Source organism: Stegostoma tigrinum, chromosome 9, assembly GCF_030684315.1.
Source record: "Stegostoma tigrinum isolate sSteTig4 chromosome 9, sSteTig4.hap1, whole genome shotgun sequence".
In the NCBI taxonomy this organism is placed as follows: Eukaryota; Metazoa; Chordata; class Chondrichthyes; order Orectolobiformes; family Stegostomatidae; genus Stegostoma; species Stegostoma tigrinum.
The window spans coordinates 61,513,553-62,090,268 of NC_081362.1; the positions used below are offsets into that span (position 1 = coordinate 61,513,553).

A 576,716-nucleotide genomic window follows, 5' to 3' on the forward strand; every position below is an offset into this window, starting at 1 on the left:
AGGCCACAGTGTTACCAGTCAAGAATTGGCTCTCTGGTTCTTATGCCTCAATGGCAGTGTAATGGCACAACAACCACGAAGCCACGTATCTCATGGCACATAGCCAGCATGGCAATGCTCCCTCATACATACAACCCCACTTTCTCATCCTAATTACTGTTTAACCACAAGATCACAAGTTTACCTGCATTTCTGTGAACGTCCTCTCTGAGTCACTGCTACTCCCGATTCCCACGGTCGACTGTAGACCACCAGTTTGTCATTGTCCATTAGGTGACCTCCATGTACAGGCAAACAATTAGACAATCCCAAACATGAGCTTTTACTTACAACCAGCCAAAATGAACACAAGCAAAATGAATAGAGGCTGCAGTTTGTCTCCTCAAATGCTGGTAAAATGACCAATGACTATTTTACATTCCATGATGGTCACTGCACCCAGCTCTCATGTACTGGAACGAAGTGTCACCCAACTCCTCTGTGGCTTGTCATTCCCCGTGCAGCTGTGCTATGTCACGCATAAAGAGAGTTTCCTCCACCCTAGTCCTCTCTTCTTCCTTGGAATACTGTTCCTATTCTCCCAGCTCCTCAGCATCTGTCAGATGCCCCTTGTTGCCTGCTCCAATTTACACTTCACAGCATCACTGGATGGTGTCACACACTCTGCCTACACTATACAGGACAGCTCCCCAATGCTAGTCCTAGCAGCAGAAGCATATCTTCAGCAGCCCACTGCCTGTTTCATCACTGCCCTAGCCGCAGCATGTGTACCAACTTGATGAAGACATCATACCGGGTGACCAACCACCACATTACATCAAAAAGGGAGTTCCTGCTGAGTTCAGAGGCCCTTCCAATCACATCCATAATCCAACTCACTGAGTTCATAGAGTCTATCGTGATCGTCACTGATCCAAGGATGTGGCAATCTTCTCCTCCACCCACAGCACTCTGGGAGGTTTCACAAGTAGTGGGATGCTTTCCAACAAGCATTCATCTCCTTGAAACTCATTCCTGTTAACTTCGTCATTAAGATGTCAATGTTAGATTTGCAAGCACCAGTGAGATGGTGCAAATTGCCTCTGACCAGTATTTGAACCCTACCCACATCGACACTGCACGCTTTGCAACTGGATGAAGAAATTGGTAGCTGCATTTTGAAAGGGGCATACTTCATCTATTTGCCCCTTCAATGTCCCAGAGTCCAGTGGATGTGGATCCCATTTTATTGCCCATCAAAGTGATGGTGACTCCGTCCATCCTGAGGGCTGTCCCAACTAGTTTCCAGTTGTTTCACATCAAGAGAATGGCAGCAATGGCGGGAAATGCTGCTTACAGTGAACACTTTCAGCTCCAGGCGCTGCCTGGATAACAAGTCCCTCCAAAGAGCCTCCATGTCCTGTTTCACCTCACTCTACCCTAGCTCCCCAAATCACACCAACCCCGACCCTGGTAGAGACCCGACACATTGAATTTCATCTTCAGCTGTCTCCCTCTCTCCTGAACCCAACATTACAACTTACCGGTGGCATCCCCTTCCCCTACACGTTCTCTGTAGAAGCCACGGTGGTAGTCACAGTCAATAAGAGACCCACTCCCGTGCCCCCAGTAGCTTACCATAGCTTCTAATTCTGTTCTATTGACTCAAGTTGTACCCTGAGACTCACCTATCAATGTCCTTGTCTCCACTTTAAAATATGCCTCTGCTTTAACCACCCCTTTTAGCATTGAGCCCCCTTTTAACCTAAAACCAACCCACCCACTGACAACATCTTGCAACCTCCTCAACAATTGACACAAGTAACCCAGAGGATGGCATTTGACTCAGCTTTGACCCACTTCAAAAAGGAGCCTCAAACATGACTAACCAGAGCCCTGACTGCTGTTTTTGCAGCTCCCTGATTAATGATATGGGAGTCCCCTGACAGCTTGTGATGTCTCTATAGCGTTGACCTCTGAACACCCCCCAGACTGTAGTCAAACATATACCAACTATACCCAACACAAGTGGATAACCGACTGTGGCCAAACCCCTCGACTGTGTGTGGACCTATGCCTGTAATTTACTGTACTGGGATCCCCCTGAGCAACATGTACCAAAACTCACCCTCACACTTGCCGTTCCCCACACCCCCAACACCTTTCCCCATAAACTGTGCTGAAAATTAGCCCTGATACACTTTCCAGCCCTATTTGTTGGAATAAGCCAATATGTGTTTGCCATACACTCAGCTAGCACACACTGTCAGTGTTCAATTAACACCCCACTGTGCCAAACAGAAAGGTATCTCCTACAGCAGACAGATTCCCTACTGACCAGTATAACTAGCAGCCTGAATCTGTATCTGTGTTAAATGGCACATCAATCCAGCCACATTGATAGGCTTTAGGCTGTGGCTAAAGCACCAACTTGGTAACATAGCCTGACATGGGAAGGAAGCTGTGAGCATACAGGTAGGCACTGAGTGAGGAAGCTTGAAGAGAACAAGAGAATATCCCTAAGATACAGCCTGGTCCATGAACCTGGCACCGGTCCCAGTGTGTAAAAGCCTTTCAGTGCTGGCTGCTGGTTCATCTGCAATGCAGGCCTGTGCTTCATCCTATAAATGGATTACAGGTGCACTACAAGGATCCTGAGGAGTTGGCATTTGCCAGATGCCAGCGTTTGTGTGCGAGCAGTGTATGCAGCTGGTGCCCGTGCTGTTTCGTGGTGAACAACATGGAGGCTCTTCAGAGTCAGCAACGAGCTGAAGGTTCGAGGGCTTGGTCTGAAATCCACGTCAAACATTTTCAGCACATTTGGCATGATATGAAGCTGTGTATGAATGAGGCAAGATATACTGTTAATAAAGTTGTTAACAAGCAATAATCTAAAGTAAAAAGCAAGAAGTAAAAGAGGCATATGGTACGTTTCTCTTTATTGGTTGGGAAATTGAGTACAAGAATCGGGATATCGAGTTGCAGCTTTGTAAGACTTTGGTTAGGCCACACTTAAGAGTATTGCATTCAATTCTGGTCACCATGTTAGAGGAAGGATGTTGAGGTTTTGGAGATGGTGCTGAAGAAATGCCACCTGGACCAGAACATATGAGCTATACGGAGAGGTTAGAATAACTCAGGCTGTTTTCTCTGGAGCAGCGGTGGCTGAGGGGTGACTTGATTAAAGTCTATAAAATTAGGAGATGCATAGATAGGGTTGACAATCAGAATCTTTTCCCAGAGTTGAAACGTCTAATACTAGGGGGCATGCATTCAAGGTGAGAGGGGGAAAGTTCAAAGGAGAAGTGCTGGGTAAGTTTTTTACACAGAGAGTGGTAGGAGTCTGGAAAGCGCTGCCTGGTGTGGTGGTAAAGGCAGATATAACAAGGGCATTTAAGCGACCTTTAGAAAATCACATGAATATACAATGAATGGAGAGATATGGACTAAGGCAGGCAGAAGGGATTATTTCAATCTGACATCATGTTTGGCACATTATTGTGGGCCAAAGGGTCCAATCTTTTGCTGTGTTGTTCTACGTTCCGTGTTCTAATAGGTAATTCATTGCTGCTGAAAGACAATCTTGGCCTGACGCCAAGCAGTTGGAAAGATGCAGTAATTGCTCCCAGTGTTGAGATAGGCTCACCAGACTTTATAGAATCATAGAATTCCTACTGTGCAGATAGAGTTCATTTGGCCCATCTGATGAACATTCCACCCAGGCACCCCACCCCACTCTATCCCACATTTCCTACTTGCCAATGCACCTAACCTGTACATCTTTGGACTATAGGAGGAAGCCGCAGCACCCAATGAAAACACACATAGACACAGGGAGAACGTGCAAACTTCACACAGACGGTCACCCAAGGCTGGAAGCAAGCCTGAGTCCCAGATGCAGTGAGACAGCAGTGCTAGCCACTCACAAAATTCTGCCACAATTCCCAACATAGCCCACCTCATTCAGGTTCTGCCTCAAAGGTTCTGCCCATTGTCCTGAATTTGCAGGCACTCAGCAAGAGAAAGAAGCACATAAGGCTACAGAAAAAGCAAAGGAACTTGCACGAAACATTCCAGTGTAAAGAAAAAGTAATGAGGAATAGTTCTGTTTTAACTTCTGTTATTGCTTCCCTTATAAATGTGAACAATTGTATAAATATATCTTATTTTTGGAATCGAGAAAGCAAACGAAAAGATACCACAGGGCATTTTACAAACTGTGCTGAATTCAGTAATGAATAGCTCTGGCAATTTCTTTGCCAAAAATGTAAATGAAGTTATGACTCTAAAGGCTTTGTATTAATACATTTCCATGTTGGCAGATATCCTTTTCTGACTACTTTGACCCACGGGACTGATTAAATGGCACCAACATTGATTAGTGGGAAACTATAGCTAATGGTATCAGATGCAAATTATTGTCTATGCATTAAATTAAAACACAGTTCACTTATTATTGCTCTCTAACCACTAATTAGGATGGGCAGCTGGCACGCTGTAGTGCAGGGCATGTTGCCACTTTTCAAACAATGATGATACTGAGAATCGTAAGTCATTTGTGCTGTGTTTCCCTGACAATGAACTTTAAACAACAAACCTCAACTGTGTATCCCTATTATACTGTTCTGAAATTTCCAATGGAGCCTTTTAGGCCTGCCAAGTTCAGGGCTTGGGCTTGTGCTGTTAATTCTTGCCTACTGTGCCTTAGGCGGAGCGGGCCAGAATTGCCTTGTTTTGTATATCCGTGAAAGAGGAGTGGTAGAAATTCCTGGAATCAAATATTGCTAATGTAAGCCCACCCACCTTTGCCAGACCTCCCAATTTCTAATTGATAACTTGAATATTGAGGCTGTGAACCCGGGCAAGAGCATGACAGCAGCACCTAGCCACTTTGTCATTATGCCCAAGCTTCCCAGATACCATATTTGACTGCAGAGAAATACTTTGCCGTGACCCAGTTTTTAACTCTCATTTGGATCTACCCCAACTGGAGATGGTGATTAATTTTCACTGAAATCGATGGTTTCATTCTGAGGCCAAGATGCAACATAGTCTTCTGATGCTTCTTAAGGGCAAAGAAAGCTAATACTTCCCAGTGAAGAAAGATTCTAAAATAAATAAGTTGTTATTTCATGGGATGTGGGTGTCATTGGTGAAGCCAGCACTTGTTGCTCATCCCTAATTGACCTTGAAGTGAATGGCTTGCTGGGCCATTTCAGTACGTCACTGAATCACAGAATTCTGGTAGGACTGTACCTTTCAATTGTGCTGTGCTGTGCGGTGCTGTGCTGTGCTGTGCTGTGCGGTGCAGTGCTGTGCTGTGCTGTGCGGTGCCGTGCTGTGCTGTGCTGTGCTGTGTGTGCTGTGCTGTGTATGCTGTAGGGTGCAGTGCTGTGCTGTGTGTGCTATGGGGTGCTGTGCTATGCCGTGCTGTGTGTGCTGTGCTGTGCTGTGCTGTGTATCCCGTGGGGTGCTGTGCTGTGTGTGCTATGGGGTGCTGTGCTATGCTGTGTGGTGCTGTGCTGTGCGGTGCTGTGCTGTGTGTGTTGTGCTGTGTGTGCTGTGTTATGCTGTGCTGTGCTGTGCTGTGCTGTGCTGTGTTGTGCTGTGTGGTGCTGTGCTGTGAGTTCTGTGTGTTCTGTGTGTGCTGTGCTGTGCTGTATGCTGTGCGGTGCTGTGCTGTGCGGTGCTGTGATGTGCTGTGTGTGCTGTGCTGTGCTGTGCGGTGCTGTGCTGTGCGGTGTGCTGTGTGTGCTGTGCTGTGCTGTGCTGTGCTGTACGGTGCTGTGCTGTGCTGTGCTGTGCGGTGCGGTGCGGTGCTGTGCTGTGAGGTGCTGTGCTGTGCTGTGCTGTGTGGTGCTGTGCTGTGCTGTGCGGTGCGGTGCTGTGCTGTCCGGTGCTGTGCTGTCCGGTGCTGTGCTGTGCTGTCTGGTGCTGTGCTGTGCTGTGCTGTGCTGTGCGGTGTTGTGCTGTGCTGTGTGTGCTGTGGGGTGCTGTGCTGTGTGTGCTGTGCTGTTTGTGCTATGAGGTGCTGTGCTGTGCTGTGTGTGCTGTGCTGTGCAGTGCTGTGCTGTGTGTGCTGTGCTGTGCTGTGCTGTGCTGTGCGGTGCTGTGCTGTGTGTGCTGTGCTGTGCTGTGTGTGCTGTGTTTTGCTGTGCTGTGTGTGCTGTGGGGTGCTGTGTGTGCTGTGGGGTGCTGTGGGGTGCTGTGCTGTGTGTGCTGTGGGGAGCTGTGCTGTGTTGTGCTGTGCAGTGCTGTGCTGTGTGTGCTGTGCTGTGCTGTGCTGTGCTGTGTATCCCGTGGGGTGCTGTGCTGTGTGTGCTATGGGGTGCTGTGCTATGCTGTGTGGTGCTGTGCTGTGCGGTGCTGTGCTGTGTGTGCTGTGCTGTGTGTGCTGTGTTATGCTGTGCTGTGCTGTGCTGTGCTGTGCTGTGCTGTGCTGTGTTGTGCTGTGTGGTGCTGTGCTGTGAGTTCTGTGTGTTCTGTGTGTGCTGTGCTGTGCTGTATGCTGTGCGGTGCTGTGCTGTGCGGTGCTGTGATGTGCTGTGTGTGCTGTGCTGTGCTGTGCGGTGCTGTGCTGTGCGGTGTGCTGTGTGTGCTGTGCTGTGCTGTGTACTGTGTGCTGTGCTGTGCTGTGCTGTGCTGTACGGTGCTGTGCTGTGCTGTGCTGTGCGGTGCGGTGCTGTGCTGTGCGGTGCAGTGCTGTGCTGTCTGGTGCTGTGCTGTGTGTGCTGTGTTTTGCTGTGCTGTGTGTGCTGTGGGGTGCAGTGCTATGCTGTGTGTGCTGTGCTGTGCTGTGTGTGCTGTGGGGTGCTGTGCTGTGTGTGCTGTGGGGAGCTGTGCTGTGTTGTGCTGTGCAGTGCTGTGCTGTGTGTGCTGTGCTGTGCTGTGCTGTGTATCCCGTGGGGTGCTGTGCTGTGTGTGCTGTGCTGTGCTGTGCTGTGTATCCCGTGGGGTGCTGTGCTGTGTGTGCTATGGGGTGCTGTGCTATGCTGTGTGGTGCTGTGCTGTGCGGTGCTGTGCTGTGTGTGCTGTGCTGTGTGTGCTGTGTTATGCTGTGCTGTGCTGTGCTGTGCTGTGTTGTGCTGTGTGGTGCTGTGCTGTGAGTTCTGTGTGTTCTGTGTGTGCTGTGCTGTGCTGTATGCTGTGCGGTGCTGTGCTGTGCGGTGCTGTGCTGTGCAGTGTGCTGTGTGTGCTGTGCTGTGCTGTGCTGTGCTGTGCTGTGCTGTGTGCTGTGTGCTGTGCTGTGTGTGCTGTGTAGGTGCTGTGCTGTGTGTGCTGTGCTGTTTGTGCTGTGTGTGCTGTGTGTGCTGTGCTGTTTGTGCTATGGGGTGCTGTGCTGTGCTGTGTGTGCTGTGCTGTTTGTGCTATGGGGTGCTGTGCTGTGCTGTGTGTGCTGTGCTGTTTGTGCTATGGGGTGATGTGCTGTGCTGTGTGTGCTGTGCTATGCGGTGCTGCGCTGTGTGTGCTGTGCTGTGCTGTGTGGTGCTGTGCTGTGTGTGCTGTGTGGTGCTGTGCTGTGTGTGCTGTGCTGTGCGGTGCTGTGCTGTGCGGTGCTGTGCTGTGGGGTGCAGTGCTGTGTGTGCTGTGTTATGCTGTGCTGTGTGTGCTGTGCTGTGCTGTGCTGTGCTGTGCTGTGCAGTGCTGTGCTGTGTGTGCTGTGCTGCGGTGCGGTGCTGTCCGGTGCTGTGCTGTGCGGTATTGTGCTGTGCTGTGTGTGCTGTGCGGTGCTGTGCTGTGTGTGCTGTGCTGTGTGTGCTGTGGGGTGTCGTGCTGTGTGTGCTGTGCTGTTTGTGCTATGGGGTGCTGTGCTGTGCTGTGTGTGCTGTGCTATGCGGTGCTGTGCTGTGTATGCTGTGCAGTGCTGTGTGGTGCTGTGCTGTGTGAGCTGTGCTGCGCGGTGCTGTGCTGTGCGGTGCTGTGCTGTGGGGTGCTGTGCTGTGTGTGCTGTGCTGTGCTGTGCTGTGTGTGCTGTACGGTGCTGTGCTGTGCTGTGTGTGCTGTGAGGTGCTGTGCTGTGCTGTTGCTGTGCTGTGCGGTGCTGTGCTGTGCGGTGTGCTGTGTGTGCTGTGCTGTGCTGTGTGCTATGTGTGCTGTGCTGTGCTGTGCTGTGCTGTGCAGTGCTGTGCTGTGCAGTGTGCTGTGTGTGCTGTGCTGTGCTGTGCTATGCTGTGCGGTGCTGTGCTGTGCTGTGCTGCGTGTGCTGTGCGGTGCTGTGCAAATTGGAGTAGGCAATAAGGTGGATCTGAGACATGCTGAAGAACTGAGAGAATAGGAACAGTTTTCCAAGGAAGAGGCCATTCAGTCTATCTTACTTACTCATAGATACAGGCTTAAAAAATAGGTGAGATAAACTTATCAGAAAGTTCAGGCTTGTCAATTTTAATCTAAAAGCCCTTTTAACATCATGATAGGTCTCAGAGTCAAGCCACTTTTCAGGCTCTGAAAATTAGCTATTACTAGTATTTAGTCTCATTTCTTCTAATATTAATTATTGAAAACTGTAACTTTGAACTTAAACATTTTCTTCTTTCTGTCACTGTATCTCTATGAAAGTCTTTCTTTACACCCACTTGACTTTTCCCACCTGAGTTGACCATTCATTCACAATTCCAAGCCCCCACTTTCAGTGCTAGCAACAATGCAAAGTGTGGGCAGGGGGTAGTGCAGGACAGGAAACCCATTATCGTTCTAATTCAGGCCAAATGAAGCAATTGAAAAGCATGTTAAGTGTCAGAAGTTCCAGTTTAAGACTGAAATGCGTTACACCCCCTTCAGAAACTGACTAACCCAAAAGCAAGAATAAAAAGATTGGGGAGCCATTCACAGTCACTTGAGGGCATCTCCTGGACCCCAAGAAAAGGTCTGTGGGATGAAGGAGTATTGAAAACTTGGAAAGTCTGTGTTACTTGTACTTCACAGCTGTCACAAAGTGTGTCCACACCCAAGGTAGCTCCAGATAGCAATAAGAATGCTTCTGTTAGATTTTGAGATTTATCTGAAAAATCAAAGCCATCCAGAGGAATCCCAGGTTTTAGACAACAAAAGAAAAGGCAACAGAGGCTAAACTCTCAGCATACAATCAAGTGCCAAAGAGAGAGATTTCTGAAATGATGGAGAAGTCAGTGATTCTCTGGGCAGATGGTCACAGACATATATATACTCAACACTAACTAAAATTCTATGTAACATTCTGTAAGTGATTTAACATTATTTTAACTTGTCCATGGCACATAGCTCAGACGCAACTGGCTAAACTTTTGAGGCTCCCAGAGAAGGGAGCGGAACTAGAGGGATCCCAAAATTTCTGGCACTGCGTGGTGTATCAATTTCAAGGCACCAACGCCAGTGCTTGCAATGTCAGACAGTGTGGACCGAAGGAAAACCGGCACCACTGGTCCTCATGCTCTGCTGATAGCTGTATGAATCATTGTCACCTCAAACTTCTTTACTTCAGTCTTCCTCCAAGGATCAACTGCAGACTTTTGTGGGTTCTCAAAAATGGCTGCACACTACTGCATATCATGCCAAATTTAATAAAGCTGGACAGCTTACTAATTGAAGGACCGACATGGTATTGCAGAGATAGCGTTTAGCTGGATTCTATCAGAAGCAGGGCAGTGATTCCATTATTTCGAAATGCAAATTCCCTGTGACCACATTGACAGCATCCTCTGTGTGTGCTCACTTTCCTTGCAGCTGCCATGAATCCTTCATCCTCTGACAGTCCCTGCTGTCTCAAATCTTCACTTGAAGAGGTAGCCTGTGAATAGATGGCCCACCCTTGGAACTCCAAACAGAAGCACGAAGACAATATCACCAATGCTTCTGCTGAATACAGCAACAATCAAGCTGGTCATCAGCTTTCTGAAGATGTGATTCCAGTACGAGGTCTGGTCAGGTGTTGGACTCGAACATCCCCCCAGCAAGGATCTCAGTCACGGTGGTGGCCTATTGCCCTCTGCATAACATGGCCCTCCAGGGATGTATGGATTTTGAGACTAGTGAAGTCCTGGAAGGACACAGCTCAATGATGAGCTGGAAATAAGAGAGGAGGGAGATGACCCTGCCAGAGAGGTGCCTCTACAGCACAATAGAGTGGCCTTGTCAATGATGTCTGCATGTATAAAAGAAAAAAAGCAAACCCAACTGCCTTATCAATAATGGGCTCACACTGTGAAAATCTAAATTTTCCCAACAGGAACAGGTTACTGACACTAAAACCAAGTTCCACAGTGAAAATTCAGCCCCATATGACTCAGAAACAATTCTTCAATCTTATTGTTTATGGAAATAGTCAGGCATTTGCCTTGTTCCCAGAGGCTCTGTAGAGATGTATGGATGGTTGCTTGGCAGCAACCATTGAATGTCTATGGACAAGTGCAAATCAAAGTTGGATTGACATCATTCGTTCAGCACCCAAAGCAAAATCAGACCTAATGTGTTTGTTGTAAATTTTACTGGGTGTAATTTTAATAGGGGTATTTTTGCGTTAAATAGGATGAAATACCTCAGTTGAAACAGTGAAGAAATTATTAAAACTGATGCATCAAACATTGAGCCAGTATTATAATCACAAATACTAGAGCACAGCATAATTTCTAAGCTAGCATCTCCTCATAACAAGGATGACAAACTTATACCAGTAACATTCCCCTGGATTGGTGTTATTTTTGTTTAATTCCATTGGGGTAAATTTAGCAAAGTTCCAATATCACTGGTAGACAGACCATATAGAAATTTGATGAGATGGTGCATGGAATTTACTGTCTGTTATAATCACATACACCACCTTCTTGTACTGTTGCTTTGGGGCTTTCCAAATTTACCTTACACTTTCAACATGTAAACTTGTCTTTGGTAGAAGTTCCTTCCTGTGACTGCACTTTCAATGTTTTGTCAGCTATTACAACAACATTGGTGTGCCAACTTGCCTTTCTTAATGATATATCCTTCATCTTGTAATCATGTTTTATATTTTTAGCTCTACTTTGTACTACCTTCTGTAGTGGACTGGATTATTTCTGTACAAACTGCAATACCGCGTCTGCAAACCATATGTTTGCGGGTGATTTTTTAAGTCTTCTTATGTTCACTCATAGGAATGCAGAAATTTAAAGTGAGAAACTGTGCGGACTAAGTAGCTTTAAAAAAATTCAAATTATGACAATTTTAAAAATTATTCATGACAGAAAATGTTAAAAATCTATATGAACCAAAACTTTCAAATGGAAATATTTCAAATTTAACCTCTTAAAATTTTGTATGCACACATCAGAGTACGGTTGTGAAAGCAGACAGTAACTCAACTTGTAATTGTTAATGCAACATAGATAGAGGAAAAGGCCAGAGATTAAGAATTCAGGAGTAAATAAATCATGTTCTCCCCAAAGCCTGCTCATCATCTATGAGGCACAAGCCAGGAATGTGCATCTCCCAAAATATGCAAGAAGCTTGACTCGCATTGAGGACAAAGCAGGCCACTTGATTGGCACCACATCCACTGTGTGCATTACCTTCACCACAGGTTCACAGCATCTACTACCCAACTCACTGCCGACACTTTCCAAACATGCCATGTTCACCATCTAGATGAACAAAAGCAGCTGATTCATGGGAAGACTCCAAATTCCCCTCCAAATCATGCACTGTCTTGATTTGTTTGGATCAATATCACTCCTTTACTGTTGCTGGGCTTAAATTTTGGAGCTCCCTTTTGCAAAGCTCTGTGGGTGCCTTCACATCCCAAGGAATGCAAAAGGCACTCCAAAAGGCTGCTTACCACCACCTTCTCTAAGGTAGTGAGAGATGGGCAATAAATGTTGGCATAACCAGGGATGCCCACATCTAATGAATGGTTAAAAAAGAATCACAGACTGGAAAAATAGGCTACAAGCTAAGAAATCCTTTTGTGTGCTAATATAAGAAATATTGATTGGCAGATGTGACTGCCATGCTGCAACTGTACAAAACGCTAGTGCGGCCTCACTTGGACTATTGCATACAGTTCTGATCGCCCCATTACAGGAATGATGTGGAAGCATTGGAAAAGGTGCAGAGGAGATTTACCAGGATGTTGCCTGGTCTGGAGAGAAGGTCTTATGAAGAAAGGCTGAGGGACTTGGGTCTGTTCTCATTGGAGAGAAGAAGGCTAAGAGGGAATTTAATAGAGACATACAAGATGATCAGACGATTAGATAAGGTGGACAGTGAGAGTCTTTTTCCTAGTATGATGATGTTGGCTTGTACGAGGGGGCATAGCTGCGGATTGAGGGGTGATAGATTTAAGACAGATGTCAGAGGCAGGTACTTTACTCAGAGAGTGGTAAGGGCATGGAACGCCCTGCCTGCCAATGTAGTTAACTTAGCCACTTTAGGGGCATTTAAACAGTCCTTGGATAAGAATATGGATGATGATGCGTTAGTGTAGGGAGATGGGCTTAGATTAGTTCACAGGTCGGCACAACATCAAGGGCCGAAGGGCCTGTTCTGCGCTATATTGTTCTATGTTCTATGGTCTGTATGTTCTAATCTAATTCTTCCACACTTTGTATTCAATCTTTTGTTCAGGTTACATTCTGATTCTGATTCAGAGCTGTTTGCTTTTGTACTAGTTCGCTGTGCTTCTTACTACCCCTACTGGTAGCAGCTAAAGGCTAGACTGTGTAATCATTGTAAGTGATAGAATGCAGAATTTTAATTAGCTTTTGTTTAGTTAAGCCTTTGTAGCAGTTACTTGTATTGCATGTATGGGTTTCTTCAAGCCCAAAGTGGTATGGCATGGATTAGGGTAACCACATTTCTGATCTAACTAGAAGAATCGCATTGAGTAAACAATAGAACATTCATTACATTATTGCAACTGGTTACAGATTACATGAACATGACTTACATTGCCATGGAGATTGTTAGGAGCACTCTAGCCTCAGCTATGTCTCCAGCAAGCTCCTTCTTTACTCTGTCCAAGTCCTTGAGGCATCGTCACAGTATGAAGTGTTTACTAGGCTCAATCGCGCATTAGCCTTTCAAACGCTTGCTGACTTACATACATCTGTCTCCAAAGTCTGTATTTCTTATGCTATTAGTGTTATACATTTGGTTATATATTTATATCCACACTATTCTCATCTCCCTCCCTCTCTGACTTAACAAATTCAGACAATCTATAAGTTTCAGTATCTTGCCTGAACATGTTCTCGAGGACTTAGAAAAATGATAGTTTACTGAGTAGCAGGAAATTGATTTGCACTGGTTTCCTGATGATCTCAGATCTTGTGAACTGGAAGGCTTGTCATCATGTGGTTGACATTCTCTGAGATTTTTTCTAAGATGAACCTGCTTCCAACACGGTAAGCTTCAAGGCATCATAATATTAAAGACTGCACTTAATGGATGATAGAACATTTTTGAGGGATCAAGAAATACGTTGGGGATATTCCTGCTGAATGTGTGGTGTGCTTTTGTGGAAAAGCTGTTAAAGAGGTGATATCTTTGTCATAAAATTCAACAATATGTGAGGATAAAAGACTTAAATGAACCAAGAAACCTTTATAAGTGACCTTTGGATTGTGGTGTAGCTACCTTTGGTACAGCTTCTATTTTGGCAGGATCAGGTCTAAAAACAGTTGCCAAACAGATTAAACTGAACAATTTAATTTGACTCATGTTGAACTGATATTTTTTACTGGTGATAAGATGATCATGTTTCCTTGACCCTGGTGTGAGCTGATGGAGATTTGGGTCATGCTCATAATTAGTTCTTTCTGAGAATAGCAATGTCACCAACAAAACAGAGGCAACCTGTAGATTCTCAATGATGCGATCCATGCATTGTTGGATTGTGTCCTCGCTAATGGATATTCCAAATGGCAATCTCAGCAAACTGTAGCGAGCAAATGGAGTTCTTGGAATTGTCACTTCCTGTGGTACTGAGGAATGATAAAAGAACAAAGAGCCATGTTGAGCATTGAACCTGGAGAAACACTTTCCTCTGAGAACTTGAGATGAATCTCTTCCAGGGTCAGAATCTTGTGTAAATATCTTTTTAGTGTATTGGAGCTATATGTGCAATATCTAGTGCTATCTTTCTTCAAAACGCAAGTAATGAAAATGCCCCAATCAGTGTGAAGCTCAACGTTCTGGATCAGGTTTCAGTTGAATCCAATTCCAATCTGAGTCTATTGTGAATGTGAATGTTGCACTTGGGAGGAGGGTCAGTGTTGGTTCAGTATCATCTTTCAGATTGTGTCTAAAGTTGCTGATAGCATCAAATATGCCTGAGTAGAGATTTTATACGCTTGATTTTTGGATTGGAATCTTTGATGTTGCTACTGACAGATTTGTCACCACATTGATTTATGTGAATCCATGCATACTGGAAAACCAGTGACTGGTGGTTTATCTGTTATAATGATGTGAATGATTACAGACATCCACCCTGAGATTAGTTTCCTGAGTACATCTCTTCTAAGATGCTTAAAGAGATTTTTTTCTTGCACTTGTGGTATTGTCAGCAATGGTACATGGCACATGTTGTCTATTTCTTTTGCCATTATTATCTCAATGGAACTTCTCTGACAGTGCCCTGATATGGTATATCAAGTGTAGCCCATTTACTGACTGACTGGGGTGTGTAACTGTAATGCTGTAGTTGCTTCTTGGCCTTCATTGGCATGCCTGTGTCCACGTACAGAACTTAGGAAACATCTTTGGCATTGTTGCTTAGTTGACTCTTCTTCATACGTTGATGTGGCATGTGTTGCATTTTCAGCTTCTCTAGGTGATTGGATTTCATACATGTTTTAGCCCAAAGTCTCTTGTGGAATATAGTTTATATTTCTCACAAAATGCTGGACGCAGACTCGGTAGGTATGACAAGCTGCAGGTAGGACAAGATTTTGACGTTCCACTGAACCTGGTGATGACTGCAGTAGTTGTTCCAGAGTTGAACACTGACAGATGCTGCTGACCTGCTAGAATTGCTGTGATTTTGTCTCCTTCTTCTCAGTCAAGCATTAATGGCATATTTCTTAGGTTTGTCTAGAAGTGCCTTTCTGAAGGATTTGCTTGCTTTAAGTGCAATGGCCAGTTCCATAGATTTTTTAATAAGTTAACTTTAATGAAATCATATTTCATGCCTATGCATTAACATGGACACAAACTTGTATATCCTGATAATTACTTCACTTTAAGTTGATCTTCTAAAATCAGAAAAAAATGGTCTGATTCTTTATGATCACCATCAGATCAATGGATTTTATCGTTCTTAACTATTCAGTACCAAGAACAGCTTTAACTGCTGATCATTCTTTGTCAGCTATCTGCTGAGCCATACAGTGAAGATTGCTTGTTTTTTTCCTTAAATGACTGGAGTTATGGTATAAAGTCAATGGATTCCCAATCCATGGTGAGAAGTTTACCTTCCAGCTTTCTTTTTTGTAGATTTTTGCTTCTTAAAAATTGCAAACAAAAATATCTGTCACAATGTAGTGCTATTCATGGATTTTTCCTGGTTTCTGTCCTATCTGTTATTACAGTTTTGAGTTGTTATCCCTTTAACAATGGTAGCCCTTTTTCCTGTAGGCTGTATGCATCCCAAAAAGCTAGTAATGATGTCAAGTGACTTTCTTTAATTTCATGCTATTTTGTGCTAAGAAAATGATTGAGTCAACTTACATTTGAACTGAGGTAGGGTCTTTTCTCCTGTGTGTGATTTTTGTAACAGAATCATTTTTTTTTAGATTGGGGCTTTCCTTCAACATTTTTTAATGGGCATTTTAGAATCAGAGATATCCCAAGACTCTTGTAATCTCCAAACTGTTTTTGTAAGAGAGAGAGAGACGTGTAGCACTCATGGAGTCTCAGGACAGGTTTGTACTCTTCAGTTTTGGTTATGGTTATACCTTTAGTTCTGAACTCAAGGAGGTTGATGGATTACTTTTTTGCAAGTCGTACCAGGAACTCACCTAGACATTATGGGGTAATTTAGCATGGCCATTCCAATTAACCTGCACATCTTTGGATTGTGGGAGGAAACCAGAGCACTCAGCGGAAACCCACCCAGACACGGGGAGAATGTGCAAACTCCACGCAGACAGTTACCCAAGACTGGAATTAAACCCAAGTCACTGGCATTGTGTGGCAGCAATGCTAACCACCATGCTGCCCCCGTATTGATTGGAAGTCCCTTAATTCCAGAGGTTTGGATGGGAGCAATCTGTTCGGTGTGTCCAGGAGGGTTTTTTGAAACAGTATATGGACAACCCAACGATGAAGGGGGGCATACTGGACCTGATATTTGAAAATGAACCCAGATAGGCAACCAAAATTTCAGCATTATGGGAATAGTGACCGTAATTCCACAATTTTTCAGATATTTATGGATAAGGATAAGAGTGGACCTCAGATGAACGTGTTAAATTGGGGGAAGGCCAACTATAACCAAATTAGGAAAGAATTGAAGAATGTGGATTGGGTGTGGCTGTTTGAGGGTAAATCCACATCTGACATGTGAGAGATTTTTAAAGATCAGTTGAGTTGAATGCAGCATCTTGTGAAAATGAAGGACAGGGATAGCAAGATTTGGGAACCTTGGATGACAGGGGAATTTACCAGATTAGTCAAAAAAAGGAAGCATACCTAAGGTCTAGGCAACTAAAAACAGATGAGGTCCTTGAAGAATGTAGTGAATATAGGAAAGATCTCAAAGAGGGAGTTAGAAGGGCTAAAAGGGGCCATAAAATGTCCTTGGCCAGCAGGGTTAAGGAAAATCCAAATGTATTTTATACATATATTAAGAGCACAAAGGTAGTTAGGGAAAGAGTAGGCCCACTCAAGGACAAAGGAGAGAGGTTATGTGTGGAGTCAGAGGAAGTGGGTGAGATTCTTAACGAGTACTTTACATCGCTATTCACCAAAGAGGGGACATGAGGGATTTTGAGGTTAGTGAAAGGTATGCGAAATTTCATGGGCAGGTCAACATAATAAAGGAAGAATTGTTAGGTACTGTGAAATGCATTAAGGTAGTCAAGCCCCCAGGGTCAGATAGGTTCTATCTTGGGATTCTGTGGGAGGCAAAGGAGAAAATAGCTGGGGTCTTAACTGATACCTTTGCATCTTCTTTGGCCTCAGCTGAAATTCCAGAGGACTAGAGAATGGCCAATGTTGCTTCGTTGTTTAGAAGGAAAGCAGAGATAATCCAGATAATTAAGAGCTAGTGAGACTGGTGGTGGGGAGGCTGTCGGAGAAGATACTAAGAAACAAGATTTAATCATTTGGAAGCAAATGGACTTGGTTAGTGATCAGCAGTATGGGTTTGTGTGGGGCAGGTCATGTCTCACCAACTTGATTGAGTTTTTTGAGGCGGTATTAAGAATGATTGTTGAGGGTAGGGCACTGGATATTGCCTCCATGGACTTTAATAAGGCATTTGGTAATGTACCTGATGGCAGGCTGATAAAAAACGGTAGTGTCTCATGGGGTCCAAGGTGTGCTGGCTAGATGGATATAGAGCTGGATTGGTCATAGAAGATAAAGAGTAGTGGTTGAAAAGTGCTTTTTGGAATGAAGATCAGTAACTAATAATGTTCTGCAAAGATCAGTGCTGGGACCTTTGTTGTTTGTAATCTATATAAATGATCTGGAGAAAAATGTAGTTGGTCTGATTAACAAGTTTGCAGATGACACCAAAATTGGTAGAGTTGCAGATAGTGAGGAGGATTGCCAAAGGATACAACGGATATAGATAGATTGCAGATTTGGACAAAGAAATGGCAGATTGAGGTTAATCCGAAAAAATGCAAGGTGATGAATTTTGAAAGATCAAATTCAGGTGTGAATTATACAGTAGATGGCAGAACCCTTAGGAGCATTGATATACAGACGGATATGGGCGTTTAGGTCTACAGGTCCCTGAAAATGGCAAGACAGTTGGATAAGGTGGTCAAGAAGGCATATAGTATGCTTGCCTTATTGGTTGAGACATCTTCTATAAAAATTGGGAAGTTATTTTACTGTTTTATAAAACTTCAGTGAGGCTACATTTGGAATATTATGTGTCACCACACTACCAGAAGGGTACGGATACTTTGTTGAGGGTGCAGAGCAAGTTTACCAGGAAGCTGCCTGGTCTGGAAGGTTTTAGTTATGAGGAGAAGTTTAATAATTTTGGATTGTTTTCACTAGAAAGACAAAGGCTGACAGGCAACCTGATAGAGGTCTACCAAATTATTAGAAGCAAAGATAGGGTGGAAAATCAGAGGCTTTTTTCCAGTGTGGAAAAGTCAACAACAAGAGGACACAGGTTCAAGGTGAGAGGGAAAACACTTAGGTGAAATGCGCAAGGGAAATTTTTCACACTGAGGGTGGTGGGTGCCTGGAATGCATTACCCTAAAAGGCGGGAGCAGGGACATCAGCAACATCGACATCATATCTTGATAGACTCATGAATGAAAGGCAAACAGAGGGATAGAAACTGCACATTGGCAATACATAATGGGCATAAATAAGGATTAGGAATCAGCGCAGAGTTGGTGGGCCAAAGGACCTGTTCCTGTGTGTATTTTAGCTTGTTCTTTGTTCTTAAACCTGTCAACAATGGAATACTCAGCTGCCTATTCACCAGAAAAACTTGAAACCACTGATGAATGAATTTATTGCAAATGAATGTGGAATCTCTGGCTTGAGGCTGCATTAGATCAGGAGCTACTACTTTGCTATTTTAATCAATATTGCCTATTTTAAATTTAAAACAGTCACTCAAATTAGAGATGCACTAATGTCTACCTGGTTAAAATGTTCTGGCTTTGTGTATATACATTAGCTGTGACTACACTAGTATGTGGAAGATGTGTTTAGGGTGTTTGTTTGTTTGTTTAGAAATGGCTGTCAGCTATTTTGAAAAAAATAGCCTTTGTTGCTAACTTCTGTCAGTTGTTTTGCGTCAATTTAAATACTGTAGTATCTGGGAAATGAATACAACAGTACATGTATTTTTACTTCTAATTTAACAAAGAGTTAAAAAGTGAGGATATTAATAAGTTCTTCTAATTCTGCTCCTGTATCAGTCTAAATATCCCATGTGTCAACTCAAATACAGAAGGTGTTACGATTGTATCAGTGCATCAGCTCACAAATTAATCCCTGAAAGCCAAATATTATCTTCCAAAAATTATGAAATAACCAATAAGAAAATCTCAAGAACTGCTCTCGAACAAAATGCAGTGCTTGCATTTGTGGTTTAGTGGGAGAATTTTTGCCTGCTACGCAGGAGGCCCAGGCTCGATTCCCAACCAATGCATGCTGCTCCTTGTGGTTGGCACGGTGGCTCAGCGGTTAGCACTGCTACCTCACAGCATCAGGGATGCATGTTCAATTCTGCCCTTGGGTTTCAGTCTATGTGGACTTTGCATGTTCTCCCTGTGTTTGCATGGGTTTCGTCTAGGTGTTCTGATTTCTTCACACAGCCCAAAGATGTACAGGCTTGGTGGATTCGCCATGCTAAAGTGTCCAGGGATATGCTGGCTAGGTGGATTAGCCATGGGAAGATACAGGGATAGTATAGAGAGGTAGGTCAAGGTGAGATGCATTTCAGAGGGTCAGGTGGGCTCCATGGGCTGAATGGCCTGCTTCCACACCATAGGGATTCTATGAAAATTATTGTGACGTGGGCCATATTCAAAGAGACTGAACTATTTACATAATATGAATGATCAAATTGTATGCAACGATCTGACAAAGTTGTGGTTCTAATGTACTATGCTAAACTGAACTTCTAATAGGCTTTATATGACCAGGCATTAGACTACAAAAGTAAAGAGGTTTCGCTGAACCTCCACACGACAGTTGAAGAAAATTTCCAGTTCTAGAATGACGTGAAGGTTTAGTCAAAATTTCAAAAACGTCTTCCTAAAATGGGTATTGGGACAAGGAATTACAGAAAAGCTGAATTTGGTCACATAAGAGCCAAGAAGTCTAAGGGGATAAGACAAATACAATTATGAAGTGTTTGGATAGAAACTATAGAAACTGTTTCTCATGGTTGAAGGATCAATAATCAGCTGACCCAGATTAAACTTAATTTATATTGATTAGCAAAAGAACTAGAGATGACATGAGGGAAATCTTTTACATAAACAGCGGTTAGGATTTGGAACACGCTCGTTCCCTGATGTTGAGTTGGATATGGATTAAATTAGTGTTCAAAAGAAAATTGGATAAATATTTGGAGGAAAAATGGGAAACAGCAGGGTGGAGAGGAAGGCAGTATTAGCAAAGACTGGATTTTTCTTCAAAAGACCTAGCGTAGACTCATAGAGTGAATGGCCTTCTACTGTGCTGCACTATTCCATTGGACCAAAGCAATTTGAAAAGGTGTTTGTGAGAAGCTATAAAGGATTAGAAGTGTTAACGGGACCCAAAAACAGGAGAAGCGGAGTCGATGATTTCTCTTCCTGACCTACTGATGGTCACCCATTTCCCCTCAGAAAAATTTGGATTTATCTTCTACTGCATTCTGTTCTTCCTCATCTACCTCTTTGGGATTTTCCTTTTCAGTGACTGTGTCCTGCTTTGGCACATTGTGTGAAAATGACCTACTTTCTAACATTAAAATTCAGTCTTTTAAAGCTGGGCGCTGTTTGTGCCTGAGAGGCTTCTTTGCTCCAAAGCATTGACCAGGACTTTTAATACCTGGTTGCTGATCCTACCTATTGCTTTGACATACCTGATGTTTCTTTTGTGGTTTTGTACCCTAAGAAATAAATAGATTCTGTACATCTCCTGTGTGCAGTTAACTTTTCCTTTTAAAATTGCTTTGTCTTGCTTCTGGGCTTTTCCTTCACTCACCATTTGATTGGCTTTCTCTAGAGGTCAGTCTTCTCTGAGCTGAAATGAATGTGATAAAGTTTCAATATTTATGTGTACATCAATCAGATCTCATTGAACTCAGACATTTAAGTCTCAATAGTTGCGTCTTTCAACTAGTTTGAAGCAATCATTCATGAAATTGTCTATGGATTCACCTGGATGCTTAACTGTTTCATTGAGTATTGGACTTTCAAAACTTTTGTTCATTCTGAGGTTGAAATAACTGTCAAAGACTTTCACTACCTCTTCAAATTTGTCTGATGCTTTATTTATCCCTGAACAGACAATGACATAATATATTGGGCTCACAATTGTGAACAGAAATATATTTACTTGTTCAGCTTGCGTTTTTATGTCCCGTTGGAAACTATTCAATTCCTCAAGAATTCTTTTTTTCCAGCATGCCTAATTTTAGGCTTTGTGATCCATTTCTAAAACTATATCTTCTTGGAAATGCTGTTTCTAATTTCATAACTTCTTAATATAATTAAGCATTTAATCTGCTTTAAAGATGTTTATTTTCCAGTAATGGCACTTCCCCTATGTTTTTCTGCTGTAGTGGAAGGTTCTCCACACATAGCTGTTGACATAGAGACTTTCTGAACCTTTGTAGCTGAATAACATTGAAAGTTTAAAAATTGAACATTTGATCAACCATCAGAGAGGAAGAATTTATCGTGTGTCAGTATTTACTCAGCAAGTTGCCAAGTGTTTGAAACACTTTCCTCAGAGTTGTGCCTACTTTTTAACTGTGATATCATTCAAAATGTGATGGGAGCTACAAGAAAATGTTTGACCAAAGCCAGAGGTTATCCACTTTGATCGTCAAAACAGGAAAACAGACTATTATGGGAATGGCAGTAAATTGTGAAAGAGGGAGGCGTAACAAGACCTGGATACCCTTGTACACCAGTTATTGTAAGTAATTATGAAGACACAACAGGCGAGGAAGCAAGCAATGATATGTTGACCTTCATAGCAATAGGATTCAAATACAGCAGTAGAGAGGTCTTGTTCCAATTGTTCAGGGCCTTGGTGAGACCACACTTGAAAAACTGTGTGCAGTTTCTTATCCAAGAAAGGTTATTCTCAATGGAAGGAGTACAATGAAGGTTTACCAGACTGATTCTTGGAATAGCAGGACTGATGTATGAGAAGAGATCGGATCAGTTAGGTTTATATTCACAGAAGTTTTGAAAAATGGACTTGGGGGTGGGATTGGTAGTTAAGGGTGGAATCTCATAGAAAGCTATAAAATTCTAACAAGACATGACAGGATAAATGAAGAAAGGATATTTACAGAGAGCAGGCAATCCAGAACCAGGGGTCTGGAGTGGACTAAGAATATGGGCTAGGCCACTTAGGACTGAGATGAGGAGAAAGTTCTTCATCCAGAGAGTGGTGAGCCTGTAAAATTCTCTGCCACAGAAAACAGTTGTGCCCAAAACATTGGACATTTTCAAGAAGATGGTAGATACAGTTTTTAGGGCTCAAAGGGATCAGAGGATTTGGGGAGAAAGCAGGAACAAGGTACTGTGTAAGGTGAGCTGCCATGATCATATTGAATGATAAAGTAGATGCAAGTGCCTCAAATTGCCTATTCCTCTTTCTATTTACTAAGTTGTTATGTTCTATATGAAAATTGGAGGGCTATCTCTCCCTGTGCTTTCAATCTCCTCTGCAGTGGAGAAAGTAAATAGCTGGCATTCTGAATGCTTACTGTGGGGACTGCTGAAAGGACCTGGTTAAGCCTCTGGTTCACAAAATCAGTCCCAGCTATTAATCTCATATTCTAAATTCCAATCCTACCTGTTCAGTCCCAGCGATGACAAATGAGTCACCGTCACCATTAGGGCTCATGGAGCTACATCCCAGCATGAATCAGCATTTTCAGAAAAAGAGACGTGGGTAAAAAAGATCAAGTAAAGAACAGTAAAAAGTGTTGAGGAACTTATGTTTGTGGTAATAGCTCCAATAAATAATGCCAGACACAATTTAAAGAAGCCATAGGCAAAATCATGAAATCGGAGTGATTTTATTATTTTTAAAAGATTAGCCACATCAAAACACTAAATACTATGAATTGGGCCAAATTTCAATTTCTTGGGAATGTTTACATTTTGGCATCATTTGGGTTTTGACTCTGGGTTTGGCATCATAACAATTTATTGGCAGTGCAGAAGGAGATAGGAGACTAGGAGTCTGCTTCCATCTTTTCAATGAATTATACTACTTTTCAAGACTTTAAGCAATGCAGTACTTATAGAGAAGCCTGAGAAATTTTCAGTTAGAATGCTCCAAAAACAGTCAAAGAAAGAATCAGGGCTGATTTTTCTTTTGCATTATGAAAGTTGCTGGAAAACCAGAAATGTTAAATAAAACAGTCCCTTTAACTGTCATCAGGAAAAGTAGGCCTCCGTTTTAATTTCCTTGGCTGGGTTAAAACATGTATACCCAGAGGTGGAACACGGCAGAAGGGAACAATTTCCCAGGCAGCTGTGTTACCTAGTTCAGTCTTAATTTAGTCTGGCAAGCACATCAGGCAAAAGACACAGTTCACTTTCTGTCATTTCAGTTTGCCTGGGTGTGTCACAACAAATGATGTTCAGCTGAACAAGTTATTGTTACATCATGTGGTTAAAACTTTCTGGCATCTCTCCAGTCCACTGGGACACTAATAGCAGCTGTTCTTCTCTTACGTTTCCCTCTCTGACCTTGACTTTTCTTTTCAATCAGGGAGTGACTGGATTTCACGCCTCTACTATAACCTGTGGGATTGGGTGGTGTGGCAAAGTGGATCTGGGTGTTTCTTCTTCAATAAAACAGCTGGGTTTTTTTCTGCTTCATCTGTCACGGCACTCCGATTTACTTCCTTTTCTTTAAATTGCTGGCTTTGGTGGAACATAGCTGAACCTATCTTGAAATGTAAGTATGTGTATTTCACCATTAGTATTGCTTATGCACCTTATATTTATTCTTTTTGGTGAAATGGGCCTAGTTTCTTTTGGGGGCCTCAGCTTGATTTAAGGCTGTCCATCTGCTAATGGTAACTGTGGGTTACTAAAGCCGGGATTTCTGCTCATTCACACGGAGCCTCTGGAAACTCCAACCTGGTGGGCCGGACCCAGATGCGGACATCCCATCTTCTGTTTCAGACGATCAGTTTTTACCAGGTGGGGATTACCCGAGCAGGACCATACAAATTCAATTCTCAGGTCCAAATGACATCTTTTTCACTGTGGCAACGACCTTAACCCATAGGGCGGAAGCTACAAACAATTAGGCTTGATTTTTTTAATGCAGATGGAGACATTCTCTATCATAGTGAAAATAAGTCCAAGTCTCAAAGTCCCACCCCAAACTGGTCCTGCCAATTTTGATAGTGGAGGAGCAAGGGCAGGCTGTAATTTGCACAGCAGCTTCCTTCAGTTGGATATGATTTCTGTTTGTGATATGTCCAAAACATGACTTACATCCTGATAAGAGAACATCTAAACTTACCAGAGCTATTTGAAGAGGTACTGTGTCTTTCGGAGGAAGAAGATACTCTTTTGTAAATGATCCAGGGACACCTTTGGGAGAGGCCAGTCCTCTTTCAAATAGGTGAGAGGCCCTTTGGGAGAGGTCAGGCAACCTTTGGGATTGTTAAAAGTAGACAGAAATGTTTGTAAAAGTGCGTAAACTTATTAGATTTGTCAAGGTCATTAGAACTGTCAAAGGGAACAACATAACTGAACTACCAAAGGGAACTGACTGTATGTCAGTTATATCACTAGCCTCTTTTTTGTCTCAAAATTGCCTGCAGTTGAGCTCTAAATCTATGGGATCATAGGTAAATTTCCCAGGAAAGCTCACAAAATATCTGGGAAAATTTAAAGAAACGGCTAGAGCGAGGAGAGAAGAAACTGAGGCTTGCCGCTGAGGCAAAGCGCGCTCGACGGAAAGACAGCAACATGGCAACACTGGAGGAGAGTGTATTCAAATGCAGTCGCTGCAACCGAGACTGTCACTCCCATGTGGGCCTGTACAGCCACAACAGACGCTGCACTATCATCAGTTGAATCAAAACTGTCCAGGCGCAGATCCATGTTCTCTGGAGACTGATGGATGCCAGCACCAAATGACCTGGATGATGGCATAGAAGGATGGGTTAGTAAATTTACGGATGACACTAAAGTCATTTGGATAGTGCACAAGAATGTTGCAGGTTACAGAAGGACGTAGATAAGCTGCAGAGCTGGGCAGAGAGGTGGCAAGTGGAGCTTAATGCAGGAAAAGTGTGAGGTGATTCACTTTGGAAGGAGTAACAGGAATACAGAGTACTGGGCTAATGGTAAGATTCTTGATATTGTGGATGAGCAGAGAGATCTCTGTGTCCATGTGCATAGATCCCTAAAAATTGCCACCCAGGTTGATAGAGTTGTTAAGAAGTCATACGGTGTGTTAGGTTTTATTGGTAGAGGGATTGAGTTTTGGAGCAATGAAGTCATGTTGCAGCTGTACAAAATTCTGGTGTGTCTGCACTTGGAGTATTGCGTACAGTTCTGGTTGCCGCATTATAGGATGGATGTGGAAGCATTGGAAAGGGTGCAGAGCAGATTTACCAGGATGTTGCCTGGTCTGGAGCGAAGGTTTTATGAGGAAAGGCTGAGGGACTTGAGGTTGTTTTCATTAGAGAGAAGGTGGTTAAGAGGTGACTTAATAGATACATACAAGATGATCAGAGGATTAGACAGGGTGGACAGTGAGCGCCTTTTTCCTCGGATGGAGATGGCTAGCACGAGGGGACATAGCTTTAAATTGAGGGGTGATAGATATAGGACAGATGTCAGAGGTAGGTTCTTTACTCAGAGTAGAAAGGGTGTGGAATACCCTGCCTGCACCAGTAGCAGACTCACCAACTTTAAGGGCATTTAAATGGTCTTTGAATAAACATATGGATGACAATGGAATAGTGTAGGTTAGATGGGCTTCAGTTTGGTTTCACAGGTTGGTGCAACATAGAGGGCTGAAGGGCCTGTTTTGCACTGTAATTTTCTATTTTCTATGTCACTCCTGTGGTTGACTCCATATGCAGCATTTACGAAAATTGGTGAGGAGCTGCTTCTCCAATCATAGGCTGTTACTCTCCCATATTTGCTATTTAGTTTCACAAGCTAGGGGGACGAGAGGGAGACGAAGGCTACAAGAGCAGTGTGGAGACAGGAGGAGGCTGTTAGAGGGCTGAGGGGCAGAAGGAGGCTCCCCCCAACATTTTCAGTGGGAGGCAATAGCTACAAGAAAGGTAAGAGCAAGAAGGATGTTGGAAGGGGAATATAGATACTGGGTGAGTTGGCATGAAAGATTTAAGAAAAAAAAAGTGTTATGGGTTGTTTGGCATGCATTGATTGACAAGAATTGACATGGGGTCTACAAGAGGCTGTGGATGTGGGCAGGAGAATGGGTTGCCTCTGAAGGGCTGTAGAGTTGCAGAGGAAATCATGGTTCTTGCATGAGTTGTCAGGGAAGGGCATGGGCAGGAGGTAGGAAAAAGTGTGAGAGCCAGACGGCTTAACAAAGAAACTGAGCCAAAGAACCAAAATGAGTCTTTTAACAACACATCCCGGCACTCAGCAGCCCTTGTGGCAGCCTCCAATCTGTTGGGGGGGCAATGGTCCAACTCCATCCCACACACAGCCTCCCTTCCTTTAACCTCAACAAACTGAATGAAATAAAGATCTTACCATTCGGCTGAGTTTCTCCTTTGTGGGCTGAGCAAGCTGGAAATTCTGCTACCTAACTGCAGCGTGAAAGTCCGTGCTTAAATGTCAAGAGGAGCCTGCTGGTTCCCACATAATTTTGCCACTGTCAAAATGAGGGGCATCTTTCCCGAATGTTCGGCTAGCCATTGAGAAGGTGCCAGCATCAAATCTTCTACATCAATTGTGAGCTTCAATTAGTAGGTAGTTAAGTATCTGAAATAACACTGCAGGGGCAAATCTCGCCAACCATTCAAAATGTTACTGAGGATTTGGTTTGGATAGACATCCCATGATGGTCAAAGCTGTCAGAGGTGATTTGTAAAGCAGATACATGTGTCTCCCAAACAGGCCTTCCATGTAAAAATTGAATTATATCAAGAAAGCAAAGCCTTTGCATGGCTGATCACAGAGCTCAATTATTTGCTACAAAAATATTTAACTTTGCAACTCCCATTTGAAGGGAAGTACCATTTTTCCCATAAAGCTTTGACAAAAGATTTTGTAGCTTTTGTTGACACATTGCAGGCTGATTCTGGAACACAAGTTATAGAGAGCTGTCAGATCCCCACAAGGCTATATTAGGCCGAGCTGCTGGAACAGCTTATTCCAAGATATTAGACACTGGCCAACCATCACTGGGGCAAGTCCCATTCAAATCACATTTAGTGGAATGCAGATCTCCCCTTTCCACTGCAAACTGTTGGCTATAATGATCAGGGCAGTCATTATCTCAGCTCATGTACTCCTCATGCATGCTGACAACTCAAGATGTTAGAATGGCCCATCCTTAGAGTTTCACAGGAAGGTTGTTTCAGAGGGGGTTGTTGGTGACAATCGCAGGTCTATTTAACTGCTCTCCTGGTTGTTATCCAATGAGGAAAACTGGTCAGAAACCAAGCTTCAACTCCCTGTGAAACAGGAAACAAGAGGACACTGATCCACATATCAAGTGATGTCTGCAAAAATAAAACAAAACTGCACACAGTGTCAGGCTCAAAAAGCGTTGCAAAAAAAACAGAATGTGTAAGTTGTCCGTGCCGTAATTGTTTTGAAAGCTAACCAAGTGCCATTGCTTTGGGAAACATTTTGCATTGTTACAGAAGGACTAAGTTACTCTGAACAAAATAAGTGAATATAATACATGTGTTCATATGTAGAGAAATAAAGCAAGTTAGTGACTTATATCATACCACATCTCATTCAGTGTTTCTTTGGTCTGCCTAAAAAAGAGATTAAGAAAGTGCACATGCAAAAGGCATACATTTCCAGTTTAGATCACAGAGGGATACTATTGTTACAGCACTAGGTTACACTATTTTTATAGTTTGGATATTAGACTACATAAGCACACCCTGAAATGTAAGATGCAGAAATTGCAATGGGATTGACAATCAACACTGCACCCAAGAGAACACCGAAAGCAAGATATTAAGCTTGTGGAAACATGTTGCTGGACAAAGTAAGGAAAGCTTTATTCTGCATCTGGCTGTATTATATCTGATCTGGGAGTGCTTACTGCTGTCATTGGAGCTCTAAATTGGGAAAATTTCCAATGCCGGCCTCTAACATCATTCAATATAGTGAACACAAAAGTAATTGTTATTATAAAGGGGAAAAGCAAAGGGGTGATTTCATTGAGCACTGCAGAGCACCATGTTCCTTAGGGACAGGCCAATAGTAACATCAAACACAGTCCTGGCATCATACCAGGATAAAGATTACCAAAGCAATTTCAGAACAACTGACCCTGTAAAATCTTCCTCATTTATCAATGTGGAAATTGCCTAGGTATGTCCTGTTCACAAAACGCAGAGCAGATCCAATCCAGCCAATTCCTGCTCCACCAGTCTACTCTCAATCATCAGTAAAGTGATGGAAGGTGTTATCAACAGTGCGATAAAGCAGCACCTGCTCAGCAATTACCTGCTCAGTAACACCCAATTGGGGTTCCACCAAGCTGCCTCCTTATAGCCTTGGTTCAAACATGGACAAAAGAGCTGACTTCCAGAGGTGAGGTAAGAGTGACAGTCCCTGATGAAGTGTGGCATCAATGAACCCTAGCAAAACTGGAATCAGTGGGTATCAGGGGGCAAAGTTTCCACTGCTGGGAGGCACACCTGATACACTGGAAGATGGTTGTAGTTGTTTGAGGTCAGTCATCTCAGCTCTAGAACATCTCTGCTGGAGTTCCTCAGCGTAGTGTCCTAGGCTCAACCATCTTCAGCTGCTTCACCAATGATAAGGTCGGAAGTAGAATTGTTCACCGATGATTGTAGTGTTCAGCATCATTTGCAACTCCTCAAATACTAAAGCAATATCCAGGCTTGGGCTGAACAAGTGACAGGTAACATTCATACCACACAAATCCCAGGCTATGACCATCTCCAATAAGAGGTGTTCCAACCACTGCCCTTGACATTCACTGGCATTACCATCACTGAATCATCCAATAGCAACATCTTGGGGGTCACCTTTGACCAGAAACACAACTGAACTTGCCACATAAACACAGTGGCTACATCAGCAGGTCAGCGGCTAAGAATCTTGCAGCAAGTATCTCACCTCCTGGCTCTCCGGAGCCTGTCCACCATCTACCAGGCATATGTCAGGAGTGTGATAGAAAGCACCTCACATGTCTGGATGGGTGCAGCTCCTACAACACTCAAGAAGCTTGATACCATCCAGGACAAATCAGCCTACTTAATTGACACCACATTCACATGTATCCATTCCTTCCACCATTAACAATTAGTCACATCAGCGTGCACTATCTCCAAGCTGCTCTGCAGAAATGTGCCAATTTTGTTGTCATCTGCAAACTTACTGACCATTCCTCCTAAATTCTCATCCAAACTGTTTATGTAAATGATAGGCATCATTGGACCCAGCACCAATCCTTATAACACACTGTTGTTCACAGGCTTCCAGTTTGAACAACATCCCTCTACCACCAACCTCAGTCTCCTACCTTCAAGCCAATGTTATACCCAATTGCCTAGCCTCCCTGGATCCCACGTGATCTAACCTTACTACCCAGTCTACAATGCAGAACCTTGTTGAAGCACTTGCAAAAGTCCATGGAGACAATGTCTACTGCGCTGCCCTCATTTATCTTCTTGGTCAGATCTTCAAAAAACCCAATTAAATTTGTGAGACAAGATTTCCCATGCACAAAGCCATGCTAGCTATCCCTAATCAGTCCTTGCCTTTCTTTCCAAGTACATGCAGATCCTGTCTCTCAGAATCCCCCCAAAAACTTACGAAATATTGACGTTAGGCTCACTTGCCTGTAGTTCCCTGGCTTTTCATTGCATCCTTTCTTAAATAAGAGTACAACATTAGCCACTCTCCAATCTTCCATACCCATGGCCTTTGATGATACAAATATCTCTGTGTGGTGCCCCACAATTTCTTCGCTAGCTTCCCACAATGTCCTGGGATGCATTTGACCAGGTCCCAAAGATATATCTACCTGTATGTGTTTTAAGACATCCAAACATCCTGTTCTGAAATGTGGACTCTTTTAATCACTATTTCATCACTATTTGTTTCCTCAAGTTCCTCAGCTTCCATCTCTTTGTCCATGGTAAATACTGATGAGAATTATTCGTTTAGGATCTCACCCATCTCCTGTGCTTCCACACATAGACGACCTTAGAACATAGAACATAGAAAAGTACAGCACAGTACAGGCACTTCGGCCCACGGTGTTGTGCCGTGGAATAATCCTAATCCAAAATTAAAATAACCTAACCTACATTCCCCTCAATTCACTGCTGTCCATGTGCATGTCCAGCAGTCGCTCAAATGTCACTAAAGACTCTGCTTCCATGACTACCACTGGCAAAGCATTCCATGCGCTCACAACTCTCTGGGTGAAGAACCTCCCTCTGACGTCTCCTCTATACCTTCCTCCTAACTCCTTAAAACTATGACCCCTCGTGGCAGTCAATCCTGCCCTGGGGAAAAGTCTCTGGCTATCAACTCTATCCATGCCTCTCATTACCTTGTACACCTCAATCAGGTCACCTCTCTTCCTCCTCTTCAGAGAGAAAAGTCCCAGCTCAGTCAACCTCTCCTCGTAAGACAAGCCCTCCAGTCCAGGCAGCATCCTGGTAAACCTCCTTTGCACCCTCTCCAAAGCCTCCACATCTTTCCTACAATAGGGCGACCAGAACTGGACGCAATATTCCAAGTGTGGTCTCACCAGGGTTTTGTAGAGCTGCAGCATAACCTCGCAGCTCTTAAACTCGATCCCCCTGTTAATGAAAGCCAAAACACCATATGCTTTCTTAACAACCTTATCCACCTGGGTGGCAACTTTGAGGGAGCTATGCACTTGAACACCAAGATCCCGCTGTTCCTCCACACTGCCGAGAATCCTGCCTTTAATCCTATATTCAGCATTTTAAGTTCGACCTTCCAAAATGCATCACTTCACATTTATCCAGGTTGAACTCCATCTGCCATTTCTCAGCCCAGCTCTGCATACTGTCAATGCCTCGCTGAAGCCTGCAATAGCCCTCGATACTATCAAAAGGCCCAAGAACAGAGCCCTGTGGGACACCACTCAGCATTGACCTCCAGGCAGAATACTTACCATCTACAAACACTCTCTGCCTCCTGTCAGCCAACCAATTCTGAATCCAGACAGCCAAATCTCCCTGTATCCCATACCTCCCGACTTTATGAATGAGCCTGCCGTGGGAGACCTTATCAAATGCCTTGCTGAATTCCATGTACACCACATCCACTGCTCGACCCTCATCAACCTGTCTCATGACCTCCTCAAAGAACTCAATAAGATTTGTGAGGCATGACCTGCTCCTCACAAAGCCATGCTGACTCCCTTTAATCACGCTATGCTTTTCCAAATAGTCATAAATCCTATCCCTCAGAATTCTTTCCAAAACCTTGCTGACCACAGATGTAACACTGACTGGTTTGTAATTTCGGGATTTCCCTATTCCCTTTCTTGAAAAGAGGAACAACATTTGCCTCCCTCCAATCTTCCGGTACGACTCCCATGGAGAGTGAGGAAGCAAAGATCTTTGCCAGCGGCTTAGCAAACTCCTTTCTCGCTTCCCGGAGCAACCTAGGATAAATCTGGTCTAGCCCTGGGGACTTATCAATCTTAATGTTTGCCAAAATTTCCAGCACATCAACTTCCTCAATCTCAATCTGTTCAAGCCTGTTTTCCTGCTCCTCAAAGTTCTCATTCACAACAAGGTCCCTTTCCTTTGTGAAAACCGAAGCAAAAAGCTCATTTAGGGGTTCCCCTATCTGCTCAGACTCCACGCACAAGTTCTCTACATTATCCCTGACTGGCCCTACCTTCTCCCTGATCATTCTCTTATTCCTCACGTATGAGTAAAATGCCTTCGGGTTCTCGCTAATCCTTCCTGCCAAGCCTTTCTCGTGCCCCCTCCTGGCCCTCCTCAGTCCACTTTTGAACTCCTTCCGAGCAAGCCTGTAATCCTCTAAAGCTGTGCTAGACCCTTGCTTCTTCCACTTTGTTGATCCTTAAGGGGCCCTATTTTCCCTCTAATTACTCTTTTACCATTAATATATTTGTTCAATCTCTTTGGATTCTCCTTTACCTTATCTGCTAAAGCTATGTCATGTTCCTTTTTTGCCCCCAATTACCCTTTTAAGTATACTCCTGTGCCCCCTATACTTCTCAAGGGATTCACTTGATCCCAGCTGTCCATACCTGACATATGCTTCCTTCTTTTTCTTGACCAGAGCTTCAATATCTCTGGTCATTCAGCATTCCCTACTCCTGTCAGCCTTGCCTTCCCACTAACAGGAACATACTGGCCCTGAACTCCTTTTGCTCCTCCTCACTCTGTTTCACTGTGTTATGGTCATTCGCAGTGACCTTAGATTGCAGCTATTGAAGACAGATGGAAGTTGTGCAACGCTAGCAGTGATAACCCATTTGGATTGACTACAATCTATACCTTAACAATGTAGCATTTAAACATTGCTTTTCATTTATACCTTTATTGTATGCACTCTTCACTCAGTATCGCCACTTAACATGAGGACAGTGGTGAACCAGTCACGTGAATAAAATCACATTCTTATGCAAACCTCTTAAACTGTTTGTTTCCAAACTGAGACCCTTATTTGATGTCTGGACAATGTCTGGAATGCCACTTTTGTCGATGTTTTTTGAGTGGATCGGTCACCACCTCTGCTTTGATGTTCTGCTGTCAGTTTATTTCAAACAAATTTGAATATGTCTGTGGAGAGTTTAAATTTAAACTCAAATAACTCTATTCCAGAACAGTCCCATGGCCTTGATGGAAGATGTGACGGCAGTAAGGTTCGTTTATTCCTCTCGGCTATTTACAGCACATTTCCCGTATTAATTGAGAAATGCTTGGCCATTACATTGATTACTGTGCTCTTGTACAATACTTTTAGTGCCCATTGTGGAGCTGGAGGAACACAGTAGGCCAGGTATCATCAGAGGTACAGGAAAGTTGATATTTCAGGTCAGGACCCTTCTTCAGAAATGGGGAGGGGGTGAAGGGAGCTGGGAAATAAATAGAGAGGAGGGGTGGGGCTGGTGAATGTAGATGGGGTGGTGATAGGTGAGTGTAGGTAGGGAGTAGTGGGGCTTGGCAGATAGGTGGGAGAGAAGATTGACTGGTTGTGTCAGGGCGAGGAGGTGTAGCACTTCCTACACCACGTTTGCCACTAACAATCCAACCCCACAACCAAAGAGATATTTCCCTTCCCACCCCTATCTGCCTTTCGTAGGGACTGCTCTCTCTATGACTCCTTCGTGCACTCGACACTCCCCTATAACCCCACCACCCCCGGCATCTTTCCCCGCAACCACAGGAAGTGCTACACCTGCCCCGATATCACCCCCTTCACCTCCATCCAAAGAACCAAACAAACCTTCCACATTAAACATGGGTTCACCCGCACATCCATCAACATGGTCTACTGCATTGACTGCTCCCAATATGGTCTCCTCTATATCGGTCAGATCAAGCAGAGGCTCAGAGACCATTTTGTAGAGCATTTGCGCTCTGTACACAACACCTTTCCATCGCGAACCATTTTAACTCCCCTTCCCACTCCCTAGGTGACATGTCCATCCTGGGCCTCCTCCAGTGTCACAATGATGCGCCACCCGCAAACTGGAGGAGCAGCACCTCATATTTCACCTCAGGTACCTCCAACCCAATGGCCTTAACATGGAATTCACCAGTTTCAAAATCTCCCCACCCACCCACCCCCGGCCTCATCCCACATCCAACCCTCTCTCTCATCACCGCGTCCTTGACCTGACACAAGCTGTCCATCTTCTCTCGCACCTATCCACCCCACCCAGCTCATGATCAATCCCTACCACCCCCTACCTGCACTCACCTCTCACTATCCCACCTACCTTCCCCAGCCCCACCCCTCCTCTCTATTTATTTCCCAGCTCCCTTCCCCCTCCCCATTTCTGAAGCAGGTTCCCAACCCTAAATGTCAACTTTCCTGTACCTCTGCCTGGCCTTCTGTGCTCCTCCAGCTCCACACTGTGTTCTCTCTGACTCCAGCATAGGCAGTTCTTGCTGTCTCTGAACTTTTATTGCTCAAATGTAATTAATGCGCTGTCTGTAGAATCTCAAAGAATCTAAACCTTATAGTCTGAATTTCTCACTGAATTCATTGTCATTCTTATTCAAGGCATCAATGACGGTAAGATGCTTATGCTACCTAAGTACCGGTATAATAATGGGTAGAACAGTACAGCAAAGGAACAGGATCTTCAGCCCACCATGTCTGCACCAATCATGATGTTAATCTAAACCAATGCAATCTGCCTGCACATGGCTCATATTTCACTATTCTCTGCCTGTCTAAATACATATTAAAGACTGCTATTGTCTTTGCTTCTACCACTTCACTGGCCATATGTTCCAGACACCTCTACCTGTGTAAACAACTTGCCTCCCATATCTCTTTTAAATTTTCCCCCTTTCACATTAACCCATGCATCCTGGTATTTGACATTTCCACCCTGGGCAAAAGACTCCAACTCTCTAGTCTACCCATGCTTCCAATAATTGTATATACTTCTATCAGATCGCCCCTCAGCCTCCAAAGCTCTAGCAAAAGCAATCCAAGTTTGTTTAAACTCTCCTTATAGCTAATACACTCCAATCCAGGCAACATTCAGATAAACCTCTTTTGCACCCATCCTCCCCAAAGCCTCCATATCTTTCCTACCATGTGGTAATCAGAATTGCACACAGTACTCCAAAGGTGGTCTAACTGAAGTTTTATCAAGCTGCAATATGTTTCCCAGCTTCTATACTCAATGCCCTGACCAATGAAGGCTAGGATGCCTTCCGCTTTCTTTGCCACCTTATCCACTTGTTTTGCCACTTTCAGGAAGTTGTGGACTTGCACTCCAAGACTCTCTGCATATCAAACCTCCTAGGAGTACTGTATTCTTTCCTCTCGTATTTAATCCCCTAAAATGCATCACCTCAACATTGTTAGGTACTTTGTTTGGCTTTCCTTCCTATTAGTATATTTTAACCAGGCTATATTCTTCGTCTCATTTTTGTCATTCTCAAATAGTTTTCAGCTTCCTTCCTGTAGCTAGCAAATGTTGTGACATCCGCTTTATGGGTTTCAATCCCTTCAATGTTTGCTCTGTCCAATTTGATGGTATCCTTAACAATGGGTCTCCTGTCATTCGGTAAGCCCCCTCCACATATTCAGTAGTTGAGTCATTCTTCGTTAGTGCATTTCTGGACCACGCAATTCTAGTTGATATCTTGATTGATTCCTTTACGTTCAGAAGAGTGACTAATATTATAAGGTCCCTTTCTAGGCTGACTGTAACCCTAGCGCATAATATGAAATTGACTCACATGCTGACAATATTGGGAAAGTTTCATTTTCAAATGTGGCACAACATTGTTCCATCTCAATTAGTGATCTCAAGGCATGGTAGACTGGTCTTTGCTTTCCATTTTCCTACATTAGGAAATAAGTGTTAGACCAATTCTGTTGAACGTGCATCAGCTGCTACTGTTGTCAGTAAATGTAGATTATAGTGTGCTGCGATTCCCGAAGAAATCAAGAGTTGCTTGATTTTGTCAAAAGTGTTTTCCTGGTTGTCATTCCAGTCCCATCGTTAATCCCTCACGTAATGGTTGTATCAGAGGTTCATCAATTCTTTCAAAATTTGGTACGAACTTGTCTACTTGAATCACCAACCCAAGGATTCTTTGAAATTCTGCGACGTTCCTAGGCATTGAAATTTTTCTAATAGCCCAGCTTGCTGAGGATCTAATATAATTTAATTTATCATTGATAATGAGTCCAAGAAATTTTATTCTCCATTTTGCTAACGTGCATTTCTCATGCAATGTCAGGCCTATATCTGAAGGAGTCTCATGATTGTGACTGGAACTGCGCTCAATGATACTGATTGGGATGATTTTGGTTTTGGATTGAAGGTGGCGGAAGTTGAATAATTTCCCACTGGTTCTGTAAGTTAGCTCCACTCCAGCGGGAACCTTCTTAGTGGTGAGGTGAAACACTGCAGCAAGGTGGATCGAGAACAGTGTTGGGGCAATGATGCAGCCCTGTTTGAGACTGGTCCGAATGGGGAATAGGTCGCTGGTGGAGCTGTCATTGCTGCAACTTCCATGCCGTCATGGAGAGAACAAAGGATGGTGACAAACTTCATGGTGCCATCAAAGCAGAGAAGGACACTCCATAATGTTGCCTGATTGATGGTGTCAATGGCCGATGTAAGGTCAAAGAAGGCCAGGTACTGGGGTAAGTTCATTTCTCTGCATTTCTCCTGCAGCTGGTATGGAGTAAATATCATATGTGTTGTGTTCCTCTATTGCCAAAAACTGCATTGCAACTCCAAGAGGTCAAATACGCTGATTCATCACTTTTTTCTAAAATACTAATGAATACTGTAATACGGAGTTTGTTTATTCAATTGTCCTGGAGAATGGGGCTTTGATGTTTTTGAGGGATTTGTTCATTCCCGAAGAGGACACAAGTTTTTTTTTCACTAAATGTCCATTCAATTAACACATTTAATGAGCTTCAAAAGAGGATAATGTCTTTTTCATTCACCAATAGTGATTGTTGCTTTTTCTTCTGACAAAATCTATAATCTTCTGAAGAGGTTGATGGTTTGTATAGTAAGTTCTTTATGCTTATTTTAGGTGAGGAGATTTCTGATCTTTTCTATGGCTTCTAGGTGCAATTATAGGATTGTGAATTCACTTGATAAAGTGAATAGTGACTAAGTGGGCTAGAAGGGGTAGGTTAAAGATATTGAGGAGGTAAAGAAGCAAAGGAGGTGTGAATAGGCTAGTGGGTGTGTGGATGTTGAAGGGTGGAGGTGAAGGGGGTAAAGGTAGAGGAATTTGGAGTAGAGACAGTATTAGGGTGTGTAATTGGTAACATCTGAGACTGTGTAAACCGAACTTACCATAACGGTAATATAGGTGAACACATGATGTATATGGTTCATTGTTTGAACAAGCTAATGACTCAATAATTTCTCTGAAGCCAGACTAACCAACATCTAACAGTGGGGTTGGTGAGGAGGTAAGGGCAAGCGAGTTAAGAGAATGAGAGTGAAGGAAGCTTTAATAGAGCTGAAGGATCAAGCAGATGTCTCTGGAACTGGAGGAAGTTCTTTTAATCTGGAACCTTCAACATTTTCCTGACTCTAGGCCGTCCCACTCTACAAAATAAAAACCCTGCCTGCTAGTCCCACTGAGTCATGTGTAAGATCACAACTCTAAGATTAAGGGAGGCAATGACCTAGTGGCATTATTACTAGATTTATTAATCCAGAAACTCTGTTAATGTTCTGGGGACCTAGGTTCAAATCCTACCATGGGGAAAAAATCTGGAATTAAGAATCTGATGATGACCATGAAACAGTGGTCAGGAAAAATCCATTTGGTTCACTGATGTCCTTCAGGAATGGAAGTCTGCCACCTTTAATTGATCTGGCCTACATGTGTCTCCTGACCCAAAGCAATGTGGTTAAGTCTCAGCTGTCCCCAGAGATGGTCTAGCAAGTCAATAACAGGCAAATAATTTTGGGCAGTTAGCGACCCCTGCGTCCCATGAGCGAATATAACAAAACATTTTTCTGGTCAACCTGTTATTACACACCTCTAGAGCAGCTGAGACTTGAACCCGGGTCTCCTGGTCCAGGGGTAGGTACAATACCACTGTATCACAAAGTGCCTTTATGGCTCCCACTTGCCTCCTCCAACATGAACATTCCAGCCAAGGGCTTAAGAGAAATTCACTTTACCCATTAACATGGAAACAGTACTTGTAGTGCCAGAAATTTAGGAGGACCACAAGACAAGAGTATACAATGAAATCTAAATTGTGTACGGAAGCAAAAAGAAGATCATTTTCAATTTTTTTTCAAAAAAGCAATCAGTCCTCTTTGGGAGAATTGAATCATGTTTCCATTCTCACTCAAATCTGCTTTTGTGATGTTTTTATTGGATTCCATATTTAGATTATTGATCACATGGGTTCACCATCCACTATTCACAGTTATCACTTTCCCCTGTGTTTCAGACCTCATCAACATATGATTAACTGAATCCCATTTTGAAGTCTAGAACAATACCCATGCTTCAGTGATTCATTTAGACGATAAGATTACAGTAGGATTGACATAAAATCAACTTGGAAGCAAGGTTTTGGCAGTTCTGCACCAAATTGTGACCACAACATAGCATTAACCCAGAGATAATGGGAACTGCAGATGCTGGAGACTCCAAGATAATAAAATGTGAGGCTGGATGAACACAGCAGGCCAAGCAGCATCTCAGGAGCACAAAAGCTGATGTTTCGGGCCTAGACCCTTCATCAGAGAGGGGGATGGGGGGAGGGAACTGGAATAAATAGGGAGAGAGGGGGAGGCGGACCGAAGATGGAGAGTAAAGAAGATAGGTGGAGAGGGTGTAGGTGGGGAGGTAGGGAGGGGATAGGTCAGTCCAGGGAAGACGGACAGGTCAAGGAGGTGTCCCACCTCCTTGACCTGTCCGTCTTCCCTGGACTGACCTATCCCCTCCCTACCTCCCCACCTACACCCTCTCCACCTATCTTCTTTACTCTCCATCTTCGGTCCGCCTCCACCTCTCTCCCTATTTATTCCAGTTCCCTCCCCCCATCCCCCTCTCTGATGAAGGGTCTAGGCCCGAAACGTCAGCTTTTGTGCTCCTGAGATGCTGCTTGGCCTGCTGTGTTCATCCAGCCTCACATTTTATTATCATAGCATTAACCCAGATGTGCTAAAAATTCATAATCTGTTAGTATTTGCAACCTTCTGGCAAGTATCATATACTGGGAAGAGGCTTGGAATTATATTTTTTTATGTCAAATGGACATTTTAATGCCACGTTCATGTAAAGGTGAATTTTTTTTAAAAGTTCATTTCAACTTTTTAACAGAATACACTCCATCTTTCAAATCTAATGAGGAATAATTTTGGATCTGAAGTATATGAAAGTCTTTAAACTTTTCTGCAAAATTCCAAGCACAGCAATTTAACTTAACACAGCAGGGATGCTTACGCAAATCAATTTGAAATGCTACTTAGCTTAACTGTGTTCTTGATCGGCAATTATACAAATTATCTTGCCCCCAGTACAACGCTAACCCTAAACAAAGTATAATTAGTTGGTGCACAGACAGAACACAATTCTTTCTCTACAGCAATAGCTCAAAGAAGACCTGATCAATGCACAGATCTGGGACACTAACTCATTCATGGAATCCCTACAGTGTGGAAGCAGGCCATCCAGCCCCTTGAGTCCACACCAACCCTCTGAAGAGCAGCCCACCCAGACCCACCTCTGTAACCTACATTCCCCTATGGAAAATCCACCTAATCTGCCCCTCTTTGGACTGTGAGAGGAAACCCATGCAGACACAGGGAGAATATCAATCTCCATGCAATCACCCAAGGGTAGAATTGAACCTGGGTCTTTAGCTCTGAGAGGCAACAGTGCTAACCACTGAGCCACTATATTATGGAGCATGCTTGTGTGATTGCATAACAGAACAGGATTTCAAACACAATTTCCACCACTTCAACAAAGCTATCATTGTATAACCTGAGCGATACAAGTCCTGACACATCCATTTCGAGTCCCTCAGATTTTCAATTTAACTGATGTGGCCACAGCAACAAATTTTAATTAACTGCCCTCAGTGAACCTAAAATTGAGTGCTAAAAATTATCTAAGGTTTCTGCTTCTGATCAGTGTGCAGCAAATCCTGTTGAAAGGGTGCAAATGTAGACATGAGTTACAGAGCTAATCAGTGACAATCTGGGATGCTTTTATAATCAGGAAAGATGGTTGATATTCTATCAGGTTACATCATTCAATGGCAGTCACTTGAGTGTGGCATGGAAGGATGATTTGGGACTTAACTGTGAAAATATTCCTCTGTATCTAATCTATAGGAAGCAACTGTGGATTAAAAGAGGAACAATTAAGAAACCATATGAACCCAACTGTTCACATGCATTACAGATAACAAGGTGTGGAACTGGATGAACACTGCAGGCCAAGCAGCATCTTAAGAGCACAAAAGCTGACGTTCTGAAATAAATAGAGAGAGATACACTTTTAGCCTCACAGCGAAGCCTCTTCCAAGGATACCTAACCTGAAGAAGTTACGCTCCTCCTTCCAGACAAACGTCAGGGGATCTCCCTCTCACTGCAACTCTCTTGTCCTCTATCCATCTTCGATCCACCTCCCCCCTCACCCTATTTATTTCAGAATACTCTCCCCGTCCCCTTTTCTGATGAAGGGTCTAGGCCCGAAACATCAGCTTTTGTGCTCCTAAGATGCTGCTTGACCTGCTGTGTTCATCCAGCTCCACACTTTGTTATCTCGGATTCTCCAGCATCTGCAGTTCCCAATATCTCTGCTCACATGCATTTTATTGATTTGCAATTGAAATTCTAAATTCTTTTAACTGTGGTTGCTGTTTCATAGTGCTTTGGCATGCGAAGTGCCAAATCTACTGACATCCCCTTTTTTCTTTCAATCTTGACTTTAGCTTGTCATCTGCAGGAATTGCTGACTGATTCACAGACTGTGTGGAACATTTTCAGTAAACACCTTAAATTGTAGCATTCGTGGTCTGAATATTTCCTACCTAGCGTCATATTAGAAGCCGACTCAGTTTCAAATGCACAAGCCAATAATGTTCATGATTGTAAATCAGATGATACATTGTTTAATGAAGCTACAAGTGTTTTAACCATGTAATGCATAATATGCTATTCTGCCATGGTGGTATTGTGCCTTCAAGGTCACAAAGTCTAATAGCTACAAATAATCAGAGATCAAATGTTGGCTTGTTGTCTGGGCGTGGAATGTGCTTGTTAATTGCAGCCTGCGGGTCAGAAACATTGTACTTTTACGAAAGTTGCACATATTTGGCAATGTGTTGTGTGTGGAGAATAATTGGTTTACTATTCATATAAGCCTAAGCTTGCATGAAGCCTGCTAAGGTGTCATACGCACTAATACAAGCACCATGATTCAGTAAGGATAGGTATCCATGTGAACATAAGAACATAAGGAATAAGAGCAAGAGTAGGCCATCTGGCCCCTCGAGCCTGCTATGTCATTCAATAAGATTGTGATTGATCTTTGCATGGCCTCAGCTGCACTTACCTGCCACTCACCATAACCCTTAATTACTTTACTGTTCGAAAACCTGTCTATCCTTGTCTGAGAAACATTCAACAAGGAAGTCTCAACTGCTTCACTGGGCAGGGAATTCCACAGATTCACAGCCCTTTAGGTGAAGAAGTTCCTCCTCAACTCAGTCCTGAATCTGTTCCTCCTTACTTTGAGGCTATGACCCTTAGTTCTAGTTTTACACGCCATTGGAAACAACATCACTGTTTCTATCTTACCTATTCCCTTCACAATCTTATATGTTTCTATGAGAACACCCTCATTCTTCTGAAGTAGGAGGGAGTTGACACCCTTACCTGCAGAATCAAAGAGAGAGGACAGCTGTGGTTCTGTCGATCACCCAAGGTTGTCCAAAAAAGATCTGTTTTGTTTCTCAAAAGGCCTGTTGGCCCTTACCTTCAACATTGGTGCAGATAACACAGACTGTAGGATTAATTCAGCACAAAAGGAGGCTATTAGGCCCAAAACGTCAGCCTTCCTGCTCCTCTGATGCTGCTTGGCCTGCTGTGATCATCCAGCTCTACAGCTTGTTATCTTTAGAAGAAATAATCAATTTGACCAACACTGCACTTTTGAATTGTGCCCAGTCCAGCTCCATTCTAAGTCACAGCAATTCAGCATAAAAGATCAATGTTCTTCTTTTTCTATCTCACACTTTTACCAAGTACTGATCCTTCTGCCACTGGAAACGGTTTCTTTTTATTCTTTCAAAGCCTTCAGAATTTTGAATAAATCAAGATTTTAACTTCCTTTGCTTTCAGGAGAATAACTCCCAACTTCTCCCATTTCTACACAAACTTAAAAGTGCCTCATTACTGGTATCATCTCATGGATATCTCCTGCATCTTCTCTAAGGCCTTGCCATCTTTCTCATGGCATCCACTAAGGAACACAATATTGCCCTTGGGATCTATCCAGAATGTTATAATGGGTTTAATGAAGCTCATAGGCTTTTCTTCATTCTCAAACAAAAGGTAAAAGGTTGCCAATACTAGAAATCCGACATTAAAGAAACAGATTTTGCTGCAAATACACAGAAGATCAAGTACTCTCCGATTGTCCCAACTGAGCATTTCTGGCATGCTCTGTGACCACTGCTGTCACATTTGTATGCCTGCGTGCTTAAAGCTGAGGGCCCTATATGCTACTTTTTAGTAGCCTTCTCAATTTCTCATCCAACCTACAAAGAGTTGCAAACATACGTTGTCAGATCTTTCATTTCCTGCACCCTCTTTAAAATTATACTTTTTTGTTAATACTGACACATTTCAATATTCCTGCTAAAATGAAACTAACCTCTTAAACCTCTTACTACTGTTTCTTCCATTTTAACCTCCAATGATATTTGTGAGGGTTCTCCTGGATTGCTTAGTCACTTAGTTTAAGAACACCCAATCAACTGCTTTTTCCACTTCCTTCTCTTCCCGAGCCATTTTCCTAATGTAATCCCCCTCCTATACATGCTGAAGGCACCATCTTCTGTCACTCCACCACAAATTCAATTTCATACCAGACACCATGGTTAGGTGTCAAGGCCTTAGAGAAGATGTAGGATATATCCACAAAATGGTACCAGTGATGAAGCACTTCAAGTTTGTGCAGAAATGGGACAAGTTGGGGGTTACTCTCCTGAAAGCAAATTTAAATCTCCCTCCAGTTTCTCTTCCATCTCACCTAGGTCCCTCACCAAATTCATTTTGTTCATGGGACATACCTCTAGCTCATTTGACACCATTCTTGCTAAATGGATGATGGTTGTTCAACTTCCTTTCTCAGATCTTAACATATTGTTATTAATGGCTTTGTTTCTTTCCTTCAAATCAGCTGCCATTATCCTCATCTCAAGAAAACAGCCCTGGACCCCATTTCTTCTAGAATCTGTCATTGACATCCAACCTCTCTTTCTTCTCCAAAGCCATGTTGACACCTGAAAAATCCCAGAACTTCAAGTTTCAATTGTTTCAATCAGGCTTCCAACTTGCCACAGTGCCTAAATGTTCCTAAGGAAGTCTCATATGTTATCCAATATGAGGGACTGATACTATGATTTTAAAGAGGTGTATCCTGTCATTTTTCATGAAGAAAGGTTGAGACCGAGCTGACAAACAGTCTGCCCAAAGTCAATAAAGTAAACAGCTTGTGAGGCCTTGGGGTTTTTTCTCAAGTTTAATTGCTATAAGTAGCCTGAATGGGTATGGTTGAGCTCCCAGAGAATTTTAGCTTTATGCAGTTGTTGGGATCTTGAAGCTGGATATAGAAGCTCTAATTCCTCGCCCTGTTACAGCTAAAAGCTGGGATTCTCCTCCTGCTGTCAGAATTGCAGGTGAGACAATCTATTTTACTGAATTTGCTTTTGCCAAGAATGTTTTTATGGGACGTTACTATATTGGGGCAGTTAATTAGCAGTAGTTAAAATATATGTGTTTTAAGCATTTCAATAGAGTTACTGTTAAGCCGATTCTTATCTTTTATTTTTGTTTTAATGGTAGTGTAAAGATAAAGTGTGTTTTGTTTAAAGTTGCGAAGTTTGACCACTCAAATTGCATCTGAAATGTAACACTTTAAAATAAGAAAAACTATGGACTAGACTATCCCCCAGTTTAGGGGGTTTGGTCTAGTCCTTAACAGGACAAACATAAAGAATCTCTTTTAGTTCCTTTTGCCTCTCTACAGTCTTTGACATTTAATTAGACAACCTTTCTCCAATTCCTTTTCACCATCAGCCAAGAAGGATTTACCTTTCCTGGTTACGATCTTATCTACCCGGTAATGTCCAGGGACTCCCCTGCAATGGTTTCTCTTCCTGTTACTGCATCCCATTTCCTCTTTTTTCCCCAAGAACCTGTGCTTGATCCCCTCCCATTTTACATCTACACGCTGCCTCATAATGAGAAGGTCTGAAAACAGCATCATTCACACTGCTCAATGCACAATTCACAATCACCTCTCTCAACCTTTCCACTGCTCCTAATTTGTTTGATTGATTTTCCCACATTCAGCGCTGCACGAGCTGAAATTTCCTCCAACTAAGTTTTGGAAAGAATTAAGCCACCATCTTCTGTCCATCATAAATACAGTTCTTTTGATATCAATCCATTCCTAGCTCTCTGAAAATGACCTAAAGCTGATCGAAACTGATTGTAATCTCAGAGACATTTTTGATGAGCTACCGACCAGCTATCACAAAAGTTGTCGATCTCAATGGCTGTAAAATAATCTGGACTGACCCTGGCTTTGGGCTAACTACTGCTGAAACCCTCATCAATGGCTTTATTACATCAAGACCTGACTTTTCAAAGTGCTTCAAGATGTTCTCCCACATTCTACTCTCTGTAAATGTAAAACTATCCCAAACTCTCACCATTAGCCATAAACGTGATGCTTGCTGACCTGTACTGCCTCTCAGTTGTCAACATCTTGATTTTAAAGTCCTCATTCTTGGCTTCACATTCCCCTATGATCTCCTCCACTCTACCTCCAAAACATCCTTCTGCCCTGGAACCCTCCCAGATATCTGCATTTATCCAATCTATGCTTGTTGAGAATCCTCAACTTTAATGACTCCTGTTATTTACAGCCATATTTAGCACATCCCAAAGTAATAGACCTAAGGATAAATTAGATTGGTAAAATGGGGAGCCATATGACAGATGAAATTTAGTGAAAGATACTGAAGGTTTAATTGAAAGATAAAAATTTAATTTCAAGATGTTATTGCCACTGGGGAACTGCAATGCAAGTTTCTCATTCCTGGGAAAGCAGAATGGTAGTTTGAAAAAGATTGGGCAAACTGGGCTTGTATTGTCCAGAGTTTCGAAGACTGACAGGTGATTTTATTGAAGCCTACAAAATACCTAAAGGGATAAGACAGGGCAGACACAGGTAAGTCACTCTTCTTGATGCCCTAGGCACTGGAATTCGCTCCCTAAACCTCTCCAATATTTTGCCTCTTTTTGTTCCTTTAACATACTCCATCGTCATTGGCAGCCCCTGGCAGGCGAGGATGACTCTCTTCCACTCTCAGGGTGAGTCCATAGGTGACTGTAAAGACCGATGCAGCTTCCACAGGCTGTGTTACACTTTGAGCAGAATGTGGTCACAGGAAGGGGTGGGTGGAGTGTTAGTTTAGCAGCACGTTCCTTTCCCTGTTTTCACCTAACTTCAGCATTTTCCTGTTGGCAATTCTCCAGGGTCCCGGATGCTCCTCCTCCACTTCAGACCATCTCAGGCCATGGATTCCCAGTAAGGCCTTAAAGGTATCACTGAAGCACTTCTTCTGTCACCTGGGGCTCACCTGCCATTATGGATCCGAGAGTAGAGCACCTGCTTACGGAGTCTTCATGTCGGTAATGCAGATACTCCTTAATGTATACCTCTTCGACCAAATGTTTAGTTACGTCCTCCAATGATTCCTTATCTCGTTGAAATTTTTGAAATTTTGCACACTGGTCCTAGACTCACCAATATGGAAAAATATGGTCAACTCTTCACTGTGCACTTATTGACTCAATTCAGTCTTGCATTTGCTCGGTCTTGCATCAGACAGCCCTTTAGATGTTTCCATAGGCATTGTGCTTGAATGTTGATAAGACATCATGAAGGGAAACCCTGTCAAAGTGATGTTTTGTCCCTCCAATAATTTCTGGATTACCTCATGGTTTTCACTGAACCAATCTTGAAGTTTGTGAGAGAAAGGGCAAAAGCCTGTAGAGCAGTTGACAACACTACATCTCTGAAGTTCACCCTGTCAAACTCAATGCTGTGCGCCCATTTTCCCTGTATACAGGCAGCGGTTGAGTTTCTCTGAAAGAAGTTCCTTCATGACTATCTGTTTGAGCCTTGAAACGCGGAGCCGATTCCAGAGAATCAAGTCCCTGGGATCGTGATGTTTAACTTTGTAATGATAAAATAGGGTCAGTTCAGAAGTCAGTGCCAAACATGGCTTCCATTATACACACACACATCCTGCCTGTTCCTCTGTCTAGTGAAGACACAGTCAATTAGGTGTCAATGCAAAGCCTACACCAGCTTCACACCATTCTAATTTTCCACGCCCACTTCTGTGTCACCTCCACTCACTACCTAGAGATGATCCTCCTCAAGCAGACAGGTCTCACAGAGGGCAGGGACCTTGGTGTTGTACCCATCCAGCTCTCTACCAATAGCAATAGTTCTTCTTTCAAGTCAATTGAATATGGCACTGTCCATGAGGGAGCCCATCTTCCAAGTACCAGTGATGACTGGTGTCATCTTAACTAGCTATTTTGAGGTTGATCATGACCATGTTTCTTGGCTCTGTAGCCTGTTGGCCAAGGCAGTGAGGCAGACAATGCTACAGACATTTTTCTCCTCATACAGCAAGGTAAGTTCCTGAGAAGGGTCATGTTGTTACTCAACCAGATGCAGTGCTCCATTCCTGCTTCCTTCCAGTGAATACCAACCTTTGTGCGGGTTCATGACTAAAGCTCCTAGTGAATTCATTCCTGTTGCTACTTCATTTACCCAGCTCCACAAGATTTGTGGCAGACAGCGGGCAGATGAGAGCAGGGTGACAAACATGACAGTGTGAACTGGATTATCGTGAGGCGAAGTTATGCAGAATCAGTCACACTCTCAACCTGACGTATCTCATTCCAGTGGCAAGACAAGTCTACATGGCTGATGATAGAACTAGATGTGGTGAGTGGCAAGGATGTCTCTTGCATCTTGTCAAGTTCCACATGTTCCATAACATCCTCAAGGGACAAACCAGTAAGGCTTGAGATGATATGTATTGGGCTGATTTATCTTGTATACCTCAAAATGGAGCTCCAGCACACCCGAGTATATCAATATCCAGGTATGGCATTTTTGTTTAACCTAGGGTTTCCCTCAGAGATGGTGCTGTCCGAGCTTCTAAGATCTTTGATTTCATCTGTCCAGTCCACCAGAATCAATTTTCACACCGAGGAATGACAAGTACCTAAGTCAATGAGGTTAGCAGACTTAACAGCTACCCTCACTTGGCAAGGCTCGCCCATCATTACAGTTTACTGAGGTGTGGCCACTCTTGCTTGGAGTCATTGGATGAGAAAAGGGTGATGGTATGGCCCAATACACGATGAGACACTCCAAAGAGTAAGGCAAGCTCACCTGTGAGAATGTGATCCTGCCCTTCCATTCTATTATAGATAGGCCTGACTGAGGAACTTTAACAGTATCATTCCTTTAAAGAACATCTGGCAGATGTTCTTTGGCATTGCTTGTGAAGAGTCAAGGGTGATGTCTTAGCAAATGAGATACAGAGACCACAAAGTGAAAAGGGCAATACAATTCATGTTTCCAAGACTTCTGTCTCAAGACAGTAAAGTACGTGTTGTTGAATGGTTGTGTGAAAATAACTAGTGTTTCCCTGAAATGGCATAAGTAAATCTTCAAGCAGTAAGTACAGCTGCAATGAACATCAAGCTCACAGCTGGGTGTTGCACTTTGGGATTATGGGGCACCAGAGCTAGAACAGGGCAGTTGGGAAGACCAAGCCAAAGTCTAAGAAATGGTGTTAAATAGAGCAAAGTTAAGTAATAAAAAATGATACATTGGATAATCATAACAAGATTAGCGCAATGAATGGAATGTGATAATAAAATGATACAAGAAGTAAAAGTAATGCTGACAGGAAGAATATGTTATATATAAAGGGAGTGGAAGTCCACAGAGTTTTCAATACAGTCCCACCAGAATGGTACCAAACTGGGACCCAATAAAGATCTCACTGCCATCCTGCCAAAGTCAGTCCTGGAGAGAGCAACCAGACCTTCCCCAGACCTTTGGTAATGGAGTGGAAGGTGGACATTCTGACAAAATCTTCATCTAAGGGTAAAACCAAATCTATTGGAAGAGCTAGGAAGGTATGTCCGAAATCTTCCCATAGCTATGTCACTCTGTCAACAGTGTGAAGATTAGTAGATCAACCACTGACTAGAAGCAAACTGAGCCATTGAGAGGTGTTGCTTCACATGTTACATCCATGGACAGCAGTTCAAGAAGGCAGCTGACTACCATCTTCACAAGGGCAACTAGGGACTGGAAATAAAAGCTGGCTAGCCAGCAATGCTATGTCCCATGGGTGAATTGAAAAAGATGTCTGTGAACATTTTACCCAGAGTATGTGTGTGCGTGTGTGTGTGTGTGTCTGCTCTGTGTCTGTGCACTGTGTTTGTGCGCGCATGTGTGTCTCTGTGTGTTCTGTGCCAGTGCATTTGGTTTGCATGCATGCATGTGTGTGCCTGTATGTTGCGTGTGTCTGCGTGTGCTGTTTTGCATTTGTGTGCGTTTGCTTTTGTCCAAGTGTTGTGTGTGAGCTTGTGTGTTGTGTGGGTGCCTGTTTGAATGTTTTGTGCATGTTGTATTGTTTCGTGTGTAGCATGTGTGTGCTTGAGCTTGTGTGTGCATGTGTGTGTGTGTGTGTGTGTGTGTGTGTGAGTGTGTGTGTAAGGAGGGTGTGTCTATGTGAGCATCTGTGTTGTGATTATGCATCTGTGTGTATATGTGTGCCTGTGTGTTTGTCTCCATGTGTTCTTGTGTGTTTGTCTCTGTGTTTGCCTGTATGTATGTCTGTGTGTGCCTGTGTGTATGTCTCCATGTGTGCCTGTGTGTGCCTGTGGGTTTGTCTCTGTGTGTGCCTGTGTGTATGTCTCCATGTGAGCCTGTGTGCCTGCGTGTTTGTCTTTGTGTGTGCATGTGTGTTTGTCTCTGTGTGTGCCTATGTGTGCCTGTGTGTTTGTCTCTGTGTGTGCCTGTGTGTTTGTCTCCATGTGTGCCTGTGTGTTTGTCTCTGAGTGTGCCTGTTTGTCTCTGAGTGTGCCTGTGTGTGCCTGTGTGTTTGTCTGAGTGTGTCTGTGTGTTTGTCTCTGAGTGTTTGTGTGCCTGTGTGTTTGTCTCCGTGTGTGCCTGTGTGTTTGTCTCTGAGTGTGCCTGTGTGTGCCTGTGTGTTAGTCTCCATGTGTGCCTGTGTGTTTGTCTCCGTGTGTGCCTGTGTGTATGTCTCCATGTGTGCCTGTGCGTGCCTGTGTGTTTGTCTCCGTGTGTGCCTGTGTGTTAGTCTCCATGTGTGCCTGTGTGTTTGTCTCCGTGTGTGACTGTGTGTTAGTCTCCATGTGTGCCTGTGTGTTTGTCTCCGTGTGTGCCTGTGTGGGCGTGCGTGTCTGCACAAGTTATTTCCCAACACTTCTGTTAATCTTTCCTGCCCACCCACTTCTTGCCGACGTTCACTTTTGTTCTTTCTGATCCTTTCCCTCTTCCAATTGCTCAAAACCTAATGCATTTGTTTTTTCTCAGTTCTGATGAAGGGTCGATCTGCAACATTAGCTTTATTTCATTCCACAGATGCTACTCAATCTGCTGAATATTTCTGTTCCTTTGATTTCAGATGTCCAGTATCTTCAGTATTTTGGGTTTGCCCTCATGATTTCCTCTGAATTCAGGCCTAAAATGTGAAACTGAAAATATAACCCATCCCACACACACTGCACTCACATCCCAAGCTAAAAATGGGCTTTTATGGGCAAAGAGAGCTAAAAGCCCAATTTCAGTTGAAGAACTATTAAGTAAACTTAACTAGAAAAAGGTGATAAGGGAAGATAAAAACTCTTTGGATTGAGTTCAGAGTGGTTGCATTATGACCTCTACAAGTAACCCGCATTTGCTTACGGACTTTCATACAAAGATACTGCCACAGGTCGAGAATCGTGATCTCTAGGAATTACTACTTCTTCAAAGGAAAACCTGGTTGAATCACGCAAAAGTTCTGAAACTTAACAAATAATAACACGCAACTATGAGTTCGGAATGACATCTGCTTATCTGGAATGTAGAAGGAATGTTTTTCTAAAAAAATCTTCAGCAATTTAAGTAAACTTCAGTGGCTGAACCACAGTGCTGGTATGTTACTGAGGAATGTAGTTGGACAGATGGCCCAATGTATTTCAGCACCGACAAAGAAAACCTCAGGCGTGGATTAATTCCAGTAAGAATGCCGTGTACATGTGTCACGCTCCCCACAGCAACCAGTTAACTCAAGAACTGTGGTCTCAGCTGATGCTCCAAAACAACACACAGTGAAATTACGAAGTGAAAGCCTGTTGTGAACATCTATCAGAAATGGCTTTGACAAAGTCAGTAATACTATCATGAAACAGAGCAAAACAATCATGCAATAATGACTCAAAGTCCCTTGCTGTAACATATGATTCCAACAACTCTGGAAGTATGCTTTCTGTATCCAGGAATGGCCAGTCCATTTTTAGTTCAAGTTCAACATTAGTCTGAAGTTAGACAGCATTATGGCTCAACTCAGAAGCACTGTGACACTACCTGTTAGGCATAAGGTGGGACTGAGAAGCATTGTTTTTCTGCCCCAAAAGCTGGGAGCTATCCATGCCAATTGTAGCACCATCATAGAACTGATTATGACTGAATATGATGTTGAAAGATTCTTAATTTTTTTGTTCACTCATTGGATGTGGGCATCACTGACAAAGTCAACATTTATTATCCATTCCTAATGGCATGTGAGAAGGTGGTGTTGCCACCTTCTCGAACCATTACGGTGAATCCGATGAAGGAGGGAACTAGAGTATAGATAAGGATCTAAAGGATGTTGACAATGAAGGAATGGTGATATATTTCTCCGTTGGGACAGTACATGACTTGGAGAGAAACCTGCAGGTGATAGCGTTTCCTCATGTCTGCCCCTTCTAGATGGTAGAAGTCACGGGTTTCAAAGCTGCTATTAAAGTAACCTGAGCAGTTGCTCATTTGAATCTGTGGACAGTATTCACTGCTGTCAGTGCGTGTCAATAGTGCAGCAAGTTCATTCTTAAGGTGCTGCCAATCATGTCCATTGGTTTTCCTGGATGGTGACATGTTTTTTGAATGGTGTTGTGGCAGCTTTCAAACAGGCAAATGAAGAGCATTCCTAGGTAACGGGCCAAAAGTTATGGGAAAAATAAGAACATAAAAATAGAAGCCAAAATGTGCCATTCAGCTCATCAAACTTGAACTACAATGCAACAGAAACATGGCTGACCTGTTTGTGGCTTTAGCGGCACTTTCTTGCCTGTTTCCCCTTAACCCTTGATTCCCTTGTCAATCAATAACCTGTCTAATCCAGCATTGTATAATTTAAAATGAAATAAAAATGGGAAACTGGGGGAGAAAATGTTTTCAGTTACACTGTAATGTTGCCACTTAATTATTGGCAAGGAGAAAATGGTAATTTTGGCAGTAACTGTATTTCTGCTGGCATTACCACTCAATACCATTTTCCAAGAACAGTTTAACACAACAGGAATTGATTTCTGGCTGTAAACTGAAAACAACAACAATGGAAGCAGTTATTGGGGGTAGCCTTTATTTGATTCAGCTAACATTTCCCCAAGCCTGTGTTTAAGCTTTTTCCTCCAAATATAAGGTAAAGGTGGATTGAGCAGTGTTTTATGGCTGGTGTAAAACAAATCAATATAATTCTGCTTTAATAAACTGAAAGTGCAGATATGAAAGATTGAGATGAGGGGAAAGAAGAATCCAATGTAGAAAACACTTTGGCAATATCTTGAATTAACGGAGAAAGAAAGAAAGGCTTATGTTTATTGAGTGCCTTTTATGACTACAAAACATTCCATGGTGCTGGACAGTCAATTTATTATCCCCGTGTATTCGCTGTTGCAATGTAAGAATTAGCTGCTTTGACAGAAGAAGAAAACAAGTGTAATATATGGCAATCTAAAGAAGCACCTAGATTTATCTGTGACGTTTGTGGAGGTATTATTCAGTGGCAGAGTGCTTTTTTTTTCACTTTTCTAGTCTTGGATTCATACCTTGATATCCTGATGTCTTTCAGGCTTGTAACGTTAAACTTGGATCACTGGCTGTGCTCTTACCTCTGAATCAGGTGTGAATTCAAGCCCTGTTCCACTCCACTTTATAATCTAGACAGATATTTAGGCATAGATCGGCATTACTGGAGAGGTTGTGTTTTGGATGAGACGTGACATTGAAGTCCTCCCTGCCTGATGGATATAAAAGATCCTACAGCATTATTTGATGAAGAATAGAGAGTTTTGCTGCTGTCCCAGCCAATATATATCACACAACAAACATGCCCAAGAAGAGATTATCTCTAATTCATCATCTGACAAGAAGTATGTGCAGTCCTAATGTGAACAATAATAGTTAAGTGCACAGCAAAAGCTTTCGGCACCGCTGAGTCAGGAGGTAGTGAGCTCAAGTCTCACTTCAGAGGTTTGAGTATATCTGAGCTGACATTTCAGTGCACTCTTGAATGAAATCAACACTATCAGAGATGCTGTTTTGTGAATGAACCGTTGAACTCAAGAGCTATGCTCCCTCCTAAGTGGACAAAAAAGATTGCTTGGCAATTTTGAAAGAAGAACAGGTGAGTTCTTCCAATATCTTAAATAATAGTTATTACTTCAGAAGTGTTACAAAGATAGATTATCTGGTCATTTTCTCATTCGTTTTTGTGAACTTTACTGTGTGCATATTTGGCTGTTTACCTACATTACAACATTGGCTACTGCTCAAAGCTACTTTATTGTAATTAAACACATTGCAACTTCTTGAAATTGTGAAAGGAACCAAATAACTGCACATCTTTTCTTTTTTATTTTCCTGCAATGTACCATACTACCATAAGTCCACATTGTTCTGTTAATGTCAATTGTCAGAAGTGCTTTTAGAAGACATTTATAAGCAATGGTTGAAGTAAACTCTTCATTGTCTGAAATGTCTTGCAAGGTAAATAGTAAGAAAACCTCTCTTCAACTGGTTTGAATGCCTTTCCTGCAATGGGACATTTACAGATGTTTGTTCATTGAATACAACCTTCTTATGTTATCTGAAAATTGTATCCAATTGCCTAGCAACCTTGTTTAATATTCATTCGTGTCTCCAAAGATTTAATGGATTTGAAACAGCCCCAAATTACAAAAGGCCGTTTTAGCCATTGTTTTCTCCTGCAACTATTTTCTGGAGAGATTTGTGGATATTATCTTATCATTCATTTACACCAAAACTACATTAACATCTGCCAGTCTAAAAATAGATATGAGTGGGAGGTTTGTTCACTATTGAAGAATTCTAGTGGCAACATTCTGCTAGCCTTTCATCTAATGCAGCAAAAGTTTCTAAAAGTTAAATGCCTTGATTGACCCTAAAACTTTGTTTTCTTTCTCTCAGAAATTCAATGATAAAGCTGCAGTGATGGTTGCCTGATGCTGGAGATTTATAATTTAACTCCAAGATTTAATGCCACTTTTAACTGGGAGCTACTTTTAAGGATTCTTTACAGGAATGACTTTAGCAGTCAGCAATTGTCTGGTCAAAGAGAGAAAACTTACTGAGGGAGGACGAGGTATTATGTTGATTCACATATGAATGAAGTTTGTTTCCTTTTTGATCAATAAGTTATCTTATCCGTAAAGAATTATTCAGATTCATATTTTAACACCAAAAACAAAATGTTGTAAGTGCTGAAAGTCTGAAATAGAATAAAATGTAGGAAAGATTCACCAGGCCAGGCAAAGTCTGCTTAAAGAGAAACAAGGTTAACACTTCACATATCGCTAGACTTTCCCTTCTTTCTCTCCCTTCCTTTCCTCTTTCGATGCCTCCAGACTTGTTAAAAACAACTACTTCCATTTTTCCTGAAAATGTGCTTGTGTGTGGCCACTGAGTGACCCAGAAGATACTGTGCAGGAAGCTCACATGCTGCCCCTTTAAGACATCATACATACATGACTGCAACAGGACAAATATGTTTTAAGGTATTGATGCTGAAGTAAACACAATGCTCGCAACCAAAAAAAGAGAATAGCAGGGACATTGGTCATGTTTCTAACTTTATCCAGTTTTGACTTCAACCTGAAAAGTGAACTCTGCTTCTCTCGCCATATTTCACATGACATGTTACTGAATATAGGCATCAAAACTCTGTTTTTCATCATCTCAATGAAGCAGTGCTGGTAAATGATAGTTTATGATATCCATGAAGAGTACATAATTTGTTACAATCAGGTAGAAAGGGGCCATTGTTCGCCTCTTATGTTAACCACCTCTCCGTCAGTCACAACAAATTTCTTTTAGCACATTGCTATCGCAATTCAATGAAATTTTGTTAACCAGTTCAAAAAGGAAGCACAGCAAATTCAAAGGATTTAATGAAAGGGAGTGCTGTGTTATCACTGACTACTACCCCAAAACAAAACATGAAAAAACCCAAATACACAAAAACACAGGCATTGAGCTTACAAAGAAGGGGTGGGGAAAGGGTAGGTAGTATTGGCAGGAAGTTAAAGGAAGTTGTTGTTTAGAGACTGCAGCAGTAAGTTTTCACATTCCATCAATTTCCCAATGAAATTGTATTGTTGCTCCAAACTGCTTTTCATCAACTAGTATCTATGCTTAACGAAATTTCAGATAGAGGAGTAGAACTTTCCTTATCCTTACTGCTATCAATCCATGATGCTTTCTAGCTCTGCGCTGTTGCTCAAAGCAAGCTAATGAAATATGGTTTGCTTGTATAATCCAAGTCCAGCTCCAATGTCTTTTTTCAAACTGAACACTTCACAGGTAACCTTTCATCTCTAATATGTGATGCTTCCTAGGATTGACAATCACCAACAACCTTTCTTGGACCACCCATTTTGATGCAACAGTCAAGAAGGCACAACAGTGCCTCTTCTTCTTTAGGAGGCTAAGGACATTTGGCATGTCTATAAAAACTCGCACTAAGTTTTATAGATACACCATGGGAAGTATTCTATCTGAAAACATCACAGCTTGGTGCAGCAACCACTCTGGCCAGGGCCAGAAGAAATGACAGAGAGTTGTGAACACAGACCAGTCCATCACGCAAGCCAACCTTCCATCCACTGACTCCATCCATACTTCTTGCAGCCTGAGGAAGGTAGCCAATATAAACAAAGACCCTCCCACCCTGGTCGTAATCTCTTCCATCGGGCAGAAGATACAAAAGCTTAAACACACGTACAACTGGTTCAAGAACAGTTTCTTCCCACTATTATTACATTTCTGAATGGATCCCTCAAATTTCAAATCTAATGATGTTGTTTTTTGTGCTCCGTTTCTGCAGCCATAACTGTGCAGTGCTCTCTATGTTCACTCATCCTATGATCTCTGTATGTAACCCTAACTGAACTTCACACAAAACAAAACTTTTCACTAGACCTAGGCAAATAAGAAATCAAATCAAATCATGATGCAATTGTGAGTAAAACAAGAGATGCAAATTTCTTGATGCCCTTGTGCTTGTTGATTAAAATGGCAGCTAACTTTGTGTATTCCATATGGATTGCCTGGACTTGGCAGGTGATCATTTTAGGTCAGCAGTGACCCTTTTTAAACCATTTGTACTCCATGAAAGTCAAATAATGAAGGTTGAATATTGACCGTCTATTTTCACTACTATCATAACAAGTTTCAGTTTTAAATTCATATGTTCCAGGAAATATGGCACATGGTCAGACTTGTCTTTGTGCATATATTTTAGGCTACTTTAATGTAAATGATTCTTTTCTGCTGTATTAGACATTATCAATTGCTCCCAGCTTAAGGTACATGGTAAAAAGAATGCCTGGTGGTTCCGGCTATTACTATAACAGTAATATATTAAGCAACAGATGGCATTGTGCCCTTGCAGCTCCATGACTGCCTCCAGAACGAGCTCTTAATCTCTGCCAAACAATCAAAGGAGGAGCCAAACTGATGTGCTGAAGTGAAGAACAGGCCTATACGAGAGTCAACACCAGTTACTCTTACCATCTCACTAATGGTTCCAGCTGAAGGAGGGGAGGAAGCGACTTTTCAATTAAGAAATCATAGATGATATGAAAGAATCCTAACAAAATAAAAATGACTTTTTTCAAAGGGACAACAACAACATAAAAATTAAATCTCCCAAAGACACAATGACTGAGAACTTCTTGGAAGCTGATCCCACTTCAAGGTAACTTTGGCAGAATTGTGCAGGTAAGCCACTTTGCCCACACATATGGGCTTCAGCTGCAGCTCGTGTGAATTTACAGCAATGGAGCTCCGGCAGCTCGGAGGAAATTACAGGGCAGTAGTACCTTCTGACTTTTACTGAGGAGAAATTAAGAGAGCTGCAGTCACTGGACTGTATCCAACTCAAGCCTTATCTGATCTGGTAAAATGTTAGTTAAAGATTTAAGTGACACAATCCCACCCAAAAGTGTTTACCTCAATTTGTCTTCTCAAAGTTAATTAAATAATGAAATCACAATGGCTGTCACATCAAAGTCAAAGCATTTAATTGTATCAGAGATAATAGGAACTGCAGATGCTGGAAATTCCGAGATAACAAGGTGTGGAGCTGTATGGACACAGCAGGCTAAGCAGCATCTTAGGTTTGGCCTGCTGTGTTCATCCAGCTCCACACCTTGTTATCTCAAAGCATTTAATGGTTAGTATCAGCAGCACAACTAAGAAGTTCTGATCTGTAGTATTAAATGAGGAACGGTATCATTGCTGGTCATGAATGGATGAATTGAGCTGGAGGGTCTGTTTCCATTCTGTACATTTCTAAGACTCTATGACTCAATGAAGGCACAAGAGAAGACTATGATGACCGATCTATTTATGTAAGGGTAAATTTTGATAAATACATATCTGCTTAGAATCTGATTTTTCCACTTCCAAAACAATTCCTATTTAATCCCGAACCATTTATGAACAAACAGCTTCCATCATGTCAAATCATACTCAACTTAACATAATTTTGAGTAAATGGATCTTTTCCAACATTTCATATCACAAAGACAGTTTAATATTCAATCCATAAACAAGCCATATCTGGTATGGTCTGCCACCAAGTGGCCTGGAGAAGCAGTGGCAGAATTAGCATTTCTTCAGTCAGTGAGATTGAAAAATTTTCTGAGAGAAAAGTGTGAGACTGAAGAGTCTTTACAAAGATTCTCACATTGGATTTTGTTTTCATTAAAGTCAAACAGTTTGAGCTAAGGTCTAGCTCTGTCGAGAAACCTCTGGGACACATTCATAGCAGACAGCTTGATAGTTTCCCCACTGTCACAGCTAACATCTGCGAAATGGTAATGAAACTGTGCAGATAGAGGAAGTAGAGTCAGATATAGCCCAGGTTCATAAGCAGTTAAAAGGTTGTCCCTTCATCTACCTACATTGACACTGATTGCTCCGGGAGTTTTAAGTTCCTAATAAGAGGCCCAGTATAATCAACCCTGTATTCATTAGTCATTAGTCATTATTCCATATCCAAAAACCTCTGTTAACTTCCGCTAACTCAAAGATACACAAGGACAAAAGTCAAAGAAATCAAATTTATGTTTGTTCTTGTTGCATAACATGTATATCTCATGGTTTCACTTATCTTTACTTTCTCCTATACCTAATCCAACCTGACAGCCACAATAACTCAAAGAGATTTTGAGAGTCCAATCAACTCACAGAGTCAAATCCTGTGGGATCTGCCCATAAGTTTGTATTAATCCAAACTGCTTGATAACCCAGGAGGTTGCTGTGTACAACAATTTGTCTACAACTGGCCTTTATGGCAAAAAGGTATGTCAGATGAAAACACAATAAAATATGAAATGTGTGACAAATGTGTTTGTTCAATTTATTTACAACTTCCAATGAACCAATCCTTTAAATAGCATGAAAACTGTCAGGAGTTAACGCCAGTAATCTTCCTCTGCTTTGTGTGCTGCTGGCTGTGATACTATGACAGCAATGCAGTTAACCATGTTTCCTAAGTTTTTGTGAAAAATCCTACTGCATCTCTACAACCTTGAGTTCCGGTGAAGCTCAATGTAAGCTGGAGGAACAACACCTCATTTTCCGCTTGGGGACCCTGTAGCCCTCTTAACCCAATATCGAGTTCAATAATTTTAGGGCCTAAACTCTCCCATGTCCCAGCCCCCCACCCCACACACCAGGCCTTGTTGTCACATAGCCTGCCATTACACACCCCCTGTTGTTAGTCACTAACAGTCCCCATTAACAACTATTCACCCTCCCAGCCTGACTGTTAGCAACTCCTTTGTCTGTCCATCTGTCTTTCTCTCTCTTTGGGCTCTATCCTATCGTTTACTCCCTACCCCACCCACCTCCCTACTTTCTGCATATAAACTGACGATTTCCCAGCCACCATCAGTTCTGAGGAAGGGTCACCAGACCCAAAATGTTAACTCTGTTTTCTCCTTCACAGATGCTGCCCGACCTGCTGAGCTTTCCCAGCAACTTTGTTTTTGTTCCTGATTTACAGCATCCACAGTTCTTTCAGTTTTTATCGATGAACTTTGCAGCTTTGGCTCAGGAAACAGGCAGGTAAGTGGGTAAGCATTCATCAGGGTCATCAGCCCCCTTGTGCTGCTCAGCTGAAGAACATGTTGAATCCACAATTGCATCATTTATAGGTTCTATTATTCGGTTGATGGTATTCTCCAGCTCTGGGTAAGCTTCCTTCAGTGTTTCTACTGGCACGTCCTTGCCAACTTTTCGCAAGAGGAGCCTTGTCATCAGGTCACGTGGCCTACTTCTCCTCAGTCTTAGTGTCTAGGGCAATCAGGATTTGATTGAACTGGTGTTGTGCAAGTGGTTGGCGAGGGTGGCTTCCATCACCATCTTCTATGCTTTCTTCATCATGACAATAGCTACAGGAACAAGTGGGTTATACTCTTGCTTCTTATTGATAGCCTCAATAACTTGAGAAATCGGCTGTCATCGATTTTCAGGTTCCTAATTCTTCCGATCCATCAGCTTGGCCCTGGTATTAGGAGACAAGATAATCAGCTTGACGTTGAAGAGCAGCAATGTTAAGATGCACAGGAAAATTGTTTGCAGTGATGAAAAATCTCCCTTGCTTTCATTGAAATAGTTCATCCATTTTCCTGATACACGCCTCAAAAATGGTACAAGTCATCCAGGTGACCTTATTAGCCTTGCACACATGGATAGTATCCTGATATTTCTGAGGCAGCATGATTTCTTGGACTCTACTAATACAAAACGCATCAGTTTTTTAGTGTCATCCATTTTAGCACCACCCACAAACATGACCCATTCCTTGTTACACTTCCCACCATTAAACATTTCATCTTTAAACAACAGAGTGAACTTCAAAAAAGATAGTTAAACAGAGCTGTTTCATCTTCCTTAAAAATGTCTCTTCATGTTGATTTATGTTTAATCAACCCACTCAGACGTTTTATGGCACAACTCTGAAGCAGCTAGGACCTGAACCTGAGCATTCTGATTCAAAGTAGTGAATCTATCACTGCAGCGCAAGATTTCCTTATGCATAACTTTATAATTAGAGTCAGATATATTACTATTGTACCACAAGCCCACTGTGTCCTGATGTATGTTCATTCAGGATGTAGGCGAGACCATTTTGAGTTGATCATGTGTCATTGCTTGGATAATAACTGCTTACTGTTTGGAAGACAGTTCTGTGCCTTATGAAATAATTCAGATGTCTGTTACTGCAGGTGAACTCCATGTTGCTCATCTTCTTTGCCAAGGCAACTCCCACTTTCCTGTAGGATTGGACTTGAAGTGGGAACATTCTCAGGCTGTCTTGAGCCATATTAGTGGAGCTTCTTGAACATCAAGATAGGCAGCCATTCTCATCCTCTTTCTTGCTGGAGGGAATGCTTGCTGGTTGAACTGTTCCAAGAAGCTTGCCTATGTTTCAGAATGGTTGACAGAGTCAATGATGGAATCACCTACTACTTCATGATGTTCACACTTCACATCATAATTTTCCATTTGCTGTATCAAAATCACCTCCTGTTCAATCAACGACACGTTCAACTTTCTGACAGGTTTAGATACACATGCAGGCTTTGCATGTCTGTTTGCAAAGAGATACTGATATCAAATGATGGCTTGTCCCATGCTATGTGATCTTGCACTTTAGTGTGGTCTAACTCCACTCAGCTGGTCAGATGATAAGTTTAGACAACTTCATCTAATCTGAGTGAATACAGCCAAATTTTGTCTTATCTGCTACTTGTTACACTTCTGGTGGGAATGGCTGGCAAATTTGTCTAGCCTGAAGTAGTCATTCAACTTTTAAGACACCACAATTTCACTGGACAGACTGTGGAGAAATAAAAATGATTCAATTTAGAGAGAGTTGGTTTTGAAGTGATAGGAAAGCGCATTGTCAGGGCAGATAACTAGTGCAATGCAACTAGCAGTGCAGTGTGAGTGATAACGGGAACTGCAGATGCTGGAGAATCCAAGATAATAAAATGTGAGGCTGGATGAACACAGCAGGCCCAGCAGCATCTCAGGAGCACAAAAGCTGACGTTTCGGGCCTAGACCCTTGTTCTTGCAACATTTTATGCTGTCCTTACAGCAACCACTCAGGATTATTGCAGCTGAGGACGACAATTTAACACATCTTAAGTTGTTCACTGAACTCTGAATGTACCATACCTCCTCATTGTAGCATTCAACTATTTATTCCATCTAGAGTCAAAGAATCATACAGCCCAGAAACAAACCTTTCAGTCTAACACATCCATGACCAACTAGACATCCCAAATTTAACTCATCCCATTTGCCCATATTTGGTCCTAAATACGCTAAACCTTTCCCATTCATGTACCTGCTCAAATGTCTATTAATGGTCAACCTCCACCTTCCTCTGACAGTTCATTTCATTTATGCAGCACCCTCTGTATGAAAAAGTTGTAATTGCTTCTTATGTGAAAAATGTGAAAGATAATTTACTGATGTCTACCTACAAATGGTCTATAATGTCTTTGAGCCTGAATTCCTCAAGAGACAAGGATAAAGCAATAGATCAGCAAAGGATAGCCTGGTCATCCCAACTTTTCTAGTGCCCTGCAACAAGTTGAGAAGACATACTCACCAATCTTGCCACATAATTGCCGTCAGAGGGTGACCTCCAGATCTACTTCCTGGTCGCTGTGCAGCTGTAACAGATCAGAGGTAGGCTGCTGGAAATTGAATGAAGCTGAGACATTAAAATTGAAACTGTTCACCAAGTACATGTGCTGCCTATTTTCCTTCATCCATCTGTCACTTCACAACTGCTTACATCAAATCCAATCTGTTAATGTCCTGCCCATATTTATCTTGTCCAGGGAATTCTGTAATTTCAATGATGCATCCTCCAATTTCTGCTGTCTCTCAGGTTTTGGTATCATAAGCATTTTGTCTTGTGTTTCTGAATCCAAATCAGTTAGAAAAATTATATATAGCAATACAGCAATGGACCCAGAACTAAGCCCCAAGGCATATCACTCAGAGATAGTCGAGGGTAGAATTTCCATAAGGGTTCCCAGATCTCTGGCCTTAATGTTGGTAGGAGGTTGGCAGAAACTCTGGAGGTTCCCTAGAGTTTCAGTTGATCTTCTGCAAAAATTATGGCTGGAGATCAGAAAACTCTTGCAGATGTTACTGGCATAATTCTCGAATGACTACTCAGTATTTCTTTTAAGGAAAGCTCCAGCCAAACCTCTGCCATTTTCAATTTACAACCAATTTAAGCCTGAATGTTTTTCCACAAAGATATTTCAGCCTGGATTTTCCTTTGCTACCCTGCCCTCAGTTGGGTGGGTTGTTTATTGAAACAATAGGGACACAGTTTACCACTGCTTACCCACCCCATCCTTAGCTTCCCTCCTCTAGGTCAGACATGCCACCACTACTGCTGTCTGCCCCTTCCTTATTGTAAGACATAGGAACAGAGGTAGGCCATTCAGCCCATCAAGTCTGCTCTGTCATTCAATGAGATCATGGCTAATCTGATAATCCTCATCTCTGGCGTCCTCTCTTTTCCTCAAAACCTTTGATTCCCATACTGATTAAAAATCTGTCTATCTCAGCCTTGAATATACTTAATGACCCAGCCGCAGCGGCTTTCCACGCTAAAGAGCTCCACAGATTCATTACCTTCAGAAGAAATTCCTCCTTATCTCTGTTTTAAATGTGCAACACCTTACTCTGAGATTATGGCCTCTGGTCTTAGGCTCTCCACATCTACCCTGTCAAGTCCAAAAGCATTTTGTATATAGCTCCAAGGTCGCCTCTTGTTCTTCTGTATTCCCTTGAGTACAGGCCCAATCTAGTCAACCTCTCCTCATCAGAAAATACCCCCATACCTGGTATCAGCCCAGTAAACATTCTCTGGACTGCCTCCAATGTCAATATATCTTTCTTTACATGAGGGGCCCAAGCCTTTCAGAGTGTGATCTGACCAGTGCTTTGTTTGATTTTAGCAAATTCTCCATACTATTATATTCCATTCCCTATGAAATACCAATACCAGCAGACTATTTTGTCTGCATTGTAGCCCAATCCCTCAGTTACTAACATTTCAGTCTCACCTGAACCTTTTTGATAAAAGAGTTCCTGAGGTCTTTGAGCATGCTCCCCTATGATCCCAACTGATATTCATACAGGACAAGGCAGATCCTAGAATGAAAACTGAATCGTTAGATCCAGCTTGTTTTTTAAGAAACTATGGAGGTCAGTTACCTCAAGAGGCTGGAAATCAACTTTTAACACGACAATCAAACACTTATTAAACAAGAAAATAATTAATTACATTGTACTAGGCAAATAGAAATGATGGAAAGATTTCATTACAGAGAAAGCTCAAATTACTCCTTTTTACTCCAGAAGGACCATTTCAAACACGCAACACTTGAGTAAAGATCTACCACTGCAATACACTTCCACTTTGCTCAAAATCAGGCTGGGACAGCTGCAACCAGTTTCTCTTTGGCAAATTTCTGTGCAGTCAAGAGATGATCTTCCTTTTATCTGGTGACTATCCCCAAGACAAGCTGCAAACTAAATTCACTCTCACTTTGAACTAACGAGCAAACCCCACACAAGATTCCAAGCTCAGCTGGCTGGGTTGACTCATTGACACAGGCTGACTGACTTTCTGGATTATTCTATTTCTTTGGATGCCTGGCACCAAGCGAATGGCATTTTGTTTTTCCTCTTCCACCTTGTTTTCAATAATGCACTGAACCATTAACACCCCAGTTCTTCAAGGCAAGATTGTAAAACCTCATTAAGATGCCTGCAAATCAAACAGGCTGCGGGTCTAGGCATGAAAAATCAGCTTTTGTGCTCCTAAGATGCTGCTTGGCCTGCTGTGTTCATCCAGCCCCACACTTTGTTATCTAGGCTGCTAAGCAACTTGGGTCCACAATCCCAGCCTCCCAAATGAACTGTAAAAACAACTACCCACATCTTCTCCTCCTTAAAAACAAAATGTAAACTCTGATTTAAACTTAAAGTCATATGTTGCCCTCAACATTTCTGCTCCAGTAAATAGCTTGCTGCTGATTCTGATCTTTCAGCGGTGTTCCTATAACAGTCTTGCTGAAATTTTCCTCCTTAGCTGCAAAGGATTCCCTCTTGGTAAGCTAAAGAGCAGAAATTTGAGTCAGGGTCATAGCTGTAGGATGGGCCAGTCATCAGAGATTCATGCCTGTTCCAAACTCGGCCACCAGGACGCTCTCCTCTGAAGTTAGTGCGACTAAGTGGGGTCTCAGGAAGTCAGCCGTTGCCTCAGTCACAGTTTGGGATGGTTGTGATGAGGGTTCTTCAGTAGACCGTGGACGCAGAGGGCAAACTGTTTCCAAGTGAGGCAATATCCGTAAGAGGAGCAAAAAGCAGTGCTTTTTGTTTAATGGAACACTCTGTTCCTTCACCCTTGGCCATATTTTCTGTTTCGTGGTCACTTTTATTGGTTTTCAGCAGCTCTTTTTAAGGATCTATAAACCTGCTACAAGCAATTGGAAATTGTATGACTCAACCTCTTGCCCATTTATTTTCCAGGTTCCATGAATACTTCTACAATCAGCACGTGTCTCAGATTTTCAATAAAACAATCAGCCCAAGAGGTATTTCAGGAAAGTCGTATTTCAGAAGCTTCCCAAGAGAGCAGCAGGGGAGCAGGACAATCCCATTCACTTTTGGTAGTACTTTCCTGGTTTAGATGCAAAATAAAAGGAGACAGAATGAGGTTGAATTTGTTCTCTCAGAGTTTACTGCACAATCTGCATTGGTGAGGTAAAGGTATCATAGTTCCAGACAGCCACAGGGCAGTTTTCTCCATTCGACAGAGAGCCACTGCTGAATTTAACCTGAGGATCTCCATATCTCAGCTAATGGGCAAAGTTACAACAGTAGGACTTTCATGGTGATCTCAGCTAGTACAGGAATTGATGCTGTATTATTGGCATCACTTGCAAACCAGCTGTCCAGCCATCTGAAGTAACCCACTTTGTCTCTCAGAGTTTAGGAGATTTATCCACAGAATCAGGTTTATTGCACAATAACTGCTATTGTTCCAACTAGAAGTGACACCCTGAGGTGGTGAAGGAAGATAGCAAAATTTGTCCCAATTCTTTGTCTTGCGGCTTCTTAAATGAGATTTAAATGAACAAATACATTCACTCTTCTATGGAGCTGTGACATTAAACTGAGCTTTTAACCGTAGTGGCCTCAACATGGTTCATAACACAGACAAGGGAAGTGGAATGAACTCTGAACAGCAAAAGTTCAATTGCTAACAAAAACTGCTCACTGGTGATAATCGACTCAGCCAGGTAAATTTCAGCGATCCCTTGTTCAGATAAAATCAATTTTAAAAAGATTTAGTCATTACCAACAGCCTTACTTGGTTTTGTTATTGTTTTCATAGAAGAATGCATTTTAACATAATCTTTGACATGTTAATAACATATGAATATTGTCGCATTTGCCAATAATACCTTCTGTTAAGCTTGTCACAGAATAGCCACATATTAGAAAAGGTTACATAACTGCAGTTCCAGTGACCTCGCTAGGTATCCAGCCCATTCAACAGATGTAAGACAGAAAGCACAGAGAATGAGTTTTGATGACTTCAAGTCTATCAAAGTGCATTACATCCAATGTAGAACCCCTTAAGAACTTTGTCAATATCCGTTTGAATAGAAATCAAGCAATTTGGTCATAACAAGTTTCTGTAAAAAGCAATGTGATAAAGGACAGATACCTTTTGGTGGGGGGGGAGGGGTTGGTTAGGGGATAAATATGGGACAGGACAATAGGGAGAATTCTCCTGACATTCAGCTGTGGGGACAGACAGAGCTTTGGTTTAACATTCCATCCTCAGTATACAACAATGGAATACCAGCCTAGATCATGTGTTCAGGCAGTCTGGAGTAAGAATTAAAGCTACAGTCTTCTCGTACAGAGGCAGGATTGCCACTAATGAGTATGAAACAGCTGACTTGCTATTGCCACCCTTCCCAACTTTACCTGAAAGTTAGTTTTATGTTGGGGAGCACAGCTCAATTTTTGCTGAAGACTACATTGAAAATAAGGTATGCATGTTTTCAGGTGGTTATTTGACAAGAGTTCCATGGAACATTGTGGCCTCAGGGATCGTAATGATTTTAACTTTCACTTCCCTTTTATCTTTGTCTATGTTTGGACAGTGAAGATAAATGCTGAAGCAACAGTTTTATCAAATCGTTAGCTAATCATTACAGTTTAGAAAGTACCAAAAAAAAGCTTGGTTGTAAAAAGAACTTCAAATTTTGAACTAGTCCTAACATGATGTCATGGTTGTCAGCAGTCCTCAGTCAAGTCAAGGGAGATAGCATTCAGTTAGTGGGTCCTGACACAGTAAGGTCCCTTGATATCAGGCTTGGAGATGGTCAGTCAGCTTCTCAGGGTGGTCAGAGTCAGGGTGCTCTCCATATATGAGATGAAGAGCCAAATATCATCCTGCCCAGAGTCAGACAAGGTCCCTCAAGCCAGCTCTGACATTTAATAAGACCAAGCCTGATCTGATTATGGTCTGTAGTTCAGTCCCCTGTCTGCACCGTCTCCCCACCCACTTTCCACCTTCATTCTTCAGACAGGTTTGCATCATCTAATAATGATTTTATGATCTAGCTTGGCCTCTTGCTTAATCTGTTCAATTTCAGTGAGGACCTTGCAGGCCTTCGGTGAATAAGTAACATTGTGAGGTGGAATTTCATTCCTATCACTGAGGACAAAAATCTGATCAAGTGGTTCAACCACATTTAATAGAATATGCCTAGGTGTTCATTCATATCCAATAAGGTATGTTAGGCCTAACCTGGGAGAGTTTGAGTTCAGCACTGGGTACAAAAAAAGGCACATATCCTTATATTCGCAAAGCTGGGGGGAGCATACATGCGATCTAGAAAACTAACAAAACCTAAGTGACAGCTTCAAAGAAAAGAAATAGAAGTTCCCCTTAAAAAAACTGACAGGTGACTTCCAACCATCACTACCAATCACAAACCTGTCTCTTTCATGTCTTCAAGACATCTCAAAACACTTTGCAGTCAACAAATTATTTTTGCCTCACAGTCGCTGTTCTGATGTAGGTCCACCCTGAAGATGATGATTTATCATTCAAACTCTCTCCTTTTGAACTCCCGCGTCAACATCCGGCACTTTTTGATCAATAAACAAGAGTTACACTTATTGATTTACACTAACTGTCATTTTATCTTTTTTCTCCAGCTATTCTAATCTCTGGCAGCATCCAATCTCTGTGGAGAAAAAGATTCAGCTTTCTTGAATCTAAAAGATGACACCTAGCAGAGAAAGCTGACAGCCAATCAACACAAGTGGAGGGCATACAGCTTTGTACTCCCTAAGGTACTGGTAAGATGTAGTGGGAAATTCACTGCAGAATAATTGTACACGGACTCAGAGTGAAGCTAGCTTGATTGCCCAGTCTCAGTTTTAATGATATGTGGCATGAGTGTCTTTCAATTTGGTCAGCACCAAATTGGTGAAAAAATGTTAAAGAAAAGCAGAATGTTATTGTAGAATGGATGCCTCTTGGATGCCTTACTGAGAAAATGAAATGGCCACTGTATTTTGAACCATATGGACCTGGATTGAACTGGCTTTGATCTGGGCTGAGTACAGTGGCACTTACTCTGAATACCCTTAAACTGAAAAGGGAATGAAATAAAACTCAGCAGAAGTTAAACTTCTGCAGCGGTTGCAAGCATAAAGTTTGAACAGATTCAGACTTAAACTTCATTACGCCATTGAATTACTGTCCCTACACAACCACACCCTTTAGTTGAATCAGCACTGACTGTATAGACAAATAAAGAATGGCTACTTGAATGTGACACGAAGTAGTTTCCAGTGACTATCTCTAACCAAGAGTCAACACATTAAAAATATAAGAGTAGGCTGAGATTAAAGCATACCAAGATACACCTATCCAATGACTCAACTGCAGCTGCGAGGAAGGATCAAAACTTGCAATTATTCAGGAAACCTTGAAAGGGCAAAGTAAATCAACAGCATACTATAAAAGTAATAAAACTTTTCAACACTTTGAGTTTGATATTAACTGTAAGACTAGCACATATAAGACCTTGGATACTTGCTATTCAAACACCAGTGATTATGACTGTGTGTGAGTTCCAAAATATGGAAAAAGCAAAGATATGAGTTGTTTCTTAAACTACTTTTTTTTCAGGTAAAACACGTGCTTTCCTAAGTGGAAAACCGTTAGCATCAGTTAGAAAATAAAAACTGCTCTTTATGAGGATCTTACAGTAATTAAACAAAAGCAGAAAGTGTGGGAGAAATTCAGCAGGTCTGGCAACATCTCCAGGGGAAGAAACAGAGTTAATGTTTCACTTTAAGAACTGGAGAAGTTATTTGACTCAAAACATTTATCCAGCTTTTCTCTTCTCAGGTCCTGCCAGACCTACTGAGTTTTGCCAGCATTTTTTGTTTTCAGTTTTCCAGAATCCGCAGCATTTCACTTTTATGACATTTAATTAAATCACAGTGTCACCTTAAAGTGCTAATGTTGTATTGCTGAAAAATGACACACTTTGTCAAAGCTTTTCTTCTTGCATTCATCAGTACATTTTGCAAGACTACCATTTTGAGAGAAAAGAAGCAAAATTTATACTGTATTAGGGAAGTGTTTTGATTGGCTGGCAAGTAGGCTTTGATTTCTTTGATGGCCTACCAATCATTTGCCAAACAATCAGCACTCCCCTCACATATAGTATAATTTACTTTGGGAATTCACATTCACAACTTGCTCATATGGCCAACTGTCCAATTGTGGCAGGAACATCATTTCCAAATCAGTCATGATTTACAACAGAAATGAGAGATAATATTAAGTCCAATGAAGAGGCATACTGATTGGCCAGAAAAAGACCACAGACCTGAGGAGTGGGAGAAGTTTAGAATCTTCCAAAGGAGGAAGAAGAATTTAATTAAGAAAGGGGAAATATGGCACAAGAGTAAGTTTGCAGGGAACATAAAAACTCACTGTAAAAGTTTCCACAGATATATGAAGACAAGAAGACTGGTAAAGACAAATATAGGCCCCTTACATATAGAAACAGGGGAATTTATAAAGAGGAACAAAGAAATGTGTGATCAATGAAATACATACTTTGGTTCTGTGTTTCATAAAGGAGGACATATATAACATACCAATAATGTAAGGCAACACAGGGTGTGGAGAGAGGGAGGAACTGAAGGAAATCAGGATTAATAGGAAAATGTTGTTGGCGAAATTGATGGGATTGAAGGTGAATAAATCCCCAGGGCCTGATAATCTACGTTCCAGAGAAAATAAGGAAGTGCGCCTGGAAATTGTGGATGCCGTTGGTTCTATCATCCAACATTCTATCTGCTGGAACAGTTTCTACAGATTGGATGGTAGCAAATGTAACCTTTCTATTTAAAAAGAGAGCTAGACAGAAAGCCAGCAATTAAAGACAAGTTGGTAGTAGAGAAAATTATAAAAGTCCACCATAAAAGATTTAATAGAAATCTTGGAAAGTTTCTATGGATCTATAAAGAGGAGAAGATTGGGAGTAGTGTATTGAGATGGATAAAAGGCAACAAAGAGAAGGAATAAAGGAGTCTTTTTCCAAATGACAGGCAGATATTGGTGGGGTACTGTCAGGATCAGTGCAAGGACTCCAGCTATTTGCCATATGTATTCATGATTTAGATGAGGGAACTAAATGTAATATCTTAAAATAAGCTGGGTGGGAGGGTGAGCTGCAAAGAGGAAGTAAAAATGCTTCAGAGTAATTTGAACAAGCTGTGTGAATGTGCAAATTCATGGCAGATGCAGCACTATGTGGCTAGTATGTAATGTCGAACTGTTTAGGGTTAGCAGTAACTGTAGCAATTTTGTCCTTATCTTTCTGAAAATGTGTTTGCTGAAAATTTTAAAAGGCTTTTAAGTAAAATTCCTTTTTATGAACATACTCCAGGCTTTACCTGTCTGTTTCTCCACTGAATTTGCAAGCTGTGAAAATGTTAAAAAGCAGAAGATTTGATATGACAATTATTTCTAAATTATCGCTTCATCCCTGTGAATGTAGCAAGGATTTGCAGGCAATAAAATCGCTAAAATTGAAGTAGTAGTTTCAACTTATTTATGCACTTACTTTTGTTTCTGAGTCCCAAGGTAGAACTATCAAACACTTGCCAACATAGTGTTAAGGAAACTGGTGATAGAAGAGTTAAATTAAAATATAAGCACATCGAGGGAATTTTCTTCAGTTGCTGCAGATCATTCTTTATTTGCTTAATCTGAATCAAATGTTATTATTCAGATTGGAAATAACATTGTCTATTTCTAAATAAATAGAACATTTTTCCTAACTTAAAATATGTTGTTTACAAAGATAATGGGAACTGCAGATGCTGGAGAATCCAAGATAACAAAGTGTGAAGCTGGATGAACACATCAGGCCAAGCAGCATCTTAGGAGCACAAAAGCTGACGTTTCGGGCCTAGACCCTTCATCAGATGAAGGGTCTAGGCCCGAAACGTCAGCTTTTGTGCTCCTAAGATGCTGCTTGGCCTGCTGTGTTCATCTAGCTCCACACTTTGTTATATGTTATTTACAACCTATTTTGAGTCAGCTTTTAAGTTATCATGATTTACACTATGCTTGTTATTTCTGCATTGCTGTAAAGCTCATTGAATAAATTAGACTATCTTGCTGTAACACTTTGTTGCATTCAATGTGTAAAACTGGAATCTCTGCGTGAGAGCAGTTACATGTTGTATCAAACACTAGGAACTGATCAAGAATAAACAACAAACAACTGCAACTTGCATTTCAGTGACACTGCTCACATGCAGGGTGGCATTACAAGATATTTTACATTGAGAATGAAAAGTCAGAACATGAGGGGAAAATGGATAATTTGCAACTAGGGGTGAAGGCATTTGAAGAAGGGCTTTGAAGAAGCTTTTGAAAACAAATAAAAACTGGACAAACTTTGTCAGAAAGCAGGAATAAGTTAGTTTAGCTAAAATGGGGTAGGGAAAGGCAAACTGAGAGTACAGAACAAGAATTTTGAAGTCATAAACTAAAGCATGGGGAATAAATACAGCTTACAGACATTAGTACGATGGAACAGCACCATTGCATTAGTGAGTATATGGGAGCCCCAATTTTTATGAAGTTTAAATGAAGAGTAAAATGGGACCCCCGGTCAGACAAACATTTTTTAAAGGTCCTCAGATTGATGAAGGTACATTCCAAAACCAATGAGGGAGTAATAAGAGTAGAACCAAGTTAGGAGAAAATAAAATCAAGAGGTTGATCTTCTATCCATTTTTCTTTTTGTGTAAAGCCAATTTCTTCCCAATACCAATTGTGGGAATCAGCTTTGCATGGCCATCCTGCACTTGATATAAGATCACCAAGGTAAAAAGAATTAACTTTATTTCTCTCTTCACAGAATCTGTACGATCACTTGAGCATTTCAGCACTTTCAGTTCGTATGTAGTACTTCATAACCGGCTGGTCAGAGTGATGTATTTTTGTCCACTAACTGGTAGTCAGCACAGTGGAATGGAGAACTCTCCCACTTTGAATTCCCGTGTCAACATCAAGCACTTGTAGTTACAGTATGACATGACCCAGATGGAGACTAAAGTTCTCAGTATTCTATTCCAGCAATGTTCCACTGACCAAGCCAGCTATCTTGGTGGTCTCTCCGGGTGACACTACCAATTTAATGCTGAATTACTGACAATTTTCTCTTGCAGATCTGTGCCTGTCTCACACATTGATCAAGAAGATAACGAGGAGATGTGTTTTCTCCCCAATGTCCGAGAAGTGAAAATCTATTTTAAAATATCCTACTGGCCACTATCCTCCGACTCTGTCTGCTCTCGGAGATATTTCTATACTAGTATAAGGAATGGCTGCAACGACGAATTGTACCTCTTCAGTGGTCCAAATAGGTCAGATTTCAGATATATTACATTTCAATTTTGCTGCACGTGCTATGCTGGAAGTAACTAGCCCCTCCACTTTTACGATTACACATCCGTATTTTCACAATCGTGACCGAAGTTTTAATGACTGTTTTCTGGAAAGCAAATGATTGACAGGAGGAAATGGGTGGCTATTTATATTTATGTTCGTAGAGACAGCAGACCAAAATACGTCTGAATTTCTTTTCAGTACAATGATAAATTTGATACTCCATTTCCCTGATGCCTTAGTACTCGAGGATACGTGTTTTCTTCTTTATGCATAACGGCTTTCGGACTATCGTTAATTTTAATGAGAGTGGTCTGGCTAGTTTTATCCTGTTTCCTACGTACTGTGTTGGGTATGAAAGCATTTCCAGTTTGTTTTGGTCAAACGGGGAAAGAGTTCAATTTGTTAAACAATACTGGAAAGAATATTTTTGTTGGAAATATACTGCCATCTAATGGATATCTACCCCAAAAACAGTGACGATGTGGAAGTGCCGGTATAAAGTCAGAAATCACACCGCACCAGGTTATAGTCCAAGTGGTTTATTTGAAAACACAAGCTTTCGGAGCCTCAGTCGTCCTTCAGGAGAAGGAAAACATTACCCTGCATATGCTGTGCACTGATGTGTACACATTCCAAACATATAAGAATGTACAGAAGTTCTCCTACACTCCCAGTATCAATTCTCATAACTTATCTACTAATGGATGAACTCGCCTCCCCAAAAAAATTATCCCTCTTCACTTAAGTAATAAGTAACAACATACTTCGATATAAACTGACAATAAGTGACGCAAAAATGTCAATCTGACAGATGATAGGTTTGATGGGGTTATACTGATTGCCCTCGTCACTTTTCCCTAAATGTTCCTCCATCATATACATTCCAATCTCACTGGCTTGAAGAGGTCAACGCAGATTTCTGCTGCTGTTACTGCAAAGTAAGACAGGAAGACAAGTAAAATATAGCGGCTATGTCAACTGTCTCATCCTGCATTACAATACAGTTGAAATTGAAAGGCTAATGACTTGAGAACGTTTTGACACAAGCGCCCCATTCTAGTACTCCAAGGTAATTCAATAAGCCTGGCCTTTAAAACACCCACTGACAAATGGAAATGCACTGTTGGCTAAAAATATGAGTGGGAGTGGACCGTCAGCTTATTGTTTCCACATGGCAGCTCCTACCACAACTTCTGGGTTCAACTCATGAATCAATCGGAGCTCCCAACAGGGGATGGGCATTCTCTGTGAGCTTGCGGGAAGAATCTCCTGTTGTGCAGCAGCCTTAAGGAAAGTCATTACGTTAAAACAAGCACGCATTGAGTGTAAAGCATATATTTCACCAAACAAAAGACAATGGCTGCAGAATTCATGAAGTGTTCTCCTTCTTCCACCTCTATTTTACTTATACAGCTGCCACGCCAGGGCAGCAGGAGGTTGAGCCTATTTGGGCAGTTTCCTCAGAAAACAGAAATGCAACATGTCTAGGTGCAATACTCCTGCTTATCTCTAGGCCCACTAAATCAAGTTAGCTCACCTTCAGTGCACGCACTAGCTTCCTGCCAACTTCACTTGACAGGCCAGATGCAGGGGGCACTACAATCAAGTTGGTTAAAATGCTTTTGGGATCTCACCAGATCCCTAATTACATTTATCAATGACATTCTGGTGATCAGTGAGACTTCCTGGCATCATATTGATAGGGAATCAGTAGGGAGGGAGTGAAAAATAGATCTACTCCATTAGGTTATGCCGAGCACTGTAGGGAACCCAGAGATATGATGAAATCACAAGGGTTAATCAGAATTTTGTTGTTTTTGTTTCCTGTGATGAGGGTGTTCATTCTGCAGAATATAGCAGTATTGGCCTGATGCATTTTTGGCTACAACCTGTCATGTAATAATAGAGATCCCATGTGCCTAAAATGAGCTCTGGATATAAACATTCATGGCTTTTCTGAATATGAACAGGGCCTTTAGTGGAAGTTATGCACAGGCCTGTTTAATGGCATATCTCTGTAACTACTTCCCTGTTAAACCTGAAGCTGTGAGTCTCTCCACAAACATGATCATGGTCTGTGGTTTCCTTAGGTAGTGGTGCTGTGGACAGTGCACTCCTGGTGCAAGCAGTTTTTCCTAATGTTCATTTCTCAAATTTCAACAAATTTGAGGGACCATTATTGACACCAATATCCCTTTCTTTAAATTAAATTGCAACAACTATAAATGGAGCAGCATAGTTTTAAAGGAACAATTCCTGAAAGATCCCAGCGTGAATCCCCTTTAGTACCCATCGTCACTAATTGAGCTGAACTGCTGAATGTAGTAGAGATGTGAGCTCACATCACCAAAACCAGAAATTACTGGAAAAGCTCAGCAGGTCTGGCAGCTTCTGCGGAGAGAAATCAGAGTTGATGTTTCAGGTCAAATAGCCATTCCTCTGAACATCCTCTAAGCTTTTTTCAGCAAATTCTGTTTTTGCTTCTGATTTCCTGCATCCGCAATTCTTTCATTATTTTTTAGTAAGTTCACTTTGCCGATGTACTTCAAAGGTTGTGAGATCAGCATTTAATAAGGAACTAGTTAACACAAGAAGTGGTTGAAGGGTGGCACAGTGCCTCAGTAGCTAGCACTGCTATCTCACAGTGCCAGAGGCCTGGGTTCAATTCCATCCTCAGGTGACTGTCTGTGTGGAGTTTGCGCATTCTCCCTGCATCTGCGTGGCTTTCCGGTGGGTACTCCACTTTCCCCTCACAATCCAAAGATATGCAGGCTGGGTGGATTGGCCATGCTAAATTACATGTAGCATTTAGGGATGTGTAGCTTAGGGGCGTTATAAGGAGATGGGTCTGGGTGGGATGCTCCAAAGGTTGACATGGACTTGTTGGGCCGCAGGGCCTGTTTCCGCACTGTAGGGATTCTATGATTGATTAAATAATACAGATGCATTCAAGAAGGAAGAGAATTGAGATACAATGTTACTTTCAGATAAGGCAAGATGGATGGAACTCCATTCATTTTTAATCTATTCTTTCATGGGATGTAGACATTGATGGATAGGCCAGTCTTTGTTATACCTCTCTAATAGCCCCCCCAAAAAAGATGGTGGTGACCCTCCCTCCTGAACCACTAGAGTTCCTCTGGTGCAAATACGCTCACAATGCTGTCTTGGAGGGAATTGCAAAATCTTGACCCAGATACAGAATGGGAATGGTAAGTTCCAGGTCTGGATGGTTTGGCTTCGAAGGCATTTTGCAGGTTTTGTTTCCAATGTATGCTGTCTGAAAATGCATAGATTGATGGCATTTCTGATGAACATTATTTCTGTTACTCTCTCCGCAGGTGCTAGCAGACCTGTTTAGCATTTTCAATATTTGCTGCTTTTACCTCAGACTGTCTGCATGCTCTTCCAAAATTAAATCCTGAAGATAAAACACATCAGCAGTGAACAACATCTCAACTAAATGCACATTATGCAATAATAAAAGCAATTTACTGTAGATTCTGGATAACTGAAATAAAAACAATAAGTAGTGAAAAAACTTAACAGGTTTGGCAGCATCTGCGGATAGAAACAGTGTTAATGTTTTGAGTCCAATATGAGACATGAAACATTAACGCTGATTCTGTCTCCAAAGATGCTGTCAGACCTTCTGAGTTTTTCCAGAACTTCACAGTTTTTATCACACATAGTTGCATTGCTAGCAACAAAAATTTCTGCAATTTTTAGCCCTTTTAACTTAATAAAACTTCCTATGGCTCTTCACAGGGGAATGAAAAGCAAAATGTGACACTTAGCCACACAGAAACTTTAGGTCAAATGACCAGAGACTTAGTTAAAAGGATAAGTTTTACTGTGCATCTTAAAGGAGGGAACTGGGATAAAAGGCAATGAGTTTAGAGAGGGAATTTCAGAGTTTAGCGTCAAAATAGCTGAAAGGATGGCCATCAACAACAGAGCAATTAAAATTGGGGTCGTGCAGTAATCCAGAACTTGAGAGGGGCAGATATCTCAGAGGATAGACAGGCTGAAAGAGTTTATCACATAACTTGTAAACGGGACCTGGTGTGAGTGAGAACCTGGGTAGGAGGGGTTGCTCTCAAGTTTATAATGGCTAAAATGTGGGATGTCGTCCTGTAGTGCATTTGAATAGTCAAGTCTAGAAGTCATGGAAGCATGAATAAGGGATTCAATAGAAAAGAAACTGCAGCAGAATGGATTCAGGCGAAGTTACAGATGTGGAAATAGATGGTTTCAGTGATGGCGCAGCTATGTGTTGGGAAGCTGAAGTCCAGTTCAAAATCATCAACAAGTTTGCCAAATAATCTGGTATAATCACAGACAATTGCTAAAGGATGGAGTCAGTGGCTAAGAAACCAAAAAATTAACAAGTGTGAATATAGCAGTGGTATTAAAAACCCTGCATGTAAGAAATATTATTCACAAAGTTAGCATGTTGTATTCATGCTCTAGCAGATTTGAATCTGTGCCCAATTCACCTTTGACATCTATTTTTTTCTTGATATTGAGCCCAGGCAGAACCAGATAATTAACTTGAGCCTCACTGAAGCTTAGCCTGAGCTTCTAGCAGACTGTATGTAATTACAGACAGTCAGCAATACAGGGTCTCACAACTGATGGGTATTGTAATTAGCAGATAACTTTTATTTGTCAGAAATGTAAGAAGCATAAACAGTTGCTGATTAAATGTAAAGGCCTCAGGCCAAGGCATGCCATCCAACCACAGGAGCCATATATATCAAAGAGACTCCAGACAAAGATTAGATTATCACTGCTGCCATATTATGTATTTATTATATAGGATTTATGGGGCTCTGCCTTATTGCTTTACTGCTTCTGCAAAATACCATTAGTATCATTGGCAGCAACAGTTTTGCTTTGTTGCCATCAATTGGTGTGGTCAGTAAGTCCCCGTTGATCAAACTTGAAAATTAAATTATCTAAAGGCTTTGTAGTCACATTAACCTCTTCCATGCACTACCAGTTTCATACTTCAAAATGTTGCATTAATCCATTGCTTTCATTTATTGGGTTACACATGGGTCATTACATATACTGAATATTTGGGTCTCCCAAATGTGGAGCTCGTTAAATCGATTACACAAGATGAAGACATTTACGTATTATAAGAAAAACTGCATCCGTGACAAAGTAAATTGTCTAATGTGTACAGTTTTCATTTAATTGGATTGTAATCTTCAGTGCCAGCAGCCTTTCCTGAACTCCTACTATTAACATCACGGGGGTGACAAATTGACCATAGGCTGAATTGAACTGGCCGTACTAGCAATGTGCTCCTGTGTTGGTGGTCGGCAAAGAATTCTAGGATTTTGATTCAAAGTAAATGAAGGAGTACATGACCAAGTGGAAGCTAGTGCATTGTGTGGAGGAAATCACCAGCATTATGAGTCATCATTGTAATGATCATTCCTTTTGGTGGAATCAGTGGTGACGGCTTGGTGCACCAGTCACTGTATTGTTACAGTGCATCCAGTCAAGGATATCTACTGCAACTGGTGTGTCAGTGGTACAGTGGTGCATATTAAATGGGGTGGCACAGGTCCAGGAGCAAGAGGATAACTAGAGGAAGGGCTGGCCCACTCAGGGACAAAGGAGGGAAGTTATGTGAGGAGTCAGAGAAAATGAGTGAGATTCTTAATGAGTACTTTGTGTCGGTTTTCACCAAGGAGAGGGACAGGACAGATGTTGAGGTTAGGGATAGATGTTTATTACTCTAAGTCAAGTCAGCATAAAGAGGGGGGAATTGTTGAGTATTCTAAAAGGCATTAGGGTGGACAAATTCCCAGGTCCGGATGGGATCTATCCCAGGTTGCTGAGGGCAGCAAAAGAGGAAATAGCTGGGGCCTTAACAGATATCTTAGCAGCATCCTTGAGCACGGGTGAGGTCCTGGAAGACTGGAGAATTGCTAATGTTATCCCTGTGTTTAAGAAGAGCAGCAAGAATAATCCAGGTAATTATAGACCAGTGAACCTGACGTCAGTGGTGGGGAAGCTGCTGGAGAAGATACTGAGGAATAGGATCTATTCACATTTGGAAGAAAATGGGCTTATTAGTGATAGGCCGTATGGTTTTGTGCAGGAAACGTCATGTCTTACCAACTTGATAGAATTCTTTGAGGAAGTGACAAAGTTGATAGAAGGGCTGTAGATGTCATATATATGGACTTCAGTAAGGTGTTTGATAAGGTTCCCCATGATAGGCTGATGGAGAAAGTGAAGTTGCACAGGGTCCAGGTGTACTAGCTAGATGGATAGAGAACTGGCTGGGCAACAGGAGGCAGAGAGTTGTAGTGGAAAGAAGTTTCCCAAAATGGAGAACTGTGACCACTGGTGTTCCACAGGGATCTATGTTGGGACCACTGTTGTTTGTGATATACATAAATGATCTGGAGAAAGGTATAGATGGTCTGATTAGCAAGTTTGCAGATAACACTAAGATTGGTAGAGTAGCAGATAGTGAAGGGGACCGTCAGAGAATGCAGCAGAATATAGATAGATTGGAGAGTTGGGCGGATAAATGGCAGATGGAGTTCAATTCAGGCACATGCGAGGTGATGCATTTTAAAAGATCCAATTCAAGAGTGAACTATACGATAAATGGAAAAGCCCGGGGAAAACTGACACACAGAGAGATCTGGGTGTTGAGGTCCATTGTACCCTGAAGGTGGTAACGCAGGTCGATACACTAGTCAAGGCAGCATACAGCATGCTTTCATTCATCGTACGGGGTATTGAGTACAAGAGTCAACAGGTCATGTTACAGTTGTATAGGACTTTGGTTCGACCACATTTGGAATACTATGTACAGTTCTGGGCGCCACATTACCAAAAGGATGTGGATGCTTTGGAGAGGGTGCAGAGGAGGTTTACCAGGATGTTGCCAGGTATTGAGGGTGCTAGCTATGAAGACAGGTTGAGTAGATTAGGATTATTTACATTAGAAAGACGGAGGTTGAGGGGGGACCTGATTGAGGTCTACAAAATCATGAGAGGTAGAAACAGGTAGATAGCAAGAAACTTTTTCCCAGAGTTGGGGACTCAATTAGGAGTCACGATTTCAAGGTGAGAGGGGAAAAGTTAAAGGGAGATATGCGTGGAAAGCTCTTTACGCAGAGAGTGCTGGGTGCCTGGAACACGTTGCCAGCAGAAGTTGTAGAGGCAGGCACGATAGCGTCATTTAAGATATATCTAGACTGAGACAGGAATGGGCAGGGAGCAGAGGGATACCGATCCTTGGAAAATAAGTGACAGGTTTAGATAGAGGATCTGGATCAGCACCAGCTTGGATGGCTGAAGGGCCTGTTCCTGTGCTGTAAGTTTCTTTGTTCTTTGTTCTAATCAAGGATACTCTTCTGTCTTGTGGTGTTGTAACAGGTTAGTATTCTTATGCACTCTTGATTTCAGTCTCTAGATGGGGGTGTCAGAGGATTGCTCACCCACTGCAGAGTACCTAGCCTCTGCCTAGCCCAGCAGACACATTGCTATTGTATCCAATACGGTTAAGCATATTGTCAGTGGTGTCCATAAGATGTTAATCATGGAAGGCAAAAAAATTTGGACAATGTAATATAGTTGTGACTTCTTTTGTTAAAGATAGAATCTGGCATTCATGTGATTCAAAACAAAATTATGACATTTCGGCACAAAGTTAGATTTTGTCCAAATTCTTCTGTATGCTGACTCAGGATTCCTCATTGACAAATGGGCCAACTATATCTTTTTCTGTCACATAATACCATTCCTTCATTATTTGAATGTAGGAAATGGATTTAATGCATGCCAACTGCAATGTCATCAACTCACATTCCTTGTTGGGCTATTCAAAATTCAATGGTCGCACATTCTACTAGAATTATGAGCTTCTTAAAATTGTTATGCTTGGCAAAAGAGTCTTTTACAGAAGGTAAAATGACATGTGGCCTGTTCGGAAGTCTGTCTGATAGCATGCCTGGGTGGTGTGGTTGCTAGAGAACACAGGGGACCCAGATTGTTTTACTGGGAAGAAGGTACAAGGTGTTTACACTTGAAGATGATTGCAGCAGTTTGCGTGCCAACAATGGATAGAATGAGTTTCCAAAATCTCAGCTAAACGTTGTAAATGATGGGTTAGTAAATGATTGAGCTTTAAATTGTCCATTAAGTTCCAAGGTGAGCTCTCAATGATTATTAATTAGCATCCCTACCTGGATATATGTTCCAGGTGATTTATATTGTTGTGCTGATGGGCTTTGAAAAGGGCAAAACACAGAGATAACCAATGTGATATTGGGTTATAGGTTTTGCTAAGTTATCACTGTATATCACAAGATCTGCCAGGATCCTGGAGAGACAGAATATGTATAGACCAAGAATTTCTGTGGTTCTCAGCACTGGAATGTAGATGGAAGCCTGCACTCAGGTTGAAAAGATGAAACTCGTGAGAACCCTCTTGAGGCTGAAAGAATCAGTCAGCCTGCACTAGAGGGGGAAATCTTCAATATTACTCCCATCATGAAGAAGAATTGTGGGATCATAAGTTACAAGGACAATTAACATATACCTATTAAAAGCATCATTTAAGTTGTGTTAAAGATAAGGGGGAGTAGTATTTTGTTACATGGTTTGAGATATAAATTGCCAATAAATAAAATGTTTAATCAGTCATTTGTTACAGTAAAAGTCTTAAAACTTGAAATCTTGTCGTGTCATCCTTTCAGCTATTAAAAGCTTTTCTGATGAAGGGTCTAGGCCTGAAACGTCAGCTTTTGTGCTCCTAAGATGCTGCTTAACCAGCTGTGTTCATCCAGCTCTGCACTTTGTCTCGGATTCTCCAGCATCTGCAGTTCCCATTATCTCTTTCATGAAGAATTGGAACTGTTTTTCAACTTCCAGCTCATGGGTAGCAATTACTTTTTAAATTTAAGTAAAATTTCTTTAGATCTGTTAGAACTGCTTAGCAAATTAATTTTAACATGACAATGTTCTCAATGATCACCTAAAGCAACAAGGAGACACTACTCCTTCCCTTTAGTCATCTCCACCATAACATTTTAAAACAGGATACAGGCCAAACATGACTATATAACCAAAGCCCAGTTGTTTTTCCATAGATTATATTGCCAACATGCTGCTTAAAGTCACTAGAAAATAAACTTAACCTGGCAGCGAAAGGTAGAAGAACTAAAGTTAGTTAGAAGTTACCTGTGGAGATAACCATTAGATGACAGTCAGGAGTCAAGTTGTCAAAAATCAGCCATTGGCTTAAACAGTACAAGCGAAATGCAAATACTTTACAAAATCATACTTAGCATAAATACATAAGAACCTTTACAATTCTCTTAATATTTATGAACCATATATTATTAGTGACTATTCATTTAGATACTGATCCATAACGAAGAAACCCCTTGATTGGCAAACATTCACTCCGTCCACACCAATGTTCATTGTAGCAGCATCTACAGCATGCACTGCAAAAAATTTTCAAAGCTCATTAGACTGCAACTTCTAAACCACAACCAGTACCATTTGGGAGAACAGGGCAGCAAATACATAGGAACACCATTACCTACAAGTTCCTCTTCAAGCCACTTACCATGCTAATAGGCCTTTTCATGTCAGTGGGATATTCTGAGTGGTGTGTATATGAACATCTGTATGCATTTCCAGCAGATGAGACACCCCAGAAAAACCTGGCCCTTGTAATTGTTTATTGTCATCTCATTACAAGTTTACAACATGGTTCTTTTTCTTCCATAGCCTCTCCTCTAGTTTAACATTTTATTACCAATGCATTATTTTGTAGTTATAACCATCTTCTCAGACATTTTACTTTATTTTCCTTATCATGGCTTGTGCATATTATACACATATTTCATTACAGTCTACAGATGCTTTTTAATTTGGGAGGGTGACACTTCAATACTGTATCTGAAAGATTAACATTTATTTCAGATCATTACACGGAAGCACCGTATATAAAATAAAACCTGAGACCAGGTGCTAGAATTCAGTGTCAGTGTTACCAACACAGCAGTTGCAAACAAAAACACCGAAATTCAATTGAGATTTTTTTCTCATCTTTATCAAAGCATTTAAACAAAAGTTTATTTCTCCATACAATTTCCAACATCTCTATATTTATGCAGTAAACTAAATAAAAAAGGAAGAGTAGAGAGCACTATTCGTGATCTCAGAGCGTTCCAGTGTACGTTACTACCAACTAAGTTAAAATGTGGGGAAATACAGCAGCCAATTCACACACAGTGGATGGAATTTTAACCATAGTGTTGCTGTTCCTGACGGAGGAAGTGAAGGCAACGTCCGTTTTCTTGCTTATTGGCTGGTTTCACGTGATAAAATTAACGTGATCAGGTACTGGATAAATTTCCAACGGTGAAATAACCAGGTGACAATGCAGCAGGCACAGGGAAGCTGCAAAAAAGTACAAACAGGGAGGCTTTGCATCACAACTATAACATTCTTGTTCAAGTGATTTGCTAGTAACATAAGCCTTATTGAGAGTACAGTGTTTTCAATTTTAAATTTCATATGTTGCATTGGTTTCACTTTATGCACTATGCATCATCATTATTAGTTAATACTAGATTGGTCAGACAGTTAAATATACTGTTCGGCCTCATGGTTGGCACACATTGACGCTAACAGGGGACTCAAGACATTTCTTTGTTGTGAAAGAAGCTACGTTGTATTTTTACCTTCACTCTTTACTGACCTCCATGTTTAGGCCCAATGTTATATCCGCCATTCCGTGGGACATGCTTGAATTTGTAGGCATGATTGTTTTTCCTCCTTTACATTATGAAGTACATTGCCCAAGATCACTCTCAGTGAGAATGATTGAAATGTTGTTCAATCATGAGATGTGGGCAACACTGACCAGGCCAGTATTTACTGTCCACACCTAGTTGCCCTTGAGCTGCGATAAGCTGCCTCTTGAACTGCTGCAGTCCTTTTGGTATATTCAAGATGCAAATGAGCTCAAAGCCCTCACAAGGTCTCCGTCACTCAACAATCTGAGATAGACCCACACGGGGACAGTAGTGACATTGCTTTATTTCCACACCTCTCATTTTCTTACTTTGCCTGATAATTCCAACCACACGCCCTTCCATGTCCCTGAACCCTCCCTCTGTACTCCCCTGCATCTCATTTCCTCTTATCCATATGCCTAGTTCGGTTCCACACAATCCCCTCATTACTCAACTTCACACGTCCCAAACCTCCAAGAAACCTATTGCTCCCTTCCCTTGTGCCACAGAGTTCAACAAGGAACACTTAGAAGCAACCTCACAAGTATTGCACACCACTTTTAAACAGAGGGAACGAGGTGGCATGAGATATCCATGCACCACTGACATCATGAAGGTAGGACATTATTGCAAAAAGTTTACTATAATGAGTATTCACGACATGCAAATACATCACATTGGGAATCTGTCACAAGATGAGCCCTAACGCTGCACAAACAGACCAATACTGAATGTCTAAATTTGAACCTGCCATTGGGGAAGTGAGATTTCAGTTTCTGCCGAATTAAGACACCCTACCTGCAACTTTTCCCATTCTCACATGCTCCATAAAATCCACTGCCCTCATCTTGCCCCTGCCCTAGCAGGTTCTCACAAGCTGAATGAGACCATCTCCTTTCTATGGTATTGATTGATAGATAAGCATTGGCCAGGAGAACGTCTTTGCTTTTCCTGGAACAATACCATGAGATCTGTCATGAACACTGAGAAGAGACAGGATTTCAGTTTAATGTCTTTCCTAAATGAAGCTCTCCTGACAGGCAAGTACAAATCACAAACAAAAACAGAAATTGCTGGGAAAAACTCAGCAGGTTTTCTAACATCTAAGGACAGAATGCAGAGTTAAAATTTCTGCTTACTGAAGGGTCACTAGACGCGAAACATTAACTCTGCTTTGTCTCCACAGATGCTGACAGACCACCTGAGCTTTTCCAGCAATTTTACTTCTGATTTCCAGCATCCACAGGTCTTCGGGGTTTTTTCAGAGTCCAATAGTAGCTGATTTTAGATGACATGGCAGAATTTTGACTCAGACAATCCAATCTACTAAAACATTCTGCTTGTCCTCATCTGCAGTTTATAAAATTCATCATCCATACATAACAGGGTGTGTTCAGTGAGGCAGCACTCCCAATAGTCTTACAATCTGTGAGTGTGCTTGGGAAGTCAGAGTTGTAACCATAATAGTCTAACTGCCGAACTATGGTCATTGTTGGCATTGATTTGTGCAGTGGGAGCATAGCCTCATTCAACATGTTCCAATAATGTTTGTTGCATTACTTATAACCACAATCTATAATTTCCTTCCCAGTAGAACTCATATTTTTATTATAATATGGTTATGCTACACTTCAGGTCGATGCTAAACAATTTTACATGCGTATGGATCACAAGTGGCTATTTTGTTCAAGCACCAGGTCAGCCATTTGACTCCAAGTGCAATAAAGGGAAATATGAGACCACCTCAAGCAAACATTCTCACGTCAGTTAGAGATTGCACTGTTTGCATTTTGTTTAACTCTGGCTGGCGCTAAGCTATATTTTAAATATGTGTGGCACATTGGACATTCTGGCAAATTTACAAAGTTTTTTTTTCATCTTTTCAAAGTTGCGACATGGAAAGTGGTCATGCCAGAACTCTCTTTCTTTGATAAACCAAGACAGGGCTCTATCAATGTTTACAACAAGAGAAAAAGTGAAGATGCTAAGCAAGCACAAATGCTGCACCTCAGCTCCATGCGGTCACTAGATGTTCTGCTATAAAACCAAATTGTAGATTAGAGCTTTAATTTTATGATCCTTGGTTCATGTAGCAACACTGAGGACCCTGGACCTTACGCAGATTTATCTCACAAATGTTTTATGATTGCAGCATAATCTTTGCTAATGATCTCCAATTGTTCTATAAATCACAGTGATTTCATCGGCCATAGAAAAGATGACTGATTTGTAAGTAAAGAGTTTTCTTACAGAGGGCAAGTAATAGACCCTGGTTCAAATGGGACTTAATGGCCCACAAAAATACATTTTCAAGAGGTAATGCACAATCATTACTTGAACTTAATTTCATTTATCCTGTCCATTAAATTAGATTAATTGTTAATTTTTTCCTTAATGCTTAACATCTGTTATTAATTTACAGAGCAAAATGCAGCAGAGCATAATGAAGCCCGGTACAGATTTATTTATGAAAACTATTTCCCATTGAGTGAAATATTACACAGACACTGCTGAAATGGTTCTGCTACAAAGAACAACTCCACAGGCTATTGTTTGCAACTTGTTTTTTTTTTGGCTAGTGTTACTCATTTCCAAAAGGTGATTAGCTTCTGAAGGACTGCAGTTCTATGGCATTAAATGTGCTACCTCTCTTTTGTTCAGCTAGAATATCTAACAATATCACATTTAAGAATAAATGGAAAAAAGTCACAGAGAAATCCACATATGCTGCATACGGTAATGGTTCCAGAAGTGTTAGTGTGAAAACAACATTAAGCTCCACCTAATCTGATGCTGTCACAAAATCCTCAGGCAGAGAAGAAGACATCTAACGCAAGGTCTTGATGGAAAAAGAAGTGTCATCGCTTGTTCCTGATAAGTCATTCTGGTAATGTCTAACTAGCTGATGTAACAGGTACATATTACCGTCAAGCATCCATTAGTCCACAGAATCTACTGTTAGCCAATGTTTCTGACTCCAATTTGAACACTCCATGTGTTCACAGACACTACCAAAGGTCTACCCGATAATTCATGCTTGGTTCTTGTGATCAGAGGCCGCCTAACACAATTGGTAAGAAGAGAATAACAATTACCAAAGGAGGCTAACAGGTTCTTTCAAAATGCAGAGATTGCAAATGCTGGAAATCTGAAATCAAACAGAAAATACTAGAAATACTCAGCAAGTAGGGCAGCACCTGTTGAGAGATAGAGGCTGAGTTAACACTTCCAGTCTGTGACCTGTCATTAGAACTGAATGGAGATGTTGAACTGGATTTGCATTGGCTGGAGGAGTGCCGCAGAACAGTGAAAATGACATCTAGGACCTGATTCTAGGTACCCAACTCCATTCCCAGATTTTCGATTTTCACCAGCATAGATTTAACATGTGACAGCTGTGGTGCACACTGCACTTCTGACTAGGCTGGCACTTTGCAATTTTCATGGAATTGAGTCCACCTTTTGGGAATTCATGAATTGTGGCATTTCAGACAGATCTGCAATGAACCATAGTCTAGATGAGGAAAGCCTATGAAAGGTAAGTTCAGAGATCTTACCTATGCTAACTAATGTTCCTCCACACACTGTATGGTCCCACACACACTCCATGTCAATTTATGCCTTTTTATCTGTCCCCTCATGATTGTAATATCCTCCATTCCAGGTTATGACACATTCATGGTCATTTGCCCATCATGTACGCTACACAGAATGAATGAACTCTAAAGTATCGTAATAAATATCAACTGTATTAATGTGAGCAATCTACAGTCCTTATAAAAATGTCAATCATCTAGATCCTTTAAAGTACCAACAGATGAATTCACAAGCAACTGAAACTTTTTGTACATAAACAAACATCGTGTAACTGGCAGAGACATCAGAGATTAAGAGCTGTCAATCATGCAATGTCTTCCTTGCGGCACAGCTGTTTCGACACCGGGGCTCTCAGCTAAGAATGTATAATGAGGACACTGACATCCATTATTCATTAAAACAACTGCTACCCAAGAGAAGTGTAACTGAGTATGAGGTGGGTGGATCGGCATGAGATTGCATAAATTGACATGAATGGCCATGAAGCTCTTTGTTTTGCTATTGTTATTGCAACTGGGATAAAGTCCAAGAACAACAAGGTGGGCTTCTTAACCAGCTCGCCTGTGCACCCAGCACATTATGTGGCTATCTCGTCACTCTTTTTAGGGTGATACGGCCAACAGCTATTATCCTACAACTCATCTCCCCCACCCTGGAGTGGAAAGTGTTGGCTCTTTCTTCTATGATGGGGTGGGAGGGACATAGTCAGAAAATTACCCAACTCCTCTTACAAGAGGATGAAAATCCAGCATTTGTACTCGGACAAATTATTTTCATTTATAATCTTCGGAGAAAACAATTTAACAGAAAAATTAACTCTCATTTTTGAATAATTACATGCTCATAAGATAAATCATTAGGATTAAAGTTCATCAAAAATATAGAAAGTATCATAATCCACACATGAAGCAAGATGCTCTATTCCATTAATACCAACTCTCCTGGGGAACTGGAACCAATTTTGATAGAAATCCTCATTTCCCCGCCCACCCCCACCCACTCCTCCAACGACATGTCCACCCTGGCCTCCTGCATTGCCACAATGATGCCACCCGAAAGATGCAGGAACAGCATCTCATATTTCGCTTGGGAACCCCGCAGCCCAAGGGTATCAATGTGGACTTCACAGCCTTCGAAATCTCCCCTTCACCGACCACATGCCAAAACTGGCCCAGCTAGTCCCCGCCTCCCTAACCATTCCTCAAGCCTCACCCCCATCTCCTACCCACTAACCTCATCCCACCCCCCCAACCCATCTGTCTTCCCTAGACTGACCTATCCCCCCCAACTCCAAACCTACATTCACCTTCACCGGCTCTAACCCCGCCTCTTTGATCTGTCTGTCTCATCTCACCCGATCTTCTCCTTTATCCATCTTCTATCAACCTCCCCCTGTCTCCCTATTTGTTTGAATCCCCTTCCCCTCCCTCATTTCTGAAGAAGGGTCCTGAGCTGAAATGTCAAGCTTTTCTGCTCCTCTGATGCTGCTTGGCCTGCTGTGATCATCCAGCTTCACACCATGTTATCTCAGATTCTCAAGCATCGGCAGTTCCTACTATCTCTGTACCAATTTTGATAGACAAGTGTTTAGGAGACACTTTGCTGATTTCTTGCTCATCCTTACCACTTCCAATATTTCTTCTGGAAATTACACTGGGGATAGCCATAAGTGGCTAGTGTAGAATTTAAACTTTGACGAGACTACAGAGCTCGCGGCTTACCATTGACATTGTCTGCCACAGGCAGAACAGTTATCTGAAAGAAGTGAGGAAGCCCACTTCCACCATGGAAAACAGCCACAGAAACAAGCTTTGTTCAGGAGCATATCCTTGTGATGGCAGATTTCCTGCCCCAACAAAGATGTGCTATAATAGCAAAGGGCTCCAAACACTATGTCTACTCTAGTACTTGAGGGAAGCACTAAACCATTCTATTTATGTATGTTCTCTTAGTTTGTGTATAGTCCATTTGCAGGTCTTCTTGATATGGACACTGTGCCTGATCCATTATACATTACAGCTCAATGCTGCAGATGTGATTTTTTTTATACTTGCATCAATAGTAAATCTACAGCATGTCATTACTTCTGTTAATTGATTCATTTATTGTTTAATGAATTTGTGTGTTCACCTATAATCGAAGCCATGCTGTATTTAACCTAAGACCTTTACTCGAGAACAGAAGATATAATGAGGAAACCAAAATACTAATAAAACATGTTTCAGAGTTAGTAGGAACTGCAGATGCTAGAAAATCTGAGATAACAAAGTGTAGAGTTGGATGAACACAGCAGGCCAAGCAGCATCTTAGGAGCAGGAAAGCTGATGTTTCGGGCCTAGACCCTTCTCCAGAAAAATTTTTCTGAAGAAGGGTATAGGCCCGAAACGCCAGCTTTCCTGCTCCTCTGATGTTGCTTGGCCTGCTGTGTTCACCCAGCTCTACACCTTCTTATCTCTACTAACAAAACATTTCAGTTTATTCCCTGGATTCACAAGAAATTATCTGAGTAGTCGAGTAAGGTGTCATCATCCTGTTTGCCTTTACTTGTTTAGTGTACACTGAGAAAAATATATTGAAAAAAAAGAAAATTGTAACAGTCCCTTCATAAATAAGCTCAACTCATTGATGCTGCTCCAAATACTTAACAGTCCGTCAGAATTTACAAGTATTTATCTTGATTATTTGAAGAGGCTTCAATTAACATCCATGTGCTTCTACCTGACAGCTCTCCATTTCTTTGCAGCTATCGTGAGAGGGCACTTCTGAATGGACAAGCTGCAAGCTTTCAGTTAGTTTATGGCTTCAGCTGCAGATTGGAGATGTTATTGGCTACATAATCCACTTCAAGTCCTCCCAGTTGGCAGTCAAACAAGAAATGACCCTCGGCCTTTGATGTGAGCAGTATCCTTCCTGTAGCTGTGTATTTTGGCCCAATCATTCACTGCACAAAGGCAACCAGCCAAATCTGACTTGGCAGCCATAGTTTGTCATGAGGCCAGCATCTTGCCCAAGGCCTCTTGATGAATAACGCCAGTGATCTGAAGTATCCCAGTGATGTTGAATACTGCAACTGGGAAGTAAAGAATGTGCCCATAATTACACAACCAAATGCTGTGCCACTTTGAATCCCAAGATGCATCATTGGTGAACCTTGGAAAATAAACAGCTTCAGCAGAGGGTAGGGCAGCTCGAGACCACCCCTGGCAAATAAAACGTGACAATGAGAAGGAAAGCCCTAACAGAGAAATCATTGTATTTGCCAGGCTTTCAGATGAAAGGGCCTTTGTGTTATCAGCAAAAATAAACAGAACAATAATAAATCAAAAACCAATGGCAGAATGTGCACCAGCTTTGAAGTTCCAGCATTGGCAGATTCCAGTAACCCGTCACAAGCAATTGACAACATTCAATGAGGTCAAACAGAAAGAAAACTCTTCACTTCTGGGCAGTAATTAAGACTTCAGTGACAGCACTTAAGGAAGCACTTAACTGTGAAGAGCTTGGCGACAGCCTGAGGGCATGAAAACATGACACAAATGCACATCTTTCTTTTTATTTCTTTTCTCAGTGTTCAGAATGAGTTTAATATTATTTGCTTTAGAACATGTAAATTTAAGTCACTGGAATATGAGCCACACTGAATTTTTGAAGACAGAACATTTTATTCTCTGATAGCCAGTGAGGAGGAACAATGTTAACCCAACTCCAGAATGGTTCTACTACCACTGCAAATTATTAAATAGGTTACTTTTTAATGCTTGCAGATGAATGGAGTCTTACTCCAGAAAGGCACAATTCTAACCTTTCACAGGCACTGGAAATAATCCATTTAACCAGTTAGCTCTACAATAGGTAGGTGTCAAGTGCTGGTCAGCTATGTTCCCACAGGGAAGAAAGCAAAACCAGGGGATTAAGCACTTTGAACCGCTATTGTGACCTGTTACTTGCCTATATTAGCACTGATCTCTAAACAGGTCTCCTACTCATGTCAGAGGTAGTAATAGGTAAAAATTGAAACTCTAATATGGCACTGATCAACCGCAGATTATTTCTCAATAAATGTGTGGTAATGAGAAAAGAATTTCCAGTCAATAAAGGTCATGCATGAATACTCAGCATGCACATTCTACCTTCCTGTGTGTGCTATAAACATGTTAACACCTGCAGAATAATAGCACACAGAGGAATGTATTTGTGAGTGTGTAATGCATTCATATGTGAACTCTGCCGATTGGAATTTTTACCATATGTTGCTATGGACCATTAATACCCTTGTACACATTAAGGACATTAAGGCACTGACAAATTCTGCTAGCGTATACTTATAAGGATGTATTTCTACCCAGTTCTACCAGCCATTCACTGGTTTTGATGGAAAATCTGGGAATACAGTATAACTGATATTTATGTTGTTTCTCCATGGTTTCAGTGACTCCAAAGCTTTATGTTGTTGCTAATATTTATTCTGTATATAATTTTAACTGATTAATTCTAATGTTTCCCTTTATTGTAATGATTTGATTAATGTGCAAATACCCTCATTTGCCACCCAATCTGCTAGCTGTCTCAGTGAAATGCAGCCTGTTGAATGCCCTTTATGACAGAATTCCTCTAATTTCTGGAGCTGTACCTTCTTAATGCCTGACTACTAGTTTCTTCAAGAACTGTAAGATCCTTTATAATCCTGTGTGACTTCTTATATTCATGCAGTCAGGAAGCAAAGCTGACAAAGTTAACCCAATGTGGATTGTCCCGATGACAGCACTTGTACGCATGCCAGCTCCTGCTCTACCATTGTTGCTGGAGCCCTGCTCAACATTCTGATTGATCCAATACAGATCCAACAGCACCAGATGTCAGTTAAATCCTATGTGAGATCAATCCAGTCTGCACACACTCAGAAACCAGAGGAGAAGGCAGGTGCATGATGAAGGCCTTTGCTGAGAATTTTGGTGGAGCTACTGTATGCTCTAGAATGGGCTACAGCACAAGGAATGTGACCATTTCTGTACAGCTTTTCAACTGGATGCTGATTGGATTATCACATTTTTGTGCTTAGAAATGATTCTTTGAATGCGCTGAATATAATGTCTGCATTTCACAGCTCTTCAGCTGAACATCCTTTCAATTTAACTCTTCATACAGTGGGTTCTTTCATTTCAATATCTCCTTTGTGCTCAACTTGTGTTTTATGAATAATTTTGGGCATCCTTGTTGGCGTCATTAAAGAAATTCCTGGGGTTGATGGATCTGAGATGGTGCTTTTGTAGATAGTGATGGGACATGCTGGCTGCTGGAGTGTATGAGAAGGCTTGATAGAGAATCTTACTAATAAACAATTCTTCCTAAGCAGAGGGGTGATATATGACAATCTTTAGATCACATAGATAATTCCCTTAATCTGAATTTAGCACAAATCCTCTGCTCAACTACATGCATTAATGGGAATAGGTAAGAGCTGCATTAAAAATGAAGTGGTTGATGAAAATGGTGCTAGTCGTGAGTTGAGGTATCCTAATTTCTTGATCTATCATCCCTTCTCCAATTTTAATGAGAAGTGACAAGAGTGCCATTTCTTCTGTAATTATGAAGACCACAGGATTCACCTATGTGCCAGTCTATATCATTATTATGTGAAGTTTTGTTTTTCTTACAGGAATGTGAAATCAGCTGTGGCTCTGTTGGTAGCACTCTCACCTCTGTATATCAAAGTTCTGGAGTTAAGTCCAAAATAAGGTTAACATTACAATGCAGTACTGAGCAAGTGCAAGTACTGTTAGAGGTGCCATCTTTAGATGAGATATGTAGCCAAGGTCCAATCAACTGCTTGGGTAGATATAAAAAATTCCACTAATGTAATGTGGTCAAATTTAGAGATGATCTGCAATGATCACACTGCAATACTTCTGTTAGTTCCCATAACATAAAAATGAGACATGGGTAACATAATGTCAAAGAATTTGATTAATGTTTATTACTACTCATGGTATTTAAAAATGTACATTACAATCAGAGGCATGCAGTCTGGGCTCAAGCTAAGCAATTTGGATGTCGTGGAGTACGTCTCCCTCAGCAGGTCATGCTGGAAGAAGGCAGAACTCAGTCAGATGGAAACTGAGAGCTCTGTAACATTACAGCACATATCGTGATATATCCCTTCAAGATGTCTCACTGAAAGACATAACACAACGCCCTCTTTTTCCAAACAAAGTAAATCCCAAAGATAGTTCAACGGCAATCCACCAACTATACAGACAGAGTTAACGAAGTTAATAATTCAAACTTTGATATAATGTTCTGGAGGCTTGACAGCTTGTCCCGGTCTGGTCACTTTATACTCATCTTGAGAGATATGTGTTATTCACAGTTGCAATTGGATGAAAACCTGGTTGTCTTGCTGCTGGTTTTATCGTTCAGGATTATTAGTGTCAAAGTTTTCTTCCTCACTTTCTGTGTGCATGATTGGCAAATAATGCATTGGTGTGAGCTGGCTTTTCCTCCTTTGCAACGTAGTACCATAATCAGTAATGACTTCATACAACCTGGGCCAGTAGCATTTCTGAGAAAACTTTGCTGGTATCCAGGTATTTGCGCTGGGACTTAGAACATAGAACATAGAACATAGAACAGTACAGCACAGAACAGGCCCTTCAGCCCACAATGTTGTGCCGACCATTGATCCTCATGGATGCACCCTCAAATTTCTGTGACCATATACATGTCCAGCAGTCTCTTAAATGACCCCAATGACCTTGCTTCCACAACTGCTGCTGGCAACGCATTCCATGCTCTCACAACTCTCTGCGTAAAGAACCTGCCTCTGACATCCCCTCTATACTTTCCACCAACCAGCTTAAAACTATGACCCCTCGTGCTAGCCATTTCTGCCCTGGGAAATAGTCTCTGGCTATCGACTCTATCTATGCCTCTCATTATGACCCACTCTCTGCCCTGTGCATAGCTATGGCAAATTTTTACCTGCATCAGTTAGTGGTGCATCCCCTTCATTCTCCTTGTCTTTGAAAAGGGAACTCCTGTCACCACAGTGTGTATGGTTTGATCTCATGTATAGCTATGATACTGAGATGTGTCCACACAGGTAGTCCCATCCCAGGTAGATAATTTCAGGAATCCAAACTGAAATAGATCTTTGGCACCAGAATGTGCTTATGCACCACATGGAATTGAGGATCCATTGTACATTGTGAATTGATCTTTGTAATCTACACCATGCCATGCCACTTGTTGGGGTTCATGTCTTTCAGGATGTATGGTGCTAATAGTTTGGCACCAATTTCTGTATCTAATTTGGCTTTCAGATTCTGTTGACCTGTGGTTTGGAGACATATGATGTTGATGGTCATAAAATCTGCTGCTTATACTGTCAACATGGGGCATGAGGTTGACAATATGAAAACATTGGTCATCTTTCAATGGTTGCTTTTCAGATTTTTGGCTGTTGATATGTTTGTGTACATTTGGACAATTTTCCATGTTGCCAGTATTGCACCACCTTTTTGGTCACCTGGGTCTTGTTCCAAGGTCTGGCTTGGCTTTTAAAACCAGATCTTCTGCACATGTGGCCAGTGTCCTTTGGAGCCATGAGTTTCACAGATGTGAAGAAAGTCTGGACAACTTTTGGGTGAATGTGGCTGTTGCATAAGTTTGACAGCACCCAAGATGTGTAGTTAAAGTTGCCCTGCCTCTGTGGCTTCACATTAGTGTCTGACTTTTAATAAACCTTCAAAGACATGGTCCTTTATCTTCTCGATAAGATCTTTCCAGAAGGCTATGATCAGAATAGAGAACAAATCCAATGAGCCTATGAGCTCTTCTTCAGAGAGATCACACATACATCCATGGTGCAGCATCAAGCAATAAATTCATCAATAGTTCTTTGGGCATTTTGTCCATATAACATGAGTTGGAGATAATAAAATGTGAGGCTGGATGAACACAGCAGGCCAAGCAGCATCTCAGGAGCACAAAAGCTGACGTTTCGGGCCTAGACCCTTCATCAGAGAGGGGGATGGGGTGAGGGTTCTGGAATAAATAGGGAGAGAGGGGAAGGCGGACCGAAGATGGAGAGAAAAGAAGATAGGTGGAGAGAGTATAGGTGGGGAGGTAGGGCGGGCATAGGTCAGTCCAGGGAAGACGGACAGGTCAAGGAGGTGGGATGAGGTTAGTAGGTAGATGGGGGTGCGGCTTGGGGTGGGAGGAAGGGATGGGTGAGAGGAAGAACATGTTAGGGAGGCAGAGACAGGTTGGTCTGGTTTTGGGATGCAGTGGGAGGAGGGGAAGAGCTGGGCTGGTTGTGTGGTGCAGTGGGGGGAGGGGACGAACTGGGCTGGTTTAGGGATGCAGTGGGGGAAGGGGAGATTTTGAAACTGGTGAAGTCCACATTGATACCATTAGGCTGCAGGGTTCCCAGGCGGAATATGAGTTGCTGTTCCTGCAACCTTCGGGTGGCATCATTGTGGCACTGCACGAGGCCCATGAGGGACATGTCATCTAAAGAATGGGAGGGGGAGTGGAAATGGTTTGCGACTGGGAGGTGCAGTTGTTTGTTGCGAACTGAGCGGAGGTGTTCTGCAAAGCAGTCCCCAAGCCTCCGCTTGGTTTCCCCAATGTAGAGGAAGCCACACCGGGTACAGTGGATGCAGTATACCACATTGGCAGATGTGCAGGTGAACCTCTGCTTAATGTGGAATGTCATCTTGGGGCCTGGGATAGGGGTGAGGGAGGAGGTGTGGGGGCAAGTGTAGCATTTCCTGCGGTTGCAGGGGAAGGTGCCGGGTGTGGTGGGGTTGGAGGGCAGTGTGGAGCGAACAAGGGAGTCACGGAGAGAGTGGTCTCTCCGGAAAGCAGACAGGGGTGGGGATGGAAAAATATCTTGGGTGGTGGGGTCGGATTGTAGATGGCGGAAGTGTCGGAGGATGATGCGTCGTATCCGGAGGTTTGTGGGGTGGTGTGTGAGAACGAGGGGGATCCTCTTTTGGCGGTTGTGGCGGGGGCGGGGTGTGAGGGATGCGTTGCAGGAAATAACCTGTTCTTCCTCTCACCCATCCCTTCCTCCCACCCCAAGCCGCACCCCCATCTACCTACTAACCTCATCCCACCTCCTTGACCTGTCCATCTTCCCTGGACTGACCTATCCCCTCCCTACCTCCCCACCTATCTTCTTTTCTCTCCATCTTCCGTCCGCCTCCCCCTCTCTCCCTATTTATTCCGGAACCCTCACCCCATCCCCCTCTCTGATGAAGGGTCTAGGCCCGAAACATCAGCTTTTATGCTCCTGAGATGCTGCTTGGCCTGCTGTGTTCATCCAGCCTCACATTTTATTATCTTGGATTCTCCAGCATCTGCAGTTCCCATTATCTCTAACATGAGTTGGAGTCCATTTATGTGGAAGTTGATTCATATCTTGAGCTGGTCTTCAAGTATATTCCAGATTTTCTCAGGATCTTTTTGGCATCATCAAAAAGGTTTGATACTTATATGGTGCAAAGCGGCTCCTTGCCAACAGCAAACAATATGTAAGAGATCTCCTCTGAGGATTATTTATGGCTTGATGTTTCTTAAATGGCTTTAGTTTGGTGATGCTGTTACTTGCTGCCTAATCCATCATAATTTAGATTAGATTCCCTACAGTGTGGGGTCAGGCCCTTCAGCCCAACAAGTCCACACTGCCCCTTGGAGCATCCCACCCAGACCCATCCCACTATAACCCTCACATCCCTGAACACCACAGGCAATTTAGCATGGCCGATCCACCTCGCCTGCACATCTTTGGACTGTGGGAGGAAACCAGAGCACCTGGAGGAAACCCACGCAGAGGGAGAATGTGCAAACTCCGCACAGACAGTCACCCAAGACTGGAATTGAACCCTGGCACTGTGAGGCTGCAGTGCTAGCCACTGAGCCACCGTGTCACCTACTGAAAGTTTGAGGCTTGTTTTATTGAAGTAGAATGAAGGGCTTGTTTGTTTCTTTCTTTAACTTAGTTCACTTTTCTGTCATTTTATTTTTCCTTTTTTTCTACTTCATTTTCTCCAGTTGTTTGATTTTTAACACATCCTGCTGAGTATTGTCATATCTTTAATAAATAAAGGCTTGTAATAGTAGGTTTAAGCCTCTAGTGGGAAGATTGATAATATTGTGTTAGTTTTGGTGCCAAATGGAGAAAATGAAAGGCCATAACTAACAAATTACTGCACACAGGGAAGCCTCACTGGGTTAAAAGTCATTTTTCAGTTCTTAAAACACAGTTTTATTTTCCAAATAGGATGGTACTTCCATTAAACCAATAGTATTCTCTGACAGTCGATGTTAGATTTAAACCTGGCAGAAGCATTTAGCTGCTGACTTTGCTTTCAAATGCTGTATCTTAAACTTTCTTCTAGGAAGCACACTGAAACTTTGTCTTTTGTTTTTGTGGGCTTCTCGCTGATGGGCCTTGAACCTTTGAGTGGAAAGAATAAAAATCTGCCTCCTGGCTATGTAATTTGGAGATGTGTACTTACAAAAACTGATTGAATTTGGTTGCCCAAATGATTTATGATCTAGGGCAATCTAATCTTCAATGAAGATCCTTTCTCAGCAGTTACTGGTGCTTATTACTTTGCTGCCACCATGATGTGATAAGGCCTGATAGCTGATGATCTGCAACTATTATGCTGTGGTATTCATATTATCTCTTGAAACATGAAATGAGACATGGCTCACATAAAACTGAACAATTCAATGAACTTTTATTGCAGCTCCTAATATTTATATATGTACATCACAACCACAGGCATTTGCATGTCTGTGGCAAGTGAAGCATTTCAGATGTGCTGGAGCATATTTCACTCAGCACACAATGTTCAAGGAGGGCAAAGCTCAGTAAGATGAAAACTGAGGGCTTTATACCATGCGGTCACATGCCATGATTTGATGATGACATCATGAGCATGTCCCTTAAAGGTATACTTCATATCAAGGAATAACATAACATCTTCCACATTATTTTAAACAGCAGGGGAGAGGGTGGGATTAATCCCCCATATTCCTGTCCTATTTATCCTTCAGTCAATAATGATAATAAACAGGTGTTTTATCATTTATTATCAGGTTATTATCATTTGGTTGTTGCAGGAGTTAGTTGGACAGAAATTGGCTGTTGTAGTTCCTACATTACAATGACTACATTGGTTACAAAGTGCTTTGAGATATTCAGTAGTCATAAAAAGCACTGTGAAAATACAACTTCTTTCCTTTATTATTTTAACTAAATTTTGGCAAATGGGTAGTATGAATCATGTCAATGCCCAAGTCAATCACCCAGCCTTGGTCTGAATTCAATTCAGACTGTGCTTTGTGCAGTTTTCGAAAGGTCAGTCTATCACATTTACATCATGCCTTCAAAAAGGTGACCAACAGTTTGTATTTCACCAGAGCCATGTCTAACTGGAGGATGACCATCCTACATTTTACTCAATTCCCCTTGCAATAATCAATAACAGTCTATCAACTTTCCTAATTATTTGCTTTACTGGCAAACTAACTATTTGAGAATCCGGCACAAGAACACCCAGATAAGTTACGGTGCTAAACTATGGCTGCTGCACAATGAATGTTCATGTATCACTGTGTGTGAATGGAGCAGCAGTGGAAACACAGCTAAGAGTAGTGAAAAGTAGCACTTTTCAAAAAACGCAGTGCCAACATTTACTTGTAACAACAGCCACAAATGTAAATCAGTTTAAAATGTGCGAACCTTTATAAGGTATTAAATGTAAATGTTCAATATTCATTTTATTCACTTGGAAGAAAATGGACAAGATTGCCACTTCTGGGAAGTGGGGCATGCAAGCGTTAAATTTTAGGTGCAGTCAAACGATTGTCTGAAAGAAATACATTTTTAACCATTTTTCTCCTGAAACTGAATTTGGCATTTTACATTAAATATCTGTGCATTCATACAAAAAAAGTCAACAATTATATACTAACATCTATGGGATGTACACAATACCGATCAGATGTAGTGCCTCACACTGTGTGTGCAGAATGATTTTCAATTCCCCATCCTTAGCACAAGCAAAACCCTCTTTTCATCTTTATACTGTTGGTGTTGAAGTTGTCAGCTGACAGTTCTTAAAATTAATTCTGTACCAGTGCTGTTCTCTTAATAAGATTAACTTGAGTCCAAACTTTTAAGACTGATTTAATGTAGTTCATGCACATTATACACATTACTTAAATAATTGAATTCCTGTTTAAATCCTTTTGCTACATTTGATGTCGTTTATAATGCAAGAAACCCGTATATATGCAGTCAATATGCAATAACTATAAATCATTTGATGCCACAATATCCATGAATATTTCTCCTGACAACATCTATTAAAACAAAACTTCCATTTATACCGATAACTTATAAAGTGCAGCATTCTAAAAATTAAAATATACTGAAACTGGGTACTGCTATAGCTCAGTGAATGTATTTACCACTAGGTGCTGTGTAGAACATGAAGAACTCAAGTTAAATCTCTGGACAGTTATCTGATCAGAGCAAAGCTGGAGCTGAGAACGTTGAGAACCGTATTCAATGTACAGGGCTTGAGAAAAGTGGAGATAATCTAGCAAAAAAAAATTAACATCCTTCTTTCTGCTCATTCTCAGGTGATGGCTACTGAATGCTTTCTACTGAAGCAATTGTGTAGATGTCAGGTAACAGTGCTCATTCTGTAATGATATTCATCTGCCTACAATTCAGACACTTGTCAATATCACTATATTGATTGACGAGTGATACTTGACTGAGGTTCCAAAGAACTATTATCATCTACAGAAATCTGACTGGGGACGTGAGCTAAAGGGAAATAAGGCAAAGTTATAGGCAGAATCATATTCAGGAGTCTGAGCGACGTGGATGAGTAGAGATTTGGGGCAGAATCAGACGACAAGTCTAATGAGACCAATCTCAACATAATGAGCATCTCACTTAATCTTCTTTGTTTTCAACAAGTGGCGTGGCAGGTTTCTCACAGTAAAGTGGTGAGTTGCCAATGAATGGAGATTAATGTGTGTTAACTGCCTTGCTAACAGCACAACCCACCTCAGTAACATTCAGCTTTTGGAGAAAACTCAACACGTCAACCAGAGCAGGCATCTAACAGATTCAGCTCGCTGCTCTTTGTAAAGGACCTCCATGTTACATACATCAAAACCGCGTCTCACGGCAAGATCTACAGGCACCTGTCACACACATCCCTCATTCACAGACATTGGCATTTTTATTTTATTCAATCGTGGAATGAGGGCGTCACTGGCTAGACAGCATTTATTGCCATGCCTAATTGCCCAGAGGGCAGTTAAGAGTCAACCACATTGCTGTGGGTCAGGAGTCATACGTAGGCCAGAGTGGATGGCATTGACCCTCCCTAAAGGAAATTAGAGAGCTAGATCATGTAGCATTTACAAACCTTTCCTGACCATCATGGCATCTCTTGGATACACTGGCAGGGCACATTGGATTTACAGAGTTGTACTGCATGGCACATGAGTAACTGCCATTGAAAAGCTGCAGCAGGGAAATTATGCACACATGGATAGGCCCCCAGATCATGGTTTGTACCAGGCTGCATCGCAGGTCAGTTTGCTCTCGCTCATTGTGCTCACTCACTTAGCGTGTATTGTCTATGCTTTACTGTGTCAATTAGTGCTGTCACACAACTAGACAGCCTACCTTGCCTGACAGCAATCCCTCAATTTAGGGGACAAACACCTTGCTGCACAGCAGAGTGCTATGTCAAACTCAAACATTCACTATGTGCCAGCAGCTAACACAACGAACACTCTGCACATGGAGCAAGCAGGCAGCCACGTTTCAAACTCTTAGGGAAGTAGTCCTCATCAAAGGCCATGGAGTCACCCGTCAGTCAGGGGGTCCAGGCAGCAAAAGTCATGGATAGTCTCCAATGCTAGTCTTGGGGATTGGGCATGCTCAGGAATCCAGTCAAAGTGTTCTCCACTGGGGGTCTGTGCCTCTACACTCCAGGAAGCAGGTCACAGTCAATCCGATAGCTCCATAGTGGCTGATCCAAGGGGTAAGGCTAACGCAGTCAGGGTCACATACTAGACAGGGGTCTGGCACTTCTGGTCCAGGGCTCTCAGATGATGATGTTACTAAAGGGGATGGGCCAGAGTCTGTGTGTAAGATCCATTCCCAGAAACTAAAGGGAAGAAAGGGAGTGACCGCCCTGGAAAGGTGCCACTGCAAGTTGTTCTTCAGGCCTCTGGGCTAGTGGGGGAAGCAGGTGTGATAGTCTGTATAGAGACAGAAGAAGGTAAAGCATAGATAGGAAAGGGGTCTTGCAGGAGTGTTTTCATCCAGTCAGGGGCACCCTAGTTTCGAGAAGAGGGCAGTGTGTGGCCACACATAGTCGCCTCATATATCAGCAGCTCAGGCAAGAAAGCTGGGCAGGTGGAGGCTCATATTGGGTGGGAAGCTGGAGAGATGTCAAGCTTAAAGGGTTTATGATCAGGGTTACAAGGAAGGGAATTTGGATATTTGAGGGTTGACTGACACCGTGGAGCAGGAGGCTGTGAACCACAGGCAGAGAAGCACTCACCGTCACCTTCCAATGTGCGGAAAATGGGAAGTCCACAATGGGAATGAAAATAGCTACAGCCACACACAGAGTTGGTATACATGAAAGGGAGGGGGCTGCAGCACCCAGCAATCTGAGAGCCCCTAAAGGAAAAGAACACTATATACAGGCTCATGCACTGAACGGGACACAGGCTAGCAGAGTCCCTAAACGTTGGCCATCCTAATGTATTGACCTCCTATTTGTGATGCAGTTCCCTGGCCCAGATGTCACTGACCAACTCATTCACATCAACACATTAGGATATAGAGGCTAGGAAAGAACAGAAATATTGTAGGTCAAGGACCAAAGGTATCAGTGGGCCCCAATACCCTGTGTTCGCCTTGTTTCCCTTGCTTCTAGATGTTGCAACTGGCTCTCAACACACGCATCAATCCCCGGTACACTCTGTGGCCATGAGAGATACTTTACAATGGCACAACGATATTTGGTACTACACAGAGATGAATCACCAGATGTAAAGCAAAAGCAGTGACATCTGTAAAACAAAAGTGAAAATTAATATACAGTGCATTGTTTACTCATGGCACCAAATTGTTCTCAAGAGATTTCCTTCTTCCTCTCCCTTCCCACTATATCTTAGTATGCTCCCTCATTCCACACCTGTGATGAATGGAGCCAGCTCAGTAATGGAGCCCATTGGGCCTGGAGGCTTATTCAGGCAACCCTGGGGTTGTTTGTGTCTGGGCAATCCAGACATAATCAGTGTATTCCTGCCAAATACAAGCTGAGGGTACCATGAAAGACCTTCCCTCTCAATTTCACCAGAGGCATAATGACCCTCAGGTTAAACTCACCACCACTCGGCTCTCTCTAATAAGACAGCAGCCTTGGAAATATAGTAACTTTCACTTTCAAGCATATTTCACACAAACGCTCTTTCAAGCAGGAAAAAAGGACATTGGTAGGTTTTAATTGCCTGAATGGCTACACAAGTACAAGTTCATAATTTATCTGGTAGATACTGAGATTAGTTTTCACTTTCTGAGTACCTTTAAACTCACCTTGCGCTGGTTCAGAAACATCTGGCTGGTGGCTCCTGATCTGTTTCTGTTCAGATACTTCTCCTGCTTTAGCATTGTTCATCCAGTGTTGGACATAGACCTCCTCAGTACTCTTTTCCTGCAGGATTTCTGCTCTATCTGAAGCTGTAAACTATGTAATGTCTAACCAGAGATCTCTCCTGCTCTTAGCAGATGACATTGGCATATCGAAAAGGCTAGGAAATTATCAATGTTACTGATCCCATCTGGAATACTCCTATCATTGCCAGAAAATCCTGGAGTAAGACCTAGAAACATAGAAAATAACAGCAGGAGCAGCATTTACCTTTCAAGCCTACTCCGCCATTCAATATGATAATGCTAAATCATCCAACTCAGTACCTTGCTACCTCTTTTAGCACTAAGAACTAGATATAACTCCTTGTTGGAAATATTCAATGTTTTGGCCTCAACTGCTTTCATTGGCAGAATTTCACAGGATCACCACGGTCTGAATAAAAAGATTTCACCTCATCTCAGACCTAAATGGCCTACCCTATATCCTTAGACTGTGCCACCAGTTCAAGATGCCCATTCATCAAACATTTAGCATGGCCAATCTTCCTAACCTGCGGCTCTTTGGACCATGGGCGGAAACCAGAGCATCCACTGGAAATCACACAGACACAGGGAGAACGTACAAACTCTCGACAGTCACTCAAGGCAAGAATTGAACTCAGATCCTTGGAGATGTGAGACCGCATTGCAGTCCACTGAGCTAACTGCAACCAAGCTATGTGAGAGTTGGCTCAAAAGTTAGCTCATGCTAGTGTGGCAGGGCTGGTAGTTTGCTGTTGCCAACATGCTTGGCTGAGAAATTGAAGAAGACAATGCTCCTGGAGCATGCAGCGTCCTCATGGTGAAGAAAGGTTTGGATGAAGGCCCAGAAAAACAATCATCGAGCTGCCACGACCAGCTAACTGCTCCGACTTTCATGCTGGGAATTGATGTCATCTACTTTCTCGGGAAAAGACAGGAGAATGGGAAGCTATATAGAACCGAGGCAAGTTTAGTTAATGATGAGATGCAGATGCATGCAATTAAGGTAGTCGTGGCTCATTAGTGAGATTCAGAACTTGCCACTTGAACCCCAAGGGAAAACTGACAGTATATTTCTCGATGTCAAGAATCTGCTTTTCGATTTTTGCTGCATTTTCACAACTTTCTCTCCATTGCCCATGCAACTCAAGGAAGTGAAAAATCCACCTGATGATGCTACCTTGTCAGCCACAAGACCTTCACAGTCACTTCACACTGTGGCACTTTCACAACTAGCTTTTCTCACCATGTGAGAACAAGCTGAGGAAATGTGAAGAGAATCACTATTCTAAGGGCAGCCTCCAGTAGGCTCTTCATCAAAGTGACGTGCAGATTCTGGAAAGAAAAAAATTGCTATCTTTTGAATTCAATGGATCAGGAAGCAATGAGTACATTTACTATAAAAAAACACTACCTTCTAGTTTCAAACAATTATAATAAGGTCTTAAACAGCAGAATGAGATGGATATCAGTCATATACATTAAAATATTGTTATCCGGATTCAAGGAGAAAATATTCTAAATATATACTTTGATCAGACTGACAAGGAGGAAGGCAGAAATCATGACGCAGAATTAGACATTGAGAAAGAGTACAGGAACAAACTAGGACAAAGCTGTATGCAGAGATAATGGGAACTGCAGATGCTGGAGAATCCAAGATAACAAAGTGTGAAGCTGGATGAACACAGCAGGCCAAGCAGCATCTCAGGAGCACTGCTCCTGAGATGCTGCTTGGCAATGCTGTATGCAGACTGGAAGAAATTGATAGAGGAACAAAAGAAAAGACACATGCATGAGTACACTCAGCCAAATATATCAGACTCAGGTTGATAGGGTCACGAAAAAGCCTTGTATAAGTAAAATATAACCTAGAGAGAGACAAAGTGTGAGGCTGGATGAACACAGCAGGCCCAGCAGCATCTCAGGAGCACAAAAGCTGATGTTTCAGGCCTAGACCCTTCATCAGAGAGGGGGATGGGGTGAGGGTTCTGGAATAAATAGGGAGAGAGGGGGAGGCAGACTGAAGATGGAGAGAAAAGAAGATAGGTGGAGAGGAAGAGATTACAAGAGAGTTGCAATGGGGGAGAGATTTCCTGAGGTTGGTCCGGAGGGAGGAGGGTAACTTCTTCAGGTTAGGCATCCCTGGAAGGGACTTCGCAGTGAGGTTAAAATTGTATCAGTGATAATGGGAACTGCAGATGCTAGAGAATCCAAGATAATGAAATGTGAGGCTGGATGAACACAGCAGGCCCAGCAGCATCTCAGGAGCACAAAAGCTGACGTTTCGGGCCGAGACCCTTCGTCAGCGAGGGGGATGGGGTGAGGGTTCTGGAATAAATAGGGAGAGAGGGGGAGGCGGACCAAAGATGGAGAAAAGAAGATAGGTGGTGAGGAAGAGATTACAAGAGAATTTCATTATCTTGGATTCTCCAGCATCTGCAGTTCCCATTATCACTGATACAATTTTAACCTCACTGCGAAGCCTCTTCCAGGGATGCCTAACCTGAAGAAGTTACCCTCCTCCCTCCGGACCAACCTCAGGGAATCTCTCCCCCATTGCAACTCTCTTGTAATCTCTTCCTCTCCACCTATCTTCTTTTCTCTCCATCTTCAGTCCGCCTCCCCCTCTCTCCCTATTTATTCCAGAACCCTCACCCCATCCCCCTCTCTGATGAAGGGTCTAGGCCCGAAACGTCAGCTTTTGTGCTCCTGAGATGCTGCTGGGCCTGCTGTGTTCATCCAGCCTCACATTTCATTATCTTAGAGAGAGAGACAAAGATTGTCAAGGAGGTTGCACAATTATTAGACTGTAATCATTGAAATATGCAGCACAAAAATTCTTTCACTTACCCGCACACATACTATTCAATTCTTTAAACAGTAACATTACCATCACAAAGATTTATTTTATTTTCTTGCTTAGGTAAACACTCACATCTTACAACAGGTAGCTTTACTCTCTCAATGAGAGTAACATTTTAAAATAAGTACATTTATATGCAAATTTCAAGTATTACTTTTATACTGACTCAAACTTGTCTACATTCTCAAGGATCATTCATTCATTAAAAGCATATCAATGACAAAAAGTACACCATATCATGACCATTAATACTTGTGCAGGATGATTACTTTCACAGTGTACAGTATCCACTTTTTATTGCAACACATTAACTACAAACAGAGGTAATAGAACAAAAGAAAAACATTTCCGCAGGAATTTTCAACCAGAATTAACTGCAATCTTCAGAATGGCTACAAATCACAACATTTTTGAAAGGCAGTTCGAAGCAGTAATTTAAAATTTGATAAAGATTTTGCTCGTTAACATGAACCGTTTCTTACAAGAATGTCTGAACCCCCAGCAAACGGCATGACAGTTAATCTGATTGGATACTGCTGTATGATAACTGCATACGTAAGCTAAAAGAAGGATATATTTCTACCACGTTCTATGCTTAAAGTATAATTTAAGATTGCAGATTCATTTCTGGAGAAATGAAAGAATCCTTTCCGATCATCCTAATAGTTTCTGCTTTTCTAATCGTTTTGGACTTTATGCTTCGCCAACAAATGGTTTTTTGGCAATGAGGTACAAAAATTTGGCAACAAATGGTTTTTTGGCAATGTGGTACAAAGTACTCAGGACAGAAACAAATCATTACAAGGCATACTGTAAATCGAAGTGAAGCTACAGTATAAAACAAAACCACAGGCTGAGATTAGGATAAAATTCAACCCATCTAACTTGTTTCTTTCACATACCATCTACCTGAATACAAACAATTCCTGACATATGTAACCAATTGAGTCAAATTGTGAAATACCTCTCTCCATTTCCCTCCCAAAAAGTTAATGAAGCGAAACCTCAACATACTTATTTAAACTTACAGCCTAAATCTCTTATGTGGAGGCTTATTTAGTATTAAATGCTTTGGCTGGAGTCTGTTTCAAATACACAGAAGAAAACACTTCATCTCTAGACCCACTTTTGCTTTATTCACTTCACAGGTTTTTTAACATCTCGAAAAATTGCCGCAAGAATTACATTTATGACTCTTGTAAGAACAATGTTCTAATCACATGTCCTGGCATGAGTAGCAGTACATATCAATAAATTAGAGACGTGATTTTGTGACAAGTGGATCTGGAAACAAAACTACAACATCCAAATATCTAAAAAGGATTCACAACTACTGCAGTAAATGTGGTTTCAGAGATCGGTTAGTAATTACAATTACAAATTAGCCAAAAATTACTGAATAAAGTCATCCACAAATTTTAATAAGGACATACATGGCCAAATTCCCAAAGTGGTGTAGACTCCCAAGATACGTCCCCTTGAGATCAGGAAGGATGGCAAGTTTGCTCTCCTCCTGTCATCATCCAAATCCCATTCCCCCTACCCTTCACCCCACCCAATCCAAACCTATCAATGACACTGGAATTTAAAGCAATCATTTGGTTAGAATACAAGAATCCTGTGGCTCCCACACCAAACCCAGATGAAAGCTTGTTTCCAGCCATCTCCAAATCCATGAATTTTGACTCTTACTCAGTATCGAAAGCATACTACCTCAATCTTAGGAATTCACTGGATCCGAATCACTTTTAAGTACAAAGACAAGTCTCTCACTCAATTACCCCAGTGTTTGTAACTGTAATTAATAAAACTCATGTGGCAACAAAACATGTCACACCTTCTTTTAATGAAGAACACAGATTAGCTATCAGACTGACACACTCCAGACATACTTATTAGAATGAGCAGCTTGTCTGAAAACAACAGTGCTGAACAGTTAGGTCAAAAAAAAAATCCCTGGTACCTGATAATTTCATGATACCGAATTATGCAAAGAAAATTTCAATAGCTCTGGTTTGATGAAATGGGAACAATTTAAGTGATTTCTTTCTTGCTTTGAAGAAAAATGGTCAATACAGGACATCTGACAGCAATGTCAAAGTCAGAGATTTCATGCAACTGAAATTAAACAGATCTGAGGAATTCACTCAGATTTACTATATAAGTCAGTTACTACACAAGGGGTAAAACATTAAAATTGTAATTTACCACTTCATTTCACTTCTTATAACAGCGCAAATAAAATCACTACTGTGATCTTCATTTAGTTCATCAAACTCATTTCAGACCGGTTATCACGAAGAAGCTACAAGTTATTAAAATTACATCAAACTTTCTGTAGCAGTCTTGCTTTTTATAACAAGTATTATCTGTCAGTTTACCAGTCCTAAATTCAACTTCAATGCAAAATCTTTTTCGCCTATAAGATCAAATTATAGTGGCGTGCTGTGCAAATTCGACAGCCCATTTGTAGCTTCCATTCTTTCTTTCTGTTTAGTTGTTATCAGATCAGAGGGTGGAAGAATGGAAAGTTCTTCTACATTATCTTCAGCTGCATTGCTATTCATGAGGCCATTACCCGATGCCTCCGGAGGATTGTTAAGCATCTCTATGGAACCTTCTGCATCTTGGCCGTTGTCATTTTGAGAAATGCAGCACATTTTACTTTCACATTCCTTTTGGATACAGGGAAAATTGCACATTAGGGCTGAACCAGGTACTGTATCAACAAACTCTACCTGAATGGTGACAGAGTGAATTCCTGCATTATGGAAGATTTCACGTATTTGTACTGCTGCTGTTTTGTAGGTGGAAAGATCCAGGCATTTCACATGAAGTGAAGCAATATTCCTACCTCCAGCCAACTCCCATACATGGAGTTCATGAATCCCACACACTCCATCAAGTGTACACAATTTTTCATCTGTAAGGCATGGAAAATGCGACTTTAGAATTTGTTTAATTTGTAAAATAAAAAGCATATCTTTTAAAATAAGGTCATTTTAACTTTACACTTCTGAATGTAACATTTAAATGTAAATTTACTGTATCCCAGTCTGGCAACTCTTGCTTTGTAATTGGGCTGGTAGCTATAGTACTAGAATCCTGCATATCGAACAGAGAAAGAAGCAATCTTCAGTTTTAATATTCATAATACTGCATTTGTCATTAGACCAATTTGTTCAAAAGAAAATCCGAGTTGCTTAGAGAAATGGGATAACTGGTTAGACATCTCTTGTTAGTGGCACATTATTAACAGTTTTGGAAATGCTCACATTCCTGATTAAAAGCATTTACAAGTTGAAAGGAGAACCTGAAACAAACATACAGAAATTAGCTTGTGGGATCCTGTGTTTCAAAAAGATCAGTTATTATAAGCATATTAGCTTTGCAGCATTCGCACATTTAGTGAGACTATAAGAACTCTGTCATTACAAGCTTGAACTAAGAACAAAACCAGAGCATTTCCTGAAATGATTTCTGACTTTCCCAGACCGATGACTGAAATATTAATCTGCATTAATCCTGGTGTGTTCAGAACTAGTTATGAGATCCTGTTTTCAACTGTCTGGGGCAGGGAGCTACATGGCACCCAGAGGCCATGTATTAGGTTGGCCCAGACTTCAGGGACCTACATTGTCAACTCCCCACCATCCCCAGCCTGCAGACCTGATGCTGAAATAATAATTTGCCAATCTCCTTCCGGCAGCATCAGCTCCCTCCTACCCCACCAATCACACTCCCATACTTTCTGTGGACTGACTCCACCATGCCCCTCACTTGACAAACCTGAACAGACAGTCTGGACCAGAGGTGTCAGGAACTCTGACTGATATCTGTACATGTCCCTGTCAGATTGATCCCCTGAACTGGCTGCCACAGAGCCAACAGATGGACCATGACCCAGCTCAGACAGCGGAGACACAGCCCCCCCTTCCATGCCCCCACAACTCAGAACACCTCGAACAGACACCTAACCATGGCCAATGCACTGGACTAGTATCAGAGGCTGCCCTTGACTTACTGCACTATCAGCACCACCTGACTGACAGTTCGGTAAGGACCTACACTCTCACCTACATTGGTCAGTGTCTAATGAATGGCCTTTGCTTCTGGAAGCCTTGGCAATCCATGCAGTACAGCAAGATGTAGCCTTCCAACTGAGGACTGCTTTGCAGCAAGGCAAGCTGCTTGGTCATGTGACTGTGGTAACTGACACAGCATGGTAAGGCTAGGCAAAGTGTGGATGGTGCAGGCATGCAGGTAGGTGAGTGAGTACAAAATGAACAAGCCGCGGAGATATGGTCTGGTCCAATTTGTGAGCTCGGTGCCTGTCCATGTGGATAGTATCTCTGCCGCAGCCTTTCAATGTTGACTCCTTATGCACATTGCAATGCATCTGTGTTTTCTGTGTGCCCTACTAGACTACTGGAGAGGTGCCATCATGATAGGGACATGGCACATGCTGGACATTATTGTGGGTGGATAAAGGCGTGTGTGTGGCTGCTGCCCATTGATCATACCCTGAGATGGTCTTTGTTCCTAAGCAACATGGAGAACATTCAAAGCAAGCACCAAGCTGAAGTTGCCAGTTGCCTGTTCTGACTTCAATGTCAAGATTTCTTGACACCTAGTCCTACTGGCGAGTTTGGTAAAACAGAAAGCTGGATATTAATGATTGAGGTAATGAGTACTCATTAATGAGCAACAGTGAGTCAAAAGCATAAAAGATGAAGTGAGGTTCTCTCAATATTGAGATAGGCCCCGCCAGAAGTCTCCCATTCCATAGCCCATGGCAGTCAATACCCTATAAGGTTCCACCCATAACTCAGAAGCATAATACGGACAATGCACAGCTTATCTTCCAATAGGACAGTGCTTGTGTAAGGAAATGCTTGCACTTCACATTACTGATATTGCCAACAAGTGATTAAGGTGTAACTTGAAGTCTAAGCAATAAATATAGAGGTATACAGTTAATAAAGTATAGACAGACAATGGTTGATAAAGCCTGTTCTTCAAAGGTGTTTGGAGAAGTTAAGTCAGAAAACCTTGGTTGAGGGAAGTAGTTTGGTGTAAGCAAGGACAACTACTTACATGAATACAATGTCTTCAAATGACTGTGGCAAGAGTCATCAAGTCTTTTTGTGTGACACAAACCTCTGATGTAGGAAAAATATGATGCATAAAGAAGCAAAAGAGTCCCTAATCCAAGTCAAGTTGTTCTGTCATCAAAGAAAGCAATGAAGTCTCCAGTTATGAAGAGGAGTCATACTGGACTTAAAACGTTCACTCTCCACAGTTGCAGTCAGACATCTGAGCTTATCCAGTGCTTTCTGGTTTTATTTTGGATCTCCAGAATCTGCAGTATTCAGAATTTACAGTGCTTATAAAGTCTGTGTCATACATCACAGTACAAAGTATTTCATTCTTGCTCAGTATGTGTTAGAGATTTTTAAAAAATGGTTGAATGCTAACTCTTTTCTAGGGTATTTCATTATCTCTCCATTAAGATTGTTTTCTAATACTTTACCTACAATAAATATTAGGATAATTGGCCCATAATTTCCTGTGTGATTCCTATGTCTCTTTGTAAAGACTTCATAAAGATTGCCACCCAATCATGAGGTGCTATTCTTAGATTAGATTCCCTACAGTGTGGAAACAGGCCCTTTGGCCCAACAAGTCCACACTGCCCTTTGGAGCATCCCACCCAGACCCATTCCCCTATAACCCACACACACCCCTGAACACTACAGGCAATTTAGCATGGCCGATCCACCTAGCCTGCACATCTTTGGACTGTGGGAGGAAACCCACACAGACATGGACAGAATGTGCAAACTCTGCACAGACAGTTGTCTGAGGCTGGAATTGAACCTAGGTCCCTGGTGCTGTGAGGTTGTAGTGCTAAGCACTGAGCCATCGTGTCCCCATCTTATTATTTATAATTCTCTAAAGATTGCAGGCAATGATGTTGGATTTTTTTGAAAGTTAAGTCGTGGAAAGACTGAAGAAGCGGAACAGAATATTGGACATTTAAATGGCATCAGATTCAATATCAACACTTTCATGCCCATAGTGAAGCTGAAAATTCTTGGATCCTTCAACACACATGAACACAGAGAACAAGCTTTTATATTTGCCAGCTGCTAAATATGTACATCACAAGGCTGCTATAGGAAAGATATTGAAAAACTAGAAAGGGTTCAGAAAAGATTTAAAAGGATCTTAATAGGGTTGGAGGATTTGAGCTATAGGGAGAGGCTGAATAGCCTGGGGTTACTTTCCCTGGAGTGTCAGTGACTGAGGGGTGAATTTAAAGAAGTTTATAAAATCATGAGGAGCATTATTAGGGTAGCCAAGGTCTTTTCCCCAGGGTAAGAGAGTCCAAAATGAGAGGGCATAGGTTTAAGGTGAGAGAGAAAGATTTAAAAGAGACCTGAGGGGCAATGTTTTCACACAGAAGGTGGTGTATGTATGCAGTGAGCTGCCAGAGGAAGTGGTGGAGGCTGGTACAATTACAACATTTTGAAGGCATCTGGTTGGGTATATGAATAAGAATGGTTTAGAGGGATATGGGCAGAATGCTGGCAAATGGGAGTAGATTAATGTAGGCTACCTGGTCAGCATAGACAAGTTGGACCGAAGGGTCTGTTTCCATGCTGTACATTTTTATGGCTCTAAGCAAATTACAATTTAAAATTTCTTCACTAATGTTTATACAGCACCTTACACTACTGAAGTGCTCAAGGCACAATACAATGAACAAACTTCAAATTATACAAGCATTTTATACAGGCAAACATAGCAGCTATTTAGCTTTGCATCAGCTCAAGGGTAAATTCTAACTCAAAATTTACTGGGGTGGTATGATGGCACACTGCTTAGCACCGCTGCCTCACAGCGCTAGGGGCCTGGGTTTGATTCTACCTTTGGGTCACTGTGTGGAGTTTGCACATTCTCGCTGTGTCTGCATAGGTTTCCTCTGGGTGCCCTGGTTTCCTCCCACAGTCCAAAAATGTGCATGCTAGGTAGATTGGCTACACTAAATTGCCCATGGTGTCCTGGAATGTGTAAATTAAGTGTGTTACAGGGAAAGGGTGGGGGAATGGGTCTGGCTGCCATGCTCTGGGGGTCAGAGTGGGCTTGCTGGGCAGAAGGGCCTGTTTCCACACTGTAGGGATTCTATGATTCTATCTCATAAACAGCAATAAAATGAAGATTTACTGCATCACTATTTGAGGAAATGATCTTGGTCAGTTTAAGAGGTGAACTGCCTGCTCCTCTTTGAATTGTGCAGCATGATCAAGGAAAACAAACAAAGCAATGGGAACTATCTCATCCAACAAGACAGAATTTCTTGATACTTAGTTTGGTTGGCACTTTTGGTAAGTCAAGAAGCTGAATGTTAATGAGGCAAATCAGCTTTTAACAAGGTGTTTTTTACAAGCAATAATTCCCCTTTTGCTGGCAACTACCCATGGCCTAGTAAGAAACTCACCTCACCACTTATCATATAAAAGATGGAGTGAGATACTCATGATGTCAAGATGGGCTTGACCTGACTTCTCATGCAACTCCGCCACAAATCTAACCATAGGCCACATCGCCATAGGGACCAAAACTTACTCCAGATATGGTCTCACCACCAGCCTGTACAACTGCACTGAGTCTTCCTTATTCTTCTATTCAATTTCCCTTGCAATAAACGACAATATTTCATCTGCCTTCCTATTCACTTGCTGTACCTACTCACTAACTCTTTGTGACTCTTGTACCAGAACACTCAGTCCCCTCAGTGCCAAAGAGTTGTACAATCTTTCTCCACTTAAATAACATGCTGCTTTTCTATTCTTCCTGCTGAAGTGAGCACGTTCACACTTTCCTTAATGATACTCCTTCTGCTAAACTTTTGGCCATTTATTTAAGCCATCTATATCCCTTGGCAGACACTCTACCTCCTCTTAACAGCTTACTTTTACACTGGCCTTGGTGTTATTGGAAAATTTAGCAACAATACATTCAGTACCCCTTACCCAAGTCACTGCTATTGCCAATAATTGAGACCACAGCTCTAATCTCTCGATACTGCGCCCATACCAGCTTGCCAAACTGAGAAAGACCCATTTATTACAAGAAGATAATGGGAACTGCAGATGCACACACTTTGCATCTCCAGCTCCACACTTTATTATCTCATTTATCCCAAGAACATAGTTTCAATCTGCCATTCTGTATCAGTAATCACAAGTTCAACACATGCAGGACGCAATAGTTAAGTAATGTGCCTGTTTAACATACAGTGTTAGCTACAGTATTGAGATCTGAACTGGCAGTGCTGATGTCAAATCAGTATTATAGATCAATCGATGTCCCGATTTGCAGATTCTATATACATCAACTATTAATGCAGATGTCTGAGGGACCAGGCAGCACACCTCACTGTTACGTCTAACTATCTTCAGCATGACTTCTCTGTCACTTCACCAAAGCTGAATGCATGAGCCTCCTATGCCCTTTGAGTTGCCATACCTCCATTCTTTCCTCATTCAGTACTTCAAGCACTGTTAACTACATCCATGCTTTAGGCAGAAAACTAACGGTGCTTGCTGTCCTTCTGTTATGACTCTAGATAGGTCAAAACTGTCAAAATTGTGTTATAAAGCAGAGGTTGACCCCCCTCTGATGACTAAGACCAAAACACACAGAGAGGCTCACCTCACCAAACAGTCTGTTAAAAGAAGTGTGAAAAGTAGAATAGCCTGCCTCTCACCTCCAATCTGCTATAAAGGAGTAGTTAAATCAAATAAATTCCTAACACTCACTCATAATCAAAAAGTAACAATTTATTTATCTAAATCAGTGAACAAGTTAACTGAACTATTACCAAACCAAAAAATCCTCCTCTAACTATTAACTATTCCATATAAAACAAGCTTCTAATCGTATGCTATTCCAATCAATACAAGTCCCACCAATGTAAACCAAAATAATAAAGCAGTGGCTACAATAGAATATAATAGAATTTAGTCGCTCAAAACTACAGCCAGGTTACATCTTCTGGAATGTTCTCTGCCTTCTCTGTTGATCTCGTGTCAGGTACGCCTTCTCTGTCAAATTCTACTGTTGGGAATATTAATGGGGTGGCACAGTGGCACAGTGGTTAGCAATGCTGCCCCACAGCACGAGGGATCCAGGTTCAATTCCAGCCTCAGGCAACTTTCTGTGTGGAGTTTGCATATTCTCCCCATGTCTGCATGGTTTTCCTCCCACAGCCCAAAGATGTGCAGGTTAGGTGGATTGGCCAAGCTAAATTGCCCACAGTGTTCAGGGAGGTGTAAATTAGGTATGTTATAGAGGGATGGGCTGTGTGGGATGCTCTGAGGTTCAGTGTGGATTTGTTGGGCTGAAGGGCCTGTTGCCACAAGTGGGGATTCTATGATTCTAAGTAAGAATGCAGTGATACCTTCATTTAGATGATGCTTTCTCTAAGAGCTGAGACAGCTGATCTCTTAGCAGATTGCAGTTTGCTCTTTGCTGATTTTGCAATTGTTCCCGCCTTTTATATCCTCGATGACATATTGTTTTCTGACAACACGATTGGTCCTATGTTGTCAAAACGACCAGCTTAAAATTTAATTGGTTTTTTGTATCTAACCGTCCAGTTTAAATTAATTGGCTAAAATCAGAACTGGTTGTCTCGATAACAAAACAAAATTGCGGCTTAGCTTGCTAACCACGCAGCCTGTTGATACAAATGTTACAATTGAGATGCTCTGTGCACCTACAAACACACAAGCTGCCCACAGATTACTTTTAATCTACAACCCTAGAAAAGCACATCATTTTTAAAGGGACCACACACTGCTTTCCACCCCCTCCCCATCATTTTATAAATGTCAATATTTTACAAACACCAAATTCTAACATCCTGCCTTCCAATCCGCAAGGACACTACTCAAAGTTCACAACACTTGCATGAGTCTTCATTGTTGCAAATACAGTCCCTACTGAATAAATGAGGCCCCTAGTTCAATTATCTGTTTTTCCAACTGTTTTGCAAGCAGCTTTTCCTATCTTTTTGAAAAGTTGGATTATTCAAATCACTGATAATCTGGTTAATCTTTCGCTTAGCATTCTTTATTCACATCTATATCAGCAGCATGCCCAACAGACAATTAATTCACACAGAGTGAAACACATCATTAATAATAGTAGAAGCAATTTCAAGTAAGAAGAAATTACCTTTAAAAAATTTTAACTATTCTTAACAAGAACATGCCAATATTTGTGCATTTCTATTGTTTTCTGGGCACAGGCTGCTGTGACAAAACGTCAGGCAAATTTTCTTATTGCAAGTAAATTGGCACAGAAGGCAGGAGTCGATTTAAATCATCAAAGCATGGGACTCAAAAGAACATATGTCCTTGTGGACTGATTTTAATGTTTACTTTAGGACAGCAAAGTGAAGGCTGGAACTGTGCGTCAGCTGCAGCAAACCCACTATCACCAGGGGTTGAGAACATTTGAATATGTAACCTGTTGTCTTGGAAATTGATTAATGTATTTAGTGTCATGTGTACTTGTTACAAATACAGTTAAAAGTGTTGTAAAGTGTCACTGCTCTCCAGCACCATCTTAAAAACACAGAAATAAACCAAATATAGAGTGTAAAGGTAGAAAAATAAGGCAATAAAGTTAAAAGTTGAACATTGCAGTCCATCTTCAGTGGTCAGCCAGGGGCCTGGAACTGGGCTCATCCACCCAGACCATCACCAGCACAAAGCAAACAAGCAGCCATGAGTCCTTTCACCATGCCGCCACCTAGAACCATGTCGCCATTCTTTGCTGCATCTTTGTACTGCTGACACTGCCGCCATGAGTCCGATCTGAGCCGATCTCGGAAACATGGCTGCTGCTGAAACTGCCAGGTCCCGCATTGCAGGCACTAGGCCCAAACTCACCTCTTTCCGCTATGGCCAGAAACACAATCTCACCTCCTCTGCTGCCGCCACCACCACGAGCACAACCACGATTCCATTCACTGCCCCCGGTAACAAATCCCTGCCTCCAAACTTGATGCCATCTGAGCTCTCCACAAGAAACTAAGTGAGGTGAAAGTTGAAACAAAAGTACAGAAAGCAGAAAAAAATGGAAAATCAGACAGTGCGGACAAGTTCCATGCTCCTGTGCCAAAGGAACCCAAGCACTGTGCTGTTATTCCGCCTCTTCTTGATTGGAAAGTGACAAATAGCTGAACTACCTGAAATCTAACTACCTCTACACTTTATCAAATAAAATTAACTCAAGAACGTCCATCACTGAATTAACTGTAGTCTTAAAGCAGCTCGCTGTGGATTAAGTGCAATATTCTTTCACTTCTATGAATCACATGAATTAATTGCTGAGGCTGCTTGGAGGAAGACGTCCTCCGTCCCCAATATAAAGCTCCAAAACATTTCATTTGGGAAAGCTCATTCCTGCCTCTAACTGGAAACAATAGAGTGAAAAGTACAGAAGTGGTCCTTCCTTGGCACAATTTCACTCAGATACAGCAGTAGAATGATTGATGGCAATGACTCAAAAAGAGACAACATTGTAACAGAAAACTTCAGAATAAGGCAGTTCCAAAGTAGAATCACTTGACTCAAAACATTAGCTATTTCTTACTACATGTATGATGCCAGACTTGCTGAATTTTCCTTGGAATCTGTTTGGGTTAGAATAATTATGAATCTAATGTTGAATAATTGTGAATCTGATTGTGAATCCAGTCTTCAGGTGGCCATGTAAAGTAGCTGATCTCAGAATACTTAATATTGGAACCAAGTGCCTGAACAAAGAAAAATATTCTCTCCTACAGAGCTGACATTCCCAACACCCAGGTGCGATGAAAAGCTATTGACCGAAAACATTAACTTCTGTTTCTTTCTCTACTCTGCTGCCTGATCTGTAGGTCATTTGTAGATTTTTGTTTGGTCATTCCAGATTTCCAGCAAATATTGCTAAAGAGAGACATGAAGTCAATCGAGGTAGTCTTTCACGCATTAGAAATGAAATGCAACAGAACGAATAATTTATACTGCAAGAGAGGAGATGTTGCATCACCATTGTGTCACAGGATCCCCAGAGGACTCAGATTAGGCAGTTTCCTAAACAATCTGTTCAGATATGTTATTACATGCTGCTGGAAACTGAACCCAGATCTCCTAGCTCAGCAGTGAGGACACTGCCACTGTGCCACCACAGCCCTAAAGCCTTCAATGTAGATATTTTTAAACAACCTGTTCAGGTGTGACATAATACCTCTGGAGAAGGTGTGGCTTGAGCCCAGGCCTCCTTGCTTGGAGATAGGGACACTACCACGGCAGCACAAGAGTCTTAAAACATTCAGTATATCCCTAACCACAGAAGCTGTTGGGTCACACCCTAGCAGGGCATTTCAGAAAAAGCCACTAAATTTGTGAAGGTAGCACTAAAATATAAGACACTATCAGAGCTAAAGCTTGCATGACATGGTTATTATCATCATCATCCAATTAGTGTGCTTTAAGGCAGTAGATGCCCAATGATCAAGTAAACCAATTACTAATCTTCTTATTTAGAGGAAACAAAGGACTGAAATTCAATTTTTAAAAAATTTGCCGAAGTTGTGTTGAGCTTTTTTTGAAGATTTCTCGCTGTGAGGCCTTGCAGGTTTTCTTGCCCAACTAGTCCTCTCAAGGCTACAGGCCAAGTCTTGGAAAATGGGTTTAAGGTGCATAGATGTTTGATACCTAACTCAGACATGATAGGCTGAAGGGCCTTTTCTCCATGCTATAAAATCTCTAAAAAGTCTTACCAAATCACCTCATTAATTATCTACTCCATGACATCTCTCATGTCTGATTTCCACTGCACACACAAGTTTCCAGAACAACTGACCACTCATCAGATATCATCAGATGGCCAATGCCATCTCTAAAAGCCCATAGACAAGCACTGTCGGTCTGGGGCTGCCCTGCATGATCCCTGACATTTACCCGAGATATGGCAGACAAGGAAAAATTTGTGCTTCAATTTGAGGGCAGGATCCTGGAGATTGTTCTTGATGGGGTGATGCAGGTCCACGGACTTCCTTTTCCCCAGTGCCAGTAGTGGGGAGGCCATAACAACAGACCACACACCTGCTCCACCCAGGCTGAAGCAGTCTCGGGTGTCTGGATGAATATCCAGCTCTGTAGGTGGAAGGTTCATCATCATCTTTCCAATACCCCCACACTCATTCTATCTCTGTTACTGTACCCACTTCCCACCATGGCTCATTCTCTATATCCCTCCCTCACCCAACCTAGCCCTCAGCACCACGAACCCTGCATGCCCTCTGCACTGCCTACTTACTTGCTCATGACACCTCCTCATCTGTACGAACAGAAATAGCTGTCCCACCATAATTTTACTTTCCATAGGATCTGCCTCTCTGTCTCATTCTAGGAGGAAAGTAGTCCACAATGGGACAGGAAGAGTCAGGATTGTACTACCTGTTATTTGGCTTTTCAGCCCTTATGCACAGGGTTTGACCTGATATCAGAGGCTGCCCTGGACTCACAGTGCTGGGAAAGGCTACCTCCTTTGAAACCAGCTGGAAGCGATGACAATTCTTAAGGCAAAATGGCAAGGCACTCGCTGAGGAGGCAAAGCACCAAAAAAACACCAATGCAAGGCGGGGGTGTTGCGAACATCCAGGTAGGCTCAGAGTGAGCGAGCGCTTCGACAGCAAGTGAACAGCCCAGAGATGCAGCCTGGTCCAGTCCCTGAGCTGGTTCATGTCCCTGAGCACAGAGTCCATGTGCAACATTACAATAATCATTGCCACTGCAACCTGAGTGCAGCACTGAAGTGCAGAAGTGTCCTCCAAGTGAATCAGAAATGTGCCATGAGGATTCTCAGAGGCATATGGAGTCTTAATTTAAATTATTATCTTTACTTTCAAACTCCACCTTGGGCTCACTCCTTGATATCACTGCAATCTTCTACAGCTACACAACCCTGGGTTCACTTAATTCTGGCCTCTTCAGTGTCCTTAATTTTATTACTCCATATTCAGGTGTTGCTGCCTACAACTCCACTACTAGTCACTCTCACAACGAGCTCTGAATACTTTTCGATTTGTGTTTTTTGCTTTCCTCCTGCAAGATACTACCTAAAATCCACTTCATTGACCAAGCGGACTGAATCACCTGACCTAGTATCTCCTTGAGTCTGGCACTAAAGTGCTGCACACATGTTTAACTACTTGTATGTGTATTATATGACAAGCTTTTGAAATTTCAATACCAATTCGCATGGGCACTAGAAATTTGTAAGGAAAGAAAAACTATTAATTCTCAGATATCTGTCACAGCAAACTAATGGTGAATTTCCCTGTTTATTCTCCTTCCAACAGACCACTGGTAAATGCACTCTTGACAGAGCTTTTAATCCCCATTGGAATTATGTATAAACCTCCCCATGGTATTTCAGGCCCATATGTGTGTAACTTTCTCAGGCATTCTAGCAATTAGGCCACAAAACATGAGATATAATGCAGTTCATTAACGCTACTGCTGAACTGGAAGATGTTAAATTAATATAAATATAGCTAAGAACATATCCTCGCTATTTTGAAACAAAATTACTGTGGAATTTGAGGCAATCACTCTGATGATCATCGGAGATAAAAAGAACTGCACATGTTGGTGTCAGAGGCAACACAGTTGCACATGGAGGAATGCAGCAGGTCAGGCAGCATCAGAGGAGCAGGAAAGTTGACATTTCGGGGTGGGACCCTTCTTCAGAAATGGGAAGTGGGAAGGGAGCTGGGAAATAGAGAGAGGAGGATTGGCTGGGGAAAAGTAGGTGGGATGGTGATGGTTGAACGCAGGAAGGGAGTAGTGGGGAATGGTCAGTGGGATGGGTGGGGCAGATAGGTAGGAGAGAATATGGACAGATTGTGTCAGGTCAAGGAAGTGAGAAGGAGGATTGGCGGGGCTGGGGAGAAGTAGGTGGGGTGGTGATAGCTTGGATGCAGATAGGCAGTAGTGGGGTTTGATCAGCATGAAGGGTAGGGTGGATAGGTGGGGAGGAAGATGGACAGGTTGTGTCAGGTCAAGGAGGTGGAGATGAGAGGGTCAGTTGGCCAGGGGTGGGGAAATTTTAAAACTGATGAATTCCATGTTTGGGCCATTGGGCTGTAAGCTCCCGAGGCAGAATATGAGGTGTTGCTCCTCCAGTTTGCAGGTGGTGTCATTGTGACACTGGAGAAGGCCCAGGATGGACATGTCACCCAGGGAATGGGTGGCGACTGGAAGGTGTTGTTTATCATGTTCAGAGTGCAGATGCCCGATGAAACAGTCTCTGAGTCTACACTTGGTCTCACCAATGAAGGGGGGGCAGTTGCGGTCCTTGAAAGAGGAGGACATCTGGCATGTCCGGGAGTGAAATGTTCCATCTTGTAGCGGAGGTGGAGGAATTGGGAGTAAGGGATCGCATTCCATCCCTGTACACCTGTATTTTCCATGCAGATGGCCCAAAAGCCCTCTACTTCCTCCCTTCCCACAAAACCCCTTCTCCTGCCTCCAACAACCACATCCCTCTGGATACCACACCCCATCCTCTTACATTCCCTCAACCTCTTCATCTCCAACTGCCATCATGACATCGATCACCTCACTCATTCCAACCTCTCCCCCACAGAACATGCAGCCTTCTGTTCCTCCTGCTCCAACCCTAACCTCACTATCAAACTCATGGATAAAAGGGGCACAGTATCGGTATGGCGCACTGACCTTTACATCACAAGGCCAGGCACCAACTCTCCGACACTTCCTCCTACCGTCCCCTCGATCACGAACCCATCCCTGACCACCAAACCATCATCTCTCAGACCATTCATAACCTCATCACCTCAGGTGACCTCCCACCCACAGCCTCCAACCTCACCGCACCGCCCGCTGCCATCTCCACCCCAAAATACACAAACCCGACTCCCCAGTCGACCAATTGTCTCTGCCTGCTCCTGCCCCACTGAACTCATCTCCACTTACCCTGATTCTGTTTTTTCCCCCGGTCCAACAACTCCCCACCTATGTCCAGGACACCACCCACATCCTCCTCCTCCTCCAAAACTTCCAATTCCCTGGCCCTCAACACATTATCTTCACTATGGGCATCCAATCCCTGTCCACTTGTATCCCCCATGTGGATGGCCTAAAAGCCCTCTGCTTCTTCCTCTCCTGCAGGCCCAACCAGTACCCCCTCCACCGTTAGCTGTACTCAGAGGATGGTGGAGTGGTATGTGAGGACCAGGGGGATTCTGTCTTTGTTTTTTTGGGAGGAGGGGGTGTGAGGGCAGAAGTGTAGTACCTCATCCACTTAATTGAAATTGTCTTTACCCTTAACAAGTTCTCCTTTAATTCCTCCCAGTTCCTACAGACTAAGGGGGTGTCCATGGGCATCTGCATGGGCCCAAGCTATGCCTGCCCCTGTGTAGGATACATGGAATAGTCCCTTTCCCGCTGTTACATTGGCACTAACCGCCACCTCTTGCTCCGCTACATTGCTGACTGTATTGGCGCTGCCTCGTGCTCCCACGAGGAACTTGGACAGTTCATCAACTTTACTAGCACCTTTTACCCCAAACCTCAAATTCACCTGGACCATCTCCTATACCTCCCTCCCCTTCCTGGACCTCTCTATCACCATCTCCGGTAACTGCATCAACACTGTCTTCTATTTCAAGCCCACCAACTCCCACATCTACCGGGACTACACTTCCTCTCACCCACCCTCCTGCGTGAATGCGATCCCCTATTCCCAATTTCTCCACCTCTGCCACATCTGCTCCCAGAATGGGGAATTCCACTTGTGGACATCCCAGATGTCCTGCCATTTCAAGGACCGTAACATTCCCCCGTTCAGTGATTGAAAATTCCGTCAACTGCATCTCTTGCGTTTCCTACACTTCTGCCCTCACATCCCCTCCTCCCAAAAAAACAAAGACAGAATCCCCCTGGTCCTCACATACCACTCCACCATCCTCTGCGTACAGCCAATCATTCTCCGCCACTTCTGCCACCTACAATCTCACACCACAACCAAACAGGCACTTCCCTCCCCAACTCTATCTGCCTTTCATAGGGACCACTTTCTCCGCGATTCCCTCGTCCACTCCACACTCCCCACTACCCCATCACATCCAGGGCCTTTCCCTACACCTGCAGGAAGTGCTACACCTGCCCCTACATCTGCCCCCTTCCACTGTCCCCACCTCCATCCAAGGCCCAAAAACAAACCTTTCATATCCTCCAACTCAATCTACTGTATCCATTGCTCCCAATGTGGCGTCCTCTACATCAGTGAGACCAAGCAAAGACTCAGAAACCATTTTGTGGAGCATCCGCACTCTGTACTCGGCTAACGATAACACTTCCCAGTCGCCAATCATTTTAACTCCCCCTCCTTCTCTCTGGGTGACATGTCCATCCTGGGCCTTCTCCAGTGTCACTATGACACCACTTGCAAACTGGATCAGCAACACCTCATATTCCACCACAGAAGCCGACAGCCCAATGGCCTAAAAATGGAATTCACCAGTTTTAAAATCTTTCCACCCCCAGCCTCAGCTCACGTTCAACCCTCCCTCTCATCCCCGCCTCCTTGACCTGATGCAACCTGTCCATCTTTATCCCTACCTATCCACCCTACCCTTCCCACTGACCAATCCTCACTAATCCCTACCTGCATTCAACTATCACCATCCCAACTACTTTTCCCCAGCCCCGCCCCTCCTCCCTCTATTTAATTCCCAGCTCCTTTCCCCGTCCCTACTTCTGAAGAAGGGTCCCAAACTGAAATGTCAACTTTCCTGCTCCTCTGATGCTGCCTGACCTCTTGTGTTCCTCCAGCTCCAACTGCATTGACTTTGATGACTATGGTAATTTTGTATGTGTTTCATTTGAAAAATAAGACTGTATTAAACATACACTTCATTTTCCTGTTCACTTTTTCATCTCTGGTGAGACAGGTCTCGGTCAACTGCATTTTGTTCAGAATATTTCTTCAAAGTTTCTTTCAGCTTGTTTAATGTCAGGCAACTTGAAGCAGACTAAATACGGCACGAAGTATTAAATCCGAATTATAAAAAGTAATTTTTCCTTGTGGTTGGGATATGCTTGTCCAACCTTAACAAGAACTCCGATTCATAACGTGCGTTAATTAAGCGTACACAGTAAATAGATTTACTTACCAAAATCATGCAGTTTGACCCCCCTGGGTACCATCTGGAGCAGAATAATGGCTGTTTCTTTTATGAGTGGGAAAGCAGATGACAGAACGATAATAACCATGATGATTGTCATACTCGGATCTACATAGCATTTCCAGTTACAGAATTCATCTTCATTAAGTGGAAGCACATAGAATATAGTAGCAGCGACGACCACCACCACAGATCCTAATGCATCACCCATTACATGTAGAAAAACACCTAGGAGAGACGTATTTATGAGAGATTTCATTATTATAATGTACAAGAAAATCAGTTTATAACGGTGAGCGGTGATGATCTAAACTGGGTCCATTCACTTATATGTAATGTAATTCTGACCTGGCATGGTTTCACCCTAATGCTGCACATATAAAAACATAACAGATTAGGAAAGACTATCTGAACTCACTGAAGCATGTCCCTCTGGTACACTACCAGTCTAACATCCAATCCCATTTTTAACTCATACGAAGAATGGAATTTTAACATGGGTGAGTATGTGGTTTTTGGTTCGGGTACGATGGCAGGGGGAGCCAGATATTTCAGCCAAAACAAGAACCAATCTTAAATGCCTGGTCTAACCATTTGACTTCCACCTATTATTGCAGTTCTGGGCATGCAGGTTCCCTCAGGGGAGATGGGATGTTAATTTCATTATGTTAACTTCTCAGCTGCAGCAATACATATGTGGATACTGGACTTTAACTCTGGTTCCTGAGCTTTTTGGAAATTGCCAGTGAAAACAAAGCAGGAAGAGAGCAATATTTGAAGGGGCTGAAGACAATGGCAAGAAAAAATGCTAACACATAACATTTAGGACTTTTCTATTGCTTGGAGGCAAGAGGTTTGTACACAGTGTGTATGCTGAGAGAGTACTTTGCAGATGCCACTTACACTGGCAGTCTGATCTGGACTTTGGAACTCCAATCAATCATTTTAGCAAGGAATCTGCTGAAGCCATTGTATTAGAATGTAAATGCGGACCTAGATGAGCACCTGCAGAAGCATCATGAGCAGCAGGAGCTGCATCAGAAACAGACTTGCTGCCCCACAATACAGAGCAGATCAGTGGATCAGGTGCAGCTTCCTGGATACCAGACTATTTATGTAGAGACTGCAGGGAGAGAATAAGCTTCCTTTCCATGTTAAAATACTGCTATTGTCTTTGAGGAGGTCACGGGTATCCTGTCAGGTGATGACAAACTTTTTGCAACCTGCTGGAGTAAGCTGTGTTGTTCAGTGGATGAGGGGGCCACCCACTGGCTTTCAAAATCAACATATGTCTCTTCCTTTGTTTGCCTTTAGATCCTTCCAGGATTCAACTAGAGAGGTATGTGGGATCTCACAGTCAGCAGACTGCAATTGCACAAAACAGCCAACTACAGGCTTGTTTGCCAGGGTTGGCAATAATGTCAACTTCACCTATGATGACACTATCTCTGTCTGAGCTCTGAGTGGCTTCCCACATGTGCAAGGTATTAGCATGTACACAATTAACGATGTGAGCACCCAAAAATTGTCAGGAGTGTTTTACAACTGGTGTGCAACCACAAAAGGATCTTAATTAGGAGGGTGTTGGATTTCCAGGCAGCTGCTGTGATAATCCTGATCTGCAGCAACATCCCTGGCAGCAAAGCAACTGCTGGCGAATTGGAGTCAAAGGATACTCATTTTAAATGTGGTTGGTGGCACCTTATAGAAAATCTAGTTGAGTTACGTGGCCAAATGGCCATCATTGCACCCCTTTCTACTTTATATCCATGACAGTGACATCTTGCACCTATTGCTCCCTTCCTGCAGCCTTCAACTGTATCTTCTTGATGTTCGCAGTCAGCATTTCCCAATCACTTGGGAATAATATTTTCCTCTAGATTCTCACTGTTCCCAATGGCACATCCAGAGCGGTATCACTGGATCAAGGTCATTGTCAGTCATCAGATTCTAATCTCCCACTTTCTTCCCATTAGTTCCCAATTCCTTCAACTTGTACTTTTGAGTGTCCCTTTCAGCAATTAGAGGCGATACCACATAACGCAGGCAATCACCTTGCCTGCTGAATCAAATTGCTCGGGAAGCCCATGAATTATTGAGCATTTCAGTGGCTGTGCTAACTTCATTGCCAGATGCACTGTAATTCTTGAGTCTCCCATGTGTTACTCAACAATTCACTCCATTCCTGCAAACTCACCCGTGCAATCCAGCATGCCCTGGACTTCAAATCTATCCAATATTACACTTACTGGATGATTTATCTTTTAAAAGAAGCTCCTAAAACATAAGTTCATAATTTCATGAAATCACTGTTTAAGTTCATGACCTCTGATCCTAATGCCCTGAAATAATACTATGGACCTACTTTATAATGGCATTAAATATTTTATATACCTCATTGAGAAGTTTACTTAAACAACTTCTCCCTGGACAATACAGCTCAAAAATGTTCAGCATCCTCTTGCTCTTTTATATCTGAGATTAACACTACTTTTCTCATTTCCATGTTCTGTTCCAAACGTACACAACTCTCTTAAAATTAGCATCATTAATGAAATTAAGCCTCATGAAATGGAAATATTGTATTGGGAGGCGTTATTCTATGATTGTAAATTTTAAAATGAAAAAAAAATTTGTATTTATTTAATTCCTTCATAAGCTGAAGAAATCAAGAACTGCTTTATAGCCAACCAAGTAATTCTGATGTGTAGTCATCGCAGTTACATCCTTTTGGAAAAACCAAATAACCAAAGCTACAAAGGCCCCTCAGAATGATAAATGACTGAGGAGACCTACTTTCAACTTTTGCATGAAACAGAACAAAACAAATTAAACATGAATCAACAGAAAAATCGTGCTTCCAATAAATAATTTTGAATAATGGATAAAATAAAATTATATCTTACCCAGCTATAATAGTCTGTCTCACTCCCACTTCAACTCTGGACATCGCTGGCTAGGCCAGCATTTATTGCTCATCCCTATTCGTGCACGAGCTAGTTAAGAGTCAACCACATTGCTGTGGGTCTGGAGTGATATATATGCCAGACCAGGTATGGACAGCAGTTTTCTTCCCTAAAGGACATTAGTGAACCAGAGAGGTCTTTCCCTGACAATCATCATGGTCATCACTAGGCACTTAATTCCAGATTTTTTGGTTTTATTGAATTCAAATCCCACCATCTGCCATGGCACAATTCAAACCCGTGTTCTCAGAACATTTTGTGGGTCTCTGAATTAACAGTCTAGTGATAACACTATGAGGCCATTGCTTCCCCTATTTGTTACTCTTGGATCAAGCAGAGTATGCGAGGAGTCCTATCCACCAACAGATTTCACTTTTGCAGTTCATAGTTGGCATTAGCATGACACATTTCTGATAACCTTTTTCTCTTTCAGGTCACATCAACCTTGATGATATAACTTTCCAGAATTTATTTTCAACCAATACACTAATAACATATTAGTTTACGGTTTGGCCACTTCTGGTAAAATACATAACTCCGACCTACTTAAACAACTGTCCAGATTCTTGTCCTTTTTTACGCAGCTCAGAGTGTCTCCAATAGCATCCATCTCCCTGTTTACCATTCAGAAAAACTGGCCTCTTCCGACAGACATTTACTTTTTCTTCTTACAATAATTCAATGTGTTCCTCTTTTTATCTGCTTTCACTTTGTTTCTGAATTGGTGTGGCAGTCACCTTCTACCTTCAGTTCACCTTCTTCTTTATAGCAGTAGCATCTTTATTCATCTTCTGTGACTGGCCACATGGCCTTTGCATCTCCACTTTCTTCCTGCTGGCACTGCTGCCAGATCAAGCATTGCCAGGGCACGTTATGGACAACGCCTAACCTCCTCAAAATATTGTAAGAAGGCAGCCTAGACTCCAATTTTTTTTTACTTTAGAGGTAAATGTGAAGTATGTGTTCCAGATGTAATGCGACTGGTCAAACTATTCGATGTTAAGCAAAACACAATTCATTTAAACGCTATTGCTAAAATACTAACAAAAGAAAGAGGAATATAGAATGACTTTATTGGAAAACTTAACCGAATAATTGATATGGTGCCTATTATTAATTAACTCTTCCAATATAGTAACATACCATAAACACACCCCTTGGCAAAAAGGTAAATTCAGACATAGGTTCTTATAAGCAGTTCATCAATACAGGAGGAAACAACATCAAGAGAGATTTCAGAGCAAGTAGCAGCTGGGAATCATTCTCTGAAGCTCCAACCCTTCTCGGACCCAAATAGCTTCTGACTGCTACAGCTAAAAGACTAGAAAGCCTGATCTGTGAGAACTGGCCACTCCCCTTCCATTGTTACGACTGTTTTAAAAAAAAACCTGAAGGCCTCATAAGTTATTGACTTATGCCATCTCCAGGAACCACTTTGGTTCCTCTGCCTTTACAACGTCTCTTCAAAAACAAGACAAAATAATCCTTTTATAGTGACAGCATCATCACACACATAGACAAGTACTTCTCATGATCCAAGAAACCTCAAACCATCCCTTTAAGCTTCATGCCAACTTCTGAGTCTTTTTCAAACATTCTTAAAACGAATTAGCAATTCCTTAGATAACTTTAAGAAAACGTTTTCCTTACTGTACTGCTTCCGGAACATTGGAGGACCATGGGATTAATTAGTCAGTTCTTTGTTTTAGTGATGTTAGTTAAGGGATAAATAGTGGCTCAAAAACACGGAAAATGTCCCTGTTGTTATTACGTAGTACTGAAGGACTTTTAGACCTACCTATGTAGGACAGGTGAGAACATCAATGAATAATGGACTACTGCTAACAGTGCAGCACCCCCTCTTTACTGACATGCTAATTTAGTTATTGCATTTAAGTTTGTGAATTTTTTTCTAAATGTCTTCATGAGAATTTGAGCATTGCTAGATAGCAGTCAGCATTTATTGTCCATTCCTAATTGTCCAAACTGTAGATGACAGTCATTCACTGTGTATTTAGGCCAGAACTGGAAACTGACAATTTTCTTTCCTGAAGGGATATTAGTGTAATGGATAAGTTTTGATGATAATGAACAGTGGTTGCATAGTTACTGTTAAGTTAGTTTTTAATTCCAGATCTGTATTGAATTTAAATGTCACCATCTCCTGGAGTGGGATCTGAAAGCACATTCTCCAGAACATCACACTGAGGCTCTGCATTACTGGTCTAGTGAAAATGCCAGCACATCACCACCTCCCAAACAATAACAGGGAATATAACGCATTATTTTCTGCAAAGAAGAAATATTCCATCCTTCCATTAATGTTAAACCTTACGCTAATAAATATGAAACATAAAATAAACTAAATGCACATTCCATGCAGAGGAACAAAGATGCATTCTCACATTCTCAGCATTTCAGAGATACTACTGGCATCCAATCTAAAGGTTGCAGGGAAAGTATTGCACCCAAATAGTACAGTAGGTACATATTTCTGGATATGACAGTAAACATAATCATCTCAAAAACATATAATATTGCTTTATTAAGTTATGCAAGTTTAATCTAAAACTTTCCAGCCTCTGTAAAAGCTCAATTACCATTATACTGAGAAAAGTGGAGCAGCAGAAAATAAACTGGTTTGAATTTTATATAACTGCAATGAGAATATGCAATTTAAACGTACAAAATTTTGCTTCTCCATTTACTATATAGTATGAATTATATCTTATGAACATTAAAATAGAAAGTATTTATTCAGCCCTCAACCTTCATAAACCCTTGACTCCTACCCAGGCCAACCCATTCTATGTAATATCGCCTTGCCCCTCATATTCCCCCATATGATCTTATACCCATGTCCAAAAGATTCTCAAAGCCCCTATTACCATTTCCGACTTGGTCTAACACACCACATCACCTGGTACCCACTAGTAGTTCTGCACACAGGAGGAACAAAATAAATCTTTATTGCTTGCATGTCTATATTGCAAACTACACTGTATTGAGAAGTTAGTAAAACACATCATCACAGATCTTGATTAATTCAACACTTCTTGAAAGGTCTTGGAACTTGCTGACAGTTAAAAAGCCTGACACGTGTTGGTCTTGATAAGTTGGACATTCGAAGGAGTTTACACACCTGAATGTAAAATCTGCACCATAGCTGACAATCCCAAAGTGTACCTGCTCCCCATTCCCACGATATCCTGGGAGCATATCCCCAGGGGTATCTCATCACTCCAAAATAATACACAGCTATCCAAAACAAATGCATTAAAACAGATTTGTTCTTAATTGATCTAATCTGCACCCTCTAGTTTTGAACACCAGGGATTCCTAAATCAAATAATCTGCATGTAAGTGGGTGATTACTTAAAGGACCAGCTGCCTTAGCAACGTCACAGGACCAAGAGTGGGGGGAGTGATGTCAGATTTCTAACTTCATCAACCATTTTTGTCACTGAGCGGAGCTTCGCTGTCATGGCAATAATTACGGACTAAATCTATAATAGTCCAATAAAAACCATCAACAATTATCACCTGAGCAATCTGAAGTATAAACATTTCACCGTACTATCAGGAAATAATTTCTGTTTCATTTTTACCACTGGTATCAAACTGCTTTTCTTTCAACTTGCTTTCTCACTGGTGTTACAAAATAAGGCACTTGAGTACATTGTAAGCACCTCCATTTGATCTGCAACAAATTAGTTAAATTGATAATGCACACAGGAAGCCAAGTGAACACTCTCCAAAGAGGTTCACAGCTCACTTTTAAAGTGACACATTGCAACATCGCTCGGTTGTCAACAGTTTAGACTATCCCAAGTCAAATATGTTAGAATACCTTGTTACTTTAATCTTAACATGGCATAACAATTTTGCTCCTTTACTTGCTCTTTACTTGACATGCACTGAAAAACAGTCATGCAATAAATGCCTAATAACGATCATCATGATAAAACAAACAATGTTGTTCTGGGATAATGGGAACTGCTGATGCTGGAGAATCCAAGATAACAAAGTGTGTAGCTGAATGAACACAGCAGGCCAAGCAGTATCTTAGGAGCACAAAAGCTGACGTTTCGGGCCTAGACCCTTTCCTATTCTCTGAAATTTAAAACATCCTTCTTATTAACATTAAATTTTAAAAATTCCATTGCTGAAAAACCAGTGAGCAGCTGACCCACACGAAGAAGAAAGAACAAGGTTATAACCCTTGGTCTGTGCTAAACTGACTGATTTCATCTGATATACTGGTATAGAGGCTATAATTAATCTTGACTTCCTGAGAAACCATCCAGGAGTCTAACTCCTGAATAAATATCAATTGATGCCTGTGAGAGGACACGGAGATCTGATCCAGTCAAAATCAGATTTAGCCATGATACCCCTCTACAAGACTAATGAAATAACAGTCAATGTTTGAATATGAATAAAGGCCTTTTGCATGAGGTTTTCAAGACCCAATGGCACTTCCAGAAACATTTAACAGTGAGATATTACTGAATTCAGGAAAGGTTGGAGGGCAGAAATTTGCAATCAATATGTTTAATGTTTATAGAGTCAGAAATGGCAGGGAGAATCCAGAGAAAAGCAAAGCTGTATTCCAAACAGTCTTTTTGTGGTAAGGATTTACTTGCGATTTGCCAGAGTACAAAGAGAAAAAAATATATACCTGATTACTTTTTACATTGAACATCTCAAAATGGAGAATATAAACTATGAAAAGTATTAAAGGTATGGTGGTACAGTGGTTAGCACTATTGCCTCACAGTGCCAGGGACCCCGGTTCAATTCCAGCCTCAGGTGACTGTCCACGTAAAGTTTGAACATTCTCCCCATGTCTGCATGGGTTTCCTCTGGGTACTCTGCTTTCTTCCCACAGTCCAAAGATGTGCAGGTTAAGTGGATTAGCCATGCTAAATTGCCTGTAGTGTTCAGGGAGGTGTAGATTAGGCGGGTTAAAGGGGGATAGGACTGGGTGGGATGCTCTGAGGTTCAGTGTGGACTTGTTGGGCTGAAGGGCCTGTCCCCACACTGTAGGGATTCTAAGTGATTTTCTTCACAGAGAAATTCAGTGGTGTAATTGTAACCCTTGCAGTGAAGCTGATAAGTTTACTAAGAATGCGGTTGAGCTTCATTTTTGGATTACTGTAGGCAACACTTATAATGCAATAGGTTTCTGTCAAACTTAACAAACTACAAGCATCTGTATTAGGAGCAACAGTAAAACACTCAGCCCATCAAACTACTCTGCCATTCAACAGGTTCTTGCCTGATCTGATTGTTCCACATTCTTGTCAACCCTCCAAAAGCTTTCTCTTTCCACCTTCTTTGCTTATCATGAATCTGTCTATGTCTGCCTTAAAAATATTCCAGGCACTTGCTTCCACCACCCTTTCAGGAAGAGAGTTCTGAAGTTCCACAATAAAAATCTCCTTATGTACATTTTAAATGGGCAACCCATGTTTTCAAATATTGACCCTTAGTTCTAGATACTCCATAAGAGAAAACATCCTTTCAACATCCATCCCATTAAGTCCCCACAAGATCTTATACATTGCAAATCAGTTGCCTCATACTCTTCTAAACTCCAGCAGATATAATCCTTGACTGTCAATTCTTTCCTCATAAAGATAACTTGCCCATTCCTGGGATTAGTACCTACCAAACCTTCTCTCAACCTCTTTCAATGTGTATCAATCTTATTAAATAAGCAGATGAAGATTGTACATAGTATACCAGTGGTGGTCTCATCAATGCCCTGTATAAATGAAGCGTAACCTCCCTTCTTTCTCTATTCTGTTCGTAATAAGCAATAACATTCCATTAGCTTTCCTAATTACTCATTATAAGGGCACACTAACCTTTTGAAATTTTAATTACTTTCCAAACATTCACCAGTCCTCAGTTCTGAGCAAGAGTCACTGGACCGAAAACTCTGAATTCTTTCCACAGATACTGCTAGACCTGCTGAGCTTTTCCAGGAATTTCTGTTTTTGTTTTTGTTTCTGATCAACTAGTCTTGTCCTGCTGGCTTTGCGCTACATTAATTTGCAGAGGTAAACTCAAATACAGTCCCGCTGCACTACAGCTGTCTTCATGGCAATGTGACACTTACGGCCTGTTCCCAGGTCGAAATTGAAATAATTCCAAAAAGCCACATGAGTAGCATATCCTTTACAGGAAAACTGCAGACATTATTTAAGTAAGCCCACTTCCGTTTATAACTCTCACCCATTAACTTTGAATTTATCCAATAAGCCTTTGAATTGTAAATACCTTAGGTTGGTGTGTTTTCCGGCCTCTAAATGTTTACCAGAGTTTGTCCCACTTAACTTGTTAAAATTTAATTCTCAAACTAAACAGCCATAAGAACGTTAAAAAATAAGAGCAAGAGTAGACCACTGAGTCTAATTTAGCTAATTTACTGGAATTCTTTGAGGACACTATGGACGCAATGGAAGGGGAAACTGGTGGATGTGGTGTATCTGGATTTCCAGCAGGCATTCGACAAGGTGCCTCACAAAAGGTTGCTGCATAAGATAAAGGTGCACAGTGTTATGGGTAATCTAACAGCATGGATAGAAGATTAGTTAGTTAATAGAAAGCAAACAGTGGGGATAAACATATGTTTTTTTTCTGGTTGGCTAGCGGTGTGCCTCAGGGATCAGTATTTTGGGACCACAATTGTTTAAAATTTACATATATGATTTAGAGTTGGGGACCAAGTATAGCCTGTCAAAGTTCGCAGACGACACTGAGACATAGAGTAAAGTGAGCAGAGGACATACAAAGTTAAGGCTAAGTCAGTGGGCAAGGGTAGATGAAGTACAATGTTGGTAAATGTGAGATCTTCCATTTTGGTAGGAATAACAGCAAAATGGGCTATTATTTAAGTGGAGAAGATTGTAGCATGTTGTTGTGCAGAGGGGCCTGAGTGTCCTTGTGCATGAATCACAAAATGTTCATTTGCAAGTGCAGCAGCTAATTAAGAAGGCAAATGGAATACTGTCCCTCATTGCTAAAGGGATGGAGTTTAAAAATAGGAAGGTTATGTTGCAGCTGTATAGGGTGCTGGTGAGGCCACACATAGAGTACCCTGTACAGTTTTGGTCTCCTTACGTGAGAAAGGACATACAGGCACTGGAGGAGGTGCAGAGGAGGTTCACCAGTTTGATTCCAGAATTGATAGAGGAGAGCCTAGATAGATTGGGTCTATATTCATTGAAAGCTAAAATGAGGGGAGATCTTATAGAAACATATAAAATAATGAAGGGAATAGATAAGACAGAAGCAGGGACATTCTTTCCACTGGCATGTGAAACTAGTGCTAGGGGACATAGTCCCAAAATAAGGGGGTGCAGATTTAGGAGTTGAGGAGGAGCTTCTTCACCCAAAGGGTCATGAATCTGTGGAATTCCCTGCCTGGTGAAGCAGTTGAAGCTACCATGTAAGTCAAAGGTACCTAGGCTTTTGAGCAGTAAAGGAATTAAGAGTTATGGTAATTGGGTGGGCAAGTGGAGCTGAATGCACGGAAAGATCAGCCATGATCCTATTGAATGGCATAGCAGGTTTGACGGGCCAGATGGCCTACTCCCACTCCTATTTCTTATGTTCTTATGTCCCTCAAGCCTGCACTGCCATTCAGTAAGATCATGGCTGATCTGACTTTAGGCTTAACTCCTCTGTGCTGTCTAGTCCCAATAATAAAAGCTAAATTAAGCAGATGCTGGAGATATGAGATAAAAACAGAGAATTCAGCAGGCTTATCAACATCTGTGGAAAAAGGAGTTAACATTTTGGGTCCATTGACTCTTATTTGGAATAATTCTGAAGAAGAGTTTTGGACTCAGAATGTTAACTGTTTTTCTGTCTACAGATGGTGCCTAACTTTCAGAACTTTCCAGCATTCTCTGTTTTTTACCCTCAACTCTCCTGTAAATCAAAATCTGTCTGACCCAGCTATGACTACATCCAAAAGCCCTGCCTTCTCTGCTCACTGAGAAAGTGAATTCCAAACACTTATGACCTTCTGAAAAATTTCTCATCTCCAACTGAAATGGGAGACCCCTTAGTTCCAGATTACCCCCATGAGAGGAAGTATCCTCTCAGCATCTAACCTGTCAAGCCCCCTCAAAATCATACATTTCAAAGAGATTGCTTTTCATTCTTCAGGAAAGATTGCATCAATGTTTTCAGATACAACATTGGAGAAAGCATATGAACATTAGACATAGGCAATATCATATCATGGTAGAATTGTGTGGGAAAACTAATTTCTCATGGACATAGCTAATAGATTTTCCATGCTGTTGACAGTTGTCAGTTGTGACAATTAAGCTTTAAGCTCTCAGGATTTGCAACAATTAAACACTGTGGCCAACTAAAACTGCAGCTAAGTGGCAGAGCTCAAAAGCTCCTATTGTTTTAAAAAAGTGCACTCGCCCACATACTAGGAGCAACACCAGAGATTCACAGGTATCTTTTCAAATGCTGTGCAAAATGGTCCCGTGGGGCCAGTTAGTTCAGTTGGCTGGATGGTTGATGCACAATGGAGAGTGATGCCAACAGGGTGGGTTCAATTTCCATACCAACTAAGGTTACTGTGGGAGGCTATCTTCTCAAACCACGATCAGTCGTCTCTCCCTCTAATGATGTTGCAGCCCTATGATGTGGCAAGACAATGGCAACCTCACACAAAATAGTGCTGAATTGAAGGCTTTCGTTTTTAATATTGGGCATTTAAAACTACTCTGGGGGCATAAATAAGGTGCATGACAAGGGTCTTTTTCCCTGCTGTGGGGTGCTCAAAAAAGGAGGCATATTTTTAAGGTGATAGGAAAAAAATTTTAAGAGGACACGAGGGGCTTTTTTTTAAACACTGAGCGTGGCTCGTGTGTGGAATGAACTGCCAGACGAAGTGGTGGATGCAGACACAGTTAGAACATTTAAAAGACATTTGGATAAGTTCGTGAATAGGAAATGTTTGGAAGCAAATGGGCCACGCACAAGCAGATGGGACTACTTTAGTTCGGAAACATCGTCAGTGTAGACTGGTAGGATCGAAGGGTTTGTTTCCATGCTGCATGGCTCTATGACTCAGAGGTTGGCAACGCCAAGGCAATTTATCACCCATTAAGAATTCCAGTTCTGAAGAAGGGTACTGGACCTGAACTCAGCTTTCTATCCACAGATGCTGCCTGACCTGCTGGATTTCAACGCATTTCTTTGAGTTTAATCCTGCAACATTTGTGTAAAATGCGCAGTACTGTTCGTGTCTATATTAAATCCGAAAAAAGAATGGGGATTCGTCCTATTCATATTCATTCATTCTATTCTGAAGCTACCTTGTCGTTCCGTTTAGTTGAACGGAATCTAAGTACCCAAACTGCAGTCAGCCTCGCGAAGACCGTAACATTCCTGCCCATTGTTATTACCTCGAATATTTAAAGCTGATGCAGTTGCCGGCGCTTTGTTTTCTCTTTGTTCTCCGGTACCCGTTGCCAAGTAACCTAAAAAAAACACACGCACAAGAAAAATTCGATGATCAGACATCTTCTTAGGAAATTAGATGAAGGATGACGAGCTCTAAAGACAGACTGGCAATAATGGACGGCACTGAATGTTATACAATAAAGGACACGCCTGTTCATACTGAAACACACACACACAAAACTGCAAAATGACAAGCAGTCAGAAAATGTGATAAATCCTCATCCACTGACTGGTCCACCTACTACTGTTGTTCCCAATCGCCTGTAATTTGGGCTGGGAGAATATTTTGATGAATTAAATGAAACAGATACTGACCAAGCCCAGTATCACTAGTCAAAGTGGTCAATGGGAAAGGCGCATAGCCCCAAGGGGAGCTTGGCGTTTTATTTCTGAGCTAGAAATCCTCAGGCACCTGTAGGTTTGCTGGAGACTTGTTTCTGGAAGCAACAGTCCTGGAAGAGGATGAGCCCGATGATGTTCACCGCCAGCCCAAGGGCTCCGACGATCAGCACCAGCTCTACGTCGTCGATCCTCTGCGGCCTGATGAGGCGGATGATGGCCTCGGCCAAGATGGTGAAGGTGAGGGCGGCCAGGAAGACGGCGTTGGCCAGCGCGCCCACTACCTCAGCCCTGGCGAAACCGTACGTGTTCCGGGGATGTCTCCGGATCTTGCCGAGGCTGGCCGCCACCAGGCCGATCACCAGCGAGATGAGGTCGGACAGCATGTTGAAGGAGTCGGACACCAGCGCCAGGGAGTTGCCCAGGTGCCCGACCACCAGCTCGACCACGAAGAAGCCGGCAGTGATCACCAACATGAAGATGAGGCGGCCGTTCCTGCACTTGGATCTGCCCATTGCCGGTGATTGGAAGGTAGGCGGTCTCTACTACCCCACACACACACAGTCAGACAGACACACACACACACACAGACAGATGTGGCGTCTCTCCAAAACAAACATCACCCCTGTACGGCAAGTCAAGTGTCACCGGTTATTGACTGTGTTTGTAGGAGGGTGTTGCCTTTCATCTGCACCCTACCCCCTCCTCCGATGGACCAACAAATGTCTCCCTTCGTTAAAACGGTGCTGAGTAAGGTGCAAATCTTGTTTCAAGCGCCACGCCTCGAGACCGCAATTGAAGCAAATCTTTTGGGTATTGTTTTTGTTTGTATTCGACGGGTTATGGCTGTATTTCATCCCTAAACTTCCAATTACTGTGAGAAATCCCAACCCAGACTCGAAACGTTAGCTTGCTTTCTATCTCCGGATGCTGCCTGACCCGCTGTAATGTCCAACATTTACTGTTTTCAATACTGATTTCCAGCATCTGCAGTAATTTGCTCCCAACCTTTATATCCCGTGCTCTTAGAGGTGCTGTCGGTGGAAATAACGTTTTTTTTTTACTTTTCAAAACAGTCTGATGTGCTAACTACGACAGATAACGTTCATGTATCAATTAAATGATACAACGAAACATTGAGACAATGATGAAAAGTATGAGCAGCACACGTTCAGCAGGTCCGCTGACATCCTCAGAAAGTGAAACGGAGTTCATGCGGGCGGGGTAATTTTCCAACAAGTTGGAGGCAGCTCGAGAGGCTGGGCGACCAACATGAAGCGAGTGGACTGACTTGTCCCCATCCCTGAGAGAGCGCTTTCACAGGACAGGCTGCTGTTAATGTAGACAGACACCTCCGTGAAGGCGGGAAATCAATTGAGAACTCGTCGAGAAAGGGAAAGAAGCATCACAGTGCCTCGTAACCAGGAGACTAGTGTTCAAGTGTCATTTGCTCCAGAGGTGTGTAAAAACACCTCTGAGCAGCTTGGTTAGAAAATACAGAACGCTTTTCAAACCCCATCAGGCATCTTTTGAGGGAGAGAAGTCGTCCAAGACTAGTACTTTAAACAGTAAGAGCAATTATGTGGGCATGAAGCCTAGCTAAGTGAACTGGCAATTAGGTTAAACGATGGGTCAGTAGGGATATAGCGGCAGACATTTAAGGGAATATTTCAGAATACATGGAACAGGCACATTCCAAAAAGGAAGAAAATTCCAATGGATATACAGTTAACTAAAAAAAAGTTTAAAATATAGAATCAAACATAAAGATGAAACATCTACTTACACAAAGGGAAACGGCAAGTGAATTAAATACACATGATGCACTGGTCTTCGCAATACAAGCAACGTCCCCAATAATAGCAATAAATCAGGAAATGGAATGGAGATAGAGCCTCAATGCAATATTGGAAGTGATACTCCACAAATTGTTGGAGGTGTGGACTGACAAGTCCCTGCATGATGATAGCTTTCATCCTGGAACCTCCAAAAGAGGACCAGTGCGTGGTAGATGCATGGTATTAAATTTTGTTGATTTGGGGGAAAGGTATCATTAAATTGAAAAGGAGAAAAAGTACCTGATTTATTCAAAAAGGGAGAGACAGAAAGCAAGAGACTACAAGCCGGTTGTGCTTAACATCAGTCATAGGAAAGGTGCTAGAATCTATTATCATGGATTTTTTAAAATTATAGATGCTTTAAAACTGTTAAGGTCATCAGGCAGAGTTAACATGATTTTGTGAAAGTGATAACATGTTGAGGCATAACACCATTTGTAAGATGTTTTGACCTTCCTGATTAGAAATTTTGTGTCAGGGTGCTCTCTTCACTTCACCTGATGAAGAGGCAGCACTTTGAAAGCTTGTGATTTCAAATAAACCTGTTGGACTACAGCCTGGTGTCATGTGAATTTTGACCATGTTGTACTAATTTATTGGAGTTCATTGAATAAATAACATGTACTGTTATTCATAGACATGAATGTGGATGATGAAGTGATAATGAAATGTTATGACTTGAACAGTCAATTTTGGAGTTACTTGAAACCCTTTTGTTCAGTTTGCTGGTTACAGCGGTTAGCTGGCAGCACTCAAATTGAGAGAATTCTATTTTCTTTGTCCTGTTTTCTTCTGAACTGGCTTGCTGGATAGCAGTCTTCCACCAAAGAAAGAATACCTTTTTACCTGCAGTTCAGGGGGTTGACTAGTCGGTGGTTCTTCAACAGTGACCTTCACAGCAAATTAATGCTTGAACCCAGAATATTCCACACGAATGTCAGTTCATTAACACACACACACACACACACACACACACACAGAACAGGGTGAACAATTTATATAATATTTCTGGGAGAGCACAAATCGTACCCTTCTGCTGAGAGGGGCAAGATAGTCAACCCCCTCATTAATTCCCCACAACCCTGGTGCACCTCTCTCTCTCATATTTTCCTGACACTTAACAGGTGTGAGATTCCTTAGGCCCCTCACATGACTTTGTCAGATACCACTGAATTTTGATTTGCAGTGTTTATTAACAGTTCCGTCTTTAAGAAAATATATATTCTTCTGCACTTAAAAGTTAAAAATATCCATAGAACTTTGAGGTTCTGATCATCATCATCATACTCAGATGGTGACAAACGTTTGGAATTCTTTCTCCCAGAGCACTGCAGAAACCTAGATATTAATTTAGAAAACTTACAAATTTCTTTTACAAATGACACCAAGGAGTATGGGGATAGAGCAGGAATATGGCATCAAGGAGGACGATCAACTATTGTTAAGAATGGTGGACCAAGCTCAAACAGCTTATCCCTGCTCCTAACTCATTTGTTATTAAAACACATTCCATCTGAGGAGGTACTTTCTGAAGTGTAGTGACAGGACAATGTGTTATCAGAATTATTAATTTTGAATATAATCGATTTGACTGTTTTGAAAAAGCATTTGACAAAGGTCTGTAGTTCCAACAGGGAAGAATAGTGCATCTGCAAGAAACACAAGTTGCTTGACTGAGCCAGAATCTACTGTACTCTTAGAAAAAGATCACAAGGCTCAGTTGATGAGTGCAATAATCAACTGGACCCAAACACAGACAGTCTCTATCTTTGGCAGTCCATCAAGGTTGAGGAGAAGTTTCTTCCACTTCGATGTTGTGGGTCCTCAGGTAACTAAATAGTCCAATGCCAGATCCCCACACCCTGCCATTGGTAGGTCAGATAGCATTTGCTGAAACTGGTGGGTGAGATGCTTGGTTTTTCGCACACACCCTCTAATGCTTGTACTTGGCATCCAGCGGAGCTTGTCAGTGATGCCCAAGACAGTTGTCAACTTTGTGGCTGCTTCTTTTCCAGGTTGGGCAGTCTCGGTGTATTTTTTCAAGAAGGCCTTGAGGAAAATTTTGAAATGTTTTTTCTGTCCTCCTGTAAACTGTTTACCATAAGACCTAGGAGTGGAAGTAAGGCCATTTGGCCCATCAAGTCCACTCTGCCATTTAAATCATGGCTGATGGGCATTTCAACACCACATCCCTGCACTCTCCCCGGAGCCCTTGATTCCTTCTGAGATCAAGAATTTGTCAATCTCTGCCTTGAAGGCATCCAACGTCCCGGCCTCCATTGCACTCCGTGGCAATGAATTCCACAAGCCCACCACTCTCTGGGTGAAGAAATGTTGTCTCATTTCAGTTTTAAAATTACCCCCCCCCCCTAATTTTAAGGCTGTGTCCACAGGTCCTAGTCTTGCCGCCTAACGGAAACACCTTCCTAGTGTCCACCCCTTCTAAACCATACATTATCTTGTAAGTTTCTATTAGATCTCCCCCTCAACCTTCTAAACTCTAATGAGTACAATCCCAGGATCCTTAGCCGTTCATCATACGCTAAACCTACCATTCCAGGGATCATCTGTGTGAATCTCCGCTGGACACGCTCCAGAGCTAGTACGTCCTTCCTGAGGTGTGGGGCCCAAAATTGGACACAGTATTCTAAATGGGGCCTATCTAGAGCTTTATAAAGCCTCAGAAGCACATCGCTGCTTTTATATTCCAACCCTCTCAAGAGGGTTGGAATATAAAGCTCATGACAAATCTCACAATAGTCTCGTATCAATCAAATATGGGGATGGCAATGGCCCATTCAACACAGTTGAGTGACCACAAACACTTGTCTCAAAACTAGGGTTGTTTGCCTCAGTGAGGACAGTGATTTTGAAGTCAGACTGGTTCAGAACAAGTGCTAAAGTCATACCAGACATGAAGCATTAAGAAACAAGAATACTGCTGATGCTGGAATCCAAGGTAGGCAAATAGGAGACTGGAAGAACACAGCAAGCCAGGAGCATCTGGAGGAAAGGAGAAGTCAACATTTCAGCTATTATCCTTCTTCAGTCCTGAAGAGGGGTAATACCCAAAACATTAACCTTCTCCTTTCCTCGAGATGCTGCCTGGCTTGCTGTGTTCTTCGAGGCTCCTGTTTGAAACATGAACTCTGTTTTTCTTTCTCAGAGGTGCTGCCAGATCTGCTGAGTTTTGCCAGTATTCTTTGTTTGTTTTAAATTAAGAGTCTTCCATTTAAGATAGAAATTAAAAGAACTTTTTCCTCTCAGAGAATCAATAATTTATCGAAAACTGTTCCTCCGTAGTGCAGTGGAAGTAGGGTCACTGAATGTGCTTAAGGCCATATTAAATATATGCTTTACTGACAAGGGAGTTGAAAGGGTATGAGGACAGACAGGAAAGTAAAGGCTACAGTCAGATTATCAATGATCTTATCAAATGTCAGAGCAGGCTCAAGGGACTGAAGGACCTGCTCTCACTGTTGGTACTTCTGGACAAGTTAGATCCCAGCGTGAAATTTGGAATGATAGATCATATGTTTTACTTTAGTCAAAATCAGTGTCAATCACTGAAATATAGTCAATGAGCTGCAGAGTTTTTTTTTAAAAACAGAAGTTTATTACACAAAAAACTAAGCTGTAAATTTAGAAGACTGTCAAATATTTCTTAAAAAACACAGCAAAACAAAGTTTCAACCAGCTTTCCAATGCTATCTATTGCAGAGACTCAAGTCTGGAAAAATTACCCCTTGATATTAAATTGCTTTAAAGTTGAATGATCTGAGTCTCCCCAAATTATTTTCTATGAACTGTGGAGTCCTTTTCCATCAATACTCTCAAATCTGCAATCTTAAATTATTCCCAGCCTTTAATTACTTGCAGATTTCCAAACCAAGAGTGTTTGGTTGGATTTTTCAGAAACTGAAAACTTCTCTGTTGGGCCAATGTACTCCCTAAGGAGAGAAAACTAAATTACTTCTGACTGCAGTGAGGTCTCCTGTGAACTGCTCCTAAAACCTAACAGTCCTTCCAGTTTTCAAAATTAAAGTAAATCTTCGATGATTCTAAACTATAAACAAGCGAAACAATCATTATCTATCAAAGGCCACCACAGTATAAGCAAATTTTCATTAATGTGAAGGAGGTCGGCACCCACTTGCTTTCTGAGCAATTCTGGATTAGGTCTCATTTTACTGAAGAACTCTCTGACCTTGTTGAGTTGCAAGAAATTACACTAACAACCAATATAGAATTTTCAATCAGGTTTGCAGAATGGTGCACTCTACATGTACTGGAAACTACATATATTAATATACAGCGCCCTGCTTTTCAAAACAAAAAACCATTGCCCTGAGAAACCAATTTTGAGAGTGAGTTGAGCAGACGCAATGTACTGACCAGTCATTCTGGTTAGTTTCAAAACTAAATGTGTTATATAGTTATTAATAACTACTGTATTCTCCAATGATACTTTTCTTGTACAGTGTTAATGTTGTTGTTCCCCTTTACTGCTATTTTCGCACATTGCCCTGAAGAGTATAAAATGAAAAGTTTCAACAGGATGGACCTTCCTTCAGCAACAGAGCATATTTTATACCAATACGGTAATTTAATGATGGCCACTTATTTCAGCCTATCTTAAAGGAGTGAAATTATGGAATAGCTTAGTAATTTACTGTCACTTATATTTTTACAACAAAAATACAGTGAGAAGTGTTCAAGTCGCCATATAACAGAAATCATACATTAAAAAGTGTAAAAATTAAGACAAAGCCAGTCTTCAAGGAAAAGACAGGATCTATATTCTCCGCCACTGCAGAAAGCCAACATCAAAGCCACCGAATCCAGGGCCATTTTAATCCTGGGCCAGATTCACCACAACACTAGGACACAGCCACAACGCCATCAAGGAGTGCAGCACACTGCCTTCACTGCTGCAATCGCTTCCTGAAACATCCCCCTTCTACCACCTGGCCGACTCTGAAATCGTCATGTTTCTACCAACGCCAGAACTCGGGCCCACAAGCTGCCTGTAAGGCTGCTACCATCAATAGTCTCCCTCTGGACGATGCTCTTTACCAGCCGATCACCAGAAGGTAAAAGTAGAAGCAAAAACTTGAAGAAAAACAAATAAAAGCGGGGAAACCCAGAACTCGCCACCCCCATCTTGTAAGTTATTCTAAAACAGAATTAAAAATGTTGCTTCTATTTTATGGATTAAAAGAACATCTAATTTTATTCTGTATACTTTCAGGAAGATGCTTTAAAATGCAGAGTTCATGACCGAATTCCGAACTAGGAATTACCCATCAGTCTCCTGCTACACAAGCCAGTGACTGATTCATTGTCGATTATTGGAAAACACCCATCTGGTTCACTAACGTCCTTTGGGGGGTTAGCTGCCATGCTTACCCAGTCTGGCCTACATGTGACTCCAGACCAACAATGTGATTGACCCTTAACTACTCTGGGCAATTAAGACTGGTCAACAAATGCTGGTCTTGCCAGTAACACTAACATCCAGTGAATTAATATAAAGTCCTCACAACAGTCCCACTATACAAGGGATTGATCTGGTGAACCTCCAGTACTTTCCCCTCTTCTGATAAACTATACACAGTACTCAAGGTGAGACATCACCAAGGGTTTATGCAATTGTAGAGAGACATGTCACTCCTGTAACAAACAGAGAATGCTGCAGAACCTCAGCCAGTCTGGCAACATAGTTTAATCAGACTCAAAATGTTAACTCTGTTTTTTCACAGATGATGCCAGATCTGCTGAGTTTTTCCAGCAATCCGTTAAGATTTCCAGTGACTGCAGTATTCTTCTTTCATTTGAATGTTTTCACCCAAACTCAAATCCCCTTGAATTCAAAGGCAATATACCACTTCCCTTGCTAAATGCTCGCTGCACCTACATGCTAACGTTAAGGAATTTATGGATGAAGGCACCTCATCCCTTCATACTCCCCAACCTTTCATCATTTTAAAAATATTCTGCCTTTTGGTTTTTTATTTCCCCCTCCATCAAAGTGAATATCTCCATTTCTATTCAGATTTCATCTGTTGTGTTCTAGTCCATTCGCTTCGCCTGCCTGTGCCTTCTTGAAACCCTATATGCCTCTCATGACGTGTATTTCCACGCAGTATGGTATGTTGTCAGCAAATTTGGAAGTATTACAGCTAGTCCCCATATCCCCAAACCATTTATATTGATTGTGAACTGTTGTAGAGAAAGCACTGATCCTTGTGGTACCTGACATGCAGTAACACCACCAACGATGTATCTCCCAATATCAACATCCTAGCAGTTACTATTGACGGGAAACTGAATTGGATTAGCCACATAAATACAGTGGTTACAGAAGCAAGTTACAGGCTAGGAAATATGCACTTTTAAAAACTGACTGAAAGCTTGCCCGCCATCTCTAATGGTACAAATCAGCAATATGATGGAATACTCTCTACATGTTTGGTTGGCTGCTACTCCAATAACTCAAGAAACTCCATACCATTCAGGGCAAGCAAGCTGCTTGATTAGCACCTATCCACAGCCTTCATAATTCTCTCTCATCTCCAATGATGCATAACAGCAGTGTGTACCATTTACCAGTTATTGCACTTCAATAACTCACCCACCTTGGGATTCCCCTCCTAACAGAACCACGTACTTTCCTGCATCCCAAGGACTGCAGTGCCTCCAGCACGCATCTCAACTTTCTCAAGGACATTTAGGGATGGGCAATAAAAGTTAGCTGAGTTAACAAGGTACATCTCATGGAAGAGTTTTTTTTTAAAGAAAGGTGAGGTTAATAATAAATATGGTGAAGAATAACATCAAAAATATTGAACACAAAGTACAATCACTGAAACACTCAACAGATCCAGCAACATCAATGGTGAGAGAAATGACATTAAATTCTTAGGTTGAAAAAACGTCTTAAATCTGAGCCGTTAACAGGTTTTCTTGCTACAATTGCTGCTAGACGTTTTGGGTATTTCCAGCATTTCAGTTTTAGTTAGAGTCTCAGCATTGCTGTATAATACTGAAGGATATCTTACCCTCAATTACACTTGCATCACCTTGAAATAAAGGCCTACATTTTATTCGTTCTTGGAACTTTCTATCAACCTGGAATGATGTGTACTTCCACCCCGTTATGCACCACTTTTCTAACATATGACCTGAGAAATATTCCAATTCCTTTCTGGATTCATAGTTTATGACTTTGCCACATTGAACTCCAACCCGAAGGTTGCAGGAAAAGCAACTCATATTCCGCTTGGGAACCCTGCAGCCCAATGGTATCAATTTTGTGGATTTCACAAGCTTCAAAATCTCCCCTCCCCCTACTGCATCCCAAAACCAGCCCAGCTCATCCCTGCCTCCCTAACCTGTTCTTGTTCTCACCTATCCCCTCCTCCCACCTCAAGCCGCACCCCCATTTCCTTCCTACTAACCTCATCCCACCCCCTTGACCTGTCAGTCCTCCCCAGACTGACCTATTCCCTCCCTACTTCCCTCATCAGAAGAGTCTAGGCCTGAAACATCAGCTTTTCTGCTTGGCTTGCTGTGTTCATCTAACTCTACACTTTGTTATCTCTGAGCATGGAATGAGCTGCCAGAGGAAGTGGTAGGGGCTAGTACAATTACAGCATTTAAAAGGCATCTTGGTAGTACATGAATACAAAGGATTTAAAGGGATACAGGCTAAATGCTGGTAAATGGGACTACATTAACTTGGGTCTGTTTCCGTACTGTACAACTCTGACTCCATTGCACAGCTCTCTGTAAAGCACAATTGGAAGCAAATAACCAATCAGAACATGTATCCATTAATTTCTCTTCTACCTCCCAGTCAATTTACAATCCATGTTGCAATGTTGCCTGTTTTAGTTTGCTTTTCAGGGCAAGTTATACAGAATTGAGTTAGCAGAGATACCAGTTAGATTGCGCTTTTAAAATGCTGATATTTTGGTTATTTTATTATACAATTAATTTAAACAACTGAATCTAGACTAAGTTGTTGTAGCCAAGTATGTGAATTCATTGCAAAATTTCTAAAAGAAATGATCATTTTCTGTAAATGAGAGTCAAGCCAGTGTTTTATAGGAACATTACAACTAAGTGGCACAAGGATCTTGTGGGCACATGAACTCTACCTGGTAGCTCTCAATCACTATCATCTAGAAGGAAAAGGGCAACAGATATATAGGATCACCATGTGCAAATTCCCCTCCAAAACGCTCACCATCCTGACATGGAAATATATCGCCATTCCCTCAGCGCAACTGGGCCGATATTCCAGAAGACTCACCCTGGTGGCATTGTGGGTCTACCTGTACTAAATGGACTGCAACAGTTCAAGGCAGCAGCTCACCACCACCTTCTGAAGGACACGTAGCGACTGACACCAGCCAGCAACACCCACGACCTACAAAAGCATTTAAAAGTGATGACACAACTATCTTTCCTACAAAAGGATAGTTGGTTGAGCCAGACCTCAGGCACTAAGTAAGGGGAAAGAGGGGAGAATCTCAAACATTGCAAGTCTTCCTCTGCCCATCTAAAGTCAGTCCAAAGCTGCTGACTCTCACCCGCCACACAGGCCTTGCCAACAGAATAGTCACTGCTACCAAATGCCTCTTTGCTCTGATTCTGGATTTTCAGTCACTGGTTCTCCCAAACATTTGGAACATCAGCAACTGACATCACCTCACCCATTTTTGCATTTGTGATGACCACTCCGGTGAGACATATCAAATTACAGAAATACAAGCAAAATACTGATGATATTGGGAAGCTGAAACAAAAAGCTGGAGAAACTTTGGAGGTCTGGCTGCGTCTGTTTCTCTCTGCACAGAGAAAATGTTTTGAGTCAGTATGGCTAGTCCTTCAGAACCTGCTGAGTTTCTCCAGCCTTCACTGTGCTTGTTTCAATGCATGGGAAAGTGGGTTGGTGGAGATAATGATAGAGTTAGTCATTACACTGTTTAAACAACACACAGAGAAATATATTCATTAGAGGTTTATTTCTATTGAGTAAGATATCTGGAACTTATTTGTAATAGCCATAGCCTGAGGAGTTTTGTTTTAATTGATGGTACAGTTTATTTTCATAACTAGATAAAAATACACAAAAAAGGTGAAAGTAACTATAATTTTTGTCTTATAAAAACAGTTAAGGTCAAAGACATGATTTTTTTTTCACACTTTGCTTCCTAACTAGTAGCTGCGGCCAAAAAGTACATAGTGTTGGGCAGGCTCCTTGCCACTGATGCATATGGCTCCAGGTTGTAGTTCACGAAGAGGTTTGAAAGGAATGCAGAGACTCTTGGCTCCCATAGATGGTGCACCAGGCTCAACGTCCTGATCCCTGTAGCATGAAATGTACAAAAACAAATGAAACACTAAATCAAACCTTCCCCCCACCCCCACACTTTCATTATTCTAAACAGGTGAAAAAAATCAGAAGGGGACCTTGCAGATTCAAAAAGCTAAACAAAAAAGAAAAGGAACTTGGACAGCATCGTTCAATAAAGTCATTGCTGAAGTATATTTCCTAACTTAAGATAAAGAAACAGGGCAAGCAATTTGAACACAGCAAATGTTTCCCAAACAGGAATGCTACAATAATCTGATAATCTGTTTATGGTCATAATGGTTAAGAGATAAATATTGATTAGGTCACTGGGAGAAATCACCTGCTCTTTTCAAATATTGCTATGAAATTTGTTTACTCAACCAAAGAGGACAGACAGGGCAATGACATGTAATTGTTTTGAATGTTGTTTGAACAATACTCTGCTCAAGCTACCTCATGTTTCAGCTAATAGTTAAATTGAAGTTAAAACATAAGCAAATGCTTTAAAAGAGACATCCATAAATTGATTCAAGGTGAGGTTTCCTCTGCACCCCTCAGACGTGATTCAAATACTGGAATGGCAGCAATGAATAAAATAAACTAAGATTACAACCCTGGCATTTATTACTACCTTGTTGTTGTTTTCTTGATCCAATCTTCACATTCTATGTTACCACAAAAAGGAATCTGCACAATCTGAAATGAGTGAGACAACAATATAAAATTCTAAACTTAGAACCAACAGCTTTGTTTCTGTGGGAAATGCAGTGCTGGAGGACAGAATCATGCACAGTACAAGATTTGACCTGCACATAATGCTTCTAATCATGACACGTGGTCTTCTCTCTCCTCCACTCTTCCCACCACCAACTACCCTAACCATTTTCCATGCCACCCATACACTTCAGTAATTAATAATTTAACGCTAATTGGTAGGAACTTTGTCCAACACATCAGAAGACTGCACTGAAACGCCATAAACATTTAATACAAAGCTCTTGTATCTAAGGAAATGGCTAGAGAAAATCCCATAACATTACAATTACAACATTTAAAAGGCATCTGGATGGGTACGTGAATAGGAAGGGTTGAGGGGGATCTGGGCCAAATTCTGTCAATTAGGACGCGATTCATTTAGGAGATTTGGTTGGCATGGACAACTTGGACCGAAGGGCCTGTTTCCGTGCTGCACATCTCTATGACTCTATTGGTTTTATCTTTATTCACATTTAAATTGATAGGTGCCATCTAACTGTGCCAAAGTATCGGACATGAACGGCTTAAAACTAACATAAGTAGAAGGCAATTAACTGAGATCATACCTTCCCTGAATCCAACTCTTGCTGAAATTGTTCCATTGTGTCAGCCAAAACCATATGCTCCTTTAGATCCTGAGCAGCTCTTATTCATAAGAAGAAAAATAATAAAAGATGAAAATGTAGCATAATCTCTAGTGCAGACCATGATAGCTAAGTTACTAATAGATTACTCTCCCTGCTGCACTGATTTCACAGTTCATTAGTCTACTACAGTGTTGATCTCCACATTGAAAGAAGAATCTTACACCACACAGGGATTCTGGAAAGAGGGAGGTGGCCAATGATGATAGGCTGAGTAAATTGGGCCTATATTTTCAGACATTTAGAAGAGTGACAGATGATCTCATTGAAACTGCAATAATGCAGAGATTGGGAAATCTCTCCTTCAGCGTTTTAGCAGGTCAATCAGTGGAAACAAAAAAAAACCACAGGGCAAGGTTTCAGACAAAGGGGTTCATCATTTAGGACTGATTTGAGGATATTATTTCATTCACACAGCTGTGAATCTTTGAAACTTAGTACCCAAAAGGGTTGTGGATGTTCCATCATTGAATATATTTGAGGCCATAATTGAGATATTAGTGACCTGTGATGGAATAAAAGGGATATGAGCAGCAGGCAGGAATAAGAATTTAAAGCTCAAGATCATTCACAATTGAATGCATGGCAGAGTAGTCTTGAAAGGGCATATCGTGTATTGCTGCTCCTATTTCTTGCGTTGTGTTTTTGCTGTTAATAGTGCAAAAGAGTGAACAAAACAGACGGTGCAATCAATGACAAAATATCATCAGGTCCCAGTGCTAGGACCCCAACTATTCACCATATAAATTAATTCAGATAAAGAAACTTAATGAAATCTCCAAGTTTGCAGATGACACAGAGCTATGTAAGATAGTAAACCATACTGCAATCTTACTGTGCTGCATGGCTCACTCCTATACCAAACATAAACCTAGTGGGGCTTGGGAGGTTGTTTTTTTTTAATCTTGCTGAGTCATAGATCCCTTTACACAGGGTAGAGGTTGAACTGATTAAGCAATATATTTTCCTCTTGTCATAGGACTGTGTCCAAAAGAAGCTCCTCTCCATAGAGGCTCTACCAATTTCTCAGGAGGTAGGCGGTTCCAAAGAAAGTGGTACAAATTTGAAACACATTCACGCTTATAGGACTTTACTGAAAAAGGCACATGGTGCATTTTCTGAGGTAATGCTCCACCAATTGTAGTCCACTTGCCAATTTTCAGCATCCTCTCCTCATACAGCATAAAATACTGTTTCTTTTCATATTGCCTTTCTAGAAAATGTCCTGCTGAGTGCAAGAAAAAGTGTATATCTTTATTCAGCAACAGTCACTGGGTAGTACAGAGCTTGTGGAATTGTTTAAACGGACATTGACTGTGAATCCTACAAGAGGAATTTTCACTGAGAATATGGAATACCGGTTATAAAGATGGTTTTGGATTTCCTCCAATAAATTCTTCAGCTTCATCTCAGCATCAACCTCTGCTATTGTCAGTTTGTTGATAGTATCTCGTCTGACGGCAACAAACTGATTATTTTTCATGTCCCGTGGTCCAACCTCTAGCCTGACTGGTACACCCTAAAATTGGAACAAATTAAAGAATATTAGTTCCATTCGAATGAAAATAACGAAGGATAATCCTAACTATAATATGCACTGAAGCTGGATCAGATGCTGCAACAGTTGTTCACAAATCTTTAATAAACTTGGAAGATTCAGAGTGCAATAATAAAGGATATCCAGAATACTATATGTCAGAGTAGAATTTTAAAGGAACATCCAATAGACAAATGCTGTAAGAGCTTTTACATCATTGTATTTACTATGGTTGGTGATAACATTCCAACCGGGGCAGATTCTCCTTAAATAAACATATCATAAAGTCCTATAGGGCAGATAAATTGCTGGCTGTATTAATAGAGCAAATATTTTTTGTTATTTAAACCCACAAAACTGAGTGTCCTTGAATCAAACCAGCTTTAGAGATTCATACACAGTATGAAGTAAAGTAATTGTACTAAATAATGGAATTCATTTTGTCTTGCACAAATCAGGATAAACATAAGAATGTCAAATTTCAAAGGAAGAACAATTTTTACTACATGAGAAAAGGTGTTGATTTGGTTAGTAAGTTCAGTATGGCTGGCTGAAGCACTGAGAATTCTATTGTGTCTCATACTTTTGTTTACTTTAAAAATATGCAATATCTGGGCAAATTGATTTGGCCTGCAATGCACAGATTCCTGTATATATGAAAAACTTTTTTCAATCTAGTATAAAGTGTTACTCCTTTGGAAATTTGACATTCTTGCAATTCCCATGAGAATTACAAGATAAAATGCTTATATTCAGCAATATTCAAGTTCTACACAACTAAGCAGGCAAAAGGAAAAGTACTGTTGATGCTGGAGATCTGGAGTAAAAACAAAGTACCGGAGAAAATCAGCAAGTCTGGTAACATCTGTTGATACAGGAAAAAGAGTTAACATCGAGTCCAAAATGACTTCTTGAGAACTATTTGCGTAATTCAATTTATTCCAATTACAAGAAAAAAAACAGGCTCTATGAAATACAGGTGTTGAAGACCAAGATAACATCAATGAGACCAATTTCAAAATTTCCAAACTCTGCTGCAGAGAATATGGAAATAATTTTGGTCCCAGAAACTGAATAAACATCCAACTTCTCTCTATGTAAGGTAAATATCTACTTCTTACATACCATTCATAACCTCTATCGTTTGCAACATGGGCACAGTAACTTCGCTCTGACAAATAAAACTAATCAAGGAGGGTTCCTGCATTTCAATAGATATATAAAGTAGCCACTTGCTTTCAACTCCCAGTGGTTGAACTTCCAGCCAGGTGAGTAGTTGTCCCTCAAGTCAGCCCGAGCACGAATCCCAACATTGGTCAACCGGTCAAGATACTGGCTACACTTTTTTATTAAACAGTCTTTGTCTTCTTCTGAGAGTGTGTTTGTGATTCCACATGGTATTATTATAACCTATGAAATAAGCAATTAAATAAAATTAAATAAGCAATTGTAAAATAATCATGAAACACATTGTATAAGGACTCCTTAATTGCTTGGGTAAATTCTGTGCTCATAAAAAGGTAAGAAACACTAGTACTGGAAAATGAAACTTTTTTTATTTATGGTACCTAGAAATACCATTGTTTATCTACAGATCAGGTACATTAGATGCAAAACTGTGTATTTGCAGTTAGCTTGTTGTCCAGATGACCACACTGTATAATAAAGTGAGTCTCAGCCAGACTGATTCAATGACATCACTGAAAATGCTGATTTGTTAAGGAAGAACAAATCAAAGTATAGAGTGAATAATGCATTATTCTATTAAACTGTGGATGTGGATTTTTAAATGTATGGTACGATTGTGAATATTTCTTAGAACAAAGGTAAAGTTTAAAACTTCAGCTTCACCCAGTTGAATAACATTGTATCCTTTTGTATTCACTTTAAAATCATTGATGCATCTTTGACTGGGTCCAGCAAACAATAATTAATCTTGTCAAAATCAAAGCCAGGGTTTCAATCTTAACTCGGGAGTCTCCCTGAAGTTAACCTTTGAATGAGTTCATAACATCAACATCCTGCTATTAAAAGGATCATTGATTTCAGACATTACATGAAAAATAAAGTTCCCTTTAAGTTATTGTATATTCCAATTCTCTGTGAGCAACACAATGGGAGATCTGCTGTCACAGCACATATACACTGGAAATCTCAATTTTGGTGTTATTGCACAATCCTTTCCACGTAATTTCCTTCCACATAATTTATAACTTTAGTCATAAACAATTAATCTACGAATGAGCAATTGAAACTTGCTCTCAAAATCCATTTTTGAGTATAGGAACAATAAGTTAAAAAAGTAGTTTCTTGCTTTTAAAAGAATTCATAGAGGCTAATTCACACATGCAACTGAGTTTAAAAATCCCTATTCCAAGTTTCCATTGTCAAGTGGTCATGGAATAAACATGTATTGTTCCCTGCAGCCCATAACTAGACTTTATATATTCTCAGTTTTAACTTTACTACAAAAAATTAAATACCAAAATATTTCAAGCCTATTTGGATACTATAATTTAGACCCCCATTTCACAACAATGACAACCCCAAATTGTGAACAGAGTCATAAACAATTTCACCACTTCACAAATTTTCATCTTGCAGAAACTTTGTTTTATAAAAAACACATACCTGTACACAAGCAACTCTTGGAGGCAATACCAGCCCTTGGTTGTCGCCATGGACCATTGTCATAACCCCAATAGTTCGAGTTGTAAGTCCCCAGGAGTTCTGATATGCAAACTGCTTCTCTCCAGGTTTCTTTGGATCTTCAAACACAATCTCAAACATCTTAGAAAAATTCTGTCCCAAATGGTGCGAAGTTGCTCCCTACAATTTCAATATTGGGAAAAGTTTATCCCGTACAAGTTTACTGCCTCCAAGAACTCATGAAACAAGTGAATGAATTTTAACACTCAAACAGGCAGTTTAATTTTACATCAGACGTTAAATTTTTTAAAATCCGAAACCTCAACCACATCCAGATTTAATAATAGGTCACTAATTGGACAGCTAATCTGCACCCAAGATGTAGGTTGGCTTCTTTTTTTTTTCAATGAGCTTTGAAACCTCTGATTTAACCCATTTTGCAGGGTTAACAGCGGTCACCTGCATTTCTCTAATCAGAGTAAACCACGTGGTGAGAGGGCCCTCCGAGACTCCCTACCGCCGGATCGGGAGGCCTGTGTTTAAGACCCACCTTCTCCAGAGGTGCGTAGTAACATCTTTGAACAGGTTTTACTTAAAAAAAGACAAGTTGAAGGGAAAGGAGAAAAATGCCATGGACAAGATAAGCACACTTTCAGCACTGTTATAGGCCAGCAGAAGTATGAAGGCTTCTCACTTCCATCGTAGGTTTTCCATCCCGCCCACCACCCCTATTCGACCCCACTGAGTTGTGGATAGGACTGACACAATCTAGAGAATTGTCTGCCAGAGTGGAGCCAAGTCTGGTGGATTGTTAGACAAGGAACCCCTCAAGTACAAATGTTGGATGCTGTGGAATTGAAATTTGACAATTTGGGAAATGCTGCCTGAGACTCTAACCCCCAACCTCAGTAACCTATACCTGCTCAAATCAGAAAACTGCTACCTTTAAAAGGGGTTGGATATGTACCTAAAGTCCCAATAACTTACAAGGCAACAAGAGCAGGAAAGTGAGATTAAGCTCTATGGTGGAGTCTGCAGGCAATGCCCCTGAAGTCTGAAATCCACCCTCATCCTTTTCCCTAGCTAGACCCCAAATATATTTCCACTTGCTGCACAGAATTAGTCATCCTTCTTCTATTTCAGTTCACCATTCAGCAAAATTGAAACTGGCGAAAGATTCAATGGTTCTAGTGGTGGCAGTGTGGTTAGCACTGCTGTCTCAGTGCCAGGGACCTAGGTTTGATTCCAACCTTGGTGAACTGTCTGTATGGAGTTTGCACATTCTCCCTACGTGTCTGCGTGCGTTTTCTCCAAGTGCTCCAGTTTCCTCCTACCGTCCAACGATGTGCACGTTAGGTGGATTGGCTATGCTAAATTTCCCCGTAGTGTCCAGGGCTATGTGGATTAGCCATTGTAAATGTGGGGTTATGGCGATAGAATGGGGAGCTCGGTCTGAGGGTCAGTGCAGGCTCGATGAGCAAAACAGCCTTTTTCCGTACTGTAGGGATTCTGTGATTCGAAAAAGTATGAAAATAATTTGATTTTCCAAAACCCCAAGAAAGAACTTTTTGCATCGCCTTTCAACTGTTATACTTTCGTAATGAAAAATCAAGTGATTTTCAGTCAAGATAAAAAATTTAGGTAGCAATATCTTGGGTACTGTTTATCAACCTGGATGGCTCTTCCGCTGGCTGATACAAAGGCTTCAACTGTAGTTGTATAGTCACCGCCTGCAAACTTTTCTTTTTCAGTCTTTCTTCCTTTTACCACAGGGATGGCAAGTAGATCCTCATATACTTGTGCATACAGTTCCAGAATTTGCAAAACCTGCAATGAGAGATATTTGATGAATGTTGAAAGAACACTAATATGCAGTTTGTAATGCAGGCATACTTGACAACACAGGCGTTAATGTTAATACAAAGAATCCAATTTATTTTTAAAAATCACCTCATTGAAATGACAAATTTAGATGCTCCAAAATAAACTAAAATAATGGAAGTCCAAATTATTTTTCTTTTCAGAAGCTAACCAAAGTAGCCTTTTGGTGTTGTGCTATCTAGGAGTAATGACACTGATACCAATAAGTGGAAAAAATGTCAGAAATGCTGATCGCTGCTGCCAAACAAGCTTTTTCTTTCAACCGGATAGATTCACAATCAATAAAGGCAATGGAATTGTCATAATGAGAGCTGAATTAATGAGTTAGAAAGATTTATAATTGTTTATTGCCCTTTAAATTGACAATTAATGACTTTTGGATTCCAACTGCAATGGTGCAAAACCGAGGACTCGTGTTGCAGTGACAGTTTCCTACCTCTGAGCTAGGAGACCTGGATTCAAATCCCACCTGCCCCGGAAATGTGTAGTAACATTTCTGATCAGGTTGATGAGAAAATATTGAGTAAAACTGAGATTTGGCTCCATCTTGTGGCCAGTTGGAACATTTTCTTAAATAAGAAATGGAAACTACACAGCACATGCTCCCACCTCTAAAAGGAAATACCATTTTTTTCCTCCATATTAAGTCGTACAACAATTTAGTTCAGTTTAGATTAGTGTTAATTTGTGACTATTTTAAAAGATGCATTCATATCTCCCAGGAATGGCAAGCATTATTCAATCATTCTGCATCCACCTTCTGATATTATACCTCTGCTGTGGCCTCCTCACGAGTAGCAAATGCTGTATGCCCTTCCTGCCATAAAAACTCACGAGTGCGTAGAAACGGTTGTGGGTGTTTGAATTCCCAACGCTGTGGATTTAAAAGAAACATTCAAAGTTATGATTGGTTAGGAGGTTGCAGGACTAATATAAATCAAATGAAACAAAAATTGCAGAAGATAATGTGAACGGACAAAAAAAGTAGTGCTGCAGAAACTGCAGGTCTGGCAGCATCTGTAGAGAAACTGAGTTAACGCTAACTCCAGTGACCATTCATATTCTTAAGATCAACCATTTCCTCCTGAAGGATTGCTGCAAGACCTGTTGTTTCCCAAGCAGTGTTTCACATTTCCAGCATCTATACTTGCATTGAAGGTACTGTGCAAGTTCATAAATGTAGAAAGTAATCATTGATACACAGGGAGAGCATAAACAAGGAATAGAGACTGAGTTAGGAGAGTTAATCAAATGTTTGATAGAAGATAAAAAAACTAAGATGAAATGCAGAGAGATAGGTGAATTTATGCATAGACTTAAAGGAAGTAGGAACAAGAAGGCCAAAGTTCTGTTGACAATGATGGATGTGCAAAAAGCAAGAGTTGAAGAATTGAAGAGTACAGAGGATAAAGTATGTAGATGGATGGTGCAGCAAAGGTAATGCTACAAAGGCTACAGAGGAATGCAAGGATTGGGATTTGATCACCATGCTGGGGATGTGAAATCCACGCATGTATGGAAAATACAGATCAAGAATCATTTGGTTACTTGTACTATCCTGCACTTAAGCTTCATAAACAAACCCAAGGTTACAGAAAGTCAGAAGAGAAAGCTGGCAAGAAAGGCACTCAAGTAATTGATGTGGATAAATGACAAAGCTAGGCAATAGTTTCACACTTTTAAGATTAAGATAGAGGCAACCATGAAAAGTGTTGCAAAGACTGAAGCAAGTTTGATGGCAGAGAGAATGAAGGATTTGAAGCTTGGCTATAGAATGAACAATGATCAACTCTCACAACCCAAAGCAAATTGTCAAATTTTGAATGGCTTTGAGGAAATACAAGTCATACCATGCTCTACCAATAATATTCATTTATACAGCATTTTAAATGTAGTGGCGTGCCCCATTGGGCTTCTGAGAAGAAATACCAAACAGGATTAAATCTTCAGCTACATAAATAGATACCAAAAACAGATGACAGAGTGAACTGGTATGTTAGACTGAAGAATAGGTCAATAGAGGTGTAGTGGCAGACCTTTAAGGAGGCATTTTGGAATGCACACAATAGGTCTATTTCCAGGAGCAAGAAAAATTCCAAGGGGCAGAGACATCATCCACGTTCAATAAGAAAAGTTACTGATCAGTACATTATCTAAATGGAAAGAGATTGTGAAGCTTTGAGATGAAAGAGGGTCTCAGTACATGATAAATCAAAATTTACTGTGCAAGTACAGAAAGAAATGTAAATGACATGATATCATTTAATGAGAGGGGTGTGGAATACAAAAGAAAGGAGCTTCAATGAGATGATCAGTCAATATTAATAGCTTCATGTAATTTATATTGGTTCAATGCATTCTTGTTTGAAATACTGAATTTTATTTGATCGCCCATGTGGTAACTGGAAAGTGACAGGGTGAAGAGCTCTGCCGTATCCCCTTGAATCCAAGATTAGTGTACTCAAGAAAGTTTCTGTTTTTACTAGAAAAAAAAAGTGGATGTGGAACTCAATAAGCAACTAAGTAGTCCTGTTTCCTCTTTCAAAACCTACAGAACAAGCTAAAGAATCAAATTTTTTTTTAAACTCATTCACGAGATGAGGGTGTGCTGGCTAGGCAGCATTTATTGCCCATCCCTAATTGCCAAAAGGGCAGTTAAGGGTCAACCACAATGCCGTGGGTCCGGAGTCACATGTAGACCCACCAGGTAAGGATGGTACTTTCCTTCCCCTAAAAGACAATAGTGAACCTGACAGGTTTTCCGACAATCGACAATGGATTCATGATCCTCATTAGATTGTTAATTCCAGATATTTTATTGAATTCACATTCCACCATCTGCCATGGCAGGATTTGAACCCGCACCCCGAGAACATGATCTGGGTCTCTAGATTAACAGTCTGGCAATAATACCACTAGCCTCCCGAGATGTTCCATCTAAAAATAATGTTTAATTAAATTATGGCTTCACACTCCTCCTGGATGTCAGAGTACTTAGTACTAAATTTTATATAAACCAATGATATCACGATCCAAGAATAAGCGGTAACCACAGATTTTTGTACTCCAACTTCCAAAGGGTATTTAAGGTGTCACACAAGAAGTGTGACAAAAAGCAAGATAATGATTTACACCGTTGTGTGTAATATATTAGCAGCGGTGGCAGCATCTGTGAAGGAGAAAACACAGCCAACGTTTCGGTTCTGAAACATTAACTGTTTTCTCCTTCACAGATGCTGCCAGATCTGCTGAGCTTTTCTAGCAACTTTGTTTTTGCTACGATTAACAGCATCAGTAGTTCTTTTGGTTTTTATATTAGCAGTGGTAGTGGATGGTTAAACGGAGAGAAAACAGAGTAGGAACAATTGGGGCACTCTCAAGTTAAGAGGATCAAATGCCACAGCATTAGGGCTGGGGCGTCAGTGACTTACAATTAGTGACTCAGATACAGACTGAGGTCAATGTTTCAGAGACTACATATGGTTGCTTATAATATAGAACCTGAGCTTTGCTGAGAAAAGAATTTTGTGGAAGCTTTTCATCTTCCATTTAACAGGATTTTTCAGAAGAATACCAATGTAAAGCATAAGCAACATTTATGTTTTGAGTGGAGATCTTATTGGTTGACAAACAGACTCTGATTGGTAGGCATCTATGTTTCATTGAAACATCCAGCCAAAGAGGACACAGGCTCTCTCTTTCGCCTTCTCTCCCTTCACGCCGCCAACTTCCCCCTACCTCCCTAGTGAAAAATATGACAATTTTTTTTTGCTATGAATTTTTCATTTCTGTATAATGCTTCCTTATTGCTCTATTTAAGAAGTTTCCACTTACATTAAAGGGTCAACTGACTCATACATGGATAAAACACAAACACATCGATAGGTATAAATATTGCCTTCAATACTTACCACTACGTTACACCACTGATTGAGTTTTATTGGCAAATCACGATGTGACTGGACCCATTTGGCATAAGCTGGGTACATGACTGACAAAAAGAACACAAAGACAAAATTAGCTTTTCCATTGAAGACAGGCAGCTCTTCCATATAAAGGTTCTTCACCTATAACATGCACTAGTTCAAACAAAAAATCATCAATCTGAAACATTAACAAATCTTCCTCTCTCCGAAGATATTGCCTGACTAGTTGAGTCTTTCTAGCATTTTGTTTTTATTTCGCAAAGGCGGTGCCAGGGATGACAAATTACTTGACTTAAGGAAATACAGGTAAACACAAAGACAAGTACTAGGCGTGATTGAGGGGACACAGTGAGGTGAATTTGGGGAAAAAAAAATTCACCAAATGGCAAGTCAAATCAAATTTAAATCACCAACAAAACAAAGGGTGATTTTCTTTGAAGCAGGTGCCTGCAAAGATAATGGATTGTTTTAATAGAAACAGTTGTGGAAACATATTCTAGGGTGATTTTTTTAAAAAAGGTAGCAAATTGAAGAGAAAATTAAATGCTCCTTCAAGTAGATGGCTTGAGCAAGCAAACATGCAATGAGCTGAATGTATTTCACACTTAAATTGTGCGGTTTGATCAAAAGATTGTGTTCAAGCCATGGTTCATTTCTCTAGCAGATAATCAAGTGTATAAAAGGGGAGTTGCTTTGTAGAGGTTACTGCAATCCACAAATTTGGAAAATAACTTGTGCCTACTCAGGCCAAAATCTGAAATTCATGTCACTATTTAAAGGCAACAGGGAGATGAGCAGGAAGTGTGGGTTTAAAATTTCACCAACTGAACGACTAAAAAGATCAAGAGGCTATTAATCTGATTGGCAGTTTGTGGAGACTAACTTTCGCATTCATGTGTAATAACAGCTGCATATTGATTGAATGCGAATCCATTGTAGATATCAAAAGAATGCTCAGATATTCTTAGTTTTTATAGCTATAAACTGCACTCATTAGCAAATCAATAAACCGATCAGAAAATCTTAACTAAACTACTTTCTACCTGTTTCACTTGTTGGTCGAACAGCAATTGGTTCTGCTAACTTAGTCTTCCCTGATCTTGTTACCCAAGCAACCTATTTTGGAAAAAAAATATTAATACCTCTGTGGAACAAAACAGTTTATATGCAAAAAGTTTCTATTATGATTGTTTCTCAGTCACGTGGCTGACTAGATTAAATTCTTCCATTCAAATACAGTATTTTACACAAACTTTCAAAACGAAAGATCATATTTTGGATCAAAAGCCATAAAAGCAAACTTTTAATCACTTATACGTAGTCAGGGGTCTGAGAGATGGGCATAGAAAGATAGAAAATCAGGCTGAATAGCCTACTCATGCTCTATCAAACTTGCTGTGCCCTTCTTCATAATCATGGCTGATCCTCTATCTCAATGCCATAGTACCCCTTTCTTCCCACACCATTTAACACCTTTTGCCCCTAAAAATCATTTCTTTTTCTAAACCAGATTAGCAAATTGGCTTCCACAACCTGTGGCAGAGAATAAGAGAAGTTCACCACAAATTCAAGTGAAGAAATTTATCATCTCAGTCCAAAGTAGGCCCAGACTATCCCAAAATTGAGACTCCTTTATTCTGAATCCCAACTCCAACTAGGCGACGCACCATCCTGGCAGCCAGTCTGGTCAGCCTTATATGTTCTAAACTGCAGCAAATACAGGCTCAGTCAACTCAACCTTGCCTCGTACAACAAATCTGTCGTCCCTCTGATGAATCTTAACTTCCAAACAGTTCACTGCACATATATTCTTGCTTTCAGCGACCTTTGTAGGTCACCCCGGTCCCTTTGACAAATTTTGATGTACATTCTGTTTGTCCTACTCAAGTTGGCAACTTCCACATTTATCCACATTATTCTCGATCTGCAATATATTCACCCACTCACTCAACTTGTCTAAATCTTCTTCATCTTTGCCACCCTCAACCCCAGGTAGTTGTGTATTGTGAGTAAACTTAGAAATATTATTTGATTCCCACATATTGGTATACATTGTGAATAGCTGGGGTCCAGCCACTGACCCTTGTGGCAGCCCATTTGTCACTGCCTTTCTCACCCATTTATTCCTAATCTTTCCCAAACAGTCCTTAATCCATGCCAGTATATTACCATCAATCCCATTTGCTTTGATATTGCACACGAATCCCTAATGTGGGACTTTATCAAAGGCTTTCTGAGAAACCAAATATATCACATCTACTGGTCCTCAAAACCCCAACAGGTTTATCAAATACCATTTCACTTTAAATAATCGAAATTAAAATCGACACATTTCGCTCTCAGAAATCAATTTAATTCAGATTTCTAAGATCAGAAATATGCCAAATCTTTTAAAACACATTTGTGCTGTCATACACATCGATTCAAAAGGAGCATAAACTGACAGAAGTTCACTGACTGAAGGGAATATACTTATTTTCTTACCTCTGGGGCAAAATCTGCTATATGTGATTTCTCCTTCTCAAGGGCTGCCTGAGACACAAACATAGGGAAGTAGCAGTTCTCCACACCAAGTTTCTTAATCTCACGGTCAAAGAAGTCTTTGATGGCTTCCCAGATACTATAAGACCAGGGTCGGAGAACATAGCAGCCACTGACATCATAATATTCAATCAATTCAGATTTAGTAATGACCTGGGTACACAACATAAAGTGACAATTAACATGAATTTTTTAAATCTGCATTTCATTGAATCATAGAATCCCTACAGTGTGGGAGCAGGTCATTTGGCCCATTGACCCTACAAACAACATCCCTGTCTTTCCCATGGCTAATCCACCCAGTCTTTTATGTTCCATTCTCCTAGCAATGAAGTATTCCATTTAACCTTCTCACCATTTGGGTTACTTACATCAACTAACAACCTGACTTTTCATGATACATGAACCCGAACAAGTATCTCTGTACCCCACAGTTTGTCTGTAATTTCAGTATGTTAGCTGCACTTTTAACAAATGTATTAAAGATACAAACAAAAGTGGCACGGACAGCAGATTGCCAAGCAGCATTTGAGAAGCTGATGGCCATCTTATAAATGAATCAGTGTTGACTGCCCTGATTTTACTAGACCTTTCAAAATGGCAATTGAAGCTAGCGATCTGGGTGCAAGTGCAGTGTTTGATCAATTGCATCATTTTTTTCTTTTGTTGCAGAGCTCGACTTTTTTCCCCAAATCTCAGCTCATAGCTTTCCTCAATGACAGAAATGTGTCTACATTAGTAACAAAATATATACATGTGGTAGTCAATAGTAATGGCAACTAATGATCTGCAAAGCCACGAGGACTAAACAATTAACTTCACAACCTGTATGTTAACTGGGAAATTCAGACTTTCCACTCACTATAAACCATTCCACTTGTTTTCAATTAACATCAATTAAATTAAAATTAAGACAGGTACCATTTTACAACAGACAATCTGCTCTGCTGGTCTACTGCCAAGCAACAAAGTTGAAAATTAAGCCTATGAGAGACCTCTCTCTCCTGTGAGGTTATACTTCATGGTTAAGATCATGTAGCCAGAATACAAACAAAACAACAAGGAACCTTGGTCAGGTGAAAAAGACAGGCAAAAGTGCAAATTGTAATGAAAATACGAAAAATGGTTGGCATATGCAGATTAGCATGGTATTTATTAAGCAGCAGTCTGTAATACAGGGCCCTGCCACAGGTTTGAACTGTGGACCAATCCCCACAAGAACCAGCAATCATGAACGTGCCAAGAATTACAACATTCTCACTCCCATTTCATGATTTTAAATTACAAAGTTGCAGCCTGTTCAGTGAAATGTAACTTTTTTTAATGCCAGACTGAACCAACTTTGTAAAACAAGAATCAAATGATACATCCTGGATTTTTCAAGCAAAATGATTTGAAAAAAATTCTTCAGATTATTATGGCTTCTACTTCCCATGCTTTTGTTTCAAATTTCAATTTGCCCAACATAAAAAAATTTTTTACAAATGATTTTGTTTTACTGCTTTTTGTTTCCTGTTAGCGTGTCTGTGAAAGTCCTTTAATGTGATGGCTGCGTGGAAAGCTTGATGACATTATTGTATTCCTCAAAGTGAACGCTCAGTATAGAAGGCTACAACTAGTTGCAGCTGAATTGCACAATATCAGGATAGAGTTTGCCCCATAGTGACGTGGTGGAGAATTTAAGGGAGATGGTGAATTTCCGGCACTTGCATGAAAAAATGCCATAGAAAGGTAACGAGGTCTTCTAGGGTAAACCAAAATAGAGGGAACAGTACCTTCTGAGTGTTGAAAGGGATGACGCATTTGGTGACAGCACTTCACTGGTGGGTGACCCACTGAACATAGAGACTAGCAGGGCGGCATGTGAGGACAACAGTAATCCTATTAAGATTCTGGGAAGGAAGGAAAGGGGGTACAAGCACAAGTGTGTGAAATGGAAAGGGCACAATCAAGCACAGCAAGGGACGTGTATTGTGAAAGTCTGTCTGGTTGAGGAGAAAGGAAGACATGTCAAAATCATTAGTATAGCTCAATCAGGTGTGGAAGAGGTGGAGAAATTGGCGGGGGGGGGGCGGTGGGAGGAGAATCGAACAATGTCCTTACTTGAACTGGGGTGCAAGGAAGTGCATTCAGACTAGGCAGACGTAGGAAACAATAGGCTTTGATTTCTTAATGTCAAAAACAAAAAACAGTGAAGTTAGAGAAGGGAAGAGTTAGAGATGAACCCCATGTGAAAGCCAGAGGTGAAATTGGAAGCCAACTTGATGAAATTTTCCAGTTCAGGAAACAGCACTGATAACAGTCAGTCATTAGTGGATTGGAAATGTAGTGAAGGGAGGGACCCTGAGTATAACTAGAATGACGAATATCCTGCATAACCATAATTTGTCTGGCACAGCTCAGCCCATTCAGGTGCTCAAAGCAACCTTTTATTTGTGAACATGAATGGCCTTGAATGAGAAATCATTCTGTTACGCCTCAATGGGGGACACACTGCTGTGGCTGGAGGTGTTACAAAGCCAGAGACTCTAAAAAGTACTAAGAATACCTTAAAATACCTGACTTTTATATCCAGGTTGACAAAGTATGGACCATATTTCTAAACTTAACAAGAACTTATTTACTGTATTTATTATAAACACAGTTAAGTTCCCATTACCCGATACCTTATTATGCAGAATTCTGACGCAAACCAACAATCAACAGAAGTTGGTTTCCATACTCTTGGAACTGATTATTTGGTCACCTCCCTATTCTTCTGATTAAAACTTGCTGATAGTATTTATGGGTGGTCTTGGTCACAATCGTCATATTTACATAACTGGTATCATACCCTCTCTTCCCCATGTATGCCAATACAAAAAAAAACACACGAAGCAACTTGGGTGTTATGGGTGGAGGGAAAGAGTGGGTAAGCAGTTCAGTAGTTCCTGTTCACAGGGTTTGCTGAGCTGATCTTTTTGTGGGTCTGAATGCTGTTTGTCAATCTTCCTTCTCTAGTTAATTTTCTTCATTCCCAGAAGACACAGGTGACTGGTTCACACTTACAAGATCTCTGATTTATCAATTAGAAGTCAACGTTTACAGCAACTGACAAAGGGAAACAAACTGGCTAACATCAGGCTTGAAATGCTTTTTCACTGCACAGCAAAAACAGCTCATTCCCTTCCAGAGGTCTAAAGGCTTCTCACCCAAACACACACACACACACTCTGCAAAATGTTCAACTAGTTTGGACACAACCACATATTTGATGGCAGGCAGGAGTGCTCGTCAAAGATAACTGGAAATCATTTCACATACCAATCCGTCACTTAATGCCAGCCAAATCCCCATTTTGACAGCTTATTTGCAATTAGGCTTTCCCCCATGCTTGAAACAACAATTATGTAAACAGTAATCATGATGAGAGTCAAATAACTTGCTTTTTAAAAAGTTCAGCAATCCTTCAACAACACAATTTTTAAAACACTTCTTTTCCCATTACTGTCTAAAAATCAAAAAAAAAACTGAAAAGAAGAAGATAGTCATTCCAGCTCCAAGGAGAACATATCTTGTCAGGTGGAGGAGGGTCACAGTGACAGATGGAGGCTATGTGGGTATCTTTCAAGGGAAAAGTAGGCAGACCAAACTGTCCTGCTGCAGTTGCAACGGTAGAGGGACCAGACAACCATGGTGAAAAGAAAGCAGTTAGGGTCAGAAAGTTAGAAATGGATAAAGTCAAACGTCTTAGATATAGGTGTAGAAAGATTGGGCAAAGGGGAGGAAAAACAAATCTGACATGTGAAAGAAATAACTTCAGGAAAAGGGCACGGGAATGAAGGCTGAAAGAGTGAAAACAATGTGCCTACCACAGCAGTTTTATTTATGGATCTTGAAGGCGGAAGGGATTTTTCAGGATTTTGGCACTAAGGTAGAAGGCCAAGAGACAGGAAATGAGGTTAGTGATAGGGTCACATTTTGGTATGAGAATGTATCACAGGGCTGACACTTGGCCTCTATTAGGCAGATGTCAGTACACCATGGAAACAGACTCTTCAGTCCAACTGTCCCATGCTGACCAGATATCCTAAATTAAACGAGTCCCATTTGCTAGCACTTAGCCACCAGGCAACATCATCATCCCTGTTAACAAATTTGATGATGATATTAATGTTGGACCAGAGAGAAGTGCTGCCAGTTCAGAGGGCTACAGGTCAGCGTCAGTAACAGCGCACAGAAATTAAGATACCTACTCGACAAGATACAGAAAGGAGAAAAGCACTTAAAAATGCCCATTAATAACTAAATGGAAATAAATGTCTTACTGAAATAATTCAAATACAATTTACTTAAGGTGGCATTTTTTAAAAAGCACTTACTTGTGAATACCATTCTGCTAGATTTTCTTCTTTTTTTGCTTCAATCCCCAATCTACAAAGAAAACGATAACATTTAGTATTAATACATAAAAACATATACTTAACAACTGAACCAACTCTACACTTTATATTTAGCATTTCTAGTCTCAGAAGAGCAGCAGAACTAAAAACAATAAACATATTTAGAACATAGAACATAGAACAGTACAGCACAGAACAGGCCCTTCAGCCCACAATGTTGTGCCGACCATTGATCCTCATGTATGCACCCTCAAATTTCTGTGACCATATACATGTCCAGCAGTCTCTTAAATGACCCCAATGACCTTGCTTCCACAACTGCTGCTGGCAACGCATTCCATGCTCTCACAACTCTCTGCGTAAAGAAACTGCCTCTGACATCCCCTCGATACTTTCCACCAACCAGCTTAAAACTATGACCCCTCGTGCTAGCCATTTCTGCCCTGGGAAATAGTCTCTGGCTATCAACTCTATCTATGCCTCTCATTATCTTGTATACCTCAATTAGGTCCCCTCTCCTCCTCCTTTTCTCCAATGAAAAGAGTCCGAGCTCAAATTTATTGTGGGATGTGATAGCACCAGAAACTGCAGAAGAGATTTACCAGGGGAAAGTCTGCACAGAAGAGCTTCCGTTATGAAGAGAAGTCAAACAGACTGTGGTCATTTTCCTGAGAGCAGAGGAGATGTACAAAATAATGAGTGATATTTATTGGGTAAACTCATGTAATCACTTCCCCTTGATGGAGGGATCGAGCGCCAGGGACCATAGATTTAATGTAAGAGGAAGGAAGTTTTGAGTAAATTTGCAGAAAAATGCTTTCAGCCAGTGGGTGTTTGGAATCTGGAAGCCACTGCCTGCAAGTGTCCCAGAGGCAGATATCGTGATGACATTAAGAAGCATTCAGACGTGAATTTGTGATGCTATGGTATTGATGACTGTGGGCTAAGCAACAGAAGTAGAATTTGGAAACTTAAGCAATTATATTTGATTTGTGCACACGTAAAGGGCTTAAGGGGCAATTGCACCTCATGCCCTCATTTTATTGTGGCTAGTATCCCCACCTTTCACGAGGGAGACCGGGGTTCAATTTCCTACCAGGCCTGACCCAAGCATTTTTGGGGCCTTTCAGCAAAAATGACCCAACTTCACTTTCAACTTCAGCTGATGCCTGCGTGGAGTTTGCACGTTCTCACCATGTCCGTGTCGGAGTGCTTCAATTTCTTCACATGGTCTAAACGTATAATATGGGTACAGTGACATACAAGTCCATTGCAGTGTCAATTACAAAGAAAGTTTGCAATCAAGCAAAGTCAGAAATGGAATAATTTATTGTTGACACATTAAGCACTTCATGCATCCTGTCCATGGGACCAAGAAATGGAAATTCTCATCAGGCCTGAACGTTCCAAATGAGAAACAAAAGCAGAAGTCAAAGCAAAAGGTTTCCAAATAAAGGTTCAAACGCTTGGAGAATAGTTTAAGTTCCCAGAGTAAACTTAGACTGGCATTAATTATTGCAAATCGAGCTCATAATGTTATGTGATTGTCCCAAATTTTACAAATAATCATTTTTGGGATGTTGGAACACCAGCATTAAATTGCTCCAAGAAACTGACAAGAAAAATTGTGCTTAAATTTTTATGGTAGATTTATGCAACTGACTGATTTTAAGTTTTCTAGGAAACAACTAAGAATTAGAAAACAATGTGTATCGGTTCTCTTTCCAAAGTGACGAGCTGGTACTCTTGTCACCGTTTCGAGCTTTTGTGCTCGAATTGTTACACAGTTGAGCTCCGTGAACTTAATAATTTCTTCCTATTTTTGAATTCTTATATTTCTATCAGAGTAATTCTTTTAGTACTTTCAAAGGGGTCCATGATATGAATGGCTGCAATTTATATAATTCTGCACTTGCATCACCAACTGTTTGGGGAGCAGGGCGTACCATTTGCCCAGGCTCATGTATTTGTGATGTGGCGCACAACTTGTAACTTATGTCTGTGCAACTGCCATCTCCACAAGTCCTTATCATATAAATTGTTGCAATCCTTCAACAGTGAGCACAGGTAGCAAGGGCAGTGCGAAAAAAAATCTACTGTCGTATTACATTAGATGCAAAACTCGAAGTGATAAAGTGTGGTAGGGAAGGTGAATGTGCAGTTGACATTGGGCACTGTTTGAATCTTTGTCCGACGAGTGTAATTATGAGTATAAAGAATGCTGATGAAATTTAATATAAAGCTAAGCGTATTTTAAAGTACACACTCATTAAGAGAACAAGGAAAAGGGGTTGGAGGAGAGTGCTGTCAGCGATGTTGAGGTGGCAGTTGATGACTCTCCAACTGCATTTCCATCCTTCACCAAAACCGCTCCCGACAGACTCAGTATATTATAGTCCAGTTAGCCTGACTTCGGTTGTTAGTAAAATTGTACAGTTCATTATTAAGGATTAGTTTGCACAGTCCGTGGAAGTACATGGTAAAATAGAGCTGAGTTAGAGTGGCTTCATCAAGGGGAGGTCATTCCTGAAAAGTCTGTTACAATACTTTGAGAAGGCAACAAACAAATTAGACAAAGGAGAGCCAGTGGGCATCATCTATTTGGATTTCCCGAAAGCCTTTAACAAGGTGCTACAGAGAAAGTCGCTAAATAAATAAGAACCCATAGCGTATGATCTGAATGAATGAACTGAGGGCATTGTTATTGCATTTGCAAAAGTCACAAAGAAAGGAGGATGGACAGGTAGTGTTAAGGAAGCAGAGAAGCTGCAGAAGGACCTGGACAGGTCAAGAGAGTGAGCAAAGAAGTGGTTTGATTGGTTTTATTAGAGGAATAGCCAGACATTTCTGCATCCATCACTGTATGACTCCAGGATGAATTGTTGCCTCCCTGGTACTAGAATCAAAGATGTCATAGTAAGATTGCAGGACATTCTTGTGGGGTGGGGGAGGGTGGGTAAAGAAACAGCAGCAAACAGCTAGGAGGTCTTGTTCCACATTGGTGCTATTATCAAATGTAGGAAGAGGTATGGTGTTGCAATCACAGTTTATGGGATTACATAGAAAATTAGCAAGCAGGACTGTTAAAGCAGTAATTTCTGGATTATACCCAATGTTGCGTGCAAGTGAGTACAGCAGTTGGAAGATAAAGCCAATGAATGCATGGTTTCAGATTGATCAGACAATGGGACTGGCTCTGGGGAAAATGGCACTTGTACAAATCTGATGGACAATAATTGGAACAAAGCTGGGACTCCGGTCCTTCCAGGCTCTTTCTACTTCCCTGGGTTCAATTCCACCCTCGGGTGACTGTAGGGAATTTGCAGATTCTCTGTGTCTGCATGGGCTTCCTCCCACGGTCCAAAGATGTGCAGGATCGGTGGATTTGCCAGGTTAAATTGGCTATCCTGTGCAGGAATGAGTAGGTTAGATGGATGCACCATGGTGAAATGCAGGGTCACGGGGACAGGGTGGGGGTGGGGGTTGCATGTTCTTCAGAGGGTCAATGTGGGCTCGTTGGGCTGAATGGCCTGCTTCCAATCTGTAGGGTGTGTGTGTTTCTTTGAACATGTAGCTGACTAATAAACTCATTCTATCAATTCTAGAAATTGTAGCTAAACTGACTCGTTTTTAAATGCAAAACTTAATTTGGCCTGGGAGAAAGGTTTCTACCAGTATAGGGATCCATTTTAAGTTAATCTTATTGCAATGAACAGGCACAGTAGTAAATAAAGAAAAGGAACCAGTTCAACCCTCCTCACTTGAGAGCTTAACGGTTTGAGGTATTGTCATAAAATCAAGAACCTCACCTGGGGTCTGACCATAATATCACTAATTAAGAGAATTCTGACTACAATGCTCCACGCTTCACTAGCAAAATGGAGAAGACCTGAAGAGCCAAATGGACTATTCCCGCTCCTGTTTTCTATATTTCAAAGTATTGGAGGCCCAACATGAGTTGAATTTGTCTTTGTGCTTACTCACCTGGTTTGTTTCTTCGGTCCTGGGCCTTCACCTGCACCTCCGTTACTTGATCCCTTCTCCTGCTCTTCTGCTGTATCTTTATGTCCCTCTGATTTGTCAGATTTATTCTGTTTTTCCGATTTGTTTTGTTTCTCTTTTTTGTTTTTGTTGTCACCATCTGTACTTGCAGCTGGTTTATACTCCATTCCTGTTAAAGTCTTATATTGGCTCTTCAGATCTAGAAGTACAGCCACAGCAGCATCTATCACTGCCTTGAAAAGTTAATCAGAGAATGAGGTTATAAGTCTGAAAATTAAGAAAATTGGTAAGTTTAATAAGGAAGTTAACAAATTTCCTACTGCATGAAAATGTAACACCCACTTATTTCATCGGCATCCAAAACTGGAACATCTAATTCACATTTGTTTAGACTGGGAATAACGGATATAACAATGCAGGATCACTAGTTGGACACAAAATACAGGTCCCCCTGACTTATCCAAAAAGTGTATTTCAATTGTTCTAACAGAGACTGGTCATTTGTCTTACCAGAACATGAGTGCTGAAAACTGTTCATGAGAAACCAGATTACCAAGCACTTGGATAAAGAAATATTTCTCAGCAACATGGTAAAGATTCAGGATTCTAACAGGATTTTGTATCCAAATTTCAGTGTAATTGTACAAATGTTTTTTTTTCTTATAAGCTCTACTACCTTCGTAACTTTCTACATCAAACAATGTTCACACATTTGAGAAAGGTGGGCACACATTTGCTTGAAAATCTGACATGAAATAGTGTGGCTTTTTTTTGTCCTTTATCTGAAAGGGTAAGCAACTTGTTGGTACACCACTTCAAAAAATTCAGAGCTATTACCTTAGCAACTTTCTCTGCTTTAAGTTTGCGTACAATATCTCCTTGTTCTGCAACTTTGCTGTGCAGTGTTTTCTCATCAACTCCTGTTGCTTCTGCAGTGGAGATAATGTTTGAATTTTCTGACACAACTGGTGTACCAGGTGGCTTCCCTGGTTTGTACTCTTCACCAGTATTCTGTTTATACTCCACTTTTAAGGCTAAGAGTGATTTTACTGCCTCATCCAACATAGCCTACAAAAGAAAGCAAGACAAGTAAGTGGTGAGCAAGATTAAGATACACTGTTTCTGAAAGTCGTTTATGAATCTCTCTCTTTGTAACTAGAATGAAATACAAGATTCTTGAAGTAAACAAATGTCACTGATACGTTCTCCACCTTTCCACAAAGCAGGCTCAGAGAACAGAGAAAATCCAGGCTGAAAGACAACATATTTTTGACCCCCATTTTCAACTTCACCACGAATTCCCTTAGCAATGGACAAATGCTGATGTTGCTAGCAATAGCTACATTCTATGATAGAATAAATGGAATTATATTGTCTTAAGCTGTCTTAAATACAATTCCAAAATATTTCAGAGATGTAAACCCAAGATCAAGTGGAGGACTGTTTTCAAATAACCCTTCAACTGGCACACGGACTTGTAATTCAGTAGTTTTGCCCAAATCACAATAGTTTGGTGCCCTCATTTTGTGTCAGTGGAAAAGAATAACTTCACACAAAACATTTCTTCATAGGTTATAACTAGCTGAAGGAAAATACATAAATAGTATTATTTTTAAAGACTTTGAAAATGGCAGAAGAAAATACCTTTGGGGCTTTGTCAGCTTTGAGCTTTCGAACTAACTCTCCCTGTTGATGCACCTTATCATACAGAATCCTAATTGTTGAATCTGAAATTTTTGGTGCGGACGCAGGACTAACAGTAGCTGCAGGTGGCTTTCCAGGCTTGTATTCAGTACCACTCTGCTGCTTGTATTCTGCCTTCAAGCTCAAAAGTATTTTTACAGCTGCATCCACCTCTTCCTTGGATGCTTTCTTTGCCTTTAATTCACGTACAACTTCACCTTGTTGAGCTACTTTGTTGTAAAGTGCAGTAGGGTCAACAGCCTCACATGTTAAGGAGTCCGCATGAGATGATACAGTAGGAGATGATGCAGAGTCAGCTTTAATCTGAAGAAAATTGTGATAAAAGTTAATTAATGTACAATGTTTTAAGTTATTTTGGTTATCTTTGTTAAACTATACATTGTATGCAATCACATTAACAAGGAACATAAAACTTAGAATCTTTGTATGTGCTAATTTATTTTAAATTCAATTCTACCCCATGATTAATGTGTTAATCATGAAAAGGTCACAATGTCTCTTTACTGTCTGCAATCCAGTTGTCTAAACTAGCCAAAACACATCTTTTTAGTCTATTATGCACCATGCATACAGAAGACAGTCTAAAGGAAGAAAATGAAACAACACTCTAATGAACCCACAACTGAAATTTAAAGTTTTTGTGTTATATCCTTCCATATAACGATATTACCAATCATGACTGAAAAAAAACTTCAGACTTTGTGTTTACTTAAAAGCAAGTCCTAACAGATATGCACACAACTTGAGATCATCATCCTTCATTTATGGATTCAGTTCCATATCTCTACTTGCAACACTGACTTGCCAAAGGTTGTTCAATCATTAAAAAAAAAACTTTTAAGGCAGGTTTAAATGAATAAATAATGTTGTTCCGAATGCGATCAAAGTGGAAGGACACAAAAAAGGCAACTTTCCCCTCATAAAATTATAGCCAAGTTTAGAAATAAGCCTTAATGTTAACAGATGCTCAATTTTATTCAAAAGCTAATCTTACCATATTAACTGCATCATATTTACTCTTCTCCTTGGAACCAGATGTTGGCATTTCCTTGGTATGACCATCAGGGACGTAGATCAAAACACAAGGTGACTCTTTGCAACTATATGGACTAAATCAAGACAGGAGGGTATAGGGTTGGTATTTAATAAGTTTTGAGCCAGAGACTTAACTTAAAAACCTACCACATACAGGTTCTTTGAACATGGAAACCTCATTGTGTAAAATTCTTGTGTTGAACTGGTCCCAAATATGGAAATCAAAACAGTGCTTCATATAGATGTCTCAACGTTTGTCAATGCTGTAGATCAATATTTAATTGAATAATCTGCCATATTCTAGACACCATCATTGCTTTCACATGAAAGATGTGGTAGATGGAGAACGAGAAAAAATTGCAACAAGCCCTTACTGTTCATACAAATTCAATTTTATCAATAATGAGAACGGGATGCTGGAGGAACTCAACGGCTCTGGCAGCATTCAGAGAGAAAGAAATAAAAGTTAAAGAAAGAAGGGGGTTTCATTTTGGACTCTAGTTCCTGGAAAGCAAGTCACAGGCAGACAGGTTAGTGAGGATGCGTGTACACACTTGTGTTCACTGGTCACAGCACTGAGCACAGGACTGGGACATCATTTTACAGCTGTACAAAACACTGGTAATGCCACATTTGGAGTACTGCAAACAATTCTGGTAACATCCTTCCTGTAGCAGGGGTATTAAACTGGAAAGGGTACAAAAGAGGATTTATAAGCATGTTACTGAGACTGGAGGGTTTGGGTCATATGGAGAGGCTGGATAGAGCTGCAACCTTTTCCTCTGGAGCACTGGAGGCTGAGTTGTAACCTTATATTGATTTATAAATTCATGACGGGCATAGGTAAGTCGAATAGCCATGGTCTTTTCCCTAGGCTAAGGAGTTCAAAACTCGAGGGCATAGGTTTGAGGTAAGAGGGGAAAGATTTAAAAGGTTCGCGAGGTGCAATGTTTTCACATAGAGGGTGATGCTTATATGGAATGAGCTGCCTGAGGAAATGGTGGAAGACAGTACAATTACAACAGCTAAAAATCATCTGGACAGGTTGTAGAAAGGAAAGGCTAGAGGAATATGGGCCAAGTGCAGGCAAATAGGCCTAGTTCAGTTTAGGAAACCTGATTGGTATGCACAAATCGGATCAAAAAAGGTCTATTTCCATGCTATATGGATCTATGAACTGTTTTCTTTCTACTCGGATACTGCCTACACAGAGTTTCTCCAGCAGTTCTGTTTTAATTTCAGATCCCCACTGTCCAGTACTTTGCACTTATTTGATTTTATTATTGATGGAAAAAATTTGATTAAACAATTTTTTACCGTGTGTTAAGCGTGAATTAACATCAGTTGCACGGTTAATGAAACGTAAGGCCAAATCTCCCAATCAGCAATGGAACAACTCCACCTGACTCTGATCGATCAGAAAACAGTGCACTTTGCTGGATTCATCAAAAAAGAAACACATGTTCCAGGACAGCATTCAAAAGAACTTCCTTAGAGCAGAAATCAGAGCAGTAGAGAAGCCACAACCGCTTTTTATACTGTGATAATGGGAACTGCAGATGCTGGAGAATCCAAGATAATAAAGTGTGAAGCTGGATGAACACAGCAGGCCAAGCAGCATCTCTGTGTTCATCCAGCTTCACACTTTATTATCTCGCTTTTTATACTGCTGTGAGCAAAGTTTAAATATCCATTCACCTACGTTCATATTGGTTAGAGAGTGACCAGGGATGTGGAGACAGGGGTTGCAGGGTCACGGGTTCACAGTAGGCGAGGCAAGTTGGTTCAGGAGGCTGCAGGGGCTGTAGTCATGGGGAGGTAGTTAGGTTAGTGAGAGTTAGGCAGAGGTTAGCAAGAGTGACTGAGATAGAGAAGTGAATGAAGATTTTTCTGCCCAACATTTTTGAGAATTATTCAACTCAATACACTAGACCTGTCCGAAGTCTGACTCTAGCTCACAGTGGGAGCCATTTTTACATGGTAACTGGGGGGAGAATTGCCCATCAAAAGTGTAAACTTGCCGAGCCACTGCCACGTAGATCAACGAGTCTAATTTCTGCAAGGTCCCAGTGTGCATCTCAATCATGCATCCAGATTCAGAAAATCCGTAAACTGGAAAACTTTTGTTATTCTTTCAGTCAACATATTCTCCTCTCTCCAAAGTAGATGATGGGAATTGCTTACCTAACTGGTTCATATGGCTGGTCACAGATAAAAAATCCTCTTCTTTGTAGCTGAATGATGTCTCCTTTTTTGAGTTCTTTAAGGCAAGGATCACCCAGCATTAGTAGTTCTTGCTGAAAAAGAAAATATTTTCTTGCCAATTAAACCAAACAAGCCATTCCCAGTGTTAAACAACAACAAAAAAACTTAAGATTTGAAGTTAAGGGGGGAAAAAAAACTAGTAATAAGCAAGTCACTCAATTTTGATGATCGCGTGGCCCCAACTGTTATGGAGAAATGCCCAGTTAATGTTATTTCCCTGACAGGAAACTGATGGTTTACTAAAAACAACATTGCATACAGAAATTAAGATAAAGAAAACAAACGTTTTATTATAACACAGATACTTCAATTTTTAAACACATAGCACAAATATCCTAAATACTCTTCCTTGCTTGAACAGAATTAATAGCTGTTTATATCAGAATCAGTGCATCAGATAAACATCATTGCAACTCTAAGACCATCAGATATTGTACATCTAGCAAGACCCAGTCCAGCTTATTTCCAGGGATGTGGGAAGAGGGATTTTTCATAGATCCAATGGCCTTGAAGTAATTAAAACTCCAATTCATCTTCTAGAACAGTAAATGACTCAATTTCTTCCAGTCCTATACCACCCTGATTCAGCTGCTTTTTTTTAAAAACGTCAAAATCTTCACTACTTTTCCACTGACTGTATCTAACAATTCAGCCAATAATAACTTTTTACAGCAATAAAATTATCTTAAAATATGCTTTGCGTAGCTACACTGCTTGGCACATGTTACTTCATCAAAAGACTTCTCAACACTGTGGAACTTGATATATATTTCTCTCTCAAATGACTTCCCAGTATAGACTGAAAAACAACAGTCATGCTGACAAGTTCTAAGGAAGGGTGACCGGACTCGAAATGTTAGCTGTTGTTTTTTCGTTCACGGATGCTGTCTGACCTGCTGAGCTTTTCCAGCAAATGTGTTTTTCTTCCAGTCATTCTGGCAAGTTCTACCCCAAACCATCGTGGATCTCAGGAACTCTGGGTGACTTCCTCTTGCTTGCAATTGTGAGTATTAGCTTTTAAAACAGAGACAATCCCATTTGTTTAAATTAGGTTTCCAAAATACGTGTATCCATCGAGTGGTGTACAAGAAAGAGAACTGATTCATCAGCTGAGGCAGGTAGTAATCAGGTTTCCGCGCCCTCCTTTGACCTCATAATATGAAATCTTTAAGAGGTCAGAGTCAATGTAGAAGACTCCCAGGGCAACTCCTTCGCAACTGCATACCACTGTGCTACCACCGCCAGTGGTGATACTGGTGTCTAGGACATTGTTTTCAAGGAAAATGACTACATCACATTCCTCCTCAATTAAGCTGTGGGACAGCTATCCCAGTTTAGGAAAAATGTCCCAGACGTTAGGGGGAGGAGGACTTTGTAGGTTTACAGGGCCATGTGTGCACCACTGTCATTTTCAGTTTTGTCCAGAGTGTATTGTTTTAGATACAGAAGAATTACTGTCTCATGCTGGGCAGACCACAGGAAGACAACAGATTTCCATTAGTCAATGAGAGTTCATATGACAATTGACAGTGGTTTCGCCATTAGACGAAATTACAAAAGTAAAATTATTACTGATTCATAACATCTTCTGTGGATAATAGGATCTAGTTTACAAGATTTCAAGCCACATTTCAAACTACCCACTGGCTACATTGGTACAGACTTAGAACGTAAGAGTAGGTGGTGACGAGCTTTTAACTCAAGATTTATTAAGCCAGTTACTTCACCAAACAGGGATTTGAACCAGTTAGTCTGAGTTTAGGGAGGCACCTTGACAGATACATGAAAAGACAGAAGAGGGGGATACTGACAGTGTACAGGCAAAAGCTTTTTACTTAAGAAAGGCATCACATATTGGCACAGTCCTGGGAAGCTGAATGGCCTGCTCCTGCGACGTACTATTTTTGTTCTCTTTCAGTCCAATGGAAAAACCATTTAAGCCACCACCTACTCTTACGTACTAAATCTGTACCAATGTAGCCGGTGGGTAGTTTGAAATGTGGCTTGAAATCTTGTAAACTAGATCCTATTATCCACAGAAGATGTTATGAATCAGTAATAATTTTACTTTTGTAATTTTAGACATAATCAAATGCTCGTAAACTCTTATTTAAAAGGTAGGTTCAATTAAGGGAATTGAATTTCATGACAGTTGCTCTGTAATTCCTGGTGTCTTAAGTTTTTAACAAATATTTAATATAATAATTTTAACCGAACATCTTGCCTTAAACTGAGAGAACTATAACTAAGCATTCACTACAAACAAACATACCTTGCTGTTTCGATTAACATATTCCTTGAAATCTTCATCCTTGCCAATCACAGCTTTGCTGATTAGATGCTCATAGTAGACACAGACTGTGGGAACCAACGGAGCTTGTGGATGTTCAGTTAACCATGTAATCTTTGTTGTCTTTTTATAATCCTTGTTGTCTAGGTTTAATTTAGCCTCAAGCGATGTAATCTTTCCTCCGGGATTTCTACAAATAAAAATTTGTTTTTACAATTCTCAGCTGATAATAACACTGGACAAATCAAATCCCAGAGCAAAACCTGGCTTGATAGACCACAAGTTTTATTTTTCACATTTGATCGTCGTGTTGAACAATCACAGAACATATTCGCAAGAGGCTGCAAATGTATTTTTAACAAAAAAAGATTTATTGGTCATAAGAGGAGAAGTAGGCCATTTAGCCTATCGAGTCCATTCCACCATTCAATAGAATAATGACTGACCTAATAATCCTCAAATCCACTTTCCGAATCTCTTCACATAAGGCTGGATTCCCTTAATGATTAGATATATGTTTATCTTAACCTTGAAAATACTTGATGTGGAGATGCCAGTGTTGGACTGGGGTGGACAAGGTCAGAAATCACGCTACACCAGATTATAGTCCACCAGGCTTATTTGAAAATACAAGCTTTCAAAAGTCTAACACCTGAAGGAATAAGACTCCGAAAGCTTGTGTTTTCAAATAAACCTGGTGGACTATAATCTGGTGTCATGTGATTTCTGATCTTGAATATACTTACTGACATAGCCTTGAACATCCTCAGGAAAAAAATTCCTCATCTGTTATGACTAGTCACTTTTTTTTAAAACTTTGAGATTATGGTCCTCTGGTCCTAAACTCTCTCACAAGGAAAAACAAAAAGTACATGCCCAAACCACTCAACATGTCCTCCTAAGAAAATCCCTCCCAACCCAGTGAGCCTTCTCAGGACTGCCTCCAATACAACTATATATTTTCTTAGATAAGGGGACCAAATTATTCATCGTATTTCAGTTGTGGTCTGACTTCTTCCTTGCATAGTTTTAGCAAGACCGCCCTATTTTATAGGCCAATTTCCCAGACATGCAGGCAAATATCCTATTTGCCCTCCCTATTACTCACTGAACTAGGTTGCTTGATTTTTGTGATTCATACACTAGAACTCCAAAACACACTGCTTCAAGCTTTCTGCACTCTGTACCCATTTAAAAAATATTTATATCTCCTATTCTGCCAATCCAGTTGAACCAACTCTGTCCTCATTCCATGTAAGTTCCCTTCTTTAATGTTAGTGCTGTTAATCCTGACTGAAATTTCTCACTCAGCATGGAGTGATGAAATTTACCATACTAAGGTCACTTCCCCCTTAGGTAATCTCTCAATTCCAGATCATTTATTAAACTTGTCCCATTATGCTTTAACAGATTCAAATTAGCCCAATCCCTGCATGGATCTACAACCTGTGGTCTTCTCCTTAATGTTTCTTACCTCTACCCATAGAAATTCAACACTTTCTGATCCAAGATCATTTCTTGATGCTGTCTCTAATCATCAAAGGCAAGCCACAACCTCTTCCTGTTTTCATAAGTTCACTTCTGAATATTTAGTTGTCACTTTAATGTCCTTGCAACCATGTCACTATAATCACTATAAGATCAAACTCATTAACCTCTACTTATGACATTAATCCATTTACTTTGTTAGAAAAAACTAAGTGCAGTTGGGTAAAGGGTCATTAATTTTGTTTTCTTATATTTTGCTCCCCTTTAGTCCTTGTTTGCTGTCTTATTATGTTTGTATACTCCTGTCCCACACTGGATATCACTGTCAAAATAATTGCCCTGCAGTGACAACATATCATTTTGTTTTGCAAGCCTATGTTTTGCCTCTCCTGAGCACTCCCTCCCCACTTATTAGTTTGAAGTCCTCTTTAAAGCCCTAGATTATTTGACTTGCCAGGAGACTAGTCCAAATACAGTTTACGTGAAGCTCATCTGATCAGAGCCTTTAGCTTTCATCCCAGTACAGGACTGCCCCATGAATTGAAACCTATTGGTCACACATCAGTCTTTAAAGGCATGCATTTATCTCTTTTACTCCAGTTAGCCATGGGCAAATTGGCAGAGGGTAAGTAGTAACAATGAGATTACCACCTTAGAGGCTCCGCGTTTTAATTTAGCTCTTAACTGGTCAAAAATCTTTCAGTAGAACCTCTTTACCCATCCGATCAATGTTGTTAGTACCAACATGGATAACAATAACTGAATCCCTCCCTTCTCACTCAAGTTCCTCTCCAGCTTCAAGGAGCTGGCCCTAATCCTGACATCAGGGAAGCAACACAGCTTTCAGAACTTACAATGACAGTTTTAATAGACCAATATCTATCCACTTAGTTATAGTGTCCCCTACAACTACTTTATTCCTATTTTCTACCCCTATTTTAATGGCTCCTTGTGCCATGATGTTGGGGTCAAGTTGCTCGTTATTTGTATAGTCCCCACTCTCATCCTCTCAAGTTGCAAGAACCTGGTTGCTGTCAGACAGTTACGAGGATTGAAGCTCCTCGAGACCCGATACCTGCCTTACCTACAATCACACCCTTCTGTCCTCTATCATAGATCAAATCTGAATTAACTAACTTTAAAGGGTGGGATTGCTTGTTGCAAAGTGTCCAGGTAAGTTTCTCCCTTCCTGACTTGGACACAATGTCTGCAGTTCAAGCCCCAGATCCTCAACTCTGAAATGAAGTTGTTTGAGCTGCAAACACTTGCCACAAATTTGTCCACTGAGTCACCTTGATGTTCAGCAGCTCACACAAGCTACAACTGCAACTCATCAACCAACCGTCATCTCTGCAATATTGAGGTATTAATTTAAATTGCTAAATATCCCTGCTCTATACAATTTACTGTATTATTTCCCTTTTCAGGCACAATTATCAATTTTACACCTAACGCATGATTTTTAAAGAAAAAAGACAGGAGATTCAAGACAACTGAAACCTGTGTGTTACTTTCATTTTAAAAAGCCTATAAATACTAGCTAATCAGCTACTTTACTGAAACAAAAATCAACCAAACTAGTATCTTCTACCTCCATTGAAATCTTAAAAGCTTCTTTTTACTGGAATTTCTCTTTGTTGTTTAACTGTTTTCTCCACAGTTTTTGAGTTTGCTAAGAACTACTGCATGGGCCTTTTGTTTCTCCAAAAGGCTTGCTTCTCTGACAGAAACCGACACACACTCTCTGACCCTCTGGATAGCTCTGTCTTTCTGAAATAACTTTTCTGTCTTGGTCATCCCGTGTCATGTAACAATTCCAGACCTGTCACATCTTTCGTAAATCAAAAATGGAACTAAAAATCCCCTTCTTAGTACACATAATGGAAATACATATCAATCTTAAAGCTATATATGAATCTCTCCACTTCGTAACCCAAAATTTCCAAGAAAAAGCAATAAATTATGAATCAACTTCACATCTGTCACACTGTTTAGTTTTCAAAGAAGAACAGACAGAAATCATCTACTACAAAAATATTTTCTCACCTGTTAATTTTAGTGATGTTGATGTTACCCCAATTAATAAATGTAACCATTTCTCCTTCTGCGAAAGTTTCTGCATCTGCTCCTTCAATTAGTACTTTTGGTCCATACCACACAGGCTTCAGCCCTATATCTGGATTCTGGCAATAAAAACAAAAAGGGGTTTGGTTGAAAGGGAAGAAGAAACGCTCATAAGGAAACTAAATACAGTTGTACCACACTTGCATTTACGTCATGGTTTGTAAGTACCATACATTCACAAAATCTTGTTTGCTCATCAGTACGGATTTCACAGATTCAACCTGCCACTACAAAACAACCTAAAACTATACATTCATTGTGGATTTCAGCAAAGGCAAACTAAAATACCAGTTCAAACTAAGCATGTTTCACTGCTAATACTAAGCCTTGGATTTTCTCAACATACATCTAGAGCCCAGCGATAGAAGTGCTTATGATGAGAGAATGGGAAATGGGGTGGCCAAAGTTGTCCTTGTTGAAGAATCCCTTAAAGCTAATACGTAAGTGCAAACAACAATTAGACAGGCGTGTGGTATGTTAGCCTTCATCACAAAAGGACTGGGGTACAAAATACTGTTGCTGTATAGAGCCTTTTTGAGACAATACCTGGCATACTATGCATAGTTTTGGTCCTCTTAGTTAAGGAGAGATATACTTGTTATAAAAGGGCATGCACAGAGGTTCTCTAAAGTAACTGCTCAGACACAGGATTGTTTTATGAAAACAGATTGAGAAGGCCATCTTTATTTCTTTTTGTGTCTCAGGAATAAGGATTAACCTCATTGAAACTTACAAAATTCTTAAAGGGCATGACAGGGTGGATGCATATAGGATGTTTCCCTGACTACTGACTCTCAAATAAAAGGACACTATTTCAGGATAAGGCCGAGACCACCTATGACTGGTACGAACGTAAGAACTAGGAACAAGAGCAGGTAATACAGCCCCTTGACTCTTGCCTGCTATTTAATACAATCATGGCTGATCTCATCTCTGCCTCAACTCTACTATTCCTGCTCGCTCCCCATAACCATTTAACTCATTACTAATTCAAAATCTGTTCATCGATATCCTCAAATTTATTCAGTGACCCAGCATCCACGATTCCCTGGAGTGTGAATCCCGGAAGCTAAGATGTACCTACGATGGCACTGTAAGTGGTTACTTATAAACTTTACCCTGTACTCATTTGACTACATGTGGCAATAAAGCCAATACAGATTTCCATAGATTGAAGGCCATTTAAGAGAATTAATTCCTTCTTACCTCAGTTGTAATCTGACAACCTTTAGCCTAAAATGATGACCTCTTGTTCGAGATTATTTTCCTATATGGGGCATTCACTCTACATCTACTTTGTCAATCCCCTTTAGCATCTTATATACTTCAATTAAACATTTTATTCTTCTAAACTCTAGCGAATACAGGCCTTAACTGCTTAATCTCATAGCACATACCGGTCATCTCTGGAATTTATCTTGTGAACCTTCTCTGAATTGCTGCAGTTTCCTCCTTCAAGTGAGGGGACCAAAACTATACGCAGTACTCCATGTCTTGCACAGATACAACACCACTTCCCTTCTTTTATGCTCTCTTTCTTTAGCAATAAGACTTAATGTTCCATTTTTCCTCCTTATTGATGCACGAGGACACTCTCAGTTCCCTCTGCAACGAAGCACTCTGAAGCTCCTCTCCATTTAGATAAGAAGTTGCGTTTTCCTTCTTCAAACCACAATCAGTGACCTCACACTTATCTACATTAAATACCATCAACAACTTCTGATCATTCACGTAACCCATGCCTATCCATTTGAAAACTTCTTATTTCTTATCTGCAGCTTATTTTCCAACTGTTTTTATTTCAACTGCAACTTTAGCTATGCCTGCAAATCATGCAGTTAACACAAATTGTAAATAGTTTGGGCCCAAAGACCAAACCCTTTGGCAGCCTACAAGTTACAGGTTGCCAACCCAAAAAAACTCTTATCCTAAGAGTTTGCTTTCTGTTGGTCAACTAATTCCTTATGTGAGCCAACATATTATCCACAACACTACCATTTTACCTTTTGTATTAATCTTTTGTGTGGCAGCTTGTATACTACATCCACAGGACTCCCATGGTCCATTTTGCTTGTTATATCTTTGGAGAATTCTACAAATTAGTCAAACATGACTGACTCTTCATGAAAACTTGCACACTCCAACAGACTGCTTTGTGACTTTCCAGGTGTCCTATTGAGAAGGGATTTCTTTACTCAGTGTGGTGAATGTTTGGAATTCTCTGCACCAAAGGGTTGTGGAAGCTCAATCATTGAGCATGTTCAAGAAATGAATAAGATTTCTATAGACTAACATCAAAGTATATGGAGATACTGCAGGAAAGTGGCATTTACATGGATGATCAGCCATGATCGAGTGGAATAACTAACCAGACTTCAATAGGAGGCATGGCCTTTCCCTTCCTACATTTCTTGATCTATTTGAATGAGAAATTTGAAAATGAATTTTCTATTTCAAAGCCTCCAATGTATCAAAATTCCATTTAAGCAGCAATTAATCAAATTAAGAATTGAGGGGGAAGAGAGAGAGAGAGGGAGAGAGACACAAAGAAAGAGCTGTGTATGTATGTGCATGTGTATGTGTGCGCTCAAGGAAACTCAGATTTTTATCCTCCTCTTCCTTTTCTTCAGTTTATTTATCAAAAAAGTTAAAGTAAGTAGATTCTGTACTTCACTCGACACTCTCCATTTACAAACCTTATTACCTTAGGATGCTTGGCCACATCTTTCATCTCTTCCTTGGCCTCTGGCACATTCACAGGCACTACTGCATCCTTTAATAATGCTGTATAACGAGGTGCCACTGGATCAATAACCTGAAGTAAATAAGCACGGATCATTTTGTCTATATAATATAACTTGATGCTCCATATTCACCTGCATGCAATATCCAAACAAAGGCACACAGAATTGTTTAGCTTGCTGCAACTAAATTACGGCACAGTTAAACACAAAACATTGAAAACTGGGAGAAATTTTCTGAAAAGTGGTCTGTTAGCTCATTTAAAATGGTATTATTCTCCAGAAATCTGCACACAGAGGTTAAATGAATTATAAACAGTCTAATTTAGTTATAAATAAAGACCAATTAAAATTTGAATGTATCTTGATTTGCAGTTAACTGCAACAACGCAAACAATCCTTTGTGAGAGGCAAAAAGTGTTTAAAAATTAATAAAAGAAAAGACAGATGTGAGAAAGCTATAAAGTGCAGCATAGAAGTACAAGCAAATGGAAAGGTTAGCAAAAAGTTAACACAAGATGCCAGATTCAAATGGTTTAGATTAAGACTCCAGCTGGGCAGCCAAAGTCCGAGAATGGTATTTCTGCACCCGGTTCTTTAAATTTCAGTCCCCTCACTATGTGTGCTGCCAATTTTACAAAGTTAGTTTGTATACTGCACTGTGCTCCGTTTCTTGTCTGAAAAGGGCATCAAAGTGCTTTAGTGCTGTACATTGGACATCATAGAGCGTTGACTCTGTGGTTATAAAATCTATACTAGATTACACATGGTACAGCATTTTGAATAACGTATTAAAACAATATAGTATTGCTTACAAACCAGAATAACAATTACTATAATTTAAAAATAAAAATCCATTTCTTTTAAGTCACTCAAAAGTGAAATCTCATCTATTCACAGGAGCACAAAAAGTTTGTCTGCTTAACAACTAATAAACTTGCATTCAGATTTGCTATGGAGCAAAAAGAAATTAAAAACAGTTTCTACTTTTGGAGTAGAATTAAAAATCATGCTTAAAACTGCTTTAAAAAAGTTGCTCCAAATATACAAAGCAATAATTTACCTAAACAAATATTCAAGACACTACAGTCATTTTGCTGTCAATATGTGCAGAAAACCCGACCAGCTAAACCACAATCATAACAGTAGTTAAGAGAGAGACTGGCTTTGCACACATCTTGAATCTAAAGCATTATTGCCATGCCATTCAAGCTGTGAGGTACTCTAGTCAAAGCAGAAAATCATTAAGTAATACCTTGTTACAGTTAGCTTGCAGCTTGAAAGAAGCAGAAAATGTAATGCATAATTTGTGTTTAATTCAATAAATTTGCACAATTTTGGGTTAAAGAATATTAAGTATTTTTCATAATGTTATTCCAACCATGATAAACGTTTCATCCAAAATTGGATTTCTCATACAATTTAAAGCATCAGAAAACAATACATTGTCACCATGTAACCAGACACAAGAACATTCCATTTTCCTCAGCTGTAATTTGTCTATATTCCAACTTAAAAATATTGCAATATCAGTGACAGATATGAACAAGGTGCAAAAAACTATTAACTCATTTACCTTTTTGTTAAAAGCCCAGAGTTTGTCCCACTCCATGTTCACAACGGACCTTGAGCCACCCTACAATCAAAATATATACAACCTTAAATGCAACAGACCACAAAAGGCATTGTACTTTTGCCAACAATTTTACAAAACAAGTTGCGAAGTATGATTCCCAAGAAAATTAGGGGGCTTCAGGGGCAAAGGGGAGCAAAGAACGATCATGAAAACTGACAAATAACGTACTATAGACCTCTGGTGAGAACCGTCATGTTCACACTCAACTCACTTGAGCAGCAATAAACTGTTTCAATCCCTCAACAGTCATTCCTCTCCGCAGGACTCCACGCACCGTTGGGAAGCGAGGATCATCCCTAAACAAAAAATTGTGGACAAAACAATTCGGTTGACAGTGACAGTAAGATACTCTTAACAGAATCAGATATTCTGTTTAAATTGTAAATGTTCAATACTGAAAGAAAAAAAATCAACTTCACAGTTTTACTGTAAAATTACCATCCATCCACAAGTCCTTCATTAACAAACCACGTTAGCTTCCTCTTTGATAGTACAGTGTTATTTAGATTAAGGCGGCTGTACTCCCATATGTAAGGTTTTCGAATTTCCAGAGCATCAATAATCCAGTAATACTGCTCATCACGGTCATGGTATTCTGTTGTTCTAAGTGCATGCGTGACACCTTCAACGCTATCCACTATAGGGCATGCAAAGTCATACGTTGGATAAGTTCTGGAGCAAGAGGAAGAATTGAAAATTATTTTACTACCACTCAACTTATTAATTAAATCTTCAGTATGTTATAGGAATTATGACAGGGTTGTTTTACCAAAAGCCTTTCAGAACTGACCCTTGCTGGATATACATACTATTATTTTGTTAGCACAAATAGCTGTGCATTTCTTCAACGTATCTCCATGACAATGCATTTTGACTATTAAATCAGTTTTTGCTTAAGAAGCGTTTCATGATAGCGAGTTTTGAGACGATTTGTAGCTCAGGTTGAGGTTCTGGATGTGAGTTTGCTCGCTGAGCTGGAAGGTTAGTTTTCAGACGTTTCGTCACCATTCGAGGTAAAATCATCAGTGAGCCTCCGACGAAGCGCTGGTGTTATGTCCCGCTTTCTATTTATCTGGTTAGGTTTTCTTGGGTTGGTGATGTCATTTCCTGTTCTTTTTCTCAGGGGATGGTAGATTGATTTGGAGCCAATGTGTTTGTTGATGGAGTTCCGGTTGGAATGCCATGCTTCTAGGAATTCTCGTGCGTGTCTCTGTTTGGCTTGTCCTAGGATGGATGTGTTGTCCCAATCAAAGTGGTGTCCTTCCTCATCTGTGTGTAAGGATACCAGTGACAGTGGGTCATGTCGTTTTGTTGCTAGTTAATGTTCATGTATCCTGGTGGCTAGCTTTCTGCCAGTTTGTCCAATGTAGTGCTTGTCACAGTTCTTGCAAGGTATTTTGTAGATGACGTTCGTTTTGTTTGTTGCCTGTATAGGGTCTTTTAAGTTCATTAGCTGCTGTTTTAGTGTGTTGGTGGGTTTGTGGGCTACCCTGATGCCAAGAGGTCCGAGTAGTCTGGCAGTCATTTCGGAAATGTCTTTGATGTAGGGGAGAGTGGTTAGGGTTTCTGAGCCCATTTTGTCTCTTTGTTTGGGTTTATTGCTGAGGAATCAGTGGACTGTGTTCGTAGGGTACCCATTCTTTTTGAATATGCTGTTTAGGTGATTTTCTTCTGCTCTGTGTAGTGGCTCGTTGGAATAATGTTCTGATGCAGCTTCGTTTGTGGGTGTTGGGATGGTTGCTCCCGTAGTTCAGTATTTGTTCCGTATGTGTTGTTTTCCTGTAGACGCTGGTTTGAAGTTCCCCATTGGTTGTTCGCTCTACTGTGACATCTAGGAATGGCAGTTTGTTGTTGTTTTCCTCCTCTTTTGTGAATGTTATGCCAGTAAAGGGTATTATTGATGGTCTTGAAGGTTTCCTCTAATTTGTTTTGTTTAGTGATGACAAAGGTGTCATCCACATAGCGGACCCAAAGTTTGGGTTGGATGATTGGCAGAACCGTTTGTTCGGGTCTCTGCATTACTGCCTCTGCTAAGAAGTCTGATATCGGAGATCCCATGGGTGTACCGTTGGTTTGTCTGTAGGTTTTGTTATTGAAAGTGAAGTGGGTGGTGAGGCATAGGTCCACTAGCTTGATGATGTTGTCCTTGCTGATGAGGTTGGTGGTGTCTGGTGTACGTGTCTTCGGTTCTTCTAATAGTGTAGTCAGTGTTTCTTTGGCCAGGTTGATGTTGATGGATGTGAAGAGGGCTGTTACGTCAAAGGAGACCATTATTTCATCCTCTTCTATCTTGGTGTCTTTGATGGTGTTCAGGAATTCTTGGGTGGAGCGAACTGAGTGGTGGGAGTCTTCTACTAGGTGTTTTAGTCTTTGGTGTAGTTCCTTGGCTAATCCGTAGGTTTGTGTTCCAGGTAGCGACACTATGGGTCGGGGGGGGGGGGGGGGGGGGCTCCTGGTTTATGAATTTTTGGTAGTCTGTAGAAGCGTGGTGTGTTGGATCCATCCGCTTTCATTTTTTGAAAGTCTCTCTCGTTTAATTCTCCAGATTTTTGAAGTTTTGAGTAAGGCTGTGATTCGGTTCTCTAGTTGTGGGGTCGGGTCTATCGCGACCTGTTGCTAAGTGTCGGTATCTGCAAGCAGCGCATTCGCTTTCTCAATGTAGTCTGTTCGGTTTAAGATGACTGTCAAGCGTCCTTTGTCTGCAGGTATGTTAACGATGTTTTTATCTTTTTTGAGTCCTTTTAGAGCTTTCCTTTCTTGTGTATTGAGTGTGTTTTCTTCCTTTTTCCTGCTTAGTGTTGGTGCGACTGTCTGTCTGATGGTTTGCTGGGTTTCTTCTGTGAGTTTGTCGTCTTTCAGTGTTGCTTCTAACGCTGCTAAGAAATCTTTCTTGTCCACATCCCGGAAGTTGTAATTTAATCCTCTTACTAAGACGGCTTTTTCAGTGTCTATTAATGGTCGGTCAGATACGTTTTTTATCCATGCTTGTGTGCTGTCTGTGTTGTTATTTTGTGTGAGTTTGTCTAGTTTTTTTTAATGCCTTACTGGCATAACATTCACAAAAGAGGAGGAAAACAACAATAAACTGCCATTCCTAGATGTCACAGTACAGTGAACAACCAATGGGGAACTTCAAACCAGCGTCTACAGGAAAGCAACACGTACGGAACAAATACTGAACTACGGGAGCAACCATCCCAACACCCACAAACAAAGCTGCATCAGAACATTATTCCAACAAGCCACCACACACTGCAGCACAGAGGAACTACACAGAGCAAAGGAAAATCACCTAAACAGCGTATTCAAAAAGAATGGGTACCCTACGAACACAGTCCACTGATTCCTCAGCAATAAACCCAAACAAAGAGACAAAACGGGCTCAGAAACCATAACCACTCTCCCCTACATCAAAGACATTTCCGAAATGACTGCCAGACTACTCGGACCTCTTGGCATCAGGGTAGCCCACAAACCCACCAACACACTAAAACAGCAGCTAATGAACTTAAAAGACCCTATACAGACAACAAACAAAACGAACGTCATCTACAAAATACCTTGCAAGAACTGTGACAAGCACTACATTGGACAAACTGGCAGAAAGCTAGCCACCAGGATACATGAACATTAACTAGCAACAAAACGACATGACCCACTATCACTGGTATCCTTACATACAGATGAGGAAGGACACCACTTTGATTGGGACAACACATCCATCCTAGGACAAGCCAAACAGAGACACGCACGAGAATTCCTAGAAGCATGGCATTCCAACCGGAACTCCATCAACAAACACATTGGCTCCAAACCAATCTACCATCCCCTGAGAAAAAGAACAGGAAATGACATCACCAACCCAAGAAAACCTAACCAGATAAATAGAAAGCGGGACATAACACCAGCGCTTCGTCGGAGGCTCACTGATGATTTTACCTCGAATGGTGACGAAACGTCTGAAAACTAACCTTCCAGCTCAGCGAGCAAACTCACATCCAGCATCTCATGATGTCTATCCTCCTGGTTTATCTGCAAGCACTGCATCACATGATTAAATAATCTATTTGCCACAAAGACATCTTTTGAAGATGCTGAATGCTAGCATGTTAAATGGCATCTCACATGACTCCCTTATACATAGTTTCCTTTTCCTAAACATCAATTCACTGCCTCCAGGGTCTGGATTACCCCTCAAATCGCGTTACCTCCAACTTCGTAGTAGGCACAGTGCAGCCACATCAGAAGACAGTATAACCAAGCAATATGCGAATTTAACTGACTCAACGAAATATTTGTTTTGTTTTATTTCACACAATTTCTCTCATCACTCCTTTTGTTGTTAAAAATCTCTACGAGCTGTAGACGGGCCTGCTATAAGGAGCAGCAGCAGCAGAGGGACAGACACACACAGGCCACATATGGGAAAAGAGTGTGACAGACAAAGAAAGAGAGAGAGAGAGAGGGATGGAGAAAATGGGCCTCATTTTATAGACAAATGCAAGTTTTATATTGATATGTATTGAACTCAATTCACTCATCTTCCCAGACATTAATCCAAACAAATTTTCCTTCTACAGGACATGAGATAATATACCGCAGCTTATCTTTCTGAACTTGAAATCAAAACTGCAGCTCTTCTGTGACAACTACCCTCTAGTCTTAACAAATGAAATGATATCAATCCTTACTTCAAATCAAAAATGTGACTGCAGTTTCCCCAGTAACCCAAATGAACATGATTGATAAGTTATAGAACAATCTTTACCGTCTAACATGCAAATCTGAATAAGGAGGCAAAAATTTCACCCAAACAACAAACGTAAATTATGTTTCATATAAACAGGGAAGAAATTAATAACCAGTCTCAAACTAACACAACGAAGAGAAAAACATCTAACATATCAGTTAGCTTCCTAAGAAACGAAAGAACATCAAGGATATTCCTCAGATTACGTGCACAAGGTGCCAAGATCATTCAACATATCTTGGTCTACACTGAATCCGCGTGAATAAACATCTCCATTTCAATATTCTCATCCTCACTTTAAAATCCCTTCACAGCTTTATTCCCAATCACACTATCTCAGATCACCTTGACCCTTGCAGCATCACTGTCCCACCACCACCTCACTCTATTCGCACGTCAGGTACAGAAAGCAAAGAGGAAGTTTGAGGATAAAGAGCAAAGAAACAGAGAGAATATAAACATTAAAATCTGAAGGAATGAGATTCCACATTTGTGAAAACTAATCAGTGCTGGAAATAGTACTTGTTAATAATTTGTGCCATCTGAATGGATAAGCTCTAACTTTGCCTGTATAAATCATGCTGAAGATTATTATGCCATCCAATACATTTTGATAGGGAGCCCCACTAAGAAATGAGGTTTGTGAGCAGCTTGGGAAGAAACATTGCATCTCTTGACAGCACTGTCCATATTTTGTATTTAACTGTGTTGGCCTGAATTAGCTGCGACACTTTAAAATATTTCCTTGATCTCAACTTTCATAAATTATTAAATCTCAGCTCTTTATCTGCTGATTGGTACTTATTGGACAACTGAAGAGGTTAAATCAAATACAACTGGCCACTTATAGACTCTACATTATCAATTTCACCCTTTGACATAATAATCTTAATATGCAGTTAACAGTATTGCTACAACTGTAGACAGGTAAGCTGGGTGCTGGAATGAGACAAGGAGGAGGCAGCAGCAGACAGGATATAAATATTCCTCTCTGTAGCTCTATGTCAGTGCGAGTCTGATCCCACTTGCATGTGCTTCCTGACACCACAGTAGTACTGATGTCTCATGACAAGGATCCGACCATTTTTTAAAAAAAAAGGTTTAAAAATGACACTAAGAATCTAAGAATGATCTTTGCAGAACCTAAATTTGACTGATATACTTCACTTGTATTTGAGCCCTGTGCGAGGATGTGGTGTGTTCTTGCATCGATAGATTGTGGGGTCCCTGAGGCAACCGTTATTGGAAGTCATGTCAATCTTTGCTCGTAAACAGCAGGTTTGCCCATACTCAGTCCCAGACTTCATCTCTTCCCATATTCTCATGTTCTGCTGCACAGCTGCAAGAAACAAATTATGTGCAACGTCAAACATCACATTTATATTCTTAAAGAACACACAACTAAATAAATACAAAAGGAATCTTTCCTCCATTATTGTCATGTTTACATACGAAATCTATAAGCTTTTAAATTTAATATCATGCAAGAACTCTTGTATATTATAAGGTAGAATAGTGAGTTGATTATGGCTGGTTTCAGCTATTCCAATGCTCAAGCATGTCACTTTACATTTATTCATACTCAGAACATTCTTGCACTTCTCCCAGGAATCTATTTCCTATAATTTATTACGTACTTGTTTACTTTTGCCATATTTAAAAATAAATGATCATTCAGCCTAAAGTCTTTAAACAAACAACGAGTAGTGTGGCTTTGAGCTATGCAAATTTTAAAACTTCCAGCTTTTATCTGAGCCCTATGTTTCATTAGACAGTCATAGCACTAAGCTCCAAAGCCATCGGGTTTAGCAGCAGACAGTCATAATTCTTATTCATGAATAGTGTTCAGCATTGTTTGTCAGAAACTGCAGGAAGAAATCAAACAAGGGCTGATATGAAATTAAATATGATAGACAGCGCGGTCAAGCAGCTCAGAAACACAGAGCATCTTGTCTCAAGGCAAGATGTGAAATCATACCCATGCATGAATCATTTTCATTTAAAAAGAGAGTTGGAAAGAGAATTATAATTAGTGAATAAAGGCAATTCAAAATATCGCTAAGCAGAATTTTCAATGATACTCACAATTTGCCCTGTGTTTAGACTCAATCCTTTGCTCACGTTCATGTTTCATTTGATCTGGAGGTGTGTCATCTGCATAAGCCTTCCCATCTCTAATCATTTTCTCAGCATATTGTATTATAATTTCAAAGTGATCGGAGGTGTAGGTGAATTGGTCAGGTTTTATCTGTAGCATTGAAACATCTTCCAATATAACCTAAAAGAAAGCAGTCAATGTTACACACCATTCAACTCCTTGTTAGAACACAATGCAATAAGTTTAGTTTCATTCTGGATTGCAGATCAAGAAAAAAATCATAACTTCCTAATTTCTGAAGGAACTGTATTTTGAAAGGCTTCTGAACAGTTGAATGTATAAAAGTTTCAAACAAGAAACGAGACTTCCAAGTTATTCAGTTATATGCTATAGGCTAAAGCAAAAAGTGTGAGCAACAGTCGTTTCTAACAAAGAAGTACAGTAACATATTTAAGTCCATTCTTTCTTGCATTGTCTCTAAATTCAGGATGATCTCGTTCACTTAATGTGGTATTTGCAGTATTGGTTGAAGTAAAAACCATACAAAGGCTTTGAATGCAGTACACAGAAACCATTAAACACAAAAATATATTTTAGACTTAATTCAAATTATTTGAATATTAAAAGAACAATTTTCATCATAATTCACTTTCAATAATCAAAATGAATAATCACTGCAGTTAGATTTAGGCAGAGGTGTATTTATTAAATACATTTAATAACAACCTTCTCAAAGTCTTCTTTTTCCTTTTCAGGATTGGTGTCATCAAACCGCATGATGAGTTTTCCCTTAAAGCTCACTTGATAATGCTGATTCAGGAGTGCAGCTTTGGCATGTCCAATGTGCAAATAACTGTAAACAAATTATTTTATAGCGTAAATAAATGCATCTCAATTAGACTAGCGCATCGTCTAAATAAAATCTGATTATACTATATCCACAATTGTAACTTAAAAACTCTGCTTGACTGAAAATGACAAATTAAATGCAAGTTTAAGTAGTAAACAGCCAAGTGCTTCACCAGAACATAATCAACCAGAAATGAAAGCTCAGCCAATGGTAGAATTATTAGGTGGGATGATTAAATTCCAGTCATGACACAGGTATGAAGGCAGAGACGAACTGGAATCTCCTAAAAGACATTTCAGACTTGGACCTCAATGACTAATATCACAGCCACGTTGAGTACAGGAAGTGACTTCAGCTACGAATGATCATCTAATTTATTTTCAACCAAATTACATATATATAGTGCTTGTAGGTAAGAACTAGAAGCAAGGGTAAGCAATTCAGGCCTTGAGCCTGCTCCGCCATTAATATAATCATAGCTGACCTCAACTATACTTTGGTGCCTGCTCTTTTCAAAAAAAAACATTTCTAATTTTAAAAACCCATCCCCCCCTTAAACTTATTCATTCAGTGTCCCATCATCTATCTCATTCTGGTGTAACAAATGTCACAGCTTCATGACCATTTTAGTTATGGGCGCATACAGCATAGAAACACTCCAACACATCCATGCCAACCAGGTTTCCTAAACTAAACTGCTTCCATTTGTTACATTTGGCCCAAATCCCTCTAATCCTTTCTTATTCATGTACCTGTCCAAACCTATAGCTCAGCCAGTAACATTTAAGCACCTCTGGAATGATTCAACAATACCAGAATAGAACCCTTCAAACCTCTCCATCTCTTAAATCTGTTACCCTTATCCCAAAACTATGGCCTCTCATTCTAGATTGTCACACATGAGGAAACATCCTCTCTACATCAGCTTTGCCAATCTCCTTTAGCATCTTACATTCCTCCATTAGATGATCTCTAATTCTTCCAAACTTCAGAGAGTACAGGCCTAAACCTCTTCACAAAAAAACCCCCTAATCTCTGGAATCAATTACTGAACGTCCTCTGAACTACCTCGAATGCAAGTACATCAACTGATGGGACCAAAATTGTACACAGTACTTCAGGTGTGGCCTCATTAATGTCTTGAACAGTTGTAGCAACACCTCCCAACATACTTTTGTTTTACACGCCAATTGTTTTAGCAATAAAAATGTCAAAATTCCATTTGCCTTCCTTATTACCTGATGTACCTGCATACTAACGAAACATGACAAAAAATCTTAAGGCTCCTCAGGAGACTACCAAGCAAAATATAACACCAAGCCACACATGGGGTCATTAGGTCAATGACCAATAGCACCAAGATGTAGATTTCTAGCAGCGTTCAGAAAGTGGAAACAAACAGTAGACAGGTAGAGTTAGATGGAGAGAAGGAATTCTTGGGCATAGTATTTATGCACCTCCAGGCAGAGCCAGGAACGGGTAGCTATTTAAGTCAGGGATTCTGAGAAGACCAGAATATCATGGGTGGTTGTATACAAATAAGAAGGGGTACATTATGTAGGTATTTGAAAACAAAGATGAGAATTTTAATTTCAAGGTATTGTTTGACTTGGAGCCAATGCAAGTCAGCAAGTACAGGTGTGACAGGCGAACAAGACTTCATAAGAGTTAGGACACTCAGTCTGGAACGATTTCAAATTTGCTGACTGTAGAATGCTGGATACCAGAGAAAAGTGCATCAGAATAGTCAAGTCTAGAGATAAAAAAGGCATGAACAAAAATTTCAGCAATGGATGTGATGAGACAGGGCCAAAGATGGATCTTATGGACTAGCTGAGTTTGTACTGTGGACATCTGACAGAAGGTGGATTACTATACAAGGTATAATGAATTTGCCGAGAGTGAGGAAACCTCCTTGCACGCAAGAAAGAGAATCTAACATGAACAGCAACCTCCTTTTACATTTATTTTAATTAACTATTAATATGGTAACTATTACTATCTGCACTTTGCTGCAGTTGGAATAAACGGGCCCTATCGTAAATGGATATTCAAATGATTTCCCAAAATTGGGTCTAACATCTGTTGAATCCCTGAGAAATGTTGCAGTTTAAGACTCTCTCAATTTCTCCAGGATTTCCTGAAATTTCCTGCTTAATTGTGACAATTGAAACAGACAGGTAGAGTTAAAACTAACGCTATCTCAACTTGCACAAGTTGCCATTTGCTGCAGCCTGTGATATCAGCTCAACTTAACATTCAAAAATAGATTTCTCATGTTGAAAGGAGGTAATTTGCTCCTTAAAAATTTCTGCTCCAATCCACACAGTTCCTTTGTTTGAAAAGCACACACTGAACAAAAATGCAGGGAGAGGAGGAGGTTAAGCTAACACAATTAGGAATCACTTCCAACTGCAAAAAACAAGATATACTTTTGATGATCCAGGATATTATACTTCATTACTAGGACCCCAACATCCACATGGTACTAGACTTTCACTCAACATCTCTTCCTGTTTGTAATTACCATTTTTGATTGCAGTTTCTCTCCCATGACAAAACTGCTTTATTTATTCAGTCACATTCACATTTTAATATTCTAATTTCTCTCATTATATTCAGTATCTTTGAACCACAGTTCTGCCCATCACCAGTTTACATGCCTAGTCCAGTACATTTTAACATCAGTAGGTAACAACTGACGTAAGAAAAATGTGTTCATTTTTACATTATTTTTCAAATGCACACTTTTCAGATCATTTCAAGTAATTCCAAGCCTAGAGTTGGATGGCTGGCCACCAGATGGTGCAAACAAAGTTAAAGCAACTTAAGGATTTATTACAAAATAGAAAATTCAAATCCATCCACTCACCCACTGGCCTCAGGTGGAAATCTTACTACCACTTTCCCCATTTCTGCACCAGGCAGATCAACAAATTTTCCACGATCCTCTTTCTTCTCATTCATCTACACAAATTACAAACATTTGTTTAGACAATATTAAACAAAATCCTAATTCTAAATAACCTTTTTTCTGAAGCATAAATAATACAAAGGCCAGAGTGAAATGCATTAAAGTTCATATATTTCTTTAAAAATGTATTGAGTTGTGGAGTATTGATCCCACAAAATAAATGGCTGAGCAATCCAAGACTTCTGAAAATTGAATTGGCTGATGTTCAACTGGGCTCACTATCAACTTACTGACACAAAACTACATTAGAACTAGTATAAAATTGCCAAGTAATATGTTCTGTATTTTATTATGTTCCTTTTAAATCCAACATATCTCATTGCCACACGCCACTCTGATCAAGGCAAGATGCCAAAAATATGGGAGAGACTGTATACATGTGCCAAAGTTGCTCTGAAGCCGCTTGAGGTTATAGGAGAACAATCCAGGGTAACAGACTCATCAAATGACCCGCTTCCAAACTCCAGAGGAGGTTTTGCTCATAGAATCATTGTTGATACCGGGAATACCCAGGCCATGTTTCTACCTGATTCTTAATTGTGAACAATGTGCTGTAACTCTGTATACTATAGCATCGAGCCTTTCCCAGACTCTCAAGCAACTTTTCTGTAACTGTATACCACTGTATTAATATTGCATGCTTCATTAATTAACTGTAATGGTAGATAGATATAGCTCCAAAGTTAATGAAATGAGACAGCCAACTAAAATATGAATGTTCAACAAAACAAGACATCCTGGGAAAGAGGAACAAAAAGTAATACAAAAAAATATAGTATATGGTTAGGAATTAGAATGAAGACTCAAATCTGAAACTGAAAGATAATCATTTCTGTGGCATTTGCAGTGAGACAGCTCTTCAGTTATAATAATTTAGCTAGTCAAAAGATTTTAGAAAAATGCACACTTACCACTGTGTTCTGTGGAGTTACTGTTGCCCATTTTTTACACACAGACTGAAATGCATTCTGAGCACCAAGGAAGTTGTACCAGCGCTTAACATGAGTCGATAGCTTATTTTGACTTAGTTGTTTCTGACAAAGGTTACTCTCTGTTGAGGAAAAAAAAACATAATTCTTAATCACAAACTTCTTTTATCTATAATTTAGTTAGTAGCCAATTTTGTTTTCAGAATTGGTTCATCATGTTTTGAAGATACTTGTATGACTGATCTTTGTGGGATAGGACTAAATGATTGTGAAAACTGGCTCATTTGAAATACTGATAAGATAACTGAACCTGTTTTTTCTTCAAACGTGTTTAGTAACCCTCATCCAAATGCAAAAGGATGATAAATTGCAAGAGTCTGGGCCAACCTACATTTTATCCTTTATCCTTCAAGAACTAACAATTATTGGACCAAACTATTTTCTGCAACATCAAACTAAAACTAAACAGAGAAAGCTTCTCTATTTGCTTTGATCTGGTGTGTACACGTGCATGTATCTTGGTCCACTTAAAAGGATAAATCATTACACTTTTATACTTCAACTGTTAATCTGATTTGCAACCTTGTAAGATAAGCATACTTTTGTCTTAAATCACTTTCGTTGTTCACTTAGGAGGTCTGGTTGATTGATCCTGTCATGTGAAGCCTAATACTGAAAAAGCAAATAACTGGTCATATCCATATATAGGTAGAGTATTTACATTTATATTGTGACTCATGGAGCAGTGGGAGTAGACAGACAGCAAGAGAAACTCCCACAAGCCCAATTCCCCAACTGCTTCAAGAAGACCACCATCATCCCCGTACCCAAGAAAACACATGCAGTGTGCCTTCATGACTACTGCCCAATAGCTCTGACTTCAGTAATTATGAGGCTTCAAGAAGCTGGTCATGGCCCACATCAAATCCAGTCTCCCAGCCTGTCTCGATCCCCTACTGTTTGCCTAGCGACATAACAGATCTACAGAAGGTGCCATATCCCTAGCCATGCATTCATCCCTGTAATTTCTGGACAACAAAGACACCTACGTCAGACTCCTGCTCATTGACTACAGCTCCACCTTCAACACCATTATCCCCAGCAGACTGATCTCAAAACAGAGACCTTGGTCCCGGCTCCGCCCTCTGCAATTGGATACTCTGCTTTCTGACCCATAGGTTACAATCCATGAGGATAGATAACTGCATCTCCTCCACAGTAACACTCAACACTGGCATCCCCCAAGGATGTGTCCTCAGCCCCCTACTGTACTCCCTGCACACCTATAACTGTATTGCCAAATTCCAAACGAACGCCATCTACAAGTTCACTGACCACACCACCATAGTGGGACAGATATCTAACAATGGCAAGTCAAGATACAGAAGGGAGAGGGCATGGTGATGTGGTGCAATGAAAACAATCTGTCTCTCAACATCAGCAAAACTAAAGAACTGATCATCGACTTCAGAAAGAAAGGAGGAGAACATGTCCCCATCGACATCAACGGAACTGAGGTTGAAAGAGTGAAGGGCATCAAGTTCCTTGGAGTGAGCATAACTGATACCCTGTCGCCAGACTTTTCATGTAAATGCAACAGTCAAAAATGCACAACAGCACCTCTTCTTCCTCAGGTGGCTCAGGAAATTTGGCATGTCCACAAGATCCCTCACCAACTTCTGAAAATGCACCATTGAAAGCATACTGCCTGGCTGCACAACAAATCAGTATGGCAACTGCTCTGCCCAGAACTGCAAGAAACTACAGAAGGTGATGTGCACAGCCCAGACCATCACGGAAGCCAACCTTCCATCCATGGACTCTATTTACATGGCTTGCTGCCACGGAAAGGTGGCCAACATCAAAGACCCGTCGCACCCTGGTAATGATCTCCTGCAACCTCTTCATCAGGGAGAAGGTACAGAAACCTGAGTACACACACAAGTAGGTTCAGGAACAGCTTCTTTTCAGCTGTTACCAGACTGCTGAATGGACTCATCTTCAAATATGTAACCTGCAACATAACCTGGACGTCTCTACTTCCTTGGTTTGCTGTGATCTGTCTGTACTGCTCATAAACAAAGCTTTCCACTGTGTTATTTTGGTATACATAACAGTAAAGTCAATCAGAAGCAGACAGCGCACTCCTCCAACTCCAGTTGTTGTACAGGATTACTTTTGAGAGATCCTGGACACCAATCAGAAATGGGATAGTAATAACTGAAAAGGATGAAGGGAACACTGCCGGTTTCTTGTGCATTAATGCTGATAAATCCTTTTGCTTTGGTCAGTTGCTGTAATCGTTCGAGAGAGGCATGGTTTATCCCCAAGAGATTCACTAAAGGGGAGGTCAAGTGGATCTGCAGAATAAATAGTGTTAGAGTTAAAAGTAGTATCTAACAAAGCAGACACATTGTGAGATAGTAGCACAGCATCTGAATGTAGGAAAAGAAAATTGAATCCAGATGGTAATTCGGTTGAATTAATTAGAATGTAACTGCATATGAATCAGCATGAAATAGAAAATACAATGGAAAAATATGAAAAAAAGCTGGAAATGAGAAAACGTGAGCTTGAGGAAAAAGGAAAATACATGTGCAAGAGAAAAGGGAAGTTCCAAGACTTCCTTGCATAGTAACTTAAGCAGATGACAAACAAGTTCTATCAAAGGCAGCAAAATCGGTCCCGTAGACAGACATTTGCTTATCTGAAACATCTTTTGGGGTTTTCGACAATCCGAAGGAAATGTCCAATAATTTTCTCTGATTAAAACTCTGCAAGCCAATCTACAGCTAACTCAAGCAGCACAATCCCTCAAATTAAGTGAAGCAGATTGTGTTCCAAAGCACTCCTACATTTAAAAATGGCATTCTGTTGGCGAAACGGAGGTCTCCTCACAAACCTGACGACAACAAGCTGATATGTTTCACCAGATAGTGGGGGTGCCATTCAAATAGAGAGATATTAAGGTCTATTAAGGTCCTGTAGCGAGCTGGAAGAAAAAAAACAGCAATTGCTGGAAATGCTCTGCAGGTCTGGCAACATCTGTGAGCGGAAGTCAGAGTTAATCTTCCTGAGGAAAGGTCACCGGACCCATAACGTAAACTCTGATTTCTCTTCACAGATGCTGCCAGGCCTGCTTGGCTTTGCCAACAAATTTTGTTTTTGTTTCCGACTTTTCGCATCCACACTTCTTTCGGTTTTTATTAGCGATCTGGAAGACCCAGCTCACATTAAATCAACATTCTTACTGGCCAGGACTTCATAAGAATGTGATGCATTGTAAAATGTTTCATATATCACAGATTGAGAGAGAACCACACTAACAATCAAACAGACACCTCTAAACCCTACATCAGCTTCTGGTGGAACCACTTAATAGCACAGAGGTATCCCCTGTGGGGCCTTAACCAAAAACCAGGGAGCCAAGTATATCCTTACTGTTGTGGATATCGTTACTCTGTTCTTTTGAGAAATAATTTCTGAAATGGTGGTAAAAGTTAATCCAGTTTCTTAGCAACGTGGATTACTGATAGAGATCCAGTCCGTTCAAGCCTCTAATTTTGTGTCTAAAACTTTAGGAATTTGAGTAGGCTGTATGCAATACAGTTCAGGTCCTCAGCCTATTTCCTGCAAGCAGAACAGGCTTTAAAACAGCAGAATCAAATATAGGTCAGCATGGTTCTGTGGTCCACACAGGGAGACAAAAGACTGTGAATGTCAATGATTTCACTGACAACATAGTTGCCAGAAAAAAGAATCAGCTGTGTCACATCTACATTGAAACCAATGCCAGATGGTGGTTAAGGAAGCACAGGTACATAGTATCAGACAGTCAAGACTTTAGACTAAAGAGATAGTGAGGAATAGACAAAGCAAGACATGGACAATTCCAAAATTTAACCACCTGCTATCTGGTTTAGTCACCACAGAAGTTAGAACTGTACTTTCAAATTTAGATGTAGAACGAGAGGCGTAACAAGGGTACTCAGAATTTACAAGCATTCCAAAAATGGTTTTACAAATGTGGCCCGATATCATATGGTTGTGGAAGAGTATCTTCCAAAAACACAACAACCTTATTAGTTCAGTTAGAGAGTTAAGCCCAGATTAAAGCAGAAATCTATTAAATACTGGAAATCACCTAAATGAATTTAGTCAAAGCCACTGCAGATCCCCAGCTGTGCCTGAGCCCAATGTTTCAACCAGATTCTGCAGACTACAGAATGGTCTGTCAGCAATAAAGGCAAACTCCTACCCAATTCATCACTTTGAAGACTGTAGTGATAGTGTTGGCAGTGCCAGGTTTCTTAGCAACATCGACTTGTTAAAAGGTATACTGGCAAGTTCCCTTAACATTCTAAACAAGCTAAGGAAATATCAGCCTTTGTTTCCCCTCCCCCGCCACCACCAATGCTGAATGACAACATTCTGGGGTAGGAATACGCCAGAAGCTTCCCACCAACTGATGAACCAAAGGGTAGCAAGCATCCCTAACTGTGTGGTTTACCTTAATGTACAGGTATACAGTGACATTTGGAGGGACAGTTTGGAATTAGAAGCTTCATTTTAGAAAATTACAGTTATTGATGTGGTGATGATGTTAACCTTGTCAAAACTTACACATTTTTGCACATTTACTTATGTCAGACATAATGTGAAGGCAAATTCTGTCAACAGCAGCAGTGGCACTCCTGTCCCCAGGATAAACAAGAAATCATGTAGGTTTGGGGGATGTGTGGTTTCTCCCACGACTTGATATCAAACTGCCTCAGCGCAGCTGCTCCACTGATGAATTGGCAAATGAAAGCCAAGATGGTGTGCAGGGAAATGTCAAACATCTTAAGAGGGTAAAAGCAATTTTAATCAACAAAATAAAGTTGGCCATCACTAATTTCACCGAGGTAATAACTGATACCAGTGACCTGGAGTAACAAAGTGTGGAGCTGGATGAACACAGCGGGCAAAGCAGCATCTTAGGAGGACAAAAGCTGACGTTTCGGGCCTAGACGATGAAGAGTCTAGGCCCAAAGCATCAGCTTTTGTGGTCCTAAGATGCTGCTTGGCCTGCTGTGTTCATCCAGCTCCACACTTCGTTATCTCGGATTCTCCAGAATCCGCAGTTCCCATTATTTCTGATCTGGAAGTAAGTTCAGTTCTACAACATGGAGGGGGGGAGGGCACACAGAAGCCAGTTGGTTATTTTTCCCAAGAGCTAAATCACAAAGTGACATTCCACAGTGGAAATCCCTGGGTTTGATACTGACTCTTAAAGATTTTAAAGTATATGCCACTACGGCTCCTGAGAAACACTGGTATGTACTGAACATCTCATTAGCCTTAGTAGAAAATTTCAAAAAATTAGAAAAACCAGAATGGCAGGCTTTTTCTATGGGTTTTATTATTTATAGTCCTTAATAGATTGTTTTTCTCTGCTATATGGCCAATGTAATTTCTGATGCTTTGACTGGAACTTCACTGTGAATTATTTAAGTACCAAAATGGTACCAGACATTAGTTTCATACATATGGTGAATGAGAATGAATGGGTAAGTATGTTGAGTATTATTTGACACAGTTATTTCTTCACATTTTGCAATGAATTGCATTTAATTTTTTTTATTCATTCACGGGATGTGGGCATTGCTGGCTCGCTAGCAATTATTGTCCATTCCAATCGCCCTTGGTGACTGATACAATGAAATGGCTTGCTAGACCATTTGACAGGGTAACTGAATGTTTACTGCATTGCTGTGGGTTTGGAGTTACAGAAAGGCCAGACCAGGTAAAGATGGCAGATTCCCCACCCCGACGGACCTTTCTAAACAAATGGGTTTTTCCAACTATTGATAATGATTTTATGGACATCATTAGATTCTTAATTCCAGATTTTTACTGAAGTCAAATTCCAACATCTGCCACCTGATTCCAACTCTCACCTTCAGAACATTAGCTGAGTTTCTGGATTGATGTCTAGAGATAATCCCACTATCAAATCCAGGAATTCATTTCTTCAACTCAGAAGGTAGGAGCTGTTATGAAGGTGTTTACTATTATTTTTGAGGATTCAAGTCCAAGGGATTGTGAAAATTGGTTTATTTGGAGTCTTGAGAAAGTGTCTGAATTTAATTGGCCACTTAAATTACATGGTGAGACACTCTCAAAATCTCTTCTGGGAAGTCACATCCTTAGTTGACTACTTGGGATTCACTGGAAATCATATGTCTGATTTCATTGTCATCAGATGCAGCAATTTTGTTTTTGTTTGCAATTCAATTGGGGTAGAGCTTGTGAAACCCTATGCCACATTTCCGAGGAATTCTTTTTTGGATCCCATGCCTTACAGAGAAGCTGAAAGAGCAATTCCTCCCAAAAAGTTTCTGACAAAATTCTTATCATCCCCTGAGCTGCATTACAAGATCCAAATGACATCAATATCTGCATGTGTGCTAGGATGCTAAACTGGTAGTAGTTGGAATGTTACCCATATTATCCTTGTTCCTTCAAGAACTAACCATTATTTACTTATTTTTTTGTTCAAAATTGATTTAGAACACACGTGATTGAATGGGCCCTAAAATCACTAGAATGATTACTTAAGCATGGATTTATGCATTGCATTTCTGGTGAAGTGGATCAAATCCACCCTGAGTTCTACAAAGCTAATCAGAGTAACAGCTAGCTGGTGTTCACAGTTTCAAAGCAGAAACACATTCGACTCAAAAGGTTCATTCTTTCTTCATAGGTCCTGCCAGACCTGCAGACTTTCTGCAGCAACTTCTGTTTCAGGTCTCCAGCATCCACACTACTTTGCTTTTAGCTGGGTGCTCTCAGTGCTTTGTGGAAGAGGGCTTGTAGATATTTTAAGTAATCTGTTCAGAAATGTTATTACACTCATCTGGAGCAGGTGGGACTTGTACCCAGGCCTCCTACATCAGAGATTGGAGCATTACTAATGCACTACAAGAACCTTTCTAAAGAAGTCCTATTCTGCAACAGGGGGCCAAGCATGTTCACAGTAGCAAGTGACCTCAATTCAAAAATGATCAGTTTCCAGTGATTCACTGTCAAAAAGCAGCAAAGATATGAAAACCCAGAATGACACATCAACAAAGATGTTTGCAAGAAGTGAATCAAAAACCAAAAGCACAAAATATGTGCAGATTAGGATCCTCAAAGCAAGGCCACTCTTGAATTGAATCAGAATAATTTGATGAAACTCTTCACATTATGCTTTGGTTATAGTTAAAAGTAACTTGGTAGTGAATTTATTCAATAAAACATCCTACATTAATTTAATTTGTATTACCATACTTTTACCACATTTCAAAGTGACAGCCAATCACGTCAGCAATTCACTTCTACACTTAACATTCAAGCCAATACCCCATTTTTGAAGGGGCTATGCAGCTACAAAGGTTGACTTACATACCTACATCTAGGATAACAGCAAATTGTTTAAACATATTTAATATCTTTAATGTGTGTTTTGTACTCGTAAAACAGTAAAGTTCAATTCAAGACCTCAAACTAATGTCATAGTATTTTTTGATGTTACAGCCCATTAAAAAGTGTTGAAATTATTATTAAACCTTGATTTCAAACCCTATGGACATTTTTGCTTTGTTGATGCTCATTATATGCATATAGCAGCCTTTGTGGATACCTATTAATCTTTAATCTAGTACTTACTGTTGGAATGAGCCATTACAATCTTAGCACCTGTTAAGAGTGGCTCAGTTGGGCGTACTCTAGCCCCTGGAAACTCTGAGTTATAATCCCACTGGAGGGCTTGAGCACAAAATTTAGTCCTGAAACGACAGTGCAATACTTGGAATGCTCTATTGAAGATGCCAGCTATCAGACGAATCACTAAAAAGTGTAGCTCTCTCTGCCTTTCAAGGTGTGACATGAAAGATTTTAAAAATATATATACTTCAAAGCACTGGGGAGGTGGCCATGCTGCCCTGATCCATATTTAACCATCAATGTCACAAGAACAAAATTAGGAGAAAGTTTACACGTTGCCCTCTGTTGGATTGTGCTATGTGCAAAGTGGGTTTTTTTGCCTACATTGCAACAATGTTGATATTTCAATAGTACTTCATTGGCTGCAAAGTGTTTTGGTACATCCAGTGGCCATAGATTTATTTCTATTGGTTTTTGTTCCTTTTACTTGCAGAATGAACAAAACTCAGCAGTAATTCACTATATTTCATCACCCAACCAATTACCAAGGACAGCAACACACCAGATAACAGTGTAAAACAGCAGCAGCACTGGGTGAGGACAGATATTATTACATTTTCTTCATTATGCAGAATGAAAAATGTAGCACCACAGTAAACATTGAACAATGTTACACATTAAACCAGTCTTAAAATAATGCAAATAATCTGAGACATGTTTTGAAATATATAAAACCATTCGTAACCTTAAAAAATTGACAACCCCAACTGAATTATGATCCGATTCACAAGATTTTTGTAAGTAATGTCAATAAAAGCATATTGGATATTTTTCTGCATACAGACCTTTATAAAAGGTCAGTCAATTAAAGTTGCAGGGAAAACTATCATATTACATGGTTGACCAACGCCACAGTCTGTTCAGCACAGATGTTGGTTTACAACTACTTTAAAAATTTCCAAGTATTAATACTGTAGTCCACGCAAATTAAAATTAAACCAATTGTAAATGGCACTGTGAAGTCATGTCTGTAAAAATATGATCAGTTCCTCAAACAAAGTTAGATTATTTTTTTCCACATGTAATTACTTCAAAAATTTATAATTGCACCTTCAAGATTCAGGCTAAATTAGAACTTTTCAAAATATAGCAAAGATGCAATTTAGAAAAGAGAACACGTTATGAATAACATTATTTTCTTGCCAACCTTTCAAAGCTGCCCATGCACAGAGATCAGCCAGTGTCAATTCATGTCCAACCAGGAAAGTCCTGAGAGAAAGTGCACAATCCAGCTCTTGTATTGCTGCAGGGAACAGAGCACAACTTGCCAACCTTGTTTTGCTGAACTCCAACCAATGATCAACCTGCCAACAGAAGGATTATTGCAAAAAGTAGTTTAAAGTTCATCATTTGCCAGTGGCCACATCTGCACAGGTAAAATGTTAAAAGGTTTTTGTTAATGCAAGTTTTTATTAAGGCCAACAATCCTTGGTTCATGACATTTACCGAAAGATAATTCCCATTGTTATAGTTCATGACATTTACCGAAAGATAATTCCCATTGTTATGGTAATACTGCAAAAGAAATGGTGAAAGCAAGGAACCTGTTACTTTGTAGAAAGTGATAGAAGTCTGCATCCCTAAAGTATCTAAAAAGAATGATGATTTTATTTTGTTTCAGAAAAGCCAAATACTTTGACTCTAATTCCAATATAAAATTACATTCCTACCTGATACAAAAGATGATCACTTCTTGATACAAGTTAGAAATAAAGATGTCAAAAAGTTTCGTTAAATTACTAATGGCTTTCAGAAATTTAAAAAAAACTGATCATTACATAAATGTTACCATCATAATAAAATTATGGAAAGTCAGGCTACCAAAAATCTGGATTGCATGGTCAGGAAAAATGAATGACCTTTTAACATGCAGACAATACCATCACTAAATTTACATTATACAAGTTGATTTGTTTTAATGCCATATACAATTACTCTGTTCTGCAACCAGTGTCAATTCACATCCAACCAGCAATGCCCTATCACAGAGAGCTGTAATCATCACACATTATTCCAATGTTGCATTATCTCCAAACACATCACAACTTCGATATAACTGGGAGTCACTCATTATTTGATTGAGCATTTTAACATGATTTTGGATCCCAACCCTTACATTTCACTCAACCCCTAGTAAATTGCCAAAAAAATGTTTGCTATGTTGCTTTCCTGAAAGCCTTATTATAACAGAAAACTGGAACTTAATATGCAGGCATTTTCTTCTTCCACCATGTTAACTGTTTACCGTAAAGAAAGAGGAATTGTTCTTTTCCAATCTCATCTAACTTTCTCCCCAGAAACCAGGACCATAGAATGGGATATAGATCCAAGAACCTCCAGTCAATCAGGGTCATTTTAAGCTCTTTATCAAAGCTCACACATTAGCAATAACCATTTAACAAGAAATGAAATCGTTGCTGAGGCTGGTAGGTGAGGATGACGAAAAGAATAGGCACTGACGTAATAAAGTTACCATGATATTTAAGTTTGTTTTCTTACAGAAATTTCTAACTTCCCTTTTTAAAACAAAGAAAATGATGCAGATAGTCCTAAGAAACGTAAATCATTATATGTAATGCAGACAAAACCTGACAAAATAATACATTATAGATTATTAGTTTTCTAACTTAAATGTTCTAAATCCACTGAACCAGTAGGGCTAAGAAAACTAAGTGGCACACACAAATTATTTCCATCTGTCTCCACTGGTGTACAGTTACAGAATTTTACAAACAGACAAGCTGACGTGGCAGCAGAGCACAAATTCAATGTACATGTCCTTTATTCTTCAGATTCACAACCAGTTCCAAAGAATACAAGTCATTTAGTGGACGATAGGTGCAAGTTACAAGCAATAAAACAAATGCCATAAAAATTCTCATCACCACCTCAGGAACAACAAAAGCCAAGACTGTTTGAGCATACAAATTTAAATTGACAAAATCCACTGTTACTTAAACATCAACGTTTTTAAAACTACAAATCTTTAAGGTCTTGATTAAAGCTTAAATTTGAAGAAAAAAAGTCTTCAAAAACATCAAACCGTGTGTAATTTCCGAAGAACAAGTTGGAATGGTCCAAAATAATGAAGCCCACACAAAATACATTTGCTTTTTTTTTTAAATTTTGAACATCAACTGGTTCAAATTGAAAATATGCCAGCAACTGAAATCATATTATTGGTGTCGCAAATTAAGTTATCTGAACAGGCAAAGACTGTCAATTAGAATCGCAAAAATTACGAAAGTTGGTTGCTTTGATCACTGTAGGGGTTCAACGGATTTACAAGTTTTGACCTTTGTGGATTCTTTTTTAAAAAACAAAAATTAAGCTAACAAAATTTTTAAAAATCATGCTAATTATGCACTAATCAGATCAAATGTGGGGTGCTTAGTATCTTGGAGATGTAGTTTAAAAATATTGACACGATTTGCACAACTTAGCCTTCAATTATGTCAAACACTTAAAATTCACATCTTGAAATGAATGCTTTTTTGGTAGTTCAGTATAGTAAAGCAATTCTTTCCTTCGCCATACAAATTTTCTTGTGTTAATTCATCAATTTCCCACACTCAGTCTGAGATAACTAGAGGGAATTATATTGTGTTACAGAGAAATACTTTGGAAGTCAAAAATAGAAAGAACAAAGGCATAGATATCAGTTTGACCAAAGGTGCAAAGTCAGAGCTAGAAATGGGCAATGTTGTGGGCATGCAAGTAAATAGCCTTGCTGTTAGAGAGGATATGAGTTAGAACTTACAGTTTAGGGCCAGATTGTAACAGTGTGGCTCAACCTCAAGAGTGTGTCCAGGAAGATACAGAGCACTAGGGGACAGAAATGGAGTTTTTGATGATGACCAAGGAGGCTTCAGCCTTCCCAATACTTTCAAGAAAAAATTTTGACGAATACAACACAGAATAATCAGACATTTTTGGTCAAAATACTCGGACTCACTCTCAGCACTGTGGCAACATGTGAATCACATGGATGATAGCAGTTAAAGAAAGGCTGTTCAATCACGTAATCAAAGTTAGTGATAAGCAGCAAATGCAAATTTGTCAGTGATACTCATGTTCCAACCACAAATCAAACAAAAGCAGTCTGAAAATCAAACATCAGGAATGGGCAAACAGAAGCGTTGACAAGGTAGTGGCAAGCAACATTCTGCTTTCAGATATCAAGGAGCAGCACATACATGTGAAGTGGGAGGGAGCAAAAAAAGGAAACAGGTATAGTCAGAGCATGCATGATTAAAATGTCAGCTGTCGACGTTGTCTCGATAGAAAGAGTGTTGATAAAGCACAAATTCTGGCAGTCAGGTACACTGGGAGTGGGAAAATACCACGAAAAGCAAAAACCTGGTGATCAAGGAAGCAAGTGATAACAAGGAAGCAGCAACAGTGTGATTTTACTGCCTCGAGCCAGTTGACCATAAAGGGGCCACCTGTTCAGACCTCACCCAGCAAGCTAGGCTTCAGATAATCCATCTACCTGGAATAGGGACAGACCAATTAATGGAACTAGGGACTAGCTGAGGGCGCAGTGTGGAAATGAGGCAGTTTGAGGTGGTGTATAAATAGGTGACTACATACCAAAGCACAGCTCAGTGGTTAGAACTACTGCCTCACAGCCCTGGGGATGTGGGTTCAATTCTACCCTTGAGTGACTGTCTGTGTGGAGTTTGTACATTCTCCCTGTGTTCGTTTGGGGTTTCCGCCAGGTGTTATGGTTTCCTCTCACAGTCCAAAGATGTGCAGGTTAGGATGGATTGGCCGTGCTAAATTGCCCCGCAGTATCCAGGGATGTGTAAGCTAGGTGGATTAGCCAAGATTGGTGTGGGGATGTGGTGGGTCCATGTGGGATGCGCTCCGGAGGCTTGGTGTAGACTCGATGGGCTGAATGGCCACTATCTTTGCAGTGTCAGGGTTCTATGACAAAGTGGGAAACTGCCAGGCAGTTCCTTGTCCTGCTAAAATCTGAGATAATCTTGATCCCTTTAGTGTATTGAAATCTCAGTCTTGAATGCGCTCAGTGTGAGGGGAGGCACAGTGGACTCCATAGATTCTGAGTCATCTGAGTGCTGTCATTTCCTTTTCTCTTCATCCCAACTCCTTTTACTGAGACTGTCAACAGTACTGTCTCCCACCACGCTCCCCCCCCAACCCCTTGACTGTCAAGCCGTTGGAAATAGTCTTTCAGTGTTTCACCTTTGCACCAAGCCCTCTATGAGTTATTGTATGCCCCTTCAGGCTGTGCCTGCCTTCCTCTGCTCTTTAGCATTGCCCTGCAGCTGCTTAAGCTGTTCCAACCAGATGATTTTGCCTTCTTGATAAAAATCAGCCCCAAATTGAGGCACCCCAGTGTATCACCAGCCTGGGGTAGAGCTTGTATCTCGTGCTGACAAGTTTCTGGATATGAAACTAACAGTGCGCAATGGCGGTCTGATTCTAGTTATAAAACAGAATCTAGTTTCCTGTCTTCCCTCCAGTTCAGCTATTGTTTTCAAAATGATTTGGTTGCCAGTCATAGGAAATGGCCTTGAAAATGATTTACTTCAACTGTGTAACCCATTAACTTTACAAATGCTGAGCTGGATTTTGGGAGAATGTGGTTACATTCATTCAACCACCATTCCCCGCTTTTCTCCCTCAAAGGCAATGGATCTTTTTGGCTGCTCTCCAACATCTCATTGAAAGGGCCATTCTGCATGTTTGAAAGATCAGATGTGAGCATGGACAGCATCAAGAAAGATAATATTCTGGGCCTCAGACATCGAGAAGCAATAAAGGAGGAGAAACTGGCAAATGGCAATAGGGTTTGGAGAGAAAATTTGGTGATTGTTTTTAATATAGAACATTATAGAACCCACGTGCTAAAAATTTCAGAACAAAGACAGATTGTACCAGCGAAGGTTGCATTCCCTGGAATTTAGAAGATAAATTTTGGTTTATTCACTCCTTCAATGAATGTGGGCATACTAACAGGTTCTTTACTCAGAGTGGTAAGGGCGTGGAACGCCCTGCCTGCCAATGTAGTTAACGCAGCCACATTAGGGGCATTTAAACAGTCCTTGGATAAGCAGATGGATGATGATGGGGTAGTGTAGGGGGAGGGGCTTAGTTTAGTTCACAGGTCGGCGCAACATCGAGGGCCGAAGGGCCTGTTCCGCGCTGTATTGTTCTATGCTCTATGCTCTATATGCACAGCCTCAGAACAGTTAGAATAAGGCTGTCATGGGCTGGAATTAAAAAATTGTAAAATCTAATTGGTCTAACAAAGTCTAAAAATCAAAAACTGAAAGTTTCCATGAAAGATAAATGCAGGTATTCAAGTGATTCTCACAGCCAAAAGAATCCATCAGATGGTTAATGGCTAACTCTATTTTCAACTAGGGGTTCAGATCAGTATTATTAGTGTTTTAATTTTCTTCCTGATTCAAGGGAAATGATTGCTTTTAACTGGCCTTCCACAGTTCCTGAGAAGGGATGCAATTTAAAGTTATTGAATTTCCTATGACTTCAAATGTAGATTTGTGGGGCTTGGGCTCTACCTCATTATCACTGCTAGTGGTCAGTGCTTAGCCTGTTACGACAGGGTCAAAACGGTCTTCTGTCAGCAATATGCCCCTTCTAGCTACATTTTTGAGTGAACGTTTAGTCAAGTGTTTGGATCAAAAGAAAATGCGAAATATTTTCTATAAATTTACTAGAATCCAGAGAAGCAGGCATACAAAAAGTTAACAACATGGACAATTTTAAGTTGTCACTTGACAATATTAATGGCTGTGGAAATTGGAAGATGTGGTACTTTCAAGGATCTCATTGATTTGGTTTGTAGATCCTAGTGACAGAAAAAGAGTTAAAAGACTAGAAGAAACAAGTCACCTTCTTCCAGCCAAAGCAGGGCAGTTAAAACAACACACCCAATTAAATATTGATTAAATTATCATCTGAAAATAGATGCAACAATTAGCCAGCAACCAAGGCCTACTGAATTTCAAGACAAACGTTGCCATCAGACACCTTACTCTAAAAAGGAAATATTTCCATTAAAAAAATACTGCTCCTGATTATTATACTTTTCCATTGCCAAGACCAGGTTTAAAAATTAGCATAGAAAAAGTTACTGTTTTCAGTTGAAACATCTGCACATTTAAAGTCCATTAAACTCAACGATGGTCAATTTTGTTCCAATGGTGAGAAATCAATGGAGATTGAATGAAGAAAACATCCAAGATAACGCATTTGCCATTATCTCAGCCTACAGAGGCTCAAACTCTTACCTCAGCATGTTCCAGCAGATTGGAGCCATAGAGCTTATTTTCTGTATCTACGCGAGCCAGGTAGCGAACGATGGAATTCACATCATTAAATACAACATCTCTGTAAAATTGAAAGTAGATTACACTATGTAACATATAGCAATCAATAAGTTCTTGCTATAATCATTCAAAAAAGGTAAAATAAATAAATTGGTATTTTTATATTCCTTGACACAAATGATCTGTCACGTTCTTGGCACGTGCGTGATCTGATGAAGGTGATTTGAGTACAGATAATATCAAAAGTAAAGGAGTAGTATAAAAAGATTATAATGGTCCAGTATTTCATTTGCACGTCAAGTCAGACTGTAATTCTGAAAGTCACAAATTTGTCTGATAGGTACAGACCAGGAGTATTCACGTTTTGTATGATTTGGCCACATGAAGTCTGTAAAGTGCATTTTTTGAAACTGATGCTCTGATTTAGGATTTACTGACCAAGTAATTATGCTTAGAGCAGTTCTTTCCAAACTTTAAGATCTATAAAATTCAACTGGACAAAAAGGAAAATAAGTTTAAATACAAAATTGTTGTCCAAGTTTCATCAACCGGAATAGCAAGGACCAAGGTCATGCTTGGCCTGTGGAATAGTATTTCGACATGCCTGCCACAAAACAACAAATCAGTAAGGTGAAACACGTGGTCAGCAAGGACAAGAGGCAACAGAAAGTGAATGCAGACCAAGCCAACAGATGTTAGGAGACATGTTAGCAGAAGAGAAGAAATTGAGAATATGGAGTGTTGTTAGTTCTGACTTTAAGAGCAACTTTTTAAAAAATGTATAGCTTTAGAATAAGGAAAGAAAGCTATGTTAGGACTAATTCAGCAATGGCTTCCCTACAGTTCATCACAAAAGAAGTTGCTGAGTTTATGAAGATCACAGGAGGGTTTCAGACATTCAGGTGTAGAGATTTAGAATTCAGTACAACAGGCAGCTTTTAATTTTTCAACTATCATTATCAAGCTTTGGCTTGAATTCTTAGTTTGTCTCAATTTATAATTCAAAATCAAAACCATCACTCTGTACATCTACCTAGTGTTCGATGCTCCTTCATCTCACACATCTGCTTTTCGTTGGAATCTTCCAAAAAAAAGTGATCCAAACCAATAATCCCACCAGGGTGATCACATCCATGAAAATTCATGATGTGAATGCACAATTTATTAGCATTTATTATTTTTCTCCATGAGACATCGACAGAAGTCACAATACATGATACTTTCTGCCAAACTGTTGTGGGTCATCATTTGAATCTGATCTCAAGGCTGTCATCTAGGCCTGCTCCATTACAAATATAGCACTCAAAACTTGTTTCAGCACCCAACTCTTAAATGAACAGTAAAGTCCTCACTGTTCATTTCTTTCAGTTCGAAAACCCACTATCTCCCTACTTGCACTTCCACATGTACTTTCAGTTCCTTTGGAAGTGACAACTTGCCCTTTTCAATTTTCCTCCCACCCCAAGCCGCACCCCCAGCTACCTACTAACCTCATCCCACCTCCTTGACCTGTCCGTCTTCCCTGGACTGACCTATCCCCTCCCTACCTACACTCTCTCCACCTATCTTCTTTACTCTCCATCTTCGGTCCGCCTCCCCCTCTCTTCCTATTTATTCCAGTTCCCTCCCCCCATCCCCCTCTCTGATGAATGGTCTAGGCCTGAAACGTCAGCTTTTGTGCTCCTGAGATGCTGCTTGGCCTGCTGTGTTCATCCAGCCTCACATCTTATTATCTTGGAATCTCCAGCATCTGCAGTTCCCATTATCTCTTTTCAATTTGGTTTCTGTTTCACGTTTGTAGCAATTTGGCCTGATGGATCAAACCACACAATGTCTTCCATCTTAATTGCCAATTACCCCATGGACTTTCCACTGTAATGTCTCTTCGTGATTCAACTCCTCTATGCCCATTGGCCAGCACGTCTCCAATACAATGTCCCATGATTCTATTTGTGTTACCTTACTGCTAATCATCTGCTTCAGTGTAGAATTAACTACTATTTTAATACAACTTTTATGTTCTTGGAATGCAGATCATAAATCACAAATTCAAACTCCACACTGGTGATTTGAGAATTCTATTTCAGCTTAAAAAGTTTGGAGATAGTAAGCTTTGATCAATGAAAGGAAAGAAAAAGTGACCATAAAGCTTTTGGATTGTCAACCAGCTCATTAAAGTCCTGAATAACAATACTAGCAAGTCAGTAATTTTGGATTCCAAAAATGATAATGTTCATGACCGCAATGATTAGTTCCTCAATGCTGCAAGTATCAGCATTTAAAACAATTTACATCTGTGGAACACATTTTGCACTGAACATCTCAAGATTCATTGCAAAAGCAGGAAGTCATAAAGAAATTTTGAACTGTGACCCAAGCATAGACATGGATACAGATTTTGAGCATTCTTTTGAAGGAGCTTTGACAAGTATAAAGGCAAAGATAACAAGAATAAACTCAGCATGGCAATTCAAGGCCACCATTTGTGATTTCTGAGAGGGATGTGGCTGTGGCTGTGGCTGCGGCCGTGGCCGTGGCCAGCAATATCAGTTTTATTACCCATTCCCAATGGCCCTCATGATGACAGCAGGACGTTGCATTTTTGAAAACAGAAGGTTCTTAGGCTATTTCACAGGGTAGAGGAGTTAAGCATACCCGAGAGTCTGAGGTTACCAATATTTCAAATGTTGAAATATTCTAAGTAGTAATCCATAACTTCTAAAAGAATTAAATATTGACTATCATTCTGAAGTGATGACTGCGTCCTGTTTAAAGAGCCAGGCAGCCTCAGTTAAAATGGCAGCAACAGAGGATACTTACTCAGAAATTTGCAACGCATTCTCTTTACCCTCTTCAATCAACACATTGACAGAATTTTTCACATGTTCCACAGTTAGTAATACACCTACAAGAAAAAAACGTAAACATTCTAATTCTCAGTTTTATATTAAATATCCGGTGTCAGTGAAGTAATTCTTCACATGAGAATTAAAGCACAATGTTAGGTGAGGGGATAAGGAAATTTTGTCTGCAAATACAGATTTTTTTGAAAAAATAAACTGCTACTGAAATGGCATATGCATTACACACATTGCCACCAATACTCTCCTTTTCTATGTGAAAACGGTTGCTTCACAAGTTTCACACATAATAGGTTTAGTTTCTTTCCTAGACGCGAATGTAGTGACAAATCCCATGTCTATCCAAAAATTTTATCGGCCATTTGAAAGTATTAATCCAAATGGACTTTTGATTGCCTCGGAATTGACTAATTTCAATATCACTAAATTACTCAAAGTTGATTAAGACACTTTAATAAAAAAATGCTTTCAACTAAATAACAATCTCTATACAAGTATTCCGAATGCTTTAATTATGAAAGTTTGTGTGCACATTCTGGTGTCCCTTTACTGGGATGCATGTACTTTTTAAAGAACAATTAATATTTTTATTTTATTGGTGTTTCAAGATAACAAATAATGAGACATAAAAACAGGAATTGCTGGAAAAACCCAGCAGGTCTGGCAGCACCTTTGGACAGAAAGCAGAATTAACATTTTGGGTCCAGTGACCCCTTCTTCAGAATTTTTTTGTTCAGATTTCCAACATCTATAGATTTTTTTCAAAATGAATAATGAAAGATTTTACTGATTAGGTGCAGGAACAGGACATTTTGAAGGAGGATTGATCAAACAAAGTGGCAAGATCACAAACTTCTGTTATTTTGCACATTTTTAATAGGCTTGGAACATTCAACTGGACATCTCAAATCAAGGAAAGAAAAGGAGGACCTCAAAGCCAGTGATGGGTAAATTAAGAGATCAAGATGAATACCAAACATTATTTGAAGTCGAAGTAAAGCAAGTAAAAATGAAGATGCCATTATTACACTCGCATCAAGTCTAGCTGCACCGACTACTGAAATTGCTGCTTTTAAGAACAGAAACACAATGAAATATCATTTCAAGTAATTATATATATATATATATATATATAAATAAACCACTGATCTATCCAACCAATTCTGTGGTAACACACAGCATTACAAGTGTGTCAGAAATCCAAGGCCACCTCAAAATCTTTCACTGGACTGGTCAAGAATGAGAACTAAAAGTGATCCTTCAGTATCAATACTTCACAATGTCAGCACGCATCTGATCTGCACTGCAGCAATTCCACTGGTCAGAGCAGCTCAAACTGGCTGCTCCCACAATCAATGTTGATGCCCTCTTGCTACTTGAGGAAAAATCTATATCAGATGCAAAGTAACAGGTTAGAAGACTTTGAATTGGATTAGGCATTTTAAATTTTCCTTTAACAACACAGCTGTAGTACTCAAAAGCCATAGTAAAATATTATTATATTATTTATTGTGGGAGGGACAAGAGTGATCTGTTTATCCATTACAGAAGGGGAAGCTGATGGCAATTTTGCTGTTTACAATGTAGGAACGGTGATAATGGCCTCAGTGGATGGTTGTTTTCCAAACTACAGAATCAGATAAATAATCTCAAATAAAAAATCCAATCTATCATAACATCAAAGTTTTCAGTCATTCTTACTTTAGGATTATGCTGGGAGGGAGGCTGGGAGTAGGTATTTTGTTGAACTCACTGTATTCATGTAATACACTACGTGTAGCAGACTGTCGGCACTCCCAACCAGCATCACAGTATATTCTGAATGCATCATGCGCAGAATTGTTCTTTGAAAAGTACATGCGTCCCAGTAAAGGAACACCAGAATGTGCACACAAACTTTCATAACTAAAGCTTTAAAAATTGCAGATCAAATGAAAGTGACCATAAGACTCCTCAATTACAAACAATTAAAATTGACAACTAACCAAACTGGCTCCAATCAAAGGTGTTAAGTACATTTGCTTTGCAGCACTAGAATTTCCAAAATAAACATGCTAACAAACAATTTCAAGGAATTTTGTTGAAAGTATCATTTTCACCAATTTTTACACACACTTGGACATTTAAAACATCATCTTTCACCAATCAGCTAGGTGGTATACAGAATGTTAAATAAACTAAAAACCCAAGATACAAAAGGGCAGTTTGAGTCTTACTAGTTGACTGGTCAAGAGAATGATTCAAAAAGTTTCTGCAGAAGCACACATTTAATTCCCAAAATATACAGAAATATTCAATATGATACAGTAAGCAGCAATGAAGGTCATGACATTTCTCTCAGTAGCCGATTCCAGTAATGATGGCTAAATTCAATCCAATCCACATCTATGACATCAGTGCATTTACACTTTCCAACAGGTAAAGTTGATCCTGTAGCATGATTAATGCAGAATCAGCTGATACTAACAGTGACCATTAAAAGTGGTTTTAGCATTCGTAAGCAACAGCGAGAAAATTGAAAAGAAAAATAGTTAGCACTCCAACTCATTAATAAACCTTGCTGGAGATTGCAGGCAAGTTAACAAAGTGGGCTTAAGAATAGTCTCAATGCTGTAAAGACCTTACCTTTTAGTCCAATGTTTTTAAAAAGCTCAAGAATAATAAGAAATAACTGTTTTGAAACCCAGGCATTTCCAAGGAATGGCTGCATGCTTTGGGAGTATGGAATGATACCAATTGTGAACACTGATTGTGCAACTGTGGATTCCAGCAATGTGCAGATGAACTGGAGCAGCCTGCTGACAGTGATTAGCACTGCTACCTCACCTCACCAGGGACCTGGGTTTGATTTACACTGAGGCAACTGTCTGTGCAGAATTTGCACGTTTCCATCACGTCTGCGTGGGATTCCGCCGAGTATTTCAGTTTCCTCCCACAGTCAAAACATATGCACGTCAGATAGATTGGCCATGCTAAATTACCCATACTGCTCGGGGAGATTTTGTTTAAGTGCACTAGCTATGGGAAAACAGGGTTATAAGGTAGAGCGGTGGGATGCTCTTTGGAGGTTCGGTATGGACTCTTTGGGTCGAATGGCCTGTTTCCACACAATATGGATTCTATGGAGCTGAGGGTTTACAAACAAAACTAATTGGTGAGGACTACAGACAACTGTCAATGACAAAGGTCCGTAGCCCATCACCTTGTGACAGAAAATCAGTTAGCTGTCCTGTTCAGAGCCCAAGCCATTCACAGAGAAACAGGTCTGTAGTAGCCAGAGAAGCTGAGGTCTGCAGTAAACCGCTTTAGACCTGAAGAAAATCAGCTTTTCTTTCCTTCAGCAGAGGCTGTATGTTGTGATTTGGAATTGGGTAAGTCAGAGACCTTTCTTAAGTGAACCAGGCAACCTACGCCTCCTGCAAGCCATGAGACCATAAGACATAGGAGTGGAAGTAAGGCCATTCGGCCCATCAAGTCCACTCTGCCATTTAAATCATGGCTGATGGGCATTTCAACACCACTTCCCTGCACTTCCCCCCCCCCCCCCCCAGCCCTTGATTCCTTCTGAGATCAAGAATTTGTCAATCTCTGCCTCGAAGGCATCCAACGTCCCGGCCTCCACTGCACTCCGTGGCAATGAATTCCACAAGCCCACCACTCTCTGGCTGAAGAAATGTCGTCTCATTTCAGTTTTAAATTTACCCCCTCTAATTTTAAGGCTGTGCCCACAGGTCCTTGTCTCCCTGCCTAACAGAAACAACTTCCTAGTGTCCACCCCTTCTAAACCATACATTATCTTGTAAGTTTCTAGTAGATCTCCCCTCAACCTTCTAAACTCTAATGAGTACAAACCCAGGATCCTTAGCCATTCATCATACGTTAAACCTACCATTCCAGGGATCATCCGTGTGAATCTCCGCTGGACACGCTCCAGGGCTAGTATGTCCTTCCTGAGGTGTGGGGCCCAAAATTGGACACAGTATTCTAAATGGGGCCTAACTAGAGCCTTATAAAGCCTCAGAAGCACATCGCTGCTCTTATATTCCAACCCTCTTGAGATAAAAGCCAGTTAAAACATTCAGAGAAAGGAAGATTGAGAAGAAACCTTTTGATTAGCAGATCTTATGAAGGAAGACAACAAAACTGTTTTCTCTCCATTCATGTGTTTTGCTTTCCCCTCATTTACATTGGTGCGTGTACAGACAAGGATGGACTTGGGAGTTTTACTCCTGTCCTTTACTGTGGTAGGCTGAAAGATGTTTTGGATTGCAATTTTTGAAACAACACCACTCTTATTTGTCCATATGATTAAAGTTAAGGGGAAGGTGATGGCGCATTAACAGTGAATGGTTAATCCAGAGACCCAGACAATGTTCTGGGGACTTGAATTTGAATCCGGCCACAGCAGATGATGGAATTTGAATTCAATAACTATCTGGAATTAAGAACCTAATGATGACCATGGTCCAATGTTGGAAAAATCCATCTGGGTCACTAATATCCTTCAGAGAAGGAAACTGCCATCCCTTAACTGGTCTGGCTTACATGTGTCTCCAAATCCACAGCAATGTGGTTGACTCTTGACTACCCTTTGGGCAATTAGGGATGGACAATACATGCTGGCCTAGCCAAAGACGCTCATATTCCATGAATGAATAAAGAATTTAAAAAATCAAAAGATAGGAGTTTATTAACAAAGTTTTGAAAACACCTTTCAGCCTACCTCTAAGGGACAGGAGTAAGTCAACGATATCTTGGTACACTGGCCTTAGGAGAGGCAAAGCAAGCCTACTGTCAATTCATTCCTAGAAGCACCATGAAGAGGGTTTCTTTCTGTACATCACTTCCAGCAGCAAGAGAATTTACAGAGTTTAATGTCCGATTCGCTGCTGATGACAGAGGCTTCACAGTTCCCTGCTTCTGAACTTCCTGTTATGCTGTCATTTTTTGTGTTTCTACCATAACCTGGATAAACAGAGATAATCATGGGATGGGATGGGGAATAGAAGAGAAAAGATGGCACTGTTTGGGGCAGGGGGTGTGATGAAAAGCAGATGTTAAGTAGTCTTAAGTGACTTTTAACACATGGAAATTAACTGCTCCTTCATCCAAACACACAAGCGCTCAAGAAATTAACTCAGAAGAGACAGATAATAAATTACAATTTTGTCAAATTCAGAGGTATATGAAAGAAAATCCAATATCAGTTAAAAGTCCAGATGGTCGGTGTTCAAAAATATTTTCCTCAGTGAGCAGGGTTCAGTAGTTTTTCCTTCTTACAGGCAAAATGGAGGCTTTATTACAGCCAGCAACTTGGAAACAGATGGAGTATCTGAAGCAGGCTGGCAACTCAGCCCAGAGTCCTAATCTTTCTCTGAAGGTCAAACAGCAACTGACTTGCAAGCTTAAAACAATTTAACAAGCTCAAATTTCAATCACGACAAGAACAGACATTTCAGGTGCTGAGTGCCCATCTCAGGGGTGAATTGGAAGGTCATTATGCTAACAGTGGAGCTTGACCTCCTCCACGGTTTCCACCAAGGTGAAGCACTGTAAAATAATTAGCACCCGTTTAACACAAAGGGTTTTGAGGTTTATCCCTGTTCTGAGTTGGCTGGAGGCAATGGTTCATCCCTGGGCTTTTCGTGTCAGTTTTTGTTGAAATGTCTATACAACAGAGGATCCAGAAGCTTCTAGAAATCAGATCATATGATCAGCCTCAGCCATTTTACCACAGTGCCCATCTTTTTCATTTTAAACAACAAAGATGTGAAGTATGGAAATATGAAGCAGAACACAGCCCTCGTTGGGATTCTCTTCATACCCTCAGGCCACAGCAAATTAAACAAATTTGAAATAAAACACTTATCAGTAATGACAACCTGGTCTTCTCCATTTGCGACTGAAGCTCCACAGAATGTGGGTGACACTGACATCTTCTGATGAGGTCTAACAGGCCTCTCAGTTGTATCAGAGATATCAAAATTTAATGAGAATAAGACAGGCAATCAACCACTGGGACAGCCCAAGATATGATAAGATGCACATAGCCTAGTCGACCCTGCGAAATGTTCTGTGGTAACCGTGGACCTTGACTAAATTTTAGACAGTTGTCAAACAACAACCTGTCATAGCCATGTCACTGAATTAAACCTTTCAGCTAATATTCTAGACTCCGACAATAACAACCTTGATGGTAGAACAAACCCAAGAGATGTGGCAGCATAGTCGTACATATCACAGAATCCCTACAGTATGGTAGCAGGCCACTTGCTCATTGAGTTCATACCATGCCTCCAAAGAGCAGCCCACTACTTTATCCTTGTAACCCTGCATTTACCATTGCTAATCCACTGAGCCTGCATATCCCTGGACAACATGGGCAATTTAACATGGCCAATCAACCTGAATTGCACATCCAAATTCAGGGAGGAAACCCATGCAGACATAGGGATAATGTGCAAACTCCACACAGACAGTCGCCCAAGGCTGGAATCAAACCTAGGTCCCTGGTGCTTTGAGACAGCAGTGCTAACAACCGAGCCCCTGTACCACCTATCAGAAGGCAGTGAGCCCTCGGCATTCACTCCCAACCTAATAAAATCTCTTTTAAAAACTGTGCAAAAACGTTCATTATTTCCACCACCAAGAAAACACCCATGTGGCCAGGGAACCAATTACAAGCAAAGCCCAATAAGGACAACGCTGATGTGGGGACAAGAGTGAAGGGAGGGGGTAGGGATTAAATCAAAATAGAACCTGATAGGGAAATAAAGCAATGCACCACCCACGGTGCTCACCTTCCCCTAAAGGTGACAACAACATTGGTGGACACAGTGTGCTCCCTCACCAAGAACACCCAGGCTGGAACATACTCACAGAAGAGGGACAGGAAGCCAGTCGAAATGAGCCCCCTCCACGGCCCGCTGCCTAGACTTGTTTATAGCCAGTTGAGGAAGGGTCACCGGACCCGAAACGTTAACTCTGCTTTCTCCTTCACAGATGCTGCCAGACCTGCTGAGCTTTTCCAGCAACTTTGTTTTTGTTCCTATGTATAGCCAGCCTGGTAGGGAACAGGATCTCCTCGAGGGGCTTCCACTTGCCCACACTCCTCCAGACCAGATGCCCAAAGATCAGGAGCATGGGGCTGAAGTGTAATGGAATAGTCAAACCCAACAACTCAAGCATGGCACCATCCAAAATGAAAGTAGCTCAGTTGATTGGCACCTCATCTAACTTAACGTTGACTACCTTCATTATACCATTGCGGCAGCACTATGTACCAAGTGTACCGCAGCAACGCACCAAGCCTCCTTTGATAATGACTTGCAAACCACACTCTCACTTAGAAAACACCAGGGCAGCAGACAAAAAAAGTCACTACGGAAGAAGGGTCCAGACTCGAAACGTCAGCTTTCCTGCTCGGCCTGCTGTGTTCATCGAGCTCTACACCTTGGTATTGCAGATGCTCCAGCATCTGCAGGTCCTACTACCTCCCTCTGACCGCCTACATGCCACACACGCACACACAATCCAGAACTTGGATATAAATCACAGGTTCTTCACTATCACTGGGTTAAAATTCTGGATTGTCCAATTTAATAACAGCTTCATTGTACTCATTACCATGAAGCAAGGTGACAGCTCATCAGCACTTTCTAAAGGGCAATTAGGAAGCTAGCCTTGCCAGGAACTACCACATCCCATGTTTGAATAATAAAAAAAATCCCTGCCAACACCACTCTATAACAGATTTTAAAAAGGCAACAAGCCTTTTTAAAAAAAATCAAAACCACACCCAGTGTACAATTTTAAAAGTCTGCATAGCTCAAAACGTGGCCGCGATATCCCCAGAACATAAATCACACCATGTCATTTATTCGCCGCACCTTTAAAAAAATACACATGCAAACTCAGAGGTTCAAACTTAAAATAATTTTATTAAAAAGCGGGAAAAAAGGTTAAACTTACATATTTCAGTGTAATTGAATATTTTTATTCAGAACAAAGATTTTTTAAAAACATGACAAGTTATTCGAGCAAAAAAATTCCAGAGCAGAATATGATCGAAAGTGCCACGTTAATTAAATTGGCAAGTGACTCTATTAACAACACCGGCTTTAAATATATAGTTCTTCAATAAAAATGTAATACAATATTTGACATGGTCAGAGCAGTAAAACCAGAACAAGTGCAAAATGTTGTAAATGGCGGGGGTAAAACGAAAATGCCGGGTAACAGTCTAAAAGCGAAACCTAGCTTCGTTTTACAGATACATATTTTTCTGCCTTTTAAAAAAATGTTAATACATAAATCACAGATTGTCAATAACTGACAGTGCTGACTATAAAAGTACATACGATTCTACATATTGAAGAGCAAATTCCTCCCTACCCCCCAAACACCCACTCCATCCTCCAAGGACAGGCTGTTAATCCCCGGCTCCCGGATCAGGCTGCCCCACACATGATGCAATACCGTGTGCGGCAGTGGACCAAACGGCTTCACCCCCTCCACCGACCCGACCCCGGCCGACACTCACCTAAGCAAGGGCTGGAGATGTTCACTGACAGAATCAAAGCCATCTGCCGTACTGTTAATAACCGCCACCCGACTGACAGGCACCACCGGCGATCAGCAGCCGCTTCCCCGCAGACCCGCGTCCACGATGAAGCGCACCGGCACCACTTCCGGGTGTCACACAGTCAACACCGCCCCCGACTCTTCACGTCGCTTCCGGCGTCTCGCCCCAATCTTCCCTCCTCTCCGAGGAACACGTAGGTGGTGCCGGTTCTCCTGAACGACTGAAGTTGTTCGAGCGTAGAAGGGATCTATTGAAGTTGATTCAACCACTGTTCGGGGGTACTTGTCATATTCGTGACAGCGATGCGGGCACCTGGGCTTATTTTCACACAGATATGACAAATGGGCATATTCTGCCTAACTACCACGTATTAAACCTCAGAGCAGACATGCATACAGGATCGGAGAGGGTGTCGTATGGGATGGTGGTTTAAAGAGGGTTAATGCCACATGAACATTGTGTTCGTGTTGATAACTTTGATCCTGTTCTCCGTATAATGTATTTGTTGGAGTCGTGACCACCAGAACCACCGAAGACATCTAGCTTTCACTGCCACAAATCCTTCTTATTGACATTGGGAAGTCGAAGAGTTCCCAAGTGCAGAACACCCACAAAAAGTTTTCAGCAAAACAGAGGCTCAGTCTTGATAAACATAAAATGTTTGCTACATAGTTAAGCACGATGACATCCGTTAGGGTACTTTGTGAGATTACAAACTGTAGTGAAGAGGGCTGTAAGTGTACAGGTTAGTTCTTTGCACAGCCTTTTATAGATACTTTAAATAAACCTGTATTCAAATACTGCAACACACCTCTAGACGAGAAAACAGACTTAACGTTTCGGGTCCGGCGGCCCTTCCTCAGATGCTGCCAGACCTGCTGAGCTTTTTCAGCAACTTTGTTTTTGTTCCTGATTTACAGCATCCGCAATTCTTTTGGTTTTTACACCCTTAGAGGTGGGACTTAAACCGGGTGTCCTGGCCTCGACAGAGGGGCATTTTCACGACACTACAAGCAACCTTCATAGTCTTTTGCAGTCAGGATGTGTAAATCTTATTTTAGACGTCAGTTAATACGATAGATATCATTCACACATTGCATGTGTGAGCAAAGTCAAAAATCACAACACCATCTTACAATCCAATAGGTTTATTTGAAAACACAAGCTTTGGAGTCTCGCTCCTTCTTCAGGTGTTGGAAGCCAGACTCCAAAAGCTTGTGTTTTAAAATAAACCTATCAGACGTTAATTAGTGTCATGTGATTTTTGACCTTGCCCACCCCAGACCAACAGGGGCACCTCCACATTTGTGCAAGGAGACGGCTGTGTCCTGCTTTGAGAGGAGAAAATGTAACTGCAAGCTCTGAGATCTGCGTAATTATGTTTGACAAATGTAGATGTGCTGTTGCTACGTTAAAAAAAGTCATGTATTAGTAGAGCATGAATATTACTAAAAAAAAGACATTTTGTTGAGCTATTCTATCTTGTACTCGTCAGAACATTCTCAAGAATACAAATTAAAGCGAAAACAACATTTTATACTATTACAACATGGCTTCTCATTTCAAACTGCAGCAAACTACGTATTCTACAAATATGTAGCAAATTAGATGTTTTAAATTGTTGAAAGAAAATATAGAATCCCTGAAGTATGGAAGCAGGCCATTCAACCCATTGAGTCCACAGCGACCCTACAAAGAGGATCCCACCTAAACCCACCCTATCTCCATAATCCCACATTTACCATGGCCAATGCACTTATCCTGCACATCCCTGAACACTATGGACAATTTAGCATGGCAATCAACCATGGATGAAACCCACACAAACATGGGGAGAATGTCTGTGTGGAGTTTGCAGAGTCAACTGAAGGTGAAATCAAATCTAGGTTCCTTGTGTTGAGAGACAGCAGTGCTAACCACTGTGCCACCATGGCACCCTAGACAATTAATGTGACTCTAGATGCTAGCAAAAAGCAAACTAAGCAGCAATAAAAGTAGGACAAAGTTTGTGTTATAAATCACATAAATCTTATAAATATGAAAATATGTTAGTGAAGTATTTTTAAGAACATTATTCATTTATATACTCATGCAGAATTCAGCCTTGGTTTCCACTACATTCGCCTGGGTAAACAGTTGGGCTGCTTCAAAAGCATGTTAATCAGTTTGGTCATTCTGTTTTTGCAGGAATCCTTGTTTGGACTTGGTTTAATTAAGAACTCCAACAAAAGCATTAAAGTCTGAATGAACAGCAAGCATGTTGTCAAATTAATTTTAGAATCTTACTTCATCTAAACTGGGTTCTTCAAAGCCTATTTCTGTGAAGTCTAAAAGTATTTAGGAAGAACACTTTGCAATAAGTGCAAATTGGGTTATCAAAATGCAGCACTGCATTGTTTCTGGTGCTTTTACATTTTTGCAATTTACTAGTATTGAAGCTTCTTGCATTTTAAAGCTAATTTCAATAAAGCACATAACTGAATGAAGAACAATATTTGTGTCATCAGATTTTTAAATGCAGTGAAGAATTCTGCAAGTTAATTTTTGCTGAAGATCAGAGGTCACTCTTCACACTCGCCTCCAGTGCACAAGTTTAAACTTGACAAAAATCAATAACTAACTCAGTACAGAGTTCACCTAACATTGGAAATTTGAGTAACTTTATTTACATTTTCTGCAACCATGACTACCAAGTGTTCTGATGAAAAATAAAGACTTCTGTTTCAGGTTCAGGCTTGGCTTCTCCCTCAACTTCTATCCCATCCCAGGTGTGCTGAACCACATGGAAACGACTTAGCTGTTCCTTCTTATTTCCCTCCCCATCTCCACCACTCTGGTCACTAGCTCTTCTGACCCATCACCCATGCCCTGTCCACCACTGAGCCTGCGGTTCCACCAGTCCTTTCTCCAGGCCTGCCCATTCCCACACCTCCACCAAGTTTCTTGCAACTGAGCACATCATCCATGTGTGATGAGTGGTGACTCCAGAGCCTGTGCAGACTTCCCAGTCCCTATTTGCAGCTTTTACTGGTAGAAGGGAACAGCAACCAAAACCAGGCAAGTTCATAATGTGTCATTCAAAATTCAGAATTCCAATAAAACTTCTCTTCATTGCTACTGTGATAGACAAGCCTCCCCTGCTTTTCTAGCCCTGCAATGCCAGAGGTTGAGGAACATGTTTGATACCTGAACAGTGACTGATCCCTCTCAGCAACACTTGTGTAGGGGTGGCTTGTACTTGGCTATGTAAAGGTGACTTGCCCCCAAACACATTAAGCAGCTCATACCAGCTTACTCGATGGCAGACAGAAGGAAGCAAAGCTAAACAGCCTGCTCACTGTGAAATACAATGGTACGTTTGAACAAACTGCTAGAAAGTTAGTAAAAGAACACTATATGTTCCCATCCAGGACAGATCTAATAAAAAGGTGCCTTAGGGCAGAAAAATAACCAATTCCAGCTTCATTAATGAAAGGATGATAATCCCAGTAAATTAATGACATCAGGTGCTAGATCAGGTCCTTTAACTGTTATCATTGTAGCTGATCAAGTTAGTTCATAGTAAACTGTTGCCTCTTTGAAGCTACCAGCAATATTAAATAGTTTCTATTTAAAAATGCTCTAATCACAGAAGTTGGTTTCAATACATAACCAGGATATAATACAAACCTCAAAAAAAAATTTCAGCTTCGATGTGAAGATTAACTAGCCTTCGGAGTCACCTTCTCTTCTGTCCTGAACAAGACAGATTGATCACAACCCATGAATTACAAAATGCTAACAGAAGTAGTTGTCTACATACAATTAACTTTATAACGGAAGTTAACCTTTTAACTAATTGCTCTAACTGACTGACTTTTTATTTATACATTATGTAATGGGGACAGTGGAAAATAAAACAACTAACTGAATATGATAAAAGATAACATCAAAATATAATGGGTAACAGAATTCGAGCTGTTCCTTCAGATAAACAAGCCTGAGAAAGACTCGAAGGAGTTTAGCCATTAAGCCTTTGGAATGTGAATGAATAGGATGCATAGAAGGATCGCAAGGCCCAGAGATTACAATGTCTAGCGAATACCATAAGATCATGGGAACCTGGGGCTGTCCACAGAAGGACCCATCATTGATTAGGTGTCCCACGGGATTGGGTGTTTGGGTTAGGGAAAGGACAGCGAATATGTTGCATTTGATTATTGTAACACAAAATGTATAAAAATGCTGTATTTCTTTGTAAAAGCAGAAGGTGTATTATTGATCTATTTTCTGAAACCAGATTCAGGGAAGATCCCTTAGCCCTCTCCCTGCATAAACTGGTTTCTGCTTGAATAAATATCTTCCACTTTCCTGAATCCTTCCTGCCTCCTGAATCTTTGTCCCACGTCAGGAAAAACGCTCCTACAACCTGCAAAAGAAAGAGACTCTCCATATTCTGAAGAAGGGTCCTAGCCCGAAGCATCAGCTTTCCTGTTCCTCTGATGCCGCTTGGCCTGCTGTGTTCCTCCAGCTCCATACTCCCATTGATTTTATGAGGCTAAGGTGATGCCTTGGGAGATCTACAACTGGCCTCCCACTCTGTACATAGCTCCCTTCAGCTGATGCAAAACTTATACATTCCTTTCAAAATTATATCTTCTGAAGCCTCTGACAAGCTCTTTATGAACCTAACTATTTTAGTTGGCTTCAAGGGAAGGCTTTCCAAGCACCTTAGTCAACACAGCTAGCACAGCAAAACTTTCCAAAATGAGTTGATTAGTCAATGCGAGTATAGTCATCCACAACACTCAACCTGCCCATTGCTGGGTGGGCGAAAACCAAACGTCATTTCTTTGAAACAGCACACTGTAAAGTATCAACTGCTATTTATTTAAATCAATGATGTCAAATATAAAGAAATCACAATTTTCGTGCAAACATTCACTTACTTCTCCACACCAGAAAAGATGGAAGATTAGTGAGAATCTATGCAAACAACAAGTTTGTCGAACTCGAGAAACCAATTTTCCACTGTGCAGAAATAACAAAGATCAAAATGTATTTAGATTCACCAATGAGGACAAAATGCAATAGAAGGCAGCCCATGAAAACTGAGGCCAGATATTGTTGTAGAGAATCATAGAAAATTGCATCAGTTCAGTCAATTCATAAGAAAAAGAGAATAATTTCCTACACTAAATGTTTCTACAATCAAGATTAGTTTCAGCTGACCCAACGTGTATAAAGTATGAAATCAAGTGAATTTTGCACAACCACAAAACAGGTAGACAGTAGCTCTGTACATCAGCACTTGTACTGCAAAGTAGAAAGAACTCCCTCTTATTAATATTCACAGGACTGCAACTTATTTGAACAAGTAATAGATTAAACCAAAAGAACAATTTCAGACATTTGGTCATTCGAGGTTACAAAGGCAGCATATTAGAATTTTTTTTAGGGAACTAGTTCCTTTTTAACAGAGTCAGGAACACGGCTTGCATAGTAATCAAAGTTCCTTAAAGTTGCAAGCACTCCAGCTGAGTTCATATGCTTCACGTCTTTATGATACTGCAAGGGATTCCCATGAATATCTGTCAGCTTACCTAGAAATAAAAACAATTACAATAAAACATTTGCCAAACAAGACAATGTGGGTGCTTTATTTGCAGCTACTGGAATTGGTTCACCCAGACAGTACCCTGTTGATACCTCTTGAATCTAATGAAGGTTCTAATAACCAGCCTATGTATGGTAACGTTGCAGAGGTAAAAATAGGTGTAACGTGTGATCAGAAGCACATTATGACTTTAAAATGTGACACCAAGCTTCTAAACAGACTGATTTAACCTCAGATTTCTCCTAGGAAGGAGAGGAACAGAGTCTACAGGTAGGGAAGAGGTACAATATTTAATTGGAGGAAACTTCTAAATCATTAAGGTCTAGATGTTGGAAAGCAGGCGAATAAAGTAGCAACAGGGGAGGAATCGAAGACAAAATTGATGCGAGGTATAGGTGGGTGTTGTCATCTACAATGGGAAAACTAATGCTGTGTTTCAAATCATCATCTTGGGGCAGCGTGCAGATGAGAAACAGGAGGACGACCGTGAAAAGTAGGAGTTTGTGGACAATAAGACAAGCAAGAAACTGCAAGTGATTTTCTGCTCGTGACTAGATAGATAAGAAGGAAAACTGTGTGACAGCAGTCTCATTCAGCTGGACAATAGTGAAGAGGCAGTCCTGGAAGAAGATGCAGTTAACCATGACAAAGGCTGTATCCAAGTCATGGAGGATGAGGAGGAAACATTCACATTTTTCAATCCATTCAGAAGTGTTATTTAATCTATGCATTAAATTTAGCTCCAAGATCATATCCTGATATCACAACTTGAAGCCAAGTTTGACAGGCTCTTTGATAATCAAAAATCAAGCTGGGCAAGTCCACTCCACAGATTATATTTTATTCCATTGTTTGCTCGCAAATTTTAGTTTGAGGCTAATTCAGATTTAATAATATAAAGAAACAGCTACCCGAAACAGCATGAAGGATAGCCTCAGGAGCACAGGTATCCCATTTCTTACAGCCGGGACTGGCAAATACATAAGCGGAGGCCTTCCCCTCAATGAGTTGTATTACCTGTTAAAACACAATGAAAGAATAGTTAACTAATTTTGGAGAGAACACAATAAGACAACACTTCATATTTATGTAGGATATGTATGAGGATTAGAGTTGCAGAAATTACAACATTAGAGGTGGAAGTAGGAAGTATTTGTGATGGAAATGGAATATAGTTACAGACGAAACTGGGGCTAAACGTGGATTGAGGGTGCAAACAATCTGGTACACACAGTCTGGGAAAGTGGTCTAAGAAAGTGATGAGTCCAAAGCTGAAGATTATTCCCTGAATTCTCCCTCAAAAGAAGAATGCATAAGAATCCAAGACCAGATAGTAGAAAAGCAGTCCAACAGTGTGAAGGATTAGAGATATAGCGATGGCGTTACCCATATACAAGAGGAAGATGATTAACAACTGAGGGGGATTATGTTGCTGAAGTCAGTCATATGGAACAGAAGCAGTTGAGGGTATACCTTCAAAAAAAATCTACAGTGTAGATAGGAGGAAGGCTATTCCCAATATTTACAAATCAACAAGACTGGAAGCAAGCATTTGCTGTTCTGTTGAGTTGAACAATACAAGAGTAGCAAATTAAGAAAATTGCTGAGGTTTATCATATCAAAGTTTGCAGAGACCTCAAAGATGGGTAATGTACATTACATTATATGTTATATTTTGGTTCCGAACGTACATTAAAGAAATCAAAACGATAGAGGCTGGAAGGGGCTGAATTCATGTTTGATAGGTTTCCACACTGCCATGTAGAAATGGCTCTGAAATTCACAAATCATGACAGCGGCAAAAAGAACACGATTACTGTTCACCATTGTTGTCCCCTCTACAGCCTTTGACAGAGCACGATAGGTGATCTCATCTCAAAGCTCAGGAGTTTGGTTAGTATGGGAATTCAGTGAAGTAAGGGAAGAATTTCTAACCTTGATTTTCCTTATCAATTTGGATTGCACCAATTCAGCTGCTAGGAGATGGCACAAAACGTTTAATTTTTAAAATATAGTAAAAATAAAGGTTGTCTTTATAGGAGATAACAAAGTGTGGAGCTGGATGAACACAACAGACCAAACAGCATCTTAGGAGCACAAAAGCTGACGTTTCGGGCCTAGACCCTTCATCAGAAGCACAAAAATGTTGATATTGATACTTAAAGCAGTTACTAAAAACAAAGAGTGGATCCAGTTGTCACAGGCCATGCAAGTGCCAACAACATAGGGCTTGGAAAGAAGTTCTACTCAGATAATATGAGGAGCAAGGCACCAATCTGAAGACGAGAACGTCAACAGTAATAATCTCTATTACTGGTAGAATAGACCAACACTAAAGGTTAGCTGTTACAAAGACAACAAGAAGAAAAGGTTAAAGGCTCCGTATCTTAATGCACATGGTATCCAGAAATTGAATGAATGGAGAGGGCACATTAAAGTAAATAAGCTTGATTTGACATCCACTGCAGAGACATTGCTGGGCTGCAAAGTGGCAAAGATTGGGTCCTGAATATCATGGGGCACACGACATGGAAGAAAAATAGCAAGCTCAGTAAAGGTGGAAGGACAGCATTGATAACCAAGGATGCCATTGGTGCAATGGTTACAGGCCACTTTAATTGAGTAGATCGGGATGTAGAATTAGTTTGGGTGGACGTGAGAATTAGTCAAGTAAACTTGTCGTCAGTAGGACAGGCCCCGAACAGTAGCAACTTGTGGGATAAAATATACTACAAGAAATATTGAGTACCTATATAAAAAAGAGACACAATAATCATAAGCAATTTTAATCGACACATCAACTGGAAAAATTGTGAACAGTCACCTGCACAATGAGTTCACAGGATATTTCCAAGATAATTTCTTAAGGCAGCATTTCTGAAACAATAATTGTGTAATGTGACGGGAGTAATGATGTCAGAGTAGACAGCCTTAGGCAGCAGTGATCACAAAATAATTGAATTTTACACTGTGTTTGGAAGGGAGAAGAGCAGGTCCAAGACGAGAATTGTGATCTGAAGTAAGTGAAATTCTGTGGGTGTGAAACCGGAGTTAGTAAGAGCACACTGGGATACCAAGTTAGGACAGACAGGTCAATTGAAAAGCAGGTCAGACGTTTAAGGTGCTATTTCTGGACACCAAGATGAAGTATATTCTTCTTGCCACAAAGAAAAACTTGAAGGGAAGGGCCCATCATCCATAATTAATTAAAACCGTCAATGAAAATATCAAACTAAAGGAAAAGCACATAATTTAACAATTATGAGGGACAGATCAGACAATTAGTCAACATATGGCATCCAGCATGGACAAGAGCAGAGAATGATCCGGAAAAAGAAATTATAAAATGAGAGGAAACTAATCAGAAAATGTAAAAACAGATAACCAAAATTTCTACTGGTATCTGAAAAGGAAAAGAGTAAGTCAAGAGACCTTTGGTCCTCCAGAGATAGAAAGAATGGGATGTCAGCAATAGATAACATGGAAACAGCAGATTAAATGATAAATATTTTGCTTTCTTCACTAGTGAGGATACAAAAACATTCTATAATAACTGGAGAGAGGAACTCAGTGAAATTACAATCACAGGGAAAGCAGTGCTGAACAAACTAATCGAATCGCAAGATGACGAGTACTCAGGTCCTGATGGACCTCCTCCTAGGGTCTGAATAAAAGAGATGGCTAATTGGGTAGTAATAATTTTATTCATTAATAGGATGAGGGCATCGCTGGCCAGGCAGCATTTATTGCCCATCCCTAATTGTTCAGTGGGCAGTTCAGAGTTAATCACATTGCTGTGGGTCTGGAGTTACACGTAGGGCAGAGCAGGAAAAGATGGCAGCTTCCTCTCCTAGAGGACATCAGTGAACCAGATAGGTTTCTCCTGACAATCGGTATTGAATTCATGGTCATCAGTAGATTCTTAATTCCAGATATTTTATGAAATTCGAATTCCACCATCTGCCATAGGATTTGAACCCTGGTCCCCAGAACATCACCCAGGTCGCTGGATGAACTGTGCAGTGATGACACCACTAGGCCATTGCCTCCCCTATAATGGTTTGTAGTTGCTGATAATTTTCCAAAATTCAGTGGATATTGGAAAGGTTCCATCAGATTGTAAGGTAGCAAATATAAACCGTCTATTCAAGGAGGGATGGGAGCAGAAAAAGGAAATAATAGGCCATTAAACTTGATATCTAGCATGGGGAAGACATTAGAATCAATGAGGAGGTTATTGCCGGGCATTTAGAATTTCTGAGGAGCAAAGAGATCTAGATGTTCTCGTGCACACGCCACTAAAAGTTCAAATGCAAGTACAGCAAGTAATTAAGAAATTTAATGGACTGCTATCCTTTATTTTGAGAGAAACTGAACATAAAGTAAGTATAAAAGTGAAATACTACAAATACTAAATGGATATCTAAAATAAAACAATAAAAATTCAGCAGATCTGACAACATCTGGGGAGAAAAGAGTTAGCATTTACAGTCCAAAAGGACACTTCTTCAAAACTGAAAGTAGATGCTGCCAGACCCGCTGAGTATCTCTGCTGTTATTATGGAAAAAAGGCCTGTGGGCTAATTACTACTTTATAGAACGTAGAACATAACAGCACAGTACAGGGCCCTTCGGCCCTCCGTGTTGTGCCGACCTGTCGTACCGATCTCAAGCCCATCTAACATACACTATTCCATGTACTTTGAGCCAATAAAACAGTCTAAGAAGATGTTTGCAGTCTTATAAATGTGTTATTGGAACAAATTGTGAGTTATATCTACAATGTATCCAAGCAGTGATGGAACACTCATTATCTGTGGGTTCAATAACATTTTGCTGAGAGACAGCCTTTTGATTGGTTTTTCAAATGGGTTGAGCTGATGTAGGCTCAGAAGGCCTCAGCATAAATAACAACCATGTGATTTGATCCGCAGTTACTACTTGGCATACAGGCAATGCAACTGAAACACTCAGCCTGCCATGAAAAACCTTCCATCTTTCTCTTCCTCTGTGTGCAGTAAAACAATAGGGGTTAAAAAATGCCTTCAGAGACACTAGAGAGGCGAATGCTGAACCCATGAATGAATAACCAAAAATTAGTGTAACCACAACCCCGTATTGTTAATAAAAGGAGTTGAAAGAAAACAAATTATCAGAATGTGTTGTCTGGCTTGGTACCAGAACTATACCCCTTACTTTTTTTGTAAAATCTGCTTCCATGTACAATATTTGAGTGCTGAACCACATCTTCTTATACCTGTTTGTGTGTCTGGGAATTTTAACAAAGGGATAGCACCTATGTTACAGGGTTATAGTTTTACAATTCAACGTATCTATGTTTTGCCATTACTGTAATCAAGTGCATTTTTAAACAGTTATTTTCTTATTAATGGAAAAAGAGCCTAGTGTAGATATACTTTTGATCTAAATTAGACATTCAGTGGATGAATCAGATCTGTGACAATTCCATGAATAACGGGGCTTGATTTCCATCACACTACTTCAGTGAATCAAGACAATCGGAAGGTTGTGAATGTGCTGGAGCCCATCAGAGAAGTTTGACGGGATTGATAACTGAAATACAGGGTTTGTCATGAGGAAACGTTGGACAGGCTGGGCTTATTTCCACAGAGTTTAGAAAGGTGAGGTAGAACTCGACCGATGTATAAAATCTTGAATGGTGTTGATGAGGTGGACATAGAAGGGCTATTTCCTATTGCGCTGAGTTCAGAACTGGGGTGGGGTGCTGTTTAAGAATTTGGGGTTACTGTTTTAGGACAGAGGGCGTGCAACTTTGGAACTCCTTAGAAAGTGGTACAGCTGGGAATCACTGAATATTTTTAAATTGGAGGTAAACAGATTTTTGCTGGACAAGGAAATTCAGGGTTATAGGGGGTAGATGGCAACGTGAAATTCAAAACATAATCAGCCTTGACCTTACTGACTGTCACAGCAGGGCTGAGGTGCTGAATAGCCTATTTCTATTTATTATGCGCATATTGGATCATACAAAATTCTGATGGACTTTAACAGGATAGGCATTGAGTGAATGATTCCCTTCACTGGAAAATCTAGAGCCAGGAGGTATAATTTAAAAATAGGAGGGCCTCATTTAAGAATGTGATCAGGAGGATCAATTGTCTTGAACTTCTCTTTCGCAAAGAACAATGGAAATTGAGTCATTGAATATATTCAAGGTTGTGTTTGGCAAATTACTGCTCAGCAAGGAAATCAAGCAGAATTAAGGCCATAATCAGATCAGCCATGATCTTACTGAATGATTGAACTCAATGCGCTAAGTGGCCTGCTCCTGTTCTTGAGTAAAACATATACTTAGAAAACCACCTGCAATGACTTGTCTTCCCCGCTCCAGCAATGTGACTTCTCATGTCCCCCAAGAATCTGTCTTTTGCGCATCTTGTTTCTAATCTAGCTGTTGCCATTCAAATACAGAATGCGAAACATATCACTTTCCACATGTATACTGATGGCTGTATGTCACCGGACCTCTCCACTGTTTCTAATTTGTCAAGCCATCATCCAGTATACAGCAGAACATCCATCAACCTAAGATTAGGAAGAAAGAGGTCACAAAGTCTAGGCCACAAATTGTTTGCTGACCATCAACTCCACCCCTGTCCTTGGAAACTGTCTTTCACCTGTTTAGAACGTTAATGGCATAGTTGCTATTCCAAGAAGACATTGCAACCACATAACTATGCCATAACTTGGAGTGTCTACTTCTACCTCCATAATATCATCCAGCTCTGATCCATTTCAGCTCATCTGCTGCTCAAAATCTCACCCATGGACGTAATGGCCTCCAGATTTGAGTATGCCAATTAACTCCCAGATGGTCTGCCACTTTCTATTTTCCACAAACTTAAGGTCATCCAATACTGTTACCCATTCATCTATCGCCTTCATGTTCAGTGACCTACATTGACTCCCATTCAAGAATTGCCTCAATTACAAATTTTAGATCTTTAGTTTCCAATTTTTATGAAGACCTCACCTCTCTCCCAGTTCCACAGCCTTCCAAGATTTGTGACCTTCTCTAAGGCCAGACTCCTGAACATTCCCAATCTTAAAAACTCCAATGCTTTCAGCAACCAAATCTCCATGATCTGGAATTTCCTCCAAAAACATCTCAGCCTTGCTTTCTCCCTTGAATATAATACTTAAAATATACCTTCTTGAACAAAGTTTTTGACCATGCGCTATAATCGCTGTTGCCCAATGAAATTTTGAAATATAATTTATGTAACAAAATCAAAAAACTATATCCTCAAAGTTATTCAAGTGTTATGTTGCTTCAGCAAGTACCTTGTTGCCAGCTCCTCCAACCCTTATTATTTCATCAGCATTCATCGCAGAAATGCAGTCATTTACCAGCCTATTGCTGTGGGAACGAGTCGTAGTGATGATATGTTTCCCTTCTGGCACTTCCTTCAATTGAATTCCAAACACTCCAAGATTCAGAACACCCCAAATGGTCCGACCCAGAACAGCACCAGCTCCAGCCTGAAATAAAATTATGCTTTCAAAAGTAATACATTCATACAAAATGAGTATTTTTCTTCTGGCATATAACTTGCTCTGGATGTGAGTTTGCTCGCTGAACTGGAAGGTTAGTTTTCAGACGTTTTGTCACCATTCTAGGTAACATCATCAGTGAGCCTCTGATGAAGCGCTGGTGTTATGTCCTGCTTTCTAAAAAATTCTAAACAGATAAATAGAAAGCAGGACATGACACCACCGCTTCATCGGAGGCTCACTGATGATGTTACCTAGAATGGTGACGAAACGTCTGAAAACTAACCTTCCAGTTCAGCGAGCAAACTCACATCCAGAAACTCAACCTGAGCTACAAATCTTCTCAAAACTTGCTATATAACTTGTTTTCTGAAATTAATTTTTACTCACTTCATATTCAACACAGTAAGTGGTTAGAATCTGGGGCACTCAAACAGCTATTTTCTTCAGTGTTTTTCTTAAACCAGTACGTTATGAAAAGAAAGCTGTAGTGGCCAAAAATTGCTTCAAAAAGACCCATGTAAACTTTACCCCTTCGTAATTGAAGAAGCAAAAAGTGACAGTCGCTACTTCTGTGATACACACAAAAGCACACTTTTAGGTGTGTCAAAGATTGAACATGATTGTTGATAATGCTTTGCCTCTTCTTAGTATTAACATCTGGAAAACAAAAAAGGCGTCTTGGGCTTCCACCAATAGAAAGAAGATGCTTTAAATCAGACTTGGACCACTGGTTCTTCATTTCCCTCCATTCATCAGCACAGCTAGGACTAGCAGCGTAAGTCAGCTGTAAAATTAAGGCGATGCTTCAATTGTATAGAGAAGGTGCTGGAAACACTCAACATCAGTGAGCATCCGTGCAGAGAGAATCAAAGTTCATGGTTCAACTCGAAGTTTCACAACAAACTCGTTTGGAAAGTATCTCAGTAACTTCCATAATTTATGAGCAGCTATGTTCAAGTGAAAAGATTGAGTGAATGGCAGCAGTAAAATGCGGTGGGAGACACGCTAGCAGATATTGATGCTGGTAACTCACTAATTATGATGGAAAAAGAAGAGCATATCAATTGCATTCCATCACATTGCTCTATTGTTGAGATTATCAGTTTGCTGGGCAAGAGCTTTGAAAAAAAATGCTAACTTTTTAAAAACCGTACCTGATAATTGTAATATGGCTGATTGATTACACCAGCTATTGCTTTACCGTCATAAGCAATTCCAATAAGCACAGTCACATGATCCAAGAGACCTGTGAATCAAAACATTCAAATTAATATAAGCCTAATTCAAAGGTAAATTCAGCTGTCTCATGCAAGAAATACCTCTTCATGTCAGCCAAGAATCCTGGAACTTTCATCATGAAAGAAAATAGAATTGATTTGTTTGTTTCAAAATAATTCAAGTGGTAACTTGCAACAAAAATCAAATTCAAAGTGCATTTCAGCAAATCTGATTTAATCAAAGAAAATATTAACTATTTTTGTAAAAAGCAAAGGGATATCCTGATAGCTAAGACTGCTAAACTTTCTCCATCTCAAACAGGAGAATGAGCCATTTAACACTTGCATTCAACATATATTATACAAGAGGTAACAGAAACACAATGATATTTTATGGCACTCAAAGCCAAAACTTACCCTCAGGTAGAGTGTTGTCGGGATGAAACACTCAAGAGTTCATTAACTTATGATTACCCAATTCAAGAGGTTTACAGCCTAATAATTCCCTTGGTTTTACAATTCTCTTTGTGTTTGGTAACATCATGAAAAATATAAAAGATGAGCCCAGATGATGCTAAAACAATCAAATGCTTACCTTCGGTGTATTCCTTTGTGCCATCAAGTGGATCGACCCAAACCACAATCTGAGAAAGTGTATTGAATTTTTCTATAAGATAATCATTCTTCTGGATACAGAATTACACAAACTAACAAGGCTGTTACTCCTATTTTTCAGTGCTGTAGACACACACAAATTGTACAAGTGCATGATAATACTGATTTCTGCTCTGGGTACAGATAGTGCTCAATCACACTATAATCACTGCCTGCCACTGCATGACATTCCACCTATGAGGCCTGCCCAATTTTCATTTTCACCTTATACACAATGAACAAAAGAACATCCTCACTAATAACTCTACTCCACACTCATTTGCAGAACAAAGCAGAGAATTCCAGACACAAGTTAAAACCTGGCCGAGTACTACCAGATTTCATGGAAGTGACCCCAGCAGAGGAATTATTAGGGTTGGGAACATCATCAGCAGAGAAGGGCAACGGATTTCATTTATACTCACTTATCTCCCAAAACCACTTGAGCTTATTTCAACATAATCAAAAGTAAAACTAAATGTTTCCACGTCCTTGCCAACATTACTACATCTGTGCAGGCGTCAGCACATTGAGTAGGCATGTTAACCAAACAGATTAACTATCCTTCGGCAAGTTTGACAGCAAGAGCAAATGGAATAGAAACTGAGGGGCACATGTCCTCAGTTTCTCCTCAGTGGAACAAGGACGTACAAATCCCTGGTCCACCCACAAGAAATGGAATACATGAGATACACAAACAAACACGTGCAGTGTTGAAATTCTGGTCCAAGCATTGAAGAATCCCCTTCCTTCATCTATGGAATCCTCAACCCTACAATGTACCCTGGAGTGTGTTGTCACCACCAGGGATATTGCAACAGGGTCCTCACTGTAAATGGCTGGTATAACTGATTTTGCAAGTGAAGCAATCAGATTCTGATTTTACTTTCATGTATTACCTTCTGAGTGTTGGAATTTTCTATTTGGGGTATATGAGAGTACATTTTTCTCTTCCTTTGAAGCTGCCTGCATTGGATCTTCAATCACAATGCCCCTCAGAGCAGAGGGGAATAATCTACCAATGTCACTCCACAGCCACCTTTCCAGGAATCTTTTAAACTGGAAACAAAACTTAATTGCTCTACCTGTTTTCAAAAACCTAGATCTATATACCATGTCCAGAAATTAAAACCGAGTTTTAAACAGAGTCTTTTCTGCTTATATACCATTCACATTTTGTTAAATTTGTTACATTTCACCTCATCTTCCTTGACGTGGCTGTATTGAGTTGGACAGGAGTACTTCAATACATCTTCAGATTGACCAGCTTCAATTAAACTTTCATCTACATCTTGGGTTGACAATTCCTAAAATAAAAATGATGGAATTAACAAAAATATCCCTTCAAGAAATTTACACCATCATTCATTTGCATGGATACCAGTGTCACTGGTAAGGGACAAATGATGCAGACGCTTAGAAGCCCATGCTTAATGTTAGTGAAAGCACACTTGAAGTTTAGAGTTCTTTTCAAAGAATGTTCATCAGATTTCTTTGGGGGGATGAAAGGATTGCTTGTCAGTGCAGTTGAGATTTCAACTCATCAGAGTCCAGAAGAACGAAAAATAACCTTACTAAAACATACAAAATTATGTTGGGACATGAAAAGTGAGTTGCTGGAAGGATATTTCCTCTGTAAGGGGTATCTAACACTAGAGTGCATCACTTCAAAATAAGAGTCACTCATTTAAAATGGAGAAGATATTCCTTTCCTCGTAGGGTGCAGAATCTTTGGATTCTTCAACTCTCAAGAGTTGTGGAGGGTGAATCGTCGAACATATTGAAGATGGAGTTACATATTTTGTTTGAACGGCAGGGCATTCAAGTATTATGGGAAACAAAGAGGAATTGAGGCCAAGATTAAATCAACCATGATCATACTGAATGACTGAGCAAGCATGAGAGGTCATATGACTTACTCATGCTCCGATTTCTCACTTTGTACCTTTCTCCCATTGATCTTGTATGAATATATCGCATGGAAAAGATGAGCAAGAGAATTGTCATGAAGACAAATGAAAGGTCAAGGGTAGCCAGGTAACCTTGTAAAAAATGTTACTTAAAAAGAAAGGCAATTAATATGCCAGCTTTTCTTATCAGAGCATGTCACAAATTGGGACAGGAAACTACACTAAGAGGATATCCACAGAACAAATAAAAATGAATTAAATATTTAGAAATTTTGTACTTCCATACCTCCTCTCCAATTATAGTTAGTTTGGGGAATTTGCGGGCCAGTGACGAGCAGATGCTTATCTGCACCAATCGATCAGCCTTTGTTTGTAGATCATTGGCTCCAGTCTACGTTAGAAATACGAAAAAAATGAAAATATAAACAAATATCCAAGCAGAGTTCAGAAGAGTCAGACTGGACTTGAAACATTAATTCTGTTTCTCTTTTCACAGATGCTGCCACATGTGCTGAGTTTCTCCAGCATTTTCTGTGTTACTTACTTGTATTACATTCCACGACAGACCAGAAAGCTGTTCACTACACGACTGACAGTCTATGCCACGTTATTGGGACAGCGTAGTATATGTAAGAGTTATTAACCTGAAGCAAAGAAACTAAACTGAACTTGTCAAATTTTCATAACACTTACCTCCCTCTCCCCCTATAATTCTTTCCCCATCACCCTGCATTTTTCCTTTTTTGCATCCTATTTTGAAAGCTCACATGGGATCCACTTCTACCAATCTGATTCTTCTGCCAATTATTTTAAATCCATGATTTAGCTGCCTGCCAGTTGACACAGTTTCTTCTTACTTACTCTAGCAAAACTTTGATAAATCATTAGTGAGATCTCAGTCAGAACGTCTCCAGCACTGGGGTGGCAAAGGCTCAGAAGGATGTCAAAGCCTCGGAAAAGATTCATAGTAATATTACAAAAATTATGCAAAAACAGGAAGGACTATGTTTATGTTGAGACAAAATAGATAATGTGGAACAGTGGTTTAAGGGAAGATTTTTCAATACGTGTTTCAAATTATTCCAATATACAGGGGGATCTTGTGGTGCAGCAGTTATGTCCCTACATCTAGACTAAGAAACCCAGGTTTAAGTCACACGTGCTGTAGAGCTATGTGATAGCAACTCTGAACAGGCTAATTAGAAAATAGAAAAAAAACACAGGTACACTTATGTTTGCAGCACCAAAGGAGGTCAACTGTTATTATTTTTAAAATTTAGTTGGACGGTTGTAAAATCCACATCGATACCATTGGGTTGCAGGGTTCCCAAGCGGAATATGAGTTGCTGTTCCTGCAATCTACGGGTGGCATCACTGTGGCATTGCAGGAGGCCCAGGATGGACATGTCGTCTAAGGAATGGTCGAGGGCGTTCTCGACCACAGCGGGGGTGCGGGTGCGGTCCTTGAAGAACAAGGACATCTGGGATGTACGAGAGTGGAATGCCTCATCCTGGGAGCAGATGCAGCGGTGGCAAAGGTGGGAGGAGGTGTATTCCAAGTAGCTGTGGGAGTCGGTGGGCTTGAAATGGACACCAGTTTCTAGGTGGTTGCCTGAGATGGAGACAGAGAGGTCCAAGAAGGTGAGGGATGTGTTGGAGATGGTCCAGGTGAACTTAAGTTTGGGGTGGAAGGTGTTGGTGAAGTGGGTGAGCTGAAGGTTGGGGTGGAAGGTGTTCAAGAACGCCCTTGACCGTGTCTCCCGCATTTCCTGCAACTCATCCCTGACACCCCAACCCCACAATAACCACCAACAGAGAATCCCCCTAGTCTTCACATACCACCCCACCAACCTCTGAATACAACGCATCATCCTCCAACACTTCTGCCATCTACAATCCAACCCCACCACCAAAGATAGTTTTCCATCTCCACCCTTGTCGGCCTTCCGGAGAGACCACTCTCTCCGCAACTCTCTTGTCTGCTCCACACTCCCCTCCAACCCCACCACACCTGGCACTTTCCCCTGCCACCGCAGGAAATACTATATTTGCCCCCACACCTCCTCCCTCACCCCCATCCCAGGCCCCAAGACGACTTTCCACATCAGGCAGATGTTCACCTGCACATCCACCAATGTGGTATACTGCATCCGCTGTACCTGTTGTGACTTCCTCTACATTGGGGAAACCCTAGCGAGCCTTGGGGACCGCTTTGCGGAACACCTACGCTCCCTCCACTGCGTCCCAAAACCAGCCCAGCTAATCCCCGCCTCTCTAACCTGTTCTTCCTCTCACCTCCCCCTCCTCAAGCCGCACCTCCATTTCCTATCTACTAACCTCATCCCACCCCCTTGACTTGTCCGTCCTCCCTGGACTGACCTATCCCCTCCCTACCTCCCAATCTATATTCTCCTCTCCACCTATCTTCTCCTCTATCCATCTTCAGCCGCCTCCCCCACTCTCCCGATTTATTTCAGAATCCTTTTCCCATCCCCCTTTTCTGATGAGGGGTCTAAGCCCAAAACGTCAGCTTTTGTGCTCCTGGGATTCTGCTTGGCCTGCTGTGTTCATCCAGCTCCACACCTTGTCATTCATTATAGGTTGCGTTTTCAACTCCCAAAAAGCTTTAGGTTTAGGTATGCATTTTTATAGCAGTTGTAGAACTGGCGGGCAGCATTACCTTATGGATATCTCCAAAAGGTGTACAATTCAAAACATTTTAGAAATAATCTTAAAAGCCAGAAGGTCCCAGGTATGGACTCCTTTGATTGCACCAAGTTAGCTGATCTCAGTCAGGGCAGCATCTCACGAGCTACAACCGGACTCAGCACTCATTGCACGAAAAGTCAAAGTCTGTGGCCATCAGGTAGGAAGGCTGGGGTCCTCCATGGTTGGCTAACCTCTTTCCACCCGCAGTTCAGGCTCATGCACAATGACCACTTGGCAGAAAAACACAAGGGCCATCAGTGCCTCTGGAACTGTATCTTAAAAGAAGTGAATGCCTTCAGGAAAACAAAACACAATTCAAAAATAAATGCACAGACCAAGGCAATTACGCACTCGTGTTCTCCCCCCAAGATCTTCTCCATTAATCGGCAAAACACAAGGTGATTACGGTATAATAGATAATAAAATGTGAGGCTGGATGAACACAGCAGGCCAAGCAGCATCTCAGGAGCACAAAAGAAACGTCAGCTTTTGTGCTCCTGAGATGCTGCTGGGCCTGCTGTGTTCATCCAGCCTCACATTTTATTATCTTGGATTCTCCAGCATCTGCAGTTCCCATTAGCTCTGAGGTGATTACAGTAATTCACTCCAGAATGCTTGCCATTACATACATCTTCCACTACAAGAAATTTCACAGCAAGTACTGTTGCATACCAAAAGTCAGCGCAAGGGTCAACTTGGAAAAAAGGGCATTTTTTAAAATCTTGTTATCTGTGAGAAAACCAAGGCGCATCAAATCAAGGGCGATCAGTTGCAATTAGCCACCACTCAACACTGCTTCACTTGTTTTGCTACGAACCAGTTAAGGTTTTTAGACTCAGATGACAAAGCGAGAGGCTGCACATTGAATTGTGCTGCCGTTTTCAAATAAATTAAAGTGTGAAGTATAAGTCAGGGGTTAACGTAAATGCAAATTAGAGTTAACGCACTCCAGACATTTATATTAAACATCTGATGTGATAATAGCAAGCATGGGTTTAATACAGACTTTCAAATTGACTGTACAAAGTGCGACATGGAAGGGAGGAAAAAAAAGCAAAAAACAACCAATCCACTGCGGACACAGGATATGCTTACAACTCAATTTTGTGCAATTGGAAACTAAAGTTGGTGCTGAAATCCGTACTGCCCTGTAATCAACAGTTGCTGATAATGGGACATTTCTCCCTTGCACAACAGCAGGAAGTTCGGTCGAACAAGGTGAACGGCACAGTCCGGGCCTGTCCTTGCACAAACCCACCTTCTCCACAATGCCCAGGTCTCCTCCGCTCATCACCTGCTGAACTATGGTCTGCGCCTTCTCCGCAATGGAAAAGGTCGACGCCATAAGCCGCATCAAAAAAGCCGGACTCGCAGACGACATGCTTCGCAACAGAGCAACGAAAAAAATAATTGCACAAGATGGGAGGGGCTAAAGGAAGAAGAAGGCAACGACTGAGCATAGAGTGCAGACGCCTGCCACTCCAAAGCGGCGCGCATGCCCTTAGATAACCAGCAACCATTCATTGGAGCCCGAACCAAAACGGAAGCCACCTCTTCTCACTGTTTGCAAAATGCAACTGGGGGGCTGATCGAAACTCGAGAAATTGTTTTGCGTTAACGTTACCAGAACATTGTGTCCTTTTTCTTGCTCTTGTCTATAATTATTGCCCATTATAACTAAGATAATTTACAAATAGCGTACAGTGGGGTGATCTGCTGTTGTAGCAAGTTTTTTCAGAACGCAAAAGTGGATTGGTTCATACATTAAAAAAAAACAAACAAGCACTTCACTTGCCCTGTCCTGAATCCAAATCAGTATGGAATTTCTTGTTTTGTGAAATTGTGCAGCCTTCCTGGTAAATCCCTGATTTTAAAAGCAGTTATTTTCCCTTGCTGTCCAGTTTTCAAAGATATAAAAATAAATTGACGCCGTTCTTACAAGACAAAAACAGCGGTGTTATGTGGTCCAAGAAGCATAGTGTTTAATATTTGAGGTATGCTACAAGCAACTGTCCCACAAACAGGGCACCAAATACGAGGAAACTTATACATATTGCGTAATCAAGAATTCTCACTTTTCAGTGGGAAGGAATGTCTTATCTTAGTCTTATTTAAAAGGTGGAAGAGGTTAAAGAGCACAAGCCAAGGATCTCCTTTGAACAGTAATATCCTAAATTAAAGAGTTCCACAAGCTGGGTACTGAATGCAGCATCATGTTGAACAAATATGCCAAACACCCTGGACGATCCCACATTCCTTTTTGTGAAGCAAATTGACAAGTATCTTACAGGAACCTGGGATTTCTCAATATCAGTTGGTATGGTGTTGAGGGTTGGCCACACCAGAGTTTGGCTATGGAAGCATATTTTGTGCACGGACTGTATTTTATAATTGGGGATGGATGATATAATGATGAATGGCTGGTCATTCCATTTTCATTTCAGGAAGGTGTCTTAGGGAAGCTGCAACAGGCATACTTGAGAATCACCAAATGCAGAGTTAGAAATGATCAATGGTGCAATTTATTTGGATCTCCAAGAATTTTGAAAATCTCGTGGTTAGTTGTGAGACCTCTACCATTCACTGACCAGAGTGATGCAAAGTGTTAATACCCAACACATTCCCCACCAGACTGTGGGAATGTGGGCACAGATCTACCTATTTTCAATGTAGGATTGAATGGCATTTTCATTGATTATTTCTCCTAATGGACAGAGGTTAAAAAATTGCATACTACAACAATTGATGCAGTTTCTGGGTCTTACATCAGATATTTGCAATGCGTAATATTCCTGATGGTGTAATTTTGGACAGTGGGACAAATGCTGCCTTGACCATACTTGAATTGTTGCCACAGGAGTTCATTAGATCTGAAGCAAATACTAAGGACAAACAGGACAACTTTTTTTTTTGTATAGTATCGCACCAACAACTCTGCTGGTCTGTCCAAGAATAGGACATATCCCAGGGATAGGGATGGTGCTGTCTGTAGTATGGCCTCACAGATATGATTCCATGAGAATTACTATATTAAGCTGGTGAGACAGCTCTCCCAAATTTGACAAGTCCCACATGTTAGCAAGAAGGACTCTAGACCAATGACAGGCCTGCATGTGCCATTGTGATTTCTGGTACTTCTATTCATGCTAGGTGACCTGTGTGGCTGCATTCCTTTCTGAGAGCTTATAGGATTAAATAAATCTGAGCGCTCACTAGGCCAATTCAGTTGGCATTTAGGAGTCATCCGCATTTCTGATGCCTGGAATATTTAGTTCCAGGTCACATGAATTCACATTTTAGCATTAGTTACTAGATCAGGCCTATTTATCTCTACTTCTGTGACTTGTTTCCCCTATCATTTCACTAAGCATCCCAGCATTTGATGTGTTAGTGTTTATCTTAAAGGAACTGAAATATGGAGAGAAGTTGAGTTTCAATTGGATGTAGCATTGGTTAGAATCCATGTGTAGTACCAAATTCCTTTTATTCATTGTACTTTAAAGGGCATATTTGCTTTGCAGGATATACTTTTAGATTCCCCAGAATTATAGCAGGATTTAGAGTTCAATAAGAGGACACATTGCACAAACATCTCTTGTGTGATTTGGACAGCGAGGGATTATTTAAGGAAGTCTTTTTCTAAATGTGAAGAAAATCATCAAGGTACATGCAGGTAAATCATTTTGTCTGGTGGCTAAATCAAGAACAGGAGTTAACAATCTTAAATTAGGCCTAGATCATTTAGAAATGAATTTCAGAAGTATTCACACAAGAACGTTGTGGAAGCTGGGTCAATTTGAAGTCTAAGATCAACAGATTTTTTTTATAAGGGCAAAAGGGGAGGCAGTCAATGTGGTATTAAGAACCAGGTATGATCTAACGTAATGGTAGAACATACTTGAGAAGCTGAGTAATCTATTTTTACTTTGTTTACTATTTTTACTGAGCCACCAGGAAAATCTTTATGACCCATCAAATAGAAAGTATTTCATTAAAATCACTTTTCTGTATCTGGTATTGTTGCTAATTAATCAAGTAGGGTTGACTTGAAAAATCCACGAAATTTGAGAAGATTTATCACTTTGACCAAGTAAAAGATTTACAAGAATGTTGCCATGGTTGGAGGCTGGAGCTATTTTTCCTGGAGCATCAAAGGCTGAGGCATGACCTTACAGAGGTTTATAAAACCTTGTGGAGCACGAATAGGATAAACAGACAAGGTCTTTTGTCTTGGGTGGGGGAGTCCAAAACTAGAGGACATAGGTTTAAGGTGAGAGGGGAAAGATTTAAAAGGGACCCAAGGGGCAACTTTTTCACACAGAGAGTGGTGTGTGTATGGAATGTGCTGCCAGAGGAAGTGGTGGAACATGGTACAATTAAACATTTAAAAGTCATCTGGATGGGTTTATGAATGGGAAAGGGAGAGAGGGATATGGGCCAAATGCTCCATATGGGACTACATTTATCTAGAATATCTGGTCGGCACAGATGAGTTGGATGGAAGGGCCTGTTTACATGACGTATATCCATGACTGTCTGGATGTTACTTTCTGAGAGAAATATCAAGGAAATCATTCGTAATGTACATGAATTAGATTAAAAAATAACAGAGAAAAAGAAAAGTTGTTTGAAAGACAATTGTAATATTTAATTCAGTCATGAAGAGTTTGTTCATTTTCCATGGAAAGAGAATGCTAGGGGAACGTAGCAATTGGAGCCAACCAGACAATAGTGTGTAATCTGTATTCCTGGTAATAGACATGCCTTGAAGAAACAAAAACAGAAATTGCTGGACAAGCTCAGTACATCTGGCAGCATCTGTGGAGAGAAATTTGAGTCAATATTTCAGGTTGAGTGACCCTTCCTTAGAACTGATGGTGGCTAGGAAAATGTTGGTTTAAGTGCAGAAGATAGGGTGAGGGGTAAGGAGTAAATGATCGGTGGGGATAGAGAACAATTGAGCTGACAAAGGAATTGAAAATGGCCTGGCTATTTTTTTTCCCCATAGAATCCCTACAGTGTGGAAACAGGCCCTCCAGCCCAAGCTGAACCGCAAAGCATCCCACTGAGACCGACCCTGCTATAACCCACTTAATCTATGCATCCCTGAACACTATTTAGTGTGGCCAATCTGTCTAACTTGCACATCTTTAGACTGTGGGAGAAAACTGGAGCACCTGGAGGAAACCCATGCAGACACAGGGAGAATGTGCAACTCCAGACAGACAGTTGCCTAAGGGTAGAATTGAACCCAGGTCCCAGATACTGTGAGGCAACAGTGCTAACTATTGAGCGACCGAGCCACCATGCTGACCTCTGCCTAGGAGGGTGAATAGCTATTATTGGGGACTGTTAATGGCTAATAATCAGTTGTGTGCAATAGTATACTATGTGATAATAAGGCCTGGTGTGCAGAGTTTAGGGTAAGGACATGGGGCAGTTCAAGCCCAAAAGTTATTGAACTTGATATTGAGTCCAGAAGGCAGCTGGGTCCCCAAGTGAAAAATTAGGTATTGTTCTTCCAGCTTGCAGTGAGCTTCACTGGAACACTGCAGCAAGCCTGAGACAGATGTTGACCGGGGAACAAGACAGAATGTAGGCGCTCTACAAAATGGTCACTCAGTCTAAGCTGCGTTTCCCTCATGTAGAGGGGACCACGTTGTGAGCAGTGAATGCAGCAGACAGGATTCAGTAGAGTGCAGGTGAAGTGTTGCTTCAGCTGGTAGGTGTGTTTAGGTCCTTGAATACTGAGGAGGGAGGAAGTAACTGGACAGGTGTTACACCTTCTACAATTTCTGTTTTCTGTTCCTGATTTACAGCATCTGCAGTTCTTTGGGTTTTTACACTTTGAATGAGCCTGAGATAAACTTAATTAAAATCACTGCACTGGTTCGAGAAAGTTTCTGACATTCTGCCTCTGTAGACTGGACATTTTTGGTTTAAAGTTCCATGTGTTGAGACACGGTTAAAAATAAAGTCACATATTTTTCTGTTGGTTTACAGTTGAAAGCTTTTTCTTGTTATGTCCTGAACTGATAGCTGTTGGATACTCAGCTGAGCAATAGAGGGGGCTGCTAAGCGCCCTGGGAAGGGAGAAAGGCTGCGGTTTTTAGGACGCGCGTTCTGGGCCTCGGCGGCCGCCGTTACCGGTGCTGTGGGAGCCGCTGGGTCTTGAGGCCCGCCAGCTGTACCCTCCTGCCATGATCGTGGTGTTCCGAGTCCGCCGTGGCTCCTCGCTGCCCGGGAAACTGCGGGATGCCGCCGCCCAGTACTGGCGGTCGGTCGCCCGCGAGAACTCGAGCACTGGCACGGGGAAGAACAAATACCGGGAGACGGTGCTGCTGCCCCGCACCGACTTCCCCATGAGACCGAGCGGCCAGGAGCTGTTGGAAAAAGAGCTGCAGATCCAGAGGGTACGGGGGGGGGTGTGCGCAGGGCAGTCAGAGGGACAGTGTCCAGGACAGGGCCAGTCATTGGGGGAGCGGGGGTCAGGGGGACAAGTGTCCAGGACAGGGTCAGTCATTGGGGGAGCGGGGGTCAGGGGGTCAAGTGTCCAGGACAGGGTCGGTCACTGGGGGAGCGGGGGTCAGGGGGTCAAGTGTCCAGGACAGGGTCGGTCACTGGGGGAGCGGGGGTCAGGGGGTCAAGTGTCCAGGACAGGGTCGGTCATTGGGGGAGCGGGGGTCAGGGGGTCAAGTGTCCAGGACAGGGTCGGTCATCGGGGGAGTGGGGGTCAGGGGGTCAAGTGTCCAGGACAGGGTCGGTCATCGGGGGAGCGGGGGTCAGGGGGACATTGTCCAGGACGGGGATCAGTCGTTGGGGGAGCGGGGTTCAGGGGGACATTGTCCTGGACGGGGGTCAGTCGTTGGGAGAGCGGGGGTCAGAGGGATAGTGTCCAGGACGGGGGTCAGTCGTTGGGAGAGCGGGGTTCAGGGGGACAGTGTCCAGGACGGGGTGTCAGTCGTTGGGGGAGCGGGGGTCAGGGGGACAGTGTCCAGGATGGGGGAGAGTCATCGGGGAGGGAGGTTCAGAGGTCAGTGTCCAGGACAGGGTCAGTCATTGAGGGGGGTGGGGTTCACGGGTCAGTGTCCAGGACTGGGTCAGTCATTTGTAGGGTGTGGTATCAGGGGGACAGTGTCCAGGACTGGGTCAGTCATTTATAGGGGGTGGTGTCAGGGGGACAGTGTCCAGGATAGGGTCAGTCGGGGGTCAGGGGAACAGTGTCTAAGGCAGGGCCAGTCGGGGGGAGGGGCCTGTGCCCAGGACAGGGTCAGCCAGGGGTTGGGCTGGCAGCAAGGGTTTCACACTGCAGAGAGCAGTGAGCCTCGACCATGCTGTCGCCTTGGTCACAGGTGTCATGATGAAAGGCAGATGGATGTGCCACTGATCTATCCACTGTGAGCTGGTTGTAAACCTGATTCTTATCCAAGTTCTTCTCCCTCCCAGCAGTTGAGGCAGAAATGAGGAGGTGGTTCTTTGCTCAGTGGGAATGAGTCTGTGGAATTTTTTGGTGTGGGCGGGGGGCGTCAAAGCTGTATACTTTAGTACATTCAGGAATGAGAGATTTTTTAATCAGTAAGGGACTGGGAATTACGGGAAAATTCAGGAAAGTGGAGTTGAGCGATTATCATGACCTCATTGCATGGTAGAGCAAATTTGATGGGCTGAATAGTCAACTTTTGGCCCTATTTCTGATGGCTTTATTTTGTTTGTCAGTTTGGTTTCATTGGTAACTGAGATGGTACTCCAAAGTCTCACTGGTTTTTGAAGCAACAATCCACTGCATCAGGGCAGTGCCCTTGTATCACACATCTCCCTGGTGTCCCCCTTCAGAGCTAGGATCATTAGCAGCATCGAACTGTCATCATTTCATTCTCTTAGAGGGCTGTCATTCCTAGCTATGCCGGACTCTGAACTTATTTTTGCCCATCAGTTGAGGTGAAGTACCAGATCATGCCTACTGCTGGTATGTGTTGCCTGTAGCTCGAATCAGTGAGAGCTGTGGACACTATCACAGAATTGACACAACATCAAAGGAGGCTATTTGGCCGGGAACGTTTGCACTGACATCTGGTGCCATTCTTCTTCCTTCTCCCTGTAACAATACATGTTCTTTTTTCAGATAACAGTCCAATTCCCTTGTGAATCCTCCCATTGAGCATTTGGGTGTTGATTTGGCAGTGCATTCCATACCATAACCAGTGTGAAAAAGTTTTTTTCAATTTCGATTATTAATATGGTTATAGGAACTGTATTCGAAATACAAAGTTAGAACTGAGTAACAGAGTGTCCCTGATTTATAAACTGACTTACAAATATGATCTCACACAGGGGTGTAATTTTCATGACCTGATGTGAACACTTCCTGTACTTTACGAATGGCTCTTTTATATTGTCCTGCATTGTGCACTGACTTGCACACAAATTGACTTGGGAACAGACTTCAGAACGGAACCCTTTCGCATCCGGGGGAACTGCCCGTAGGCCGACAGTTGCAACATGCCTTTTGAATCACTTCTCATAATGAATACACTTGATTTATTCCTATGTGCCATTCAATGAAGAATTGACTGTGCAAGGTGATGAAGTAATGGAGAATTCTTCATGTTTATCTTTCTTATGAACACTTACTCGTTTGTTGCTGTTACTTTGAGTTTACCTGTGTAGTATGTTGATAAGAAATTGCAAGTCGTTGAAATCTTGACATTTGTTCTTTCCATAGGAATGTGGGTTTTCAGAGCTATATTCGTGGCAAAGAAACAGGAAAGGGAAAGAATTTTGTGTTCACGATGGCCCACCTTACGCAAATGGTGACCCTCACGTTGGTCATGCCTTAAATAAAGTAAGTCATATTCCCCTCAGTGCTCAATAAATATGCACATTTATTTTTGCAATTTCCCTCAAAGGAAATGTATATTAAACTATTTTGTTTTCTGTAGGAGTATTGCAAATTATGATTTGATAATGTGTTAATGCCTGGTGTAATTTTTTAGATGGAAAATATGTATTTACGTAAGTGAAGTAATGTTATTCCTTGACTTGTCATTATTTTCTAATTCCCCTACCTGCAGATATTGAAGGATATCATTAATAGGTTTCAGGTGATGAGAGGCTCCAGAGTTCACTTTATACCAGGCTGGGATTGTCATGGGTTGCCTATTGAACTTAGAGCCTTGGCAGAATGTGGTGAAGAAGCTAAAACATTTTCTCCAATGGAGATCAGACAAAAAGGTATGGTTTTTTTTCACGATACCATTAACATCAGTGAATTCTAATACCTGAAGATGTTCTCTTCCCATTTACAAGCATTGCAAACAATTACAATTGAACTTCTTTGAAAAAAATTGAAGTCATTAACTAAAATCAGCTTCAACTGTCTAGCTTTAGCAGTACTCAGTGTGATTTGTTTTCTTAATTGCAGATTGTGTCTGGGAAGTTATTTTATTCTTGCATGTTTCTAATTTATAGATTTTCACCCTTGACTCAACATTTGCTAAATGCAAAAGCCATTGTTATTTGTTATTTATGTGTGATAGCAAAAAAAAAATGGAGTGCTAAACTTGCCTATGCTCAGTTTTTTTTTCTTAGTTTTTGTTTTCCTCCTTATGCCTTTGAATCTTCAATGATGTAATTCGACAGTTAAGACAGGTCATCTGGTATTTTCCCACTATGTAGAACTTGAACGTTATTGTTTGCCAGCTATTTCACTTGTGGAATCGGTACTAAGCCCCATGCTTTTTTTAATGTGCATGGAAGCCCTTTGAGCCTTGATTCCCTTAATAATGGTTGGAAACATCAAGTTCCCTTTTCTCTAGCCCTGAACTTGATTGTGATCTCAACCCTCCAATAAAGTTAGAGAACAACCAATTATTTCTCTATGACATAACGTAGTGTCAGTTGAGTGTTAAGGCTGTGATATTGTTGAGAAATTTTTGTCAGATCTGAAACCCTAACTTATGCCTTCAAAAGGGATTTATTCTTGAGGAAGCCCGTTTCAGTACTAATCTGTGATGGTGCTTACGATAATAGTGTCCATGATAAAATTTAGGAATGGTGGTGGTGTGGAACTGACCAGACCCAAAGTGAAAATTAGAGTGAATGAAAACAGTTATACTGTGATTGCTCCTACCTTCCATTTTAAGTTACAAAAATTCTGACTTGAACTCAGGTGGACAGTTCAGGTTAGGCAATAAATGCTGGCTCAGCTGGCGAAACCCACAGAAGAAAAATTAATTGAGTATAAGAGTTTGGTGGTGGCTGTTTTTAAGACAGAATTAAACTCATTACTACAAAACGATACTAGCTCTTACAACTACAGTAAAAAGGCATCTGTACTTTCAATGTTTATGATAGAAAGAAGTGTTGCTTCCTGTCTCACCTACTCACAACTGAGGATAGAATTTTCCATACAGGAAAGTGCAGGAGAGTTAACAGACCCAAAATTCCTTGCGACTTAAAATGTTTTATGTCACTTTTGTCTTCTAGCCAGAGAATTTGCAGAAAGAGCGATTGAGTGTCAACGAGCAGCTTTCATTCGATGGGGTGTGATGGCCGATTGGGATAATTGTTATTATACGTTTGACAAAGAGTACGAGGCTAAACAGTTACAAGTTTTCCACAAAATGTTTGATGAGGTATTTTATCGTTCTTGTCTGTTTCATGTGTTGTCCAAATCTTGAAAATGTGTTAATTTTACCTCTCTTTGCCTTAAGGGGTATATTTATCAAGACTACAAACCTGTATTTTGGTCTCCTTCTACGAGGTTTGTCACTTTTTTTTGTAGATAACTTTGCATGTTAAGTTTTTTTTAGCAGAGTAAAGCGTTTGACAAATTTTTTCCTCTATCTTTGCAGGACAGCCTTGGCTGAAGCTGAACTTGAATACAATCAGCAGCATGTTAGTCGGTCGACATATGTCAAGTTTCCTCTCATAAAAGTCCCCCCCAAATTAGCGTCAGCATCAGGTAGAGTGTTTTTCACAAATTTAGGATTGTTCACTTTAGAAGTTTTGGCTCAGGCTCAGCCTGTTGGTGCAGCTCATTGAAGCACCAGTGTATAAAATCTACGGGAAACTGAAGGTAGAATGGAGAGTGGTTGATTAGCTGCTTTTGTACGCCTTGCCTTTTATATAAAGAAAAATTTATAGATAGGCAAAATGATAACCATTTTTAATGCTATGAATGAATAGCCTGAAAACAGCTATTTATGTAAGTTCACATTTGAACAACAAGTTGACAGCTGCTTTCAGCCCTTCAGTAACTATCAGAGATACCTTGACGAACTGTACATCCCACCGCTTAATTTAATATTTGTATTAATGGCTGTAATCACTAGTTAATCTGGTTTTGTTACCTGGAGGGATGCTGAAATTCTGCTTTGTGTTCGTTGTCTTGGAAGACAATTTTCAGCCAGCATTCCTCTCATGCTGCCTCTTTGTCAAGCCCTGCTGAAAAGCGTGTTACGTGTAGTAAATATAATCAAATCAAGCTTGACTGCAATGAGTTTGCACAGAGTGAACATAATGCTGATGCTGTTTCTTAGACTTGAAGTGTCACCTGTTGAGGAAGCTTCATAATAGTTGTCCGCAGTTAAAATATACTTTCTTCTGTTTCCAAATTGTACCACACTAAGGTGACTGACTGTGTGAGGAAAACTGACTATCTGCCCAGTTGTTGTGGCCCATGGAGGTGGAAAGAGGTTCTAAGGGAATGTGAGTAGTTAACTCAGGGAGGAGGTGTGAAGGGCCCAGTGGATATGTTCAGTTGCATGGAAAATAAGAAAATAAAGGGTAAAGACAAAAGTCAAATTGCAGGTTAGTGATTGGGCTGATTGTTACCAGAAAATAGAAAGAAGGGATGGAATATATGATGGTCATACTGGACCAAATAACCATAAAAGTGTAGGGAAATTCAATAGCGGAACAACCTTAAAAGACTTTGTATCTCTATGCACAGAGCATTCAGAATAAGTAGGTAAATGAATGTGATCTCATAGCTATTACGGAAACGTGATTACGAAGAAATTAAAACTGGGAACTTTACTTAGAAGGATATTTGACCTTTCAGAAATACATGAGTGATGGAAAAATTGGTGGGGTAGCACTATTAATGAGAGATGAAATGAGGACAGTTGTGAGATATGATCTAGGCCTGCGTGATATAGAATCTGTTTGGGTGGAGTTTTAAAAAGCAGCAGGGATAAGAAAACATTGGTGGACACCCCCAAACAGTAGCCAATCTGTAGGCAAGGCTATATGTCAACAAATAATAAGAGCATGTAAAAAGAATAGAACAATAATTCTTGGTGATTTTAATCTTTATGGTGTTTGGGTTCATCAAATTGGGAAGGGTTTCGCTGACAAGAAATTCACAGACAGTAGCAGGGATAGTTTCTGAGAATGATATTCTTGGAGCCAGCCAGGGATCCAGCTGACTTGGATCTGGTGATAAGGCAAGCTTAACAAATGAACTCAGAATAAAAGGTTGCTTAGGAAGTAGTGATCATAACAGAGAATTTAATACACAGTTCAAGAGTGAGAAACCTGTGTCAGAAACAACTGTGTGCAACTTAAATAAAAAGAATTATAATGAAATGAGGATAGAGTTAGCTAAAGTGAATAGGTTGGATAGATTACAAAGGGTATCAGTAAGCAAGCAGTGGTAGGCATTTAAGAAGATAATTCGTGACTGTTGGCAAAAACAGCAATAAGGCAAAAAGATTCTGAGAGAGAGATAAATCAACCATGACAAAGAAGTTAGGGAGGATATTAAGTTGAAAGTAAAAGCATATAAGGAGGTCAAAGTCAGTGATAGCCCCAAAGCCTGGGATAAATTCAGATCCAGCAAAGGAGGTGTAAAAATTTAATAAAGATGGAGAATAAACTAGGTGGGCGAACTAGTGAGGAATATAAAAACTGACATTAAGTTTCTTTGAATATATAAAAGGAGCTGCGAGATCAAAGTGAACGAAGGCCCCTTAGAAAATAAATTTGAAGAGATGATTATGGGTATCAAAGAAATGGCAGTAGAGTTTTTAAAAAGTGCTTTGCATCAGTCTTTGAAGATAATTTGAACATATCATTAATACCAAAGGCTATAGGGGCAAAATTAAGTACCATCATCTTTATTAAAGTATTGGACAAAATATTGAGGCCAAAGGCAGTTCAGTCTCCTGGATTTGATGGCTTGCATTCTAAGATCCTAAAATAGGTAACTGCAGAGACAGTGGATGCATTAACTGTAAGTCCTTGGCTTCTGAAGAATCAATGATTCATAGAATCCGTACAGTATGGAAACAGCCCTTTGGCCCAACAAGCTCACACCAACGCCCAGACCCGTTCCCCATAACCCATAATCAACCTAATCTGCATATCCCTGAACACTATGGAAAATTTAGTATGGCCAGTCCACCTACCCTGTACATCTTTAGACTGTGGGAGGAAACCAGGCCACCTGGAGGAAATCCACACAGATGGGGAGAATGTGCCAGCTCCACACAGACAGTCACCTTCCGTAAGACCATAAGAAATAGGACAGGTGGATTTGAACCCCTGTCCCTGGCACTGTGAGGCAGCAGTGCTAACCATTGAGCCACGGTGCCATTCCTGAGCCACCATGCTACAAGAAGTACTACAGGATTGTAAAACTAGTAATGTGATAATCCTATTTAAAATGCAAGTGAGGCTAAATGTGGCTGATTAGCCTAAAATGTATTATTGGAAAAGTATTGGAATCAATTTTAAGGAAGTAATAGTAGAACGTTTGGAAAGTTTTGATCCAAGCAAGCAGAGGCGGAATGGTGTCATGAAAGGGAAATTATGACTGTTAGAATGTTTCCAGGAAATATAAACTAGAGTGTGTAGAAGGAAACCAGTAGATGTGTTGTATTTGGACTTCCAGAGGCATTTGACCAGATATCATACAAAAGGTTAAATCTTAAGAGCCCCTGGTTTTGGAGGTGGTATATTGGCAAGGATAGAGAATTGGCTAATGGGCAGAAAATGATGAGTGGAGATAAGGGACAAAAACAGAAATTGCTGAAAAAGTTCGGCAGGCCTGGCAGCATTTGTGGGAAGAAATCAGAGTTCATGTTTCAAGCTGAGTGATTTGATTTTGTTTTGATTTCTTTCCACAGGTGCTTTGAGACCTGCTGAGCCTTTTCCAGCCCTTTTCTATTTTTCTTTCTGATTCACAGCGTCTGCTGTTCTTTTGGTTTTTATTTAGTGGAGGTAAGGGGTTCTTTTTCAGGTTGGAAGGTTTTTTCAGGTTGGTGACCCACAACTAGTGGGGTTCCACAGGTATCAATGCTGGGACCACAGCTGTTCACAATATATGCTGATGACTTGGAGGATGGAAGAGAATGTACTCTAGCTAAATTTGCAGACAGTGCCAAAACAGGTGGAAAGTCGAGTCGACAGAGGGCTAAAAACAGTTTGCACAGAGATATTGACAGGTTAAGCATGTGGGTGAAAAGTTGTCAAATAGAGTATAATGTGGGAAAATGTGAACTTGTTCCTTTTGGAAAGGAGAACGAAAGAATAGAATATGGTTTATATGGACAGAAATTGCAGCAAACCACAACACAAAGGAACTGGAGTTACCTTTAAATGAAACACAGAAATTTACCACACAGGTACTGATGATAATCAGGAAGGCTAATGGAATGTTGGCTCTTATTTCAAGGAGGTTAGAGTGTAAGGGTAGGAAAGTCTTACTGCAACTGTGCATGGTGTTGGTGAGATCGCTTCTGGAGTACTGTTAGCAGTTTTGGTCCCTTATTTAGGGAAAGATGTAATTTCATTGGAGGCAGTTCAGAGAAGGTTCACTAGAATGACCCCTAGTATGAGAGGGGTTGTCTCGTCAGCAAAGGCCAAACAGATTGGGACTGAGTAGGGTTTAGAAGAATGAGAAGTTATCATGTAGAATTCATATGTTGAAACATATAGGATTCTTCAGGGGCTTGACAGGGTAAATACTGAGAGGATCTTTCTCTTGATGGGAAAGTCTAGGACTAGAATAAAGGGATGCCAATTTAAGACTGAGATGAGGAGGAATTCCTTCCCTGAGTGTTATGAGTCTTTGTAACTCCTTGCCACAGGGAGCTAAGGGGCAAAGTCCTTGTATACTTGAGGCTGAGATAGGTTCTTGATCAGTAGGTGAATCAAGCGTGAAGGGAAGAATGCAGGAAAATGACTGAGGAATGTTGGACCCACCATGATTCCACTGAATGGTGGAGCAGGCTCGGGGAACTGAGCAGCCGACTCCTGTTTCTATTTCTTATGTTAGGAAAAAGTTGGGAAGGGGAAAGTATCCTGTGATACAGTATTAACAGGGGTGTGTTCATTACATAAGGGTAATATAGTGAGGTATGATAAGTATGGACTGACTGGTTGATGTCTCAAGATTATTTTATGTCTCCTTTAAATAAGATAGTTAGTAAAATGTTGTTATTGTCCGTAGTGCTGAAGAATAATAGAATACATTTGGTAAGTTAACAGATAGCACAAAGATGCTTTCAGAAGAAAAAGTATATTTGAATTTGGATGCAGCTGTATTGTGGATGTCAGATGGTAAAAAATGATTTTTTCTTAACTTCAGAGTAAGTAGAAAAGAACTATTTTATCTTTCAGGGGGTGTATCCTCTGTTCATGCTTTAATCTGGACTACCCAGCCTTGGACGATTCCAGCTAACCAGGCAGTTTGCTATATGCCAAATGCTGAGTAAGTTCTGCTGTTGTTTATAAATTCCACATTAGAATGATGTACCTCCTGGAATTTGAATACATCCACACTTATTGATTGAAGTAAACGGTCACAACGTTGTTTGCTTCTAACTTCTAGCCCAGAAGTGTCCACAATCTAATAAAAGTTACTTGATCAAACAACAAATGAACCTTGAATGACCTGACCCTCTGAATACAGTTTGACTTTGTCGTTCTTTGTGAAGAGGACAGTTCTGTAGCAGAAAGAAATCATTATGTTCCATGTAGAACAGTGGTTTATTTTGTGAAAAAAAACTTGAAAATGTTAAGCCAAGGTATATTGTCTTTGGGACAAACGCAATATTTGAATATAGTGTGACTATGGGCCCATAGGTGCTTGCCATCAGTATTAATTAGTTTTGTGTAGAAGAATCTAAAACCCTAAAATTTTCCCCTGAATTGAAATGAATCTGTTGCTTTTAGTGTAATGAAGTTGAAGATTTGTGTGAATGCTTAATAAAGTCTTTACTTTAGAGAGTGATGGCTTTTGATGAACGTAGGATAACTTCTTGCATCTTGGACATAGGATATTTCAGTTTAACTGTATTAAAGTTTTCTTCGGCACACTTGAAAGATATAGTTGTTAGCTCAACAAGTTAACTGTTGCAGTGCAACAGTGAGTTTTCACAATAATCACACAGTGCAGCTGACATCAGTAACTGTCAAGTTGTATTCAAAAACTGGAAGACAGCTAAGTTTCTTGTTTTAGTAAGGTAAAATTTAGTTATCAAATGGCCTTGATTATAAAATCAGTAAATTCCTAATGCAATGCAATGCTGTGATGTTTCTGAATGCAGGTATTCTCTAGTGAAGTGCTTAAATACAGAAGAACTCTACCTTCTAGGTACAGAATGTGTAGAATCTACAGCAGCTATCCTGGACACGCAGTTTGATATTCTTCAGACAGTTAAAGGCAAGAGAAATTAAAGTAGATTTATCTTGAGTGTCTCTCTTTATTTCATTGAAAATTATAGCACGTTATAATATATTCTAAATTATATCCCATCTCCCGTTTTTACTTTAGTGTCTGTGCCCTAAGGGTTGCATTTATTATAGGGCCATGGTTTCATGTACCAAAATATTCCTCTAAGACTTTGTCCAGATGATAGTTTTACAGGTATAAGCCTTGATAGTGAGTGTGTTAAGAGACTTCTTGAGAAGTAATCTAGACAAGCCCTGAATTGTATACAAGACTACTTTCAGCAGACCTTGCTCATTAATGATCAGAATATAGAACATGTCTGAATTTCTTTTTGCCCTTCCTACTCATGCATGGAAAACTGAGATGAATTACATGGCACATGTTGAATCATGATGCGGAGATGTCGGTATTGGACTGGGATGGACAAGGCCAAAAATCACATGATACCAAGTTACAGTCCAACAGTTTATTTGAAAGCGCAAACGTTTTGCAGCTCAGCTCCTTCCTCAAACCTGAATATACCTGTTTTCGAATAAAGTTGTTGGACTATAACCTGATGTCATGTGATTTCTGATTTGTGTAAAATCAAATTAGCTTATCTATTACCAAATAACTTGAGTGGGTTTCATTGTATGGAGATTTTATACATTTTTAATCCTTCATAACTCTTGATGCAGATACGTTATTACTTCTCCTGGTGTAGGTTCTGATTTAAAAGGTGGAGTCTGTAGCCATCCCACAATTCCTGGAAGAGAATCCCAGCTTTTGCCTGCAAACCACGTCACAATGGTGAAAGGGACAGGGTTGGTCCATACTGCCCCAGCTCATGGAATGGAAGATTATGGTGTCGCTTCCCACCACAAACTCTCTGTTGTAAGTTACAGATTAATATGTGCACCAAACTCAAATATCTAATGGGCCTCATGGTGACCACCTGTGCTCTGTGGTTGTTGTAACAACAACACATTGAATCCAGTCAAGTTGGGAGAAATGAAAACCACAACAACGTTCTTTATTTACATAGTCAGTGTAGACCCGCAAGGGCAGTAGTGTTGGGTAAGTAGGTTGCTGTGGATTAGAATATGGCATAGGGGCAGGAGCTGGCTACTTAATCCTTTGAACTGGCTATTTCATGATACCATTTCACAAAATCAGGGCTGAACAGAAACCTGCCTTCATATCTCTGCCTTTACCCCATATCTCTCTGACAATTTTGGTTCACAAAAATCTATCATTCTCTGATCTAAAATGTACAATTGGCCTAGTGTGTACTCCCATTTTTGGAAGAGCATTTCAAGCTTTTAACACCCTTTGTGTTTTCTAATTTTTCGAACATCTTTTTCCAAAGAAGCCTGGCTCTAATTTTTTCTCTTCATCCTAGATTCCCCAGACTGAGGGAATAGTTTCTGAATACAGTTTAGATAAGCTTAAGTTTACAATGGGTGGAAGATGAGATTCTGGCTGGGAAAGAATTTTGAGTTTGGAGGTAATAAAATCATGAATCAGGGTTACAGCAGCGGATGGATGGCAGCAGGGGTAGAGATGGACAATAGTACAAATGTATAATTGTCATCTTTGTGAATTTAAAAAAATGATTAGAAACTGAGTTCACATTCAAGTAGGATGTGGAGGTGGCAGCCAGTTTAGTCGAGCCTCAAACAGCCTTCTAGAGGGTTGCTGAAGTTAGTAGCTCGGAAGCTGGTACCTGCAACAAAGACTAAGATAATAGCTTTAGTCTACACATTCTTTAATTGGGGGGAATTTTGCCTTATCTAATACTGGGATAATGCATCATGTTCACCATTGCTGCAGTTTTAATTAGTTTGGTTTTCACTGTTTTAGGATTGTTTAGTGGACGAAAATGGTTTTTTCACTGAAGCGGCTGGATTGGAGCTTCAAAACAAGTATGTCCTTAATGAAGGAAATGAAACAGGTTAGTAATACCTCGGTTGAAGAATGTTTACAAAGCCTTGTTTTGTTTGTTCTCCCAAGGACTTATTGGGTTTGGGGATTAGTAGCTAAACGATGGAGCAAAATAGTGTTCACCAGTTAATCCATGCTTTGGGCTTGCTTAGCCGAGCTCAGCTAAAGTTGTAAGTGGCTTTCATGTCTTTTCTTTAGAGAAAAATCAATTGGAAATGGCTGTGCAAAATCTCTGATTAAGAAAGCATATTCATTAATATTTCACAATGTTTGGCTTGTCCAACTTGCGGTTAATATCCAATCAAGAACTTTTGAAGAGTTGTTACCTGGGAAAATGATGAGGAAAATTGTGTAATGCCCCCATACCCACTGTCACCGCACATCCTGCTCGTGCTTCTTGCTGGGATATTCCATATTAATAATGTTTAAAGGAGGTCATAGAATCCTTACAGAGTGGAAACAGGCAAATTGGCCCAACAAGTACACACCACCCCTCCGAAGAGCATCCCACCCAGACCCATCCCACTACCCTTTCCTTCTTACCCTGCATTTCCCATGGCTAATCCACCTAACTTACGCACCTCTGGATACAAAGGGCAATTTAGCATGGCCAATCCACCTAACCTGCACATTTTGTGGAGTGCGGGAAGAAACCCGAGTACCCGGCGGAAACCCCTGCAGACACTGGGAGAATGTGCAAACTCAACACAGATAGTTGTCTGAGGGTAGAATCAAACCTGGGTTCCTGGCACGGTGAGGCAGCAATGCCAGCCACCGTGCCACCCGTGTTGTTCAGCTATTCAAGGTTACCCAGTAATTATAAAGCCAACAGGAGTAAACCAGGGAAAAATCAAATCCTGAAAAAGTAGAAAGAAGAAAAATAGTGAAAACATCAAAAACTTTTAATTCTGAGTTTAATTTACTTTTGTTTTCTCACTGCTTTGCCTTGTTCAGCCATCCATTTGTGTCCATCTTCAACAAGGCAGATGACAATGATATGTCCATGATGGATGAGTGTGTAAGTTTTATGCAGAGAGAGTGGTTTTTATTTGGTTTCTTCCTCTTCGTGCAAGGTGATCCCCAGTCTGTGCTTAGTTCTTCTTCGACATAATTGCAAATTTCTGTGGAAGGAATTGTCAATGTGCACTTGCATTCTCATCAACTATTGTATGTTACGAAGTTAAAATTTGTGGAATCATATTTGTTCTAATTTTACAAGTCAACAGAGCATCACTGACTCTATTTGATGCACTGGTGGCAATCAGGTGTTATAAATTGACCAGTCCTTGAAAATAATTGAAGGCCTATAATCAAAAGAACATGCTTAGTTTCAATCAACTGATTGCATATCATGGTCTCAGTTTGATTCCAGCAGCTCAGCTGAAAGGTACAAATTTAATATGTAGTCGAGAAGTTGCACAGGTGTGTAGTTGTTTTTTAGCTGCTATGCGATTGCTGATTCTAGTTTCTCTTGAGTAATGTCACTGCTTTATGTGGACAAAACAGCAGTGAAGAGTGCGCAGTCCTTGTATTGAATTCATTGTAGTTTCACGTTGCCAAGTATTTGGTTATTATAATGATGATTATTATTAACACTGCTTTAGTTTCTTGTTTATCTTTCTTGGAAACAGTGCCACATTTTGTAAACAGGTTATAGTCTTCATACAATTTTTATGGATTATAATTTCTGAATTTCATTAGTCATCCAAATGTTGCATGGGGCGAACATGCTGTTGAAAGAGGAAGACATAAGACACAGTTACCCGTATGACTGGAGAACAAAAAGGCCAGTAATTATACGAGCCAGCAAACAATGGTTTGTGGATACTGCAAATATCAAGAACAGAGCCCAGGTAAATTTTTTGTTTGAGATTAAGTTATTGTAATGAAAATTTAAATTGTTAGTACTTGTAATTTTGCCATATATTACTGTGTAGATAGAATTTTTGGATTGTTTTAGACATCAGCTTTTGTCGTTTTTCTTCTGTTGTGAGTTTGCCAAATCTCATCTGTTTTACCATACTTTAGAAGTTACTGATGCTATAATTATATTTTTTTCATTTCAAATTTCTCCTCTTTGTTGAAGGTGAAGTAAGGTAAGTACTAAAATGAATGCAGATATATTGGAAGCAAAGCTGATTTTATGTGAGTGAGAAGGAACAACATACATCTCTGCAACCTACCTGAATCTGAACTGTATTTCTAATTTTTTTAAAAACTCAAAGATGACAATTTTATGTCTATGCCATCATCTGTGTCTCAGCGGTGGTGGGCAATTAAACAACTGACTGGAAGAGGAGACTCCACAAATATCTCCATCCTCAGTGATGCATGCGTCCAGCACATCAGTACAAAAGATTTGGTTGAAGCTTTTTAGCAAGCTTCAACCAGAAGTGCTGAGTGGGTGGTCTATTTGGCCTCCTTCAGTGCTCCCAAGCATTTACAGATACCAGTCTTCAGCCAGTTCAATTCACTTGATGTGATGTCAAAAAATAGTTGGGGACAGTGGACACTGCAAAGGCTAAGGCCCCTGAGAACATCTGGCAATAGTACCAAGTTGCACTTGCTCAACAATAACCTGCTCAGTGATGTCTAGTTTGGATTCCACCAGGATCACTCAGCTCCTAAGATAATAGGAACTGCAGATGCTGGAGAATCCGGGATAACAAGGTGTGGAGCTGGATGAACACAGTAGGCCAAGCAGGAAAGCTGACATTTCGGGCCTAGACCCTACATCAGAAATGGGGGAGGGGAAGAGGGTTCTGAAATAAATAGGGAGAGAGGAGGAGGTGGATCAAAGATGGATAGAGGACAACTTAGGTGGAGAGGAGATAAACAAGTAAAAGAGGCGGGGATGGAGCCAGTAAAGGTGAGTGAAGGTAGGGAGGAGATAGGTCAGTCCAGGGAGGACGGACAGGTTAAGTGGGCGGGATGAGGTTAGTAGATAGGAAATGGGGGTGCGGCTTGAGGTGGGAGCAGGGGATAGGTGAGAGGAAGAACAGGTTAGGGAGGTGGGGATGAGCTGGGCTGGTTTTGGGATGCGGTGGTGGGAAGGGAGATTTTGAACCTTGTGAAATCCACATTGATATCGTTGGGCTGCAGGGTTCCCAAGCAGAATGAGTTGCTGTTCCTGCAACCTTTGGGTGGCATCATTGTGGCGCTGCAGGAGGCCCATAATGGGCATGTCGTCTTAGGAATCGAAGGGGGAGTTGAAATGGTTCGAGAACTAGAAGGTGCAGTTGTTTATTGCTAGCCGAGCATAGGTGTTCTGCAAAGCAGTTCCCAAGTCTCCGTTTGGTTTCCCTGATGTAGAGGAGACCACAACGAGTACAATAGATGCAGTATACCACATTAGCAGGTTGCAGGAACAGCAACTCATATTCCGCTTGGGAACCCTGCAGCCCAATGGTATCAATGTAGATTTCACAAGCTTCAAAATCTCCACTCCCCCCATCGCATCCCAAAACCAGCCCAGCTTGTCCCCACCTCCCTAACCTGTTCTTCCACTCGCCTATCCCCTCCTCCCACCTCAAGCCGCACCCCCATTTCCTATCTACTAATCTCGTCCCGCCCCCTTGACCTGTCCATCTCCCCTGGACTGACCTACCTCCTCCCTACCACCCCACCTACACTCACAGTTACTGGCTTCTCTCCACCTATCTTCTCCTCTATCCATCTTCGATCCGCCTACCCCTCTCTCCCTATTTATTTCAGAACCCTCTTCCCCTCCCCCATTTCTGATGAAGAATCTAGGTCCGAAATGTCAGCTTGCCTGCTCTCATCCAGCTCCACACCTGTTCACTCAGCTCCTGACCTCATTACAGCCTTGGTTCAAGCATGGACAAAAGAGCTGAATTCCAGAGGCGAGGTGAGAGCGACAACCTTTGATATCAAAGGTACGTTCGACCAAGTGTGGCATTGAGGAGCCCTAGCCATACTGGAATCAATCGGTATCCGTTGGCAAACTTTTTGCTGATTGGAATCATTCCTGGCACAGAAGATGATGTTCTTGGCTGTTGGAGGTCAGTCCTCTCAGTTTCAGGATGTCCCTGCTGGAGTTCCTCAGAGTGATGTCTTAGCCTCAACCATCTGCAGCTCCTTCATTGATGACCATTCCCCCCATCATAAGGTCAGAAGTGGAGATGTTCACTGTGCAATGTTCAGCATCTTTCATGACTCTTCAGGTACTGAAGCAGTCCATTGTCAAATGCAACCAAATCTAGACAATATTCAGGCTTGGGCTAACAACTGCTAAGTAGCATTCTTGCCACACAAATGCCAGACGATGACCATCACCAATAAGAGACAATATGACCACCATCCCTTGACATTCAATTGGTGTCACCATCACAGAAATCCCCACTATCAACAATTTGGAGATTACCGTTGACCAGAAACTCAAGTGGACTCTCCACGTAAATACAGTGGCTTCAAGAGCAGATCAGAGGCTAAGAATACTCTGGCGAGTAACTCACCTCCTGACTCCACAAAGTCTGTTTCACCATCTATAAGGCAGAACTCAGGAGTGTAATGGAATACTCCCCGCTTGTCTGGATGGCTGCAATTCCAAAAACGTTCAAGAAGCTTGACACCATCAGAACAAAGCAGCCTGCACAATTGGCACCACATTCACAAACATCCTCTCATTCCGTGCAGAAATTCACCAAAGATCCTCCAGACAGCATTTTCCAAACCTGTGACCACTTCCATCTGTAAGGACAAGTAGATACGTGGGAACACCATCACCTCCAGGTTCCATTCCAAGCCACTCACTGCTCTGATTTGGAAATACATCACCATTCCTTCAGTGTTGCTGGGTCAAAATTCTGGAATTCTACCCCCTAATGACATTATGGGTCTGCTCACAGAAGGTGGACTGCAGCAGTTCAAGAAGGCAACTCATTCCAACTTTCTCAAGGGCAACTAGGAACGGGTAATAATAAATGCTGGTCAGCCAGTGACGATCTCATCCTACAAACGAATACAAAAAGAACTTGCTGAGAATGAAATAGAAAGTAATGAGAAACATTTAAAGCTGAAATCAGTAGAGTCAGGAAACATGTATGCCACTGCAGTGCAAAATAAAACGTGTGACTCATCACCCATGAAACTGAAATACCCGCTAAAATTTTAAGTAAAGAGAAAAGGTGTGCGTGAATATGAAGGGGAGGATAATGAAAGGAGTATGACAAGGTTATAGGTTGGAAGCCAAAAGTCAAATTTGGAGGCCAAGGAGAACCTGCAAAACTGAATTAACAAAGAAAATTAAAAGACATAGCCAAGTATTATATAAACGTAAAGAAGAAAAGAAAATCACGGTGGGGGAAATTAAAGATATACCTGATAAGCTCTCATGTCTTAGCGGTATGAGCAAAATATTCAATGATTGAGTGCTTCCAGAGAGACTTAGATGGTGGACATGGCATTATAAGAAAAAAAATGGCATAGTGATATTTAAGATTATAAAGGATAGATGACTGAATTTGTTCAACCTGAAGCGCATAGACTGTATGATCGGATGGATTGCACCCACATGCATCAAAAGAACTGGTGGAAGAAAGGACAGTGGCATTGACGTGTGTCATTATATAAATATTCTAAAAGGAGCAGTGCAAGGGAATTGGCAGAGAACGAATAGTGTAAATGTATTTAAGGGGAAACCACTTAAGCATTTGAGGGAGAAAGGACTACAAGGATATGTTCATAATTTAGATGAAAGACTTTGGGAGGCGATTCTTTTAGAACATAAACATCATCTTGGACTTGTTGGGCCAGACTTCCTGTTTCTCAGCCGTAACTACTTTTAATGTAGTATTGTCAAAGAGGCATCAGCCAATCCTCTGAGTATCTTTTTACTATCTAAGACTAAATAATGATCTGGACTGAATGACTTCCTTCTATCCTGTGTGATTCTATAATCTACTAGTCATTCTTTAAGTATGTATCCCATGTATGTTCAGAGCTTCTATTTGCAGTTTGAGGTTTGTGATATTAGAATTAATTTATGGCATTTTCTCTTTGTCAATATTGTCAGGATTGACTGACGTACAATTGTCAGAATACAATTAAGGACCTCAGGCCTTATCTTGATTTGTGCAATGTTCCACAGAGGGATGCACTTTTTATTGAAGTACATATTTTTATTTAGAAGTGAAATGTGTCGTGTAAATGAATAAGCAATTGCTAGTTTGGACTATTGCAGTAGCAGCATAGTGCCATGCGAGTGTGCTATTGCCTCCGTTGAATATAGGTTATTAAATCCTTATACTCAAAATTTAAAGTGTTTTACACTAATGTGCTCTTTATCGTACATGTTGCCTAAGTGTGCGTATTTCTTGATTGACAGGCAGTGGAAACTATGAACAGTAAAAACACAAAATGTTGGAAGTAGTAGCTCATACAGAATCTGTGGAGAGAAAACCAAAATGTTTCAAGCCAATGATCTTTTGTAGCACATAGAAAATACTAAACTGACACAATCAAAGTGTTTGTACCTTCCAGTTGCCCACCGCAATTGCAGTTAAAGATGACAAATTGCAGAGAACCAAGTACTTCACGCCATCTGTTTGAAGCTTGCAAGTTCTTTGTATTTTGTGAAGTTTCTTCACCAAACCACAATAAAGCACTACAATGCTGGATAAACATTTGAGTCAGTCATCAGCCATGGAGAGAAAATGATTGTTGCTAAATTTGTCTAGTTTTAAAGCTTGAGCCCATTATTCCTAATTGTTCCCAATGAGGATATTGAATGACATTGTGTATATTTGCAGATTCATCTTTTGTTTCAGCAGTGAAATTCTGGTTGTTGTGAGGGTGTACCTGCTTAATAATTAGATTTTGTAGCTTTAAAGAATCATTGCTGTTTTAAAATTTGTTATAACATTGCTTTCCATTCAGACCCCTTTAGAAATGAGATGAGAAGGACTTTCTTCAGCCAAAGGTTGGTGACTCTGTGGAACTCATTGCCACAGAGGGGTGTGGAGGTGAAATCATTGAGTGTATTTATGACAGACAGAGATAGGACCTTGATAGTAAAGAGATCAAAGGTTGCAGGGAGAAGGCAGGAGCATGAAGTTGAGAAACATTGTTGCACTAGCCACACTGTTTAGCTGGTATATCCTGCAAAGGATTTTGAGTCAACTTTTAATAGTATTTGAAAATGATCTTTGTTGATTATAACACCATTAATACTATAATAATGATTACGCTACAAACTAACAATAAAAACTAAATCTAAGTCAGTATCTTGTACTTTTACTTGGAATGTACAAACATCATCACACTCAACCTTGGCCTTGATCGAATTGGTGATGGTCATCTAGAATTCCTCTCCCAAGGTGCCTAGGGGTGCCACTTCTTACCATGGTTGGTTTTGAGTTAGCGCTCCCAAGGGTGCTGTGTGGTGATTCTTATCCTTGGAAGCTTCCTTATTCCTTCGGGAGGATCTTCGATGCCCACCAATGGATTATCAGGAATTGATTCCCTTGATTGACTGGACCCAATCAGGCAGTGTCATACGTATGGTGAGTGGTCTTTGGCCCTCCATTTCTGCAAGTGTCAGGGGCATCTAAGTCATGTAGGCTTCCCAGATAAGAGTGTGAGGTGTCCCTAAGTTTCATAAACAGGTCAATGTTTCCTGTTGTCCTGGTAAATAGGCTTAGTCAATTGTATATTGTGCTGTCTGCACCTGCAGCTTGTCCATCTGGGTCTGTAGCATGTTTATTTCAGTTTCTTTTGTCTGCATATTTTGGCCAATGCTTGGTTCAATTTCCTAGCATGCTTTATTATCCAATTTTCCCATTTTGAGTGACCAGTCCAGCTACAACATGTCAGGTATGATCGAATGGAGGAGCAGACTCACTGGGCCGAATGGCCTAGTTGTGCTCCAATATCTTATAATCTTTCCTTGAAAAACAGTATATCGCTTTGTCAGGTGTGTATTTTTAATAACACATTAAATTCAGCAATTGTTTAATTTTTTTGATTCTGTACTGGAAAGTATTCGTGTCAATCAGAAAAGGATTAAATGTTGGAAGGTGAATTGGAACAGATAATGGACTGGTTTGTTCTCAATTGTAAATGAAACATGCCATGCTTTTACATTGTATATAAGCACGCAAAATTAGATATACCCCAACAAGTGGGAATCCTTTTCTGTTTAAGTAACGGGAAAAGAATCTGCACTATGGTGCCAGGATTTCGTAGTCAGTGGCAAAGGAACAGTGCTCACCTCTAGCAGTTGCTGACAATGGTTTCACTAGTTTTTGAGTGAGTGGGTCTGTAATCTGGCATCTGATCCAGTGCAGCACCTCTAGACATTTGTGAGCCAAGTGAGAAGCAGTAAAGCTCTTTAGCAATTCAGATTGAAGGATCTCCATTGGGACATGAATATAAAACAGGAAGTTTGAAACTGAATTCATATAGAAATATGAATCAGGAAAGAAAGTGAAATAAATATCAGGATCAACTGGGGTAAGGGGAGATAATGAAATTGTTAAAAATAAAAAAAACTGCAAAACTTCAGCTTTTGAAGGAAATAGATTCCAGAGCCAAAGAGGCTGTTTGATGATACTTGTCACTTAGGAATACTGTTTTTAAAAAATTGATGTATTATTAGATGCACTAACTCTAACTTTTTCTGCTCTCTTACTTATTTTTTTCATGGAATCTGAGCATCTTTGGCAAGGCCAGTGTTTGTTAAACTCGTAATTGCCTTTTAATACTTGATCATGTGATGCAGGCCATCATGTGCAGGTACACCTACAGTATTGCATGGAAGAGCATTCCAGGATGTTGATCTTGTAACCGTGAAGTAACAGGCGATATAATTTAGTGACGAGCAAGGAGCCTAAGCCCATGTTGTGTTAATTTCAGTGCCAAGACTATCAGCGAGATGTAATAGTGCACCCTCAGGGGAAGCACTGTCAGTTTTATTTTTGTTCATTTTATAAAATCCTGACCAACACCTTCCAATGTTGGTGAAAAACTTGACTGCTGGAATGTGTTCTTCAAAGTCAGTGTTGTTTGAGCTGAAGATATTGCTCGACATTTTCTATTTAGTTTGATTTTCTTCATTAAAGCCATTTGCGGTTTTGTCAACATGATTGATAGTAAAATAAGATGCTTTGTTCTTTTGTTTTAGGAGTTGTTGAAGAAAGTAAAACTGATTCCACATTCAGCAATGAACAGTATGCTTGCCATGTTGGACAGAAGGACATATTGGTGTATTTCAAGACAGCGTTGCTGGGGCGTACCCATTCCTGTTTTCTATCACAAGGAAACTGCAGAACCTCTCATAAACAAGTAAGATGTTTTCAAATTGATGGTATGTGTTTCTATGCCAGCTTGCAATAATTGATAAAAATAGGAACATGAACATTTATACTTGTTTGCCTTGCCTCTGAAAATGTTCAGGGAGATGATGGCATGGTGGTAATGGCATTGAAATAGTAATCATTAAACCTAGGACATAGGTTCAAATCCCTCTGTAGCAGCTAGTTGCATTTAATTCAGATAATAAATCTCAGGTACGAACCTTACAAGTAATGGTGACATACGATTATTGTCTGGTTCCCTAATATCCTTTAGGGCAATCAAGTGCCAACCTTTTCAGGGAGAGCAGCAACAGCTAAGTTTGTGGCATCATTCATGGGTAAGCTGTGCAGGAGCGAAGGAAGAATAATAGTAATTGATGATTTATTAGTTAGAGAAAAAATAGATTTCTGCAGCCATCGATGTGACTCCAGGGTGGTATGTTGCCTGTCTGGTACCAGGTTCACAAAGAAAATTGCAGGACTATTTTCTGGGGAGCGTGAAGAGTCATGGGCTGTGGTCCTCATTGGTACTAACAGCCTAGAAGGCTGAAAGGAGAATGTGGCCCTAGAATTGGAATTTAGAGAGCTAATGTAAAAAATTAGCAAGCAGCATCTTAAGAGTAACAGTCTCTGGATTCCTAGTACCTCATGCAAATGAAAAGTGTGAGGATAACACAGATGAACCCCTGGCTGGAAAAGTTATGCCAGAGAGCGGGGTTTGGATTCCTGGGACATTGGGATTGGCTGTGGATAAGATGGCACCTGAATAGAGCCAGGATGAATTTTCTTGTGGGGTACTTTGCTCGTGCTGTAGGGGATTTAAATTAAATCAGAGTTGTGGGCATCAGAAGAGCATCTCCAAAAGGGTAACTGTCACCTGAGGTGCACGTAACACAGGACAGGCAAGAGTGTTTTGATTTCTCCTTTATTCTAACTTCACTTTCTTTGTTCTAGTTCTAAGTCAAGGTTATGGGTACGACTAGGTTACATGTGTGAGAATGTACGGAGTATGGTGAATATGATTGACGAGCTATAGACACAGAATGGAATGTGGAATTTTGGTTTAAAACATACTCATTGATGGAATTTGGGCTGGCTGAACCAGTATTTATTGCCCATCCTTTGTTGGTCTTGAGAAGGCAGTGGTAAGCTGCCTTTTTGAACTGCTGCAGCCCATGTGATTGTCGATCGACCCGTGGTGTTGCTTGGGATGGAGTTCCAGAATTTAAACCCTGCGTCACTAAAGGAATGATGACATATTGCCAAGTCAGGAAGGTGACTTAGCGAGACAAATGGGGAGAATTCCATCACAGTATTGACTTGTACTTTGTAGATGGTGGACAGCCTTTTGAGGAGTCAGGAGATGAGATACTTGCTGCAGATTCCTCGTCACTGTGTTTATATGGTTAATTAAGTTTAGTTTCAGTTAAATGGTAACCCTGAGGATGTTGATGGTTGAGGATTCAGTGATGATAACACCACTGGATGTCAAGGTTTGATTCTCTTTGGTTGAAGATGGTCATTGCCTGGCAATTGTGTGGCACAAACGTTACTTGTTAGCCCAAGTCTGGATATTATCCAGGTCTTGCTGCATTTGAACATGGACATCTTCATTCTCTGAGGAGTTGGGACATTGTGCAATCATCGGCAAACATTCCCACTTCTGACCTTGTGATAGAGGAAAGATCTTTGAAGCAGCGGAAGATGGTTGGGTCTAGGACAGTACCCTGAGGAACTCCTTCCAGAGATGTCCTGGAGATGAGATGATTGACCTCCCAAAACCACAACCATCTTCCTACTTGCCAGGTATGACTCCGACCAGCAGAGAACTTCTCCCTGATTCCCATTGATTCCAGCTTTGCTTGGGCTTCTTGATGCCAGGCTTGGTCTAATGTGCCCTTGATGTCAAGGTCAGTCATGTACACCTTACTTTTGCAATGCACCTGTTTTGTCCAGGTTTAAACCAAGGCTATATGGGGTCAGGAGCTCTAGTGGAGTCCGAACTGGGTATTGCTGAGCAGGTACTGCTTGATATCACTGCTGATGACACCTTCCATCACTTTACTGATGATTGAGAGTAGGCTGTTGTGGGAGTAGTTGGCTTGGTTGGATTTGTCCTTTTTTTTGTTTATAGAAGATATTTGGGCAATTTTCCATGCGGTCAGGTGATGCCAGTGTGTAGCTGTACTGGGTACGGCAGATTCTGGAGCACGTCTTTAGTACCATTGCTGGAATTTTTTCAGGGCCTGTAGCCTTTACATTATTCGGTGTTTTGTATTGGCTGAAGACTGGCACTTGCCTGGTTACTTATGGAGCAGGCCAGGATAAATCATACACTCGGTACTTCTGGCTTAAGATTGTTCTGAATGCTTTGGCTCTATCTTCTGCACTCATGTTAGGCACTTCCACCCTTCAGGATGGGGATATTTGTGGACCTGCCTCTTCTAGTGAGTTGATTACTCACCCTTATTCTGATTGGAAGTGGCTGCACAAAATGATATTGCTGTAACAGAGATCTAGCTAAAGAAAGAGCAAGATTGGGTAGCCAATATTCCTAGATATTTAGTGTTCAGGAAAGATAGGAAAGGAAAAAAGTAATTCTTAAGAAAAAGTTTGGAGAAAGAGCATGTCTTAAGAGGATTCAAGGACAGAATTGATTTGGCTAAAGCTAATAAATAAAAAAGGATCATTACATTGCCCAGTATGGTCTACAGGCCCACTAGCCAGTAGGAAGTGTTTGGAGAAACAAATCTGCAAGGAAGTTACAGAGAAGAGTAGTTATGGTTTGGAACTATACAGTTCCACCATCCTAGTTTACATTTGAATAATTTAAAGACTAAAGAAGGATGAGCATTATAGGATTATGTTCAGAAGAATTTTCTACAGTAATGTACCCATTTTAATGAGAAAGGTGGCATAGCTAGACTTAATCTTGGGAATGAGGTGGACCAAGTAGATCATTTTGTCATTGGGGGTGCCTTTAGAATCATTGTATCATAAGGCTTAGGATGATGCAGGAAAGGAACAAAGAACAATCTAGATTGAATGGAGCACAGTTAATTATTCTCAATGAGACAAGGATGGAGCTGGGTCGATTAGACTAGAAAAAAACAACTACGTTGGACTGCCTTGAAAGAAGAGATGGCTCAATTGAAGGTATACTCCCTCAAAAAGGAAAGATGGGGCACACAAATCCAGAGTTCCCAGAAATGGCAAGTAGAGATAGAAATTAAAGCAAAAGATGACAAAACATTGTGCTTATGCCAGATGCCAGGTAGAAAATACAATTAAGAACCAAACCAGATACAGAGTCTCAGCAGGGAGGTGAAGTACCAAAGAGGGATTATGAAGAGAGGTTGGCAGTGAACATTAAAGGGAGTCCTACTGTCATCTTTAATAAAAGATTGGTAAAAGGAGTAGACCCTATTTAAGACTTGAAAAAGAGAATTGGGCGTGGAGGCAGGAGGTGCACAGTTGAGGTACGAAATTACTATTTTCTTTTTTTTACCGAGACCATGGAAATATGAAAATTTATTTACTAGAAGAGTTCAAATGAGAGGTATTGGATAAACTATTGATACTTAAAGTTGACGTGGCACTGGCTGGACGAGATGTATCCAAGGATGCTAAAAGAAGTGAGAGTGGAAATTGTGGAGGTACTGATAATTTTTCTCAGTTGCCCTTATACTCGGGGGTGGTGTCAGAAGACTAGAAAATGGCAAACATTATGACTTATATAAAAAAGAGTGCAAGAATTAGCCCAGCCTTTATAGATCAGTCAGATTATCTTTGGAGAAACTAGAAACAGTAACAGAGAATAAAATTAACAGTAATGTGGATGAATGTGAGTTGATTAAAGAGTGTGCGTGGGTTTCTTAAGGGAATATCATTTAATTGGAAGTTTTGAAGAGATAACAGGATTGATGATGGTGATACTGTTCATAACATATATATGGAGTTGCAAAGGTGTTCATTAGTGTGCTGTGTCAAAAGATTCATGAGCAAAGTTAGAGCTCATGGAATAAAAAAGACAGTAGCAACATGGGTCTAAAATTAACTGAGTGGTCGGAAACAGAGAATAATGGCTAATTTATATTCCTCAGACTGGAGGGAAGTTTGTGATGGAGTTGCCAGTGGATTGATATTGAGATTCTTCGTGTTCCTGATAACTAAATGATTTTGATCTTGGTCTACAGGAGACATCTTCAAAGTTTGTGGACAATTCAAACTTGGATGCTTGTAAACTGTGAGGATAGTATAGAACGTCAAAAGGTCATTGATAATTTGGCAGATGGAGTTCAATGCAGGGAAGTGTGACGAGATACCTGTTGGTCAGAAGATCATGGAGAAACAGCATATAATAAAAGGTATTTTTTAAAGGATTGTGCAGGAGCAGAAGACCTTGATGTATAAATGCATATGTCATTAAAGGTGTTAGGTAGAAAGGCAGCCAGTAACAAAGCATATAATATCACAGGTTTTATTCATTCTACCATAAAGAGCAAGAGCATGGAGATTATGCTGCACTTGCAAAACGCATTACTTTGGCCTCAGCTGAAGAATTGTCCAAATAAAAATCGAAAGAACTGCAGATGCTGTAAATGAGGAACAAAAACAAAATTGCTGGAGAGGCTCAGCAGGTCTGGCAGCATCTGTGAAGGAACCAAACAGTTAACGTTTCAGGTCTGGTAACCCTCAGAACACAGAGCCGTTCACAGATGCTGCCAGACCTGCTGATCCTCTCCCGCAATTTTGTTTTTGATCCTGAAGAATTGTCCAGTTTGGTTGCCACACCTCAGGATGGATGTGAGCACATTGGAGAGAGTGCAGAAGATATTTGCAAGAATGGTTCCAGGGATGAGATACTTTAGGATAGCTCGGAGAAGTTGGAACTGTTTTCTTTGAAGTGAAGATGGATAAGAGGAGATTTGATATAGGTTTTCAGAATCATGAGGGATCTGAACAGTGTAGATGGGGAGAAACTGTTAGCGCTTGTAAAAGGGTCAAGAACAAAAGGACACAGTTTTAAAATAATTTTCAAATGAAGCACATGTGATATAAGAAACTTTTTCAGAGAGCAAGTATTAAGGTCTGGAATTCACTGCCTGAAAGTGTTATGAAAGCAGGTTCAATCGGCATTCAAGAGCATGTTAAATGATTATTCGAATCAAAACAATGTGAGGTAATGTGGAAAAGCAGGAAAATGTCATCATGTCATAGTACTAATACAAAAGATAGAGCTGGTATGATGGGTCGAATGGCCTCCTATACCATCATGATTATGTGACGATCACCTTTCACTTGAAATGCTTTAAGGTCTAATCTTGCTCCATAAGATAACCCCCTTGTTTCATGAATCAGTCAAATGACTGCTTCTGTTGCAAGGTATATCCTTTCTTCAACAAGGAGGCTGAAACTCTACACACCTCTGTATGTGGCCCAACCATGCTGTGTACAAGGGTGGTAGAGAATCCCTACTTTTATGTTCCATCCCTTGCAATATTCAGCAACATTCCACCTGTCTTCCTAATCACTTGCTTTCTTGCACCCTAACTTTTTATGCTTCATGTACCAAGATACTTAGATAATTTTGTGTCTGAGTTTTCCAATCTCTCTCTCTTTAAATAATAATATGCTATGATTCTCTTCCTGCTAAAGTGGACAAGTTTATGTTTTCCCACATGTCATCTGCCAATACTTTTGCTCTAATCTGTAACTTTGCAGTCACTTTGTGTCTTCACAAATTATTTTCATACCTATCTTTGTGACATCTGCAAATTTAGCAACTGTGCATTCTGCCCTTTCTTCAAAGTTACTGTTGTAGATTATAAATAGTCGAGGCCCTGTACCGATCCTTGTGACATTTCGACACATTACATCTTGCCAATCCAAAATGCTTTCTGTGTTTTCTATCAGCCAACCAGTTCTCCATCAATGCTAATCTGTTGTTATCAACACCTTTTTGTGGTGTGGCACATTATTAAGTAACTTTGGGAAATCTAAATAAACCTCATCCGCAAATTTCCTCTTATTGTCTTATTTCTTGCCTTTGTTAATTCTATATTTGACTCTTCAAACAAACTCATGTTAGATTCTGACCTTCCATCGTCAATTAACATGAGCTCATTTCATATCCTGCCTTATACCAAGTCCTGTTTGTCTATCAACCACAGCTCCAAGTTCAGCAATATCTTAAGGTTAAAATTCTCCTTGTTTTCACAGTCCCTAAGTGACCTCTGTCTTCACCTAGCTCTGTAAGCTCCTGTAATTACCACTCTCCATGAAGTCAGTGTTCCTTTGGTTTGGATTTTTGCAATCCTCTAATTCGAATCACTCCATGGAGGTGACATCTTCATTTAAAAGAACTAAGCTTGAATTTTTTTCTTGACTCTTCTCCATTTCTTTATTCCTTTTCCACCTTTAAGGCGTTCCTTAACACTGGCGGTGTTGACCTTTTTGCTCATTGGACCCAATATCCTCTTCAATACTAGGCTTTTGTTGATGGTGTTATGTAAGCACGAGTTGTTGTATTTCTTGTTTGCGCAAGCTTTGCACAATGTAAAATTAATTCTTTAGAATAATACATTCCATGATAGCATGTTACAATCCAGTAAGGGAATTTTAAACCCGAAATGATCAGAAGATGCATATAATGTTTCAAGTGACAAAATATGTATCATGAAATCAATTAATTCTTGTCTCAAAGGGCGTATAAATGAGACAATTACAATGCAGATAATGTAACAAATCATCAACCCTTTCACTTTTCCTATTGGCATTTCGGAGTTTGAATATATTATGGTAAAATGTAAGCAGAAATGCTTCAAAAGTAGTCTTTTATAGGTGCAGTTAAATGAGCAAATGTGCCAAACAAATGTGAGAAGTTCTGCCTCTATGGAATTACTTAAAGAACAATGGACAGGAACAAATAAATCTCTTCACACCATGGGTAAACAAAAGTTATCAGACTTTACAATCTCAAATTTCACAACTGAATTTGTTTTTGACGAGAAGGTTTACGTTTGCAATATGAAACAACTCACCATGCCATATATTGGAAGAACGTGTTAGATTCTTATTGGACTTTATTTACCCTGACTCCAAATGCAGAAAACTAAATTTTTGTCGTCATGGAAATGTAACATCTTTGAGATGTAGCAAGCCTGTCAGTTCATGGCAGTTTCTTTCATAAAGATATTCATCAACTCAGTTGGATGATTCCTTTATCTTTAAGTCTACTCATTGACTCAATCTCCATGTTAAGATTGGAACTCCTGTTTTCCATTTCAGAAAATATCTCCAGACTTGATTTCTTTTAAAATATTTGACTTCCATTATTCAGATAACCTTTACTGTCCTGTCTTGTATTTTGTTATACACATCTCTGTTTCAATCTTGTCATGTTATTTTTCTGTCTTTCTCTCTCTCTCGCACCCCCCCCCCCCCCCCTCACTCTCTCGAGCTTTGTCATGTTACGGCCAAATAATATGAAATAAAGGAAAGTGTGCTAATGGAAATGTAGATGGATGTCCTTTTGAAGTTAATGCTTAAAGACAGTTTTACTCTGTTGTGTACTTGTAATACATGAGTTTTGTACCTACAATTTTCCAAACAATTCTGAAGAAGGTCGTCTGGACCTGATATGTTAACTCTGCTTTCTCATAACGGATGCTGCCAGATCTACTGAGTTTTTCCAACAATTTCTGTTTTGGTTTCTAGTTACCAGCATCCGTAGTTCTCGTTTATTTTTGTTCAGTGTAATGGCTCTCTGACAATCATTGCAGTTCAAGAGTAATTCATTATGTGAAGCACCATGGTATTCTGACATATTAAAACATATCAGAAGTGGAAGCACTATTATGAGGTCATCTAAGATTTGTAATGTTCCAATTAGATTGGTAATCTTGTTATTTGACCTGGATCTGTCCATACATTAATGCACTAATGCTGTTGGACTACTTTTGTTGGACTTTGATCGGTCATCGTGCAATCAGCTCTTTGTCATGACTAACATTCTACATGGCTGCAGAAAAAGGTGGAAGTCATTGGACTGCTGAATTGGGAAATGCATTCTCTAATCCTTTGGGATACATTAAAAGTTTTGAATTTATAAAAACTTCATAAGTTTATTTGCCTCCCTATATTAAACTGCTCAGTGGATTTGTTCTTGAAAATTTATATTTTATAGGCTATAATTGTACATATAAATACTTACTGTCTTGAATACTTGATACTTGTTACTTTTCACTCACGTCACAGTTTCTAGCTTCATCAGTGAGTGAAAATACATAGCTTATTTCTGCACTGTGATTTCTATCAGCCATTTTGGTATTTAGCCTTCATGCAAGCAAATAATTCCAATCCTGTTATCAACTTGCTCTCTTACTGAGCAGCATGATGTAGCAATTGAACAATTTGTGACAGCATTCGCTTGCCACCATTTTTAAAAAATTCTTTGTAACTGACTGAGATATTTAGTTTGTCAGACACCATCCGGGTCTATGTCATTAAACTAAAATGTGAACTCAGTTTCTCTTCCTACATACGCTACATGACCTGCTGAGAATTTCAGGCAGTTTCTGGTTTTATTTCAGAACCCCAACTTCTACAGAAATGTATTTTTTTTTATTTTTATCTCCTACTCTCGCTTTTATCTAACCATTTTTAGTCCAGTTTTCAATTCCCTTAATCTTGTCCAGTAATATACATTTTTTTGTCAAGTACTGGTACCCAAAGTATCAGAATCCGTCCTGCATTGCAAATCCTTGACTTAGTGAGTTTGCTCGCCTTCTCAATGAATTCTGAGGTTTTGAGCTATAATCGTCCCATCTGAAATTTGTACAAGTTACTTAAATCTTTTCACTTAATCCAATAAATTGGCATCATCTTCCTTGCTTTTACGTTATTCCTATCCAACAAATGATAATACAATTGACCTGTAAATACCTTGTTTAGCTGCCTTCCCTCTTAAAATTAACTACTTCATCTTTGGCTATCTGGCAAAGATCCACATTTAAGACATCCGTGTCTTAGATTTGGGAAAGTAATTAGTTCACTGGGCTACACATTACAACCTTTCTATTTACAGCCATTATGTATACAGTTGTTGACTTTAGAGTTCCACAGAGCTCCAGCGGATCCCTTTGTGGGATTTAAATCCTTAGCATTGTCTTCAGGTATCATCACTGCATCATGTGTTCTTCTATAGTAATACTTATTTAATTTTCATGACTCTCCATGCAGCATCTTCTACTCCAACATATCTGATCTTCATTCTTTAACCTGTTGTGAGCAGATACTTCAACATCTAGGGCTGTGTACCTTGTAACTTCTTTCTTTGTTTCAGTACTGACCCCTGTGGCCTTCCCAAGACCATTCTCTTTGACTATACCTTCATTTACTCCATTTTGTAACTCCCATGTCATCGTCCCTTCTCCTGAGAGGGGTTCAGGAATACATGTTATTGAGGGGATCTGCAACCCCTTTGCTTGCACCATTCTTCTGGCAGATGTAGACCATCACAGGAAAAGCTCAGCATTACTCCAATTTTCTGTCTTCATCCTCCCATGCTAAGTTAAAATGTCTGATGAGCTTTAAAATCATTCCATTTAACCTGAAAATTTCAGGAGGACCTCTGTGGCAATTCTTTATTCTTTAACGTTCAAACGTCCCAACTGGTTTTCTCTAGTTTTTTTAAATGCTTTTGTAAGCATTTTTTACTTTGTTCTAACTCAAAACTATCCTCTACCCTTGACAGCAACAACTACCTTATAGAGCTCTGATCTTTGCGGTGCTCATTTTCCTGCCATCTGTCCTTCTGAACAGCTTTTCTTTGCTTTTACTGTGTCTGCTTTCTGCCTAGCTAACTAGCTAACAATCTCTTTGTTCCCTGTTTCCACTTGCTCTGACCTTTGTTCGTTAATGTATTATCTAGTGCTTTAGGCAAGGTCTTCTGAAATTCCAGATGAACTGAATCTACTACTATACCCTTGTCTGTTCTGTTACCTCTTCAAATAAATCAGATTGGTCAAGCAAGACTTTTGCTCCTGGAAAGCATGCTGACTATTCATTACAGTGACTTCTAGACATTCTTCTACTCTCTCATTTTCAGTTGATAGTTTGTTATATTTCCTACCACCAACATTAAACTAAGTGATTTATGGATCATTGGACATGCTCCATTTTCCTTCTTAAATATTGACATGTTGTTTACTGTCGTAGCCTTATGATATCCCATGTTTCTTTCTAAGACGTCATTAAATCTGAGGTGGTATCTGCCCAATTTCTCCCTTGACGCGGGTCTGGGGTGTACTTTTTTTAATTAGTCAATTTAATTCTCTTTTTTATTGTACAGGTCATTTATTATAGTTTCTAATGACATCATTCAATTAAGAAGGATCTGAAGGCATTAAAAAGATTCAAATAACATTCATGAGGGAGGTTCCAAGGATAAGGCAGAGGATGAGGTTAGATTTGATAAGCTGAGGCTATTGTCCACAGAGCTGAGAGCATGAAGAGGAAATTTGACCATGGAGCTCAAGATCATACGTCTGTCTAGAGTGAATAGGACTGTTTCCATTGCTGACATATTCAAGAATCAGTGGACACTAATTTAAAGTCATTTGTAGAAGAAATATCAGCAACATGAGGAAAAAAAACTTTTCTGTACAGTGCGAGGTCATTTCCTGTAATGTACTTCCTGAAAGTATGGTAGAGGCAGATAGAATTGAGGTCTTCAAAGGGAATTGGGGAGTTACATGAAGAGAAAACATTTGCAAGACTGGGAATAAAACTAGGCAAGTTCCTGATGTAGGGAGCCAGTGCAGAGATGATGGGCTGAGAACCCACCTATTTTGTAACCTTACCCGTTCTGCATCATTATTTGCCAATATTGATATCCAACATCATCTAATATTCTATTTTTAGCACCTCAAATTCATTTTTTTCTCTCTCAAATCTATTAACCTGTCTTTGTTACATGGACGTCCTTTCCAATAATTATTTTAAAGTGTCTTATATTAGAGTCACTATTGGCTTCAGCTTTCATGGTCTTGCTGTAGTTTTAAAATGGCCCTCCCACGGTAGTATACAGAACAGAATCTAAACTATTAACAACGTAATTGGATCAGATTTCTATTGGCTAAAGACACCAGTATAAATGAGGAAAGTAAGTTTTTGGGTAGTAAGTTTTATACAATTTACTAATTTTTTTTTAAACAATTCTACACTTGAGAAATTTGGAAATATTTGTGTGTGACCTGATTCATAAGTTCTCAAGGTAGCTACAGTGACAGCTAATCCAGGATGATCAATCCTGTTTGTAATATGGCTCAAATTTACTTGGTGGAAGTGATATGGATTTGTACAAAGGGGCCTGTTCTCTGCCAGCATAAGGGATATGTTCAAACCAATGTCATTTTTGAAATACTCAGGAACTTGTGGAACTTGCTTCCTCCATGGCAACATCTTAGCCGATCAGAGTTAACTTTCCAAAAAGTTAGTACTCTGTAGCTATCCTGCAATACACATTGTTTGAAAGTTGGCATTTTTACATTTGTCCTGGTGAGTGCAAAGCAAAATATTTCTTTTTAGCATTACTGAAGTTCTCAAGTGTACTTGTGGAGACAAAACAGATGAACCACCTTTCAGAAGCTTTCACTAGTGTTGCCTTGGTGAACAGGACAAATTTGGAACTTGAAAAATCATGAATTCAATTCAGAGAAGTAAAAGTATTATCTGCACAGAAACCAATCGTTTTGGAAAGTGTCTTGTGATATATTAACTTTGTAGTCGCATTAAATTTTGAATTTTGATATATATAGTTGCTACTTAAATAATACTTTTTAAATTGTATTTTGTATGTTCGAATACTTGTCTCTCCAAGATTGCTAAAATGTGAAGCATGAGAAATGAGACATTACTGTCTTGTTTTCCAAATCCTCTTTAAACAAAAATCTTGATCTGCAGCCTTTGAAGTTAGACCCATTATCGTGTTAGCTTTATTTGTAAGAATTATTCAAAAAGCGAAATTGTGGCTTTTATGTTTTATTACTGTGGATACTTATTTGTGATAACAAGTTGTAAGGTATTTGGAATAATAATTACAAACATGTTTTTTTTTAACATGCAAAAGAACAGAAGTTCATTTGAATAGTTACTGTGGAATAAATTCAGATCATTACTTCATTAAAGTTTAGAAAATACAGACGTAAATTGTGTTCCCAAAGTGTGGATTGAACCTTTGTATAATATGTAGCGAACAGGATAGTGGCCTATAGAACTGACAGGCAAATCTATAATTGCACTGGCTGTCAATTCATAGGTCATAGTCCTGTACACCATAACATTATGGAAAATCAACAACAATACCGGGTCAGTTAATTTGTAGAAACAGCGTGGCTTCAGTAGGAAAGGGATCCTTGATATGTTAGTGCCCATCGAAAGTAACAGCAGCTCCACTGGAAGCCAGTGCCATCCAAATGGAGTTGCTGTTACACCTGATGCACACTGCTGTTCTCTTGTTTTTGTAATGGCTTTTTTCAAGGTGAATTTAATCTTCCACAATCATGACAATGGAATTGTTCCTTTTGTTGCTAAAACTGATCTACGACAGAAACACAGTGTTATCAACAGTTTAAAATAGATTAGCATGTTATCATACACACTTCTTATTTGTAGAAAATGGTAATCTGTAACAAGTCACTGGTAATATAGAAAAGAGTACTATTTTGCAGAGGCGTTAGCTTTTTCTTTTGACTGTCCAGCATACATTAAATTTTAAGATGTTTCAGTGGCATTCAGTATGACTTGGAGTCTTAGGAGAAACTCTTTTGAATAAGAATTTCAATTGAGAGCCCAGAGAAAGAAAGTTGTGCAGCCACATATTTCTCACAGATGCTAAGTCTTAAATACGACTACAACATAATGTCAGATAATCAGAAGTAAAGTCAGTTCAGCAAAATAAATGAAATGAAATAGATCCCAGAAAGAATTTTGTGTTAAGAGTGATGGAGTTTCCTACTCTAGATATGGTGATTCATACTTTAGGGACTTTGAAAACCAAGTCTGCTACTAAGCTGTGAAAACTGCAAGACGAGAGGGACAAGCGTTGTTGGCTGATTGATGTGGCTGTACCAATCTTTGAGACACGATAAGAGATTCAAGAATTTGTTGGAATGGAGTTGAGATTTTTCTTCAAATATTAACTAGATTTTAACTGAAGCAAACTTGGAAGTAAAATTAATTCTTGAGAATAACATGTTAGAATCCAGTGAGGGAATTTTAAGCCTTAAATCATCAAAAGATGCACATAATGTTTCAAGTGACATATGTGTCGTAAAATCAATGAATTCTTTTTAAATATGGTACATAAATGAGACAATTACAATGCAATTAATCTGAACCGATCATCAACCTTTTCACTTTTTTCCTGTTGGCATTTAGGAGCTTAAATATGTTATGGTAAAATGAAAGTTAGTAATATATACGTTAACACAGTCTTCCTATTTTATGAAGTGCCTTTAAAATAGAGGGGGTTAGTTCAGTTGGCTGGCTAACCAGTTTGAGATGCAAAGTGTGCCACTAACATGGGTTCAGTTCCCACACGGCTGAGGTTACTAAGAAGCGCGCGACTTCTGAACCTCTCCTCTTGCCTCAGGTGTGGTGATCCTCAAGTTAAAGCAGCACCAATCGTCTCTCTAAAGAGAGAGCAGCCCTATGGTCTGGTAGGACTATAGCAACTTATTATTAGAATTATTATGTTGTATTATACTACCTTAATTTGTTTTCAATAGGTAATGCTTACAATCAAAGAAACAAGAAAGGAGTATTTTTTGTTCTACAGTCAGCAGCAGTATCTGAAAAGTAACTTACAATCTTACCATAGTTTATGCTGGGATCTTCTCACATCTCTTGTACTTATATTTAAGTTTATCATTGGTTATCATTCTCATTTAATATACACATGTAAAATACTTGTCACATGCAACAAAATCAATTCTTTGAAATTTGTTAAATTTTCATGGAACTTACTTGTTTCAGAAGAATGGATTTGCGTAGCGACTTGTGTATCCACATTAACAGGGAAGGAAGCAGCAGGACTTTGTTGTTGGAAGTTATCTTGTCTGTATGGCCCTACTCTCGATCCTTGAGAGATATTCATGAGGAAGGCCATAAGTAATATACTTGCAACTTCCATCTGCAAGTCATCAGTTTATTGCAGCAGTGTTTCTACCCAAGTAGATAAGCATTCTGCGCAGTCAATATCGATCTCTCAACTCATTGGTTGGTGTCATGGTAGCTGCATTACCTCATTCCGTTTGCTGTTGAAACCAAGTGCAAGTCATGTAACGCTAGAACTCCACCTACATCTGTGCCTATACATCAATGGCCAAGTTTTTTTTCATATCAGCTAATTACTTAAATCAAAAGGATCAATTTGTTGGCTACATAAACCTTGCATTTTGCTGAAAAATGCGCTTTATCTTTTCCAACATATTTCTGTAGTTTATCTTATTTAGTTTTGCAGCGTTTTAAAACTTAGATATTGAATATTTGTACCGAGGGTCTATAACTAAATTCTGCTTTAGCTTCAAGTTTTATAGCACAGTTAGATTATCATTGCAACTTTTAAACACTGGATGTATAAGTTCTTAAATGCTTATGCAACAGACTCCCTACCTGCTACAAACAGATTTTATCAACATTGTGACAATATCTACTCAGTTGAACTCTGATAACGCATCTTGCATTTTAAGGAAATTTACTTCAAAACTTACTGTGCATACTTCAGAGGACTTGAACTTAAATCCAACCATGGCAGGCTGAGATTTTGAATCTAATTTGGAAGGAAATGAGGAAATAAAGTAAATGACATCAGTAAAAGTGACGATGAAGTTGTTGGTTGCATTAAAAAAAATTCTGTAACGTAAGAGGTTAAACTTGTTTTTACCTCATCTGGTCTCTATTTGACTATTGTGGTTGATCCACAGCTGCCGACCCAGCTATTCTTGCAAATTATGCCGAATTGTTCACCTGTACTCGGGATGGACAACAAACGCTGGCCTTTCCACTGATCCCCTCATTCTGAGAAGTAATAAAATAAAATACAGCTGAAATTCTTCTTTAGCTGCAAGCATTGCTTGGAGTTTTTGCATCAAATGGAAAGGAATGGAAAAGAAATTTCACTTTTGTATTTTCTAAAAAAAGTACTATGGACCTTGGCTGATGTGGAAGTTAATAAATGTGAGTTAATGATTACCCAGACTGCAAATATTTAATAAAGTTACTTCGTACACCCAGTGTAGCTAACATGAATTCAAATATTTTGAAGGAAGAAATTTGAAATAATATCTTTGATACATAATTTCATTTCAGTAAATTGTTGCATCACTGGCCAAAATGAAAAGTCATTGGATTTTTCAAAGTGAAAGCAGCTATTTTTCCTTTCAGTTTAATACATTTGAAAACAAATAAAGGTGTAGAATAAAATTAAAACATTTATTTTGTTAGTTAGGCAGCTGTTCAGAGGGAGGGAAAGGGAGCTAAACCAAAACAGAAATTGAGTAGCCAGCAGGGCAGGGTCATGACTGTCACTTGTCAGTGAATGAAATAATGGAAGCTGTTTCAGAAATATCACAAAGAACCATGTCATGAAGTTATGCCATCACTGTGGGCTTGTAGATGAGTTTATTTCCTCACTGATGTTGTCACTAGTTGTATTTGCAATGAGGTCTATTTGTTTGGAATGGGTGACTTCTTGTGCCTTCGAGGTGTGCAAAGTTAGGCCACTTTTTGTGAACCCTCAACTTGAGGAAGCAAAGGGACACTTCATGCAAGGGAATTGGGAAGGAATGGGAAAAATCTTTCTTGATCTGCTGAACAATATTCTTTTCCTTTTGGTTTATCTTGTGTTCCTATTTGAGTGTGTTATTAATTTCAATGTAATTAAATTCACGGTAATGCTTTAAGTATGTTATTCAGTAAAAAAAAAGTTTTTCCCTCATGCCATTACTTAGATTATTGCATTGAAAATAAAGAAACACAAATAAAAATAAAATACTGCAGATGCTGGAAATCTGAAATAAAAACAGTGTTGGCAAAACTCACTAAATGGGTGATATTTAAACTCGAAAGTCATTCACCTACAAATTGTTAAAATCAATCAATTGAGCAACCGTATAATAACTTTTGAATAAAAGCCAAAACTACTCTGGTCTAGCAACATCTGTGGAGAGAGAGTCAGAGTTGATGTTTCAAATCCAATATGACTATCCCTTTGAACAGTTCTAATGTGTCATGTCGGACCCCTAACACTAACAGTTGTTTTCTCCCCAGAGACATATAAAGTCATGGGGTATATATAAGGTGAATAGCAAAGGTAATATTTCTAGGGTAGGGGCTTTCAATACTAGAGGGCATATTTTTAAGGTGAGAGAAGTAAGATTTGAAAAGGACACAAGGAGGGAGCAGTTTCCATATTTTGTGTTATATGTGGTTCATAGGTGGAATCTATCACTGCCAGACGAAGTGATAAATGCAAGTATAGTTGCAGCATTTAAAAGACATTTGGACAAGTACAAGAATAGGAAAGGATTAGATGGGGTGTGTGTCAAACGCAGGCAGCTAAGACTAGTTTGAGAAACTTGGTCAGCATGGACAAGTGGACTGAAGGGTTTGTGTTTGTGCTGTATGACTCTCTATATTGCTAGACATACCAAGATTTTCTCTGCTACTTTGTGTTTTCATTTGTATTAATTTTTTAAAAATTTAATGTGTTAAAACATCATCCATAGTGTTGTTTTAAGGAGTTGCAACTTGTCTTTTATAAATACAGCTGTATTTTTATCAAGAAATGACTGAGGCTTGAGTTTTTTCATCCTTTGCTGAGAATTATTGACTTTAATCACAAACGTTTAGGCACTTATTGCTTTCAAATACAGATTTTGTTACGTGTCTATTGCATTGCATTGTGGTCATTTTTAAAAACTACTTTGTTATAGCTAATCCAATATCCCTCTTCAACTCCCCCCCCCCCCCCCCCCCCGCCCAAAAGGAAAGACAGGTCACTAATATTGAAAATCAAATAAATAAAGTAACACTTATTTTAAGAACTGAGCTTCCCCATTCTCCTATTAATGTAAATTGCTGTTTGTCAAGATGGCTATAATTTATCTAATCAGGTGTAACTTCCCACACAGATACACAGGGAAGCATCTTATCAAACTGATGAAAGAACATGGTAGTGACTGTTGGTGGACTCTACCTTTGGACCAGCTCCTGACGAAGGAAATTTTAAAAAAGGTTAGTACTCTTTGAAGAGGTCATAGTCCCATTCACATTTCGAGAAGAACTGTAAACGTTCAAACTACTGTGCAGACTTTTAAGAGGATATCCTGGGTATCATCTTTGTAAATTACACAAAAAGTTACTTATTAGGAAGCTTGGTTTAATATAAAAGGAAAAGAGCACAAGATGTAGTTGCCTTACATGATTATCTTACAGGCACCTAAAAAGGAACAAATGAGACTACACTAGATATGTCCAAATTATCATAAAAATGGCTCAAAAGTAAATGTATGGAAATTTAAAATGTGTCACCGCTTCAGAAAAGACTCCTGCAAACTGAAAAAGCACCACCTTTCTTGAGACGTTTGGTTAATATTCAATTGAAATATGATTTCATATAGTAATATGACACAGCAGTTCATGGTATATATTAAATTTGCCCCAAGAGATATTTTGTTTGAAGGTGACCGAGTTGAATCGTTGTCTTTCCTCTCTTATGTTCTGCCTAGCACCAATTCAACTTTGTAACCACACACCGTTTTAAAATTTTACATTTTAGACTGATATATATGAATGTAGAGGAACTGTAAATTTTGAAGGACTTTTGTTAACTTCTCTGTTTTTATAGCTCTGGTCAATCTAGGGGATACATATTTTCCTTTTCTCACTATTGTAATGTGTGGTGCATATTAAGGCCAGCAGAGTAGATCATTTGCAATTTGCACAGCACAATACTTACAGATATTGTTGTATCACTTCATGAGGTAATTAAGATTGGAAATCTTGTTGAGCTTCACAAGATTCATGGTAAGGTTATTTTTGGCAGTGACTTAACAGTACCTGACTCAGTTGATGCCATTTTGGTACAGTCTGAACCTCTACACCCTGTAGCCTTTCCTGGAGTTGCATGGCTGCCGGCGATCTGTATCAGGGACCCCTCCACCCACCAAGCCCAAGATTGCCTCTCAGAGCTGCTGTCCACTTGACTGCTTCCTCTGGAGAAACTACCATCACCTTCAGGGACCACCTGGACATGATGGAGATTGCCCTCCATTGGAACTTGGCAGTCACCCTCCTCCCTTGACCCGCTGGACAGCTTTTGCAGCTTCCCCTGACTGATTCACAGGACTGAGTTTGGCTTTATCCCCCGCTGAAACAGAGTAGTTCTTGCAGCCACGAGAATCAGTCTCACTGAACAGAGCCACATGTAGACCCCAGAGGTGATAGCGGCCAACAAGCTGGGGCACGAGGACCCGCCATATAAGCAGCACCATGCAGTGACCATAACTCAAACGGTACTAGCAGGTGGCCTGATGAGTGAAGGCCCTCTGTAGACCTCAGGCAGCAGCCTCCAACACCGCAGTCAGATGGTCCATTGTAGACAATACTGTAAATAAAATGTAACGCTTTTCTTTAATCCAGCTACTTTTACATTTATTTGAATAGTAATTTAATAATGTCTGATTTCAGTTATTTAAAGTAGTATATTTCAACTTGGATGGTACTGGTACAATATTCTAACTTTTCCCTCTAGACCTATAGAAAGCAGCTTCAATTTTAACACTGCTTGCAATGGGAATAAATGTTTTTATCAAAGTCAACATTTTAAGGTGCAACCCCGTCCTTAATGATGATATTTTGTATATAAATACCAGAATTTGGAATAACATACTGAAGAAAACACAAAAGCAGATTTGTCCTTTTTTCTAATTACTCAACCTTTAATTGCAAATGTTTTATGCTGTTATTTTACTGAGAAAACCATTTCATTGCTGCCCAGTTAGCCATTTGCAAAGGTTGTAGAGATGACTGATGAAATGTTACCATCTTAGTTTAGTTTCTTTTGTACCTTTCGTCCTCTACTGTGATCAGTATCAGTACCCAGTTTTAAGCCATGTCCACTCTGCTGTGGGTTTGATCAGGCATAGGCCCTTAGACTGCTTGATGTGAATCATTTGGTGGGTTCTTATCAAACATTGTATTGGTTGGGTGAGGCTGTTCGCAGGTAAAGGGGTGTCTGGCAAGAGGGAGGCTTTCAAAAGCGAGTTAACGAGAGTTCAGGTACAACATGTTCCTGTTAGCATGAAGGGCAAGACGGCAGGAGCAGGCAACACTGGATGACTAAAAATATTGAGGCTCTGGTCAAGAAAAAGAAGGCATATGTCAGGTATAGACAGCTGGAATCAAGTGCATCTGTTGAGGAGTATAGGGGTGTAGAAGTACACTTCAGACTGTTATCAGGGGGGCAAAAAGGGCACATGAGATGGCTTTGGTAGATAAGGTAAAGGAAAATCCAAAAAGATTCTACAAATATATTAATGGCACAAGAATAAGTAGGGAAAGAATAGGGCCCCCTTAAAGATCAATGATGTCATCTACGTGTGGAAGCACAGGAGATGGGTGGGATCCTAAACAAATATGGAGAAAGACGTGGAAGCTAGGGAACTTGAGAAAATAAATAGTGATGTCTTGAAAAGAGTCTGCATTACAGAAGAGGAGGTGCTGGAGGTCTCAAAACGCAAAAAAGGTTGATAAATCCCCAGGACCTGATCAAGTGTATCCAAGGACATATTGAGAATTTAGGGCAGAAATTGCAAGGCCTCGAGCAGAGATATTTGTTTCATTGACAGCTACAGGTGAAGCGATGTAAGGCTGGAGGGTGCCATTATCTAAGAAGGGCTGCAACGAGAAGCCAGGGAACTATAGACTGCTGAGCCTGACAGCAGGGATCAGTAAGTTGCTGGGTGGGATTCTGAGAGATAGGATCTATGTGCATGTGGAAAGACAAGGCCTGATTAGGGATAGTCAGCATGGTTTTGTGTGTGAGAAATCGTGTCTGTCAAACTTGATTGAGCTTTTTGAAGAGGTGACTGTGAAGATGGGTAAAGGAAGAGTGGTAGACTTTGTCTTATGTGGACAAGACTTTCGACAAGGTTCTGCATAGTAGTCTGGTTTGTAAGGTTAGATTGTATAGGATCTGGGCAGAGCTGGCCAGTTGGATACAAAATTGGCTTGATGGTAGGAGACAGAAGGTGATGGTAAATGATTGTTGTTCAGACTTGTGACCACTGGTGTGCCACAAGAATCGGTGCTGAGTCCACTGTTGTTTGTCATGTACATAAACAATTGGATGAGAACATAGGAAGCATGGTTAATAAGTTTGCTGATGACACCAAAATTATTGCTACAGCGGACAGTGAAGAAGATTATCTAAGCATACAACGGGCTCTTGATCAACTGGGCCAGTGGGGTGATGGATGGCAGATAGAGTTTAATTTAGATAAATGTGACTGTTGCATTTTAGTACGACAGACCAGGGCAGGATTTACAGTGATAATGGGAACTGCAGATGCTGGAGAATCCTGGATAACAAAATGTGTAGCTGGATGATCACAGCAGGCCAAGCAACATCTCAGGAGCACAAAAGCTGACGTTTCGGGCCTCAACCCTTAGGCCCGAAACGTCAGCTTTTGTGCTCCTGAGATGCTGCTTGGCCTGCTGTGTTCATCCAGCTACACACTTTGTTATCCAGGATTTACATAGTCGAGACCTGAGGAGTGTTGTCAAACAGAGAGACCCAGGGGTGCAGGTACACCGTTCTTTGAATGTGGCATCTAAGGTAGACAGGGTGGTGAAGATGACGTTTGGCATGCTTACCTTCATTGATCAGAGCATTGAGTACGGGACTTCAGACATCATGTAATGGCTGTATAAGACATTGATCAGGGCATATTTGGAGTACTGCATACAATTCTGATCGCCCTGCTGCAGGAAGGATATTATTAAACTGGGAAGGATGAAAAATGATTTACAAGGATATTACCGAGACTGGAGCGTTGGAATTATGAAGAGAGGCTGGATTGGTTTGGACTTTTGTTTCCCTGGAGTGTAGGAGGTTGAGGGTAAACCTTACAGAGGTTTATATAATCTTGATGGGCACAGATAAAGTGAATAGCCCAGGTCTTTTCCCCAGAGTAGGGGAGTCCAAAACTAGAGGGCTTAGTTTAAAATGAGAGGGGAGAGACTTAAAAGGTACCTGAAGGGCAAGTTTTTCCACTCAGAGGGTGGTATGTATATGGAATGAGCTGCTTCTGGAAGTGGCGGAGATGAGTACACTTAGAATATTTAAAACATTAGAGCATTCGGGTAGGTCCATGGATAGGAGAGGTTTCGAGAGATATGATCCAAACACAGGCAGATGGGACTAGTTCAGTTGTGTGAAGTAATTTCTCATTGACTGTAAGTGCAAATGATTAGCTACTGCTGAAGCCAGCATCTTCTGTATAATCCCAGCTGCAAGTGTACCTTAATGGTTTGATCTGTCTATTCCATTAATGTTGTTTAATAAACATGAAGGTTACAAACAGCTGGAACCCTTCGTAACATCTTGGGTTCCCTCATTCAGTCTTGACCAACTTACATTCTAGTGTGGATGCCATGGAAAGGAAAATAATTCCTCAAACAGGATTAGAACATTGCACTAAGGATTACTAGCCTCTCCAACTCCATCTTGTAGTTACAGCTGAAATCGTATTCATTCATACAGCTGATTAATTTACAGGTGTGATAATGTATTTCCAGTGAAGTGTCACCCATGTGCTTCGAAAGATTGTCATTGTCTTTGACCTCCACCTTCATCTAGGTGCCTGCAGCTTGGAAGGAAGCAATGTACCCTATTGTGGACCTGCTGGCCTTGGAGTTATGGACTAAGTGTGTTTGTGGCTAGAGGGCTCAGACATACTGAATATGTTCTTCCCAGATGCAGCATCACCCTTATCAGCTTGAACTCCCACAGGGTTGAGGGTGGCAGACAAGCTTGTGGTGGAACTCTTGGACATCTCTGGAGTGCCTGGAGAGGAGACTGCAGGGGATCCTATATAAGGTCCTTCCTCCAGCTTCACATCATCTGCTTCGTTACCTCAGTCGTTAGCTACGTCTTCTCACATGTTGTCCCATTCTCGCAATCCTGCAGTCAACTGTCATTGTTGGCATATCATCTCAAAGTTCATCATTTCCATGAGATCTTCATCTTAGCAGTACATCTTTATTATAATCTGAAAGCTTGTTGGCATTGCCAGTGGTTCACTTTGTTTTATACACTGCTCCAACCTACCACACTCCAACACTTGCGTATCCAACTTGAAAAACATCCACTGTTTACATGTCTAGACTTTCCATGGTTAGTTTGGTTAAGACTATCTCTGACCATTTCTTGTATCTCTCACACCCCTATCCTGTTGTACCTTGACAGCACACATCCGTTGTATTTGTCCCTCTTGTTCACAAAATGGAAGTGCCCGTCAACCCAGCTCACTTATGTTTTCAGTTTCAAAATTCATAACTTCTAGCCTTTGGCCTACCATATACTATGAAAGCTCTATAGCTGTTGATTTGCTTCACTGTTTCTTGACATTTTTGTGACCCTATCCAAATCTTTGCTGTTTCCCTTCTTCTCCATTGCACTCCTTCAACTCCATCTTTGCTCTTTGAAATCCAAGTGGTGAAAACTTGAATAAATGTAATGTTTTTACTGCCTTGGCTACCCATTTCCACGTCTGGCTGGGCCAAGGCAAACTTACTGGACTTCAGCCTCTGTCAAAATCACGCACTACATCAGGATCATCTGGGGAGTAAAAATAATGTACAACCTATTTCCTCCAATGCCAGAAGCTGCCTTAAACCTCCCTTCTGCCAAAAAGTGCAAGGAACGCAATTTTTTTGTAACCAAAGTTGCAACCTAATGTTCATCTGTTCAGCTGCCTTTGCTGCTAATGCTCTGCCCATGCTATCCCCACCACATCCTCAGAAACCCACACTTATCTGTTTTCGTACATCTCCCTACAAAGATACCCCCACTTCCCAGTCCTTCAACCTCACTGTGTTGACCCTATCTTTTATTTCCACATAATGCTGGCCCATGACTGTGGGCCTCACTGATTAGCTGTCAGCATTGAAACTTAAAATTCTTCACCCGTATTTGAAGTCTTAGCCTGACTGCTCCCTATCTTCTTAACTACTCCAGTGTTATAATGTACGTTACTCCAACTCTACCATTTTATTAATTATTCTCATTTAGCTATTTGATGCTTTGGAAGTCCCATTCTCTACTCCCTTTCTTTCCACCCATCCACCCATCCTTATGACCCTTCTATAAATTTTACAAAGGCTATTTGCTGGAGTGTGCATGTCACATAAGTATTTTGTTGCCTGTTCTTCATTTCCTATGAGAGAGTGGTGCTTGAGTTGCTATAATGTATCTGGTGTAGGCACATCTGCCATACTGTTAAGAAAGGAGTCTGGAAGGTTTTAACTGAGTGATAGTGAAAGAACTGTAGTAATTCGAAGTGAGGATGGTGTGTAGCTTGTAAATAAACTTGCAGGTATTGGCATTCCTGTATGTTTGCTGTTTTTGTTCTTCAGGATTGTAGAAATTGTGGTTTAGGAAGGTGCTATTGGTATGTGGAGTAATTTCTCAAATTAAATAATATCACCTTACTGAAGAGAGGCCAAGGTGTATGCACGGGTTTTGTGATTTATATATATTGTTTAGTATGTCTATTTTTATATTTATTTTGGATGTTTGAAATAATGAACAAGTGGCATAAGAGTCTTTTCCTGTGTCTTTGGTCATAATTTTGAGCACTTGAGTAAGATCACCTCTTAATCTTCTGTGCTCTATAGAGAGTAAGACAGTTTCTCTAATCCTTTCGTGTAATCGAAATCCCTTATTCCTGGTATCATTCTAGTAAATGATTAATGTATGTCAAGTAACCTATTCATAATGGGAAGTCAATTGTAAGCTTTGAAGAACAAAAGCATCAGCCATTCCACTGACCCAGAATCATTTGTTGTTTCCTCCAAGTTTAGTCCATAATAAAGATTGGTATAAAATTCAAAATCATATTCTACACTTGTGAGAGATGGCCCTGGGTTAATAATATTTTAGATCAATCGGTAGGTTGGAGGGAGATGCAGACTTTGAAAGGAAATTGACTGATTATGATAATATTACTTGACAAATGGAAAGTAAGTTTTTTTTATTACTTGATCAGTGCTATTTTGTACAAAAGGTTTTGTAATATGTTCAGATTAATTTTTATTTTGTCAGAATGCCTAAACCTATGGTTAAATAATTGTACAAGTCTGTTGATTCCCCTACTTAGAACATTGTGGGAATTAATAACATTCCATGTGATTTTCATCCAAGTTTTACAATCTTTTATGAAGACATTTTTAAAATTTCTCTCCTTCTAAGCTTATCTCTTACCACTACTGTTTTTGTGCCCATAAACACAAATAATATTGCACTATACTGCAGAATGCTTCAGTTTCAAAATTAATAAATGCTTTTGACAAGCTTTTTATTGTGTTATATTTAAATGGGAACAATAGTACACGTCTACAAGTTACATAGCACTTTAATGAGTTTCATTGTAGCAGAAGAAATGAGTGACAGTAGAATTATTTTAATTATTTTAACCTTTTTCCATTAACCGAATGAATCATTATTTCATTGCAAAAATGGGAAAGATGAAGCTAAAATAATTTTGAGTCAGCTTTTATGTGATTACTAAAATGCTGTTTTATTGGTTCTTGTCTACTTTGCACTGTACCTTTGAACTGGGAGTGCCTCAGTGAGGCTGTAAAGCAGCCTCTCCCAAATTAAATTTATGTGGACTTGACTAAAACTGTTGCTCTGGACCATATCTATTTTTCTTTGGGAATGAAGCAGTTACAATGCAATCTCCACTCAAATTGACAGATGTAGTACTTGGCTGTGGTCACTTTGTGCAATCTGCCTTTGTTATTAGGAGCAATAATACCCAGAAACTGGATTGCAACCTGTGCAGTCTGAGTGTGTTGCCAATTTTCCACGTGCATTGACACTGATCAGTGAGCTGATGTGCTGATATATTTTTGCTTTCTAGCATTGTTTTTTGCAGAGATTTTCAAAATTATTTGGAGTAAAGCTAAAAAGAATTTAATAAAATTAATTTCATGTAGTGCTTAATTTATACTAGACCGTCCCTGTAACATTGCAAATGATTTAAGATGAAGCACAATCTCAATTGAAGAAGGGATAAAGTTTTAAGTAGGGGAATCAACAGACTTGTACAATTATTTAACCATAGGATTAGGCATTCTGACAAAATAAAAATTAATCTGAACATATTACAAAGTTAGTTTGTGCACTTGGCTGTAATTTGGTCCCCATTTTAAAATCATGCATTCGGTGATATTTATGTAAATTGACATTTATAATTAATTTTCTCACGATGATTTAGATATAAAGAACTACACTTTGTTAGGGCACGGAGTTTTCTCCAGGACTGGCTGACAAACTAGTGGAGGCAAAACTCAAAATGGAATCTCAATAAATTTGGCACTCTGTATTTGTTCCCTCCCACCAATGGTGGAACTGTAATATTTCTGTGTGGACATTGGAATTTTTAGCATAATCTGATACATCATAACTAAACTGCAATTATTGTGTAACATTTGGATATTGTGGAATTGAGTTTGCTCGGTGAGCTGGAAGGTTAGTTTTCAGACATTTTGTCACCATTCTAGGTAACACCATCAGTGAGCCTCCGATGACGCGCTGGTGTTATGTCCCGCTTTCTTTCTCCTCTGAGAAAAAGAACGAGAAATGATATCACCAACCCAAGGAAACCTAAACAGATAAATAGAAAGCGGGACATAACACCAGCGCTTCATCGGAGGCTCACTGATGATGTTACCTAGAATGGTGACGAAACGTCTGAAAGCTAACCTTCCAGCTCAGCGAGCAAACTCGCATCCAGATCCTCAACCTGAGCTACAAATCTTCTCAAAATTTGGATATTGTGATACCTGAAGAATGTGAATACATTAAAAAGTGTACAAAAATGATTTATGAGTATATCATCAGGACTTAAAAGTTTTGAGCCATGAGATAGCTGAGGAGAGATTTAATAGAGATGTATAAAATTATGGCAGGCCTAGATAGAATGGATAGGACGGTCCTATTGCCATTAGGAAAGATGTGAAAGGATTAGAAGGGAGTTGAATATTTTTCTTTCATCCAAAGAGCGATGGAGGTCTGGAATTCATTTCCAGAGAGTATAGTATAGGCAGAAGAATTTATCATCATTGAACAAAAAACGCTTCAATATTTGGACCTGTAATTAAATAAGAGGCGTTTAGAGGGATATGGGCCAAATGTAGGCAAATGAGAGTTGTTTAGAAAACCTGGTCAGCATGGATGGTTCTATGACTCCAACTGCAGTTGAGGAACAGTAGGCAGCAAGACTAGATGCCAAGAGGTGGAGGATGGGATGAGGCTGAATAATAGAGCTTTATTCACAAGCGTAGGCGTGATAGGCTTGTCCTGGGTAGTTCCATATTAGATTTGCAAAATTCTCTAGCTATTTGAGTATTTTCAATGAGGTAAAATGCTGAAACTGTCTTGTAAAATCTGGGGTACCAAATGGTATTCTGCTGCTTATGGCATTCAGTGCTTTTCTTATGTTCCATAAGACTAAATCAAAATTACTACTGAAGTGGTTCTTCTCCATTGCTAGCATCACAGAAACAGTGAATCCAGTTTGAAACTAAAAGTGAGGCTTTTTTTCAAAACTTGAGTGTAACAGCAATTTTTTCACACCGGTAAAATGGGAGTAATTTAGACAAAAGATAGCCATCCCCATGATTTAAACAAAAACTAATTCAGGTGATGTACAATTCACTGGCTGGACCAGGTTTTATTGCCCATCTCGAATTGCCCTTGACGACATGGTGGTTAGCTACTTTTTTGCACTGTTGCACACATTGCTGTTATGGAGGATGGAGTTTGGTGATTTTGACCCAGCACTGCTGATGGAACAATGATATATTTCCAAGTCTGGATAATGAGTGGCTTGGAGAGGATCTTGCAAGTGGTGGTCTTTCTGTGTATCGACTGCCTTCTGCATTGTAGTGATTATGGATTTGTAAGGTGCTGTCTAATAGGCCTTGGTGAATCTCTGCAGTGCATCTTACAAATGGTATACATAGCTGCTACTTTGCGCATTGGTGAAGGGAATGAGTTTTTGTGGATATGTTGCCAGTCCAGTATCCTGGGTGGTGTCACACTGCTCGAGTGTTGATGCAGCTGCGCTCATGCACACAAGAAGCGGGTATTCCTTCACAGTAATTACTTGCGTCTTATAAACAGTGAAATAGTGGAGAGAACAGGTTGGGACTGTCAGGAGATGAGCTACTTGCAACAAGATTCCTAGCCTCTGACTTTTTGTAGCCTCAGTATGTATGTAGCTGGTAAACTTACGTTTTTGGTCAATGGTAAGGCCTAGGATGTTGATAGTGGGAGATTCAGTGATGGTATATTGACTGCCAGGGTGGATGGGTTTGGTTAAATTTCCCCTTATCAGAGATGGCCATTCTGTGGCACCAGTTTGGCACAAATATTACTTGTCACTTCTGAACCCAAGCCTGAATGTTGTCCTTGGCGTGCAGTATATGACAAGTACTACTTCAGTACCTGAGGAAATCTAAATGATGCTGAACATTGTGAAATGATGCCCACTTCTAACGTTAAGATGGAAGCAAGGTCATTGATGAAGCAGGTGATGACGGTTCGGCTCAGGATACTGTCCTGAAGAGCTGCTGCACTGATGTTCTTTACCTCAGAATGTTGACTTCCAACAATCGCCATAATCTTGTTTGCTAAGTATGACTCCAACCAGCGGAGTTTTCCCCCTGATTTCCATTCAGTCTCATCTTACTAGAGCTTTTTGATGCCACACTTTGCCTGTAATTGTCAAGGCTATGTTTGACAATCATTCCCATCTCACCTCTGGAGTTCTGCTGTTTTGTCCATTGTTGAACCAAGACTATAACGGTAAACTAACCAAAATGGTATTTTCATTTACATATGCAAGACAGATTGGTAGGTCAGCTGTATTTAATAAGCTAGAGTGTGTAGGAATATTTTTATTGTTAAAATCTAATTACAGTTTTGTTTTCTTTCTACAGAGTGGAGGTTCTGATGTGTCTGATTATGTCAAGGGAGAGGATATCTTAGATATTTGGTTTGATAGTGGCACCTCATGGGCACATGTATTAGAAGGTGAGGTTAATATTTATGATGGTTATACATTGTAAGGAATCATTCATTGTTATGCTCAAAATTATTGGCCATAAGCTAAAATTAACTGAAAACTTAGCTAAAAATGCAGCAGACATGTTGTAAAATAAACATTACTGACCAAGTCAGAGGGAGGCTTTTAGTGATTCAATCAGATGACTTTATTTTCTTCCCAAAGATGCATAGTCAAGAACTGACAAAAATGTATTTTGTTATTACATAGCTGCCTCAATAATTAATGCTAATTGTTGAAACAATTTCATAATAAGGAACTGAACCATAAGTCAGTTCTCCAGTCATAATTGTACTATTTTATGAACAATAAATTTGTAGAAGTAGTAGAAATGTGAGTGCAAAGTAGCCTGTCTTTGTGAATTTCATCATAAGATTCTGGGAATAAATGCTTTGATCAGAGGCTTATTACAGTTATATGTACATTTAGTTTCATAATTACAAAAAAGGGAATCCCTGGCACCTTGACCTTGAAACAACCTTTCCTTACCCTTCGTTAAATCTTAGCTTATCACTGGAATTAATGCTGAAACACCAATGTGAAGATTGAAGCTTCAACCCTGTTACTCATTCTTGTCCATTTAGCAGTTTGATGCTTTTCAGGTGAAGTAAATTACCTAAGTGCAATAAAGTATCTTACCTGTTAAGTGTATGAAGTTAAGATTGCATTATGATCATTGGGCCACTGATCGCTTTCCTTCGTTATTGCTATCTATTCCTTCTAATTGGTAAATTTCCATCTTTGTTACTCACCAAATTTGTTAAACGAAACTTTTTTTTATCTATTCAGCCAGCCACGTTACATGGTAGAAAAATTATACCCAGGCTCATTCTAGCCTAATATACACTGAGAACAATTTCCATGTGAATTCATCTCCCACTTCTACCTTATTAGCTCTGGTGTATAAAAAGAGAATGCTCCTGACAATATCTCTTAAATGAAGCTCCAATAATTTCTTAAATAAAAAAACAAAATACTGTGGATGCTGGAGATCTAAAATGAAAAGAGAAAGTGCTGATGAAACTCAGCAGATCTGGCAGCATTTGTGGAAAAAGAAACAATATTAACATTTTGTGTCCAATATGATTCTTCTTCAGAACTTCATTCCAAAATTTTAACGCTTTTTCTCTCTACACATATGCCAAAACTGTTGACTTTCACCAGCACTTTCTCTTTTTATTTCAGATCTGCAACATCCACAGTATTTTGTGTTTTAATTAATAAATTAAGACTTCTAACATCAGAAGTCAGCTGGCTGGATGATGTTTGGGAAGGATGGTACAGTAAAGAATGCCTGTGGTTCAGGTGTTGCACAGCATTTGTGGAGAGAGAAAAACAGTATTGACATTTTTAGTGCAATAACATTCTTCTTTGAAACTTGGTTCTGAAATGTTAACTCTTTCTCTGTCCACACATGTGCAGATCTGCTGAGTTTCTCCAGAATTTAATGATTCTATTTCAATGGCTTGTTCCCTTCCCCATCTCCTGCTCCTTCTAATACCATCCTTCCAAAACAGGGCAGTACAATCTGCGAACCACATGGATTCTTGAGTACGCTCCCTTACCTGTACGTCATTCAGCAAACTGATGTCTGATGTCAGAAAGTCTCAAATATAACGCTGTGATGTTAATGGTAGTAACACGTGGTAGTCACTGTAAAGACTATAGTTTTAGGAATTTTGGACGTAAGTGTATTTTTGATTGGAATTGTTGTTCAGTTGATCATTCCCAAGAATCTTGGTTACACGTGAATTAATGATTTCACAAATGAAATAATATGTTGTAACAGAAGAGGAGGCTTTCAGAAGCATTTTAAATTCTTGCACGTTTGCTCTTACAGTGGAGGGGAGAAAGGTTTTGAAGTGGATATCAACAATGATCGTACTGAGTGGTGAAGTGGACTTGATGGGCTGAATTTCCACATGTGGAGCCATCTGTAATTGCAATTTGGTCCTTAAATGCCGAGTTATAATACAGAGTTAGTATAATCCACTTTGTATCACTCTTACTGCAGATCAGTAGACCAGCTTCCCTACTTAAGTGAAACTATTGAATGGTACTCAATATTGTAGAATTATTTTCTCTTCGCCAAGGGGGCACATATGCATGAGTGGTATATGAAAAGGAAGTAAAAACAGTTTACCTCCTGACCAGCTCTCAAAGGTGTCTGTATCTTGATAAATTCTGACAGCAGCAGCAAGTCTACTTTAACCTGGTGAAGTAACCCAGACTTTTGACACTCCCAGGATTCCAACTCATTTCTGTCTCCCTTAGTTGAAGTTTAAACCAAGTCAAAGGACCCACGTCAGTTTTCGATTATTTTAATTGATTAAATAAATTAACTATTTTTCTTGCTCACTCACCCTTTTATTCACGCTGCATACTAAATGCTAGCTTTCCAATTGTAGACTAATTATGGTAAATAATAACTGCAGAGAAAAAGTTCAGTACAGCTAAATGGGTGAGGCATTTGATTTTATTTTCAAATTGCTTTGTAAATGAAATGATTATCATTCCAACACTGCAAATCGAGTTCATTTGTGAGTCTGTCACATTGAGATACAATTGCAGTGGAACTAATTTCCAAGTAAGTATTAATTGAGGCTAAAACAAATTGCTGCAGAAACTCATCAGGTCTGGCAGCAACAATGTGAGAAAGTAGAATTAATGTTTTGAGTCCAGGGAAGAAGAGCCATTTGACTCGTCATGCTAACTCTGCTTTCTCTCCAAAGATGCTGGCAGAATTGTTGAGTTTCTGCAGAAATTTTTGTTTTGTTTCAAATTTTCAGCATCTGCATTTCTTTATTTTATAATATTTAAGACTATTAGAAAGAATATTACCTAAATAATCTACTATAGGTGTCTTCAATGTGACAGGAAGACCAGAAACATGCTCTCTTGCCATGCATACTGAGGGTAACCTGGATTTACCATGAAACTATGAAACATGTTCCCTGGATTCTCAGCATTAGATGTTCAGTTATAACGTTATGTTACTTTGAGAGCATTTATAAGTTGCCAGTGATATGCAAGAATCATTCTTGGCAACATATTCATAGGGCATGGAATATAGCAGACAGTTATTAACTTTTGTTCAGTCAAGTTCCTTTGGAGTCTGACTAAATTTAGTCATGGACATGGGCAAATCACGTAAAAAGAAACCACCTTCAGTCTTTGCATTTGCCATTCTCCCACGGTATATTGTCATCATCACCCCCTTGATTCAAGTGTGATGTCCACTGCAGATTGGGAGTTTCTGGCCTGTATCTTTGTGTGACTGAACATGCTAGTTCTTGATCCAGATTTCTCTGAGCATGAGTTAAAAAGGTCTATGAGTCATGGGATCCAAAGAACCACTGCTTTACCCTCATCGTTGAGGTGTTTGGACATGCAGGTTGGATGTCATGTTATTGCCATGTAGCAAGGTTCTCTCAGTAACTAATGTCAATGCTGCTGCAACTCGAGGACAACTGTAGAGTGTCTTTGGAGCATTTTCATTGTTCTCCTTGGGAATGCTGGCTTTTCGAGAGTTAAGATGAAAAACGAAACAGGACCTGACTGGAGATATGCTTTTCAGCCATGCTGATACAGTGTCCAGTCCATTATCATTGATTTTTAGGTTGTTTGTCTTAATAGTTATAGAGTTGACTTCAAGAAGGACACTTGTATTTGCTCAGCAGAGCTCCCGTTGAATGCAGAGAATGTGTTGAAATTGCTGGTGGAATTTCTCTGGCTGTCTTGTGTGTCGATGCAAAGTCCATGCAAAACAGGACATCTTCGCTTGCAAATTATTTGTCGTGTGTAAATGGTGATCAGTTTAGTTTTGGAACAGAGGCGATTGGGGTTGGACTGTTCCGTCTTAATGGAAGTTAGTAAGGATGTCACCGAGCAGTTGATCTTTGTTGAGGTGGGCAGCTGTTGTCAGATAGATTGTAAATGGTTTGGGGTTATTTCAAAGATGTGCCTGTCACGGTCCAATTTTTAAAGGTGACTATTCCAGATCTTACAGTCAAGACAGTTGCAATCATATCATAGAACGAAGAGGTATTTCTTCTCTCAGAGGGCACTGCATTTGTGACATTCTTTACCACAAAGGGCTATTGAGGCTAGGCTGTTAAGTATGTTTCAGGCAGAGACAGACAGATGTTTAATTGATAAGGGAATCAAGGATTATAGGGCAACGGCAAGAAAGTGGAATTGAAGATTATTAAATTGACCATGATTGCATCAAATGGCAGAGAAGACTTGATAGGTACATCTTAAGGTCTTTACTTAGCACAGTTGCAAGATTGAGATGACGTTTTTGGACATCCAAATTTCTGCAGCACAGTCCTCATATCCTTGCAATTTGCTTGAGTCACATGTCTTGGTCCAATTAATTATTGCAGTGTGGATTTTATTGTAGTGTTCTCAACATTTTTGTTGGATTTGTCTAGCAACAAAAAGCATGTCTGTGGTATCGGTGGAAGGTCTAAAGCCCCACAAATGTGTCTCTGGGGGGGATTGCTGCAGCCACAAGAAGTGGATGATTCAGGAGGACACCTATCGGGACTTTTCCTACTCTGGAGAGGAGGAAAATACCTCGATAGTTCCCACAGCATGATTTTCCCTTCTTGAAGATAAATGCAAAAATTGCAACTATGTAGTTTAAGGAAAAGGGCACTGGTGGTCTTGTTCCACCCAAACACATGGAATAAGTGTGTCAAGTCTTGATTGAACAAAACCCCGACAACTTTGAAAGCCTCAGCTGCAATGCCATTAGGGCTGGTAGGCTTTGTTGTGTAGATAGGGGTCATGGTAAGAGTCTTTTCCCTGGGATGAGGGATTTCGAGACTTGGGGTGCATTTTTAAGCTGAGAGGAGAGAGATTTAAAAAAGAAAGGAGGGATAAATTTGTTACTCAGAGGGTGGTTCATGTGTGGAATGTACTTCCTGAGGAAGTAATGGATGTAGCCACAATTACACTGTTTAAAATACATTTGGTTTAGTGCATGAATAGGAAAGATTTGCAGGGATATGGGCCAGTGGGCCAGGAGCAGGCATATTGGACTAGTTTAGTTTGGGATAATGTTCGTCATGGACTGGTTGGACCAAAGGGCCTGTTTCCATTGACTCTGCTATCAATGATGATTCACTATGGATTCTACCATAGGATCCTAATTGATCACCTGGAGAGTATCAGTTGCCATTGTGAATTCATGGCTGAACAGTAGTTGGAAATGTTCTTTGCAGCATTAATGGAAGGCATTGTTAGTGTTAAGAAGAGAGATACCAAACTCCTGAATGAAGAGGATTTTGTCCATTTGGGATTGGTCTCTAAATGGCCTGGTGTCTTTCAAAATGCTTTGTCTATTGTGACGGTCAGCAGGCTGTTCATGTGTTGAGCTTTTCTTTTCATCATTTGTAGTTTGGTTCCCGTATCGTCATTAGATGTCAGCCTTCAGCTGTTGGAATACTGCCCTTTCAGCTTGTGACATTGGAGATAATGGGAACTGCAGATGCTGGAGAATCCAAGATAACAAAGTGTGGAGCTGGATGAACACAGCAGGCCAAGCAGCATCTTGAGCACAAAAGCTGACGTTTCGGGCCTAGACCCTTCATCAGAGAGGGGGATGGGGAGAGGGTTCTGGAATAAATAGGGAGAGAGGGGGAGGAGGTGGACCGAAGATGGAGAGAAAAGAAGATAGGTGGAGAGGAGAGTATAGGTGGGGAGGTAGGGAGGGGATAGGTCAGTCCAGGGAAGACAGGCACGTCAAGGAGGTGGGATGAGGTTAGTAGGTAGGAAATGGAGGTGCGGCTTGAGGTGGGAGGAAGGGATGGGTGAGAGAAAGAACAGGTTAGGGAGGCAGAGACAGGCTGGACTGGTTTTGGGATGCAGTGGGGGGGAGGGGACGAGCTGGGCTGGTTTTAGGATGCAGTGGGGGTAGGGGAGATTTTGAAGCTGGTGACGTCCACATTGATACTATTGGGCTGCAGGGTTCCCAAGCGTAATATGAGTTGCTGTTCCTGAAACCTTCGGGTGGCATCCTTGTGGCACTGCAGGAGGCCCATGATGGACATGTCGTCTGAAGAATGGGAGGGGGAGTGAAAATGGTTTGCGACTGGGAGGTGCAGTTGTTTATTGCGAACCAAGCAGAGGTGTTCTGCAAAGCAGTTCCCAAGCCTCCGCTTGGTTTCCCCAATGTAGAGGAAGCCACACCGGGTACAGTGGATACAGTATACCACATTGGCAGATGTGCAGGTGGACCTCTGCTTAATGTGGAAAGTCATCTTGGGGCCTGGGCTGGGGGTGAGGGAGGAGGTGTGGGGGCAAGTGTAGCACTTCCTGCGGTTGCAGGGGAAGGTGGCAGGTGTGATGGGTTGGAGGGCAGTGTGGAGTGAACAAGGGAGTCACGGAAAGAGTGATCAATCCGGAAGGCAGACAAGGGTGGGGATGGAAAAATGTCTTGGGTGGTGGGGTCGGATTGTAGATGGCGGAAGTGTCGGAGGATGATGCGTTGTATCCGGAGGGCGGTGGGGTGGTGTGTGAGAATGAGGGGGATCCTCTTGGGGCGGTTGTGGCAGGGGCGGGGTGTGAGGGATGTGTTGCAGGAGATGCGGTCAAGGGCGTTCTCAACCACTGCGGGGGGAAAGTTGCGGTCCTTGAAGAACTTGGACATCTGGGATGTGCGGGAGTGGAATGCCTCATCGTGGGAGCAGATGCGGTGGAGGCGGAGGAATTGGGAATAGGGGGTTGAATTTTTGCAGGAGGGTGGTTGGGAGGAGGTGTATTCTAGGTAGCTGTGGGAGTCGGAGGGCCTGAAATGGGCATCAGTTACTAGCTGGTTGCCTGAGATGGAGACTGAGAGGTCCAGGAAGGTGAGGGATGTGTTGGAGATGGCCAGTGAATTGGGTTGTTTTGCCATGCAATGAAGGCTGTTGCACCAGGAGGTTGCATATTTCTGCATTGTTTCTGTCAATCTAATCCTGGTGATACAAGGGTCTAGTAAAGCTGACTTTATTTGCTCCTAGGGCTATTCTTTCCAAGGCTTGTGGATGGATATTTTTGCATTTGACCATGTCTGACATATTCCATGCAAGTGTGATTCATGTTATGGTCAGATGTGTTGGTTATTTGGCTGTGTTATGCAGACAGTGCTACTTTCACTGACCAGAGAGGGACTATCCCCAAACCAGAACAAGAAATTTTATTCCTACCACGTTGCAGTTCAGCCACAGCTTTTGCGGGCCATTCAGGTGAAACATCCGATAGGCTGCTTGGACTGTCAAACTTGTTCAAGTTTTTTCTTGTTTTGGAATTTGAGGATGAAAATGAAATTAATTTCCACTGAAAATAATCAATCCAGTACCTTTTATAAATTATTCTGGCATGTTAGCATTCCAAGTGTTTATTCAAGTGTTTTAACAGTCGTGTCCTTACTATTAGGAAGTCTTTAGGGTGAACCAATTTGCCATGGTTCTCGTTGAAACTATGCATGCCTTTTTCTCTATTTCTTGCAAATCTCACTGGGCTGAGACAAATATCCATTTGTTGAAATTGCAGTGAGGCAGTCTAATGCAAATATCCTCAACTCTTACTTAAGTCCCCAGTGAATTCAATATTGGTAGTATTTTCACTGCACTTGTAATTAGTTTACTTGTATCGACTGGAAACTTGCACAAGTGTCAAGTACATTAAATCCTCGTTACATTGCTACAATATGGAGGTTATGTGGATTAAGATTTTTAATAGATTCCTGTGTGTTCCAACAAAAAGTGCTCATTATGCATTTGCCATCCACATTGAGACTGACCATCAGCGCAAACATAAAGCAGGTTATTGCATTCATTGATCTTTCATTCGCATGTGACATTCTGTGATGATATAATCTTCTCTGGAAAATTGCCTGACTTTTCTAATATCAGACTGCAGTTCTTTCCCTTCAATGCAAATCAATCAAAAGTGTAGACTTTAACTTGGAGACCAAATAGTCTTTAACAAGGACCCCGAGTGAGAGACTTCACTAAGACTGTTTAAAGCTCCAATTCTTTCAAATTTTAAGTGAGCAACGTGCCTTCCACTACCTCTAAAACAAAATTGCCAATGCATTTGATATTTCTCATGCTACCCAGGCAAACAATTTTTAAGGTTCTAGCAACAGCTTGTCCCAGGACATATAATTGATGGAGCAATATTTTAATGACTGGCACCTCCATCCAATCTCAACTAAGACTAACATCAGCAACTGAGTGGCTAATAGTAAACTGAAGGTCTCTGTTTGTTGTAAATCAAACAGGATTGAGCACACCCCAAGTGCCTTGGAGTACCTTTGGATTGTAGCCTCATGTTTACTACAAGCACCTGAAAAAGATTTTCACAGAGACCCATGGCTATAAGACCACAATACTTGTGAACACAAATAGGCTATTCACCCCATTGAGTCAGTTCTGTCATTCAGTGAGATTGTAGCTAATCTGACAATTCTGAAGTCTATTTTCTTGCCATTTCCCTATAATCCTTGATTCCCTTGCTAATTTAAAAAAAAATCCATCGACATCTTCCCTTAGGTAAGGGGCCAGAACTGTTAAATGTTTATCCAGAAACTAATAACGCTAGCTGGTGATCCAGTGCACACTCTCCTACTTCTTGTCTGGTACTTTTCTGTATGCTTCAGAATACTATTTCCACTGTGTGGGCAGAGAGCAGCCACAGAAAACTCTTGGATTCTGTACTGAATGGGTCAATGGGGACAATCAGTGGTATATTTAAATCAGTACTCGTACAATAGTTCCCAATCCTGCCTAATATTCCATCTCCTGATATGCATCAATGCTGAAAGAATTGAAATGTAAGGAAGCTGACCCAGAACTGCCAAACCATGAACATCTTTAAAACATATTACATATGTGACTCAAATCATGCAAATCTTTTTGGTATTCTGCTAGTGTTTTCAGTGGTGCAAGTTTTGGCATTAAGAACAAATGGCTGAGCTGTCAGCTAATGCGCATTATTGGTGTTGAAATGATGAGTGAGCTAACAGCACAACTTCCAGGATTTAAGGAATCTCTGAAATAGTAGTCTGCTTGCAACCTGATATGCACTCTCTGCATGAGCATTGTACTTTTTCCACAAATGAAATTGCAAGGTCAGCTCAGCATGTGATTGTGGTCTCCTATATCAGATTGCTTTCCATTTTGTTAAGGACTGTGGTTTATAAAATATTTGCTTCAGGATTCAACACAGTCCACCCGTAACACATCATGGTGTGATTGGACTTACCCTTGTAAAGCTGCAAAATATCATTTTGCAATAAGATGATGCATGCACAAATTTCCAACATTACAGTCCACATGCTGCTTCTCCTTGTGCATGTAACAATTCTGCCTGTTCCCAAAATAAAACCTTTGTATGCCAGGTCCAAGTCCCATCATCTCATATTTACATCTTGAGATCAAGTATAATTATGGTAACTTCATGATAGATATAACCATCCACTCTTAACACCAGAAAGACATTTTTGGTCACAGTGAGAACGTCATCACCCATTCAAGAATATGTTTGACACAAAAGCATTATGCTGCTGATGCTGGAAATTTGAAATTAAAATAAATATCCAGGAATACTCAGCAAGGTCAGGGTTGCATCTTTTGTTAGACTCCTCACTGGTTTTCATTATTTTCATTTTATTCTTCTTTTAATAGATTTTGGTTCGGAGCTGTGAATTAGAAACTGTGAGCAAAATGTGATTTGTGGACTGTGGGTAACAGCTTGTGTTGAATGGAAACAGACCAAACAGGATTTTGTTTATTTGAGCTTGTGCTCAAGCAGATGGCAGATGTTGAACAGTAACTCTTTGTGAAGGAAATGATCAGTTGTCAGGGAGTGGTCAGAGTTTGAATTCAGTTTTGGATTATGATTTTTTTGAGAAGGAATCTGGTTGATGATGCTACAGAATGTATATTTGAAAGTTCCCTGATGAACCTGCATTCCCGGCTCTTGGAAATACAGAGAATAGAAAACTAAGTTATAAGTATTACTATTTTTAGGAGTGAACTGTATAAGGTGACCCTGATTGGCATTTTCAGAAAATCAATGAAGAAACTACCATCTTTGACTGTGGAACAATGCATTCTGTAAACTGCTTAAACAATCTGGCCAGTTTTGTTACTATCTTTTATTAATCCCCTAACTGTTTGCTTGTCTTTTGTGTGAATGGGCCTGACAACATAGAGCAATAAGGGTAGAGATTAAAGCATAGACCAAATAGATTACTCTGTTTAAATTTTCCCTACTATTACTATTGTTTCATTAACAAATTGCTAAGCCTTTTGTTTGAGATACAAATTGAGGTTGAGAATTAATTATTCCCGTAGTCTGGAATCGTTATTCAAAAAGTCTGGTTATGAACCTTGAGGTCAGTTTTGAGGGCCGTTGAAACGTAGAATCCCTGCATTGCAAATCGAGGCCAGTTGGCTTATTGAGCCTACATTAACCCTCCAAACAGCATCCCACTATCCTCCAACCCCACATAGTTAACCTACCTAGCATGCACAATACAGGGTAATTTAGCATAGCCAATCCATGTAACCTACACATCTTTGGACAGTGTGAGAAAACTGGAGCACCCTGAGTAAACCCATGCAGACATGGGGAAAACTGCAAACCCCCACACAGGAACAAGGGTCCCTGGTGCCGTGAGGCAGCAGTGCTGACCACTGTGCTGCCCGATTGGAGGTTTTAATTATACTGTGTTATGATTGAGACAAAGTCTGTTTTGGTTCAGCTGCCTGTTTCTGTTTTGTAACCCGATGGAGAGAAACAGAATTAACATTGGGTTTAGCAACTTTCATCAGGATTCCAAACTTATGAAAAGTTATTGACCTAAATTATATTTATGTCTGTTGCTGCTTCACCTACTGAATATTTCCAGAATATATTTAAACTTGATTCTGAAGTTAGAGGACATAAACTTCAATGTATGAATATAATAGCTTAGATTGTGAACTTTAATCTTATAGAATGACATAAATCCATAAAGACAGTGTGTGTAAATAATTTACTGCTGGGCATGTTTTATATTGACTGAATGAATCACTTAGCAACTAAATATTGATACGTAAAGTGTTAACATATTAAAATTTCTAAGGTGAATTTTCTTGCTGTTTTTTGCAGAACTGATACCACTTTGCAAGCTGTGTTACTGGCTTATAGCATATTGTGTCAAAGCATTTGAATACGTGTAACAATTTGATTACTTGGCACTTAGTACAGATATTATTGTATGGTGTTCGGAAGTACAAATGGATGGGTGTGTGGCTTAGTAGAAGGTGAATGGGCTAACACTTAAATGAAAGTGAAAGAAAATTAATCTTAAAGAAAATAAAATAAAAATTTCTATTTTCAAGTGAAATAAAAATGTAAAAATATTTCAACCAGTTTATTCGTAATAAATGATTGAATGATTACACTGTTCATAGGTATAAACAGCTAGAAAGCAGCACCTTATATTTGTATAACATCTCAAAATGCTTGATGTATAAATTACTTTAAAAACACGTTGGGTATGCAATAAATGCAACTGCGGTTGTACATAGACTAAAGGACATAAGGTGAATGACCAGATCATTTTTTAAATTAAAAGCTGAAAGAACTGTGGATGCTATAAATCAGAAACAAAAACAGAAATTGGTGGAAATGCTCAGCAAGCCTGGCAGCATCTGTGGAGAAAAATCAGAGTTAACAGGTTCTGTCCAGCATCCTTTCCTTCTCCTTCAAATGTTTCCTTAAAACCTACCTGTACTGCCGGAATCTGGTTGATACCTAGTCCTCCTCTGAAATGCTTTGAGATATTTTGTCATGCAGAATCATCTTGCAAGTGCATTTTTTTTTTAAACAAAGGGAGCATGCAGTTCAAAACTAAATTGTTTGGATGGTGGGACGTTCGGCTACTGTACTGCTGTTCAGTCTAAAAATGGTGATGCTTTGATTGTCTCGTTAGACATGGTCATTGTCTCACGCATGAAGTCGTGAATGCAACTTTCCACATGTCAGCCGAAGCCTGAATGTTGTCCAGGTTTTTCTGTAGGTGGATACACACTGCACCATTGTTAGTGGAGTCACAAGTAGAATTGAATGCTCTGCAATCTTTAATGACGGTTCCCATTTGTGACTATGTTAAAGGGAGGGTTTTATGAAACAGCCTCAACCCTCTGAGAAAAGAAATTCCTCCTCGTCTGAGTCTTAAATTGGTGCCCCTTTATTCTCAGAATCTGCCCTCTGGTCCTAGACTTTCCAGATGTTTTCCCTTAACATTTACCCTGCCAAACCCTTTAAGGATCCTGTATGTTTCAATAAGAACACCTCTTATTCTTCTAAACTCCAACGAGTAGAGTCCCTGTTTTGCCTTTGTTCATAAGACAGTCCTTCCATACCACGGATCATCCTAGTGGGCCTTCTCTGAACTGCCTCCAAGGAAATATCTTTTCTTAAATTGGGGGACCGAAACTGCTTACAGCACTCCAGATGTGGTCTCGCCAACACCTTGTACAGTAAGAATTCCCTATTCTTATACTCCAATGCCTCTGAAATAAGGATGCACAATCCATTAGCTATTGACATTCTATTAATGTCAAAGCCCATATCCTTTACTGTACTATGTGTTCAGCCACGCCTTGATATCACATGGAGTGAATTACATTGTTTGCAGCCTAGAATCTATGCTGATTGTGAACTTATCAAGAGGCTAGGATGGCTGATCCACGCTGCACTTTCAGTTTAAGATGAACGTGTTTTAACCTTGTCTTTTATATGAATATGCTGAAATCCCCGTCATTTAGTATGGGGATGTTTGTGGACTATGCTGCTCTGAGTAGTTTTTTTTAAATTGTTCTTCATTCACAAATGGATGTGGCAAGACTACAGAGCTTTAATCTGATCTGTTGGCTTCTTAGCTCGGACTACAGTAGAGTGCTGTAACTATTTAGTGAGCATGTACTCCTGTGTTGGAACATTACCAAGTTGAAATATCTGTTATAGATTTGCTTGGGAGAGCTTCTGGCATGCTTTTTTACATTCCTGATTGAACAATTGTTGTCCTGGTTTCATGGTATTGTAAAGTAAGAGACATGCCAGTCCATGAGATTACAAATTATGCTTAAATCCTCATCGATGTTCAATTTTGGTCCATTCACAATCTATCCCTTTCAGCTGTGTAAAAGATTAGATTAGAAACTCTTCTCATACTTAAAAAATAAATTGGAGTATCTCTACATTTTCATTGTGGAAACAACTGAGTGGTGTCTTGTGGGGGTATTCTGTTTTGGGTGATGTACTGAATCAAAGGCCTCCTCAGGTGAAGACAGAAAGTCCCATTATCATTATTTCAAAAACAGGAAATTCTCTCACTGTTATAGATGACATTAAATCCTCATCCAAATGATTATGGCCATTCAGCCAGCTGAAAACTTTCGATGTGCAGTTTAGTTTCCTTGCTTCCCTACAGACCAACGTTGACTTCCCTTTAAGATAAATCCATTGGTTATAAAGTGCCTTAGGAAACCCTAAGGATGGGTTAACATTAAAGAAAAATCTTTTTTTAGACACAACTTGATTTGGGGAGTGTCTTAAAGCAAATAAGTAATATAGAAACTTCCTAATTTAACATTGCTCAATTTCAGTAGCATATTGTAGTTTCCATGATTTTTATTGTTACATTATGTTGTTTAACTTAGCTGGATTACTGGACTTCTGAATCTTAATTTGAAAGAAAGATGGGTCCTATCTTTTTGAAAATCTTTTCTTGTTTTTAATGTGAAGTTCAACATAAATGGATTAATGACTTGAAGATAAATGGCTTAATACGGGGTTGGTAGAAAATAAGACATAGTAGTTGAGTTTCAAGATGCAATAACCTCTTTCAATACTATCATATTTGATAATATTTAACCGATCAGGTTAGCTTAGCTTTTAGATTAGCATATCTTAACTCCTTTATTTGCTAGTCAAAGTGCAAGCATAAGGCAAAGGTTGATTTTATTACTCTACATCTTGTTGTAAATTATAGAATTCACATTAAAATATGGCTTTTCAACAGTTTTTGAGCCCTTACCAAATTTTTACAATTCTTTAACAACAATATTAACATCTTATTTCGGGAATGCAGGTTCACCATTTAATAGCTAATCTGCGACCTATCTCTATTGCTTGATATCCCTCAATACATTTTGATTAGCAAGTTTATACCAATCTTATTTTTAACATTAAAGAACTGATCTAGAAACAGCTCCTTTCTGCAAAAGAGCATTCCAACTTTCACCAACCTTTGCTTCTATGAGTATTACCAATTTAGCTCCTGAAGAATTTGGCTTTTCTTTCTTTATTCATTCATGGGATGAGGGTGTCACTGACTAGATCAGCATTTATTGCCTATCTCTAATTAACGAGATGGCAATTGAAAGTCAACCACATTGCTGTGGGTCTGGAATCACAGGTAAGCCAGACCGGGTAAGGATGGCAGTCTCCTTCTCTAACGGACGTTAGTGAACCAGATGGGTTTTTCCAACAATCAGCAATGGATTCATGGTCATCATTAGACTGTTCATTCTAGATATTTATTGAATTCACATTCTACCATCTGTCATTGCAGGATTCAGAACCAGGTCCCCAGAACATTATCTGGGTCTCTGGATTAACAGTCCAGTGATAATACCACTAGGCCATTGCCTCTCCCAAAGCATTCTAACTCCTAGCCCTAGCTTCCCAAACAAGCGACATACTTGTTCCTTATTCGCTGTATTGTTTCCTTTTACTGTCTTGTAAACTTCAATCAAAGAAAATATCTCACAGCTAAATTCCAGGAAATACACCCCCTGTTTGTAGTGTTGAGGATACAGTAACCCTTAAAGTCCAGCTATCATTCAGGTAAATCTAACTAGTTTTCACTTCAAATCAGTATATCCTCCTAAATTATGATGCCCAGAACTGAACACCTTATTCAAAATGTAATCTAACCTGGGTATTTTTGAGGACATAAGAAAATAACATTTGATCCAGTGATTAGATTTCTTGAAGCAACTGATGTAACTTTGGTATAATTACTTTCTAAACCATTTTAGTTTTAAAAAACTGTCTGGAAGGAGGGTATAAATTGAATTGCTGATATAATTCTAAAGGTTAGTGCTATCATATTTTATTAGTTTTTATTTTACTGTTTGCTTACTAAAGTAAATATATCCTTATCATGCTATCTTTCATATAGGCATTTTCAGGAATGTGGAATATATTTATTTATATGGCCCCCTAAACTTCTAGGACTTTGGAAGAGAATTTTATCTCCATAAAGTACTATACCCCTCATGCCACATTCTTTTATCCTCCTCAACACCTCCCAATGATTGCAATGCCATGGCTAAACTGAAACCTGCTCAAAAGTAATTTATTTGAGGTCAATGGATTAAAAACCGAAAAGTGGTCTGCCATTTTCAGGTATTAACATTCCCTGTGATTAAGATTACTCTTTCAGATCATCGTACTTAGCTCTGAACATCACAGATCTTGTGTATGAAGAAAATTATTCGCGCAATCTTTTAAAGAATTGATTTATAATATAGTTAGTACCAATTTTTGAGAATTGTCCAAATTACTTTCTTTACCATTGGTCTTCTTCCCTTTCCTAATTATCATTTGACAGATTTTTGAATATATTTTTGTGTTTAGATAGATTTGTTTAATCTTACCAGACCAAAATTTTGAACTCAAATAATATATGTTCACCTCATGGAGATCATGGCATTTTAGACACCTCTTACCAGTATGATTGTGAACATGTTTCATATGTAAACTATATTTGTGCCATATACATTCTAACTTGAATAACACTCCAGCTCACCAATCTCCTGACTGCTCTTGTTGAACTATGCTAGCTTTCTGTTCTTCAGTGCATTGAATTCAGATTCCTCATCTTCAAGTCAGACCTTAGCCCTGCAACTATTTTCTGCAATCTCATTCATAGCTTTATCCTTTCTCGACCACCATATTTCTTTCCCTCTGATTTAACATCTTCCACTACAACTATTGGTGATAGATACTTAAACTGCCTCAATTTGGTGCTTTGAAACAACCTTCTTAAACATGTTTGCCTTTCCTAGACTTTTGAAAGTCCTGAAATTGACAAGAGCATTTACTATCTCCCCATCTCTGCCTGGTTTCCTGTTTATTTCATTGTTACATTTGTAAAGTTACTTGCCGTGTTTCTAAAGATTTAAAGTATAATATAAACACAAATGGTCGTTGAACTCCAACACCTTTTGTTGAAAGTAGGATTTATTTTTTTCTGGAGCTCCCTCTCTGTGATCCCTATTATGTTAAGATTGTAAACAGTGATTTAGATTATGACTTCTGTTTTAATGTATGCTTCAAGATACTTCAGTTTGAGAAATTCTTAGTGAGTCATTGCAATAAATTTATTATAATACATGCCGTTTATCTGACAAAATGTCCCTTCAAAACCAAAATCATTTAATAATGCTCATCTTCCAAACATTGAATCATAGCCGTGTTGAACTGCAGAGAGGTGTTAAACAATAATGTGTACTTTACATGGCGATTCACAATATAGAAAATTACAGGTGGCCAAGAGCGTCTCTCGTAGGGTGGAATGAATAATTAGCGGGAGAACCAACCCCAGGCAACTCTTGCATGCCACCTAGCAGTCAGATGGAATGCACCAATGATTAAGCAGTGGGAACAGGTTACTTGCCCTTAATCTTGGTCAACATTGTCATAAGGCAGAGATAGACCTCTGAAATGGAGGGATAAGATTTTTACAATGAAAACTAAGTCATTCAGCATGACCTATTAATATGAAGAATTTTGCAAAATACTCTTCACCCAAAGTGTTGTTGGCTTAAATGACTGCATGGCTGGTTTGTGATGCAGAGTGATGTCAATAGCATAAGTTCAATTCCTGCTCTGACTGAGGTTGCCATGAAGGACTGTCCTTCCCAACCTCTCCCCTTGCTTGAGGCATGGTGACCCTTGGGTTAAATCACCATTCAGTGTCTTTTCGTAACGTCATGGCAGCCCAGTGGTCCAGTACCACTACAACAAATTCACCTTTTGAATTGAGCTGCAGTATTTACCACACATTGTAAACCACTCTGGTGCTCAATGCCAGGACTGAACTGAGCTTCCAAGCCTGTGCCTTTTTTCCATTACAATGACTGAGCACTTTCAAATCCAGTGAATAACTCAATTCCATCTATAGCTCAAGCTATCTGATTCTTCATTTATTGCCCTTGTAACTGCTAGAAATGTTTAATCTCATGGTCTCTGGACTGTCTCCCTCTATTAACTACAAATCATCCAAAAACTGATGTCTGTATCTTGCCCCGCAATATGTTCCAGTCTCCCAATTCTTCAAATTTAAGATTCTTAATTTTCTGTTTCAATCACTGAATGACTATGTCTCTCCCTTATTTATAACTGTTTCCACCACGGCAATGTTCTCAGAGGCTTGCATTGCCTTAACCATGGCCTCTCTGTACTTTGAACTCCTTTTGTCCTGCTATTGGCTACTGTGTTTTTAGCGATCTCTCCCACTCTACACCTCATTTTCAAGTTCAAGACCCTTAGAAATGCATTGTTTGGCAAATCTGTAATGGGTTCTCCTAATATGGCCTCCTTTTGCTCTAAGTTAATTTCTAAGAACTGCATCAGGATGTTCATCTACACAAGTTCATTTATTTTTTTGGAAGAATTGGGCAAACAAAACTGTGAAGTGAAACCTGAAAAAGTAGGGTTTTGATTATTTGTGAGAAACAAATCCATTCTGCGTTGTTTATTCACGCAATGAAATTTTTAAATTGAGGTTTTTTTTCATAAATGTGAATGAATATGTTCTGTGAATCTTTTTGTTTAATGATTTCCCTTCTTATCCTAGATGTCAGTAATGTTGCAGATGTGTACCTGGAGGGGAAGGATCAACTGGGTGGTTGGTTTCAATCCTCACTGCTCATCAGTGTAGCAGCTGAGAAACAGATTCCATATCGGTTAGTATTTTATTAATCAAATTAACTGGGCTATTAGCTTGTACATTTAATATTGTATCACTTCCTCCTATGAACATAGTACACATAGAGCACATTGAACTTTGAAATTAATTCAGTAAATTTAAATGTATTATATTAAACCTAAATAAAGGATCACATTGTTATTTCTTCCCTTTGTATTAGTCTATATAAATCCTTCCCACTTATACTTATGACAATACCTGCTGCCATAGTGGATATGAGGACTTTTAATTTTAGAGCGACTGCTATGAAAAGGGAATGTGTCTTGCCGTCTCCTGACAATTTTATGCATCAAAAGTACTGTCAGAGTGAAGTATGACTCAGTCTTTACAGAATCGTATAGCACAGAAACAGACACTTTGGACAACTTGTCCATAGCAATCAGGTTTCCTAAACTGAGCTACTCTCATTTGTCTGTATTTGGCCCATATCTCTCCAAACCTGTCTAAATGCCTTTTGAATGTTGTAATTGTACTTGCCTTAATTACTTCATTTGCCAACTCGTTCCATGCATGTGTCACCCTCTGTGTGAAAAAGTTGTCCCTTGGGTCCCTTTGAAATCTCCCCTCACCTTAAACCAATACTGTCTAGTCTTGAACTCTTCTATCTTGAGGAAAAGACTTTGGCTGTTCATCTTATCTTTGCCCGTCATGATTTTATAAGCCTCTATAAGGTCGACCCTCAGCCTCTGACCCTGGGGAAGAAGTCCCAACCTATCCAGCCTGTCCTTATAACTCAAATCATCTAGTCTCAGTAATGTCCATGTAAATCATTTTTGCACCCTTTCCTGTTTAATAACATTCTTCCTACAGCAGGGCAACCAGAATTATACACAGTGCTCCAAATGTGGCCTTACCATTGTCTTGTACAGCCATAACATGGTGTTCCAACTCTGGTACTCCGTGTTTGAACAAGGAAGGCGATCGTGCCAAATGCCGCCTTTACCACCCTGTCTACCTGTGACACCACTTTCAAGGAACTATGTACCTGTGCTCCTGGGTGTCTCTGTTTGACACTACTCACCAGGGCCCTACCATTTAACTCTAAATCCTGCCCTGCCTTGTCTTACCAAAATGCAACACTTTGCTTTCATTTACAGTAAATTCCATCTGCTCATACTTGACCCACTGGCCCATTTGATCAAGATTCCCCTGTACTCTTTGATAACCCCTTTCACTGACCATAAAACCATCAGTCTTACTGTTATCTGCAAACTAACTAACCATGCTTCCAATTTTCTCATTTAAATAACTTGTATAAATGACGAACAACAGTGCACCCCGTTCAGATCCTAGCGGCTCACCACTGGTCACAGGCCTCCAGTCTGAACCCTCTACTGCCATCATCTCTCGTACTGTCAAGTCAATTTTGTATCCAGTTGGCTGGCTGTCCCTGGATCCCATGCGATCTAACCTTACTAACCAGTCCGCTATGCGGAATATTGCAGATGACCTTACTAAAGTCCACGTAGACGATGTCCAACACAGTACCCTTATGTATCATCTTGGCCACATTTTCAAAGAACTCAAATCAAGTTTGTGAGACATGACTTCTCAAACACACAGCCATGTAGACTGTCCCGAATCAGTCCTTGACTTTCCAAATGCATGTAGAACCTGCATCAGAATCCCTTACAATAACTTGCCACCAGTGATGTCAGGCTCACTGGTCTGAAGTTCCCTGGCTTATACTTGTCGTCTTTTGTAAACAATGGCACAGCATTAGCCACCCTCTAGTCTACCAGCACCTCACCTATGGCTGCCACTGAAACAAATATCTGTGCTTGGAGTCCTGCAATTTCTTCCCTAACTTCCAACAATATCCTGGAGTAGACGACCAGGTCCCAGGGCTTCATCTACCTTTTTGTGCTTTCAGATCTCTAGAACCACCTCTTATGTAACGTGAGTTCTTTTCGAGACATCATGATTTATTTCCCCAAGTTCCCTGGCTTCGGTGCCTTTCTCCACAGTAAATGTTGACATGAAATATTTATTTAGGACCTCATTCATTTCCTGTGGTTCCATATATAAAAGACCTCATTGATCTTAATGGGTCCTATTGTCTCTCTAGTTACTCTTTGCCCTGATATGCTTTTAGAATCTTTTTGGATTCTCCTTAACTTTATCTGTCAAAGCTATCTCATGTCCCTTTTTTGTCCTCTTGATTTCCATCTTAATTGTACTCATGCACCTCCTATACTCCTCAAAAGATTCACTCGATCCCAGCTCTCATTGTCTCACTTTTCAAAGCCTTCCACTTGCCTTTATGTTCCTTTACCTGGGAACAGCCTCCCCCCTCCACTTTTCAAAGTTCCTGTCAAATACAATCAAAATTGGCCTTGCCTAAGTTAGACATTTAACTTGTGCATCAGGCCTATCCTTTTCCGTAACTATTTTAAAACTAATAGAAATATGGTCACTGGTCCCAAAGTGCTCCCCCACAAGCACCTCAGTCACTTGCCCTGCCTTATTTCACAAGAGTGTGTTGAGATTTGCCCCTTCTCTAATAGGGCCATCTAATATTGATTGAGACAGTTTTCTTGAACACGCTTAAATTTCTTTCCATCCAAACCCTTCATACAATGGCAATCCCAGTCTGTGTTCGGCAGGTTAAAATTCTCTGCTGTTTTTACAACCCCATTATCCTTACAGCTACCTGCAATCTCCCTCATATTTGCTCTTCAATTTCCCACTGACTATCCATCAAAGTGATCACCCACTTCTTGTTTTCCATTTCCACCAATGAAGCTTTACTGGACGATCCCCAAGGAATGTTGTCTCGAAGTACTGTCGTGATTTTTTATTCACCCCCCCAATCAAAAATGCCATTCTCCCTCCTGTCTTGTCTTTCCTTCTGTCCTTCCTGTAGCATCTAGACCACTGAACATGGAGCTGTAAGTCCTGTCCCTTCTCAGTCAGAGTTGTACAACACAGAAACAGACCCCTTGGTCCAACTCACCCATGCTGACCAGATATTCCAAATTAATCTAGTCCCATTTGCCAGCATTTAGCCTATATCCCTCTAAACCCTTCCTATTCATATACCCATCCAGATGTCTTTTAAACATTGATATTGTGTCGGCCTCCACCACTTCCTCTGGCAGCTCATTCCATACATGCACTATCATCTGCGTGTTATAGCTATGATATCCCAATCCCATATTCCCATCCATGACCTGAGTTCATGTGCGTTATCTGTCAGGCCTCTTGCATTGTAACAAATGCATTTTAATTGATCAGTCTTCCTTCATTATCTGCCATATTCTTGCCTGACCTATCTAATTAGCTTGCTGTCTTTAACTTCTTTACTGGCTTCAATCTTCTCTTTTGTCTTACTTTTGTCAGAATGCTGAGTGAAATCTGCGTGATCTTGCCTTTCATTAAAAAATCCGATTCCAATGGTCTTTTCAAACTGTACATGAAATGTATAAGGGAATGGTTGGAATCATCCCAGCTCAGGAGGCCACTTGGCCTGTGGTGTCCCTGGCAAATCTCTGCAATTTATCTAATCCATTCCATGGCCTTTTCCATAGCTGACAAATTTTTGCTGCCTCGGAAAATTATCCAATATCTTTTTGAATACCACAATTGAAGCTACCAGCACCATAATCTCTGGCAATATATTGTACATTGTAAACGTTTACTGCATTTGCAAAAGTTCTCCCTCATGTTCTCCCTTTTCCCTTAGCCTTGAATCTGACCACCTCCAGTTTATAATTCTTTCACCAATGGAAATAGTTACTCTCTATCCACTCTGTCTACTTTACAGATCTATGATTTTAAATATTTCTATCAAATCTCCTTTCAACCTTATTTAAGGAAAACCGCTCTAACTTCTCCAATCCATCCATGCAACTGTAAATTTGTATTCTTGGATCCATTCTGAACCCTCTGTCCTGCCTTCGCTTCCTTCCTAAAGTGTGGTGCCCAAAATTGAATATAGTAATCCAGTTGAGACTGAACCAGTGTTATGTAAAGGATCACTTCTACTTGCATGTGTTTGTATTGTTTGACTTTGTTTACAAAACCTTGGATTCCAGTCTTTTACTGACTGCTTTCCCAACTTGCACTACCACTCTTAAGATTTGTTTGTATATAATCCTATTCTGTTGCGCCTGTATTCCCTATAGAGTTGTATTCTTTGTCTTCCATTGCCCCTCCTCATTCTACTTTCAAAAGTGTATCACTTCACACTTTTTCGGCTTTATATAGCATCTATCATGTGTCTACTTTTTCCATCAGGCTAACTGTGTCCTCTTGAAGTCTATTCTTTGCCTTCTCACAGTTCCCAATATCTATAAGTTTTGTAGTTGTCTCATAGCTTGAAAATGAGCTCTGCATGCTCAATTCTCGGTCGTCTTCGAAGGAATATTTAAGTATGTTGGGCCTATACTCAATTCAATTTTTAAAAAAAAGGATCATTTTACTGAATGTAGGAAGATTCTGAGGACGTTTAACAGGCTAGAGGGCTAAGAGAATGTTTTCCTCCATGGGGACTAGAACTACAAGGATATTTCAAAATAAGAGTTCACCCGTTTAAAATGGAGACATGGAAGAATCTCTTCTCTGAGAAATGTTAATCTTTGGAATTCTTTCCAAAGTGAGCAGTGGAGACTGGTTCATTGAATATATTCAGGCTGCGTTCATGAGGTTATTGTTCTACAAGCGAGCCCAAGGTTATGGTGGTAAGGCCATAATCTGATTAGCCCATCCTGTTCCTACTTTATATTTTCATGTTTTGTTCTTTTGTGTTGTACTTTACGGTTTACGTTGTGTATGATTATAGTCTGTGCCTACTGACACTTGATCCACACGACCCAGTTCATTCCCAGAATCAGATCCAGCAGTGCCTCAATCTGCATTGGTTTGAAATGTATTGTTTGAGAATATTTTCCTTAACATACCTTAGAAATTATTCCCTTTCTCTGTTTTGACACTGTTACTTTCATTGTCTATATTAGAATAATTCAAGCCTCTAATAAAATTGCTTTATAGTTTTTATGCTGTCTGTAATTTCCTTGCAGATTTGTTCCTCCATATCTTTCCCATTTCATAGTGATGTATAGAATACACCCAGTATTGTGACTGTAACTCTATTGTTTCTTAGCTCTAGTCCAAATGCTTTCTGCTCCTGATTTCTCTACACTCTCTCTTGATTTATTTCCTGACCTATTTTTCCTGAAAGCTTGTGTCCAGGAATATTTCGAATTCAGTCCTGCTCTCTTAAAGTCAGATCTCTTATTGCCAAAACATCATATTTCCATTTGATTAACTGCACCTACAGCTCAGCAACAATTTATCTCGCACTGTGCTTTCATTTACATACACAGTAAATCTAATTTGCATTTTATTGCATTCTCTTCTAATCTGATGCTATTTGATGTCATTGTAATTTTTACTTTTAATACTGTCTTCAATCTTTATATACCTTTCTTTCTCTTTCTACTGTTACCTCCTGGTGGTGTTCATGCCCCTGCTATGTTGGTTCAAACTTTAGGAGCATAACTTTACAAATTCACCCTGACAAGAATGCTAGCCTATCAGGAATGTATGACCTGAATTTGGCTATAACCTGTTTTCTGATGATTTGGATAGACATTACAAGGAGGGATGTCTTGCTATAGGTCTCAGGAAATGTGGTTTACGTAGATTTTTAGTAAAGCTTTTGACAACATCTGTCATAACAGATTAGTCAAGAAAGCAAGAGCCAAAGAGACAAAATGGCATATTGAATCTAAAATTGGCTGAGAGGCAAGAAACAGAGGGTGATCATAGAGGGAATGTCTTTGTGATTGAAAATCTTTTTCCTATATCAACATCCCGGGGTTACCATTGATGAGAAACTGAATTGGACTTGCAATACAAATGAAGCGACTACAAGACACAGTAAGAGTCTAGGAATATGGCAGTGAGGATGGGGAGTTCAAAACTAGGGGACATAGTTTTAAGGCAAGAAGAGAAAGATTTAAAAAGGATACAAGGGGCGACATTTTTTAAACAGTGGTTCATGCGTGGAATGAACTGCCAGAGAAAGAGGTATATGCAGGTACAGTTACAAAGTTTAAAAGACATTGGATAAGTCATGAGTAGGAAAGGTTTGGAGGGATATGGGCCAAGCACGGGCTGGTGAGACTGGTTTAGTTTGGGAACATGGTCAGCGTGGACTGGTTGGACCGAAGGATTTGTTTCCATGTTTGACGCTATGACTTCCTGATGCCCCAAAGCCTGCCTACTGTCTACAAGGTAAATGAGGAGTGTTATGGAATATTCTCCATTTACCTGATGAGTCCATTTCCAGCAACATCCAGGACAAAGAAGCCTGTTTGATTTACACCACATCACAAATGTCCACTCCCTCTACCATTGACGCTCAATAGCAGCAGTGTGTACTCTCTACAAAATACAGTGCAAAAATTTGGCGATGATCCTTCGACAGCAGTTTTCCAAACACACAACCACTTCCACTTAGAAGGACAATGGCAGCAGATACACGGCAACGCCACTATCTGCAAATTCCCCTCCAAGTCATTCACTATCCTGATTTGCAAATATATCTCCATCATTCCCTCACTGTCCTTGGGTCAAAGTCCTGGAATTCCCTTCCTAACAGCAGTGTTGCTACCTACAACACAAGGACTTCAGTGGTTCAAGACAGCAGCCCACCAACTCCACCTCAAATGGAACTAGGGTTGGGCTATGAATGCTGATCCAGACAGCGATGCCCATGTTCTGTAATATAGATGATGAATGAAACCCTTCCTAACAGCATGAGTAAATCATTAAGAAGTGGAACGGAAGTTGTTATGTAATTTAACAAAAGCATCCGTCTAAATTATTTATTTTAAGAGTATTTCTAAAAGTTTAAATACATGTTTCTAAATTTACTGCCTTCAAAACAGTTTAATTAGTAGTTTCTGGTTTGAAATATTTGCCTGGAAAATCCTGCCTTCAAAATGTATAAAATTGCAGAGTACTAAAGCATTTTTAGTGGAAGACAGGTTTTTGGTCAATAAGCTTTGAATATTTTATCCTCAGCAAATTGGTGGTCCATGGATTCACACTCAATGAAAGTGGTGAAAAAATGTCCAAATCCATTGGAAATGTGGTAGATCCAGATGTTGTTATTAATGGAGGAGTGGTAAGTATTACTTTGTTTCACCTCTCACAACAAAAACTTTTTAATATAAAATTAGCTTTTCAGGATTAAGTTAGTTATTCAACAGTTGTGAACTTAGTAAGTGATCAAAAAACACTTCATTTATCAAGGCACTACATTTTCAAGGAATGCCACTGTAAAAGTAGGGTAAGGTGGGCTACCTTCAAGGATGTGGACCTAGTGTGGGTAGTAATGTATTTTTGATGGTACAAACACAATGGACCAAAGGGCGCCTCTTGTACTGTATGATGCTATGATTCCATCTATGAAGGTTTCTTGCCATAAGTTTTTGTTCAAAATTCATTCACGGGATTGGGGGATCACTGGTCATGCCAGCATTTAATGCCCATCCCTAATTGCTGAGACAGCAGCTGAGAGTCACTACATTGCTATAGGCCTGGAGCCCCATATAGACCACACCAGGTAGGGATGTCAGTTTCCTTCCCTAAAAGACATCCGTGATCCTGGTGGGTTTTTTCAACAATCGACAATGGATTCTTGATCAACATTAGACCCTTAATCCCAGATTTTTATTGGATTTAAATGCCACCAACTCCTGTGGCGGGATTTGAACCCAGGTTCCCAGGATGTGCTTGGGCCTCTGGATTAACAGTCCAGCAATAATATCACTAGGTCATCGCCTCCCCTGAGTAATTGGTTAGTAAGGGCAGTTAACATATCAGCAGTTAAATGCATGAAGTGGCTCATTGTGATATGTGGTTACTTAAAAAGGATTAGGTCATTTTAAGGCTGCTCTGCTGTTCAGTGAGATTATGGGTATACCACGTATATGCCTCAGATCCCTTAATATCTTCGGTGAACAAAATCTATCCATCTCAAAATCAACAATTGGTAGAGCACCATTTCCTCTTGTGGAAGAGATTTTCAAGCATTTACATTCCTTATATGTAGAGTATTTCCTGATTTCACTGCTGAAAAGTCAAGCTGTAATTCTCCCTAAAAATGTCCGAGTCTGAGAATCCCTAAGTAATTTGTTTGTGTCTAGTGGAGCTGTTCCCTTAATATCTTGAAACTATTGATCAAAACCACCTTTCAACTTGTTAGTGTAACAAAACCAGAAAATCCTGGAGAAACTCAGCAGATCGGGCAGCATCTGTGGAGAGAAAACAGAACTAATGTTTCAAGTTCAGTGACCCTTCTTCAGAACTGTTGAAAGTGTTCTGTTGTAGGGTCACTGGGACTGAAACCCTTAACTGGGTTTTCTCTTCACAGTTGTTCCAGAGCTGCTGAATTTCTCTAGCATTTTCTGGTTTTGTTTGGATTTCTAGCATCTGCAGGTCTTTGTGTTTTTCTCAGCTAATGCTTATATTGTAGTTTAACCCTCGGAGTCCAGTTATCATTCTGCTATATGTGTGTTGAAATTCCAAAGCCTTACATACCATTTCTCAGGTGCTGTGCCCAAAACTACTGCTTGTATTTTAAGTCCTGTTTATATAAGACCATAAGATATAGGAGCAGAATTAGGCCATTCAGCCCACCAAGTCTGCTCCAGCATTCAATCATGGCTGGTATGTTTCTCAACCTGATTCCCTTACAAATCAAGAAAGCCAAGTATTCCATTTGTCTTTTTGATTATTGTCTCCTCAGGACATTTTAATGAACTTTGTATATGGACTTTCAAGTCTCTCTGGACCTTGACTGTTACTAAATTTTCATTTATCTTGTTATAATCGTTTTAAGCTGAATGAGCAGCCTCGTGTTTATAAGAGTCGTAGACGTAGTTTGACCATTCCCTTAATTTGTTAATATCCCATGTATTTCCTCACTGCTTGCAGTTACGGTGCTGTCTATCTTTGTTTCATCAGCAAACTTGGGACTTGTGGCTTTTGTTGTAAGAAATGCCTGCGGCTGGCAATTTGTTGTATGGAAGAACTTTGCCAGATGCTCACCTTAGAAGATGTTTTAAGATCTTAGTGAAAAGCTGTCACCACTCACCTCATGTAGTACAGTCCGTGGCTTACTAACACTTAATGGTGAAGGATGAGTGTGTGCAAGCCATGGCAGAAAAGGCACTTTCTTGAGTAAGAAGAAAGGTTTCACATATAATAGTGACAAAGCAAGTTACTATAGAGTCAGACGACCAGGTAAGAACATTACTTCCAACACAATAGTTACTAGGTCTAAGCTATATGATTAACAGACTGAGCTCCACTCAGAGGTAGAAATGTGCGCTCTGGTAGGCCGACCCTCACAAGCTAACAGTAACCCCTTCATGGCAATCACCTTGTCTCAGCTTTTATCTCCTCATTTGAGTTATTAATAGGGTGAATAGTTTGACCCTTGCACAGATTTTGTGGGACACCACGAGTCACCACCTGCCAATTACAGTATCAACCCATTATCCCTGTAGTATTCTGCCACTCAGCAAATTTCCTAACTAAGTGATTAATTTTTCTTCTAAGTATCTCTAATGAAGAACTTCATTACAAGCTCCTGCAAGTCAAAAAAAATCATGTCCATGGTCATTTCCCTGTACACCACTGCAGTTTCTTGAGCAAATTCAGATTTGTAAATTCTTTACCTTTGCCAATTCATTTGTGAGTTTTGCAATATTTCACATGCCTGCTTGGTGGTACTGAATTTATATTGTGTCAGGTCACTCAGTCCCACAATTCACCGCACTTGAATGTAGAATTGAATGCCAGAGGAATAGTTCACAGTTTTATTTTTGACATCAAGGGAGCAGCTAAATATATCTATGAGGAATCCAGGAAAATAAAGTCACTGGGTTAAACTTTCCAGTGGCTAGGATTATGTAGAGGAATGTGGCAGATTAGCAATGTTTACCATGAATGTGATGCTATATTAATTGATTAGATAAATGCCGAGATTTATTGCTAAGTGAGGCAGTAGCTCCTGTACATGGCAAGAAGTAGGAGGTTATTAAGAAAAGGTGAAATATTGATCGATCTTCGTATAAACATTTTAAATGCATGCACCACTGAAGTTGATCGCAATTTTATTTCTTAGTAGAGTGATAAGGATACTAAGAGAGAAAACTATTTTTCAACTTTTTTCTGCATACTTTCTACATATTCTTTAAATATCAATAATTATCCAAAACCAATGTGTTACGTTTTGGCTAATTTTAAATATCCTATTGGATGATAATAAATATTCAGTTGGAGGTTGATATTCCTCTATGGACTTTGTCTTGTAATCTCAAGTAAAGAAGATTCTTAATCCTTGAACCTCTTTTAAGTGAATGCAAAATTAGTTGATTAATATGCGTTTGTTTGTCCTCAATAGCCTTAAATTTTTATTTGGTACATAACATGAGAGAGAAATTTTTTTTCATCCAACAATCAAGTTCACACAAATTGTGCATTGCAGATTATAGACCGATAATCAACAAAATTACACATTTGATATGTTTTTACTTATGCTGTAAAATATTGACTGCAGTTGTGTTATATAGGATCCAAAACAAGACCCACCCTATGGTGCCGATGTTCTTCGCTGGTGGGCAGCAGAATCGAATGTTTTCACAGAGATTTTAATTGGACAAAATGTACTGCAAGCAGCAAGAGATGACATTTTTAAGGTCAGGCCTAAGAAAAGATGAAGTCTGAAATTCTTGTTTTGCTAAAACTTTTTTTTCCTGTTAGCAATAAGATGTACATAACCCCTCAGACTACAGATGTTTTATTACTACTTTTATGACTTGAATTTATATAGCAGCCTGTTTATTCATGTGAAATGCAATGTGTCAGTCTCAATTGAGGTTGAATGATGGACAGTGTTGATGAAGGACCGTACAGCAAATCTGGTGAATTTGCATGAGAGTGATACTGCACATTAGAGCATTGGGATGCAGGTTTTATTTTCGTTGTGTTTGGTTTTCTATCCAGGCTACATTGCATGGGTGGATGATGGGCAGGGAGCCATGACACATCCTGTGGGTAGCAGTAGAAGTTGAATAAATCATTTTTCACCAAAGTTGCTGTTGTGCATCTTCTGGTCTGGCAGCCAATTCAATTGAAGACTAACTGAGCTCTGAAAGTTGGCAGTGTCAAAAGGAATGGGAACTTCAAGCCACTGAACAACCCACCACTGCTGCTCATGGTCTGCTTTCAATAACATAAAAGGACATGGAATGTCTCCTGCGAAACAGCTCAAGTCCCACCCTGGAAGCAGTAATGTTTCCATTAACAAGCAGATTTTCACACTGGCTGCAATTGCTCTGGGCAATTCCTGACCCCTCTTATTGAGCTGGTTTTCAGAAAGACTTTAAGACATGTTGTCTTAGTCTATGTCGCTGACACTGTGTGGCACAGAGGCAGGCTGCTGAAATGCTCCAATTCATTTGCTGTGTGAAAACCTGACAACTGATCAACTCCACGATCTGCGACGAAGCAATTCATTTTGTAGTTTGCAGACCGGTTCAGCTGTCATGTATTATCAACAGTAGACTCTTCTGGGATCATTCCTCACACTAGCTCTCTTCAATATATATATCAGTGACTGCCTCCAAAAAAGGTTGCAGCTCTTTGCACATGCTAACAATTCACACTTGCTTTCTGAACTAAATGCAACAGAATATTAAAGAAATGCTCATTGAAGATCTAGAATCTGTGGAAGCCGACTTCAGACAAAAGGAGATTTCAGCTAAATCCTGCCAAAATTGTAATTTCAGCCTTCCACCTGAACAACTCAGAAGCCAGTTCTATAGCTGGCCACTTGTCCACCAAACGCCATAATTTTTTTGCACCACTCTCTGGAAATTCTAGAGTTTTAAAGTTTTAGAGTCATACAGTGTAGAAACAGGCCCTTCGGTCTGCCATGTCTGTGCCGACCAACAAATAGCAAACTACACTAATCCCATTTACCTGCACTTGGTCTCTAGCCTACTGTGCCCTTGTTCTAGAAGGGTAGTAGGGATGACCCAGGTAATTATAGACCATTACATCCGTTGTAGGAAAAGTTTTGGAAAGGATTATAAGAGATAGGATTTATAATCATCTAGCAAGCAACAATTTGATTGGAGATAGTTAGCATGGATTCTTCAAGGGCAGGTCGTGTCTCACAAACCTCATTGAGTTTTTTGAGAAGGTGACCAAGCATGTGGATGAAGGTAGGGCAGTTGATGTGGTGTACATGGACTTCAGTAAAGCCTTTGATATGGTTCCACATGGTAGGCTATTGGAGAAAATACAGAGGCACGGGATTGAGGGAGATTTAGCAGTATGGATTAGAAACTGGCTTTCTGTAAGAAGGCAACGAGTGGTGGTTGATGGAAAATATTCAGCCTGGAGTCAGGTCAGAAGTGGTGTGCCTCAAAGATCTGTTTTGGGACCACTGCTGTTTGTCATTTTTATAAATGACTTGGACGCAGGCATAAGTGGATGGGTTAGTAAGTTTGCAGATGACACTAAAGTCGGTGGAGTGGTGGACAGTGTGGAAGAATGTTGCAGGTTGCAGGGAGACTTGGCTAAACTGCAGAAGGCTCAGGACGAGGATAGATGGGTTACAGTTAGGAGGAGGAAAGGGGACAGACAGACAGTGCAGAGATCCCCTGTGGGCATTCCCCTCAGCAATAAGTATACCGTTTTGGATACTGCTGGGGGGGATGACCTACCAGTGGAAAGCCATAGTAGTCAGTTCTCTGGCACTGAGCCTGACACTGTGGCAAAGAAGGGAAGGGGGCAGAATAGAAAAGTACTCGTGGTAGGGGACTCGATAGTTAGGGGAATCGACAGGAGATTTTGTGGTCAAGATCGGGATTCCCGGAAGGTATGTTGCCTCCCTGGTGCCAGGGTCCGGGACGTCTCCGATCGGGTGTATAAGGTTCTAAAAGGGGAGGGCGAACAGCCAGAAATCGTGTTACATATTGGCACAAATGATATAGCCAGAAATAGGATTGAGGATATAAAAAGTGATTTCAGGGAGTTAGGATGGAAGCTGCAGAGCAGGACGAACAGAGTAGTGTTCTCTGGTTTACTACTGGTGCCACGAGATAGCGAGGTGAGGAACAGGGAGCGGGCGCAGCTGAACACGTGGCTACGCAGCTGGTGTAGGAGGGAGGGCTTCAGATATGTAGATAATTGGGATGCCTTCTGGGGAAGGTGGGACCTGTACAAGAAGGACGGGTTGCATCTGAACTGGAAGGGGACCAATGTCCTGGGTGGAAGGTTTGCTCGAGTAGTTCGAGAAGGTTTAAACTGGTATGGCAGGTGGGTGGGAACCTGAGCTGTATACCAGAGGTGAGCGTTGATGCAGGTGAGGCAGTAGCAAGAGGTAGACCAGCTAGTGGGAAGGATTTTCCTGGGAAGGAACCAAGGGATCGGTTAAAGTGTGTTTGCTTTAATGCGAGGAGTATCAGGAATAAAAGTGATGAACTTAGAGCATGGATCAGTACCTGGTGCTATGATGTTGTGGCCATAACAGAGACATGGGTTTCTCATGGGCAGGAATGGTTGCTGGATCTTCCAGGGTTTAGAACATTTAAAAAGAATAGGGAGGGGGGAAAAAGAGGAGGGGGTGTAGCACTACTAATCAGAGAGGGTATCACAGCTACAGAAGCTTCCATTGTCGAGGAAGATCTGCCTACTGAGTCAGTATGGGTGGAAATTAGGAACAGCAAGGGAGTAGTCACCTCGTTAGGGGTTTACTACAGGCCCCCCAATAGCAGCAGGGAGATTGAAGAAAGCATAGGTCGGCAGATTTTGGAAAAATGCGGACGCAGTAGGGTTGTTGTAATGGGTGACTTTAACTTTCCTAATATTGATTGGAACCTCCTTCGAGCAGAAGATTTGAATGGAGCCGTTTTTGTAAGGTGTGTTCAGGAGGGTTTCCTAACGCAGTACGTTGACAGGCCGACGAGGGGAGAGGCCATTCTAGACTTGGTGCTCGGAAACGAGCCGGGGCAGGTATCAGATCTTGTGGTGGGAGAGCATTTTGGTGATAGTGACCATAACTGCCTCACATTCTACATAGCTATGGAGAAGGAGAGGATTAGGCAAAATGGGAGGATATTTAATTGGGGAAGAGGAAACTATGATGCGATTAGGCATGAGTTAGGAAGCATGGACTGGGAGCAGTTGTTCCATGGTAAGGGAACTCTAGACATGTGGAGACTGTTTAAGGAACAGTTGTTGCGAGTGATGAGTAAATATGTCCCTCTGAGACAGGCAAGAAGGGGTAAGATAAAGGAACCTTGGATGACGAGAGCAGTGGAGCTTCTTGTGAAAAGGAAGAAGATAGCTTACATAAGGTGGAGGAAGCTAGGGTCAAATTCAGCTAGAGAGGATTACATGCAGGCAAGGAAGGAGCTCAAAAATGGTCTGAGGAGAGCCAGGAGGGGGCACGAGAAAGGCTTGGCAGAAGGAATCCGGGAAAACACAAAGGCATTTTACACTTACGTGAGGAATAAGAGAATGATCAAAGAAAGAGTAGGGCCGATCAGGGATAGCATAGGGAACTTGTGTGTAGAGCCTGAGGAGGTAGGGGAAGCCCTAAATGAGTTTTTTGCTTCTGTCTTTACGAAAGAAACGAACTTTGTAGTGAATGAAACCTTTGAAGAGCAGGTGTGCATGCTGGAATGGATAGAGATAGAGGAAGCTGATGTGCTGAAAATTTTGTCAAACATTAAGATTGACAAGTCGCCAGGCCCGGACCACGTTTGTCCTCGGCTGCTTTGGGAAGCGAGAAATGCAATTGCTTCGCCACTTGCGAAGATCTTTGCATCCTCGCTCTCCTCTGGAGTCGTACCTGAGGACTGGAGAGAGGCAAATGTAATTCCTCTCTTCAAGAAAGGAAATGGGGAAATCCCCGGCAATTATAGACCAGTAAGCCTCACGTCTGTTGTCTGCAAGGTGTTAGAAAGGATTCTGAGGGATAAGATTTATGACCATCTGGAAGAGCATGGCTTGATCAAATACAGTCAACACGGCTTTGTGAGGGGTAGGTCATGCCTTACAAACCTTATCGAGTGTTTTGAGGATGTGACTAGAAAAGTTGATGAGGGTCGAGCTGTGGATGTGGTGTATATGGACTTCAGTAAGGCATTTGATAAGGTTCCCCATGGTAGGCTCATTCAGAAGGTCAGGAGGAATGGGATACAGGGGAACTTAGCTGCTTGGATACAGAATTGGCTGGCCAACAGAAGACAGCGAGTGGTAGTAGAAGGAAAATATTCTGCCTGGAAGTCAGTGGTGAGTGGGGTTCCACAGGGCTCTGTCCTTGGGCCTCTACTGTTTGTAATTTTTATTAATGACTTGGATGAGGGGATTGAAGGATGGGTCAGCAAGTTTGCAGACGACACAAAGGTCAGAGGTGTCGTTGACAGTATAAAGGGCTGTTGTAGGCTGCAGCGGGACATTGACAGGATGCAGAGATGGGCTGAGAGGTGGCAGATGGAGTTCAACCTGGATAAATGCGAGGTGATGCATTTTGGAAGGTCGAATTTGAAAGCTGAGTACAGGATTAAGGATAGGATTCTTGGCAGCGTGGAGGAACAGAGGGATCTTGGTGTGCAGATACATAGATCCCTTAAAATGGCCACCCAAGTGGACAGGGTTGTTAAGAAAGCATATGGTGTTTTGGCTTTCATTAACATGGGGATTGAGTTTAAGAGTCGTGAGATCTTGTTGCAGCTCTATAAAACTTTGGTTAGACCGCACTTGGAATACTGCGTCCAGTTCTGGGCGCCCTATTATAGGAAAGATGTGGATGCTTTGGAGAGGGTTCAGAGGAGGTTTACCAGGATGCTGCCTGGACTGGAGGGCTTATCTTATGAAGAGAGGTTGACTGAGCTCGGTCTCTTTTCATTGGAGAAAAGGAGGAGGAGAGGGGACCTAATTGAGGTATACAAGATAATGAGAGGCATAGATAGAGTTGATAGCCAGAGACTATTTCCCAGGGCAGAAATGGCTGGCACGAGGGGTCATAGTTTTAAGCTGGTTGGTGGAAAGTATAGAGGGGATGTCAGAGGCAGTTTCTTTACACAGAGAGTTGTGAGAGCATGGAATGCGTTGCCAGCAGCAGTTGTGGAAGCAAGGTCATTGGGGTCATTTAAGAGACTGCTGGACTGTGGGCTGAAGGGCCTGTTCTGTGCTGTACTGTTCTATGTTCTATGTTCTATATTATAGCCTGGCATTTTAAGTACTCATCCGGATGCTTCTAAACATTTCGAGAGTACCTGACTCCACCATCATCTCAGGCAGCACATTACATATTTCTAACACCCATCTAAGAGAAAATATTTTAACCCCCAGATCTCCTCTAAACTACTTGCTCCTCACCTTGAACTTATGCCAGTTGGTCCTTATACGTGTCTCCATGGGAAAAGATACACACGGTCTACTGTCTGTGTGCCTCAGTTTTGTATACCTCAATCTGATCTTCCTTCAGCCTCCTCTGCTCCAAGGAATGCAAACCCAGCCTACTGGTCTCTCCTCATAACTGAGACTTTTCCTCGGGGTAACATCCTGGTGAATGTCCTCTGTACCCTTTGTAGTGCAGTCATGTTTTTCCAATACTGTGGCGACTAGAACTCCACACATTATTCTATCTGTAGCCTAACCAATGTATCATTATATTGGAACAAGACTTCCTTCCAAGACTTTACATTTGTAGCTTTTTGCTTGGATGACTTGAGAGCTAAGGATGTCACTTGGGGTCCTCCGGTCCAGACTAGTTCTCCGAAAAGCAATCCTGCCACAGTTCTATTCCCCAGTTTTATTCTCATAGCCTGCAAATTTATTTCCTTCAAGTGCCCATCTAATTTCCTTTTCAAATACTTGATTCTCTTCATTTGCACAAGGCAATGAATTTCAAATTACAAATAACTGTCACGTAAACAAGATTTTCCTCACATTGCTCAAGATGTGTCCCTGAGTGCTCATATGATCATCTAATGATAGTATGTTTTCTACCGGATCTAAACTTGTCATAATCTTGTATACCAACAACAAATTTCTCTTCAGTCTCCAAAAACAACACCAGCCTCTTCAATTTATCTTGAAATCCCTGATTCCTGGAACCATCCTGGTAATCTCCTCCGCACCCTCCAGGACTCTTGCATCTTTCTTCCAGGAGATGCCAGAACAGGGACCATATTCATTGACCCACTGTCAAAGTTTTAAATACACCAGAGCCAAGGTCAGGCTGAGAGTGAATTTTATGTGAAACTGGCAAGTACCACCTGAGACAAAGCCAGCACACTAAAATACTGTTTCACTTACCTTCCTAACCTAACAATAGAGAACTGCTGCTAAGCGGGCTTAGAAGCTGGCAGACAAATATACATTTCCACCTCCAGAAAGGATTATTTTTGGGGCATTAAGATCAGTGCAGCTTGCCTGGTTTACACAGAGTGAATCTCCAGACATTCCTAGGGAAAGCATGCTCCTCGAAGAACGCTATTGGCTGACAACTAACAAAGCACAGGACCTTGAGAAAAATCAATGCACCCATCTCAAATCCTATGTTCTCTACTGAACACACTTCTCCCCCTGCAAACTGAAGATAGACCCACTTCTCTATGATGCATCCCCAGGTTAACTGCAGGCATCGTCAGCTACAACCAAGTAACTGATCTGGGTGACAAGTCAGATTTGAACTTCCCACAGAAAATCTGGACAGCTGTCATCCGTTTGAAGATGGGCAAAAGAAGGTGTGAAACTCCACAGTGGAACAGGAGGAGCAGCTTAAATTACAACTGGGGCCGTCAAAGCCAATCCATTGCCCATATGTGAACTTTTGTCCTGAGATCAATTTGTGTTTTTATCACAAACATTCACACTGGCATTAGTTGATGCCATTAAATGAATGTTATTGAGCTATAACTGCTTACTCAGACATTTAAATTAAAAAATCTAATTGGCAATACGTGAGGATGGCGTACTTTTTATTTGATGGCTGATATGCTGAGGAGGAAGATCTTTTTGTGTAAATGAAGTAATATTAGAACATAAGAATGTTAATGGGAGCAGTAGTAAGCCTTTCAGCTCTTTCCCATTCAGCCCTCTGCCCATTCACAGGCTTTGTGGCTGATCTTCCACTTCAACATCATTTTCCAGCATAATCCTTGATCCTTGATTTAACAAGTAAATATTCTTATCCACAGGCTTTTGGATTAGTAGCAAAAGGAAGCCAATGCAAGATTAGAATGAAAATCCATCAACTGGAGATTTGGGTACTTAGTGTGGTACATCTGCACATATTAGAAGCTACATATATTAACACATGAGGCTCAGATCTTTGCAGATAGAACTCACTGTGCTTACTACAACTTAACAAAATAATTAATGGCCAGTTTATTCCTCATGGTAATGACTTGAACATTTGGAGTCAACCTGTCTGGTTTACGTTTTAAACAAACCTGGCAGTTAACAACCAGTCTTCATCTAACTGATGTATTATCTGTACAGTTTTCTGCCTATCAGAGTTCATTCAACAAACAATCAGTGTTCTTTTCTCACACGGTATAAACATGTTATCATCTTATCGGTATTCTTGCAAATGCTCTGAAGAGTACTGCACAAAATGTTGCGAAAATGTATGCCCTTTTTCAGCAGTATTTATGTGAACATTTCTTGAATGAACGAGACATTTGGAAGTGTAGACTGCATGGAAGTGCTAAACTTGTCTGGTCTTTGAGCCGTTGATATATGTAAACCATAGGTTGAATGGGTATTTGGTATTCCATTCTATTCTGTATTTAGTGTTCTGCATTCTATTTTCTGCTGCAGTGTCAAAGAGAGACACTCTTTGATGTAATAGTGTCACGGAGTGTGATTGTTCAATGTCCTTAAATGAAAGAAGTGTTTGAACATAGTGCCAGGAAAGATCCATCACCATACTTGTTATCTCTCTATGTCAGATGGCTCCAGCGTTTATATAGCCACTTTAACATCATTAGGATGTCTTACAGTGTTTCAGGACTGATGATTAGGTGTGTTTGCTGTTATGTTAAACATCAGTTTTGAAAAGATGATTTTGCAAACATTTTGAAGAGCAAGATATCTAAGAATGAGTTGAATAAGAGTTTTGGTGTTCCATCCGGCCTATTTTAAAATCAATATGATGCATTAAGCAGAACTAGTTTGAATTTTGCACGTGTCAACAGTTTCATTTACAATATGAACGAGGGGAATGAACATTAACGGGCATCATTTTAATGTTTGCAGTGACTTCTTTAGAAGTGTTCAATATGGTTTCACTTACAATAGCCAGAAATTTGTCATCCTTCAATCATACTGATTGTGATAAAGACCATCTCTACCTTGCCACCTGGTGAAGAAAAATGAGGGAGGCTGCTAATTTATCTTAATAACTTGTTCTTTATTTTCAGTTACGGAATACATTGCGCTTTATGTTGGGGAACCTTCATAATTTTAACCCTGAAACTGATGCAGTTCCCAGTGAACAAATGCTAATGGTGGATCAATATATGCTTCATCTCCTTCAAGATTACAGCACCAAGGTAATGCTCTGGGATATCACTCCAAAGCCCCCCTGTGGCAGCTGGTGGAATTTGAATGTAATTGATAAATCTGAAATAGAAACTCTGTGATAGTAATCATGACAACTATTGTGAATTTTTGTAAATGCCTGTTTAGCTCATGACTGCCACCTTGGATAGGAAAATCTACCATCCTAACTGTCTGGCTACATGTGACTCCAGACCCACAGCAATGTTGACTTTTAACTCCTGTTTGAGATGACTGTGCAAGTCACTTAACCTGAAAGCAGTCAAGAAAGGGTAACAAACGCTGGTTCTGTCAATGACTCCCTCATCCTATGAAAGAATAAAGGGGGAATAAACATCAGACAGATCCATTATTGTCGTTAAGGCACATGTTACAAAACAAACAGTTATGAGTTTGTAAAGCACAGCAGTACATATAATGGAATAAATTAGAAATTGTTGAAGAAACTCAGCAAGTCTGGCAGCATCTGTGGAGAGAAAACAGAGTTAATGTTTCAGGCCCAGTAACCCCGCTTCAGAACTGAACTATAATCAAATATTTTAGATGTTTAGATGGGGGGAGGTGTGGCATTGTTGGTCAAGGACAGTATTATAGTTGCAGAAAGGATGTTTGGGGACTCGTCAACTGAGGTAGTATGGGCTGAGGTTAGAAACAGGAAAGGAGAGCTCACCCTGTTGGGAGTTTTCTATAGGCCTCCGAATAGTTCTAGAGATGTAGAGGAAAAGATAGCAAAGATGATTCTCGATAGGAGTGAGAGAGACAGCTTAGTTGTCGTGGGGTACTTCAACTTTTCAAATATTGACTGGGAACACTATAGTTCGAGTACTATAGATTGGTCAGTTTTTGTCCAGTGTGCAGGAGGGCTTCCTGACACAGTATGTAGATAGGCCAACAAGCGGCGAAGCCACATTAGATTTGGTACTGGGTAATGAGCCCGGCCAGGTGTTAGATTTTGAAGTAGGTGAGCACTTTGGTGATAGTGATCACAATTCTGTTATGTTTACTTTAGTGATGGAAAGGGATAAGTGTATACCACTGGGCAAGAATTATAGCTGGGGGAAAGGCAATTACGATGAGATTAGGCAAGATTTAGGGAGCATAGGATGGGGAAGGAAACTGCAGGGAGCTTATTCAAGGAAAAGCTCCTGTGTGTCCTAGGTAAGTATGTACCTGTCAGGCAGGGAGGAAGCTGTAGAGCGCGGGAGCCGTGGTTTACAAAGGAGGTGGAATCTCTGGTCAAGAGGAAGAAGAAGGCTTATGTTAGGATGAGATGTGAAGGCTCAGTTAGGGCGCTTGAGGGCTACGAGGTAGCCAGGAAAGACCTAAAGAGAGAGCTCAAGAGCCAGGAGGAGACATGAGAAGTTGTCGGTGGATTGGATCAGGGTAAACCCTAAGGCTTTCTATAGGTATTTAAGGAATAAAAGAATGACAAAAGTAAGATTAGGCCCAATCAAGGATAGTCGTGGTAAGTTGTGTGTGGAGTCAGATGAGATAGGGGAAGCGCTAAATGAATATTTTTCAACAGTATTCACTCTAGAAAACGACAATGTTATCGAGGAGATTACTGAGATACAGGCTACTAGACTAGGTGGGATTGAGGTTCACAAGGAAGAGGTATTAGAAATCCTACAGAGGGTGAAGACAGATAAGTCCCCTGGGCCGGATGGGATTTATCCTAGGATCCTCTGGGAAGCCAGGGAGGAGATTGCCAAGCCTTTGGCATTGATCTTTAACTCGTCATTGTCTACAGGAATAGTGCCAGACGACTGGAGTATAGCAAGTGTGGTTCCCCTGTTCAAGAAGGGGAGTAGAGACAACCCTGGTAATTATAGACCAGTGAGCCTTACTTCAGTTGTTGGTAAAGTGTTGGAAAAGGTTATAAGGGATAGGATTTATAATCATCTAGAAAAGAATAAATTGATTAGGGATAGTCAGCACGGTTTGTGAAGGGAAGGTCGTGCCTCACAAACCTTATTGAGTTCTTTGAGAAGGTGACCAAACAGGTAGATGAGAGTAAACCGGTGGATGTGGTGTATATGGATTTCAGCAAGGCGTTCAATAAGGTTCCCCATAGTAGGCTATTTACAAAATGCGGAGGAATGGAATTGTGGGAGATATAGCAGTTTGGATCGGAAATTGGCTTGCTGAAAGAAGACAGAGGGTGGTAGTTGATGGGAAATGTTCATCCTGGAGACCAGTTACTAGTGGTGTACCGCAAGGGTCGGTGTTGGGTCCACTGCTGTTTGTCATTTTTATAAATGACCTGGATGAGGGCGTAGAAGGATGGGTTAGTAAATTTGCAGACAACACTAAGGTTGGTGGAGTTGTGGATAGTGACAAAGGATGCTGTAGGTTGCAGAGAGACATAGATAAGCTGCAGAGCTGGGCTGAGATGTGGCAAATGGAGTTTAATGCGGACAAGTGTGAGGTGATGCACTTTGGTAGGAGTAACCGGAAGGCAAAGTACTGGGCTAATGGTAAGAGTCTTGGTAGTGTAGATGAGCAGAGATCTCGGTGTCCATGTATACAGATCCTTGAAAGTTGCCACCTAGGTTGACAGGGCTGTTAAGAAGGCATACAGTGTTTTAGCTTTTATTAATAGAGGGATCGAGTTCCAGAACCAAGAGATTATGCTGCAGCTGTACAAAGCTCTGGTGCGGCCGCACTTGGAGTATTGTGTACAGTTCTGGTCACCGCATTATAAGAAGGATGTGGAAGCTTTGGAAAGGGTGCAGAGGAGTTTTACTAGGATGTTGCCTGGTATGGAGGGAAGGTCGTATGAGGAAAGGCTGAGGGACTTGAGGCTGTTTTCATTAGAGAGAAGAAGGTTGAGAGGTGACTTAATTGAAACATATAAAATAATCAGAGGGGTGGATAGGGAGAGCCTTTTTCCTAGGATGGTGACGGCGAGCACGAGGAGGCATAGCTTGAAATTGAGGGGTGAAAGATATAGGACAGATGTCAGAGGTAGTTTCTTTACTCAGAGAGTAGTAAGGGAATGGAATGCGTTGCCTGCAATGGTAGTAGATTCGCCAACTTTAGGTACATTTAAGTCGTCATTGGACAAGCATATGGACGTACATGGAATAATGTAGGTTAGATGGGCTTGAGATCGGTATGACAGGTCGGCACAACATCAAGGGCCGAAAGGCCTGTACTGTGCTGTAATGTTCTATGTTCTATGAGTAACTTTACACTGATGTCTGAAAAAACTGGAGTGAACCATTGAAAATAATAATCAATATATTCATTATTTATAAAATAGCCACAATTTATTAAGCCTAATTGTAACTTCATGTTAATAAGACCAGTTGAGGTTGTTGGCTCGGCGAGCTGGTTTGTTGTTTCGCAGATATTTCGTTACCTCAGTGCAGCCTCCGATGAAGCATGTGTTTTCCTACTTGGTTTTTAAACTCTGGAATGCATTGAGCTGGATTGCCTCACTTCCAATTTTCCTTAGTAGTGGAGTGTGATAATACCTGAATTAAATCGAGCTTGTATACACCTTGTGTGTGAGAAAAGGTTAAAATTATTGGTGACACTTTTACTTAATTCAGTGTGACCTGGGTATCACTAGTGAGGGAAGTATATCTTGTGCATCATTAGTTTAGAAATTGATGGTGGATTGCCACCTTTAACTGCTGCAGCCCAAGTGGTGAAGAATTCCCTACAGTGCAGCGACAGGAACAATTCTGAGATTTTGACCCAGTGATGATGCAGAAACTGCACAGTAGTTCCAAGTTGCAGTAGTGTGTGAACTGGAGGAAAACAAGAAGACAATCATGTACCTTATGTGCTGCCTTTGTCCTTCTATGTTGTACGGATCGCTTGTTTGCTGCAGGTTGTTGAAGACGCTGTGGTGAACGATTGCAGTGCATCTTGTAGATGGTAGATGTTGCAGTCACATTGAATGGTGGAAGAAGTGAATAGTGCTGGAAGATGGGATCCCAATCAAGTGGACTACATTTTGTCTTGCATGATGTTGACCTTCTTGAATACAATTGGATCATGCTTAACTCAAGCCTTGTAGAAGTATTTTGGGGATCATGCATGGCAGAATACACATTCTCTGACTTGCATATAGAGCCACAGTATTTAAGTGATGATCCAGTTAGATATCTGGTCAGCGATTACTGCAGGGATGTTAATGCTACGTAATTCAACAATGTGTCTCTTGTTGGAGATTATCATTTCCTGGCTTGTGTGGCATAAAGGTTACTTGCACTATTGATAGCAATTTCCTCCGCTTTGCTGATGACTGGGAGTAGATTTATGCCAGAATTTGGCTGGACTGGAACTATTGTACTTTTTCTGGACAAGACATAAGGGCACTTTTCCACGCTGATGCCAGTGTTGTATCTATGCTGGAACAGCTAAGCTAGGGGTGAGGCTGGTTCAGGAGTGCCAGCATTCATAGTATTGTCTACAGCTGGGATGTTGTCAGGGCTCATAGCAACCGTAATATCCAGTTCTTCATAACAGGTGGAGAAAATTACATTGGCTGCTGACTGGGATCTGCTATATTGGGGGTTTTTGGCTCAAAATAGATGTAAGAGCTTTAGCCTTGTCTTTTGCAGTGATGGTCTGGGCTTTTCCTTTATTGATGATGGAAATATTTTGTTATGCCACTTCATCCAGTTAGTTTATTTGACCACCACCAGATGTAGCTGGACTATCAGGTCCACAGGTTGTAGGATTGGTTAGCTCTGTGAATTCATCTTACTTCCGCTGTTTGACATACATTATGTGTTGTAGCTTCACCAAGTTGGCACTTAATGTTTATGTATGCATGGTGCTGATCTTGGTGTGCTCTCCTTTACTTCTCATTGAGCCAGGATTGTTCCCCTTGCTTATTGGTAATGCTAGATTAATGAAGGTGCTGGGCTGGGAGGTTATGTGTTATAGTTGAATATAATTCTGCTGCTGGTGATAGCCCACAGTGCATCATGGATGCCTAGTTTTGATCTAGATCTGTTCTGAATCATTTGGCAAGTGATAGTGCCACATGACACAGTAGACAGTATCCTTTGTGAAAAGGAATTTTTATCTGCAGGGGTTGTGCATAGTTGCCTTACCAATTCTGTCATGGGCACTGGGGTTAACTCCTCTTCTTCCTGACATGTTACCATGGGACTTTCCCTGTCCATCTGAAAAGGCAGGTGGGATTTTTGTTCAACATTTTACCTGAAAGACAGTAAATAGTGTGGAACTGCCTCGGTATTGCATATGAATACTGGCCTTGTGTTTTGTGATCAAGTCCCTGAGTGAGACTTAAGCCTGGAATCTTTCTGACTCAGAGGCAAAAATACTACCAGTCGAGCCAAGGCTGATAAAAAAAGATTGTCAACGCAAGAGCGATGGCTGACTGTGCAGAGTTTCTAAATTCTCTGTGTGGGTTTCCTCTTGGTGCTCCAATTTCCAACTACTGTCCAGAAATGTGCAGCTTTGTAGGATTGGCCATGCTAGATATCCTATTGTGTCCAAGGATGTGCAAGCTGGGTAGATTAGCCATGGGCAAATGCTGAGGGGGCTGAGGTATGGGTGACATGCTCTTCGGAGGGTGTGGACTTGATGGGCCAAATAGCCTCCTTCTGCACTGTTGGGATTTTATAACTCATGGAACTGTTCTCCCAATTTTGGTAGCATCTTCTTGGTGTTAATGAGGAAGATTTTGCAACATCACCTAGATTTGGTGTGTTTCTGAATTAAGACAGAAATTAGTTCTTTGAGGATTGTGCGATTTTGGAACTCTGCCAGAGAAGGCAGGGTCTTTGAATATTTTAAAGGCAAAGACAGATTCTTGTTAAGCAAGGGAATGGATGTTTAGCAGGCGTAGGCAGCAATGTAGAATTTGAAACACAAATAGATCAGCCATGATCTTATTGAATGGAGAAGCAGACTTGAGGGACTAATTGGGCTATTTCTGCTCCAGTTTTGTATGTTGAATCAGGTGCTTAGATGGTCTGCTGGATTAAATTGTTATGGTTTCTCATATTGGTTTTGATACACTCTGGTTTGTCATTTCAGAGGGTAGCTAAGAATCAGCTAATTTGTTGTGGGTCTGGGGTTACATATACGTCAGATTTGAGGATGGCAGATTTTTGTCTGTTATATGACTAAATTAGATGAGTTTTTGTGACAGTCTGGTTATTAAATAATCATTAGCCAAATCTCAAATGCAAAGGAGGTGTCTGTAATGAATTGAATTTGAACTTGTTTCTCCAGGTCAAGGGCTGACTCAGCCTTGCAGTTATCTTGCTGGATATCATTCCTGATTTTGATGAATTGTTGACTTAATTGTAAAACACTCCACTCTGAAAATTACCCCAGTGGACATGGGGAAATATTGCTGCTGTGATTGTGAAATACATTCCATCACTGAGGTTTTAAATATGTCAGGATTTGACAGCAACAGGAGGGCAGGCTGCTAGTTCACTGCCCTTCTAATTAACCTCTATTTCTCAAATCATTCTTTATCTGCTGGAAAACCACTGACCTATGCCAGAGAGACAAAACAATAGAGTCACATTCTGAATGTTTAATAGTTTTCATTTTAGGACCATTTTGTTAGTGTGAGGGTTTGTGATTCTGGTCTAAAAAGGTTGGTTAGCAAAACTACCTGAATGAGAATGAACAACATGGGCCAAAATTTCAATGGTAACAGAACTAAATTAGGTTAAACTTCACTTTTCTGTTACTGTTTGTAAGTAGCTGAAATGTATATATTTTGCAACAAGTATTTATCTGCAAAGTTTGTTTCAATTTTATTCAGGTTACAGAGGCCTATAAGGAGTGTGATTTTGGAAAAGTTATTCGCCTTCTGTTGGCATTTATTAACCGAGAACTGTCTAATTTTTACTTCAGCATCATCAAAGATCGGTTAGTAGAAGATTCGTAAGAGCAATGTTGAAACTTTATTTGCAAACTAAAAATCCATTTCTGTTAAGTACTTGAAGTGGTTTAGAAGTTCATTTAATCGTTACATGTGTAGATCGATCAGAAATTAGTTAACATTTTCACAAAATTTGTTTTCAGACATGGGCAACACCACACTCTTGATATTTATTGACTTTTTCAATTACTCTAAAAAGGCAGTGGTACCTTATAAACCACTGTAGTTCTTGTGCAGGAATACACTCAAAATGTTAAGTAGGGGAATTCCATTATTTACCACAAGGGAGGGGGAGATACATTCATGTTACTTTGGGGTAATGCTATTTGCACAATAGTTTCTCTTGACCTATTTGATGGTGGAGATTATGGGTGAGAGCCATACTGTCAAATTGCTGTAGTATATTTTATAGATCATTTCTAATGCACCCCAGTGATATTCAGACCAATGTCAGGGCAGCAGTAAAAAAAACTGTTTTCCAGATGATGCTGCATATTCTAATCACTCCTGACTTGAGCTTTCTCATGAGATGCTCTAAAGGACTAGGGAGAATGAGCCAGTTTTTGGATTAACAACGTCTGTCATGCAATTATAGCCAAAGTACTGACATGACTGGCCTTGTTTAAACGGTAATCGTTGCTGATCTCTGTGATAATGGGGCAACTCCTGTGAGAGCCAACCTGTTAGAGGTCAGAGGTGTATGGTCTTTCCTTTGTTTGGTGTCTGATGTTTATGTGGCATGCTTGTCACCTATCATTGTTTACAGTTGATTATATGTTGACTTGAGGGGCTGCTTCATTAAGAGGAGTTAATCCAGCTGATGTGATATTTTGTCTACTGCAGATATTAGCGTGTACATGCCCAACCAACTTTGTATTAAAATTGCAGACTATATTGTGAAGATGAGAAAAGCTCCAAGCGTCGATCATGTCAGACAGTTCTGGATGAAACATTAGATGTAATCACACGTTCTGTAGCCCCAATCCTGCCTCACCTTGCAGAGGAAGTATTCCACCACCATTCAAACCAAAAAGGTAGCATTTTTTCTGTGCTGTTACTAATATTTATGTTCTAAATTTCATGACTGAGGGCACAATGAACGCATGTCTGAATTGTTTTCTTTCAGACCCTGAGAGTGTGTTTCGAACTGGCTGGATAAAGGCTAGTTCTGTGTGGAGGAAGCCTGGCATTGTGGAGGCTATTGAAGGCGCTTGCGCGATAAGAGACAGCTTCTTGAGCTCTATACCTGGCAAAAACGCACTGGAATATGATATAACCATTATCATTGAGCCCAGTTTGTTCTTGGAGTTGATGGAGGTACTCTCAAAGCATAATAATTCAGTGTTGCTGAGAAGACACCTGCTTATTGGAGCTTTTCATCTTGCATTGATTAGGATAGGTGTACAGATGCCAGGATTCAAGATGCCAGTGCATTAGAAAAGTATGTTGATTGGTTGACAAGTAGACTCCATTTGGTCAAGGCATTAACAGGAAGAATGCACTATACACTGGTTGAGGTGTTAAAATGGAAATGTATCCAGAAACAATCAGGTGCAATACATGGTCATATTCTTTCCTTTTACACAGAACGGTGTAAATCTGTAAAGCTTCTATCAAGTATAACTGCTTGCCCACCTGATGACTTTAAATCAGCTTAGTGTAATTGTTTGCGTACTTGGGATTGTTCTGTAAGTGCTTTCTAAATACAGAATTGCACCTGAAATTGGACACTAGTTTGTAAACACAGGCTTTGTTAACTGAACAAAAACTTGGTGCATAACTCTTCCATAGTGTACACATCCTGGTAATGCCTCCAAATTTAGAGTCCTCTCTTACCAACCAGTCAGTATTCTTTTCTCATGCAGCGTAAATGTTCCCTTTGAATGCTGGTAATCTTCCATCTGTCCTGATGTGCAAGACCAAAGGATTCAACAGCATTCAAGGTCTTTTTTGCCAAATGACAATAACTGTGACAACCGAAAGAATTGCGGAAATAAGAAACAAAACCAGAAGTTGCTGGAAAAGTTCTGTGGGTTTGCTAGCATCTGTGAAGATGTTAGTTGAGGAAGGTCACTGGGCCCTGAAACATTAACACTAAATTCTGTATTGACAACTTAGTGTCTAAATCATTGTCTTAACTTTAAATAATCATCAAACTAAGTGTGAATCTAACCAGTGAGGAGGTCATTGAGATGCTGCAGAGATTAATATTAAATGGAATATAATGTGGGAAGTTCCTCATTTAGGTCTTAAGAATATTAGAGCAGAATATTTTTTGGTGTAAAATTTCGAAGTGTTGATCAGAAAAATCACTAATACAAGGAACAGAAAGTTGGCATACAGGTATGACTAGCCATCAGAAAAGCACATTACATGTTGGTCTTTACTGCAAGGGGATTGTGGAACAGGAATCAGCAAGTCTTATTACAACTGCATAGTGCTTTGATGGGCTCATACCATAACTACTGTACACGTTTTCATTACTGTATTTAAGGATGGATGTTCTTGCATTTGAAGCAATAACTCAGGCTGTTAGTAAAGTAGCCATTCAGTCCTGTGTCTGCACCATCTCTTGAGCATTTTAACTTGGTGTCAATCTGCCTTTTCTCTGTACTGTTTCAGTTTAAACAATCATCCAATACTCTGAATTGAATCTGTCTCCAACATACTTCCAGTCAGTACATTCTAGACCCTAATTATTCAGTGTGAAGCTTCTCCCCCCCCGCCCCTGCACTTTCAATCTGTTCCTCTGGTTCACAACCTGGAACAGTTTCTCCAGACCGTTTTGTCCAGACATCTCACTATTTTGAAACATTCTATCATACTCTTGTTTGACTTCTCTCAGGCCTGTTTTCTTTCAACTTCTTCACTCTTTCCTGATAACTGAAGTATCCCATCTCTGGAACCATTTTTGTAAACCTCTTCTGCAGTCTCATACTTCCTATAATGTGGTACCCAGAACTGTACACAATACTCGAGCTGAGGTCAAACAGTGTCCTATGAAATTTATTATAGTTTCTTGCTCTTTAATTCTATATCTCTACTATTAAAGTATTTATCTGCAAACTTGAAATTGTCCCCAACACTCCAGAACAGTGAATGTTCGTTGGATTGGACCCTGGAACGAGGGTTGTCCTTTGCTAAAAGACTGAGGAAATCAGATTATCATCTTTGGAAGATTGAGATCTCATGTCATTGAAACATGTGAAATTACAATCAAGGGGACATTGATACCTTATCCTGAAACAATCATTTACGACTGAAATACAGAAAAATATTTTCACTCAGAAGTTTGAGAATCTTTTTACCATAGCCTGTTGTGGATGTTCCATTATTAAAGTATATTTAAGGTTGGGATTGCTTTTCAGTCTTGGAAATCAAGGATGCCTCTTTTTTGCAGCAATAGCAAGAACTGCAGATGCTGGAGGAACACAGCAGGCCAGTTGATGCTTTGGGTTGGGAATAAGGGTCCCCACCCAAAATGTCAAACTTTTCTGCTCCACTGTATTCCTCCAGCTGCACAATGTTATTCCTGCCTCTAATGCTGTCTTTTACTCAGATCATCAAAGAATTAAAACTGGATTCTCTCTGAAACAACTCAGTGAAGGTCACCAGCCTGCAGTTTAGAAGACTTGAAACAATGTACTTCTTGATTCCTTAAAATGCTCACATGCATAGCAGAACCGAAGTGTGTCAATCATGGTTTTTGGTACATGAACTAGATTGCAATATTTTTAACAGGGCTGTATTTTTGTACATACAAGCCAAAAATTTGAACACAAATTTTGTAAATAGTAGACTCCATCCCTTGTTCAAAAAATAACACTTTAATTTCTAAGTTTACCCTGTTTTTGTGTCAAGCAACTACAAGGTGAAGAAATATCCAGTACATCACAACTGAATGAGCTGATGATGGCATCACACACTACGTTGCTTACTGCTGTTCCTCCTGACTTGCGTACAGAGACAGATTTTATTGAGGGGAAGTTTGAAATCAATTTAGAAGGTAAACCAGTCTTCTACTTTCATGTAATAACCTCGCATTCTTGAAGAAACTTGTTGGAAATATAAATTGGAAGAAGAATTGGTTATTCACAGTGGAATAAATGTATTCTTGCTCAATGAGCAGACTGTTTTTAGGATTAGTTTTGTAACCACTTCTGAAAATACAGGCGTGGTTGGTTTTGTTTACTTACCTTGTGCTGAAAACTAAGACTGGAGTTGCAATTATTATGTCAACACCAGGACACATTAAGTCTGTAGAATTAAGCTTGATTCAGTCATTACCTAGAGACTGAGCTAGAAACTGATGTCCATTTCAAGCCCAATGACCCCCACAGCTACCTAGAATACACCTCCTCCCACCCACCCTCCTGCAAAAATTCCATCCCCTATTCCCAATTCCTCCACCGCATCTGCTCCCAGGATGAGGCATTCCACTCCTGCACATCCCAGATGTTCAAGTTCTTCAAGGACCGCTGTGGTCGAGAACGCCCTTGACCGCGTCTCCTGCATTTCCCACAACACATCCCTCACACCCCACGCCCGCCCCACGAGGATCCCCCTCGTTTTCTCACACCACCCCACCATCCTCCAACCCCACCACCCAAGACATCTTTTCCATCCCCACCCTTGTCTGCCTTCCAGAGAGACCACTCTCTGTGACTCCCTTGTTCGCTCCACACTCCCCTCCAACCTCACCCCACCCGCCACCTTTCCCTGCAACTGCAGGAAATGCTACACTTGCCCCCACACCTCCTCCCTCACCCCCATCCCAGACCCCAAGATGACTTTCCCTATTAAGCAGAGGTTCAGCTGCACATCTGCCAATGTGGTATACTGTATCCATTGTACCTGGTGTGGCTCCCTCTACATTGGGGAAACCAAGCGGAGGCTTGGGGACCGTTTTGCAGAACACCTCCGCTCGGTTCGCAGTAAACAACTGCACCTCCCAGTCACGAACCATTTTAACTCCCCCTCCCATTCTTTAGACGACATGTCCATCATGGACCTCCTGCAGTGCTACAATGATGCCACCCGAAGGTTGCAGGATCAGCAACTCATATTCCACTTGGGAACCCTGCAGCCCAATGGTATCAGTGTGGACTTCACTAGCTTCAAAATCTCCCCTCCCCCACTGCATCCCAAAACCAGCCCAGCCTGTCTCTGCTTCCCTCACCTGTTCTTCCTCTCACCCATTCCTTCCTCCCACCCATTCCTTCCTCCCACCTCAAGCCGCACCTCCATTTCCTACCTACTAACCTCATCCACCTCCTCGACCTGTCTGTCTTCCCTGGACTGAAGTATCCCCTCCCTACCTTCGGTCCGCCTCTCCCTATTTATTCCAGAACCCTCTCCCCATCCCCCTCTCTGGTGAAGGGTCTATGCCCGAAACATCAGCTTTTGTGCTCCTGAGATGCTGCTTGGCCTGCTGAGTTCATCCAGCTTCACACTTTATTACCTTCAGTCATTACCTGCTGCCTTATTTCATTGATGTAACTTGAAATACTTGCTTCATTCTTAATGCAGAACAATATATTAAACAAATAATGACGTTTGATAGAGTTGACTAAAATCACTGAAAACACATTGAGTGACTGTGCCTCAAAGAATCATGCTGCTATGAAAAGAATTGATATTGTAATAGTTCATAGAATCCCTACAGTGTGGAAGGAGGCCATTCAGCCCCTGGAGACTAACTGACCTTCTGAGGAGCATCACACCCTACTATCCTACCTTGTAACACAGAATTAACTAGGGCTAACCCACCTAACCTGCATGTCCCTAGACACCATGGGCACTTCAGTATATTATAGCCAATCCACCTAACCAGTTTTGACATGGTGGCTCACTGGTTACCACCACTGCCTCACAGCGCCAGGGACCAAGGTTCAGTTCCACCCTCAGTAACTGCCTGTGCACATTCTCCCCATGCCTGCCTGGGTTTCTACCAGGTGCTCCAGTTTCTTCCCACAGTCCAAAGATGTGCAAATTAGATGGATTAGCCATGCTGAATTTTTTTTCCCCCCCCCAGTCTGGGATTTGTAGGTTAGGTGCATCAGCGATGGGAAGTGAAGGGATACAAGTGATGGGGTTGGAGAGGTGGGTCTGAGTGGGATGCTGTTTGGAGGGTTGGTGTTGACTTGTTAGGCCAAATGGCCTGTCTCCACCCTGGAGGGATTCTATGAGCCATGACTGAATGCTCATGATATTTTGCTAAATACAGTTAGGATCATGATCAAAGTCAAATGCCTTGAAGATGTAAAGTACATTCATTTTAAAGAAGGGAGGAAAAAATGTATTGAACAAAATTGATTTCAAAACTAACTTCTTAATTCTTGTGTGTAACTGGCAACACTTCCATTAAATCGGACTTAGTAATTAAATTTAGTGTCACTAAAATTTATATTAGTCTAACCATATTAGATTATATTCCCCCACTGCCTCTAGCTATACTGAGGAGAACATAATATTGTCATGGTAGAGTAATAATGGCAAGAACTGAAAGAGGAAGGCCACTCAGTCTCAAATCGAACAAAATGATTTAGTTGATGAACCATTCAAATGTTTATATATAAACGGTAATTATTTGTATTTGTTTGTTAGGTGGTGATATTGTTGAAGAAACATCATACAAAGTAATTGTTCAATCAGCTACCAAAGAAAGATGTCCTCGCTGTAAGAAATACACATCAACATCAGTGTTAACACCCTGCCCACGTTGCTTGGACACCATTGCTGGGAAGTGGAGTGTTTAAATTTGTCAACAATTATTCCTGTAAGCGCTGAATAAAGATGAATATGCACTGTAAGACTAGATTACACAAGTCAACTAGATGTTTCATCACTACATTCCCACCTCTAATGTCTTGTGTTAAATTTTGGTGGGGCTTTGTCAAAATTACCATTCACAATTGGATATTAGGAGTAAGGGGATTCTGTACATATGGATATGGTATATCTTCTGTTTCTAGAATTAAATTTTGACTATAGTTTTGCACCTAATGTACAGAGAGAAGAATAATTAGTTAATTTCCAGTTTTCCCAACTCAATTACTAGATAACATTTGTTTTGATATTTGCCTTTTTAAAATTGTATGATAGCAAATTCTCCCAAACTTTATAAACTATCATGTCAAATCTAAATTGATTAACAAACTACACTCATTAAAGATGCTGGCTAATACAACTTAATAGGGTTCTAATGAATCGCTATGCTGCTTGTTGTAAAACAGCTTTGAAAGGAATTATGGGCTCTGTGTAATAAAGATTTTCTGGATTTATGTACAGAATTATTTTTCTCTTTCTCAGAGAAAGAAAATACAAAGTTAACTTTAAACAGCAACAGCAGATGAGGAAGATTAAATATTGCTCGCTAAATATTTAATGTGTTATGAGTCTGATGAAATGGATTGATCTCTGCAAGCACTGTGCTTCTTGGACCCATTGTATGTAAATGGTCAGAATGTGTTCCAAAGAAACTCTTTTACAAGTCAGACAAAAAAAATCTTTAGTCTACCTCCCACGGACCCCTGGTAGTGGCATAATGAAGTTGTTGACTAATCCTGGCAATTGTTTTTGGCAACAGATTAGAAGTAGTGATCCCAATGCATTTTCTCAAGACATCTCCACAGCATACTATACATCCATGTGAAGTCCCATTCATCTACTATATTTTACGCAACATCACCCACATCTGCAATCCCCAGAGATATTGTTCCATAGATCTCTCACTTTTATTTTGTGGATCAGATGTGAATTTATCCCAGTTCTGGTGCAGGTGCTGCTCTCTGGTTCAACAGTTTTAGACAAAAGTGAAATTACTAACTTAAGGTCTAAACTTAGTCCCTTTACACAGCAATGATGCCACTCGCCCTTCTGGGTTAAATCCACCCAACTTAAACTCAGCATAATTCATTCTTAATTATTGTCACTTCCTTTAACTATCACCAAGAAATGGACAATTCTGGTCTTCTTCCCTGCTCCCATGACAACTGCACCCAAGGTCTTTCAAAATTGGCTTTTCTACTTGACTGCCAAGACCTCAAATAATTAACATAGCTTTTTGTCAATAAGTATCAGTACTCAAGACATAAGAGCTTACGTTTTCATATAACTAGAAATGGTTTATTTTCTTTTGGAAATTGGGTCACTAGAGTGTTCAGTAGTGTGAAGATTAATGGAGAAAATGAAAGGGTGCTCCTTTATATTTTCAACCAGTGGTCGAGGTTTTACAGCATCTGGTAAATCCCACTAAAAACCAAAAGAACTGTGGATGCTGTAAATCAGGAACAAAAATAAAGTTACTGGAAAAGCTCAGCAGGTCTGGCAACATCTGTGGAGGAGAAAACCGAGTTAATGTTTCGGATCCAGTGACCACTGTTGTTTTATTAGTTAGCTGTTAATTTAGAAAGCCTGTGTCTCTTGAAACTTACCATAAGGGGAGGACAATTTGTAAATTCTGCTAGAAATTAAAAAGAAATATCCAGTATTCTGTCAAACTGTAATTTCCATTAAATAGCACGGTCTAGCAGTAAACTGCCAATTCCGGCTTCTATGCTAGCCTTAGTTTAAATGGGCTTTTTTTAATAGCACACTGGTATTGTCCCTACCTTTGTTCAAGTGCCACACAAAGGCAGTTTCCACATCAAAGAATACTAGAACTGCCTGCTAGACACTTGTCCAATTCTCAATACCCCTTGACGCGTAATATAAAATAGTACATCACTAACAGCATATTTGTGTCCCTTAGCTACTACTGATAAATCTTGATACTCTTAATCTGATCAGATTATTCCATGCACCTTTAACAATTTTTTTTAAAAATAGACACTGGTCAACTGGATGGCACTAAAGATGTACTTACAAATACTAACTGCAAAGTCAGGTACTACATTCTCACTGCTACAATTCTTTTGCTTTAGATTATAACACTTGAATTTTCAATATTTCAGTTGGTTCGCAATTATATAAAAAGACTTTCACTTCAATGTTTAGTGTTTGTTTTAAATGACTTAACATCCAGTTCCTATTAAATACTTCACCTGTCATGTTCAAGCAATACACTCCAATTATTTATAGAAAAAGCAACTCAGCAGGGATTGAAGTTTTTATTTGGTTAATGATCAATAATTTACAATATTACAATTAGTTTCTGCCCACTGATAAGGTTGGAAATGTTTCTGTACACACATTAGGGTGTCTGATCACTGTTCATTTTGTTACTTATACAAATCCAAAAACAATTGAGGGAATAAAAACTTTTGTCTTTACGTTAACAAAATGAACTCAAATTTTCCTTTGTTTTTATGTGATACAAGTTGCGACATAAGGCTTTTTAAAATAGTCATTATGACTACTTGTAGAATGTTTGTGTTGTTTACTGCTGAAAGCAGTTTGCAAAATTACTCCCTTTTTTTAGTTGCAATAGTGGGATTGGAAATCTAGATGTACGGACCATACCATGTAACTCACTCACTACATAATACCTTGAGAACAGATTTGTTTCAGATGACATTTAATCTGCATAGCGACAGCAACAAATGATTTACTCTGAGACTGATGCCATCTTCTAGCAGTAAAACGATGTGAGTGAGCTTTGCGTCAGCTGTATGTAAACATGGACATGCAAACTGTATTTGGGCATCAAAATATCTCACATCATAGAACAGAACTTTCAGTACTCACCTATAACAATAAGTATTCAAGAACATGATTAATTGAAACAAGTGGCTCATTTACATCAAAGTGATCCAAGCTTTTAACAGGTGGTCATGACTGAAGACCTATTTAAATAAAGATTGGTCAGCTCTCGTCACAAGGAGGATATGGCTTCAACTGCCTCTAACAGGTGCAGCACCAGGCTGTACTGCCCGTGGTTGTCAGGTAAGAGTTCTATCAGTTTGCTCACCAGTTTAGCTGTTGCTATAATTGGCACATCTGTGTTCTGAAGATCGTGAGGATCCTATAAATAGTAGAAAGCAAGAAATTTGATCACGCAATACAAAACAAGGATTACACCGTGACAATCTTAAAGCTATGGAATTTTAAAGATCTACAAAACAGACAGTAACCCAGCAGAGTGCTGATTGTTCAGTGGAAGAGATGTGTATAGTATTAATAGGGGAGGATAATTTGACCAGGTAAACTATTCATTATGCCATCTCTGGATTATAAATTCTTACAAGCTCGCTCGCTCATGGGCCTAGCCTAACATTTGTCACTTCATATCACCTCAAAAGTTAAGTCTCAGCAATGTAAGCTAAAACCTCAAAAGCAGATAGTGCATACTTGAAGGAAATAAAACAGGAAAAGGGATCTAACTAGAGGGGAGATCAGGATCCTGCTTGACAGGTTGCTATGCTCTCAGTTTACACCAAAGGACTACAATTGGGGTCACAGTGGGGAAAGATTTAGGAAGCACTGAACTAGTTACTCTACAGCTGGCATGATCTTGATGGCTGAATGGCTTTCTTTTGTGCTTTTCTTCCGGCACACAAAAAGCAGCAAATTCAGGGTAAGTAAAATACATGCCTCCAATTCCCTGTTTCTTAAGTATTTTTGCACTAGTTCTGAGGCCATGGTATATGTTTGAGAGCTAAATTACTGTTGAACACTAAAAGGAAGTATGTACATCATCTACTCTAATCAACTGTAATCCCCACGCACTGTTGCCAAGGTACCTGAGCCAGGCCATTTTGCAGTACACCACAGTATGTATCTGCAACCAACCAAGCTGAAGTGTTAGATTTAAGAATCATGGCTTAATTCTTCCCAGACATTAACATCCCATGTTTGAGCCAACAAAAAGTTAGGAAAGCAAGGCCTAATTGATTCCCTGCCGTTTATCTACTGAGTTAATTCAAACAAAGTCAGCTGAATGGTAATTAGCCTGTAAAGCTCCCTTTTCAGCAGCTTGCGTACAAATCTGGTACATTTGATCCCTATCAATGATATCTCATTGCTCACAGCTAAGTAGTTCAGTCATATAAGTAAAGACTGGGGATGCAGATATTCAACGTAAAACAAATCCTGAAGAAACTCAGCAGGTCTGGCAGCATCTGTGGAGTCATTAAGAGTTAAAGAGTCTGAATTGAGTCTTCAGAACTCTATGGGACCTGCTGGTGACAACAAACTGATTAACATTCTTCACTGTACATGAAGGGAAAAGCTCCCAAACCCCATGCAAACTAGTTCATGGCTTTCCGTTAGATTTTCTTAAAGCAAAGACATCATGCCTAAAAATATAAAAGTATTTTTTAAAACATTCAGGTTATAGTTACTTGATTGGAATTATCTTTAAAGAACGAGAAGAAAAGCATCAAAGTAAATATAACAGTCAACATGTTAAATGCTATGTATAGTACATAGAACCAGTTTTTGATTTCTGTATTCCACCAAAAGGAAGTCTTTCATACGTAGCCATGTCATTTTTGTTGCAATGTCTATGTTCTTCTAGCATAGTGTTAACGTCATTGATAAAATAGATCCGATACTCACCATAGCCTTAAGCCATGTACACAACACTGGTGGGAGTCTGGCCAGCAGCTCCATGCCTTCCTTCGTCTGAGTATGAAGTAACGCATATGCAAGTCTCTGTCCTGTCAGTACAAGCAGCTGGGATGCCAGGACCTCTTGATCAAGTACCTGCAGAAGGGCCTGAACAGATGACAAACTAAAATTAGGTTATAAAGGCTCAGACTGAAATCTTTTCAGAGATAGTAGGAACTGCTGATGCTGGAGAATTGGAGATAAGGTGTGGAGCTGGATGAACACAGCAGGCCGAGCAGGAAAGCTGATGTTTCGGGTCTGGACCCATTTTCTGAAGGGTCCAGACCCAAAACGTCAGCTTTCCTGTACCTCTGATGTTGTTTGGCCTGTATTCATTGCGCTCTACACCTTGTTATCTCAGACTGAAATCCTGCTTTTTAAAAAAGAATCAAACGACAAAATGTTAATTGAACAATGTCAAAAGAATTTTTTTCCAAATTATCCCACTGTTACAGAGGTAACATTCATTGAAGACTTTTGATAGAGGGCTTTACAACTACCTTTCTAAGACAGCCACTCTACCTCCACCCCCCCGCCACACAGACACAGACACACAAGTAATCCCAACGTAAGCTAGCCATCTATTCCTTCGTCCCACTATCACGTACTCAGTGCTGGCTTTTGTGGGAGATGCCACTTCAACAGTGACAATAAGTGGAAGACCAGGATCAGAGACACTGAAGAATCTTGTGCAGACCAAACTTGCATTCCCAACCTCAGGTTTTAAGGCTGGGTAGAGTAATTTTGGATTGAAGGCACAACTGAATGTAGGAAAGTGAATATTCCCCACAAGAAATAATGTGATTACAACCAGAATACCTCTTTTTAATTAAATAAAAACCAAAAGAACTGCTGATGCTGTAAATCAGGAATGAAAACAATGTTGCTGGAAAAGCTCAGCAGGTCTGACAGCACCTATGGAAGAGAAAACTGAGTTAACGTTTCGGGTCTGCTTCTGAGGAAGGGTCACTGGACCCGAAACATTAACTCTTTTCTCCTCTACAGATGCTACCAGACCTGCTAAGTTTTTCCAGCAACTTTGAAGAATAAGTATTAACCACAACACCATAAACTCCCTGGCTCTTCAAAAATGGGATCTTTTATCACATCAGAAGACAGAACCTTGATGCAATGGTTTATCCTAAAGATGGGATCACAGACAGTGCAGCATTCCATTAGTAGCAATGTTAAGTGTCAACCTCTGTTTTTGTGCTCAAGTGTCTGGAATGAATCTTGAATTCTCAGCATTGAGTGAGAATAAACTGTAGAACCCTAACTTCAACAGACAATGCAACATTATCCATACATGAGAAAGGGGACAGCAGGAGTTAAGTCACTAGTTTTATATTACAGAATTTAAAGATCCCACCATACTTTCTGCAGATCAAAGGATTCTGAGCTATGTAGCTGCATTTATCCTTCAATCTACATTCCTAAAGAGAGATCCTTTCCCTCATTTCTACTTATAGAAGCTTGCTCTGTATAATTTGTCTGCCATCTGTTTACATAATGGTGACTATACTTTTAAAAAATCATAAAGCATTTTGACACGTTTAGGAATTCAACAGCAATATATAAACACAAGCTCCTGATCTGTTGTTTCTGTTGGTGACCTTCAATAGATAATTAAAACAGTCACAAAATCAGATCCACAAATTTCAGTCTCAATATATGTTTATCATCAGTTTAGCTATTGGCTTATTAGTGTTTGAAGACCTTGCTGTGTAAAACCTAGCGGCCTAAACAACAATGACTACTATACAAAAGTTCACGAGTTGCAAAACACTTTGGGATGTCTTTAGAATGGGAAAGGCACTACATAAAACCAATAATTTCTTACTTATTAATTGCAACAGACAATCCATCCAACTTCCTGGGTTATTCAAAAAGTACAGCCAACGAAGTGACTTGGCAACTCTATTACTTTAATCATATATCTATATTTAAGACATTTGTTTAAAATATGTGTTACCTCTTCACCAATATGGTCAATTCCATGATTATACAGCTCACATACATAATGTCGACGGATAACATCCTCATTCACTTGTAGGTTCTGAGACAGCTCCACTGCCACTGATGACCAGTCTTCATTTTGTTCTTGATGAGATTGCTGTTCAGAAGTACATTCAGTCTTTGGAGGTTTGATTAGTTCTTTCACTGAAGCACTGACTAATTTCATGAGGAACTGGAGGACAACATTGATAAGTTACTCCATAAATAAGTAATTAATTGCATCAAGAAATGAGGCAAAATGCTACACGAATGTTGGTCCTTTGTTTTTTCCTGATTTTGTACATTTGAGAATGGCTCCAGTTTTGGAACACTTTACATTTCCAAGCACTTAATGTCAGAATTAGCCATGGAATGAAATCCAGTGCAATGATCATGTTAGGTGATTTTTAAAAAATTTCTTCGTTCATGGGATTTGGACATCACTGGCTTGGCTGGCCTCCCATCCCTAATTGCCCAGAGGGCACTTAAGAGTCAACCACACATTGCTGGAGTCACATGTAGGTTAGACCAGGTAAGGATGGCAGTTTCCTTCCCTAAAGGACATTAGTGAACCAGATGGGTTTTTCCTGACAAATAGTAATGATTTCACGGTCACTGTTAGACTATTAACTCTGGATTTTTATTGAATTCAAAGTCCACCAACTGCCATGGCAGGATTCAAACCTGGATCCAGCGATTATGCCACTAGGCAATCGCCTCCCCTTAGTACCACAAGTGACAGTTTTTGTGCAGATGTAGATACTCAGACCAACTTCACATAATATGAATTGAACTTGAACTTAATCAGTTTCTAAACGATTATAACTTGAAACAAAGTTTTAAATCACTGAAAACTCAAAAGTGCACCATTGTTACCAAGTCCAGAATTAAAATTTTCATACAAAATACCTGTTTCCAAATTGTATTTAATGAGGCAAATAACAACGACAGTGACAGTCTTGATGATCCACAATCTATTCAAAGATTTGCTTACCTGTTGTCTGAGAGACACTATGTTAGGATCCATATCGCCACTTGGCAGCAGCTGGATTGATGTTAGCTCTTTGAAAAATGCATTTTTGCCCTGCAAGTAAGGATATAGCAAAAATATTAGACTATTTTTTTGTCCAGGACAACAAAATTCTTACAATTCATTAAGTTATCCTATAAAGCAACTTCACTTACATTTCAAAACAGTGTTGAATGGCTAGGTAAGTAATAAGTAATACACATTGCGAACTTGGAAGGAAATAATTAAAGTACAACGATTGCTGTGTGGAGAGAAATCAGAGTTAACATCTCGGGTCCAGTGATAATTCTGAGGAAAGTGATAATTCTGAGGAAGGGTCACTGGACCCGAAATGTTATCTCTGATTTCTCTCTACAGATGCTGCCAGAACTGTGGAGTTTGTCCAGCAATTTCTGTTTAATGTTTTTGATCTACAACATCTGCAGTTGTTTCAGATTTTAATTCCCTAATATTAAATCTTCAGTTTCACACTCTTAAGAAAAGCAGACACGTTTGTATCAGCAAACTTTTTTGAGTGTCTACAAAACATTAAAACAATAAATTAGACAGTACCTTACTGTCAAAGAGACTAAATATTTTGACAGACTTCATCCCAAACAGCATTATTCCATGCATAACAACAGCCAAAACATAGTGATGCTGAACCAATGGGTAATGGACATGTCCTTGTTCTAGAGCCAGATCCACTATTGACGTTGGACCTTCCACAGATGACCAAGTATCTTCTATGTCTAGAGATGGTTCCTTCATTTCATCACTGCTAACTTCAGCCTAATACATTGATAATATTTTAAAAAGAGCATTTTAGTATCACATATAAAACTCTGTAACAACTATATAAACAAAAGAAAGAGTTAAACCAGCATAAAATTTCAATTACAGAATATACAGCAAAAAGAAACTGGTCATTAGGCCAAATTTATCCATGATGGTATAAATGCCCCTTGTGAGCCTGCCCCTATTCTCTGTACTAAACTCTATCAGCCTTTTTACCTTTATCCTCAACTGTTCATCTAGCTCCCTTGAAACACATCTATGCTTTTCTTTCAACAATTGTTAGCAAACATGAACTTAAAATTTAAAGAAAAAAATCAAAATTCCTTTGATTTGAGGCTTTTCTTCTACTCAATGAGTTTCAATTATTTAACAATCTCTCAGATAGTAAGATGTTACATTTTCTATTTGTAAGTGCAGTCTTTTTTTTTCACCTTGCCTTTTACAACAACTGTGACAAAAAGATGGTTTTCACATATATTCTTTGACATTTGTTACATTAAGTATGGTGAAGGTTAATTATTGTTTATCACAGGATGGTGTACGAATACTGATGTGTTTTAAAAAGTCTACCTTGCTCTAGAGGATGAATTAGCAGAAGTTAGCCATTCAGTCCTTAAAGCCTGCTCTGCCAGTCAATAAGACCACAGCTGATCTGTATGTCTTCCACAGTCCCACCAATCCCCGATGAACAATTAGGTAATGAATCAATATCAATACGAACCTATCCTTACCCAAGAAAAGATATACTTGCCATAGGAGGAGTGCAGTGAAAGTTCACAGTCTGATTCTGAATGGCAGTTTTATCATATGGGGAGAACAGACTAGGTCAACCGGACCTGTATTCAACGAAGTTCAGAAGATTGAGACAAGTCCTTATTGTTACATATTAAAATTCTGATGCAGAATGATGTTTTCCTCACTGAGATCTTCAGAACAAGGGATCACTGTTTCAGGATATGTGATAAGCCATTTTGGACTAAAATGAGGAATTTCTTCACTCAAGGATATGAACTAGTGGTATTCTCCACCACAGAATGTTGTGGAGGCCAAGTCGCTGAATAGATTTAAGGAGTAAATAAACATATTTCCATAAAGTAAAGGTGTAAAGGAACTTGGGGAAGAGAACAGAAGTATGTTGTTGAAATCAGGATTAGTCAAGATGTTGTTGAATGGTGGAGTGGGCTCAAAAGGGCCTAACAAAATTTCTGCTCCTACTTCCTACGTTTCAACAAATCTGTTGAATCAACCTCCACCTTAGAACTATTCTAATACCTCCAATGCCACCTGAGGCAGAATTCCAATGTCACTGCACACCTAACTAAACATTCACTTCCCTCTCCACCTACAATAAAAATTTAGGACTAATTTCAAGACAACAAGCTTCATTGCCAAGGTTGTCAAAGCACATCTTTAATAATATGAAGATGCCAGACAAGACTGGAATATTTAAATTTTTCACATGCTAAAGCCAATATCATCCCTAGAAAATCAATTAGTAATGTTTTGCAATATATATGTTTATGACCATTACTGAGAAGACCAGATGTTTATGCTCGAGAACTGTTCCTTTCCACATGCATACAACTTCTGTATTAAACACTCCTGGTTTAAGAAGGGATAGCAGTGAATTTAAAAGTCCTGCTAATGCACATCTTTACTTCCAGTTAAAATTCCTATTGTTGTCAGTAGCAGCCTGCTGAGGTTCAGGATACTCCGTTTAATGGTGTCTCACTATTTGGTTCCAAACACACTCGATAATTTGGTGGGCTGTTCAAGTCCAAATACAAAGAATTCCCAAAAGCTTCGAAATTGAAGGATTTTCCATACAACTGGCTATATGGATTGAAACACAAAGTCCCAAAAGGTGAAAGCAACACTAACTATAATTGATTCTACAAATAATTATATTTTTATGTAAAAATCATTCCAAACCGGATAATTTAAAACGTAAGTTCTTTACCTCCATTAAAGTTTGGAGGAGCAATGAACAAGAACCAAGGAAGGAGGTCATGGAGGTATCACTCATGCCTACATCCTGTTCAGAAAAAGAAAAATCAAACTTTAAAATAGGGCATTTTAAATCAGTCAACATTTCCCTTTGTTTTAAGAATGTTTGTAGCATGTTTCTCCTCCCAAGATCCCAATGCACCCTGTACCAGTCCATGCTGAATGCATGGGCAGATGATTATATTCCAAGCTTCTGGTATTAGAATTTTGCAGTACAGGAGGCCATTGAACCCAGCATGTCTGTACCACTTCTTTAAAGCTGCCCAGCTAGTCCCATTCTCCAGCCCTACCTCCACTGCACTCCAATATGTCAAGCCATTTTTTTTCAACCACTTACAGATTAGCCTCCACCACTCTGTCAAGCAGCATATTCCAGATCCTAACAACACTCAGTAAAGATGTTCCTCATCTCAATCATAGCTCTTTTGCTGACAATCTTGAAACTGTATTGCCTATTTACTGACATAGCAACTGCAGGAAACTGAATAACCTTGAACCTGTCAAAATTGTTAAATTATTTTAAATAATGTCACCCCTTAACTGCTCTGCTCCAAGTAGAATAAGCCCAATTTCCCTAAGTTTTCCTTGTATCTAAAATCCCTCCATTCCTGGTATCACTCTAGTAAATCTCCTTTGCACTCTGTCTAGGGATTTAGCATCTAAGGTGCCCAGAACCAAACACTATCCTACAGATGCGGTTTGTAGAGGTGGAGAATCACTTCTGTGATTTATACTCTATGCCTCTATTTATAAACTCAAGGATCATATTATCCTTCTTAGTAACAGTTTTGTCTTGCCTGGCTACATTCTGCAAATTATGCACATGAACCCTGAAGTCCCTCTGCTTCTGTACTCCCCTCAAAGTTACACCATTGAGGCTTTACTGCCTCTCCAATTTTCTTCTACCAAAATGCATTACCTTACATTTCTTTGCATTGAAATTCATCTGCAAGTGTCTGCAATATGGCCAACTTGTCTATGTCCCTCTGAAGTCATTCAGTGTCATCCTCACAATTCACTATTCTCCCAAGCTTGGTATCATCTACATATCCAAGATTTTGCCCTCAACACCCACCTCCAAATTGTTTTTTTTTTAAACATATAAATTATAAAAGGCAAGGTCTCCAATACCAATTCCTGGGGAGCACCATTTTCAACTCCTCTCAAGTCTGAGGAATGCCATCCATACGTACCCTCTGTCTTCTATTAGCCAACTTCTAATCCATGCTGCAAAGGACTCAATCTCAAATATTTCTAATTTGCTAACCAACCTGCCATGTGGCACTGTAGGTCCAAATATACACAACCCAACAACCGTCATACACTGCCTGTGTCACGTCATTGAAAGACCAAACTAAATTTGTCAGACATGATCTGCCCTGGACAAAGCCATGTTGACTGTCTAGTATAAGCTAATTTTTCTTTAAGTTTATGTTTATCTTCTCCTGCATTATGGCTTCCATCAGATTCCCCACTATTGATGTCAAGCTGATAGATCTGTCATTTCCTGTGTTATCCCTTGCCCCTTATTTAAAGCAACAGCCCCACATTTGCAATCCTCCTGTCCACTAGGATTAATGGGATTAATGCTGTGTTCAGAGAAGCCTGGAAAATTTCTGTCAAGGGGTCCACAATTTGCTTTCTTACCTCTCTCAGAATTCTAGGATGCATCCTATCCAGGCCTTGTGACCTCTCTACCTACAGTGCTGCCAGCCTTTCTAGTACTTCTTCTTTTTCTATCACTTTACTGTACATATGCAGAATACCTACATTTTCAACCACTGTCACCATTTTCTAATTTGTTAAGAACAGAAGCAAAGCGTTCATTTAGTACCTCTGTCATATCCTTTGCTTGAGTGAGCAGTTTACTGTGCTTGCTCCTTATGGGCCCCACTCTATCCTTCACTAATCTTTTACTATTGGCATGTTTGAAGAACTTGAAGACTTTGTTTGAAGACTGATTTTAGTGCAGCCTCCCATCCTTTCCTCATGCTTTCTCTCAGCCTTCGCTTCTCTTCAACATTTGAGATCCTCTTCCTGATCTCTATTGCTATTATTATTGAAGTATGCATCACATGCCTCCTTTTTCTTCCTTATTTTCTCATCAGTACCCTTGATATTGGCTTTGAAAAGTATGCGGACAGCGACATAAAGCAGTGCCTCAATTTTTCCCCCATTTCTAAGAAGAGCATTTCATTTTCTCAAATTCCCTCACTACAGAGTCAGGGTAGGTAACTTGTCAAGAATGGAGGAGAAACTTGGCAAAATTCAGTTCTAAGGACTGGGATACTGAAGCAGTGATCTTTAGCACCTCAGCACTATGAGATGCTATCTCTGTCCTAAGCATATCATTCCATTGCATACTTCACAAACAGAAATTTAAATAACAATGTCTTTTTTCAAAAAAAAAAGGCAGATTTATAGGATCTGTAAAGTTATTGAGTGTAGTACTCCAGACTGGTTGACCAGAATACTGTGTTAGAAAATATCAGTCAAACAGAGTTGAAACAGAGCATCTGCACAGTAATTAACATTCACTCAGGAGGCCGAACACAGAGCTTCACAAGTGGCAAGGTTAAGACCCCAGCTCGCAGATAAATTCAGAAGGTGGAGTTTGCAAGTCTTGGCAGAATGTTCATCCCTCACAGGAAACTGTCAGTTTTATGCAGCAGCACATTAGATTTCAATATTAAGTACTGGCAGAAATCCATTAAGTTAAATTATATGTTAACGGAAGCTGAATCAAAGACTTCAGTATCAAAATTAGGTTTGAAAGAAGTTATCCATTTTTTTAAAGATGCTTTCTCTATACTACTTGTTAGAACTGTCAGCAATGTTTCATGATTTTAATTTATTCTTATTTAATTTTCAATTATGAGCCAGAAATGACTGATAGCTGTCCCAAAGTCTAAGGATGGAAAGAACAGAACAAGGCAAGCCTTTTTTTAATAATTTGAGAGACCAGGAGGAGGTTAATTGCAGGCTAAGCCTTGACTAAAAGGATCTAACAGACAAAGTGACTACCAGGAAGAGAACTATATTTAAACAGATTCAGAAGTTGGCTATTAACAAGGTTGGTACCTGGGAGCTGGTTCCAGTGGGTCTGAAAGATGCACTATGTTCCAAAGATGGCAGTTGTTGAATGGAGACTGATGCCTCAGGGAGTGTCTATCAGAATGGACCCAAAATTAAAGTTTGTTTTTGTTTTAAAACTATGTTTTCTGAGAGATGGTTTTGGATTGCTGCTTTGACAGCCTGAAGATTTGAAAGCTCCTTATCTCATCTGCTACATTAGTTTCCAGAAGGTGAAAGGGTAGAAAGGCGAGTTAGAAGTATCACTGCCTTTGCTTGATCAACATTTTAGGGAAAAAAAAGCCAAGAAGTCCACATTTACGCCTGTGAACAATGTATCCTGAAGGACGTTTAAATAGTCTGGCCAGTTTTATTATCTTATTTATCCCTTAACTGTATGTTTACCTGCCTGTTTTTTCTGTGACTGGGGCTGAAAAAAATGGTTTACGTTTAAAGCACAGGTGTTCAACCATTTACAGTGCTGTCTAATTTTCTCACTGTTAACATTAGACTATACTTAATAAATTGTTAAGTCTTTTGTTTACGATATAAAACTGGTGTCTGGAGATTAATTGTTCATTAAATCTGGGATTGAGATTCAAGATTCTGGTTAGGAACCATTGGAGTGACTACTTGGGGATCTTCAACAGTTTAATTTTACTGTGTGATAAATACAGAGGTAGAAAGGCCGCTTTGGTTCAGATGTATATCTCCATGTCGTAATGCACTGTGGTGCATTTTGTTGAACAACAAAGCTGATTGAAACACTGCAAGTTAATCTCACTTTCTCCTCATTCCAGGTAAGAGAAAGGTTCATCTCCATTTCTCTAGATTGGATTTAATTTCAGGTCCCAAACTTGATTATATTCTCACAGCCTATTTTGTTCATTCATGGGATGAAGGCATCGCTGACTAGGCAGTATTTATTACTTAACCCTAATTGCCCAGAGGACAGTTAAGAGTCAATTGCATTACTGTGGGTTTAAAATCACACATAGGCCAGACCAGGTAACGGCAGTAATTACCTTCCCTAAAAGGACATTAGTGGACCCAACGGGTTTTTCCTGACAGTCAATGATGGTTTTATGGTCATCATTTGATGCTTAATTCCAGATTTTTATTGAATTCAAATTCCACCCTCTGTCATGACGGGATTCAAACCTGGTTCCCCAGGAGATAGCTGGGTCTCTGGATTAACAGCCCAGTGATAAGCTGTTGCCTCCTCCTGTCCTTCCTATAACTTCAATTCAAAATAAACAAAGAAAAGCTGGAAAAGGTTTCTAATGCCAGTGAAGAATTACCAATGCGATCTCCCAATATTTTCAAAATACTCACTCTTCTGCATAGTCTGTCTTTTGGTGCCTTGCCAACCTATTTAAAAAACATTAAACAGCTTTAATGGCCCTTTTCATCAATAAAAGTTAAATGATTAAAAATCTTGTAACCCTTCAATTGCTCGGTACGTAACAAACTTAAGTGCTCCAGGGAAATCAGGAATAGAAATCGAGCAACCTACATTGGTGATGCTGCTACCTATAAAACCTGGACGTTAAACAGTTAGTGGCATTACAGCAATTTGGAAGCACCTAATCACTGCAGCAACAGAATACTGTAGTTTGACAAGGTGCACAAAAAAAATCCTTACTTCAATACAACTGAACAAGGGTATAGCTAGTATTGCTCCCCTATAACAATGGAGTATTGTCTTTGTTAGTATTTCAGTCTTAACATTATTAATTAGTACACCAGTAAATTTCAGATATCACTGATTTAAATGAAAATGTCCACTAGATGACAACAAAAAGCACATGCAGTTCAACCAAAATATAGATCATAGAATCCTTCCAGTGTGGAAACAAGCCCTTTGGCCCAACAAATCCACACTGATCCTCAGAGCTTCCCACCCAGACCCAGCCCCCATAACCCACCTAATCTACACATCCCTGAACACTATGGGCAATTTAGCCTGGCCAATCCACCTAGCCCACGCATCATTGTACTGTGGGAGGAAACCCACAGAGACATGGGGAGAATATGCAAACTCCACATAGACTGTTGCCTGAGGATGGAATTGAACCCGGGTTCCTGGCGCTGTGAGGCAGCAGTGCTAACCCCACTGAGCCACCGTGCTGCCTGTGGGTTTCTTATTCACGTTAAGGAACCATTTTTATAACCTTAGTTGCGAAATTTTCTGTTCAATCCTGAAATGCAATTTTTCTACAAACCCTGTGATTGGTTTACAGTGCTTCTGTCCAGGATACATTCTACATCACACTGTCACTTCTTCGCATTACTGGAAACAATGTAGACATCTGTTAGCATTTACTCAAATATATTCTGGAAGTTTGATTCAAGACTAAAGAGCATTTTATAATCTGTTACACCAGTACTGTTTTCAATTTGATCTCTTTGCTACTTCATCTGTTTATCATAATTTTCGTTATAATGATTTATCTAACTAAATAATAATGTCAACACGACAATAGAAATTAAATATTCAGCTTTACCTTATCCATTAGATAAGCAGCAGCCGACAGTCTCTTTACAATAAAGGTGTTCCACATCATTACAGCAACTCCTGCAAATTAAAGAATGATTTGAGGTGGAGCTGGTTACAATGACTCAGCCAAATATTTCAACCACTAAGAATATTATTGAAATATTCAATTTTATGAAATAAGCTTGAGTTTCATATTTGAATGTCACGATGTAAATACTTACAATCAAAATCATTCTTGTAACAATGGGGTTCCTAAGCCATAACGTGGAACTAAATTTCTGTAGTCTGACACTTTGTTATTTCCCATACTGCACCACTGCCCTACCATCTTGGGTCCCGTAACTGAAGTTTAAAATTTAATATTTCATTTTCTTTATCATCTTTTTGAAAAACAGTTGTATTTTTTTCCACGATCTTAATATTCCACCCTTTCTGATTTGTTTCATTTCATCTTTGAGTTATGAATAAGGCCCGGCCTCTCATCTGAAAAGTGCGCCCATTTAGCACTTCACTTTATTGTTCTTCTGCTGGTTTAGGCACCCACTAGCACTACACCTGCTGGAAAAGATTACCCAGTTCACTTAGTAGCCCTCCTATTTTTCTACAAGCCCTGTGATTGGTTTACAGTGCTTCTGTCCAGGATACGTTCTGCATCACACTGTGACTTCTTTGCATTATTGGAAACAATGTAGACATCTGTTGGCATTTACTCAAATATATTCTGGAAGTTTGATTCAAGACTAAACAGCATTTTATAATCTATTGCACTAACACTGTTTTCAATTTGATCTCTTTGCTACTTCATGTGTTTATCATTATTTGCCAGTGTCTGTTTCGTAGGAACAAATAAATAGAAATCCAGTGTCAAAAAGACATCTCCTTACTACTTATCATATTGCTGGTGATTTTTAAAGATATAAATAATTCCATTGTTGCTACTGGCCACTTGCCATCACTAATAGATCAATATTTTGATTGACTTAAAAAAAGCATGTTTCCAAGGTTTGAAGATGTGTACACATGTAATCAGGAAAACTAATAGAAAGTTGAGTTTTATTGCCAGGGAATCAAATGCAAGAGTAGGGAGATTATGCTTCAGTTATACAGGACATTAGTGAGACCATGTCTGGTGTACTGTGTACAGTACTAGCCACTGTACTTCTGCTAGGATGGTAATGCACTGGAAGTAGTTCACAGAAGGTTTAACTTGACTAATACCTGGAAATCAGCAGATAGCCTTCCAAGGAAAGGCTAAATAGGCTAGGCCTGTATCCTTTGGAGTTGGCAAGAATCACAGCTGACTTAATTGTATACAAGATCCTCAGAGGATTTAACTAGGTGTTGCCTTGCGTGGGAGCATCTAGAAATAGGGGTTATAGTTTAAAAATGAGGGGTCACCCATTTAAGACCAATCAGGGAAAAAAAATTGGGAATTCCCTTCCTCAAAAAGGCAGTGAAGGCAAAATCTTTAAGTATTTATAAGGCAGAGATAACTAATGGGATGAATTATGATCTTGGGTATATAGGAATATTGAGTTGAGGTTAAAATCTGATCTACCATGACAATTTAAGGTGGCCGAATAACAGAACTGCACAGTATTTTTGGATTTTACCTACAATTCTGAAAACGTTTCTTTAAAACTAAGTGGCCTTCATTATTATTATAGAGTCAAAAGATATATAGTGTGGAAATAGATCCATCAGTCCAACTGATCCATGTTGACCAGATATAAATTAATCTAGTCCCATTTGCCAGCATTTGGCCTACATACCTCTGAACCCTCCTATTCATATACCTATCCAGACGACTTTTAAAATGCTGTAACTGTACCAGCCTCCATCACTTCCTCTGACAGCTCATTCCATACACGCACCACCCTGCATGTGAAGAAGTTTCCCCTTCGGTTCCTTTTCAATCTTTCCCCTCTCACCTTAAACCTATACCCTCGAGTTTTGGACTCCCATACTCTGGGGAAAAGAGCATGGCTATTTACCCTGTCCTGCTTCTCATGATTTTATAAACCTCTGAAAGGTCAACTCTGAACCTCCAAATCTCCAGGGAGGATAGCCCCAGCCTATTCAGCCTCTCCCTCCAGCTCAAACCCATCAATTCTGACAACATCCTTGTAAATCTTTTCTGAACTCTTTCAAGTTTTATATCGTCTTTGCTATAGCAAGGAGACCAGAATTGAATGCAATACTCCAAAAGTAGCCAAACCAATGTCCAGGAGAGGCTCAGCAGTACCTCCCAATTTCTATACTCAATGCACAGACCAGTAAAGGCAAGTGTATCAAATGTCTTCTTCACCACCCTGTGTTCCTGCGACTCCGAATCTGCACCCCAAGGTATCTGTTCTCAGCAACATTCCTCAGGACCTTCCCATTAAGTGTACAAGTCCTCCTAAATGATGGATTATTAATGTACTTAATAGTCATCACATTTTATCAACAAAGAGTATACGTGAAGACACAGAGGGAGTATAGGAAGAGTTGCTCATAGGTCACAAGTTTTTAACTGCAAGAACAAGCTGAAAACAGCAGGATAAGGGAGGTAGCACTGAACTAACGGAACTAGGTTTTGGGTTTGGAGTTTGGAGTAGGGATCCTGGAATTGAATATAGCAATTCTGGGGTTTAAGGGAACCGAAGATGACTAGGTATAATTCAAAGCATGGATTTCCAATCCTAGCTGGTGTTTGTTTCTCAGACACATTAATATTTCCTATATTTATACAGTTTAACTATATTTATTGCATTCTATTTGGTATAGAATAGCAGGTACTAACCTCGCTGAACGTGAGCATTGCCAATGTATTTCAGATGATCCACAGATATACTCAGAAAACGATCTTCCTAGAAGTTCAAAGACAAAAGCAGATGATATTGAGAAATCACACAAACTTTTATAGAGAAAACCCTTTAAAAGTCAAATAATTACAAAATAATATTTTTGCATTGAAACATCAAATGCACTATATGCAATTCAAACAGATTGTAGACAGGGTATGGAAAGCCTTTAAATAACAGCATTTTATAGCTACACATTCACAGCCATCATCTAATTGCAAACTGCTCTAAAAAGTTTTTACTGGAAACTCTGTGGACACTCACAACAATGTTCATTCAAATAATTAACAAATACACACAATCGGACACAGGGCCAAAAAGACGAAAGGCAAGGAGTTGTGATGAAAAATTTAATCAGCGAGGGCCTACAGGTATAAGTGGTTTCCAGTGAGAATTCCAGAGTTTAGGATTTTGACAAACAACCACAAATGGTGGATCAAAGGAAGACAGGGACTTAAGAATTGGAGTTATAATGAGTTTTCAGAGCAGTTGGGCTGGAGGAAGTTAGAGGGATTGGTAGGAATAAAACTACGGAAATGAGTGAGCACAAAGATGATATTTTAAATCTGAGGTTCATGTGGACTAGAAGACAAACCAAGCACAGGGGTAACAGTCAGCAGGATTTGTTTCATAGCGAAATACAAGCAAAGTTTTGGTGAATTGAAATTGGAGGAGAGTGGAGTACGGAAGGACAGCACAAGGACTGTTAAATTAAGAGGTAACAGTAGTGGGTGAGCAGTTTTCATGATGGTAATGAAATGGATTTGGAAGTACCGCACTGGTTCAATAATGATATCAACATTTCAAAGTTTCGTAAAGCAACTGCAAGAAAAAGCAAATGGAATTGGACATGAGATTATGGAACACTTATGGAAGGGAACACTATGTAACTGCAAGAGTGAAACTCAAGAGTTATCCTTCATGCTTTATGAAGAGGTGGAGCTGGACTATCAGCCCAACAAGATAACAGGAGGAGGATCCTAAAATGATCCAACAATTCAGCGAGGTCTCAATGTTTATGATTGGAACAAGAGAGCTGCTTGAGCTGTCTCATATTTCTATGTCTATCCAAAATGCACAGAATATTAATAGAAAACCTTAACATTGCACTTTCAGCCTGCAGATTTCTCACTCAATATTATTAGCTAGAACTCAGACTTTGTATAATGAAATTCAAATACTGAGTTAGTCATCATTTGTTTTTGGAGTGCTCAATAAACGAATGGGCATCTGTGAGCTGCCTGTTACTGTATTTCCCAAAACAAATGCACTTGCAGCAAATGGCAGTCAATTTCAGAATATGTTTTTGCTTACATGATTAAAAGTCAAATATCTTGAAATATGTTTTTTGAAATACAATTTTTCATTGGTATCATAGACAGATATTACTGCCACAATAGGGAGAAGTTCTTGAAAATAATCTTTACCACTTATAACAATGATTATCCTCTAAAGCACAATTATTTAGTTCACAATCCTTTTATAACACAAACTAGAATGCAAATTTATATGAATACTGAATTTTAACTCCTCCTATGCTAACTTTCACACAGATGTTATTTTAACACAACATAAAAGAAGCCATGTTGTGAATTTTATCATGTACAATATTACAACCCATTCAATTTGAAAAGTTGTATATTTGTTTTTACCTCTGGATCTTTGTTCCATTGCACTACATATTCCCAACAACAATGGGCATGAACAGCATCAGATTCTAGACTGCAGGGGAATTGCTCATAAGCCAGCTGCAGCAACTCTGTAACAATAAAAACATTTTAAAATCCCATTTTAGACCACAGTCTAAACACACCCACCAGAGGAAACAGCCTCCCAGCTTCTATCCTATCTATTTCCTTCATAGTTTTATATGTTTCTATCAGATCGATCCCCCATTCTTCTAAATTCCAATTTATACTGGCTGAATTACAGATACAAACATTAATAGTAATGATTAATTCAAGATAAACACAAGATGAATCTGTTATCATTGCAGGCCTGTTATTCCTGCATGATCGTCTTTCCAAAGCGAAGTGGCTGAAGATGAAGATGAAGTCAGAGCTGCAATGGCTTTTACCATTTACAGCACTTGCAGATTGTCTCGATTGTCTGGACTCACAACAGAACTGACATGTGTGGTGCTTCTCAGTAGCTGCACAGCCAAACAGCTTAGCAGAAATGTTGCCAAGGAGATCACCTTTAATCAGAATCCTAACTAGGCCAACAAAGTAAATACTTTGCCTGCAAGAACACATCAACAGATTGCATTTAATGTGGCTAACATCTCACTTCCTGGCTGTCCAAAGAATTTCCACAAATAAAAAGGTATTTGAATAAATATCCCCTCTGTGAGGAGCAAAACTCAAACTGTACTCAGTAATTTTGAAACTGTCCAGTGGAAAATAGATCCCTTGAATGGTATCCCAAGCACCACAGATGTGTGTCTATGGTGTAAACCATTTACAAAACACAATGCAGCAAGTTATTAAAGCTTTTCCAACTTTTTCAAAGTTGATCTGTACTACAAAGGGACAACACATGATGGATGGAAACACCACCACTGCGCAAAGCTTTCCAAAGAGATCCACCACCCTGATTTGGAAATATGGCTGTTGTTTTCATTATTGCTGGGCCAAAATCCAAGAACTCCTTCCAATTAGCTATGCAGGTATGTCAACACTACAAAGGCTGCAACAGCTCAATTCTACTGCTTTGTCAAGGTCAGTTGTAGATGGCCAAACTGCTGGTCAAGCCAGAAACATCCACACAGCATGAATATAGCCAAAAAAACTGAACAGGTTTCGAAATGTTTCAGGCGATGCTTATACAAGTTTAGTCAATTGCTTGGTCCTACCCCCTTCCCATTCCGAATGGCTTGAAAACTGCTGATCCGCTGTGATAACACAGTCAGTGGAAGACATTAAACCCTTGGGAATTCCAGGTCAATCTGATGAGTCGTGAGCTCTTTGGTCCCAGGATCACCAGAACCCAGTAGTGAATGCAGCTGCATGACCCAGTTTGAAGAAGACGAACAAGAAGATGAAGAAGAAGAAGAAGAAGAAGAAGAAAGCCTACAATGAGGACTAGGGCTATTCAGGATCTTTGGGAGGCGATGTACTAGACACTGGGGAGGGTTGGGAGAAATAAGGTTTTGGAGGCTGGGAGAAAGGTATAAGAAGAAGACATAACATTTCATTTTGTTTGAGAGGGTGTGCGGTTTGCCCTTGCTCCATACAGGGCACCCACCACAAAAGGTGATATGCCACTTTGTGTTCCATTTTCAAAGCTGGCAAAAAGAAAATACTTGCCCAGTCTTATCTAATGACAGTATTATGACAATAGGAATGAAATTAAGACCTTAACTCAAAAGGCACAAGATTCTGGTTGGGTGGGTGAGGGGGGTGGTGCTAGGCACCTTACCCATCTACCATATAGTGAAGAATGAATTAGGCCTAGGTGAAAAAGCCATGGGCTAGCCATTTGTCGTTCTGTCGACGCATGCCTCCCCACACCTATCACTCACTTCAATTGAAAGCAAGGCCCATCTTTAAAACAATGATGAAAAAAAAAAATAATAGTTTTAGTGTATCCATTATAGAGAATTGGTAGGGCACTGTTCACTTGCTTACTCAACTGGAGAATGAGACAAAGCTAAATATTGGCACAAAACAAAATGGATGCAACCGCGCGATCAAATATCATCACTACTGGCCGAGGAGTTACTTCTGGGATTACGATTAGATGCCCTACAGTGTGGAAACAGGCCCTTCAGCCCAACAAGTCCACACTGCCTCTTGAAGCATCCCACCCAGACCCATCCCCCTATAACCCTCACACCCCTGAACACTACAGGCAATTTAGCATGGCCAATCCACCTAACCTGCACATCTTTGGACTGTGGGAGGAAACCGGAGCACCCAGAGGAAACCCACGCAGACACGGGGAGAATGAGCAAACTCCACAAGATTTCTTTAAACTTTCCACAAAGACAGTCAACCAAGCCTGGAATTGAACCCAGGTCCCTGGTGCTGTGAGGCTGCAGTGCTAACCACTGAGCCACCATGCCGTCCCAAAGAAATAAATGTTAGCCTCCCATGAATTCCCTGTTATGAACTATATCACATGCTATAAAACAATTTATATTCTACCTGGCAACCAGACTTTTTAAATTAAAATCACTGTTCTCCACTGTCTGTTTGATGAATATTACTTGAATAGTCAAATGGATTATCAATTTTTTTTTCTTAATAACCTTACTGCTCATAATTGCGCAATATATTCATTAATGTTACAGTGAAATTAATAAACACTCTTCTCATCAAGTATCCTTTCTAGGTCAAGCTCTTTGTACTTCTCACTTATAAGAATGTTGTTCTCCCCATCCATTGGTTCTTCTGCATTCTCTAATTCCTTGGATTGATGGGCTTCTTTCAGGATGCTTGGCACAAGATTCAAGTTGAAAACCCATTTTGCCACACCATCAGCAACAACTCCTTTGAAAGATAGAGAAATATAGATTGTTAATGACAATAATCTTGGAAAAATGAATGTGAATTAATGAAATTCAACACCTTTTGAGAGGAGAACTATTTTTAATATAGGCTCAAGACACTACTGTTAAATATTTTCAGGATGCTAAATTACTTATGTAAGAGGGTTTCACAAATACTGAATAAGTCAGAATCTACAATAAATCAGAACCAATCATGAATGCTGGAAACAGATCAAAACAGAAAGAAAGGAAGAAGCTAAACTTGTAATTCAACATGCTTGAGAAAAGCAAATGAAAGGAATGGTTTAAAAGAATTGTAGAGTCCCCATGACAATCAGCATCAGGCAGACCTAAAAATTAGATATCAACTTGATATAGCTGTAAAACAGATCCACTTATGTACCAAATAGCACGTGTAGCAAGCAAAAGGCAGTGAAATATATTCCACAATCAACAAATTGGATCTAATCTCCACAATCCTGCCATATCTAGTCATGAATGATGATGGGTAATTAAATAATTTACCGAGGGGTAAGCTCCATAAATGTCTTCTTTACTGGCTTGCTTTACTGGCACCATATCCTTAAGTATTCACTCCCTCCAACTCTAATGCACAATCACATCACTGCACACCATCTTCAAAATGCATAGTGGCAATTCATTCAGGATCCTTAGACAGTACCTTCCAAACACATAAGCATTTCCATCTAGAAAAATAAGGGCAGGGATACCAGTCTGCCAGTTCCCTTTCAAGCCACTTAACATCCCAATTTGGAAATTTATTGCCATTCCTTCAATGTTGTTAGGTCAAGATCCTCTAACTATATATTACAGCATTGAGAGTTTACCAACGGTATCAATTAAAACAAATCTATGCAAATTCTACAGTAAGAGGCAAACAAAATGGAATACAGAACATTCAAGCCTGGTTGAATAATACAGCAACTTGGCGAACTTGATGATTTTGATAAAGGGCGAGGGTGACTGGCAAAGAATCTACTTATTTCTTCACCTAAATTTTGTTTGATTTTACATTACTATCAAGCACTGCTTTCAAAATATGAAATAGGATATATCCTTTTGCACACACTTGCCTCTAACAAATTCTTCACTGTCAGAACTGACAAGTTAGGAGTCTCAGAAAGTAATTTTCCCTGTGGGTGGAATCTAGAACAATTGAAAAAAGGCCATATTGGATTTTCATAAATACACTTTCAAATCCGTAAATTAAGATTCATAAATTAAAAATAACTGAATCGCAAGTCCACGTAAATTCAGAAGGTTCTGGATCAAGTAATTATGAAACTGACTAAACGTGACAACAAGGGCATAATCCTTTTCTTAATTATGTTTGGACGGCAAAACAATAAGTGATCTGACAAGGTCAGTAAAAGACACTCCAAAGCAAAGCTGTGTATTTTTAAATGACTGTTTAGTAGTGGTCTTCCTTCACTAGCATACAGTTTGATTTGATTTGGTACTGTCCTACGTACTGAGGTACAGTGAAAAGTGTTGTCTTAAGTGCTTTACAAGCAGGTCATATAGGCAGTTTGCATGATGTGCGGACAGTACTGAAACAAAGAATATCCAAGTGAAATGTTAAAAAAAGCTTAAAAAAAAATCTCAAATCTGATTGAACTGCAGTGTCTAACACCACTCACTCCAGAATGCTGTAAGTAAAAGTGCGAAATGTGTGAATGAACCTTGGCCTTATGCATTTAACAATTAAAGACTGGAATTAACATTGAATTGGTGGGAGGTTAATGTTATAGCAATATTTAAAGAAGAGGCAGAAAGGTGGAACAAACAGAAATTTACTAGCAACACCCAATTTGGTAACGGAGCTAGTACATGCATTGTTAACAATTCCCACGGTTCCTGGAGGCAATTAGATGCTACAGTTCAGAGGAGGTGCAAGGGAGTAAAGAAATTTGCGCTTTTTATATCTGAAAATTGACAAGTTGGCATGAATGATCATCCTTTTCTACATTTATCTTGTGACCTCATAAACGACTTACTTAGAAATACAACATAAAATCAGAATTTATAATTCATTATAATTCACTACTCCAACTGAAATAGTTCATTTCTCTAACTTTCAATCATTTCACAGTAAAACAATAAAACACTAAAATATTATATGCCTTAGTTAGAACACTGTACAAAACGCTATTGCATCCTTATTGTTCCGGGAAGCGAGAAAGGAGGTTGCTATGCCACTGGCGAGGATCTTTGCTTCCTCACTCTCCACGGAGTCGTACCGGAAGACTGGAGGGAGGCAAATGTTGTTCCACTTTTTAAGAAAGGGAATAGGGAAATCCCTGGAAATTACAGACCAGTCAGTCTTACGTCTGTGGTCAGCAATGTTTTGGAAAGAATTCTGAGGAATAGGATTTATGACTATTTGGAAAAGCATAGCATGATTAAAGGGAGTCAGCATGGCTTTGTGAAGGGCAGGTCATGCCTTACAAATCTTATTGAGTTCTTTGAGGAAGTCATAAGACAGGTTGACGAGGGTCAAGCAGTGGATGTGGTGTACATGGACTTCAGCAAGGCATTTGATAAGGTTCCCCACGGCAGGCTCATTCATACAGTCAGGAGGTATGGGATACAGGGAGATTTGGCTGTCTGGATTCAGAATTGGTTGGCTGACAGGAGGCAGAGAGTGGTTGTAGATGGTAAGTATTCTGCCTGGAGGTCAGCGCTGAATGGTGTCCCGCAGGGCTCTGTTCTTAAGCCTCTGCTCTTTGTAGTCTTTATAAATGACTTGGATGAGGAGGTTGAGGGGTGGGTTAGTATGTTTGCTGATGACACAAAGGTTGGAGGTGCCGTTGATAGTATCGAGGGCTATTGCAGGCTTCAGCGAGACATTGACAGAATGCAGAGTTGGGCTGAGAAATGGCAGATGGAGTTCAACCTGGATAAATGCGAAGTGATGCATTTTGGAAGGTCGAATTTAAATGCTGAATATAGGATTAAAGGCAGGATTCTCGGCAGTGTGGAGGAACAGCGGGATCTTGGTGTTCAAGTGCATAGCTCCCTCAAAGTTGCCACCCAGGTGGATAAGGTTGTTAAGAAAGCATATGGTGTTTTGGCTTTCATTAACAGGGGGATAGAGTTTAAGAGCTGCGAGGGTATGCTGCAGCTCTACTAAACCCTGGTGAGACCACACTTGGAATATTGTGTCCCGTTCTGGTCGCCCTATTACAGGAAAGATGTGGAGGCTTTGGAGAGGGTGCAAAGGAGGTTTACAAGATGCTGCTTGGACCGGAGGGCTTGTCTTACGAGGAGACGTTGACTGAACTTGGACTTTTCTCTCTGGAGAGAAGGAGAAAGAGAGGTGACATGATCGAGGTGTACAATGTAATGAGAGGCATGGATAGAGTCAATAGCCAGAGGCTTTTCCTCAGGGCAGGATTGACTGCCACTAGGGGTCATAGTTTTAAGGTGTTAGGAGGAAGGTATAGAGAAGAAGTTCTTCACCCAGGGAGTTGTGAGCGCATGGAATACTTTGCCAGTGGTGGTCGTGGAAGCAGAGTCATTAGTGACATTTAAGCGACTGCTGGACATGCACATGGACAGCAGTGAATTGAGGGGAATGTAGGTTAGGTTATTTTACTTTTGAATTAGGATTATTCCACGGCACAATATCGTGGGCCAAAGGGCCTGTCCTGTGCTGTACTTTTCTATGTTCTAATATGCATTTATTTGCAACGAAAATGGTCAAAGTAGTTTGGTAAACTGTTTTGCTCTATCACTTCTTGATTTATAGCACACAATGAAATACACTGTTATTCAAAAATGTTGCAATTATAACAAGGTTTGACTTTTGTTTCATTCTAGCATTTGAAACTTTTAACAGAATCGCCAGTTTTAAGCTTCTGATTTTCAGTTCGGCAGATACCCTCAGCATTTCTCAAAATTCTTAACTACGGAAACTGAGCCATTGCATGATTGCACCTTCAGCTAAAAACCATTATTTTAATGCAACCAGATAAATAGGAATTACTCTTCACTGGCAAAGATATCTCTAAAAACAGAGACAATGAATTTATAGGATTAAAACAAAAATGATTAAACTGCTCACAATGAAAAGCAAGGTGGCTAAAGAGGAACTTAGTTGACAAGCATGAGAAAGACAAAATCTAGAAACCAAAGTCAATGCTAATATACAATTGAAGAAAATTGAAATATTGAGAAACATCAACTTTCCTGCTCCTCTGATGATACCTGGCCTGCTATGTTCCTCTAGCTCCACACTTATCTCTGACTCCAGCATATGCAGTTCTTACTATCTCTGACAATGCATGTTAGTGTCCAAGTCAGCTGCCATGCTTAAGTTAGGGAGGACCACCCTGGGAAACATCAGAAATCCTTTTCTAGGCCTTGAACTAAATGAGCAAAGCTTTGAGCACACGCAAGGAACAAAGCTCCTACCTCGACCACCTTCCAAAAGCTTTTTTACAGAAATACTGGCAAGTGGTTCAGAATGTTGGCAGGTTGTACTGGATGTTTTTTTCCCTTTGCTGTGCAGCAACGTTTGTAATATAAGGCAATCCTCAAGCTGTCTCAGTAACAGATTCCAATGTTCCATATCGAGAGACAATGCTTCCCAAGAATCAGTCATTCCATCTGAAATCTGAACTTCCACCTGTTGGGACACAAAAGCTGAAAGAGTCAGAAGTAAGGTGGCACAGGAGTAAAAAGTTGAATGGAAGTCCAACTAACTTTAAGAAAAGGTAAAACAAAATAATATACTCCACTGAATTCAAATCCCAGCAACAGAAATTAGTTTAGAGTTTGTTGACATGCTCACCCAGCTAGGTTGTTTTGGTTCAGACGTTCCATAACCATGCTAGGTGACATCATCAGTGGAACCTCCAATGAAACAATGCTATTCTACTCTGCTTGGAATTTATACTCTCCAGTCCGTTTTGGTGCGTAGTGTCATTTGCGGTTTTGATTTGTATGGGTTTGTATATAGGGTCTGATTCTACACGTTTGTTAGTTGAAGTATGGGTGGAGAACTATGCCTCTAGGAATTCCCATGCGTTTCTATGTTTGGCTTGGGCTACTATGGTTACTTTGTCCCAGTGGACTGCAACCCTAGAACAGGCCATTACCATCAAATCAACACAAAACCAAAACTAAGGAGGAGACACATACAGGGGAAACTCACCAAACTGCTCCACCACAAAAACAAGGACAACAACAAACTGGACACACGGATAAGAAACTTAAGAGACAACTCACAGAAACAGACAGCTGTCCTATTGTGGGGACTGGACTATAACCACAAAAGATGCAAACAGAACAGACTTCATGGCCGCTCTGGAGAACACATTAAAAAACAGAAAACTCATGGACGAAACACAAGTCATCCGACATACTGTAATCCCCATTCCACACAGAAGGAACAAAAGGGACAACCTGAACACAACAAAAAGAAAAGCACTAGATAAACTCAGGCAAGACAAGAACATCATAATTCTACCAGCAAAGGGCGCAGGACCATCATTATGAACAAACCAGGCTACATTAAGAAAGCACAGACATAGCTTGCAGATACAACCACTTACCAACATGTGGCGGTAGACCCACAGCTAGGTAATAGGATCACCGAGGCACTGAAGCGACTAATGAAGGGCAGATAACCAAGACAGACATAATGAGAATGAATCCAGAAGGCACAAATACCCGCTGCTTCTATGGGCTGCCTGAAGTACATAAACCAAATATCCCTCTCAGACCCATTGTCTCCCTATCAGGCACATCGTCACACAAATTGGCCAAGGATCTACAACAGAGATTGAAACACCTAGTAGACAGGTCTCTCCATTCTATCCACTCAACCCAATATTTCCTCTATACCCTCAAGGGCATAAACATCAGCAATGACAAAATTAGGGTATCCTCTGACATCGCAGCTTTATTCACATCAATTGACATCCCAATAGCCAAAGAAACAGTGGCCACATTACTAGAGGAAACAGCAATGCAGACCAGCAGCTCCATCAGCAAGAACAACAGACTTAAATTACTAGACCTCTGCCTCACCATATATTTTGTCTTTAATGGTCAAGTACACAAAACAGATCAACAGTACACCAATGGGGTCACCCAACTCAGGGCTCATCACAGAAGCAGTCATGCAAAGTCTAGAACACACCACCTTCCCCACATTCCATCTGAACTATGGATCCAGTTTGTCATTGTTAAACACAACAAATCAGAAGCTGCTCACCACTTCATCAACAACAATGTATGCACAGCACAGTGGTTCAATGGTTAGCACTGCTGCCTCACAGCGTCAGACTGCCCATATACAAACGCATACAGATCAAAACCAGAAATGACACTACTCACCATAACAGACCGTACAGTATAAATTCCAAGCGGAGTAGAATAACATTGCGTCATAGGAGGCTCCACTGATGATGTCACCTAAGGCGGTGACGAAACGTCTGAACAAAATCAAGCCAGCTCGGCAAGCAAGTCAACAAACTCATCCACAAACCCAGCTACAGATCTTTGCCAAACATTAATTTAGAGTGATCAACTCCTCAAATACAGAAAAAAATTCATTAATTCAACTGGTCAAATGCCTGCCAAGTATTCTTCAACCTCAGCTGTTCTTCCACTCGTGCAGATTTTTATATTTAAGGTTTTAAAGTAAATCCAGCTCGGCGAGCCAACCAACCATAAGATTTTTATATTATTTAATATCCTCCATTGAGCTCTATAAATTTAGATTCAAGCCTGAAATTGAACTGTTGCAGCTTCCCCAAGGACCAGGGATACAGAAAGGCATTTTCTTCTGTATTACGTCCAAGTAACCACAAGCCAATTTTCAAACAAAGGTGAATAACATTCATCAAGCATAGCACAAGATTCCAAAATAAATTCCAAAGTAATCAAAAATAGTGGTGACACACATGAACTCTGTAAAGCAGAAGATCATGAGATAACTTTTGCAACAACTAGTACTACAGAATGAAACACTTATTGGTTTGTTTCAAAATTTTAACAATAAACTGAAGTTTCACTCACATCTTTTTCAACCAGACTGTTTGTTGCACTGATGGCCACACTTCTTCCAACAAGTGCAGCTAACAATGCAGCTCCAACATTCTCTGACTGTGCACACACAGAGCGCATCTGTTGCCACCATGGATTCACTGACTGAAGGTCCCATGAGTTATCTATTGCACCTGCAGGGAAACACAAACTTCAAATTACAATTGGATTAACAATAACTTCAGATTTTGTAGCTTTTAATGCAACCGCCTATGAACAAGCCAGTACAAGCAGCACAGGCACACAGACAATCAGATCTACAGTGCTGTCATACAGCTACACTTAGCTTTCAAAATAAGCACTCAACATGAAGAACCCAAAGCAAATCCTCTTCAATTAAATGAAATATAATTCTGCAGAAGGGGTTACAAATGCAAAATTGTGCAATGGGGGCCCAAATTAGGTTTCTTGCTGGGGATCAAGTCCAATGCTGTCCAGAGATTTTTCAGCATTAAGGAGACCTGATCATGAAAATGGAGTCAGGAGCAGCTTTATCAAGCATGCAAGGGTTCTTACAGCATGGCTTGTGATTCAGCAGGAGCAGGTAAACTCACATGCCACAATTGATTGAACGCACCATCCCAGACCACAATCTTTGGTGACAGCTCACTCAAAGCAGCCCCGCTTAAATCCTTACTTCCTCAGTTGTTTATACAACTTCCTTTTGATCATTATTATTGATTCAGCATTCCTCAGCTTTTAAAGCAGTCCATTCCGTATCACAGTAGTTCAGAGTAATTTTTGTTTATCCCTCATACTGCGTTTAGTTCTTTTGCAGTTGTCAGTCCTTCCACCCCAGGAACAGTTTCTCCTTGCTTGCTGTGAAAATAATTTCTTGTTATAAACACACCTGTTGAAGCCCCTTTCTCTTAACTTGGGTGGATAATTGAGAAAATTGTTGAAAGCAGTTGTGTGCGCAGATTTGGGAGAAGAGAAAGAGCATTGAAACCAGACAGAGTAGCCGAATGATCTCCTCTATACTATAACCATTCTACAATTCTACCTTTTAAACAACTGTCCACGTCTTATTTGGAATACTGCCTTCCATTCTTGGTACCATGCTTTATGAAGGACCTCAAGACCTTACAGCAGTTCCAAAAAGAGATTAATTAGGATATATCATGGATGAAAGACTTCAGTTATATGGGGTGATTGGAGTAGCTGGGTTTGTTCTCTTTATAGCAGAGACGGATAACAGAGATATTCAAAATTATGAGAGCTTTTGATACATTGGAGCAACAGTTCCATCTGTAAGAGGGCCAGGAGCCTTAGGTCACAAATCCAAAGTATATAGCAAAAAAACAAAGGAAATAAAAGACATCCCCTCCTCACCACAACAGAGTTGTGGTGACCTGAAAGCTTCCTTAATTCTCCAGAAACTAACGCTGAAATCGGCGAACTGCTCTTGGTTGCAAGATAAATACAAAGAGCATGTAAACATTCCTAGATAGTGTTGCCAAATAAAAATCCAAAGAATAAAATGTTTGGAATGATTCTGATAAATTCCAAAACCGACCAAATTGCAGCACTTAAGTTATTTTCACACTCAAATGGTTTTTGAGCAAAAAAATTAATGGAGAAAATAAGATAATTTTTTTTTATAAGAAAGCACATTGTGGTATTATTATTTGTTACTTTTTAAAATTTCTGTGGTTGAGAATGCTGTGAAAGTTGTAACTATTGTGAATCCCTTGTGGAATCACTGCATCTTTGGTCTTGACAATGAATTTAAAATATTGGCACAGGATTGGCAAACAATAGTATATATTCAAAACAGGATGGCATGTGATTTGACAGAAGCTTGAAAGTACTGCACTACTTTTGTGCTCTTCACTAATGAGACACTGAAAGAATGGCAAGTGCTTTTGAACTAGGTACGACAAATTGTTTCAGTGCATCCTGTACAGTACATACAGCAGCCACAGCATGACCATAATGAAGAGGCTGATAGCAAATCCAATAGCAAGAGAGCTCATCTGCCCTAGAGAACAATAGCCAAGTGTTTCTGAAATTGCCTTTAGCCAGGTAAGTGCAAACTCAACAGGTCTGTAGGCAGTTAACATTTTGAGTCCAATGGTTAACTCGATTTTTCTCTCCATAGATGCTGCCAGACATGCCGTGTTTCTCCAGCACTTTTTAAAAAAAATAAACCATAACGTTACTTATTGATTATGAATAAAATCAACACCTTACCCTTCATCTGGTTTAAGACCGACAACGTAACATGGAGGTAGTGAATTGATTCCTGGTTTTTCAGAATTTCTTTCTCTTTAAACAGCCACATACTGAGGAGTAAAGTCTGGAGACAGACAGCAAGACAAAGAAAATACATGTCATTAAAGCTGCTCTGTGACTGCCTATTGTGTAGTCTCCAAGTCATAGTAAAATAAGTCAAATATTACCATACTCCAATATTGACAATGAAGTATATAACCTTAATCCCACAACATCGCTGGTGAGGGGAATATTCATTAATTGATTTCAATGATTTAAACTACAATATATAGGAGGAAAAAAAGTGGCTATTAAATCAGCATTCTAATATGAAATCAAGTCATATAGATCAAAACAGTGAAGACTTTGGTGGCTGATTTAAAACTTGGTATGTAATATATCAACAAATACTTTGCTAAGAAACTTCCCAGCAGAAAAAAGTCATTGGAATCGATGATATTCAGTGCTACCGCTGTTTCCTTGATAAATCCTGGAAAGATAATGCCACACTAAAGGCAAATTTATTATTTTCATTGATAGAATTCAATAAATAATCATCCATTTCCAACATGAGAGGAATTGACAGGTTTGAACCTTTGGAACAGCAATAGAAATGGCTGCTCAGTCCCGTCATAGACCTTTAAAGCATAATGTTTCATAGCTCAATGTAAATTGAATAGAGAGTTATTTCACAGACATGCCTCTAGTAATTTTTGTTGGCTGTGGACTGGATTTCTTCACGGACAATTCATATTTTACATCCTATTAAAACCATATCACAAACTGGAAACAAATACAGAGCTAGGGTTTATAACAAAAAATATATATAAACCTGGGTTTCTTTTTCACTTATGTTCTGAGGTGGATGAAGTAAAGACAAATTTATTTATCTCATGAACCTACATGCATCAGAAACTTACCAAGAATTGTTGAGGCCTGGCTCCTGCAGACTCCAGCAAATGGCACACTTCCTCTGCAGAGCTTTTCCCACAGAGACACTTCCAGAAAAAGAAATTTCCTGCAACAAAGAAAAAAAAAGAACATATAAATTTCATTTCAGTTGGTCTGCTGAACTCTTATCATATTTTTCAATCAATACCAAGCAGTTTACATTAACCGTAATAAAGAAAAGCCATCAAATATGCCAAATGAAAGCACACAAGAACAATTTATAGATATAACTTAGAGCATTATGGAAAAAATGTGCACATATAAATCTTGTATAAGTATCTTGTATATTTTATAAATCATGTGGTTGACATTTTCCAAGTAATTGAATTAGATGGGATGCTGCTTTAGGTAAAGAGAGGCAAGTTCAGATCATTAGTTTTAACGCATAATCAAAGCTAGTTTCCAACAAAAACTGGAAGAACTGCAGATGCAGTGAATCAGGAACAAAAACAAGTTGCAGGAAAAGCTCAGCAAGTCTGGCAGCATCTCTGAAGAAGAAAATCAGAGTTAAGGTTTTGGTCTGGTAACTCTTCCAGTTCTGAGGAAGGGTCACCAGACCTGAAACGTTCACTAATTTTTTTCTTCACAGATGCTGCCAGACCTGCTGAACTTTCCCAGCAACTTCTGTTTTCATTCCAATTTACTTATGTAAGTCTTTCAAAAAAAAAATCACTAATCCTTGCCTGTGGCAACACAAACAATGTTTCGTTAAGTATATTTGTCAAGTTTTGTTACCTTTTTATGCATGTAAAATGTTTCTGCACGGTGTACTGTTCAGCCCTTCTCCATTCACAAATGCTAACTAAACCTCAAAGAGAGGTGAAACTCCTCTGTCATACTAATTTTAAATGTTTGTACCCCACTTTGGTCCTTGAATTGTGCACTTGAAGAAAGGAGCAAAATCTTGCGCTGTAGCATTATGTCATGACATGCCATGAAACTAGTTTGCGTATAGCGGAGGCAATGGTCTAGTAGTATTATCACTAGACTATTAATCCAGAAACTTACTAAGGTCCTGGGGACCTGGGTTCAAATCTCACCATAGCACTTGGTTGAATTTGAATTCGATGTGGAGAAAAGAAATTTGGAATTAGGAGTCTAATGATGAACATGAATCCACTGTAAATTATTGGAAAAACCCACTTGGTTCACTAATGTCCTTTAGGGAAGGTAACTGCTGTATTTAACCGGTCTGGCCTACATGTTACTCCAGACCCACAGCAACATGATTGGCTCTTAAACCACCCTCTGGGCAATTAGGGATGTGCAATAAACGCTGGCCTAGCCAGCAATGCCCTCATTACTGTGAATGAAAAGAAAGTCACAACTTCTACCTAAGTTACATGTAGATATGGATATACTATATAGTTTCCATTTTTTAAAAATTCTTTCACGCGATGTGCATGTCATTGCAAATGCCAGCATCAGCTGCCCATCCCTAACTGCCTTTGAACTTTGTGCTTTCAGGGCATTTCAAAGGGCAGTGAGCTACACCATTGTGGGTCTGGAGTCACATGTAGGTTAAAGAATTTCCTTCCCTCAGGATCCTTAGTGAGCCACATTAGTTTTACAACCCATTACTGAGATACCTATTCCAGAGTAATTTAGTAAATTCAAATTCCCCCAGTTGCCAGGATAGCCTGATATTCTGGATCACGTGCCCAGTGACATTACCACTACCTCCACATCTTCCAAAATAAATCAACTTAGTTTAATGTTAGTACTGTTTTCTAGAATACAGTCACAATGATTAGCTTTTTCAGCAGAACATTATCACCAGAAAAACTTTGTGATAAATAGCGAATGGTGTATTTTTCTGCAATAATTTTGTATCCATCCCTGTGCACAACACAGATCATCTAAATGTTTCTAAGTCACAAAGATTTATTTATGCACACTTACCCAAAGCCACGCACTCATCTTCACTTAGTTTCTTCACATTGACTACTTCTTTTTCATATTCAAGATATTCCAGAAACATTTGGATTGGTAGTTTATAGTTTTTGTCCTCCTCAAAATGAACCATACTTCTGGTGTTTCCTTGTCTATAATTATTCAGCAGTGTTTGAATTTTTACAACTTCCCTTTCTTCTAGTCGCAGTAAAGCAGCCAGGCCCTGCCAACAAAACAACACCAAAACATGCGAAAGGAACAAACGGGGTGTTAGTGTTAACTATTGTCTGTGAAAGTTTACTGTTTCCAGTGTTTTCTAATGGCATAATTTCTCCTCTTGAAGCTGAACATACGCGAGGAAACATTCACTGAAGACATGCTAACAAAAAGTATAAAAATTAAATGCTAGTTTTTTTTAAACATTACCTTTACAGTTTAACAATTTAAACATGTTTACATTCAATCAAACTGAATTTACCTTCACACAACTACTCACATTGCTAAATAAAAACTGAAAGAACTGCAAATGCTGCAAATCAGGAACAAAAACAGAAGTTGCTGGAATAGCTCAGCAGGACCGGCAGCATCGATGAAAAAAATAATCAGAGTTAACATTTTGGATCCGCTGATCCTTCCACAGAATGGATTATTTTCTGGACAGCAATACTAACATAAAACTAAGTTGATTCATTAAATACATTTGTCAAGTTTTGCTATGATTTTAAACATGCAAAATTTTTCTGCACTATATACTGTTCTGCCCTTCTCCATTCACAGATGCTAACCAAACCTCAAAGAGCAGTGAAACTCCTCTCCCATACCATTTTCAAAATGTTTGTACCCCACATTGGTCCTTCAATTGTGCTGTTCCGAGGAAGGTTCACAAGGCCCGCAACATTTAACTGATTCTTTTTCCTTTGCAGATGCTGCCAGACCTGCTGAGCTTTTCCAGCAACTTGTTTTTCTACTTACATCGCTAGTTTTGGCTACACCATTCTCCAAATCTTTAGAATTGAGCTTGTCCACACACGTATAAAGGTGAAGCAGTTTCAGCTGGCTGAGACAAAATTGCAACAATCCTTCATCCACACTTTCAGGATCTGATAAAGACACAGGGGAGAAAATGATGCACTCAATATAGAATTGACAACCCATTATACATACTTGACTGACTATTTTCATGTCAAAAATAACTGTGCTGAGCAGCACAATCAAGAAAAGCATGCATAGCTGCACCCACACTTAATCCTAGGTGTGTACTGGAATTGCAGATCTCACACAAAGAAAACAGTGTTATTATTGAGACTGGAATAATTGGCAAGGGTCCTTGACCCTCCTTATTGTCAAGTAACCTCTGAGGAAAGTGCAAACCAGTCAATAATGCTCAGCTGTGACATCCCCAACATGGTGACTCAGTGGTCAGCGCTGCTGCCTCACACAGCCAGTGACCTGGGTTTGATTCCACCCTCAGGTGACTGTGTGTGGAGTTTGCACATTCTCCTGTGTCTGCCTGGGTTTCCTCCAGGTGGTCTGGTCTTCTCCCACAGTCCAAAAATGTGCAGGTTAGATGGATTGGCCATGCTAAATTGCCCAGTGTCCAGGAATTAGCCATGGGAAATGCAGAGTTTCAGGGATAGGGTAGGCAGTTTCTTCAGAGGGTCAGTGTGGATATAATGGGCCCAATGGCCTCCTTCCGCACTGTAGGGATTCTATGACTCTCTGATCAAATAACCTGTCCTTGTTCAGCTGCCACGACTAGGCCATGCACATGAAGTCCCATTACCCTCAGGGATACAGACCAAGTGCTAGAAAATAGGTTTAGGCTAGGTGGCATAATAGGTAGAATGGTAGACGTCTTCACCATAATTTTTTGGATGTTTTAACACATGCAGAAAGAAGGTATATGCAGGGTTGTGAGGAAACAGCTCAAGAATGTTGTTGCCCCTTAAATGGACATCCAGGATTAAAATCACAATACTCCAACTGAGGTTTAACATTGAACATAATTCCTTGCTTTTAAACTTGCCTCTAATTATAAAGAGAGGGATTTTTTTGGTTCATTTTTTGAATACTATTAACTTGTCCTCAAAGATCTCTGCAGCAATGCTCCAATTGTCTATCATAATTGTACGATTTAGTTTAACTTGCATATTTTAAAACAAAATAGATTTATCTGCAGTAAATGTCACCTGCCTTGTGTCTGCCCATGTCCTCACGAAGTTTGCTAGTACCCTTCTCACAGTCCACCACTTGCTAAAGTTCGGTGCTCTCTCCAAGTTTTGAAATTATGAACTGAGCTTTGGTATTCGGCACATAAATTTATAGCAAAAGGAGCAGTGGTTTGACTATGGTGATAAGTGGATGTGGGACCTTTATATAGAAAGACCTCTCTTTCAGAATTATTCACTATTTTCTGCATTCTGTCTGACAACCAACCATACCACTGTCACATTGCTTTTAAACCCATGAGCTTTAATCCTGCTCATGCTTGTGGTAGTTTAGCGAAAGTCATGTACTAAAAGAGAAAAAAAGTGCATTTACATAGAATTTTCCAGAATCACCAATAAACTACTTTGGAAATGCAGATATTGTTTTCAAGCAGGAACCATGCAACTAATTTGCACAGAAACTCATGCAAATATTGCTGTGATCCTTAGCAGGCAATCTATTTTGTTGATGGGCTTATAGAGATTGACAGAGATACCAAGGATAATTACTTGCTCTTCATCAATCTCAAACCATGAAATCTTCTGTTGTGCTGGGGGTCGAGGTTTAACATCCCATCTCAAATACAACAACTCTCATAACGCATCACTCCAAGTCTTGCACCGGTTCAAAAGTAGGATTGCTACTGAGATGGAACACTTGCAATATTAACCATATTATCCTCATCAACACTTATTTCAAAAATTAATTCAATTATAAATTAATCACACTTTGTCTTCAACTCACCCAAGCCAACAGTTCCTGATTAAGCCAGGTATTTTGTACTGAATTAAAGTTTCCTTACCTCTAACATGAGACTGACAGGTCTACAGTTAACAAGTTTTCTCCCTCCCTATTTTGGAACAGGTATCATTTGTGCTCTTCCAATATTCTTCCTTTAAAGAGAGACTCTCATGGCACAGTGGTAATGTCCTTATTGCCGAGTCAGAAGGCCCAGATTCAAGTTCCACCCCCACCAGAGCTAAGACATAGTATCCCTGAACAGGTTGATTAAAAATATTGACTCTTCCTTTAAAATTGTTTTAACATTTAATGCTTATAAAAGACTTGTGGGTTCCCTTTTGTTTACCAATTAACATTTTCACACACTCTCTGCTGCTCCTATTTTCCTTTACAGATACTCCTTTTCAGTATTCAGCCTGGATTCTCTAATACTTTTTCACATGATCATTAACAAAACTTTGCAGTTAATTTAAAAGCTTTGTTTGTAATGAACACTTACTAAATTTTTATGTAATTACAATATACAAGGCAGCACCAGTTTTAAACAGTGGACGTGAGTTTGCTCGCTGGGCTGAAAGGTTAGTTTTCAGACGTTTTGTCACCATTCTAGGTAACATCATCAGTGAGCCTCCAGTGAAGCGCTGGTGTTATGTCCCACTTTCTATTTATCTGTTTAGGTTTCCTTGGGTTGGTGATGTCATTTCTTGCATCGATGATGTCATTTCCTGTTTTTTTTCTCTCAGGGGACGGTAGATTGGCTCCAAATCAATGTGTTTGTTGATGGAGTTCCGGTTGGAATGCCATGCTTCTAGGAATTCTCGTGCATGTCTCTGTTTGGCTTGTCCTAGGATGGATGTGTTGTCCCAATCAAAGTGGTGTCCATCCTTATCTGTACGTAAGGATACTAGTGACAGTGGGCCATGTTGTTTTGTGGCTAGTTGATGTTCATGTATCCTGGTGGCTAGCTTTCTGCCTGTTTGTCCAATGTAGTGTTTGTCACAGTCTACAAAATACCTTGCAAGAACTGTGACAGACACTACATTGGACAAACAGGCAGAAAGCTAGCCACCAGGATACATGAACATCAACTAGCCACAAAAAGAGATGATCCACTATCACTAATATCCTTACATACAGATGAGGAAGGACACCACTTTGATTGGGACAACACATCCATCCTAGGACAAGCCAAACAGAGACATGCACGAGAATTCCTAGAAGCATGGCATTCCAACCGGAACTCCATCAACAAACACATTGATTTGGAGCCAATCTACCGTCCCCTGAGAAAAAAAACAGGAAATGACATCATCAATGCAAGAAATGACATCACCAACCCAAGGAAACCTAAACAGATAAACAGAAAGTGGGACATAACACCAGCGCTTCACTGGAGGCTCACTGATGATGTTACCTAGAATGGTGACGAAACGTCTGAAAACTAACCTTCCAGCTCAGCGAGCAAACTCACGTCCAGAAACTCAACCCGAGCTACAAATCTTCTCAAAAGCTCGCTAGTTTTAAACAGTATTATTCATTCAAAAGCCCACCCACAGCCTCAAACCTAATTGTTCCCCAACCCCACACCGCCCGCTTCTATCTCCTTCCCAAAATCCACAAACCAGCCTGCTCTGGGCAACCCATTGTCTCTGCCTGCTCTGCACCACCAGAAACTTATCTCTACCTATCTCGACTTTATTTTCTCCCCCTTGGTCCAGGAACTCCCTACCTATGTCCGTGACACCACCCACACCCTCTCCCTCCTTCAAAACTTCCAATTCCCCAGGCCCCAACACTTCATCTTGACCTTGGACATCCAATCTCTATACACCTGTATTCCCCATACAGATGGCCTAAAGGACCCCCCTTTCTTCCTGTCCTGCAGGCCCAACCAGTCCCCCTCCGATGGCATCTTCATCCGCTTAGCCGAACTCGTCCTCACCCTCAACAACTCCTCTTTCAATTCCTCCCACTTCCTACAGACAGAGAGGGTGGCCGTGGGTACCCACACGGGCCCCAAGCTACGCCTGCCTCTTTGTAGGTTACGTGGAAGAATCCCTCTTCCGTACCCACACTGACCCTATACCCCACCTCTTCCTCCATTATATTGATGACTGTATTGGCACTACCTCGTGCGCCCACGAGGAACTCGAACAGTTCATCCACTTCAACACCTTTCCCCCAACCTTAAGTTCACCTGGACCATCCAATACCTCCCTCTCCTTCCTGGACCTCTGTTTCCATCTCTGGAAACCACCTAGAAACCGATATCCAATTCAAGCCCACCGATTCCTTCAGCTACCTACAATACACTTCCTCCCACCAAACTTCCTGCAAAAATGCCATCCCCTATTCCCAATTCCTTCGCCTCCACCGCATCCACTCCCAGGATGAGGCATTCCACTCCCGAGCATCTCAGACGTCCTCATTTTTCAAGGACCACAGCTTCCCACCGGCAATGGTCAAGAACGCCCTCGACCATGTATCTACCTGATTTCCTGCGACTCATCGATCACACCCTGTCCCTGCAATAACGGCCAAAACAGAATCCCCCTCATCCTCACATACCACCCCACCAACTTCCGGATCCAAAGCATCATCCTCTGGCACTTCCACCATCTACAATCAAACCGCGCCCCCCACCGCCAAAGACATTTTCCTCCCCAACTTTATCTGCTTTCTGGAGGGACCACTCTCTCCATGACTCCCTTATCTGCTCCACACTATACTCCAGCCCCACCGCACCCGGCACTTCTCCTTGCAACTGCAGGAAGTGCTACACCTGCCCTTACACCTACCCCCTCATCCCCATCCCAGGCCACAAGAAAACTTTCCACATCAAGCAGATATTCACCTGCACATCTGCTAATGTGGTATACTGTATTCGCTGTACCCATTGTGACCTCCTCTACATTGGGGAAACCAAGCAGAGGCTTGGGGACCACTTTGCGGAACACCTACGCTTGGTTCGCACTAAATAGCGGCACCTCCCAGTCACGAACCATTTCAACTCCCCCTCCCATTCCGCAGACATGTCCATCCTGGGGCTCCTGCAGTGCCACAACGATGCCACCTGAAGGCTGCAGGAACAGAACCTCATTCTGCTTAGGAACGCTGCAACCCAAATGGTATCAATGTGGACTTCACAACCTTCAAAATCTCCCCTACAGCATCCCATTACCAGCCCAGCTTGTCTCCTCCTCCCTCACCTGGCCTTCCTCACACCTATCCCCTCCTCCCACCTCAAGCACCACCCCCATCTCCTACCTACTAGCCTCATCCACACCCTTATCCTGTCCGTCCTCCCTGGAATGACCTATCCCTCCCGAACTCCGCACCTGCACTCACTTTTACTGGCTCCATCCCCACCTCTTTGACCTGTCTGTCTCCTCTCTCCCTACATTCTCATCTATCCATCTTCTATCCCCTCCCCCCATTTCTGAAGAAGGGTCTAGGCCCGAAACGTCAGCTTTCCTGCTCCTCTGATGCTGTTTGGCCTGCTGTATTCATCCAGCTCTCCACCTTGTTATATTAGAAATAATGATATTTGATTTAATCTATGTTAAAAGATTCTGTACTCTCAGATTCTACTACAGTCACCAAAATTTTAAGACTTGAAGAGATAAACTCTAGTTTGTAGAAAACTTGAAGAATGCCTACAAAAGTAACCCATGATACTGAATGAAAAATCCTCAAAATCCTCAATCCTAACAAATCAACCTAAAGTCCTGAAACTCCAACATGCAACTTATTGATTGGCGTAGCTACTGTACATATAAACTACCCATGAGGCCAAGAAGAGGAGTGGGAACAGGTTAATCAAGCAGCTTACAGGTTAAGTGGTATCGTACAAAAATCCAAATACACAGAAACATGACCAGCATTTACAAATGTCTTGCCACAAAACTTTGTATAATAATCAGTTAAATCACAAAAAAGGTGCATGCAAATATAATAATACTGTTCTCCAATATAATTGGAGTGTAGAAGAAAGCACAATGTTTAAAAAAAGGACTCCAGGTATATACTTATTTGAATTCACACCTACCTTGATTCATTAAGCTGTCCAACAATGCCTGAATTAAATTTGTTAAGCAGGACAATGGGATATTTTTACTCCCCAACATTTTTTCTAAGGCCTGCATTTGTAAGAAAAAAACACTTGAAATTACAAAACAGGAGACAGCATTTAAGAAACTACTTTTTTAAAGATGATTTAATTACCTGTTTTTTCATGGCAGGATATTTAATATCAAGAAGATGCATCTTTATTTCAGTTTCCATATTTTCTGAAATATGGATACACAATAACAGTTTGCAAAATTAATTTAATGGAAGACAAGCTTTCACAGCAACAAGTATAATTATTGATCTAAACACTATGGGACAGAAATTAGTCTCAGGCAATGGTGAAAACAGGCAGAAACAAATCAGCCACCATTATCTATTTAATTAGTCACCTGATGCTGCATATAATGGATGTTGATTTCCTTGTTTTACGATACTATTACAAGACAATTTTTGCTCCTGCTTCAATTGACATGTATTAATATACTAAAAATTCAGAATTAATTCAACTCAAATACTAACTGCAACATGCATCAAATTCTACAATTTTCAACTCATGATGTGAACTCAACTTTATCTGTGTATTTCATCTGAAGCAATAGTGCCTTACTCTGGTGTTCCTGAATTTAACGCGCACACAAAATTTAAGTCTACGTTTCTGCCAGTTTGTATTTACAAAGTTGCTAACATGAATCCATCTTGACGAATACAATGTTACAAAATCCTGCAAGTACATTGCGATCTAGCTTAATCAGAATAAGACATTCTCAAAGCAGCAAATTCACAATTTTGTACTGAACATTTTACTACTGCATTTTCATTTATAAACGAACTAAAATCTGACCAGTGTGCTCATAATAAACTATTTGATTAGGAGATATAAACAATGCTTTACAACTACAACCAGTTAAATACAGTAACTACCTGGATTTGTGATTTTGGCCTTCAACAAGGTAGTCAGCCGCTTCAACAGATGCATATCCTTTGCTCTTTCACTCTTCTTATCACTGAAAAGTAGTATGTGCATTAGTCATCTTTTTTCTCAAAAACTCATTACAAGGATAAAATAAAGAATTGCGATGCTGCAGACCTGAAACACAAACAGAAATTGCTGGAAGAATCACTAGGCTTGAAAAGGTTATTCATCTCGGCTTTCTTCCCATAGATGCTGCCACATCTGCTGAGTTTTATCAGCAATTTCCTTTTTGTCTCTAAAAAAAGGATGTCTCATTCCATTAAAATCAAACATCCGGAAAGCTTTATTTATTAGAAATACAGTAGAATACATATTTTAAATTTGTATCAGTAGGCATACATATTTAGTTCTAAATACATAACTGCACCCGAATAACTCCAAAAAATGGACAAAGTACTCCTTCCGTATGTCAATAACTTAGAACAATTGTTTTAAAATGTCATATCAGTCTTGAAAAATATTGAATCTTGTGCATTTTAAGATACAAATACTAACTTACACACTAAGGGTACAATTTTGTTTAGCAGGCCATCCTATCCTACCATTTATAATGTTCTAATTGCTACGTAATGGTCATAAGGTGGTGAAACAAGATTCTAGCTGGTCTTGGCTCTCTGAACATTAGTAATTACAGTTGAGAGGAGAAATGTGGATTTTGGTTGCAAAACAGTGCTAAACAACCAACTAGATAACTCAATCAGCAGCACAACACATATCACATATCAACTATTACTTCTGCAATTATTAATGGTTAATTAATGATTAGTTATTAATCCAGTAGCCTGAAGAAGTGGGGAAGAAGATGGATAAACGGTTGCAAGGTATCAGAGTTGACAGGTTACAGGCATCAGGAAAGGCAGTCAGAAGTAGGCTCTTTTCTTCAGGGAAGCCAAAAAGACAACCTCACTGAAGATCATTAGAACTACGAAGAAGTTTGATACTTTGAGTGGAGTATGTTTTCACATGTGAGAGTTCACAGCCAGCAGTCATAAATAAAGAACAAAGAACAATCTTAAAACAACTCAATATAATTCAAGAGAAGCTTCTCTACAGAAAGAGAAGTTGGATGTAGCTTAAGTAAATAACATGGAAGCATTTAAGGGAAGCTTGATACATACATGAATGAGAAGGAACAGAATTACATGTTGATACAGTAACAAAACCAACATTGATCCATTGTAGTGAATTGTCTATTTCTCAGTTCTATGTTTTTGTGGTGTGGAAAAAAAATGAAATAAAGTACCTAAGAGCAAGATGGAAAGGAACATTAACGGTTTTCACGTTACCATCCACTGGATCAATTAGACAAATCTGAAAGGTTTGTGGCTGCCAGCCCTGGCTGGTCACATTGTTCAAACCCATAATCTTATATCCAGGATACAATAACCTAAAAAACAAGGCACATTTAAAGAGTTATAAAATATCCGGAATACTATCTAATTTCATAATATGCAAAAAGCAAAATAATTCAAAATATTCAGACGTGAGTATATTTCTACCTGCAATAAAAGTTTTTGAAGAACACCATAAAAAAAGTTTAAAGTAGCTGATTTTTGGTCTGTCTAGTCCGCCCATTCAATTCAACCATTTAATTCCCATATCTTTATACCATTTATGAAATTTAATAACTGAATACCATCAAATACCAGCAATTATTTAAAACTAATTACCTGCTTGAATCACCAACACTTCACATTTGTTCCACAAAGAAAATGAAATTAGCACCCTAGCCTGGAAATTCTCCACACAGCAGAACAAAAAGCCTGAGATTCTTAACTGTTTCACCATTGAAAATTTTGTCAATACATTGATTCCCACAATCTTAAAGGATTGTACGTTGAGAAGAAACTCTTGCAATAAATAATCTGTCCTTATTCCTTATCAAATTTACATGTTAAAAAAATCACGTCAGTCGGCACTATTAAGTATACGTCCTCAAAATAGTAGAAGCCACATTTCAGTTTAAATATAAACGTCATCCAAGAAAGTAAAAATAAAAATTAATTTGGATGTAAAAGAAATCCACAAATGAACAGGATGCATTAGTTTTACCTAACTCAGAAGACAGTGTTTCTCAAATTGCTCATCAGCAATTGAGTCATTTTAACCAAATAACATGTAAACTTGCTTTTAAAGAGGTTTCCCCTTAGTTGGCTTCTGTTGAGTTCAGTAATTTTGTTTTAGGAACAAAAGCATGAAACATGCATGCAATTCCATAGTGGAATACAAATTGTCAAAATTTCGTGAACCACTTTTAAAGACAGAAGTGTTTTCTCCCCACACACATCTCTCCCCTTAAAAATATGCAATATTCAAGTTTAACAGAAATACTGTTACAAAAATGCTTAAAATTGCAAACCTGCTCCATTCACCTATCCACTCATGCAGAAAAAGCATTTATTAAGTGAGACAAAAAATACCATTTGCAGATATTGCTCCACTTTACAGACCTGCAGTATTTTCCTACATTAAATGCCCCAACCCTTGGACCTTGCTGAGTGCTCCACACTTCCAGGATTCCTCTCCTTGGGGCATAGATCACCAGGAACTGAGCTACTCGTCTTAGGCCTGTAGGACTCCTGAAAGGTGAGAAATTGCTCTTCTCTGCTTCTCTTTCATGAAGATCTTCCAAAACCTGGATCCAGCCAACCTGTGCATCACGATATCCTAGCAAACAAAACAGAATTTAAAACAAAGGACAGAACAGAGTCTGAGCATCCAGTCCTGAGCAAACACAGATGGGCTGTGTTTAAGATTAAACTTTTATTTAAACCTTTTCCACATTTCACTCTCCTGCCTAGGACCAAGGGTGATTTTTAATTATTTTCTAGGACTAAGCGTACAATAATGCAGCTAGTCAATGCATCCTTTCTGCTCTCTTTCTAATATAATTAGATGGGTTGAAGGGAAGTGCCAGCAGACTGAAGAATTGAAAACATTAAAACAAAAAACAAAAAGGGTGAAAAGGAAACCTTGGGACAAACAGCCCAGTTGGTTTAACTATGGCTTGGGAAGCATTTATAAATGATCATGTGAGATAACATTACTAACCTGCATTTTCCAAAATGGTTAATTTAAGGAAAGCAGAATGAATTTGTCACAGGGAAATTATGTTTAACTAACCTGCTTGAGTTTTTGATCAAGTAACAAATTAGGTTGATCAAGGTGCAGAAGCAGAGGGACCTGGATGCATGAGCAGTCCCAAATATACCAGAAGAAGCTGAAAGAACATCTAATAAAGACTGCTTAATTCAGACTTCAGCAACAGGGACAAAGAGTACAAAAGCAAGGAGCTTATGTCAAACCTATATATGCCACTGGTTTGGTCTCAACCAAATACTGTTTCTAGTGATAACCATCACACTTTACAAAGTATGTGAAGGTGTCACAGAGGAAGCAAAGAAGATTCAAGGGAATAGTTCCAGATGAGGAATTTCAACTACGTAGAAAGAATGCAGAAGTTTTCCTGGGGAGGGAAGGTTGAGAGGTTTGCTAGACGTATTTAAAATCATGAGGGGTTTAGACAGAGTACATAAGGAGAAGTTTCTCCCATTACTGGGGAAATCATGAAGCAGAGAGTGCAGGATTAAACTAAAACGGCAAGAGAAACAATGGCAACATGAAGAAACTCAGTTTAACAAACTGAGTGGCTTGAATTACTGATTCAGTGTGATGAAGGCAATGCAATTGAAATTTTCCAAAGGCAATTGAATCATTATCCGAAAAAAAGAGCATTTTGCAGGGCTGCAGAGAAAAGACACTGGAGTGACACAAGGTGAACCGTTTTCTCAGAGGGCTAGCACATATCATGGCAGACCCCAATGGCCTCCTTCTGCACTGTACCAAGTCTATGATTCTAATCATCAAAATTTAACCATTACTTATGTAGAATCAAGTTGATTTTTCAGTAATTGAGAAGATCCAAAAACATGAGAGAATAATCAATGTTTTGTTCAACTGTGGTCTGTAAAATTCCATTCTGTCACAACATTTGCTCTGTAGTAAGTGGAAAGTGTAATCTGCCCTGGAATCAAAATAAGCAAGTACAATAAAATATCAGTTTCATGGTTTTATTTTATGATAGAACAGATGTTAAGACCTTTGAACGGAAAACAGCTTTGGGTTTCAAGCCAAAGCTACTTCCTAAATTGGCTTACTTTTGTAACTTAAAGTGTGTGACAAGCCTAAATATGCAAGTTCTGTATGAATTTTGTATAGTTATTTTGATCTTTGTAATTTGTTGTGCTTAGCAACATTACTTGGTCACCTCAATGTTAACATACTTCAGTACAGTAATCAAGGTGCACATCTTGATAAAGTAGTATCAGAGATAATGGGAACTGCAGATGCTGGAGAATTCCAAGATAATAAAATGTGAGGCTGGATGAACACAGCAGGCCAAGCAGCATCTCAGGAGCACAAAAGCTGACGTTTCAGGCCTAGACCCTTCATCAGAGAGGGGGATGGGGAGAGGGAACTGGAATAAATAGGGAGAGAGGGGGAGGCGGACCGAAGATGGAGAGTAAAGAAGATAGGTGGAGAGGAGAGTATAGGTGGAGAGGAGAGTATAGGTGGGGAGGTAGGGAGGGGATAGGTCAGTCCAGGGAAGACGGACAGGTCAAGGAGGTGGGATGAGGTTAGTAGGTAGATGGGGGTGCGGCTTGGGGTGGGAGGAAGGGATGGGTGAGAGGAAGAACCGGTTAGGGAGGCAGAGACAGGTTGGACTGGTTTTGGGATGCAGTGGGTGGGGGGGGGGGGGGAAGAGCTGGGCTGGTTGTGTGGTGCAGCGGGGGGAAGGGACGAACTGGGCTGGTTTAGGGATGCAGTAGGGGAAGGGGAGATTTTGAAACTGGTGAAGTCCACATTGATACCATATGGCTGCAGGGTTACTAACCTCATCCCACCTCCTTGGCCTGTTCGTCTTCCCTGGACTAACCTATCCCCTCCCTACCTCCCCACCTATCTTCTTTACTCTCCATCTTCGGTCCATCTTTCCCTCTCTCCCTATTTATTCCAGTTCCGTCTCCCCATCCCCCTCTCTGATGAAGGGTCTAGGCCCGAAACATCAGCTTTTGTGCTCCTGAGATGCTGCTTGGCCTGCTGTGTTCATCCAGCCTCACATTTTATTATCTTGATAAAGTAGTATTTTAGTTTGGCAGAACAAAATAGACAAGAATGTCTTTTTACAGTGAATGTAGTTAATTCAGTGAACTAAAAAATACTGATAAACTTTGGAATTTTCTAGAAGTCTTAAATTTATTCGTTAGAACATTGATCATCAGAACACTGGTCATTAGAATTTGCCACTACATATCCTCTAAGCAGACACACAGTTAATTGTATTAGTGCCTCTATGTTGGTAGAGATCCATGAAGCAAGTAAGCTAAGTGACCGACATCTCAAGGAACTAGTCAGGAGAGAGCAGGAAGCGATATCATTAAGACAAGCAATCCAATCCGGAATTACACGTACATTCTTATTCCGTGCTGTCCATACATTGGCAAGCCAGAGTTAGCCGGCCAGTGGTTTAAGCCATAACTCATGGCAGTTGAGTGTGCAAAGATAAAGGAAGGAAACAGGAGATTTCAGTCAACAGGAGACATATACCCAGTCCGCCAGAGGTCATGAGCCAGTGTTCCGATGTGCGCTGCCAAAACCAACTGCTTTATTGAGCATCATTGTTTTGTACCTTCTGTGACCAATTTAATAAATTCTGAGAGAACTGTGACAATATGTGTGTGCCTGGAATGGTTCTGTAACTAATCAGGACTAAAGAACCTTCTGGATCAGCCGCCTCAGGCTGAGTCTTCAATGGTAATTGAAAAGAGTCTTACAACACAATGGTACTGTCCCTATCTCTGAGACAGAAGGCAGAGGTTCAAGTTCCAACTGCCCTGGTATGTCATAATATGTCCAACATGTAATAGGTTGATTAAAATTATTAGCTGTAATTGACGTGTCATAAAATGAACCTCAAATCTTAAACTTGTACGACTGCATCACCATGTGGGATACAGTTCACAGTCAGCTATTTACAATTTGTCATATTCTATTTCTACCATGTGTATAGACTTAATGTAATCAAAGTTTACATTTTAGAATACAAAATTTACCATAATTAATGAAATTTCTGCTGTGTACTTTCTACAAAGTGTCCAAGGCATTTTGAAGGATAATTAATCACCAACAATTACATGGTATTCATTAAAAAACAATGGGATAAGTGAAAATTAAACTATTGTTTACAGTGAAATAGATAATTGTAAGCACATTAATTGATAACTAAAATCTTCAATCTTAAAATTTAAATCTTTAAATTTGTTTAAATTTGTAAACATGAGAAATTGATATTCCAATAAATGTTGAAGGAACTGTAGATAAAAATGTCAGCTTCACCTTTCCACATGCGTATTGCCACACCTCTTGCCACATCTAATAAAGTGACGCGCCCAAAATCATCCGTCACAGCTGCCAGGGTATTGCAAGGCGAAAGGCAAATATTTTCTCCACGCCGTCGAGAGTCTGGAATACCAAACCTAGAAAATAAATAAAACACAAAGCACAGCTTACTAGCAGCTGTAACAAAATTACAACGAATCAGAAGTTGCTGTTAAAGCTCAAATGAGTCTGGCAGCATCTGTAAAGAAAACAAATCAAGAGTTAATATTTCAGGTCTGGTGACCCTTCCTCAGAGACTGTCACTGGACCCAAAATGTTAACTCTGATTTTTTTCTTCAGAGATGCTGCCAAACGTGCTGGGCTTTTCCAGCAACTTCTGTTTTTGTTCCTGATTTAAAGCATCCGTAATTCTTTCAGTTTTTATTACAATAAATCATTTCCATTCACATAAAGAGGTGAAGAAATACTTAAACAGGTCAGAGGAACAGCCCACCAAACTATGTAGCATGCTGGTCAGACAACACCTGGAGTACTGCTTCTAGCTATGATTGCCACTATGCATCAAGAAGCTACAGGTGGTACGGCAGAACCAATTTCTAGGATAGGGCTTTGAACTGAACAGTGAAGGAGTGTGGGTTCAGCTGCATAGACAATTATAGAAAAAGTTAAAAGCAGGGGAGGCCTCAGCAGAGATCATTAGTTTCCAGAACAAATAATAGGTCAGAGAGTACGGAAAGAGTCAGGAATTTAACTTCAGACGCAGCATGTAAGGGGCCAACTATGAAAATGGGGCAATCAACAAAGGACTGAGGTTGCTGTACTTCAATGCACAGTATATGAGACATGATAAAAGGAGCTTGCAGTGCAGATTGAAATTGGCAGGGCCAATGTTTTGGGTATCACAGAGAAGTGGCTGCAAGGGGATCAGGGCTGGGAACTAAATATCCAAGGATACATGCCCTATCGAAAAGGATAGCCAGATGGGCACACGGGAACAGGGCTGCCTCGTTAGTAAGAAATGAAATTAATTCAACAGCAAGATGTGATAAAGAGTCTACTATCATAGAATCCATGTAGGTAGAGTTCAGGAATCACAAAATGCAAGATGGCCCTCATGGGAGCTATATTCGGGCCTCCTAGCAGTAGTCAGGAATTGGGACAGAAAATAAACCAGTGGATAGAAAAGGCATGTAAGAAAGGCACTATTACAATAATCATGAAGATTTCAATACGCAGGGGGACTGAGGAAAATCAGACTAGTGGCTGATCTCAAGAACAGGAATGTCTACAAGTTTTTGTTTTAAGAGCAGCTTGTGGTCGAACCCATTAGCAGACAGGCAATTAAAATGAAGTGATGCAGACTTGATTAGGGAACTTAAGGTGAAGGGACCCTTGGGGGCAGCAACCATAATATCATAGAATTCACTCTGCAGTTTTAAGGGGAGAAGCTGGCGAGAGTTGATCGGAAGGGAAGCCTATCAGAGAAGATGGTAGAGCAGCAATGGCTGGAGATTTTCAGGATCATTCAGGAGACACAGCATAAATTCATCCCAATGAAGAAAATGCATACTAAAGGGCAGATGAGGAGAGAATGGTTGACAAGGGAGGTCAGGCACAGCATAAAAACAACAGCATACAATGTGTTGAAAATCAGTGCAAAGCCAGAGGATTGGGAAGCCTTTAAAAGCCAACTAAAAAAGTAATATGGGGGAGAAGATGAAATAAAGGAAGACAAAATAAGATTGCAAGAGTCTTTTTTAGATATAGAAGATAAGAGGCAAGAGTGGACATTGGACCACTGGAAAATGAGGCTGGAGAAGCAGTACTGGGGAAGAAATAAACGGCAAGGAACTGAATAGGTACTTGGCATCAGTCTTCACGGTGGAAAACAGCAGCAGCATACCAAAACTTCAGAAGAGTCGGGGGGGGTGGAGTGGGCATCACTAAGGAGATGGTGCTGGGGAAGGTGAAAGATCTGAAGATGGATAAATAAACTGGGCCAGGTGGAGTACACCCAACAGTTCTGAAGGACATAGCTGAGGAGATTGTGAAGGCATTAATGATAATCTTTTAGGAATCACTGGAGTCAGGGAGGGTGTCAGAGGGCAGAAAAATGTCTAATGTAACACCGCTGTTTAAAAAGGGAGGGAAGCAGAAGATAGAAAACTACAGGCCATTTTAGCCTGACCTCAGTCATTGATAAGATTTTAGAATGACTTGTTAAGGATTAGATTGCAGAGTGCATGGAATTGCACGGTAAAACAGGCTGAGTCAGCATGGCTTAGTCAAGGGAAGGGAATGTCATGCCTGTCAAATCGGTTAGATTTCTTTGAGGAGGTAACAAGCAAGTTAGACAAAGAAGAGCCAGTGGTCATGATCGACTTGAATTTCCAGAAGACCTCCATCAAGGTGTCTTTTTCAGGATGGCAGCTGGTGACTAGTTGAGTTCCACAAGGAACAGTGTTTTGAACATTAAACATTAGCGATCTGGATGAAGAAACTGAGGCCACTGAAATGTATTTGGAACATATTTAAAATATATAACAATTTGTTCTGCATTTAGAATTGTCAAGTGTTAATGAGATTCTATTTATTGATCTGCTTGTTAATGTTGAAAGAATGATGACCAAAGGGAACACATTTAAAAGTGACTGGCGAAAGAACAAAATGCAACATGAAGAAAACTACTTACATAATGAACAGTTAGAATTTGGAAGACATGATTTGAAAGGGTGAGGGATACCAATGTATGAGTAGCCTTCAGAAGTGAATTTGCTGAGTGCGTGAAGAAAAATAATTACAGGAATGAGAAAAGAGCAAGGGGTGGACTAACTGGATTGTTCCTCAAAAAGAACCTGTACAAGCCCATTACAAGAAGGAACACACACAGACACACACACACACACACAGACACACACACACACACAGACACACACACACACACAGACACACACACACAGAGACACAGACACCTCCTCCTGTGTAAGATATCTTGCAGTATTCCTGGATACTTTTATCCATAATGGTTCATGTTGCAAAAACAATGGCTTCACAAGGTTATAACAAACAGTTGGAAAACATTTGATAAGGTGACATGTCTGAGATCTTAACATTGCTTCTTCTATTTTGTTGTTAAAGACACATTTACCCACCTTACAGCAAGTGGGGTTGCTGGCTCAACTTTTGGTTTCTGTCTCTGCACCAGTTCTTCTTCATGCTTGCTTTTCCAACCAAGCCATCCACTAGAAAGCACACCAAGAAATTTTCATTAAAAAAAGGTGTCTGGCAAGCTTTGTGCAGAACATAAATCTGCCAAACAAACAAACATTCATTTGAAATATTACATTTACAGATTTAAAAGAAGCAAACACTTAGCATTCTTAATCAACCAGCCAAGAAAAGGCACTAGCATAGAAAGTAACACCTGAAATGTTTTTACCAATCTCATGAACAATGCCATTTTCTTGACACAATTCTATTTAAAGCATTTCCAATACAATTAAAATTTCTACTCTAAATACATGATTCTATTACTAAACATATTTTTGATTGTATGTAAATGTTTCGTTATATTTTTGTAACAAAAGACCCGATAAAGGACAACTGCATTATATATATGGGCATAATCCAACATCCATTCCATTTAACAGCCAGGAGAACTGGTAAAAGGTTATGGGAGACATCAAATCAACATAAGCCAAAATGTGTCCAGTATAACAGATGGACATAAACAGCTCAATAGGACGTGAAATGTAACAGAGGATGAGTAAGTTGGATTCATTAAATGGAAGTGGAGATGTTGTTATGAACTGCAGTCTCGTCTTCTCCAGATGATACAACTATGCATCACATCTAAAAATTAATCATGCAATATGCAAACCTAAATAGAACACAATTTAAAAACAAAGATAATTCAAGATTAAACCCGAGGAATGAAATAACGCATTCATGAAGACACAGGTAATCAAGGTTATCGAGTCAAAGAAGTTTCAAAATTGAAACAAAAGTAAAGTAATCTAGCAGTAATTTAATTGCTTTAAATTTAACCTTTAAACAAAAATCAAAGAAAACTGCTTTCTTACCTAGCTGCATTAAATAAAGCTGACGTAAGCTTGCTAGCAACTGCTAAAGCAACATGCGATAGCAATGGCTGAGTGCTACCCTGCAAATAAACAAACAAAAATGACTTATCAACTGGATGAAAATATCCTTTCAAATGCTGCAACTATGTTCCCTGTCAGTATATCAATTAATTCTAAATTGAAAGTTAGTGATGCAAAACACATTCAAATGAAGATTTTTTTCCTGTCAAGGTGCTTAAAGCTCATGCATTTTTTAAGACTGAAATCTTAAACTGTAAGAAACTCAAAAACTCACCTCCAAAGCATAGAAGAAACCAGCAAATGGACCAGATCCAACAGTTACATATTCTGACATTGCTGGTGGGCTGCTTTTTACAGTGGCATTAAATCCACCTAAAACAGAGGCAGTCTTCAACTGATCAAATGGACAAAGTGTCATAATACCTAGTGTAAAACAGAAAAATGTTATGAATATATTAAGGCATATTCCATTGTGAATATAACATTAAAAGGCATAATTGCTCGAACATATTAGCTTCAATTCTGCTCACTTCTCAAATAATTGAGTGAAGAAATTAAAGAAAATACAAGCTTTTCAGGGAGATTGTAAACAGATCTATGGAAATATATGCATTATATGTGCACTGCTTTCCAAATGATCTTCAATTAAAGTTCCTTCAGAGTTGCAAATACACGAATAAAACAATGCAATGGACAGCACAATGACTCAGTGGCTAGCACTGCTGCCTCACAGCACCAGGAACCCAGGTTCAAATCCAGCCTTGGAATAACCTTGTGAGTTTGTACATTCTCCCCATGTCTACATGGTTTCCTCCCACAGTCCAAAGATATGCAGTTTAGGTGGATTGGCCATGTTAAATTGCCCATACTGTTCAGGTATGTGCAAGGGGTGGATTAGCCAATGGAAATGCAGGGTTACAGGGACAGGGCTGGGTCTGGGTGGTATGCTCTTGGGAGGGTCAGTCTGGACTCAATGGGCTGAATAGCCATTTCCAATCTCTAGGGAATCTATGAATGCATTTTTAAGATTCCACCAACATAACAAAGCATTCCAAAGCCCTTCAAATCAGTTCATTCCTTTTATATCTTGGTCTCTTTTAATGACCTAAGTATGGCAGCCGATTGCACAGCACAAGATTTCACTAACTGCAGGGAACTAAATTAACATAATATACAGGGTTATTCAGATGATCAACATACTTGAAGCCTAACAATAAAGATCAAATCACTTCTGAATATGAATGCAAATCCTGAAGAATATTTTAATACTAAATGCACCATAGATCACCAAATTGGAAATAGGTTACAAATTAACACTGAATCCTATGGGAATCTGTGCTCCAAACTAAAGTTAGCTTTCTTCAGTGGTAAACCAGGTAAAACATTACTGTCACTGAAATTCGTTACCACCAGAACTTTAAATGGCTAAGTTCTTCCATTGTTAGATGCAATAAGAACATAAAATAAATTTAAAAGTAAAGGCATAATATTCAACAGTACTCAGTACTGTTAGGTAACTGGCCTCCCAAGATTACCTGCACTGACTGTATCTGCCATTAGATGAAGTCACAGACAATTCAAATTCAGGAGGGCAGTGAGGATAGCAAAGGCAAGCTAGATTTGAAGACTAAAGGGCAAGAATGGGGTGGTGCAGTAGTAGTGTACCTACCTCTGGTGAGAAATAGCATCTGGACAAGTTGATTATAAAACAATCAAAAACAAATGGAGCTGGGAGACAAGTCTGGGGCAAAGGGAAGAAGTCCAGATGAGGTACAGGATATAAGACCAGGGTTGACACGAGATAAGGGAAGGCCAGGATGAGAGTACAAGTCCAAGACAAGTGAAGGCTGGGAAGGAAGTTTCAGGGGTGGAGCTAGACTACAGATGAGAGGCTAGTGGGGGATGAAGAAGCCTGCCAGTGATGCGGTAAGGGTGGAACATGCCAGGAGATTAGACCAGGCAGCAAGGCCAGGGCAGAGGCAAGATTCCTTGCCCATGACCAGAACAAATGGGAGAGCTTGTGTCAGGGATGTGGGCAGTACAGTACTGGGCACTGATGTGTGACAGCAACAGATGCCAACAATTCCAGAGCAAAAATGACAATAAGTGAAAAAAAAGGTTCTGAAGAATAAACAACTTTAAGACAAAATAACAATAAGCAAGGCAACGTTAAATGAAAACTATCTATGAATCAAGCAGTTAACTACTTTGCAGGGTTTCAACAATTCAGAGCTTCTTTTTCCCATCCCATTCTATTTTGAGGCATTGTACTTAATTATGTTTGACCAATCAAATGAGAAATTGCTTCAAATTACTTCAAAAGGAGGCAGTCAAATGCTGTTACACTTTGAGCCACGAGGTTGAACCACTGGCGACATACAGAAATGTAATTTTTCCCCATATTTGGACCAGCATCCCATCTCCACCTGATAGTCAGTTAGAAGTTAAACTATGCTGTTAATGTCTACTGATATTATCCCAGAAAGTTAAGCTTTATGAAATACTGTCACTTTGTTTTTAAACAAATGGATAGTTTTATTACCAATGCTTGCATGGTCCACTATCATATCAACATCCTGCAGGCCCCATTTCTTGTAAGTTAATGGTGGAGGTTGTACGCTTTCAGCACCTGAAGCTGCAGCTGTAAGAAAGTGTAATGCACGAAGAAAATTAATAAAATATTCTACTTTGTAAGGAACTGAATTCATTTATTTTGTGCAGTAAAATAAAGCATCAAATTCACTCATTAGAGTAGGAGTGTTAAACAGTTTAAAAAAAAACAAATTCTACCACAGATATTGTAATTTTTAGTACTGTGTTACTGCCAAATTGTAGAATGCCACTAGGAAACCAACATCACAACTCTGCTCGTGCCGGTAGGAGATGGTCCAGAGAGATGGCCTAAAGATTGGAAGTACAGTTTTAGACCTAGATTTCTAGTTGCTGTGGGTTGGTGGCTATAAAATATGACGTGCAGTAAAAAAAAATCCTCAGGATATAGGCATTGCCAACAAGACCAGGATTTATTTCTGATCTTGAGCTGCTCTAGAGAAGATGGTGAAGTTTTCCGTGCTCTATGGCTCAATGAACTACTACAGTCTATGTGATGAGGCTACCTCAAGACAATATGAAGCTTAAGCCAGATGTTCCACAACATTGTTGTGTCAACGTTTTTTTACAAATGTATGAAGTTGGAGCAGTAGACAGACATTTGGTTCCTCGAGCCTGCTCCGCCATTCAGCAAGTTCATAGCTGAGCTGTTCATGTTTCAAATTCCACATTCCAGTCTATCCCGAACAAAATTTGATTCCTTTAGTGCTGATAGATGAGAATTTACTTTAGAAAGGATTCCTCTAGTTAATGTCACACCTAAACTAGGATTTCCAGAACCTGACAGCACCTGGACCAGGGCCCAATGATGACCTAGTCAAAACACAGTACTGCAGTCACCTTCCTCAGTCTTGAGAAGTCGCTCATGATCTATCACTACCAGACCAAGGTTATGGTCTCTCATTACCTGACTTATTTACTGACTCCTTTTGACCTTTCCTTTTACCATCCACCTATAAATACAACTGACCAATGTTGATGGGTCTGGAATCTAGTTACAAAAAATAGATGGTAAATCTTACATCTTACAAAACAACTTCCAATCCAGCTCCTGAAATAAAAATCACCTAGACTAAGCAAATGGACTGTAATGATTTAAAGACAGCTCATGCTTTTTATTTCTTCATCTGTAAAATATGACACACACACACACACACACACACACACAGGCCCTTCTGCCCACAATGTTGTGCTGAACTTTTACCCAAAAACTAAGGTCTATCTAACCTCCACTGCTACCTTATACTATCATCCATATGCCTATCTAATAGCCGCTTAAATGCCCCTAACGAGGCCAGCTCCACTACCCTCTCCAGAAATGCATTCCACGCCCCGACCACTCTCTGAGTAAAGAAGCTACCTCTGACGTCTCCCCGATATTTACCTCCTTTCACTTTAAAACTAAGTCCCCTCGTAAAAGCTACCTCCACCCTAGGAAAATGTCTCTGGCTGTCTACTTTATCTATACCTCTGATCATTAAACATTTTTTCACAAAAGGTGATTTTCCAAGTTCAAGATTCTTCCCAAATGAACTATACAAATACTGGAATTCTACTGCAGTATGTGAGAAGCTTACAAATGTGGTAATATAACATTGCTGGGGTAAAAATAACAGATTTCCTCAAAATAGATTGATAGAGTCATGCAGCATCTAAAGCGTCCCCTCAGTCCAACATATCCACACCATCCCAATCTGACCTAGTCCATTTAGCCAATATCCCTTTAAATCCTTCCTATTCATATAACCATCTAGATGCCTTTTAAACGTTGTAATTGTACTCACTCCCACCACTTCTTCTGGCAGCTTGTTTCAGACACGCACCACCCTCTGCACAAAAAAGTTACTCCTCGGATCCTTTATAAATCTTTCCCTGCTGACGTCAAACCCATGCCCCCGAGTTGTGGGCTCTTCTCCAGAGAGAAAAATAGACCTTGGCTATTCAAATTATCTGTGCTCCTCATAGTTTTATAAATCTCTACTAGGCTGCCTCCCAGTCTTCAATGCTCCAGCGAAAATAAGCCCCAGCCTATTCAGCTTCTCCCTATGCTCAAACCCTCCAGTCCTGGCATCCTTGCAAATCTTTTCTGCATCCTCTCATGTTTGACAACATCCTTCCTTTAGAAGGGCAAACAGGATTGTACACAGTATTCCAAAAGTGGCCTCATTAATATCCTGTATAGTGAGAATATGACACGCTAACTCCTACAGAATGTCATGACCGATGAAGGCAAGCATGCCAAATGCATTCTTCACCACCCTTTCTACTTGTGGCTCCAGTTCCAAGGAACTGTTAGTGAGAGCCTGTTGCCTTGACAGAATACCACTCATTAACTCCGTTTCTCCCACATATGTTGCCTGATATTTATGTTTCCAGCATTTTGCTTGTATTTCAGATTTGCAGTATGTAGAGTACAAAGCTTTTTTTCTCCCTGAATTCAAGCATCAATTGCTAAAGCCCTTTGCACCCTTGGCCTCTTTGTTCAGCAACATTCTCCAGGACCCTGGTTTCACTCTCACTCTCACAGACCTTCTGACTAGAGGTCAGCAAGTTCTCAATGCCGTAAGTGTCACAGCAAATAAAGGCTGTTGGCAGTAATGGATGCACTAAAAGCCCAGGACTTTCATGGAGTGTCAGACAAAGGTGACTGTAAGTGAGATGGGGATTGCAGGAGAGAATCACATGGAATGGTCAGAGGCAAAGGCAAGATGGTGGTTTTCATCACTCAATTCTCTGCTGATGTCTGATTCCTTCGTCAGGCACTGAGTACCTAAAAAGGGATCCTGCCCTCTCAGGAAGCTGCTGGCAAACCTAAAAGGATTCCCAACCTTCTGAAGGCACAAGAAAGTACCCCTCATGTACCCCTATTTCATCACTGAACCACCAAGCCATGGAGGGCTTGGGGGAACCATCAGTTGGGAATCCGCATCAGCCCTTTCCACTCCCACTTCATCAAGAGAGGTTCTTCTGCAAGACCAAATCAGGGCCTCTATGTGAATAAATGGGCACCAGTTTTTCTGCTGTGATGATATCGAACACCGCCCCCCACCCCCAACCCTCTGCCCCTGTTTCAGGCTGATGGTTCTGAATCTGAAGGAGGGCTATCCACCAGAAAAAAATTTCCGTGTAAACAATGCCTGATCCAGTGAGTTTTCCCACACTTCATTTCAGGATTTGGATTTTGGGTACATTGAACTACATTTGTAACAACACCATCCCACAGTGGGGCTTGAAAGGTGATGGAATAAAATAAAATCATATTTAATTTTAATGATTTTACCAAAAGCACAAATAATGCAATCATATTACTAAAAACATTACCTCTTGCTACCTGGTTTCTACAGGCCCGAAGAGACTGAAAGAGGCTGAATCCATCTATCGTTACAAGGGCAACCGGATATAGGATACTCAATTCTTCGTGCTTGGAAATTCAGAAAAACAAAATTACAGTCATCAGTAATCAAGCAAAACATCTTTGCAGTGAATTCTAAATCTCAGAGGCATTTTGACTGTAGTTTTTCCTATCTTCTCCACAAGTTGTTCAAACACTTGTGCAGATTTTGTCTGTCAGTCAGTCAGGTGACGAAACAAGGTGATCAAATATCTTCCACACAACTCTATAGACACCAAGCAAATATACCGTTTCAGGAAATTCTCAAAATTGGACACCAAAATCACGTTGCACTCTCTCACTAAGAAATCCAAAGTAACTTCCCTCTATTAACTGATGAAAACCACATGGTACAACAATTTTGGGGTAAGCTATTCCACAGCATTACAACACAAATATGATAATAATGATTGACTATGTTCTTAAATATGCGAATGTTCTTTAGCCAAACTTCACCAGGTTGAATTATGCAACCGTGTTATTAGCCATACATTCAAGTATTTCACATGATAAGAGCAAACTGAAATAATTTAGTATTTTTTTCTAGATACTTGATATATATCTTCATTAACAGCGTACAGTACCAGACGCCAAACAATTAGTTGAAAACTAAAAATTTAGATAGGATTATCCTTGTATTATATGTGCATTACATAATTAATAGATTATTTTATACAGCAGTTTCTAAAATGATGTGGATGTGATCACCTGCTCTGTAACACCAGGATGTCTGGGAATTTCATAAGTCCGACATTTCAATTGCAGAACTGGATCTTCATTTAAAAGCTGTGCTAAAAGAAGAACTCCATTCTGAAGAAAAAAAATAAAAGAATTGGAAAATTCTTCAGACATATAAAGTAACAACAGTTGTTACCATTCAGCTTCTTAAGCAAACACGCTTTATGACATTCTTATCTTCACTTCCAGTACAGGCTAGGTCAGGGCTATAGGTAACATGAGGTGACATTATTCTCTATTTTAAAATTATTCGTGTTTAGATAGATTTTGAAATGGCGTTGTTGCTTCTTCCAGTTTGAACATGTATGAAACTAATCAAGACGGAGTGAATTTCCAAGCAATGATCAGGTGTCCGTCAATGTAAAATGACTGACAAGAGCAGCTTGAAAAAACAGAAGTCAACAGGTTCTGAACAATATAGAAACACTATAAGACAATAAGAGAACCACACCATGGGAAACAGAAACAGTAGCATGACAGGACTTCACATTGATTTTTTTTTGGGGGGGGTGGTTACTTGATAGCTAAAATGCAACAGGAGACCAATGTAATGCAAACCACCTCCATACCCATTCTCAGCATTCTGGGATCAGCTATTCTTGGGAATTTATTTTCATCTAAGTCTGCACAGGATGGTCATCTCATTTATACAAAGGTGATTACTTCTCTCATTCCAGTTCATGAAGAGCATGTTTTTCATATTTTCTTTTATGATTATTCATCAAACTGCCTTACTTCTACCGCCAAATAGAAAGAACTTTGGACGTCTATCCTTTGCACAAAATATTTCCCAAAGATAACCTTTGATCCTCTAATCCAGGGCTTCCCAAAGTAAGGGACAGCAACCCAAGTGTGATCATGAGCTTTGGAGCAGAGTCTCACATTGGGGCTGCAGGATGTCCAATGCAGCAGATTCCATGGGAACCCAGGTCAAGCTGTGTGAAAATGAGAAAGTCAAAAAAATTACCAAAGCTGCCATCTGGAAAAAAAAACTGGGCCATGAATTATAATCTCACCTGATCCCCTTTCCCTGCATTTGTACATTTCCAATTCTTACATAAGGTCATAAACTTACATGCTCACTGTTTCTGTCTTAGACACTGCCTAATATGGATATTTCAAATATGTTATTGTTTTTATTTTGCCATTGTATTAAATTTTAAATTCAATGTGGATCACCAAAATGAAAATCTGAATTAATTACCTCAGTGTAAAATCGAACATATCCAGAGGTAAAACCAACAATTATACATGTCCAGTCTGGTCGGCCTGTGGAGCTCCTGTCAATTATTACAGACAAGTTATTTAACTCCAAGTTTTCATACTTAAAGTATATGCTGTCACAATTTTCTCAAAATCATAAACAAAATATTCTGGAGCACATATACCATTATCATACAAATACAGCCCGAATGCAAAGTCTAGGCACAACTGTATGTTCTTAGCAATCGGAAAACAAGGAAGAAACTTGCAAGCATCTCCGCAATATATGAAGATGTTTATCGTTGTCGTCTCAGAGGATTTTGAGATTCTTGCCACCTCTGTTTAAGGGGGTGGCACAGTGGCTCAGTAGTTAGCACTGCTGCCTCACAGCACTAGAGACCCAGGTTCAATTCCACCCTCCAGCGATTGTCTGTGTGGAGTTTCCTCTGAGTGCTCTGGTTTCCTCCCACAGTCCAAAGATGTGCAGGTTAGGTGGACTGGCTATGCTAAATTGGCCCTAGTCTCTAGAGTGGGAAATGGAGGTATAGGATGGGGGGTAGAAGCTGGGTGGTATGCATGGACTCAAGGGGGCGAACGGCCAGCTTCCACCCTGCTGGGTTTCTATGATTCTATGAAGAACTATATAAAGGGATACACTGGGTAGCTTCAGTTTATCAGTAAAGGCCAAGTGCTAGCAAGGCATTGTAAGGATATCTAACATAACTTCATAAAACTTCAGTCATGACTGCCAATTTAAGCAACCAACACTATACACTTACAATGAAATTGAGGAAATTAAAAATGGGTTTCAAAAGAAATGAAGGTTTGATAAATTAAGGTATATGCTCGAAAGAAAGTTAGTCACTTCCCCCACCAACCCAAGGGTCTAGGCCCGAAACGTCAGCTTTTGTGGTCCTGAGATGCTGCTTGGCCTGCTGTGTTCATCCAGCCTCACATTTTATTATCTTGGAATTCTCCAGCATCTGCAGTTCCCATTATCTCTGAAAACTTAATAGCTATTGTTTCTTTTCAAGAAAAATAGATTACAAATTGCACAGGTTCAGTTTCGGAGCTGTCAACTTACAGCTCAAGAGTCCAACAGGTAACACATCAGAATTTGCAAATCAAAAGAAAATAGCTGATTGAAGATAAATCTTCTGGAGTAGTGACAGAATAGTAGTTAAGGCAAACTGTTTAAGAATTAGGATGGGAAATCTGAATGTAGGGAGACGAAAAGAAATACATATACTTACTTGCAAGCAGGGATCAATATTAACAGAAAACAGCTAGCCATGCCACCCTGTTGCCACTACCATTATTGCTGTCAACCTTCAACCACACCATCGCCATTTCCCCTACTATTAATTTGATGGATGGTCACTACTAATCAGAAGCTTGATTAGAGCAGCTGCAGCAACTATGCCACTGTAAAAGCAGGGCCAAGGTTGGGCATTGTGGCAAACAGCTCAACTTCTAATTCTGAAAAAGTCTCTGCACAACTGGCAAGGCACAGCAGCAAAGAAAGAATTCTTTTATAAAAAAAGTCCTTGCCAGTTACAGTTACAGCTACATCAATAGGTTAACACTATTTACAGTAACATCAAAAGAACCTGTACAGCACTAAGCCAACAGGTTAGCTGGCAGTAACATCTTGAACCACATTCTCAAATGAACAGCCTCAACTATTATAGCGACAGTTTTACTGTTTTGCAACTGCACTGAGATTTAGTTACTGAAAATCAACCAAATATTCCCAGATCCCCTAAGAGACCATTTCTGGAAAAAAAATAAATTTCAACAGACCAAAATCTTACAAGCATGACAAGGTTTCAAGGCAACAGCCAGTGTTGCTGAAAAACAGCTAAATTGTTCATAAAATTCTGAATAGAACAAACAGAAACATAGAAGATGGGAGCAGGAGGCGGCCTTTCGGCTCTTTGACCATGCTCTGCCATTCTTCACGGTCATGGCTGATCGTCCAAATCGATTGTCCAATCCTGCTTTCTCCCAATAACCTTTGATCCCTGCTCTCTCTTGTTGCCACTTGAATACATTGAATGTTTTGGCATCATCTACTTCCTGTGGTAATGAATTCCACAGGCTCACCAATCTTTGGGCAAAGAAATGTCTCATCTCCAAACCTAACATCGCCTACCAGGAATCCTCAGACTGTGATCCCTGGTTCTGGACACACCCACCATCGGGAACATCCTCCCAACACCTACCCAGTTTAATCCTGTTAGAGACTTATAAAATTTCGATGGGCACCCTCTCATTTGTCTGAACAGTAGCGAAAACAATCTCAACCTAGTCAACTTCTCCTCATAAGTCAGATCCATCAGCCCTGGAACCAGCCTGGCAGTCTTTTGCTGCACCTCCCCTCACCCCCTGCCACCCCCCCCCCTGCCAACTCCGCCCCCACCCCCACCTGCCCCGCCAAACCCCCCCCCCTCCCCCGCCGAGAGCAAGAACATCCTTCCTCAGAAAAGGAGGCCATAACTGCATACAATATTCTAGATGAGGCGTCACCAAGGCTCTGTATAAATGCAACGCATCCCTGCTCCTGTACTCAAAAACCTCTCACAAATGAAGGCCAACATACCATTTGCCTTCTTTACCACCTACTGCACCTGCATGCTTACCTTCAGCGGCTGGCACGCAAGGACTCCAAACAAAGGGTTGCATAAGTGGCTACTTATTTTAAATGGCATCACTTAAGAAAACTCTGGGATTACTTTAAAGCTTCAGTTTATTCTCATTAAAGGCAGAATATTGAGCACACGTGCTAATTAGTAATTTTAGTTTTTGCCACTTTTACACACGGCACCTACAAAATTACTTTAAGTCAAGGTTACTCACTGATGGAGAAAAAAACTCCAAGCAGATCTTTCCAGCTAAGTTTTAGACAAGCAAGTAAGTCACAGATTTGAGTATCATGATGACAAAATGAACATGGAAGAATCAATCTTCATCTGTAATTTTTTTGAAATGGAAATAAGACTGTTCACGTATCACAAAAAAAGTTAAAGGTGTCTTATTTAATGAAGATTTTGTGTGTTTTGACCATACTTACACAGATATGAAGAGATCCTCAAGTACAAAAACACTTACCTTTTCTGACTTGCAAGTGGAATACAAATTGTACTATTGATGCATTCTCTGTCAAAAAAGATAATAAGCAATCAGATTAGAAGTCACTTGTCATGTACATCACAGATCAAGTGGAACAAAAGCATTACTAAAGTCAAAAAGCTAAACTCATGGGTTAGTTTAATAATTCAACTAGATACAAGCAGTTCACTCAGACAATTCATATCAAATAATCAATTGATTAAGACTTTAATTTTTGTTCTTATTAAATATGAATATTAAATATTCATAATTATGTATTTAACACAAGATGGATTGCTTGAAGCATCAGGCCCAAAAGCACCAATTTGGCTTTCAAAATCCACCTTTTTGCTTTTTTAAAATTCTTCATTCATGGGATATAAAAAAGGTCAGCAATTATTGCCCATCTTTAATTCAGACTCACCTACATTTCTCAGGTCTGTGTCACAAAAAGACAAGATCAGTTAAGGGTGGCAGGTTCCCTTCCAGTTGGGTTCCAATGAACCAGTCAGTTTTAATGGTTACATGGTCACCGGTAGATTATAGTTTTGTTTTAAAACTTCAAATATTTATTTAATGCAAATTTCATGATCTGCAATGGTGGGATTTGAATCTATTTTCAGGGTTCCGAATTTCTCATCCAGTGACATTACCATTACACCCTAGCTTATAGTATTTGATCATACAATGCCAGAAATCACACAAGACAGGCTGCAGCAGGCAGTTGTTGTATACTTGTATATTTTTAATATCTACTTTATACATTGAGTCTTGTATACAACACAGCTGACACTTCCAAATTTCACAAACTTTGCTTCCTGTGTCATGTTTAAATAAATGGCAACATCACATGTTAATATCACACTGTGAATGCCTTAACAAGCCACTAGCGCTATTTTAATTTTCTTTTCCTTTATTCACTCACGGGATGAGGGCATCGCTGGCCAGGCAGCATTTATTGCCCATCCGTAATTGCCCAGAGGGAAGCTAAAAGTCAACCACATTGCTGTGGGTCTGGAGTCACATGTAGGCCAGACCAGGGAAGGATAGCAATTTCTAGCAAATTAGATCGGTTTTTCCTGACAATCAGCAGTGGATTTATGGTCATCATTAGACTCACAATTCCAGAAATTTATTAAATTCAATTTCCACCATCTGCCATGGCAGGATTTGAACCTGGGTCCCCAGAACATTATCTGGGTCTCTGGATTAACAGTCCAGTGATAATATCACTAGGCCATTACATCTCGAAAAAAATCACATTTTGACATATTGAACAAATTCCCTCAAATGTTTTCAATACTTGTACCCTTCTCCCCCAGGTTCCCCCCACCCCAAAAAACACTGCTTCACTTAGTTACTAAAAATAATCACAGATTTTTTTTCATAAAAATCTTTGAAACTTGCTCTTCAAATAAAGTTCATGTTGAGCTTAGAAAAGGTTTAAAAAATGACTGAGAAAAAAAGTTAAGATGAATTTCTGTTTCTTGATGTGGAAAGTCAGCATTGTGAGAACAGAAACATATTAACATTCAAGGCATACAGAAAGTTTTACAGGTTTATAATATTTTACTGTTTCAAAATGAATTGCATGCAATTCTCTAGGAGGTAAGGATAACTGGAAGGTTTTTAATTGGTCACGCAGGGAGATAAGGGATCACTGTGCACACAGCCAGGGGCAATCAACTGGAGAACAAAGATAAAACTTCATATTAAGCAGAGATGCTGTCAACTGCGCTATTAACTACATGGGCTTTATGTATGAGCACGTGGAGTAGTTATACAACAATTGAATGGTTCTAGGTAATGAGAACAGCTGTGAGGGGCTTGACTGAAAGAGGGAATGTGCACAATAGGTAAGGTGTGTGTGCGCATGCGTGCGTGCGATGTGTGGACATGGGGTGGACAGCCCAAAAGCAGTATTTGTTTGATATAACTGAGTAAGATTAGGGTTCAGAAAAAACACAGGAACATAGCTAGCTTGGTGAAAAATACTTGGAGAGCAGATCCAGGAAGGAGGGTAACTGGCCAGAATAGGAGACAGGAAATCCAATGACAGGATGTCACTTTAATTCATTCACAGGATGTGGATGTCACTGACTAGGCCAGCATTTATTGCTCATGCTTTCTTGTCCAGAGGGCAGTTAAGAATCAACCACATTGCTGTGGGCCTGGAATCACATGTAGGCCAGACTAGGTAAGGATGGCAGTTTCCTTCTTGACAGCACTAAATGAACCAGATTTTCTTCCCTAAAAGGGGGCCAGATGGTTTTTATGACAATCAATGATAGTTTCACTGACACCATTACTGAAACAGCTTTCAATTCCAGATTTATGAATTGTAATTAAATTCTACTGGCTGTCATGGTGAGATTTGAACAAGTGACCCTAGAGCTTTAGCCCCTGGGCTTCTGGTTTACTAATTCAGTGACACTGCCACCAGGCAACTTTCTCCCCCCTTTATTTCTCCATTAATTGATTGGAAAGCAAAAAGAGGAACAGCTTAAACGTTCTGTGGAATAGGCAATTGAAAAAAAACATAATATGGCTGTGTAGCAATTGCACATTTAAATTGAACATTTCAGATGTCTCCCTGCTACTTGCCTGACAGCGTCAGAAATAAATCAGGGGAGCAACGAGCAGTAAACATTCAATTATTCTTATTTTCAACAGAGACAAATCCATTGGAAGAATTTGACATCTTAATTTGACACTAAATTACAAATAATCCTCTGCAAAAGTGTATACGTTGTGTTGTTTTCAAACTGGCCTCACCGCACAGATAATTTTCTCTTGAATAGAAACTCAGCTCCTCAACTTCCATTTCATGCTATCTAATAATTCTACAGAGGGGGTTTTGGGGAATTCTGGAGACTTCAAATTGGCATATAAATTAAACAGCTTTGGGCCTGCTATGTATAGCAACTCCTCCACAGATCAAGGGTCCAATAATATTTTTCCTTTATTCTTTCCTGGGACATGGGAGTCACTGACAAAGCCACCAATTTTTGTCCATCCCTAATTACCATGGAACTGAGTGACTTGTTAGCTCATTTCAGGCAGCAGTTAAACGTCAGCCACTTTGCTGTTTATCTGGAATCATATGTAGGCCAGATCGGCTAAGGATGGCAGATGTCTTCCCTAATGTGACACTAATAAAGAAGATAGATTTTTATGACAATTGGCAGCAGTGTCAGGTTCATTATCACGGAGACCACAGGGTCAGAGAACGACAGTAAATGGACAGAGGAAAAAAAAACACTAGGGATACACAAATAATCAAAACTAGATAACAAAAATAAAAGTCTCTGTATGAATGCACACAACATTTATAAAGTAAACAAGTTTATCATGCACAGTGAAGTCGCCAACTATGATCTGAAAGCCATTATAGAGATATGGCTGCAAGAGAATATTTATTTTCATTCACAGGGTGGCCTAGACAGCGACACTCCTTCCCCTAATTGCCCAGAGGCAGTTAAGTGTGAATCACATTGCTATGGGTCTGGAATCACATGTAGGTCAAACCAGTTAAGGAAAGCAGTTTCTTTCCCTAAGAACCAGATTGGTTTTCTGACAACTGACAACGGCTTCTTGGTCATCACTAGATTCCTAATTACAGATTTTTATTGAATTCAATCTCCACCATCTGCCATGGTGGGGTTCAAACCTAGGTCCTCTAGTAGTATTATCACTGGACTGTTCATCCAAGAGACCCAAGTAATTGTCTAGTGAACTTGCTGTCTCCTCCTTCTCTCTTCTCCCTTCCAAGTTAGGTTGGTTCTTGCTGATGTGAAGATACCTCCTCAGCCTTCCTTTTGCCAAATGCTTCTACTAGTTTCTAAGAGGCACAGGGTGAGTGGCTCACTTATGAAGGACCCTGACCTGTCCAATTCCAAATCACAACATGCAGCTCCTGCTGAAGGAAAGATAAGCTGGTCTTCTTCAGGTTTAAAGAGGCTTGCCGCAGAAATTTTAGAGTTTTTAGCTGCTGATTTCTCTTCTGCCCTGACTAGCTCTTCTCCATCACATCCACAACCCAGTTATCTGACAACGAATTACATAATTGTATTCATCAGAGACCTTTGTCATCAATAATTGGTTTGTGGACTAGGGACCAATCAGCTTCACTCAAACCTCCCCTTGGCTTGAGCTTGTACATTGCTAGAAACCACAGCTACACAAACAAGGTTGACAACTGGCACCTAATTCCTTGCTTTCAAAATACACAGCCACCCTTGAAAATCTTTGGGTTTTAAAGAGCAAAGAAATAGGAAGACAGTCTTTACAGTCTACTTTAAGAATAACAGTACTGGTTAACAATCATATGATAATATAATTTGTTGATTTCAACAAGGATGATGATAGATTTACTACTCTGGTCTAGGATAATAAGCTACTTAAAATGTGTAAATCATGGCCGTATTCTCAGTAGAATTAGAGATATGTGATACAGCATACAGAAGTCCACTCTAGCATATTCATCATGCATTAAATCACTTGAAGTCCTCACTAACCTTTAAAGCTGTATTTAGGCCCTTGAGAAAATTACATTTTTGGGCTAAACTTAGATCTGCAACAGTTCTATGTGATCAGAAATTTATTTTAGGCAAATTAAAACATTTTTCTCACCATCCCCAAATTATTAGTTTCCCATTATTCAAAGTCTGATCTTGAGGCTACAGCATTCAAACTAAACCAAACAAACAATGTGCTGGCAATGACAGGGATAAAACAGGAGAAAAGAGAGAATCTGGGAATTTGGACTGGCAAGCGCAGAAGTTTACCAGGCATTTGGATCAGTGCTACAGAGGCTGGAAAAACTGCATAAAGCGTTAGATCAATTATCTGCCATCTTTCCACTTTGCTCTGGGATTTCCCAGCATCTGTATAGTAGGAATCCGTGCGAGTGAAAAGCATCGACAGATATAATTACAATGCTATTAAGTTTCACTTGTGCAGTATCTCTTTCTGATTGTTCACAGCAAACTGAAGGCAGCATGTGCTCAGGGGAAAGTCACAAAGCTCAGTAGATAATTATAGGAGCAACATTCAAAAGGGGAAAAATCAACGGTAAATGAGTTTTACATTGCTTACTACCAGATATTTTCCCCAAAATGAATAGGTTTCTACTTATTCAATGTGCAGCTGGTATGTAATCATAATTAGGTCCAATAATGAATGTGATTTTTTTTGGGCCACAACGCCTTTTACCTTTGAGTAGTTGAAACGCCTCACAGTCTCAGTGAATGGCTGCTGGATGACAAGATATAAAACCAGAGGATCTGGTTTCTGACACAACTGCACCACAGCTCATGCATCTCTGCAGTGAAGTTCACTAACTGTTGTACTTCTACCAGAGCTTCAACACAGCAAGCAATTCAAATCTGGCACAGCATATTGGTATCAAACAACCTTCAGAGGAGAAAGAAGATGGAGGATGGGCTGGTGTGGCAGGAACAGAGGAGCCACTGACATATCCAGGCATAGCTCTGCACGCTAGAGGATCCTGCGACAACTTCATCCTTATAATTTTGACTGAGGGGAATACAAGCTCAATTACCCTCCTGCCAGTGAGTTCCATGGCACATACACAGCATCTTCACATACCTACCCTTCCTCACAAGTGCTGTGGCCATCTTGAGGTGGGCCCCCAATGCCATCACCTCTGCTTACTTCTCTCCCTGTGCTAATCTCCCAACTCCTTGCAAACAGAGTAGAAGAAATATTTCAATGCAGTTGAATGGAGTATTTAGTTACCAAAGTGGCTGCTTGCTGAATGCTTTCCAGATTAAACCACCATTATAAAAAAACCATTGTTGGGCATCTTCATCCATTCTTTACCTCACATTTTGGCAGGCCACTCACGGAAATAATGGATCTTGCACCTTCAGCATGAAGAAATTACTCTGCCTCTGGTAATTTTGACAGTTCATTACATTTCCTTTTTCTGCTCCACATCCACCCACATAATGGGCAATCTAGGGAACCTCTGCAACTGTGTTCAGCTTAGAAAAGCTGGATACCTCCCTACTCCCTGCAGAGTTTTCATACATGTCTCCAGATCTACTTCTGCAAAGTCAGCTTGCACCATCCTTTCTATCTGTGATGCTGGGCCCTCTCAGGTGAGAGTATTGTGCTAGTGGAGATGCATGTCATTTAATGGTGTTTCTTCAGGGTAGTGCTCCTCCTGATGTTTGGCCAGTCTCCTCCCTATCTCCCACTGTACCTGCTGCAATGCCCTTTCAGGAGATCAAAAGTAAAACTAATCAGCGTGGGCTGAGCTGACTGAAAGGTGAAGTCCTTGTATTTCTCTGATCATATTTCTCCTACAGGTAAGCACGGTTCTTTATACTCATGTCAGAGGCAGCGACAAATGTCATTTTTGAAATTTCACCGGTTGTTATGACACTCTCTCTTATTAGGGGAAAACTGAAGTGAGGGTACCTTGCCAACTGAGGGCTTACTCCTCTATTGCTGTCACCATGTCCAAGGATGCCTCTACATCCTTGTTTCTACACCTGACCTGGGATTTGTACTATCCTGCAGTGAAAGATGAATCCACATCCTCCGTGCCTCCCTTCAGCTACTCACCATCTCCATGATCTGCTTTGAAAGGTTGGCTGGTTGCCTCTTTCCTGCCATTTTCTGGAAAAAAAATGTCTGTGTGCTCACCATTTCCAACATCAAGGTCATCTGCTGTAACCAGGGTGCTGTCTTTCATCTTCCTCCTTCTTTTGCTTCAAAGCTCTGTGGTCATAAACACCATTCTGCCTTTGCAAGTACTCCCCATGTGCCTTCAAAAGGCTCCATATTTAACCCTGCTTTGGACTGGTCATAGAGACTTCGAAATATACAGCATGAAAATAGACCCTTCAGTCCAACTTGCCCATGCTGACCAGATATCCGAAATAAATTTAGTCCCATTTGCCAGCATTTGGCCTAAACCCTGCCTCCTGATGTACCAATCTAAATGCTTTTTAAATGTTGTAACTGTACCAGCCTCCACCACTTTCTGTGGCAGGTCATTCCAAAATGCACCACCCTCTACCATACAGCATCGAAACAGATCCTCTGTACAACTCGTCCATGCTGACTATGTTCGCAAACTAAACTAGTCCCACGTACCTGCGTTTGGCCCATATCCCTCTGAACCTATCCTATCCATGTGCTTATCCAAATGTCTTTTTAAAATTTTGGAACTGTACCTGCATTTACCACTTCCTCTGGCAGTTCATTCCAAATGCAAATCACTCTCAGTGTAAATAAAACACTGCCCCTCATGTCTTTTTGACAATTTTCTCCTCTCACCTTAAAAATATGCCCTTGAGCTTTGAACCACCCCGTCCCCCCACCCTAGGTCGAAGACACTGGCTATTCACCTTATTTATGCCCCTCATTACTTTCTAAACATCTTTAAGATCACCCCTCTACCTCCCACACTCCACTGAAAAATATCCCAGTCTATCTTCATAACTCAAACCTTCTATTCTTAGCAACATCCTGGTAAATCTTTTCTGAAACCTATCCAGTTTAATAATATCTTTCCTAAAACAGGATGACCAGAACTGCACACAGTACTCCAGAAAAGACCTCACCAACATCCTACTTAACCTTAACCTCATGTCTGAACTCCTATACCCAAATGTCTGAGCAATGAAGACAAGCATGCCACCATATCTATATGTGACACAAATTTCAAGCGTTGTGTAACTGAACCCTTAGGATGTCTCTGCTCTATAACACTACCCAGGGACCAACCATTAATTGTATATGTCCTGTCTTTACTTGTTTTACCAAAATATGATACCCAGCATTTATCCAAATTAAACTCCGTCTGCCACTCTTCAGCCCGTTGATCCAATTGATCAAAATCCATTTGCAATCTTAGATAATCTTTATCACTGTCCACCATACCATAAACTTGTGTCATCTGCAAACTTACTAACCACATCTCCTAAATTCTCATCCAAATTCTTTATAGAAATGACAAAAAGTGGGGCCAGTACCAATCCCCATGGAACACTGCTGGTCACAGGCCACCAGTTCAAAAAGCAATCTTTCACCGCAACTTTCTTTCTCCTACTGTCAAGCCAATATAGTATCCAATTGTCAAGTTCACCTATTTGGAACCTTGTCAAAGGCTTTAGTTAAGTCCAAATAAACAACATCTACACTCTGCCCTCATTATCCTTTTTATTTACTTCCTCAAAAAACTCATTTAAGTTTGTGATACATGACTGCCCTTGCACAAAGCCATGTTTACGATCCTTAAATCAGTCCTTGCCTCTCCAAACACATGCAAATCCTATCTTTCAGAATCACCTCCACCAACTGACCTATCACCGATGTCACAGGTATACAGCTCCCTGGTTCTTCCTTATAACTTTCCATTCACTATTCCAAATTACATGAATCTTAGAGTTGTGAAATTGGAAAACCCTTGCAATATTCACACAAAGCTACACTCACTACACCAGAAATGAAGTTCTTAACACACAGTCCAAGTTTCAACTTCGTATCTTTTAGATCGGTTACTACAAATGTACACTTGTTCCAATTTGCTGCAGTATACTTGATCATTAATTATATGGTATTCAAACATCAAATAAAGCTATATGGGGGTTCTTAAATTTTAAAAATATAACTGCAAAAGAGATGCAATTTAACAAAATTTATTCATAAATAACCATCCAGGGTCACAACAAATCAATACCAAGTGCAAAACAGCTCTCCTTTCCGCATGCAAGTATTTCAAGTTACAAGTGCCTGTGAACTGTAAATTGATTTTAAAATATAGCCCGATTTATGAAACGTTTTCGACAGCATGCAATATCATGCAGATGTCCATGAGTGCCATTTAATCAGTCAAACAAGTACACAGTCTTTCTTCACACCATATTGGGATTTGATTTTTGTTTAACCCCTTAGTCACAAACTATTCTACGACTAAAGCACGCAAATTGAGTTGCTCATAAGCCACTGCTAATCAAGTACATCTTAATGATGTGATCCTAAGGGGACTCTGAATTTAGCCTCCAAGGCATCTGCTTTTTCCCTCCTCTATGGTATCCTATGATTAAACATCAGCATGCAGGAAATCATATTGCAAAATACAAGTGATTCATGGTTTTGCAGCACATGACATTGGGACATCAACATAAAATCCAGCAGATTTTTTTTTGCAACATGCGAACATTTATTTGTCAATTAAACAAAATTACATTGAAACAAATTTATGTAATATATGGTGTGACAAAGATTTACAAGTTCTTTGCTTCAGGCAATCGTCCATTTAAATAAATGATGTGATCAAAAATATCATCATTAACTCCAGTACTCTCACTAAACTATACCTACCCTTCTTCAACGCTCAAGATACCACTCCATGTAACACAATACTGCATTTCATCTTGAGCCTTTTCATTAGGCTTCCATTTTGCTTAAAAAAAAAGAAAATTCATAAATTAGAAGGCAGGCTATTTCTGGAAAGGTCATAAATTTTACAAGCAGAGCACCATAACAATAAAAATTAAATTACACAATAATTAAAATCAGAAAATGTTGGAAATACTCAGGAAGAAGTCAGGCAGCACCTTTAAACAAATAAATATTTCAAGGGTATATGTATCAGAACCAAGTAGTTAATGATAATGGGAAGTATTCAGCTAGTCAGCAAAGCAGGGAAGGCAAATGCAAGGAGGGGGAAGAATGAACTCACTCTTCTTTCATTGATATTACTTGACCTAGTAAATATTTGCAACATTTTCTGGAAATTCCCCAACCCGCCACTAGCTACAAGCGATTTGCTTTTGAATTATCCGGTATTATATCCCACTAAAAGTAAATTTAAGCCACAAAATAAAAATTTAAACATTAACTGTAAGTAAACAAATATTCATAAAGGTGCTAATACTTACGCACTAGAAATACAGCTTTCTGATCCCTTGCTATCACCATAAGATCATTTGTTGGTGACAGTGAGATCACACAGTCTTGAAGCCATGACAATGCAGGAGTGTTGCGTGTAGAACGATCTTCCCTCTGCAACAAATTTCAGAACTTAAAAGTAAATATATTGTTAGAAAAATTAAACACCTCCCAGATCATATGACTGCTCTTTCATTAGAGACAAGTGGTGGCAGTTTAACCCAAGGTTCACCATCCCTCAAGTGAGGAAAGAGTCCTTCATGGTACCACTGCCAGTATGGAAACTGAACCCACACTGTTACTGTCACTCTTTACTGCAGACTGTTGTCCAGTCATATTGGCTGATGTGCTTTAATTATAATTATTAGTTTTAATAGTATTAGAAACAGAGAAAACTTTTGAGTCTGTCATTATTATATGTGTCTATGACGTGCATTACCAATGCTATTCAAGGAGAATGACTCCAAAAGGAATAACTGAGATGGCAGCCACTCTAACTTCCCCGACATACTGGCCTTGAATGTGAAGATAATTTGCTGGCCTTTACCTTTACATTGTCTGCAAACACAAGCCCATAAACTGCTGCAGAGAAGCACATCTAAAAAGGAGTATGCCATTAGTTAATGCATTTATTTTTAAAAGTAAAGTTGTTGAATATTCAGGAACTGACTATGTCACAGCAACGCAAATTCTGCATCCGGAACCTAAGCCAAAAGACAGATAATCATTGATATTGCTAGGAGGGGAACAGGGGTGAATTGGCAGCCCGCTTTTCAACATCCCTTATTGGCCACAAAGATTTAGTATTCTATTTAGCACATCTTAATTCAATAAATATGTAAATTAACTAGTTCACGAGAAACCAGTTAAGGAGGCAATTTAAAGGTTCTTCTTGAGTGAAAGGAAGAACAGTTTTATTACTTGTTAACACCAAGAAATATAAGTTACAGAAACATGCAAAGTTTTAATTTTTCTACTGGACTGTCGCAATTTAAGATAAAGAGCATGCAGTTTCAAGTGCTTAAGGCGTTCAAGGTGTTAGGCTTTTACTTGAAACTGTGGATAGTTAGAAAAGGCTCGGATCAGTAGCAACTGTGAATATCGCAGGTATCAGAGTTCTTGGTTCAGTATAGAGTCAGAGACATACAGCACAGAAACAGACCCTTCAGTAAGTGGATCAGTGATAATGGGAACTGCAGATGCTGGAGAATCCAAGATAACAAAGTGTGGAGCTGTATGAACACTGCAGGCCAAGCAGCATCTCAGGAGCACAAAAGCTGACGTTTCGGGCTGATGAAGGGTCTAGACCCGAAATGTCAGCTTTTGTACTCCTGAGATGCTGCTTGGCCTGCTGTGTTCATCCCGCTCCACAATTTGTTATCTTCACTAATTGGATCTTTCTTCAGAGTGGTGTTATCACTGGCTATGTGTGCATGCGAGAGCAAAACCTCATTACCCAGTCACACATCTATATTTCGCCTCTGCCAAACAAAAGCTCCTAGAAATACAACTGCTTTGTGTATCCCAATATCAGAGTTCCCTGTTTTCAAGTGTATTAATCTCAGAAGTTTTTTTTTCCAAAGAAAACAAATCAAACTCAAGGTACAGATCTAGATGCCTGATTTCAGTTACTTTGATAACATGTTAATTTGAGTTCAGACTAGTTCCTGTTTATTGATTGTTTCATGAAGCTTGGTTCAACCTGGGGGTCAGGGCATCATAATAACTATTTTTAAGTCAGCGTTTCTTTTCCCTCTTTGAATCCATTTCAGTCAATGAAAATCCCTGGCACTAAAGGGGAGGTCAGAGGTTCAGCAGTTAGTACTGTTGCCTCAGTGTCAGGGACCAGGTTCAATTCCACCCTCTGGCAACTGCTTGGAGCTTGTACATTCTCTCTATGTCTGAATGGGTTTCCTCTGGGTGCTCCGGTTTCCTCCCACAGTGCCAAGGTGTGCAGGTTAGGTGGACTGGCTATGCTAAATTGTCCCACAGTGTCTAGGAATGGGCAGGCTAGGTGAATTGGCCATGGGAAATGCAGGGTTACAGGGACAGGATGGAGGGGAAGAGAGTCTGGGTGGCCTACTCCCACACTGTAGGGATTCTATGATTAAAATCGGATGATGAAAATCAAAAACTGATAGTCCATATTTTATTACCATGCCTCACCTTAATAAGTTAAATCAAAAGAACTGTGGAAGTAACAGTGCAAGGACCAAGCAGAAGAAATTATTGTATAATAAAAATAATAGGTGAATTCAATGTATCAGGTGCAGAAACAGATATGTTGAAAGGGAATAAACATTGGATGAAGAGGAGAAAAGTATCAGCAATAAAACAAAAAGATAAATTTACTTCCTTTACAATGTTCAACAATTAAAATTTCAAGGAATAGACTCCAAACTCAATGGTAATTTTCACCAGCAGAAACTGACTGACAGTAATTAACAATGATCAGGGTGCTTCAAGAATGTGCGAACTAAAACAGGTCATGTTTAAATCTTCCATGGGGTCTTACATCATACCTATCACCCACGATTCCAGTGAAGACCAATAAGCCAAAAGAACTAAAATTTACCAAAGGAATGCAATAAGAAACCAATGCACAAAACTTCTTTTCATAACTTTTGCCTTAAAAAATCAAAATGAACGAACATGCATAAACAGATAAATCAGTTAATACATATTATGAATTACACATTAAATTGCAAAGAATAATCCGAGATTAATTTGGCAACCTACTCTGGACATATGGCACTTATTTCAGGCATAATCCTTTAAAGGTTCTGTACTTCCTCAGTAGACCTCCAGCCCATTTTTCTTTAAAGATTCAGCCACTGATTCTTGTCTGACTGCAGCTTCCAAATAACCTAGTTCCAGGGCTACAATCCTCAATCTTCAATACACAGTATAGTTCTCCAGAACCTGACCAGCTCTGCTTCCAACAGTCTGAATGGTGTGGATTCATCACTATTATCCTTATTTGAACACTCCATGGTGTCTTTCCAACAAATTCATTTGTGGGTGGTGGGCATCACTGGCTTTCTAATTATCCATCCTGAATGTCCTCAAGAAGGGTGGTGAGCTGTCTCCTTGAACTGCTGCATTCCATTTGGTTTAAATTTACCCACTGCACAAGAGATATTTTTCCAGGATTTTGGCCAATGACTATGAAGGAGCAGTGATGTGGTTCCAAGTCAGGATGGTGCATAGCTTACAGCTGCCAGATAGCACAAGTTTGGAAGACGCTGTCACACGAGCCTTGTTGCAGAGTGAAAGAAAATATTTGTATGTCTGTTTGAAAGGGTTACCACTGAGTGCAATGAATACCAACCACACTGATGCGGTCATAAGGAGTTAGGGAGAGGGAAAATGTGGATCTTTTGGGAGAAATAATGTACTGCTTATTTTTGTAACCAGAAGAGTTGCAGAGATGCATCTTGATAGCTCTAGTAGGCTCTTCTCATTAGATCAGAATGTGACACCCCTCACACACAAATTGCCATCTAAACCCCTAAAGGACCTACACACTGAAGCTAAGGGTGATAGCATACACAGCATGGTACTCTATACAAACTGCTAAAGAGACAGACAAAAGACAATGCAGTGGTTAGGGCTTTCACCAGACACAGTTCATACCAATGCCGTTCTGCAAAGTAGCATCACAAGGCAAACAGTTCCCAGCTATTACAATAAAAGTATTTGTTTTTAAAAAATATATGCCACTTTCACAAAACGTGCCAAACCAGGAGACAACACAGAGGAAAAGAAATGAGAGACTACCCACACAAAGAGGTAAATGAAGTAGAAGAGTCCTCACAAAATCAAAGTTTCTGAAGGGAATTCAATGACCCATTCCAATCATTTAAGCACACTGACATTTGTCAATGGGTATATCACAAATTTCAAGTTGAACACAGGAGCAAGTGTTACAATATTATGAGATAGTGAGATTTGGTTAAAAAAACTCTTTACATTTGACAGATATTCAACGGCATAGTGAGAGGCAGTGTACTTATTGTTCAGGAATGCAAAGAGCAACTATCCAACAGAGGAGAACAACTTCTAGAAAACCTACGTACACTTCACAACCAGGAATTTTCAGTTCTAAAATATAAAGACATCCATTGGCCTCTATCTCATGCAAAAACTTGAAGAGCATGAGCAACAAAAATTGAAAGAACAGTCAGAAGATTTTATCAGGCTCCATTATGTCATAGCAGAACCTAAATGAAAAGAAAATCTGAGGTTAAGTTGGAAGATTTTTTTTAAGAAATGACAATGAGTTAGAAAGCAGTAACTACACAGGTTTGGCAGATATGTTTTCCACTGCCACCAAAACTGGAAAGACTTCAGAGTCAAAGTGTGAACAAACTTTGAGAAGAAAGGTAAGCAAAGAGACAGCAACTGAATATTATGCCTAATTCAAGACAAACAAAACATTTACAGCTGTATTAAGTCAGATTACAACATGGTGCAGTTAAGAACTGGAAATGATAGATGATAAATGATAGATAAATGAAAAGATACCAAGACGGTTAGGAAAGGACAAGACAAAGTAAAATATCTGATCTCCCAATCTTCCAAAGATGGGTCTTCAATAACGATAGTAGATATCACTTCAAGCATTAAGGAATCTTAAAAATAACACAACTGAGGAACTGTACAAGCTGGTTTCACCGATAGTTCAATTATGGAGGGCAAACAAGGAAGTCCTAACTAATCAACAAGTGGGATTAGAATCTGTCTACACGCTTACATGGGAGGTCTGAGAAGACAGAAATTCATGCTGTGGTTCATACCATCCCTTGGAATGCAATACTAAAAACAGGAGACGTGCAATGTCTAAAGATTCAAAATATCGCAAAAGAAAAAAAAAAAGACTGCGCTGGTGGAGACGACATTCTTTGTGAAAAATAAGAGATTAGAGTTTATCTAGATCAGAAGAGAACCCCAAATTTTCATACAGACAATCCCAGTTAACTACCGTCTATTAAACAAATTACTATTCTTCCAAGAACAAATACAAAGTTGCTGGAAAAGCTCAACAGGTCTGGCAGTATCTGTGAAGGAAAAAACAGAGTTAACATTTTGGGTCTGGTGACCCTGCATCAGAACTGATGGTGCATGGGAAAATGTCAGTTTAGATGCAGAAAATGGGGAGGTGGGTGGGGTACCAAGTAAATGATAGGATTCAGCACAAAAAGAAAGAAAGACAGTTGGGCAGCCAAAGGAGTTGCTAATGATCAGACTAGAAGGGTGAATAGTTGTTAATGGAGACTATTAGTGACTAATAACAGGGGGTTTGTACTAGCAGCCTATGTGGTAACAAGGCCTGGTGTGTGGGGTAGGGGGCTGGGACATGGGAGAGTTTAGGCCCTAGAATTATTGAACTCAATATTGAGTCCGGAGGGCTGTAGGGTCCCCGAGCAGAAAATGAGGTGTTATTCCTCCAGCTTGCATTGGGCTTCGCTGGAACACTGCAGCAAGCCAGAGACAGAGATGTTGGCCAGGGAGCAGGATGGTGCATCGAACTGGCAGGCAACAGATAATTCAGGGTCTTTTTTGCTAGCAGAACATAGATGATCTGTGAAGCAAGTCGTCAAGTCTATGCTGTGTTTCCCCAATGTAGAGGGGACCACATTGTGAGTAGCAAATGCAGTAGACTAAATTGTGTTTAGTTTCACCTGGGAGGTATGTTTGTGCCCTTGGATACTGAGGAGGGAGGAGGTAAATGGGCAGGTCTTGCACATTTGCCGGTTACAGGGGAAGGTGCTGGGGTTGAAGGAAATGCGGACCAGGGGGTCCCAGAGGGAGCAGTCCCTGCGGAAAGCGAACAAGGGAGGGGAGGGGAACGTGTCTCTGGTGGTGGCACATCGCTGGAGTTGGTGGAAATGGTGTCTGATTATCTTCTGAGATGGATGCTGGTGAGATGGAGAGTGAGAATAAAGGGAACCCGATTGCTGTTGTGGGAGGGAAGAGAAGGGGTGAGGGCAGAAGTGTGGTGGGTCGGACCTGGTTGAGGGTCCTGTTGACAACGGAGCTGGGGAATCCTCAGTTGCGGAAAGCGGACATTTCGGAGGCTCCCTTGTCGAAGTTGGCCTCATCTGAACCTATGTGATGGACATATGCGATCATGCGCAACTATTTTTCCAGGTCCTGAGAGAAGATGTTGAAATAGTAAAACTTACCAAACATATGAATTTCTAAAGCCAATCACTTGGTGAAGATCTGTCAGTGATAAATGTAACTATATAAACAAAATATATAACAATAACAACCATCTGAAAAGCTTGGCGGAGAAGTGCCTGAAGGGGTTCACACTTAATTCAAGGGCAATAACCACCAATCACTTGAATAATATTACCAGGACCTGGTGACAAAGCCAAGTAGGATCTTGTGGGAGACTGTTCAAATGCTGGTCCTCCAACAGTCACTCTGCTAATGTACAGCCTATTTGTATAATCCGTAAATAATTACTGAAATGCAATAAACTAAGTCTCATTTAGTCCAAGTTTTTACTCATTAGATGAGAAGTTGGCTATCCTTGCAGAGTCTAGAGTGCGTAAGCCTCTAAATTAAAGTATACAACCAGGGCTATTTCGACACAGTGGTAGTCTCCCTACCTTTGGGCCAAGAGGCCTAGGTTCAAGTCTCACTACTCCAGAATCATTGTAACATCTCTCAACAGGTTGATTAGCAAATATCTATAAACAATTCTTTTGTCAAATTCCAGTCCCTAATCCCACAAGGTTCAACAAGATGTTAATTAACAATTTCAATACAAACAACATAAAAAGAGAATAGAGAACAATTTGGTCATACAGGCTCTTTCAATTCACCATCTTCCCATGCTCCCCAGTCTTCATCTTCCCAATTGTGTTCTTTCTCTGTAGGAAAGAAACAAAACATTAATTAATTACAGCCCACACAACTGGTACAATTTTAATAAATGAACAGATTTCACCGACCATATGTCACTAAAATAACCATGTTGCTTTGTAATGATGAAGTTAATGTTTGTTAAGTTAAAGTTGTAGCAACAGTGGAGCAATATTCTTTCACGGAGAGAAATCAGAGTTTCGAGTCCAGTGACCCTTCCTCAGAACTGATGGCAGGTAAGAAAATGTTGTATTTTTTATGTATAAGGTAGAGTTGGGCAGGGGGCAGGAGCTAAGGAGTAGACGTTAGGTGGAAGTAGAGTCCAAAGAGACGAAACAGTTAGATAAAGGAGTGGATAGTGATCAGGCTAGGAGGGTGAATAGCTGGATGGGAAACATTAACTCTGATTTCTCTCCACCAGATGCTGCCAGACCTGAATTTTCCCAGCAATTTGTTTGTTTGATTTCCAGCATCTACAGTTCTTTTGGCTTTTAATGTTCTTTCATGTTGTACAGACACTGGTCTTCTATTGTAACTACATCAGACTCTTGAGTCAATTAAACCTTTTGGCAGATTTAGTATCCATAAATGTTATTGTTACAAAAAAAATCTTGCACAAACATTTCTAACATGTCTACACTGTTATATAGTTGAAAATGCTCCCAAGAATGCAATGGCCCAAAATCTTTAGATAACAAGCTCTAAGACAGCATGTAAACAATGAGTAAGTCTTGACTGGTGGTAGAAAATATGCAAGAGTAGGCCAATCAGCCAGCTGAGCCTGCTCCTTTAATATATTCATTGCTGCCTGATATGTTCAATGATCCTTACCCACATATTGCCATAATCCAACACATCACTAGTTGTCAGAAATCTATCAATCAATCTCTACTTTAAATATGCTGTCAAGCTGAGCTCCCACTGCTCTCTGGGGTACAACAATCCAAAGACTCTCAATAGTCTGAGTAAAGCAATTTTGCCATCTTGTTCCTAAATGGTATTCCCTAATTTTTAAATGATGTCCCCTGAGTCTAGGCTCCCCAGAAGGCAAACACCTAACCTGTCTATCTTTCAAAGTATTTTGTAGGTTTCAATGAGATCACCTGTTATTCTTTGAAACTCCAGACAATACAAGCTCAGTTTACCTAATATCCTCTTCAAAGAGCATTTCCATCAATCCAGGAACAAGTCTGGCAAGCATTCATTGTGCTCCCTCTTTGGCGTATTATCTTTCCTGAAGTAAGGCGACCAATTGTGTGCACATTATTCTGGGCGCAGTCTAACCAGGCTGCTATTCAATTGAAGATAGATTTCTCTACTCCTTCGCCTCAAATCATCTTTCAATATAGGCAGACATTCTGTTAGCCTTCTTAAGGGTTTGTTGCATCTAGATGTTGGCCTTCAGCGCCTTAACAACAAGAATTTACAGGTCCCTCTGCACATCTATATTTTCCAACTTCTCATCATTTAAGAAATACTCTGTACATCTGTTCCTTTAAAGTGGATAACCTTAACTTTTCATACTTTCTGCCAGTTTTATGCCGACTCACTAAGCCCGTCCAAAGAAAACAAGAAAACCTAGATTCTTGGGGAACAGAGTTAACTTTCACTTGAAGAAACAAGGATTAGTCAAGGGGAGTCAGCATGGGTCTTTCATGGGAAATCACATCTAACAAATATGGTTGAACTTTTGAAAGTGGTGACTAGATGTATAGATGAAGGTAGTGCAGTTGATGTAGTGTACATAGACTTTAGTAAGATTTGTACAAAGGTCACGCATGGTGAGCTGGTTAAGAAACTAAGAGATGGATTCCGAACAATCTGGCAAATTGAATGTAAAACTGGTTCAGTGGTCAGAATGAGAGGGTGATGGCTGAAGGGTATTGTGTGACCAGAAGCCTGTAACTAGACCTAGGTCTCCTGCCCTTTGTTGTACACATTAATGATCGAGACATGAGTGTAGGAGCTAGGATCAGTACTTTTGTAGATGGTACAAAAAACTGATGGTGTGTTAAATAAAAAGGAGAAAAGCCTTAGACTACAGGACGGTATGGACATGGTAGTCAGAGGGCTGAACAGTTGATCCAACTGTAACCTCGAATTCACTTACTAACCTGTCCCTGATAACTGCTCATCCAATAGTCACCAAAAAAATCTACCTACCTCTGTTTTAAACAAATAAAAGTCCCTCCTTCCACTATCTTTTCAGGAGAAGACTTCTAACGATTTAACATCACGCCCCCAAAAAACTAGTTTTGTCTGTGTTTTGAATGAGTGATCCTTTGTTTAAATAAAAAAGGGTGGGCCTATTAGTTCTAGATTATCTAATAAACAAGAAACATCCTCTTCTCATCCAAACTGGAGTTTAAGAGGTGATGATTGGCAATGAATACAAAATTAGCCTGCCCAACCTTACCTTTTTAGACAACCCACTCATTCCTAGTAATAGCATGGTATTCCTCTTAGAACTGCTTCCAATGTATTTACATCCCATCTTAATTTAAGATTTCTACATGATATTGACGTGGTTGCTGAGCTGAATTCGGAAAAAGACTCAAGCTCACATAAAAGTTTTTGATGAGCTTCGTGGCTCAGGTCATGGATGAGGTTGCAGACTTTCTCACTGAGCCAGTGTGTTTGATTGCAGATGTTTTGTCACCCCACTAAGTAGCATAGTCAGTGCACCTCCAGTGAAGCATTGGCGTCCTGTCCCATTTGTTACTTATATGCCTTGGTTTGCTGGGATGGTTGGTATTACTTCCATTTCTATTTTTCAGTGGTTCGTTATCAGGTCCAGTTCAATGTGTTGGTTGACAGGGTGCTGGTTGAAATGCAGGGAATGCCTGGACTCGAGGAATTCCCTGGCATGTCTCTGTTTGCTCGTGCTATCATGAATATGTTGTCCTAGTCGATAACATGTGGGACAAAACATCAATGCTTCACCGGAGGCACATTGATGATGTTATCTAGCAGAGTAACAAAACGTTTGCAATCAAACCCACCATCTCAGCGAGAAAGTCTGCAACCTCACTCATGCTCATTGTTATAAAAGATTAAGAATGGACTTTTAAATAAAGTGTGGAGCAGGATGAACACAGCAGGCCAAGCAGCATCTCAGGTGCACAAAATCTGACATTTCGGGCCTAGACCCTTCATCAGAGAGGGGGATGGGGAGAGGGAAACTGGAATAAATAGAGAGGGAGGGGGAGGTGGACCGAAGATGGAGAAAAAACAAGATAGGCAGAGAGGGGAGTATAGGTGGGGAGGTAGGGAGGGGATAGGTCAGTCCAGGGAAGATGGACAGGTCAAGGAGGCGGGATGAGGTGGTAGGTAGGAAACGTAGGTGCGGCTTGAGGTGGGAGGAAGGGATGGGTGAGAGGAAGAACAGGTTAGGGAAGCAGAGACAGGCTGGGCTGGTTTTGTGATGCAGTGGGGGGAGAGGACGAGCTGGGCTGGTTTCGTGCCGCAGTGGGGGAGGGGAGATTTTGAAACTTGTGAAGTCCACATTGATACCATTGGGCTGCAGGGTTCCTAAGCGGAATATGAGTTGCTGTTCCTGCAACCTTCGGGTGGCATCATTGTGGCACTGCAGGTGGTCCATAATGGACATGTTGTCTAAGGAATGGGAGGGGTAGTTGAAATGGATCGTGACTGAGAGGTGCAGTTGTTTGTTGTGAACCGAGCGGTGTTCTGCAAAGCGATCCCCATGCCTCTGCTTGGTTTCCCCAATGTAGAGGGAGCCACACCGGGTGCAATAGATACAATATACCACATTGGCAGATGTGCAGGTGAACATCTGTTTGATATGGAAGGTCATCCTGGGGCCTGGGATGGGGGTGAGGGAGGTGGTGTGGGGGCAAGTGTAGCACTTCCTGCAGTTGCAGGGGAAGGTGCCGGTTGTGGTGGCTTTGGAGGGGAATGTGGAGCAGACAAGGGAGTCGCGGAGACAGTGGTCTCTCCGGAAGGCAGACAAGGGTGGTGATGGAAAAACGTCTTGGGTGGTGGAGTCGGATTGTAGATGGCGGAAGCGTCAGAGGATGCTACGTTGTATCCGGAGATTGGTGGGGTGGTATGTGAGGATGAGGGGGATCCTCTGGGGGCAGAGTATGAGGGATGTGTTGCGGAAAATGCAGGAGAGGCGGTCATGGGCGTTCTCGACCACTGCGGGGGGGAAAGTTGCGGTCCTGGAAGAACGTGGACATCTGGGATGTGCAGGAGTGGAATGCCTCATCCTGGGAGCAGATGCGGCGGAGGCGGAGGAATTGGGAATAGGGGATGGAATTTTTGCAGGAGGGTGGGTGGGAGGTGTATTCTCGGTAGCTGTGGGAGTCAGTGGCTTGAAATGGACATCAGTTTCTAGCTGGTTGCCTGAGATGGAGACTGAGAGGTCCAGGAAGGTGAGGGATGTGTTGGAGATGGCCCAGGTGAACTTGAGGTTGGGGTGGAAGGTGTTGGTAAAGTGGATAAACTGTTTGAACTCCTGGATGGGTGAGAGGAAGAACAGGTTGGCGAGGCGGGGACAGGCTGGGCTGGTTTTGAGATGCAGTAGGGGGAGGGGAGATTTTGAAGCTTGTGAAGTCCACGTTGATACCATTAGGCTGCAGGGTCCACAAGCGAAATACGAATTGCTGTTCCTGCAAATTTCGGGTCGCATCCTTGTCTGAGGAATGGGAGGGGGAGTTGAAATGGTTCACAACTGGGAGGTGCAGTTGTTTGTTACGAACCGAGCGGAGGTGTCCCGCAGGCCCGACCCATCCCCCTCCACCAAGGTTTGAAATCAACAACGAGAATTTAAAAATCAAAGCATTGTTTAAATGGAGGCTAATATTCAGTGAATACAGGGGTACTAGATATAGGGGATTTTGTCAGAGTTAGCACATACCACATTTATTCAGGGTAGAATGTGGGAGGTAGGTCAGTAGTTCACTGGAATGGAGACATCTAGGAATACAGCTTAAGGCATAAGGGAGTATTTCAGCAAATGAAATGAGGCAGGGGTGGAATGACATAGTGATGTTGTTCTTTTTATGTTCTTTATTCTGGAACATCAAAACTAAAATATCAGCTTCCAGGTGACATCAGCTCACAATGGAGATTGGAGTCCAGCTGTACTCTTCCTGGCTCATATACCTTAATTACCTAACAGTACATGGAAACTTCAAAAAAGCTTTCTTATTCCAAATGAAACATACAACTTTGTACTTTATGGTTAACCTGTTAGCAACAAGAAAAAAATCTTGTGTACAGAATGAAGGATTTTTTGTCCATCATGTCTGTACCAGATCCTCAAATGAGCATTTTACCCTTAGTGTGAATCTCCTATTTTTACTTCCCAACCCGCCACCCTGTTCCCCAAAACATTCTTACACATCATCAATTTTATCCAAATTAAATGGGCCAAAGCCCTAATGAGTATGTCAGCAAGTTATTTCATTTGTTTCAAAGAACATGATTAGTCCAGATCAATCTGGGAAAAACATACAGCTGGACAAAAAAAAAAGTGAAACCACACTGCAATGGAGACAACAGCACTCAAAATACACAAGGGTGGCAGGCAAATCTTTCCTCTAAACCATCATAGATAGCTTGACAAAATGCCAAAAACATGGACAGAAAATTCAAAAATGATGACCACTAAGCGATATTAATCTACAGCTCTTCTATGACATGGGTGAACAATCGGGGATGCAAGAATCTTGGCAAAAGTGTGAAAATTGAGAATCCAACTGGAGGAGCAGCTTGCGAAGGAGAAACAATATAGGAGGAGTCGCTCCTCACAAAAATCACTGATTCTGTCCCTCTCGTATTCCCTCCCTCCCAAATTTAAATTGAACCTCAAATTGGAATGCCTCTAAAAGGAGCAGCAAGAGCAGGACAGAAGGAACCTGTCAATGGGCAAAGCGAAGCTGCTGCTCTGCCTGTATCTGCAGAAGACAAGCAATTCAAGGTGGGTTAGGAGGAGGAATTGGTGTGGATGAACAAGGGATTGGCAGAAGGGAGAAGACTAACAAAATGGCTGAGACTCAAAAAGAAAGGCAAAAAAGCAAAATTGCTTGCTTTCATACACATATAAACAAAAGAAAACCTTCCCAGTCACCAAACATTTTAACTCCCCTTCCCGTTCCTTGGGTGATATGTCATTCCTGGGCATCCTCCAGTGTCACAATGACACCACCCATAAACTGGAGGAGCTACACCTCATTCCACCTTGGCAGCCTGCAGCCCTATGGCCTAAACATGGAATTCAACAGTTTTTAAATCTCCCCACCCCAGCGTCATCCCATGATGACCCCTCCCTCTCATCCCCACCTCCTTCACCTGACACAACCTGTCCATCTTCTCTCCCATCTATCCACATCACACATCCCACTGACCAATCCTTACCACTCCCTACTTGCACTCGTCTATCACCATCCCACGTGCTTCTCCAGCCCCACCCCTCCTCTTTATTTATTTCCCAGCTCCCTTCTTCCTCCCAGTTTCTGAAGAAGGGCTCAGACCCAAAATGTCTAATGCTGCTTAACCTGCTGTGTTCCTCCAGTTCCACACTGTGTTGTTTCTGACACCAGCACCTGCAGTTCTAGCTATCTCTGCATATTTCCAAAAACCCCTTTATCTAAGAAAGCAGTCTTTGCTTTTCCTTCTAGAGCACCCTAACCATGTACTGGTAAGCATATTATTTCTGGGCTGTTGCCAGGGCCAATAGTTTTCGCTGTAGAGTCTTCAACCAACTTCTCATACCACATTGTCACCTGAATTGGCCAAAGACTCGCATCTATGATACTGGAGACCTAGAACACAGGGGACTCTATTTTCCTCAAGATAATGGCAAATGCTTCAACCTTGTATCTTTTGAATTGATGTTGTATACTTCGCCCATCATTGAAAATGGGGATACTTGATGAGCTTCCTCTTCTGGTTAGTTCAGTGTCTACCATAGTTAAGCCTGAATGTGGTATGACTGCGGAACATTGACCCGATCCATTAATGCAGAGTCATTTAGCTCTCTACAATATGCTGCTTCTGCTGTTTAGTGTACAAATAATCTTAATATTGCATCCTCACCAGGTAATCACAAATTTGCTCCCTAGTGTTGATGCTGGCATATACTTTTATACACCTTATTTTACCGAGTTGATCATTTAATTCACCCACCCAAAAGAGAACAGTGGACATTGATAGCTAGGCTGTTTCCATTGTGCATCAATGGTGAGTGGATGGGTGCTTTGTCCCAACCAGGCTGACTGCTTTGTCCTGGATGGCATCAAGCTTCAAGTTGTTGGAGTTGCACCCATCCAATACCACCCTTTCCAATTGGGCAGTACTCCATGATGCTCCTGACTTAAACCTTGTTAATGGTGAAAAGACATTGAGGAGACTGATAGTGAGCAACTCACCATCAAATTCCCAGCCTCTAACCCATTCTTGTAGTTACAGTATATGCATATCTGGACCAGATCAGTTTCTAATCAACGGCCACCCCAAGATGTTGATATTTGCCCTTTGATGCCACACTTGATCAAGTGCTGCCTTGACATCAAAGGGTCACCATTCTGACCTCGAGTTCAGCTTTTGTCTATGCATGCAATTAGGTCAATCAGCAGGTTATTCCTTTGCAAGTGCCACTTGATAACTTATCAACAAGACCTTCCCTATTATTTTGCTGATGGTAGGGTAGACTGAAATTTGTGCATGGATATACCCAGTTTTTTTCCATATTAAAAGTTGTTAGATGCCAGCTTTGTAACTGTAAAGGCTTGGGAGTGGCTACCTCTACAGCACAAGTCCTCAGTGCTATTACTGTTTGTAGTGGCGGATTGAATGATAGGATGTTTCAAACCACGAGATAGAAGTCTGTTTTTGCTAATGCCACACGCTAGTCTAATTTAGCACTTCTAGATTTATTTCAAATCTGGTTCTTTTAGCATGGCCGCAGTGTTACACAACACCATGGAATACCCTCAGAGCGAAGATAGACTATATCACCATAGGGACAAGCAATGGTTACTCTGATCAAAACTTTCATGTTGACCTATGACAGGTAAGCTGGTGAGAGTGAAGTCAAGTGGTTCTTCTCTCTTACCTTCCACAGGACATGTACAGTGATTACAATCTTCAGGTGTCAGCTAGTGTGGTTTGTAGTGTCACTACGGAAGTAATTTTTACTGCCCAGGAGCACATTCTATCCCCCTTCTTCTTTGGTGCTTCACACCAATAATGTTCAATATACAAGAGTGTGGATTCATCCGGTGAAGAAGGGCAGTGCACTGAAATCAGCAGAAGATTTCCATGTTGACATTACACTTTATGCCAAGAAACTTCATATGCAATCCAGAGTGAAAGTTGAGGAATGCCTAGCAACTTCCTTTCAGATGGCAAAATAGTTTACAATCATTAATATGCCTTGTTCTGCACAAGACAACACTCACTAAAGGACAGTGAGAATGGAAACATAAGTGACGTGGTGATAGCAAGAACTGCAGATGCTGGAGTCAGGGTCGATACAGTGTGCAACTGAAGGGACACAGCAGGTCAGGCAGTATCATTTAGAGTCCAACGGAGAGGATTCAGCTGCATAGGCAGGTATTGAGAAAGGAGATGTGGCTGTAGTAGCAGGTTTGTTTCACTATGTGGTTGAGAAGCTTCGAGGTTGAGAAGATCAGCAATGGGTTGCAGTGGGAGAGAGATCCACTGCGGTCTTACCGGATGGAGTTTGGAGTCTGTGGGGGATCATCCAGCTGCGTGGGCAGTAACCGAGAATGGAAATATGGCTTAAGTAGCGGGGTCGACTGCTGCCTGACCTGCTGTGTTCCTCCAGGTCCACACTGTATTGACAGTGAGAACTGAGTTTGGGATTTTATTTGAAATGCATGATTTTGAATGAGCCCATTTCAGGCTGGTCTGTTATTGAGGAGAGCATTTAAGACCTCTCATCTCCAAACTGTACCGTTCCATAATGATAATAGCCTGTTTGGCCATTGCAGAAGACAGTTAAGAAAGAAACATCACTGTATGTCTTTAAAGGTGCACAAGTGCCAAACTGGGTAACTGACAGATTTTTCTGTGGGTGAACAAGTTGAGTTTGTACAAAAAACTAATAGATCATGGTCAGCAACACAAAAACTGACTGCATGAAAAGCTCAACCATATCTCTTGCACTTCCTGCACTTCTGCCCTCACATCCACTACCCCCAACAAAAACAATGGCAGAATCCCTCTTGTCCTCACGTATCAACCCACCAACCTCCGTATTCAATGTATCATTCTCCAGCACTTCTGTCACCCACAATCTGACCCCAATACCAAAGATACATTTCCCTCCCCACCCCTATCTACTTTTCATAGGGACCACTCTCTGCACGACTCCCTCGTCGGCTCCACATTCCCCACTCGCCCCACCACCTTTCCCTCCAACAAGTGTTACACCTGCCCCTACACCTCCCCTCCCCCCCATTACCACCATTCAAGGCACCAAACAAACCTTCCACATTAGAGAGGTTCAACTGCACATTCAATGTGGCCTATTGCATCCACTGTTCCCAATGTTGCCTCCTCTACATCGGTGAGACCAAAAAGGTAGACTCGGAGACTGTTCGGTCGCGCACCTATACTCTGTTTGCAACAACCAACAACACCTTCAAGTCGCGAACCATTTCAATTCCCTGGGTGACACATCTACCCAGGGCCTCCTCTAGTGTCACAATGCCACTGCCCACAAACCGGAGGAGCAGCATCTCATATTCCACTTCAGGAGCCTGCAACTCAATGGCCTGAAACGTGGATTTTACCAGTTTCAAAGTCTCTCCAACCCCGGCCTCATCTCATAACTAACCCTCCCACTTGCCCCCACCCCCTTGACCTGACTTGTCGATTTTCTCTCCCATCTATCCACCCCACACATCCCACTGACCAATCCCTACCAGTCCCTACTTGCATTCATCTATCACCATCTCACCTATCCTCCCAGCCCCATCCCTCTATTTATTTCCCAGCTCCCTTCTCCCTCCCCATTTCTGAAGAAGGGTCCCGACCTGAAACATCAACTTTCCTGCTCCTCTGATGCTGCAAGGCCGGTTCTGATCTTCCAGCTCCACACGGTTACCTCTGACTCCAGCATCTACAGTCCTTACTATCTCTGCATGAAAAGCTAATCACATTTCAGTTCAGGTTCATATGTGGAAAAAAAAGATTGATGAATTCAGAAGATAAGAGAGTCCTGGGTGCTCCAAAGGGAGTGTCAGTAAGCAACTTATTGGTGTGCATGGGCAATTTGATAACAAAGTGTAAATTATGAGGACACAAAGTCATCCAATTGTGAATTACCCTTGACCAGCCACATATATACTGTGGCTCTAAGAGGTCAAAGGCTGGGAATTCAGTGAAAAGTAACTTAATCGCCCAACTCTTCAAAGCCTGTTAACAATCTGTTTGCAACAAGTCAGGATTATTATGGAACACTCTCCCTGCCTTGACGTGTACAGCTTCAACAACACTCAAAACACTTACCATCCAGGATAACTTAATCAGCACCCCATTTGCTGCTGTGATATCTACTCAATCACAAGACCACATGCAGTGTGTACCAAACACAAGATGCACTGCATCAATTCTGCAGTGCTGCTGCTTCTTCCAAAAAAATTTGCAACCTCTCCCATGCAGGTGGTCAACAGCATGGCAACACTACTACCAAGTCTCTCTTCAAAACTCAAACTATCCTGCCTTGAGACATATTTCGCTGATGTTTCACAATCACCGAGTCAAACTCCTAAACTCCCTGCTTAAAAGTGGTTCGGGAGCAACTACACCACATGGGCTGCAGCAACTTAAGGCACTTCTTACCTTCACCTTCAAATGGAAGTTCAGATAGGTGAAGCATTCCGGCTTTGACTATAATGCCCCCTTCTCATGGGTGAAGTAGCAGAATAGTAGAGAATATCTTTTATTGTCACTTGCACTACAATACAGAAGTATAGGGGTACACCGAAAAGTTTTTACAACGGCTGCCTTTTAATGGTGCCATCTTCGGTACAGATACCTAGGTACAAGCCTTACAGTAAAAAAAGTGGTCTTACACAAAGAGGATTAAAAGGAAAGCATAAGCATTATTTAAATGTTACAACATAGTGAAAAGATTTTAAATTAGTTTGATAGCAGCAGTTCAGTATGTGGCGCCAGGCTCAAGTCCAGCAATTGCCCTGCATCGCTCCAGTCTCCTCGTCACCGGCACTCAGCAGCAACCAGGTAAGTCGCACTGTACCGCAATTCGTAACTCAGCCCCTCCAACACTCTGGGACTCAGAACCCTGTTGCTGCCTCTCGCTGCCTGCTCCTGCTCGTGCTCGTACTGCCAGCTCGCATTCGCTGCCTGCTTTTCCCCACATGCTGCTGCAGGGCTCTTCCCCACACTGCTCTGAGGGTCACAGCCCACTCGCTGCTCACTGTGTTCCGGGGCACATGGGATAGCTGCTCTGGACTTGCCACCGGCTCCCGTGCTAAAGGGAGAGAAGAAGAAAAAAGAGACGAAGGAAAGAGAACAGGCAGAGCAGAGGAGCTCTGACAAGAGCATCCTACTCTGCCTCCATCTTGCCAAATACGTAAAGGTAAGAGGAGAAATTGATGCAATGATTTAAAAAGCAAAAGAAAGAGCATGAAACTTGTTTCATCAAAAATAGACAGAATCCAAAATTGCTTTAAATATTTGAAACTGAAGGGAATGAAGAAAAAGGGAATGAACAAGTTGTCCACAAAACCAGCAAATGCAAAAGGAGTTTTCTCTTCCTCATGATTTTAACACTTATGGGCAATCTAGGTAAATATATCAGTGAGAAATAGAAAAATATATGTGGATGGCAATGAGGTGAGCAGAATGAGAAATGTTATATGCACGATAAACACCAGTGGAATTGTCTGGTTCTGTCGCAAATTTTTTGCAAATTATGTAAAAAAAAGTTTAAGATGTATATACAGATTGGTCACTGCAGACAAATGTTTGTAAAATGCTTTTAAAATTTAATAATAGAAAATAAAGTGGAATTTCACAGTACAAAAGAGGCCATTCAACCTAACATGTGTATCAGCTCCCAGAAGAGCTACACAGCCAGTTCACCCTAAACTCATCCCTTGTAAATATACGTCCAGTTTTTTTTTGAAGCCTCAAATGGAATCTGCCTCAACCACTCTCCCAAGTGGGAAATTTCAAATCTTAACAACCAAGTCAATAAGTTTCTCCACATCTCACTGAGCTCTTTTGCTAACAGCCTTGAAATTGTGATCCCTATTTACTGACATACCAACTAGTGTAAACAGAGCATCCTTCTTTATCTAGTCAAAATTGTTCATTATTTTGAACACTTCAATAAAAGGTCACCACAACTTCTCTGGTCCAAGGTAAACAAGCCCAATTCCTCTAATCTTTCTTGGTATCATTCTTGTAAATCTCCTATGCATTATCACCACAGATTTAACATCTCTCTTTAATAAGGTGCCAGGACTGAACACAATAATCCAAATGCAATTTGAAAAGATCACTTCCTTGCTTTTATACTCTATGCCTCCATTTTTATACCCAAGGAACCTGTAAGCCTTCTTGATAACTGTTCTCATTTGCTTGCCTGTAAGCTTTCTTAATAACTGTTCTCACTTGCTTGGTCAACTTCAAAATTATGAGTGATGGTCTAAGCTCATGTTGGTTAATTTATCAAACTTCATAATTCATTTGCATCAAGTTAATTCATTTACTGCCAAAATAGCCAAGAGCTGGCGCTCATGCTCCATTTTGCATGCAAGCAGACTGCCTTTAATAGGAATTATGCTGCAAGATAAACATGTCTGTTTTCAATCCATGCATTACTCTTGATCCCAAAACACTGAAAGAATCTATTAACTGTACTGAAGACTCCAGTAACTGACGTTTCCCATTTGATACCAAACTGTATAAGTGCCGACTGAAATGAAGTGAAATTCTGAACTTAACTTCACCAATTAAAGTCCCTACAAATAACATTTCAAAGCCACATTATAGCCTTAAACAAAAAAAATTCACCTTAAAAATGCTTCTCATTCTGGTTTTCAAATTCCTCCAAGCCCTGTCTTTTGCCATCTCTAGATTTTCCTCCAGTCCCACAAACTTTCGAGACATTTGTCAATCTTCTAATTCCAGCCTCGTGTATATTCCCAATTATAAACATTCCATCATTGACTGTGCCTTCAGTCACTGAGGCCCTAAGCTCTGAAATTCATTCTGCTTCTCGATATCACTACTCTCTTTCAAAAATGTTTCTTAAATCTGTTTCTTTGACGAAGATTTTGGTCACCTTGTCTAATATATAATATGCAGCTCAACATCATACTTGGATTTACAATCCTCCAGAGAAACATTGAGATGTCACATTATATTTAAAAAGGCACAACATAAATACAAGTTGCTGTTGTATAATATAACTTTATTGCATCTAGTTACCTTATGGAAGAATTTACATTTAGGACAGTCAAACTTAAGGAAATTTCCTGAGTAGATTCAAATTCTCATGCCCTTTTATTGACATTTTGGAACTTACAGTTACTGGTTTACAATGGGCAAATGCAATTTTTTTCTTGCAAATACCTGACCAAACATTGCGGCAAATACATAACCCCTGGGTGTACTTAACGAACATGTAACATTTGATCGGCATAGTATTTCATCAAAAACACTGCTTAACCTGAGAACCTATGTACTTCATGAATGTAAACGTGTAAGTTACACTGGCAATGAAATATGCCCAGTGATAGTTCAGCTGGGCCATTTTTAAAGTGCGTTTCTAGTCCTCTAACTGGAGTGCGATCGCATCTTAAACACGACAACTTTCAGTTAAATATCATACTACCTCATCAAACTTTATGAAAAAAATATGACGACTGGGCCCAACTGGCCTGGGTTTCCACTTCCAAACTCAAGTGACATTTAGCGAAGGCCTTTACCAACGTCCAGAATGAAAAGACTCGAGGGGGCGGGAACATCACAGGTATTATCCAAGGCGAGACAGTGAGTGAGTGAGTGAGTGAGTGAGGCCGCCGGGCCCCCTGCCCCGACCCGACCCAACCCAACCCATCCCATCCCGCGGTGCCCAGTGCCACCAGAAGCATCACCTCAAACTGCCAGGGCTCTCCAGTACCTACCGCCACTGCTCGATTCCTCTTTCACTTGAGGAAAGAGGAAATCACGGACAGTCCCCAGGTCCTGGAAGGAACAGAAATGCAGCAGGCTACAGGACATGGTGAGTTAGACTGTGACCAACAGCCAAGTCGCTCGGCGACACGACGGCCTGCTCAACCTCCCAGCTCCGTCTGAAGCAACGACGGTCAGAGTACCCGGCGCGCATGCGCGCCTCCCTCCCGCACACGTCGGCTGATTATTCTCACCGGCGGCCACGTGGACGCGCCTTAAAGGCACAGCCTCCTCCTTTCATCCAGGGCTGCGCTTTAAAGAGACGGCGCCCCTTCAGAACGGCAGCACTGAGGCGCTCAATTGTTCAGTCATCCTGAGCATTTCCCTTATTGGCATTAGGTGTATTTAAATAATCCAAAGAGAAAGGTCTTCTTGTATCAGTGATACAAGAAGATGAAGGGTCTCGGCCCGAAACGTCAGCTTTTGTGCTCCTGAGATGCTGCTTGGCCTGCTGTGTTCATCCAGCTTCACACTTTGTTATCTGAGAAAGGTCTTCTTCCGCTGTTTTGGAAAAAAAAGCATAACATACTCTATTCACAGACAGCAAGAACTCGAGATGCTGGAGTCAGATGTCACAATGTGGAGCTGTGGGAACACAGCCAACCAGGCAGCATCAGAGGAGCAGGCAAGCTGGCGTTTCGGGTCGGGACCCTTTTTTTTGTGTTTCTTCATTTCTGAAGAAGGGTCCCGACCCGAAACGTTAACTTACCTGCTCCGCTGATGCTGTCCGGCCTGCTGTGTTCATCCAGCTCCATAACATATTCTGTTTCTGTGATTCATCCTTTTGTTGAATTTGGGAAGATAATGCTCCAAACATCTGCTATTTCGTGATCGGCTTACCCCAAGATTTTAAATTGGCGGCTCAGTGATTATTACTGCTATTGCGGTGATAGATTTAAGACTGATGTCAGAGGCAGGTTCTTTACTCAGAGAATGGTATGGGTGTGGAACGCCCTGCCTGCCAGTACAGTTAACTCAGCCACATTAGGGGCATTTAAACAGTCCTTGGATAAGCATATGGACAATGATGGGATAGTGTAGTGGGAGGGGCTTAGATTAGTTCGCAGGTCGGTGCAACATCAAGGGCTGAAGGGCCTGTTCTGCGCTGAATTGTTCTATGTTCTATATATATATATGTTCTCACAGTGCAAGGGACCTAGGTTCAAATTCACTCTCGGGTGACTGTCTCTGTGGAGTTGCACATTTTCCCTGACCTGTGTGGGTTTCTCTGGGTGCTCCGGTTTCTTCCTGTAGACAGAGGATGAGTAGGTTAGGTGGATTGGCCTTGCTAAATTGCCCATTGCGCTGGCTGGGTGGATTAGCCGTGGGATGATGTTTGAAGGAACGGTGTGGACTGAATAGCCTGCTTCCACGCTATAAAGATTCTATGAAAATTCATGGATAGAAACTGTCTGATCCCAATGATTTAATCACCTCAAGTTCCAGTAATATTCAATGCAGCATTGAGTGAGTTTTGCACAGGCAGAAGTGTTGTTTTGCAAAATGAAATGTTAAACTGAGTCATCCCTGATGAAAGATCAGAAACATTGGGCAGAATTTAACACTCCTGCGAGCACAGGCTTGGAGGCAGGGAATGATACAATGGGATATCCCCCGGATTATGTCCAGCGCAGGAAGGGGTCAAGCTTTCCCACTTGTAGGTTTATTAAGGCCCTTAAGGGTCTCATCTCAGTGCTGCCAACATTCAAACAGCAGTAGAAGGGGCTGTGCCAAGTGGACAAAGTGCCAGGTGATGCTGCTTGTAGACTGGTGGAGGTAGTTTGTCATCTTCAACAATCCTAAGCCAGTTGAAGGAATACATTGGTGGAATCAGTTGGATCTTTTGGAAGACACCATCGTACTCTTGATAATGACCCGCCGCCACTCCCTCATCTCAGACTCTATAACTGTCCCCAACAATCTGTCACTGTCACTGTTTTTGCCAGTTCCAACAACAATTCCCCTGTCATACCTAACTATAATACCAGCAATGGCCATTGCTAGAGTGGCACTACTGTTCCTGGAAAGCTGTTGGCCTCTAATTGGCAAGAAGCCCTTAGAAGTGGGTCCTATGCCTCGTACCAGGAAGACTGATGAAAAACTGCCTCTAGTGTTGGAGCCATGAACTCTGACATGTGAGATGGCTGTCTAGTGTGGAGCAGGAGGAAGACCACAGGTCGGGCAGCATCAGAGGAGTAGGAATGTCCCTAATGGGGAGGGAATGGCCTAGTGGTATTGTCACTAGACTGTTAACCAAGAGATCCAGATAATGTCCTGGGGAACCCAGGTTCAAATCCACCAGATGGTAGAATTCAAATTCAATAAATATCTGGAATTAAGAATCTAATGATGCCAGAAAAACCCAACTGGTTCACCAATGTCCTTTAGGGAAGGAAATTGCTGGACTACTTGTGACTCCAGATCCAAAGCAATGCAGTTGGCTCTTAACTGCTCTCTGGGCAATAAATGCTGCCAAGCCAGCAATGCCCAATGGGGTTAACGGGTCCAAACCTGAAATGTCAACTTTCCTGTTTCTCTGAAGTTAACTGACTTGCTGTGTTCCTCCAGCTCAATACTATACTGACACTGACTCCAGCATCTGCCATTCTTGACATCTCCTAGATGGCTGTTCAGTTAGAACTTAAACCCAGTCAGGGTCTTGGAAAAAGCCAAGGGCAGCAATCAGCCAATGAAATGTCCATTGCTACAACCATGAAGTCCCACCTGTTAAATCAATTTCTCTGACCAGACATGCTGCCAAAACTAAGATAATAAACTGTGAGGCTGGATGAACCAGCAGGCCCAGCAGCATCTCAGGAGCACAAAAGCTGACGTTTTGGGCCTAGACCCTTCATCAGAGAGGGGGATGGGGTGAGGGTTCTGGAATAAATAGGGAGAGAGGGGGAGGCGGACCGAAGATGGAGAGAAAAGAAGATAAGTGGAGATGAGAGTATAGGTGGGGAGGTAGGGAGGGGATAGGTCAGTCCGGGGAAGACGGACAGGTCAAGGAGGTGGGATGAGGTTATTAGGTAGGAGATGGAGGTGCAGCTTGGAGTGGGAGGAAGGGATGGGTGAGAGGAAGAACAGGTTAGGGAGGCAGAGACAGGCCGGACTAGTTTTGGGATACAGTGGGTGGAGGGGAAGAACTGGGCTGGTTGTGTGGTGCAGTGGGGGGAAGGGGACGAACTGGGCTGGTTTTGGGATGCGGTGGGGGAAGGGGAGATTTTGAAACTGGTGAAGTCCACATTGATACCATTGGGCTGCAGGGTTCCCAAGCGGAATATGAGTTGCTGTTCCTGCAACCTTCGGGTGGCATCATTGTGGCACTGCAGGAGGCCCACCCAGTCGCAAACCATTTCCACTCCCCCTCCCATTCTTTAGATGACATGTCCATCATGGGCCTCCCGCAGTGCCATAATGATGCCACCCGAAGGTTGCAGGATCAGCAACTCATATTCCGCTTGAGAACCCTGCAGCCCAATGGTATCAATGTGGACTTCACCAGCTTCGAAATCTCCCCTTCCCCCACCACATCCCAAAACCAGCCCAGTTTGTTCCCTCCACCCACTGCATCCCAAAACCAGTCCAACCTGTCTCTGCCTCCCTAACCTGTTCTTCCTCTCACCCATCCCTTCCTCCCACCCCAAGCCGCACCCCCATCTACCTACTGACCTCATCCCACCTCCTTGACCTGTCCGTCTTCCCTGGATTGACCTATCCCCTCCCTACCTATCTTCTTTTCTCTCCATCTTCGGTCTGCCTCCCCCTCTCTCTCCCTATTTATTCCAGAACCCTCACCCCATCCCCCTCTCTGATGAAGAGTCTAGGCCCGAAACATCAGCTTTTGTGCTCCTGAGATGCTGCTGGGCCTGCTGTGTTCATCCAGCCTCACATTTCATTATCTTGGATTCTCCAGCATCTACAGTTCCCATTATCACCAATGCTGCCAAAACTATCAGGTACGTATAGTATTTCCTGTTTGCCTTTTATGTTCTAATTCTGAGAAAGATGCATGGATACAACAAGTGCCCTGAGATCCATCTTGACATTGAGATCATCTCACTCCCTCTTCTGTGCTTTTCACAAGTGGCATCACAAGATTCTCACGAAGGCAATGGGGAAGTACCAATTGACAGTCATTATTGATTGTTAACTGTGTTAATGCCACAGCTCACCTCATTAATATTTAGACTGCCTTCTTACCAAACTCACCACACAAGCTAGATGTTAGTAAAATAAATGCAAAGGACTGTGAATGCTGGAAGACTGAAGCAAAAACAGAAAGCACTGGAGAAACAAAATAGGCCTAACAGTATCTGTAGAAAAAAACAGGTAACATTTCAAATCCATTGACTGTTCTGATGAAAGGTCACTGGATTCAAAATGCTAACTGTTCTATCTTGCAAATGTTGCTGGGCTTGTGCTTTGTGCTCAGTAGATGTCAGCGATACTTCAGCAGATGTAACTCTAACCTGTCCAACCTTTCCATAAGACAACTTGTCAATTTCAGGTATCAGTTTTGTAAACATTGCTTGAACTGCTTCCAATGCAGTTCCATAGGATCATAGAGATGTACAGCTTTGAATCAGATCCTTTAGTCCAACCCATCCATGGCAACCACAAATCCCAATTTGACTTAGTCCTACTTTGAATGGAATTACCTTGAATAGAATAGCCTTTATTGTCACGTGAATTCAAGTGAATACAAAGTTTGTAATGTTGCTGCTTTGGTGCCATTTTGGTACTGGGTATCTAGGTACAGATATTTTACAGAATTGTTACGGAATTGAAAGAGTAAAAGTTTAGCATAGGAATACAAAGTTTTAAAAACTGCTCACTTACTCAAAGTCCAAAATAAGAATAAAAGTACCTTTTAAAAAGTACTCAAATTATTGTCCTTTTCACTAAGTCTGTGCTCATTAGGCTTCAGAACACAAGGCCTAGCTGCCTCCATGCGCCTGCCTCCACCATGGACCCACCTCCAGGACACATCTCCTAGGCCGGCCTGCGATTGGACTGCCTCCCACTCTGGGCTCTGGCCCATGTCTCCCTCCGGGAAACATCTCCCAGGCAGCTTTGTTCGAGCACTGCCTCCTGTTCTGGACTCCGGCCCATGTCTTGCCTCTGGGACACATCTCCCAAGCTGGTCTGTTCTAGCACTGCCTCCCTTTCCAGACTCTGTCCTATAGGACACATCTCCCAGGCCGGCACTGCCTCCCGCTCTGGGCTGCAGCCTGCTCTGCCTCAGGGACTCACCTCCCATGCAGCGTGGTCTCTGACTCATCTCTCACACAGGGCCATAGTCGGACTTGCCTCCATTCTCCATTTCCTCCAGGTGAATTTAAGAAGTTAAAAGTTGGTGTGGGGTAGGGGGGCGAGGCCGGGGGGTAGAAAAACTGCAGAAAAGAGAAGACAAAAAGCAAAGGAACTAGCAAAGCAGAGGAGCTCCAGCTGGAGTGTTCTACTCTACTACCATCTTGAGATTAAAACATTTGTCAACATTTGGCCCATATCCCTCTAAACCCTTCCTGTTCATACACCAATTCACACGCATTTTAAATGTTGTAATTGTACCCACCTCCGCTACTTCCTCTGGCAGCTCATTCCAAACACATACCACCCTCTGCATGAAAAAGTTAACCCTCAGGGATAACCTTTCCCCACTGACTTTAGTTTTAAACCCTATTGGCTTTTTACCTGTCCATGCCCCTCATGATTTTATAAACTTCTGTAAGTCACAAATGCTCAAGGGAAAATAGGCCCAACCTATTCAATCTGTTGCTATGACTCAAACCCCTTAGACCAGCAATATCTTTGTAAATCTTTTCTGCGTCTTCTCAAGTTTAACACCATCTTCCCTAAAGGCGAACAGAATTGTATGTAGCATCCTAAAAGTGGCCTTGCTAATGTCCTGTACACCAGCCACATGACATCCCAACTCCCATGCTCAATGTTATGACCAATGAAGGCAAGTGTGCCAAATGCTTTCTTCACCACCCTGTCTACCTGTGGCTCCACTTTCAAGGAATTATGCACCTGCTAATAGTGTGCACAGTATTCCTGACAAGGTGTCAACCAGTGCCATGTATAACTGAAGCATAACTTCTCTATTTTTGTATTCTGTTCCCCTCGCAATAAGTAATAACTGCCTATTAGTTTTCCTAAATACTTTCTGCATTTGCACATTAGCCTACTGCAAACTGCCTCATAACGTAATGTTTGGAACAGACACCGAAAGTTTTGGTCAAATAAGTCTGTTTCAACAAGAATCTTAATGAAAGGAGATAAAATGGAGAGACAGAGAACTTTAGGGGTTAATTTCAGGACCTAGGGCCTTGATAACTGAACACATAACCATCAACATTGACCGAGCCAAAGAGACTTTTTTCTGTGCTGTCAACCTCAATGACTCCAACAATGGAGTAATATAATCAGGAGGACCAAGGAGTTAGAATTGGAGGGGTGAAAATATCTTTGAGGATTGCAAGGCTGCAGGAGATTTCAAAGATAGGGAATGTATAAAGATGGAGCTGGGTACAATTACATTATTTAAAATGCATCTGGATGGGTATCTGAATAGGAAGGCTTTAGAGGGACAAATGCGAGCAAATGGAACTAGATTAATGTAGAATGTATGGTGAGCATGGACAAGTTGGAACCAATGGTGTGTTTCCATGCTGATCAAATCTATGACTCTATGACTATAAGGATGGATTTCAAAACAAGGAATAATTTTAAAATCACACTATTATTAAACTGGAGCTAATGCAATATCCAAAATGTTGTTCTCAGATAGTTTCCTTGAACTTAGAATTCAATTATTTAGGTTTCTCACCCTTCAAAGATATTACATTTAATGTAGAGTTGCTAGATTATACTTATCTCATTTCTTATGTAGGCAGCTGTGATTCACACATCATCACAAAAGTGTTTGATTATTTTCCAGGAGTCTGTTGTGATTGATACATTCTATCCCAAACACTTGAAGCAACAACAGCTTGAGATACCAGCTGTTTGTTGAAATGTATGATTTTGCCAGATTTATGTGCCCTAATATAACAATCGGTTCCCAAAAATATCCAACATCCCATGGTAGACAGATTCACGTAGAGTAAAAAGCTAGCTGATCATTCCGCCTATACATGTATTTGCAACGTACCACACCAGAAAGCCTACCATGACACAAATTTAATAGTTATAAGGTATAATTCAAGTGGTTAAATCGTTGCTTTGAGTTATAGAAGTTTACAGCATGGGAACAGGCCCTTCGGCCCAACTTGTCCGTGCCACCGAGTTTTCACAATTAATCTAGTTCTATTTCCGTGCTTTTGGACCATATCCCTCCATACCTACCCCATCATGTACCTGTCCAAATGTTTCTAAAGTAACAAAATTGCACCACCCCTCCACCACTACCTCTGGCAGCTTGTTCCAGACACTCACCATCCTCTGAGTGAAAAATATTGCCCCTCTTGACCCTTTTGTTTCTCTCCCCTCTCACCTTAAACCTACGCCCTTCAGTTTTATACTCTTGTACCATGGGGAAAAGCTGTTGGATATCCACCTTATCTGTGCTCCTCATGATTTTGTATATTTTTATAAGGTCACCGCTCAGTCTCATATGCTTCAAGGAAAAAGTCGTAGCATATCCAGCCTCTCTTTATAACTCAAACCTTCCAGTCCAGGTAGCACTGTAGTAAATCTTTTCTGCACTCTTTCTGGTTTAATAATATCCTTTCAATGCAGCATGAATTTTGTAAGTACATCATTTTGTTCCTGTGGCATGGTGTAACCACTTAGGCCAGGAATTCCACCTTCCTTGGTTCAAAGTGTTAACTCATTGAAAAGCAGAACCATATATATCAACAACATATTAAGTTTTATATCTGGACTGAAATGATCTGATCTCAGCTGGAGTGAAATTAGGTATGTCACAGTTGGCTTTAACTAAGCAGGAAAATAAGGTTTGTATTTCGAATACTGATCAAGTAAATACTATACAACAATTTGCTTAGATACAGATATCTATGGGTATAGAACAGGTAAAGATAGGCTTGGCTGTGATAACCATGAAATGAAATATCCAATCACTGTGAGTTTTCAAGTTTGAAACATAAGAAGGAAAATGAAGTGTAACCTGGACTCTCAGAACGATATTCCAGCAAGGATTCATAAGTTTCTGATGAGGAATGGAAGGGAAAAAAGGACAAGCAAAAAGACACAGGATATATTGTGAACATACCATTGTTTCAGAGTTCATATGGCTTGGCATGCACATAACAATTTTTCAATCAAACTGCAGTGGGTATTAAGTCATTTCTGATGAGGGGTCTAGGCCCAAAACTCTCCTGCTCCTCTGATGCTGCCTGACCTGCTGTGTTCCTCCAGCTTCACACTGTATTGACTGCAGTGGGTTTTAAAAATTACATTTTTAAAAATTTTATCACATTTGAAACACCTAATTATTAATTCTCATTGACATTTGTTGAAATTAAGGGTAAAAATTTATTTTGATAATGTTTTCATTCAGTAAAGCCACACATCAGTAGTACACACTTGTATTATCAACTACAAGTAATCCTTGCATCATCTAATTGATTGTGTCCCCAATGATAAAGTTAAATAAGGCCCTTTATAATCCCAAAAATGTTTTTCTGCTGAACAGATGGTGCAGAATGCAGCATATGTCTCATTACTGGTATTAGTGAAGTGCCTGAATTGCATTTGTCTACATTCTTAATTGGAACCACCCAACGGTGAATATGTTTATAAGGATTTTTAATTCTACTTCGTTATTTTTTGGTCTGAAACTTTTTGATATAACATTAACAGAAGGGTTATATCATGAAATGCTTTGTGAGCAAGTATTACTCACTCCAGTTTTAATGTAAAGTATCAGTAAATGTGAATATAATTGTTCATTTGCCAAAACCTTCTGAAATTCACTTCCACAGCCAATGCCCTTCCTTTACCACTATCCTACTCCCTCTCAAATACACCCTGTCCAAAAGAACAGCTTGAGTGAGTATCCAAATCTAACACCACTTATGTTGCTGTTGTAGATTTATACCCAAAACATCAGGCGCAGCATGCTCCAAGATCAATGGATAACTACGTAACACATGTTCCTGGTCATTATTAATAATTTTCTTTGTAAATTAATCAATTTCTTACTCAAACCTTTCTATACGTCAGCAAGCCTAAAACGTTGCTGCACCCTACATATTGAGAAGGAAGAAGTAGTGAAACGACCAATGGTACATTATTATTCTGCTTAATAATTAAAGAGGAAGAGGAGCAACAGAGACCAAAAAGCTCTGACAATGCCATTTGCTTTTATCCCAACTGGTCATGACTTGCTTTTTTTAATGGAAATCCAAAAGAAATTTCAGCACAAGGTCAACTGATGAGCTTCCTGCAAAAACTGACATCATTAATGCATTCCAACAAGCCAGAAAGTTTTGACCCATTACTTTTCCTCCTGGCTGAACCCTTTGAAATTCCACACAGATACATTATTTTAAGTAAGTGTTTTCAATGATGAGCATTAGAAACCTTTTGACACTTGCTTAGCCATTTGTAAAATTTCCTCATGTGGATTTCCACATTTGGATTGTGGGAGTAACAAAAACACAGATATTTCTAAGTACATGAGGAAATTTTTAATAAAACAGAAGGCTTTGCTTTGGCACTTTATGTAATGTGTGACATTTAATCTCCCACAGCACCTGAGCCAAATTAATGAAATACTGTGAAAATCCACCTGCACAGTCACTTAGTTATCCATGTCTGATGCATAAAGGCTGAATATACAATCATAAATTTTGCCCACATAATGAATCAGAAATTGTGAATTACTACTAACACAAAAGAACCTTTGCCTTAGTGACATTCAGTGCATTGGGCCTACTGTAAGTCTTGTTGTTACTTTTATCTGATCCTGTAGGATGGATGCTGTACTGCTGACACTGACCACATTGCAACTGCATTTAAATCTAATGCACCAAAACTGCATCAAGGTAAGTATCACCATCGTCTTCTTCAGTGAACATAACAAAATAGCCACACTGCAAGAACCTCTCATTAATGCTTGGAAATAGCAAGAATTTCAGATGCTGGAGTCAGAGACAACACGGTATCGAACTGCAGGAATACAACAGACCAAACAGCATCAGATAAGCAGGAAAGTTGATGTTTCGGGCCAGGACACTTCTTCAGCAGTCCCAACCCGAAATGTCAACTTTCCTGCTCCTCTGATGCTGCCTGATTGCTGTGTTCCTCCAGCTCCACACTGTTATCTCATTAACGCTTGTTGACATTGGGGTTTATCAATTGACTATTTCTTCACATGTCCCATAAGATGTGAAAGAGCTTTATGAATTTTTTTCCAAAATCTTTAACATTACAACTACAGTGAACAAAATGACAAGCAAGCAACTTGGTTGATAACATGTCCTGATGCTGTTCTCTGAGCAATTACTGGGAAGTGCAGAAAACACAGGCGACAAGATGAAGAGGCACAGGTTCAAGGTTGAAGGATAGTTAGGATTCATATCAGGAAAATGAATCAACAAAGAAGGAAACTGATACTTCCAAAACAGAGAGCTGGAGCACACACCAAACATAATACCACTCTGAGAATGGTTTGAACTTTACAATTTTCAGCCAAGTCTGAATTGGGTTGAGGTTTTTGAAGGGTCATTCTCTGGAGGCTAAGCATATTCTATTGCCACAACTTACCAAACTCACCTCATTAATTACCTGCCATGCTCCCATTACATATCTCTATCTGATTTTCACCCAATCTTGCCATGCACCATTTCTGGAAGAACTCACCACTCAGCAGATACACATCGAAAGACTGGCATCCCCTGTCAGAAGAGTATCAATGATTTTCTCAATTCCACCGGTGTAAATACCACCGTCTTCTCTCTGATACCTGTTGCTCCCACCAAAGTTCAGAGTCCACCACTCTCACTATCATCAGCAACGTCTTTCCTAACCAACACTAACCCACTGCAAAGCCCATCATCGCTAACCCTGAATGCCTTCTGCACTGCCTCCTGCCTTGACCTGACTGTAGCCTGCCAATAATCCTGAGAACCTTCTTGGCCTCTAGTCTCCTCGAAATGGAATAGCGAGATAGCAGTGCTACAAGCCTGGCATTGTTGAGGGGGACAAAGTGCAGGGGACAAGGCCATGCAAAGTGGGGATGCTGTCGGTATAGTGATAAAACCAGAGTGAGTGAGCACTGTGACAGTGAAGAACCCAGAGATGCTTCTGGTGTAGTTAGTGTTAGGGTTAGGGCATGGATGTTCATTAGATATATTTAGCTGGTTCTTCTGAGCATACATATTCATTTGCATTATTCTAAAATGTGTGTATTATCATTAAACCACTAGGTCGTTACATTTTTCTCTGAAGTGAAACGAGCATAGTTTCTTGCACCAGCAATGCTGATTATTCATCAGCACACCTTTCATCGTTCTAATGTCATCACAGTGTATGTGCCCTAAAATTATTGAACTCGATATTGAGGTTGAAAGGCTGCAGAGTTCCCAAGTAGAAAATGAAATGCTGTTCTTCCTGCTTGCGCTGAGTTTTGCTGGACCTCTGCAGTAGGCCTGAGGCACAGATGTTGGACAGTGCACACCGTGGTCTGATTGAATGGCAGACAACAGGAAGCTCAGGGTCATTTTTGCTGACAGAACATGGGTGTTCTGCAAAGCACTCGCCCAGTCTGCATTTCGTCTCCCCAGTGTACAGGAAACCACATTACGAACAGCAATGATTAGATTAGATTAGATTGAGGGAAGTGCAGATAAATCGCTGCTTCACTTTGAAGGTGTGTCTGGAGCCTTTGCTTGTGAGGAGGGGGTGAGTAAACAGGTAAGTGTTACACCTTCTGGCAATTGCATGGGAAAGTACCGGGAGTGCATGGGGAGACTTTGGAAGTGGCGAGCAAGTACCTTGTCAAACACCATTTTTGAGTTCAATAATTTTAGGGCTTATTTCCATGTCCTTCCCCCGAATCACCACACATCAGGCCTTGTCATTACATGGGATGCTACCACAACCAATAAATTGTTAGTTACTAACAGTCCCAATTTGCAGCTACTGATTCCCCCAGGCTGACTTTTAACCAGTCCTCTGTCTGTCCAGCTGATGTTCTCTCTCCGTGTGCTTCATCTGCACCTATTATATACTCCTCACCCTCCCCTACCCAATCTTCAGCACATATACCAACCTTATACGAGCTACAATCAGTTCTGAAGAAGGGTCATTGGACCCTAAATGTTAACTGTGCTTTCTCTCCACAAATGCTACCAGACCTGCTGAGTTTCTTTAGCAATTTCAGTTTTATTTCAGATTTCCAGCATCCACAGTTCTTTTTTGTTTTAATTTGAGTTATTCCTAATCTGATTTTTTATGCATCAATAATTTCACGGCCTTGGCTGCTTTTTCTGCCTCTTTTTTTGACTAATGTTGTGGAAGATGTGTCACTTGGTTGATGCATGCCTTCTGAAGTGAACCTATTGAAATTCCCAATTACAAGTTAGGTTCCGCTGTCCAACATTAATTCTTTCAGTGTATTGTATATCATAAAGATTCTTCTCAGTGCTCTGATAACTGAGTCCGCTGTGGATGAATGAAGAATTGCCACTTCAATCTATCTTGAACAAGAGTTGGTGAGGATGAAGTACACCAATTTTCCGAAATTAAACAAATCTGTTGCTAGCCTTTCCCATGCCCTGTCCACTGATCCTAATAGAATCATTGGCTCTATAGGCAATTGACTGTGTATAGCACACGTTTGACACATCAAAATGCAATTCTGTATATCTTTCAAAATGCCTGGCCAACACACTGATTGATGGGCTCTTGTTTTGCACTTCGTGATACTATCTGTCCCCCCTGGAGTTTGTGTAGGATTTTTCTGCTCACTGCGTCTGGTATGACTATAAAACAATAAATCTTCCACAACAGTCCAAGTTTTGTCTTTGTTTGGAAAGAGGCATTTTTCAAATTTCATTTAATGCCAGTAATGTTACTCAAGGCTTGTGATCCTATGCAACATTTTAGATCCCCATGTAACTGCTAATGCTTTCTTGTCTCATTGCATACGTCTGAAAGTATCCGTCAAAGCTCTCAGGACAGAATAGACCAGTGGTTAGTGTTCCGTACTTTGCATTTGAAGAAGTGCTGCTCAAAATCCTGTGCACAATGCATCCTTGGCTGCTGTTATGAATAAGTCTGGAATGTAATGTGCTAAAACATCAGTAAAGAGTAACTTCTCTTTTATCCTTTCAAAACTGCAGTCCATTCCTGACTCCACTACCATTATAGGACTTTCTTCAAAAGCCCTCAAATGGGTTAGGTAAGACTGGCTAAGTTGGGGATAAACTTTCTCAATTGATTCGTCGTGGCTAAGAAATGCTGCAAATCATTTATGCTCTTCAGTGTCAGAAGTTCAATGACAGCTCTTGTTGGCATTACCCTTTTATTGTGTCCTCGAAATGCAATTCTCATTCAAGAGAACTTCCATTTCCCACATAGCATAAGGCATGTGTTCCGTAGTGCATTTAACATATTCCTGAATCTCTGATCATGTTGCTTCTCCATTATAGCGGGTGCTAAGAAGTCATCAATGTGGCAAATAGTTCATGTTTAGTTTTGTTTGCCCATGGCATGTCAATGTCACTGGCTAGACCAACATTTATTGCCCATCCATTCATTTTGGTGTATATTACATAAGAACATACCAACGAGGAGCAAGCATAGACCAGTCAGCCTTTCGAGCCTGATCCACCATTCAATAAGATCATGCCAGATCTGATTTTAGCCTCTATTCTATATTCCTGTATATAGCCAAAGATTTTTCATCCACTTTGTACTCAAGGGTCTGCCTTCAAAATACTTCAAGACTCGGCATCCACTGCATTTGGAAAGAGGGAATTCTAAAGACTTACAATCCTTTGGGAGAGAAAAGAAGTTGCCTCTCCCTTTTTTAAGTTGTTGCCTCTTATTTTTAAACTCCAGTTCTAGATTCTCACACAGAACAAAACATCCTTTCAACACCCACCCTGTCAAGTCACCTCAGGATCTTATATATTTCAATTAAGTCACCTCTGGCTCTTCTAAACTACAGAGGACAGAGGCCTCATCTGCCTAACCTTTCCTCAATCCAGTAAATTTTCTCTGAAAAGAGCTTGAACAGTCTCCCCTTCTGAATAGCATTTTGAGCAGTCCAGTTGTCTGCTGAACATGTTATTGCTGTCTTCAGCATCATTCTCAGGATTCCTGGCAAGTGCCATCAGCCAGGGTATTGAGGTAAGGTGGCGGTGAGGAGCAGCTTTTACCTCCCAACAGCCATTTCTATCTATGGTGAGGGGTATTATAAACAGTCAGCTACCTGTCAGTGCTCCAGAATGTACGGGTTGTGACACTCCATCAATGTTATGTGCAACTCTGGAAGGTTTGGCTCCTACTCATCAATATGGCACCTATTGCCATGGTTGTTGTGTTTCTACAAACTGTAATGCAATGTGTGCCCACTGCAGCATCCTACAACACTGGGTCTCCATTAGCTGCAAGATGTCAAGAAAAAAGCCAGCATTTGGCTGTGCTATCTGGGTGGCCTGGTGGCTCAGTGGTTATCAGTGCTACCTGACAGCACCAGGGACCTGGGTTCAATTCCATCCTTGAGTGAGTCTTTGTGGAGTTTGCACATTCTTTCTGGGTGCTCTGGTTTCCTCCCACAGTCCAAAGATGTGCGGGCTAGGTGGATTAGCTGTGCAAAATTGCCCCATAGTGTGTAGGCTAATTGGATTAGGCGTGGGAAATGCAGGATTAGAGGGGTAGGAAATCAGTGTAGATTTGATGGGTCAAATGGCCTGCTTTTGCACTGTATGGATTCTATGACTGTAGTTTGTGAAGTTAGATAATTGATCATTAGATAATGTTATCTCTGCCATTTCACATTAACTATACCCAGCTCTTGCACCCAAGAGCTTGTAGTCTACCACTCTCATTGTTACCCAGAGCATTTTTTCTCACACACACTCATGCCACAATCCTCCTCCTGTAAACTCGCACATTACTAATCCTGCATGTCCTGCATGCTGCCTACTTACTCCTTGTGAACACCTCATCACCTTTACCACCCCTGCGCCAGCATTAATAGCTGTGCCAACCAATTTGCAGTTCACTCATTCCAAGAAATAAATGGCCCACAATAGAGCAGAAAGGACACAGACGGTTTGAAGGGTACCTGACAACAGAGTCCTTAGCCTCTGCAAAGAAACAGCATGCAGGGTTTTGGGGAAACGCCAGGGGACCTGTTCCTTTGGAGGACAGATGCAGGGATGAAGGGCAGAATGTCCTTCTGCACTGTAACAATCTGTGATTCTGTGAGATAACAGATCAAACTTGTGTTATGGACCAGACAAATCTCCCTGCAAATATAACAAGGAGATAGCTTAGGCCCTAACTTTTACATTATTTAAAGGCAAGTGTAAGGTATTGTGTTCCAGATATAATTCAGTTGGATACACTACTCAACTTCAAACAAAACAGTTTATTCTTACACCCAGTTAAAATACAAACAAAAGAAAGAAAAATTGTAACAACTTAACACTATTACAAAACTTAAAGAATAATAGATTATTTAACTATTAAACAGCAATTGTTCTAATATGGTGATATTCCATAAATACACACTTGACAAAGGCAAAGTCTGTGAAACAGATTGTCTCACATGCAATTCTGGTAGCAGTAAGAGAACCCAAACTTTTAACTGTAACACTGAGAGAGAGAGAGAGAGAGAGAGAGAGAGAGTTAGAGAGTTTCCATAGCCACCTGCAAAACCCCAGTAACTGCAGCGAACAGAACCAAAACCCTGGTTCTGTGGGACCTTGACTCCATCCATTCATGCTGCTTACTTATTCCAACCTGAAGAAAAAATTCAAGGCCTCACAAACTGTTTACTTTATTAGGTTGGAGGAGACAGCTCAGGACCTATGGCTCAAATCCTCTCTTCAAAACAAAAGGACAAAATACACTTCTTCATAAAGCCAGAGTATTGTCACACATGACTGCCTGAATGGCCTACTCCTGTTTGTATGACTTTAAGCCTATGGGAAATGGACATAAGGCTATATATTTGAACAAACTAAGATACTTCTGGAACTGAAATTGCTTATGCACAAAATGATTGATATGTAGAATCGACTTCTGGCAAAGTGATATGAATATTCTGGATCATTTAAGAAACAAATAAATTCTGCAATGTGGCACGAGTAGTTAATTCTGGATACGGGAATGATGACAGGGCGAAACCCTTTCCCACAAGCTGTCAATGGAACTGAATTTAATGCTTAATGCCCAGTAGGTGGCACTATGTAACTGGGGCTGGAAATTGCAGAAGGCTCATTTCAGCTTTTTGATAATTTCCCACTTCAACCTGTGAAATTATGAGGCAAGAATCGTGGTTCGAGCCAATGATTTCACAGTTTGCATCTGATCAGAAACCAGGATTTAACAGCATCTGGGAACATTAATGTAACATTGCGTTAGTTAGAACTATGTACAGATAACAGATCAGACTTGAGTAAATGAATGGCCTACTCCTTTCCTGTACTGGATAGAACATAGAACTGTAAGCACAGTACAGGCCCTTCAGCCCACAATGTTGGACTGACATATTAACCTATTAAGAGCAATCTACCCTGCCTACCCTACATTTTACTCTCCATGTGGCTATCCAAGACTCATTTAAAAGTCTCTAAAGTATCTGACTCCACTAAGACTGCCGGCAGCACATTCCACACGCCCACCACTGGTGTGAAGAGAGTACCTCTGACATCTCCCCTATGCCTTCGTCCAATCACCTTAAAATTATGCCCCCTCGTAATAGTCATTTCCGCCGGGGGAAAAGTCTCTGACTATCCACTTTATCTACAGCTCTCATCATCTTGTACACCTGTATCAAGTCACCTCTCACCTTTCTTCACTCCAATGAAAAAAAGCCCTAGCTCCCTCAACCTTTCCTCATAAGACCTGCCCTCCAGTCCAGGCAGCATCCTGGTAAATCTTCTCTGCACCCGCCCTCTTTCTAGAATGAGGCGACCAGAACTGAACAAATATTCCAAGTGTGGTCCAACCAAAGTTTTATAGAGTTGCAGCATAACCTCACGGTTCTTAAAGTCAATTCCCCTGCCAATGAAAGCCAACACACCATACACCTTCTTTACGACCATATCGACTTGGGTTGCAACTTTGAGGGATCTATGGACATGGACTCCAAGACCCCTCTGTTCCTCCACACTCTGAGAATCCTGCCATTAACCCTGTATTCTGCATTCAAATTTGACCATTCAAAATGAATCACTTCACATTTTTTAATCCATGTGTAGATCCATGGCTTGCTCAGAATGAAAAAGACACACCTGAGAAGCAATCTTTTCAAGCATATAAGGAAGCAAATGATATGAAACATGTGGTAAACAGCCAGGAAACCATAGATTTAAACAAGAAAATGGTCCAGTTGTTGATTTGCTCGCTGAGCTGATAAGTTTGTTCGGAAATGTTACGTCACCCTGCTAGGTGACATCACCAGTGCACCTCCAGTGAAGCATTAGTGTTCTGCCTTGCTTGTTATTTATGCATCTCAGTTTGCGGGAGTGGGTGTCATCACTTCTGAATTTGTTTCTTAGTGGTTAGTATGCGGAGTCCAGCTCGACATGTTTGTTAATAGTGCTCTGGTTTGAGTGCCAGAGCTCCAGGAATTCTTGTGCATGCCTTTGCTTGGCTTGACCTAGGATGGCTACATTATCCCAGTCAAATTAGTGTCCCTCTTTGTCCATCTTCAGTAGAAGGTGGCCATGTCCCTTGGTAGCTAGCAGATGTTCACAAAGACGGGCAACAATTCGACTGCAATAATGTAGCCATCCTAGGACCAGAAAAGCAAAGACATGTTTGAGAATTCCTGGAGGACTGACACTCAAACCGGAACTCCATTAACAAACACGTAGAGCTGGACTCCACATACCAACCACTAAGAAATAAATCCAAAAGCGATGCCACCCATCCCAGCAAACCAAGACACATAAATAACAGACACAGTAGAAACTGCAGATGCTGGAGAATCTGAGATAACAAGGTGTAGAGCTGGATGAGCAAAGCAGGCCAACCAGCTTCAGAGGAGCAGGAAAGGCTGATGTTTCAGGACTAGACCCTTCTTCAGAAGACGTCAGCCTACCTGCTCCTTTGATGCTGCTTGGCCTGCTGTGTTCATCTAGCTCAACACCACATAAATAACAAGTGGGATAAAACACTGATGCTACGCCAGAGGCGCACTGACGATGCTACGTAGTATGGTGACAAAACGTCTGTGAACAAACTTACCAGCTTGGCAAGCAAGTCACAACTGCACCAAAACCCTTGAAGAAAATATTCTTTCTAAACTGTAAAATCATACTGTGTACAGCAAGTGGAGAGTTATAAGATCAAAAGAAATTATAGCAGGAGTAAGTTATTCAGATTGTTGAGACTGCTCTGCCATAGAATAGATGATGGCAGATCTGAATGTGGCCTTTTCTTCACTTTCCTGCCTCTTCCCGAGACCCTTGACTCCCTTGTTGATCAAAATTCTATCTAACGTACCCATAATATGTTCAAGGACCCAGCCTTCACTGCTTGCTGAGGAAAAGTTTCACAGATGATTGATCTTCAGAGAGAAAAATACTCCTGAACTCTGTCTTGAATGTTTTTTTAAACTGTGCCCTTTAGTTTTATGTTCATCCATGACAGGAATCATTCTCTCAATATCCCGTCAGAATCTTATATGTTTCAATTAGACCACTCTCCATTCTCCTCGAGCAATTGCAATGGAATGTTATGGTGCAGCAAAACATTAGCCCAAGCATCGGATCATGTTGAGTGATTCATTTTATTCATGTTTAATTCTGTTTTTTTTGTTACATAAAGACAGCATCTGCCTGAAATGTACATTTCAAACCTGATAATACTGTGTCTTAGATGCTTTAACATGCACAATGCTCCATGGAAATGTTGCAGTTTATTGGTACTAAATGAGAATTATATGACATAGTCAAATGGATAGCTCTGTCCCCTAAATTATTCACACTTATAGATGCATCTTTTAAATGCACACCTACAAGAAGCTTCTGGCTTTTTTTGATTCATCTAAATATTTTGTTCAGAGTTCCCATGAGTTATGACTGTTTGTCAAATTCAAATTCTATTGACATTCACAAGGTCCCTACTGGCGAGCAATGTCACCCTAACTCAGCTGTTAAGACAAAAAAAACCTCTTATTTTCTCCCATTGCTGCATCTCATTCTTTAAGAAATGAATCCATGGTTTTTGCCTCCTTGACTTGATCTGAAAGTCCATTCCATGTGTTGGTTAGACTTGGTGTGAAGATTTTTCTTACTTCTTTCCTAAATTTGCTGCATGTTTCATTGGACCCATTTGCTCCATTTTGCTGGGTTTTTTTTATTCATTAGTGGATCGTGGGCAACACTGGCTGGCCAGCATTTACTGCCTGTCCCTAGTTGCCCTTGAGAAGGTGATGGTGAACTGCCTTCTTGAACCATTGCTGCAGGTTGACCCAAAATGTGGCTAGAGTGGGAGTTTCAGAATTTTGACTCAGTGACGTGAAGGAACACCAACATTTCCAAGTCAGGATGATGAGTGGCTTGGAGGGGAACTTATGGGTGGCGGCATTCCCGTGTATCTGTTGCCCTAGATGGAAGTAGTCATGGGTTTGGAAGTTGCTGTTCTGCACTCTCCATTTAACCAGGGTTGATCCCTTGGCTTGATGGCAAGGGTAGAGTGAGGATATGCCGGGCCATGAGGTTACAGATTGTGCTAGAGTACAGTTCTGCTGCTGTTGATGGCCCACAGTGCCTCATGGATGCCCAGTCTTAAGTTGCTAGGTCTGTTCGAAGTCTGAACATTTAGAACAGGAAATCTCCCTTCTTGGTGGTTCCCTAACCACCTGCCGCAGACCCAGTCCAACAGCAATGTCCTCTAGGACCTGACCAGCTCAGTCAGTAGCGCTGATACTAAGTCAATCTTGGTGGTACATATTAAAATTCCCACCCAGAGTACATTTATGCCCTTGCCACTCTCAGTATCTCCTCCAAGTGGTGTTCAACAGGATGGTATGTGGTAATCAGCAGGAGGTTTCCTTGCCAATGTTTAACCTGAAGCCATGAGACTTCATGAGTTCTGGAATCAACATTGAGGACTCCCAGGACAACTCCCTCCTGAAAGTATACCACTGTGCTGAAATCTCTTCTGGATCTGTCTTGCCAGTGGGATAGGACATACCCAAGGATAGTGATGGTGGTGTCTGGGACATAGTCTGTAAGGTGTGACTCCGTGAGTATGACTATGTCAGGCTGTTGCTTGACTAGTCTGTGAGACCACTCTCCAAATTTTGGCAATAGGACCCAGATGTTAGTAAGCAGGACTTTGTGCGACTGTTTCTGTAGTTGTCTTTTCCAGTGCCGAGGTTGATGCCAAGTGATCTGTCCAGTTTCATTTCTTTGTTGATACTTTGCAGCAATTGATAAAATGGAATGGCTTGCTAAGCCACTTCAGAGGGCTGTTGAAAGTCAACCACATTGCTGTGGGCCTGGAGTGACATGTTTGTGCCATTTTAGACTGCTGAAGGGTTTATGTAAACATTTGAAGAGTCAAGGCAATGAATTTTCCAGAATGACTTTATTTCAATCAAAACGTAAAATTAAACTCCTTTTTAAGTTAAGACCCTGAATGCAGAGGGAAATTAGAACAAGCCAGTAGCCAAGATTCCTGCTGTTGTGCTTTCCCATAATTTGTGTGGTTTCTTCGTGTCTTCCATCTGTTAATTGCACGTCTTCCCAGATACCCATTCGAACTGTGACCAAGAAAAAAATCAACTCTGAATCTAAAAACACTTCAGTCTGCCTGGCCCCGTACTACCTTAAAATGACAAAATCAGAGTTCCAAGATCCATTAAAACATGTGAGTTTTTTCCGCCATGGAATCAGAAAGAGAACATTGGCAACCATTGCCTTTTCTGGCCCATTGAGCCATTGTACAATTTGAAGACTTGCCAGTAAAACCTATTACTTTGTTCTAAAATATGAGGCACTTAGCTAATTCCTCAAGTCAATAATGTTGCCAAAAATTCATTTACTTTTTGACACCTCATAAGCATTTCACATTCTTCCCTTCCAACATGTTGATGGTAAAGCAGAAGGTATGCACATGACAATGTAATTACACAGGAAGATTTGCAATCTGAACAGGATAGTTCCACTAATTATGGTTGAATTTGTTTGGGTAGGCAGAATATTTGCTGTTTTTTGCTTGAACGGTAAAACATTTCATTTGAGCTATGATCTCGTACAGACTGCTAGGCTGCCAATCTCAGTCATAACATTATGCGGAAGCAGCAAGCATATGTTGACAAGAGGCCAAATGCTTGTTTTAGGACAATGACTTCGGCAGTCCCAATGTTTAGCTGGGGAGCATTACAGCTCATCAAGACAGGATGTCAAAAAAGCAGGATAATAAAATGTGAGGCTAGATGAACACAGCAGGCTCAGCAGCATCTCAGGAGCACAAAAGCTGATGTTTCGGGCCTAGACCCTTCATCAGAGAGGGGGATGGGTTGAGGGTTCTGGAATAAATAGGGAGAGAGGGGGAGGCGGACCGAAGATGGAGAGAAAAGAAGATAGGTGGAGAGGAGAGTGTAGGTGGGGAGGTAGGGAGGTGATAGGTCAGTCCAGGGAAGACGGACAGGTCAAGGAGGTGGGATGAGGTGCGGCTTGGGGTGGGAGGAAGGGATGGGTGAGAGGAAGAACAGGTTAGGGAGGCAGAGACAGGTGGGACTGGTTTTGGGATGCAGTGGGTGGAGGGGAAGAGCTGGGCTGGTTGTGTGGTGCAGTGGGGGGAGGGGACGAACTGGGTTGGTTTTGGGATGCGGTGGGGGAAGGGGAGATTTTGAAGCTGGTGAAGTCCACATTGATACCATTGGGCTGCAGGGTTCCCAAGCGGAACATGATTGCTGTTCCTGCAACCTTCGGGTGGCATCATTGTGGCACTGCAGGAGGCCCATGACGGACATGTCATCTAAAGAATGGGAGGGGGAGTGGAAATGGTTGGCGACTGGGAGGTGCAGTTGTTTATTGCGAACCGAGCGGAGGTGTTCTGCAAAGCGGTCCCCAAGCCTCCGCTTGGTTTCCCCAATGTAGAGGAAGCCACACCGGGTACAGTGGATGCAGTATACCACATTGGCAGATGTGCAGGTGAACCTCTGCTTAGTGTGGAAAGTCATCTTGGGGCCTGGGATAGGGGTGAGGGAGGAGGTGTGGGGGCAAGTGCAGCATTTCCTGTGGTTGCAGGGGAAGGTGCCGGGTGTGGTGGGGTTGGAGGGCAGTGTGGAGCGAACAAGGGAGTCGCGGAGAGAGTAGTCTCTCCGGAAAGCAGACAGGGGTGGGGATGGAAAAATGTCTTGGGTGGTAGGGTCAGATTGTAGATGGCGGAAGTGTCGGAAGATGATGCGTTGTATCCGGAGGTTGGTGGGGTGGTGTGTGAGAACGAGGGGGATCCTCTTTGGGCGGTTGTGGCGGGGGCGGGGTGTGAGGGATGTGTTGCGGGAAATGCGGGAGACACGGTTAAGGGCATTCTCGACCACTGTGGGGGGGAAAGTTGCGGTCCTTGAAGAACTTGGACATCTGGGATGTGCGGGAGTGGAATGCCTCATCGTGGAGCAGATGTGGCGGAGGCGGAGGAATTGGGAATAGGGGATGGAATTTTTGCAGGAGGGTGGGTGGGAGGAGGTGTATTCTAGGTAGCTGTGGGAGTCATTGGGCTTGAAATGGACATCAGTTACAAGCTGGTTGCCTGAGATGGAGACTGAGAGGTCCAGGAAGGTGAGGGATGTGCTGGAGATGGCCCAGGTGAACTGAAGGTTGGGGTGGAAGGTGTTGGTGAAGTGGATGAACTGTTCGAGCTCCTCTGGGGAGCAAGAGGCGGCGCCGATACAGTCATCAATGTAACGGAGGAAGAGGTGGGGTTTGGGGCCTGTGTAGGTGCGGAAGAGGGACTGTTCCACATAACCTACAAAGAGGCAGGCATAGCTGGGGCCCATGTGGGTGCCCAGTGCCACCGCCTTAGTCTGTAGGAAGTGGGAGGATTCGAAAGAGAAGTTGTTGAGGGTGAGGACGAGATGCTGCTGGGCCTGCTGTGGTCATCCAGCCTCACATTTTATTATCTTGGATTCTCCAGCATCTGCAGTTCCCATTATCACCGTCAGAAAAGCAGTCTGGCAGTAAAGAGCCAAAGAATAGTTTCAAGGATTTGATGGAGAGGGTGTAATGACCTCAGTTGAGACCAATAAAACTTTAAAGAGATATTTGAACTTCCAACTATTAGCTTAAAGGATGACATATCAAAGTTTCAATTTTTGAAAATAACATTTAACGTATCAACAACTAAAGGACAACACAGTATTCATTACACACCATTTACTTTAAATAGATAGCATGTACTTCAAACGATTGGAGAATGTTTGTCCCTTTCTATCGTTGCTGACAACCAAAAACCCAATATCATTACATTCCTTAGTCTCTTAATTAGATAGTCACTTCACCAATCCAAAGTGTTTTACTTTTCTCACGAATTTAATTCTACTCTTTTCCTTTACTAATGCTACGTTCCCACACTGAGAGATATCCCTGGAGATTCTATCTTTAGCTTCAGCTAGATGAACTCTCTGGCCTTGTTAAGATTACTCCTCAAAACTAAGTTTTCAAATTGAGCACAAGACCCACATGAATTCTATGTGGCGAAGCATAGAGTCGGTATTTTCTCTGCTTAAGGTGCTGACTTGGCTGTGTCTATTACTTTTCCTCCCAGCTCCTCATTGGCTGCAGATCATCCAAGACTATCCCTTCTGCCAGCAATGTCTCTTGGTTTATAAAAAAATCTAATCCTATCGCAAAATGCCTTCCAATACTCCTCTCTATGATAATGGGAAATACACTAGTCCTGATTCCAAATAGAAATATTGTTCACCCGTCTCTGATAACTACTGCTCTTTAACTTAGTACAAAGGGATGGATTCCAGTATCGCTATTTATGACTTGAGAACCAATTACACCATTTTATGATTTAGAAGATTCAGGATCTTGTTGTTAAGGACTGAAGGAATAGCTGTCATTGTCCTCAAGTGTCAACATTTGACACTTTCCTTTCACTAAGGCAATGTGACTCTAATTTTGATCTAATAATTGCACCATTCAGGTTTACTATCAGATTTCAGTATAGGACACATGATTAAGAGCTCCATTTACCTTCTAGACCAACACAAAAACAGTTATGATAAACAGCATATGTTTTATCTTTTTCAGAGTTTCTTTGCAACATAGAACTGCTAAATTGCCCATTCTTACCACTATACTTTTCTCCTGATAATTTCTACTGAAGCACAATACAGAAACCAGCTTCCAAGCTAGGCCTTGTCTCACCCTTCCTATTAAAATATTTCATGGTCTGCCAAAGTTCCAAGATGACAGCATATTTTTGATAAGCAGTTAAACCTGTTGAGTTTTAATACATACTTTATCTGAATTTTCCAGAAAAAATGGATGCTGACAGAATGTAAACTCAGGGTGAAATGAGGCATTTCAGTGTTTGTGAGAGGGGATATTAAGTGTTTTATTTTCTTAGCCCCTTTTGGGACTATTGCTGATTAGGCACATTTCTTATACAATCTCTCCCATTTAGATTTGAGAAAGACAGATCTGACAGATGCTTCAATGGGTCTAAAGAACAGATCTAAATCTCCCAGAAATTTACTCTCCTCCTGATAACATTCTTTAACAAGTTTTAGTTAGATTTTAACTGTCCCGAATTTAGAAGGGTCCAGGCATCTCTCCTCAACACTGCACCTCTTCACTGAAGAGTTAATGGAGATAGGCTCTTGAATTTGGATACAGAAGGTGATTGAGACAATATATATTCTAAATGACATCAAAGTGTATTAAAGAATTGTACTCACAATCCACACAAAATGAAAAGTTTATCGCAACATTGATATTCCTAGGAAAATGAAGTATAATCTTTCTAATTCTCACTTAGATATTTCAGACATTCATCAATATTTAAAACAACAGTTCCCTGAGTAAAAAGCATCAGAGTTCATCCAGATATTTCTATCCTAACTGGGGGAGAGGTATAATCACAGTTGCAGTTTCTTTAACCTAAGAGATGCTGGAATGAATCCAACAAATCTAAGTATCCAGTGTGATTCCAATATTTTAACGAAGTGAATGAGCAGTAAGTATGTAAACACATGTGCTAGTCAACATCTTTCATCCAGTCAACGTCTCTTGGGCCAACTGGATGCGAAAAAATGCAGAAGGCCTCTTCGAATGAGAAGGTGTTATCAGTAGCTTGGAGTGTGACCTCTGTGTGTGCATCTGCATGCTTCAGTTCAATGACAGAGGATAAGATGACATTAGATCTAACCTACAGGCAATGGAGACTTAAGATGTATGAAAATATGGGACTTATGCTAAATGTTCACCAGACAAAGATTCTTTACTAACCTGCCCCTTGCCACACTGCACTGTGCCCTGTTATCAAAATTCATGATGAAGATTTGGACAACTTTCCACACCATGGGTACTTACTGTTGACAAGGGCAGATATCAATGATGAGGTTCAACAGCACTTTCAATGTGCCAGTGCAATCTTACGTCACCTAAGGAAGAATGTGTTTGAGAGCAGAGCAGTCGCAGGCCTGTAGTGACATCTGGCCTCCTGGCTCAGAGACGCAGACTATAGAACATAGAACATAGAACAATACAGCGCAGAACAGGCCCTTCGGTCCTCAATATTGCGCCGACCTGTGAACTAATCTAAGCCCACCCCGCTACACAACTGTACAAAATGCTAGTGTGGCCTCACTTGGAATATTGCATGCAGTTCTGGTCGCCCCATTACAGGAAGGATGTACAAGCATTGAAAAAGGTGCAGAGGAGATTTACCAGGATGTGGCCTGGTCTGGAGCGAAGGCCTTATGAGGAAAGGCTGAGGGATTTGGGTCTGTTCTCATTGGAGAGGAGAAGGCTAAGAGGGGATTTAATAGAGACATACAAGATGATAAGAGGATTAGATAGGGTGGACAGTGAGAGTCTTTTTCTGAGGATGATGACGTCAGCTTGTATGAGGGGGCATAGCTACAAATTGAGGGGTGATAGATTTAAGACAGATGTCAGAGGCATCAGATGTCAGTTCTTTACTCAGAGAGTGGTAAGGGCTGGAACGCCCTGCCTGCCAATGTAGTTAACTCAACCACATTAGGGGCATTTAAACTGTCCTTCGATAAGCAGATGGATGATGATGGATAGCAGGCAGCTCAAAACCCTGGAGGAGTACCACCAGCGCTGTCTCTGAGAGCTCTGCCTCCTGATACAAAACTCCCAAAACTAACAGTCTACCCAGAGCTTCAGCACTGCAAAGTGAGCAGAGGAAATGCTTCAAAGACCATCTCAAAACCTCCTTGACAAGGTGGAACATCCCCATTGAGTCCTCGAAATCCCTCGGCCATGACCACCCGAACTTGAGGAACAGGATCTGGGAGGTATCTGTAAGAGCTCGAGCCTTATCAGTGATGGGAAACTGAAGTCAAGCATCAAGAAATTAAAGAGCCCTTTTCAAAGCTGGTATGCCACCCTCCCATTCCCCTAACCACCATCTGCTCTACCTGTGACAGAAAACATATGTCATGCATTGGACTCTTTAGTCACCTGTAAACTCATTTTGGTGTGAATCATGTCATCTTCAACCACAAAGGACTGTCTAAGAAGAAGATTAGAACACAATTTCCCAGATTCAGTTGACAAGTGTTTTAGATGAATCCTCGGGCAAAAAAATTGCCCATTGTGAAATTGTAGTAACCTACACAGATTATTCACAAAATGTTGCTTTCAGCAGCACTTGACTGAGGTTTTGTGCCTGCGATTTCCAAAAGTAAGTTGTTTCTTTTGAGAAAACTGTATTTGTGCTCGAAGACGCAAGCAATATGTCACAGGATGTTCCGTAGGATGTTGGTGTTCATGAGCACAGAAGCACACACTGACAAGTTTTTTTTTATTTCTTTTGTCAAGCAGATGAACTCTGCTTTTATATTTATAATTGCGAAATCCTTGGAGAACTATCCCCTTTCGCAGTTGTAACCCTTCATTATAGCTGAATTCCTTCACAGAAGAAGGACGGGCAGTTAAATAAGTCAGTTGACAACATACGTACAGTAGCAAAAAATTTTAAGATTATAACATTCATCTAAAAGAATCAAATTTCTGCTGTAATTTGGGATATGGCCTGATGAAAAAGTTTCACCAAAAACAGACAACCTGTTGGCTTCCCTCTAGGCTCTAGCACTTAAAGCAGCATTGTGAGGAGGGAATGGATGAACTTTGGATTCCAGTTCCAATTATGGCTCCCTTTCCTTTCATCCAGCAAGAGAAAGATAGCTAGCATTCACATTTAGCCAAAGATGAGCCTGTGAAACGTTCCTTTCAACAATAGAGCCGTCACTCAAGTCAGGCTTCAATGTATCCTAACAGCTTAGCACAGGCTCAAGCGATGCATCTTCAGGAAAAACGAGAATGACAAGTCTGGTAAAGAATTACTTCAAATCAGATAGATTGACACAATTTAACAGCGCAAAGGTTGGGAACAATTGCAAATATTATGGACTGAGTTTTAAGCTATAAATAGCCAAATTGACAGTAACTATTTTGATTGTTTCTGTTTGCAGCCTTGGCAACCATTTTGATGCTGTGCCAAACTTCTGATTTCAAATAAGAAATATTGTGTCTTTCATAGCCGCAGGGTGCCCCAGATTGCTTTACACCAAATAAATACTTTCACTATGTAGGAAACACAGTTATCAAACTGCACATAGCTAGGTCTGACGGACTGCAATATATTATGGTAATCTATTTTCATTGTATTGATGATGGATAATTATTGTTCAGACTACCATAGTAACACCTCTTCAGAATGGTGTCATGTGATCCTTTATGTGTCTCTGAGAAGGTGGCAATGTTTTAACACCTCAAACAAAAGATGGCACCTGCAACAGTGCATTTCTTCCTCACCATTGCATGAGAGTGCAAATCTCAATTTTGTGTTCATGTCATAAGGTGGGACTTGAGGTGTCATTGATTGGCCTCCAATTGGGGGTTACTCAAGCTTATGAACTTCTGATGTGACTGAGCAGGTTAATTCAAAATCCACAGACTTCTCAACATGTTGGGCAAGTTGAACTATTTTGACTAATATGTTGAGAAACCAACCAGAGAACAGGCCATATAAAAGCCAAAAGAACTGCAGATGCTGTAAATCAGAAACAAAAACAAAGTTGCTGGAAAAGCTCAGCAGGTCTGGCAGCATCTGTGGAGGAGAAAACAGAGTTAACATTCCGGGACCGTTGACCCTTCCTCAGAACCCTGAGGAAGAGGTTATTCCAGACAAGGTACGAGAAATGTGGGGGCCACAAGGGAGGAGGAACCACAACACAATAAAATTCACCGTTATTAAGGAGAGTGAAGTTGTCAAATCCACAAGTAAAATCCTGAATTTAAATAAAGAGAATTATGAGGGTGTGAGAAGTGAAGTGGCAAGGATATATTGGGGAACCTTGCTAAAGGTAATGGTTCATGTTTAAATGCTTAAATTGTGGTAGTTTTTCATTTTTGTATGGCGTGAAAATAAAAAAGGTAGCTCAACCCTGGCTCACAAAAGAAATTAGGGATGATATTAGATCCAAAGAGGAGACATATAAAATTGCCAGAAAGTACAGTAAATCTGAGGACTGGGGGTTCTTTAGAATTCAGCAAAAGAGTACAAAAGGTTTGATCGAGGAGGTGAAGCAGAGCATGAGAGTAAAATTGCAGGGAGCATAGAAACTGTCCATAAATGCATCTATAAATATGTGAAAAAGAAAAAAGAAATTAAAAAAGACAAATGTTGCCTTACAGTCTGGTGAAATTACAATGGGGAACAAAGGAATGTCAGGTTATGTTGAGTGTGGGTAAATGGAGTTGAATCCATGAAAAGATCAGCTATGATCTTGTTGAAAGGCAGAGCAAGCTTAAGGGGCCAGATGACTTACTCCTGTTGCTATTCCTTTATTCTTATGTGGACACATTGAACACATACTTTCGTTCTGCCTTCACAAAAGAGGGCCAATATAACCTCATAGAAATTTTAGGGATGCAAGGGTTTTTAGGGATAAAGAATTGAAGGAAATCTGTATTAGTAAGAAAATGTGCTAGAGTAATTAATTGGTTTGAAAGCTGATAGCTCACCAGAGCCTGATAATCTCCACCCAAGAGTACTAAAGGAAGTGCCCCTGAAAATATTGGATGAATTGGCGGTCTTCGTAAATTCAATAAATTCTGGAGCAGTTTGTACAGATTGGAGGGTGGCAAATGTAACACACTATTAAAAAGGGATGGAGAAATAAAACAGAAAATTAAAGACCAGCTAGCCTAACACCAGTAGCTGCGAAAATGCTTGGGTCTATTACAAAAGATTTGATAACAGAATATTTAGAAAGCAGTAACGGGAGTGGGCAAAGCCAGCATAGGCTTAACAAGAGCAGGTCAAGCTTAATAAATCCGTTCGAGTTTTGAGTTTGTAACTAGTAGCGCAGATAAGGGAGAATTGGTGGGTGTGGTGTATTTAGATTTCTAGAAGGCTTTTGATAAGGTACCTCATAAGAGGTTAGTGGGCAATGTTAAAGCACATGGGATATTGGGTAAGATATAGGCATGGGTGGAGAATTGGTTGACAGAAAGGAAACAGAGAATGGTAATAAATGGTTCTTCTTCCAGGTTGAGACTGTGATTAGTGAGTACCGTAAGGATCAATGCTTCAGCCCCAGCTATTTAAGTTCCATAGCAATGAGGAACCCAAATGCAAAATTTTCGAGTTTGTTGATGACACAAAACTGAGTGCAATTGTGAGTTGTGAAGGGGATGCAAGGAGACTTCAAGGTGATTTAGACAGGTTGAGAGAGTGGGCAAATGGTGATTCAGTACAACGTGGCTAAATGTGAAAGTACACACTTTGGTTTGAAAACAAAGAAAGGAAAGCATTTTTTTAAATGGTGATGTTTTGGGAAAAGAGGATCTACAAAGAGATCTAGGTATACCAGTCAACGAAGGTGGACAGGCAAGTGCAAAAAACAATTAGGAATGCAAATGGTAGATTGACCTTCATTGCAAGAGGATTTGAGTTCAGAAGTGAGGATGATTTACTACAATTATTTAGGGCTTTGATGAGACTAAAGCAGATTCTGATATAGCAATAGATCTGTTCCCGTGTCATCTGGTGTTATAAGAAAATTGTACACTAACCATAACATTTAAAGTGATGGGGAGAGAATTGCAGTACAGCTAATACAGGTGGCAAAAGTTTGTGTTCTACAAGTAGCATTTGATGATTCTTCAATTGCATTAAAACCAATTCATGTTGAAGAAACATGTGTTACATCAGAACCGACTGTACATTTAAAATATTGTGTGTGCAGTTTCACTGCCTAGGGAAAATATATGTGCCAGAGAGAGAGTGCAGCAGAGATCCGCCAGGCTGATAGCAGGATTGTCCTATGAGGAAAGATCAAGCCTGAACTTACTCAAGTTTAGAAGAATGTAAGGGAAAATGATTGAAATATATAAAATTCGAATCAGGCTGGACAGACTAGTTTCAGAGTGGGTATTTACCCTGGTTTGGAAATCTAAAACTAGAAACACAGTCTCAGAGTACAAGGTGGGTTATAAAGGCTAAAGGAAAATGAGATGGGTTTTACGACAATCCACAATGGTTTCATGCACTAAAATTAGTCCTGTATTTGTTTGCAGATTTATTGATTGAATTCAAAACTTCCACCATCTGTATAGTGGGATTCAGGCCAATGTCTCCTGATCATTGATCAGTGACATTACCTCAAAGCCACCGCCTCCCTTTAACAGCAATTAGATCTCAGTTAAAGAAATCAAAACAGAGAACAATAAGGTCGCTTGACCAGTACATTCTTGAAGAGGCAGTGGCACAAATCAATATAAATTTAATTGACTGTACATTAAAAGGGGAAAAATCTTTAATCTATCCTCAACCTAGACTGCACGATCAAACCACATTAAGTTTTGCAGAACATCTGATGTAATAAAGCAGTCCATGCGACCTCAAAGGGCTGTTATCGAATACAATATCACTGAAAAGCTTTGGGCTTGAGGAAGTTGCAGAGGAAGAGAGAAAAGAAACCTTGGTGTCATTTGAAAACAGCATAAGATTTTAAAATCAAAGTGTTGCTTAATCAGGACCCAATGTGAGTCAGTGAGCTAAGGCATCATTTGCATTAGAATATCAGTGACTGAGTTTTGAATGGCCATAACATTAAGAAGGGTAAAAAATGAGAGGCTGGCCAGGTGCATCTCGGAATAGTCCAGTCACAAAGTAACTAATCCATGGATGCAAGTTTTAGCAGCGGGTGACATCAGGCATGCTGGAATTGGACCATATTATGAAGTTATGTGTTTGAAAACTCATCTCAAGATCACGTATAACACAAAAGTTGCAAGGAATCTAGTTCAGCCTCAGGCAATTCCTGGGCAGGCCAATGGTTTGCAATGGAGCAGAGTTTGCATTGGGCAGTAAACAGAATAGCTCAAGTATTCCCATGATTTAGTTAAATGAGATTTCTGCTCATCCAGCACTTGAACCTAGTCAAGAAATTTAATGGCTTAGAGAACACGAAGTGGTCAGTTAAGATTATGCTATGGTAGAATTGGATGACATGGAGAGGAAATAGTTTATGTGCTTTTACATTCATTTCGCAGGATCAATCAGTGAAGCAGCATCCTGTAAGCAGAATTAAATAATTGCTGGGACCCATCTATTAGCTGGAAAACTAGTGGAGACAGTGCCACATTTTTGCGATAAAATTCCAATCAGCTGTTTATTTTACCGCCATCAGTCTTCCTGGCTTTGAAAGGGAATTCCCTCCTCCGTCTTCCTGCTCAATCACACAGGTGTTAATAGACAATAGACAATAGACAATAAGTGCTGGAGTAGGCCATTCAGCCCTTCAAGCCAGCACCACCATTCATTATGATAATGGCTGATCATCCACAATCAGTATCCTGTTCCTGCCTTATCCCCATAACCCTTGATTCCATTATCTTTAAGAGATCAGTCGATCTCTTTCTTGAAAGTATCCAGAGAGTTGGCCACCACTGCCTTCTGGGGCAGAGCATTCCATATATCCACCACTCTGAGTGAAGAAGTCTTTCCTCAACTCTGTTCTAAATGGCCTACCCCTCATTTTTAAACTGTGTCCTCTGGTTCTGGACTCACCCATCAGCGGAAACATGCTTCCTGCCTCCAGAGTGTCCAATTCCTTAATAATCTTATATGCCTCAATCAGATCCCTCGCTTCCTTCTAAGCTCAAGTGTATACAAGCCCAGTTGCTCCAATCTTTCAACATATGATAGTCCCGCCATTCCGGGAATTGACCTCGTGAACCTACACTGTACTCCCTCAATAGCAAGAATGTCCTTCCTCAAATTTGGGGACCAAAACTGCACACAATACTCCAGGTGCCATCTCAACAGGGCCCTGTACAGCTGCAGAAGGACCTCTTTGCTCCTATACCCAATTCCTCTTGTTATGAAGGCCAGTATGCTATTAGCTTTCTTCACTGCCTGCTGTACCTGCATGCTTGCTTTCATTGAGTGATGTACAAGAACATTTAGATCTCGTTGTACTTCCCCTTTACCTAACTTGACTCCATTTAGATAGTAATCTGCCTTCCTGTTCTTGTCACCAAAGTGGATAACTCCACATTTATCTACATTAAACTGCATCTGCCATGCACCCGTCCACTCACCTAGCCTGTCCAAGTCACCCTGTATTCTCATAACATCCTCCTCACATTTCACACTGCCACCCAACTTTGTGTCATCAGCAAATTTGCTAATATTACTTTTAATGCCTTCGTCTATATCATTACTATATATCGTAAACAGCAGCGGTCCCAGCACCAAACCTTGAGGTACCCCACTGGTCACTGCCTGCCATTCCGAAAGGGACCCGTTTATCACTACTCTTTGCTTCCTGTCAGACCGCCAATTTTCAATCCAACTCAGTATTTTGCCCCCAATACCATGTGACCTAATTTTGTTCACCAATCTCCTATGCAAGACTTTATCAAAGGCTTTCTGAAAGTCCAGGTACACTACATCCACTGGTTCTCCCTTATCCATCTTCATAGATACATCTTCAAAAAATTCCAGAAGATTAGTCAAGCACGATTTCCCCTTCGTAAATCCATGCTGACTTTGACATATTCTGTTACTGCTATCCAAATGAGTTGTAATTCCATCTTTTATAATTGACTCCAGCATCTTTCCCACCACTGACGTCAGGCTAACCGATCTGTAATTTCCTGTTTTCTCTCTCCCTCCTTTCTTGAAAAGTGGGACAACATTTGCCACCCTCCAATCTGCAGGAACTAATCCTGAATCTATAGAACCTTGGAAAATAATTACCAATGCCTCCACAATTTCTAGAGCCACCTCCTTAAGTACCCTGGGATGCAGACCATCAGGTCCCGGGGACTTATTGGCCTTCAGACCTAACAGTCTATCCAACACCATTTCCTGCCTAATATAAATACCCTTCACTTCGTCCATTATTCAAGGTCCTTCAGCCACTACTGCATCTGGAAGATTGCTTGTGTCTTCCCTAGTGAAGACAGATCCAAAGTACCTATTCAACTCTTCTGCCATTTCCTTGTTCCCCATAATAAATTCACCCGTTTCTGACTTCAAGGGCCCAATTTTAGTCTTAACCGTTATTTTTTTCTTTTCACATACCTAAAAAAGCTTTTACTATCTTCCTTTATATTTTTGGCCAGTTTTCCTTCATAGCTCATTTTTTCTCTGTGTATTGCCTTTTTAGATATCCGCTGTTGCTCTTTAAAAGCTTCCCAGTCCTCTGGCTTCCCACTCATCTTTGCTATGTAATACTTCTCTTTTATCTTTATACAGTTCTAAGCATCTGCAATCTGGAAAGACATGTTAAAGTTCCAAACATTAATTCTGGTATAATAACTGAAAAATGATCTCAGCTATGTTTAGACAATCTGAAGCTGAGTTTTTGATTGCACAGATATATTTACTGATTCAGTTACATTGTTTTCTTCTTTATTTCAACCATTGAACTTGTTGGAAAATTTCAATGTTTTGCAGATTTTAAAGAAGAGGCAAATGTTGAAAACCCAAAATAAAACAAGAGAATATATTTAGAATCACAGAATGATTACAATATAGAAGGAAACCATACAGCATGTGATATCCTTACAGCCCTCTGCAAGAACACTCCATTGCCCTGCCATTTCCTTATAACTCCGCAATTTTTTCTATATACTTGAATCATACTCCCATATCGATTGCAGCAGTTCTGGAGGGCAGTACAGGCAGCTAGAGATGGTCAATAAATGCTGATTTTGCCAGCATTGTTCACATCCTGTGAAAGAATATCAAAGCTACAAGTTCCTTTGCATTTGAAAAGAGAAAATAGCTATTCATCCTCGCAATAACATTACATAGAACATAGAACATAGAACATTACAGCACAGTAGAGGCCCTTCAGCCCTCGATGTTATGCCGACCTGCCATACCAATCTGAAGCCCATCTAAACTACATTATTCCATGTACGTCCATATGCTTGTCCAATGTTGTTCATGGATAACACTGCAAGTGTTCAACTAGTCTTTTGAATATTTTCTCAATGCCTAAGAATGCAAAATTATTTTCTGATACTAGACTTGGCAGCACATTTAATCTTTTTCTGTTTTGTCAATCTTGTTAAGAAGGCTTTGTTCCATTTTCAGTAAATTGGAAGTAACCTGCTTAGGAAAAATTTCACAAATATAATTTACCATAATCTAAATGCTGGATTCTTGTATTTGAAAAGAAAGCTTTAAAAGACTCTTATCAATTCTATTTACATGTTGTTGGAAGTAGTATTACTGGCACAGCCATCCCTCAGTTCTTAAATTGAATTGTCACTCAGGCTATCCATCCTCTCATTTCAGATTCTACATCAATGAGCCATGTTTCTTTTTTCCTCTTTCTTCTACTTTTACAAGAATTGTTCAAGGATGAGCTTTGTGAATTTTGTTTTAATCCCTGCAGTGTGGAAGCAGGCCATTTAGCCCATCGAGCCTACACCGACACTCTGAATAGCATCCTATCCAGACCCACCCCATTTCCGTTCGGTTTCCCACATTTCCCACCTTGCCTGCACACCCTGGGCAATTCAGTATGGCCTATTCACCCAACTTGTACAATTTTAGACTGTGACAGGAATCTGGAACTCCTGGAGGGAACTCATGCAGACAAGGGGAACATGTGCAAACTCCACACAGAGGATGGAATTGAACCCAGGTGCCTAGTGCTGTGAGGCAGCAGTTCCAGGGATGAAGGTGTACAGGTTTATATATAAATTGGAGAAAGTAAGTTTGTCCATCAGAGAGCAAAGAAGGCTATAGGAAGACTCAATAAAGAAGTTTAAGTTATTAAAGGTTTAGGTAGAGTAAATCAACAGAAATGATATCCATTGCCTGAAGGATTAATAAACACAGGGCACAAATTTATGGTGATGGGCAAAAGGTAGAGATGTATTAAAGATTTGTAAAATATATGCAAGTAGTACTACAAGTTGGGACACAACTACACGTGGCTAAGATTTGGAAAATACTCTGTGATAGGATATCAGGTGGTCATTGATCTTATAGGACTTTTCAAAAGAATGTTAGATAAAAACTTGAGGAAAAACAAAATTACAGGGATATGTTCAAAGAACTGGGAATGAAACCATAGCCTTTCAAAAGAGCAGGCATGGCCACTGAATGCTAAATAACCTCCTTCTGTGCAGTATCATTGTCTGATTTACGCCCTTCTTTTACCATTTATGGTAGCTCCACATGGGGATAGCCAATGTCTCTTTGTTGAATTGTTGAAGGCAAGTTTCCCACATTACGAATGTCTTATTTCAGAAATTCTATTTTCATGATTTCCTTTTAACTACAGTACAATTAACTGCATTCAAATTGGAAGAGGGAGCTATTGTAGGTCTGCACCGAAGGGGTTGGTGGATGAATGGCAGAAAATTAGCATGTATTTTTTAAAAAAAGGGCATGTCATCTATAACTAATTTAAATGATTTTTGGAGGAAATTATAGAGTGTAGAGACATGGTGAATGTGGTGAATTGTGTTTGTCTGGATTTTCAGAAAATATCTTAAAGCTGCCATAGAAGAGCAATGTTACAAAATATTAAGGTGCACTGCTTTGAATCAAATTTAGCGACATGTCTGGCAAGTAGAAGGTAAATAATAAGGACCAATTGGTTTCTTTTAGGATTGGCAGCATGTGGATATCAATGTGCCTCTAAAATCTGTACTACAACCTTTTTTGTTTTTTCCATTTAAATAATCGAATCTGAAGAAACATACCGGGGAAATAATATTGAAATTAATTGATATTTTTCTAGACTAGAAGGTCAGGCAAATAGTAAGGACAGAATAGCTGTGATTATAGGAAGACGTCAACAGAATAGCAGTGGCTATGGACTATAAGACATAGGAGCAGAAGTTAGGCCATTCGGCCCATCGAGTCTGCTCTGCTAGTCATTCATGGCTGGTCAGCTTCTCAACCCCATTCTCCCACTTTCTCCCCATAGCCTTTGATACCCTTGACAGTCAAGAAACTATCTAGCTCTGTCTTAAATATACTTAATGATCTGGCCTTCACAGTCTACTGTGGCAATGAATTCCACACATTCACCACTCTCCAGCTGAAGAAATTTCTTCTTATCTGTTCTAAAGGGCCTCCCCTTTATTTGAAAGCTATGTCTTTGGGTCTTGGTCTCTCCAGGTAATGGAAACATCTTCCCAATGTCCACTCTGTCCAGGCCATTCACTGTTCTGTAAGTTTCAAATTAGATCCCCCTTCACCCTTGTAAATTCCATCAAGAATAGACCCAGAGTCCTCAAACTTTCCTCATACATTAAGCCTCTCATTCATAGAATCATTCTCGTGTACCTCCTCTAGACCTGAATGAAGTGAATGTTGAATTTGTACACAACACTATTAATAGTGTGATCAAACATTTGAAAAATTGCATCCTTTTCACTGTGATGAAAAATGTCAGGATAATAGGAGTTTCTAATCATTAAGTGCATAGCAGAAGATGGCGGAGGAATGGATGGAAAGTGTGATCATTGGGCCCTTAATTGATAGCACAGCAAGGCACTGATAAGTCTGGACACATTGGGAGAAATGTCTAAAAGAAGCTAGGGTCCAGATTATAGAACAGGGTCAGTTTTTGAAGTGGTCCCGTATTGTGTCTCCATAGAAAATGGCTATACCACACATGACATGTCAACAGATAGGAGAGACACCAAGTTTGAAGCAGGGGCGATCTAGCTGCAGGGTATTGGCTGGTTGATGATCTCTGAGGGAGGGCCGAAGAAAAGCAAAGGCATGCTGCCCTCAGTAGTTTTATAACCATTATGCCTAATGCTACATCAACAGTAGTCATTGATAAGGAGGCAGACTGCGAACAGCGATGTGCCATTGCCTGTGATGGCCTTGGCATGTCTTCATTGACATTCCAAAGCCTCAATGTTCCTGCCCTTCTGGGGAATTTTTACGTAGACACTGTCCTCATCCTCTTTCTCACTAAACTTTGGGGTCACTGGCACAGGGGATGAGGAGATGCCTCAGATCCAGAGAGGGTCCTGAGAAGATGTCCCTGGGGCAACTCCCCCTCCCTCTCAGAGTACACTGGCTTCTCCCTGTGTCATTGAAGAGAAGGAGAATCCGGAATGATTTCCAGATGCTTTGATCCCCTCTTGCTGTGTGACTGCCGAACTGAGCACATACCAGAAGCAACGGACGGCAGGTCCTCAAACGTTTGGGGTGTACATTCCATGGCTCTATTCATAGAGGAGCCATCAGAGGACTGGTAGCATGGAAAGATTCCTCTATGGTCAGCACATTATTTTGCTTAGCCTTCGTTATCTCCCCCAGATGTTCCTACATCTGTGTCTGCAGGCTTCCAAAAGTCGTATCATGGCCAATACCAGAGGTTCACCACCTACTTGGGTTTCAGTCTGGGCCTGAGCCCCTGGGGATCATACTGCACCTGAACTCTAAAGTTCAGCCTGGATAACAAAGTGTGGGGCTGGATGAACACAGCAGGCCAAGCAGCATCTTAGGAGCACAAACGCTGACGTTTCGGGCCGAGATGAAGGGCCTAGGCCCGAAACGTCAGCTTTTATTCTCCTAAGATGCTGCTTGGCCCGCTGTGTTCATCCAGCTTCACACTTTGTTATCTTGGATTCTCCAGTATCTGCAGTTCTCATTATCTCTGATCACAGTTTCAGCCTGGGCCTAACCACCTTGCTTTCAGCCTCAACCTACATGCTAACAGTCTTCACACTGTCAGTAAAGTCAACTTAAATAGCCTGCCTTAGCTGTTAGGATATTCTAGTTAAGTGATCACCAGATTTCAATTCTACACAGAAACCCTCAGAAACCACATATGTATGTAACTTGCTTGTGGCAGATGTGGAAAAGGCTGATGTATTCTCTAGATGTTCTTCATCTTTATCAGAATTGTAATTGTCTGTTAGCAGTATCAACTTTGGCTTGTTTCTCTCTTCCTCCAGTTTTCATCCTCTCCCTGACAATGAATGTCTCCCTGTCCTGGTTGATAAATTGGATTTAATTAGCATGTCAAGAGATACTGAGCTCATTTGTCTTTATTCATTCCTCAACATATAGTGCAATATTATCAAAATCTGATTGCCTTATCAGACACCTTTCACCCAGTCTGGCCTCTTTGGTCATGTTGTATTAATGATGATCACATAACTCCCAAACTTTTCCCACTAATGGATTCCCTTGCTTTGATACCCTCATTACATAATGGTATGTAGCCCCGGCTGATTGAGGTAGTTGTTTGGCTGTTTGCAGCCCTGGACCAAGCATCTATCGTGGCCTCCATACCTGCTCTCCTTTTCTGCGATCTTCATCGAGGGTGCCTTGGTCAAGAGGAAGCATTGCCTACTCCTATTCCTAGGAGAGATTGCCTTCCACTTATCCTGGGCACACTGGATGAGAACCTGCAGAAAGGCATTGCTGAATTATGGTGATATTCTCTGTCCATGGCAAGACATTGTTCAGAATAGCTGGGGGCTGTGTTTGCGATATGGGTCCAAGGGCATAAATTGACAAATGTCGGGAGGGATTGCTGGGTTGAACTGATAGTGGGTGTCAAGAGGAGATGGAGACTATAGCTGTATAAAAGCTTCCCAGATGACTCTACAGGTGCTTGGTGCAATTTTCGAGTTAGTGCTAGTTCTCCCTGTCTGCATAATCTGGATGCTTGCAGAATGGGGCTCTATCTGATGCGACCTGGAATAGTGTGGCAGACACTTCCTGCACACCTCAGATATGTGTATATATTTATGGGAATTACATGTCCCACACAAACTCTTGTTAGATCAATGGAAAACTTTTCTTGCCTTCCTCAGATTATCTTCAATTACTTGATGCCTTGCATCAATACACTTTAGAATCCTTTTTCTTGACTCCTCAGGGATTAGAACCCTATTTCCTTTATACAAGATTTGGGCTATCATTTCAGCCCTTAGGCTCAAGAGACCCTTATAGTAACACGAGTGTCCTTGATGCTTTCAGATCATCCTTTCATCACTGCTTCCTGCAGCACTTGAAGACTTGCATTGTGTTGCATAGTTTGCTTAATTTGATCAAGACACTTGTCAGATACAAAGTCTTAGATGAGTTGATGACTTCCAGAATTTACTGAGATGTTACTTCAAGTTGAACATGAGCAATTTTGTTCTCAGTCTTAGCATTCTCAATTTTCATCATTGAGAATACTGTTCTTGTGTAAAATGTATATCTGTTCCCTTTGTTTGAATATCACTTCCAGATGCTTTCTGCAAATGAAGCAAAGTTCTATGCAAATGCTTAGGAACAGATAGAAGTTATTTGAGGAAGATACTTTGAAGTAGTTTGTAGTTGGCCTCCACTTTGTCTCACGCAAACAGGTATGGAATAAAATGCTTACAACCAAAGACAGTAGCTAGGCACTCTTCCTCTATCTGAGTGCCGCATTGTTGCATTTACATCAATACCTGGGATGCAAATGCAACTGATTGTCCTCACTGCATAAGGATTGCTCCAAATCTTGCCTCACTGACACCATTCTGCAAGGTAACTTCACCATTAACAGTGTTTACCTCAACACTGATAATGGGAACTGCAGATGCTGGAGAATCCAAGATAACAAAGTGTGGAGCTGGATGAACACAGCAGGCTAAGCAGCATCTCAGGAGTACAAAAGCTGATGTTTCGGGCCTAGACCCCAAAACATCAGCTTTTGTACTCCTGAGATGCTGCTTGGCCTGCTGTGTTCATCCAGCTCCACACTTTACCTCAACACTGGTATTCTCATCTTTAGTTGTTTGAATCAAGTGAAACCTGCTTCTTATTCTGTAACCAAATCCCATTGTATATCATAGAAGTTGATTAGCTCAGTTATCGGGATGACTGTTTTGTAATGCAGAATGACACCAACAACATTGAGCCACTTCCCATACCAAATGAGATCTCCGTGAATGTCCCAGTTCTTAACATTGCCCCTTGCCTGATGCATTGTCAAATGACTGCCAATTGTCTCTCTCTTGAGACAGTGGGACATAACCTTACTTTTGTTTATTGTTAGTAGTCAACCTGCATAGAAATTCACATTCTGTTGACAAATTAAGCACAAACTTCACCATAACAGTTAGTGAATCTAATACAATTATGCACTAACTTCACATCCTTGTTCACTACAGCTCTCCCTTTGTCAAGATCTGGGCAAAGTCATTATGCTGTCAGTACATGACCTGTGTACTTCACAGAAGGCATCTTCAATTGTTTCTTGTTCAGCTTCAGGTTTATCTGGCAAGTCTTTTTAGCAATTCCAATTGATTCTGATTGTGACCTCCAATGACTTCTTTAGATCTGTAGATGAATAGATCATCCATAATAGTTTCTTTTCCAGGAAAATCACTGACTACCAAATTTTGTCTGTATTGATATTCATCCTGAGCAGTAGAAATACCAAAGGCATGCAAACCAATCTGAATGACAACTAGAACATAGTTAGAAAACTGTTATTCTACCCAGTTCACTGTCCGAAACCATTCTCACATCCATTTGTGAGACCTTTGCCTTAACAAGTTGTGTCAATTTTTTTCAGTAGTTGGCACGAGACAGGGAGGTTATTCAAAGCTTTCTTGAGATCCTATAGATCTATGATGCCCTTAACTTTCCAGGTTTGATCACTGCCACCATGCTGCTAATCCCAGTATGTGGGAGTTGTCATTTTTGACTCTTTTTTGGCTCTTCTACCTTGTCTTTCAAGCTGAACTTGAGGGGGTCTGGGATTCTCCTTAGCAGATGTAGCGTCGATCTCACTACTTCAAGATGATGTTGACCTGGAAGACATTCAGGACCTGCAGAAACATCAATTAATCTTCAAGGATATGTTTGGCAGTCAACAGCTTAGAGGTCCATGAAATGCGGGACATCCATTCTGGAAAATTTAGGGTAAATCATCCAAACTCTAGGCTTGCTTTAGCTTAGATGTATGGATTTTACTTATGATCTAACTGGAACTCCAAATCTTCATTCTTCCCAATCAACTGGACTTTCAGATTCAATTATCCTCTTGGGATGAGCATAGTTCTATCATATGGCCTCAATCTTATCTTTGAGGGTTTCACTTTTGGGTCACTATCTTGAATGAGTTTGCACAAGTCCATGAGGTCACTGATATTATACGAACACTTGATGTCTATTTGACATCATACATTCAATTGATGCTCTCCTTCTGCAGCTAGCCATTCTAACCATTACAAATCATTTATCACCGTTATACCTGAAAATGCCAACTTGCTGTATGGTCTAGAATCATGGGTTATTATCTCCCCAGCAAACACCTTTGTGGGATTAGAGATAATGGGAACTGCAGATGCTGGAGAATCCGAGACAACAAAGTGTGGAGCTGGCTGAACACAGCAGGCTAAGCAGTATCTTAGGAGTACAAAAGTTGACGTTTCAGGCCTAGACCCTTCAACAAGGGTCAGCTTTTGTACTCCTAAGATGCTGCTTGGCCTGCTGTGTTCATCCAGCTCTACACTTTGTTATCTTTATGGGATTGCTTTGCTTCTCTCTCGCTGAATACAAGTGAAATGCTTAAGTTTCATGCAGTTAGATCACTGTATTTTTCACCTTGTACATGTTTTCCTTTCTTTTCAGTGATGTCCTACATAATATTTACATCCTGTCCTCTGTTCTTGTTCTTCCCACTTTTTTTCTGAAAATACTCCATTTTTCATTATATTGTTCTATTTGGCCCTGAATGGCTCGCATCATAATACAATGCACTGGCTGTTCTCCTTTAATAAACTTGCTAATTCTTAAATATGTTTGAGTTTCTGGATAAATCAGTAGCTTTCTTTGAAGTAAATTTCTACACTCTCAACAGACGTGCTGTCCTGTCGGTTCTCTTCGCCTAAGACAGTCCTATTTCTGATTAAATCATGTTTCAGTAGTCCAAGCTCTCAGGGTCCAGCTAGATGTACCAGTGTGGTCACATATTGATCAACAGTCTCCCTGTTCCCCTCTAGTGCTCTGATGTTGAACACATAACTTTCATAAGCAACATTAAAATGGAGTTCAAAGTGTGTCTTCAAAGCTAGCAGAATTTCTTCTGTCTGGCTTTTCTCCTCCTCGTTGAGATCAGGCTGCATTATAGCTTGTGACGCTCTTTCCCCAGCACTGATAGCAAATTTGCAACTCTTACCTGCTCAGGGTTTTAAATTAATTGTGTGGTCATTTCATAGCTTTGCCACTGAAAGTAGACCACATCCAATTCTCTTTCATATCTCCATAGCAGCAGGGAGTGAGAAATGCATCGTTATTTTGACTCACCCAATAATTTAAAGGTTGCTGATTGCTGTTTTTCACTTCATCTTTATTGATTCAGTCGCTTTCTCTCTCATAGCTGTGAAAACCCAAACATTTTCAGCTGTACCACTCGAATATTATGCTTCAATAATGTGTGTTTAATGACTGACACAGACTGCTGAATCACTTTACTGACAATGCTAGATAGTTCACTTATAGTAGAGGTAGAAGTCATGGCTATGAAAAGCCAGCCAGTACACTAAGTACAATAACATTTTTCCATGTCTGCTTTCAAGAGCCCTGTTCTTCTCATTAATTTCTGCTTGGTGAATGCAATTTGAGGGAGAGGTTGCTGTATATATTAGACCATATTTTGTAAGTGACTTATTCACTTACTTTCACTTTCATAACCATACTTACTTTGCCATCAATTAATTCCATCTGCAAACTCTACTGACCCTTAGCTTGGTGTTGACACTCATGCCTATGAATCTGAAAATTATAAATTTGTGCACAACTTCTTTATTCATTCATGGGATGCGGGGCATCACTGGCTGAGCAGCATTTATTGCCCATCCCTAATTTCCCAGAGGGCAGTTAAGAGTCAAAAGATTGCTGTGGGTCTGGAGTCACATGTAGGTCATACCAGGTAAGGATGGCAGTCTTCTTCCCTAAAGGACATTAATAAACTAGATGGATTTTTCTGGCAATCAACAATAGATTCATGGGTCATTGTTAGATTTCTAATTCCAGATATTTATCAAATTCAACTTCCATCTGCCGTGGCAGGCTTAAAACCTGGGTCCCCAGAATGTTATCTGGGTCTCTGGACTAACAGTCCAGCAATAATACCACTGGGCCATCGCCTTCACAACTCCAGGCAAAGAACACACAATTTAACTTTACTGTGTATAATATGATTTATTTTGGAAACTTGAAATTAAAATAGAGGTAGATGATTTTGGTAACTTCTATGAAGGCTTGTTCTTTAAAGCCATAGAGACACTTACACAAAAACCCTAAATACATAATTTCAAAGAATACATGCAACTTTAGTCAATTGCTTATATGACCCAGAGTCAGCACATTAAGACAATCATTTAGTTTTGATTCAGAACAGAATGTTCAAGGTCTCAGTTCATAAAACGACACAATATAGAAACAGTATTAGGCCATTCAGTTCATCAAGTCTGCTCTGCCATTTGATCATGGCTGATATGCTTCTCAATCCCATCCCCCCAAGTTTTCCCCATAACCTTTCAGCCCCTTACTAATAAGGAACCTATCTATCTCTTAATTAGGCTTAATGACTTGGCCTTCACAGTCTTCTGTGGCAATGACATCCACAGATTCACTACCAAATGGCTGAGGAAATTCCTCCACATTTCAGTTCTAAAGGGTCATCCCTTCATACCTGAGGCTGTGCACCCAGGCCCTAGTCTTTCCTTCTCCTCCAAGAGCACTCTATTTAGGGCTGTCAGTATTCTGTCAGTTTCAATGAGATCCCCTCTCATCCTTCTGATCTCCATCAAGTACAGACTCAGAGTCCTCAACTGCTCCTCTTATGACAAGCCCTTCGTCCCCGTAATCATTCTTGTAAACCTCCTCCAGACCCCATCCAAGGCGAGCACTTCTTTGCTTAGATACAGAGCCCAAAACTGTTCGTAATATTCCAAATGCAGTCTGACCACAACCTTATACAGCTTCAGCGATACATCTTTGCTGATTCTACTCGAGAACAACACAGACTTCAGTTCAGAAGAGAACAGATTTTCTCCAAACAGAAGAACAATGTTTTTCTGTTCAGTTCAGGGGCACCAATCACTCTATCGGAAATATTTTAATGTCGGGGAACTTTGATGGAAGTTTTCAAGTTTTTAGAACTGAGGAAGTTTAGACCATAAGCATTGTGAAACGTTCAAAAAAGGATTTAGCAGCCCATGGCAAAGAAACTTGGAAGTATCAGTTAGGAAGAACTGAAAGAGTTGAAATAGGAATGATATATCCTTGAAAATTAGGTATCTGTAATGGATAGCGTTGGGGCGCAGTTTGAGACTTTGTTTCAATGTTTGCATAGAGATTTTTATATCTTCTATACATATACATAGCTTTAGTCGTTTGTGTAATGATGTTATGTTCTGTCGTTAAATAACATCTGCAGATTCATGTAATAGCATTTGTAAATGTGCACTTTTAGAACATTCTGTGGTTTTGTAAAGATGCTATATATATTAAAATTTGTTTGTACTCAATCACTTTGCTTCATTGGACTTTGTTGTACTTTTTTGAAACTCATGTTTGGATCATAATGGCCAGAAGCCTCAAAATTTATTCAATTTTATTCAATCAAGACTATCTTCAACTTAACACGCCTGTACAGTATTAACACTAAATTGCAGTACAGCACATTACAAATGCAGGTATTTTATAATCTACTTGCTCAGAGATGTTATTACACACCTCCGGAGCTGGTGAACATACATTTGGTGTTAACACATTCCACTTTGCGTTTTGATCCTTAGTGTAAAGCTGATTTGCCCTGGCTCAGTCACTTAAAAAATGATTAAATTCATCTCAATGCTGCAAGGTAGTGATAGATCTATCATATCAACAGTGAATAAAACTGGAAATTAGTGTGGATATACAACTTCATGCAAAAAACAGCAACTTACTGCATTAACACCAGACACCATTGAATTGACTGCAGTCAAAAAGCTGCATTCAATAATACTCATAAATTATAAGGGGCAATCAATGAATTCATTACCATTCATTTTGCAGTCCTCTGGTCCAGGGCCAATTGAATGAAAGAATTTTAGCTTTATTTCACAGATTTAATGAGCTTCATCTTTGCATCGACTGTGATACAGCTGAAGCCAGTTAGTTGGAATGTACAAATTTAGGTTAAATTATCCTATTGAAACTTATCTGATAGCGCAGATGGCAACTAGACACACTAATTATTCTGGGTTGAAGTAGCTGAGATGCCAGTCCTTTTGTTCACTTACTTTAAAATTCAAATTGCTTTACCCAATTTTTGTGTTAGAGTTTGCCGTTACCAAACATTTTAAAAATGCTGAGGGACAAAGTTGAGTGAGCAGGATTCACTAGAATCTCCACACATTAAGGGATAACTTTGTGAGTGTCCTGTATGGTGTTCTTCAAAGATATTGAGAGACAAAGCTGCAGGCACACACAGGCAGTGGCCTGCAGTGTTCACCATTGAGAGAAAACTTATGGTGCCCATCAAATTTCTCCACACCTTCTATCTAACAATTGAAGAAATGAGATCTACTTAATTACACAGGGAAGGAATGATGACAGGAAAAGTCTGATAATCACAATTCTTGGAGGATCAGCTGACGAGAAAGGCTAGTTTTCATTCATCCATTCAAATAGGTCTCTGTTTTCTGCATCTAGTTGCTTCTGAAATAATTCCAGAATTCTTGCCTTGACTAGTTTCAAAGTCCATGCTCTGCAGCACCTCTTGATTTCAGGCTTAATGTTGTTCTTTGTTCTTTAGAGTGAAGTCAGTTTTACTATGAAAGACCAAAATGTGTCAGCACAGGCCTGAAGGGCCGAAGGGCCTGTTCCTGTGCTGTATTGTTCTTCATTGTCTTTAATAAGAGCATGAAGAGGAATGCAGTATTCAGCCTGACAGGTCTATTTCACCATTCTATCAGATCATTGCCGATTGGTACCTGCACTTCTTTCTTCCCATCATACTGCCATAAATCTTGACAACTGTATATAACAAAAACCTATTGATCTTTATTTAAACCTTTGGCCCTTCTGTTATGGTTTAATTTCAAGTATTGTCCTGGAATGACTTTTTCCTGCACAATTGATCTTTTTACATAATTCTACAAAATTTTTTTTCTAGACTGAAAATATCAAATGTCTCTTGGTGATTCTCATAACCCAGATTTCTGACACAAAATTTCAGCATTGTGTGCTTTACTGCTGCTTCCAAAGCACTGATGATTTCCATTGTTCCCCACTGTAGACATCCAACGTTATACCCAAGTTGTGGACTGATCAAAGCATACATTTCCTCTGACTGTATCTTGCTGTTTTGGCTACAGAGTTCAAAAATTGTACTAACCATTGGTCTGCTCTACTTCGGCTGAAAATATTTCAGCCCCATTGTATCATTGTGTAGATATCAGCATCGAGTGTGTTACCACTTTTGTGCCCATTTTGGGCAAAAGTTGCACCTTTATCAAGATAAGTATGAATTGTTGTGGAGATTTCATTCAAACTTGTAAAATAGCACTGACTTAATGGTACCCAAGACAGATTCGATATTGCAGCATCCAAAAGATCCACTGGAAACAAAAGCAAATAAGAAATCAAGATATGAAAGTAGAAAAGCCAGTTGAATCAATGGGTCAATATAGAAAGATCTACACAAGAGCAATGGTCTCTGTTTTGGTAAATTAATTTATACCTTTACTTTGGAACCGCAATTATGAAACAGTGAAACAAGGGTAGGGCAGTTCACAGTGTTATAAGAAAGTGAGAATGGGTGAATCTGACTACCTGCTATTTAACCTCCTTGGTTTTTTTTGCTCTTGGTTGCTCATCGCCCCAGTTTAAAATATAATTAACTTTTTATTGTGAGCATCAAGGAGCAAGGCAACAAGCTTTGCTTGAATCAAAGAAGGAGCAAATTTGTTCACTGTTATATCTGAGAAGAATAAGAGAAAAACACAATGGAAAGTTTACAGCCTCTATGTAGTCACTTGGGTGAGCACACACAAACAAAGACACGTGCATACAGATTTAAATAAGAATATGTCCACTATGGAGAAAGATATTAGAATATACAGACTAGATTTTACCAAAAATATTGGCAAAGTATTAATTTTGGAACATCTCATGTTGTGAATTATCTCACAAAGTTCTCTGCAGTTCATTTGATCATATATGTGTACCATGCCCCTGTAACACCATGCTCACAATAACCAAAGCTCACCAGTAGCAGAAGTACCCAATGCTGCCAGGACCATGTGGGATATGGGCCATGGTGTCTTGGCTTAATTGGGAGTAATGCACCGATTATCAAGGCCCACTGTTCCCCAAATTTTACCAAAAGTGTAAAGACTAAACTACACCACAGAAATGATCAATTTACCTAACAGACTGCTGTTCAGAACAAAAGCAATTCACACCAGGTTTCACTATTAACAGAAAATTAACTCGATGTATTGTAAACATATTTATTCTTTAACAAATGGGAAAGAGAGAGAAAGGACTATAATTTACTACTTTATGCCTTAAACGATACCTACTTAAAATACCAATTACACACTCACTCTGCAGAAATAAGATAGACAAAAGACATAGTTTGACACAAATATGACAAATGGAAAAATATAGACAGGGAAAACAAATTTCTGTTGAGCAAAAATCCAGATCACAAGGTGGAGAATTAATTTTCATATTTCTTTTGATTTTAATAATGACCACAATGTTGCCTCTAGGTTAATGTTCATTCTTCGATTTATATGAATTCCTACAGTGTGTATGCAGGCCATTTGACCCATTGAGTCAACAGTGCCCCTCCAAAGAGCATCCCACCCTGACCCACCCCTCTCCCCAATCCCTGTAACCCTGCATTTCCCATGCCTAATCCACCTAGCCTGCACATCCCTGGACACTGTAAGCAATTAGCATGGCCAAACCACCTTGAGAGTAGACCAGGTGGACAGAAGTCTCTTCTTTATTAGCATTCTGTCTTTTAACTTGCTTTTTTTAAAAAAAATCCCTTCAAATACAAAAATGGAGAATGGAGAAAAATGTTTTTTGCTTGCTGACTCTGGATGGTTCTAAATGCAGTGCACCCACCACTCATGGAAAACGAAAGCTCAACTAATCTGAGGGCTGTCATCAGGCAGCTTTTCCTTAACTCAAAGATTCTTAGTGATGTCCTGACTCAATTTTCCATTTCTGGTTGCAGCAGCAGCGTGAGCAGGAGCTTGGAGCAGGAGCCTGTCGGGAAGCCGGTGAGTCACTGCTTTTGAATCGTTAAAAAGCTTACCTCGTGAATAGGCGGAGGGACGCTGAGCAGGAGCCGACACGGGACTGGTGAGTGAGTGAGGTAATATATTTGTGTGGTTGCGTTACCCGAAACACTACCCGGATAGTGTCTCCCACCCATCCTCCTCCTCTAACCAAAAAAAAAGGTTCTGTGTGCCTGATTGGTAAAGTAACAAGTTTATTTTTTATTCTTTTTTTTTAAGTCTTTGGGAATTTAGAATAATGGGAACGGAGGTCAGGGCAGTTGAATGTTCCTCCTGCAGAATGTGGGAGGTAAGGGTCACCACTAGTGTCCCTGCTGACTGCATCTGCAGGAAGTGCACCCAACTCCAGCTCCTTGAAAACCGCGTTAGGGAACTGGAGCTGGAGCTGGATGAACTTCGGATCATTCGGGAGGCAGACGGGGTTATTGAGAGGTGTTACAGGGAGGTAGTCACTCCTCAAGTACAGGAAAAAGGCAGATGGGTTACGGTCAGGGGACGGAAAGGGAACCGGCAGGCTGTGCAGGGATCCACTGTGGCCATTCCCCTCAACAATAAGTATACTGTTTTGGATACTGTTGGGGGGGACGACTTACCAGGGGAAAGCAGTGGGGCACAGGTCTCTGGCACAGAGTCTGTCCCTGCTGCTCAGAAGGGAAGGGGGAAGAGGAGCAGAGCATTAGTCTTTGGGGACTCCATAGTTAGGGGGACAGATAGGAGGTTCTGTGGGGACGAGAGAGACTCACGGTTGGTGTGTTGCCTCCCAGGTGCCAGGGTGCGTGATGTCTCTGATCGTGTTTTTGGGATCCTTAAGGGGGAGGGAGAGCAGCCCCAAGTCGTGGTCCACATTGGCACCAACGACATAGGTAGGAAGGGAGACAGGGATTTAAGGCAGAAATTCAGGGAGCTAGGATGGAAGCTGAGAGCTAGGATGAACAGAGTTATTGTCTCTGGTTTGTTGCCCATGCCACGTGCAAGTGCGGCGAGGAATAGGGAGAGAGAGGAGTTGAACATGTGGCTACAGGGATGGTGCAGGAAGGAGGGTTTTGGATTCTTGGGTAATTGGGGCTCTTTCTGGGGTAGGTGGGACCTCTACAAGCAAGATGGTCTTCACCTGAATCAGAGGGGTACCGATATCCTGGGAGGGAAATTTGCTAAGGCTGTTCGGGTGGGTTTAAACTAATTCAGCAGGCAGATGGGCACCAAAATTGTAGTTCAACTATAGAAAAGGTTGAGAGTAGGGTGGTCCGAAATAAAGTTTCAGGGAAGCAAGATGGCACCGGCAAGTAAGAAGTTGGATTGAAGTGTGTCTACTTTAATGCCAGGAGCGTCTGGAATAAGGTGGGTGAACTTGCAGCATGGGTGAGTACCTGGGACTTCGATGTTGTGGCCATTTCGGAGACATGGACAGAGCAGGGACAGGAATGGTTGTTGCAGGTTCTGGGATTTAGATGTTTCAGTAAGAACAGAGAAGATGGTAAAAGGGGCAGAGGTGTGGCATTGTTGGTCAAGGACAGTATTACAGTTGCAGAAAGGATGTTTGGGGACTCGTCAACTGAGGTAGTATGGGCTGAGGTTAGAAACAGAAAAGGAGAGCTCACCCTGTTGGGAGTTTTCTATAGGCCTCCGAATAGTTCCAGAGATGTAGAGGAAAGGATAGCAAAGATGATTCTCGATAGGAGTGAGAGAGACAGGTTAGTTGTCGTGGGGTACTTCAACTTTTCAAATATTGACTGGGAACACTATAGTTCGAGTACTATAGATGGGTCAGTTTTTGTCCAGTGTGTGCAGGAGGGCTTCCTGACACAGTATGTAGATAGGCCAACAAGGGGCGAAGCCACATTAGATTTGGTACTGGGTAATGAGCCTGGCCAGGTGTTAGATTTTGAAGTAGGTGAGCACTTTGGTGATAGCCATCACAATTCTGTTATGTTTACTTTAGTGATGGAAAGGGATAGGTGTATACCACTGGGCAAGAATTATAGCTGGGGGAAAGGAAATTACGATGAGATTAGGCAAGATTTAGGGAGCATAGGATGGGGAAGGAAACTGCAGGGAGCTTATTCAAGGAAAAGCTCCTGTGTGTCCTAGATAAGTATGTACCTGTCAGGCAGGGAGGAAGCTGTAGAGCGCGGGAGCCGTGGTTTACAAAGGAGGTGGAATCTCTGGTCAAGAGGAAGAAGAAGGCTTATGTTAGGATGAGATGTGAAGGCTCAGTTAGGGCACTTGAGGGCTACGAGGTAGCCAGGAAAGACCTAAAGAGAGAGCTCAGAAGAGCCAAGAGGAGACATGAGCAGTTGTTGGCGGATAGGTTCAGGGTAAACCCTAAGGCTTTCTATAGGTATTTAAGGAATAAAAGAATGACGAAAGTAAGATTAGGCCCAACCAAGGATAGCCATGGTAAGTTGTGTGTGGAGTCAGATGAGATAGGGGAAGCGCTAAATGAATATTTTTCAACAGTATTCACTCTAGAAAATGACAATGTTGTCGAGGAGAATACTGAACTACAGGCTACTAGACTAGGTGGGATTGAGATTCACACAGAAGAGGTATTAGAAATCCTTCAGAAGGTGAAGATAGATAGGTCCACTGGGCTGGATGGGATTTATCCTCGGATCCTCTGGGAAGCCAGGGAGGAGATTGCCGAGCCTTTGGCATTGATCTTTAACTCGTCATTGTCTACAGGAATAGTGCCAGATGATTGGAGGATCGCAAATGTGATTCCCCTGTTCAAGAAGGGGAGTAGAGACAACCTTGGTAATTATAGACCAGTGAGCCTTACCTCAGTTGTTGGTAAAGTGTTGGAAAAGGTTATAAGGGATAGGATTTATAATCATCTAGAAAAGAATAAATTGATTAGGGATAGTCAGCATGGTTTTGTGAGGGGAAGGTCGTGCCTCACAAACCTTATTGAGTTCTTTGAGAAGGTGACCAAACAGGTAGATGACAGTAAACCGGTTGATGTGGTGTATATGGATTTCAGCAAGGTGTTCGATAAGGTTCCCCACAATAGGCTATTGTACAAAATGCGGAGGAATGGAATTATGGGAGATACAGCAGATTGGATTGGAAATTGGCATGCTGAAAGAAGACAGAGGGTGGTAGTTGATGGGAAATGTTCATCCTGGAGAGCAGTTACTGGTGGTGTACCGCAAGGGTCGGTGTTGGGTCCACTGCTGTTTGTCATTTTTATAAATGACCTGGATGAGGGCGTAGAAGGATGGGTTAGTAAATTTGCAGACGACACTAAGGTCGGTGGAGTTGTGGATAGTGACGAAGGATGCTGTAGGTTGCAGAGAGACATAGGTAAGCTGCAGAGCTGGGCTGAGATGTGGCAAATGGAGTTTAATGCGGACAAGTGTGAGGTGATGCACTTTGGTAGGAGTAACCGGAAGGCAAAGTACAGGGCTAATGGTAAGATTCTTGGTAGTGTAGATGAGCAGAGAGATCTCGGTGTCCATGTACACAGATCCTTGAAATTTGCCACCCAGGTTGACAGGGCTGTTAAGAAGGCATACAGGTTTTAGCTTTTATTAATAGAGGGATCGAGTTCCAGAACCAAGAGGTTATGCTGCAGCTGTACAAAACTGTGGTGCGGCCACACTTGGAGTATTGTGTACAGTTCTGGTCACCGCATTATAAGAAGGATGTGGAAGCTTTGGAAAGGGTGCAGAGGAGATTTACTAGGATGTTGCCTGGTATGGAGGGAAGGTCTTACGAGGAAAGGCTGAGGGACTTGAGGCTGTTTTCATTAGAGAGAAGAAGGTTGAGAGGTGACTTAATTGAAACATATAAAATAATCAGAGGGTTAGATAGGGTGGATAGGGAGAGTCTTTTTCCTAGGATGGTGACAGCGAGCACGAGGGGGCATAGCTTTAAATTGAGGGGTGAAAGATATAGGACAGATGTCAGAGGTAGTTTCTTTACTCAGAGTAGTAAGGGAATGGAACGCTTTGCCTGCAACGGTAGTAGATTCGCCAACTTTAGGTACATTTAAGTCGTCATTGGACAAGCATATGGACGTACATGGTATAGTGTAGGTTAGATGGGCTTGAGATCGGTATGACAGGTCGGCACAACATCGAGGGCCGAAGGGCCTGTACTGTGCTGTAATGTTCTATGTTCTATGTTCTATGTTCAATTATGTAACAATCTCATTACCTCAACCAAATCAAAGCTATTCAAAACAGCTTACAATTAGGTATAATTTGGCTTCGTGCATTCAACGCTGAACTGGTCTGTCATGAAGCAGGTGGTTTTTCTGCTATTAATTGTCCTCATGCCCATCCTCAGAAGACCGGTACCACTCTTCCAGCTCTCAGCACTCACCATATCCTCTCCTTCCCTGTTCCAGTTGTGAATGGCACAACATTCATGGATTATGTTCCACAGTCTATCTAGAGGGTGCTGCAAGAAACATCCGCCCCAACACCGACCCCCAGACTGATCCAAGCGTTAGAACTTTGTCTTCAGGTTTGACCCATGATGACCCTGCTGTAAGACTGGTTTGCTTTGAATCTACATTTGGCTGCACAAGGGGTTGTGTAATGGAGTCTTCAGCCATAGCGATTCATTTCCAGTAGCCATCCCTGAAGGACATTCAGCTCTTGAAACGAAGCCAGAACTTGAGAGTTAGCATGGATCTAGGCAAATGGCAGCTTCCTGGTATATGGCACAAACCTCTAAGATGTGGTACCATTGATCTCAGATGACTTGTACGTTCACTAAACATGACCATTTTTTTTTACCTTGTCCTGGGAAGTTAGGTGAAATGTTATCATCTGACACAAATTGCAATCGTAAGTTGCCTTGATACATTTGTGGATTGAGGATTGCATCTTTCCATACAGGTCCTCAGTGGATCCTTGCAAGCAACGAGTTGCATTAAAAAAATTAGTTCAGATGTCACCTTGATGACCACCAGATAGCATGGTCACTCAACCGTTCAGTTTGCAAGTCCTGCTCAAGTGGATGGCACTCCTCTGTGTCAGTGTCCTGGGATATCCTCAGTCTCTGGTAACAACGCATCTTGCTCAGCCGGAAGAAGTTGGCATTAAGGATGATAAACTCCGGCCTCCTCTATCTCCTGCACATCCTGAGGACACCTTCTGTAGGAACTTCTTCAGGTGGGGGCTGCTTATCGGCCACTGAATGCTACTGTTGGTCCAGGGGCCAGCTGGTGCATTTGTTACTCATCCATCTCTCCATGCCTTTGTTGTTTCATGACCACAGCAAGATGACCACTGCTGTAGCTGGATCCATAAGGTTGCTGGCGCCATGACCAATGGGGGTAATATCTAAAACAACAAAGGTTCTTAGTAATGTGAGCAGCCAGCATTCAAATTACACACAAATGGTGCTAGCACAGTGCTCCATACAATGGGACATGGAGGATTTGACAAGGATGGCTATAGAATGCCTATACATGGACCTTCAACATAGGGAACCTTATTCAGATGGATGCAGCACAGCCTTGTTCTGCAAATCCAGTCAGAGATTGTACATGGGAAAACGATTACTGATGCATTGTTTACCACTAACCTCCCCACAAATCCATCAAAAAATCCAGTATTATAGTTAAGTAAAAGTTAAGTTGCCATAGTCCTAGAGGACCAAAGGGCTGCTCTCTTGTTAGAGACAGAGAGAGGCGTCTGGTGGTGGTTTAACCTGAGGGTCATCACTCCTCAGACGAGGGATAAGGTTGAGGAGAATCTTTCATGGAACCTTAGTTGGTGTGGGAATGGAACTGTCACTCTGCATCACAAACCAGCCATCCAGCCATCTCAACCAACTAATCACTCCCCCACCCCCATCCCCACGTCCCCAAACTCCATTACATTTAAAAGTGTGTTGGTGAATACTTTTAGTTCACAGCGAGAAGAAATCAGAACTCTATCCTTGTGCAGCGTCTGACATCTTGGATTGTCTTTATGAATTGTGGCCTGCAGGTGACATTGTGATCACTTCTGCTTCATTGAAATAACTGTGATCAATTTCTATGGCCAATGACAGTGGGATGTGGAGGGCTATGGCAAGGAGGTCTATGGACTACATGGACCTTCAATATAGTGAACCTTATTCAGATGGATGCAGTACAGCCTTCTTCTGCAAATACAATAGGAGATTGTAAGTGGAATACAGTTACTGACACATTGTTTACCAATTGCTTGTGGCCAGATTTGCCATCAACATAGTTGGTCACTAAGTATACACGGCCTCTCTTCAATTATCTGATCAAAATACCTTTGGAACATGCTTGGAATCCAATGTGAGTTTTCATGAGATTCTTTGTCTGTAATTGATCGCCTTTATGCCAATGTTCAGCTTAATGCATTTCTTAATGTCTTCTTGAAGCTGTGATAGGTTTCAATGTTTACTAGCCCTCTGCCCACAATGGCAAACAATCAATTTTTACAAGGAGCTTTTAGAGCCCATTGTCAGAATCCCCTGTTATCCTTTGATGTATTTATCAGGGAGGCACTTCAACCCTCTCCTTTGTACAATGAGTTTCAAACTTAAGTCTTCATTCCAGCAATAGCTGTAAGTGAGTTGCCTCGTTGCCATGCAGCAACATTTGAAGATTTGACTTTGAGCAAGACATTCCAGATAAATTTTAACTACTCTTTTAATAGACTTCTCTAGGTGTTGTAATTAATCCAGGCCATTAGACCGTACTTGTATAATCCTGTGAGTGTGACTATTTAGGGGTTAGGTGACTTTTGGCTGCCTTTTTAAAGTGTCTCAGTTCATTTTTTTTATTTTGTTTCTCCCCATGTTAAAGTCCAAGGCTTTTGAATTTGTTGGTGAGAATTTAAAGATTAATAGTCGCTGTTGGATATCAACATAACGAATAACTGTGTCCTGGAACCCTAAAGTTTACAAAATAAAGCAAAGTAACATTTAAGTTAGCAACTTAGTTAAGCAATATGAATAATTGTTTGAAATTGACCTTTCTAATGTGGATAATCCAGCATCATACTCAATACATTGCACCCTGTTTGAGGACAGTGCTCCAGATGTTAAATATTTGTATACGTTTTAACTTTACACTTAATACTAAAATGATAACGTCCAATACCCGTAGCAATTCAACAAATGAGCTAGATTTAATAACATGTAGTACGAAAAAGGCATTTATTTTAGCTGTTGTATGCAACGGCTTACCACTAGCTGATTAATCTGTTCCTATTTTCTATTGTGTAATGAAAGGTGGACCAGCAGAGAAGTCAATAGCTGCTGTCAATGTCACAAATGTTGCTAATGCAGTGGAAATTGCAGAGATTGTAAATCACTGAAGCCGCCTCAGTGAAAGACTCATCAAGTCCTATTGGCTGTGTTCCGATTTCCCCAGGCTATGCCTTTCAATAAATTGCAGTTAATTCAATCTCTGCTGCTTATTCCTTTCAAATACTAATGAATCCTTTAAACATCTTGTTTCATTTGGGAATTTTATACATTGTGGAGCAGATTTTTCACTGGCCAGGTAAGCATTATGCAGTTGTAGATTATACTTGTGCATGAAGACCTTGTGGAATCCCCACTGTAGCATTCTCCAAAGGAATTGCCTGAGAAATTAAATTTTCCACTGAGCAATTCCATTATATCTGGAACCCTAACAAAATCTCCAGTAAAATCCAAGACTTCAGATAGTTCTGTTAAAATTAAGTACAATAGTTCGAGGAAAATTTAGACTATTAAACATATAATCTAACTGCTAAATAACTATTCAATTGACCCTGTGATTATCTCACTCATAACCCCTAGACCCTGATTCAACCCCCATCAGGCAGACTTGACACAGACCTCCCGGACCGCTTATACTTACAGAGTCTGACCAGACCCCTCTCGGGAACCCAACATGGGAACCGACAGCCCCCAGGTCCAAACACTCCTCACCCTTGTGGATTTATCCTTTGACAGCAGATGTCAAGTAGCTGTCTGTGATTCTGGACCCTTACATTTCAGATCACAGCAGTTGACTGCAGTGATAAGGACAACAAAATGTGAGGCTGGATGAACACAGCAGGCCAAGCAGCATCTCAGGAACACAAAAGCTGACGCTTCGGGCCTAGACCCTTCATCAGAGAGGGGGATGGGGTGAGGGTTCTGGAATAATAAGGGAGAGAGGGGCAGGTGGACCGAAGATGGAGAGAAAAGAAGATAGGTGGAGAGAGTATAGGTGGGGAGGTAGGGAGGGGATAGGTCAGTCCAGGGAAGACGGACAGGTCAAGGAGGTGGGTTGAGGTTAGTAGGTAGATGGGGGTGCGGCTTGGGGTGGGAAGAAGGGATGGGTGAGAGGAAGAACAGGTTAGGGAGGCGGAGACAGGTTGGACTGGTTTTGGGATGCAGTGGGTGGAGTGGAGGAGCTGGGCTGGTTGTGTGGTGCGGTGGGGGGAGGGGACGAAATGGGCTGGTTTAGGGATGCATTTGGGGAAGCGGAGATTTTGAAACTGATGAAGTCCACATTAATACCATTAGGCTGCAGGGTTCCCAAGCGGAATATGAGTTGCTGTTCCTGCAACCTTCGGGTGGCCTCATTGTGGCGCTGCAGGAGGCCCATGATGGACATGTCATCTAAAGAATGGGAGGGGGAGTGGAAATGGTTTGCGACTGGGAGGTGCAGTTGTTTGTTGCGAACTGAGCGGAGGTGTTCTGCAATGCGGTCTCCAAGCCTCCGCTTGGTTTCCCCAATGTAGAGGAAGCCACACCGGGTACAGTGGATGCAGTATACCACATTGGCATATGTGCACGTGAACCTCTGCTTAATGTGGAATGTCATTCTGGGGCCTGGGATAGGGGTGAGGGGGGAGGTGTGGGGGCAAGTGTAGCATTTCCTGCGGTTACAGGGGAAGGTGCCGGGTGTGGTGGGGTTGGAGGGCAGTGTGGAGCGAACAAGGGAGTCACGGAGCGAGTGGTCTCTCCGGAAAGCAGACAGGGGTGGGGATGGAAAAATGTCTTGGGTGGTGGGGTCGGATTGTAGATGGCGGAAGTGTCGGAGGATGATGCGTTGTATCCGGAGGTTGGTGGGGTGGTGTGTGAGAATGTGGGGGATCCTCTTTGGGCGGTTGTGGCGGGGGTGGGGTGTGAGAGACATGTTGCGGGAAATACAGGAGACGCGGTCGAGGGCGTTCTCGATCACTGTGGGGGGAAAAGTTGCGGTCCTTGAAGAATTTGGACATCTGAGATGTGCGGGAGTGGAATGTCTTGTCGTGGGAGCAGATGCGGCGGAGGCGGAGGAATTGGGAATAGGGGATGGAATTTTGGCAGGAGGGTGGGTGGGAGGAGGTGTATTCTAGGTAGCTGTGGGAGTCGGTGGGCTTGAAATGGACATCAGTTACAAGCTGGTTGCCTGAGATGGAGACTGAGAGGTCCAGGAAGGTGAGGGATGTGCTGGAGATGGCCCAGGTGAACTGAAGGTTGGGGTGGAAGGTGTTGGTGAAGTGGATGAACTGTTCGAGCTCCTCTGGGGAGCAAGAGACGGCGCCGATACAGTCATCAATGTACCGGAGGAAGAGGTGGGGTTTGGGGCCTGTGTAGGTGCAGAAGAGGGACTGTTCCATGTAACCTACAAAGAGGCAGGCATAGCTGGGGCCCATGCGGGTGCCCATGGCCACCCCCTTAGTCTGTAGTCAGCTTTTGTGCTCCTAAGATGCTGCTTGGCCTGCTGTGTTCATCCAGCCTCACATTTTGTTGTCTTGGATTCTCCAGCATCTGCAGTTCCCATTATCTCTGCAGTGATAAGGAGTCTGATTTGCCTTCCTCAGACAGCTCTACTGCATGAAACAATGGTCAGAATGGAAGTACAGCTCCACATTTTTGAGGTAGACATGTGCAGATACTCCTCTCAGAAAGTTGGAGCTTCTTTCTTTTGTAAAGGTAAGGACTAGATTGACAATCTGTGAGAGACCTGCAGTCTGTGCAAGATTGCCACTCACCAGAACTTCTGGCCCATACCTGTGTAGTTTTTATAATGGAGTATAAATACTAATGTTTGATAATATGCTGAGGTCAATAGAGTCATAGAGTAATGCAGCGTGGAAACAGACACTTCAGTCTAACTAGCCCATGCCAACCATGTTCCCAAACTAAACTAGTTTCATTTACCTGCATTTGGCCCATATCACTCCAAACCTTTCTTACTCATACATTTACACACATATTTATATACTTATACCAAATATATTTTAAATGTTGTAACTGTATCTGCATCCACAACTTTGGTAGTTCATTACACACACAGACTATTCTTTGTGTAAAAAATTGGCCCCCCGCGTCCTTTTTAAAACTTTCTCTTTTCTCATTAAAAATATGCCCCTGCGTTTTGATATCCCCTACCCTATGGAAAAGACCTTTGCTGTCCACCTTATCAATGCCGCTCATGATTTTATAAACCTCAGTAAGGTCGCCCCTCAACCTTTTACGCTCCAGTGCAATAAGTGATTCAAGTTAGAAAATTTCCTGGCTTGCTGGACCTGTTCCAAAGAAAAAGTATCCAAATATTGTGATCCTTTTTCCAGGGCTGGAGCTAAGGACATGGATATGGAATAGAGCTAGTCCGCGGTACTCAGAGCAGAGCAAAGGTGGCCACTAAAGTGGGTGTGCCAAGACACGATGGTAAGAAGGCCTTCCTCATCTCTCAAGGGCTTCATTCCATTCATATTATAAGATGTTAGGCCCTTTAGTCCACAATCTTCAGGTACCTTCAAGGGCTCATTACACCCAAAAGGTGTCTTAAACACTTCAGGCCACCAAGACAATGGCCCTTTGTACCAACATGCCAGGTCATGCTCCCCACCATCCACCACAACTCATGACAACTCATGTTGACACATATCCCACATGTTTATCACATGAATGCTTGTACTCTGTTGCCAAATCATGCCAAATTCCCACCCCCCAACAGCATCCACTCTGAGCTGACCTCAAGATGCATGTGAAGATTAAATCATATTTCTCAAAATGTAGTACAAATTTTATTATATAGACTTAACAATTTGAAACGCTCCTATTCATGAATGTCCATTCAAAGCCTTTTTTAAAATTCTCTTAATCACTTATAAAAGGAAGCAAACCTTTATTCATACTCCATGTCCAAGACTTAATTCATTAATAAGCCCCTTAAACTGCCAATAAAACTGTGAACTCTAAATCTCATGAAATAATTGTGGCTATTGGAAATAAGTTAATCATTTATCAAGGGAAGTATCAACAAAAAACTGCTGAAGTTTGTTGGAATAGAGATCTTCAAACAACTAGCAAGGGCCCTATTATGGTGATGTGGTCATGTCTGTCCCTGGACTGGGAGGCTCAGATCCAAGCCCCACCTTCTTCAGGTATATGTAATAACAACTCTGAGCAGGTTGAACAGAAAAGCAAAAACACTGGCAACTGTAGCCCTTTCTCTTTCATTTTTTATGGACTAAGGATTTAAATAACTTCAGATCATGACAGTTAAACAGGCCTGCTGTGTTCATCTAGCCCTACACTTTGTTATTTATTCACACTATGTAATATTTGTGGCTACTTGTTAAATTCAGAACTTCCACAGTGTGGGCTGTGGCCTTTGCAATAGTAGAAATGGAGTGTGGCATTCCCTGTTCTGTGATTATCAGCCAGCTTCATTTCCCCGACCAGTCGAAGTGGATCTGTTAGCAACAAGGGCATGCTTTCCGTAGTTTGTTACCATCACCATTTCTAAACAACTTTGGAGCGTTCTTGATTCCACAAAATCCAAAATTAAATCTACTTTTATGTTTGTAAAATGCCAGTAATGCTATAATTGTAAATTGCATCTGCTTTTTTCACACAATTCTCTCATACTTTTCGAAAACTTCATATTGGGCTTTGATATGTTGCTGACATTGCCCGTTATGTCAGCTGTGACAGGATATGTCAATTTGTTACATGCAGACCGTATATGAGCAAGATGAATAATGGTGGATTAAGGTCATAACAACGTATATCTAGGCTCCCAGAGGGCATTTGATAAGACACCGCAAAATGATTCAGACACAAGGTAAGATCAGATGAGATTGGGGTAGTTTTTTAGCTTGGATAAATGATTGGCTAACCAACAGAAAACAAGCAGTCAAGTTAAATGGGTCTTTTTCTGGTAGGCAAGATGTAAGTGGCAGGGTTCTACAAGAAATGAAGAAATGAGAAATTTACAAATATGGATAGGTTCGGTGGGTGAATCAAAATTTGGCAGATACAGTTTAACATAAATAAATATGAGGTCTTTTATTTTGATCAGAGGAATTGAAAGGCAATTTATTATCTAAATGGAGAGAAACATCACTGCACTTCAGCGCGGAGGGATCTGGGTGATCTTGTGCATGATCATAGAAAAATAGTGTGGAAGTATAGTGAGTAGTAAGGAAGGTAAAACTAGGAAAGTGCAGCCACAGTTGTACAAGTTATTAGTGAGTCTGTATCTGTAGTATTGTGTACAATTTTGGTAAAATTATTGAGGAAGGATATAATTCTATTGGAGGCAGTTCAAAGGAGATTCACTGAATTAATTCCAAAGATGAAAGGTTTGTCTGGTCTGGCCTACATGTGACTCCAGACCCACAACAATTTGGTTGACTCTTATCTGCCCTCTGAGCAATTAGGGATGGGCAATAAATGCTGCCTAGCCAGTGACACCCTCATCCCAGGAATGAATAAAGAAGAAAAATTGCAAAGTAAAATATGATCTGAGCCTATGTATTACGAAATTATTTAATTAGATGAAAGAAGTAAATCTCAGGTAATAAATTATCTTTGCTTTTAATGTGGTAATGCAGAACTTTCATTTGGATTTTTGTGTCTTCAACCATGACTAGTTTATGCATTTATTTTTTGATAATTATTTAAAATTCCAGGAAATGTCTCAAATTTGTACATTTTTATAATATGCACGATGTATTGCTCTGATTTTCAAAACACATTTTATGAGCAATGTAAGGCATTTAGCAACATTTTTTGAGCAATATATGATTGAGTGAATCTTCGCATTTTCTATGTTGACAGCATAGCTAGCTCACGCACAATTTTGCCACAGACACATGCACAGACCATGGAAGAGTTTCCACCAGAGACAGGTGAAATAGTAGTTTAAATCAACCAAATATAGTGTGTTCCCCTCTCATTGAGGTACAGAAAATTTCTATGTGATAAGTAGCCTTTAGTCACCAGCCTCACCTTTACATAAAGATTCTGACCTTATGCAGCCTGTTTATGAAAGAACTTTGCTACCTGAGCACTATTTTAAAGTCTCATTCTACTCATTCATCCATTCTTTCCCCTGGTGATAAACATTAATTTATTCCCATTCGTTTGAGAGTTTGCAACTGTGTAAAGGGACACAGGGGGAAACCAAGCAATATGTAAATTAGAATGAACAACCAATTCAAAAATGCCACCTTGCCATTTCCTGGACACTTCAGTCCTTTTAATGTAAAAGTTCTTACCTTTAAGAAAATGTATCCCATAATAGTCGAATTAATTCAAATGTTGCAGTACTCATTAAAACAGAGCCACCTATGCTTATGGTGCAATTCAGTATCAGTCATCTTTTATGTTCTCTTCTTTCCCACATTCTGAGGTCACACCCACTGTTATTCTTGGCAAAGCAACTCTCCATTGTCTAGAAATTGATGTAGGCCTGTTTGAAAGCATTACATGTCAATCTGATTCTCAATAACTTCCTTTCAAGGGATCAGTTTAAACAAGCAGTTCAAGTTATGTCATAAGCCACAGTAGTTTTTTTTATAAGCAGTGTGGACTTTGGCAGTGTCACTGCAATAAACTCTTTAGAAGACATCCATCATTTCATCTTAAATTTTATCACATTTTCCATTATCATTACATTAGCCATGCTAACTTTCAGAAAGATGCTCTTGTCTTAGGTATAAAAACGAAAAATTATAATTTCACATTATCCAGTTACCTCAAGGCTAAATAAACAACTTGAATCCATACAGATATGGTTTCAGTTGAATTAGCTGATCTTACTGCACACTTCAATTGATCCTAGTGCCATTAAGCTGCAGGAAGGGAAATTATCCAGTATTGCACTTCTGATCATTCTTATTTGACTCGTACTGGAAAGCAGTGCAATGTATGATTGTGATTGTTAAACACTTCACAAATACTCATTGGCTCAGCTTATCTGTGGAGATTGGCCGTTTGAGTGAAATGGTTCAGGTTGTTGGCACCCCTAATACTAGAAGCATATCCTAATGAATGTCAGTGCCTTCAAGAAACTTCTCCCACTTACTTTAGGGCCCTCGTTTAAGACCAACTCTGACAAAGATTTGTTTGCCCCTCCTAAAACCTCTTCCTTTGTTTGGAACGTGTCTTTGTCTCATTATATAAAGTATCTTGGGATGCTTCCCTACCTTGGAGACAATATATAAACGCAAATTTTCATTCTTGTTAATGTTTGGTATATTACACTCAGTATTCCCTGCCTTTGGTTATTTTGACTTGGTTCATTCTAAAACAGGCTCCTTTTACATCATAGTGCGATATGCATTGCTTTGTTGATTGAGCATGGTGAAAACCTTCTAACATTTCTTTTTGTAGTTTTCAAGTAGTCACCAAATGGTCGAGTCAATATCCTGTTTATGTTGCCATTTGCGCATTGCTATCACGTTATTGTTTTTGTATTGAAAGTTGTCATCTCAGAGGTGGTTTTATAATTTCTTGTGTATGTGTTTAGCTGCTCAGGATAATGATGGACAACATTGTGTATTCTTAGGAGGTGAAACAACCATCCAAGTCTTCCATGCCAATGGGACCAACTGTGGGGAAGGCTTCCATCACTCAAGTTGTGTAAATCTGGACTGTGCCTAGATGTAGTTAGAGAGAAGGGAAGAAAAACACTGACTGAGGGCACACAGGTGGCGCAGGTGATGCATCATTGAAAATTATTATGCATTTTTGTAAATACGAATGCACTTATACTCATAAAATATCTGTTCTCAAGTATTTGTCACTTGGGCGTGGTTAAGTTGCACCCATGTGAGAGATGAGCAAACTCTTCAGGCAATCCAAGGACAAGGGAAGTTGTAACAGTTAAGCATTGTTCATCTCTCACAATTGACTGTGGATAGCGTCAGACATCAGGGATCACTGAATCATGACACTGTTGACTACGGCTAAAATATTGCTCTTTGATGAAGGCAATACTGAGGCTAAAAGCAATGTGTAGGAATTGTGTCAAAGACAATCCTTAACACTATCTATTCTTACATCCCACCTTGCGCGTTGAGCACACAATGAGTGGGGGGAAGTGGATTAATTTTATCAATCAGCTTTTCAAGGCAATGCACTGCTATTCAATGTTGGGAGAATTACAATGGGCAGTTTACATGTCCACTTGCAATGTCCTTCATAGCTCGAAGGAAAGCTGCATAAAACACTACCTCTCACATTCTAGAGCATGCTCAAGCATTTCAGGGCATCTTTTCAATTTACAGCCCCTCTGAAACATTGAAGGGCTACCAGTGATGGAAGGTCCTTAAAGCCAGTTCTGAAGGCCACAGCATGCCACAATGTGCTATTGCATTCTGTCATGGCTATATGACAGGACTCTACTGGAGTAATCCTGACATTGGCTTCTTTTAGATGAGGTTTCAATGATCTGTTCCAATACCACCCTGTTGGAAGCACAGACAATGTAGTATCTTTGTTCTGCAGTATAATGTGCTGCACTATGTTGATTTTGGAATTGAGAGGGTTGGCTTATGAGGCGAGATTGAGTAGCCTGGGACTTTATTCATTGGAATTTAGAAGAATGAGGGGGGAATCTGATCAAAACATGTAAAATAAGGAAGGGACTAGATAAGATAGATGCAGGGAGGTTGTTACCATTGACGGGTAAAACTGGAACAGCGAGGCATAGCCTCAAAATAAGGCGAAGCAGATTTAAGACTGAGTTGAGGAAGAACTTTTTCCACCCAAAATGCTGTGAATCTATGGAACTCCGTGCCCAGTGAAGCAGTTGAGACTTCCTCATTGAATGTTTTTCAGAGAAAGATAGAAAGATTTTTGATTAGTAAAGGTATGAAGGGTTACAGTGAGTGCACAGGTAAGTGGAGCTCAGTGCACATAAAGATCAGGCATGATCTTATTGAGTGGTGGAGCAGGATCGACAGGCCAGATGGCCTACTCCCGTTCCTATTGATTTATATTATCACATGTATTTTGCTTCAAAAAGCGATGAAAAGTGTTGTTTAATATAACCATACCCTCAAATTCTTACGTCCATCACTTTGATGCCACAGTTTATGTTCTGACACAATTTGTCATGATGGCTTCACAAGAAGGTCAATGTTATGCCTCAGTAAGGAGCTCTGAGGTATTTAAATGTATGTTGCATAACGTGCTATGTTGAGAGAGTGAAATTCTGGGAGTAAGCCACCGTGTCAGTCCCCATCTCCCTGAAAAGACAACTTTGCAAATGCCCTTGCATACGTACAGTTCCATGTGCGAAAGTGGCAGCTCTGAGCGTTGTCTTTCACGATAGCTATGAAATGTGTTTCGTTAATGCCGAGCCTGATTGATACTTTCAAGTTAATTTGCCTGATCACATTTGCTTAGCTGACATAACAAGGAATAAGTGTGAGTAATATAGTGGTCATGGTTGCTTGTGGCCGGAATTCTTAGTGTATTTTGAATGACCTGCTGATGAAATGAAATTTTCATGTCTGCTTGGTGACATTATGTATCAGTAGATGCATGTTGTCTGCAACTGACCTTAGAAGGGCCTCAAATTCAAACAATTTTACTCCACCCAAGAAAATAAAATCAATAATTTCGTCAGCCCAATCTACATGTGATGGCAACTATTTTGTCTTGTTATTCTGCAGTTTACATTGGAAAAAAGGTGGCAAGGTCTCACTGTTCTGTTCTTGAGTGTTGCTTGCAGGCTCCACCTGAGACTTGGAAATATACCCCCATCCTTTGTGTTTCCTTTTGCATAGTTGTTCCTATATTCTCAGTGATCTGTCTGCCTACCCCTGTTTTGGTTCAACTTCTTTATATTCTATTAATGTCCCCAGTTTATTCCCAGAATCCATGACTTTGTGTCTCATGAAGTGCTTGTTGGCTATACACTATCCCCATGTAGAAGCCAGACTGAAAAACTTGTTCGACTATCCACCTCAACCCTTCTTGGGCCAATCCCTTGTTAAATTAAAGATAATGGTAACTGCAGATGCTGGAGAATCCGAGATAACAAGGTGCAGAGTTGGATGAGCACAGCATGAAAAGTTACCCAGCAGACCATGCAAGCTATAGGTGGCTCTGAGCTCAAAGTCAACTTGGGAAGTGGTGTGAGAGTTTGACTGAGAGCAGGCATAATGATGTGCTGAGGCTGATGGTTTGAAAATTCCCACTTGTATGAATATCTGGTCAAGCAAGAGGCAAGCTGCAACCTCAAAATAAATACTCCAACTTGCAGTTTCTTGGGTAGGAGAGAATAGTTGGAAGTAGCATTGAAATGGTTCAAGTTTGGCTAATAATGAGATGTAAATACACATAAGGTAGTCAAAGACTAATAGAGAGATGCTGAAGATATATTTGAAGCTTAAGGGGAAAATTGCAATGTTTTTCTCTTCCTTGGGTTTTCAGTTTGTTTCATCCTCCCTGTATTTTCCCAACTTCCTTTCTATTGTCCATACCTCTCCAAGGAGCAGAAGATTCTGCCCATGATGACTACACTCTTGTGAATGTACATTAACAGTTTTCATTGAACTTAACTATTAACAAAGCTCTGTAACTCCTATCACATATACTCAGCTGTTCTTAAAGATGCAATTAATCCTTCACACTACATTTCCAAGTTCTTTTATGTTACCACATTTAACAATTTTTCTCCATGTTTTGTTCTTTCCCACACTGCCCAAATCTTTTGAGCTTGGGCATTCATCTCCACAACATTCCCAGTTCTCTCCAAAGATGTGCAGGCTGCATGGGCTCACTTGTTTGAGAGGCTTTGTGTAGTGATGAAGCTTCCCTGCAGGCAAAATTATGCTTGGAACTCCATCAGAAAGTGCATGATACAGGAAATTGACATCTGGATAAACTCTGTAAGAGGTTCCCATGAAGCACTGAGGTCTGCAGATTTGATGGCGATTCGGTTTTTTATCCCTAGTATTTCCAAACTTCTTCTTCCAAAAGATTATCCTTATCCTGCAGTTGATTTCGGTAGAAAAACAAAATTTGCAGAAGGGTTACTGCCGTAATTAAAAGCTATTTACCAGCACACATTGTAAGTCTGTTTAAACTGCAGCTTATTCAAGCATTTGGAGGGAGTTGCTGAAGATGGGCTGGATCCAGGATATGTGTACAAAGGGAGATTGAGCTAGCAATCACCAGCTGATCGGTCTGTGAAGTGGTGCCCATTGTCACTGACAGTGAATTTCTGCCTGCTGATGATTATGTGATTGGCCTCCAGGTATTTGAACAGCTTGAGGAAGTGAACAATAGGGTCAGAAGCATTCAGACCTTCAGAAAAGTGAGGGGGTATCTCTATCTATGTAGTAACAATTATCTCAATCCTGGAGAGTGTCAATAATTTCGACTCACTAGTTGTCGTAAGGTGTTGCTTTTAATCAATAGGCCAGAGACTTTGTAGATTGTGAATCAGTTGCTGTGTGCCTCTTGCAAGTAAGTGAAGGTACCTGGAAAAGAGAAACTGAGGAAGCAAAAGGCTCGGTAAACCAAATGGATCATCTCAGTAAGCCCTATGGACATGACCATTGATCTGTCTTCTCAGTTTTTCCTTCCACTCAGCACCATTTTTCCATCTGTTTGTGCAGTAGCAGTTTTATAAGGAAGATAGGGTTAAAATTAGTAATTATATGTCAATGGTTGATCATTGTTTACTTGTAGCTAGAATATATTTACTTAATAGCCATCCTTCTTAAACCCAGAAACTTGGCCAACTCTTTCTGTGAACCAGTAAATTGAGGAATTTGGCACACTTTGATAAAATTTTTAACCATTGAGATGAAACCAGGGACAGCAAGGCTTGATTTCTGGTGCACCATCTCAATGAAACATGACACGTCACACTTCTCTGCATTAAAACTCATCTATCAAATGTCTTCCCATTCTACCAGACTGCCTATGTTTTCTTAGGGTCAATTACTATGTCACTTACAGTTGATAATATTTCCCCAAGCTTAATGTCACCTGCAATTTTTAAAATTGTGTCCTGTAAGCTTAATTCTTAATCATTAACACATATAGATATTTGAATTCAATAAATATCTGGAAGTAAGAATCAAATGATGACCGTGAATCCATTGTCGATAGTCAGAAAAATCCACCTGGTTCACTCATGTCCTTTAGGAGAGGAACCTGCCATCCTTATCTGGTCTGGCTTACATGTGACTCCAGATCCACGGCAATGTGGTTGACACTCAACTGCCCTCTGGGCAATTGGGATCGGTAATAAATTCTGCCCAGCCAGTGATGCCCCTCAATCCGTGAATGAATAAAAAAAAGAAGAAAAGTGCTGGTCCCAGGAGAACTCTGGTGCATTGAATCAATGTAATTGTGATATTATGATTTCTTGCCTCTCACTGGAGAAGCAAGTAGCTGGGAGTCTCATAACTGCCAATGGTCATTCTAGGCTAATCTCGACCTCCTGCTTCCCCTCAATCATTATGCCCAAGATCACTGGTGGGCCACCAAGTTTTCTGTCCCTCCTGGGTGCTCTACTCTTTTCTTTTCAAGTAGAGAAAGAAGAGAGTTGCAAGTGAGAGAGTTGTAGAGCTTCAGATGTGGATTGTCATCACACCTGGCCAAATTCATTTCAATAGGTTGTGACAACAGGAAGTAGGATGCTGTTGCTATGGCTGATTTAGAAAGCCATTGACAAATCCACTGATCAAACCTCCAGTTTTCTCAAAGTGCCAACTCTCAACTGTAAGTGGTTCAAAGCGTTAAAAATCAGCCCATAAAGTAATTTAAAAATGCAAAACAGAGAAAGGCCATTCAGCCATTCTAGCCTGCACTGTCTTTCAAACAGCCTAACTATTAGTTGTATTCCCTATTTCCCCTCATATCTCTGCATTTATTTTCTTTCTCATAATTTCACCCAATTGTCTTTGGGCTAGAATTTGGGAATTCCTGGATGGAGTAACTGGAAATAACTAAATTAGAAAGAAAGAAAGCTAGGAGATTTAAGCATGAAAATGGGGAATTGGTAATGGTTTCAACCTCTGTTTACTGTCACGTTTGATTGTAAGCAACAAGTCTCAAAAACTTGAAGAATTTCAATGCCACTTGGTACACGGACTGGAACAAGTAGTTAGTTTTAATTTGCAAAGACAGATCTAGATTTAGGTCCTGGATTTTTTTTAACGAGATTTGAAACATTGGAAAAAAAAGAGAATTTAATTTCTCTTTTAGAATGCCGGTGATTATTTGGTTGTGGTGCTATTATTGCTTTAAGAGGTTTATTTTGTCTTGTTTTTTAAATGAAGAGAGGTTGAGACAGAAGTAATGAGCAGTCTGCTTCAAGCTAATAAAGTAAACAGATTGTGAAGCCTTGAGATTTTCTTTAAAGTTGGAACAAGAAAATTGGTTGGGATCAAACTCCCATGGAAACAAGATTTTAGTTTTAGCATTCAGTAGCTATTGGATTATGAAAGCTGCGGCATCTCTCTTTGCTCCATCTAAAAACTTGGGTTCTCTTCCTGCTGCTGGAATTGCATGTGAGACAGTCTATTTTACTTACTTTGCCTTTTCTGAGGGTGGCCTTAGGGGATGTTATGATGTTTGAATAGTTAATGAGTAGCTTATTATTTCAATAGAGTTACAGTAAAGCTAATACTTTCTTTTCTTTTTATTTGGTCTGTATTTTAAGTATAGTGTATGAATAACGAGTGTTTTGCTTCAAGCCTGATAGTTTGACCAATCAAATTGCATTCGGGATCACAATGCCTGGCACTTGCCTTTAATATAAGAAAGCATTTGGTTGTAGGCTATCTCCCTGACATGGTTTGAGGGCTTTGGTCTAGTCCGTAACACTGTTTAGAATGTTAATAATAGATTTTGAATGCTGTGGATTGTTTGTTGTAGAATTGATCTCTCCCTTCAAATGTGAGTAGAGCTTTCAGAGTAGGTTGTTGGTTGTGGATTGGCCTGAAGACCTCTCAGTGATTGAAAGATCTTAATTCGCTTTATAGTTACTGTGCATCGACCAGGCAGGGAAAATGCCTTAAGGATGAGCTCTATTATTGTAATGTATACAAATAGAGAGGGGTGGAGGTATACACTCCATGGAGTGCCATCTTCATTTATTCTCATTGCGCTGACCTGAATTCTGATGAAAAATCACCCCTGAAGCATTAAACCATCCTTCCCTTTGAAGATGCAAACACAGCTGTCCAGAGTGGAAATTTTCTGTTTCAGATTTCAAACAATTGCATATCCTTTTGTTTAAATCAATCATGAATGATATCTTCAATTAAACTTTGGCAAGATGTCATGCAATTATGATTGGGCCAAAAGAAAAACAATATCTGAAGGGCAGTGCTTTTTTTGTCTATAGCTACTGCATCTTTTAGGAGCCAATTCAAAGTGACTTTGACATCCTGAAAGCCAGTCACTCTCTTGCCCTTTCATTCAAATGCAGTGTGTGGCCCAAGTAATTAAGAAATGACAAAAAACAAATATTATACAAATTGAAAATAATATTTCCTGCAGTGCAAGTTTACAAAAATGTTTGTGTGCAGTCTTACTCTTTTTTAGATTTTCCACCCACCTTTTTATTATACAAAGAGCTTCACAAATGTTTCTGTACAATTTATCATCATTATGAAATTGTAATCACATTTTTTGTTCAGCTGATGGCTGTGGCAACTTTGCAATGTGTGAGTTTCTGACTTGCATTTTTCACTGGGGGTCAATGACAACTTCAAAGTAAGTGGCTGAGAAGAATTAACCAAATTGCTCATTCTATTTAGTAGTGGTTCACTGCTTAACATATTTAATGCCACTAAGGCAGGTTTAATTGAATCTATTTTAAAGTTTATCAGAAATGAAAGAAGCAATTGAAATACAGAACAGAAACAACAATTTCCTTTTGAGAAAATTGATAGCTAAATTCTGGCAAACTACAAATTAAAAATTTTTTTTGGCAATGCTGTAACATGCTGAATGCCAAATAACTTGATTTTCCTGTTCTGTCATTTCTATAGGATGTACATGATGGAATAGTGCAGCATGTTAGATAGAAATGTCAAATATAGAAACAGAGGGGGACTGGAAATCAGAGATAATAAAGAAATATTAATTTAAACATCGTTCTGGGAATGGAGAACATTTTTTACAAAAATTTACATTTTCAATCTGGTACTCTTGAAATGTATATTTGTCTCACAACAGTCCAATCCAAAACCAAACAATTTGCTTGGGAACAATTGAATACTCCAATGTACATAGGCCATGTTTAAGTGCTAGCATATGTACACAAAATGCACACAGCTATGCCCCTATTGAGAACGATCTTATCCCCAGGACGGCTATTCAGAATTTTGTAATCAATGTAAAGATTGTTTTCATTCATTTGATTTTAGATTAGATTAGATTCCCTACAGTGTGGAAGCAGGCCCTTTGGCCCAACAAGTCCACACCGCCCCTTGAAGCATCCCACCCAGACCCTTCGCCTATAACCCACACACCCCTGAACACTATGGGTAATTTAGTATGGCTGATCCACCTATCCAGCACATCTTTAGACTGTGGGAGGAAACCGGAGCACCTGGAGGAAACCCATGCAGACACGGGGAGAATGTGCAAACTCCACACAGACAGTTGCCTGAGGCTGGAATTGAACCTGGGTCCCTGGTGCTGTGAGGCTGCAGTGCTAACCATTGAGCCACCGTGCCGCCCAATTTAAGTATAGATTTGGTTTTCTCAGTTATTGTGTCGAATATCTGGCAGTGAATTGCACCCATGAATGAATACTTCATCAAGAAAACATGACCTCAAACATTTTTCATTGTGCAGCAGCATATCCGGCCAAGTTGTCAGGTTGAGGCAACGTGGCAAAGTATAAAGGGGATTAAAGCTTAAAATGAAAATTGTTTTGGAAAATAAAACATCATATTGCAAGAACGATGCTACTAGAAGGCATCTTCATTCCAGTGCCTTAAAGCTGGTTATATAAACAATACAAATACAAGTATTATGAGTTAAATTATTTATAATACGACATTGTTACAGTACTCATGTATTATATTGCCAAACTGTTACATTGATTTGTTATCCCTGATGGATTTATCAATGAATTATGATAAAAACAGTAAATACATGCAATTTCTGTCGAGATTTACCCGGTAACCCATAAGTATAGAACGTAGAACATATAACATAGAAAAGTACAGCACAGTACAGGCCCTTCGGCCCATGATGTTGTGCCATGGAATAATCTAAATCCAAAAATAAAATAACCTAACCTACATTCCCCTCAATTCACTGCTGTCCATGTGCATGTCCAGCAGTCACTTAAATGTCACTAATGACTCCGCTTCCACGACTACCACTGGTAAACTATTCCATGCGCTCACAACTCTCTGGGTGAAGAACCTCCCTCTGACGTCTCCTCTATACCTTCCTCCTAACACCTTAAAACTATGACCCCTCGTGGCAGTCAATCCTGTCCTGGGGAAAAATCTTTGGCTATCGACTCTATCCATGCCTCTCATTACCTTGTACACCTCAATCAGGTCACTTCTCTTCCTCCTTCTCTCCAGAGAGAAAAGCCCGAGTTCAGTCAACCTCTCCTCGTAAGACAAGCCCTCCAGTCCAGGCAACATCCTGGTAAACCTCCTTTGCACCCTCTCCAAAGCCTTCATATCTTTCCTATAATAGGGCGACCAGAACTGGACACAATATTCCAAGAGTGGTCTCACCAGGGTTTTGTAGAGCTGCAGCATAACCTCGCAGCTCTTAAACTTGATCCCCCTGTTAATGAAAGCCAAAACACCATATGCTTTCTTAACAACCTTATCCACCTGGGTGGCAATTTTGAGGGAGCTATGCACTTGAACACCAAGATCCCGCTGTTCCTCTACACTGCCGAGAATCCTGCCTTTAATCCTATATTCAGAATTTAAGTTCGACCTTCCAAAAAGGCATCACTTTGCATTTATCCAGGTTGGACTCCATCCGCCATTTCTCAGCCCAGCTCTGCATTCTGTCAATGTCTCGCTGAAGCCTGCAATAGCTCTCGATACCATCAATGGCACCTCCAACCTTTGTGTCATCATCAAACATACTAACCCACCCCTCAACCTCCTCATCCAAGTCATTTATAAAAACTACAAAGAGCAGAGGCCCAAGAACAGAGCCCTGCGGGACACCACTCAGCACTGACCTCCAGGCAGAATACCTACCATCTACAAACACTCTCTGCCTCCTGTCAGCCAACCAATTCTGAATTTCAGTAGTAATTACACTTGAACTCAAATTGACTCACTCGTAACCTTCTTGGACCCTGGACGTAGTCTTTTGAGATTTACCAATCTCAGCAACAATCAGTCATGGGCCCAGCTACAGTCTTACACGTTTGTAACTCGATCTGTGCCCTACAATGGTGCCTGTTTTGTTTGTGGCCATCGTGCATACGCCTGGTTGCCCCCAACTTGGATAGGATCATGTTATACGGCCTATACAGTTCCTCACATTCGCCAACAACACCCTCACCCCAAGGACGTTGGAAACAAAAACGAGATATTACTGAAACTGAACAATATTTTGAAATAATAAAATGTGAGGCTGGATGAACACAGCAGGCCAAGCAGCATCTCAGGAGCACAAAAGCTGACGTTTCGGGCCTAGACCCTTCATCAGAGAGGGGGATGGGGGGAGGGAACTGGAATAAATAGGGAGAGAGGGGGAGGCGGACCGAAGATGGAGAGTAAAGAAGATAGGTGGAGAGGGTGTAGGTGGGGAGGTAGGGAGGGGATAGGTCAGTCCAGGGAAGACGGACAGGTCAAGGAGGTGGGATGAGGTTAGTAGGTAGCTGGGGGTGCGGCTTGGGGTGGGAGGAAGGGATGGGTGAGAGGAAGAACCGGTTAGGGAGGCAGAGACAGGTTGGACTGGTTTTGGGATGCAGTGGGTAGAGGGGAAGAGCTGGGCTGGTTGTGTGGTGCAGTGGGGGGAGGGGATGAACTGGGCTGGTTGAGGGATGCAGTGGGGGAAGGGGAGATTTTGAAACTGGTGAAGTCCACATTGATACCATATGGCTGCAGGGTTCCCAGGCGGAATAGGAGTTGCTGTTCCTGCAACCTTCGGGTGGCATCATTGTGGCAGTGCAGGAGGCCCATGATGGACATGTCATCAAGAGAATGGGAGGGGGAGTGGAAATGGTTTGCGACTGGGAGGTGCAGTTGTTTGTTGCGAACTGAGCGGAGGTGTTCTGCAAAGCGGTCCCCAAGCCTCCGCTTGGTTTCCCCAATGTAGAGAAAGCCGCACCGGGTACAGTGGATGCAGTATACCACATTGGCAGATGTGCAGGTGAACCTCTGCTTAATGTGGAATGTCATCTTGGGGCCTGGGATGGGGGTGAGGGAGGAGGTGTGGGGACAAGTGTAGCATTTCCTGCGGTTGCAGGGGAAGGTGCCGGGTGTGGTGGGGTTGGAGGGCAGTGTGGAGCGAACAAGGGAGTCACGGAGAGAGTGGTCTCTCCGGAAAGCAGACAGGGGTGGGGATGGAAAAATGTCTTGGGTGGTGGGGTCGGATTGTAAATGGCGGAAGTGTCGGAGGATAATGCGTTGTATCCGGAGGTTGGTAGGGTGGTGTGTGAGAACGAGGGGGATCCTCTTGGGGCGGTTGTGGCGGGGGCGGGGTGTGAGGGATGTGTCGCGGGAAATGCGGGAGACACGGTCAAGGGCGTTCTCAATCACCGTGGGGGGGAAGTTGCGGTCCTTAAAGAACTTGGACATCTGGGATGTGCGGGAGTGGAATGTCTTATCGTGGGAGCAGATGCGGCGGAGGCGGAGGAATTGGGAATAGGGGATGGAATTTTTGCAGGAGGGTGGGTGGGAGGAGGTGTATTCTAGGTAGCTGTGGGAGTCGGTGGGCTTGTAATGGACATCAGTTACAAGCTGATTGCCTGAGATGGAGACTGAGAGGTCCAGGAAGGTGAGGGATGTGCTGGAGATGGCCCGGGTGAACTGAAGGTTGGGGTGGAAGGTGTTGGTGAAGTGGATGAAGGTTGCAGGAACAGCAACTCATATTCCGCCTGGGAACCCTGCAGCCATATGGTATCAATGTGGACTTCACCAGTTTCAAAATCTCCCCTTCCCCCACTGCATCCCTCAACCAGCCCAGTTCATCCCCTCCCCCCACTGCACCACACAACCAGCCCAGCTCTTCCCCTCTACCCACTGCATCCCAAAACCAGTCCAACCTGTCTCTGCCTCCCTAACCGGTTCTTCCTCTCACCCATCCCTTCCTCCCACCCCAAGCCGCACCCCCAGCTACCTACTAACCTCATCCCACCTCCTTGACCTGTCCGTCTTCCCTGGACTGACCTATCCCCTCCCTACCTCCCCACCTACACCCTCTCCACCTATCTTCTTTACTCTCCATCTTCGGTCCGCCTCCCCCTCTCTCCCTATTTATTCCAGTTCCCTCCGCCCATCCCCCTCTCTGATGAAGGGTCTAGGCCCGAAACGTCAGCTTTTGTGCTCCTGAGATGCTGCTTGGCCTGCTGTGTTCATCCAGCCTCACATTTTATTATCTTGGAATCTCCAGCATCTGCAGTTCCCATGATCTCTAATATTTTGAAATACCGTGTTGGAAACTGCAGAATTGTTTTAAGTTTCAATGAAGTAAAGAATAACATATTTGTCACTTCCCACAACAGTGTAAAGAATAATTTATTAAAAAAATTCACAATCTCAAAATGGAACAATGGGATTTCTACTCAATGAAGTACTTTTCACCTATAGTCACCAATAATGCAACCAGTTTGTGCACAGCAGGCTTCAACTAAGAAATGGGAAATAAATGAACAGATAATCTGTAGCAAGTGTCTGGGTATAACTAACTTTTCAGTCTCAATTTGCACTCAAAGTTATGTCAATTTTAAGAAGTTTGTTTTTGCTGAAGTTTCCAGTTATACATATTTGCATATCACCAAACAGAAAAGTTTCCTTGAACCAATGTTATTGAACAGCTGCACTGATAAGTATTCCAGCACAAATGAAAGAGTGGTAATTTAATGCTGTTCAATTAGTACATCTGAAAATAGATTTATCACAAAAATCAAGTGTTTTAATCAGTGCCCAGCCCACTATCTGTAAGAAACATGATTTAATTAGCTCCAAATGACTTTAGCAAATATACACAGACCCATTTACTGTTTACATTGATGTATGGGAGTTAAATTCATTTTAATAAAAAGAAGCTTTCAAAATGGGCCACTTAGAATCCTTGCAGCTAATAAAAAATAATTTTAAGCCTCCTTTAAGTCCTGCAGATGCAATTCACAGAGATAGAAGTCTCCTATTGTCCTCAATTTGGTTAGTGGTCCGGCTAGATGTTTGCACAGAGCCAGCTGCAGAGTTTGCACTGGTGCAAAAGATTGCAGAAATGCTCAAGCTCAAGTCACATCCAATGTCAGCCTGATTTCTGGAATGGGCTTGAAATAACCTTTTGACTTACAGTTAAGAGAACTACTTTCGAGGCTGAGCCTGATGATCCCTCTTCCATTTTATGTGAATTTATTAACAATGAGCTAATTAGTCCCACTTGATATTTAGGTATTCTGTATGATCTTTTAAGGCGACTTTGTTCAATCATTGAGTGCTTCCAATGTTCCAGTGAAAATCACCAGCTGTGTTATTATTAAATATGAAACCAAGACTGACAGCTTTAACTTTTGTGAACTTTCCTTGATGCCACACTTGGGAAACTAATGGCTTTATATCCATGTCAATCTTTCTCACCTCACGCCTGGAAATCAGCTCCTTTGTCCACAAATTCATTGAATCCCTACTTAGCAAGAAAGGGGCCATTTGGCCCATTAAGTTTGTGAGGACTGAATCTTACATTGTTTTGGCTAAGTGACGATTTTTCTGAGAAGTTCTCACTGAGAGGCCGAGCACGATTTCTTGATGATATCTCACAAAACTGGCCTCATTAACAAACTATTCCACTTCTGGGATGTCAGTCTCACCTGAATCAAGCCCCAACTTACCATGTACTGTTCCTGGAATAACTTGCTGTTCAAGGGATATCCGTCAAAAGGTTTTGGCATCCCTGGCAACATCTTTAAAAGGCCACTACTTACCTGAACAAGTTTTGACCATTCAGCAGCACCCCTCACTGACACAAAGCCATGCTGCTTGCTGAACACCAGCAGACCAGGCTCTGCCTGTTCAGCAGGTAGCCCCTTCCCTACACACAGCTCTCATCCTAAGAGCCTCCATGTCCTTTATTGCCTCTCACTAGAACCAACAGCCCATTTTCACCCACCCTCCTGTATGGAAACCTAATGAATTGAACTTTGTCTCCAACTCATTAAAGGGAAAAGGCAGGAAAGTGGATTTGAGAATGATCAGATCATAATCACATTGAATGGAGTAGTATCTTGATGGGCTGAATGGCCTACTTCTGTTCCTACATATTATTGTCTTGTGCCATCCTTGTCCTTCGAGCCCCAACATTATACTTTAATGATCCCCACTCTGGTTCCCTAAAATCCCCTCCTGAAGACCTGTGTGGTGGTCCCTGCCTGTAACAACTCCTTGCATAGCCTACCATACACCCTCTTCTGACCACTCCCCCAATAAAACCTGTTGTCCCCTCACCATCCTTATCCTCATCTCAACATGTGCCTCTGCTTTCCCTCCACAAACTTGACTGTCCCACCCCTATTGGCAGCTTAGCAGTGATTCCCCTCCCAAGATCCTGGGATAGGCTAGGCAGAGGCTGAGATAACAAAGTGTGGAGCTGGATGAACACAGCAGGCCAAGCAGTATCTTAGAACCACAAGAGCTCCTAAGACGCTTTGTTATAGCGAGAATTCCTAGAAGCCTGGCACTCCACAAAGCATGCTACTAATAAACGCATTGAACTTGACCCCATATACATTCCACTATGAAGGAAAACCAGAAGTGAGACAATCCATCTCAATGGACCCCAGAGTTCAAAAACCAGGCTGGAAAACACACCAATGCTGAACTGAGGATGTTATCAAGCATGGTCTGTGAAACAAGAAACCAGCTCGGTGAGCCAATCAACCTCAATAACCTCAACAACCACAACCCGAGCTACTAATCTACTGTAAAACCTTAGAAATTCCCCCCTTAGCACCTCCACCCTTTGAACTTCTTCAGTGTTCAATATAGGAACCATGAGGCCTGTATTCACCTGAGACCATGACTGACGTTGATGAGCTGTCCCTAGATATGACTAACCAGACCCTGATTGCGGTCTTTGCAGCTCCCTGACTGATGACACATGAGTCCCTGACTTTCCTTGATATCCCCACAGGTCTGTCTGCTGTCCACTCGCCAGGCTGTAGTCTGGCATATCCCCTGGTGACTGGCCTGAGCAGACAACTGACTGTGCAAGAGCCATTGAATTGTGCCTTTGGTTGGTGATACTGGCACACTGACTGATTACCCTGACCCCCTCCCCTTGACTGGACTGCGGAATAACCCCACCTACTTTCCAACATAGCCATGTGGATGAATAAACCTGTTGTGTGTTGGTCACACAGGCAGCTGCATGTGCTGTGGCTGTTAAATTGTCATCTCAGTGCGAGTGAAGCAAAACGTGCCTCCTCCCCACCCAATTAGTTTAATAAGTAGCTTATTGTGTGTGCCTGTGCAAGCAAACACATCGAAACAGCAATTACTAACAGCCATTGACTCTGACTGGAGCACCAACAGGTATGGCACAGCACAGCAAGGCAATGTATGGATGCTGCAACATTGCAGGTCGGCACTAAGGGAACAAATGCTAAGACGGCAAATGAGTAACTCTGAGGTGCATCCTGAGCCTATGAGTGAACCTAGTCTTTGCAACAATCTGTCAATGTGGTCGCTGGTGCATCCTGCAATGCAGGTCTGTACTTCTGAAACATCCCACAAGTGAATGAAAGAGCTGCTGTGAGGATGGTGAGGGATTGGCAAACATCGGATGGTAACGTTGGTAGACAAAGAGTTTGTGCGGCTCATGACTGTGGATCATACCTTGAGATGTTGTTTGTTCTCGAGCAACTTGGAAACTCCTTGCAGCCGCAATGTGTTGAAGTTGTAGGTAATGGCTCCAACATCTATGTTGTGAATTCTCAAGTCCATTTTGTTTGATATGTTTGGTAACATAAGAAACTGCATTGTAATGAGGTGAGTTGCTCAGTTCATGAGGCAGTTCATTAAAAAAACTGCTCTTTAACAGGGAAATCACTGCTGCCTCACTTCACCACTTAACAAATGCATAAAATGATGCAGTGAGTTTCACCCAACAATGTGATAGGCCTCGATAGACATTCTGTGCAATTTTGCCACAAGTCTCACCGTAGACCAGGTCAGTGATGCCTTTATATAATCCAGCTTGTAGTATTTATTTGTATGCTTACGTTGAAAGTAATTTATTCAGAAAAGGACTATGATGCCAATACATCAACATGTCAATAATATAGAATTATCATAGACAATTTTAAAAAATGACTGGAGTTATATTTAAGAAACAAAATCTACGAAGCATGTTTAAACTCGTAGCCTCTCAGAGCTGAAACATAGCTGAATATTGCTTACCTGTCAAGAATGAAATGATAATGTCACTAGGCTAGCACTCATAAACGTAAGAACATAAGAACTAGGAGCAGGAGTAGGCCATCTGGCCCCTCGAGCCTGCCCGGCCATTCAAGCAGATCATGGCTGATCTTCTTGAGACTCAGTTCCACTTACCCGCCCACGCACCATAACCCTTCATTCCTTTACTGTTCAAAAATTTATCCAGCCTTGCCTTAAAAACGGTCAGTGAGGTAGCTTCAACTGCTTCACTGAGCAGGGGATTCCACAGATTCACAAGCCTTTGGGTGAAGAGATTCCTCCTGACCTCAGTCCTACGCCTGCTTCCCTTTATTTTGAGGCGATGCCCTCTAGTCCTAGTTTCACCTGAATCACCTGCTGCACCTGCAGTCCCATCTTCAACGACTCATGCACAGGGACACCCAAGTCCCCTGGCACAGCAGTGTTGTAATTTTTTGTCATTTAAAACATAGTCCATTTGGCTGTTATTCCAACCAAAATGGATGATCTCACACTTATTAACAATTTACTCCGTCTGCCAGACCTTTGCCCACTCACTTAGACTACCTAGATCCCTCTGCAGACTTTCAGTGTCTTCTGCACACTTTGCCCTACCACTCACCTTAGTGCCATCTGAAAATTTTGACACACCACACTAAGTCCCCAACTCCCAATCATCTATTTAAATTGTAAACAATTGCGGTCCCAACACTGATCCCTAATGCACACCACTAGCCACTGACTGCCAACCAGAAAAACACCCATTTACCCTAATCTTTTCTTTTTACTGGTCAACCAATCCTCTGTCCATGCCAATACATTACCTGTAAAACCATGCAACCTTTTATTATGTAGCAGCCTTTGGTGTCACACCTTGTCAAATACCTTCTGGAAATCTAGATGCACCACATCCACAGATTCCCCATTGTCCATCATGCAAGTAATGTCCTCAAAGAATTCCACCAAGTTAGTTAACCATGACTTACCCATCATGAACCCATGCTGGATGTTCGCAATGGGACAATTTATATCCAGATGTCTTGCTACTTCTTCCTTAATGATAGATTCAAGCATTTTCCTCATTATCGAAGTTAAGCTAACTGGTCTATAATTACCTGATTTTTGTCTACTTCCTTTTTTAAACAGTGGTGTCACATTGGCTGTTTTCCAACCTATGGGAACCACCCCAGAGTCCAGTAAATTTTTGTAAATAATTATTAATGCATTTGCTATTTTCCCCATCACCTCTTTTAGTACCCTGGGATGCATCTCATCAGGGCCAGGAGACTTGTCTACCTTTAGCCCCATTAGCTTGCCCAGTTCTGCCTCCTTAGTGATAATGATAGTTTCTAGGTCCTCACCTGCAATAACCTTCTTGCCATTAGTTTTTGGCATGTTATTTGTGTATTCCACTGTGAAGACTGACACGAAATAACTGTTTCATATCTCAGCTATTTCTTCATTCCCAGTTATTAAATTGGCCTTCTCATCCTCTAAAGGACCAAGGCTTACCTTCACCACTCTTTTACGATTTACATATTTATAGAAACTTTTGCTGCCTGTTTTTATATTCTGAGTTAGTTTACTCTCACAATCTATTTTACTTTTCCTTATAACTTTCTTTGTGGCTTTCTGTTGACCTTTAAAGATTTCCACATCTACTAGTTTCCCACTACTCTTTGCTTATATGTATGTGTTTTTTTCAATCTGATACTGTCCTTTATTTCCTTAGACATCTATGGCTGGCTCTCTCTTTTCCTACAGTTCTTTCCTTATCACTGGAATATACTTCTGCTGAGCACTGTGAAAAATTGTTTTGAAAGTCCTCCACTGTTCTTCAATTGACACACCATAAAGTTTTTGCTCCCATTCCACCTTAGCTAACTCCTTCCTCATTCCTTCATAGTCTCCTTTATGTAAGCACAGGACACAGGTACTGGATTTAACCTTCTCACGCTCCATCTGTATTTTAAATTCACTCCTTCCGAGAAGATCCCTAACGGTGAGATCACTAATTATTCTTGTCTCACTACACAGGACTAGATCTAGCATAGCTTGCTCCATTGTAGGTTCCATTCCATCGTGTTCAAGGAAATTATTGCAGATCCATTCTATGAACCCTTTCCTCAAGGCTGCCATGACCGACCTGGTTTGACTAATCGATATGTAGATTAGAATTCACCATGATAATTGCTGTACCATTTTTACATGGATTAGCTATTTCAATGTTTATTACCCGCCCCACCACGATGTCATTATTTGGTGGCCTATAGACCACACCCGTCAGTGACTTCTTCTCCCTGCTATTCCTAATTTCCACCTAATTGGATTCAATATTTTGTTCAGCAGAATCTATATCATTGCTCATTATCGCCCTGATATCAGCCTTAAAAATCAGAGCAACACCACCTTCCTTACCCTCCTGTCTGTCCTTCCGAACAGTTTGATACCCCTGGACATTTAACTCCCAGTCATGACCATCCTGCAACCATGTCTCTGTAATGGCCACTAAATCATACCCATTTGGCATGATTTGCACTGTCAACTCATCCACCTTGTTTTGAATGCTCCAAGGATTCAGATAAAGTGCCCTTATGCCAGTTTTTGGGCCCTCTTTTTGGGTCCTATTACCTCCATTACTAACAGCTCTTGAGTTCTCCTTCCCTTTAACTTTTTTCCTAATTTTCAGTGGAGTTGAAGCTTCCTCGTCACCTGCTAACTTGTTCCTCTGCCTTACATTAATTGTTATTCTCCCGCTACGCTCACTTCTCCCTCCCCCGCCTCCCCAGCTTACTAGTTTAAAGTCCTATTAACCACCCTATTTACCCTGTTTGCCAGAACACTGGACCCGACCCTGTTCAGGTGGAGTCCATCCCAGTGGTATAGATCCCTCCTGTCACAGAACTGATGCCAGTGCCCCATGAAAAGGAAACCCTCTTTCCCACACCACTCTTTTAGCCACATGTTTACTTCCCAGATCCTCGCCTCCCTAGGCCAATTTGCACGTGACTCGGACAGCAATCCAGAGATTATGACCCTTGAAGACCTGTTTTTTAATTTTGTTCCTAGCTTTTCATAATCCCGAAACAGGTCTTTTTCCCTTGGCCTGCCTATGTTGTTGGCACGCACATGGACCACAACAACTGGCCCTCCCCCTCCCTCTCTAGTATCCTCTCAAGCTGGTGAGAGATGTCTCACACCCTGGCACTAGGCAGGCAACACACCATGTGGGATTCTTTATGCTGCTCACAGAGGATACTGTCTTGATGATGGAATCCCCTACAACTACAATTTGTCTTTTCACTACCCCCTCTTGAATGGCTTCCTGGACCATAGTACCATGGTCAATTGGCTCATCCTTTCTGCAGCCCTGTTCCTCATCCACGCAGGGAGCAAGTGTCTCACATCTGTGGGACAATGTCAAGGACTGCAGCTCCTGTGTTCCTGTCTGCAGGGTCCCTCTACCTGCCTCACTCGCAGTCACACACTGTTGTCCCTGCCGGCCAATCAAATTAACATTAGTTAATATACCAGGAGTGACTGCCTCCTGGAACACAGTGTCCAGGTATTTCCCCCCTCCCGGATGTGCCACAGTATTTGGAGTTCAGATTCCAGCTCATCAGCTTTGAGCCGGAGCTCCTCAAGCAGCCAACACTTGCTGCAGATGTGGTCACTGCCATTCTCTATTGGATCAGCTAGCTCCCACATCATACAGCTACAACACATCACCTGGCCTGCCATCTCTACTAAGTTAATTATTTTAAATTAATTAGTTTTTTTTAGTTTCACGGTGTTCTCTGCACCAGTAAGTTTACTCCGTTATATACTCAAACAGACTCCGGTTTTGCCTTCCAACCCGCTCCCAGAGGATTTGGCGTCTAGGTGACCACCCCGAAAGATAACAAAGAGATGAGGAAAAAAATGCAAATAGCTTACCTGCCCACCACACTTTGTCGTTATTATTAGGATAGAGGAGGTGGAAGGGTGGGAGGCACTACACAAGTATTAGTTAACTCCCAAATTTATTGGGTGGAAGCTTACCTTCCCAGGCTGCCCTCGCGCTTTCTCCCAGACTCCTGCCACTGAAACAACTGAAAGGCCGCAGTCATGCGAGGTAAGACATTTATAATTGAAAAGCTTACCATCCCAGGCTGCCCTCGTGCTTTCTCGCGGACTCCCGCTGCTGAAACAACTGAATAGGTACTCCAGGTTAATAGTTTGGAAATGTGGGTTCAAATTCCAATTTTACAAACAAAAACCTGAAATTAAAATAAAAAGAACTGCAGAAGCTGGAAATCCGAAACAAGAAACCGAAATTGCTGGAGAAACTCAGCGGAGCTGGCAGCATCTGTGGAGAGAAAGCAGACTTGATGTTTCGAATCCAGCAACCCTCTTTCAGAATTAAAAGCTGGTCCAGTAATGACTGCTGATTAGTGTAAAAAAAAACCATCTGGCTCACTAATGCCCTTTACAGGAGGTGCCGTCCTTAACTTGGCCTGGTCTACATGTGGCTAAAGTAAGCAGCAATGTGGTTGATTCTTGAATACCCTCTGGGTAATTAGGTTTGAGCTAGAAATGCTGGCCTAGTCAGTGATATCACATGCTCTGGACAAATTAAAAATCTGCTTTTTTAATTAAAACAAAAACCTTGACATTTCTGAGTTGCTATTTCTTCTATAAAATAAGCGACTTCCCTTTCTCGCTGCTAACCCAACGGAACTGATTCAAAATTTCCTAACTGGTGTATCAGAGCAGGTGTGCTATTATAAGCCATTGTTTTACTCTAAATAAGGGCATCTGCTAAATCACTTTACATCATGGAACACTCATTCCACGGGCCTGATAGACTCCTGCTAATGAACTCGATCTGATAATCACATTCACTGTCAAAAAACATTCCAGGCAAACAGCTGATTTAAATTGAGTGCCACATTCAGAAGACAATGAAAAATGATAACAACTGATTAAAATACTCACCAGGCTCAGTTTGATTTGCATCAGTACCAGCAGCAGAATCTGTGGCAATGTTCCCCTCCAAAAAACAATGGTTTTGTGCCACTGTGGTAAGTTCTGGCGTGGCTCAGGAGCTCCATTCTGATGTGGCAGCCTCTGCCAAATTTGCTGCAAATTGTGACAGGTGGGTTGCGAAGGTTCACGTTTTTCTGGGCTCTGTTTTCTCTCTTCTCAGCCAGCTGAGCTTTTTGTTTTACGCAGTATGCCTAATGGCCTTTCAGTCACAGGCAATAGTGACTGTCATTATCAGTGCCAATCTCTTCATATCTCATTTACAGTGTCCTTTTAGCAGAGAGGTAGATGGTCAGGAGGAAGCACTTACTTGAACTTTTTTAAACAGGTAGCATTTTTGAGGAAAGCCTTAATTTCCAAGTTTTTTTTAAAAGAAAGAGTACTTTAACAAATAGTGGGAAAGTTGACAGTTCTCTCTTACTCGCGGTATCTCCTGTCTTAAATGCCCACAGAAGTCCGTTACAGTGATAACGGGAACTGCAGATGCTGGAGAATCCAAGATAATAAAGTGTGAAGCTGGATGAACACACCAGGCCCAGCAGCATCTCAGGAGCACAAAAGCTGACGTTTCGGGCCTAGACGCTTCATCAGAGAGGGGGATGGGGTGAGGGTTCTGGAATAAATAGGGAGAGAGGGGGAGGCGGACCGAAGATGGAGAGAAAAGAAGATAGGTGGAGAGGAGAGTATAGGTGGGGAGGTAGGGAGGGGATAGGTCAGTCCAGGGAAGATGGACAGGTCAAGTAGGTGGGATGAGGTTAGTAGGTAGGAAATGGAGGTGCGGCTTGGGGTGGGAGAAAGGGTTGGGTGAGAGGAAGAACAGGTTAGGGAGGCAGAGACAGGTTGGACTGGTTGTGTGGTGCAGTGGGAGGAGGGGACGAACTGGGCTGGTTTTGGGATGCGGTGGGGGAAGGGGAGATTTTGAAGCTGGTGAAGTCCACATTGATACCATTGGGCTGCAGCGTTCCCAAGCGGAATATGAGTTGCTGTTCCGGCAACCTTCGGATGGCATCATTGTGGCACTGCAGGAGGCCCATGGTGGACACGTCATCTAAAGAATGGGAGGGGGAGTGGAAATGGTTTGCGACTGGGAGGTGCAGTTTTTTGTTGCGAACCAAGCGGAGGTGTTCTGCAAAGCGGTCCCCATGCCTCCGCTTGGTTTCCCGAATGTAGAAGAAGCCACACCGGGTACAATGGATACAGCATACCACATTGTCAGATGTGCAGGTGAACATCTGCTTAATGTGGAAAGTCGTCTTGGGGCCTGGGATGGGGGTGAGGCAGGAGGTGTGGGGGCAAGTGTAGCACTTCCTGCGGTTGCAGGGGAAGGTGCCGGGTGTGGTGAGGTTGGAGGGCAGTGTGGAGTGAACAAGGGAGTCACGGAGAGAGTGGTCTCTCCAGAAAGCAGTCAAGGGTGGGGATGGAAAAATGTCTTGGGTGGTGGGGTCGGATTGTAGATGGCGGAAGTGTTGGAGGATGATGTGTTGTATCTGGAGGTTGGTGGGGTGGTGTGTGAGAATGAGGGGGATCCTCTTTGGGCAGTTTTGGCGGGGGTGGGGTGTGAGGGATGTGTTGTGGGAAATGCGGGAGACGCGGTCAAGGGAGTTCTCGACCACTGTGGGGGGAAAGTTGCAGTCCTTGAAGAACTGGGACATCTGGGATGTGCGGGAGTGGAATGCCTCATCCTGGGAGCAGATGTGGCGGATCGGAGGAATTGGGAATAGGGGATGGAATTTTTGCAGGAGGGTGGGTGGGAGGAGGTGTATTCTCGGTAGCTGTGGGAATCGGAGGGCTTGAAATGGATATCAGTTACAAGCTGGTTGCCTGAAATGGAGACTGAGAGGTCCAGGAAGGTGAGGGATGTGTTGGAGATGGCCCAGGTGAACTTGAGGTCGGGAAGGTGTTGGTGAAGTGGATGAAGTGTTCGAGCTCCTCTGGGGAGCAAGAGGCGGCGCCGATACAGTCATCAATGTACCGGAGGAAGAGGTGGGGTTTGGAGCCTGTGTAGGTGCGGAAGAGGGACTGTTCCATGTAACCTACAAAGAGGCAGGCATAGCTGGGGCCCATGCGGGTGCCCATGGCCACCCCCTTAGTCTGTAGGAAGTGGGAGGAATCGAAAGAGAAGTTGTTGAGGGTGAGGACGAGTTCAGCTAGGCGGATGAGGGTGTCGGTAGAGGGGGACTGGTCGGGCCTGCGGGACAGGAAGAAGCGGAGGGCCTTGAGGCCATCTGCATGCGGAATACAGGTGTATGGGGACTGGACATCCATGGTGAAAATGAGTCCGTTACGGTACTACTTACACAGAGTCATAGGGCACAGAAACAGATGCTTTGGTCCAAATTGTTCACACTGAACAAATATCCTAAACTGATTTAATCCCTTTGTCAGCATTTGGCTTATGTCCCTCTGAACACTTCCTATTCATATACCCACCCTGATGCTTTTTAAATGTTGTAATTGTACTCACTTCCACCACTTCCTCTGGCAGCTCATTCTATACACGAGCCACCCTCTGTGTGAAAAAGATACCCCTCAGGTTTTTTTTTAAATCTTTCCCCTCTTACTCAAAATGTACGCCCTCTAATTTTGGACTCCCCTACCCTGAGAAAAAGACCCTGACTATTCACCCTAACCGTACTTGTCATAATTTTATAAACATCGATAAGGTCACCCCTCAGCCTCTGATGCTCCAGGGAAAAATACCCAGCCTATTCAGCCCGACCCTATAGCTCAAACCTCCAATACTGGCAAAATCCTTGTCAATATTCTCCAAATCCAAGTTTAACAACATTGTCTTTTCAAGATGGCAGCAGAATAGCAATGATATGTGTGGAGTCCTCAGGCCAGGATTCCAGAGCTTGTCTACTCTATCTGCCTTACTTTGTATTATTTTCTGCTTTTTTAAAATGTTTCCAATTATTGCATTTTTACAGAAAAACCGTATGTGACAATAAATTGCTGTTTTATTCTATCTTTCCTATAGCAGGGAGATTAGAATTTAACACGGTATTCTAAAAGTGGCCAAACCAATGTCCTGTACAGCTGTAACATGGCATCTCAATTTCTGTACTCAATGTACTGACTAATAAAGGCAAAGGTGCCAAATACCTTCTTCACCACCCTATCTACCTGCAACTCCACTTTCAAGCAAGAATGCATCTGCACCCCTAGGTCCCTTTCTTCAGCAGCATCCCCAGGACCCTACCATTAAGTGTGTAAGTCCTACCCTGGTTTACCTTACCAAAATGCTTATCTAAATTAAACTCCATGTGCCACTCTTTGGCATATTGACCCATCTGATCAGGGTCCCTATGTACTCCGAGATAACCTTCTTCACCGTCCATGACGCCGCCAATTTTTCTGTCATCTGCAAATTCACTAACTATATGTCCTATGTTCACATCCAAATCATTTATATAAATGACAAAAAGCAGTGGGCTCAGTACTGATCCTTGTAGCACACTGCTGGTCACCAGCCTCCAGTTTGAAAAACAATCCTCCACCACCATCCCTGTTTCCTCCCTTCAAGCCAATGTTGTATCTAATTACCTACCTCCCCCTGGATTCCATGTGATCTAATCTTGCCAATCAGTCTACCATGTAGAACCCTGTCAAATGCTTTTCAGGAGTCCAAATAGACAAAGCTCTGCCTTCATCAATCTTCTTTGTCACTTCTTCAAAGAACTCAATCAAGTTAGTGAGACATGATTTCCCACATGCAAAGCCATGTTGAATATTCCTAATCAGTCCTTGCTTTTCCAAATACCCGTAAATTCTGTCCCTCGGAATCCCCTCCAACAACACACCATCCACTGACATCAGGCTCACCGGTCTATAGTTCCCCGGCATTTCCTTACCACCTTTCTTAAATAATGGCACCTCTTTAGCCAATCTCCAGTCTTCCAGCACCTCACCTGTGGCTATTAATGATACAAATATCTCAGCAAGGGACCCAGCAATTACTTCCCCAGCTTTCCATAAAGTTCCAGGATGCACCTGATCAGTTCCCAGGGTTTATCCACCTTTATGCGTTTTCAGATGCCTAGCACCTCCTCTTCTGTAATATGGATAATTTCCAAGATATCACTATTTATTTTCCCAAGTTCTATAGCTTCAATATCCTTCTTCACATTAAATACTGATGCAAAATACTCAATCTTTTCTGGCTGGAAGCAGGTGGAGATTTAACGTCACGTCTGAAACTTCAGAAATAAATATTTCTATTTTGAAACCTTACAACTTTTAATCAACTTTCTTTATGACTGTTTAAAACAACACACAAAAGAATCTGTTCGTGTCCAAAGCATCTGGTAATTAGCATTACAAGAACATGAGACATGTTCCAATTTATTTGCTTTAGAAATGAAACTCCTTTAACTACACATCTTGACCTAAAGTGAAGGTGAGGGATCAGGTGAAGGGAATTATACAAAACTAATGAGAACGGTTGAGGCAATAGAGCAATGCAGAAATTTTGCTTGAAAATGAGTGATAAATTAGTAGTGCATTAGCGAATATGATCCATGCAAGCAATCAATAATGATGAAAGACAAAATTACACAAACATTTATCTGAGTGCACAATGTTGGATAGTTAGGTGAACTTGTGTGAACTAAAACAAGATATACCAGATAGATGGAATTAATCTGGATGCCATAACAGTGATATGGGGCCAAATATGGTCAGAGAGAGCTCTGAAGGGTCTAGGCCCAAAGCGTCAGCTTTTGTGCTCCTGAGATGCTGCTTGGCCTGCTGTGTTCATCCAGCTTCACACTTTGTTATTATTGAAGTTTAACTTGTTTGGTTTCTGAGCGTTGACTACTGGTAAGTGGATGAGTGAATTGGGTCTATACTTTCCGAACATGGGATAATGAGAGGTAGTCCCATTGAATTATGCAAGATTCTAGTGGCCCCTGACAATGTGAACTTTGGGGTATTTGTTTCCCCTGATTGGGAGATCTACAATATTGAATGCACAAACTTAGAATAAGGGGTCAATTGTTTCGAATTGAGATGAGAACACATTTATCCTCCTAATAAATTGTAAATCTTTGCAACTGTCCAATCCAGAGAGTAGTGTAAGCTTCACCATTGAGTATATTTAAAGTTGAAATATGGAGACTTTTCGTCTCTCAGGGAATCAAGGGATAGAGGGAGCGTATGAGATAAAGTTTTTGAAATAACTCCCCATCACTGAGTCACCCTTTATTCACACATGTGCAATCCTTGACTTTAGTCTGCCTCAGCCTGAGTCAGTTAGCAAAGTGGCAGCATCTATGACACTCCACTTTTTATCTGTCAGCCAGGGCTCCCCGATTAGGACTTTTCATTAGATCCCATTGGGGAGCTCATATTCTATGACATCCAGCTGGCTGACCTCAATACAATCACTCCATCTCTCCCCCTCTCAGTCCACAGACATAGGCTGGTTCTTTTTCTTGGACAGCATCCTAGGGCACTTTAGCACCAGGACAGGTTCCTCTGACTCAGTGTCTGATATGGGTGGTATGTGATGCACAGGAACTCGTCTTTTGTGCCAGAAATGCCTTGGTAGAATATCACTCTCTTCTTCCAGCGGCATAGGCATCTATTACGCTCATGTCTGATTCTGAGGACTTGTCAACACTTGACAGAGAGGGTGAACCCATGGGTTCTGGTAGCCTTTACAAACTTTCTGCCCAGCAGGGCACATTTTACTCCTATGCTGTTTGCAAATTTTTGGTTTTAGAATAGAATAGAATACAATAGAACTTTACAGCGCAGTACAGGCCCTTCAGCCCTCGATGTTGTGCCGACCTGTCATACCGATCTCAAGCCTATCTCACCTACACTATTCCATGTACGTCCATATGCTTTTCCAATGACGACTTAAACGTACCTAAAGTTAGCGAATCTACTACCGTTGCAGGCAAAGCGTTCCATTCCCTTACTACTCTCTGAGTAAAGAAACTACCTATGACATCTGTCCTATATCTTTCACCCCTCAATTTAAAGCTATGCCCCCTCGTGCTCGCTGTCACCATCCTAGGAAAAAGGCTCTCCCTATCCACCCTATCTAACCCTCTGATTATTTTATATGTTTCAATTAAGTCACCTCTCAACCTTCTTCTCTCTAATGAAAACAGCCTCAAGTCCCTCAGCCTTTCCTCGTAAGACCTTCCCTCCATACCAGGCAACATCCTAGAGTGTCTCCTCTGCACCCTTTCCAAAGCTTCCACATCCTTCTTATAATGCGGTGACCAGAACTGTACACAATACTCCAAGTGCGGCCGCACCAGAGTTTTGTACAGCTTCACCATAACCTCTTGGTTCTGGAACTCGATCCCTTTATTAATAAAAGCTAAAACACTGTATGCCTTCTTAATAGCCCTGTCAATCTGGGTGGCAACTTTCAAGGATCCGTGTACATGGACACCGAGATCTCTCTGCTCATCTACACTACCAAGAATCTTACCATTAGCCCTGTACTTTGCCTTCCGGTTACTCCTACCAAAGTGAATCACCTCACACTTGTTTGCATTAAACTCCATTTGCTACCTCTCAGCCCAGCTCTGCAGCTTATCTATGTCTCTCTGCAACCTATAGCATCCTTCATCACTATCCACAACTCCACCGACCTTAGTGTCGTCTGCAAATTTACTAACCCATCCTTCTACGCCCTCATCCAGGCCATTTATAAAAATGACAAACAACAGTGGACCCAACACCGACCCTTGCGGTACACCACTAGTAACTGCTCTCCAGGATGAACGTTTCCCATCAACTACCACCCTCTGTCTTCTTTCAGCAAGCCAATTTCCAATCCAATCTGCTGTATCTCCCATAATTCCATTCCTCTGCATTTTGTACAATAGCCTATTGTGGGGAACCTTTTCGAACGCCTTGCTGAAATCCATATACACCACATCAACCGGTTTACTCTCATCTTCTCAAAGATGTTGTTTGGTCACCTTCTCAAAGAACTCAATAAGGTTTGTGAGGCACGACCTTCCCTTCACAAAACCATGCTGACTTTTCATGTGACCCATGTGTTTGTTCACCACTGTCATACCTACCTGAAATTTATATGTCACTGGTCCTGACCCCAGGTCAATGCTGCCTTTTACCTTTGTGGGGGCAACTTCTGTGATTCTTACACCAACCTTTATCCACTGTATCAAATTATCTCTTTCACTTGTCCAGTGTTCCTGATGCTGTGTCACCTTCTCCCACAGGCCCGGGAAGATAAGTCTTCACCTGATGTGAAGTCTTCTACCCATTAGCAGCTCTTCCAGTGCTAGTTGCATGTCGGGTGGTCATATAACCAAATAGGAACTTTGAAAGTGTGGTACCTAACAAAGCTGGAGGCTGTTTCTTCAAGGCTGCCTTCAAAGTTTGGGCTGCTCTTTCTGCGAGGCCATATGAAGCTATACTTATATATCAAATCCCATTCGACTTGACGATATACCCAAATTGTCTGCTGGTAATCAAAGGCATATTATCTGTGTCAAACAGTTCCAGAGTTCAACCATTGAAAAAAGACCATTGAAAAAAATGTGCTCAGTTTTTCTATCAATGTCCCCAGGTTTTGATGAATGGAGCCTATGCATGTCTAACCACTTTGAGTGGGCATCTGCAATGACTAAGAATATCAAACCCGTGAAGGGACCTGCATTGTCAATGTACAACTGAGTCGAAGGCTTACCTATCCATTCCCATGAATGTGTGGGAGTGCTGGCAGTAACATTTGTCCTTGTTGGTAGTCTGGGTACTGCTCCACCAATGCAGCTATGTCTGCACCCAGTCCTGGCCATCAGATATAACCTCTTGCTAACACCCACATTTTGGAGACCCCTGAATCGCCTTTGTGGTATTTGGTAGCGAACTTATGGTCCCCAAAACAAGGTGCTGTCCTTCACTGTGACTTGCCCAAAAAGGTCTGCATTCTAATTGTGAAGGACTTTTGGTTTCCCCTACCGCCACCAATTGTTTCAGTTGTGACAGGAGTAGACCTTTCTGGGTCCAAAGTCTGACATTTTCAGCTGTAACTGGGAACATGTCCAGAAAATTTAATGGCATTAGATTCTTCCAGTGGGGTTAGCACTGGTGGTGTTTCTGCTAATGGGAGGTGGCTCAATGCATCTATATGTGCTACTCAGCCTCCTGTTCAGCATTCTAACTTGATGGTGAATGCAGACTGACATTATGGATGGCACTGACTTGTCATCTTTAAGCAGGCTAAGTAGAGGCTTGTGTGCCGTGTTTATCACAAATTTTCATCATTAAAAGGTATTGGAAAAGCTTTCTGACTTCAAATTGACCGCCAATCCTTCTTTCTCTAACTGGGCATATTTACTCTCTGCATTAGAGAAAGTCCTAGATGCGTACGCACTTGGGCATTCCTCTCCATTCAGTCACCTATGATTTAATATCACCCTGATTCCATATGGGGAGGCATTGCATGTCAATACCAGATCTTTCTTTGGATCATAGTATGACAACACCTTCGAGGATGATAGGTGTTTCTTCACTTCTCTGAAAGCAATGGTTTATCTATGCAACCATGTCCAAGGTTGATGCTTTTTCAGGAGTTGATTCAAGAGTGCCAGGATGGAGGCCAAGTTATGTAAGAACTTTCGAGAATAATTTACCAGCCCAAGAAATGACCTAAGCTTCTGGACTGACATGGGAGCCAGGGCACCTTTGATCATCCCCACTTTATCTTCCAATGGATATAACCTTGCCTTGTGGACTCTGTAGCCCAAGTAGGTCACTTTGGGGGCCTGGAACACACATTCTTCCCTTCTAAAGGTGTGTACCTACGTTGGGAAAGTGGCTTAGGACTATAAGTGAGTTTTCTTAGAGTTCATTATCAGTTTTACTTGTTTTTAGAACATTACCTAGGTAAATGGCAACCTAAGGTTGACCTTGCAGAATGTTCTCCATAGTCTGCTGAAAAATTGACAAGATTGATGATACGTCAAATGGCAGTCTCATCTATTGGTACAAGCCATTATGGGTATTAATTGTAGCATACTTCTGGGAATTCTCAATATCCGCTCCTGACATTGGAACTTTTGTTATTATCAATAAATGTCTTACAGTAACTTATGAATCTGAAATGCCCAGTGTAACATGGTTTCCAAATTCTAGAAAATTCACCAAATGAAGTGTCATTTGAAATACTTTTTGTGGTTGGTATAGAATCTGTGTTGTCAGATTTTTGAAACTGTGGATCAACTTTAATATTACTCACTCAAATGCACGTAGAATTGAATTTGAAGGGCTAAAATAGCATCTCATGATTTCTTGGACATTGTTCACACTATTGCAATGGAAGAATTTATTGCAGTAGTCAGCCTAACTCAGCAGAAGTGACACTACAGACAGCAGGATGAACAGTTCATTAGATGTTGGTTTGACCAACACTTCACCACTGATGCACAGTGGTAGCGCAGGATGTTCTACAGAAACTCACTAAGTCTCCTTCAACAGCATCTTCCAAACCAGCAACCTCTCCCGCCTCTGAAAGGGCAGTAGATGAATGGAACATCACGATACTATCTGTCTTAGAACAATATTGTTGTTCCTTCACTATTACAGGATCAAAATCTTGGACTGCCCTCCTCAGGAGGTCTGTATGTACCTGCAACAAATTGCCCGCAGTAATTCAAGAAGGGTGCTTAATATGACTTTCTCAAGGGCAGTTTGGATGGACGACAGATGCTGTGTTGTTAAGGGTGAAACATGTTTTATATAAATGAAACAAATGGGTACATCTACATAATGAGAGGAAGAAACCTGTATGCTTGTTCTAATTTGGGAGATCAAACAGTATTACTTCCCTCCCAATGCTTTCTGACTGCCACTAAATATCATTATGTGGCCTTCATTACAGGTAAGGCAGTGAGGTCACTGCTGAAGGACAGGAAACTTAAAACTTCAATGGGTTCCTGGCTTGTCATTTGGCTGCCAATGATGCATGCTGTTCTTATGGATTACCAAAATATAAACAGGCATTTTTCAACTGACTCAGCATCACCCTTCCTTAAAGTTACTTATATTTTATGCAAGTGAATCTATCTAAGCTAATATACCAGCTTTTAACGGATCAGCTATGTTTGATTAGAACCATTTGATCTTTCACGTTAAAAAGCAAAAGAACTGTGGCTACTGTAAATCAGGGACAAAAACAGAAGTTGCTGGAAAAGCTCAGTAGGTCTGGCAGCATCTGTGAAGGGAAAAACAGAGTTAACGTTTCGGGTCCAGTGACCCCCTCTCAGTTCTGACCGGCTGAGCCTTTCCAGCAACTTTGCTTTTGTTCCTAATCTTTCACACCCGCCATCTCCATTATGATTCGTGATCTGATAAGTACAGGCTATTTGTGTTAAGCTAGTGTGGTGAGTCTAGATTCAAGTGCGACCATATCAGGCACATGTTGTAACATGTCTGAACAGGTTGATTAAAAATAAATGAGCTCAATTTTGTGGGGGGGGGGGGGGGGGGGGCTCACGTGGTGTATTGTTAGTGTCCCTATTCTGAGACAGCAAGGCCAGGTTCAACTCCCACTGCTCCAGATTTGTGTGGTAGCACTTCTAAACAGGTTGATTAAGTGTTATTTATACTGATTTAGAGAAAAAACATCCATGTAACTTGACTTGCATCTAGAAAAGAAGATGTAATTATTTGAACTGGGCGTTCTCTAATGTTGCCGTGGGAGTGTCCCTATCTCTAAGCCTGAAGGCCCATTTGCTCCGGAGGTGTCCAATAATATCTCGGAATAGGTTGATTAGAAAATATCTAAAAACCAAATAATTTGTTTGGGCTCTTATGGTAGTGTCTCTACATCTATATCAGCAAAACCTCGTCCCACTTGCTAATACACCTGAGTAGGTTGATCTAGATCTCAAAACAAAAATTATATCTTTTGTGTGGGCTCATGTGGTTCAGTGGGTGTATCCCTATTTTGGAGCCTGGAGGCCCATGTTCAACTTTTAAGTGTTCAAGTGTTTTGCACCTGCACTTGCCTTTATTGGTTAGGGCATCGAATATAGGAGTTGGGAGGTCATGTTGTGGCTGCACGGGACACTTGTTAGGCCACTTTGGGAATACTGTGTTCAATTCTACTTTCCCTGCTATTGGAAAGATGTTGTTAAAAACTTGAAATGGTTCAGAAAAGATGATGTTACAAGGATGTTGCCAAGGGTGTAGGGTTCAAGCTATAGGGAGAGGCTGAATATACTGGGGTTATTTTCCCTAGAGCATCAGAGGCTAAGGTATGACCTTGTAGATGTTTATAAGATCCTGAGGGGCATGGATAGGGTGAATAGGCAAGGTCATTTCCCCAGGTTGGGGGAGTCCAAAACTAAAGGGCATCGGTTTAAGGTGAGAGGGGAAAGATTTAAAAGGGACCTAAGGAGCAACGTTTTCATACAGAGTGTGTGTATGGAATGAGCTGCCAGTGGAAGTGGTGGGGGCTGGTAGAATAATAACAGGCATATGGATAGGTATATGAATAGGAAGTGTTTAGAGGGATATGGGCCAAATGTTGACAAGGGGGACTAGATTTACTTATGAATCTAGTTGGCATGGATGAGTTAGACCAAACAGTCTGTTTCCAAGTTATACACCCCTATGACTCAATAAGTTAATAATGTGTCAATTTTATTGATTGCAAAGTCTGGAGCTATAAAGGAGCCAGCTAAGTAATTGCAAGCTTGCAAGAGCGGACACTGACTCGAAACAGTTTAAAATTTAGATTGATTCCATTTAACTTTCCGCGAGGGCAGGACTTTTATTTAGATTATTTTTTTCTTAATGCTTCATCTCAGTGCTTTAAGATCAATGCGACAGGGAAGCAGTCACATGTGCCCATTTTCCCATTAATCCCTACACCCTCTATAAAGATGTTCTGTGCAAAATTACCATATTACTTTTATCCTTTTTGACATATTATCAAACATTAACATATTTGTAATGAAAAGCTGAACAAAAACTAAACTGATTTTTGTGGAAAGTACTGTATAAAAACTGTGTTGTGTAGTTTCTGGCAAATCAAATCATCTCTCTGTGTTGACAAGTGGCTCATTCAGGTTGCAGGTTAAACCACTATAAATTCCTTCCTTTTACACTTGCATTTCTTCAAGTCCTTTCAAGAACACAGTTATTCTTATTTTATTCCAAATCAATCCTTTCAATGTGTTTTCCATTGCTTAATTATGGTGCTTCCTCAATTTCCTGATCATTTGTAAATTCAACATCTGCCATAAAATCATTGCCTGAAATTGAATCATTGTTTTCTTTATCGAGATAAAGGCTGAAATTTTAATCTACTGATTGCTGAAAACCTGCTGAATACAGAAGCATTCACATTTTCAATTGCAAACTTACAAAATTATTTTCTCTCATATCACGATTCTTTGTTGCCAATCGTGTTGGTGTTCTGATTCTGTCATAAAACAAAGCAGTGTCTCTGGTCAGGTTTTGAAATTATTTTAATTATTTTGGATTATTTTGCTGAAAATTGATCGAATTTCAATCTAGATGGGAACTAATGTTTTAATAATCAATTTGATATAATAATTGTTGGGAGGCTGAATATGCAACAAACTGGCACGTTAAGTTTTCCCCTACTTTAAATGGAACACAGCTAAATGCAAACTGTTGGGATGAGAATGTTTTCGATTTCATAGTGGTAGAAGATAAGATATAAAAAATAAATTTGAGCAATCCTGGTACAGTTCTTCTTGGGGGTACTGGTACAGTTCTTGGGGGTACAGACATGTCAAAAATGATTACTTATTTTGGGTCAAATTGTTAAGAAATTAGTAACCTCATAGAACATGGAACAGTACAGCACAGTACAGGCCCTTCACCCATGATGTTGTGCCAACCTATTATTCTACTTTAAGATCAAACTACCCGACATACCCTGCATTTTACTACCATCCATATGCCTATCCAAGAGTCATTTAAATGTCCCTAATGTATCTGACTCCACTCCCACCCCTGGCAGCGCATTCCATGCACTCAACTCATTCAAAAAAGGCTGGTTAGTGTGAGAAATAATATACATTTTTCTTATGCTCTTTAGCCTGACATGATGCAGCAGAGCATTACTGTGCCTTTTGTTTCACCATACCTATCTTGGAATGCAGGCTTTTGATGCATACAAGAATTTTCGGAAGAAGAGTCATTCTGGACTCAAGATGTTAACTCTGTTTTTCACTCCACAGATGCTGCCATACCAGCTGAATTTTTCCAGCATTTTCTACGTTTGCTTCAGACTTCTGGCATCTACAGTATTTGCTTTTAGTTGAGTAGCAATGAGTTTAATTGTTTGCTGTCATTCAGTCCTGTTTGTGGTCCATGTCATTGAAATTTCATGGTGTCCAAATTTATTGTTTAGGACATCCAGGGCTACAGCCTCCTGACTTTAAACCAATTTGCCACCACCCGTGATGAATTTGTCCTGCTATAAGTCTGCGACTAGAGTTACAGAGGTCCACAGAACAGAAAAAAACCCATCAGCTCATTGAGTCTGCTTCACTCAAAAACAAGCACCAGATTATTTGAATTCCATTTTTCTATCAACCTGAGTTATCTTGACATTGGGCAATAATTATGAAGCTCTGAGTGTGACTACGTCAGGGTCTTGCTTGGATAGCCTGCGGAGCACCTCTTCCAACTTTGGCTTAATTCTCCAAATGCTAACAAGGAGTATTTCGCTGTGTCAAACTGTTTGTGTTTGTCTTTTTCAGATCTGAATCTGATACTTCAATCAAAGCTGAGTCAGTCCCTATTTTATCCTTGAACATACATCATTGTAGTGATTGGCAGACTGAACACTTCAGAAGGCAATCAAGTGTGTACCACATTGCTGTGAATTGAAAATACGTGCTAGTAAAACTGAGTAAGGACAGCAGATTTCCTTCCCTAAATGACATTGGTTCACTAAGGCCTTTTTATCCAAAAGATCTGAAGAAGAGCCATTTTGGGCTTGAAATGCTCACTGTTTCTTCTCTTCAAAGATGCTGCCAGACTTGGTTTTTCCAGTATATTTTTTTTGATTGGAGATTGTTGTTTTTTGCCCTACAATTAATTGAAGGTCTGCTAACAAATTCACATTCCCAGAAATTATCTTTTTTAAAGCTTCATTTTTCCTTGTTCTTAAAAGAAAAGAAGTCCTTAATTTTCCTGTCTGCGCTGCTGCTCAGCTTTTTAGCATCAGTTGATCATCTAGGGAACATTGCTCACCTCAACATAAAGTTCAAACATAATTCTAGACAGAATGATAAAAAAATACAGATTAGTTTAGTAAAACAGCTGAAGTAACATGAACACTTAGCGTAATTCAGAACTTATGCCATGCAGGAAACAAGCTCACTATCACACTCAATTAGACATGTTTCAGAAGGTTTCACTCAGAATACTGTCAAGCATAGTAATTTGAATCAAATAAAAACTTTTATTTAAATATGTTATAATGATAAGTTACTGACAATAATGTTGTTTTGTCACAGAAGCTGCACATGATTGAAGTCATTCAGCAATTCTGGTATATCTGCTCCAAGCAAGAAACGAAACTGCTTAACAAGGCATATTTGTAGCAAGAACATATATATTTAAAAGCAATTTTATCGCATTGCGTCAGTTTCTTCCTGGGAATATATCCTGGAAACCGTGAATTGAATCACCCTGCTAACCTCAAAAAACTGTTCTTCTTACAGATATTCTGTCGAAGTTTATCCCCATAGCAGGGATAAAATCAAAAGTCTAAATTTGCTCTTTAGACTCAGAAGTGAGTAGTAGCTATTAGTAGCTATTCATTCCCCCAGACTGACCTTTAACCAATCCTTTGTCCGTCCAACAGTTTAGTTCTCTCTTAGGGTTTTATCTCAACCTATCATTTCCTCTCTCCCGACTCCTCACCCCATCTTCTGTGTAAATATAATCCTTTTTGTAGCTACCATGAGTTCTGAAGAAGGGTCTGATGAGGAGCCATGTAGACTCAAAACTTTAGCATGCTTTCTCTCCATGAATGCTGCCTGACCTGTAGTGATTTCCAGTATTCTTTTTCCAGTTCGGAAGAAGTGTCACTGGACCCTAAACATTACCTCTGATTTCTCTGCACCAGAGCTGGGACCAATTGCTGAGTTTTTCCAGCAATTTCAATGTAATGAAATTGCTGTTAACAAACATTTTCTTGCTATAAATATGCCTTGTCTTTGTTTCTAATTTCCAGGATCTGCATTCTTCCACTTTTTTAACATTTAGTCTTTAGCACATCTCAATTGGCTGTAAATGTCTCGCACAAATCAACATACAAATTAGGAGCAGGAGTAGGCCACTAGTTTCCTGAGCCTGCTCTGCCATTAGGGAAGATCATGGTTTCTTCACATTTCCTCTAACCTCTGATAACATCTCACACATTCGTTTAACAATTACCTATCAGACCTCTGCCTTAAAATCTTCAAAGGCTCTGCTTCCACCAGGCCTCTGCAGAAAAATATTCTCCTGATCTCTGTATTAAATGGGCAACCACTTACTTTTAACTCGTGTATATAGTGACCCCTGCTTCTTGAATTTTTTTTAGAATTAACTTTTTTTCTAATCAACCAGTTCAGAGATGTTATTATACACCTCTGAAGCAGGTGGGACTTGAAACTAGGCCTCTTGGTCTCGGAGTAGGGACACTACCACTGTGCCACAAAAGAGCGACAAAATGGCAAGATCTGTTCACTTGGTGATAATGGGAACTGCAGATGCTGGAGAATCCAAGATAATGAAATGTGAGGCTGGATGAACACAGCAGGCCCAGCAGCATCTCAGGAGCACAAAAGCTGACGTTTCGGGCCTGGACCCTTCATCAGAGAGGGGGATGGGGTGAGGGTTCTGGAATAAATAGGGAGAGAGGGGGAGGTGGACCGAAGATGGAGAGAAAAGAAGATAGGTGGAGAGGAGAGTGTAGGTGAGGAGGTAGGGAGGGGATAGGTCAGTCCAGGGAAGACGGACAGGTCAAGGAGGTGGGATGAGGTTAGTAGGTAGGAGATGGAGGTGCGGCTTGGGTGGGAGGAAGGGATGGATGAGGGGAAGAACAGGTTAGGGAGGCAGAGACAGGTTGGACTGGTTTTGGGATGCAGTGGGTGGAGGGGAAGAGCTGGGCTGGTTGTGTGGTGCAGTGGGGGGAGGGGACGAACTGGGCTGGTTTTGGGATGCGGCGGGGGAAGGGGCGATTTTGAAGCTGGTGAAGTCCACATTGATACCATTGGGCTGCAGCGTTCCCAAGCGGAATATGAGTTGCTGTTCCTGCAACCTTCAGGTGGCTTCATTGTGGCAGTGCAGGAGGCCCATGATGGACATGTCATCAAGAGAATGGGAGGGGGAGTGGAAATGGTTTGCGACTGGGAGGTGCAGTTGTTTATTGCGAACCGAGCGGAGGTGTTCTGCAAAGCGGTCCCCAAGCCTCCGCTTGGTTTCCCCAATGTAGACGAAGCCACACCGGGTACAGTGGATGCAGTATACCACATTGGCAGATGTGCAGGTGAACCTCTGCTTAATGTGGAAAGTCATCTTGGGGCCTGGGATAGGGGTGAGGGAGGAGGTGTGGGGGTAAGTGTAGCATTTCCTGCGGTTGCAGGGGAAGGTGCCGGGTGTGGTGGGGTTGGAGGGCAGTGTGGAGCAAACAAGGGAGTCACGGAGAGAGTGGTCTCTCCGGAAAGCAGACAGGGGTGGGGATGGAAAAATGTCTTGGGTGGTGGGGTCTTGGGAACCCTGCAGCCCAATGGTATCAATGTGGACTTCACCAGCTTCAAAATCTCCCCTTCCCCCACCGCATCCCAAAACCAGCCCAGTTCGTCCCCTCCCCCCACTGCACCACACAACCAGCCCAGCTCTTCCCCTCCACCCACTGCATCCCAAAACCAGTCCAACCTGTCTCTTCTTCCCTAACCTGTTCTTCCTCTCACCCATCCCTTCCTCCCACCCCAAGCCGCACCTCCATCTCCGACCTACTAACCTCATCCCACCTCCTTGACCTGTCCATCTTCCCTGGACTGACCTATCCCCTCCCTACCTCCCCACCTATACTCTCCTCTCCACCTGTCTTCTTTTCTCTCCATCTTCGGTCCGCCTCCCCCTCTCTCCCTATTTATTCCAGAACCCTCACCCCATCCCCCTCTCTGATGAAGGGTCTAGGCCCGAAACATCAGCTTTTGTGCTCCTGAGATGCTGCTGGGCCTGCTGTGTTCATCCAGCCTCACATTTCATTATCTCTGTTCACTTGGTTCATGATTCTTCCACAGGAGGAAACATCCTTTATCACTTGTAACTTGTAAAGATAGGGTAAGGTCACTTCAGATTTTCTATGATTCAATCAAGTTGTCTTTTATTTTTCTCATCACTAGAGGATACCAACTTAGTCAGTCCAATCCCTTCTCATAAAACAGCTCACACAGTTTAGGTACTACTCTAGAGAACATTCTTTCAACTGCTTTCTTCCAACCCATTTATATGCTTCCTTAAAAAGAAGACTAATACTGTGTATAGTACTCGAGATGATATCCCAACAATGCTCTGTAGGCTGTAGAAGAATAACCTCTGTACTTCTGCACTCAATTCCCTTCACAACAAACAATAACATTTCATTAGCTTTCCTAATATCTTCCTGTATCTGAAAACCGACCTTTTGAGATTGCTGTACATCTCAGAGTTTTGTAATCTCACCAGTTAGATAATATGCTGTTTTTAATGTTTCCTGCCAAAATGTGCAATTTTTACATTTTCCAATATTATTTTTCATTTGCCAGCTCTTTGCCACTCACTTGATTTACTTGTAAATTTATTTAATATATTGTCGCTTGTACCTAGGTACAGTGAAAAGTGGATTATGTCGCCACATTCCAGCACCACCTTGGATTAGAAAATAAATTACCGAATAAGTTGTATAAATGGTAAAATACTGAATAAATTAATAAATAATTAATCTTACTAAAACTGAAACAGCTTCAAAAGTTCGTTTTTCCCTCTCCATAGACTCTGCCTTCTCTGCTTCCCCAGTCCCTGCTGTCTGACATTGTTCCCGGGGTCCTGGCAATATGCTCCTTTTCTGCCATCGGTGGTGCCATTGTTTCCACTTCTGCTGCCTCCGAGTTGGACATAGACCGATGGGCTCTGGCTCCACATCAACAGGTGGGGTCCTGGTTTATCTCCTGATGCTGCCACCTGAGATGGAGCAGGAATGAAAATGGCCCCAGCCTCCCACTGAAGGACAACAGGAGGAGGAGCCAGGGCAATCAAAACCCAAAAAAAATCACCGAGCTGGAATGACCATGATGAAGCCATATGGATGAGGCAGAACCCGCCAAATGACCTATGAGAGGCCAAGCCCTACGCTCAGGAGCCAAATGCTGCCAATCCTGCTGTCACCATCTTGAAAGTCATGACATCGGTAATAATCAATACCCCTTTGTTGCCTCTTTATTTTTCTCTTTGCAACTTACTTCCTATCCATTCTTGCGACTTCAGCAAGTGTAGTAACCATACCTCTATTCCCTTCATCTGGGTCATTTCTTTAAGGTGTAAAAAGTAGACCCCTAGCATTGATATCTGTGGTGCCTCACTTGTACGAGTTGTCTGCCAGAAAAGAGCCCATTTATGCCAACTCTTTTTTTGTTATCTAGCCAATCTTCTATCAATGCCAATCAGCTACCTCTGCACCATGAGCTTTTATTTTCTGCAATAATTTTTGACCTCATGAAATTCCATCTGGAAATCAACTGGAGTACATCCACTGGTTCCACTTTATGCATTGTACAATGCCCCCTCAAGGAACTCCAATAAATTGGTTACACACAATTTCTCTTTTTAGAAAACCATATTGACTTTACCTAACTATTTTGAACTTTCTAAGTCTCCTGTTATAATATTTCTGATAACAGATTTGAACATTTTCTGATGACAGATGTTAGCTAACTGGCTTATAGTTTCCCGTTATCTATTGCCATCCCTTTTTAAATTACATTTGCCATTTTCCACGATAATGGAACATTCATAGAATTGAAGGAATTCTGGGAAGTTAACATCGATGCATTGGCCAGCTCAGTGGGCACTTCATTGAAAATTTGAGGATAAAGTCCTTCAGGGCTCCAGCACTTCTCCGCCCTCGGCTCCAGCAATTTGTTCAGTAACATCTCCCTGGTGACTGCAACTTTTCTGAGTTTCTCTGTCCCTTCCATTCCTGATACGACCAGTGGTCAATTACATGTTAAATTTCTTAATTTTTAAAATAAATCTTGAAATATAAATTTTGAAGACAGCTAGTGTGCTAGTTTTAACTAGTTCCTTTAGAGTTGTTACAAATGATGCCAGGCTTAATGGCCAAACTAGTTTTCCACTCAGTTGTGAATGTTACTTACCATTGATTAGCACCTTCATCAAACTGTTTTGTAGGATTTTCAAACTTATTTTCATTTTCACAGTATATAAGTATACAACAAGAAATTGTAAGCATTCCAGTAAAGCAGAATTCCTGCATCTCTACACCATTCAAACACAGGATCTAAATACTATCCTTTAAAATATATTAAATATGAGAGTTTAACAAATAAAAGTAAGAATTGTTAATATAAAGTAAATGCTGAGAGTGAAATGCTATCTCAATTGTCAATAAAGATAGAAAATATAAATTTGCAGAATGCAGTGCCATACCTCTTGCCAAGTGTGCTGAAGAATCAGCTGCATTTGTATAAAAACAAACAAGATAAGCAAAATATACACTGAGCTGGATGGGTTCCACATAGTGCCCACTGAGTGCAAACATATGCAGCATTAATAATTTCTACAACATATTTGCCCTTTCAAAATAATATATTGGAGAGAATCTTTTCGGTGTTTGAGAAACTAGGGTTACTGTGAGATTTGTGGCAGAACCATGTGAGAAGTCAACATTAGGAGCATCCCTCCCATGTCTTTTGCTCTTGACGCGCAGTGTGATGGGTTTTTCATTAAGCAGTGGCAAATTTCAATGAAGGGGGGTTGTGAAATGTCATGTTCTTGGCCAACTTGCCTCATTAATTTTCAGCTTCTTAGCATATGCACTAAATAAGAGAGATGTTGAGGAATCTCATCATGGAAATTGGAGTGGGTAAGCAGCGAAATGATGTTGCTGCTTGCTCTGAACTATCCTCATGTTAGACACCGAGCATCAACACCTTCCATGGGCACCAGTCACATACACCCCATGTCTCTGGGCATTGGCATTTGACATGAGCCCTCATGGTACATTTCTAATCCACTTACAGGATGCTTTTGCACTTCAATGCTGCACTTTGGGCTGCACCATTATAATCCTGCTGGCAGGACACTGTATGTTCAGGAATATACTTCCAGCTCATGGACTTGACAAGCTGCATCTCTGGACTTTTTGCTCACTGTCATTGCGCACAATCACTCTGGGCCTGTCTGGATGGTCCCAGTATCCTGCCTTACATTGCCTTGTGTTTTTTTGCACTTTGCCCCTTCAGCCTGAGATACCAGGCTCATGTTACATTGTGAATAAAACAAAGAACTGAGGATGCTGGAGACCTGACACAAAAATAGAAATTACTGGCAAAACTCCGCAGGCCTGATAGCATCTGTGGGGAGAAAGCAAAGTTAACTAGCGACTCGAAATTCTGATGACGAGTCACTGGACTCAAAACATTAATTCTGTTTTCTCCCCATGGATTCTTTCAGACCTGCTGAGTTTCACCAGCAATTTCTGCTTTTGTTTCATATGAAGCTGGTCTTGCTTTGCCAGTTAGCGTAGATACAATGGCAGGAAGATTGTCCTGGTTTTCAGCAGGCATCAGTTGAGTGAAGGGGGATAGCCTTCTTTCAAAGAGTCCTGGGACAGTAAGTCAAGGTTTGCCTCCAATAGCAGTCCAAGGGCTTAGACACAGTCAGTCAGCCTCTCCAGGTGGCCAGAGTCAAGATGACGTCCGCTATAAGGGGCAGGGGCTGAATGTTGGGCAGTTCACCACCCTTCTTTATTCTTTCTACCCTACTGGGGCCTGTTTTCCTTCTTGATTGAGCGAGAGCGAGAAAGACTGGCACCACAAGAGATGAAAGTGGGTGGCACAGCATTTACTGCTGGTACAGGTGGAGAGGTCACCTGAGTGAGTGAGTAGGCAGCGCAGAGTTAATGTTGTCAAGTGTTGGGTGGGTGACAGTGATTGAGAGAAGATGTTGCAGATAATAGTGAGAGTGGGAGAGCAGGAAACTTGGTAGGATGTGTGTATAGTAGCAAAGATAGAGTGAGTGTGAGCTATCGGAGAGAAGATGGCCCACTTATGCTGGCAGAGTGGAGAAAGTCATTATCTTTCTTCCGAACAGAGCTGGGAATTCCTCCAGATGACGAAGACTACTTTAACCCAGAAGAAAACCTCGGATTAGGTTGGTTTGGTCAGCAGTTGTGGCCTCCCCTGCTGACCCTGGGGGAAAACAGAAAGTCCTGCCTCTGAACCATTCCATCCAGCTGTATCCCCAGGACCCTGCCAATAAAGCAGGACACCAAATTTCCTTTGTCTACCAAGCCAGGGAAAATATCAGGAATCATGCAAGGATGCTGCAGGCTGATAGTGATTTTCCAGGTGAACAATGGGTTTTTCAAGATGGTGTCAACATGTATGCCACTGAAATCTGGGATATCCCATCAGTGGCAAGTTGTTCTGGGAATGTCAATATTAAGATGGGTCTGGAATCAAACTTGAAGGACAGCATAGGATCAATGTTGGTAGTCAATGAGGCTCATTTGATAGAATATAATGAGACATTTCACTGGGCCACATTGTGAAAACTCAAAAAAACTCAACACAATTCGCGGTCTGCCAAAAAACAAAATTCTGCTGTTAGCTGTTTCAGCTTCACCAATATCTATTAGAACAACAAACAATACAGCACAGGGACTTGCTCTTCCACTCTCCAAGCCTCTGCTGACATGTTTTACCCTTCCACACTAAAACGGTCTTCACTTACAGGATCCATATCCCTCTATTCCCTTTGAGTTCATGTATTTGTCCAGGTGTTTCTGAATGTCACTATTGTGTCTGTTCTACCATTTCTTCTGGCAACGCCTTCCAGGCACTCAACACACTTTATGTGAAAAACGTGCCTCGTACATCTCTTTTAAACTTCCCCCCAAACCTTGAACCTCTGTCTCCTAGTAGTTGACCCCTCCACCCTGGAAAAAGACCTCATACTTTCCACCCTATATAAGCCATTCACAATCTTATAAACTTCTATCAGATTTCCCCTCAACCTCCTGCATTGCGGTGAAAACAAACCCAGTCTATCCAACTTTTCTTCATAGCTAAAACGCCCCCATTACCAGGCAACATCCTAGTAAACCTTTTCTGCGCCCTCTCAAAAGAATCTACATCCTTCTGGTACGGTGATGACCAGACTATTTGCAATAGTTTGAGTGTGGCCTAACTATAGTTTCATAAAGCTGCAGCATAACTTGTCTATCCTTATACTCAATGCCCCTTCCAATGAAGCCAAGCATGCCATAAGCCTTTTTTACTACCTTATCTACCTGCGCTGCCACCTTCAGTGATCTGTGGACCTGCATACACAGATACCTCTGCATATCAATACTCCTCACGGTTCTGCCATTCACTGTATAATTTCCATCTGTCATTGAGACCTTCCAAAATGCATCACCTCACATTTATCCAGATTAAACTTCATCTGCCATTTTTCTGCCCATGCCTCCAACTGATCTATATTTTTCCGGTACATGTCTCCAACTGATCTATATAACCATAACTAATACCTATCTATATTAGCTAATAAATTTTAATACCACTTGCATCTAGACATGTTAATGAAGGTAACATTAATATTTGTGTACTATATGTTCTAATTTATGGCACAAACCTGATTCTTATTAGATTGATCAAATTCAACTCTTCCGTGCATTTCAGCCTATCATTCAGAATGCTGTTTGCGTAACATTCTGAATGGTAGGTAAACACGCTTCTTGGTTTCTTTTGTAAAGCCCTTTTCATTACAGTTTCATACTTGTGCACTGCTGAGGTATATACTTCTTACTTGAAATCGCTCCTTGCATGGGGCGCAGCTTTTATTTTCTTGACAACGTCTTTCTGTGCTTTCATAGGCTTCTCAGGAGAAATTCTTGCTGTTACAATGACATGAGGGGCTTTCTTTAACTTTGGCCATTCAGCAGAATATTACGGGGCTGTTCAGACAAGGCTCAACTTCCAGCCCCAGATCTTGTTGGCCAAGGAAGGTGTATTCATGACCCAGGTAATGCAACTTCCTACTCTTCTCCAGAACAGAAAATAAATATATGAAGATACAAAACAAGCAAGTCAGAACATTTCTAAATACCTGGTTTAAGAGTTAATTAGTTGAATTATTAACAAAGTGGGGGGGGGGCAATTGCATATATATTATTTTAAGCTAATGTCTGCAGATTTGGCACTAAAAATAAAAATTAAAGTTAAGAAAACAACAAAATTGAAAAAAGACTCCTTCTGAGAGGTTGCTGGTTGAGGTTGATAGTACACATGAAAGCTTGTGAATCCAATCAGAAGTGCATAGAATGGTACAGAACTTGCTTGTTCTTTTTACAGATCATCTGTTAATAAAATAAAAAATTAACATGATCTTATGGTCTTAGAGTCATAGAGATATACAGCATGGAAACAGACCCTTTGGTTCAACTTGTTCATGCCAACCAGATATTCTATAAAAATCTAGTCATGTTTGCCAGCATTCGTCCCTTTTTCCTCCAAATCCTTCCAATTCAAATGCCCATCCAGGTGCCTGTTCAATGTTGTAATCGTACCAGCCTCCACCACTTGCACTGGCAGCTCATTCCTTACACACACTACACTGTATGAAAATGTCCCTTAGATCCTTTTTAAGTCTTTCCCCTTTCACCTTAAACCTTTGCCCTGTAGTTTTGGACTCATTCACCCCAAGTAAAGACATTGTCTAATTACCTGATTCATGCACCTCATGATTTTATAACCTCTATAAGGTCAACCCTCAGCCTCTAATACTCCAGGGAAAATAGCCCCAGCCTATTCAGCCTCTCTCTAGAGATCATAAACTCCAACCCTGCTTCCCCACGCAAAGTTTCTCTGCAAGTTAACATGATTGTCTTTGGCTTTTTATTTATAACGACATTTCTGGCAAAGACTTCTGTGATCAGAAAAACTGATGTATAAAACTTTGAAGATTGCACGCTGCATAATACTTCTAATGTGATACAGAATACTGAGAGCAGCTGCAACAACTCACATTTCTAATATAAATGTGAAGGTCAGTCACAGTCCAGCCTCAACTCTCTGATGTTGTTTTGTGGATACTGGAGTGAAGTTGACCATCCTCAGATCGTCCACATGTCTGACATTCAACTGTGTGCTGACTGTGGATTGTGGACGCAGGGGCGAGTGATGAATTTGCCTGACAACCTGCCAAGTGGACTATAATGTTCCATTAATGGACGGATATACTGTTTATAACTTCAAAAGTAATAAATTGTACAAACATAAAATTAAATATAGAATTGTTTCATAATCCTGAAGATTTCATGCTTTAGCATAAACATTTATATCAGTTTTAAGCCAAGAAACTCAATTAGTCAACTTCCCACTCCTAGAAATGTCTGCAAGTTGACCTGGATGGTTTGGTACGTAATGACATGAGTGGTCTTTTTAAATGGTTCATTGTATTGTCAGTCATGGCATTGGCTATTAGTGATTCAGTTCTCTAGTTCATACTGCAACACACAGCTTCGAATAAATGAGGTTGCATGTTGCCACATTTCACAATGTTTATGTTAGTACTTGGGAAAATTAGCATAAATCAGCTAAGTTTGGAGATAAGACACAAGTTTTATACATTTATTTCAATTGTGACAAAACTTAATAGCGATCTTAGTAAGCATAATTTAATTCTTCACTTCAATAGCAGATTCAGAATTTTTGGATGCAAATAACACAATAGAATGAACATTGTTTGTTCATTTCTGAAATCTGAATTGTGTAATATTAGTTTCAGGCAGGAGAAGAACAATAATCCATCCAATCACTGTACTGTTTTGACAGAGTTATGATAACCAAAAATTGTTTTATTGACTAGAGGCTGTTTGGTACCTTCTTCAATACCACTCTGGTATTTAAATTCACCATTATGTCTGTAATCTTTTCACATAGCTAATACCCTGTCTCTAAAATGAGTTCTTCATGCATCTCTAGATTCATGTTTCCTTTTGCTGTGAAAATATTACCTTTTGTGGTTAAATTGGTAATGGGCTTTCTATGTGTATTGTACCATGCTGACCAGGTTTTTGATCAGCATGGGCTCATAGCAGAAATGTAATGTCCCCTGGAGGCCACAAAGATGGTCAGTACATGAAATGATGAATTTATAGCTGTATATTGACCATGAATTCCTCATTGTTGGAAATGAACAGGTGTTTTATAATCCAACATTATTTTCAAATTCCCAATGCCCAGCACTCAAGAAGTAAAGTTGAATGATTCACAAATGTTCATCAGCAAGCTAATTTTATTCAGAAGACTGCTTATGGTACTTTCACAGTAATTAAATTGTCCCAAATTCAGATGGGCAAAACCTGGACTTCTCCAAAGAATGACATTTCTTTTTCCTTGCAATGCAGTGAACCTTTGTTCATTCAACTATTTCAGAAAGGCTAGTAGAGTTGATGAGTAAGTTCTATGAGCTGCTGAGTCACAGTCATCAAAGAAACTTGCCTAATTCTGAAATCATATCCAAACAAGCGCAATTAATAAAAACTCATAATGGTGACAAATGGACCCTGGTGCCAGGCTACTTTCATGGTCTTCCAGTGTGTTGCTGTTTAAACAAATGATATCCACTACGTAAAGAGCATGTTGTATTGAATTTAAATTGTGTTTAATATTCTAAGACCTGTTGTAGCAGTTGCACTTATTTGTCAGAATTCTGCAGAAAACTGGGCACAGTCAAATGGAAACACAAAGCCCAAGCTCAGCTCAGCGAAAGTCGTTCTTTTTCCAAGCGAATAGGAATTTCTGATTTGACCAGCTTGAAGAAGCAGACAAGGCTTTGTGCATTTGATGTTTCCAATTTGAATTAAAAGTGCTCCAATTATTTTCCTGAAATCTGACAAATCCTAAATCTGGTATGCTCTCAGTCCTGGGGTTGTCTGATTTGAGGTGCTACAGCTTCAATATAAAGCGTTGTGAGGTTACTAGCAAAGAAAATAGAGGAGTTTATTGGGAACTTTAGGCTGAATCTTTCCATTTTTCTCTAGAATTGGCCTACCTGCTGAACTTATGCCTCCACAACACAACAATTGACCTACATATTTTCTTATCAACATGTTCAGAAATGTTATTACACCTCTCCATAGTAGGTGGTGCTTTAACACATGTTCCCTAACTCAGAGGTGCGAACAGTACCTCTGTGCCCCAGGAGCCCACAATGACTGGCCTATCTGTAATTTCTGGACTGGGTGCATGTGGCCTTCAGGACTGATTATAGCCAAACACTGGAATGGAATTGGATGAGTTGTTTGGTTAACTGTGGCAGTAATTCCTGACTCCGCTAAGGACTGGAATCCTTCACTTTCAGACTTTGCCATTTGCTTGAAGCCCATATAGTGTGTTTGCTGCATATGTTGCTGTCACATGCTATAAGCCTGACATTGCCATGGTACGGTGCTTTACAACAACACATCCACCCCTTTGATTGTTCAGTGCACTGAACCATTACAAGCAGCCTGCCTCTCCTTTGCACTTAAAAATAATGCAAGCCACAGAGGCTGGCAGCGTCCAAGCAAGCACAAAGTGAGTGAACACTAAGAAATGAAATTAAGAGCTGAAAATGCACCTTGTGCAGTTGAATGAGATGCATGTGTTTCCTGGCGAGCAAAGTGACCTGACAAGAGCATGTAAGTTATGGGTGTCCTCAAACTCCAAAGTAAAATGCTGAAGTGATGTGTGAGTTGGACTGACAACAGGCATGATCATGTGGTGAGATTGATGGTTTGTTGTTGCTGACTTGCTTAGATAAGGGCGGAGGAGGACGATGTCATGGAGCATGCAGCACCATTATGATGAAGATAGAGTTGGATGAAGGACATAAGATATAAGTGATGAGCTCTGCTGCCAGGATAGTGTGCTGAATTTCATGTTGGGAATTGACCATGTCTAGTCTCACAGGGAAAGAAAAGAGAATTTGAAGCTGCACAGAAATGAGGCAAGCTGTGTTATTAGTTGAATATACGTTTGATGATGCTGTCTCTTTTGAAGATTATTTTGTCCAGTTTTTTGAAGAGAGGTTGTAGGGCAGAGGCACCCAGCTGGCTAGGAAAGACCATATGAATAAACAGCTTGGGAGGCCTTGCTTTTTCTTTTTAACAGCCTGAATGGGTGTGGCCAGCTGTCACAGGTCATTATTTCTGAGTAGCATCAGGAGATATTGGGGTTACAATAGCGTTGGAAGTTTCAATGGATGTCTCCTGGCTGCTACTCTCTCTGAATATTTTCTTGATACTTTCTTCCTCCTGGATGGGAGAACTGCACGTGAGAATCTTGCCAAGGGGATGTTTATGGGATGTTACTATATTGGAACAGTTAATTAATAATAATGATTGTATCTATTATTCAGTTAAGAACTCGTGTTTGGCTTTACTTTGAGTAGTTTTACCAGTCCCAATTGCATCTGGAACAGACACTTTGCATTTACCCTTAAAATAAGAAAAAGTTAGGGTCTAAGCTACCTTCTTTAAGTAGTTTGAAGGGTTCTGGTCGGGTCCATAATGTACGGAAAAAAGGACGTAGCTACTCATTAGCAAGCTTCTGAACTTGTTGTTTAAGCTTTAAGACAAAGATCAGACACTTTTTTTCTGCTTTGAACTTCTGATTTTTCATTTTTGCTGTATTTTCCCATATGTTTGTCAATGCTCGTGCCGATCAAATGACTGAAAAATTCCTCTCTACGAATTTCTAGAACTGAATGTTTTGTTTTATTACTCAATCAACATCCTGCTCCAAAAACCTTATAGTTTAGGTTTTTGAGGACCTCTTCGACCAAACTATAGTGATTCAACAGGCAAAGTAATTGTTGTTAGACTGATTTGTCATAATTGTCATTGTTATGAACGATAAATGTTACTTTGGGTGTCTCAGCACTGTACTTTCTAAGCTTTAACAATTCTTTTTGATTTAACAACAACAGAATTTTACAGCACTGCAAGAGTCTAGTTGGCCCATCTTATCATGGAAAGATATTAAACTGTTCATTTTGGTACAAAGAATAAGAAAGCATTGTCATAGAATCCCTGCAGTGTGGAAGCAGGCCATTCAGCCCATCAAGTCCCACACCAACCCTCCAAGAAGTATCGCATACAATCCCTATAAACCCTGCATTTCCCATAGCTAATCCAGCTAGCCTGCAAATCCTAAACACAATGGGCAATTTAGCATGGCCAATCCACCTAACCTGCACATCTTTGGACTGAGAGAGGAAGCAGAGCACCTGGAGGAAACCCATGCGGACACGGGGAGAATGTGCAAACTCCACACAGACAGTTGCTAAGGGTGGAATTGAACCTGAGTCCCTGTTAGTGTGAGATAACAGTGTTAAACCCTCAGCCACCATGCCACCCACTATTTTATCTTAACAGTGAGAAATTGCAGGTAAGGTACAGGGACATCAGGTTGCCCTAGTGCATTAATCGCTGAAGGCTAGTATGCAAACACAGCAAGTAATTAGGATAGCTAATAGAATGTTACATTTTATTGCAAGGGGAATTGTATGCAAGAGTAGGGAGGCTGTTTCATTTATGCAGGGCATTGGTGAGTCTATTTTTGGAACACTGTGTATAATACTGGTCCTCACGGAAGGAGTTAACATGTTGGAAGCAGTTCAGAGAAGGTTTACTAGACTAATACCAGTAATGAGCAGTTTGTCTTATGAGGAAAGGCTAGATAGCCTAGGCTTGCATCCTCTGGAACTAGAAGAGTCACAGTTGATTTAGTTGAACCATTTAAGATCCTGAGGCAACTTGACTGGGTAGATGATGAAAGGAGTTTTCGTCTTGTGGGAGAGCCTAGAACTGGGATCATAGTTTAAAAATAAGGTGGTGCCCATTTAAAATCAAAATCAGGAAATATTGTTTCTCCAGAGGATTGTGAGTCTTTGGAATTCCCTTGGTCTAAAGTCATTGGATGCAGAATCTAAGAAAAATGAGATAGATTCTTAATCATTGAGGAAACAAAAGATTTTGGGGATATAATTGAGGGTAAAATGAGATCAGTCATTATATTATCGACTGGTGGAATGGTCTAGAAAAGCTGAGTGGCCAACTCTTGTTCAAATGTCGACGTTAGCTCTTTAGATGAATTTCAATTCCCTGCTGTATCTCCATAGTTTGGGAAATCATTTTCCAAGGATCTATCCAATTTCCTTTTGAAAGCTACTATTGAATCTGCTTTCACCACTTTTCCAGGAGTGAATTTGTGGGATGTTAGCAAAGCAGGCAAGGCCATTATCCACTCATAATAGTCCTTGAAAAAGTGTTGGAAAGGCCTTTATGAACCAGTGCATCCCATGTGGCAGAAGTATATCTGCAGTGATGTTAGGATGGGATTTTCACCCTATGACAATGAAGGAGCAAGTCTTTATGCTGAGGTACAATTTACAAAATTGTACCATTTGATTCATATTACAGCTCATCATTTCTACTTCCAAATTGCATCTACTCATACTTTTTTTGTCAATTTTGCCAATTTGTGCTCTCCGAAAATGTGGTGCTATATTCCTCAGTGATTATTACTTTTCCGAAAACTGTAAGGCCCATGAAGACTAAATTAAAGAAACAATTCAAGGTTCTTAATTGCAGACTATTTCATAAACTAATGCACTGCTTCCTGAGTGTTGAAACCTGTTAACCTGGAAGCCTTGTAAACTAAGCAAAAATGCCCCGATATAGAGTCCCAACCCGAAACATTGATTTTCCTGCTCCTTGAATGGTGTCTGACCTGCTGTGCTCCTCCAGCTCCACATTTCATTAATGCCTTTGGTATGAAAACTTGAAGAGCACGCTTTAATGCTACATCCTTTGCCTGACTGGAAATGCTACAATTTTCTAATTGAATCTGTCATTGCATAATTTTCAGTGAAAGTGGCCAATTTGTTTTCCATTTTGCATTGAAGCTCTGTTGTTTCAGAAATAAAAATATAACAAAAAAAACTGGAAAAACTCAGCAGGTCAGGCAGCATCCTTGAAAAAGAAATGCTGTGTCAGGTCAAGGTGACCTTGTATTGGGGTGCTCAACCTATGGTTTCTTACCTTCTATGAGGAGAGGGTCTTGGGCTTGACCACCCAAAATGGTTGACTGACTGTGCCCCAGCCTGGACTAAAATCGCAGGCTGTCCTTGACTTAACGTGCCAGGAAACCTGACTGAAGGGTATCTCCCTTGTTTGGACTAAGCACTATACCCGTCTGACTCTAAGACATAGCTATTTGGTTGAAGCGCATGCAGTGTATCTATCATGTCAGCTGCTGGCATATGCTGCAGGTGTAATGCTGTAACAGCGAGGTGCCATACAGCAAACATGCCTGCCCCTTGCCTGTTGACTGCTGACAAGCCTGACAAATTGCCTCGCTTTTTGCCTGAGCTAAAAGGCAAAACAGGGCAAGGCAGAGATGCCGTGAGCATCCAGGATCCACAAGATGAATCAACATCAGGACAAGGAGTGAGCAGGCCTGAGATATAGTCTGGGTCCAGTTCATTTACTGAGTAAATATCGAAAAAAATGCAGATGCTGTAAATCGGGAACACAAACAGAAGTTACTGGAAAAGCTCAGCAGGTCTGGCAGCATCTGTGAAGAAAAGCAGCAAAGTTAATTTTGGGGTTCAGTGACCCTTCCTCAGAACTGCTGGTAGCTGCGAAAGTATCGGTTTTTATGCAGAAAACAGGGATGGATGGGATAGGGAGTAAACGATGGGATAAAGCCTGAAGAGAGACAAGAACAGGTGGATAAACAAAGGAGTTGATAACGATATGGATGGGAGGGTGAATAATTGTCAATTGGGAACGTTAGCGACCAACAATAGGAAGAGTGTAATGGCAGGCAATGTGATAACAAGGCCGTGTGTGTCGGGTAGGAGGCCAGGACATGTGAAAGTTTAGGCCCTAAAATTATTGAACTCAATATTGAGTCCTGGGGGCTACAAGGTCCCCAAGTGGAAAATGAGATGTTGTTCTTCTAGCTTGCGCTGAGCTTCGCTACAGTATTGCAGCAAGCCAGAGACAGACATGTTGATCAGGAAACAGGGTGGTGCATTAAAGTGGCAGGCCATGGTAGTTCAGGGTCTTTTTTGTGAGTAGAACTTAGATGTTCTATGAAGCAGTTACCCAGTCTCTGCTTCATTTCTCTAAAGTAGAAGAAACCACAATGCAGTAGATAAGATTCTGGGAAGTGCGGGTGAAGAACTGCTTCACATGGTTGGTCCCTAGGATACTGGGGAAGGAATAGGTAAATGGACAGGTGGTTCACCTTTGCTGGTTGCAGGGGAAGGTGCCATGGGACTGTCGGGGGGTGGCGGGTGGGAGGGGCGGGTGTTGGGGATGAAGGAAGAGTAGACCAGGGTGTCCCGGAGAGAACGGTCCCTGTGGAAGGGGACAACAGAGGGGAGGGGAATATGTCTCTGGTGGTGGCATCTCACTGGAAGTGGCAGAAATGGCATCTGATGATCTTCTAGATGTGGATGCTGGTGGGATGGTAGGTAAAGACAAGGGAAACCCTATCGCTGTTGTAGGAGGGAAGAGAAGGGATGAGGGAAATGCGGGAGATGGATTGGACCCAGTTGAGGGCCTTATCAATAACCATGCTGGGAAATCCTTGGCTTAGGAAGAAGGTGGACATTTTGGAGGCTCCCTTGTTGAAGTTGGCCTCATCTGAACAAATGCAATGGAGACGGAGGAAATGAGAGAATAGTCTGTACAGGAAGCAGGGTGTGAGGATGTGGAGTCCATGTAACTGTGGGAGTCAGTGGGTTTATAGTGGGTATTAGTAGCCAATCTATCTCCAGAAATGAAACAGATGATGAGGAAGGGATAACAAGGTTTGGAGCTGGATGAACATAGCAGGCCAAGCAGCATCATAGGAGCAGGAAAGCTGACGCTAGACCTAGGTCTAGGCTCAAAATGTTAGCTTTCCTCCTCCTATGATGCTGCTTGGCCTGTTGTGTTCATCCAGCTCTACACCTTGTTATCTCAGATTCTCCAGCATCTGCTGTTCATATTCTCTCTGACGAGGAAGGGAAGGGAGGAGTCAGAGATAGACCAGGTGAAAGTGAGGGCGGGTGGAAATTGGAAGTGAAATTGACAAACTTTTCCAACTCCGGACCAGAGAGGGAAGCAGCACTGATGATATCATTGATATATTGGAGAAAGAGTTGCAGGTGGGGGCTGGAATAGAACTGGAACAAGGTATGTTCCACATACCCCCCCGAAGAGACAGGCATAACTAGGGCCATGTGGGTACCCATGGCCACCCCTCTGACCTGAAGAAAATGAGAGAAGTTAAAAGAGAAGTTGTTCAGGGTGAGGACAAGCTTGGACAATTGGTGGAGGGTTCTGGTGGGTGGAGACAGTTAACGACTTTGCTCCAGGAAGAAGCAGAGAGCCCTCCTAGCCAAATGGTTATCAACTCCTTTGTCTATCCAACTGTTCTTCTCTATTTTTGGGCTCAACCCTATTGTTTGCTCCCTACCCCATTCCCCTCCCTATTTTCTGCAATATAAACTTTTCCCTGATACCATCATTTCTGAGAAGGGTCATTGGACCTGAAACATTAACTCTGATTGTTTTTCTTCACAGATGCTGACAGATCTGCTGAGCTTTTCCAGCAACTTCTGCTTTTGGTCCTCCCTTTATTGGGTGCCTGTCCAAGCAGGACAAGATTTCTTGTGGCTGCATTGCAATGAGAGATGTCAGGGTGCTCTCAAGTGCAGCACTACGGTGTAGAATTTCACTGCAAAGGTTTTGGAGATGAGCCATGTTGGAGCAGAGATGCTGGCATGTGTTGAATGGCAAGATCCATGGACATAAGATGTTTTGGGCACTTCCCACAGATTGTGCCCTGGGATGTTGGTACCAGGTGTGCAGAAGAGCAAGTGGTGTGCTGGACCTACCAGATATCTTTGACAATGGTAATTACTGGCATCTACTTTCTTTCGGTGCATGGGAGAATGGGGACCTGTGTATTAGTGAGGTGGTTTCTTGAGAAACTCAGGCTTAGAGTTAGTGAGCGGGTGTCTGTGGTTTGAACACTGAGACACATCAGGGAGGAGCAGAGTTACCTGGACACCGTCTTTCAGGATGCAGTCACTGCCTTACTAACGATCTCAAATTCAGTCTGTGGTCAGGAACAGGAGGCTGTGAGTACGAGCGAGACAGGTAGAGGGATCCAGGCAGTAGTGCTGAAGGACCCTCAGCACTTGAGCTTGTCTAACAGGTTTGAAATTCGTGCTCCCTATGTGCACGAGAGCAGGGACTATAGGGAGGATAAGCCAACTGCCAAAGCAATGTGGTACTGGGAGCCATTCAAGAAGGGAGAGGAAAGAGAAGTGTTGTCATAAACAGGGACAGTACAGTCAGGGGCATAGACACTGCTCCCTGGAGTCAGGATCGAGAGTCCTGAAAGCTGTGTTGCCTGCCTGGTGCCTGATTATAGGATATCTCATCTGGGCTGCAGGGGAACTTGGAGTGGGAGGAGAACGATCCAGTTGACCTGGTCCACATAGGTATCAATGATAAAGGAGAAAGAGGAAAGAGTTTTTGCCGAGGAAATGTGAGCAGCTAGGCACTAAATTAAAAAGCAGAACCAAAAAGGTAATTATCTTTGGATTACTACCTGGGCTTGGGCAAATTGATACAGGATCAACCAGACTAATGATTAAGTAAACGTATGGCTCAAAGATTGATGTGGGAGAAAAGGGCCATGGGATTTGGCACCAGTACTGGGGAAGGAGGGAGCTGTCCCAGTGGGTCAGGTCCCACTGAATCATTCTGACACCAGAGTTCTGGCAAAGTGCATAACTAGGGCAGTGGATATGTCTTGAAACTACATATTAGGGGAAAGAGGGTCAGTTGCATGGAAAAATTTGGAAAATTTTAAAGGGGGAGAGGGATCATCAGAAGTTGTTAAGCAATAGGATAGAGAGTATGAAATCTAATTTCAGGCACAGCAGATAAGGGGACAACTATGAGAAGTTGGGAGGAGTGCGGTCAATTCAGGACTGAAGGTGCTGTCCTTAAATGTGTGCTGTATTTGAAACAAACTAAATGAGCTTTCTGCTCCTAAGATGCTGCTTGGTCTGCTGTGTTCATCCAGCTCTACACTTTGTCATGTTAAATTAGCTTGTAGGTTGAAATCGGTGGGTACGATGTTGTGGGCATCACAGAGATGTGATTGCAAGGAATTCAGGTTTGGGAACTAAATATCTAAGGATACATGTCCCATTGAAAGGACACACAAATGGTCAAGGGGGCAGGGTTGCCTCATTAATAAGAAATGAAATTAAAATGATAGCAAGAAGTGGTACAATGTCAGACGGAGTAGGACCTGTGTGAGTAGAGTTGAGGAACCACAAAGGCAAGAGACCCTGATGGGAGATAATGGGAACTGCAGATGCTGGAGATTCCAAGATAATAAAATGTGAGGCTGGATGAACACAGCAGGCCAAGCAGCATCTCAGGAGCACATGGGAGATGTGTACAGGCTCCCGAGCAGTAGTCAGAATATGCGGCAGAAAATAAATCAGGAAATGGAAAAGGCATGTCAGAAAGGAAATATTAAATAATCATGCATAACTTCTATATGCAGGTAGACTGGGAAAATCAGGTTGGTAGTGAATCCTAAGAAAAGGAATTTGTGGAATAGCTATAAGATTTGTTTTGGAGAAGCTTGTGGCGGACTCCGCTAGAGAACAGGCAATTCTGGATTTGGTGATGTGTGATGAGTCAGACCTGATTAGGGATCTTAAGGTGAAGGAATCCCTAGGAAGGAGTGACCATCATATGATAGAGTTCATCCTGCAGTTTGAGAGGGAGAAGCTGGAATCAGATGTAATGGTGTTACAGTTGAGTAAGGGTAACTGCAAAGTCATGAGGGAGGAGCTGGTCAGTGTTGATTGGGTGGGGAGCCTGTAAAGGAAAATGGTGGAGCAGCAACAGCAGGAGTTTCTGAGTTTCTGGCCCGGCAGAAGTCAGAGAGTGGGAATAAAGGGATCTTTTTCAGGATGGCAGCTAGTACCTGGTGGAGTAACACTGGCCTCCGTTTTGGGACCACAGCCATTCATGTTATACATTAATGATCGAGACAGATGAACTGAGAGCATTGTTGTTAAGTTTGCCAATGGCACAGAGATAGTTGGAGTGGCAGGTAGTGTTGAGAAAGTGGGGAGGCTGCAGAAGGACTTGGACAAGCTAGGAGAGTGGGCAAAGAAGTGACAGATGAACCATAATGTGGGAAATTGTGAGGTTATGTATTTTGGAAGGAACAGTAGAGATGTAGACTATTTTCTAAATGGGCAAAGGTTTCAGAAATCTGAAGCACCAAGGGACTTAGGTGTGCTAGTTCAGGATTCTCACATAGATTAACACATAGGTTTATTTGGCAGTCAAGAAGGCAAAAGCAATGTTAGCATTTGTTTCAAGAGACCTAGATTACAAGTGCAGAAATGTGTAAGGCTCTGGTTAGACTGTGTTTGGAATATTGTGAGCAGTTTTGGGCCTTGTATCTAAGGAAGGATTCACTAGAGTTGGACAGGGCCCAGAGGTCCAGAGGAAGTTTACAAGAATGATCCCAGGGATGAAAAGCTTATCATATGAGAGCAGCTGCAGGCTCCAGGTTTGTACTTGATGGCATTTAGAAGGATGAGGGAGGGATCGCAGTGAAACATACAGATTACTGAGAGGCCTGGAGAGAGTGGACATGGAGGAGATGTTTCCACAAGCAGAAGAAATGAGGACCTGAGGGCAAAGTCTCACAGTGAATGGATAATCCATGAGAACAGAGATAAGGAGGAATTTCTTCATCCCGAGGGTGATGAATCTGTGGACTTTATTGCAACAGAAGGCTGTGGAGGCAAAGTCATTGTGTGTTTTTAAGATGGATAGGATCTTGATTGGTAAGGGATCAAGTGTTACAGGGTGATGTCAGGAGAATGAAATTGAGAAACGTATCAGCCGTGTTTGAATGGGGAGGCACACTTGATCGGCCAAATGGCCTACTTATATACCTATATTTTATAGTCTTTGGAGATGTAGTGTTAGTAAGTTAATAACAACTTAATAAACTCTCACCACTTCCTCCATGCCCTGAACCTTGAATGGAACTAGTTGCTCCTGACATCTAGAAAATCCTTGCTGGGCTTTGCTTACAATTCTCAGTTTTTACATTGTAGCCCACATAGAATCATGAAATCCCTACAGTGCAGATACAGGCCATTCAGCCCATTGAGTCTGTACCAACCCTTTGAACAGTATTCCACCCAAACCCATCCTGTTCTTGTAACTCCACATTTACCATGTCTAATCCACCAAAGCCTGCACTTCCCTGGACACTACGGGGCAATTTACCTTGGCTAATCCACATAACCTGCACTGCATTCAGGGTCTGTCATTCTGCCCTCTGCTTCTCTCAAGATGCTGACTGAACTGCTGAGCATTCTCAGCTTTTTTTTGTTTTTAACTTCAGATCTTCGGCATCGGCAGTGTTTTGCCTTTGTAATTGCTGGTTTGCAATCAAGAAGAACAATAGTCAAATAGTGACTGGAAATCATGATGGTTATTGTGAAGATTTACAGATGTCATTCAGATCTCATGGTATCCAGCTGGAAGGTGAGGAGGAATTTGGTGGGAGTCACCTGATGAGGGACCGTAAGACATTATTTGCATGAATTAATTTGCGCACATAATCACCGGGCGAAACGGTATAATCCGTTCCTGTAATCACAAAAGCTTCTGAATTATTATCTGCCACAGTTGCTTTACGCCCACGAGATGTTTTGTCCTGGTTATAAAATTACCCGAATAAATTGTACTTAACCTCTAAGGAGTACGAATTTTGTTTAAAAACACTTTGTGCGTGAGTGGACGATAAAGAATAATATTCAGCAATAAAATGGTATCCACTGAAGGTCTATTATACAATACATCACGTCAATGTCATTCTGCTGAAGTATTGATTGGTGTTGGAGAATGGCAGATTAAATACTTCTTGGAACCCTCTTTGCTTAAAGTCCAGGAAAAGACACCGTGCCTGCTCTAATACTGCAAGCAGGAGTCGGTACTGGAAGTGGTTGCCGCTGGGTTCTCTCTCTCGCTGCCTTCCACACGGTTTCTCGGGCAAACTCCGTCAGTCCCTGACTGCTTGCGGTGACAAATACACCTGAGCTCCGGCGGCTTTCTAACCACCCGCCTCCTTCTCCTTTTCCTTCCCTCCCCCGCCCCCTCCCAATTTCTCTTTCTCTCTCTCCTCTTTCAATTCATACAGATTTTTTTTCTCTCTCTAGTCTTCCTCCCCTCCCCACCTTTCTCACTAACCAATAGATGCCCGGTCAGTAATGGAGGATTTCCTATCAAACATGTAGGCGAACATTCCCTCCTTCGTTGGAGACTTCTCTTATTTTGAAGGGGGAGAAAAGAAAGGCAAACGAAAAGAGAAAGGTGGAAGTGGGCAGAAATAATTGGAAAAGGAACAATTCGGCCTAAGTACTGAGTGTGAAGCCAAAATGTCGACCAGAACGCCATTGCCTACAGTGAATGAGCGCGACACAGAAAATGTAAGTGAGACAATGTTTCATTTTTATTCTTGTTACTTTTATGTGAATGCTTCAGTCGAATTTGCGGGGGTTTAAAAGGCGTTCGCTGAAAGAATGAGCCTGTTTCTTGCTAAGCAGGGCTGTGTGACTGCTCGGGGAGATGGTTACAGCATTTTTTTTTATAAACAAGAGATCCCTTGGAGAAGAGCAGAGACACTGACTCGCCTGCTTCATCGATCACACAGGCCTCTCTCTCTCGGTATAATCTGGAAGGATTCTTTTCTGAAGAAAGATTATTTCTTTCGGCCTTAATTTCAAAATTCTGCCTTTTGCTTTGTTGTTTTTGTCACCCCTTCCCCCCCCCCCGTTCAGCCTGGATATATCCTTTTAAGGCTCCCTTTGACTGGAAGGAGCAGCTCAATGACAACGAGCTGTTTACTGGACCACAAAAGAACCCCGTCCCTATTTAGTATCGCTCATTGGCGCAGTAATTTTCAATTTGATCACTTATCGTGAGAGTTTTTCTCTCATTTCCTTTGGATTGTCAACACCCAAAACCATAATCCGCTTTAATATACATGATTCCTTCACAATTTTTTTACTCCCTGTATATCTGGAGGAGGAGGAAAATGTGTTGATGCAAGACATATGAAAACTGACGTCTCGTGGGAGGGTTAAAGGTCAGCCACACCATCCGGTGCCATACATCAAAATCGATATTGCTGGTGCAAGTGTTTTTTTTAAGTATGACTTGACTGATTAATTAGTTGTAGTGTATATTCAATCCCCGTTTTAGTTTGAGCCTTCTCAATATTGATGCTCCCTTTTTTTTAATACAGTGGAACATCGACAGGAACTATTGAGGGTACCAGAAGGAATTTTAGTTTTGTGTGTGTTAATTTGAGAAGGAATCTGGTTTAATATTTTGAAGTTTTTAGCAAGCTGTGGGTAACCACTAACGCTGAAGGTATTCGAGTACAGTGACGCCACACTCAGTATGCATTATATTCTTCCGTGTTATCCAAAAATTCTTGTTGAAAGTATTCAAAGCCATAAATGTCGTAATTTTAAGTTGTATGTGACTAAAAATGTAGGGTGTCTGATATCGATTATTTTGAAATAATTCATGCAGTGTGTACTTGACCACTTTTGCAGCACACGTCTCTTGATGGATATGCTGACTCTCAAATCCAGCCTTCCAAGTCGAGTAGCAGACAAAACCTACCACGATGCAGGAACTCAGTGGCATCTACGACTGAAGAGCAACCCCACGTTGGAAATTATAGGCTGCTGAAGACTATAGGCAAAGGAAACTTTGCGAAAGTAAAATTAGCACGACATGTTCTGACGGGGAGAGAAGTGAGTTTTATTGGTTTTTCCCCATAGTTAGAGCATTTTTCTTAATTTCTGCTGTATTGGTACTATTTTTGAAATGTAGTTATTTTCTCATTTTGTTTTGAAATATGCCTTGAATGTTCTATCTTCACATTTCTATTATTTGATTTCTGATTTCATTTCCACGTGGACTGTTGTTGCCATCCACCTTCCACTATCCTGGGACGCTGACCTACTTGTGGTTGGTTCACTCATTCTGTTTTGTGCTGGTGGTCGCAGAACAAAGCAGATACAGACATATAATATGCAGGACAGTGTAGCAACTATTCCAATATTCAGCTCCTTATCTCTGATATGTCTAACACTTTTTGGATGTAGCCGATTTTTGGATTGGTTCTGTTATGCCATCAGAGCCGATTATTCACGTTAACATAATGAAGAGTTACAGGAAAATGTAGCTAAATTGTAACCCAAGGTTTGTGTGTGTGTGTGTGTGTGTGTGTTCTAGCCTTAATATTTTCTTTATTTCTCTCCATATTTTGTCTATAACATTTCAGTTTTAAACCGGGCCATTTCATTACTGCAAAGAATTTTTGATTTCTGTTGAAAATTTGCACTTTATACTTCAAAGAGGAATTATTAACTTTTTAAGACTCTGTACCTAAATAAATTTCAGGTCTCACACTTATTCAGGCTGCATGCGCATAAACAGCATGCTTTTGTAAGACATTGGCAGGAACAAGAATGGAGCAGTTTTGGGTGTCAGGCAATCTTGAGGTTCATACCTCTGACCATCTAGTTGTAAAATTGTGTGTTTGAAGTAAAATATTTCAGTCTTGAAAGATATTTTAATAAACAATCTGATTCCATTTTATATCGTCTTCAGGTTGCTGTTAAAATAATTGACAAGACACAGCTGAATCCTACCAGTCTACAAAAGGTAAAATTTTACTTCCAATTACAGACTCATTTTGCAGTTTTATTGATGGAAACAATGAAGAAAATGCAAGTTAGTTTGCTGTCTATTTTGTTTACTGTTTAGTGAAAAAAAAATTGTGCTTTCGTGAACTTGGCATTCATGTGTAAACCAAGAAATGTGGGCCTGAAACAGTGATACTGTATAAACGTTATGTTGCAAGGCAAGGAGTGTAGCTGGCCAGTGCTGAGAATATCCTCATTTGCTTTTCCTCTCCCATCATGCTTAGTGTTTTCAGCAAGAGTGGTAATGGCTATTAACCTTTTAACTGTGAGTCAGTACTTTGGACGATTGTGAGGTTGCTATTTATCGTCTTTTTTTAGCTGTTACAAACACAAAATATATTTGTGAGTGTGGTCGCTGTAAAATTTAAGCCAGAAAAATATCACCAGGTTATTAAAAAGTTCAGTCACTGAGTATTATACCAAATTCATTCATGTCCTTTGTGAAACAGATGTTAAGTTTGCAAAGAAAGCATATTTCTATTACTGGATGCTATGAAAACTAACTAGAAAATTCAGTGATCGAAAAGAAAAGTTGTTAATTTTAATTTGAAAATCAAATCACTTTCACAATTTATAGAAGCACTTTTCCTTGCCAGTAAGGTTTGCTTAATGTTTAATTTTGTGTTTGCTGTATTGCGGATTGCTGAATACTTAAGTTTGGTTGGGGTAGTGCAAAAGAGAATAATATATGGAAGGTAGACAGTAGTACATATGTAAAAATTAAAATCACAGCCAATATTGCATTAAAAGGTGAGGAAGATGCGAAGATGTCTTTTGTGAATCATTTTGTGAAAGGATCAGAGTAATGTTTTCACCATTACATCATTAAGAGCTAACAAGATTCAAGTTAATGCAATGCATACATGACCTATTTGTCAATAAAAGGTAGTTTAAAGCACTTTAAAGATAATTATGTAGAATTAAATGAAGCATAAATTATTTCAACAATATGTCAGTGATACAATCCATTAGCAAATATAGATGTGAAGACCAAATCTCCCATCACTCAATTAATTATTACTTTGATTCATTTAAAGAGAGTTAGTTTTCAAGTTATTACAGCAAGCATGAGGGAAAATTGTTTCTCATTTCAATTTTTCATAGTTCAGAAAGTTGGGAAGAGATTGGTGTGGAACACAAACATAACCAGAAACCGGATGGGCAAAGTGGCCTGCTTTTGTCTCTTGGAATGAAGATATTTGAAACAAAAGTGCATCATGTTTTGAGGGGTCTGGTGTGTACTGTAAGAATGAAACTTAAATGATTTGAAACCATGAGATGTAATCTGCACAGTTTTCTTTCTGCTGATCTGCGAAATCTGCTGTTGTGGTCTTGCAAAGACTTCTTGCATTGCCTGACAGGAAGAGGAAGGGGAAAGAGGGGACAAAAATACTCAGCTACATCGTGGTAAAGGGGTGGGTGAGTGAAGCTTGAGAGGCTTAAAATATCATAACAGAAAGATTCAGTTTACTTTCGAGGATTTCACCAGTTATTTTGTGTGTAAGTGGTACTGTACCAAGTATTTATAACAGTATATGAGAACATTTTGTAATGTAATGTGTGTCAATCTCTTTTTGGTCAACAATTTATTCATAGTCATTTTATACCTCAGCAAAATCATATGTTATGTTGTCTACTTTTTCCTCTCTATCTGGATTATGGACTTTGGGATTTAGTTGAGGAATCTAAATTTCCTTTTGAATCTTTTTTGTATCATCATTTTTAATTATGGCATACATATTTCCTAAAAGCAGCATTTTACTTTTTTACTGCTATTTATATCTTGTCAGATTTTAAAATTGTAAATCATAAAATTCATGATTCACTGTTTTTTTTTCTTTTTACAAGATAATTTACAATAAACTGCAGGCCTCCAGTTGTTATAAAATTTGAACAGTCTGCAGTTGTTCTTTTATCACCCTGGGAGTATGACTGATCATTTCACAGTCCAATGAAAGAATAATTCATGTTTGAATTATTACTGGTTCTCATACAGAAGAATGATTGATTATGTGACAGCTGTCAGCAACAAATTGGATATTTCACAACTATTGAGAAACACTTGTTCATAAACTGACAGAATATTCTACTGGTGAGCTTGAGGTCAAGGCACTTTTTTAAAAAAGCAAAACAGCAAAATCTAATGATGCAGCTTAAATTGCATAAGTGAAGGACACAGAATTGAAATGTACATATTAAGTTAAATGATCATGTATCAGTTACGCTTGTTTCTCCGTATCAGCACACATTAATCTCAAAGAATTTTTTTTATAAGGTAAGGGGAAGCTTGAGGTGGGGTGGAAAATGCTGGTTTATCGAAAGAACTATCAGTGTTCGGACATAAAGTTAAAAAACACTGTGGAACATTGTATATTTGTAGTGTTTTCTTTCCCAAAGAAGGTGTGATCTTATAACAAGAATTATTGGTTTTCTTTATTGTTTCTATGGCCCAAAAAGGCAATTTATAATTTGAGTTTCAAGAGTTTTTCCACAGAATCCCTCACCCCCACCTATGGCATGTAGGATCAGGTCACAGTCAGTGAATACCTGATGTGAACATCAAGTTGTCTGCCAAATTCCACCTATCCTCTTTGAGTAGAAATTGTATCGAATTGAAGAAGCTGCCTCTTCCTGAATCCATATTGCAGCATTATTGTATAAAAATGGATGCATTAAAGGAATCTGTGTAAGCTAGTGAATTACTTGGGTACCTACAGAATAAAGCTCTGACATGCCCTAAAAGTAATGTTTTGTGTTAAACTATTAAATACTAAACTATTAAAAGACAGTGGAAATCTGGAAAAGTATTATGAAATTATAATACAGCCTTAAGCAGAGCAGTATTAACATCAGGGGCTCTGTCACACTCTGACTTCACCTTAGACTAGGATCGTGAACAGATTTTAACCTCACATTTTATTATCTAGGCACTTATTACACATTTGTTGCTGTTAAATCTGCTAACTGAGACCACCTAACTTTATGGGCCTAAATATGTGTATGTGAAGTGAACGGATTCACTCATTAGCTCCCATATGACCGTAATACATATTAAGTAGATTAAGTTAATAAATTTGCGTGAACTTAAAGAACCCATTAGGCACTCTCAGCCTAACAATACAGATACTTTCTCTCAGGGCACAATGGTAATGTCCCTAGAAAAACAACACAAACCCTTTGAGGAACAGGTGCAAATTCTCGTGCTCCCTGAGACAATCGTTCCTTAAATCAACACCAAAAAAAGCTAATAAAATGTGAGGCTGGACGAACACAGCAGGCCAAGCAGCATCTCAGGAGCACAAAAGCTGACGTTTCGGGCCTAGACCCTTCATCAGAGAGGGGGATGGGAGGAGGGAACTGGAATAAATAGGGAGAGAGGGGGAGGCGGACCGAAGATGGAGAGTAAAGAAGATAGGTGGAGAGAGTGTAGGTGGGGAGGTAGGGAGGGGATAGGTCAGTCCAGGGAAGACGGACAGGTCAAGGAGGTGGGATGAGGTTAGTAGGTAGCGGGGGGTGCGGCTTGGGGTGGGAGGAAGGGATGGGTGAGAGGAAGAACCGGTTAGGGAGGCAGAGACAGGTTGGACTGGTTTTGGGATGCAGTGGGTGGGGGGGAAGAGCTGGGCTGGTTGTGTGGTGCAGTGGGGGGAGGGGACGAACTGGGCTGGTTGAGGGATGCAGTAGGGGAAGGGGAGATTTTGAAACTGGTGAAGTCCACATTGATACCATATGGCTGCAGGGTTCCCAGGCGGAATATGAGTTGCTGTTCCTGCAACCTTCGGGTGGCATCATTGTGGCAGTGCAGGAGGCCCATGATGGACATGTCATCAAGAGAATGGGAGGGGGAGTGGAAATGGTTTGCGACTGGGAGGTGCAGTTGTTTTTTGCGAACTGAGCGGAGGTGTTCTGCAAAGCGGTCCCCAAGCCGCCGCTTGGTTTCCCCAATGTAGAGGAAGCCGCACCGGGTACAGTGGATGCAGTATACCACATTGGCAGATGTGCAGGTGAACCTCTGCTTGATGTGGAATGTCATCTTGGGGCCTGGGATGGGGGTGAGGGAGGAGGTGTGGGGACAAGTGTAGCATTTCCTGCGGTTGCAGGGGAAGGTGCTGGGTGTGGTGGGGTTGGAGGGCAGTGTGGAGCGAACAAGGGAGTCACCGGAGAGAGTGGTCTCTCCGGAAAGCAGACAGGGGAGGGGATGGAAAAATGTCTTGGGTGGTGGGGTCGGATTGTAAATGGCGGAAGTGTCGGAGGATAATGCGTTGTATCCGGAGGTTGGTAGGGTGGTGTGTGAGAACGAGGGGGATCCTCTTGGGGCGGTTGTGGCGGGGGCGGGGTGTGAGGGATGTGTCGTGGGAAATGCGGGAGACGCGGTCAAGGGCGTTCTCGATCACCGTGGGGGGAAAGTTGCGGTCCTTAAAGAACTTGGACATCTGGGATGTGCGGGAGTGGAATGTCTTGTCGTGGGAGCAGATGCGGCGGAGGCGGAGGAATTGGGAATAGGGGATGGAATTTTTGCAGGAGGGTGGGTGGGAGGAGGTGTATTCTAGGTAGCTGTGGGAGTCGGTGGGCTTGAAATGGACATCAGTTACAAGCTGGTTGCCTGAGATGGAGACTGAGAGGTCCAGGAAGGTGAGGGATGTGCTGGAGATGGCCCAGGTGAACTGAAGGTTGGGGTGGAAGGTGTTGGTGAAGTGGATGAACTGTTCGAGCTCCTCTGGGGAGCAAGAGGCGGCGCCGATACAGTCATCAATGTACCGGAGGAAGAGGTGGGGTTTGGGGCCTGTGTAGGTGCGGAAGAGGGACTGTTCCACGTATTCTCTTGATGACATGTCCATCATGGGCCTCCTGCACTGCCACAATGATGCCACCCGAAGGTTGCAGGAACAGCAACTCATATTCCGCCTGGGAACCCTGCAGCCATATGGTATCAATGTGGACTTCACCAGTTTCAAAATCTCCCCTTCCCCTACTGCATCCCTCAACCAGCCCAGTTCGTCCCCTCCCCCCACTGCACCACACAACCAGCCCAGCTCTTCCCCCCCCCCCCCACCCACTGCATCCCAAAACCAGTCCAACCTGTCTCTGCCTCCCTAACCGGTTCTTCCTCTCACCCATCCCTTCCTCCCACCCCAAGCCGCACCCCCCGCTACCTACTAACCTCATCCCACCTCCTTGACCTGTCCGTCTTCCCTGGACTGATCTATCCCCTCCCTACCTCCCCACCTACACTCTCTCCACCTATCTTCTTTACTCTCCATCTTCGGTCCGCCTCCCCCTCTCTCCCTATTTATTCCAGTTCCCTCCCCCCATCCCCCTCTCTGATGAAGGGTCTAGGCCCGAAACGTCAGCTTTTGT

At 40.9% G+C, this 576,716-nt stretch overlaps 6 protein-coding genes and 1 long non-coding RNA gene across 15 annotated transcripts in view; 2 read left to right on the forward strand and 5 right to left on the reverse strand.

Moving 5' to 3' along the window:
* Positions 1-104,730: 104,730 nt before the first annotated feature.
* On the reverse strand, positions 104,731-136,461 carry LOC125454585 (calcium/manganese antiporter SLC30A10). The gene is made up of 4 exons (XM_048535501.2): positions 135,896-136,461; positions 135,426-135,500; positions 123,002-123,241; positions 104,731-107,656 (listed from the first exon to the last, which is right to left on the reverse strand). The coding sequence occupies exons 1-4, from the start codon at positions 136,335-136,337 to the stop codon at positions 107,166-107,168; spliced, it is 1,248 nt and encodes a 415-aa protein (XP_048391458.1). The 5' UTR covers positions 136,338-136,461; the 3' UTR covers positions 104,731-107,165.
* Positions 136,462-146,673: 10,212 nt separating this feature from the next.
* eprs1 (glutamyl-prolyl-tRNA synthetase 1) lies at positions 146,674-222,887 on the reverse strand. 2 transcript variants are annotated; one of them, XM_048536199.2, is made up of 33 exons: positions 222,701-222,887; positions 214,118-214,202; positions 211,259-211,358; positions 205,123-205,279; positions 196,209-196,348; positions 195,196-195,290; positions 192,200-192,326; positions 191,461-191,653; positions 190,543-190,714; positions 185,064-185,297; positions 184,837-184,921; positions 184,566-184,625; positions 184,245-184,265; positions 182,953-183,063; positions 180,171-180,307; positions 176,619-176,826; positions 174,266-174,378; positions 172,041-172,155; positions 170,987-171,349; positions 170,180-170,410; positions 169,325-169,575; positions 165,320-165,371; positions 160,902-161,111; positions 159,461-159,533; positions 158,403-158,482; positions 155,264-155,365; positions 154,282-154,437; positions 152,593-152,790; positions 151,198-151,371; positions 149,783-149,943; positions 148,347-148,425; positions 147,656-147,720; positions 146,674-147,036 (listed from the first exon to the last, which is right to left on the reverse strand). In XM_048536199.2, exons 1-33 carry the CDS (start codon positions 222,741-222,743, stop codon positions 146,886-146,888), a joined length of 4,542 nt encoding a protein of 1,513 aa, XP_048392156.2. In that variant the 5' UTR covers positions 222,744-222,887; the 3' UTR covers positions 146,674-146,885. The 2 variants fall into 2 exon arrangements, with proteins under 2 accessions (XP_048392156.2, XP_048392157.2); XM_048536200.2 differs by lacking the exon at positions 184,245-184,265 and having other exon boundaries at positions 222,701-222,886.
* Positions 222,888-227,590: 4,703 nt separating this feature from the next.
* bpnt1 (bisphosphate nucleotidase 1) lies at positions 227,591-243,845 on the reverse strand. The gene is made up of 8 exons (XM_059648578.1): positions 243,626-243,845; positions 239,945-240,049; positions 238,948-239,055; positions 237,690-237,738; positions 237,032-237,123; positions 235,665-235,862; positions 229,250-229,355; positions 227,591-228,324 (listed from the first exon to the last, which is right to left on the reverse strand). Exons 1-8 carry the CDS (start codon positions 243,746-243,748, stop codon positions 228,176-228,178), a joined length of 930 nt encoding a protein of 309 aa, XP_059504561.1. The 5' UTR covers positions 243,749-243,845; the 3' UTR covers positions 227,591-228,175.
* A 4,612-nt stretch (positions 243,846-248,457) lies between these two features.
* iars2 (isoleucyl-tRNA synthetase 2, mitochondrial) lies at positions 248,458-350,542 on the forward strand. The gene is made up of 23 exons (XM_048535559.2): positions 248,458-248,780; positions 251,090-251,209; positions 251,439-251,598; positions 252,853-253,001; positions 253,080-253,129; positions 253,221-253,330; positions 257,995-258,085; positions 258,924-259,039; positions 259,752-259,921; positions 260,891-260,981; positions 262,673-262,824; positions 270,114-270,274; positions 287,484-287,586; positions 298,585-298,678; positions 316,627-316,735; positions 323,791-323,893; positions 327,351-327,476; positions 336,228-336,359; positions 343,139-343,245; positions 344,147-344,292; positions 344,385-344,575; positions 347,120-347,264; positions 349,865-350,542. Exons 1-23 carry the CDS (start codon positions 248,568-248,570, stop codon positions 350,014-350,016), a joined length of 2,991 nt encoding a protein of 996 aa, XP_048391516.1. The 5' UTR covers positions 248,458-248,567; the 3' UTR covers positions 350,017-350,542.
* LOC125454614 (uncharacterized) lies at positions 282,323-285,403 on the reverse strand. The gene is made up of 4 exons (XR_007248059.2): positions 285,236-285,403; positions 285,063-285,121; positions 284,317-284,606; positions 282,323-282,889 (listed from the first exon to the last, which is right to left on the reverse strand). It is a non-coding gene; the product is annotated as an uncharacterized LOC125454614 (long non-coding RNA).
* A 1,797-nt stretch (positions 350,543-352,339) lies between the features above and the next one.
* Positions 352,340-446,368, reverse strand: rab3gap2 (RAB3 GTPase activating protein subunit 2 (non-catalytic)). Its single transcript, XM_059648579.1, has 35 exons — positions 446,176-446,368; positions 431,963-432,027; positions 425,131-425,254; positions 424,571-424,652; positions 415,211-415,258; positions 412,101-412,176; positions 410,867-410,968; positions 410,089-410,188; positions 406,700-406,798; positions 404,432-404,580; positions 404,137-404,216; positions 403,207-403,296; positions 400,052-400,191; positions 396,106-396,322; positions 394,899-395,042; positions 393,604-393,686; positions 392,836-392,900; positions 392,660-392,750; positions 386,635-386,762; positions 385,672-385,885; positions 383,739-383,836; positions 382,798-382,903; positions 380,578-380,738; positions 377,965-378,178; positions 373,394-373,528; positions 370,688-370,794; positions 368,975-369,041; positions 366,197-366,267; positions 365,025-365,060; positions 360,571-360,645; positions 358,386-358,604; positions 357,798-357,887; positions 356,781-356,996; positions 354,758-354,916; positions 352,340-353,222 (listed from the first exon to the last, which is right to left on the reverse strand). The coding sequence occupies exons 1-35, from the start codon at positions 446,270-446,272 to the stop codon at positions 353,073-353,075; spliced, it is 4,098 nt and encodes a 1,365-aa protein (XP_059504562.1). The 5' UTR covers positions 446,273-446,368; the 3' UTR covers positions 352,340-353,072.
* Positions 446,369-568,036: 121,668 nt separating this feature from the next.
* The window catches only part of mark1 (MAP/microtubule affinity-regulating kinase 1), a 206,800-nt gene continuing 198,120 nt past the window's right edge, over positions 568,037-576,716 (forward strand). For 2 of the 8 annotated variants that reach the window (XM_048535740.2, XM_059648580.1), the window contains exons 1-3: positions 568,570-569,066; positions 570,201-570,404; positions 571,267-571,320. In XM_048535740.2, coding sequence (XP_048391697.1) covers positions 569,016-569,066; positions 570,201-570,404; positions 571,267-571,320 — 309 coding nt within the window. In that variant the 5' untranslated portion in view covers positions 568,570-569,015. Of the gene's footprint in view, positions 568,123-568,569; positions 569,067-570,200; positions 570,405-571,266; positions 571,321-572,465; positions 572,611-576,716 lie in introns of those variants that run through there. The other 6 variants (XM_048535736.2, XM_048535738.2, XM_048535737.2 and 3 more) reach the window with 5 other exon arrangements.

What these genes read in the sequence shown, in the direction of transcription:
- LOC125454585 (XM_048535501.2), bottom strand. Translation starts at nt 136,337, where the DNA reads ATGGGCAGATCCAAGTGCAGGAACGGCCGCCTCATCTTCATGTTGGTG. An exon ending in ATCAGCTTTAAATATTCGAG is followed by an intron (nt 123,242 to 135,425) that starts GTAATAACAATG and finishes CGTCTCTCCTAG; the next exon opens with GTGTTTTTCTACATGTAATG. An exon ending in GGTCAAACTGCATGATTTTG is followed by an intron (nt 107,657 to 123,001) that starts GTAAGTAAATCT and finishes CATGCCTTACAG; the next exon opens with ATGAAAAATTGTGTACACTT.
- eprs1 (XM_048536199.2), bottom strand. Translation starts at nt 222,743, where the DNA reads ATGGCTTTGATTCTGTCAGTGAACATCTCCAGCCCTTGCTTAG. An exon ending in GTCTAAACACAGGGCAAATT is followed by an intron (nt 190,715 to 191,460) that starts GTGAGTATCATT and finishes TGTTTCTTGCAG; the next exon opens with CTGTGCAGCAGAACATGAGA. An exon ending in TGCAAGCTAACTGTAACAAG is followed by an intron (nt 183,064 to 184,244) that starts GTATTACTTAAT and finishes TATTTACTTCAG; the next exon opens with GTTATTGATCCAGTGGCACC.
- bpnt1 (XM_059648578.1), bottom strand. Translation starts at nt 243,748, where the DNA reads ATGTCGTCTGCGAGTCCGGCTTTTTTGATGCGGCTTATGGCGTCGACC. An exon ending in ACCTGGGCATTGTGGAGAAG is followed by an intron (nt 240,050 to 243,625) that starts GTGGGTTTGTGC and finishes TTTCTAACGTAG; the next exon opens with ACTGGAGCCAATGATCTACA. An exon ending in TATCCTTCATGCTGTTTCGG is followed by an intron (nt 228,325 to 229,249) that starts GTAGCTGTTTCT and finishes TTTTATTTCTAG; the next exon opens with GTAAGCTGACAGATATTCAT.
- iars2 (XM_048535559.2), top strand. Translation starts at nt 248,568, where the DNA reads ATGATCGTGGTGTTCCGAGTCCGCCGTGGCTCCTCGCTGCCCGGGAAA. An exon ending in TTGGTCATGCCTTAAATAAA is followed by an intron (nt 251,210 to 251,438) that starts GTAAGTCATATT and finishes CCCTACCTGCAG; the next exon opens with ATATTGAAGGATATCATTAA. An exon ending in CAAGAGATGACATTTTTAAG is followed by an intron (nt 327,477 to 336,227) that starts GTCAGGCCTAAG and finishes CTTTATTTTCAG; the next exon opens with TTACGGAATACATTGCGCTT.
- rab3gap2 (XM_059648579.1), bottom strand. Translation starts at nt 446,272, where the DNA reads ATGTCCTGTAGCCTGCTGCATTTCTGTTCCTTCCAGGACCTGGGGACT. An exon ending in ATGGTGAATTGAAAGAGCCT is followed by an intron (nt 425,255 to 431,962) that starts GTATGACCAAAT and finishes AATTTGTTGCAG; the next exon opens with AGGGAAGATCGTTCTACACG. An exon ending in AATGGAACAAAGATCCAGAG is followed by an intron (nt 369,042 to 370,687) that starts GTAAAAACAAAT and finishes TTGAACTTCTAG; the next exon opens with GAAGATCGTTTTCTGAGTAT.